At 39.0% G+C, this 473,853-nt stretch overlaps 3 protein-coding genes and 2 non-coding genes across 5 annotated transcripts; 2 read left to right on the top strand and 3 right to left on the bottom strand.

Moving 5' to 3' along the window:
* The first annotated feature begins 18,423 nt into the window (after positions 1 to 18,423).
* On the top strand, positions 18,424 to 18,529 carry LOC128070716 (U6 spliceosomal RNA). Its single transcript, XR_008201686.1, has one exon. It is a non-coding gene; the product is annotated as a U6 spliceosomal RNA (small nuclear RNA).
* A 22,401-nt stretch (positions 18,530 to 40,930) lies between these two features.
* On the bottom strand, positions 40,931 to 468,852 carry LOC128070298 (elongation factor 1-alpha 1-like). The gene is made up of 2 exons (XM_052663604.1): positions 468,843 to 468,852; positions 40,931 to 42,367 (listed from the first exon to the last, which is right to left on the bottom strand). The coding sequence occupies exon 2, from the start codon at positions 42,331 to 42,333 to the stop codon at positions 40,948 to 40,950; it is 1,386 nt and encodes a 461-aa protein (XP_052519564.1). The 5' UTR covers positions 42,334 to 42,367; positions 468,843 to 468,852; the 3' UTR covers positions 40,931 to 40,947.
* TRNAE-UUC (transfer RNA glutamic acid (anticodon UUC)) lies at positions 116,543 to 116,615 on the top strand. Its single transcript has one exon. It is a non-coding gene; the product is annotated as a tRNA-Glu (tRNA).
* RRAGB (Ras related GTP binding B) lies at positions 251,848 to 291,209 on the bottom strand. Its single transcript, XM_052663605.1, has 10 exons — positions 290,606 to 291,209; positions 289,744 to 289,777; positions 284,158 to 284,257; positions 277,600 to 277,666; positions 269,052 to 269,274; positions 266,587 to 266,682; positions 264,288 to 264,410; positions 257,582 to 257,673; positions 256,164 to 256,279; positions 251,848 to 252,252 (listed from the first exon to the last, which is right to left on the bottom strand). The coding sequence occupies exons 1-10, from the start codon at positions 290,695 to 290,697 to the stop codon at positions 252,155 to 252,157; spliced, it is 1,041 nt and encodes a 346-aa protein (XP_052519565.1). The 5' UTR covers positions 290,698 to 291,209; the 3' UTR covers positions 251,848 to 252,154.
* Positions 374,925 to 375,875, bottom strand: FOXR2 (forkhead box R2). The gene has a single exon (XM_052663606.1). It carries the CDS (start codon positions 375,873 to 375,875, stop codon positions 374,925 to 374,927), a length of 951 nt encoding a protein of 316 aa, XP_052519566.1.
* Positions 468,853 to 473,853: the final 5,001 nt, after the last annotated feature.

The raw sequence follows: 473,853 nt of genomic DNA, 5'->3' as shown, positions 1-473,853 counted from the left end.
GAGTTCCACCCTCCTGTACGGATATTTACTCTAATAAACTTGCTTACACATCAATGCCAAATCTCTCTAAAGAAGCATTTTATCTTTCTACTTCTCTTAAACATACAAGCCAAGAGTGGTTAATATAAGCATTTTTCTATTTCTCTTTTAGATAATTTTTCCTCTTTTTTAAAAAATCAAAGTATATTTGATCTACAATGTCATATTAGTTGCAGGTGTACAGCACAGTGATTCAGATATATATTCAATTAAAAAAAATTCACAACCTAAAAGTTGAGTTATGTACTATTTGGCAGGACTTTTTAGGACTTTAAGCCTGGCAGGCAGCATCTCGAGTAAACTCTGAGAGAACTGCTTTGAGGAAGTAAGGGGTGGGGGAGATAGGATATATAGGAGTTTTGCAACACAGGGCAGGTAATCAGAATATCAAAATATTACCGTTAAAGAAATGACTGTGATGATGTAGAGTAGCTGAATGAAGCCACCAAGTGTTTCTTTTTTCCTCTTAATGAAAGTAAACACTAGGTGGCTTCATTCAGCTGCCCTATACCATCATAATAATTTCCATCACTAGTACCTACCAGCACCTCATCAACCAGATTTCCTTTCATTTAGCTACATTCTAATCTCACTAGAGGTGAAAAAATAGGGCAAGAAAGATGAAGTCACAGCTTGCTTTTGACTTAACTGATCGGATTTCAGATCACACTAAGTTTCACCAAGTCAATTACAATTAGTTTCATTTATGACCTGGTTGCATTTCAAAAGCTAGTCTATAAAACAGTTAACTGTTTTGGATGTCAACTACATTTACCCACAGAAATGTTCATTTTATGGGTCACAATAGCTGTTTAAGACCTAATGTAGTTAAATAAACAATCAGCAAGAATACAAATTATAATACAGAAACAAAAAAGAGTAAAAGATAAACTTATAAATAATTCCTTTGTTTATTGACTGTTAGGAATTGAAGAAAATAGTCTTAATTAGATAATTAGATAGGCAATAATACACAAAGAATCTTCTACTGAGATTATGAGGAAAATTTCTGGGTCATTATCAAAGAGTTTGGAGAATTCTGACACTCTAAAATATCTCCAGTTTTATCTCAAAACACATTTTATTTTCTTTGATCCATATATGAGTAGAGCTGTTCATGTATATATTCAACATTTACAAAATATTTATGCATAACTACTATGTGTCAGAGGTTACTCTGGGCTTCTCTGATGGTGCAGAAAGTAAAAAATCTGCCTGCAATGCAGGAGACCCAGGTTCAATCCCTGGGTCAGGAAGATCCCCTGAAGAAGGGAATGGCTACTCATGCCAGAATTCTTGTCTGGAGAATTCCATGGATAGAGAAGTCTGGCAGGCCGCAAAGAGTGGGATACAACTGAGGGACTAATATTTTCACTTTCAGAGTTTATACTAGGCACCTTGTTATCAGTTTTAGATCTGGGTCAACCAGACATGGAGAGTCAGCAAGTATAGCAGAGAGCACTGAACTGGGAGCTAGATGCCGAGGAATTACATCCTATAATCTTTGTCAAGGCATTTTTCTTTCTAATCCTCAACTTCCCCATGTAAAATTAAAAGATTTTAAATTGTTCTCTGCTGAGTCCTAAGGCTTCTCTGAAGCCTCTTTAGGAGTAGGAGTTAGGGTTAATGGAGGAAGAAATCTAGTAATGAATAAGTACTTCAGAAGTCAGATGCAGAAAACTCAACTCTAATTTCCATTAAATTGTAAAATTTTGAAAGCAGAGATTTTCTTCACCTTTGATGTTTTCTTCAGTAATGTATTTAAAAGGCTTAGAGTAGTGTCTGGCACACGGTAGTCTTCAATACATTTATAAAAGTTTTTTATGAGTGACAGAAAAGGATAATGAAGTGTGTCTTCTCATTATAGGAACTGGACAAAAGTAGAGAAGAATAAAAGAAAGTTAAAGAGGTTAAAGTATAAGAGATGTTTGAGGTGTAATTAACTGTGAAGTATAAAAGGCCAGAGAGGGCAGCCATTTCTGATTTTAAGAAGGAGGGGAAAAAGAGGTGCAATTGTAGAAAAAGAATGTCTGGTCAGATAATTTTCATACTGCACAGGCAGGCCATAATGAAAGCCAGGAGAGCTTGCTTGGTTGCTGTCAGAAAAATCTGTAGGAGAGAGGGGAGAGAATTTGGTGCTTCCTCTCCATTTATCCAGGACTTCCCTGGTGGCTCAGACAGTAAAGCGTCTGACTACAATGCAGGAGACCCGGGTTCAATGCCTGGGTCGGGAAGATCTCCTGGAGAAGGAAATGGCAACCCACTCCAGTATTATTTTTGCCTGGAAAATCCCATGGACGGAGAAGCCTAGTAGGCTACAGTGCATGGCATCGCAAAGAGTTGGACACAACTGAGCAACTTCACTTTCACTTTCTTCATTCATCCACCCCTCGACTAAGCTTTGTTAATTCTAGCCAAGAGAATTTCAAGAGCCCTCTCTTATCTGGTCTTCCTCAATTCCTATGGATCATGCAACAACAGAGTTGAGGAAGCAGAGTGACTTTGATAAGCTATTTAACACCTGTGAACCTCACTTCCTTTACCTGACAAAAGGTAGGGGAAATGACATAATGTGAGGATTCAATGGATTAGTACAGGTAAACACACTTAAAATAGCTCTTAGCATATAAAAAATTCTCAACATAATTAGCTATTGTTATCATCACTACCATTATTATTATTAAGGATAAGAATCTTTCTCTGGACCAGAATATCCCCTAGGGATCAGACAAGTTGTTTATACTCAGTGTGCTTACAAACTTTCTCCACCTCCTATATTTACAATCTAAATTGTTTAGCACTACTATCAATCTATTCTCAGTCTCAGTGATTGAAGGTCAATCACCTTTGACTCTTCTCTCTCCATCTCCAGCCAACTGTTTATCAGATGCAATAAACTGTACTGCAGAAATATGTCTTAAATTTAATTTATCATCTCCCAGTCACTTCCCTTCTTGTCCATACATCATATTGCCTAGGTTAATATCCTGGTTCTGCAACTTTATAACATTAAGACTTCAGGCAATTTTTTCCATCACCGTTTGTCTATTTCCTCAACTATAAAACAAGGATAATAATAGTACCAGTTCATAGGATTTATCAATTTAATATGTGTTTAAAAGTTTAAAATAGTACCTTGCACAAAGGCATTGTCTGTTTCCCTTACCATAAAGTGAGCCCCACAATAGCTACTTGATCTTGTTCTTCTCTGTATCCCTTTCTTTTAGCAGAGTACTTCCTCTATACAGTGTGCTAACGTCCAGTGAATGGTCATGGGAATAAGAAAGGTTAATAGCAATAATACTATAATGCAAAGATGGGCTCAATAAAGGACAGAAATGGTATGGACCTAACAGAAGCAGAAGATGTTAAGAAGAGGTGGCAAGAATACACAGAAGAACTGTACAAAAAAGGTGTTCACGACTCAGATAACCACGATGGTGTGATCACTCACCTAAAGCCAGACATCCTGGAATGTGAATTCAAATGGGCCTTAGGAAGCATCACTACAAACAAAGCTAGTGGAGGTGATGAAATTCCAGTTGAGCTCTTTCAAATCCTGGAAGATGATGCTGTGAAAGTGCTGCACTCAATATGCCAGCAAATTTGGAAATCTCAGCAGTGGCCACAGGACTAGAAAAGGTCAGTTTTCATTTCAATCCCAAAGAAAGACAATGCCAAAGAATGCTCAAACTATCACACAATTGCACTCATCTCACACACTGGTGAAGTAATGCTTAAAATTCTCTAATCCAGGCTTCAGCAATACGTGAACTGTGAAATTCCAGATGTTCAAGATGGTTTTAGCAAAGGTAGAGGAACCAGAGATCAAATTGCCAACATCTGCTGGATCATAAAGAAAGCAAGAGAGTTCCAGAAAAATATCTATTTCTGCTTTATTGACTATGCCAAAGCCTTTGACTGTGTGGATCACAATACACTGTGGAAAATTCTGAAAGAGATGGGAATACCAGACCACCTGACCTGCCTCTTGAGAAACCTATATGCAGGTCAGGAAGCAACAGTTAGAACTGGACATGGAACAACAGACTGGTTCCAAATAGGAAAAGGAGTACATCAAGGCTGTATATTGTCACCCTGCTTATTTAACTTCTATGCAAAGTACATCATGAGAAACGCTGGACTGGAAGAAGCACAAGCTGGAGTCAAGATTGATGGGAGAAATATCAGTAACCTCTGATATGCAGATGACACCACCCTTACGGCAGAAAGTGAATAAGAACTAAAGAGCCTCTTAATGAAAGTGAAAGAGGAGAGTGAAAAAGTTCGCTTAAAGCTCAACATTCAGAAAACTAAGATCATGGCATCTGGTCCCATCACTTCATCGCAAATAGATGGGAAAACAGTGGAAAGAGTGTCTGACTTTATTTGGGGGGGCCTCCAAAATCACTGCAGATGGTGATTTCCATCATGAAATTAAAAGACGCTTACTTCTTGGAAGGAAAGTTATGACCAACCTAGATAGCATATTCAAAAGCAGAGACATTACTTTGCCAAGAAAGATCCATCTAGTTAAGGCTATGATTTTTCCCGTGGTCATGTATGGATGTGAGAGTTGGACTGTGAAGAAGGCTGAGTGCCGAAGAATTGATGCTTTTGAACTGTGGTGTTGGAGAAGACTCTTGAGAGTCCCTTTGGACTGCAAGGAGATCCAACCAGTCCACCCGAAAGGAAATCAGTCCTGGGTGGTCATTGGTAGAACTGATGTTGAAGTAGAAACTCCAATACTTTGGCCACCTGATACGAAGAGTTGACTCATCTGAAAAGACCCTGATGCTGGGAAAGATTGAGGTTAGGAGGAGAAGGGAACAACAGAGGATGATATGGTTGGATGGCATCACAGACTTGATGGACATGGGTTTGGGTGGACTCCGAGAGTTGGTGATGGACAGGGAGTCCTGGCGTCCTGCAGTTCATGGGGTCGCAAAGAGTCGGACATGAGTGAGCGACTGAACTGACCTGAAATAAATGGCAATAATCAAGGAGTCTGAAAAAAAAAAAAACAACTTTTTGTCTCATCTATATCACAAATATTTAGTCAAATGGCAATATTTAGTCAAATATTTTAGCTCTACTCTTTAGTCAAAAGTGTACAGCTGACAGGAATGTCTCAGCCATTTCTGGTTAGTGTCCTCTCACTCAAAGAACAGCCAATTGGAATAGCCACTAGAAAACCCTGGACAACATTCTAAATGTTGGTAATAATGAGTAAACGGAAAGCTATTAGGAAGGTATATATGCTTCTCTCTAAAAAAAAAAAAAAAAAAAGTTTTAATATATAGCCAGACCAAATCTAAAACAGAAGGAAATTAGGATTTACAGAACAATCTCAAAGAAAATTCAGGGTTTTTTCAAGGGCTTTATAAACTTTTTGCTTTTCTCTAGAGTTGGCACCACCCTTCAAAGTGTCTGTGACTAAGAGGCTGCTCAGAAATTGTTTAAGAATTGGTCAGGAAATAACCAAAGAGGGGTTGGTTAAGTCCTGGGTTATTGAGATGTGAACCATATGAGCAGGAGGGCTTCAGAAATGCAAATTACCTACTTACAATAATAACCATTATTCTGCTTGAATTGGCTCTTCAAGCCTTTGTATCTAGAAGCTGTACTTTCTTGGATTTCCCTTGCAGCCCTGTGGTTAAGACTCAGTGCTTCCATTACATGGGTGTTGGAGGGTGGAGGGAGAGTGGGGGTACCTGTTCCATCCCTGATTCCCTTAAGGGGGAACTAAGATCCTGAATGCTAAGCGGCATGGCCAAAAAAAAAAAAAAAAAAGAAAGAAAGAAAGAAACATTCTAGAAGCTGGACTTTCTGGTTCTTCTCTTTTTTTTGTTTTTCCTTTTTAAAAATTTTATTTATTTATATTTATTTATTTATTGGAGGCTAATTACTTTACAATATTGTATTGGTTTTGCCATAGATAGACATGAATCTGCCACAGGTGTACATGTGTTCCCCATCCCAACCCCTCTGGGTTCTTCTCTTAAGGAAGGGAGTACTGGAGGAAAAAAAGGAGAGAGGGAGGAAGATTGAGTCCCATCCATAGCAAGTCAATGTCTCATATATACAAAACATCACAAACCATGCATCTGGGACTATGACCATAAAAATTTCATAAGATTATTAGTATAATCTTTTGTCATGTTTCAAGTTTATTTTGTTACCCACTGTATTCCACAGTGATCTGCTTGGTTATGAATGTGAACAGTGCCTTCAAAGGACAGGAGCATGTACTGTTGTTCATTGTTCAGTCACTAAGTTGTGTCCGACTCTTTGCAACCCCACGGACTGCAGCATATCAGGCTTCCCTTTCCTTTGCTATCTCCTGCAGTTTGCTCAAATTCATGTCCATTGAGTCAGGGATGCTATCTAACCATCTCATCCTCTGCCACTCTCTTCTTTTGCCTTCAATTTTTCTTAGCATCAGGAGTAGGTAACTGACAAGTAAAAACACACCTCACTGTTTGTCCAGAATTGAGGAGGAAAAAGTGTCTAGGGGTGAAATGAGAAGTTAAATCTTTAAGGAGGGAAGCAAAGAAGAGTCACTAGAGTCTACAACTACAAAAGAAAGCACAGAATTGGGGATCCTGACACTGACCTACGAAGTTCCTTTGTATCTTAACAAGATAGACCATTTTGCAATACAAATAATAATCCCTCATGTGCATCTATATAACTTTACAGTAGGGAAATAGAGAGATTTCATGTATCATTTCCATTTCACAGGAAAGTAATTTGGAGGCCCAAGGTCATATAGTTTAAAAGTGATGGAGTCAGAACCAGAACTCTTATTCTCTAACTCAAATTACAGTACTTATAGTACCCCCTCACTGCTAATATCCCAAATCTGGTGAGTATCTTCTTTCTAAAAAAGTTTCTGCTACAAGAAAAACAACTTTAAGGACAACAAATCAATCATTTCAGAAGATCTTGACCAAGTACCACTCACTTTCTGCCTCTGACATATAAGAAATTCTGAAACTGCTTGAAAAATGAAAAATCAATGTTTTAGGGTTTTGAGATTATAGGCATTTTTAAGAAGCATTTCTTATGTCTCTTATGTTAGAAAAAGGTAACTATAGACCAACTAGATACACATATATTTTCAGACAGTTTAATTGTATATCTTCCAGGGGAATAGAAAGTGCCATTTGGGGGAATGGCACTGAAACATGTATAATATCATATAAGAAACGAATCGCCAGTCCAGGTTTGATACAGGATGCTTGGGGCTGGTGCACTGGGATGACTCGGAGGGATGGTACAGGGAGGGAGGTGGGAGGGGGGTTCAGGATAGGGAACGCACGTACGCCTGTGGCAGATTCATGTTGACGTGTGGCAGAAACAATACAATATTGTAAAGTAAAAAAGGAAAAGAAAAAACAGAAAAAGCATAACATAATAGATTTTAACCACCATGGCTTTGAAAGAAACTGTATAAATAATTTTATTTAATTTTTCCTTGGTAAAACAATGGGCAAGAAACTGCTGTCTATATTACTCCCAAACATCCTGTTAGGCACAGTATGCAATAAACTATAATAATAATAAAAGCCAAAAAAATTTCTTATAAGATGTAAATGTGAAATTTCCATATAAGATTTTAGGAATACCTTTGTCAGAAAATCCAAAACTAAATTACACAGAAGTATGTTTCTCTAGTGGCTCAGATGGTAAAGAGTCTTCCTGCAGTGTGGGAGACCGGGTTCAATCCCTGGGTTGGGATGAATCCCTGGGAAGGAAATAACAACCCACTCCAGTATTCTTGCCTGGAAAAGCCCATGGATAGAGGAGCCTGGCAGACTAATCCATGGGGTTGCAAAGAGTCAGACATAACTGAGCAACTTCACTTAGGTACAATATGTACAGTCACACTTTAAAGATCCAAGCCACTCACAATAACAATAGCTAATTTTACGATTTTTGTATTCCCATGTGAGTTTATGTTCCAACAAAATCACCTGAAATGTGTTCAGTGTTTTCGGCCACTTTCATTCCCCCCAGAGGCTGATGTTAAACTCCATTTTCTTTTTCACAGAAAACCCAAATATGCATGAAAGAAAAATCACCCTAGAATGTGCTAGAGATTAAGATTCTTGATTCTGGAAAGTTAAAGGGAATTATTATAAATGTTTAAAACTAGCAATGAAAGTGGATTTCAGGTTCGATGATCTCCAGAGCCAAGTTTTAGTTCTAGTTCAATTACCAAATTGTTGAATAAATTTGGACATGTCCTATCACTTAACATAGAAAGTGGAAATAACTCTTGCTAACAAGATCATTGTGAACTTCATAGGATCATTGCAAGGATCAACTGAAACAGTAGATTTAAAAGGATTGTATAAATTAACCTCAGATTTCTCAAATTAGTCCCCTTGTTCTCTATCAAATAGGTAAATTTATTTAAAAAAAATCTTACATGCAAGAAATTGATGGAACTTATGTTAAAAAGTGCTATAGTTAAAGAAGTCAGCATGAACAATGGGAAAATCTTTTACTTAGGAGCTGAAGGCCTATGGTGTATTCTATTGTTATCTAGGAGTGTCATTTTGAGTAAACTACTTAGCCCTTTTCAGCTCTCCTCCAGTTATAACACTATGATATATGGTAGAGGACATAGATGAAAGTTTGACCTATGGTTTTCCAAGTTTCTGCTTAATCTGTTAAATTGATATCAAGGAAAATAGTTTCTCTATAAACCATTAGACAAACTTGAATTCACTCTTACAGCATTTAAAAAACCACACAATTTTTTTTATTTTGAATAATTGCAAATGCATACAAAAGTAAAGATGAATTCCATGAGCCTCAGTTCAGTTCAGTCGCTCAGTCGTGTCCAACTCTTTGTGACCCCATGAATCACAGCACGCCAGGCCTCCCTGTCCATCACCATCTCCCGGAGTTCACTCAGACTCACGTTCATCGAGTCAGTGATGCCATCCAGCCATCTCATCCTGGGCCGTCCCCTTCTCCTCCTGCCCCCAATCCCTCCCAGCATCAGAGTCTTTTCCAATGCATCAACTCTTCGCATGAGATGGCCAAAGTACTGGAGCTTCAGCTTTAGCATCATTCCTTCCAAAGAAATCCCAGGGTTGATCTCCTTCAGAATGGACTGGTTGGATCTCCTTGCAGTCCAAGGGACTCTCAAGAGTCTTCTCCAAGACCACAGTTCAAAAGCATCAATTCTTCGGCGCTCAGTCTATTCCCACCTATTCTCAGCTTCACTGATTTTCAGCCATGGAAAATCTTGTTCCATCTGTATCTCCAACTCACTTCCCTATCTCAGTGGTTACTTTTAGGAAAATACCAGATATATCAATTCATTTCTACGGTATATCCAAAGGGACACATTTAATCTTCACAATCTCTGTGAGGTAAGTACTGCTGATTCCATTATGTACATGAAGAAATACAGACTTAGAGAAATTAATAATCCCAAGTTTACCGAGCTGGTAAATGACTTGGATTTGAATCTAAGGATGATGTCTGATACCAATGCTCTTTTCTTCCCTTAAAGTAATTGCGACTGTCCTACAGTTTGAAATAGTTTGATGATGTTGGAAATAATAATGGAGATGTTTTTATATGTTAGCAGTATGCTCTACTATTGAACATTTGAAACGAGTATTAAAGGATTCTTAGTGACTGTGATGTTAATCATCTGACAAAACCTTAAGGAATACAGTGCTCCAGCTTGGCACTGAAGAATTGGTTTAGAAAAAGGGCTCTGCAAAATCATGTAAAATCTCATGCAATCCACTTTATTACTTTATACTATTGTTTCATGCAACAGTCTCCTCCAACAAATGAAACATGGTGCCACTGCAGCAACCAAAATGAATATAAAATAACACAGTGGTCTTTGCCCATGCTTGTTACAAGTGCTTAAGGGCAGCCACTTTTATCTTTTGAATGGCCTCTCCATTCACCGTCTGAGCTACCTGACTCATGAGCACCAAGGCAAGTAATCCTATAAGAGTCCTGAAGAAATAAAGTGAAATCTCACAGTTATGTCTGACTCTTTGCGACCCTATGGACTGCAGCCTACCAGGCTCCTTCATCCATGAGATTTTCCAGGCAAGAGTACTGGAGTGGGTTGCCATTTCCTTCTCCAGGGGATCTTCCTGACCCAGGAATTGAACCCGGGTCTCCTGCATTGTAGGTAGATGCTTTACCATCTGAGCCGCCAAGGAAGTCATAAGAGTCCTGGGACATCTCAATTTGCAGTACCTATGGAGGTCATGTAAATAAAGGTATCAATAACATTAATAATTTATTGTTATTTTCAAGGCTACATATTGATTCTAGGATCTAGCTACAAACAAACAAACAAAAAGCTGGAGGAGCTACATTGTACATATTTATCAGAACTAGTCTTTAAAATAAGAAAATGAATAAATTTTTGTTATACATTCTTATTTTAATTGAAGATGAAGCAACTACATCATTGACAGCACTGAAAGAAAAAAAAAAAGAGCTAGAATAAACAGCCCTAACTAATTAAAAATTAAATATCTGTTCAGCATTGTGAAGACCTTTCTGAGGATACTGTACCTTGTTTTTGAGTTTGCATTTCAAGGGAAGTGAAATGGAAGAGAAATGCAGAATAAATGGAACAAATTCTAGAGAAATAAATGGTCAATTTTTAAAAAAGAAAAAAAAAGAGGAGCTCAGTTAATAAATCTGGATCAGTACATTTGGCAAAAAAGAAGGGCAAGGAAGGCAGTCCTGATAACTGCATTCAAAGGCACATGTTAGGTATTAGGAGAAAGCAGAACTGCTATGTTACTACTGGAGATTACAGCTGACTTGAGGATTTTACTAACTTTATAGACATAAATAATTAACATTGTAGTAGAAACTGTGTATATATATGTATTATATATACAATATAATAATTTATATATAATATAAATATACATATATGTATGTATGTATGTATGTATGTATGTATGTATGTATGTATGTATGTATATCGGAGAAGGCAATGGCACCCCACTCCAGTACTCTTGCCTGGAAAATCCCATGGATGGAGTAGCCTGGTGGGCAGGAGTCCATGGGGTCACTAAGACTCGGACACGACTGAGCGACTTCGCTTTCACTTTTCACTTTCATGCACTGGAGAAGGAAATGGCAACCCACTCCAGTGTTCTTGCCTGGAGAATCCCAAGGACGGGGGAGCCTGGTGGGCTGCCGTCTCTGGGGTCGCACAGAGTCGGACATGACTGAAGCGACTTAGCAGCAGCAGCAGCATGTATATACATACATACATATATATACAGAGAGAGGGGGAGCAGATAGTACCAAGCTTCCACCTGGTCTTTACTGAATCTCACCCTCAAGTGTTTTGCAATATAGGTCAGAAAGAGAAAATTGGCAGTCCATTGCAGATGCTTCCCTCATTCTTACAGCAATGTTAAAAATTAAAATCAAAATAGCTGATAATATTTCTTCCTCTCATCTCTTTACTTTTATTGAAATATAGTTGACTTACAATGTTTTGTTAGTTTGTGGTACAACAAAGTGATTTAGTTATACATATTGGACTGCAAGGAGATCCAACCAGTCCATTCTGAAGGAGATCAGCCCTGGGATTTCTTTGGAGGGAATAATGCTGAAGCTGAAACTCCAGTAATTTGGCCACCTCATGGGAAGAGTTGACTCACTGGAAAAGACTCTGATGCTGGGAGGGATTGGGGGCAGGAGGAGAAGGGGACGACAGAGGTTGAGATGGCTGGATGGCATCACTGACTCGATGGACGTAAGTCTGAGTGAACTCTGGGAGTTGGTGATGGACAGGGAGGCCTGGCGTGCTGTGATTCATGGGGTCACAAAGAGTTGGACACGACTGAGCGGCTGAACTGAACTGAACTTACTGATATATATATATATGTATATTCTTTTTTTTTTAACATTCTCTTTTAAAAGCAGATTTCTTTTTTTAAATAATTCTAGTTCCTTACAGATACCATTTCCTTACAGATGCAAACCCTAAAGATATTATCAGAAAATTAAACAGAGTTAATCTATGAATTTAGTAAAGTCACAGGATACAAAGTCAATACACAAATATCACTTGCATTCCTATACAGTAACAATGAAATCTCAGAAAGAGAAATTAAGGAATCAGTTTCATTTACCACTGTAATTAAAAGAGTAAAATATATAAGGATAAACTTACCTAAGGAGACAAAAGAACTGTATATAGAAAACTATAAGACACTGATAAAAGAAAACAAAGATGACATTAACAGATGGAGAGAGATACCATGTTCCTGAATTGGAAGAATCAATACTATGAAAATGATTCTACTATCCAAAGCAATCCACAGATTCAATGCAGTCCTTATCAAACTACCAATGGTAATTTTCACAGAACTACAAGAAAAAATTTTATACTTTGTATGGAAACACAAAAGACCCGATTAGTCATAGCAATCTTGAGAAGAATGGAGCTGGAGGAATCAACCTTCCTGATTTAAGACTATACTACAAAGCTATAGTCATTAAGAAAGTATGGTACTGGCACAAAAACAGAAATACAGACCAAAGGAACAAGACATAAACCAAGAGATAAAACCACACCATCTATGGGTACCTTATTTTTGATGAAGGAGACAAGAATATACCATGGAGAAGACAGTCTCTTCAATAAGTGGTACTGGGAAAATCGCATGTGTAAAAGATGAAATTAAAGCACTTCCTAACAACATAGGGAAAGAGACTCAAAATGGAATAAACGGACTTAAGTGTAAGTGAAGAAACTCTTAAAGTCTTAGAGGAAAACATAGGCAGAACCCTCTTTGACATAAATCACAGCAAGATCCTCTATGATTCATCTCCTAGAGTACTGGAAATAAAAACAAAATAAATAAGTGGGACCTAATTAAACTTAAAAGCTTTTGCACAGCAAAGGAAACTATAAATAAGGGGAAAAAACAACTCACAGAATGGGAAAAAATAATAGCATATGAAACAACTGACAGAGGATTAATCTCCAAAATATACAAGCAGGTCATTCCTATCAATACCAGAAACACAAAGAATTCAACAAACTTCAGAAAGTGTGCAGATGATCTAAACAGACATTTCTCCAAAGAAGACATACAGATGGCTAATAAACACATGAAATGATGCTCAATATCATTCATTATTAAAGAAATACAAATCAAAACTACAAAGAGGTGTCATCTCAAACCAGTCAGAATGGCCATCACATAAATAATCTACAAACAATAAATGCTGGAGAGGGTGTCAAGAAAAGGGATCCCTCTTGCACTGTTGGTGGGAATACAAATTGATACAGCCACTATAGAGAACAACATGGAGATTTCTTAAAAAAAAAAAAAAAAAAACTAGGAATAGAACTACCATATGCCCCCAAAATTCTACTACTGGGCATATAACCTGAGAAAACCATAACTGAAAAATACACATCAATATTCATTGCAGCATTATTTACAACAGCTAGGACATGGAGGCAACTTTGATGCCCATCAACAGATGAACAGATAAAGAAGCTGTGGTACATATGTATATACAATGGAATATTCCACAGCTATAAAAGTAACACATTTGAGTGAGTTCTAGTGAAGTGGATAAACCTAGAGCCTATTACACATGGTGAAGTAAGTACAAAGAGAAAAACACGTATCATATATTAACACATATGGAATTTAGAAAGATGGTGCTTTCTAGATCTAGAAAGATGAACCTATTTGCATTGCAACAACAGAGATGCATACATAGAGAACAGACTTGTAGACACAATGGAGGAAGGAGAGGGTCGGACAAATTGAGAGTAACATTGAAACATATACATTACCATTTGTAAAATAGATAGCCAGTGGAAATTTGCTGTATGAGATCAAAACCATTGCTCTGTGACAATTAGAGGGGTGGGATGGAGTGGGAGGTGGAGGCAGGTTGAAGAAGGAGGTCGACATATGTATACTTATGGCTGATTCATGTTGATGTATGGCAGAAACCAACATGATATTGTAAAGCAATTATCTTCCAATTAAAAATAAATTAAAAATTTCCATTTCCTGCTTTTCCACAAAGGTTGAGAGATCTTACAACATGGAATCTACATTGGCACAAAAGAAAAATTAGCTGTAGGTTATAAATGGCTTCTCCCTTTATACGGACATGATTTCTCATCTTATAGGATCCTGTAGAGATCTGAGGTCTTAAGTCTACATAGTGAGATATAACTATGCATAAAACAATAACAACCAACCATTACAAGATAATAGATGCTGAAATGCTTAATTACAATTTGAGGATAGGAACATCAATTAGAAGAGGACATAACTCACAGTGAAATAGTCAGAAAAAATTCCAAAGTAATGGTCTGTGGTGAGGTCACCTTGAGGAAATAAGATCAGTCAATAAGTAACATAAAGGGAATTCGGATGAGAGGAAGAGTAGATTATATACTCTCTGAAGGCAAGCATTCACTACGCTTAACTCCAGCTTCTAGCATAATGCCTGGAACTATGTAGGCCCCCAGTAAATGATCATGGAGCAAAAGAGAGTGACATAATTTTTTTAAATGTGTTTTAGGGAAGATATTCTGACCATATTCTACAGAATAAGGGAGGTAAAAAGATTCAAGCTAGAACTAGAACCTATTGGATTATTTTATGTGTATTGTGGTAAGAACTTACATAGGGGTCACAAACTCAACCTAGGAGCGTCCGATAGATTAAGATCACCTAGGCCAGATGGAGAACATGTCCTGTCTAAAAAGGAAAGGAGAAAGCAGTTTACCAACTCTAGGCAACTGTTGACATAAAGGAATACTGGTTCAGTATCTTCTGATTATTTAAGAGAAGGTGGAATTCTAGAGTTTTAAGTAAAATATGAAAATGTTGGCAATCAACCATTTTTTAAGAGTGTGAGTCCAGGAAAACTGACATACTTCTACAGACTGAATTGTGTCCCTCCACAAATTCATATGTTGAACTCCCATCCCCCAGTGTGACTGTATCTAGGGATAAGGATTTTGTGGAAGTAATTAAGGTTAAATGAGGTGATAAGGGTAGAGGCTTCATCCAATGAGATTAGTATCCTTATAAGAACAGACATCAGGGAGCTCACTGTTTCTCCAGGAGCACAAAGAGGTCATATGAGTAGGGAGAAGGCAGCCATCTGCAAGCCATGAAGAGGGCCCTCAACAGAACTCAATCATGTTGGTATCCTGATTTTGGACTTCCAACCTTCAGAACTACAAGAAAATAAATTTCTGTTGTTTAAACCATAAAGTCTGTACACTGTTTTGTTATGGAAGCCCTAGAAGACTAATACATATACTTATAACCTTTTTTTATTGCTACTACAAACAACACTGCAAAAGTTTGGAACTATCTTAACTGTCATTCAATAGAAAACTGTTTAAATTGTGGTTCATCCATATAGTAAAACTCTGCAGTCATACAAGAGAATGAGTTATTTCTTTACATATATGTGTGTGTGTGTATAAAGGTCCCCAAAATATATTTTTAAGGAGACAAGGCAAATAACAAAACAATATGCAGAGTATGTTACTATAAAGGGAAGGGGGAGAAAATAATACTCATTTGTTTGATATGCATAAAATGTCTGTGGAAGAATTTAGAATAAACATAACTTTAGTTGCCTGAGGCAACTAGGGGACAAGACTGGGGAGAGACTCTTCATTGTATATCACTTTGTATATTTCACATTTTGAGCAATGTGGAATGCATTACTAATTTAAAATGCATTTTCAAAGCAAACTTTTATCAATTTAGAGGAAACACAACAAAGATATAGGCTATAGTCAGTCTGTAGGCTAACTGGTTGTACCTATGGACTAAATTACCCACTCCAGTGTTCTTGCCTGGAGAATCCCAGGGACGGGGGAGCCTGGTGGGCTGCCCTCTATGGGGTCGCACAGAGTTGGACACGACTGAAGCGACTTAGCAGCAGCAGCATGGACTTAATTTAGGTGGTGGCAATTAAAATAAAAAGAAAGGAAGTGAGCCATATAAAAAGAGGAAAAGAATCCCATAGCCCTAGGCAACCAAGTAGACAAGGAAACTGAGGCAGAGGAAAGAGTTGAAGTGAGCATTTTGAACATGAAATATGGGAACCTCAACAAACTATGCTTCCCCATTGCTTACTACACTGTCATGCATTCTTCTAAACGCTTTACAAAATTAACACATTTATTCCTTACTGCAACCCTATGAGGTAGTTTCTACTATTATCCTCAATGAAAATATGAGAAAACTCAAGTGCAGAGTTTAAATAACTTCACCAAGATTATGATGATGGTAAATTGCAGGACCAGGTAAGTGGAAAGAAGTCTTCAATGAGCCATAGGGTAATAGTCTAGGGGTGATGATAGATTCTATTTTAGAAATGAGTTTGAGGTTACAATAAAATATCAAACACCTGGATTTCCCTTTAGAGCTAGGTTATGTGCATACTTGTGTGTGCTAAGTCACCTTAGTTGTGTCTGACTCTTTGTGACCTTATGGACTGTAGCCCACCAGTCTTTGTCCATGGGATTCTCCAGGAAAAAATACTGAAGTGGGTTGCTATGCCCTCCTCTAGGGTATCTTCCCAACCCAGGGATCAAACTCTCATCTCTTATGTCTCTTGCATTGGCAGGTGGGTTTTTTAGCACTAGCACCACCTGGGAAGCCCAAAGTTAAGTTACAGCTGTTTAAAATGTTTAATACTTCCAGAGTTTGGATTGCCCACATTACATTTACGTTGTCTAGGTACACAGATATCTAATTTTTTTTATATACCTAGCCTGTTACAGACTTTAAAATCCAGCTTCCTGTCTCACTGTATTACCATCATTAAATTAAAAAAAAAAAAGAGGGGGACCTTCAAGATGGCAGAGGAATAGGACAGGGAGGCCATCTTCTATGCCCCAAATATACTAAAAAATTATTTGCATGTGGGACAATTCCAACAGAACATCTTCTGAGTGCTGGCAGAGGACCCCAGACTTCTAGAAAGCAAACTAATCTCCTTGGAATGATGTAGGCCAAAAGATAAAGATGAAAAGGGAAACAAAGGAGTTTGGGACTGGGACTTGTGCCTCAGGAAGGGAGTCATGAAGGAAGAAAAGATTCTGCACACTAGTAAACTCCCTCACAGGCTGGGTCAGGGGGGATCTTTGGAACCTCAGAGGAGAGTGCAGCGAGACAGGTGTTCCAAAGGTAAAACAGATGATTCGCCACAGAGATTGTTCTGAATGGCACTTGCCAGTGGAGAAGCGACTCACATTATAGTGTCTGCCTGCAGTGAATGGCAGCTGGGTGTGGAGGCTCAGGCCTTGGAGGTCAGTCTGCAGGGAAGGGACCAAGGTTGACTGCTGTGAAGATACTCCGAGGGGGCTAATGTGAGACTGCAGAGGCAGAGCAAAGAAAATGCTGGGGCCGCCAGAGAAGCAAAAGATCATTCCAGTGGAAAGGCTCTAATGCCGTGCTCTAACTCCATGCATTCACAAAACAGAACACCATGCCCTAGTGAAAACCAAAGAGGGGTGAGCCAGCTACAGTCTACAGCCCCAGAGCGAGAGAAGCAGGTGGAGGGCCAGAGGCAAAAGGCAAGGGGCCGCTATGGTAAAAACCCCAGAGATTGCAACTACCACCAAGCTATAAGGAGCCATAGGTCACTATGCACATCTTCCTGGGATCCTGAATGGCTTTCCTCTGCCAAGGGTCCCACAGCCCAGGATCACCTCCCCTGGGGACATGCACAACCCACCTCAGAGTGTGGTGACCTTCCACAGGGACCAGCCATAGCAAGCACTCCCCACACACCCCAGTGTCATCTGCTGTACCTCTCTCCCTCTTCCCAGCACAACTGAGCCAGTCAGCCCTAATAAACCATTACTTTGCCTCCTGTGTCTGGGTGGAGACCAGACACTGGAGAGACTTACAAGCAGAGGCAGTCCCAAAACCAAAGTGGAATGCCAGGAGCTCTGTAAGCAAAGAAAAGAAGGGGAAATCTCCCCAGAAGTGGCAGGTGCAATGATTTAAATTCTTGCAATTAGCCTGTGCTTTAGTGGGAACTGTAGAGTTTGAGAATAAGTACAAGCTGGAGCAAGGGAAGATGTAAGTCAGAGCTGACCCCACACTACCCACAACTGGTCCAGAGACTTTTCTAGATATATTGGAGTAATTTCTGAGTAAGCAGATCAACTGGAGCAAAATAACAGATGAATCACTTGGATATTCTTCTCACTACCATTCTATATATGCCCCCCTCTTTTTTTTCCCTTTTAAAAATCTCACATTGTCCAAATATGGCTTATTTTTACTCCTTTAATTTTTATTTTTATTCCTACTTTTTCTTAAAACAAAACAAAACACCCTAGTGCTCGCTTCACCAGCACCTATAGTAAAATTGGAACAATACAGAGAAGATTACCATGGCCTTGTGCAAGGATGACATGCAAATTCATGAAGCATTTCATATTTTTTTCTCCTTCAAAGAAGACATACAGATGGCTAACAAACACATGAAAAGATGTTGAACATCCTCATTATTAGAGAAATGTAAATCAAAACTGCAATGAGTTATCACCTCACACCTGTCAGAATGACCATCATCAAAAGTTCTACAAACAATAAGTGCTAGAGAGGGTGTGGAGAAAAGGGAATGCTCTTGCACTTTTGGTGGGAATGTAAATTGATACAACCACTATGGAAGACAGTATGGAGATCCCTTAAAAAACTAGGAATAAAACCACTATATGACCCAGCAGTCCCACTCCTAGGCATATACCCTGAGGAAACCAAAATTGAAAAAGACACATGTATCCAATTGCTCATTGCAGCACTATTTACAATAGGACGTGGAAGAATAATAGAACATGGAAGCAACCTAGATTTCCATCGACAGATGAATGGATAAAGAAGTTGTGGTACATATACACAATGGAAAATTACTCAGCCATAAAAAGGAATGTATTTGAGTCAGTTCTAATGAGGTGGATGAAGTTAGAACCTATTATACAGAGTGAAGTAAGTCAGAAAGAGAAAGACAAATATCATATTCTAATGCATATATACAGAATCTAGAAAAATGGTACTGAAGAATTTATTTACAGGGCAGTAATGGAGAAACAAACATAGACAATAGACTTATGGATATAGGGAGAGGAGACAAGGGTGTGAGATGTATAGAAAGAGTAACATGGAAACTTACATTACCATATGTAAAGTAGAGAGCCAATGGGAATTTGCTGTATGTCTCAGGAAATTCAAACAGGGGTTCTGTATCCACTTAGAGGGGTGGGATGAGGGAGATGGGAGGAATTTTCAAAAGGGAGGGAATATATGTACACTTATGACTGATTCATGTTGAGGTTTCACAGAAAACAAGAAAATTCTGTAATCCTTCAATTAAAAATTATTAGTTAAAAAAGCCTTATTTTTTAAAAAATAAATTCCATGTTTTTGATTTTTGTTTTTCATGGTTTGTATCTGATTTTGTCTAATTCTTTCTTTGTTTTCTTATTTTTGTTCTTTGATGTTTTGATTTTAATTTTGTATCTTTGATAGTCTAAATTTTAGTGTTGATTTTCACTTAGGGGTTTGATTATTGGCTTGATTGCTCTCTTCTCTTTTGACACCTCTTCTTATCATTTTACCCCCCCCCTCCTTTTTCCTCCTTCTTCCCTCTTCTTTTCCCTATGTAAGTGTGTAAATCTCTTTGGGAGTTCATGGTTGTTGAGAGTTGTTTCACCATTAGTCTAGGGTTTTGGTCTTGAGAGGGTAGTAGGCAGGAAGGCCAGGGGTCTCCAAATGGAGGAAATAGGCTGCAAGTGTCAGACATTTTTTATCTCTCTTAAGTGGCAGGAGGAAACAAACTAGCTATATTTTTTTCCTTCTCCATACAAATTTAAAAGAAGTTTTCTCTTAAAATACTGTGTTGCCATAATGACACCTGGTCTCACCTGAAGTTAACTATTCTCAAACCTTGAGTTAACCAATGCAATTTTCTTATGGAAATGTTTGTCTTAAGCTATGTTAATGTACTGTGCATTTACCCCAGACTCTGTCTTCAAGTCAGTTCTGCCTAATGGCTCAGAACCTACTTGACAAACCATTATGTTATACTCAGATATTGTTCCCCTAATTTATGTAAATGAAACTATTTGTATCTGCCTTTCTACAAGATTCAAGTCAATCATTTTATGGCCCGGGATGAATTGTCTGGTGCTGAGATTATCCCAAAATACATCTTATGGATGAGGGGCCTTGTGCCATTCTGAGTTTTAAGACATTCCTTTCTTCCATTAACAGACTGCTAGTGACTATATACATCCAGCTGAAGACTAGCAGGGGGGTACTCTTTCTGCCCCCTTCTGATGCCTATATTATAAGTGTTCTCTATCTCCTTTATACTTTAACAAAACTTTATTACATAAAGCTCTGAGCAATCAAGCCTTGTCTCTGGCCCCGGATTGAATTCTTCTCCTCTGGAGTCCAAAAATCCAGGCGTCTTTTTGTAATTCAGCAACAACCTTTCAGTCTTCTGTGCTGTGTGGCCAGTGAAGTTTTGATTCTACTGTAAGGGGTAGGGTCCGAATCCCAGAGACAGGAGACTCAAACCCAAGACCTTGGACCACCAGAGAACTCAGGACCCCATGGAACATTAATAGGCCAGAGCCCTCCCAGAGGTCTCCATCTCAATACTAAGACCAAGCCACACCCAAAGGCCAGAAAGCTCCAATGCCAGATGCCCCACACCATTTCTTCAGCAAAACAGGAACACAACGCTGAACATTAGCAGACAGCCTGCCCAAAGCCATACAGAATCCACAGATGCAAAAACACACCACTGGAATGGCACGGCCCTCCAGAAAGACAAGATCCAGCTTCATCCATCAGAACACAGGCACAAGTCCCCCCAACCAGGAAACCTTCACAAGGCATTGGCCCAACCCCATCCACAGGGGACAGACTCCAAAATTAAGAACTGTGACCTTCCAGCCTTCAGAAAGGAGACCCCAAACACAGTAAATAAAACAAAATGAAAAGACAGAGAAATATGCAGCAGATGAAGGAACATGGTAAAAACCCACAAGACCAAACAAAGGAACAGGAAATAAGCAGTCTACTTGCAAAAGAATCCAGAGTAATGATAGTAAAGATGATTCAAAACCTTGAAAATAAAATGGAGACATCGATAAACAGACTAGATGCACGGGTTAATAAGATACAAGAAATGTTTAATGAGGACTGAGAAGAAAGAATAAACAATCAATAATGAACTGATGCTGAAGCTGAAACTACAATACTTTGGCCACCTGATGCGAAGAACTGACTCATTGGAAAAGACCCTAATGCAGGGAAAGATTGAAAGCAGGAGGTGAAGAGAACAACAAAAGATAAGATAGTTGGATGGCATCACTGACTTGATGGACATGAGTCTGAGCAAGCTCCAAGAGTTGGTGATAAACAGGGAAGCCTGGTGTGCTGCAGTCCATAGGGACACGACTGAGTGACTGAACTGAACTGAATGAACAACACAATAACTGAAATTAAAAATACACTGGAGGGAACCAACAGTAGGGAAACTGAGTTAGAAAAACGATTAAATGAAATAGAAGATAGAATGGTGGAAATAGCTGAAACAGAGAAGAAAAAACAAATAAAAAATAATCAGAACAGTCTCAGAGACCTCTGGGACAACATTAAGCTTCCCAACGTTCAAATCATAAAGGTTCCAGAAGAATTAGAAGAAAAGAAAGGGCATAAGAAAATATTTGAGGAGATTATAGTCAAAAAATTCCCTAAAAAGGGAAAGGAAATAGTCATCCAATCCAGGAAGCTCAGGGAGTCCCATACAGGATAAACCCAAACAGATACATGCCAATACATATTTCTCTACATAATAATACTATCAAAAATTAAACACAAAGGACAAATAATATAAGCAGCAAGGGAAAGCAACAAATAACATACAAGGGGATCCCCATAAGGCTAACAGCTGATCTTTCAACAGAAACTCTGAAAGCCAGAAGGGAATGGCAGGATATACTTAAAGTGATGAAAGGGGAAAACCTACAACCAAGATTACTCTATCCAGTAAGCATCTCATTCAGATTTGAAGGAGAAATCAAAAGTTTTACAGACAAGCAAAAGTTAAGAGAGTTCAGCACCACCAAACTGGCTCTTCAACAAACGCTAGCGGAATTTCTATAGATAGAAAACACAGCAAAAAAAAAAAAAAAAAAGTGCTATAAAAACAAACCCCAAACAATAAAGCGAATGGTAGTAAGATCATTCATATCAATAATCATCTTAAATGTAAAAGGTCAAAATGCTTCAATCAAAGGACACAGATTGGCTGAAGAGATACAGAAACAAGATTCTTATATATGCTGTCTACAAGAGACCCAACTCAGACCTAGGGATACATATAGACTGAAATTGAGGAGAGAGAAAAAATATTCCATGCAAACAGAAATCAAAAGAAAGAAGGAGTAGCAATATTCATATCAGATAAAATACACTTTAAAACAGAGATCATAACAAGAGACAAAGAAGGACACTACATAACTTCAAGGGATCAATCCATGAAGGTGTAACTGTTATAAATATATATGCACCCAGCATAGGAACACCTCAATATATAAGGCAAATGCTAACAACTATTAAGTGGAAGTGAACAGTAACACAATAATAGTGGGGAATTTAAACACCCAACTCACCCCAATGAACAGATCATTAAGACAGAAAACTAACAAGGCAACACAAGCTTTAAACAATGCATTGGACCAGTTGAACTTAATTGATATCTACAAGGCCTCTCAATAGAAAGCCCAGAGACAAATCAACATACCTATGGGCACCTTATCTTTGACAAACAAGGCAAAAATATACAGTGGAAGAAAAGACAGTCACTTCAATAATTGGTGCTGGTAAAATTGGGCAGTTCCATGTAAAAGAATGAAATTAGAACACTTCTGAACACCATACACAAAAATAAACTCAAAATGGATTAAATACCTAAATGTAAGAGCAGAAACTATAAACCCTTAGAGGAAAATATAGGCAGAACACTCTGTGACATAAATCACAGAAATATCCTCTATGACCCATCTTCTAGAGTAAAGGGGGGAAAAAAACAAAACTAAACAATGTGATCTTATTAAACTGAAAAGCTTTTTTACAAGAAGGAAACTATAAACAAGGGAAAAAAATAGACCTCAGAATGGGAAAAACTAATAGCAAATGAAACAATTGATAAAAATAAATCTCCAAATTATACACGCGGCTCATGCAGCTCAACACCAGAGAAACAAATAACCCAATCAAAAAGTGGGCAAAAGACCTAAACAGACATTTCTCCAAAGAAGACATACAGATGGCAAACACATGAAAAGATGCTCAATACTGCTCTTTATTAGAGAAATGCAAATCAAAACTACAATGAGCTGTCATCTTACCCTAGTCAGAATGGCCACCATAAAAAAATCTACACACAATAAATGCAGGAGAGGGTGTGGAAAAAAGGGAACCCACTTGCACTCCTGGGAATGAAAATTGATAGAGCCAATACAGAGAACAGTATGTATATTCTTTTAAAAACTAGGAATAAAACTTGCATAAGACCCAGTAATCCCAGTAAACCCCGAGGAAACTATAACTGAAAAAGACAAATGACCTCAATGTTCATTGCAGCACCACTTACAATAACTAGGACATGGAATTAGCTTCAATGTCCATCGACAAATGAATGGATAAGAAGTTGTGGTACAGATACACAATGAAATATTATGCAGCTATAAAGGATAACGTATTTGTGTCAGTTCTAATACGGTGGATGAACCTCAATTTATTTCACTTCAGTTCAGTCACTCAGTCATGTCTGACACTTTGCAACCCCATGGACTGCAGCACGCCAGGCCTCCCTGTCCATCATCAATTCCCGGAACTTGCTCACACTCATTTTCATTGAGTCACTGATGCCATCCAACCATCTCATCCTCTGTTGACCCCTTCTCCTCCTACCTTCAATCTTTCCCAGCATTAGGGTATTTTCCAATGAGTCCGTTCTTCACATCAGGCGGTCAAAGGATTGGAGTTTCAGCTTCAACATAGTCCTTCCAATGAATATTCAGGGCTGATTTCCTTCAGGATGGATTGGTTGGATCTCCTTGCAGTCCAAGGGACTCTCAAGAGATTTCTCCAACACCACAGTTCAAAAGCAACCATTCTTCCGTGTTCAGCTGTCTTTATGGTCCAACGTTCAAATTCATACATGACTACTGGAAAAACCATAGCTTTGACTAGATGGACCCTTGTTGGCAAAGTAATGTCTCTCCTTTTTAATATGCTGTCTAGGTTGGTCATTACTTTTCTTCCAAGGAGCAAGTATCCTTTAATTTCATGGCTGCAATCACCATCTGCAGTGATTTTGGAACCCCCCAAAAATAAAGTTTCTCACTGCTTCCATTGTTTTCCCATCTATCTGCCATAAATTCATGGGACCATATGCCATGATATTAGTTTTCTGAATGCTGAGTTTAAGTCAACTTTTCCACTCTTTTCTTTCACTTTCATCACGAGGCTCTTTAGTTCTTCTTCACTTTCTGCGATAAGACTGGTGTCATCTGTATATCTGGGGTTATTGATATTTCTCCTGGAAATCTTGATTCCAGCTTGTGCTTCATCCAGCCTGGCATTTTTAATGATGTAGTCTACATATAAGTTAAATAAGCCGGGTAACAATATATATCCTTGACATACTCCTTTCCAATTTAGAGCCAGTCTGTTGTTCCATGTCCAGTTCTAAGTGTTGCTTCTTGATATGCACAGAGACTTCTCAGGAGGCAGGTAAGGTGGTATGGCATTTCCATCTTTTTAAGAATTTTCCACAGTTTGTTCTTATCCAAACAGTCATAGGCTTTGGCATAGTCATTAAGCAGAGATACATGTTTCTCTGGAACTCTCTTGCTTTTTCTATGATCCAATGGATGTTGGCAATTTGATTTCTGGTTCCTCTGCCTTTTCTAAATCTAGCTTGAACAACTGGAAGTTAGTGGTTCACATACTGTTGAAGCCTAGCTTGGACAATTTTGAGCATTACTTTGCTAGCATGTGAGATGAGTGCAATTGTGTGGTAGTTAGTGCATTATTTGGCATTGCCTTTCTTTGGGATTGAAATGAAAACTGAACTTTTCCAGTCCTGTGGCCACTGCTGAAGTTTCCAAATTTGCTGGCATATTGGGCGCTGCACTTTCATAGCATCATCTTTTAGGATTTGAAATAGTTCAACTACAGTTCCATCACCTCCACTAGTTTGTTTGTACTGATGCTTCCTAAGGCCCACTTGACTTCACAATCCAGGATGTCTAGCTCTAGGTGAGTGATCACACTCTTGTGGTTATCTGGGTCATTAAGATATGTTTTATATATAGTTATTCTGTGGATTCCTGCGACCTCTTCTTAATATCTTCTGGTTCTGTTAGGTCCATATAGCTTCTGTCCTTTATTGAGCCCATCTTTGCATGAAATGTTCCCTTGGTATTTCTAATTTTCATCTGAATTTGGCACTAAGGATTTCATGATCTGAGCTACAGTCAGCTCCTGGTCTTATTTTTGCTGACTGTATAGAGCTTCTATATCTTTGGCTGCAAAGAATATAATCAATCTAGTTTTGGTTTTGACCATCTGGTGATGTCCATGTGTAGAGTCTTCTCTTGTGCTGTTGGAAGACAGTGTTTGCTATGACCAGTGCATTTTCTTGGCAAAACTCTGATAGCCTTTGCCTTGCTTCATTTTGTACTCAAAGGCCAAATTTGCCTGTTACTCAATGCTCAGAGTGAACCTAGAGCCTATTATGTAGAGTGAGTATGTAAGTGTAAGTGAAAATCACTCAGTTGTGTCCAACTCTTTGGGACCCCAAGGACTATACAGTGCATGGAATTCTCTAGGCCAGAATACTGGGGTGGGTAGCCTTTCCCTTCTCTAGGGTATCTTTCCAACCCAGGGATAGAACCCAGGTCTCACACACTGCAGGCAGATTCTTTACCAGGTGAGCCACAAGGTAAGCCCTATACAGAGTGAAGTACCTCAGAAAGAGAAAGACAAATATTGTATATTGACATATACATATGGAATCTAGAAAGAGGCTATGGATGATCCTATATTCAAGGCAGCAAAGGAGACACAGACATAAAGAACAGACTTTTGTTCACAATGCGGGGGGAGAAGGTGGGATGACTTGAAAGAGTAGTATTGAAACAGATATATTGTTTTTGTTCTTTAGTAGCTAAGTTGTTTCCAACTCTTTGGTAACCCATGGACTGTAACACGCCAGGCTTCTCTGTCCTTCAGTATCTCCTGGAATTTGCTCACACTCATGTCCATTGAGTTGGTGATGCTATACAACCATCTCATCTTCTGTCACACCTTTCTCCTGCCCTCAGTCTTCCCCAGGATCAGGATCTCTTCCAATGAGTAGGCTCTTCATATCAGGTTGCCAAAGTATTGGAATTTCAGCTTCAGCATCAGTCCTTCCAATGAGTATTCAGCACTGATTTCCTTTAGGATTGGCTGGTTTGATCTCCTTTCTGTCCAAGGGACTCTTGAGAGTCTTCTTGAGTACAAAAGTTCAAAAGCATCAATTCTTTGGTGCTCGGCATCTTTTTTTTTTAATTATCTTAATTGGAGGCTAATTATTAAAATATGGTAGTGGTTTTACCATATATTGACATGAATCAGCCATGGGATTACGTGTTCCCTATCCTGAAACCCCCTCCCACCTCCCTCCCCATCCCATCCTTCAGGGTCATCGCAGTGCACCAGCCCTAAGCACTTTGTTTCATGCATTGAACCTGGACTGGCGATCTATTTCACATATGATAATATACATGTTTCAATGATATTCTCTTAAATCATCCCACCCTTCCCTTCTCCCACAGAATCCAAAAGTCAGTTCTTTACATCCATGTCTCTTTTGCTGTTTCACATATAGGGTCTTCATTACCATCTTTCTAAATTCCATATATATGCGTTAATATACTATTTGGTGCTTTGATTTTCAACTTACTTCACTCTGTATAATAGGCTCTAGTTTCATCCATCTCATTAGAACTGATTCAAATATATTTTTAATAGCTGAGTAATATTGCATTGTGTATATGTATCACAGATTTCTTATCCATTCATCTGCTGATGGACATCTAGGTTGCTTCCTTGTCCTAGCTATTGTAAACAGGGCTGTGACGAACATTGGGGTACATATGTCTTTTTCAATTCTGGTTTTCTTGGTGTGTATGCCCAGCAGTGGGATTGCTGGGTCGTATGGCAGTTCTATTTACAGTTTTTAAAGGAATCTTCACAGTGTTCTCCATAGTGGGTGTACTCGTTTGCATTCCCACCAACAGTGTAAGAGGGTTCCCTTTTCTCCACACCCTCTCCAGCATTTATTGCTTGTAGACTTTTTGATAGCAGCCATTCTGACCAGTGTGAGATGGTACCTCATTGTGGTTTTGATTTGCATTTCTCTGATAATGAGTGATGTTGAGCATCTTTTCATGTGTTTGTTAGCCATCTGTATGTCTTCTTTGGAGAAATGTCTGTTTCATTCTTTGGCCCACTTTTTTATTGGGTCTTTTATTTTTCTAGAATTGAGCTGCATGAGCTACTTGTATATTTTTGAGATTAATTGTTTGTCAGTTGCTTTGTTTTCTATTATTTTTCCCATTCTGATGGCTGTCTTTTCACCTTGCTTATAGTATCCTTCATTGTGAAAAGCTTTTAAGCTTAACTAGGTCCCATTTGTTTATTTTTGCCTTTATTTCCATTACTCTGGGAGGTGGGTCATCAGGATCCTGCTGTGATTTATGTCAGAGAGTGTTTTGCCTATGTTTTCCTCTAGAAGTTTTATAGTTTCTGGTCTTACATTTAGATCTTTAACCCATTTTGAGTTTATTTTTGTGTATGGTGTTAAAAAGCGTTTTAGTTTCATTCTTTTACAAATGGTTGACCAGTTTCCCCAGCACCACTTGTTAAAGAGATTGTCTTTTCTCCATTGTTATTCTTGCCTCCTTTGTCAAAGATAATGTGTCCATAGGTGCATGGATTTATCTCTGGGCGTTCTATTTTGTTCCCTTGATCTATATTTCTGTCTTTGTGCCAGTACCGTACTGTCTTGATGACTGTAGTTTTGTAGTAAAGTCTGAAGTCAGGCAGGTTGATTCCTCTAGTTCCATTCTTCTTTCTCAAGATTGTTTTGGCTATTTGATGTTTTTTTTGTATTTCCATACAAATTGTGAACTTATTTGTTCTAGTTCTCTGAAAAATACTGTTGGTAGCTTGATAGGGATTGCATTGAATCTACAGATTGCTTTGGGTAGTATACTCATTTTCACTATATTGATTCTTCTGATCCATGAACATGGTCTATTTCTCCATCTATTTGTGTCATCTTTGATTTATTTCATCAGTGTTTTATAGTTTTCGATATATAGGTTTTTTGTTTCTTTAGGTAGATTTTTTCCTAAATATTTTATTATTTTCATTGTAATGGTGAATCGAATTATTTCCTTAATTTCTCTTCCTGTTTTTTCATTGTTAGTGTATAAGAAGGCAAGGGATTTCTGTGTGTTAATTTTATATCCTGCAACTTTACTATATTCATTTATTAGCTCAAGTAATTTTCTGGTAGGTGCTCAGCTTCTTTACGGTCCAACTCTCACATCCAAGATCGGTTGCCTTGCATATCTGAGGTTATATGCCTTGCATATCTGAGTACATCATGAGAAACGCTGGGCTGGAGGAAGCACAAGCTAGAATCAAGACTTCTGGGAGAAATATCAATAAGCTCAGATATGCAGATATGGGTTGTCTTGAGAGAGTAATATTGAAACATATATGTTTCCGTATGTAAAACAGATAGCCAGTGAGAATTTGCTGTATAATGTAGGGAACTGAAAGTCAGTGTTCTGTGACAACCTAGAGTATTGGCATGAGGAGGGAGGTAGAGGGAGGTTTAAGACAGTTGGGTCATGTGCATGCTTGTGGCTGTTTCATGTTGAAGTAAGGCAGACACCATCAGAAGACTATAAAGTAATTATCTTTCAATATAAAACAACATAAAATAAAAAAAAATTTAAATAAAATAAGTAACAAAATGATGAGATCCCCTACTTAAGAATCATTAGAAATTATTAGAAGTCAGGCATTGGTTCCAATATTTTACTTACATTATTTATAATCACAAGTTACTCTATTATTTTAGTTATGAGGAAACTGAGGCTAGATGATAAAATTGAGTTGGGGATAATAAATTCAATAGAAACCCAACTTCATGTATACCAACTGAATTGAACACATTATTATATGAAAATTAGAATATACATCAACAAGGATTCACATCATCTTTGGGTAAACTAATAAGCATGATATGACAATGTTATTCATTCACATTCTACTTACTGATTAGATGACAGCTGTACTACATGATCATCTAGGTCAATCATCCCAATCAAGTTCTGCTTCACCGACAAAAACGTGACATTTTGGAGCTAAATCTTAGAAGATCATCTATAATATATTTATCCTATGTTTACATGGGAAATTTTATTGGGTAAATATTTTGAAGAAACAATAATAGTAATGCCCTCAAGCACATTTCTGTCTGAAAAGGGGGTAAAAGCTTAGAAAAATACACAAATGACCAAAATACAGGGAACAGAGTTGTGCAGCTTCCAGAAAATGTAGGTAAAATAATATGAAAAAAATATAAAAAATAAAATGATATGAAAACTCAAAATAGTTTATCTCTATATGCAAGGATCAGGTAAGTTTTCATGGAAACAGCAACTGATTTGAGATTAACAATGAAAGGAATATTATAAATATTGTTTTAAGGGAAAAATATGAAAACAAGTACATTACAAGGCAGTTAATTTATGATAAATATCTGGTGAACAGAACAGATAGTTACATACAATTACTAAGGAATACCCAAGGAAATAAGGAAAGCTTGCTGAGGGGGCTAAATACTATAATAGGACTTGAAGGTAGGTTAAGTTTTAAATGGGGGCATCGTGGGAAAAATGAAGCAATTTAAGATAGAAGTACATCATGAGAAATGCTGGGTTGGAGGAAGGACAAGCTGGAATCAAGATTGATGGGAGAAATATCAATAACCTCAGATATGCAGATGACACCACCCTTACGGCAGAAAGTGAATAAGAACTAAAGAGCCTCTTGATGAAAGTGAAAGAGGAGAGTGAAAAAGTTGGCTTAAAGCTCAACATTCAGAAAACTAAGATCATGGCATCCGGTCCCATCACTTCATGGCAAATAGATGGGGAAACAGCAGAAACAGTGTCAGACTTTATTTTTCTGGGCTCCAAAATCACTGCAGATGGTGACTGCAGCCATACAATTAAACGATGCTTACTCCTTGGAAGGAAAGTTATAACCAACCTAGACAGCATATTAAATAGCACAGAAATTACTTTGTCAACAAAGGTCCGTCTATTCAAGGCTATGGTTTCTCCAGTCGTCATGTATGGATGTGAGAGTTGGACTGTGAAGAAGGCTGAGCACTGAAGAATTGATGCTTTTGAACTGTGGTGTTGGAGATGACTCTTGAGAGTCCCTTGGACTGCAAGGAGATCCAACCAGTCCATTCTAAAGGAAATCAGTCCTGGGTGTTCATTGGAAGGACTGATGTTAAAGCTGAAACTCTAATACTTTGGCCACCTGATGCAAAGAGCTGACTCATTTGAAAAGACCCTGATGCTGGGAAAGACTGATGGCAGAAGGAGAAGGGGACGACAGAGGATAAGATGGTTGGATGGCATCACCGACTCAATGGAAATGGGTTTGTGTGGACTCCGGTAGTTGGTGATGGACAGGGAGGCCTGGCGTGCTGCAGTTTATGGGGTCACAAAGAGTCGGACACAACTGAGCAACTGAACTGACTAAAGACAGAAGAAATTGAAAATTAGTTTTTAACAATTTTATCAGTGCCTGACACATAGTATGCCAACACATATTTACCAATAAATTATATTTCCAAAGGCAATCTTCTCATTATTCATCAATGTAAATGATATATTAACTACAATTGACTCAATACAAAGCTTAATATGTGTCACATAATAATTATGCCCCTGCCAGAATGAGAAAACATAAATGATTTATCTCCCTCACCACCAGATACACATAATCTGGAGAGATGTAAGATGATTAGACTAGGCTTGGTGATTTGGTTATTTGATTTCAGTTAAGTGAACCATCAAAGGCCTCATTTCAGAAATGCAAAATTTTTGTATAGAACATCAGAGACTTTTGGGAAAATTATACTAGTTGATCCTGAAAGCAATAGTGAATATGTCTTGCAACACACCATTAAGTAGTTTAGTTAAGGTTTAGATGTTTTTAGGACAAAAGCAGTTAATATTCTCTTATAAGCCAGTTCCCATTGCTTTCTAATTGCTATTAAGAAAGTTAGAAGTTCACCAGATGTATTTTATAGAGGTATGTTTAGAAAACTTTATGGAGCTGACAATGAATTTAATTGATCTTAAGATTTTTGAGGTGGTCATGCAAAAGGAAATACAATAATTAAATATCATTAAATTAAATGTAATTAAATCCATTCCTATTCATAGATGAATGTAAAGACAGTACAAAATCTATGAAATTATCATTGGTGATATTACTATATATGTGGTTGTTATAATAAAAACCTCAAATAAATCCCCAGTTTAAATACACATTCTTAACAAACATTACACATTTGTTACACTTTGAGTTGTAAGCAATGTTGAAACTTTAAGAAAAAAAAAATTTTTTTTAATTTAGAAAAGCTTATTTAGTTAAGGCTTTTAACCAGAATTGAAAGAGACACGTGTACCCCAATGTTCATCACAGCACTGTTTATAATAGCCAGGACATGGAAGCAACCTAGATGTCCATCAGCAGATGAATGGATAAGAAAGCTGTGGTACATATACACAATGGAGTATTACTCAGCCATTAAAAAGAATACATTTGAATCAGTTCTAATGAGGTGGATGAAACTGGAGCCTATTATACAGAGTGAAGAAAGCCAGAAAGAAAAACACCAATACAGTATACTAATGCATATGTATATGGAATTTAGAAAGATGGTAACAATAACCCTGTATGCGAGACAGCAAAAGAAACACAGATGTATAGAACAGTCTTTTGGACTCTGTGGGAGAGGGAGAGGGTGGGATGATTTGGGAGAATGGCATTGAGTCATGTATAATATCATATATGAAACGAATCGCCAGTCCAGGTTCAATGCATGATAGAGGATGCTTGGGGCTGGTGCACTGAGACGACCCAGAGAGATGGTACGGGGAGGGAGGGGGGGGGTTTCAGGATGGGGGACGTGTATACCTGTGGTGGATTCATGTTGATGTATGGCAAAACCAATACAATATTGTAAAGTAATTAACCTCTAATTAAAATAAATAAATTTATATTAAAAAAATATTCTGAGAATTTCAACAAGAAGTAATCTAGATTCCTTTGACCACTGTGATGTCTGGCCTTAGACCTCCTTCCCTGAACTGACTGTGCTGTGCTATGCTGAGTCACTCAATCATGTCCAGCTCTTTGCTACCTCACGGACTGTAGGATCCTCTGTCCATGGGGATTCTCCACGTAAGAATACTGGAGTGGGTTGCCATGCCCTCCTCCAGGGGATCTTTCCAACTCAGGGATCGAACCCAGGTCTCCCTCATTGCAGGCGGGTTCTTTACCATCTGAGCCAGCAGAGAAGCCCTAAACCGACTAGATTCTTTTATCCCACATCTTTACTCTCTAAAGGTGAAAACCTAACCTAATCATCACAAGCACTTTTATAATTATACAAACCTGTGTAGAGAGCTTCTGAAAAGGAGATTCTTTCCTCCAATTTATCTAGGGTTAAATCAAAAGATATTTTTCATTTGTCTTCCAATTTTCCTTACTATATATGCCTAATTATAGTGAGTTTAAATAACAATTATGTGTATCAGTAAACAAATGTTAGATTGACTTTTACATTCTAGTTTATGTTACTAAAATACCATGGATCTTTTTAATCTTCATAGTATATTGCTCAGATAGAATGAAGATCTGCTTATGGAAAGATTATTAATTTTAAGATGAGACATTGGCAGCATGTTTATTGTCAGCTTTGTATATGTGACACAGCCAACTTATGTAGGAGTTCTTATCACAGAACATGTTTTGAATCAGAAAAAGTATTGTTTTTATCAGACCCCCAAATACATCCGCTATTGAGCAGGACTCTTCTTTTCATCACTAACCCAAACTGGGTTCAGCTCCCAGAACTCTAGTCTAGGTATACACATACACCTAGGCTATATATATATTACCTCACTACTCTCTGTAGCAGAGGAAAGTATGAATGCTTTATATGGTACCTCAGACACAGAGTTCTAAATTAATTTAATCCAAAGATCAAAATCCTTCATCCCTGCCCCTAGAAATCACTAGCAGTGATTTCACTCCCACCTGGTCTACAGCAAGTAACCCTAGCTACACAGCCAGGTATCTATAGGCTAGGTAGGCCTACCTACCACCCATCCTTCTTCAGTGTACTGTCCCTTTCTTATTAATTTCTCTCTGTATTACCAATCCTAATTTACTTCTTCGTTTCAATGTTCTGCCTGTCAGAATATCTGTTAACTACAATGTTGTTTTCTTATCTCAAAGACATAATTCCCTTTGTTCATAAAGTTCAGTAAAATCCCCAGAAGCAGTGCTACTAGACTTCTGGGAGAGGCAGTAAATCCCCTCCATAATACCTTTTGTTCTAACTCTTGGGTCTACGAAATATAATCAGCCTTTTAAAGGTATAATTAAGGCTGACATGGAAGAATCCTGGGTTCTGCATCCCCAGTTAGTTGAGGATGGGGCTGGGGTCTTCCTGACCCAGGGATCGAACCCGAGTCTATCACATTGCAGGTAGATGCTTTACCCTCTGAGCCACCAAGGAAGGCCCAGTTAGTTAGAATCTGGAGCAATTAACCTCTCATTTAGTCCTAGTGGATTATACCAGAAAAATACTATCACTAATAAATTCTTCCACAGCACCAGAATTGTAGTGGAGATAATCTGGTTTCTAATAGGCATTCTACATATGAAAATATTGCCAGGATGTAGCTCACTCTCTTTGAGTATGCCTCCAATAGAAAATCTTTGAGTACTGATTTTTGCTATTCAGTTCAGTTGAGTTCAGTTCAGTCGCTCAGTCATGTCTGACTCTTTGCGACCCCATGAATTGCAGCACGCCAGGCCTCCCTGTCCATCACTATTAGTTATGCTCAAATAGGCAACAGGAACTTTGACTACCATTCTGAAAACCACTGTGCACAAGTTTGTATTTGTTTGGGACATATTGTTTGCTATTGGAGAAAAAGACTTGAAATATCAAGGGAGATCAGAGAAAGCTTACCTGAGAGGTTGAGTAAATGCTAATAAAGTTAAGAAGAAGTACATAGGAAGAAATATCATGGGCAAATATGGGTGTTTTATATATATGGGGTTTTATATATGTCCAAAAATCAAGAAGGCCAGAGAGGTTGGAGGAAAGTGAGTGAGAATAGCACAATTTGAGGCTGGAAATACAGGAAGGGGCCAGATTATACAGGAGTTTATAGAGATCCTAAAGAGTTTTGTTTTTCTCCAAAAAAAAAAAAAAAACGCTAAATTTTTTAGCAGAGGAGCAACATAACCAGGTATGTATTTTAAAATGTATCTTTGGCTGTATTGTAGAGATCAGATTGGAGGAGGCTGTGGTAAATTAGGGGAGACAATTTAGGAGGCTGGTGCAGGAGTTCAGCAATAAAATATTGTAATTTAGATCATAGCTTACATTATAGCTTACATTATAGCTTAGGTAGAGCCTGAAGATGCAAAGAAGTTTCATTTTAGAGAAACTTAAGAGGTACTATCAACAGAATTTGGTAAGGGATTTAATACTGGAGATGAGGGAGAGGGAATTGAAAATAACTGAACACAGCAATTCCACCCCTGAGCCAGAGAAAACCATAATTACAAAAGACACATGCATTCCAATGTTCATTTCAGCACTATTTACAGTAGTCGAGGAATGGAAGAAACATAAATGTCCATCAACAGAGGAATGGATGAAGATGTGGCACGTATACACAATGAAATATTACTCAGCCATAAAAAGGAACAAAACTGTGCCATTTGCAGAGATGTGGATGGACCTAGATTGTCACACAGAGTGAAGTAAGTCAGAAAGATTAAAAACAAATATATAGTAATGCATATACATGAAATCTGGAAAACTGATACAGATGAACCTGTTTGCAAAGCATAGAGTCACAGACATAAAGAACAAATGTATGGACACCAAGTGGGGGAAAGAGGATGTTGGATGACTTGGGAGGTTGGAATTGATATATATACACTGCTGCTGCTGCTGCTGCTGCTAAGTCACTTCAGTCGTGCCCGACTCTGTGCAACCCCATAGATGGCAGCCCACCAGGCTCCCCCGTCCCTGGGATTCTCCAGGCAAGAACACTGAAGTAGGTTGCCATTTCCTCCTCCAATGCATGAAAGTGAAAAGTGAAAGTGAAATCGCTCAGTCGTGTCCAAGTCTTAGCGACCCCATGGACTGCAGCCCACCAGGCTCTTCCGTCCATGGGATTTTCCAGGCAAGAGTACTGGAGTGGGTTGCCATTGCCTTCTCCCATATATACACTGCTATGTATGAAATAGGTAACTAATGATAACCTACTGTATTGCATAGGGAACTCTACTCAATGCTCTGTGTTAACAAAAAAGGGGATATATGTATATGTATAGCTAATTCACTTTGCAGTACAGCAGAAACTAACACAACATTGTAAAGCAACTAAACTCCAATTTAAAAAATAAAGAAAATATCTGAACATGGGGTCTAAATCATTGATTCACTTTGGTTTGCTCATTTAAAATCTGACAAATAATGTATGTTTGATTTTGCCTAAAACCTTCCACTGATAGGCAAGAGGCAGTATACTTCAGAATGTGGATTCTGAATCAAGATTGCCTGCACTAGAATGTTGTTTCTACTTACTTGCATTGTGGCCTTGGGTAAATCATTTAATCTCCCTGTGCTTAGGTTTCCTGTTTTGTAAAATGGGAATGATGACAGTTCCCAACTTGTAAAATTACTGTGAGAACTAGATGAGACAATACTAGAAAGTGCTCAGCACAATGTTTGTCATGGTAAGTGGTCAATCAATGTTAGCAACTACTGTTCTTAGAGAAGACTCTGAAAATCATTTCACTGCCCAGTAGTTCTTTGTTGTAAGTCCACAGATTCATATTTTCAGGCATAGGAGGTCTTTTCTCGGTGGCTGTCATGAGGCAAAAGGTCATGAATGAAGCTCAGCAGTGATGGGCTCTTCTAACTGTTAACTCATTTCCCAATCTCTTCCACTAGGTGGGCAAGAGGGAGGATGCCAAGTCAAAACTACATGGCTCATGACTAATAACTAATGCTGAAGCTGAAGTTCCAATACTTTGGCCACTTGATGTGAACAGCCTACTCATTAGAAAAGACCCTGATGCTGGAAAAGATTGAAAGCAAGAGGAGAAGGAGACGACAGAGGACGAGATGGTTGGATGGAATCACTCACTCAATGGACATGAGTTTGAATAAGCTCTGAGAGATAGTGAAGGACAGGGAAGCCTAGTATGCTGCAGTCCACGGGGTCACAAAGAGTCGGACAGGAGGACTAAGCGACTTAACAATAAAACAAACCCCTACAGCTGTGTTATCTAGAAGCAGCAAGAGTAATGTAATTAAAGTGGAAATAAGACCATGTCCCTTCCTTACCCAAAACTTTTCAATGGGTTTCATCTTTACTGTTAAAAGAAAAGGCTATGGTTTTTCCAGTAGTCATGTATGGATGTGAGAGTTGGACTATAAAGAAAGCTGAGCACTGATGAATTGATGCTTTTGAACTGTGGTGTTGGAGACGACTCTTGAGAGTCCCTTGAACAGAAAGGAGATGCAAGCAGTCCATACTACTACTCTCAACAGTAGCCATACTAGATTTCTTTCAGTTTCATATTTTGGTCATGCTCTCTCCTGCTCCATTTAGTCTTTACCTATGATATTCTTTCTGGAGTGCTAATTGCTCCTGTTTCTGCCTAGTATACTAATCATTTTTAGTCATGCTTTCTTTGATCTCCTGAAGAGGTCAAATCATCCATTATAGAATTTAACCAGTTCAGTTCAGTCTCTCAGTCATGTCTGACTCTTTGCGACCCCATGGACTGCAGCACACCAGGCCCTCCTGTCCATCACCAACTAACGGAGTTTACTCAAACTCATGTCCATTGAGTCAGTAATGCCATCCAACCATCTCTTCCTCTGTTATCCCCTTCTCCTCCTGCCTTCAATCTTTCCCAGCATCAGGGTCTTCCCAAATGACTCAGCTCTTTGCATCAGGTGGCCAAAGTATTGGAGTTTCAGCTTCAACATCAGTCCGTCCAATGAACATTCAGGACTATTTGCTTTAGGATGGACTGCTTGGATCTCCTTGCAGTCCAAGGGACTCTCAAGAGTCTTCTCCAACACCACAGTTCAAAAGCATTAATTCACCAGTGCTCAGCGTTCTTTATAGTCCAACTCTCACATCCATACACGACTACTGGAAAAACCATAGCCTTGACCTGACAAAACTTTGTTGGCAAAGTAATGCCTCTGCTTTATAATATGCTGTCTAGGTTGGTCATAACTTTTCTTCCAAAGAGTAAGCACGTTTTTATTTCATGGCTGCAATCACCATCTGCAGTGATTTAGGAGTCCAAAAAAATAAAGTATGTCACTGTTTGCACTGTTTCTCTATCTATTTGCCATGAAATGATGGGGCTGGATGCCATGATCTTTGTTTTCTGAATGTTGAGCCCTCAGCCAAGTTTTTCATTCTCCTCTTTCACTTTCATCAAGAGGCTCTTTAGTTCTTCACTTTCTGCCATAAGGGTGGTGTCATCTGCATATGTGAAGTATTGATATTTGTCCCAGAAATCTTGATTCTAGCTTGTGCTTCTTCCAGCCCAGGGTTTCTCTTGATGTACTCTGCATATAAGTTCCATGTCCAGTTCTAACTGTTGCTTCCTGACCTGCATACAGATTTCTCAAGAGGCAGGTCAGGTGGTCTGGTATTCCCATCTCTTGCAAAATTTTCCACAGTTTATTGTGATCCACACAGTCAAAGGCTTTGGCATACTCAATAAAGCAGAAATAGATGTTTTCTTGGAACTCTTTTGCTTTTTCCATGATCCAGCGGATGTTGGCAATTTGACCTCTGGTTCCTCTGCCTTTTCTAAAACTAGCTTGAACACCTGGATTTTCACGGTTCAGGTATTGCTGAAGCCTGGCTTGGAGAATTTTGAGCATTACTTTGCTAGTGTGTGAGATGAGTGAAATTGTGCAGTACTTTGAGCATTCTTTGGCATTGCCTTTCTTAAGGACTATAATGAAAACTTACCTTTCCCACTCCTGGGGCCACTGCTGAGCTTTCCAAATTTGCAGCATATTGAGTGCAGCACTTTCACAGCATCTTCTTTCAGGATTTGAAATAGCTCAACTGGAATTCCATCACTTCCGCTAGCTTTGTTTGTAGTGATGCCTTGTAAGGCCCACTTGACTTCACATTCCAGGATGTCTGGCTCTAGATGAGTGATCACAGCATCGTGATTATCCGGGTCATGAAGATCTTTTTTGTACAGTTCTGTGTATTCTTGCCACCTCTTCTTAATATCTTCTGCTTCTTTAGGTCCATACCATTTCTGTCCTTTATTGAGCCCATCTTTGCATGAAATATTCCCTTGGTAGCTCTAATTTTCTTGAAGAAATCTCTAGTCTCTCCCGTTCTATTGTTTTCCTTTATTTCTTTGCACTGATCACTGAGGAAGGCTTTCTTATCTCTTCTTGCTCTTCTTTGGAACTCTGCATTCAAATGGGTATTTCCTTCCTTTTCTCTTTTGCTTTTGGCTTCTCTTCTTTTCATAGCTATTTGTATGTCTTCCTCAGACAGCCATTTTGCTTTTTTGCATTTCTTTTTCTTGGGGATGGTCTTGCTCCCTGTCTCCTGTACAATGTCATGAACCTCCATCCATAGTTCATCAGGCAGTCTGTCTATGCGATCTAGTCCCTTAAATCTATTTCTCACTTCCACTGTATAATCGTTAGGGATAATATCATCATGTTTTTTCTTTGTCACACATCATAGATACAAGTTTATATCCATTTGATTAATGATAATTATCAGTAAGAAACTCAGGTCTCCTGTCAAAAATTATATACGCAAAACATCTTGGAAGGTGATTACTCAATGTAAATCATGCCTTTAGATTACAGCCCTGGACTGTAATACAGATGTTTCTGACATGTAAGGAGAAAGAAAAGGAAGAGTTCCAGGAGGTGCAGCCCAAGGGCAGGAGACAAGCCGGGAGACTGAATGGAGAGCAAAGAAACGCTATCATTAAGGAACTACAAGCTAATAGCATTGAATGTAACAGGTCTGGGGAGAAGTCCCAAGCTTCCATATCCCTGCTGCTGACTTCTCCTTCATCAATCCTGATGATAAATACTTGTTTAATAAAATATCTAGTGCACATGTCAGATGCTACACAGGGTGCTGGAGTTACTGTAAATATCAAAATAGCTCTGCCTGCAGGCAGCACTCACACGAAGATGACAACACTGAAGTAACAAGTGTTTTAAAAAAGCTAATGTGAGTTTTAAAAAATAAGCATCCATGTCAGCCTTGGTGGCAAGGGGCCAAGGTAAAGGCAGGGTGAAGGAAATCCATTATAATAAAAATAGGACTCCAGATTCATCATATTTTGGATTTCATCTGAGTAAAGGTGTTAAAAATCCTCATGTGGGCTCTCTTTCTCACCCCTCTTCACTCACACTTGAGTCAAGATGACCTTTGGGTTATGGGACCAAGGAAGCCAGTTTGTATGCAGCCATTTGACTTGAAGAGAACCCAAAATGTAAAATCAGTTCATGCTTTAGTGTTTTGCACAACAGAGAAGCTTGAGTCTTCACTCCAAACTGGCTTCTTGCCCAGGTTACAGGTAAAACAAAAATATCTGTTGAACCTTGTGCTTAGCAGTAAACATTTTAAAGGATAACAATAATAAGATACAATTTTTCATGGAATCCTCAGCATTTAAAAAGATTAGTGAAAGTCTCTAGGGTTTGTGAAATTGTAGATTTTGTAATGTGACAGTGGGGTTGCAGTGTTACTTTCTTGCTGCTAAACTGTCACTAAAGGTGGGGTTATGGGGAGAGTTCTGAATTTGACTATCCTCAGAGCAATCATCTGAAGGGGCAGAGTAGTACAGAAGAAAGACCTTGCAAATTAGAAACCAAAGAAAAACATAGATATCAGAAAATGGCAGATTTCACTTCCTTGGATGGGAGAAGATACCTCACAAAAATATAAAGAAACCAAAGGTTGATGTCATGAGTGGCCAATAAGAAGTTACTGAGACTTCTGAATGCATTCTGAAATTTGAATCGCCACTGATTTCTGGAGAATAATTGAATTTTTTTTTTCTCATTAAACTTTTTTAATGGGTCTCAAATTCTGTGACAGATTTTTGGTCAAGTTGTTTTCATTAAAAAGTACTGATTTTAAAAACTAATAACTTAAACTGCCACACACAAAACATATGGTCCACAAAAACATTCTCCTTTCCTTCTGAAGGTTTTACGATGCATTGTTATCATTAACCAGTCTTTTACTATTAAACTTAAATGGTCAATTGAGACAAAAAGTTCTGAGACCATTCTTCCACCACTGATTAAGACTGTGGTGGCAGGTATTGGGGATAATATTCATTTAGCCTTCTGAGCTTTCTGGGCAGACTTGGTGACCTTGCCAGCTCCAGCTGCCTTCTTGTCCACTGCTTTGATGACACCCACAGCGACTGTCTGTCTCATGTCACGCACAGCAAAACAGCCCAGGGGAGGATAATCAGAAAAGCTCTCGACACACATAGGCTTGCCAGGAACCATATCAACGATGGCAGCGTCACCAGATTTCAAGAATTTAGGGCCATCTTCCAGCTTTTTCCCAGAACGACAATCAATCTTCTTCAGCTCAGCAAACTTGCAAGCAATGTGAGCTGTGTGACAGTCCAGCACAGGTGCATATCCAGCACTGACTTGGCCTGGATGGTTCAAAACAATCACCTGAGCTGTGAAGCCAGCAGCTTCCATGGGTGGATCATTTTTGCTGTCACCAGCCACATTGCCACGACGGACATCTTTGACAGACACGTTCTTGACATTGAAGCCCACATTGTCCCCAGGAAGGGCTTCACTCAGTGCTTCATGGTGCATTTCTACAGACTTCACCTCAGTTGTTACATTGACTGGAGCAAAGGTGACCACCATGCCAGGTTTGAGAACACCAGTCTCCACACGACCCACAGGGACAGTACCAATACCACCAATTTTACAGACATCCTGGAGAGGCAAACACAAGGGTTTGTCAGTTGGGCGAGTTGGTGGCAGGATGCAATCCAGAGCTTCAAGCAGGGTGGTTCCACTGGCATTGCCGTCCTTATGGGTGACTTTCCATCCCTTGAACCATGGCATATTAGCACTTGGCTCCAGCATGTTGTCACCATTCCAGCCAGAAATTGGCACAAATGCTACTGTGTCAGGGTTGTAGCCAATTTTCTTAATGTAGGTGCTGACCTCCTTAACAATTTCCTCGTATCTCTTCTGGCTATAGGGTGGCTCAGTAGAATCCATTTTGTTAACGCCAACAATTAGTTGTTTCACACCCAGGGTGTAAGCCAGAAGGGCATGCTCACAGGTCTGCCCGTTCTTGGAGATACCGGCTTCAAATTCACCAACACCAGCAGCAACAATCAGGACAGCACAGTCAGCCTGGGATGTGCCTGTAATCATGTTTTTGATGAAGTCTCTGTGTCCTGGGGCATCAATGATGGTAACATAGTACTTGCTGGTCTCAAATTTCCACAGGGAGATATCAATGGTAATACCACGCTCACGTTCAGTTTTCAGTTTGTCCAAGACCCAGGCATATTTGAAGGAGCCCTTTCCCATCTCGGCAGCCTCCTTCTCGAACTTTTCAATTGTTCTCTTGTCGATCCTGCCACATTTGTAGATCAGATGGCCAGTCGTGGTAGACTTCCCTGAATCTACGTGCCCAATGACAATGATGTTGATGTGGGTCTTCTCCTTTCCCATTTTGGCTTAGGTTTAACGGTGGTTTTCACGACACCTGTGTCCTGGCGGCAAACCCGTTGTGAAAAAGCTGAATATTTTAAACTTGAAGCTCTTTTGAATAACCTGACCATTCATGCAAATCTCCATTTATAATGAGTTCACATTTTTGAAATTTCCTTCAAGAAAATAAAGTTTATTTATGAAATTTTGGTATGTGGGTATGTATGAAATGCTTATCTACAGGAAATACAATATGAAAAAGAAAGTTCAAAGCATAGGAGTGATCATAAAAACAAGCTTTTCATTCTTACCCATTTTTTGTAAGACCTAGAGGCCAAGAGGAATGTGATTTGATCACAAATGAGAAACTGGGGTAGTGGAGGATAGAATGAGAGCAAGAATTACATTTACATTTTGGCATTACCAAAAAAAAATCAAAGATTACCCTAATATATTTATTCCTTGGAGACCAGGAAAACAGTTCTGTCTGACCCCTAAAGGGAAAGTTGGGAGGGGGCAAATCTTAAAAGGAAAATGAAGAACATTATTTTTGCCCATGAAATGGGCATCTCACCATATCCACGGTCCTAACCTGTGTTCTGACTTTCATCTAAAAAGTCAGAAGGTGTTAAATCAGTCTTTCTAGACAAAAACCAGGAATTGGATGATTAGGCCAATGCCATAGAAGCACGTAAGAGTGAACTTTGGAAATTTTATCTCATAAAGTGTTATTGTCTTCCTATTCTATCCTTCTTAAGATCTGAATTTTGTAAGCTGTTGTTCAGTCCCTAAGTTGTGTCTGATTCTTTGCAACCCCATGGACTGCAGCATGCCAGGCTTCCCCGTTATTCACTATTTCATGGAGTTTGCCCAAATCCATGTCCATTGAGTGGATGATGCTATCTAACTATCTCATTCTCTGCTGCCCCTTTCTCTTTCTGCCTCCAATCTTTCCCAGTCGACTCTTTCCCAATGAGTCGACTCTGCATCAGGTGGCCAAAGTATTGGAGATTCAGCTTCAACATCAGTGCTTCCAATGAATATTCAGGGTTGATTTCCTTTAGGATTGACTGGGTTTGATCTCCTTGCAGTCCAAGGGATTCTCGAGAGTTTCCTCCAGCAGCACAATTCAGAGTCATCAATTCTCCAGCACTCAGCCTTCTTTATGGTCCACCTTTCACATGTGTACATGACTACCAGAAAAAACATAGCTTTGAATATAGAGACCTTTGTTAGCAAAGTGATGCATTTGCTTTTTAATATACTGTTTAGGTTTGTTATAGCTTTTCTTCCAAGGAGCAAGTGTCTTTTAATTTAATGGCTGCAGTCACTGTCTGCAGTGATTTTGGAACCCAAGGAAATTAAGTCTGTCACTGTTTTCACTTTTCCCCCTTCTATTTGCCATTAAGTGATGGACTGGATGCCATGATCTTAGTTTTTTGAATATCCAGTTTTAAGCCAGCTTTTTCACTGTCCTCTTTCACCCTCATCAAGAGGCTCTTTAGTTCCTCTTCACCTTCTGTCATTGGAGTAATATCATCTGCATATTTGAGGTTGTTGATATTTATCCCAGCAACCTTGATTCCATCTTGTGATTTATCTAGCCCACCATTTCACATGAAGTACTCTGCATATAAATTAAATAAGTTGAGTGACAATATACAGCCTTGACATCCTCCTTTCCCAATTCTGAACCAGTTCATTGTTCCATGTCCAGTTCTAACTTGCTTCTTGACCTGCATACAGCTTTCTCAGGAGATAGGTAAGGTTGTCTGGTATTCCCAACTGTTTAAGAATTTTCCAGTTTGTTGTGATTCACATAGTCAAAGGCTTTAATGTAGTCAATGAAGCAGAAGTAGATGTTTTTTCTGGAATTCCCTTGCTTTTTTTATGATCCAACTAATACTGGCAATTTGATCTCAGGTTTCTCTGCATTTTCTAAAGCCAGCTTGTACCTCTGGAAGTTCTTGCTTCATGTACTACTGAAGCCTATCTTTAAGGATTTTGAGCATCACTTTGCTAATATGTGAAATGAATGCAATTGTATGGTAGCTTGGATATTCTTTGGCATTGCCTTTCTTTGGGACTGGAATGAAAACTGACCTTTTCCAGTCCTGTGGCCACTGTGGAGTTTTTCAAATGTCCTGACACACTGAATACAGCACTTTAGCAACATCATCTTTTAGGATTTGAAATAGCTCAGCTGAAATTCCATCACCTCCACTAGCTTTTTTCATAGTAATGCTTCATAAGGCCAACTTGACTTCATACTCCAGGATGTCTGGCTCTCGGTGAGATAAACATCATGGTTATCAAGGTCATTAACACTTATTTTGTATAGTTTTTCTGTGTATTCTTGCCACCTCTTCTTAATCTCTTCTGCTTCTGTTAGGTCCATACCATTTTTGTCCTTTATCGTGCCCATCCTTGCATGGAATTTTCCCTTGATTTTTCCAATTTTCTTGCAGAGATTTCTAGCCTTTCCCATTCTATGGTTTTCCTCTATTTCTTTGCATTGTTCATTTAAGAAAGCTTTCTTATCTCCCCTTGCTATTCTCTGGAGCCATGCATTCAGTTGGATGTATCTTTCCCTTACTCCTTTGTTTTTTGCTTCTCTTCTTTTCTCAGCTATTTGTAAGGCCTCCTTAGATAATCATTTTGCTTTCTTGCATTTCTTCTGCTTTGGGGATGATTTTGGTCACTGCCTTCTGTAAAATGTTACGAACCACCAACCATAGTTCTTCAGGCACTCTCTTTATCAGATCTAATCCCTTGAATTTATTAATCATCTCTACTATATAATCATAAGGAATTTTATTTAGGTCATACTTGAATGGCCTAGTGGTTTTCCCTACTTTCTTTGATTTAAGCCTGAATTTTGCAGTAAGGGGCTCATGATCTGAGCCACAGTCAGCTCCAGGTCTTTTTTTTTTTTTTTAAAGCTAACTGTAGAGAGCTTCTCCATCTTCAGCTGCAAAAAATATAACCAATATGATTTCAGTATTGAACATTTGTTGATGTCCATGTGCTGAGTTGTCTCTTTTGTTGTTGGGATAGGCAGCTTGCCATGACCAGTGTGTTTTCCTGACTAAACTCTGTTAGCCTTTGCCCTGCTTCATTTTGTACTCCAAGGTCAAACTTGCCTATTACTCTAGATATTTCTTGAGTTCCTTCTACTTTTGCATTCCAATCCTGTATGATGAAAAGGACATCTTTTTTTCGTGTTAGTTCAAGAAGGTCTTGTAGCTCTTCATAGAACTGTTCAACTTCATCTTATTCAGCATTAGTGGTTGGGACAAAGACTTGGATTACTGTGATGTTGAATGTTTTGGATTACTGTGATGTTGAATGTTTTGCCTTGGAAATGAAGCAAGATCATTTTGTTGTTTTTCAGCTTACACCCAAGTACTGTATTTCAGACTCTTTTATTGACTATGAGGGCTACTCCATTTCTTCGAAAGATTTCTTGCACAGATTAGTAGGTATAATAATCATCTGAATTAAATTCATCTATTCGTGTCCATTTTAGTTCACTGATTACTAGACGGTAATGTTCACTAGCCATCACCTGCTTGACCATGTCCAAGTTACTTTGATTCATAGACCTAACATTCCAGGTTCCTATGCAATATTATTCTTTACAATATCGGAATTTAGTTTCATCACCAGATGCATCCACAACTGAGTGTCATTTCTGTTTTGGCCCAGCCACTTCATTCTTTCTCTGTTAGTAACTGCCTTCCAACTTTCCCCAGTAGCTTATTGGACACCTTCTGACCTGGAGGACTCATCTTCCACTGTCATATATTTTTGTCTTTTTATACTGTTCATGGGGTTCTCATGGCAAGAATACTGCATTAGTTTTCCATTTCCTCCTCCAGTGAACCATGTTTTGAACCACATTTTGTCATACTCTCCACTATGACCCGTCTGTCTTGACTGGCCCTGCATGGCATGCCTCGTAGCCTCAGTGAGTTATGCAGACACCTTCACCATGATAAGACTGTGATCCATTAATGGGGGATTTCATAGGTAAACATACTCGTTTACCTTACTAATTCTCTTTGTGCCTTTTCCCCACCAAGTCTTTTCCAGGTTCATGCAGGTTAGTTCAAGGCACTGACACCAAGAGGCTAAAGAGTACAGTTGAATTTCATCAGAATTGCAGCTCTGCTGCTTAAGTAAAGTAACAAGTCATCAATCACATCACATTAGAGCAAATATAAGTTTGAAAGTAGAAAAAAAATAAGAACTTGGGCATTTTCAAGTAGTAAGTAGAAATCTATAAGAAAAATGATAATGTAAACATTTACCCAAAGGAATAGTAATCAATATTTTTGAGTGCTATGTATTAATATTAGACACTGTTCTAATTAGGCTGTATATATTAACTAATTTAATCTTACAACAGCCCTATAAAGAAGGCTCTATTATTTTATTCATTTTAGAGATAAAAAAGCTGAAGAGAATAAATAATTTGCCCCTCATGTCATAGCTAACAAGTAATAGAGCTGGAATTTGATCCCAGACAGACCAGATCCAGAATCATGCTCTTTAGATTGCTTTCTATGACACAAAATAATTTTGAAAAATAAAAAATAATGTGTTGAACTATATAGATTTTTCTAAAGAGCTGCTGACTTTTCATTACTGAAATTGAAAATTAAAGCAAACTGTAAATGGCTTTCCTTTTATCATCTCATGATAAATTTTGAAGTCCTAAAACATTGAAGAAAGTAGGGAAAACCACTAGACCATTCACGTATGACCTAAACCAAATCCCTTATGATTATACAGTGGAAGTGAGAAATAGATTTAAAGGACTAGATCTGATAGACAGAGTGCCTGATGAACTATGGACGGAGGTTCGTGACATTGTGCAGAAGATAGGGATCAAGATCTAGCCCATTGAAAAGAAATGCAAAAAAGCAAAATGGCTGTCTGAGGAGGCCTTACAAATAGCTGTGAAAAGAAGCAAAAAGCAAAGGAGAAAAGGAAAGACATAAGCATTTGAATGTAGAGTTCCAAAGAACAGCAAAGAAAGATAAGAAAGCCTTCCTCCGCTATCAATGCAAAGAAATAGAGGAAAACAACAAAATGGGAAAGACTAGAGATCTCTTCGTGAAAATTAGAGATACCAAGGGAACATTTCATGCAAAGATGGGCTCAATAAAGGACAGAAATGGTATGGACCTAACAGAAGCAGAAGATATTAAGAAGGGGTGGCAAGAATACACAGAAGAACTGTACAAAAAAATTTTCACGAGTCAGCTAATCACAATGGTGTGATCACTCACCTAGAGCCAGACATCCTGGAATGTGAAATGAAGTGGGCCTTACAAAGCATCACTACAAACAAAGCTAGTGGAAGTGGTGGAATTTCAGTTGAGCTATTTCAAATCCTGAAAGATGATGCTGTGAGAGCACTGCACTCAATATGCCAGCAAATTTGGAAAATTCAGCAGTGGCCACAGGACTGGAAAAGGTCCGTTTTCACTCCAATCCCAAAGAAAGGCAATGCCAAAGAATGCTCAAACTACCGTACAATTGCACTCATCTCACATGCTAGTAAAGTAATACTCAAAATTCTCCAAGCCAGGCTTCAGCAATATGTGAACTGTGAACTTCGTGATGTTCAAGCTGGTTTTAGAAAAGGCAGAGGAACCAGAGATCAAATTGCCAACATCCACTGGATCATCGAAAAAGCAAGAGAGTTCCAGAAAAACATCTATTTCTGCTTTATTGACTATGCCAAAGCCTTTGACTGTGTGGATCACCATAAACTGTGGAAAATTCTGAAAGAGATGGGAATACCAGACCACCTGACCTGCCTCTTGAGAAATCTGTATGCAGGTTAGGAAGCAACAGTTAGAACTGGAAAATGGAACAACAGACTGGTTCCAAATAGGAAAAGGAGTATGCTTATTTAACTTCTATGCAGAGTACATCACGAGAAACGCTGGGCTGGAAGAAGCACAAGTTGGAATCAAGATTGCTGGGAGAAATATTAATAACCTCAGATATGCAGATGACACCACCCTTATGGCAGAAAGTGAAGAGGAACTAAAAAGCATCTTGATGAAAGTGAAAGAGGAGAGTGAAAAAGTTGGCTTAAAGCTCCACATTCAGAAAACTAAGATCATGGCATCTGGTCCCATCACTTCATGGGAAATAGATGGGGAGACAGTGGAAACAGTGTCAGACTTTATTTTTTGGGGCTCCAAAATCACTGCAGATGGTGATGAAATTACAGCCATGAAATTAAAAGACGCTTGCTCCTTGGAAGGAAAGTTATGACCAACCTAGATAGTATATTAAAAAGCAGAGACATTACTTTGTCAACAAAGGTCCGTCTAGTCAAGGCTATGGTTTTTCCAGTAGTCATGTATGGATGTGAGAGTTGGACTATAAAGAAAGCTGAGCGCCGAAGAATTTGTGGTTTTCAACTGTGGTGTTGGAGAAGACTCTTGAGAGTCCCTTGGACTGCAAGGAGATCCAACCAGTCCATTCTTAAGGAAATCAATCCTGGATGTTCATTGGAAGGACTGATACTAAAGCTGAAACTCCAATAATTTGGCCACCTCATTCGAAGTACTGACTCATTGTAAACGACCCTGATGCTGGGAGGGAGTAGGGACAGGAGGGGAAGGGGATGACAGAGGATGAGATTGCTGGATGGCATCACCAACTCGATGGACATGAGTTTGAGTAAACTCTGGGAGTTGGTGATGCACAGGGAGGACTGGCCTGCTGCAATTCATGTGGTCGCAGAGTCGGATACGACTGAGCGACTGAACTGAAAACATAATAATTTAATAAACTTTTTATATGTAAGGAAGGGATAGATACCAACATTTATTTGTGGCCTAACCTAGTTCCATACTCACAAAAACTCAAGAGAGGGTTATTATGTCCAAGGAGACACAACTAGTAAGCCCTATTAGAGTTGAGAACTAAACTCATCTTAAAACAGCATAAGTCCTCAATGTACTCAATAAATAAACACAACATACAGAATATTTTCACCTTTTTCTGTAAGCTGTGACTTTAAGTACATAGATACAACTGGTTTTCCCAGTCGCTAATGATATCGTCCAAATCACTCTCTGCATTTTATGTACAGTATTGCTTCTGTTGAAGTCTATACTTATTACCCTTTCCTCAACTCAGGTTTTATATTTCAGTGTGACTTCTCCCTCTGCTGCTTTGCTTTCTCAAACTGTTTTCGCTTTGAAAAACACTCTGAAATTGCTTTTTCAAATGGTTTTTCTGATCACCACCAGTGGAAACATTTCCTCAGACATCATTCTGCTTGATCCTTCTTGGAGGCATTTGCCATCACTGATGCCCTTCCTTGCAACTTTCTCCTCCATTGTCTTCTGTGATGAGGCTTTCTTCTCCTATTCTGTCCTCTTCTTCTCCATTACGTTCTTGAATCTTCTACCTTCTCCATCCACCAGATATAACTTTTCCCATAATGAAGCTCCTTTATTATCCTAGACTTAGACAGGAAATTTAAATTTCTACAGGGACCAGGCAGGTAATGTAAAGAAGTGAAAGCAGCTGAATGGGGATTTGGAAAACTAGAGTATGTATACCTTATCTAAAAGGAATGGACACTACTCAAACTTCAGTGGGAATGCAAACCTAGTGTTGCCAAATATTTGTGTTTTCTAAGATAAATCTGAAATTTAGAACTCTGTGTAATGTCTGATGATCATTTAAATATTGACAACCAACTCAATATTAAGTGACTCTGAGACACTATGAACCTGTACACCAATCTTTCTCCAACCTGTGCTTTGTATCGATACCTTATCCATTTGAATCTCACATAATCTCATTTAATTAAGTCCCATTTTAGATTTATAGCACTGATCTTGCTCTTGAATTTCAGACTTTGATGTCCAATTATCAGTTAAAAATCTCTATTTGGATGTTATAAATATAAATGTTCCCAATTCTCTTCATTTCTACCATCACCACTCAAGTCCCAGCCTCTGACATCTGTTAACTGGACTTATATAACCATCTCTTCACTGGCTACTACTTCCATTCTCGTTCCCAACAATCCACTTCTCACATAGCAAAAAGTTTCCATTATATTTTGAGTAAAATCCATTTTATATAACTTAAAATTTTCTGCATGGTTTAAACTTATGGTTTCTGTCTTGATTGTATCCCTGTGGTAAATGAATCAATATTTATATTTTACAAGTCTTCCAAATGTTACCAAATCCATAAGTCATTATCATGATTCCCATTTTTCTTCTTGTATATCATAGGAAGTATATAATAGACTTAATGTATTTTCCCTATTAAACAAAAGAAGCTTCTGGAGGATACATTAAGTGTGACAGTATTTTCTTATTTAAGAAATGAAACAAGACAGAACGCCAAGAGATAAACCTATGCACCTATGGACACCTTATCTTTCACAAAGGAGGCAAGAATATACAATGAAGAAAAGACAGCCTCTTCAATAAGTGGTGCTGGGAAAACTGGACAGCTACATACAAAAGAAAGAAATTAGAATACTCCCTAACACCATACACAAAAATAAACTCAAAATAGATTAAAGACTTAAATGTAAGCCCAGAAACTATAAAGCTCTTATAGGAACATAGCACACACAGCAAGATCTTTGTCTCATCTCCTAGAGTAATGGAAATAAAAACAAAAATAAATGGAATCTAATTAAATTTAAAATTTAAATTTAAAAGCTTTTGCACAGCAAAGGAAACAATAAAGAAGACAAAAAGACAACCAAAAAGACAAGAGAAGCAACTAACAAAGGATCAATCTCCAAAATATATAAGCAGCCCATACAGCTCAATATCAGAAAAACAAACAGTCCAATTAAAAAACGGGCAGAAGACCTACACAGACATTTCTCCAAAGACATACAGATGGACAATAAACACATGAAAAGATGATCAACACCACTCATTACTAGAGAACTGCAAATCAAAACTACACTGAGGTACCATCTCACATCATTCAGAATGACCATCATTAAAAAAAAAAAAAAACACTACAAGCAATAAATGCTGGAGAGGATGTGGAGAAAAGGAAACTTTATTGCACTGTTGGCAGGAATGTAAATTGATACAGCCACTATGGAGAACAGTATAGAAGATTCTTTAACAAACTAGGAATTAAACTACCATGTGACCCAGCAATCCCACTACTGGGCATACACTCTGAGAAAACAGTAATTCAGAAAGACACAAGTATCCCAATTTTCACTGCAGCACTATTTACAATAGCTAGGACATGGAAACAACTTAGATGTCCACTGACAGATTAAATTGGTAAAGAAGTTGTGGTACAATACAGTGGAACATTATTCAGTCATAAAAAGGAACAGATTTGAGTCAGTTGTAGTGAGGTGGATGAACCTAGAGCCTGTTATATAGAGTGAGTTAAGTTGAAAAGAGGAAAACAAATATTGTATATTAACACATATATATGGAATCTAGAAAAACAGTACTGATGAACTTATTTGCAGAGAAGAAATGGAGATGCAGATGTGGAGAATGGACTTGTGGAAACAGCAGGGGAAGCAGAGGCTAGGACAATTGCAAAAGTAGTAATATCATGTATAAAATAGAAAACTAGCAGGAAGCTGCATATAACACACAGAGCCCAGTCTCACACTCTGTGACAACATAGAGGGGTGGAACTGGGGGGAGGGAGGCTCAAGAGAGAGGGAATATGTATATGAATATGACTGATTTGCATTGATGTACACAGAGACCACCACAGCATTGTAAAGCAATTATCTTCTAATTAAAAAAAAAAAAAACCAGAAATGGTGTAAACTTACCAACAATGACAAATGTATAGTTGGCTAATGAGTTTGGTAAGTTATTCAAGTGGGAGAAGAACACAGCAATGAAGGCATGGAGTAATAAATGAAATAATTAGAGCCTAATTTTAAGTCATTAATTTTTAAATTTTTATCTATTTTTATACATACATTTCTGTTTATTCTAAATTTATTGTAAGTTCCTTCTAGGCTAAGATTGTGTTATTTATCTTTCTGACTCCCCAGATTGAACCTCCATTCTAAAAATAGAACTTTATTAATTGTAGAAGACATGATGTTAAAGCTTTAAAAGCATTAAACATTTGTTGAATTTAATAAAAATTCTTTATGTTTCCAATACAATTCAACATGCCATTATTTTATTTTGTGGTGAGAACATTGAAGATCTACTTTTTTAGTAACACTATTGTTAACTATAGTTACCATACTACATATTGGATCCTGAGAACTTATTTCTTTAATGTCTGAAAAGTTATACTCTTGGAACACCATTCCCCCATTTCCTTCACCCTCTAGGCCCTGGACACCAATGCTCTATCCTCTGTTTCTATCAGCTCAGCCTTTATAGATTCTACATATAAGTAAGACCATACAGTGCTTGTCTGTCTCTGATTTATTTTGCTTAGCTTAAAATCTTCATGGTCCATCCATGTTGTCATAAACGGCAGGATTTCCTTCATTTTTATGACTGCTGAATTGGAATTGTAATAATTATGTATAAAATTATATATACAAATGTTACATACATGCATATATATATATTGAATTTTCTTTATCCATACATCTGTCCATAGACACTTAAGTTGTTCCCATATCTTGGCTATTGTATGTAATGTTGCTGCAATGAACATGGGTGTGCAGATATTTCTTTGAGACAGTGATTTCATCTTCTTCGTATATATACCCAGAAGTGGAGTTGCTGGATCATATGGTAATTCTATTTTTAATTTCTTGAGGATTCTCTGTATAGTGGTTGTACCAATTTACATCCACACTAATGGTGTACTGGTGTTCTTTTTGTCTGTATTGTCATCAGCATCTGTTATCCCTTATCTTTTTGACAATCATTCTAACAGGTGTAAGGTGGTATCTCAATGTGGTTTTGATTTGTATTTCCTTTTTTTTTTTTTTTTGGCTGCACCAAGCAGCGTGCAAGATCTTATTTCTCTGGCCAAGGATTGAACACTCCCCTCAGCACTGAAAGCAGAATTTTAATACATGGACCACCAGGGAAGTACCTTGATTTGTATTTCCTTGATAATTAATGGTGGTGTGCATCTTTTCAAGTACCTGTTGTCATTTGTATGTCTTCTTTGGGAAGATGTCTATTCATTTCCTGCTCATTTAAAAATCTGTTTATTGTTATTTTGCTATTGTGTTATTTTAATTCCTTGTATATTTTGAATATTAATCTCTCATCAGAGAGGTGGTTTGCAAATACTTTCTCCTGTTCTGTAGGTTGCTTTTTCATTTTGTAGATAATACTTTTCTGTGCAGAAGTTTTTAAGTTTGTTGTAGTTCTATTTGCTTACTTATGCTTTTGTTGCTTAACCTTTCAGTGTCATATCCAATATATCACTGCCAAGACTGATGTCAAGAAATTTTTTACTTATTTTTTTTTTAGGATTTTTATAACTTCAGGTCTTTGTCTCTAATCTATTTCAATTTTCTGTGTGAGTGGTGTAAGATAGGCCCCTGGTTTCATATTTTTTGCATGTAAATATCTATTTTCCCCAACACCATTTATTGAAGCCATTATCCTTTCCTCACTGAGTATTCTTCACTCCCTTGTCAAGTATTTGTTGGCCATTATTTATGGATTTATTTCTGAACTCTCAATTCTGGTCTGTCAGTCTATGTGTCTATTTTTATCCCAATACTGTACTGTTTTGATTACTATAGCTTGAAATCAGGTAATATGATGCCTCACTTCACTGTTCTTTTTCCTCAAGTTTGCCTTAGCTATTCTGGGTCTTTTGTGGTTTCATAAACATATTAGGATTGTTTTTCTATTTGTGTAAAAATGCCATTGGGATATTGTTATAGATTGTACTGACTCTATAGATGGCTTTGGATAATATGGAATTTATGGAAAATTAAATTTAAAATATTGATTCTTCCAATCCACAGATACAGGATATCTATCTATTTATGTGTGTCTACTTAAATTTCTTTCATCAATATCTTATAGTTTTTAATATAGTGCTCTACTTCCATGGGTAAATATATTTCTAAATATTTCATTATTTTTGATGCTATTGTAAATAGTATTGCTTCACTGATTTCTTTTTCAGATAGATACTTCATAGTTAGTGTATAGAAACATAACTGGTACTTGTACATTGATTTTATATCCTGCAATTTATTGAACTGATTTTTTGTTCTAACAGTGCTTCTTTTGTTGTTGTTGTTGTTGAGGCTTTAGTGTTTTTCTATATAAGATCATATATTCTGCAAACAATTTTATTTCTCCCTTTCCAATTTGAATGCTTTTAATTTTTTAGCTTGCCTGATGCTCTGGCTAGGACATTCAGTACTACGTTGAATAGGATTCATGTGTGCAGGTACCCTTTTCTTTTCCCCAATCTTAGAGGAAAAGCTTTCAACGTTTCACCATTGACTATGAGGTGAGCTTTTGGCCTGTTATACATAGTTTTTGTTTTGTTAAAGTAAGTTCGTTCTATGCCTAATTGGTCAAGGGTTTTTTGGTTTTCTTTGTTTACCATAAAAGGGTTTTGAATTTCATGAAATGTTTTTTCTTCATCTAACAGATGATCATGAGATTTGTATCATTCATTCATTCATTGAATTAATGTGGTGTATCACATTTACTGATTTGAGTATGTTGAATCACCCTTGCACTCCATTTATTAGTCTCACTTGATGATGGTGTATGACCCTTTTAATGCTCTGTTGAATTAGGTTTGCTTGTATTTTGTTGATAATTTTGCATGTATATGTCATCAAAGATATTGATCAATAGTTTTACTTTCTTTTAGTATCTTCATTGGAATTTGGTACCTGGGTAGTGCTCACCTCATAAAGTTATTTTAAAAGTGTTGTACTTCTTCAGTTTCTCAGAGTTCAAAAGGATTGGGGTTACTTCTTAAATGTTTGGTAGAATCCACCAGTAAAACCATATGGTCTTGGGCTTTTCTTGTTTCCTAACTTTTTGATTAATAAATTATATATTTACTTACTATTAGTCTGTTCATATTGTATATTACTTCAAGATTCAGTCTTGTTAGGTTATTTATAGGAATTTATCCATTTCTTCTCAGTTATGCAATTTCTGTGTATTGTTCATAGTAGGTTCTTAAAGTTCTTTGTATTTCTGTGGAATTAGCTGTAATAGTCTCTCTTTCATTTTTTATTTATTTGAGATTTATCTCTTTTTTCTTACTAGTCTAGTAAAACATTTCTGCATTTTATTTGTGTTTTCAAAAAAAACAATACAGTTTCGTCAATCTTTTCTATTGTTTTCTGTTGATGATTTCATTTATTTCCCATCTGAACTTTGTTAATTCCTTCATTCTGTTAACTTTGGGTTTTCTTCTTGTTTTTAGTTCATTAATGTGTAAAGTAAAGCTGTTTTTTTGAGATGTTTCTTTTTTCTTCATATAGGCATTTATCATCATGAACTTCTCTCTTAGAAATGCTTTTGCAGCATCCCATAACTTATGGTGTGTTTTGATTCCATTTTCATGTTTCAATATATTTTTCATTTCCCTTAAAAATAATTTAATGGAGGGCAATTATTTATAATATTGTGATGGTTTTTGCCATACATCAGTATGAGTCAGTCACAGGTATACACATGTCATTTCCATCCTGAACCGTCCTCCCACCTCCCACCACACCCTATGCCTCCAGGTTGTCACAGAGTACTAGCTCTGGGTGCCTTGCTTCATACATGAAAATTGCACTGGTTGTCTATTTTACATATGGCAATGTGTATGTTTCAATGCTATTCTCTCAAATCATCCCACCTTCTCTATCTTCCACTGAGTCCAAAACTCTGTTCTTACGTCTGTGTCTCCTTTGCTGCCCTGACTTATTCGTTGATCCACTGGTTGTTCAGTTGTGTGCTGTTTAATTTTCATGTATATGAGAATTCTCTTTTTCTAATCTTTAAGTCAACATTTTATTGAGATATAATTATCATCACATAAAATTCAGCCTTTACAGTGTACAATTCAATGGTTTTTGCACATTCACAGATATGTGCAGCCATACGTACTATTAGCTTATTTTTTAATTAATTTATTTATTTTAATTAGAGGCTAATTACTTTACAATATTGTAGCGGTTTTTGCCATACATCGACATGAATCAATCATGGGTGTACATGTGTTCCCCATCCTGAACCCCCCTCCCACCTCCCTCCCCATCCTATCCCTCAGGGTCATCCCAGTGCACCAGCCTTGAGCACCTTGTCTCATGCATCGAACCTGGATTGGCAATCTGTTTCACATATGATAATATACATGTTTTAATGCTATTCTCTCAAATTATCCCATCCTTGCCTTCTCTCAGAGTCCAAAAGGCTGTTCTATACATCTATGTCTATTTTGCTGTCTTGCATATAGGGTCATCATTACCATCTTTCTAAATTTCATATATATGTGTTTGTATATGTATAGATGTTTTTCTTTCCCACATACTTCACTCTGTAAAATAGGCTCCAGTTTCATCCACCTCATTAGAACTGATTCAAATGCATTCATATTCTATTGTGTATATGTACCACAGTTTTCTTACCCATTCTCCTGCTGATGGACATCTAGTTTGCTTCCATGTCCTGGCTATTGTAAACAGTGCTGCGATGAACATTGGGGTACACGTGTTTCTTTCAATTCTGCATACCTACTATTGAAATTTAGATCATTTGTATTACCCCAAAGTGAAATTCCACATGAATTATCAGCCTCTTCCCATTTTCCTCTCCTCTCAATCCTAGTTACTAATCTAGTCTTTCTAAGAGTTTTAATATTACAGGCATTTCATATAAACATTTATATAATACATAGCTATTTTTAATAATTTATTTCTTTTTGATGGAAGATAATTGCTTTACAATACTGTGTTGGTTTCTGTCTTACAACAGCGTGAATCAACCATCATATATATATTCCCTTTTTTCTTGAACCTCCCTCCCACCTCCCAATCCATCCCACCCCTCTAAGTTGTCACAGAGCACTGGTTTGAGCTCCCTGTATCATACAGCAAATTCCTACCGGCTATCTATTTTACATATAGTAATGTATATGTTTCAATGCTACTCTCTCAATTCATCCCATCCTCTCCTTCCCCTACTGTGTCCACAAATCTGTTCTCTAGCTCTGAATCTCCATCGCTGCCCTGACAATGGCATAATCCTCCAAGTATAGAAGCAACTAATGCATCTCAATACCAACAAAACAAACAACCCAATGAAAAAAGTGGGCAGAAAACCTAAACAAACAAACTTAACAAAAGTAGTGAAAGACTGAATCACTGAAAACTATAAGACACTGAATAAAGAATCTGAAAATTATACAAAGAAATGGAAAGATATCCTGTGTTTTTGGATTTGAAGCATTACATTATTAAAAAGTCCATTTAAAGTAAAGCATACTTTTGAAGCCTAGCTTGAAGGAGAATTTCCAGATGTACAAGCTGGATTTAGAAAAGGCAGAATAACCAGAAATCAAATTGCCAATATCCATTGGATCATAGAAAACTTCAAGAGAATGTCAGAAAAAATCTATTTCTGCTTCATTGACTACACTAAAGCCTTGACTGTGTGGATCACAACAAACTGGAAAATCCTTAAAGATATGGGACTAATAGACCACATTGCCTGCCTCCTGGGAAACCTGTATGCAGATTAAGAAGCAACGGTTAGAATTGGACATGGAACAATGGACTGGTTCAAAATTAGGAAAGGCATATGACAAGGTTGTATATTGTCACCCTACTTATTTAACTTATATGCAGAGTACATCAGCAAAATGCTAGGCTGAATGAAGAACAAACTGGGATAAAGATTGCTGGGAGAAATATCAATAACCTCAGATATGAAAATTACACCATCCATTTGGCAGAAAGCAAAGAGGAACTAAAGATCCTCTTGAGGAAAGTGAAAAAGGAAAGTAAAAAAGCTGGATTAAATTCAACATTCAAAAAATCAAGATCATGGCATCCGGTCCCATCACTTCTTGGCAAATAGATGGGGAAACAATCGAAACAGTGACAGACTCAGTTTCCTTGGGCTCCAAGATCACTGTGGATGGTGATTGCAGCAATAAAATTCAAAGCTGCTTGCTCCTTGGAAGAAAAGCTATGACCAACCTAGACAGTATATTAAAAAGCAAAGACATCACTTTTCCAACACTTTTATATAGTCAAAGCTATGGTTTTTCCAGTAGTCATATATGAACGTGAAAGTTGGACCATAAAGAAGGATGACCACTGAAGAATGGATGCTGTTGAACTGTAGTGCTAGAAAACTCTTGAGAGTCACTTGGACTGTAAGATCAAACCAGTCAAACCTAAACGAAATCAACCCTGAATATTTATTGGAAGGACTGATGCTGAAGCTGAAGCTGAAGCTTCAATATTTTGCCACCTGATGCAAAGCGCTGACTCACTGGAAAAGACCCTGATGCTGGGAAAGATTGAAGGCAGGTGGAGAAGGGGACGACAGAGAATGAGATGGTTGGATGGCATCACCAATTCAATGGACATGAGTTTGAGCAAACTCTGGGAGATAGTGAAGGACTGGAGAGCCTGGAGTTCTGCAGTCCACAGGGTTGCAAAGTGTCAGACATGACTGAGCAACTAAACGACAACAAATACGAAGCAATTTACAGATTTAAAGTATGCATACGTGCTCAGTCAGTCACTTCAGTCATGTCCAACTCTTTGCGACCATTTAGACTGTGGCCTGCCAAGCTCCTCTGTCCATGGGATTCTCCAGGCAAGAACACTATAGTGGGTTGCCATGCCCTCCTCCAGGGGATCTTCATGGCTCAGGGATTGAACCCACATCTCTTCCAACTCCTGCATTCTAGGCAGATTCTTTATCACTAGCGCCACCTGGGAAGCCTTACAGATTTAAAGCAATTCCTCTTAAAAGACCCATGCCATGATTCATAGAACTAGACCAAAAAACCTTAAAGTTTATATGTAGCCTGGGCCCCCTGGAGTACTGCAATCAGTCACCTCATGAAAAAACTCCACCAAATAGAAGTTGGCAGCTTCCACACAAGGCAGTAACTGGCAATGAACCAATTGTGGGCCAAACAAGACTCAGACACTACACATATTCAGTCTGCCACAAAAAGACGACCCATACAGCCCTCATAGGAGGAATGCATCAGTTCAGTTCAGTTGTCCCTCAGTCGTGTCCAACTCTGCAACCCCATGAATCGCAGCACACCAGGCCTCCCTGTCCATCACCAACTCCCGGAGTTCACTTAGACTCACGTTCATCAAGTCAGTGATGCCATCCAGCCATCTCATCCTCTGTCATCCCCATCTCCTCATACCCACAATCTCTCCCAGCATCAGAGTCTTTTCCAATGAGTCAATTCTTCCCATGAGGTGGCCAAAGTCCTTGAGTTTCAGCTTCAGCATCATTCCCTCCAAAGAAATCCCAGGGCTGATCTCCTTCAGAATGGACTAGTTGGATCTCCTTGCAGTCCAAGGGAGTCAAGAGTCTTCTCCAACACCACAGTTCAAAAGTATCAATTCTTTGGCGCTCAGCTTTCTTCACAGTCCAACTCTCACATCCATACATGACCACTGGAAAAACCATAGCCTTGACTAGACGGACTTTTTTTGGCAAAGTAATGGCTCTGCTTTTGAATATGCTATCTAGGTTGCTCATAACTTTTCTTCCAAGGAGTAAGCGTCTTTTAATTTCATGGCTGCTATCACCATCTGCAGTGATTTTGGAGCCCCCAAAAAATAAAGTCTGACACTGCTTCCACTGTTTCCCCATCTATTTGCCATGAAGTGATGGGACCAGATGCCATGATCTTCATTTTCTGAATGTGGAGCTTTAAGCCAACTTTTTCACTCTCCACTTTCACTTTCATCAAGAGGCTTTTTAGTTTTTCTTCACTTTCTGCCATATGGGTGGTGTCATCTGCATATCTGAGGTTATTGATATTTCTCCCGGCAATATTGATTCCAGCTTGTGCTTCTTCCAGCCCAGCATTTCTCATGATGTACTAGGCATAGAAGTTAAATAAGCAGGGTGACAATATACAGCCTTGACGTACTCCTTTTCCTATTTGGAACCAGTCTGTTGTTCCATGTCCAGTTCTAACTGCTGCTTCCTGACCTGCATATAGGTTTCTCAAGAGGCAGGTCAGGTGGTCTGGTATTCCCATCTCTTTCAGAATTTTCCACAGTTTATGGTGATCCACACAGTCAATGGCTTTGGCATAGTCAATAAAGCAGAAATAGATGTTCTTCTGGAACTCTCTTGCTTTTTCGATGATCCAGTGGATGTTGGCAATTTGATCTCTGGTTCCTCTGCTTTTTCTAAAACCAGCTTGAACAGCTGGAACCTCACAGTTCATGTATTGCTGAAGCCTGGCTTAGAGAGTTTTGAGCATTACTTTACTAGCATGTGAGATGAGTGCAATTGTGAAGTAGTTTGAGCATTCTTTGGAATTGCCTTTCTTTGGGATTGGAATGAAAACTGATATTTTCCAGTCCTGTGGCCACTGCTGAGTTTTCCAAATTTGCTGCCATATTGAGTTCAGCACTTTCACAGCATCATCTTTCAGGATTTGAAATAGCCCAGCTAGAATTCCATCACCTCCACTAGCTTTGTTCGTAGTGATGCTTTCTAAGGCCCACTTCATTTCACATTCCAGGATGTCTGGCTCTAGGTGAGTGATCACACCTTCGTGATTATCTTGGTTGTGAAGGTCTTTTTTTGTATAGCATTTATATTAAGTGATGTGCTGGTGGTACACACAGGATGTCTCCTACAGAAGGCCAGTTCTCCAAGGTTGGGGATGTTAGTTATATATTGTCAGTTACCTACCAGGCATGTAAAAATAAAAACAGCAACTTAGGCAAAAATGAGGCAACAGAAGAATGTCTTTAAGAAGAAGAAATAAGATTACATCCTTGATAAAGAACGAAGTAAAATGGAGATAGACAATCTACCTAAGACTCCATCTGAAAGCAACAGAATACACTTTCTTCTTAAGTGAAAACAGAACATTTTGCAAGGTAGAACACATTAGTTCAGTTGCTCCATTGTGTCCGACTCTTTGTGACCCTATGGACTGCAGCACACAAGGCTTGCCTATCCATCGTCAATTCAGAGAGCTTGAGCAAACATGTCCATCGAGTCAGTGATGCCATGCAACATTCTCATCCTCAGTCATCCCCTCTCCTCCCATCTTCCATCTTTCCCTGTATCAGGGTCTTTTCCAATGAGTCAGTTCTTTGCATCAGGTGGCCAAAGTATTGGAGTTTCAGCTTCAGCATCAGTCCTTTCAGTGGATATTCAGGACTGATTTCCTTTAGGATGGAGTGGTTGGATCTCCTTGCTGTCCAAGGGACTCTCAACAGTCTCCTCCAACACCACAGTTCAAAAGCATCAGTTTGTTGGTGCTCAGCCTTCTTTATACTTCAACTCTCACAGCCATACATGACTACTGGAAAAACCATAGCTTTGATGAGACGGACCTTTATTGGCAAAGTAATGTCTCTGCTTTTTAATATGCTACCTAGGTTGGTCATAACTTTTCTCCCAAAGAGCAAGCATAATTTATTTTATAAATATAAAAATTATAAACTTTAAAATTTGTAATTACATTTTCCATCTCTGTCTCCTATGTTATTATACAGTTATATTAGAACTAAAAACCAAGAATTTGGAAGGTGAGTAAAACCCAAAATGATATAAAATATGTAGAGCTTGGGAAAAGCAGCTTTTGGGGGTCATGCCATGTGGCTTGTGGGGTCACAGTTCCTTGACTAGGAATTGAACACAAACCCTCAGCAGTGAGCACAAAGTCCTAACCACTGGAATGTCAGGGAATTTTCAAAAAAGAAAAAGCAACTCTGAAAATGAAGTTTATAGACAGAAACCATAAATGTGAGAGCAGAAAAAAATGAAATAGAAGAGAAACTATTTCAAAAAATGAAGTAACAGAGATGATCAATGAAACTAAGAGCTCACTGGTTCAAAGAAAAACAAAATTCTAATCTTCTAATCAGGCTTATCAGGAAAAAAGAGAGATGATCCAAATCAATAAAATATAAATATAAAAATTAGCACTTACAACTAACATCACAGAAACACAAAGGATCATGAGATTACTGTATACCAAAGAAATGGTTAATGTAGAAGTAATGGTTAAATTTTTAGAAATATGTAATTTTTCAAGAATGACCCAGTAAGATAGAAAATATGAACAGAGAAATTACTAGTGATGGAATTGAATCAGTAATTTTAAAACTCCTCAAAAGCAAAATTCTAGGACCAGATGGCCTCACAATTGAACTCTACCAAACATTTAAAGAGCAGCTAATATCTATCCTTTTCAAACTATTCCAAAAATTGCTGAGGAAGGAACACTTCCAACCTCATTTCAAGAGGCCACCACTAGCCTCTTACAAAATCACAGAAAGGTACTGTAAAAAAAAAGAAAATTGCAGGCCAATATCACTGATGAATATAGATGAAATTATCCTCAACAAGATATTACCAACAGAATTCAACAATATAATAAAAGGATCATACACCATAAGTAAGTGGGGAGGTGTTAAAATTGTCTATGTGCAAACAAATCAATCTGAAACACAATATTTACAAAGTGAAGAATAAAAATCATATCATTGTCTCAACAGTTGCTGAAAAACTTTTGAAAGAATTTCACATCCATTTACGATTTAAAAAATCTCTCAACAAAGTGGGTATAGAGGGAAATACCTCACCAAGATACAGGCATTATATCACAAGCCCACACCTAATATAATATTCAGTTTTGAAAAGCTGAAACCTTTTTTTTTTCTAAGACCAGGAACAATACAAGTTTGCCCACTCTGGCCACTTTTATTCAGTATATTATACATATATATTATTGCAAGTTCTAGCCACTGCAATCAGACAAGAAAATAAATGAAAGGAACACAAATTGGAAAGGAGGAAGTAAAACTGTCACTATGTACAGATGACATGATACTATGTATAGAAAATTATAAACATGTCACCAAAACATGCTAGAAATCATCAGTGTATTTGGCTAAGTTATAGGATATGAAACTAACATACAAAATTCTATTGCATTTCTAAATACCAAAAACAAGGTGCAAGATAGAGAAATAAAGAAAACAATCCCCTTTGCCATCACATCAAAAAGAATAAAATTCCTAGGGGTAAATCTAAATAAGAAGGTAGAAACTTGTACTCAGAAAATTATCAGACATTGTTGAAAGAAATGGAAGATGATACAAGAGATGGGAAGACAGACTGTGTTCACTGATTGGAATAAATATTATTAAAATAACTTTTATCCAAGGCAATCTACAAATTCAATGCAATCACTATCAAAATAGCAATGACTATTTATACAGAACTAGAATGAATAATTCTAAATTTGTAGGGAAACGTAAAAGATCCTGAACAGCCAAAATTACCTTGAGAAAGAACCTAACTGAAGGCATGATACTCCCTGACTTCAAGTTATATTACAAGGTATAGTAAGCAAAACAGCATGGTGTACTGCCACAAAAACTGACACATTATTCAATGGACTGGTATGGAGAGCCCAGAAATGCACCCTTATATCAGCAGTTAATGTATTACAAAGGAGGGAAGAATATATCTGGGGGGACAGGCAGTCCTTTCAACAAATGGTGCTGAGCAAACTGGACAAGCTACAGACAAAATAATCACACTGGACTACTCTCTCACTCCATGCACAAAAATAAACACAAAAGAGATTAAAGACTTAAATGTGAGACCTGATACCATAAAATTTCTCAAAGAAAACATATGCTGTATCATCTTTGACATTGGTCTTAGTAATATGTTTTTGGAAATGTTTTCTCAGGCAAGGAAATCAAAAGCTAAAATAAACAAACAGAATTACATCAAACCAAGAAGCTTTTGCACAGTGAAGAAAACTATCAGTAAAATGAAAAGGCTACTTCTTGAAATGGAGAAGATATTTGCAAGTAATATATCTGATAAGGCATTACTATTCAAAATATACAAAAAACTCATACAACTCCGCATCAAACAATCTAATTACAAAATGGTCAGAGGATCTGAATAGACATGTTTCCACAAAGACAAAGCAATGGCCAAAAAGAATATGAAAAGAGGCTTAAAATAATTAGTGATAAGGGAATGCAAATCAAAACCACAATGAGATATCCCTTCACAGTTCTCAGAATGGTTATTATCAAAAAGGCAGCACACAGCAAATGTTCTAGCTATGGTTATTTTTGATATTTTTGTCCTTTAACCTTGACCCTAGAATTACAATATTAACACAATATCATATCACAAATTCTTATATTTGACTATATATTTACCTTGACTAGTGTGTTTTATGGTCTCACGTATTTTCCCATTACTAATAACTGTCCTTTCCTTTCAACTTGAAGAACTCCTTTCAGCAATATTTTTGTAAGTCAGATCTAGAGGTGATAAAGGCCATCAGCTTTTGATTGTATGGGAAGGACTTTACTCCGATACTTTCCTTCATTTGTGTGGACAACACTGCCTGGTCAACTATTCTTGCTTCACAGCTTTTTCTTTTTTTCTTCCCTCTCAGCACTTTAACTATATCACCCTATACTTCTTCGTCTGCAAGTTTCTGCTGAAAAATCTGTTAAATAGGAATTTCTTATATGTAAGGAATTTTGAATTCCTGATGGTTTTTAAATCTTTTCGTTCATTTTTAGATAGTTTTGTCTTGGAGAAGATCATTCAGGTTGAAATTTTAGAGGGACCTATGAATTTCATGAACTTGGATGTCTGAATCTCTCTCTAAATTTGGGAAGTTAATAACCATTATTTAATTAAATAAGCTTTTTGCACCTTTCTCCAGCTCTTCTCCTAGGACTACAATAATGTATACATTGGTTCTGGTAATGGTATTCCAACTTAATGGAGGCTTTCATCATTCTTTTTCCTTATTTTCCTCTGACTAAAGAATTTTGAATGATTTGCCTTTCACTCTACAGATTCTTCCTTCTGCTTGATCAAGTCAGTAGGTGACACTCTCTTCTATATTTTAAAAACTTCAGTCATTATATTCTTCAGCTCCAGAAGCTGTTCGCTTCTTAATTTTTTAAACAATTTCTATCTCTCTGTCAAACTTCCTGGTTGTTTTTCCTTGCATATGACATTCCTGATTTCACTGAATTATCTTTCTGTGTTTTCTTAGAGCTCACTGAGATTCCTCAAAATATTTTGAATTCTGAATCAGGTATACAGGCTTCCCTGGTGGCTCAGGGAATAAAGATCTTCATTTCTTAAGGATCAGTTCCTAGAAAGTTATTATGTACTTTGATGGAGTAATTTTCCCTGAGTTTTCATATTTCTTGGTGCCTTCTGTTTCTATCTTCACATTTGAGATATTGTTACCTCCAGATAACAGATGGTGTCTCAGATCATGAACTCCTTATTGCAAAATTCAGACTTAAATTGAACAAAGAAAGGAAAACCACTAGACCATTCAGATATGACCTAAATCAAATCCCTTACAATTATAAAATGGAAATGACAGATAGATTCAAGAGATTAGATATGAGAGAGTGCCTGAAAAACTACGGATGGAGATTCATGACACTGTACAGGAAGCAGTGATCAAGAACATCCCCAAGAAAAAGAAATGCAAAAAAGCAAAATGTCTGTCTGAGGAGGCCTTACAAATAGCTGAGAAAACAAGAGATGCTAAAGGCAAAGGAGAAAAGGAAAGATATACCCATCTGAATGCAGTGTTCCAAAGAATAGCAAGAAGAGATAAGAAAGCCTTCCTCAGCGATCAATGCAAAGAAATAGAGGAAAACAAGATAATGAGAAAGATTAGAGATCTCTTCAAGAAAATTAGAAATACCAAGGGAACATTTCATGCAAAGATGGGATCAATAAAGGACAGAAATGGTATGGACCTAACAGAAGCAGAAGATATTAAGAAGAGGTGGCAAGAACACACAGAACTATACAAAAAAGATCTTCATAACCCAGATAATCACGATGGTGTGATCATTCACCTAGAGCCAGGCATCCTGGAGTGTGAAGTCAAGTGGGCCTTAGGAAGCATCACTATGAACAAAGCTAGCGGAGGTAATGGAATTCCAGCTGAGCTATTTCAAATCCTAAAAGATGGTGCTGTGAAAGTGCTGCACTCAATATCCCAGCAAATTTGGAAAATTCAGCAGTGGCTACAGGACTGGAAAGGATCAGTTTTCATTTCAACCCCAAAGAAAGGCAAACCCCAAAAATGTTTAAACTACCACAGAATTGCACCCATCTCACAAAGTAATGCTCAAATTTTTCCAAGCCAGGCTTCAACAGTACATGAACCATGAACTTCCAGATGTTTAAGCTGGATTTAGAAAAGGCAGAGGAACCAGAGATCAAATTGTCAATATCCGTTGGATCATAGAAAAAGCAAACGAGTTCCAGAAAAACATCCAGTTCTGCTTTATTGACTATGCCAAAGCCTTTGACTGTGTGGCTCATAACGAACTGTGGAAAATTCTTAAAAGAGATGGGAATACCATTCCACCTTGCCTTCCTCCTGAGATATCTGTATGCAGGTCAAGAAACAACAGTTAGAACCGGACATGGAACAACAGACTGGTTCCAAATAGGGAGAGGAGTACATCAATGCTGTATATTATCACCCTGCTTATTTAACTTATATGCAAGGTACATCATGTGAAATGCCGGGCTGTATGAAACACAAGCTAGAATCAAGATTGCTGGAATAAATATCAATAATCTCAGATATGCAGATGACACCACCCTTATGGCAGAAAGTGAAGAATTAAAAAGCCTCTTGATAAAAGTGAAAGAGGACAGTGAAAAAGTTGGCTTAAAGCTCAACATTGAAATAACTAAGACGATGGCATCAGGTCCCATCACTTCATGGCAAATAGATGGGAAATCAATGGAAACAGTGACAGACTTTATTTTGGGGGGCTCCAAAATCACTGCAGGTGTTGATTGCAGCCAGGAAACTAAACACACTTGCTCCTCGGAAGAAAAGCTATGATAAACCTAGACAGCATAATAAAAAGCAGAGACATTACTTTGTTGACAAAGTTCTGTTTAGTTAAAACTATGGGTTTTTCCAGTATTCAGGTATGGATGTGAGAGGTGAACTATAAGGAACTAGCTGAGCACTAAAGAATAGATGCTTTTGAACTGTGGTGTTGAAAAAGGCTCTTGAGAGTCCTTTGGACTACAAGGAGATCAAACTAATCATTCCTAAAAGAAATCAGTTCTGAATATTCATTGGAATGACAGATGCTGGAGCTGAAACTCCAATGCTTTGGCCACTTATTGCGAAGAACTGAGTAATTGGAAAAGAATGTGATGTTGGGAAATACTGAAGGCAGGAGAAGTGGACGACAGAGGATGAGATGGTTGGATGGCATTGCTGACTTGATGGACATAAGTTTGAGCAAACTCTGGGAGTTGGTGACGGACAGGGAAGCATGGCATGCTGCAGTCCATTGGGTCGCTAAGAATCAGAGATGACTGAGCGGCTGAAATGAACACCTCAAAGAGAAATACCTTCCATGAGCACTGTTAGGAATTCTAAGGCTTTCTAAAAACTTTTCTCGTGTACACCTACTCTATATTTCTTGTTCCTTCTTGGAGTGAATTCTTTCAATTTTATGCCTTCTCTCAGCCTTGAAAAGCCAATCCAAGTTCTGACAGCTTCCCATTTGCTTTACCATTGGCGGTGGTGAATTCTCAGATTTGTGTGCTTTCTTCCCATCTCATAGAGTCAAGCTGCCTAGTGAGTGCCTGTGCTTACTAGCTACCTACAAAGACTTATTCTCACTGCCCTTAGGGGTGTGAACAACAGGCCAGACCAAGGGTTTGGTTGTGTGTAGGTGAGGTCCATAGAGCATTGGGGGTGCCATGGGAAAGTTGGGGGTCTCTGAGCACAATGCATCCCAAGCATTTTGTGAAGAAACTTCCCAATGAATTTCACAAAGTGGTTAATGGGATATGTGTACCTTTGATGCCCTCTGAGAGCCCTGGCTAGTGTTGTCTCAGACCTTACCTACCCCCAAAGTGTGCAGCTCACTTAAGTTTTCTGGATGGGGAAAGAAGAAGCAGGTCTCTCTGGCAGCATCTTACACAGTTAGAGAAGCTGGTTGCTTACTGACATGGTCTCACTTTTCCCTATGGGGAAAAAAAAAAATCACAGGCCCTAAAGGGCTCTTTTGGCACTGAACTTTGTCCTCTTGGAGGAAGACAAGACATGGGTAAAGTGAAATTGTTGTTTCTTGCCTTCTTCAGTGCATCAAATCTTGGATATTTTTGCTCCAGAAGTGAGCTGGACTCTGAGACTTCCCCAAAGTCCCTCTCATCTATGGGTCATTGTCAAATTTGGGGGAAGATGGTAGAAAACTCCTATTCTTCCATTTTGATGATGTATCTTCTATTACCCATGGTTTCAAATTTTCTCTTCATCCTTTGCAATCCTTTTCAAACAACGAGTACTAAAAGTGCATGGAAAAAAAAAAAAAAAAGAAGAAGTGTTAGTCGTTCAGTCGTGTCTGACTCTTGGTGATCCCATAGACTGTAGCCCACCGGGCTCCTCTGTCCAGGAGAAGAGGAATGTCCATGGAATTCTCTAGGCAAGAATCTTGGAGTGGGTAGCCATTTCCTTCTCTAGGGGATCTTCCTGACCCAGGGATTGAGCCCGGATTGCCTGCATTGCAGGTGGATTTGCTACTGTTTGAGACACCAGGTAAACCCCACTAAAAGTGCACCAGGAACTTCTAAGTGTGTGTGTGTGCATGTCTATTCACTTCAGTTCAGTCACTCAGTCGTGTCCGACTCTTTGAGACGCCATGAATTGCAGCACTCCAGGCCTCCCTGTCCATCACCAACTCCCGGAGTTCACTCAATTAGGTGCATAATATACAGTATTCACCCACTCAATTTTAAAAATTGAAGTAACATCTACATAGCACAAAACCTTTTAAATTGTATAATTCAGTCTAATTCAATATATTTAAAATTTGTGGAATCACCTCTCCTAATTTTAAAACATTTTCAATACCAAATAATCCCATTATCATCTAGTAGATGCTTTTCATCCTTCCCTCCCGTCATCCCCTAGAACACTTAATCGGCTTTCATTCACTCTGACTGACATTTTCTTGATATTTAGTATAAATGGAGTCATACAATGTGTTCTTTTTTTTTTCTTTCTGATTTCTTTCACTACTATAATATTTTTGAGGTACATCCTTGTTGGAGTATCTATCATTACTTCATTGCTTCATATGACCAAATAATATTTAATTGTTTCGATATACCAAATTTTGTTTACCCATGCATGGACATATGGGTTGTTTTCAACTTTCAGTTCAGTTCAGTTCACTTCAGTCACTCAGTCATGTCCGACTCTTTGTGACCCCATGAATTGCAGCACGCCAAGCCTTCCTGTCCATCACCAACTCCTGGAGTTCACTCAGACTCACGTCCATCAAGTCAGTGATGCCATCCAGCCATCTCATCATCTGTCGTCCTCTTCTCCTCCTGCCTCCAATCGCTCCCAGCATCAGAGTCTTCTCCAATGAGTCAACTCTTCTCATGAGGTGGCCAAAGTACTGGAGTTTCAGCTTTAGCATCATTCCTTCCAAAGAAATCCCAGGGCTGATCTCCTTCAGAATGGACTGGTTGGATCTCCTTGCAGTCCAAGGGACTCTCAAGAGTCTTCTCCAACACCACGGTTCAAAAGCATCAATTATTCGGTGCTCAGCCTTCTTCACAGTCCAACTCTCACATCCATACATGACCACTGAAAAACAATAGCTTTGACTAGACAGACCTTAGTTGGCAAAGTAATGTCTCTGCTTTTGAATATGCTATCTAGGTTGCTCATAACTTTTCTTCCAAAGAGTAAGCGTCTTTTAATTTCATGGCTGCAGTCACCATCCGCAGTGATTTTGGAGCCCAAAAAAATAAAGTCTGACACTGTTTCCACTGTTTCCCCATCTATTTCCCATGAAGTGATGGGACCAGATGCCATGATCTTCGTTTTCTGAATGTTGAGCTTTAAGCCAACTTTTTCACTCTCCTCTTTCACTTTCATCAAGAGGCTTTTCAGTTTTTCTTCACTTTCTGCCATAAGGGTGGTGTCATCTGCATATCTAAGGTTATTGATATTTCCCCCGGCAATCTTGATTCCAGCTTGTGTTTCTTCCAGTCCAGCGTTTCTCATGATATACTCTGCCTATGGCTACTCCATTTCTTCTGAGGGGTTCCTGCCTGCAGTAGTAGATAAAATGGTCATTTGAGTTAAATTCACCCATTCCAGTCCATTTTAGTTCGCTGATTCCTAGAATGTCGACGTTCACTCTTGCCATCTCTTGTTTGACCGCTTCCAATTTGCCTTGAATCATGGACCTGACATTCCAGGTTCCTATGCAATATTGCTCTTTACGGCATCGGATCTTGCTTCTATCACCAGTCACATCCACAACTGGGTATTGTTTTTGCTTTGGCTCCATCCCTGCATTCTTTCTGGAGTTATTTCTCCACTGATCTCCAGTAGCATATAGGGCACTTAATGACCTGGGGAGTTCCTCTTTAGATATCATATCCTTTTGCCTTTTCATACTGTTCTTGGGGTTCTCAAGGCAAGAATACTGAAGTGGCTTGCCATTCCCTTCTCCAGTGGACTACGCTAATCCCTCAGAAGAAATGGAGTAGCCATCATGGTCAACAAAAGAGTCTGAAATGCAGTACTTGGATGCAATCTCAAAAATGACCGAGTGTTCTCTGTTCGTCTCCAAGGCAAACCATTCACTATCACAGGTATCCAAGTCTATGCCCCAACCAGTAATGCTGAAGAAGCTGAACAGTTTTATGAAGACCTACAAGACCTTTTAGAACTAACACCCAAAAAAGATGTCCTTTTCATTATAGAGGACTGGAATGCAAAAGTAGGAAGTCAAGAAACACCTGGAGTAACAGGAAAATTTGGCCTTGGAATACAGAATGAAGCAGGGCAAAGACTAATAGAGTTTTGCCAAGAAAATAAACTGGTCATAGCAAACGCCCTCTTCCAACAACAAAAGAGAAGACTCTACACATGGACATCACCAGATGGTCAACACCGAAATCAGACTGATTATATTCTCTGCAGCCAAAGATGGAGAAGCTCTATACAGTCAACAAAAACAAGACCAGGAGCTGACTATGGCTCAGATCATGAACTCCTTATTGCCAAATTCAGACTTAAATTGAAGAAAGTAGGGAAAACCGCTAGACCACCCAGGTATGACCTAAATCAAATCCCTCATGATTATACAGTGGAAGTGAGAAATAGATTTAAGGGCCTAGATCTGATAGATAGAGTGCTTAAAAAACTATGGAATGAGGTTCGTGACATTGTACAGGAGACAGGGATCAAGGCCATCTCCATGTAAAAGAAATGCAAAAAAGCAAAATGGCTGTCTGGGGAGGCCTTACAAATAGCTGTGAAGAGAAGGGAGGTGAAAAGCAAAGGAGAAAAGGAAAGAGATAAGCATCTGAATGCAGAGTTCCAAAGAATAGCAAGAAGAGATAAGAAAGCCTTCTTCAGCAATCAATGCAAAGAAATAGAGGGAAAGAACAGAATGGGAAAGACTAGAGATCTCTTCAAGAAAATTAGAGATACCCAGGGAACATTTCATGCAAAGATGGGCTCGCTGAATGACAGAAATGGTCTGGACCTAACAGAAGCAGTAGATATTAAGAAGAGGTGGCTAGAATACACAGAAGAAATGTACAAAAAAGATATTCACGACTCAGATAATCATGATGATGTGATCACTAATCTAGAGCCAGACATCTTGGAAAGTGAAGTCAAGTGGGCCTTAGAAAGCATCACTACGAACAAAGCTACTGGAGGTGATGAAATTCCAGTTGAGCTGTTTCAAATCCTGAAAGATGATGCTGTGAAAGTGCTGCACTCTATATGCCAGCAAATTTGGAAAACTCAGCAGTGGCCACAGGACAGGAAAAGGTCAATTTTCATTCCAATCCCAAAGAAAGGCAATGCCAAAGAATGCTCAAACTACCACACAGTTGCACTCATCTCACATGCTAGTAAAGTAATGCTCAAAATTCTCCAAGCCAGGCTTCAGCAATACGTGAACCATGAACTCCCTGATGTAAAAGCTGGTTTTAGAAAAGGCAGAGGAACCAGAGGTCAAATTGCCAACATCCACTATATCATGGAAAGAGCAAGAGAGTTTCAGAAAAATATATATTTCTGCTTTATTGACTATTTCAAAGTCTTTGACTGTGTGGATCACAACCAACTGTGGAAAATTCCGAGAGAGATGGGAATACCAGACCCCCTGACCTGCCTCTTGAGAAATCCGTATGCAGGTTAGGAAGCAACAGTTAGAACTGGACATGGGACAACAGACTGGTTCAAAATAGGAAAAAGAGAGGGAACTGTAAAGATGGCGGAGGAATAGGACGGGAAGACCACTTTCTCCCTCACAAATTCCTCAAAAGAACATTTCAACGCCGAGCAAACTCCACAAAACAACTTCTGTAGGCTGGCAGAGGACATCAGGCAACCAGAAAAGCAGACCATTGTCTTCAAAAACAGGTAGGAAAAAATATAAAAGGCGAAAAAGGAGACAAAGGAGGTGGGGAGGGAGCTCCGTCCCGGGAAGGGAAGCCCATCCCGGGAAGGGAATTTTAAGAAGAGAGGTTTCCAAACACCAGGAAACACTCTCCCTGCCGAGTCTGTGGCGAACCTTGGAAACACAGAGGGCAACATAACAGGAAGGAAAAATAAATAAATAATTAAAACCAAGAGATTACAAGCCCAACAGTAACTCCCCCAGCGGAAAAGCAGCACAGACGCCTGCATCCGCCACTGGGAAGTGGGGGCAGGGCAGGGACGCGCGGGAGGCGTGGGCTGCAGTGCTTTGTAAGAATCGGGCAGGAACGCCCCACTCGCAACCAGAAGGATCTAACTTGGGCTAGCAAACCAGACTGTGGGATAGCTACCACATGAAAAGCTCGAACATAAGACACCGCCAGGACTGAGCACAGAACAAAAGACGGAACGGAAAAAGCCGGCTGCAGACCATCCCCCGCCAGGGACAGGCAGCCAGAGCTGTAAGGATTGGAAACGGGCAATTGCAGACCCAGAGAGACTTTACTTACCTAACTGCAAGCAGGCTTCTTTGCTAAGACTTCTGGGGGTGCTGGACAGTCACAATCTGCCTCACGGGGGGCGCCAGCAGTCCACCCAGAAAGCTGAGCAGCAGCGGCAGAAAAGGTGACAAGCCGCGGCGATCGCGCTCGCCAAACTCCTGAGCTACTCGGACCTGGGAAGGGCACAAAGCGCAGTCCCAGCCGAATCTGTGCCTCTGAGGGCTGCCTGAGCGCCGAACCTGAGTGGCTTGGACCGGGGAAGTGCACACAGCCTAGGGCCGGCCCCAGACGGTTCCCGGCTGAGCATCGTAGAGCCGGAGTGGTTTGTGTGCCGCGAGAAGGGACAGATCAAGCGGGGCTGAGACACTGTGTGCACACGACAGTGCTATTTGTTTGCAGCATCCTCCCCCCCCCCAACAGCGCGACTGAACTAGTGAGCCTAAAAAACCAGCAAACAGAAGAAGTTAAACAGAGGGAACCACCTTGGAAGTGATCCCACACGGCCCACAACATCAGAGAAGGGCCAGATATATTTTTACTATTTTTAAAATCATTCCTTTTCTTTGTTTGTTTGTTTGTTTTCTTTTTTCTTTTTTTTCCTAACTTTTTTAATTGTTAAGTCTTCTATTTCTCCTCTAATTTTTATTTCTATAACCTACTATTACTATTTTAAAAAAAAAGACTTTTTTTTTTTTTTTTTTAAGGCAAACACCATATATAGTCTTTGGATGGTTGTTGGTGGTTTTTTTGGGGTTTTGTTGTTGTTGTTGTTGTTGTTTTATTTTTTTAATAATTCTTTTTTTTTCTTTTCTTTCTTCCTTTTTCCTTCTGCTTCTTTTCTTTAATATTGTATTTTTGAAAATCCAACCTCTACTCTAGATTTTTAATCTTTGCTCTTAGGTTTTTGTTGTCAATTTTGTACATTTAAAAACCCAAACTTCACTACCCAAGTTTACCTGAGAGCGAGATTACTGGCTTGACCACTCTCTCCTCCTTTGGACTCTCCTTTTTCTCCACCAGGTGGCCTCTGTCTCTTTTCTCCCCCATCTCTTCTCTATCCAACTCTGTGAATCTCTGTGCGTTCCAGATGGTGGAGAACACCTAAGGAACTGGTTACTGGCAGGATTTGTCTCTCTCCTTCTCATTCGTCTCTCTTATCCTCCTGGTCACCTCTGTCTACTTCCTCCCTCTCCTCTTCCCCGTATAACTCCATAAATACCTCTGAGCGGTCCAGACGATAGAGCGCACATAAGGAAATGACTACTGGCTAGCTTGCTCTCTCCGCTTTTGATCTCACTGCATCTCATTCCAGTTACCTCTAACCACCCCCTCCATCTTCTCTTCTCCTTGTAACTCAGTGAACCTCTCTGAGTGTCCCTCAATGTGGAGAAACTTTTAATCTTTAACCTAGATGTTTTATCATCAGTGCTGTATAGATGGAGAAGTCTAGAGGCTACTGTAAAAATAAAACTGAAAACCAGAAGAAGGAGGCTTAAATCCAAAGCCTGAAACCATTAGAGAACTCTTGAATTCAGGGAACATTAAGCAATAGGAGCTCATCAAATGCCTTCATACCTACACTGAAACCAAGCTCCACCCAAGGGCCAACAAGTTCCAACACAAGACATACCACTCAAATTCTCCAGCAACACAGGAACATTCCCCTGAGCTTCAATATACAGGCAGCTCAAAATTATTCCAACACCTTTGATGTCTCATAACCCATTACTGGTCACTCCACTGCACTCCAGAGAGAAGAAATCCAGCTCCACCCACCAGAACTCCAACACAAGCCTCCCTAACCAGGAAACCTTGACAAGCCACTGATAGAACCCCACCCACAGTGAGGAAGCTCCATAATAAAGAGAACTCCACAAATTACCAGAATATAAAAAGGCTACCCCAAACGCAGCAATATAACCAAGATGAAGAGACAGAGGAATACTCAGCAGGTAAAGGAACAGGAGAGTTGCCCACCAAACCAAACAAAAGAGGAAGAAGTAGGGAATCTACCTGAAAAGGAATTCCGAATATTGATAGTGAAAATGATGCAAAATCTTGAAATCAAAATGGAATCACAGATAAATAGCCTAGAGACAAGGATTGAGAAGATGCAAGAAAGGTTTAACAAAGATCTAGAAGAAATAAAAAAGAGTCAAAATATAATGAATAACGCAATAAATGAGATCAGAAACACTCTGGAGGCAACAAATAGTAGAATAACGGAGGCAGAAGATAGGATTAGTGAAATAGAAGATAGAATGGTAGAAATAAATGAAACAGAGAGGAAAAAAGAAAAACGAATTAAAAGAAACGAGGACAATCTCAGAGACCTCCAGGACAATATGAAACGCTCCAACATTCGAATTATAGGAGTCCCAGAAGAAGAAGACAGAAAGAAAGATCATGAGAAAATCCTTGAGGAGAAAATAGTTGAAAACTTCCCTAAAATGGGGAAGGAAATAATCACCCAAGTCCAAGAAACACAGAGAGTTCCAAATAGGATAAACCCAAGGCGAAACACCCCAAGACACATATTAATCAAATTAACAAAGATCAAACACAAAGAACAACTATGAAAAGCAGCAAGGGAAAAACAACAAATAACACACAAGGGGATTCCCATAAGGATAACAGCTGATCTTTCAATAGAAACTCTTCAGGCCAGGAGGAAATGGCAAGACATACTTAAAGTGATGAAAGAAAATAACCTACAACCCAGATGACTGTACCCAGCAAGGATCTCATTCAAATACGAAGGAGAAATCAAAAGCTTTCCAGACAAGCAAAAGCTGAGGGAATTCAGCACCACCAAATCAGCTCTCCAACAAATTCTAAAGGATATTCTCTAGACAGGAAACACGAAAAGGGTGTATAAACCCAAACCCAAAACAATAAAGTAAATGGTAACGGGATCATACTTATCAATAATTACCTTAAACATAAATGGGTTGAATGCCCCAACCAAAAGGCAAAGATTGGCCGAATGGATACAAAAACAAGACCCCTCTATATGCTGCTTACAAGAGTCCCACCTCAAAACAAGGGACACATACAGACTGAAAGTGAAGGGCTGGAAACAGATATTCCACGCAAATAGAGACCAAAAGAAAGCAGGAGTGGCAATACTCATATCTGATAAAATAGGCTTTAAAACAAAGGCTGTGAAAAGAGACAAAGAAGGCCACTACATAATGATCAAAGGATCAATCCAAGAAGAAGATATAACAATTATAAATATATATGCACCCAATATAGGAGCACCGCAATATGTAAGACAAATGCTAACAAGTATGAAAGGGGAAATCAACAATAACACAATAATAGTGGGAGACTTTAATACCCCACTCACACCTATGGACAGATCAACTAAACAGAAAATTAACATAGAAACGCAAACTTTAAATGATACATTAGATCAGTTAGACCTAATTGATATCTATAGGACATTTCACCCCAAAACAATGAATTTCACCTTTTTTTCAAGTGCTCATGGAACCTTCTCCAGGATAGATCACATCCTGGGCCATAAATCTAAACTTGATAAATTCAAAAAAACTGAAATCATTCCAATCATCTTTTCTGACCACAATGCAGTAAGATTAGATATCAATTACAGGAGAAAAACTATTAAAAATTCCAACATATGGAGGTTGAACAACACACTTCTGAATAACCAACAAATCACAGAAGAAATCAAAAAAGAAATCAAAATATGCACAGAAACGAATGAAAACGAAAACACAACAACCCAAAACCTGCGGGACACTATAAAAGCAGTGCTAAGAGGAAAGTTCATAGCAATACAGGCATACCTCAAGAAACAAGAAAAAAGTCAAATAAATAACCTAACTCTACAACTAAAGCAACTAGAAAAGGAAGAATTGGAGAACCCCAGAGTTAGTAGAAGTACAGAAGTCTTAAAAATTAGGGCAGAAATAAATGCAAAAGAAACAAAAGAGACCATAGCAAAAATCAACAAAGCCAAAAGCTGGTTCTTTGCAAGGATAAATAAAATTGACAAAGCATTAGCCAGACTCATCAAGAAGCAAAGAGAGAAAAATCAAATCAATAAAATTAGAAATGAAAATGGAGAGATCACAACAGACAACACAGAAATACAAAGGATCATAAGAGACTACTATCAGCAGTTGTATGCCAATAAAATGGACAACGTGGGAGAAATGGACAAATTCTTAGAAAAGTACAATTTTCCAAAACTGAACCAGGAAGAAATAGAAAATCTTAACAGACCCATCACAAGCACGGAAATTGAAACTGTAATCAGAAATCTTCCAGCAAACAAAAGCCCAGGTCCAGACGGCTTCACAGCTGAATTCTACCAAAAACTTAGAGAAGAGCTAACACCTATCCTACTCAAACTCTTCCAGAAAATTGCAGAGGAAAGTAAACTTCCAAACTCATTCTATGAGGCCACCATCATCCTAACACCAAAACCTGACAAAGATGTCACAAAAAAAGAAAACTACAGGCCAATATCACTGATGAACATAGATGCAAAAATCCTCAGAATCCAACAACACATGAAAAAGATCATACACCATGACCAAGTGGGCTTTATCCCAGGGATGCAAGGATTCTTCAATATCCACAAATCAATTAATGTAATTCACCACATTAACAAATTGAAAAATAAAACCATATGATTATCTCAATAGATGCAGAGAAGGCCTTTGACAAAATTCAACATCCATTTATGATAAAAACTCTCCAGAAAGCAGGAATAGAAGGAACATACCTCAACATATTAAAAGCTATTATGACAAACCCATAGCAAACATTATCCTCAATGGTGAAAAATTGAAAGCATTTCCCCTAAAGTCAGGAACAAGACAAGGGTGTCCACTTTCACCGCTACTATTCAACATAGTTCTGGAAGTTTTGGCCACAGCAATCAGAGCAGAAAAAGAAATAAAAGGAATCCAAATTGGAAAAGAGGAAGTAAAACTCTCACTGTTTGCAGATGACATGATCCTCTACATAGAAAACCCTAAAGACTCCACCAGAAAATTACTAGAGCTCATCAATGAATATAGTAAAGTTGCAGGATATAAAATCAACACACAGAAATCCCTTGCATTCCTATACACTAATAATGAGAAAGTAGAGAAAGAAATTAAGGAAACAATTCCATTCACCATTGCAACGAAAAGAAAAAAATACTTAGGAATATATCTACGTAAAGAAACTAAAGACCTATAAATAGAAAACTATAAAACACTGATGAAAGAAATCAAAGAGGACACTAATAGATGGAGAAATATACCATGTTCATGGATCGGAAGAATCAATATAGTGAAAATGAGTATACTACCCAAAGCAATTTACAAATTCAATGCAATCCCTATCAAGCTACCAGCCATATTTTTCACAGAACTAGAACAAATAATTTCAAGATTTGTATGGAAATACAAAAAACCTCGAATTGCCAAAGCAATCTTGAGAAAGAAGAATGGAACTGGAGGAATCAACTTGCCTGACTTCAGGCTCTACTACAAAGCCACAGTCATCAAAACAGTATGGTACTGGCACAAAGACAGACATATAGATCAATGGAACAAAATAGAAAGCCCAGAGATAAATCCACACACCTATGGACACCTTATCTTTGACAAAGGAGGCAAGAATATACAATGGAGAAAAGACAATCTCTTTAACAAGTGGTGCTGGGAAAACTGGTCAACCACTTGTGAAAGAATGAAACTAGATCACTTTCTAACACCGCACACAAAAATAAACTCAAAATGGATTAAAGATCTAAATGTAAGACCAGAAACTATAAAACTCCTAGAGGAGAACATAGGCAAAACACTCTCAGACATAAATCACAGCAGGATCCTCTATGATCCACCTCCCAGAATTCTGGAAATAAAAGCAAAAATAAACAAATGGGATCTAATTAAAATTAAAAGCTTCTGCACAACAAAGGAAAATATAAGCAAGGTGAAAAGACAGCCTTCAAAATGGGAGAAAATAATAGCAAGTGAAGCAACTGACAAACAACTAATCTCAAAAATATACAAGCAACTTATGCAGCTCAATTCCAGAAAAATAAACGACCCAATCAAAAAATGGGCCAAAGAACTAAATAGACATTTCTCCAAAGAAGACATACAGATGGCTAACAAACACATGAAAAGATGCTCAACATCACTCATTATTAGAGAAATGCAAACCAAAACCACAATGAGGAACCTCTTCACACCAGTCAGAATGTCTGCAATCCAAAAATCTGCAAGCAATAAATGCTGGAGAGGGTGTGGAGAAAAGGGAACCCTCCTACACTGTTGGTGGGAATGCAAACTAGTACAGCCACTTTGGAGAACAGTGTGGAGATTCCTTAAAAAACTGCAAATAGATCTACCTTATGACCCAGCAATCCACTGCTGGGCATACACACCGAGGAAACCAGAATTGAAAGAGACACATGTACCCCAATGTTCATCGCAGCACTATTTATAATAGCCAGGACATGGAAACAACCTAGATGTCCATCAGCAGATGAATGGATAAGAAAGCTGTGGTACATATACACAGCTGAGTATTACTCAGCCGTTAAAAAGAATTCATTTGAATCAGTTCTGATGAGATGGATGAAACTGGAGCCAATTATACAGAGTGAAGTAAGCCAGAAAGAAAAACACCAATACAGTATACTAACACATATATATGGAATTGAGAAAGATGGCAATGACGACCCTGTGTGCAAGACAGGAAAAAAGACACAGATGTGTATAACGGACTTTTGGACTCAGAGGGAGAGGGAGAGGGTGGGATGATTTGGGAGAATGGCATTCTAACATGTATACTATTATGTAAGAATTGAATCGCCAGTCTATGTCTGACGTAGGATACAGCATGCTTGGGGTTGGTGCATGGGGATGACCCACAGAGATGTTATGGGGAGGGAGGTGGGAGGGGGGTTCATGTTTGGGAATGCATGTAAGAATAAAAGATTTTAAAATTAAAAAATAAAAAACTAATAAAAAAAAATAAGAAAAAGACTACATCAAGGCTGTATATTGTCACCCTGTTTATTTAACTTCTATGCAGAGTACATCACGAGAAACGCTGGACTGGAAGAAACACAAGCTGGAATCAAGATTGCCGGGAGAAATATCCACAACCTCAGATATGCAGATGACACCACACATATGGCAGAAAGTGAAGAGGAGTGAAAAAGCCTCTTGATGAAACTGAAAGAGGAGAGTGAAAAAGTTGCTTAAAGCTCAACATTCAGGAAACAAAGATCATGGCTTCCAGTCCCATCATTTTCCCTTTCATGGGAAATAGATGGGGAAACAGTGGAAAAAGCGTCAGACTTTATTTTTGGGGGCTCCAAAATCACTGCAGATGATGATTGCAGCCATGAAATTAAAAGATGCTTACTCCTTGGAAGAAAAGTTATGAACAACATGGATAGTATATTCAAAAGCAGAGACATTACTTTGCCGACTAAGGTCCGTCTAGTCAAGGCTAAGGTTATTCCTGTAGTCATGTATGGATGTGAGAGTTGGACTGTGAAGAAGGCTGAGCACCAAAAAATTGATACTTTTGAACTGTGGTGTTGGAGAAGACTCTTGAGAGTCCCTTGGACTGCAAGGAGATCCAACCAGTCTATTCTAAAGGAGATAAACCCTGGGAATTCTTTGGAAGGAATGATGCTAAAGCTGAAACTCCAATACTTTGGCCACCTCATGAGAAGAGTTGACTCATTGGAGAAGACTCTGATGCTGGGCGGGATTGGGGGCAGGAGGAGAAGAGGACGACAGATGATGAGTAGGCTGGATGGCATCACGGACTCAATGGACGTCAGTCTGAGTGAACTCCGGGAGATGGTGGTAAACAGGGAGGCCTGGTGTGCTGCGATTCATTGGGTCGCAAAAAGTCAGATATGAATGAGCGACTGAACTGAACTGAACTCTGCATATAAGTTAAGTAAGCAGAGTGACAATATACAGCCTTGATGCACTTCTTTCCCTATTTGGAACCAGTCTGTTTCTTCTATGTCCAGTTCTAACTGTTGCTTCCTGACCTGCATGCAGACTTCTCAAGAGGAAGGTTAGGTGGTCTGGTATTCCCATCTCTTTTAGAATTTTCCACAGTTAGTTGTGATCCACACAGTCAAATGCTTTGAAATAGTCAATAAGCAGAAATAGATGTTTTTCTGGAACTCTCTTGCCTTTTCCATGTTCCCCAGATGTTGGCAATTTGATCTCTGGTTCCTCTGCCTTTTCTAAAACCAGCTTGAACATCAGGAAGTTCATGATTCATGTATTGCTAAAGCCTGGCTTGGAGAATTTTGAGCATTACTTTACTAGCATATGAGATGAGTGCAATTGTGTGGTAGTTTGAGCGTTCTTTGGCATTGCCTTTCTTTGGGATTGGGATGAAAATTGACTTTTTCCTGTCCTGTTGCCACTGCTGAGATTTTCAAATTTGCTGGCATATTGAGTGCAGCACTTCCACAACAACATCTTTCAGGATTTGAAACAGCTCCACTGGAATTTCATCACCTCCACTAGCTTTGTTCATAGTGATGCTTTCTAAAGCCCACTTGACTTCACATTCCAGGATGTCTGGCTCTAGATTAGTGATCACACCATCGTGATTATCTGGGTCGTGAAGATCTTTTTTCTACAGTTCTTCTGTGTATTCTTGCCACCTCTTCTTAGTATCTTCTGCTTCTGTTAGGTCCAGACCATTTCTGTCCTTCAGTGAGCCCATCTTTGCATGAAATGTTCCCTGGGTATCTCTAATTTTCTTGAAGAGATCTCTAGTCTTTCCCATTCTGTTCTTTTCCTCTATTTCTTTGCATTGATTGCTGAAGAAGGCTTTCTTATCTCTTCTTGCTATTCTTCAGAACTCTGCATTCAGATGCTTATCTCTTTCCTTTTCTCCTTTGCTTTTCACCTCTCTTCTTTTCACAGCTATTTGTAAGGCCTCCCCAGACAGCCATTTTGCTTTTTTGCATTTCTTTTCCATGGGGATGGTCTTGATCCCTGTCTCCTGTACAATGTCACGAACCTCTGTCCATAGTTCATCAGGCACTCTATCAATCAGATATAGTGTCTTAAATCTATTTCTCACTTCTACTGTATAATAATAAGGGATTTGATTTAGGTCATACCTGAATGGTCTAGCGGTTTTCCCTACTTTCTTCAATTTAAGTCTGAATTTGGCAATAAGGAGTTCATGATCTGAGCCACAGTCAGCTCCTGGTCTTGTTTTTGTTGACTGTATAGAGCTTCTCCATCTTTGGCTGCAAAGAATATAATCAGTCTGATTTCGGTGTTGACCATCTGGTGATGTCCATGTGTAGAGTCTTCTCTTTTGTTGTTGGAAGAGGGCGTTTGCTATGACCAGTTTATTTTCTTGGCAAACTCTATTAGTCTTTGCCCTGCTTCATTCCGCATTCCAAGGCCAAATTTTCCTGTTACTCCAGGTGTTTCTTGACTTGCTACTTTTGCATTCCAGTCCCCTTTAATGAAAAGGACATCTTTTGAGGGTGTTAGTTCTAAAAGGTCTTGTAGTCTTCACAGAACCGTTCAACTTCAGCTTCTTCAGCATTACTGGTTGGGGTATAGACTTGGATACCTGTGATATTGAATGGTTTGCCTTGGAGACGAACAGAGATCATTTTGTCGTTTTGAGATTGCATCCAAGTACTGCATTTCAGACTCTCTTGTTGACCATGATGGCTACTCCATTTCTGCCGAGGGATTCCTGCCCACAGTAGTAGATATAATGGTCATCTGAGTTAAATTCACCCATTCCAGTCAATTTTAGTTCGCTGATTCCTAGAATGTCGACGTTCATCCTTGCTATCTCTTGTTTGACCACTTCCAATTTGCCTTGATTCATGGACCTGACATTCCAGGTTCCTATGCAATATTGCTTTTTACAGCATCGGACTTTGTTTCTATCACTAGTCACATCCACAGCTGGGTATTGTTTTTGCTTTGGCTCCATCCCTTCTTTCTTTCTGGAGTTATTTCTCCACTGATCTCCAGTAGCATATTGGATACCTACTGACCTGGGGAGTTCCTCTTTCAGTATCCTATCATTTTGCCTTTTCCTACTGTTCATGGGGTTCTCAAGGCAAGAATACTGAAGTGGTTTGCCATTCCCTTCTCCAGTGGACCACATTCTGTCAGACCTCTCCACCATGACCCGCCCGTCTTGGGTTGCCCCACGGGCATGGCTTGGTTTCATTGAGTTATATAAGGCTGTGGTCCTAGTGTGACTAGATTGACTAGTTTTCTGTGAGTATGGTTTCAGTGTGTCTGCCCTCTGATGCCCTCTTGCAACACCTGCCATCTTTGGGGTATTGTAAATAATGCTGTTATAAGCATTCATGTACAATTATTTGTTTGAGTACCTGTTTTCAATTACTGTATGTTTTATACCTAGGAGTGGTATTGCTGGACTTTATCATAATTTTTTATTTAGGTTCTGAATAACCACTAAACTGTTTCCAAGGTAGGAATATAATTTTGCCTCTTTACTAGCAATGGATAAGCATCCCAATTTCTCTGTATCTTCACTGACTCTTTTCCAGCCTAGCAAGTGGGAAATGCTATCCCATCGTAATTTTGATTTTCATTTCCCTTATGCCTAGTCCTAAATAACTTTTCATTTGTTTGTTGGCTTTATGTACATTTGGTGGGGGAATGTTTATTCAAGTTATTTGTCCAGTTGTGAGTTGTTTGTCTTACTGTGGTTGAGATGGAAGAGTTCTTTATATATTTTTGATACTAGACCCTCTTATGATATATGATTTACAAATATTTTCTCCCTTTCTGTAGGTTGCCTTTATACTTTCTTGATAGTGCCCAGTGATATAAAAAATTATTTGTTTTTATGAAATAGAATTCATTTTTCTCTTTTTTTTATTGTTTTGTTTGTGTTACATATAAGAATCCATTGTCAAATCAAGGACATGAAGATATATAACCCCATTTTCTTCTAAGAGTTTTGTAGCTTTAACTCTTATATTGCAGCTTTTAATTCATTTTGAGTTAATTTTTGTATCTGGTGTGAGGTAAGGTACACTTTACTCTTTTGCATGTGGCGATTTGGTTGCCTTACCACTTCCTGATGAAAAAACTTTTCATTACCAATTGAATTATCCTAGCAGCTAGAGCACTAATGTTGTAACACACTGAGCTTGTGATTAAGTGAAAATCCCTGTTGTTGTTATCTTTAAAATGAATTCTGGTTTTCCCCTATCTTGTAATACTATAGCTGTCTACTTGATCTCAAGTATAGAATTTGACATTTGTCAGTGATAAATTTTATCTTGTGAATTTTTATTCAATTTTCATTCAACAAATATTTATAGAATGTATACTATATATCTGTTTGACCACTATAAATTGCAAGTGGTCAAACAGGAGATGGAAAGAGTGAACATTGACATTTTAGGAAGCAGTGGACTAAAATGAACAGGAATGGGTGAATTTAATTCAGATGACCATTATTATGTCTACTACTGTGAGCAAAAATCCCTTAGAAGAAATGATGTAATCCTCATAGTCAACAAAAGAGTCCAAAATGTAGTACTTGGGTACAATCTCAAAAATGACAGAATGATCTCTGTTCATTTCCAAGGCAAACCATTAAATATTACAGTAATCCAAGTCTATGCCCCAACCATTAATGCCAAAGAAACTGAAGTTGATGGGTTTTATGAACCCTTATAAGACCTTGTAGAATTAACACCAAAAAAAGATGTGCTTTTCATCATAGTGGACTGGAATGCAAAAGTAGGAAGTCAAGAGATACATGGAATAACAGGCAAATTTGGATTTGGAGTACAAAACGGAGCAGGGCAAAGGCTAACAGAGCTTTGCCAGGAAAACACACTGGTTATAGCAAACATCGTCTTCCAACAACACAAGAGACAACTCTACACATAAACATCATCAGATGGTCAGTACCGAAATCAGATTGATTTTATTCTTTGCAGTTGAAGATGAGAAGCTTTATAGAGTTAGCTAAAACAAGGCTGGGAGCTGACTGTGGCTCAGATCATGAACTCCTTATTGCAAAATTCAGACATAAATTGAAAACTCCTTATTGCAAAATTCAGACTTAAATTGAAGAAAGTAGGGAAAACCACTAGACCATTCAAGGTATGACCTAAATCAAACCCCTTATTGTTATACAGTGGAAGTGACAAATAGATTCAAAGGATTAGATCTGATAGACAGAGTGCCTGAAGAACTATGGACGGAAGTTTGTGACATTGTAGAGGAGGCAGTAATCTAGACCACCTCCAAGAAAAAGAAATACAAAAAGGCAAAATGATTGTCTGAGGAGGCCTTACAATTAGCAAAGAAAAGAAGGGGAGCAAAAGGCATAGGAGAAAAAAAGATATGCCCACGTGAATGTAGAGTTCCAAGAATAGCAAAAGAGATAAGAGAGCCTTTTTAGGGGAGCAGAAGAAGATGGCAGAGAAGTAGGATGGGGAGATCGTCAGCCTCCCCACAAATACATCAAAAATGCATCAAGATATAGAACAACTCCTACAAAGCAACCTCTACGTGACAGCAGAAGACCCCAGACCTCCAGTGGTATAGGCTAAGCTCCCAGGAATTAGGTAGGATAGAGAATGAAGACATAAAAAGGGAAAACAAACAGAACTTCTGGACGGGAGCTTGTGCTCCGAGGGAAGGTGGGAGTCCTGAAACAGGAAGAGTTCCTGTGCACTGGAAAGCTCCTTCACAGGCAGGCCCAAGGGGGAACTGCGGAATCTCAGAAAACCAGGCAAAACAGGGACTTAGAGGACAGAAAACAGAAAGCTGCACTTTTCAGCCCATAAATAGCTCACAAACTGTGGCCCGGATCAGATGGCAGGCATGGGAAACTAAGAGAAGCCCACAGAAGCCTTGTGGCATAGAGAGCAAGCCCAGGGTGATGAAAGAGGTGCAGCATACAAACCGATCAGCATACACAACCATCTTGGTGCAGAAGGCAGGACTGGGGTGCCAAGAGAGGCATGGCATACTAACCTCTGCAGTGCTCACAAACCAAGGGACACAGAGGGCGGCCCTAGGGAGCCAAGACAAGTGAAATAGAGGGCAGGCTGCTGAGAGGAGACAAATGCACACAAGCTCCTTGATGCAGACCGCACACCAGTGAGGTGAAACTAGCACACACAAACCCTGGGACATGGAGGATGGGCCTGGGGATCAAGACAAGCCCCATGACACAGAGTGAGGGCCCAGGGATTGAGACAAGTGAACACAAGCCCAGCAAAACAGAGGGTGGGCTGGTAAGATGAAACTAGTGCACACAATTCCCGTGGCACAGAGGGAGGACACGAGGACCTGAGGCAAGTGCACACAAGCCCCATGATATAGAGGGCAGGCTTAGTGAGCCAGGACAAGTGCACACAGGCCCTGAGACACAGAGGGTGAGCTCAGGGGGCTGAGGGAAACCAACACAAGTCTTCGCGACACAGAGGGCATGGTTGGGGAGCCGAGAAAATATCCACACAGCCCTTACCTAGCAAGCTTTGGCCTGCAGTGCAGAGTGGGACCAGGGAACAGAAGCAACAGCAAAGATTCCAGGGTCAAGTAGGGGACTGGCAGCAGTGAAGATATGCTGAGAGGGCCACTTTGAAGCAACTGCGGAATTAGATGTGTCTAACACTGCCAAAGCCAGAAGGACTGCCTGAAGACATAATGAACCCGTAGACACACAAAATCTACAACTGGACACTGCACTGCCCTTCAGAGAGACTAAATTCAGCTCCATCAAAGAGAATACAAGCACAAGCTACCCCAATTAGGAAAACATCACAGGACACTAATCCAACGCCATCCACGGGGATTAGACTCCACAACCAAGAAGAACTATGACTTTGAGAACTTTTTATTTTCTTATAAATTGCACTGTTTATTCCCCTACATATTTCTACGTTCACATTAGCCTTTTGTGGTGCTGTGGAGTTTTCCTCTTTGTTTTCTTGTTAAAAAAAATTCATTTTAAGATTTTTTTTCTTTTTCACCTATTTTTTGTGATTTTTGTGATTTTGTTTTTGATATATTTGACTGTTTTTCTTATAGTTCTTTATCAGCTGTAGCTATTCTTGAATATACACAAATCTTTTTCACATACATTTATTTATTTTTGCTTTTCTATTTTTTTCTTTTCTCTATTTTTTAATCCTCTTTTCCACCCCTTCCTTTTCTCTTTTCTCTTCATTTTCTTTTTTTCTCATTTTTCACCTCCCTCTTTTCCTTAATTCTTTCCTTTTTCATCAAGTACGTTAAATTGTTGAGCTTCCTTTGCTATATTCCTCAGTTGGCACTCTGCTTAGGCTCACTCTTCCAGACTGAGCATTAGTTACTCTGCTTTTAATTCGTTGATATCACTTTTGGTTTCCTTTGTTCACCAAGTCAATCTCTTGTACTTTTCATTAGAATACTTTGGTTATAACTGTGTGTATGGAAGTGTGTGCATATGTCCCATTATTTCTGTAACTACCTGCTTAATCTACTTGGTTTCCTCCCACTAGAACACAGACACAAGTCACCCTTAACAAGAAGTCAACACAAACCACTCAACTGAACTTTCCCTCCAAGGGCAAAAACCAAAAGGAAGAAGGAATACAACTAAGGCCTGAGAAAAGGAGGCTTCAAGTGGAGCAAGTTAGAAAAAAAATATGAAAAGACAAAAATATAGCACAAATGAAAGAACAAGGTAGAAACTCACAAGACCAAATAAACGAAGAGGAAATAAGCAACCTACTTGAAAGAGAATTCATAATACTGATAGTAAAGATGCTCCAAAGACTTGAAACTAGACTGGAGAAAATGCAAGAAACAATTAACACAGTTAATATAGTCACCGAGGACATAGAAGAAATAAAGGATAAGCAAACAGAGATGAATAACACAATTACTGAAACTAAAAATACTCTAGAAGGAACCAAGAGCAGAATATCTGAGGTAAAAGAATGGATAAGTGAGCTGGAAAATAGAATGGTGGAACTAACTGCTGAAGAGCAGAATAAAGGAAAAGGAATGAAAAGAATTAATGATAACCTCAGAGACGTTTGAGACAATATTAAACACACCAAGATTTGAGTTACAGTGGTCTTAGAGGAAGAAAAAAAGAAAGGTAATGAGAAAATTTTTTTAAGAAAGTATACTTGCAAACTTCCCCAATATGGGAAAGGAAAATAGTCAAGTCCAAGAAATGCAGAGAGTCCCTTACAGGATAAACCCAAGGAGAAAAACATCAAGACACATATTAATCAAGTTAATGGAGATTAAAAACAAAGAAAGAATACTAAAACATATCAGTAGGGAAAAAGAAAACTATTTAAAAAAACACATGGAAATTAAGCAATACTCTTCTGAATAACCAAGAAGTCACTGAAAAAAAAAAATCAAAGAGGAAATAAAAAATTACCTGGAAGTAAATGGCAATGAAAACACAACAACCCAAAACATCTGGGATACAAAAAAAGCAGTGCTAAGAAGGAAGATTATAGGAATACAAACTATCTCAAGAAACAAGAGAATCATCAAATAAAAAACAATCATAACTAAAGTAACTAGAAAAAGAAGAATAAAAACACCCCAAAGCTAGTAGAATGAAATAAATCTTAAAAGATCAGACCAGAAATAAATGAAAAAGAAATGGAGACAATACCAAAGATCAATACAGCTAAAAGCTAGTCTTTGAGAAGATAAATGAAATGGACACATCATAAGCCAGGCTCTTCAACGAAAAAAGGAAGAAGACTCAAATCAATAAAATTATAACTGATAAAGGAGAAGTTAAAATAGACAATGCAGAAATGAAAAAGATCACAAGACACTATTATGAGCAACTATATACCAATAAAATGGATAACATGGAAGGAATGGACAAATTCTTAGAAAAGTATAACTATCCAAAACTGAACCAAGAACACACAGAAAATATGAACAGACTAATCACAAGCATGGAAAACGAAACTCTAATCAAAAATCTTCTCAAAACAAAGGCACAGGACCAGATGGCTTCACAGGCCAATTCCAGCAAAAGTTTAGAGAAGAGCTAAGCACTAAGCTAAACACTAGGGTATATATTATTTAACAGGAATGATAAATCTCTGCCCTTGACTTGTTTACATTTAAACTGAGAGAACAGATAATAAACACATGAACATATATGTAAGGTTAGACAATGTTAACTTCAAGCAATTAGAAAGACATTAAGTGAATAAGCAGTGCCACACTATTGAAAGAAGGTCTTTGTAGAAAAGTCACATTTGAGGGGAATCTTCCAGATGGTAGTGGAGTCATATGTGGAGATCCCCTCCTTCCCCACAAATACGTGAAATATTTTTCATGTGGACCAACTCCTACAGAACACCTACTGAACACTGGCAAGAAACCTCAGACTTCCAAAAAGGCAAGCAAATGTCCACAAAATGGGATAGAGCAAAAGAAATAAGAAAAAAAAGAGAGAGAGACAAAGGAATCCAGACAGGACCTGTGCCTCTGGGAGGGAGCTATAAAGGAGGAAAAGTTTCTGCACAATAGGAAATCCTTTCACTAGCAGGGAAAGGGAGGAGCTTTGCAGCCTCAGAAAAGAGTGCAGTAACAGGAGTGCAAAGGCAAAGCAGAAAGGACTCCACACAGAGATCATTGCTGACTAGAAATCCTCAGCATCAGATGTTTGTCTGCACACTCACTGGAGCAGTTATGAGTAGGGTACTGAGATTCAGGCTTCAGAGGTCAGACCTCAGGTAGTGGACTGGGGATGACTGTCGGGATGACTGTCATGTTGACAGCCTGAGGAGGCTAGTATGACACAGTTGAGGGAGTCCAGGAAAAAGCCAGAGAAGAAAGAGGTCATTGTCCTGGGGTAAAAGAGGAGAGGGGTGGGCCTACCAAGGAGCATCTATCTCCATACACTCACAGATAGCAGGGCACTGCCTTCATGAGCTACAAAGGCAGACAAGCTGCAGTTGCTGTCTCTGAATACCTAGGCAGTGAGACAACTGCCACCACTACCACCAAGCTGTGAACAAGTGGAGGTCACCATCCACAACTTCCAGGGAGCCTGTACAGCCTGGCAGTGCCAAAGGTCCCACAGTCTGGGGCGAAATCCCCTGGGAGAATATACTGCTTCCCTCAGGATGTAGCAATGTCCTGTTGAGCCTCTGCCACAGTCCCTCCATGTATATCCCAATTTTGACTGCCATATCCCTCCTTCTCCCTGGTCTGAGTGAGTTTGTGAGCCCTAATCAGCTGCTGCTTTCGCTCTCTATTGTCTGAGTGAGGAACAGACACCAGAGGGTAGCATACAGAGGCAGAGCCAGAATCAGACTTGACTTGTAGGAGCTGTGAGACCAAAGAAGAGGAAGGGAATTCCCTCGTACAGCCACAGGGGCAGGAGATTAATTCATCACAATTGGCTTGGTAAACCCTGCATCTGTAGGATATCTGAATAGACAAATGAGTATTCCCACATTTGAAGCTGTGGACTTCAGGAGTAATTGTGGACTTTGGAAGCAAGTACTAGCCAGAATAAAGCCACATCAGAGTTTAAGCAGGCTCAGTGACCACAACTGATCCAGATACCTTCCTAGAAATATTGGAGGATGCCCTGAGAAGGCAGGTTGGCTGGAGCTCACTGTGGGGCAAGGAAACTGACACCTGAGACAACAGGAAAATATTTTTCTTAATACTACTACTATATTGTTCTTTATTTTCCATTAACTTTTGTTTTTTATGCTTTAACTTTATATTATTATTTTATGTTTTTCTTTTTTGTATATTTTTTGTATATTGTATTTTTCCAAGTTTTTATTCTTTTCTCTGCTCGGCTTTTTCTTTTTTCTTATTTTTAACTATATTTTATATTCTATTTTTACTTTAGTTGTTTATTATTTTGTATTTTATCCTTTTGTTTGCATCTCTCCTTGTTTTACATTTTCTTTTTCTTTTGATCATATTGGTGCATTTGTTTTATGCTTTCTTTGCTTTTTTAAAGTTTGCTTTCTTCATTTTGATTTTCTACCTATCATTTTTAATTTTTGATAGTTTTTTTTGGTGTTTGTTTTCATTTATGGGCTGCATTATTGATGTGACTGTGCCCTTCTATTTGTTTCCTCATCTCTTCTTTTCTTTTTCCAAGTGTTTCTTTGTGTGTTTTTGTCTGTTTAGGTTTGCTTTTACCATTTGTCTTGGGGTTTTGTCTGCCTGTTTTTTGTTTATTTTTTTTTTCCCCTTCTGTAATGTGCTGTGTGAAGAATCTACCTGCAATGTGGGAGACCTGGGTTTGATTCCTGGGTTGGGAAGATCCCCTGGAAAAGGGAGTGTCTACCCACTCCAGTATTCTGGCCTAGAGAATTCCATGGACTCTATAGTCCATGGGGTTGCAAAGAGTCGGACATGACTGAGCAACTTTCACTTTCACTTTCAATGTGCTGTGTGACTTGCAGTCTTGGTCCTCCAGCCAAAGGTCAGTCCTGAACCTCTGATGTGAGAGACCTGAGTCTAGGACATTGGACCACGTGAGAAATCCCATCCCAATGGAATATTAATTGGCAAGAACTCTCCCAAAGGCCTCCATCTCAGCACTAAGACCTGGCTTCACCCAGTGGCCAGCAAGTTTCAGTACTGGACGCTAGAGGCTAAACGGAACAAAACAGGAACACATCTCCACCGACTAGAAGACAGGTTGTCTAAAGCCATACTTAGCTCAAAGGCACACCAGAACCACTGGACATGGTACTGCCCATCAGAGACAAAATACAGCTGCACCCACAAGAACACAGACACCAGACCCCCTCCACCAGAAAGCTTACACAAAGCACTGGTCCAAACCTACACACTGGGAGCAAACTCTGCAAGTAACATGAATTATGACCCTGCAGCCTGTGGAAAGAAGACCCCAAGCACAGTAAGTTAAACAAAATAGGAAGACAGAGAACCATGCAGCTAATGAAAGAGTAAGGTGACAACTCACAAGACCAAACAAAGAGAAAATAGGCAGTCAACCTGAAAAACAATTCAAGGTAATGATAATAAAGCTGACTCAAAATCTCAGAAACAGAATGGAGGCACAGATAAATAAAATGGAGGCATTGATCAAGAAGATATACAACTGTTTAACAATGACCAAAAAGAACTAAAGAACAGACCATCAGCAATGAACAACACAATAATTGAAATTAAAAAAAAAAAAACAAAACTTAAATGTGATGTTGGAGAAGGCTCTTTTAATTCCTTGGACAGCAAGATCAAACCAATCAATCCTAAAGGAAATCAACCCTGAATATTCACTGGAAGGACTGATGCTGAAGCTCCAATATTATGACTTCCTGATATGAAGAGCTGACTCATTAGAAGACCCTGATGCTGGGAAAGATTGAAGGCAGGAGGAGAAGTGGGTGACAGAGGATGGGATGGTTGGATGGCATCATCAACTCAATGGACATGAGTTTGAGAAAACTCCAAGAGATAGTGAGGGACAGGGAACCCTGGTGTGCCACAGTCTACGGGGTCACAAAGAGTTGGATATGACTGAGAAACTGAACAACACTGAAGAAATCAAAGAGGAAATTTTTTTAAATGCCTAGAAACAAATGAAAAAGAAAACATGACAACCCAAAACCTATAGAATGCAGCAAAAGCACTGCTAAGTAGTAAGTTTATAGCAATAAAAGCCTACATCTAGAAACAAAGAAAACATCAAATAAACAACATAAACTTACACCTAAAGCAAATAGAAAAAGAAGATTTAAAAAAAGTTAGTAGAGGGAAATAACTCATAAAGATCAGAAAGGAAATAAAATAGAAATGAAAAAAAAGGAAAGGTCAAGAAAACGAAAAGCTGCTTCTTTGAGAAGATAAACAAAATTGACCAACCAGTGGCTAGATTCATCAAGAAAATAAGGGAGAAGATTCAAATCCATAAAATTAGAAATTGAAAACAAATTACAGCGCACAATGCAGGAAAAAAAAAAAAAAAAAAAGGATCAGGGCTTCCCTGGTGGCTCAATGGTAAAGACTCTGCCTGTCAGTGCAGAAGAAACAGGTTCAGTCCTTGGTCCAGGAAAATCCCACATGCCATGGAGCAACTAAGCCTGTTTACAACAACTATTGAGCCTGTGCTTTACAGCTGGGAAACACAACTACTGAAACCACTGAACTACTAAAGCCCATGGGTCCTAGAGCCAGTGTTCCACAATAAGAGAAGCCAGCATGCTGAGAAGCCCAAACACTGCAAATAGACTTGTCCCTGCTCATCTCAACTACAGAAAAGCTTGCACAAACCAGCAAAGCCAAAAATAAATAAATAAAGTTATCTTTAAAAAGAAATAAAAGTCATAAGAGATTATTACAAGCACTTACATGCCAATAAAAGAAATGTACAAATATCTAGAAAAAAACAACCTCCCAAGACTGAACCAAGAAAAAATTGAAAATATGAAAAGACAAATCACATGAACTGAAACTCTGATCACAAACCTTCCAATCAACAAAAGCCCAGGGCCAGTTGGCTTAACAGGCAATTTCTATGAAAAGTTCAGAGAAGATCTAATGCCTACTCAGCTTAAACTGCTCAAAAAAATTGCAGAGGGAGGAAAACTTCCAAACTCATCCTATTAAGCCACCATCAACCTATATCAAAACCAGACAAAAATATCATGCAAAAAAGAAGTTTATAGGCCAATATCACTGATGAACACAGGTGCAAAAATCCTCAACAAAATTCTTGCAAACAGAATTCAAGAACACATTAAAAAGATCATATACCATGTTCAGGTGGCATTTATCCCAGAGATACAATTATTTTTCAATATATGCAAATCAATCAATGTGATATAACATATTAACAAATTGAAAGACAAAACCAATATGATCATCCCAATAGATGCAGAAAAAAGCTTTTGATAAAATTCAGTACCCATTTATGATTAAAATTCTCCAGAAAATTGACAGAGAAGGAAATTAGTTCATTATAGTAAAGGCCATACATGAGAAATCCACAGCAAACATGATCCCAAATGGTGAAGAACTGAACGTTTTTCCTCTGATATCAGGATAAATATAAGGGTCCCTACTGTCTCCACTATTATTCAACAGTTTGGAAGTCCTAGCCATGGCAATCAGAGAAGAAAAGAAATAAAAGGAATCCAGATTGGAAAAAAAAAAAAAAAGTAAAATTCTCACTGTTTGTAGATGACACGTTACTATACATAAAAACCCTAAAAATGCCACCAGAAAATTACTAGAGCTTATCAGTGATTTGGAAGTCAAAGGATACAAAATTAATACACAAAAATCCCTTGCATTCTTACATACTAACGATGAAAAATAGAAAGAGAAGTTAAGGACACCATCCCATTCACTGTGGCAAGAAAAAATTAATAAATAAATAAATACCAAGGAATAAATCTACCAAAAGAGACAAAGGACTGTATGGAGAAAACTATAAGACATTGATGAAAGTAATCAAAGATGACACAAACAGTTGGAGAGATATACCATGTTCGTGGATTGGAAGAATCAATATTGTGAAAATGAATATACTACCAAATCTAATCTACAGATTCAATGCAATCCATATCAAACTACCAATAGTATTTTTCACAGAACTAAACTAAAAACAAAAAAAAAATGGAAAACTCAGCAGTGATTACAGGACTGGAAAAGGTCAGTTTTCATTCTAATCACAAAGAAAGGCAAAGCCAAAGAATGTTCGAACTACTGCACAACTGCACTCATCTCACATGCTAGCAAAGAAATGCTCAAAATTTCCAAGCCAGGCTTCAACAGCACATAAACCGTGAAATTCCACACGTTCAAAGCTGGATTTAGAAAAGGCAGAGGAATCAGAGATCAAACTGTCAACATCTGTTGGATCATAGAAAAAGCAAGAGAGTTCCAGAAAAGCATCTACTTCTGCTTTATTGACTATGCCAAAGCCTTTGACTGTGTGGATCACAACATACTGTGGAAAATTCTTAAAGAGATAAAAATACCAGACCACCTCACCTGCCTCATGAGAAATCAAGGATATGCAGGTCAAGAAGCAACAGTCAGACCTTACATGGAACGGACTGGTTTCAAATTGGGAAAGGAGTACGTCAAGGCTGTATATGGTCACCCCGCTTATTTAACTTATATGAAGAGTACATCATGCCAATGTCAGGCTGGATGAAGCACAAGCTGGAATCAAGATTGCCAGGAGAAATATCAATAACCTCAGATATGCTGATGACATCATCCTTTTGGCAGAAAGTGAAGAACTAAAGAGCTTCTTGATGAAAGTGAAAGAGGAGAGTGAAAAAGTTGGCTTAAAGCTCAACATTCGGAAAACTGAGATCATGGCATCTGGTCCTATCAGTTCAGTTCAGTTCAGTTGCTCAGTCATGTCTGACTCTTTGCAACCCCATGAATCGCAGCACGCCAGGCCTCCATGTCCATCACCAACTCCCGGAGTTCACTCAGATTCATGTTCATCGAGTCAGTGATGCCATCCAGCCATCTCACCCTCTGTCGTCCCCTTTTCCTCCTGCCCTCAATCCCTCCCAGCATCAAAGTCTTTTCCAATGAGTCAACTCTTCACATGAGGTGGCCAAAGTACTGGAGTTTCAGCTTTAGCATCATTCCTTCCAAAGAAATCCCAGGGCTGATCTCCTTCAGAATGGACTGGTTGGATCTCCTTGCAGTCCAAGGGACTCTCAAGAGTCTTCTCCAACACCACAGTTCAAAAGCCTCAATTCTTTGGTGCTCACCTTCTTCACAGTCCAACTCTCACATCCATACATGACTACTGGAAAAACCATAGCCTTGACTAGACGGATCTTATTTGGCAAAGTAATGTCTCTGCTTTTGAATAAGCTGGTCCCATCACTTCATGGCAAATAGATGGGAAAACAGTGGGAACAGTAACAGACTTTATTTTCTTGTGCTCCAAAATCACTGTGGATGGTGACTGCAATCATGAAATTAAAAGACACTTGCTCCTTGGAAGAAAAGCTATGACCAACCTAGACAGCATATAAAAAAGCAGAGAGATCAGTTTGCTGACAAAGGTCCATCTAGTCAAAGCTATGGTTTTTCCAGTGGTCATGTATGGATGTGAGAGTTGGACTATAAAGAAGGCTGAGGGCCAAAGAATGGATGTTTTTGAACTGTGGTGTTGGAGAAGACTCTTGAGAGCCCCTTGGACAGCAAGGAGATCCAACCAGTCCATCCTAAAGGAAATCAGTCCTGAATATTCATTGGAAGCACTGATGCTGAAGCTGAAACTCCAATCCTTTGGCCACCTGATGTGAAGAACTGACTCATTGGAAAAGATCCTGATGCTGGGAAAGATTGAAGGAAGCAGGAGAAGGGGATAACAGAGGATGAGATGGTTGGATGTCATCAGTGACTCAATGAGCTTGAGTTTGAGCAAGCTTCATTCATTGGTGACAGACAAGGAAGCCTACTACGCTGCAGTCCATGAGATTGCAAAGAGTCGGACTCAACTGATTGAACTGAGAACTGAAAATTTCACAATTTGTATGGAAATACAAAAGACCTCAAATAGACAAAGCAATCTTGAAAACAAATACAGAGCTGGAGGAATCAACGTTCCTGACTTCAGACTATACTACAAATATACAGTCATCAAGACAGTATGGTACTTGAATAGAAACAGAAATTTAGACAAATGGAACAAGACAGAAGGCCCAGAGATAAACCCACACACACATAGGCACCTTATCTTTGATAAAGGAAGCAAGAATATACAATGGAGAAAAGGCAGCCTTTTCAACAAGTGCTGCTGGAAAACAGTATTGCTGTTGCTAAGTAGTTTCAGTCATGTCTGACTCTGTGTGACCCCATAGACGGCAGCCAACCAGGCTCCCCCATCCCTGGGATTCTCCAGGCAAGAACACTCAAGTGGGTTGCCATTTCCTTCTCCAATGCATGAAAGTGAAAAGTGAAAGTGAAAGTGAAGTCGTGTCCAACTCTTCACGACTCCATGGACTGCAGTCTACCAGACTCCTCCGTCCATGGGATTTTCCAGGCAAGAGTACTGGAGTGGGATGCCATCACCTTCTCTGAGGCAAACAGTACAGATACATGTAAATGAATGAAATTAGAACACTTCATAACACCATACACAAAACAAACTCAAAATGGATTAAAGACCTAATTGTAAGGCCAGGAACTATAAAATTCTTAGAGGAAAACATAGGCCGAATACTCTTTGATGTAAATCACAGCAAGATATTTCTTGGCCCACCTCCTAAAGTAATCAAATAAAAACAAAAAGAAAAAACTGGCCCTAATTAAACTTAAAAGCTTTTGTGCAGCAAAGGAACCTATAAACAAAATGAAAAGAGAACCCACAGAATGATAGAAAAAATTAGAAATGAAGTTACTGACAAAGGATTAATCTCCAAAATATACAAGCAGCTCATGCAACTCAGTACCAGAAAAAATGAACAATCCAATTAATAAATGGGTGGAAAACCTAACCAGACATTTCTCCAGAGAAGATATACTAATGGCCAACAAAGACATGGAAAGATGCTCAACATTGCTCATTATTAGAGAAATTCAGATCAAAACTACAATGAAGTATCACCTCAAACCAGTCAGAATGGCCATCATCAAAAAATTCTACAAACAGTAAATGTTGGAGAGAATGTGGAAAAAGAGAACCATCTTGCATTCTTGGTGGGAATGTTAATTAACACATCTACTATGGAGAACAGTATGGAGAGTCCTTAAAAAATTATGAATAAAACTACCATATGACACCCCACTCCAGTCCTCTTGCCTGGAAAATCCCATGGACAGAGGAGCCTGGTGGGCTGCAGTCCATGGGGTCGCTAAGAGTTAGGCACGACTGAGCGGCTTCACTTTCACGTTTCACTTTCATGCATTGGAGGAGGAAATGGCAACCCACTCCAGTGTTCTTGCCTGGAGAATCCAAGGGACAGGAGGCCTGGTGGGCTGCCGTCTACAGGGTCCCACAGAGTTGGACATGACTGAAGCTACTTAGCAGCAGCAGCATGACAGTGATCCCACTACTGGGCATATACCCTGAGAAAACATTAATTCAAAAAGACATGTGTATACCAATGTTCATAATAGCACCATTTACAATAGAAAAGACATGGAAGCAACCTAGGTGTCGATCAACAGATGAATGCATAAAGAAGTTATGGTACAAATATACAATGAAATAGTACTTGGTCATAAAAAGGAAAAAAAAAAGGTGAGTTTGTTAAACTGAGGTAAATGAACCTAGAGCCTGTTATACAGAGTGAAGTAAGTCAGAAGGAGAAGAACAAATATTGTATATTAACACATATATGGAATCTAGAAAAACAGTATTGATGAACCTATTTACAGAGAAGAAATGGAAACGCAGACGTAGAGAATGGTCTGGTGGACACAGCAGGGGAAGGAGTTGTTTTATTCACTGTCTTCTTTGACTCTTTTGCAAACCCATAGACTGTAGCCCACGAGGCTCCTCTGTCCACGAGATTTCCCAGGCAAGAATACTGGAATGGGTTGTCATTTCTTCCTCTAGAGGATTTTCCTGACCCAGGGATCAAACCCACATCTCCTGTGTCTCCTGTAATGGCAGGCAGATTCTTTACCACTTAGCCACCTGGGAAGCCCAGGTTAAGGAGAAGGTAGTACAAATGGAGAGGGTAGTACAAATTGGGAAAGTAGTATTGACATATATACACTACCATACGTAAAATAAATAACTGGCAGGAAGCTGTTGTATAACATAGGGAGCTAAACCTGACACTGTGACGACCTAGAAGGGTGGAATGAGGGGAGAGGGAGGCTCACAAAGGAGTGGGTTTATTCATATTTAATTTTAATTTGTGTCATTGTATGGCAGAAACCAACAAACAAACACACACACATATATACATATACATACATACATATATATATATATATATATATATATATATATATATATATATATGTAGTTATGACTGATTTCTGTTCTGGTATGGCAGAGACCACAACACTGTAAACCAATTATCCTCCAATAAAAAAGAAAATATAAAAAAATTTCATATATTAAGGCATACATATGGGATATAGAAAAATGATACTAATGAACCTATATGCAGGGCAGGATTAGAGACTCAGACATAGAGAATCGACTTGTGGCCACAGCAAGGGAAGGAGAGGGTGGGATGAATTGAGAGTAGCATTGACACATATACATTACCCTGTGTAAAACAAATACTAGCGGGAAACCACTATGTAACACAGAGTTGAGCCTAATGCTCTATGATGACCTAGAGGAGTGGGATGGGGAGTGGCAGGGAGGCTTATGAGGGAGTGGATATATTTGTACTTAATTCTGATTTGCATCATTATTCAGCAAAAACCAATACAACATTGTAAAGCAATTATCCTCCAATTATAAATTTAAAAAAAAAAAGTCATTTCAGCAGAGGCAAGTAAGAGATAAGGTATAGGAAGATCTGGGGGATAATGTTTTAAGCAAAGGGAACAGTCAATGCAAGTTCCCTGAAGTGAGCACATGCCTGGCACATTCTAGGAACAGTGAAGGGGGCAGTGTGGCTACAGTGTAGACAGCAAAGGGATGAATGGCAGGAGATGAGGTCAGAAAGTTAGCAGAGGGCCCAAATGCATAAGACCTTGGAGACCCTGGTAAAAACTTTCATTTTTACACTGCATGATATGGAAAACCATTAGAGAGTTTTGAGGAGAGAAGAAACAATACCTGACACATGTTTTTAAAAGGATCACTTTAGATCAGGGGCTAGCAAAGAGACCACCAAGCCATCTAGTGCTTTAATCCAAGTGAGATGATGTTGACTTGTATCAAGGAAACAGTGATAGAAATATTGAGATTAGGATCTGAAGGCAAAAATGTGATCTTTTGTTGATAGGATATAAAGTACTAGAGAGACTTTCAGCAGATTACTTCAAGTTTAAGGGCTTCAGCAAATTAAAAGATATTATTATCATTACCTGACATAGATAAGACTTCAGACTAGGCAGGTTTAGTGATGAGAGAATGAGAGTTAAGTTTTGGATGTATTAAATTTGAGATGCCTAACAGATATCCAAGTAAAGATATGAAGTAGATTGTTACATATGAGTTATGATTTCAGGTTTTAGCTGAGGCACGGTTTTAGCTGGGTATACAAAATTTAGGAATCATTGGCATACGGACTGGATGTGAAGTCATGGAACTGGTTGAAAGTACCTAAATGCTGAGTGTATATAGACTTCTGAAGTCTGAGCCTTGGAGCACTCCAAAATTTAAAGTTGGGTAAGATAAAGAAGATTCAAAAAAGGAGACATCAAAATGCTAGGAGGATAAACAAGACAGCATAGAAACCTGGAAGTCATATGAAGAAAAGTGTTTCCAAGAGGTATGATTAAGTCTATTATTTCCTGCAGATAATTTTGAGTAAGATGAGGACTGAGAATTTACTATTGGATTCAATAATTTGGAGGTTATTGGTGGTCTTGAAAAGAACATTTTCAGTGGAGTGGTAGGGGTAAAATCCTATAGATACCCATGATAAACAATAGAATAGTTTAATGGTTAATTTTATAGGTATCATCAAAAATTATGTGCCTGTTAAAGAAGGTATGACACAAGGCATAAAATGAAGTGAGCTTTGAAGGATAAATACAAGCTTGCCTGGAAAATAAACAGGAGGGACATTTCAGATATAAGAAGTAGCGTGAAGCAAGGACACAGAAATGTTGACTTGCCCAATGTGTTCAAGGCAGAATAAACAATAAATTTCAGCTGAAAATATAAGGTTCATGAGAGGTTAAGATTTTTTGCCATGGACATTTTGCTTACATATGCAGCATGAAGGAAAGGTTTCAGATGAGACCTTTGGTTATTTACAACATCATTAGTTAATAGTGAAGGCATCACCACATAATATTTATTAAGTATGAACTGGAGCTTGATATTATCTTCAAACTATAAGTAGGCATTTATGTTGCATTAATTTCCCACTAGTTAAGAGGAATTAATGTAATAGATGCAGTTTCAATATGTGTATGAATAGTCTTATTCTACCAGATGTCAAAACTGATACCATAAATTTGCAAAAGCAAAAACTGTGATACACAAAAAATTAACAAAAATAATAGAGCATTAAAATACACATATTATATATATATATATATATGAATATTTAGTATTTGATAAATGTGGTGGCATTTAAAATTAAATTTAAAAAAGATGGATTCTTTAATAAATGGCACTTGATCAACTGGCTATCTGTTTGGGAACAACAAAGTTAAATTCTTACCTACTACAGCATAATCAACCCTCCACCTTCACACACCCACACACAATGGGGGAAATGAAAATAGGTAATTCACAGAAAAATATAGATAGCTTGTAGCTTAATCTCAATTAATTGTCATGCAAACACAAATTAAACAGTAGTGAGAGGTTTTTAATCTGTCAGATTGGAAAGTTTTAAAAATACTCTGAATTGGCAAGAGTATAAAGAATCAGGTAATTTTATGCAGTTGGTGGTTATAAAAATTGGTATAGCATTTTTATTAAGATTTCAAATTTGAACAGCATTTTATCCAGCAATGATAGGTCCAGCAATCTAGCCTACAAGTGTGCAAAGACAGAGTAACAAACATGTCCATATCATCATCATCATCATCATCATCATCACATCACTTATTGAGCATTACTGTGGGCCAGAAACTGTTTTAAGCATTTTTATTTGTACCACTCATTTAATTTCCACAATAAATATGAGTCAGGACTAGAGTTGACCCTTGAACAACACGTGTTTGAATTTCTCAAGTTCACTTACATGTGGATTTTTTCTTTCCTTTTTTTTATAAATTTATTTATTTTAATTAGAGGCTAATTACTTTAAAATATTGCATTGGTTTTGCCATACATCAACATGAATCCGCCATGGGTGTATACGTGTTCCCCATCCTGAACCCCCCTCCCACCTCCCTCCCCGTACCATCCCTCTGGGTCATCCCAGTGCACCAGCCCCAAGCATCCTGTATCCTGCATCAAACTTGGACTGGCAATCAATTTCTTATATGATATTATACAAGTTTCAGTGCCATTCTCCCAAATCATCCCACCCTCTCCCCCTCCCACAGAGTCCAAAAGACTGTTCTATACATCTGTGTCTCTTTTGTTGTCTCGCATACAAAGTTATTGTTACCATCTTTCTAAATTCCATATATATGCGTTAGTATACTGTATTGGTGTTTTTCTTTCTGGCTTACTTCACTCTGTATAATAGGCTCCAGTTTCATCCACCTCATTAGAACTGATTCAAATGGCTTCTTTTTAATTGCTGAGTAAAACTCCATTGTGTATATGTACAACAGCTTTCTTATCCATTCATCTGCTGATGGACATCTAGGTTGCTTCCATGTACTGGCTATTCAGAATCCTTTTCCACCATGGTTCTGCAACAGCTGCTGCTACTGGATTATTGTAAAGATGCTAGCTAAAGCAACTCATTAAACAGAAAGGAACAGACTTCATTCCTGGAAAAGGAAAGAGAGTAACTAGACCAGAGGGAAGGCCCCTACTGGAATGTTCCATTTATGGAAGGTTATGGAAGTCAGAAACCAATTGATGATGATTAACAGAAAATATGGAAGTAACATAAGGAAATAGGAAAAGGAGTACATCAAGGCTGTATATTGTCACCCTGCTTATTTAACTTATATGCAGAGAACATCATGAGAAATGCTGGGCTGGAGGAAGCACAAGCTGGAATCAAGAATGCTGGGAGAAATATCAATAACCTCAGATATGCAGATGACACCATCCTTATGGCAGAAAGTGAAGAAGAACTAAAAAGCCTCTTGATGAAGTGAAAGAGGAGAGTGAAAAGTTGGCTTAAAGCTCAACATTCAGAAAACTAAGATCATGGCATCCAGTCCCATCACTTCATGGCAAATAGATGGGGAAACAGTGGAAACAGTGGCTGACTCTATTTGGGAGGGCTCCAAAATCACTGCAGATGGTGACTGCAGCCATGAAATTAAAAGATGCTTACTCCTTGGAGGGAAAGTTATGACCAACCTAGACAGCATATTAAAAAGCAGAGAAATTACTTTGTCAACAAAGGTCTGTCTACTCAAGGCTATGGTTTTTCCAGTGGTCATGTATGGATGTGAGAGGTGGACTTTAAAGAAAGCTGAGCACCGAAGAATTGATGCCTTTGAACTGTGGTGTTGAAGAAGACTCTTGAGAGTTCCTTGGATTGCAAGGAGATCCAACCAGTCCATCCTAAAGGGATCAGTCCTGGGTGTTCATTGGAAGGACTGATGTTGAAGCTGAAGCTCCAATACTTTGGCCACCTTTTGTGAATAGCTGACTCATTTGCAAAGACCCTGATGCTGGGAAAGATTGGGGGCAGGAGGAGAAGGGGATGACAGAGGATGAGATGGTTTGATGGCATCACCGACTCGATGGACATGGGTTTGGGTGGACTCCGGGAGTTGGTGATGGACAGGGAGGCCTGGTGTGCTGCAGTTCATGGAGTCACAAAGAGTCAGACACAACTGAGCAACTGAACTAACTGAACTGAACATAAGGAAAGGACATTACTCAGAGACCCATCAGACGTATGTGGAATCTGCTCAAACTTGAGGCAGAGAAACTAGTCTCATAATAATTGTACTAGTTCAGGCATGAGAACCTAGAGGAACTGGAAAGGACAAATATGACAGAGATTGTAAAAGACACATTTTGATTTTACAACTAATTAGACCTAAGCAACATAGGAAAGAATCATTTTTACTGTCCAGCTCTACCAGTGGCAGTCCATTTAACCTACTCCAAAGAGTGATCTAGCATAAGAAGGTTTTTAAAACCAATACAACTAGTAATTTATTTCTCTTCTTCTTCATACACTGCCTTGCATACAACTGTCACTCAATTCATATTTGTTCAATAAAGGGTGTTTGAGAAGTTCACAACACTTCACAATATGACACTAATCTAATTTTGTCTCAGCTATATTCCATAGCAGCTACACAGTAGATACAGGTTTTACTTTGCTTTGTACTTCTGATCTGACTTGTTGTTCTAAGAAAAGCTAAATTAAATAAGTAATACAACAAGCCTAATTTTGATCCTACTTAGTATATATTACCAGTGGTTATAATTTTGGCTTGTAGATAGGTGTAAAGTCTTTGGAACTGGCTGTGAAATAAACAAACAGATAAATGCTAAGCCACTGATATAAAGAGAAACCACTTTAAATTATGTCAAATATGGAAAAACTGCATTTTCTTCTTTCAACTACTGGGGTTGATATTTAGGTGACAAACACTCTCTTGGGGGCATGCAAAGGTAATCCGGAAATAGATAATAATTTCCTTGCAAAAGCTGTGGAGAAAAAGGATGTCCTGAAAACTTTACCCATATCTGGTGAACTGCACTAAGGTTTTTTTTTATAATTCGTTTTTATTGTTGCTTACAAAGTTGTGTTAGCTTCTACTGCACAGCTCAGGCACACATATATATGGATTCCCTCACTTTGGATTTCCCTCTCATTTAGGACACCACAATGTCTCACTTAGCAAAGTAGAGCTCCCTGTGCTATACAGTATGTTCCCCTCAGTTGTCTATTTTATGCATAGTATCAATAGTGTATACATATCAATCCCAATTTCCCAATTTCTCCCACCCCACCCCTTTCCCTTGTTATCCATACATTTGTTCTCTACATCTGTGTTTCTATTTTTGCTTCACAAATAAGGTCATCTATACTATTTTTCTGGATTCCACATATATGCAGGAATATATGATATTTATCAACATATGATATTTTACTCTTTCTGACTTACTCTATATGACAATCTCTATGTCCATCCATGTCTCTACAAATGACCAAACATCGTTCCATTTTCTGGTTGAGTAATATTCCATTCAATATATGTGACATGAGTTTTTTCTATTTGGAGAATAATTGATTTGCAATGTGATTTCTGCTATATAATGTCAATAAGCCATAATTATCCATATATCCTCTTTCTTAAGCCTCTCTCCCACCCCCTATCCCACTTCTCTAGGTTGTCACCGAACGCCATGGTGAGCTCCGTGTGTTATACAGCAGCTTCCCACTAGCTATCTACTGTATACATGGTAGTGTATATATGCCAATGCTACTCTCTCATTTCTTCCCACCTTCTCATTCCCCTACTGTGTCCACAAGTCTATTATTCATATGTCTGTGTCTCTATTCCTGCCCTGAAAACAGGTTCATCATTACAGTTTTTCTAGGTCCATATGTATGATTAATATATGAAATTTATTTGTCTCTTTCTGATACACTTCACTCTGTGTAACAGGTTCTAGGTTCATCGACCTCAGTTCAACTGACTCACATTCGTTCTTTTTTATGGCTGAGTAATATTCCATTGTGTATTATGTACTACAACTTCTTTATCCATTCATTTGTCAATGGACATCTAGGTTTGCTTCCATGTCCTGGCTATTGTAAATAGTGCTGCTATGAACATCAGGGTACACATGCTTTTTTGAATTACTGTTTTCTCAGGGTGTATGTCCAGTAGTGGGATTGCTGGGTCATGGAATTGATGCTTTTGAACTGTGACATTGGAGAAGACTCTTGAGAGACCCTTGGACTGCAAGGAGATCCAACCAGTCCATTCTGAAGGAGATCAGCCCTGGGATTTCTTTGGAGGGAATGATGCTAAATCTGAAACTCCAGTACTTTGGCCACCTCATGTGAAGAGCTGACTCATTGGAAAAGACTCTGATGCTTGGAGGGATTGGGGGCAGGAGGAAAAGGGGACGACAGAGGATGAGATGGCTGGATGGCATCACTGACTCGATGGACGTGAATCTGAGTGAACTCCGGGAGTTGGTAATGGACAGGGAGGCCTGGTGTGCTGCGATTCATGGGGTCACAAAGAGTCGGACACGACTGAGCGACTGAACTGAACTGAACTGAACTGATGGTAGTTGTATTCCTAGTTTTTTAAAGAATCTATACTCTTATCCATAGTGGCTGTATCAATTAACATCCCCACCAACATTGTGACACATCTTCTTTATCCATTCCTCTGTTGAAGGCTTCCATGCCCTGGCTATTGTAAATAGTGCTCTTATGAACATTGGGGTGCATACGTTGTTTTGAATAATGGTTTTCTCTCAGTATACACCCAGTAGTGATATTGCAGGGTTATATGACAGTACTATTTTTAGTTTTTTAAGGAAACTTCACACTGTTTTCCCTAGTGGCTTTATCAATTTAAATTCCCACCAACAGTTTAAGAAGGTTCCTTTTTCTCCGTACTGTCTCAACCAGTTATCTTTTGTAGATTTTTTGATGATGACCATTCTGACCAGCATTTCTCTATTAGTGATGTTGAGTATCTCTTCATGGGTTTGTTGGCCATCTGTACATCTTCCTCAGAGAAATGTCTATGTAGGTCTTTCATGCATTTAAAATTTTTATATATTGAGCTGCATGAGCTGTTTGTATATTTTAGAGATTAATCCTTTGTCATTTGATTTGTTGGCAAATATTTCTCCCATTTGGAGGGTTGATTTTTCTTCTTATTTATGGTTTCCTTTGCTGTGCAAAAGTGTTTATATTTATTTGGGTCCTCTTTATTTTTCTTTTTCTTTTTATTAATCTAGGAGGAAGACAAAAAAGTTCATGCGTAGTATCAATACTGTATACATGTGTTCTGCCTATGCTTTTCTCTAAGAGTTTTATAGTGTCTCACCTTGCATATAGGTCTTTAACCCATTTTGAGTTTGTGTGTGTGTGTTTACGTGGTATTAGGAAGTGTTCTAAATTCATTATTTTACATGTGAGTGCATGCATGCTAAGTCACTTCAGTCACGCCCACCTTTTTGTGACCCTGAGGACTGTAGCCCACCAAGGTCCTCTGTCCATGAGATTTCCCAGGCAAGAACACTGGAGTGGGTTGCCATTTTTTTCTCCAGGAGATCTTCCCAACTCAGGGATCAGACCCGTGTCTCCTATGTCTCCTGAACTAGCAGGTAAGTTCTTTAACACCAGTGCTACATGTAGCTGTCAAGTTTTCCAGTTTTCCCTGCACCACTTATTAAAGAGGCTGTATTTGCTCTATTGTACATTCTGGCCTCCTTGTCGTATTTTAGGTGACCATGGGTGCATGAGTTTAATCTTGGGGCTTTGTATCCTATTACTTTGATCTACATTTCTGTTTTTGTGCCAGTATCATACTGTCTTGATTACTGTAGCTTTGTAGTATAGTCAATAAGTCAATAAGTCTTATTGAAGCCAATAAGTCTTATTCCTCCACCTCCACATTTCTCTCTCAAGATTGCTTTTGCTATTCAGAGTCTTTTGTGTTTCCATAAACTATAAATTTCTTTTTGTGTTCTAGTTCTGTAAATTATGGTAATTTGATGGGGATTGAACTGAGTCTGTAGATTGCTTGGGTGAGTATAGTCATTTTCACAATATTGATTTTTCCAGTCCAAGAAGATGATATATATCTCCATTTGTTTGTGCTGTTTTTTATTTAATTTTGTTTTTATTCTTCAATCTGTTTTTATGTTGTATCACATTGATTGATTTGTGTATATTGAAGAATCTTTGCATCCCTGGGATAAATTCCACTTGATCATGGTGTATGATCCTTTTAATGTGTTGTTGGATTCAGGTTGTTAGTATTTTGTTGAGGATTTTTGTGTCTATGTTCACCAGTGCTACTGGCCTGTAATTTTCTTTTTTGTGTGTGATATCTTTGTCTGATTTTGATATCAGGGTGACGATAGCCTTGTACAATGAATTTGGGAGTATTCCATCCTCTGCAATATTTTGCCAGAGTTTAAGATGGATAGGTGTTAGCTTTTCTCTAAATATTTGATAGAATTCACCAGTGAAGCCATCTGGTCTTGGAATTCTGTATTTTGGGGAGATTTTTAACCACATTTCAATTTAATTACTTATGATTGTTCTGTTCATATTTTCTGTTTCTGCTGGTTCAGTCATGGAAGGTTGTGTTTGTCTTGCAAGTTGTCCATTTTTTCCAAGTTTTCCATTTTATTGGCATATAAAATGCCTTGACTGTAGTCTCTTATGATCCTTTGTATTTCTGTGGTGCAAGTTCTATCTTCTACTTTTTTATTTCTAATTTTATTGGTTTCAGCCCTCTCCTGTATTTTTTGATGAGTCTGGCTAAAGATTTATCAAATTTGTTTATTTTCTCAAAGAGCTAGCTTTTAATTTCATTGAATTTTTCAATTGTTTTGTTTTCATTTATTTCTGCTCTTATCTTTATAATTTCTTTCCTTCTAATAACTTTGGGTTTTGTTTATTGTTGTTTCCCTAGTTGCTTCCGTATAAGACTAGGTGTCTGTTTGATATTTTTCTTGTTTCTTTAGGCAGGGTTGCATTGCTATAAATTTCCCTCTTATAAATTCTTTTGCTTCATCCCATAAGTTTTGGGTCATTATGTTTTCACTGTCACTTGTTTCTGGTATTTTTAAACTTTTCTCTTTAACTTATTCAGTGATCTCTTGTTTAATTTGTAGCTTACTGGTTAGCTACTGAGAGAGTATTGGCAACCCACTCCTGTATTCTTGCCTGGAAAACCCCATGGATGGAGAAGCCTGGTGGGCTACAGTCCATGGAGCCGCAAAGAGTAGGACAGGACTGAACGACTTGACTTTCACTTTCACTGAGAGGGAAACAGGCAGGAAGGCCAGGGGTCCCCAAGCGGAGGAAATGGACTGTAGTTGTCAGACTTCTTTTTCCTTTCTTGTAAGTGGCAGAAGGAAACAAACTACAAGTGTCAGACTTTTTTTTTCCCCCTTCTCTATACAAAATTAAAAGGTTCCTTTTAAAATTCTGATTCCACCTGAACTTAACTTTTCTCAAACCTTGAGCTAACCAATGCATTTTTCTTATGGAAATGTTTTTCTTAAGCTATATTAATTAACTGTGTATTTGCCTTAGAATCTGCCTTTCTTCAAGTCAGTTCCACCTAAGACTGGAACCTGGGAACTGATAATGGCTCAACAAACCAGTATGTTTTACTGCTGGAAATGTTCTTTTAAGCTATGTTAATGAATCTATGTATTTGCTTGGAAATCTGCCTTTCTTCAAGATTCATATCAATTGCTTTATGGCCCTGGGATGACTCACCTTGTGGCAATGCTATCTCAGAATGCATGTTGTGGGTGAGGGGCCTGGTGCAACTCTCTCAGTTTTGGAGCATTTCCTTTCTCTAATTAGCAGTTTGCTAATAGGTATATAACTCCCTGCTATAAATTAGCAAGGGAGTACTCTTTCTGTCCCCTTCTGGTGTCTATGTGCTTTCCCATGTTAGGGAAATTTTCAACTATAATCTCTTGAAATATTTTCTTATGCCCTTTCTATTTCTCTTCTTCTTCTTGGACCCCTATAATTCCAATTTGGTACATTTAGTGTCCCAGATTTCTCTGCAACTGTCCTCAATTCTTTTCATTCTTTTTCTTTATTCTGCTCCTCAACATTTATTTCCACCATTCCGTATTTCAGCTCACCTTTTCATTTTTTCGCCTCAATTATTTAGCTGTTGATTCCGTCTAGCATTTTTTTTTCTCAGTTAAATCGATCATTCATTCTTTAGTTCTTCTAGATCCTTGTTAATTATTTCTTGAATCTTCTTGATCCATGCCTCCATTCTATTTCCAAGATCTTGGAGCATGTTTACTATGATTTCTCTGATTTTTTTTCAGGTATATTGCCTATTTCCTCTTTATTTATTTGGTCTTGGGGTTTTTTTACCTTGCTCCTTCATCTGCACCATATTTTCCTGTCGTCTCATTTTGTCTAACCTACTATGTTTAGGGTCTTTGTTCTCACAGGCTGCAGGGTTGTATTTCCTCTTGCCTCTGCTGTCTGCCCCCTGGTGAGTGAGGATGACATGTGTAGACTTCTTGGTGGAAGGGCCTTGGGTCTGCACTCTGGTGAATAGATTTGAATGTTTACACTCTGTATGTCAAGGCTTCATCAGGTGGGGTATCTTGGGATATCTGTCAGGCAGCCTGTTTACTGATGGGTGGGTTTGTGCTATTCTCTTGATTGTCTGGCATGACATTTCTAGCACTGAAGCCTGCTGGAAGTTATATTGGGCTGGGTCTTAATTTTGATATGATACCTCCAGGAACATGCATGCCTGTTAATATTCCCTGGACCCAGAAATTCTCTAGAGAGCCTCAGCAGAGCCTACAGCCAACAATGCAAGACCCTACAGTCAATAGAGTGCAGACTGAGAAAAAAGGAAGAAAAGGAAAGAAATAACAGAAAAATTAAAAATTAAAAAAAGAAAACAGAACCCAAAACAGCAAAAACAACAGCAGACAAAAAAAAGTAACAACAACCCAACAAACACACACACATAAAATAGGGGAAAAAAGACAAAAAAAATAACAAAATAATTCTAATATGAGAATAGTTAATAAGGACTAAACTAACAAAGAATGAAAAATAAAAACAAAGCAAACAAACAATAAAAAGAGTGAAAGCAAACAAAACATAAAGTAGATACAGAAAAACAATGAAAATAAAATAACAAAAGACAAAAGCAGGAAAAAAAGCCACAAAGCAACAATAAGAATATAAAACACAGTGCAACAAAAAGTTTAAGTAAAATATATATATATATATATAATATATACATATATAAAGTAAAAATAAAAGATAAAAAACAATAAAAGCAATAACAACAACAAATGAATAAAATGAAACACACACACAAAAAGAATAGTAGTAATAAGAATATTTTCCTGGAGCCTCTTCTGTCAATGTTCTTGCTCCCACAGTGAGCCAGAGCCAAATCTCACATTCTAAGTAGGCTTTCTAATACCTCTAGATAGTCCTCTGTATCTGCTGTGGACACTGTGGAGCCAGCTCAGACTCTGACTTTGCCCAATTCTCACAAGTACTTGCCCTCTGTGTCCAGTGCTGTGAAGGCTAAACAAGTCTCAATTGTTGAAACATTCGTTGCCTATTCATGTGTTCCAGAGACACAGGATTTACCCAGCTTACATGGGGATTGAGTCCACAGCTTGTGCAGCTACACAGAAAGATATCTGTTCCTCTTCCTTAGTTGCACTGCTCCTGGGGCTCAGGTTTGGTTTTGACCCAACCTCTTTGTGTGTCTCACTCTCAAGTATCTATTCCTTGCCCAGATGAGAGGGAATGAATAGATGCTTGAGGCACCGCTTATTTATTCATATTGGAGCAGGGGTACTGTGGCCACAATTGGATTGTGTGTAAGTTGCCTGTGGCAGCAGGACCAACAAGTAGGAACAGATTGTGGCACACTCCCTCTGTCGAGGAAGCAGAAGCTGGAGTATGGGAAGATGATGGCCGCACTCCCTGTGCACCTCTCAGTAATGATGCCTAGCTTTTCAGGCAGACCATGCTTTCTCTAGGGGGCACTCCCAGATGCAAATCTCCTCACTCCAGTCCCCTCTGCTGTATCCGCCCAACCAACAGTGTTTCTCTCCCAGGATCCATTCTCTCAAACCCATGCTTTAGCACTCAGCCCTCACCAGCATTGGAGGGCTCTTGTTCCAGGCAGGGGTGCCCACCACTGACTCCCAAGGAGGTTTTGGGATGGGCAGTGCTCAGGCCCTTGGAGCCCGCCAACAGAGGAGACCTCCACCTAACAAGGAAGTGGACCCACTCAGGTGGGAGCCCCTCCCATTGCCCATGGAGACCAAAGAAACCAACAGTTGGGGAAAGAGGTTATAATGTTAGGTTCTCCTCTTGCATGCCTCTCAACAATGACACCTTGCTTTTAGGTATCTTAGGCTTTTTCTGCAGATGTTCCCAGTTGTGGCGCTCCTTACTCCTATCTTTTCAGACTGTCTTTTCACAATCAGTAGTTGTCTCCTCCCTGAGTCCCTGTTCCAAACCCACTTTCCACATCCAGCCCTGTTTTGCAAAGACAATTCATGATTCAGGCTGAAATGTGCAGAGTTGTGGTAGAGTGCACTAAGTTTTAACTGCAATAATGTTTTCTGTTATTCTTTTCCTTACCCGAAGTAGAAGATATGCTGACGTGAGGAACATAATCCAGGTCTGAAGGACCATAATTCAAATAATTTCTAAAATCATCACCAGCTCCTCCAGTCTATCAGGGCTCCTTCCTCAGTGAATGGAACTTTGCACATTTCATATACTCATCCTACTCACTCTTTTTGACTGGGTTGAGAAAAGACAAGTCCCTTGAGAAAAATAAGTAAGAATCCCCCTTCCCTACCAGGTATGCACAATACCCTAGTTCCAAGAAATTTTTAATCGTTCTCTTTATACAGAGCTGCTGCTATATTTCACATATCTATGTCATTTTACTTGCTTTTTTCTCTAGTTAGAATGTCTTCTCAACATATCCCTCCTATCACCACCTTTTACTCCTCTTTCACTTGTTGAATATTCATCCTTCAGATTCAGTTCAAATTCTAGCTCTAGCATCACCTGCCTAATGAAGACTTTTTTGTCATCCATCATACAATTGAGCTCCATCCTCTAAACTACCACAGCACCTGGTAAAGTTCATTATTATTGTACCTAGCATTATAATAGGAATTGTGCATTTATATTACTTCTTTGAACTCCTTCAGGCTAGAGCTAATGCATTGTATGTAGCTCTGGTGCTTGATACAGTGTTTGTAACATAGTAGGCACTGAGCTAGTTGTTCATTTGTTCAGTCTTGGGAGTTAGTGGAAAGAACAGTGTCCCTTATGAAGGTTATTAAATACTAGTCAGAATGAAAGGAAAATAAACAATATAGATAAGTCAGATAAAATTAGAGAGGGTAGTAGGGATGGGGGTACTCGCGAGGGTGGTTTTTTTTTTACATAAACCTCTCTGGGGAGGTAACATTTTAACAGAAGACTGAAAAAAGGAGGTGAGTCACATGGATATTGCAGGAAAGAGGATTCCCAGCAGAAGGAATGGCAAATTCAAAGTTGTTATAGCTTAAACACAGTGAATGAAGACAGGGGATAGGAGATGCGGTCAGAGAGGGAGCAAGTACAAAATCATGCAGTTTCTTGTATGCCAAGGTAAGTACTTTGGCTTTCAGTTTTATGGGATGCCATTGGAGAGATTTGAGCATGGAACTGACCTGATATGCCTTTGGTTATAATAGGATCAGTCTTGCTGATGTATTAGGAATACATTTTTAGGGACAGATAAAGAATAGAGGGTACCACTTAAAAGGCTATTATAAAATACGAAGGGAGATATGGTGGTAGCACAGACCAGCTCGGTATGCTGGAGTTGGTGAGAAGTGGTTCGATTTAGGAGATTCTCTTTTATAAGATTATAGCTAACAGCATGTGCTCTATTTATCAAATATGGAATATAATGATGACTCTAATGTCTTTGGCCTGACAAAATGAAAGGAGGCACAATTTACTGAAAAAGAGAAGGCTGAGAGAAGCAGGTTGATTAGAGCCATGGGAACACTGAGTTGTGCTTTGGCTGGGTTAATAACGGGACAAAGAATAGATGAAGGAGAGGAAGATGAGCAGTTTTCCTGAGATAAATTAAGGCTACCTGACTTTGTTGCTTTCTGAGGTACTTACTATTCTTCACAAAACCAAAGTCAGTAACAACAGTTTCAAAAATCACTAAAATTTATTGAATAAAAAATAAGTGCTAGGCACTGTGGATACTTTATATATATATGTTCTTATTTAATATTTCTCCAAATGCTAGAAATTACAAATTATTTTTCCCTTTTTGCAGATGATATAGCTAAAGTTCAGAGACTTAAACACACTCTAAAATCATCACGGATTTCTACTATACATCTTTGCCCATGAACAGATTTGAACCACTCATGTTATGGTATATTTTGTCTAGTTTTGCAATTGGATAAATGAAGATCTTAGAGGCAGAGACTACTTAAGTATTTCAGACAGAAATATACCACAATCTGGAGATATATCCTCTCATATAAAAAATACTAACAGAAATAAAAAACAGGAGGAAAGCTAGAAAATTCACAAATACATAGAAATTAAATGACATGCTCCTGAAAAATCAAAGAAGAAATCAAATGGAAAATAAAAAATAATCTTGAGACAAATTAAAAAAGAAATACAACATATCAGAACTTACGGGGTGCAGCAAAGGCAGTTTTAAGAAGAAAGTTTATATATCCTTTCAAAGAATCAGCTTTTGGCTTTGTTGATTTTTGCTATGTCATGTTGATATATGGCAAAACCAATACAGTATTGTAAAGTAAAATAAAGTAAAATAAAAAAATAAATAAACCTTAAAAAAAGGAAGAAGCATGTTTATAACTATAAACATACACATTTAAGAGCAAAGAAATATCTCAAACAGCCTAACATTTCACCTCAAGGAACTAGAAAAACTAGGCCCAAAGTTAGCAGAAGTAAAGAAATAATAAAGATCAGAGCAGATGTAAAGGGAATAGAGAATAATAACACAATAAAGAAGATTAACAAAAGCAAGAGCTGGTTCTTTGAAAAGGTAAAGAAAATGACTAATCTTTAGCTATACTAACCAAGAAATAAAAAAGATAAATTACCCAATGTTCATCGCAGCACTGTTTATAATAGCCAGGACATGGAAACAACCTAGATGTCCATCAGCAGATGAATGGATAAGGAAGCTGTGGTACATATACACAATGGAGTATTACTCAGCCATTAAAAAGAATACATTTGAATCACTTCTAATGAGATGGATGAAACTGGAGCTGATTATACAGAGTGAAGTAAGCCAGAAAGAAAAACACCAATACAGTATACTAACACATATATATGGAATTTAGAAAGAAGGCAATGATGACCCTGTATGCAAGACAGCGAAGGAGACACAGATGTGTAGAGCAGACTTTTGGACTCTGAGGGAGAGGGAGAGGGTGGGATGATTTGGGAGAATGGCATTGAAACATGTATACTATCATGTAAGAAACGAATCGCCAGTCTATGTCTAATGCAGGATACAGGATGCTTGGGGCTGGTGCATGGGGATGACCCAGAGAGATGTTATGGGGAGGGAGGTGGGAGGGGGGGTTCATATTTGGGAACGCATGTACACCTGTGGTGTATTCATGTCAATGTATGGCAAAACCAATACAGTATTGTTAAGTAAAATAAAGTAAAAATAAAAATAAAAAATACAAGTGAAAGAAGTGGCATTACCACCGGTACCTGAGATACCAAGACTATAAAAAATGATACACCAACTTATTGAACATCTTAACTAGAGGAAGTAGATTCCTATAATAATATAATCTATCAAGTGTGAATCATGAAGAAATAGAAAATACAAACAGGCTAATAACAAGTAACAAAACTGAATCATTAATAAAAAAATCTCCCAAGTAAGGCAAGGTCAGGACTAGGTGGGTTTATTGGTGAATTCGACCAAATATTTAAAGAAGAGTTATTACCAATCCTCCTCTACTCCTCAAAAAATCGAAGAGAAGGGGATACTCTCAAATTCATGTTAGGAGATCAGCTTTACCCTGACTCAAAAGCAGATAAGGACACTATAAGAAAGCCATAGGCCAATATCACTAATGAATATGGATGCAAAAATTCGCAACAAGATACTAAGACAACTAATTCAACAGCACATTAAAAGAGCATATACCATGTTCAAGGGGCTTCCCTGGTAGCTCAGACGGTAAAGCGTCTGCCTGCAATTCGGGAGACCTGGGTTCGATCCCCGGGTTGGGAAGATCCCTGGAGAAGGAAATGGCAATCCACTCCAGTACTCTTGCTTGGAAAATTCCATGGATGGAGAAGCCTAGTAGGCTACAGTTCATGGGATCGCAGAGTCGGACACGACTGAGGAACTTCACTGATACCATGTTCAAGCGGGATTTATCCCAGGGATATAAAAATGATTCCACATATGCCAATCATGTGGCACACTATAGTAAAAGAACAAAGGATAGCAGGAATTAATTCCTTGATGGTCTAGTAGTTAGGACTCTACACTTTCACTGCTGAGGGCCCAGGTTCAATCCCTGGTCAAGGAACTAAGATCCTGAAAGCCACACATTGTGGCCAAACAAAAGGAGAATAAAGGAAAAATTCACATGATCATCTCAACACATGAAGAAAAAGTATTTAACAAATGCAGTGCTCTTTCATGATAAACACCCTAAACTAGGTATAGAAGAAACTTATTTCAACATAATAAAAGGCTCTATAGGACCAGCCCACAGATGACATCATACTCAATGACAAAAGGCTGAAAGCATTTCCTCTAAGATCAACAAGATAAGGGTGTTTACTCCCAGCACTCCTATTCAATATAGTGCCAGAAGTCTTAGCCAGAGCAATCAGGCAAGAGAAAGTAATAAGTTATCCAAAACAGAAAAGAAATAAAGTTGCCTCTATTTGCAGATGACATCTCATATATAGAAAAGCCTAAAGATTCCACCAAACAATTGTTAGACTTAACAAATAAAGTGAAAAGTGAAAGTGAAGTCGTTCAGTCGTGTCCGACTCTCCGCGACCCCATGCACTGCAGCCTACCAGGCTCCTCTGTCCATGGGATTTTCCAGGCAAGAATACTGGAGTGGGTTGCCATTGCCTTCTCCAAACAAATAATTATAAGAACTACTAAATAGTAATTGTTAGAATGAATAAAAGTGCAGGATACAAAATCAACATACAAAAATCAGTTATGTTTCTTTACACTAACAATGAACTATCTTAAAAACAAATAAAACAATCCCATTTGCAACAGTATCAAAAACAATAAAATACTTAGGAAAAATTTAACCAAAAGGTGAAAGATCTGTGCAGTAAAAACTGTAAGACATTGGTAAATGGCATAAAATTCCATTTATAAGATGAACAATTTACTGGAGATCTAACTGACAGGATGGTACATATAGCAAACAACAATGTATTGTATACTTGAAAATTGGTAAGAGAGTAGACCTCAAGTTCAGAAATAAAGTCCAGAAATAAACCCATGCATATACCATCAGTTAACATTTGACAAGGGAGCAGACAATACCCAATGAAGAAAAGACAGTCTCTTCAATAAACAGTGTTAGGAAAACTAGATGTACACATGCAAAAAAATGAAATTGAACTTCCTTTTATGCCACTCAAAAAGTTAACCTAAAATAAATTAAAGACTTACATGTAAGACTGGAAATAAAACTCCTAGGAAAAAAATATAGGGAAAGAAACTCCTTAATATTGAGTTATTGAGTTTTTTTAATATTAACAAACAATATTGAATTTTTTACATATATAAGTATATATTTCAAAATGATTAACAGAATGAGGTTAGTTAACAAATCTATTACCTCACATAATTACCAGTTTTTGGCATGTGGTGAGAACCTTTGAGATCCACTCTCTTAGCAACTTTCAAGCATATATTATTGTTAACTATATTCACCATGCTGTCAATTAGATCTCCAGAAAATTATTCATTTTATAAATGGAATTTTGCACCATTTGGCAACAAATTTTTGGATATGACAACAAAAGCATAAAGAACAAAAACACAATCAATAGGACTACATAAAACTAAAAAGCTTCTGAACAGTAATAAATATATAAATAAATAAGCAAATAAAGTGAAAGACAACCTAACAGAATGAGAAAAAATATTTGAAAACTATCTATCTGATAAGGGGTTAATATCCAAAATATGTAATTGTTAGTCGCTCAGTTGTGTCCGACTCTTTGCGACCCCATGGACTTTAGGCTGCCAGGCTCCTCTGTCCATGGGATTCTTCAGTCAAGGATACGGGAGTGGGTTGCCATTCCCTTCTCCAAAAATATATAAGAAACCCATACAACTCAATACCAAAAGAAAGGAAGGAAGAAAGAATCCAGTTTAAAAAGGAGCATAAGACCTTTGGATTCATTTTTCCATAGAAGACAGTCACATGGTCAACTGGTACATGAAAATATGCTCAACATCACTAATTATCAGGAATATGTAAAGAATAAAATGGGCACCTATGCACTGTTGGTGGTAATGTAAATTGGTACAGCCACTATGGAGAACAGTATGGTGGTGCCTCAAAAAAAAAAAAAAAAGGCTAAAAATAGAACTACAATATAATTCAGCAATCTCACTTATGGGTAAGACAAGGCACACCTGTGAGTTTGGTTCCAAACCACCCCAATAAGGAAAATAGCACAATTGAGTCACACACATTTTTAGGTTTCCCAGTGAATATTAAAGTTTATGTTTGCTCTCTATTGTAGTCTATTCAGGCTTCCCTGGTGGTTCAGTAGTAAAGAACCTGCCTGCAATGCAGGAGCCACAGGAGATGCAGGTTTGATCCTTGGCTTAGGAAGATCCTGGAAGAGAGCATGGCAATGCACTCCAATAGTCTTGCCTGGAGAATCCCAAGGACAGTGGAGCCTGGCAGGTCCATAGGGTCGCAAAGAGTCAAACATGACTGAAGTGAGTTAGCACACACTCACACAGTCTATTAACTAAATGCATAATAGCATTTTATCTAAAAATGTGCATACCTTACTTTAAAAATACTTTATCGCTAAACAAAAAATGAGCCTTCAGTTCAGACGGTGGTGGCAGGTCTTGCCTCAATGTTGATGGCTGCTGACTGGTCAGGTTGGTGGTTACTGAAGGTTGGGGTGGCTGTAGCAACTTCTTAAAATAAGACAACAATATAGTTTGCAGTATCAATTGAGTCTTCCATTCATGAAGTATTTCTTTGTAGTATGAAATTCTATTTGATGATAGCATTTTATCCATGGTGGACTTCCCTGGTGGCTCAGACAGTTAAGTGTCTGTCTACAATGCAGGAGACCCAGGTTCAATCCCTGGGTTGGGAAGATCCCCTGGAGAAGGAAATGGCAATCCACTCCAGTACTATTGCCTGGAAAATCCCATGGACAGAGGAGCCTGGTAGGCTACATGTAGTCCATGGGGTCGCAAAGAGTTGGACACAGCTGAGCGACTTCACTTGTTCACTTGTTTTATCCATGGTAGCACTTCTTTGAAAATTGGAGTCAATCTTCTCAAACTCTGCCACAATTTTATCAACTAAGTTTATGTAATATTCTAATTCCTTTGTTGTCATTCCAACAATCTTCACAGTATCTTCAGCAGCAGGAGAGTCCATCTCCAGAAACAACTTTCTTTAATCATCCATAAGAAACAACTCCTCACCCAATAAATTTTTATCATGAGATTGCAGCAACTCAGCCACATTTTTAGTCTCTACTTCTAATTCTAGTTTCCTCTTTCTATTTTCACCACATCTCAATATACATCCTCTACAGAAATCATGAGGATTGGAATCAACTTCTTCCAAACTCCTGTTTATGTTGATATTTTAACCTCTTTCCATGATTCATTACTGTTCTTCATGGTATCTAGCATGGTGAATCCTTTCCAGAAGATTTTTCCTTTACTTTGTCCAAATCCATGAAAGAAATTATTATCTATAGCAGCTACAGCTTTACAAAATATATTTCTTAAACAATATGACTTGAAAGTCAAAATTACTCCTCCATCCATGGACTGCAGAATGGATGTCATGTTAACAAGCATGAAACCATTAATCTTGTGGCATACCCATCAAGAGCTCTTCAGTGACCAGTTATCAATGCCAATGAGCATTAATATTTAAAAAGGCATCAATTTTTTCCAAGAACTAGGTCTCAACAGTAGGCTTAAAATATTCAGTAAACAATGCTATAAACAGATGTGCTTGTCATTCAGGCGTTGTTCTTCCTTCTACAGAGGAAAGGCAGAATGTCTAACGTAGTTCTTAATAGTCCTGGGATTTTTGGAATGGTAAATGAGCACTGGCTTACCAGTTACCAGCTACCTTAGCCCTCAACAAGAGAGTCAGCCTGTCCTTTGAAGCCAGGCATTGACTTCTCATTTATAGCTATAAAAGTCCTAGATGGCATTTTCTTCCAATAGAAGGTTGATTCATCTATCTGAAAATCTGTTGTTCAGTGTAGCCACCTTCATTAATTACCTTAGAATTTCTGGATAACTTGCTGCAGCTTTTACATCAGTACTTACAAGCAGTACTTCACCTTGTACTTTTATGTTAGGTAGAAGGCTTCTTCCCTTAAATCTAATGAACTAAGCTCTTCTAGCTTCACACTTTTCTTCTGCAGCTTCCTCACTTCTTTCAGCCTTCACAGAATTGAGGAGAGCCAGGGCTTTGCTTTGGATAAGGTTTGGCTTAGGGGAATATTGTGGCTGGTTTGATTTCTGTCTAGACCACTAAAATCTCTCCATACCAGCAAAAAGGTTGTTTTTGCTTTATTATGGTTCATATGTTCAGTGGAGTAGCACTTTCAATTTCCTTTAAGAAATACTTTTCCTTTGCATTCACAACTTGTCTAACTATTTGATGCATGCAAGAGGTGTAGCTTTTGGCCTGTCTTAGCTTTCAACATGCTTTTCTCACTAAGCTTAATCAGTTCTAGCTTTTGATTTAAAGTGAGAGACATGTGACTTTTCCTTATAGGCCATTATAAGGTTATTAATTGGCCTAATTTCAATATTGTTGTGTCTCAGGTAATAAGGAGACCTGAATAGAGGAGAGAGATGGAGGCACAGCCAGTCAGCAGAGAAGTCAGAATACACATACCATCTATCAGTTACGTCTGTCATATACAGGCATGATCTGTGATGCCCCAAAAACCACTGTAATATAAAAGATCATCTGTCACAAATCACCATAATAAATATTGTAATAATGAAAAAGCTTGAAATAGCATGAGAATTACCAAAATATGACAGAGATATGAAGTGAGAAAATGTTGGAAAAATAGCGCCAATAGATTTATTCAATGCAGGGTTACCACAAACCTGTAATTTGAAAAAAAAAAACACACACAATTATCTGTGTAAAGTAAAGCACAATGGAATGAGGTATGCCTACATATAAAACGGGAATAAAATCAGTACTTGAAAGAGACATCTGCAACATCATGCTTGTTGTAGACATTATTTAAAATAATCAAGACATGGAAACAACCTAAGTGTCCAGCAACTGATGCATGGATAAAGAAATGGAATGGAATGCTAATTATCCAGAAAAAGAAGGAAATCTTGACATTTGTGACTACATGGATGTACCTTGAGGGCATTATGCAAGTGAAATAAGTCAGAGAAAGACAAATACTCTAAGATATCACTTATATATAGAATCTTAAAAAATGAACTCATAGAAACAGACTAGATTGGTTGTGGTCAGGGGCAGAGGAGTGGGAAAAAACTGGTGAAAGTGGCTATTTCTAGATATAAGGAGTAAGTTTCAGTAGTTTACAGCATGATGACTATAGTTAACAATACCATATTGTATCCTTGAAAGTTGCTAAGAGAATATAGATCCTAAAAATTCTTACCAGACACACAAAAAAATTGTATCTGCATGAGGTGATAGATGTGTTAATTAATTTCATCATGGTAATCATTTCACAATAAATACATATATCAAATAATCACATTTTATACATTTAACTTATATTTCAACAAAGCTGGAGAAAACATTATTTATCAAAAAATAGAAGAACATATTTGTTGAGCACTAGAAAAAGTGTTAGACTATGTGTTGATGAGATTTCAGAGCTTCATAATCTAATGGAGAGAACTGAATTATTCATGCCCTGGTGAGTGTGGACTCTAACACATGAAATCATCTTGACTAATTTTCATTCTTTAGACAAGGTCAAGATATTCTATTCCATATCTACTATATGGCACATTATATTCCTTAAGACCTTGAAAAGTGTTATGTGAAGATCTGTCTCTCTGCTCCCCTCTTATTCTGAGAAGACACTGAGAAATCATTTGTAAGGACCAGGTAAATGAGGAAGGGTTACATTTGATGTCACTAGACTATGGAGGATGGGGGCGTGAAAGCACAGGATGTCAGGAATTTGTAACCACCACCAGCCATTTTTAAAAATGCTTCTTAAAAGTGCAGGTGGAAAAAAACCATTATCAATCATACTGTAGTTCCTATGAAGGCATCAACTGGAAAACTAGTTCAGATGCTCAACTGACCCTGACACTAGGGCCCTTTCAGTGCCCTCTCAATCAAGCCTGCTGAAATGACTGCTAAACTAAAATTAACTCACTATAGACTTCTGAAGGGATTTTGCTGTGCACTTCTATTTCTGAATGAATTTCACAGTTGAACTTCCTCTGACTTTTGATCTTCATGGAGTTATTCCTATGAATTGTGAAAGGTGAATGAGAATGTGAAAAGAATGGACATTAAAATGTCAAATTTATATCAAACAGAATCATTTTCTTTTGATTCAGCCACAGCCAAGACTCAAAAGAAAATACACTAGAGTTTATGACATCACCCTTTTTTACCATAGTGTACATAAGCTAGGCTAAACTGAATCCACAAGGGCTTGATGCAGGTTGGGAGCTCTCCCAAGAAAATCCCCTGGCAATGAGAAAGGACATTCCACTGACCTCTCCCTATATATTCCACAATGTCCTATGGCATGTAAAGATAGCTGTGAAAAGCATAATATTTTACATGGCATCAGAAACTGATAAATAATGCACATACTTCAGACAGAGATACAGTAGAGTAGGTTGAGAGAGCAGATGCTAAAGTGTGCCTGGGTTCAAATCTAACCTCTGCTATTTACAGGTTGTGTGACTTTGGTCAAGTTATTTATTCAGCAAGTATTAAGAGATTTTAATATGTGCAAAGTTTCATTTTAGGCATTTTAGACATCTAAATCAACAAAACAGGTACAGATCCCTGCCTTCATAAATCCTGCATTCTAGTGGCAGAACAAAGACAATAAACAATAAATGTAACAAATTTCATACCATATTTGCCTGAGGTAAAGGTAAAGTGATATAATAGTGCCTAGCACATAGGACATGCTTCATGCTTCATTAATTTTAACTACATGATGTAATTTGACGAAAGACTCTTTCCTACCAAAACGCCATTAATCGCCTAGAAAAATACTTCTTCGGTTCATCCTCTCTTTTATGGAAACAGTCATAGCATTCCACTCCTCAATTATGTAGATTTCAGGAATGGCTGAGGAGAAATGGACACCTAGACTGGTTCCACTTGTATAAAATATCCGAAAATATCCTTATGGAAAATAAATATAGAAACCAAACACTACACTTATAACTTACCTATGAAATCTTGATTTTCTCCCTCAAGCTTGTTTTCACCACTGTTCCACTTACTAATAAATCCTTGCATTGATCCTTTCTTTTAAACAACCCTTTCCTTCTAGTCTTACTAGTGTCTTCTGTCCAAGTCCCCTGCCTTTATTCAATGGCTAGAAAAATTATAGTCTTAAGTCATTCAGAGGTTGTTTTATGCTTTTGAACAGGGTCAAGTATTTCATGAGGTTTTTTTTTTTTTTAATAGCCACTCACTATGAATAACTCTTTTCATTGAGTATGGAGATTGTACTGGCTCTCATCAAATACACTTAAGGAGAAGGCTAGAAAGATGAAAATGTTGAAGGGAAACATACAGAGACACTCATTCCAGAAGCCATGTTCACTAAGACACTAGATATGCCAAGAAGCAGGAATGCTTAGCAACAGCTCCCTTGATCTCCTAGAGTTCACTCATTTATTGTGTGTATGTATCTTTCAGGGTGAGGAGTGGGTGGAGAACAGGGAAGATTTGGAGCATAGTGTATGAGAACCATCAAAGGAAGAGAAGCAGGAAAGGAATTAAGTGTGGCAAGGCAAATCAGAGGTCTGAAAACCAAGTTCAACTCCAGGGATTAGCATTATAATAAGAAAAAAACGGAAGAGAAAAAGAAAGTATAGGTACACAGAAACGTGCCACTTGAATAGGGCTTAAAGCATGAAACTCAAATGGACATTTGAAGACTGAAGCTCAATTTCTCCACCTCTTTATTTAAAAGTACAATACTGTATTTTTACTTTTCTAAAAAATTATTATTTTAAAAAACATATTTATTCATTTATTATTGTCCATACTGAGTCTTCATTGCTGTGTGGACTTTCCTCTAGTTGCAGTGAGCAGGGACTACTTTCTAGTTGTGCTACACAGGCTTCTCATTGCAGTGGCTTCTCTTGTGGAGCACTGGCTCTAGGGCATGTGAACTTCAGTAGCTGCAGCATGTGGGCTCAGTAGTTGCAGCTCCCAGGCTCAACAGTTATGGCACATGGGCTTAGTTGCTCTGTGGCATATGGGATCTTCCCAGATCAGGGATCAAACCCATGTCACCTGCACTGGTAGGTCATTCTTTACCACTGAGCCACCAGGAAAGCTCCAGTACTTTATATTTTAACTAAAAAAACTATGATATGAAATGAGTAGAAACTTGTCGCCAACTTAAAGCTTAAAAATATTTTCACCTTTCTTTAAAGCAGGTTTTACAAGAGTATTAGAATAATATATATTACTATGATCGTTAAATACCTACTAGGGATGAGACACTTTATATGTTTTGTCTCACTTATTTCCCTTTTGTATGGTATAGTAATTTTTACAGATGAGAAAACATAGGCTCAAAGTGGTTAAGTCACTTGCCCTAAGGCTTTCAGCTGATAGTGAGGCAAGGTTTGGAATTCAGATTAGGACTTACTCCCAAACATTTTCATTTTAGCATGCTTTTTTCTTCCAAATAGAACTTGTCCACATTTTGGTGTTTTTTTTTTTTTCATATATGAGTCATACCTCCTCAAATAGACATGAGCCATTACTGAGTTCTCTTTCTTATCTCTCCTTCAGCTCATAGTTCAAGGGCACACAATAAACTTTAATAATGTCTTGCTAAGTGGTTCATAAACTTCCATGGCTTTACCAACATTTTGGTTGACAAGGAACAGAAAATAATTAAACATAACAACTATAAGGGTAGTAAAAATGACCAAATTTTACTCAAAATATGGCCAGGGAAGACTACCACCCATTCTTGCTGAAACAGATACTGGTTCCTAAATGTTTATTAAGCCTTTAGTAAGTGCAAAGGCAGAAGAATCAGAGATAAAATTGCCAACATCTGTTGGATCATAGAAAAAGCAAGAGAGTTCCAGAAAAACATCTACTTCTGCTTTATTGACTATGCCAAAGCCTTCGACTGTGTGGATCACAACAAACTGTGAAAAATTCTTAAAGAGATGGGAATACAAGACCATCTTACCAGCCTCCGAAGAAATCTGTAAGCAGGCCAACAAGCAACAGTTAGAACTGGACATGGAACAACGGACTAGTTCCATTTTGGGAAAGGAGTACTTCAAGGCTGTATATTGTCATCCATGGAATTCTCCAGGCCAGAATACTGGAGTGGGGGGCCTTTCCCTTCTCCAGGGCATCTTCCCAACCCAGGGACCAAACCCAGGTCTCTTGCACTGCATGCAGATTCTTTACCAGTTGAGCCACAAGAGAAGACCAAGAATACTGGAGTGGGACCTTTATTGGCAAAGTGATGCCTCAGCTTTTTAATATGCTGCCTAGGTCTGTCATAGCTTTTCTTCCAAGGAGCAAGTGTCTTTTAATTTCATGGCTGCAATCAACATCCACAGTGATTTTGGAGCCCAAGAAAATAAAATTTGTCACTGTTTCCACTTTTTCCCCACCTATCTGCCCCAAAGTGATGGGACCATATGTCATAATCTTAGTTTTTTGAATGCTGATTTCAAGCCAGCTTTTTCACTCTCCTCTTTTGCTTTCATCAAGAGGCTCTTTAGTTCCTCTTTCCTTTCTGCCATTTGAGTGGTATGATCTGCATATCTGAAGTTGTTGATATTTGTGGTTCAAGCAGTAAAGAATCTGACTGCAATGCAGGAGCCACACGAGTTGCAGGTTCGATCCCTAAGTCGGGAGGATCTTCTGGAGGAGGAAATGCCAACCCACTACAGTATTCTTGCCTGGAGAATTCCATGGACAGAGGAGCTTGTAGGGCTACAGTCCATGGGGTCACAAAATGTCAGACATGACTGAAGCGAATTAGCCCAGCTCAGCCTCCAGGGAAAAGTGGGATTCAATTACACAAAAAAGGAAGCAAGACAGTGGTGGAATCTAGAATTCTCACTTTAGAGAAGCTTAGGGGCAGTAAGCTGGGTTGGAAAGGAGGTAGGGAGTACTGTTTTACTTAGGCTGTAGGTCACAGATGAGTTAAAATAAAGTTTTCAGGGATGCTTTTACTTACACTTGATATAAGATTGAGGGACTATCCATCAGAGACTTAAATTTTATTTTAGAAAAATTTTGGTATGGTTAGGGGACACAAATGGAAATTATAGGGGGGGTTATTTCAATTATAGGATATGGACATAGAATAGGGGTGAGATGCTGAGTGGGAAGCCAGGACTTCCAAGGTAGCCAAACAGCCATGGGAAGAAGGGTAAAAGTGGGAATCGCCAGGATGTAAGTGGAATTTATGCTTAATGGCCACTCAGGAACTGAGGCTAGTAACATAGACACACATAGTTTTCAACAGATAAGAACATATATTTACACATACACACTCTCACACTCTTTATAAGTTCCTTTTCAAAAATCCTCCACTAGTATAAAAAAGGTCATCTGTGAGGTAGGCTCCCATTTCCTGGTAGCTAATAAATACTTACGTGTTTCCTTCCTCGTGGAACCTTGGATCTGAATGCCTACAACCCATTCATCTATTTGCAGACAAACTAGAGAAGCCAGCCACTTTGCTGACTGAGAAACAAATCAGTATACAGAAACTGCTCATGCTCAGTCACTGTCATGTCCAACTTTTTGGGACCCCATGGACTGTAGCCAACCAGGCTCCTCTGTCCAGGGGATTTTTCAGGCAAGAATACTGGAGGGTATTGTCATTTCCTCCTCCAGGGGATCTTCCCAACCCAGGGATTGAACCTGTGTCTCCTGCACTGGCAGGCAGATTCTTTACACGAAGCCACCTGGGAGCCCCATACAGAAACTAGACAGCACTAAAACAAAAATTAAAACCCAAAGGTTTCTACATGATCAGAAATTAATGGAATCTGGTGTGGTAATGAAATTTCTTTTTTATAGTCAGTTTGCTTCTCCTAGGCTGCTTCTTCACTCCCTCTCCATTATCTTACACTTCCTTACTCTTGTCAAAGGAAATCAAAGCTCCTTTCAGTCAAAGAGGATCCCAGCAGGAGGGAAGAAGACTCTTTTGGAAGTAGACCAGTCTCTGACTTCTCCCCTCTCTTTCTTTCACACACAGACCTCTTGATTTCAAATTATGTCAAATACCTCTTGATTCTTAAGAAAAGATGTAAGAAAAGCCAGGTTGGTTTCTGCAAAACAGATTTATACTCAACCCATTCTATATTCAGCTTCCCAGGTAACTCAGTGGTAAAAAAAAAAAAAAAAAAAACGCCTGCTGAGCAGGAAACGTGGGTCCACTCCCTTGGTCAGGAAGTTCCCCTGGAGAAGGAACTGGCAGCCAACTCCAGTATTCTTGCCTGGAAAATCCCATGGACAGAGGGGCCTGGTGGGCTATGGTCCATGGGGTCACAAAGAATCAGACACGACTTAACAAACGACTTAACAACTAAACCACCGCCACCATTCAATATTCACACCCTCTCCAAGAATTTCCTCCTATTTGAGACTTCCATATCCCCCACCCATCTTTAAGTCTTTGAGTATATGTTGTATACATTTATATATACAGAGAGAGAGAAAGAGAGAGAGAGAGATTATGATTGAAACATATACATGTATCCACACACAATAAAAGATAAACTAAATTAGAAAGTCCTGGTACAGTATCATAAACTCAGCTCAGTTACCACATATATGTATAGTAATATGGCAAAATTTCATCACCCCAAAGAAGTTTTCCCATTATACTTTATTGATAATAAAATGACACTAATAATTGCATTGAGAATTTACAGAGAAAAACAGAACAGTGAATTGTTTTGTGGTGGAAGGATCTGAAATTGGAAGTTAGGAGACCTGGGCTCCAACCTAGACCTGGATTCTAGGTGATCTGCTGTATAACCAACAGCAAATCACCTAATCGTTTTAGGTCTCAGTTAACTGAAGTCAAAATCTCCACTCTACCTATCTCATAGGGATGTTACAGTAAGTGAAAATAAGACTGTGAGAACGTTAGAAAAAGATAAATAAACATAATATATTTTAAGCATAATAGGAAAGGTAATAATCATAAATATTTACAATTTTTATTTCCAACTAAGGCATAACTGACTTTCCAAGTCATTCATGCAGTAATGGAATTCAGCAGTTTCCTTTTCATTGTGTACACTGATAGTAGTAGATAACTTATATTGCGTACTATATAGGTGTTTTAAATATATTAGCTCCTTTTACAACTCACAACATCACAGTGGGTGGGGCAAACTGAGAATCCAGAGGGGTTAAGTAACTTGTCTAAGGTTAGGAAATAGAGACGCTAAGACCAATTTAGACCGTCTGTTTGCAGAGCCTAACATACCATATTACCTCATTGATTAGATAAAAAAGTGAAATATGAATGAATTTGAACACTAGAGGCAGATAGCCAGTCTCTCAGTTAATGAAGAACTTATGAACCAATCTGTCAATCTTGCATGAATCTTGCTTTCGGAAAATTTTATTTCTGAAATATCACTATCTGAAAGTGACATACTTAACAAGGTAAAACAAATTGTCTCTCTGATTCTAATTAACAATTCTGATTGAGAAAAATGTTGAAATCAATGGCAAACTGATAGTAGATGTATTATAATCATTCAAGTCCTTCTTGTCCTTCTTTCCAAAGACAATATAGCTGGCCAAGATTTATTATAAATTCTGTAAGAGGCCAGAATCACAAACAGTCATAGAATGCAAAAACACAGCAAATACAAAACTTCAGTTCTGAGGTACCTGCATTTTCTGCTTAGGACTCAGGACAGTAACTCAGATATACAGTGAGTTCTCAGGGAGTACTCACTGGATGGATTTGATTGCAACAAGGAACATGACAGCTACTGTTTGAGAGGGGGCTCAAATATAGAAGAGGACAAAACCAAAATGGCAAAGTGGCTACTTGATCTGATAAATTAGGATGGCCATGTCAATGTCTCCGGTTCTTACATGGTGTTTCAGGGCTAGGAGAATTCTAGTTCATTAGAAAGATCATTTAGAAATACAACACAGAAATTTATTAGAGCGCAAGCTGAAATCAAGATTGCCAGGAGAAATATCAATAATCTCAGATGTGCAGATGACACCACCCTTATGGCAGAAAGTGAAGAGGAGCTAAAAAGCCTTTTGATGAAAGTGAAAGAGGAGAGTGAAAAAGTTGGCTTAAAGCTCAACATTCAGAAAACAAAGATTATGGCATCTGGTCCCATCACTTCATGGGAAATAGATGGGAAAGCAGTGGAAACAGTGTCAGACTTTATTTTGGGGGGCTCCAAAATCACTGCAGATGGTGACTGCAGCCATGAAAGTAAAAGACGCTTACTCCTTGGAAGAAAAGTTATGAGCAACCTAGATAGCATATTCAAAAGCAGAGACATTACTTTGCCGACTAAGGTCCGTCTAGTCAAGGCTATGGTTTTTCCAGTGGTCATGTATGGATGTGAGAGTTGGACTGTGAAGAAGGCTGAGTACTGAAGAATTGATGCTTTTGAACTGTGGTGTTGGAGAAGATTCTTGAGAGTCCCTTGGACTGCAAGGAGATCCAACCAGTCCAATCTGAGGGAGATCAGCCCTGAGATTTCTTTGGAAGGAATGATACTGAAGCTGAAACTCCAGGACTTTGGCCACCTCATGCAAAGTGTTGACTCATTGGAAAAGACTCTGATGCTGGAAGCAATTGGGGGCAGGAGGAGAAAGGGACGACAGAGGATGAGATGGCTGGATGGCATCACTGACTCGATGGACATGAGTCTGAGTGAATTCCAGGAGTTGGTGATGGACAGGGAGGCCTAGCATGCTGCGATTCATGGGGTCGTGAAGAGTCGGACACGACTGAGCGACTGAACTGAGCTGAATGTTGTACCAAAGTACAAGATGGAATTTCTACAGTTTTATAATATTCATGAACCATTAAAATACTTTAAGGAAGGAACATTTCACACGCTTGCACACTCTGCACCAATAGTCCAAGTGTCACCCAGTCGCAGTTAATTTCCTTAAGTCTCTCCATTTGAGAGAAATCATGAGAAAAGCAGGAGATAATCTGAGAATCAGAAAGTTAAGTGAAATTTAATTCTGGACTGCTCTGTGATCCTTCTTGTTTGTTCATCCACACCCACCCACAATCAAACAGTCACAGTCAGAGTTCTCAGATAAATTAAGATGATATCCAAACCACTTTTTCCAGAAAAGAATTCCCAGTTTAAAAAAGAACCTCTTCTACAATGGCAGATACACTCAGCTTCTATCTCAAGCCAGATAGCCAGCCTGAAAGGAGTTTTTAAAGCCATAGCAAATGGAAGACTGGCATCATGAAAATGGTGGAAGAAGTTTTCTATCATTTCCCCCTCCCCCCAAGGGAAATAAAGAAGATTTTTTCTCATCAACAAGAGAGCATTTATGGAAGTCTAGGAGTCATCAGAAAAGTCCCAGCATACTGCTGGAACAAAACAAAAACTCCAAGATTGGGTACACTGAAGAAGGTAAGAGGATCAGTTTCATTGTACCTGTGTCAACCTTCCCTCAAGGTGGCAGAGCCCAGGGTCAAGAGAGAATTTCTTGGTTCATAATTTTTCCAACAGATGGAAATGAGAGCATGTGAGTGAGGGCCCAGTCTGCCTAACTGTAAAAGATGCTGCCAAAGAGACCTGCTTCTTTCTTGACCCATCCAGAAGACTGAAAAATAAAAGTGAAAATGTCAGTCACTCAGTCATGTCCAATTCTTTGTGACCCCATGGACTGTAGCCCACCAGGCTACTCTGTCCATGGAATTCTCCAGGCAAGAATACTGGAGTGGGTAGCAATTCTCTTTTCCAGGGGATGTTCCCCACATAAGGAGTGAATTGGGGTCTGCCACACCACAGGCAGACTATTTACCATCTGAGCTACCAGGGAAGCCCCAGAAAACTGAGGTATGCTATAAAACTGGAGGTTTGGAAGTGGCTCAGAGAGCAGCAGCTAGGGCTTTCATAAGGCATCAAAGAAACACATCAAGAAGACTTCCCATAAACTGCTGGGGACATCTCACCCTCAGATGCTCCCAACTGGCCCATGGGCACCTCCAATACTCCACATGTCTCAGCCAAATACACTTCCACCCCATGGTTGGCTCTCTGCCCATGCCCCTAAGGACAGAGAGAATGAACCTTTGCAGATAGACAGTAAACATGCACAGAAAGCTGGCCCAACTTTATGGAATTGGGAGAAACCACACAAACTTCAGTATTCAGTGCTGCCCTAGGGAAAGCAAAATCAGACTGATTATATTCTTTGCAGCCAAAGATGAAGAAGCTCTATACAGTCATCAAAAAAAAAAAAAAAAAAAAAGACAGGGAGCTGACAGTGGCTCAGACCATGAACTCTTTACTGCAAAATTCACACTTAGATTGAAGAATGTGGGGAAAACCACCAGACCATTCAGGTATGACCTAAATCAAATCCCTTACAATGATACAGGGGAAATGACAAATAGATTCAAGGGATTAGATCTGATAGACACAGTGCCTGAAGAACTATGGATGGAGGCTCGTAACACTGTACAGGAGGGGGTGAACTAAGCCATTCCCAAGAAGAAGAAATGCAAAAAGGCAAAACATCTGTCTGAGGAGGCCTTACAAATAGTTGAGAAAACAAGAGAAGCAAAAGGCAAAGGAGAAAAGGAAAGATATATCCATCTGAATGCAGAGTTCCAAAGAATAGCAAGGAGAGATAAGCCTTCCTAGGAGATCAATGCAAAGAAATGGAGGAAAACAATAGAATGGGAAAGACTAGAGATCTCTCCAAGAAAATTAGAGATACCGAGGAAATATTTCATGCAAAGATGGGCACAATTAAAGACAGAAACAGTATGAACCTAACAGAAGCAGATGATATTAAGAAGAGGTGGTATGAATACACAAAGAACTATACACAAATGATCTTAATGACACAGATAATCCTGATGGTGTAATCACTCACCTAGAGCCAGACATCGTGGAGTGTGAAGTCAAGTAGGCCTTAGGAAGCATCACTATGAACAAAACTAGTGGTGGTGATGGAATTTCAGTTAAGCTATTTCAAATCCTAAAAGATGATGCTGTTAAAGTGCTGCACTCAATATGCCAGCAAATTTGGAAACTTGAGCAGTGACCACAGGACTGGAAAAGATCAGTTTTCATTCAAATCTCAAAGAAAGGCAATACCAAAGAATGTTCAAACTACCACACAATTGCACTCATCTTACAGAATGAAATTAAAAGATGCTTACTCCTTGGAAGGAAAGTTATGACCAACCTAGGTAGCATATTCAAAAGCAGAGACAATACTCTGCTAACAAAGGTCCGTCTAGTCAAGGCTATGGTTTTTCCGGTGGTCATGTATGGATCTGAAAGTTGGACTATGAAGAAACCTGACCACCGAAGCATTGATGCTTTTGAACTGTGGTATTGGAGTAGACTCTTGAAAGTCCCTTGGACTGCTAGGAGATCCAACCAGTCCATTCTAAAGGAGATCAGTCTTCTGTGTTCTTCGGAAGGACTGATGCTAAAGCTGAAACTCCAATACTTTGGCCACCTCATGTGAAGAGCTAACTCATTAGAAAAGATTTTGATGCTGGGAGGGATTGAGGGCAGGAGGAGAAGGGGATGACTGAGGATGAGATGGCTAGATGGCATCACCGACTTGATGAACTTGAGTTTGGGTGAACTCCGGGAGTTGGTAATGGACAGGGAGGCCTGGCATGCTGCAATTCATGGAGTTGCAGAGTTGGACACGACTGAGCGACTGAACTGAACTGAACTACACGATAGCAAAGTAATGCTCAAAATTCTCCAAGCTAAGCTTCAACAGTACGTTAACTGAGAAATTCCAGATGTACAAGGTGGATTTAGAAAACACAGAAGAACCAGAGATCAAATTGCCAACATCCGTTGGATCATAGAAAAAGCAAGAGGATTCTACAAAAAAAAAAAAAAATCTACTTCTGTTTCATTGACTATGCTAAAGCCTTTGACTATAACGATTACACAAAAAAACTGTGTAAAATTATTGAAGAGATGGGAATACCAGAATACCTTATGTGCTTCCTGAGAAATCTGTATGCATGTCAAGAAACAACAATTAGAACCAGATATGGAACAACAGACTGATTCCAAATTGGGAAAGGAGTACTTCAAAGCTGTATATTGTCACCCTGCTTATTTAACTTATATGCAAAGTACATCATGAGAAATGCTGGACTGGATGAGGCACAATCTGGAATCAAGATTTCCAGGAGAAATACCAATAACCTCAGATATGCAGATGACACCACCCTTATGGCAGAAAGTGAAGAAGGACTAAAGAGCCTCTTGATGAAAGTGAAAGAAGAGAGTGAAAAAGCTGGCTTAAAATTCAACATTCGGAAAACTAAGATCATGGCATCTGGTCCCATCACTTCATGGAAACAGTGTAAACAGTGACTGACTTTATTTTCTTGTGCTCCAAAGTCATGGCAGATGGTTACTGCAGCCATGAAATTAAAAGACACTTGCTCTTTGGATAAAAGCTATGACCAACATATACAGCATATTAAAAAGCAGAGACATCACTTTGCCAACAAAGGTGCATCTAGTCAAGGCTATGGTTTTTCCAGTAGTCATGTATGGATGTGAGGGCTGGATGATAAAGAAAACTGAGCACTAAAGAATTGATACTTTTGAACTGTGGTATTGGAAAAAAATCTTGAGTGTCCCTTGGACTCCAAGGAGATCAAACCAGTCAATCCTAAAGGAAATCAATCCTGAATATTCATTGGAAGGACTGATGCTTAAGCCAAAGCTTCAATATTCTGGCCACGTGATGTGAAGAACTGACTCACTTGAAATATCCTGATGCTGGGAAGACTCAAGGTAGGAAGAGAATAGGACGACAGAGGACGAGATGTTTTGATGGCATCACCAACTCAATAGACATGAGTTTGAGCAAGCTCCAGAAGATGGTGAAGGATAGTCAAGCCTGGTATGCTGCAGTCCATGGGGTCGCAAAGAGTTAGACATGACTGAGCGACTGAACATCAACAACATGTAAAAAATAATTTAAAATGAAAACATAATATTGTGGAAAAAAAAACATAATATTGTGATAAATGGAAAACCAGAATCCAATGTGAAACATATTTGTACAGGTTCAAAGGAATGCTAACCGTTCCAGTTTTTTAAAGTTTACTAGGAAACAGTGAGTTTGAACAACCTCTTTGTTTTACAAAGGAGAAAAATTGAAATGCAGAGAAAGGACCATACACATAATAAGCAGCCTAGTGGATAGAAATTACTAGAAGCCAAAAGCTCCTGAAACCAAATTCAGTTATCTTGTACTACCTTTGGTTTGTTTGAAGAAAATTTCAATGCTTTTCACAACCCCATATATCCTTCACACTTACCTAGGGCAAATTGAGAAAAGAAGTCATTTTTAGAATAACTGATTAAACTTCTCTTGGTCCCTGATCCTTCTCAAAAGCAGATAGGCAAACTGAAGTACTGAGAAATTATTTGCTTTGACCCCGGAATTCTGTATAAAAAGCTATGTCCACTTCCATGTGCAATAGGAAGGTATTTTACTTTTCATTCCTCTTGACACAGGTAGTCACATCCAAAGCTTATTGTCTCAGTTGCTGGATCATAGAATTCTATGAATCAAAGTTGCAAGAGATTCGAGTAGCCATATAATTTCAAACCCTCCTCATCTGACAAATGAGAATACTGAGTTTTATAAAGAAGCAAGTGCTTGTGCAAAGTCACACTTTAAGTTGCTCTCAAGGCAAGACCTATAAAATTAGATCTCAGGCTATTCCCATTATTGTACTTTAGTTCTTTACCAGGGCCTGGAATTACAATGCATCAGGGCCTGGAATTACAATGCATCAAGCAATATAATGATTTACAATTCTATATTGTATGATTAGTTTAATTTCCCTCACTACTGAAGGGTCTCAAGGTTCAGATATGCCCTCTCCTTTCTCTACAATTTCTCCCACAATCATCTAAATTTAAGTCCATGGCTTTTAAACTGCCATCTAAAGTTTGGAACTCTGCATTCAGACGGGTATATCTTTCCTTTTCTCCTTTGCCTTTCCCTTCCCTTCTTTTCTCAGCTGTTTGTAAGGCCTCCTCAGACAACCGTTTTGCCTTTTTGCATTTCTTTTTCTTGGGGATGGTTTTGATCATGCCTCCTATACAATGTTTTGAACCTCTGTCCATAGTTCTTTAAGCACTGTGTCTATCAGATCTAACCCTTTGAATCTCTTTGTCACTTTCACTGTGTAAGCGTAAGGGGTTTGATTTAGGTCATACCTGAATGGTCTAGTGGTTTTCCATTCATTCTTCAATTTGAGCCTGAATTTTTAATAAGTAGCTGATGATCTGAGCTACAGTCAGCTCCCAGTCTTGTTTTTGCTTAATGCATAGAGCTTCTCCCTCTTTGGCTACAAAGAATATAATCAATCTGATTTTGGTATTGACCATCTGGGGATGTCCATGTGTAGAGTCATCTCTTGTGTTGTTGGAAGAGGGTGTTTGCTATGATCAGTGCATTCTCTTGGCAAAACTCTGTTAACCTTTGTCCTGCTATTTTTGTACTCCAAGACCAAACTTTCCTGTTACTCCAGGTATCTGTTGACTTCCTACTTTTGAATCCCAGTCCCCTCTGATGAAAAGAAATTTATTTATTTATTTATTTATTTATTTATTAGTGTTAGTTCTAGAAGATCTTGTAGGTCTGCATAAAATCGTTCAATTTCAGCTTCTTCAGCATTAAAGTTTGGGGCATAGACTTGTATTACTGTGATACTAAATATTTTCCCTTGGATACAAACAGTGATCATTCTGTTGTTTGGGGACTGAACCCAACTAATGCTCAGACTCTTGTTTACTGTAAGAGTTACTGTACTTCTTCTAAGGGATTCTTGCCCGTAGTAGTAGATATAATGGTCATCTGAATTAAATTTGCCCATTTCTGTCCATTCTTCTGGCGTCATATCTTTTTGCCTTTTCATACTGTACATGGCATTCTTGCAGCAAGAATACTAGAGCAATTTGCCATTCCCTCCTCCAGTGAACCACGTTTTGACAGAACTCTTCACTATGACCTATCATTCTTGGGTGGCCCTGTATGTCATGACTCGTAGCTTCACTGAGTTATGCAAGCCCCTTCATCATGACAAGGCTGTGATCCATGAAGGGGATGTATATATCATAGCAGAGTTATATAGGTACATATGTATATAGTAGATTTACTTGGGCTTTTTTTTAGGGAAATGAATAATACTGAAATATTTAGCCAGAAAATAACTTTGACAGATGAAATATCTTGGAGAATATACCAAGGGGGAGAAAAAAAAGAGGTATATATAGAATCATTAAAACATGATTTCAAAGTTTTTTTTAAATTTAAAATTGGAGTATAAGTGCTTCACAATATTTTGTTGGTGTTGAGGACCAGTATACTGTCCGCATTTGCCCTTTTAAACTTTAGGTAGTGTAATCTCAAAACCTCATGATTTAATCACATAACTGTCTATTTATCCCATTTTAAACAATCATTTAAATATTTATTCATTTAAGTTAAATTCTGTCTAAAATTTCTACCTTGTTGAAAAAAGTAGCTAGACTCTTCCTTAAAAGTATTTTTTTTTCCGCCCTGTTAGCATTAATTATTCTCTTTTTATTAGCATCGGCAAGACCCATTGATGGGAAAGCAATTAAGTTTCACAAACTGTTTTTCTTTGATTTCTTTTAAACTAAGGAAGTCCTTTGGCTTCCCTGGTGACTTAGTGGTAAAGAACCTGCCTGCCAATGCAGGAGACATGGGTTCAATCCATGGATCAGGAAGATCCCCTAAGGAAATGGCAACCTACTCCAGTATATTTGCTTCGGAAATCACATGGACAGAGGGGCCTGGTGGGCCACAGTCTATAAAGATATGAGGCAGGAGGTAGATGGGTCCCCCTAGGGTAGGCAATTGAGATTCTTTTCCTGTGGACTAATATTCTAAGAATAGCAGGACCACTGAGAAGGAGGTTGGGCCCTGCTCATATAGAAGATGAGACACCACATATTTCTCATTCTTGAAGCCAAGTTACCTCCACAACTATACATGCACAGAAAGGCTCCTTGCAGGTCAGAGAGGGGACAGCACCCCATATTAAGTGATGTCAACTACCCATCAGACTCTTCAGTGGACTCTATCTTGACTGAGAGATGCATGCACACACATAGAAGGATCCTGATGAGAGGGTAACAGGCAGGAAGGCCAGGGGTCTCCAAACGGAGGAAATAGGCTGCAAGTGTCAGACATTTTTATCTCTCTTAAGTGGCAGGAGGAAACAAACTAGCTATATTTTTTTCTTCTCTATACAAATTTAAAAGGAGGTTTCTCTTAAAATACTGTGTTGCTATAATGACAAATGGTTTCACCCGAAGTTAACTATTCTCAAACCTTGAGATAACCAATGCATTTTCCTTATGGAAATGTTTTTCTTAAGTTATGCTAATGTACTATGCATTTACCCCAAACTCTGTCTTCAAGCCGGTTCCACCTCTTGGCTCAGAACCTACTTGACAAACCAGTATGTTATACTCAGATATTATTTCCCTAATCTATGTATATGAAACTATTTGTATGGTAATCTGTCCTTCTACAAGTTTCAACTTAATCATTTTATGGCCCAGGATGAACCATTTGGTGCCAAGATTATCCCAAAATGTATCTTATGGATGAGGGGCCTGGTGCTATTCTGAGTTCTAAGACATTCCTTTCTTTCATTAAGAGACTGCTAGTGACTATACAACATCCAGCTGAAGACTAGCAGGAGGGCACTCTTTCTGCCCCCTTCTGATGCCTATGTCAGAAGCTTTATCTCCTTTATACTTTAATAAAACTTTATTACACAAAGCTCTGAGCGATCAAGCCTTGTCTCTGGCCCTGGATGGAATTCTTCTCCTCTGGAGGCCAAGATTCCCAGCGTCTTTTAATTCAGCAACAAGCTTTCACTGAGATGTACCAAACATGGACTCAGTTAAGTTCAGTTCAGTCACTCAGTTGTGTCCGACTCTTTGGGACCCCATGAATCGCAGCACGCCAGGCCTCCCTGTTCATCACCATCTCCCGGAGTTCACTCAGACTCACGTCCATCGAGTCAGTGATGCCATCCAGCCATCTCATCCTGTCGTCCCCTTCTTCTCCTGCCCCCAATCCCTCCCAGCATCAGAGTCTTTTCCAATGAGTCAACTCTTCGCATGAGGTGGCCAAAGTACTGGAGTTTCAGCTTCAGCATCATTCCTTCCAAAGAAATCTCAGGGCTGATCTTCAGAATGGATTGGCTGTATCTCCTTGCAGTCCAAGGGACTCTCAAGAGTCTTCTCCAACACCACAGTTCAAAAGTATCAATTCTTCAGTACTCAGCCTTCTTCACAGTCCAACTCTCACATCCATACATGACCACTGGAAAAACCATAGCCTTGACTAGGCGGACCTTAGTCGGCAAAGTAACGTCTCTGCTTTTGAATATGCTATCTAGGTTGGTCATAATTTTTCTTCCAAGGAGTAAGCGTCTTTTAATTTCATGGCTGCAGTCACCATCTGCAGTGATTTTGGAGCCCCAAAAAATAAAGTCTGACACTTTTTCCATTGTTTCCCCATCTAGTTCCCATGAAGTGATGGGACCAGATGCCATGATCTTCGTTTTCTGAATGTTGAGCTTTAAGCCAACTTTTTCACTCTCCACTTTCACTTTCATCAAGAGGCTTTTTAGTTCCTCTTCACTTTATGCCATAAGGGTGGTGTCATCTGCATATCAGAACAAGGCAAATCAAAATCCTGGAAAAATGCCCCATAAAAGTGACTGAAACTACCATGAATACATGACTCTCAGTCCACCCGTATGTCTATTCACATGTACTATTTTTCCTTCTAATAAACACTTTACTTGTTTTACTACTTTCTTTGTGGGAAATTTTTTCTGCAAAGCTAAAGGGTCAGAGCCTGGTCACTAACTACTGGTCTAGTGGCTAGGAATTGGTGTTATGGCCACAACCCAACCTCAATTTCTGGCCAAGAACAGAAATCCTGCTTCAAAATGCTGTAGGCCAAGGCCACTGAAGATCAGATAAATTTATTTTTCTCCCTTTAATTTGATTTTTGTGTTTATACATTCCAATGAAACAGTTGTTTACAATGAGAGTGCTCTAGAAATCCACCAGTTTCAAAGTTTTTCCAATTTAAATGATCCATCATTTGGCCATTAATGAAATATTTTAATAGGGATTCACACCAATAAAACAGAAGAGGCTTCTCCAAAACAGAGTGTGGGAGGATGTCACCTAATAAGATCTAGAGAGTTTACTCTCAAAACCAGTATGTCAGAGGTCAAGTTTTCAAAGCTCATGCACATACACATACATACTCAGAAAGCCCTAGGAAGATCAGGTAGAACATTTTCATACCAAAGAAACAGGAAGATAAATGCAAGTTCCCCCTAGAAGACCTTTGATTTCAGTCAGGATTTTGAAAAGATATTTTAATCAAGCAGGCTTTTCAAACTTAAATTTTGTATACAATAAAAGAGCCTCCTCATGTTTAGGGCAAGATTTCCTTTAATTCCTAACTGAGTAGGTACTTGTAAGTTTTAAACATAAGCCTGGTTGGGGTATTAGTTGGAGGGTGGCAATCTGTATTGCCTTTCTCTTTTGTTCTAAAAGCTTCATTTTCCATTCGAAGGTCAGTTTGTCAAAATAAAAATTGCCAGTGACAACTGAGTAATGAAACAATATTCTGTTTCAGGCCCCTCCTATGTGTCTTAGGTTCTTCCAGTGATATATAAGACTACCGCAGGTCCTCCAATCATGGTCCATTAAGTCACATCCCTGGTTGAGCAGGTTAATTAAGATAAGTGGATTTCCCTGTAGACAACTAAAGAGCATGAGGTCTTGCCTCCACCCCTTCTCCAAGTTTTTCATTCTCCTGAGAAAGCTATTGCTGACCCAGAGGAAAGGGTCCCTTCTTTGGAGATCTTAAGCTCTTGTTAAGTTTTCACTTTTATTTTAACAAACTTTATTAAGGTAGCTAACCCAAGGAATAATAACAGGCCAGTCTTTCTAACTACTCAGTCTAACCTTGCTCAGTGTTTAACTGAAAAAAGTCTTTCCAGTCTTTAAACTGAGGATAAAATATTCAATGTCTAAATCGAGTAAAATCTTCCCAGTCTCTTTCACTGAGGATAACCCACTCAAGTGTCTAAACTGAGCAAAAATCTTCCCGGTATTTCCTACACTGAGGATAAACCAGGTACTTCTTGAATTCCAAGGATAATCTATTTCTCCAGAGAGGAGTTTAACATCTCTGAATAAAACTTAAGATCATCAACCAATAACAGGAGGTCCTAGAACTAGGAGAGACTCACTCAATTTTATCTGGACTTCCTAAGAAAGTGGATGGGCACAAGAGTCCTCTGCTGGTACCAAAGCTCTGTATCCTCAAAGAATTCAGGTGAAGGAGAGAAGTCTGCTCTGATCCCTTCATCAGTCACTGTAACTGTCAGCTAAAAAACATATACATAAACTAAAAGCTGATTAGTATGTACTATCCAGTGGATGTACTGAGCTTTCAAGCCCAGGAGGCAGCATCTCAAGCAACCTTGAGAAAAGTGCTCCAAAAGTTGGAGAATCTTAAAAGCAGCAAGACAATAGCAACTTGTTACATAAGAGGGAAGGAACATAAGAAGGTCTGGATATATTGTAGCAGAAAATTTGCATACCAAAAGAACATGGCATTATATATTTAAAGCATTGATAGGGGAAAGTCTAACCAAGAACACTCTACATGAAAAGATTTAAGGCAGATATAAAGAGTTTCCAGAAAAACAAGGATAAAGTAATGCACCACCACCAAATCAACTTTACAGAAAATATTAAAAGTATTTTAAACTGCAAAATAACACCAATTAATTAAAAGAAAATAAAAATATAGCTGAGAACAGTAAAAAAAAAAAAATAGTAAAGTTAGCCTATTATTCACTTGCAAAGTTTGTATGAAAGTTAAAAGGAAAAAGTAGCAAAATTAACAAAAACTGCAATAATTATTTAAGGAGATATATAAAGTAAAGAGATATAAAATGTGACATGAAAAACATAAAACAAAAGGGGTAAAATAAAGCATTTTAGAATGAACTCAAATTTAAGTTGCTATCAATTGAAAATAGACTCATATACATACATTATTTATATGTGAACTCAGGATAGTCAAAAAGTAAAACTAGATTTACATAAGGAAATAGGAAAGAAATCTTAACATAATCCTAAAAAAGTTATTAAATCAAAAGGGAAGACAGTAAGAGACAAAGAAAGGAACTATAAAATTACTATAAAACTATTCAGATGATAATATACAAAATGACAATTATTACATGCTTATCAATAATAACTTTAAAAGTTAATGAATTGAATTCTCCAATCAAAAGACATAGAATGGCTGGATGGAAAAAAAAAGGAGACTCATGTATATACTGCCTACAAAATCTTCACTTCAGATATAGAGATACACAGAGGCTAAAAGTGAAGGGATGTAAAAAGATACATCATTGCATTAGAAATTAAAAGAAAGGTGATGTAGGTATGGTCGTATCAGACAAAGCAGACTTTAAAACACGGACTGTAGTAAAAGACCAAAAGGGCATTAACGAGCAAATCAAACAAGAAGATATTGCATTTTAAAATCTATATGTATCCAATACAGGAGCACCACAATATATAAACCAAGTATTAACAGACCTAAGGGAGAATCTGACATATACTCATAGAAAAAAACTCTAACACCAATATATCAACAAAAAAAGAATCTTTTTTATTTTTTTTTAATTTTCGTTGGAGGCTAATTACTTTACAATATTGTAGTGGTTTTGCCATACATTGCCATGAATCCACCACGGGTGTACATATGTTTCCCATCCTGAACCCCCCTCTCACCTCCCTCCCCATCCCATCCTTCAGGGTCATCCCAGTGCAACAGCCCTGAGCACTTTGTCTCATGCATAAAACCTGGACTAGCGATTTGTGTCACATATGATAATATACGTTTCAATGCCATTCTCTCACATCATCTCACCCTCGCCCCTCCCACAGAGTCCAAAAGAATGTTCTATACATCTGTGTCTCATTTGCTGTCTCGCATATAGGGTTATCATAACCATCTTCCTAAATTCCATATATATGTGTTAGTATACTTTATTGGTGTTTTTCTTTCTGCTTTGCTTCACTCAGTATAATAGGCTCCAGTTTCATCCACCTCATTAGAACTGATTCAAATATATTCTTTTTAACAGCTGACTAATATTTCATTGTGTATATGTGCCACAACTTTCTTATCCATACGTCTCCTGATAGACATCTAGGTTGTTTCCATGTCCTGGCTATTATAAAGAGTGCTGTGATGAACACTGGGGTACATGTGTCTCGTTCAATTCTGGTTTCCTCGATGTGTATGCACAGCAGTGGGATTGCTAGGTCATACGGCAGTACTAATTTCAGTTTTCTTAAGGAATCTCCACGCTGTTCTCCATACTGGCTGTACTAGATTGCATTCCCAACAACAGTGTAAGAGGGTTCCTTTTCGCCACACCCTCTCCAGCACTTACTGCTTGTAGACTTTGGGATTGCAGCCATTCTGACTGGCATGAAATGGTACCTCATTGTGGTCTTGATTTGCATTTCTCTGACAATGAGTGATGTTGAGCATCTTTTCATGTGTTTGTTAGCCATCTGTATGTCTTCTTTGGAGAAATGTCTGCTTACTTCTTTGGCCCATTTTTTGATTCTGTCGTTTAATTTTCTGGAATTGAGCTGCAGGAGTTAATTGCATATTTTTGAGATTAATTATTTGTCAGTTGCTTCATTTGCTATTATTTTGTCCCATTCCGAAGGCTCTCTTTTCACCTTGCTTATAGTTTCCTTTGTTGTGCAGAAGCTTTTAAATTTAATTAGATCCCATTTGTTTATTTTTGCTTTTATTTCCGGTATTTTGGGAGGTGGGTCATAGAGGATCCTGCTGTGATTTATGTCTGAGAGTGTTTTGCCTATGTTCTCCTCTAGGAGTTTTATAGTTTCTGGTCTTACATTTAGATCTTTAATCCATTTTGAGTTTGTTTTTGTGTATGGTGTTAGAAAGTGTTCTAGTTTCATTCTTTTACAAGTGGTTGACCAGTTTTCCCAGCACCACTTGTTAAAGAGATTGTCTTTTCTCCATTGCATGTTCATGCCTCCTTTGTCGAAGATAAGGTGTCCATAGGTGCGTGGATTTATTTCTGGGCATTCTATTTTGTTCCATTGATCTATATTTCTGTCTTTGTGCCAGTACCATACTGTCTTGATGACTGTGGCTTTGTAGTAGAGCCTGAAGTCAGGCAGGTTGATTCCTCCAGTTCCATTCTTCTTTCTCAAGATTGATTTGGCTATTCGAGGTTTCTTGTATTTCCATACAAATTGTGAAATTATTTGTTCTAGCTCTGTGAAAAATACCATTGGTAGCTTGATAGGAATTGCATTGAATCTATAGATTGCTTTGGGTAGTATACTCATCTTCACTATATTGACTCTTCCAATTCATGAACATGGAATACTTCTCCATCTATTTCTGTCCACTTTGATTTCTTTCACCAGTGTTTTATAGGTTTCTATATATAGATCTTTAGGTAGATATATTCATAAATTTTTTATTCTTTCCATTGTAATGGTGAATGGAATTGTTTCCTTAATTTCTCTTTCTGTTTTTTCATTGTTACTGCACAGGGATGCAAAGTATTTCTGTGCGTTAATTTTATATCCTGAAAATTTACTATATTCATTGATTAGGTCTAGTAATTTTCTGGTGGAGCCTTTAGGGTTTTCTATGTAGAGGATCATGTCGTCTGCAAACAGTGAGAGTTTTAATTTTTCTTTTCCAATTTGGATTCATTTTATTTCTTTTTCTGCTCTGATGGCTGTGGCCCAAACTTCCAAAACTATGTTGAATAGTAGTGGTGAGAGGGGGAACCCTTGTGTTGTTCCTGACTTTAGAGCAAATGCTTTCAATTTTTCAGCACTGAGGATAATGTTTGCTGTGGGGTGGTCATATATAGCTTTTATTATGTTGAGGTATTTTCCTTCCAGTCCTGTTTTCTGGAGAGTTTTTATCATAGATGGATGTTGAATTTTTTCAAAGGCTTTCTCTGCATCTATTGAGATAATCATATGGTTTTATCTTTCACTTTGTTAATGTGGTGTATTATGTTGATTGATTTGCGGATATTGAAGAATCCTTGCATCCCTGGGATTAAGGCCACTTGGTCATGGTGTATGATCTTTTTAGTATGTTGTTGGATTCTGTTTCCTAGAATTTTATTAAGGATTTTTGCATCTATGTTCATCAGTGATAGTGGCCTGTAGTTTTCTTTTTTTGTGGCATCTTTGTCTGGTTTTGGAATTAGGGGTTGGTGGCCTCAAAAAATGAGTTTGGAAGTTGACCTTCCTCTGCAACTTTCTGGAAGAGTTTGAGTAAGGCAGGTGTTAGCTCTTCTCTAAATTTTTGGTAGAATTCAGCTGTGAAGCCATCTGGACCCCAGCTTTTGTTTGCTGGAAGATTTCTGATTACAGTTTCAATTTTGTGGTTGTGATGGGTCTGTTAAGATTTTCTATTTCTTCCTGGTTCAGTTTTGGAAAGTTGTACTTTTCTAAGAATTTGTCCATTTCTTCCACGTTGTCCATTTTATTGGAATATAAATGCTGATGGTAGTCTCTTATGATCCTTTGTATTTCTGTGTTGTCTGTTGTAATCTCTCCATTTTCATTTCTAATTTTATCGATTTGATTTTTCTCTTTGTTTCTTGATGAGTCTGGCTAATGGTTTGTCAATTTTATTTATCCTTTCAAAGAACCACCTTTTGGCTTTGTTGATTTTTACTATAGTCTCTTTTGTTTCTTTTGCATTTATTTCTGCCCTAATTTTTAATTTTCTTTCCTTCTACTAACCCTGGGGTTATCCATTTCTTCCTTTTCCAGTTGCTTTAGGTGTAGAGTTAGGTTATTTAACTTTTTTCTTGTTTCTTGAGGTATGCCTGTATTGCTATGAACTTTCCCCTCATCACTGCTTTTATAGTGTCCCACAGGTTTTGGGTTGTTGTGTTTTCATTTTCATTCGTTTCTATGCGTATTTTTATTTCTTTTTTGATTTCTTCTGTGATTTGTTGGTTATTCAGAAGTGTGTTGTTCAGCCTCCATATGTTGGAATTTTTAAGTTTTTCTCCTGTAATTGATATCTAATCTTACTGCATTGTGGTCAGAAAAGATGCTTGGAATGATTTCAGTTTTTTTGAATTTACCAGGGCTAGATTTATGACCCAGGATGTGTTCTATCCTGGAGAAGGTTCCATGTGCACTTGAGAAAAAGGTGACATTCATTGTTTTGGGGTAAAATGTCCTATAGATATCAATTAGGTCCAACTGGTGCATTGTGTCTTTTAAAGTTTGTGTTTCCTTGTTAATTTTCTGTTTAGTTGATCTATCCATAGGTGTGAATGGTGTATTAAAGTCTCCCACTATTATTGTGCCATTGTTAATTTTCACTTTCATATTTGTTAGCATTTTTCTTACATACTGCAGGGCTCCTATGTTGGGTGTAGATATATTTATAATTGTTATATCTTCTTGGATTGATTCTTTGATCATTGTGTAGTGTTGTCTCTTTTCACAGCCTTTGTTTTAAAGTCTATTTTATCTGATGTGAGTATTGCTACTCCTGCTTTCTTTTGGTCTCTATTTGCATGGAATATCTTTTTCCTGCCCTTCACTTTCAATCTGCACATGTCCTTTGTTTTGAGAGGTGAGTCTCTTGTAGACTGCATATACAGTCTTGTTTTTTTATCCATTCAGCTAGTCTTTGTCTTTTGGTTGGGACATTCAATCCATTTACATCTAAGATAATTATTGATAAGTATGATCCTGTTGCCATTTACTTTGTTGTTTTGGGTTCGAGTTTATACACCCTTTCTGTGTTTCCTGTCTAGAGAAGATCCTTTAGCATTTGTTGGAGAGCTGTTTTGGTGGTGCTGAATTCTCTCAGCTTTTGCTTGCCTGTTAAGCTTTTGATTTCTCCTTCATATTTGAATGAGATCTTTGCTGGGTACAGTAATCTGGTTTGTAGGTTTTTCTCTTTCATCACTTTGAGCATATCTTACCATTCCCTTCTAGCCTGAAGAGTTTCTATTGAAAGATCAGTTGTTATCCTTATGGGAATCCCCTTGTGTCTTATTTGTTGCTTTTCCCTTGCTGCTTTTAATATTTGTTCTTTGTGTTTGATCTTTGTTAATTTGATTAATATGTGTCTTGGGGTATTTCGCCTTGGGTTTATCCTGTTTGGGACTCTCTGGGTTTCTTGGACTTGTGACCATTTCCTTCTCCATTTAAGGAATTTTTCAACTATTATGCTTCAAGTATTTTCTCGTGGTCTTTCTTTTAGTCAGCTTCTTCTGGGACTCCTATGATTCGAATGTTGGGGCATTTAACATTGTCCCAGAGGTCTCTGAGATTGTCCTAATGTCTTTTAATTGTTTTTCCCTCTCTGTTTCATTTATTTCTATCATTCTATCTTCTACCTCAATTATCCTGTCTTCTGCCTCCATTATTCTACTGTTGGTTCCTTCCAGAGTGTTTTTTATCTCATTTATTGCATTATTCATTATATATTGACTCTTTCTTATTTCTTCTAGATCCTTGTTAAATATTTCTTGCATCTTCTCAATCCTTGTCTCCATGCTGTTTATCTGTAACTCTATATTGATTTCAAGATTTTGGATCATTTTCACTATTATTATTCTGAATTCTTTACCAGGTAGATTCCCTATTTCTTCTTCTATTGTTTAGCTTGGTGGGCATTTATCCTGTTGCTTCACCTGCTGAGTATTTCTCTGCCTTTTCATCTTATTTGTATTGCTGTGTTTGGGGTGGCCTTTCCATATTCTGGCAGTTTGTGTTTATTCTTTATTGTGGAGGTTCCTCACTGTGGGTGGGGTTGCATGGTTGGTTTGTCAAGGTTTTCTGGTTAGGGAAGCTTGTGTCGGTGTTCTGGCAGTTAGAGCTGGATTTCTTCTCTCTGTAGTACAGCAGTGTCCAGTAGTGACTTTTGAGATGTCTACGGGTATGGTGTGACTTCGGGCATCCTGAATATTGAAGTGCAGGGCTGTTTCTGTGTTGCTAGAGAATTTGCATGGTATGTCTCTCTCTGGAACTTGTTGGCCCTTGGGTGATGCTTTTTTTAAGTGTAAGTATGGAGGCTTTTGATGAGCTCCTATCAACTAATGTTCCTTGGAATCAGGAGTTCTCTGGTGTTTTCAGGTTTTGGGCTTAAGCCTCCTGCCTCTGGTTTTCAGTCTTATTCTTACAGTAGCCTCAAGACTTCTTCATCTATACAGCACCAATGATACAACATCTAGTTTAATGATGAAAAGTTTCTCCACGGTGAAGGACACCCAGAGAGGTACACAGAGTTACATGGAGAAGAGGGAGAAGGGAGATAGAGGTGGCCAGGAGGAGAAGAGGGGGAATTAAAAGAGGAGAGAGCAAGCTAGCCAGTAATCACTTCCCTATGGGCTCTCCACAGTCTGGACCCCTCAGAGATGTTCATGGAGTTACACAGGGAAGAGAAGAGGGAAGAAGGAGACAGGTGGCCAGGAGGAGAAAATGGGGAATCAAAAGGAGAGAGACAGATCCAGCCAGTAATCAGTTCCCTAAGTGTTCTCCATAGCCCAGAACACACAAAGAAATTCACAGAGTTGGATAGAGAAGATAAGGGGGAGGGAGGAGATAGAGGCAACCTAGTGGAGAAAAAAGAGAGTCAAAAGGGGAAGAGAGCAATCAAACCAGTAATCTCGCTCCCAAGTAAAAATGAGTACTGAAGATTGGGCTCTTAAAGGTACAAAATTGATAACAAATACCAAAAAGCAAAGATTAAAAATCTAGAGTAGGGGTTAGATTCTCAAAAAATAAATAAATAAAAAATAAAAAAAAAAAAACTAAGTCACAAAAATTATAAAATACATATATATGAAGTTTGCTTTAAAAATGGGGTCTTTTTTTGCAAGGTAATAGTAGGTTATAAAAATAAAATTAAAGGAGTAATAGAGGACTTAAACTAATTTTTTAATTAAAAAAATGATAATAGAAAAAATATATCTAGGACTTTCTCTGCAGCTCTTGCAGACAGTATGGGGTCAATTAATTTTCAGATAGTTCCTTGATCCAGCTTATATTTCTCAAGATCTATAGGCCCCTTCCTATGCAGTCAGTGCTAACTACAGGGTATTAATCTATTGCACCGTCACTTCCAAAGCGGTTCCCTCTGTTTATTTTAGCTTCTTCTGTTTGCTGGTCTCTCAGTGTCAAATTTCTGCCCTTGACACAAGGGGGCAGAGGTGGTCATTTTTTTGGGACTCACTTGTTCAGTCGTGCTTTGGGGAGGCAGGAACACTGCAAACAAATATCACCAGCGTGCATTAGGAGTGCTCGGTGCAGTGTCTCGACCACACTGGGTGTGCCCCCTCTCACAGCGTGTGTGCTTTCCCAGTCTACACTGCTCAGGCTCTAGTTTGCTGTTCTGGGAACTGTATGAGGTGGGCCCTGGGTTGCGCGCACTTCCCAGGTCTGAGCTGCTCAGGTTCAGGTTCTCAGGTACTCCACAAAGGTGCAGACTTGTTTGGGCCTGCGTTTTGTGCCCTTCTGAGGTCCAAGCAGTTCAGGTGACCAGGTGCTTGGCGAGCACAGGTGCCACCAGTTGGTGGCTACGTCTTACCACCTTCCCCATCCCAGCTTCTTCATATTCTGGGTGTACAATGGGTGTGCCTTCTCAGGTGTGCCATATGTCTCTTCTGGAGAGCTGATCTCTGGCTGTGACGTTCCCAGCAGATACTGACCATCCAGAATCCCACGAAGTCTTGGTTAGCAACGACCTGCTTGCAGTTTGGTAGATTATGCCTCTCTGGGGCTGCAATAGCCCCCTTTCGGCTATGGCTGCCCTTGCCTTCCTGTCTCTGGCGGGGGATGGGTTGGTCCTCAGCCGTCTAGCTCTGCTCAAACCTTTGTTCTGTGAGCAGGCCTGGCAGTTTTTCAGGTTAGGGCTTTTCGCAGGATAGTTATCCCACAGTCTAGGTTGCTATCTCACGTTAGTTCCCTCAGATAGCTCTTGTGGCATTCAGGCCCAGTCGTTACCCTAGCAATGCAGCCTGCGCGTCCCTGTCCAGCCTCTACTTGCTAGTGGTGGATGCGAGTATCTGGGCTGCTTCTCCACTGGGAGTTGCCATTAGGCACGTAATCTGTGGGTTTTATTTATTTATTTATTTATTTTTCCTCCCAGTTATGTTGCCCTCTGAGATTTCAAGGCTCACCATAGACCCGCCAGTGAGAGTGTTTCCTGGTGTTTGGAAACTTCTCTCTTTTTACAGCTCCTTTGCTGGGACAAATCTCCATCTGTACCTCTTTTATCTTTCTTTTTATCTTTTATATTTTGTCCTACCTCCTTTCAAAGACAATGGCTGCCTTTCTGAGTGCCTGATATCCTCTACCAGCATTCAAAAGTTGTTTTGGGAAATTTGCTCAGTGTTCAAATGTTCTTTTGATGAATTTGTGCGAGAGAAAGTGGTCTCCCCGTCCTATTCCTCCACAATCTTAGGACCACACAGGAGGAGACTTTAACATTTCATTTACATCAATGGACAAAGCATCCAGATAGAAAATCATTAAGTAAATATGTCTTAAATGACACATTAGAATGGATTGATTGATAGATATATACAGAACATTCTATCCAAAGTCAGAAGAATACACATTATTCCGATACACAGGAAGCATTCTCCAGGCTACAACACATGTTGTGCCACAAAATGAGTCTCAATAAACCCAAGAAGACTGAAATTACATCAACAGTGGCATAAAACTAGAAATCAAAAACATACAATTACTGTAAATAAAATTACATAGCCAGTGGAAATTTACTGTATGACACAGGGAGTTCAAATCTGATGTTCTGTGATAGCTTAGAGGGGTGGGATGGAATGGGAGGTGGGAGAGAGGTTCAAGAGGTCAGGGACATACATATACCAATGATTGATCAGTTCAGTTCAGTTCAGTTCAGTCGCTCAGTCGTATCTGACTCTTTGCGAACCCATGAATCGCAGCACGCCAGGCCTCCCTGTCCATCACCAACTCCCGGAGTTCACCCAGATTCAAGCCCATCGAGTCCGTGATGCCATCCAGCCATCTCGTCCTCTGTCGTCCCTTTCTCCTCCTGCCCCCAATCCTTCCCAGCATCAAACTCTTTTCCAATGAGTCAACTCTTCGCATGAGGTCACCAAAGTACTGGAGTTTCAGCTTTAGCATCATTCCTTCCGAAGAAATCCCAGGGCTGATCTCCTTCAGAAAGGACTGGTTGGATCTCCTTGCAGTCCAAGGGACTCTCAAGAGTCTTCTCCAACACCACAGTTCAAAAGCATCAATTCTTTGGCACTCAGCCTTCTTCACAGTCCAACTCTCACATCCATACATGACCACAGGAAAAACCATAGCCTTGACTAGATGGACCTTAGTCGGCAAAGTAATGTCTCTGCTTTTGAATATGCTATTTAGGTTGCTCATAACTTCTTCCAAGGAGTAAGCGTCTTTTAATTTCATGGCTGCAGTCACCATCTGCAGTGATTTTGGAGCCCAAAAAAATAAAGTCTGGCACTGTTTCCACTGTATCCCCATCTATTTCCCATGAAGTGATGGGACCAGATGCCATGATCTTCCTTTTCTGAATGTTGAGCTTTAAGCCAACTTTTCCACTCTCCTCTTTCACTTTCATCAAGAGGCTTTTTAGTTCCTCTTCACTTTATGCCATAAGGGTGGTGTCATCTGCATATCTGAGGTTATTGATATTTCTCCTGGCAATCTTGATTCCAGCTTGTGTTTCTTCCAGTCCAGCGTTTCTCATGATGTACTCTGCATATAAGTTAAATAAGCAGGGTGACAATATACAGCCTTGACGCACTCCTTTTCCTATTTGGAACCAGTCCAGAAACTAGCACAGTACTGTTAAGCAAATATTCTCCAATTAAAAAGAAATGATTAAAAAATAAATAAAATTTTAAAAAATTCTAAAAAACTTAAAGATAACAAATATGTGAAGATTAAACATGGCACCGAAAATGTAGAAGAAAGAAGAAATCAAAAGTTGTCCAGAGAAGGAAAAATGGTAACATACTAAAATCTATTAAATGCAACAAAAGCAGTTCTAAGAAGGCTGTTCAAAGAAATACAAGACTAACTCAAGAAACAAGAAAAATATCAGATAAATTATCTAACTGTAGACTTAAAGAAACCTGAGAAAAAAGAACAAATGAAGTCTAAAGTTAGCAGAAGAAGGAAATAATAAAAATCAGAGCTGATATAAGTGAAATTGAGACTAAAAAGAGAATTAAAAAAAGATGAATAAAACTAAGAACTGTTTTTTGAAAAGCTAAACAAAACAGATAAACTTTTTAGGTAGACTTACTAAGAAAAAAGAGAGAGGTCTCAAATAAATAAGACTATAAAAGAGGAGAAATTATAATGTATCAAAAGATTAGAAGAGAATACAGTAAAGAGCTATAAGTCAAAAGCCAACAAATTGGACAACCTAGAGGAAGTGGATAAAATCTTAGAAATATAACCTTCATGACTGAATCAGGAAGAAAGAGAATATAAATAGATGGGTTAGTCATATGGAGATTGAATCAGTAGTCAAAAGCCTGTCAATAAACAGAAGTTCAGGAACAGATGGTTTCACTGGTGATTTATACCAAATGTGTAAAGAAGGTTTAAAGAACCTTCTTGAAGTCTTCAAAAATGAAGAGGAGGGAACACTTTCAAATTCATTTCACGAGGTTAGTATTATCCTGATTCCAAAACCAAACAAGGACATAACACATACAAAAATAAAATTATAGGCCAATAACTCTGATGAATATAGGTGAAAAATACTTAACCAAGTATTAGCTAATCGCATTAAAGAATACATTTAAAAGATCATACACCACAATTAAGGTGGATTTATTCTACAGATGCAAGTATGTTTTAATATATGCCAGTCAATCACACCACATTAACAAAATGAAGGATAAAAATCATATGATCATCTCAAAAGATGCAGTAAAAAATGTTTGACAAAATTCAAAATTCATTTTTAATAAAAATTCTCAACAAAGTGTGTATAGAGGTAATGTACATTAACATTATAAAGGCTGCATATGACAAGCCCATAACTAACATCATGCTCAATGGTGAAAAGCTAAAACTGTTCCTCCAAGATCAGAAACAACTCAAGGATGTCCACTATTCCCACTGTTTTCAACATAGTATTAGATGTCCCTGCTAAAGCAATTATGTAAGAAAAAAGCATCAAGTTAGAAAGGAAGATGTAAAATGGTCACTACTTGCAGTTTTATATAGAGAAATTCTAACAAGTTCCACCAAATCTGTTAGAATAATCAAAGAATTCAGGAAAGTGGCATGGTACTAAATCAATATAAAATTGGTTGCATTTCTATACACTGACAACAAACTATCAGAAAGAGAAATCAAGAAAAAGTTCCAACAATAATTGTATAAGAAAGAATAAAATACCTAGGAATAAATTTAACCAAGGAGGGGAAAGACCTGTACACTGAAATCTTTAAATCATGAATGAAAGAAATTGAAGACAAATAAATAGAAAGATACTACGTGTTCTTTGACTGGAAGACTTAATATTGTTAAAATTTCTATATTACCCAAAGAAATATATGATTTGAATGCAGTTCTTATCAAAATTCCAATAATATTTTTCACAGAAATAGAATAATTCTAACATTTGTATAGAACCACAAAAGATCCTCCATAGCTAAAGCCATCTTGAGAAAGAAGAACAAACCTTGAGGAATCAATTTCCCTGATTTCAAATTATATTGCAAAGCTATACAAATCAAAATAGTATATTGGTAGAAAATAATCATAGAGCTCAATAGAACAAAACAGAGAACACAGAAATAAGCCCACCCTTACATGGTCAATTAATTTACAATAAAGAAGGTAAATATAAAATAGAGCAAGTATGATCTCTTCAATAGTGATCTCTTCAATAGTGTTTTGAAAACTGAACAGTCACATGCAAAATAATGAAACTAGTTCACTCCTTACACAAAATAATGAAACTAGTTCACTCCTTACACAAAGTTAACTGGGTTGATACCAGTTTGGGGTTACTGAAAATTAAGCTGCTATGTGCGTATACCTATACATTCATGCTTTTTGTGGACATAAGGCTTCATTTCTCTATGATAAATGCCAAGGAATACAACAACTGCTGGGTTGTAATGTAAGTACATGTTTACTTTCATGAGAAACTGATAAATTAATTTCCAGAGTGACTGTACAATTTTACATTCCCACCAGCAATTTACAAAAGATCCAGTTTCCTTATATCGTCCTCAGCATTTGGTATTGTGAATATTTTGGATTTCGGCTGTTTTAATAGGTGTATCAGGATGCCTCATCATAGTCTTAATTTGCATTTCCTTAATGGCTAACAATATTAAAAATCTTTTCATATTCTAATTTGATAACTCTTCAAAGTCCTTTGGACTGCAAGGAGATCAAGTCAGTCAATCCTAAAGGAAATGAACCCTGAATACTCACTGGAAAGACTGATGCTGAAGCTGAAGATTCAATATTTTGGCCACCTGATGCGAAGAGCAAATTTTTTTTAATTTTTTTATCATTATTATTTATTTTTTTTTATTTTACTTTACAATACTGTATTGGTTTTGCCATACATTGAGATGAATCCACCACAGGTGTACATGAGTTCCCAATCCTGAACCCCCCTCCCACCTCTCTTCCCATATCATCTCTCTGGGTCATCCCAGTGCACCAGCCCCCAGCATCCTGTATCCTGTATCAACTTTAGACTGGCGAAGAGCCAATTCATTGGAAAAGATCCTGATGCTCGGAAAGATTGAGGACAGGAAGAGAAGAGGGTGACATAGGATGAGATGGCTGGATGGCACCACTGACTCAATGGACATGAGTTTGAGCAAGCTCTGGGAGATAGGGAAAGACAGGGAAGCCTGGCTGCAGCCCATGTGGTTGCAAAGAGTCGGACACGACTGAGTGACTGAACAACAAAATTCTAACGTCCTCTTTGATAAAATGTCCTTTTACAACTTTTGCCCAATTTCTAATTGGACCATTTGTTTAACTTTTCACTGTTGAGTTTTGAAAGTGCTTTATATATTCTTTGAGTGTGGTTTGAATATGCTTTCTCCCAGTCCATAGCTTGTGTTGGCATCCTTTTTCACCAGCTTTATCATGAACTGTACAATGTATTGGTTTGATATTCCTATATTGCAAAATAATTACCACTTTAACATTAGCTATCACTTCTGTCACTATACATAATGACCATTTCTTTTCTGTTGTGAGAATATTTAAGATGTTCTCTCTTAGCAAATTTCAAGTATACAATGCAGTATTATAAACTTAAATCATCATGCTGTACATTAGATCCCTAGAATGTATTCATCCAACTGCAAGTAGACCCTCTAACCAACCTCACCTCATTTCTCCCACAACCCAGATCCTAACAACCACCAATCTACTCTATTTCTAAGAGCTTTGGCTTTCTACATTACACAAATAAGATCATACATTATTTGTCATTCTCTGCCAAACTTCTTTCCACAGCAGCTGTATCATTTTACATTTCCAACAATAATATATGAGGGCTCTGATATCTTCATACCCTCCTCAACACTTGCTATTGTTCATTTGTTATTTGTTATTTACTTGTCACTGCTCATTTTTCAATTAGCTGTTAGTGTTTTTTGTGGAGTTGTCACAGTTCTTTATACATATTGGATACTAGACCCTATCAGATTTATGATCGGAAGATATTTTCTATGGTTCTATAGTTTTTTTCGTTTCTTGAAAGTATCTGTTGATGTAGAAGCTTTTAAAATGGTGACCTCCAAGAAGGTTTATGCCAAAAGGGATCCTCCCTGACAGCTGCTGCCAGTCCCTCTGTCCCTGTGGTGAGTTCCTGTTTACCCATGCCTCCACAGGAGACCCTCCAACACTAGCAGGTAGTTTGGGTTCAGTTTCCTGTGGAGTCACTGCTTCTTTCCTCTGAGTTTTGGTGCTCACAAGGTATTGTTTGTGCCCTCCAAGACTGGAGTCTTTGTTTCCCCCAGTCCTGTGGAAGTCTTGTAATCAAATCCTGCTTGCCTTTAAGGTCAGAATCCTTGGGGGTTCCCAGTTCCTTTGTTAGGTCCCCAGGCTGGGAAGTCTGAAGTGGGGTTCTAAACCTCCACAACAGTGGGAAAACTTCTTTGGTATTATTGTTCTCTAGTTTGTGAGTCACTCACTCAGTGGGTATAGGATTTGATTTTATTGTGATTGAGCCCTCCCCCCCCCCCCTCCACCCACCACCATCTCGCTGCAGGTTATTCTTTGTCTTTGGATGTGGGGTATCTTGTTTTGGTAGGTTCCAATGTCCTCCTGTCGACACTAGTTGCAATTTTGTCAACACTTGATTGCAATTTTGGTATACTCTCAGGTGGAGACGAGCACATGTTCTTCTACTCCACCAAATTGAACTGGAAGTTCTCCCTCTGTTTTTGACAAATGTCAGAGGAGAACTGGTTATTGACACTGAGGGAGCTCTTAAAATCAGTTCAGTAAAAGAAAACCGTGTATATGGGGTCTTCCCAGAAACTGCCAGACAGGTCAAATAACACTTTTCCCAAAATGGGACTTTGAAAAAGATCCAAACCTATTTTTGCCCCCTCCAGTGGCTGCCTTGTTGCTGGTTTTCCCTGTGACCACACACTGTTAGTCTTCAAGGCTTTCTGGGAGGGGGCATGCAAATAAGGCAATTTAAAAGGCTACAAAGCCGAGATTCAAAAGTTTTAATAAATGCTCGGTGGATTGCTATAAGGTTTCGCTTAATTTCCACAGCTTTGAAAACATTGACTATGACCATTTTTGCCAGTATTCTCATTGTGCTTTTATGACTGAGAGGTATTCTGGTAGTTCTTTTTCCACCATTCTCACTGAAATATCAGTTTCAGATATTTTATGTGAGGTGTTTATTATTGTTTCTTGGTTTTAATAATTTTAGTTGAAAATGATTAATACCTCCCTTGAACTTTTTGCCAGGCTGCATTATTTTACTCTGTGCTCCTCTGTATAAATCAGTGGGACCTTGATTACACATATTACATATCCTGAATGAGGCTATAATATATTTCTGAAGAATATCTTTGACCTACACATAGCTATTTTTTTGGCCAAGCTCAATTCCAAGATGGGGTTATCATATATTCAGGTACATTTCTGGCTTTGAAAGATATCAATCTATATACTACTGATTTGTATATTCAGTCATATTTCTTAAATATGTATTTTTATATATAATAGATATCTATCACCTATTTGAATGCTCCAGAAGCACACTCTGGAATAAAGTATCTGCAGTGTGATATTGAATCCAAAAATTAAAATCTGCTGTCCTTTTGATACCTTGACATGAAACTTTACTACATCACCTAAATCAGAACATAGGAGTCACCATTTACTTCCTCCTTTTCCACAGCAAATCAACAGGCAAATCTTGGTTAAGGCAGTTCAGTTCAGTTGCTCAGTTGTGTCCAACTCCTTGTGACCCCATGAATCGCAGCACGCCAGGCCTCCCTGCCCATCACCAACTCCTGGAGTTCACTCAGACTCACGTTCATCGAGTCAGTGATGCCATCCAGCCATCTCATCCTCTGTCGTCCCCTTCTCCCCCTGCCTCCAATCGCTCCCAGCATCAGAGACTTTTCCAATGAGTCAGCTCGTCGCATGAGGTGGCCAAAGTACTGGAGTTTCAGCTTCAGCATCATTCCTTCCAAAGAAATCCCTGGGCTGATCTCCTTCAGAATGGACTGGTTGGATCTCCTTGCAGTCCAAGGGACTCTCAAGAGTCTTCTCCAACACCACAGTTCAAAAGCATCCATTCTTCAGCGCTCAGCCTTCTTCACAGTCCAACTCTCACATCCATACATGACCACAGGAAAAACCATAGCCTTGACTAGACGGACCTTAGTCGGCAAAGTAACGTCCCTGCTTTTGAATATGCTATCTAGGTTGGTAATAACTTTTCTTCCAAGGAGTAATAGTCTTTTAATTTCATGGCTGCAATCACAATCTGCAGTGATTTTGGAGCCCCAAAAAATAAAGTCTGACACTGTTTCCACTATTTCCCCATCTATTTCCCATGGAGTGCTCGGACCAGATGCCATGATTTTCGTTTTCTGAATGTTGAGCTTTAAGCCAACTTTTTCACTCTCCTCTTTCACTTTCATCAAGAGGCTTTTTAGTTCCTCTTCACTTTCTGCCATAAGGGTGGTGTCATCTGCATATCTGACGTTATTGATATTTTTCCCGGCAATCTTGAGTCCAGCTTGTGCTTCTTCCAGCCCAGCGTTTCTCATGATGTACTCTGTATATAAGTTAAATAAGCAGGGTGACAATATACAGCCTTGACGTACTCCTTTTCCTATTTGGAACCAGTCTGTTGTTCCATGTCCAGTTCTAACTGTTGCTTCCTGACCTGCATACAGATTTCTCAAGAGGCAGGACAGGTGGTCTGGTATTCCCATCTCTTTCAGAATTTTCCACAGTTGATTGTGATCCACACAGTCAAAGGCTTTGGCATAGTCAATAAAGCAAAAATAAATGTATTTTTTTTTTTCATGGAACTCTCTTGCTTTTTCCATGATCCAGTGGATGTTGGCAATTTGATCTCTGGTTCCTCTGCCTTTTCTAAAACCAGCTTGAACATCAGGAAGTTCACGGTTCACATATTGCTGAAGCTTGGATTGGAGAATTTTGAGCATTACTTTACTAGCATGTAAGACGAGTGCAATTGTGCAGTAGTTTGAGCATTCTTTGGCATTGCCTTTCTTTGGGATTGGAATGAAAACTGCCCTTTTCCAGTCCTGTGGCCACTGCTGAGTTTTCCAAATTTGCTGGCATATTGAGTGCAGCACTTTCACAGCATCATCTTTCAGGATTTGAAATAGCTCAACTGGAATCCCATCACCTCCACTAGCTTTGTTCGTAGTGATGTTTTCTAAGGCCCACTTGACTTCACATTCCAGGATGTCTGGCTCTAGATGAGTAATCACACCATCGTGATTATCTGGGTCATGAAGATCCTTTTTGTACAGTTCTTCTGTGTATTCTTGCCACCTCTTCTTAATATCTTCTGCTTCTGTTAGGTCCAGAATATTTCTGTCCTTTATCGAGCCCATCTTTGCATGAAATGTTCCCTTGGTATCTCTAATTTTCTTGAAGAGATCTCCAGCCTTTCCCATTCTGTTCTATTCCTCTATTTCTTTGCACTGATTGCTGAAGAAGGCTTTCTTATCTCTTCTTGCTTTTCATTGGAACTCTGCACTCAGACGCTTATATCGTTCCTTTTCTCCTTTGCTTTTCACCTCTCTTCTTTTCACAGCTATTTGTAAGGACTCCCCAGACAGCCATTTTGTTTTTTTGCATTTCTTTTCCATGGGGATGGTCTTGATCCCTGTCTCCTGTACAATGTCATGAACCTCATTCCACAGTTCATCAGGAACTCTATCAGATCTAGGCCCTTAAATCTATTTCTCACTTCCACTATCTAATCATAAGGGATTTGATTTAGGTCATACCTGGGTGGTCTAGCGGTTTTCCCTACTTTCTTCAATTTAAGTCTGAATTTGGTAATAAGGAGTTCATGATCTGAGCCACAGTCAGCTCCTGGTCTTGTTTTTGCTGACTGTATCGAGCTTCTCCATCTTTGGCTGCAAAGAATATAGTCTAATTTCAGTGTTGACCATCTGGTGATGTCTACATGTAGTGTCTTCTCTTGTGTTGTTAGAAGAGGATGTATGCTATCACCAGTGCATTTTCTTGGCAAAACTCTTATTAGTCTTTGCCCTGCTTCATTCTGCATTCCAAGGCCAAATTTGCCTGTTACTCCAGGTGTTTCTTGACTTCCTACTTTCGCATTCCAATTCCCTATAATGAAAAGGGCATCTCTTTGGGGTATTAGTTCTAAAATGTCTTGTAGGTCTTCATAGGACCGTTCAACTTCAGCTTCTTCAGCATTACTGGTTGGGACATAGACTTGGATTACCATGATATTGAATGGTTTGCCTTGGAAACGAACAGAGTTCATTCTCTCGTTTTTGAGAGTGCATCCAAGTACTGCATTTCGGACTCTTTTGTTGATCATGATGGCTACTCCATTTCTTCTGAGGGATTTCTGCCCACAGTAGTAGATATAATGGTCTTCTGAGTTAAAATCACCCATTCCAGTCCATTTAAGTTTGCTGATTCCTAGAATGTCGATGTTCACCCTTGCCATCTCTTGTTTGACCACTTCCAATTTGCCTTGATTCATGGACCTGACATTCCAGGTTCCTATGCAATATTGCTTTTTACACTATCGGACTTTGTTTCTATCACCAGTCACATCCACAGCTGGGTATTGTTTTTGCTTTGGCTCCATCCCTTCATTCTTTCTGGAGTTATTTCTCCACTGATCTCCAGTAGCATGTTGGGCACCTACTGACCTGGGGAGTTTCTCTTTCAGTGTCCTATCATTTTGCCTTTTCATACTGTTCATGGCTAAGGCACCTCACTTCATTTATATCTTTAGAATCTGCCTACCTCTCTTCAGCCCAGTGGCTACTAACTTACTTGAGGTTCTAGTCTATCTTTCTCTCAGAATATCACAAAAACATCCAATCTTCCTGCCACTAGTCTCTCTTCTTTTCTAGGAACACTACATAACTACTGTAGCATGATGTTTGTAAACACCAAAATCTTTAGCATGCCCTACACTGCCCTTCACAACCTTTCTGATGTCAGAGCTCTTGCCTTCTGTAAACAATGGTGCTGTCCTAAACAGTTCCATTAGCTGATTACATGCTGCCTTCCATTTTGTTCAAATGCTACATTTGAAGTAAATGAAACAACACATTTAGTGTATGTAGAATTCTAGAAATGACAGAGTATATGGAAACATTTGCCCCTCCTCCCACACACCTCTAAACTCCTAAGAAAGATCACTTATTTGACTAGCCGAATTCCAGAATACATCAGATCATGGTTGTGGTCATTTCTCTGTTCTCTTACTGATCAAACTCATCTGTATGAACATTGATCATGTTGCAGCCAAATATCAAGTAAGGCCATTAGACTCAGGTTTTGGTTTAGGCAGAGGAAAAAGGCACCCTAGGCTTCTGGACTTAACCATAAGATCCAGTCTGCTCTGCCACAGTACTCTGAACAGAATTCTGGATAACAAGTATCTCTAATTATATGGTACATTACTTCTCACTACCATTGTTTCTTGTGTGTATATTCCTTAGGAACTTTGTGGAGAGGAGAACTATTGTCTAATGTAGGAATTAGAGATTCCTTGGTCTTCTGTTAAATTCTACTGTTATATCTAAAAATGTAAATGAATAGAAAAAAAAACTAAGCCTCAGCACTATATTGTCTCATATAAGCCTCATAGCTAAATTTATGTACTTGCATTTGCTTTTGACTCTTATTTTTATTGAAGTATAATTGATTTACAATATTAGTTTCAGCTATACAACCTAGTGTTTCAATATTTTTATAGACTGTACTCCATTTAAAGTTATGAAAAATAATGATTATATTTTCCAGTACTCTATCCTCCTGACCTTTGAGGTTTTAAGCAGGAGGTCTCAGAAAAGTTACCACAGGAATAACTGGCTTGTGGCAGGCAAGCGTTCATAGCAATGTCACTTTTTGATCCTTTGATGTCAGTTCTTCCTACAATATATACTTGTTTTTTATTTGTTTTATACACAGTACTTTGTTCCTCTTAATCCCACACTCCTACCTCGCCTTTTCCCCCTAGTCCTCCAAAACAGTAGCCCCTAGTTTGTTCCCTGTATCTGTGAGTCTGTTTCGCTATATACATTTACATTTAGACTCCTCATATTAAGTAGTAACATAGACTATCTTTATTTTTCTGACTTATTTAACCAAGAATAACACACTGTAGATCCATCAACATTGTTGGTAAAGGCCAGAAATTCATTCATTCTCTTATATGGCTGAGTCATGTTTCACACACACAGAAAAATACATTGCTTCTTCTTTATACATTCCTCTGTTTTTATTGATTAATTTAGTTTAATTGGAGAATAATTACTTTACAATAATCTAGTGGGTTTTGCCATATATCAACATGAATCAGCCATGGGTGCACATGTGTTCCCCGATCCTAAACCGCCCTCCTGCCTCCCTCCCCACCCTATACCCTGGGTTCTCCCAGAGCAGCAGCTTTGTTTACCCTGCTTCATGCATCAAACTTGCACTGGTCATCTATTTTAATATGATAATATACATGTTTCAATGTTATTCTCTCAAATCATCCCACCCTCACCTTCTCTCAAAGAGTCCAAAAGCCTGTTCTTTAACATCTGTGTCTCTTTTGCTGTCTTGAATATAGGGTCATCAATACAGTCTTTCTAAGTTCCATATATATGTGTGTGTTAATATATTATATTGGTTTTACTCTTTCTGTCTTACTTCACTTGGTATAATAGACTCCAGTTTCATCCACCTCCTTAGAACTGAACTAAATGCATTCTTTTTTATAGCTGAATAATATTCCATTGTGTATATGTACAACTACTTTCTTATCCATTCGTCTGCCAATGGACATCTAGGTTTCTTCCATGTCCCAGTTACTGTAAACTGTGCTGCAATGAATACTGGGATACATGTGTATCTTTCAATTCTGGTTTCCCTGGTGTATATGCCCAGAAGTGAAACTGCTGGGTCATATAGCAGTTCGATTTCCAGTTTTTTAAAGAATCTCCACATTGTTCACCATAGTGGCTGTACTAGACTGCATACCCACCAACAGTGTAAGAGAGTTCCCTTTTAACGACACCCTCTCCAGCATTTACTGTTTGTAGATTTTTTTGATGCCAGCCATTCTGACTGGCATGAGATGGTACCTTGCTGTGGTTTTACTTTGCATTTCTTTGATAATGAGTGGTGTTTATTATATTTGTATGTGTTTATTAGTCATCTGTATGTCTTCTTTGGAGAAATGTCTGTTTAGTTTTTGGCCCACTTTTTGATTGGGTCCTTCATTTTTCTGGTATTGAGCTGCATGAGCTGCTTGTATATTTTGGAGATGAATTCTTTATCAGTTGTTTAATTTACTATTATTTCCTCCTATTCTGAAGGCTGCCTTTTCACCTTGCTTATAGTTTCCTTTGTTGTGAAAAGGCTTTTAGGCTTACTTAGATCCCATTTATTTATTTTTATTTCCATTAGTCTGGGAACTGGGAAAGGATCTTGCTGTGAATTATGTCAGAGAGTATTCTGCTTATACGTTCTTCTAAGAGTTTTATAGTTTCTGATCTTAAATTTAGATCCTTTACCCATGTTGAGTTTAATTTTGTGTACAGTGTTAGAAAGTGTTCTAGTTTCATTCTTTTACAGATGGTTGACCAGTTTTCCCAGCATCACTTGTTAAAGAGATTGTCTTTTCTCCATTGTATATTTTTGCTTCCTCTGTCAAAGATAAGGTGTCCATAGGTATGTGGATTTATCTCTGGGCTTACTATTTTGTTCCACTGATCTATATTTCTGTCTTTGTGCCAATACCATTCTATCTTGATGACTGTAGTTTTGTAGTATAGTCTGAAGTCAGAAAGGTTGATTCTTCCATTTCCATTCTTCCTTCCCAAGATTGCTCTGGCTATTTGAGGGGTTTTGTGTTTCCATCCAAATTGTAATATTATTTGTTCTAGGTCTATGAAAAATACCATTGACAGCTTGATAGGTATTGTGTTGAATCTATAGATTGCTTTGGGTAGTACACTCATTTTTACCATATTGATTCTTCCAAGCCACGAATATTTCTCCATGTATTTGTGTTATCTTTGATTTCTCTCTTCAGTGCTTTATACTTTTCCTTTTTAGATCTTTCTTTTCTTTAGGTAAATTTATTCCTAAGTATTTTATTCTTTATGTTGCAATGGTGAATGGTCTAGTTTCCTTTATTTCTCTTTCTACTTTTTCATTGTTACTGGATAAGAATGCAAGGGATTTCTGTGTGTCAGTTTTGTATCCTAAAGCTTTACTACATTCATTGATTAGCTCTAGTAATTTTCTGCTGGTATCTGTAGAGTTTTCTATGTAGAGGATCATGTCATCTGCAAGTCTGGATTCCTTTTATTTCTTTTTCTTCTCTGATGGCTGTGGCTAGGACTTCCAAAACTATGTTGCATAGTAGTGGTCAGAGTGGGAGCCTTTGGTTTGTTTCTGATTTTAGAGGAACTGCTTTCAAATTTTTTGGCTTTGAGGATAATATTTGCTGCGGGTTTGCTGCATATGGCTTTAATTATGTTGAGGGGAAAGGAGTATGTCAAGGCTGTATATTGTCACCCTGCTTATTTGACGTATATACAGAATACATCATGAGAAATGCTGGACTGGATGAAGCACAAGTTGGAATCAAGATTGCCAGGAGAAATATCAATAACCTCAGATATGCAGATGACATCACCATTATGACAGAAAGCAAGGAAGAACTAAAGAGTCTCTTGATGAAAGTGGAAGAGGAGAGTGAAAAAGTTGGCTTAAAACTCCACATTCAGAAAACATGATATCTGGTCCCATTCATCACTTCATGGCAAATAGATGGGGAAACAATGGAAACAGTGACAGACTTTTTGTGGGGCTCCAAAATCACTGCAGATGGTGATTGCAGCCAAGAAAGTAAAAGAAGCTTGCTCCTCATAACGAAAGTTATGACCAGCCTAGACAGCATATTAAGAAGCAGAGACATTACTTTGCCAACAAAGGTCAGTCAAAGCTATAATTTTTCCAGTAGTCATGTATGGATGTGAGAGTAGGACCATAAAGAAAGCTGAGCACCGAAGAATTGATACTTTTGCACTGTGGTATTGGAGAAGACTCTTGAGAGTTCGTTGGACTGCATGGAGATCCAACCAGTTCATCCTAAAGGAGATCAATCCTGAGTATTCATTGGAAGGATTGATTCTGAAGCTAAAACTCCAAAACTTTGGTTACCTGGTGTAAAGAACTGACTCATTTGAAAAGACCCTGATGCTGGGAAAGATTGAAGGCAGGAGAAGGGGACAACAGAGGATGAGATAGCTGGATGGCATCACCAACTCAATGGAAATGAGTTTGAGTAAACTCCAGGAGTTGGTGATGGACAGAGAGGCCTGGCATGCTGCAGTCCTTGCGGTTGCAAAGAATCGGACACGACTGAGCAACTGAACTGAACTGAAATGAGTGTTTCTTCTATGCCTGATTTCTGGAGAGTTTTGATCATAAATGTGTCTTGAATTTTCTCAAAGGCTTTCTCTGCATCTATTGAGACAATCATATGGTTTTTATCATTCACTTTGTTAATATGGTATATCACATTGACTGATTTGTGAATACTGAAGAATCCTTGGATCCCTAGGATAAAGCCCACTTGTTCATGATGTATGAACTTTTTAGTACGTTGTTGGATTCTGTTTGCTAGAATTTTGTTGAGGATATTTGCATCTATGTTCATCAGTGATATTGGCCTGTAGTTTTCTGTGTGACACCTTTGTTTGCTTTTGGTATTAGGGTGATGGTGGCTTCATAGAATGAGTTTGGGAGTTTCCCTTCCTCTGAAATTTTCTGGAAGAGTTTGACTAGGATATGTATTACCTCATCTCTAAATTTTTCATAGAATTCACCTCTGAACCCATCTGGTCCTGGGCTTTTGTTTGCTGGAAGATTTTTTTATTATAGTTTTGATTTCCATGCTTGTAATGGGTCAGTTAAAGTTTGTATTTCTTCCTGGTTCAGTTTTGGAAAGTTATATTTTTCTAAGAATTTGTCCATTTCTTCCAGGGTGTCCATTTACTGGCATATGATTGCTCATAGTAGTCTCTTATGATCTTTTGTATTTCTGTGTACTCTGTTGTGATATCTCCATTTCCATTTCTAAATTTACTGATTTGATTCTTCTCCCTTTGTTCTTGATCAGTCTGGCTAGTAGTTTGTCTATTTTATTTATCTTCACAAAGAACTGGTTTTCAGTTTCATTGATCATTGTTATTTTCTCCTTCATTTCTTTTTCAATTATCTCTGCTATGATTTTTAAAAATTTCTTTCCTTCTACTAACTTGGGGTTCTTTTGTTATTCTTTTTCTAGTTGCTTTAGGTGTAAAGAGAGGTTCCTTATTTGACATTTCTCTTGATACTTGAGGTAGGCTTGTATTGCTATGAACCTCCCTCTTAGCACTGACTTTACTGAATTCCATAGGTTTTGGGTTTTCGTGTTTTCATTTTCATTTGTTGCTATGCATATTTTGATTTCCTTTTGGATTTCTCCCGTGATCTGTTGGTTATCAGAAGAGTGTTGTTTGGCCTACGTATGTTTGTGTTTTTTATACTTTTCTTTCCCCCTGTAGTTGACATATAATCTTACTGCATTGTGATCAGAAAAGAGGCTTGACATGATTTCAATTGTTTATCATTTACTAAGGCTATATTTATGGCCCAGGATGTGCTCTATCTTGAAGAATGCTCCATGTGCACTTGAGAAAAAGGTGAAATCCACTGTTTTGGGGGTGAAATATACTGTAGATATCAATTTGGTCTAACTGGTCCATTGTATCATTTAAAGCTTGTTTCCTTGCTAATTTTCTGTTTGGTTGATCTATCCATAGGTGTGAGTGAGATATTAAAGTCTCCCACTATTATTGTGGGCTTCTCTCATGGCTCAGCTGGTAAAGAATCTGCCTGCAATGTGGGAGACTTGGGTTTGATTACTGGGTTGGCAAGATCCCCCAAAGAAGGGAAAGGCTACCCACTCCAGTATTCTGGCCTAGAGAATGCCATGGACTGTATAGTCCATGAAGTCACAAAGTGTCGAACATGACTAAGCAACTTTCACTTTCACTATTACTGTGTTACTGTTAATCTCTTTCATACTTGTTAGCATTTTTCTTACATATTGAGGTCCTCCTGTGTTGGGTACATATATACTTTTAATTGTTATACCCTCTTCTTGGATTGATATTTTGACCATTATATACTGTACTTCTTTGTCTTTTATCATGATCTTTATTTCAAAGTTTACTTTACCTGATATGAGTATTGATACTCCCGCTTTCACTTGGTCTCCATCTGCATGAAATATCTTTTTCCAGCTGCTCACTTTCAGTCTATATGTCTCCCTAGGTTTGAGCTGGGTCTATTATAGACAACATATATAAGGGTCTTGTTTTTGTATACATTCAACCACTCTTTGTCTTTTGATTTGAACATTTAACCCATTTACATTTCAGGTAATTATTGATAAGTTTCATCCCACTATCATACTCCCAAGACTGAGCCAGATCTGTGTTTCCATTTTCTGTGGAGGTGCAGATGACGCCACCCTTATGGCAGAAAGTGAAGAGGAACTAAAAAGTCTCTTGATGAAAGTGAAAGTGGAGAGTGAAAAAGTTGGCTTAAAGCTCAACATTCAGAAAACTAAGATCATGGCATCTGGTCCCATCACTTCATGGGAAATAGATGGGGAAACAGTGGAAACAGTGACAGACTATTTTTTTGGGGCTCCAAAATCACTGCAGATGGTGACTGCAGCCATGAAATTAAAAGACGCTTACTCCTTGGAAGGAAAGTTATGACCAACTTAGATAGCATATTCAAAAGCAGAGACATTACTTTGCCAACAAAGGTCCGTCTAGTCAAGGCTATGGTTTTTCCTGTGGTCATGTATGGATGTGAGAGTTGGACTGTGAAGAAGGCTGAGCACTGAAGAATTGATGCTTTTGAACTGTGGTGTTGGAGAAGATGCTTGAGAGTCTCGCAAGGAGATCCAACCAGTCCATTCTGAAGGAGATCAGCCCTGGGATTTCTTTGGAGGGAATGATGCTAAAGCTGAAACTCCAGTACTTTGGCCACCTCATGGGAAGAGTTGACTCACTGGAGAAGTCTCTGATGCTGGGAGGGATTGGTGGCAGGAGGAGAAGGGGACGACAGAAGATGAGATGGCTGGATGGCATCACTGACTCGATGGATGTGAGTCTGAGTGAACTCTGGGAGTTGGTGATGGACAGGGAGGCCTGGCATGCTGCGATTTGTGGGATCACAAAGAGTCGGACATGACTGAGCGACTGAACTGAACTGAAAAGGTCAGCAGTGATCAGCCTCAAGCGGCAGGGGCTCTGGGTGTAATTACCTAGGTTATACAGCCTGTGGCATAAGCAGGCCTCCTCTTGGAGGAGGTCACCATTAACCCCACCATAGAGCCACTGAACAGACAACCCACAAACTGAAGAACAATTATACCAAAGAGATTCTCATGAATTAAGAAAGTTCTAGGGTCCACAACAGATTTCCAGCCTGGGGATCTGTCAAAGTTACTGAGAAAACCGAGAATTCAACTTTGGAGGGCAGTGGAATTTGATTATAGAACTTACACAGGACTGGGGAAACAGACTCTGGGAGGGGACAAACAGAACCTTGTGTGCACCAAGACCAAGGAGAAAGGAGCAGTGACTCCACAAGAGACTGACCTAGACTTGTCTTTGACTGCCAGGAGTCCCCGGCAGAGGCGTGGGTTGGTGGTGGCCAGCTGCACAGTCAGGGGCACTGAGTACAGCAGTGCATGCAAGGAAACTTTTGAAGGAGGTAGCCATTATCTTCATTACCTCCACCATAGTTTTGTCTCAGGTGAAACAACAGGGAGGGAACACAGCCTCGTCCATCAACAGAAATTGGATTAAATATTTACTGAGCATGGTCCCACCCATCAAAAGCGTTTCCACAGTCTCTTCCAGCAGGAAGCTTCCATAAGGCTCTTATCCTTATCCTTCAGAGGGCAGATGGAATGAAAACCACAATCCCAGAAAACTAATCAAACTGATCACATGGAACACAGCTTTGTCTAACTCAATGAAACTATGAGCCATACCCTTTAGGGCCACCCAAGATGGACGGGTAATGGTAGAGAGTTCTGACAAAATGTAGTCCACTGGAGAAAGGAATGGCAAACCACGTCAGTATTTTTGCCTTGAGAACATCACTGACAGTATGAAAAGATAAAAATTTATGACACTGAAAGATGAACTCTCCAGGTCAGTAGGTGCCCAATATGCTACTGGAAAAGAGTGGAGATAACTCAAGAAAGAATGAAGAGATGGAGCCAAAGTGAAAACAATGTCCAGTTGTGAATGTGACTGGTGATGGAAATAAACTCTGATGCTGAAAAGATAAATACTGCATATGAACCTGGAATGTTAGGTCCATGAATCAAGGTAAATTAGAAGTGGTCAAGCAGGAAATGGCAAGAGTGAACAACATTTTAGGAATCAGTGAACTAAAAGGGGCTGGAATAGATTAATTTAATTCAGATGACCATTATATCTACTACTGTGGGCAAGAATCCATTAGAAGAAACGGAGTAGCCCTCATAGTCAACAATCTCAAAAATGCAAGAATGATCTCTGTTTGTTTCCAAGGCATACCATTCAATATCACCAGACTCCAAGTCTAGCCCCCAACCAGTAATGCAGAAGCTGAAGTTCTATGAAGAACTACAAGATCTTTTGAACTAACACACCAAGATGTCCTTTTCATCACAGAGGACTGGAATGCAAAAGTAGGAAGTCAAGAGATACCTGGTGTATAAGGCAGGTTTAGACTTGGAGAACAAAATGAAGCAGTGCAAAGGCTAACAGAGTTTTGCCAAGAAAATGCACTGGTCATAGCAAACACCCTCTTCCACAACACAAGAAAAAACTCTACACATTGACATCACCAGTTGGCCGGCCAATACTGAAACCAGACTGACTACATTCTTTGCAGCCAAAGATGGAGAAGCTCTATACAGTCAGCAAAAACAAGATCGGGAACTGACTGTGGCTCATGAACTTCTTATTGTCAAATTCCGACTTAAATTGAACAAAGTAGGGAAAACCACTAGGCCATTCAGGTATGACCTAAAGCAAATCCCCTATGAATATAGAGTGGAAGTGACAAATAAATTCAAGGGATTCGATCTGATAGACAGGTGCCTGAAGAACTAGAGACAGAGGTTCATGACATTGTACATGAGGGACTGATCAAGACCATCCCCAAGAAAAAGAAATGCAAAAGGCAAAACAGTTGTTTGAGGAGGCCTTAAAAATAGCTGGAGAAGGAAATGGCAACCCGTTCCAGTATTCCTGCCTGGAGAATCCCATGGACAGAGAAGCTTGGTGGGCTACAGTCCATGAGTCACAAAGAGTCGGACACGACTGAGTGAGTTCACTTTCACTTTCACTTAAAAATAGCTGAGAAAAGAAGAGATGCTAAAGGCTAAGAAGAAAACGAGGATATACATATTTGAATGTTGAGTTCCAAAGAATATCAAGGAGAAATAAGAAAGCCTTCTTTAGTGATCAATGCAAAGAAATAGAGGAAAACAACAGAATGAAAAGACTAAAGATTTCTTCAGGAAAATCGGAGATACCAAGATAACATTTCATGCAAAGATGGACACAATAAAGGACAGAAACTGTAGGACCTAACAGAAGCACAAGAGATTAAGAAGAAGTAGCAAGAACACACATAAGAACTGTATAAAAGAAGATCTTAATGACCCAAATAACCACAATAGTTTGATAACACATCTAGAGTCAGACATCCTAGAATGCAAAGTCAAATGGGCTTTAGGAAGGATAACTACGAACAAAGCTGGTAGAAGTGATGGAATTCCAGCTGAGCTACTTCAAATCATAAAAGATGTTGCTGTGAAAGTGCTGAACTCAATATGCCAGCAAATCTGTAAAATTCAGCAGTGGCCACAGGACTGGAAAAGATCAGATTTCATTCCAATTCCAAAGAAGGGCAATGCTAAAGAATGTTCAAACTACTGCACAATTGCACTCATCTCAGAGGCTAGCAAAGTAATGCTCAAAATTCTCCAATCAAGGCTTCAACAGTACATGAGCCAAGAATTTCCACATGTTCAAGCTGTATTGAGAAAAGGCAGAGGAACCAGAGATCAAACTGCCAACACCCATTGGATCATAGAAAAAGCAAGAGCATTTCAGAAAAACATCTACTTCTTTACTGATTATACCAAAGCCTTTGACTGTGTAGATCAAAAAAACTGTGGAAAATTCTTCAAGAGATGGAATACCAGACAACCTTACCTGCCTCCTGAGAAATCTGTATGCATGTCAAGTAGCAACAGTTAGACCCAGACAAGGAAAAACAGACTGGTTCCAAGCTGGAAAAGGAGTACATCAAGCCTGTATATTATCACCCTGCTTATTTAAATTATATGCAGCGTTCACCATGCAAAATGCCAGGGTGGATGAAGCACATGCTGGATCAATATTGCCAGGAAAAATATCCATAACCTCAGATACACAGATGATGCCACCCTTATGGCAGAAAGTGAAGAGGAACTAAAAAGCCTCTTGATGAAAGTGAAAGAGAAGAGTGGAAAAGTTGGCTTAAAACACAACATTCAAAAATCTAAGTTCATGGCATCGGGTCACATCATTTCATGGCAAACAGATAGGGAAACAATGGAAACAGTGACAGACTTTACTTTCTGGGGCTCCAAAATAACTGCAGATGGTGACTGCAGCCGAGAAATTAAAAGCTGCTTCCTCCGTGGAAAAAAAGCTACAACCATCCTAGATAGCATATTAAAAAGTAGAGACATTACTTTGCCAACAAAGGTCCATCTAGTCAAAGCTATAGTTTTTCCAGTTGTCATGTATGGATGTGAGTTAGGCTATAAAGAAAGCTGAGCACTAAGGAATTGATGCTTTTGAACTTTGGTGTTGGAGAAGACTCTTGATAGTCCCTTGGACTGCAAGGAGATCAAATCTTAAATGAAAGCAGTTCTGAACATTCATTGGAAGGACTGATGCTAAAGCTGAAACTCCAATATTTTTGGTCACCTGATGCGAAGAACTGTCTCATTTGAAACGACCCTGACGCTAGAAAAGATTGAAAGCAGGAGGAGAAGGGAACGACAGAAGATGAGATGGTTGGACAGCATCACCGACTCAAAAGTCAAGAGTTTGAGCAAGCTCCAGAAGTTGGTAACTGACAGTGAAGCCTGGCATCCTGAAGTCCATGGGGTCACAGAGTCCAACAACTGAGGGACTGAACTGAATTGATTACACAAAGTGAAGTAAGCCAGAAAAAGAAAAACATATATCATATATTAACATATATATATATATGGAATCTGTGAAGATGGTACCAGTGAACCTATTTTTTGTTCAGCAAATGGAAACACAGATATTCAGAATGGACTTGTGGCAACGGTGAGGGAAGGAGAAGTTGGGATGTACTGAGAGAGTAACATTGAAATATACATTCAGTTAAGTTCAGTTCAGTAGCTCAGTCGTGTCTGACTCTTTGCGACCCCATGAATCAGAGCATGTCAGGCCTCCCCGACCATCACCAACTTCCGGAGTTCACTCAGACTCATGGCCATCGAGTCGGTGATGCTATCCAGTCATCTCATCCTCTGTCATCCCCTTCTCCTCCTGCCCTCAATCGCTCCCAGCATCAGAGACTTCCAATGAGTCAACTCTTTGCATGAGGTGGCCAAAGTACTGAGTTTCAGCATTAGCATCATTCCTTCCAAAGAACACACAGGACTGATCTTTAGAATGGACTGGTTGGATCTCCTTGCACTCCAAGGGACTCTCAAGAGTCTTCTCCAACACCGCAGTTCAAAAACATCAACTCTTCAGTGCTCAACTTTCTTCACAGTCCAACTCTCACTTCCATACATGACTACTGGAAAAACCATAGCCTTGACTAGATGGATATTTGTTGCCAAAATAATGTCTCTGCTTTTGAATATGCTATCTAGGTTGGTCATAACATTCCTTCCAAGGAGTAAGCGTCTTTTAATTTCATGGCTACAATCACCATCTACAGTGATTTTGGAGCCCCCCAAAAAAACTATGACACTGTTTCCAATGTTTCTCCCTCTATTTGCCATGAAGTGATGGGACCAGATGCCATGAGCTTAGTTTTCTGAATGTTGAGCTTTAAGCCAACTTTTTCACTCTCCTCTTTCACTTTCATCAAGACGCTTTTTAGTTCCTCTTCAATGTCTGCCATGAGGGTGGTGTCATCTCCATATCTGAGGTTATTGACATTTCTCCCAGCAATCTTGAGTCCAGCTTGTGCTTCTTCCAGCCCAGCGTTTCTCATGATGTACTCTGCATAGAAGTTAAATAAGCAGGGTGACAATATACAGCCTTGACGTACTCCTTTTCCTATTTGGAACCAGTCTGTTGTTCCATGTCCAGTTCTAACTGTTGCTTCCTGACCTGCATACAGATTTCTCAAGAGGCAGGTCAGGTGGTCTGTATTCCCATCTCTCTCAGAATTTTCCACAGTTTATTGTGATCCACACAGTCAAAGGCTTTGGCATAGTCAATAAAGCAGAAATACATGTTTTTCTGGAACTCTCTTGCTTTTTCCATGATCCAGAGGATGTTGGCAATTTGATCTCTGGTTCCTCTGCCTTTTCTAAAACCAGCCTGAACATCAGGAAGTTCACGGTTCACGTATTGCTGAAGCCTGGCTTGGAGAATTTTGAGCATTACTTTACTAGCATGTGAGATGAGTGCAATTGTGCGGTAGTTTGAGCATTCTTTGGCATTGCCTTTTTTTGGGATTGGAATGAAATCTGACCTTTTGCAGTCCTGTGACCACTGCTGAGTTTTGCAAATTTGCTGGCATATTGAGTGCAGCACTTTCACAGCATCATCTTTCAAGATTTGAAATAGCTCAACTGGAATGCCATCACCTTCACTAGCTCTGTTCATAGTGATGCTTTCTAAGGCCCACTTGACTTCACATTCCAGGATGTCTGGCTCTAGATGAGTGATCACACCATTGTCATTAGCCGGGTCATGAAGATCTTTTTTGTACAGTTCTTCTGTGTATTCTTGCCACCTCTTCTTAATATCTTCTGCTTCTGTTAGGTCCAGACCATTTCTGTCCTTCAGCGAGCCCATCTTTGCATGAAATGTTCCTTTGGTATCGCTAATTTTCTTGAAGTCTAATTTTCTCTAGTCTTTCCCATTCTGTTGTTTTCCTCTATTTCTTTGCATTGATCGCTGAAGAAGGCTTTCTTATCTCTCCTTGCTACTCTTTGGAACTCTGCATTCCAATGCTTGTATCTTTCCTTTTCTCCTTTGCCTTTCACTTCTCTTCTTTTCACAGCTATTTGTAAGGCCTCCCCAGACAGCCATTTTGCTTTTTTGCATTTCTTTTCCATGGGGATGGTCTTGATCCCTGTCTCCTGTACAGTGTCACGAACCTCTGTCCATAGTTCATCAGGCACTCTATCTATCAGATCTAGTGCCTTAAATCTATTTCTCACTTCCACTGTATAATCATAAGGGATTTGATTTAGGTCATACCTGAATGATATAGTGGTTTTCCCTATTTTCTTCAATTTGAGTCTGAATTTGGCAATAAGGAGTTCATGATCTGAGCCACAGTCAGCTCCCAGTCTTGTTTTTGCTGACTGTATAGAGCTTCTCCATCTTTGGCTGCAAAGAATATAATCAATCTGTTTTCGATGTTGACCATTTGGTGATGTCCACGTGTAGAGTCTTCTCTTGTGTTGTTGGAAGAGGGTGTTCACAAACTCTATTAGCCTTTGCCCTGCTTCATTCCATACTCCAAGGCCAAATTTGCATGTTACTCCAGGTGTTTCTTGACTTCCTACTTTTGCATTCCAATCCCCTATATTAAAAAGGACATCTTTTGGGGGTTTCAGTTCTAAAAGATCTTGTAGGTCTTCATAGAACCATTCAACTTCAGCTTCTTCAGCATTACTGGTTGGGGCATAGACTTGGATTACTGTGATATTGAATGGTTTGCCTGGTACGGAGTTGCATCAGTCCAAGGGTGTCTTTTTTTTTCTAGCTTATTTTTTAATTAACTTAGTTTAATTTTGTAATAATATTGTGTAAGTACATCTCAGTTCAGTCGCTCAGTCATGTCCGACTCTTTGCAACCCCATGAATTGCAGCACACCAGGCCTCCCTGTCCATCACCAACTCCTGGAGTTTACCCAAACTCATGTCCAAGTCAGTCATGCCATCCAGCCATCTCATCCTCTGTCGTCACCTTCTCCTCCTGCTTCATCTTATACTTACGCAATATTATTACACAATTAAAATGTTAACTAAAAAATAAAGCTAGAAAAAAGACACTCTTGGACTGATGCAACTCCATACCAACTGATCTCCCTACTTCCACTCTTGTCTCCTACACTCTGAACCCCACCCAGTAGCTGAAGTAATCATCTTACAAGATAAATCAAATGTCTCTTCTTAAACTTCCCAATAGCTTCCTCCTAACACTCAGAATAAAATCCAGATCAACATTAGGTAGCACACATGCTAAAAGGACATTTGCCCTATCATGAAGGGACATATGCTCATTCAAGTCTACATGTGATATGTATAAGTAAGTAAGTGAGTGAAGTCGCTCAGTCGTGTCCGACTCTTTGTGACCCCATGGACTGCAGCCTACCAGGCTACTCCATCCATGGGATTCTCCAGGCAAGAATACTGGAGTGGGTTGCCATTGCCTTCTCCAGGGAATCTTCTCAACTCAGGGATTGAACCCAGGTCTCCTACATTGCAGGCAGACGCTTTAAACTCTGAGCCACCAGGGAAGCATAAAAAAAGAAATCTAAAGGGTGGGGGTGGGATGAGAGATTAAGAATAAGAAAAGGAAATATATTAATAAACACAAATTTTGTTTCAATTTTTTTTTTTATTTCTTAAAATGTCTGCTAACCTTTCAGATCTCCTCACCTATTCTTCCTCTTCACTGCACTTCTACCACACTTAGATTCTCCAACATGACAAGTACTTTCTCTCCTCAGGCCTTACATTTATTAACCTGCCTGGAATATTATTGTCCACAGCTTTTGTCTCTGTTGGCTTGTTCTTATCTTTCAGATCTCAACTCAAAAGTAATCTCCTCACAGAAGCCTGACCGACTTAAGTGACCCCCCAATCATTTTTCATTATATCTCATTATTTTCTTTCATAGCACATCTCTGACATCATAGTTTCTAATCTTGCTCGTTTATTCATTAACTATCTAGTTTATCCATTGTCTGCCTCCCTCCACTAGTCTGTAAGTTCCCAAAGGGCAGGGACAAAATATCTTCAAAATATCTCATTCACGCAATACTCCAGCACCAAGTTCAGTGCCTGGCATGTAGTTAGTAATTAAAAAAATGTTTTGAATGAGTAAGTGAGTACTACTCATCAGAATGCCTTTTAGCAAACATTTATCCCAAGTTTTATGCTACTGCATGTGACATTTTTTATAAATGACCAAACACAATATATTCAATATTCTTCGTAGGAAACGTACAGCATAGAAAGGGTCTTCACTCATGCCCACACCAAACTGTCTCTTTTCTAGTAAACATTTACTTGCAATCACAAAACGTTTCTAGACAAGTTGGAGTAATTTCTTAATCAATACATTTGATCATTACTTTTCACTTTTTTTTTTGCCTTTTACTCCTCTGATTAAATAATTTCAATTGATACTTCTTTGTGCTCACTGATTCTTTCTTCTGCTTGGAAGAAGCAGAAGCTTCTGTTTAAGCTCTCCATAGAATTTTTCAGTTTAGTCATTGTATTCATCAGCTCCAAAATCACTGTTTGATTCTTTTTATGTTTTCTATTTATTTGTTTAATGTCTCATTTTGTTCTTGTATTGTTCTTCTGATTTTATTACACTGTTCTTCTGTGTTTTCTGGTACCTCTCTGAACATCTTTAGAATAATTATTTTGACTCTTTCAAGAAATTCATGACTATTCATTTTTTTGAGGTCAGTTATTGAAAGTTTATTGGTTTTCTTTGGTAGTGTCATGCTTTCCTGATTCTTCCTGATCCCTGCAGTAGTCTTACACAGGTGTCTGGGCATTTGAAGAAGCACTCACCTAACCCAGATTTTATGGACTGACCTTTACCTGAAAGTAAGAGCAAACTGGAGTGTGTTGTAGACCCAGGTCAAGTGGTGCAGGGCAGCAAGTTCATGGGTGTGTGGCACTTCCAGGTCCAGTAACTAGGGACCAGGACAGACAGCAGTGGTGGAGCAGACCTGGTGGTGTGCACACACTCAGCAGTGGGGAATAGCTGCAGGTGCCTGAGTAGTGGCAGAGGCCAGTTGCAGACACACACATAGCAGTAGAAGCCAGAACTAGCAGCAAGGGCTGAAGCCAACTGTGGGTATAAAAGTAGCTGCAAGGGACCTGACTATCAGTGCCTTCTACTGGGACTGCTGGGTCTTGACATGGGTGCATGGCAATGGGAGCCAGTGTGGAGTTGAGGCTAGAGGCATGTAGGTGCACATCTGAAGGGTGTAACCTTGAATGTGTATATGTTGGAGAGGAACAGCCATGGGAATCTAGGCTGTCATCTTGTACTTGTACACCTCCAGAGACCTGGGATGGCTGCCACTGCAGGTCACAGCTCTGCTAAGTTGAGGAGAAAGCCAGTAGAGACTCAGTAAATCATCACAGCAGGAAGGATACAAGTTTTGATGTAGTGGTGAAGGAGGAACTTGTTAATAGTCATTCCTTCCAGGGTGAAACTGTATGGAGCTGGTGGTGATAACCTCTCCTGTGGAGAAGGTGGAAAGTGGTGAGTGTCTGGCTTCCCCAGTTGTATGGGTCATAGACAGAAAAACCTGTTTCTCTTCCACAGCACCTAATGTATGAAAGCAAGACACACATGACTTGGGGAGGAGGGAAGAGAAAGGGAAAGAAACAAGTAAGAATAATAAAGGGGATTAAACAGATGGCGACTTGCTAACTGCTTTAAGACTTCAGCAGGAAGTCCACTCAAAAGGCTCTGGGAACACCCAACCCAAGGATCTCCCCACAGGGTGCATATGTACCCCCAATGCCCCAAGTGCTAAACCTATATCTTCCCTAATCTACAGGTAGATCCTTGTACAAGCTCCAAAGTGCAGCAGCAAAGAGCAGATCTGATGATCAGGGTACTCTCAGAAAAATGGACCATGACTTGCAGACAAGTGAAAAATCAAAACTAGAAGTGTATCACCATTCTCTGGAAAAGAAAGTGAGGTTTTCACTTTCTTGGTTAAATTGGTGAGTTGCTGAGTTGTAACAAGAGAAGCTTGTTGAGTTGTAACAAGAGAAGACATAAGAACTTAACTCTGCCACAAGAAGGAGCAAGAAAAGTGGAGCAGGTCTGCCCAACAACAGCTGAGGAAACCTCAGCTATACCAATATCAATGAATAGGACTTCATGTGAAAGCAACAAGTAAGATTTAAGGAGGTATCTGCTACTTCAAATACAAAAGTGCCAACACAAAACTACAAAGAACATGAAAAATCAAGGAAATATGTCACTGCTCAAAGATATCAATAATTTTCCAATGACCAAGCTCAAATGCATAGGATATTGTTATCCATCTGATAAAGGATTCAAAATAGCTGTTTTAAACAAACTCAACAAGCTATAAGAAAACTCAAAAAGAAAATTCAAAATGAAGGAAAAATACATGAACAAAATGTGTTCTTTAAAAAGAGAAATAATTTTTTAAAAAAGAACCAAACAGAAATTCAGGACAATTCAATAAATAAAGTGAAGAATAAAATAAAGAGCATCTGTAGTGCAGTACAACAGATGGAAAAGAGAATATGTGACTTGGAAGATAGGAATTTTGAAATACAGTTAGAAGAGAAAAAAAGAAAAAATGAAAAGGGCAAAAAAAAAAAAGCCCCCATTATCTGTGGAGTCTCATCAAAAGACTAATTGATGAGATTAGTTGGGATTAATAATTGATGGGATAGCTGGGATTATTAATTAATATTTGTTAATCATCACTTAATCATTAATAACAATTAATTATAATTGTTATAATAATTATATATTTATATATAATTATTATATTATATATAAATAATTATAATATTTATTTATAATTATTTATAATATTTATTTATAATTATTTATTTATAATCTTTATATATAATTATTTATAATATTTATATATAATTATTATATTATATATAAATAATTATAATATTTATATAATTATTATAACAATTATAATTAATTAATAATTGGGATTCCCAAATGAAAAGAGAGGGAGATGGGAGTAGAAAGTTCATTTAAAGAAATAATAGTGAAGCACTTCCTAAACATGAATAGACTTGGACATCCAAATTCAAGAACTAATAGATCACTCTATTATCTCAATGCCAAAAGTCATTGTCTAAGACACAATATAATGAAACTGTCAAAAATCAAAGATGCAGAAAGAAACTTAAATACAGCCAGGGGAAAAAAGCAACCCATGAATGAGCCACCATTAAGCTATCTGCAGATTTCTCAACAAAAGCCCTATAGGCCAGAAGAGAGTGGGATGAAATACTCAAATTGTAGAAAGATAAAACTTTTCAGCCAGGAATACTCTATCAGCAAAGTTAACCTTCCAGTATGAAGAAGAAATAAAGACTTTCCCAGACAAACAAAAGCTTATGGAGTCCACCCCTACTAGACCTGCCTTGCAATGAATGCTGAACGGAGTTTTTCAAGCCAAAATAGATACTAATCAATGACATGAAAGCATCCAAAACAAAAAAATACAACACACTGGTAAAGATGAAAAACACAGTTGGGTTTAGAAAACTAATTCTATAATAGAATGTTAAAAATAACTGATGCTGGAAGGGATTGGGGGCAGGAGGAGAAGGGGACGACAGAGGATGAGATGGCTGGATGGCATCACTGACTCGATGGATGTGAGTCTGAGTGAACTCCGGAAGTTGGTGATGGACAGGGAGGCCTGGCGTGCTGTGATTCATGGGGTCGCAAAGAGTCAGACACGACTGAGCGACTGAACTGAACTGACTATACTTTGTTAACAAGTGCATAACACAAAAAGAACGGTGATCAAAGGGGGGCATAAAAGGGTAAAACCATTGTAGGTAATCAAAGACAAGTTGCTATGAGCATAAAGTGAATTGTTTTATCTAGGAGATGTTTTATTTAACCTTCATGGTAACCACAAAGTAAAAATCTAGAATAAGTTCATTCAGGAAATATTTTTTAAAAAGAGGAAACAGAGCATACCATCATGAAAAATTATCAATTTACACTGTTAGGGAGAATTAGAGGGGAAAATCAGCACTATAAATACAAACAACCAGAAAGCAACCAACAAAATGGTATTTCCAGTCATAAAATAATTACTCTAAATGTAAATGCATTGAATTTACCAATTAAAAGGCACAGAATAGTTGAATGGATTAAAAAAGACTCAACCATATGCTGCATACAGTGGTTCAAACAGTAAAGAATCTGCCTGCAATGTGGGAGACCTGGGTTCAATCCCTGTGTCAGGAAGATGCCCTGAAGAAGGGAATGGAAACCCACTCCAGTATTCCTGCCTGGAGAATTCAATGGGCAGAAGAGCCTGGCAGGCTACGGTCCATGGCATCACAAAGCATTGGACACAACTGAGAGAATAACACTAATATGCTGCATACAAAAGATTCACATGAGTTTTAAGATATACATAATGCTCAAAGTAAAGGACTGGGAAAAGATATTCCAGGCAAGTGGAAACCAAAAGAAAGTGAAGGTAAGATTTCCCTGGTGGCTCAGACAGTAAAGTGTCTGCTTACAATGCAGGAGACCTGGGTTCTATCCCTGGGTCAGGAAGATCCTCTGGAGAAGGAAATGGCATAAGCAAGGTGAAAAGACAGCCTTCAGAATTGGAGAAAATAATAGCAAATGAAGTGAAAGTCGCTCAGTCATGTCTGACTCTGAAACCCCACAGACTGTACAGTCCATGGGATTCTCCAGGCCAGAATACTGGAGTGGGTAGCCTATTCCTTCTCCAGGGGATCTTCCCAACCCAGGAATTGAACTGGTGTCTCCTGCATTGCAGGCAGATTCTTTACCAACTGAGCTATCAGGGAAGTCCAAGCAAATGAACCAACTGACGAAATTAATCTCAAGAATATACAAGCAACCCCTGCAGCTAAATTCCAGAAAAATAAATGACCCAATCAAAAAATGGGCCAAAGACCTAAACAGACATTTCTCCAAAGACATACAAATGGCTAACAAACACATGAAAAGATGCTCAACATCACTCATTATCAGAGAAATGCATATCAAAACCACAATGAGATACCATTTCACTCCAGTCAGCATGGCTGCTATCCAAAAGTCTACAAGAAATAAATGCTGGAGAGGGTGTGGAGAAAAGGGAACCGTCTTCCACTGTTGGTGGGAATGCAAACTAGTACAGCCACTATGGAAAACAGTGTGGAGATTCCTTAAAAAACTGGAAATAGAACTGCCATATGACCCAGCAATCCCACTGCTGGGCATACACACCGAGGAAACCAGAATTGAAAGAGACACATGTACCCCAATGTTCATCGCAGCCCTGTTTATAATAGCCAGGACATGGAAGCAACCTAGATGTCCATCAGCAAATGAATGGATAAGAAAGCTGTGGTACATATACACAATGGAGTATTACTCAGCCATTAAAAAGAATATATTTGAATCAGTTCTAATGAGGTGGATGAAACCAGAGCCCATTTTACAGAGTGAAGTAAGCCATAAAGAAAAACACCAATACGGTATACTGACGTATATATGGAATTTAGAAAGATTGTCACAATAACCCTGTATGCAAGATAGCAAAAGAGACACAGATATATAGAACAGTCTTTTGGACTCTGTGGGCGAGGGCAAGGGTGGGATGATTTGGGAGAATGGCATTGAAACATGTATAATATCATATGTGAAACAACTTGCCAGTTCAGGTTCGATGCATGATACAGGATGCTCGGGGCTGGTGCACTGGAGTGACCCAGAGGGATGAGATGGGGAGGGAGGTGGGAGGGGGGTGCAGGATGCAGAACACGTGTACACCCATGGTGGATTCATGTTGATGTATGGGAAAACTAATACAATATTGTAAAGTAATTAGCCTCCAATTAAAATAAATTTATATTTAAAAAAACAAAGTGAGGGTAAATATTTTTATATTAGACAAAATAGACTTTTAGCCAGACATGGTAACAAGAAACAAAAAGATCATTATATGATGATAAAGGAGTGAAAAAATCATTGCAAATAAAACAACTGACAAAGGATTATTCTCTAGAATATATAAGCAGCTCATATAGCTCACTTCAGTACTCCTGCCTGGAAACCCCATGGATGGTGGAGCCTGGTGGGCTGCTGTCTATGGGGTCGCACAGAGTTGGACACGACTGAAGCAACTTAGCAGCAGCAACAGCATATAGCTCAACATCAGGAAAACAAGCAGATCAATTGAAAAATGGGCAGAAGATCTAAACAGACATTTCTCCAAGGAAGACATACAGATGGCTAACAAACACATGGGAAGAAGTTCAACATCACTCATTATTAGAGAAATGCAAATCAAAACTACAATGAGGTATCATCCCACACCGGTCAGAATGCCCATCATCAAAAAAATCTATAAACAATAAATGGTGGAGAGGGTGTGGAGAAAAGGCAACCCTCTTGCTCTGTTGGTGGAAATGTAAACTGATATAGCCACTCTGGAGAACAGCATGAAGATTCCTTAAAAAACTAGGAATAAAACTAACAAACCACCCAACAATCCCACTACTGACCATATACCCCAATGAAACCATAACTGAAAAAGACACATGTACCTCAATGTTCATTGCAGCACTATTTACAATAGCTAAGACATAGAAGCAACTTAAATGTCTATTGACAGATGAATGGATAATGAAGTCATAGTACATATATAAAATGGAATATTATTCAGTCATAAAAAAAGAATGCATTTGAGTCAGTTCTAAAGAGGAGGATGAACCTAGGGCTTATTATACAGAATGAAGTAAGTCATAAAGAGAAAAACAGATATCATATATTAACACACATATATATAAAAACCTAGAAAGATGGTACTGATGAACCTATATGCAGAGCAGCAATGGAAATGCAGACATAGTGAACAGACTTGTGGACAGTGTGGGAAGGAGAAGATGGGATGAATTGGGAGAGTAGCACTGAAGCATATGCATTACTATGTGCAAAAGTGATAGTCAGTGGGAATTTGCTGTATGACACAGCACATTCAAATCTGGTGCTGTGTGACAACATAGAGGGGTGGGATGGGTGGGAAGTGGGAGGGAGGTTCATGAGGGAGGGTCCATATATATACCTATGACTGATTCATGTTAATGTATGGTAGAAACCAACACAATATTATAAAGCAAGTATCTTTCAGTTGAAAATAAATAAAAATTTAAAAATCATTAATATCTGCACACACAACATGGAACAACAACATTTGTTAAGCAAATAGTAATAGACCTGAAGAAAGAAATACAAAACAATACAATCATAGAAACTTCAATACCCCAAAGTCAGCAATGGATACATCATCCAGACAGAAAATATAAAAGGAAAAAATGCACTTGAATGATACATTAATCTAAATGAAACTGAAAGAAATTTATAGAACATTTCATCCAACAGCATCAGAATACACATTCTTCTAAAGAGCAGACAGCAAATCCTTCAAAGTAGATCATAACGACAGGACATGAAACAGGTGTTAGTAAATTCAAGAAGTGTAAAATCATAGCAAGTATCTTTTCTGACCACAGTGGTGTGAAACTAGAGATCAACAACAGGACAGATGAAATATCTACAAATATGTGGACAATAACTGAATGACAAAACTCTCAAACAACCAGTCAGTGAAGAAGTCAAAAGGGAAATTAAACAGTATCTTAAATGAAAATGGAAACACAGCATACCAAAACAAAGCAGTTCTGAGGAGAAAATTTAGTGCTAAATGCACATATCAAGAAATCAGAAAGAAATAAAATAACTAATTTTACACCTCTAAGAACTAGAACAAGAAGAACAAATTATTGACAATGTTAGCAGACAAAAGGAAGCAATAAAGATCAGAGTGGAAATAAATGAAATAGACCAGAAAAACAATAGAAAATATTAACACCCCTAAAATCTAAGTTTCTGAAAAGATAAATAAAACTGACAATATTTTTTGCTAGACTAACAAAGAAAGAAAAGAGAGGCAAATAAAATTAGAATGAAAGAGGAGATATTAAAATTGATACTACAAAATCCATATGATTATAAGAGACTACTATGAACATTTATACACCAATAAGTTAGATAACCTAGAAGAAATTGACAAGTTCCTACAAACACACAACCTACCAAGACTAAATCTAGAAGAGGCTTTTGCTGACCAGATCAATAATGAGTAAGGAAACTAGTCATCAAAAACCTCCCAACATAGAAAACCCTATGATTAGATATCTTCACTGATGGATTCTACCAAACATTTAAAGATTAACACCAACCTTTCTATCAGTTCAGTTCAGTCGCTCAGTCATGTCCGACTCTTTGCAAGCCTATGAACCACAGCATGCCAGGCCTCCTTGTCCATCACCAACTCCCAGGGTCCACCCAAACCCATGTCCATCGAGTCAGTAACGCCATCCAACCATCTCATACTCTGTGGTCCCCTTCTCCTCCTGCCTTCAATCTTTCCCAGCATCAGTGGCTTTTCAAATGAGTCAGTTCCTCACATCAGGTGGCCAAAGTACTGGAGTTTCAGCTTCAACATCAGTCCTTCCAATGAACACCCAAGACTGACCTCCTTTAAGATGGACTGGTTGGATCTCCTTGCAGTCCAAGGGACTCTCAAGAGTCTTCTCCAACACCACAGTTCAAAAGCATCAATTCTTCGGTGCTCAGCTTTCTTTATAGTCCAACTCTCACATCCATACATGACAACTGGAAAAACCATAGCCTTGATTGGATGGACATTTGTTGGCAAAGTAATGTCTCTGCTTTTGAATATACTATCTAGGTTGGTCATAACTTTCCTTCCAAGGAGTAAGCGTCTTTTAATTTCATGGCTGCTATCACCATCTGCAGTGATTTTGGAGCCCAAAAAAATAAAGTCTGACACCGTTTCCACTGTTTCCCCGTCTGACACCGTTTCCACTGTTTCCCCATCTACCTGCCATGAAGTGATGGGACCGAAGGCCATGATCTTCATTTTCTGAATGTTGAGCTTTAAGCCAACTTTTTCACTCTTCTCTTTCACTTTCATCAAGAGGCTCTTTAGTTCATTTTCACTTTCTGCCATAAGGGTGGTGTCATTTGCATATCTGAGGTTATTGATATTTCTCCCGGCAATCTTGATTCCAGCTTGTGCTTCTGCCAGCCCATCGTTTCTCATGATGTACTCTGCATATAAGTTAAATAAGCAGGGTGATAATATACAGCCTTGACGTACTCCTTTTCCTATTTGGAACCAGTCTGTTGTTCCATGTCCAGTTCTAACTGTTGCTTCCTGACCTGCATACAGGTTTCTCAAGAGGCAGGTCAGGTGGTCTGGTATGCCCATCTCTTTCAGAATTTTCCACAGTTTATTGTGATCCACACAGTCAAAGGCTTTGGCATAGTCAATAAAGCAGAAATAGATGCTTTTCTGGAACTCTCTTGCTTTTTCCATCATCCAGCAGATGTTGGTAACTTGATCTCTAGTTCCTCTGCCTTTTCTAAAACCAGCTTGAATATCTGGAAGTTCACGGTTCATGTATTGCTGAAGCCTGCCTTGGAGAATTTTTAGCATTACTTTACTAGTATGTGAGATGAGTATAATTGTGCAGTAGTTTGAGCATTCTTTGGCATTGCTTTTCTTTGGGATACTTTCTATAAAATTGAAGAGCAGGAAACACTTCCAAACTCATTTTTACAAGATCAACATTACCCAGACACAAAAACAAGATTAAGAATACTGTAGAAGAAAAATATAGACCAATATCCCAGATGAATACAGATGCAAAAATTCTCAACAAAATATTAGCAAACTGAATTCAAGAATACATTAAAAGAATAATATACCTTGACCAAGTACAATTTTTCCCTGGGATGTAGTGATGTTTCAACATACACAAATCAATAAAAGTGATATATCACACTAAAAAATGAAAGAAAAGTCATAGGATTATCTCAATTGATGCAGAAAAAGGATTTCACACAAAAAAGTATCATTTCATGATAAAAAATCCTTGACAGATTGGGTATATAAAGAATGTACCTTAAAGACCTTATATGACACACCCACAGGTTACATGGTTGAAAGCTTTTCCACTAAGATCAGGAACATAGAAAGCGTGCCCATTCTCACTAGTGTTATTCAATATACTACTAGAAGTCCTAGCTAGAGGAATTAGGCAAGACAAACAAATATAAAGCATCCTAATCAGAAAGGAAGAAGCAAAACTGTCATTACTTGCAGATGATACGATCTTATATATAGAAAATCTCAAAGGTTCAACCAAAAAATGTTGAAACTAATCAACAAATTCAATAAAAATGCAGGCTATAAAATAAACATCATCATTTTAAGTCACTAACTAACTACCTAGTAGACGCACAAGCTGGAGAAATATCAATAACCTCAGATATGCAGATGACACCACCCTTATGGCAGAAAGTGAAGAGGAACTAAAAAGCCTCTTGATGAAAGTGAAAGAGAAGAGTGAAAAACTCAACATTCAGAAAACGAAGATCATAGCATCTGGTCCCACCACTTCATGGGAAATAGATGGGGAAACAGTGGAAACAGCGTCAGACTTTATTTTTTTGGGCTCCAAAATCACTGCAGATGGTGATAGCAGCCATGAAATTAAAAGACGCTTACTCCTTGGAAGGAAAGTTATGACCAACTGAGATAGCATATTCAAAAGCAGAGACATTACTTTGCCAACAAAGGTCCGTCTAGTCAAGGGTATGGTTTTTCCAGTGGTCATATATGGATGTGAGAGTTGGACTGCGAAGAAAGCTGAGTGCCAAAGAATCGATGCTTTTGAACTGTGGTGTTGGAGAAGACTCTTGAGAGCCCCTTGGACTGTAAGGAGATCCAACCAGTCCATTCTGAAGATTAGCCCTGGGATTTCTTTGGAAGGAATGATGCTAAAGCTGAAACTCCAGTACTTTGGCCACCTCATGCAAAGACCTGACTCATTGGAAAAGACTCTGATGCTGGGAGGGATTGGGGGCAGGAGGAGAAGGGGATGACCGAGGATGAGATGGCTGGATGGCATCACTAACTCGATGGATGTGAGTCTGAGTGAACTCCGGGTGTTGGTGATGGACAGGGAGGCCTGGTGTGCTGCGATTCATGGGGTCACAAAGAGTCAGACCTGACTGAGCGACTGAACTGAACTGAACTGAACTGAACTACCTAGTCAGCTATACGACCTAATGTATGACACTTATTTGTGTTTCAATTTCTTCATCTTTACAGATTATTTATATCTCAGTTCCTTCACTTATACAATTTAAAAATTAAGCATCTAACAGAAGAAAAAATCCTGAAATCTGTTGCACTTCTATATACTAAAAATAAAACATCTGAAAAAGAAAGGAGGAAATCTTTCACATTCACAATAGCATCAAAAGTAATAAAATGCTTAGGAATAAATTTAATCAAGGATGTGAATGATCTATATAACAAGAACAAGATTTTGTTCAAAGAAATCAAAGATGACACAGGCAAATGGAAAGATATCCCATGTTGATGAATTGGAAGAATTAATATTGTTAAAATACCCAATACCCCTATCTACCCAAAGCCATCTATAAATTCAAAGCAATTCCCATAAAAATTCCAGTGTTATTCATCTCAGAAATAGATCATAAAATCCCAACATTTGTATACAGCTCCAAAAGACTCAAAATAACCAAAACAATCATGAGAAAGAACAAAGAAGTAAGGCATCACACATCCTGGTTTCAAACTATAGTACAAATCTATAGTAATTAAGACAGTATGGTACTGGCATAAAAATAGACACAAAAACCAATGGAAAAGAAGAGAGAGCCCAGAAATTAATCTCCACCTATATGGTCAACTAATATTTGGCGAGGGAGCCAAGAACACTCAGTAGGGAAAGGGTAGTCTCTTCAACAAATGGCATTGCAAAAACTGGATAACCACATGCACAAATATGAAATCAGGTCCCTATATGACACCATTCACAAAGATAATTTGGCCGTAACATTTGTTAACTCATCTTATGGCACACGAAGAATCAAATTTCTGCTCTAAATGATGTTCTTCCTTGTTTATTAAAAATACTAGGGAAATGGTTTTGTTTAGGAGAATCTTGGCTTAAAACTTTATTAATGACATGGTCATTCCTACTGTCAATTTTGATCACATCTATAGCTCTCTATAAATGGACATATACAATGCACATGCAAGGTAAAATTGCACTAAGTGCTACTGGACAACTTGGAATTGACTGATAGTCCTTGCCAGACATCTTACTAGCATATCCTACTAAAAGGAAACAAACAAACAAAAAAAAAAACAGGCCATTAAGACCCAACACTGAGGGACATGATGGATCAAAGGCAGGTAAGCAACCACTCTGGCATTGAGGGACCAACTATTTTATCACCTAGTGCTTTCTAACAAAAAAATTATCAAAAGGGGGAAATTGATGAAACAAAATTTATATTCTATGGCAAAGCAAGAAAAACTTTGAACATAATATTTTTCTTTGCCCATTCAGGTCTCTTTCCTTCCCTTTACTGGGTATTGTGCATCTGTATTAACCAGACCTCCTGAGGAGATAATATTCGTTTTTAATCTCATAACGAGTCACAAATTCTGAGGACACAATCTTCCTTCTTATTATTATAAGGGGCCACAATGACCCATGATCTGCCAATCCACTTTGTATGTGTAGATATGGATTGTTTAAACTGTCAGTACATCATTTGACATATAAACTTTTGTCTCAAAAACATATATAACTATGCTTTGACCTCTAATGGGTGGAACAGTCCTGAGAACTTTCTGAAAGACTGTCTCCCAGGTAATAATCTTCAGGTTGGCTCAAATAAAATTTTCCATTTCTTTCTTAGAGCAACTAATTTTTTTTCATTGACACTTGAAAACTCTTATTATCCTTCAAGACTCAAACATCACCTCCTCTATCAAGTCTTCTTTGACTTCTTTACCCCAAATGGCACCAACATCCTTTCTACTCATGTTAACAATTTGCTCACTTGTCAATTTTCCAATTCCTCTCTCCTGAATTTATTCAACCTTTCTCTAACCTGTGCCCTTACCCACAAAATGGGTATAACCCTACTGGGAATTTAAGTGAGACACATGCAAAGCTTAGTGTGGGCCCTAGCATATGGTAAGTGATCAACCAGTAGTAGATGTTAGCTAGAACTTTGTCTGCCTCCCAGCTAACCTCCAGGGCAAGGTTGAGGTCTTATATTTGTATATTCCCATCCTGTAGCACAGAGCTATCCACATAGAGGGCTTCCAAGGCATGTATGTTGAATAAGTGAGTGTTTAATGAATCAGTTTTGTTTCCTCCTTTCAAAACTATCTGCTTTATATAAGCAGAAATGGTTAATATATAGAGTCAGGTTTAAATAACCTACAGCAGAAAAGGACTCTGAACCCTGTTGAGTATTTTCTGCTCTACTACCATACCATCACTGATCAGCAAAAGTACCCCAAGCCCATAGTCCTATTATAAAGACCAGCTTTCCAAGAACATAATAGAGGCTATCTTATCTCATTATCAGGTTACATTAAGTGGATAATAATATTCTTTGAGGCCTATCTGTTTCCCTGAAACACTATGGAGGGAGAATACTGACCTTGCAGCTTCTCCAGATGCTACTTTGGTCCCATCCATATTATCACCAATGAGTCGGTGATGGCATCATTGACTCAATGGACATGAGTTTGAAACAACTCTGAGAAACAATGAATGACAGGGAAGCCTGGCATGCTGCAGTAAATGGGCTCACAAAGAGACACGACTGAGCAATTGAACAACAACAAATATTATCACCAAAGGAAAAGAGTTCTCTAACCTCACTTTTCCATAACTCTACTCCATTCCCCTCCAACCCACATTATATTGATACTCATTACCTGCCTTTTGTTATATGACTCTTCCTGCTTAGAATATCTTTTCCCCTTAACTCTGGCTATTCAGATCTTACCTATACTTCAAGCCTTCACAGAAAAAAAAAAAAATGAATTGGGTATCATGCTCTGTTATAAGAGTTTATCAAAAAGAGAAGAATGGAGTCGAAGGAAAGGTGGAGGTGGAGTAGTACATGTTGTAAGAGGAGAAGGAACACATGGAATTCCTGATAGCATGAACAAAGACATGATGTTTGTGAAAGATCATGGCATGTTCGAGAAGTAGCTGTTAACTTAATGTAACTCCTGTGATAAGGAAATCACAGGCAATAAACATGAAAGGTAGGTTAAGGACAAATTTTGAAGTGTCATACTAAAAGGCAAGGATTTAATCCTGTAAGTGAAGGGGAGTTTGAATAATTCTAAACATAGGATTGTCAAGATAAAAACATGTATTTTAGAAATATCCTAAAATGTAGACTACACTGGAAATTATATTACTTTGCTAGGACTGCAACATCAAAGTCCTAAAAACCAGGGGATTTAACAACAAAAATGTATTGTCTCACAGTTCTGAAGGCTGTAACTCTGAAACCAAAGTGCCATCAGGTTTGGTTCCTCCTGAGGGTTCTGAGAGAAGAATCTGTTCTAGGCCTCTCTCCTTGGCTTACAGATGACTGTCTTCTCCCTGTGTCTCTCCAGATCATCTTTCCTCTATGAGTCTTTCTGTCCAAATTTCCCCTTTTCATAAGGATACCAGTCATATTGGATTAGGGCTTGTCCTAACTATTTCATTTTAACTAGATTACCTCTGTAAATACCCCATCTCCAAATACAGTCACATTCTATGGTACTAGAAATTAGGAATCCAATATATTTTGAGAGACATAATTCAACATATAACAAAGGTCACAGAGATTGCTGCTGCTGCTGCTGCTGCTGCTGCTGCTGCTAAGTCACTTCAGTCATGTCCGACTCTGTGCAACCCCATAGACGGCAGTCCACCAGGCTCTGCTGTCCCTGGGATTCTCCAGGCAAGAACACTGGAGTGGGGTGCCATTTCCTTCTCCAAAGCATGAAAGTGAAAAGTGAAAGTGAAGTCACTCGGTTGTCTCCGACTCTTAGCAACCGAGTGGGGTGCCATTGCCTTCTCTGGTCACAGAGATTAGAGGCAGATAAAACAACAGTAAGGGGCTATGTTAATAGGCCAGGTCATACGTGATGGAAAATTACTCAAAGACATTACAAGTAGGAATGGAGAGGATACAAAGATTTAAGAAGGAGAATCTAGAAGCTATGGAGAAGAAAGAGTCATAGATGACACTAGGCTTTATTGCTAGGCTTTTATTGTTTGGTTGATTATGTGACTGTTGGTCAAGGAGAGAAACTGGAGTCAGGGAGTTTGATGATGAATTCAATTTTAAACATATTAAGTGTAGAGATGTCAAGTTAAGATGTCTGATTAACAGACAAATGGATGGGTCCAGGATAAGAAAAAGCATTCAGCTGGAGATGGAGACTGTCATATAGGCTATATAAATGGCAGTTGAAATTCTTAAGTGGATAAGATGATCTAAATAAGGAGTATAGAGTAGCAAGATAAGAGAATAAAAAGAGCAATCAGAAAGGTTCATGGAAATCCACGGTAGAGTATTATCACAGAAAACACGGAATGAAAGGCTTTAAAGATGGAAGGAAAGTACAACCTTAAATGTAGTAAAGCCAAGTATGTTGAAAACCTAAAGAGAGAGTACATGACATGACATTTAGGAGATCTTCAGGTAACTCTTGTGAGAGCAGTTTCAATAATGATCTAAATGGAAACTGTCAAAAAATAGGGTGGTAATTTGAGTAAGAGCTGTTAAATAAAGATTGACTTAGGAAATAAATGTGTTTGCAAGCTAAAGACTAGGCAGTAGAGCATAATAATCAAGGTGTAGACTTTATAGACCTGGGTTCAAATCTCACATCTGCTCTTTCCAAGTTGTATAAACTTGGGCAAATTCCTTGATTTTTCTGTCTCAATTTCCCTAACTGAAAAATTGGGAAAACAACAGTACCTACTAAATAGGATTATTGTGAACATTATATGAATTGATAAATGCAAAGTGTTCAATAGACGGCTTGGCCACAGAGTAGGTATTCAATAGGGCTTCCCTGATAGTTCAGTTGGTAAAGAATCCGCCTACAATGCAGGAGACCCCAGTTCTATTCCTGGGTCGGGAAGATCCACTGGAGAAGGGATAGGCTACCCACTCCAGTATTCTTGGGCTTCCCCTGTGACTCATCTGGTAAAGAATCTGCCTGCAATGCAGGAGACCTGGGTTCAATCCCTGAGTTGGGAAGATCCCCTGGAGAAGGGAAAGGCTACCCACTCCAGTATTCTGGCCTAGAGAATTCCATGGACTGCACAGTCCATGGGGTTGCAAAGAGTTGACAGGACTGAGCAACTTTCACTTTCACTTTTCACTTTCAGGTATTCAATAAATATTATCTATATAAGGTGGGAATGGTTGGATGGGTGGAAGAACCAAAGAAAAAGGAATTGAAGAAAAAGAAGCTGATGGAACAACTTTTCAGAAGGTATGGGAGACAATGAATCCTCTTTAACTTACTAGCTCTGTGTCCTTCGGTAAGGCACTTTACATTCCTGTGCCACAGTTTCCTATTCTGTAAAATGTAAATGATAATATTGCTTACCTCACAAGGTTATTGTGAGGATTAAATTAAATGATACATGAAACACACTTCCCTACTGTGAAGAACTTGAGGAGAAGAATAGTATATAATCTACATGAAATTATGTGTGCCAGCAAGACCGAAATTTAAAAAAAAAAGAAAAAAAACAAGTTTTTAAGTGAATAATTTTCACAATTTTATGCTAGAGTGAAACAGTGCTATACAATCTTGTGAATGTTTTCTTAACAAGGTTAAACATTCTTCTAGTGCTAATAAATTTATTGTGAATTTTTAAATTAAATTATGCTGAAAATATTTTTTGTATTTCAGTAGTTTCAAATATGTTTGAAATCCTTTTCAGATAATTGTTATGAAACAATGGCTAGTATAAAATTAAATTAGTTACATGAATTCAGCAATAAGCTTATTAATTTTTTCAAATCATAATATCATACATTCAAATATCAAAATCATAAAATCACAATCTATCTTGATTGTGTTAAGATGAACAACTGAAGATTTATCCTTACAAGAGTAGAATCTTAAATATAATTGTTGATTATTTATCTTCTTTAAAAATGACTCCCTATCTCACTCAGAATAAAATCCAAAGTATTTAGAAGATCCTATAAGATCTGACACTTCTCTGTCTCTCTGAAATCATGTGCTACCACTCTCCTCTTCACTCCAGTGATACTGGCTTTGCTATTCCTTGAACACATCAAGCCTTTGAAATTCTATTTTCTCTGTCAAGAATACTCTTCCCTTGGGTATTCTCATGGCTAGTTCTCTCACTTTATTCGTATATATTCTTAAAAATCATCATATCAGAGAAGCCCTCCTTGACTCTTTATTAAATAGCTCTCCTCAGTCCCTCTGCTATCTTATTCAACGACCCCCCCAAAAAAAAACACATCCACTAACATATCCTCATTAGAATACAGTCTCCAAAAAGGCAGGGGACTTGTCTTGCAGACTCTCCAGAGTCTTGTGCAGTGATGGCACAGAGTAGGTTCTCAGTAAGTATTTGTTGAATTAATGAATGAATGAATCTCATAACACAATGTACTTTCCTATTGATACCTTTGTCTTTCATAGGTCCTTATCCTTGAATGCTGAGGAAAAAACCAGGAAGAAACTCAGACCAAAGTAAATGTAGGCATAGGCTATACTAGTCTAAGCAAGAACAGTCTAGGCTACCGGATTCCAGAAGTGGAGTTGGGGGATCGAAACTACTGCTTGTGACATAGAGAGAGAGAGGACAAAGTGTTCTTTCTGCAATTATTTCTTATGAAGCCCTTTTGCCTCTGTGTAGACAAAAACTGTCTGCAAGCCCAGAAAGCAGAATGAATGACAACAAACTAATTTCTCTGGGAAAGTCACTTGAAACCTTTCCATTGCTTGCCTATAATAACTGTTAGTAGGTTCACAAAATTTTCACTGTCCTAGGAAGAGATTAACCATATTTCATCAATCATATTTTATGACAGCTATATCCCGCATCTAGAAACTTTCCCAAAGAAAAACCAACATAAACACAAAGGGACAATCAAATATTAAAATAGAAGTACAGCAATACCTAACATATTCCATGGTTATCAAATTTAGAAGGTTGGATGTGGAGTCAGCACACAGTTCCTTCCCACTCTCCATGGCAGGGTGTGGGTAGCAGATTTTAGTGTGTGTGACAAGTACAAGTGGCTCTTGGCTCTAGAACAGGATTGTACTCCCACTGGTGAAAGTAGCCAGGAGGGTTCCATTTGAATTCATGTTTTCTTTGTTTCTAGGACCCCATAGACCAGTGACTTTAGAGAGAAAGAACACTGAGGCTTTCTTCTTTATCTGAATCCAGTGGATTCAATGTTATGGCCATTCAGAATAAGGTCACTTTGGGGTTTGGAAAACCAATTGAGAAAAGAAGGGATGGAGGAAGGTGCTTTAATAAATGGTGCTGAGAAAACCTAAAACGAATACAGGCTCTTAATGGGAGTTGACACTGGAGATGCACTGAAACCTAGCACATTAAAAAAGAGAGGGTCTCTGCCTTGCATTTAATACAAGAGATGACTGAACTGGTAAACTGCAGAGTGCTAGAAGCTATGACATTTCATTGATCAAGTAGAAATGCATAGATACACACAGATAATTCATACCTAAAAAAAAAAAAAAAGACATCCAGAGTAAAATATTAGACCTAAAACCTCAAACACATTTTATTATCTTTGACATACAGGATATCATTAGGCCCCATCCAGACCTGCCATCCTCCTTAAGCAGAAACATAAGAAAAATAAACTTGCAAGAGATGCCACTGATCCGTATGAGGCCTTCTAACAAGTTTCCACCACGCTAGTTCTTTTATTTAACAGCAGAAGGGAGCTGGTAAAGCCCTCCTGCCCAAGACAATCTTCCAGCCTGGACATGGACATGGGAATAACAGATCAGTCAAGGTAGCCTTAGCTTCCCTATTGAAACATCCAGCCCTTCTCTCTTTGCATGCCATTTTGACTTGAGTTCCTATCTCTTTCAGCTGAATCTCCCAGTCACTTGGGCTTGGGCATATGGATGCTTGGTACTAAAGACAAGACAATGAAGATGAATAATGGGAACCTTCACGTGACACATGCTTGATAAATGCTGAAATCGAATTCAACATTCGACTCTAGGAAGAAACCTTGGCCACCAATCAGTTAAGAAAGGAGTCAGTGACATCACTCTACATGGTCCTGACATATTACAGACATTCAGCAGTGGGATCAGTCACAGACAATGAACCTAGCTTTTGATAAATATTTGTAAAATAAATTATTTTTTCAAATCTTGATAAATTTTCCTCTTGAGCTAAAACTGCAAGGCCAGTTGACTCTGCAGTTAACTAATGTACAACTTGGCAGCATAGCCCAGGATGTGCCCCCTGAGAATCAACTGGATATTAGAACAAGTTTGAAGGCTGGTATAAGGAGGAAAAACTTGCCTCTCTGTACAAATTCCCCCAACACACCTTGTGTCATAGTAAAGATGAGTCAGTGCCATCCTTTTCGAAATCGAATTTTCAGTATCTATTTCCCACAGCCGAACTGGTGCACTGCCGCTTTAAGAAGCTGGGCAAGATGGAGCCCTCCCAACTCACAGCTAGAAGCTTTAAGCAGCCAGATAACGCGCTGGATTGTGACAAAAAGAAAAAAATGCCTGGAGGGGTAAGTCGAGGCTCTAAGAGCAGGAGAGGAAATCAAGGCTCTAATCAAACAACCAGCAAACTCTGAGCTTCCTATCCGGTGGATGGCAGCTCCGCTAGGCTTTAAAGCGCCACCCCTCCTCCGTTCCCCTCCCCTTCTTACCCCACCTTACCCGGTCCAACCCTCTGTGTCCTCCTTGAAAGAGTCTCCTTCGGTAAGGTGGCTCTTTGCCGCCCAGAGAATACCCCAGTGAGGGCAGCAAAAGGAAGGGGAGAGGGTGGGTAAGCAAAATGAAAGGGACTTACTTTCGGATTCTGCGCCTCCAAAGGCATCCTCTGCTCCCAGCCCCGGGCCAGGCCGATGGGGCGGGGCCGGGGTTGAGGTGGTGGACCCGGGGTCTTCACTCACTCGTACTACAAATCTAATTCAGTGGAGTTAGGAACGGGCACCGACTAAGGCCGGTGTACAGTAGGTTTTAATTATCTCAAAAGGAGATAGAAGCGTCTGAGAGAGTTGATCAGGGTAGGAATGGAGGTGAGCTCTAAAACCCTCCTGTCCTCCCTTTCCGGCTAGCTTCCCCCTGGCATTAGCGGTTTCAGGGGCTACGGTTTTCTTTTTTCTTCCTTTTGGTTTCTCCCAGCTGCCTGTCCCAGACCCCACCCAGCGGCTCCACCCCATCCACTGCTACACATTCTGTCAATCACCAGCCCCTTTAAAGCTGCACCGCACAACTTGGGTTTTCATCTCTCTTTGGCGGGCAGACAGAATCACGGGGTTCGTGGCATTTCCAACAATACCTCCGACCTCTCTGTTGAGTTTAGGAAGCTGATATTAGTTGCTAGTGGCGGCCTTCTCTCCCCCTCTGCCCCGAAGCTTGCACAGTCGGCTCCACCCAAGCTCCTTCCGGCGGGCCAGACCACCAAACCCCACCCCATCTCTTTTCTTTACTTTGTTTCTAGTTTTTTTTTTTTTTTTTAAATGGTTCTCTAGGCTTCCAGATCGCCAAGAAGGTTCCCGCAGCGCCCTCCTTGGCGCTGCTCAATCTCATAGTTTCTGTGCTGAAGTGGCTACAGAAGATTTCCTGTGCCTGGGCACTCTCCGTTTTGCCTGGCAATGTGTTCAGTCTTCTCTGTCTCGTCTGTGTAAATCTCCAGGTTTATGAATACAATCAGAAAGGAGAAGGCAGGGATTCCCCAAAATGTGCTTCATTGCTCTTAGCCAAAACAAGCGCCCCCATTCCATAATTAGGCTGCACAAAGTTGGAGCAGGACCCTGAGGTCCCATCCACAGGTATTAGTGGAACTCTAGAATGACTCATCAGAAATCATGTTTAATGTCTTTCTCCATTCCGGTTAATGGGAACATCTGGTTGTTCAGGCCAAAACGCAGAGACAATACTTTGCCAACAAACGTGCATCTAGTCAAAGCTGTGGTTTTTCCAGTAGTCATGTATGGATGTGAGATAAAGCAAGCTGAGTGCCAAAGAATTGATGCTTTTGAACTGTGGTGTTGGAGAAGACTCTTGAGAGTCCCTCGGTCAGCAAGGAGATCCAACCAGTCCATCCTAAAGGAAATCAGTCCTGAATATTCATTGGAAGTACTGATGCTGAAGCTGAAACTCCAATACTTTGGTCACCTAATGCGAAGAACTGACACATTGGAAAAGATCCTGGTGTTGGGAAAGATTGAAGGAGGGAAGAGAAGGGGACGACAGAGAATGAGATTGTTGGATGGCATCACCGACTCAATGGACATGAGTTTAAGTAAACTCCGGGAGTTGGCGATGGACAGGGAGGCCTGATGTGCTACAGTCCATGGGGTTGCAAAGAGTCAGAAAACAACTGAGCTACTGAACTGAACTGAATCCTTAAATCTTTTTTTTTTTTTTTTGTGCTTCATATCCAGTTCTTCAATAAGTCCTGTTGGCCATTCTTTAAAATTTGTCCAAAATCCCTCACCATTTCCTGGTCCCATGCATGCATGCTAAGTTGTGACCCATTCTTTGCAACCCCATGGACTGTAGTCCTCCAAGCTCCTCTGTCCATGGGATTCTCCAGACAAGAATACTGGAGGTGTTGCCATGCCTTCCTCCAGGGAATCTTCCCCACCTAGGGATCAGGCCCATCTCTTGTGTCTCCTGCATTGACAGTCAGATTATTTACCACTAGCGCCACCTAGGAAGCCCTTCCTGGTCCCAGACACCACCATCAATAGATCCAGCCCCTGCCTACCTCTTTGATGTGATTTATAAAAACATTGTATACTCTCCTCTAGCAACACTGGGGTTGGATGGCATCACTGACTCAATGGACATGAGTTTGAGCAAGCTCCAGGAGGTGGTGGAGGACAGGGAAGCCTGGAGTGCTGCAGTCCATGGGGTCGCAAAGAGTCGGGCATAACTGGGTGGCTGAACAGAACAGCAACAGCAACACTGATCTCCTTTTTATACCCATATGCTAGGATCTGTCTGACCTGAGGAACTTTGCACTTCCTTTTCTTTCTACCTGGTTCTACCCATGGTGGGCCTCTATATCCTTCAGAACTCAGGAAAGAGAGATTAAAGTAACTTGGATGGCCCAGGCATTCTCTGTGACCTTATCCCTTCCCTTTTTATTTTTATCACAACACTGATCACAGTCTAAAACAATATTATATGTGTGTTTGCTTCTGTGGTAACATGTATTTCCCACTAGAGTATAACCTCAGTAAGAACAGGGACTTAATCTATTTTGTTCTCTGCTCTGTCAGCATACTGAACAGTGGCTGCCATATAGTGGGGTATCAATTAATATTTGTTGAAAGAATGATTGAAGGCAGGTTCCTCTTACATCTACCTGAATGTGATTTTGTTTTTAAACAACAAACAAAAAAGACAGAAAAGAGAAGTGAACCTGGTTATGAAACACTGGCCCCATGTATTCCCTCTTAGAACATCTGGATACCTTGTCTCTGAGCAGAGTTAGCCATGATTGGAGCAGTAGTAGTGTGCTTTAGGGTTTAGGCTTTAGTGTGCTTTAGATTTTGCAGCTGATTGCTGGGGGTTGAATTCAGTGTTCTTAGTTTTGTCATGTCAGTGCTAGAGAGCATAGTTCTTGAGGGCCTGACTCATTTGAATTAATAAAATTTTGTCTCTAAATGTGTTCCTTTTTTGGAGTCAAATTATCTATATGTTCTGTCATACCTACTCCCCCAAGTATGTAGTAAAACTCATTGGATTCCCACTACTTCCCAATGAAGTTGTTGTTCAGTTGCTCAGTCATGTCTGACTCTTTGTGACCGCATGGACCACAGCACGCCAGGCTTCCCTGTCCTTTAACATCTCCCAGAGTTTGCTCAAACTCACATCCATTGAGTCAGTGATACCATCCAACAATCTCATCCTCTGTTGTCCCCTTCTCCTCCTGCCTTCAATCATTCCCAGTGTCAGGGTATCTTCCAATGAATTCACTCTTCACATCAGGTGGCCAAAGTATTAGAGACTCAGCTTCAGCATCAGTCCTTCCAATGAATATTCAGGGTTGATTTCCTTTAGGATCTACTGGTATGATCTCCATGCTTTCCCAGGAACTCTCAAGAGTCTTCTCCAGCACTACAGCTCAAAGGCATCATCTCTTCGGTGCTCAGCCTTTTGTTTTGTCTAGCTCTCACATCCATACATGACTACTGGAAAAACTAGAACTTAGATGATACAGACCTTTGTAGGCAAAGTAATGTCTCTGCTTTTTAATATGCAGTCTAAGTTTGTGATTGCTTTTCTTCCAAAGAACAAGCGTCTTATAATTTCATGGCTGCAGTCACCAACCATGGTGATTTGGAAGCTGAAGAAGTAAAGTCTCTCATCATTTCCATTTTTCTCCATCTATTTGCCATGAAGAGTCTCTCATCATTTCCATTTTTCCCCATCTATTTGCCATGAAGTGATGAGAGCGGATGCCATGAGCTTTGCTTTTTGTATGTTGATGGTACATATTTCAGTGATATTCTCTCATATTGTCTCCCACTTGCCTTCTCCCACATAGTCCAAAAGTCTGTTCTTTATATCTGTATCTCTTTCTAAATTTCATATATATGCATTAATATACTGTACTGATGTTTCTCTTTCTGACTTACTTCACTCTGTATAATAGGCTCCAGGTTCACCTCATTAGAAATGACTCAGATGTGTTCTTTTTATAGCTGGGTAATATTACATTCTGTATATGTACCACAACTTCCTTATCCATTCATCTGCCAGTTGACGTCTAGGTTGCTTCCATGTCCTAGCTATTGTGAACAGTGCTGCAATGAACCTGGTATACACGTCTTTATTTTTATTTATGTTTTTTAATTTTAAATTTTTTAAAAAAATTTATATATTTTAATTAGAGGCTAATTACTTTACAATATTCTCTTGGTTTTGCCATACATCAACATGAATCCACCACAGGTGTACACGTGTTCCCCATCCTGAACCCCCCTCCCACCTCCCTCCCCATACCACCCCTCTGGGTCATCCCAGTGCACCAGCCCCAAGCATCCTGTATCCTGCATTGAACCTGGACTGGCGATTCATTTCATATATGATATTATACATGTTTCAATGCCATTCTCCCAAATCATCCAACCCTCTCCCTCTCCCACAGAGTCCAAAATACTGTTCTGTACATCTGTGTCTCTTTTGCTGTCTCGCATACAGGGTTATCGTGACCATCTTTCCAAATTCCATATATGTGCGTTAGTATACTGTATTGGTGTTTTCCTTTATGGCTTACTTCACTCTATATAATCGGCTCCAGTTTCGTCCACCTCATTAGAACTGATTCAAATGGATTCTTTTTAATGGCTGAGTAATACTCCATTCTGTATATGTACCACAGCTTTCTTATCCATTCATCTGCTGATGGACATCTAGGTTGCTTCCATGTCCTGGCTATTATAAACAGTGCTGCAATGAACATTGAGGTACACGTGTCTCTTTCAGTTCTGGTTTCCTCGGTGTGTATGCCCAGCAGTGGGATTGCTGGGTCATAAGGCAGTTCTATTTCCAGTTTTTTAAGGAATCTCCACACTGTTCTCCATAGTGGCTGTAATAGTTTGCATTCCCACCAACAGTGGAAGAGGGATCGCTTTTCTCCACACCCTCTCCAGCATTTATTGCTTGTAGACTTTTGGATAGCAGCCATGCTGACTGGCGTGAAATGGTACCTCATTGTGGTTTTGATATGCATTTCTCTGATAATGAGTGATGTTGAGCATCTTTTCATGTGTTTTTTAGCCATCTGTATGTCTTCTTTGAAGAAATGTCCATTTAGTTCTTTGGCCCATTTTTTAATTGGGTTGTTTATTTTTCTGGAATTGAGCTGCATGAGTTGCTCGTATATTTTTGAGATTAGTTGTTTGTCAGTTGCTTCATTTGCTATTATTTTCTCCCATTCCGAAGGCTCTCTTTTCACCTTGTTTATAGTTTCCTTTGTTGTGCAGAAGCTTTTAATTTTAAGTAGGTCCCATTTATTTATTTTTGCTTTTATTTCCAGTATTCTGGGAGGTGGGTCATAGAGGATCCTGCTGTGATTTACATGTCTTTAAATTGTGGTTTCTGCAGGGGGTATGCCCAGCACTAGGATTGCTCGGTTGTATGGCAGTTCTATTCCAGTTTTTAAAGGAATCTCACAGCGTTCTCCATGGTGGCTGTACCAGTTTGCATTCCCACCAATAGTGTAAGAGAGTTACCTTTTTTCCACACACTCTCTAGCTTTTATTGTTTGTAGACTTTTTGATGGCAGCCATTCTGACCAGTGTGAGATGATACCTCATTGTGGTCTTGATTTGCATTTTGCTGATAATGAGTGATGTTGAGAATCTTTTCATGTGTTTGTTAGCCATCTGTATGTATTCTTTGCAGAAATGTCTATTTAGTTCTTTGGCCCATTTTTTGATTGGGTCATTACTTCTTTCTGGTAATGAGCTGCCTGAGCTGCTTGTATATTTCGGAGACTAGTTCCTTGTCAATTGCTTCGTTTCCTATTATTTTCTCCCATTCAAAAGGCTGCCTTTTCACCTTTCTTACAGTTTCCTTCGTTGTGCAAAAAACTTTTCAATTTAATTAGGTCACATTTGTTTATTTTTGTTTTTATTTCCATTACTCTGCAACGTGGGTCATAGAGGATCTTGCTGTGATTTATCTCAGAGAATGTTCTACCTATGATTTCCTCTAAGAGTTGTGTAATTTCTGGTCTTACATTTCCGTTTACTCCATTTTGAGTTTATTTATGTGTATGGTATTGGAAAGTGTTCTCGTTTCATTCTTTTACAGATGGTTGAGTAGTTTTCCCAGCACCACTTATCAGGTTCAGTTCAGTTCAGACGCTCAGTCGTGTCCAACTCTTTCTGACCCCATGTCCATCACCCGGTCCATCACCAACATCCTTGTCCATCACAAACTCCTGGAGATCACTCAAACTCATATCCATCGAGTCAGTGATGCCACGCAGCAATCTCACCCTCTGTCGTCCGCTTCTCTTCCTGCCCCCAATCCCTCCCAGCATCAGGGTCTTTTTCAGTGAGTCAACTCTTCACATGAGGTGGCCAAAGTATTGGAGTTTCAGCTTCAGGATCAGTCCTTCGAATGAAGACCCAAGACTGATCTCCTTTGGGATGGGCTGCTTGGATCTCCTTGCAGTCCAAGGGACTCTCAAGAGTCTTCTCCAACACCACAGTTCAAAAGCATCAATTCTTCGGCACTCAGCTTTCTTCACAGTCCAACTCTCACATCCATACATGACTACAGGAAAAACCATACCCTTGACTAGACGGACCGTTATTGGCAAAGTAATATCTCTGCTTTTCAATATACTATCTAAGTTGGTCATAATTTTCCTTCCAAGGAGTAAACGTCTTTTAATTTCGTGGCTGCAATCACCATCTACAGTGTTTTTGGAGCAACCAAAAGTAAAGCCTGACACCGTTTCCAGTGTTTCCCCATCTATTTTTCATGGAGTGATGGGACCAGATGCCATGATCTTCATTTTCTGAATATTGAGCTTTAAGCCAACTTTTTCGCTCTCCACTTTCACTTTCATCAAGAGGCTTTTTAGTTCCTCTTCACTTTCTGCCATAAGGGTGGTGTCATCTGCATATCTGAGGTTACTGATGTTTCTCCCGGCAATCTTGATTCCAGCTTGTGCTTCTTCCAGTCCAGTGTTTCTCATGATGTACTCTGCATATAAGTTAAATAAGCAGGGTGACAATATACAGCCTTGATGTACTCCTTTTCCTATTTGGAACCAGTCTGTTGTTCCATGTCCAGTTCTAACTGTTGCTTCCTGACCTGCATATAGGTTTCTCAAGAGGCAGGTCAGGTTGTCTGGTATGCCCATCTCTTTCGGAGTTTTCCACAGTTGATTGTGATCCACACAGTCAAAGTCAAAGGCATAGTCAATAAAGCAGAAATACATGTTTTTCTGGAACTCTCTTACTTTTTCCATGATCCAGCGGATGTTGGCAATTTGATCTCTGGTTCTCTGTCTTTTCTAAAACCAGCTTGAACGTCTGGATGTTCACGGTTCACATATTGCTGAAGCTTGGCTTGGAGAATTTTGAGCATCACTTTACTAGCAGGTGAGATGAGTGCAATTGTGTGGTAGTTTGAGCATTCTTTGGCATTGCCTTTCTTTGGAATTGGAATGAAAACTGACCTTTTCCAGTCCTGTGGCCACTGCTGAGTTTTCCAAATTTGCGGCATATTGAGTGCAGCACTTTCACAGCGTCATCTTCCAAAATTTGAAATAGCTCAACTGGAATTCCATCACCTCCACTAGCTTTGTTTGTAGTGATGCTTTCTAAGGCCCACTTGACTTCACATTCCAGGATGTCTGGCTCTAGGTGAATGATTACACCATCGTTTTTATCTGGGTCATGAAGATCTTTTTTGTACAGTTCTTCTGTGTATTCTTGCCACCTCTTCTTAATATCTTCTGCTTCTTTTAGGTCCATACTTTTTCTGTCCTTTATCAAGCCCATCTTTACATTAAATTTTCCCGTGGTATCTCTAATTTTCTTGAAGAGATCTCTAGTCTTTCCCATTCTGTTGTTTTCCTATACTTCTTTGCATTGATCCCTGAGGAAGGCTTTCTTATCTCTCCTTGCTATTCTTTGGAACTCTGCATGCAGATGCTAATATCTTTACTTTTCTCCTTCGCTTTTTGCTTCTCTTCTTTCACAGCTATTTGTAAGGCCTCCTCAGACAGTGATTTTGCTTTTTTGCATTTCTTTTCCATGGGGATGGTCTTGATCCCTGTCTCTTGTACAATGTCACAAACCTTTGTCCATAGTTAGTTAGGCACTCTATCTATCAGACCTAGTCCCTTAAATCTATTTCTCACTTCCACTGTATAATCATAAGGGATTTGATTTAAGTCATACCAGAATGGTGTAGTGATTTTCCCTACTTTCTTCAATTTAAGTCTGAATTTGACAATAAGGAGTTCATGATCTGAGCCACAGTCAGCTCCCGGTCTTGTTTTTGCTGACTGTATAGAGCTTCTCCATCCTTGGCTGTGAAGAATATAATCAATCTGATTTTGGTGTTGACCATCTGGTGATGTCCATGTGTTGAGTCTTCTTTTGTGTTGTTGAAAGAGGGTGTTTGTTATGACCAGTGCATTCTCTTGGCAAAACTCTTTTAGCCTTGTCCTACTTCATTCTGTACTCCAAGGCCAAATTTGCATGTTATTCCAGGTGTTTCTTGACTTCCTACTTTTGCATTCCAGTCCCCTATAATGAAAGGGACATCTTTTTTGGGTGTTAGTTCAAAAAGATCTTGTAGGTCCTTATAGAACCATTCAACTTCAGCTTCTTCAGTGTTACTGGTTGGGGCATAGGCTTGGATAACCTTGATATTGAATGTTTTGCCTTGGAAACAAACAGAGATCATTCTGTCATTTTTGAGATTGCATCTAAGTACTGCATCAGACTCGTTTGATAACCATGATAGCTACTCCATTTCTTCTAAGGCATTATTGCCCACAGTAGTAGATATAATGGTCATCTGAGTTAAATTCACTCATTCCAATCCATTTTAGTTCACAGATTCCTAGAATGTCGATATTCATTCTTGCCATCTCCTGTTTGACCACTTCCAGTTTGCATTGATTCAGGGACCTTACATTCCAAGTGCCTGTGCAATATTGCTCATTACAGCATCGGACCTTGTCTATCACCAGTCACATCCACAACTGGGTATTGCTTTTTCTTTGGCTCCATCCCTTCATTCTTTCTGGAGTTATTTCTCCACTGATCTCCAGTAGCATATTGGGCACCTACAGACCCGGGGAGTTCCCCTTTCAGTATCCAATCATTTTGCCTTTTTGTACTGTTCATGGGGCTCTCGAGGCAAGAATACTGAAGTGGTGGTTTGCCATTCCCTTCTCCAGTGGGCCACATTCTGTCAGACCTCTCCACCATGATCCTCCTGTCTTGCGTGGCCCCACATGGCATGGCTTAATTTCATTGAGTTAGACAAGGCTGTGGTCCGTGTGATCAGATTGGCTAGTTTTCTGTGCTTATGGTTTCAGTGTGTCTGTCTTCTGATGCCCTCTCACAACATCTACAGTCTTACTTGGATTTCTCTTACCTTGGACGTGGGGTATCTCTTCACAGCTGCTCCAGCAAAGTGCAGCCACTGCTCCTTACCTTGGATGAGGGTTATCTTCTCATGGCCGCCCCTCCTGACCTTGGAAATGGAGTAGCTCCTCTCGGCCCTCCTGCACCCATGCAGCTGCTACTCCTTGGACGTGGTTTTGCTCCTCTCACCACTTATCAAAGGGACTGTCTTTTCTCCATTGTATATTTTTGCCTCCTTTGTCAAAGATAGGTGTCCATAAGTATGTGGATTTATCTCTTGGCTTTCTATTTTTTTTCATTGATCTATATTTCTGTCTTTGTGCCAGTACCATACTGTCTGGATGACTGTAGCTTTGTAGTAGAGTCTGAAGTCAGGCAGGTTGATTCCTTCAGTTCCATTCTTCTTTCTCAAGATTGCTTTGGCTATTCGAGGTTTTTTGTATTTCTATACAAACTGTGAAGTTATTTGTTCTAGTTCTGTGAAAAATATCATTGGTAGCTTGATAGGGATTGAACTGAATCTATAGACTGCTTTGGGTAGTATACTCATGTTAACTATATTTTTTCTTCCAACCCATGAACTTGCTATATTTCTCCATCTATTTGTGTAATCTTTGACTTGTCACCCTGCTTATTTAACTTATATGCAGAGTACATCATGAGAAACGCTGGACTGGAAGAAACACAAGCTGGAATCAAGATTTCCAGGAGAAATATCAATAACCTCAGATATGCAAATGACACCACCCTTATGGCAGGAAGTGAAGAGGAACTAAAAAGCCTCTTGATGAAAGTGAAAGAGCAGAGTGAAAAAGTTGGCTTAAAGCTCAATATTCAGAAAACGAGGATCACGGCATCTGGTCCCATCACTTCTTGGAAAATAGATGGGGAAACAGTGGAAACAGTGTCAGACTTTATTTTTTTGGGCTCCGAAATCACTGCAGATGATGATTGCAGCCATGAAATTAAAAGACACTTACTCCTTGGAAGAAAAGTTATGACCAACCTAGATAGTATATTCAAAAGCAGAGACATTACTTTGCCGACTAAGGTCCATCTAGTCAAGGCTATGGTTTTTCCAGTAGTCATGTATGAATGTGAGAGTTGGACTGTGAAGAAGGCTGAGCGCCCAAGAATTGATGTTTTTGAACTGTGGTGTTGGAGAAGACTCTTGAGAGTCCCTTGGACTGCAAGGAGATCCAACCAGTCCATTCTGAAGGAGATCTGGGGGTTCTTTGGAAGGAATGATGCTAAAGCTGAAACACCAGTACTTTGGCCACCTCATGTGAAGAGTTGACTCATTGGAAAAGACTTTGATGCTGGGAGGGATTAGGGGCAGGAGAAGAAGGGGACGACAGAGGATGAGATGGCTGGATGGCATCACTGACTCGATGGACGCGAATCTGAGTGAACTCCAGGAGTTGGTGATGGACAGGGAGGCCTGGCGTGCTGCGATTCATGGGGTCGCAAAGAGTCGGACACGACTGAGCGACTGAACTGAACTGACTTCTTTCATCAATGTTTTATAGTCTACTATATACAGGTGCTTTGTTTCTTTAGGTAAATTTATTCCTAAGTATTTTATTTTTTTCATTGCAGTGGTTAATGGGATTGTGTCCTTAATTTCTCTTTCTGTTTTCTCATTGTTAGTGTATAGAAATGCAAGAGACTTCTGTATATTAATTTTATATCCTGCAACTTTACTATATTCATTGATTAGCTCTAGTAATTTTCTGGGGTGTCTTTAGGGTTTTCTATGTAGTGGATCATGTCATCTGCAAACAGGGAGAGTTTTACTTCTTCTTTTCCGACCTGGATTTTTTAATTTCTTTTCTGATCCTATGACTGTGGCTAGGACTTCTGAAACTATATTGAATAGTAGTGGTGAGAGTGGACACCCTTGTATTATTCCTGATTTTAGAGGAAATGCTTTAAACTTTTTGCCATTGAGGATAATTTTTGCTGTGAGTTTGTTGTATATGGTTTTTATTTAGTTGAGGTATGTTCCTTCTATGACTGCTTTCTGTAGTTTTTATCATAAATGGGTCTTGAATTTTATCAAAGGCTTTCTCTGCATCTATTGAGATAATCATATGGTTTTTGTCTTTCAATTTGTTAATATGGTGTATCACATTGATTGATTTGCGTATATTGAAGAATCCTTGCATCCCTGGGATAAAGCCCACTTGGTCATGATGTATGATCTTTTTAATATATTGTTGGATTCTGTTTGATGGAATTTTGTTGAGGATTTTTGCATCTGTTTTTCAGTGATATTGGCCTGTAGTTTTCTCTTTGCAGCAGTTCAGTTTAGATTCTGACTTTCTCTTATAGAATGTGCAAATTTTTGCTTCTACTGTTCTAGGCAGAGGTGTTAATAATTTGTCATCACCACAAGAACTTTATGTCAAGGGCATTCAGTTCTTGGTGAATGCTATACTTTGAAAATGTATAGCATGTATTCCATTGATGATATTTTAGATCTAGGTGAAAAAAGTAGGAGGCCTTTGGTTTTAAAGTATTGATGCTGTGCTTGGAAAGTTGAGAAGTAAGCAGTGACTTTTGCTTTGAGGTTGAAATGAGCTTGCATAGGAAGCTTGGAATCACTTCATTAGAATCCACAGCTATCCTTTAAGTTATCCATCAATGGCCCTTGGCCCTGCTATGGTCTTGTCCTACAGATAAGGTAAGGAAGAATCAGGGAAAACACACTACTTGATATCCTCAGCTGGTTTCCTCTGATGAGAAACTCAAAACTGAAACATGTACAGAAACATTATGGAGAACCCCATCAGACCACGAAGGGTTTGAATCAGCTTCAAATAAAGCTGTTTAGCTTGAAGCTTAGCCATTTAGCTTAGAAGATCCATGTATATTTTCTAAGGAAAACCCCCAAACCAACATGTCAGGGCAAGAGAAGACCCAAAACTAAAGCCTCTGGGGAGTCCTGGAATGAAGTCCTCACTGAAGGTGTCAAGGAGCCTTTTTTTGACTCTGATGTAGGTGAGAGATCTAATCTTCATCCTCTGCTGAGTGAGACACAAAGACAAAAGTGCAAATCAATTTCCATCAGTTTGACCTCATGCTCCTAGTGAAAGAATCCAAATCATATAGAGTTGAGGTAGAGTTGGGATAAAAAGTCAGGTTTTGTACTACTGTAAGCTTCACATGTATTAACTCACTTAATGCTCAGATTAGCCCTATAAAGCATATACTCTTAAATAATCCCTGTTTTAGAGGTTAGGAAACAGAGGGACAGAAAGATTGACTAACTTGCCTGAAGTCATACAGCCAATAATGTATGAAGATTTTGGGATTCTAACTCGGGAGTCTGGCTGCAAAATCTGAGTACTTAATTACTAGCTTTATTACATCCCAGCCACCCAGTGAACTAATTCTATACATTAGTATCTCCTAATAATTCTTCATCCATGAATGTGGGACCAAAAACTCTCACCAAACTACATACGGGATTTTTATTACCCATACTGACATTACTTTTAAACCTTATTATGGAGAAAAAAGGCTACTGCCTCATTCCTGACTTTGAGCTACACTGCAAGGCTTTAGCCTATAAAATTACTTAGGTTTCTCTACCTCCTCCCAGGGTATCAGGCCTATGAGACAGACTCTTACTATTGAGAGCTATTCCCAGAGGGCTAGGTACTGCCTCTTAAGCTGGCTGAGCTGGCTTGTAACTGGTCTCTTCCTGTGAACACACTTCAACTATCCTCACCCCAATCCCTTATAAAGGATTTTTTTTTTCAATTTTCCTTTCCACAGTTGAACCCAAGCCAGGATGTGGATGAGCTCACTGTACTTCCTCCAGGCTCAGTTTGAAGTTTTTGGCCCATCATCAGGGGCTAAAATTTTGCCATACTTCCCCAAACATTCCTGCTCTGTTAGCTTCCATTATTTCCCCTGAATTTAGTTTCTCTAGTGGATATCTGGTGTTTTTACTCTCAGCAAGTGTCCCAACTTTAATTAGTTAATATCATCCTGATTTTATTCTTGGTAATTGCTTCTCCTTCCAGATTCCCTTTTGACCCAAACATCTGACTCCCATGTAAGAGGGTATATGCATGACTCAGGCCAAGTCAATTTGTTCCTGTGGCCATAGCGATTTTATTGAAATGGATATGTAACCCAACCCAGGTAATGAGAGCCAATCCTAGGAATGTTGAGGAAATACCATGAAACACTTGCTTGGAACTCACAATTTAGTTTCTTCCCTTCTCCCCTTCTCTGCCTTACTGCTCTTTGTCCCCTAGTACCTACCACATATTAGATGTTTCAAGATAAAGATATATAAAGTCATCAAGACAGTATGGTACTGGCACAAAGACAGACATATAGATCAATGGAACAAAATAGAAAGCCCAGAGATAAATCCACACACATATGGACACCTTATCTTTGACAAAGGAGGCAAGAATATACAATGGAGTAAAGACAATCTCTTTAACAAGTGGTGCTGGGAAAACTGGTCAACCACTTGTAAAAGAATGAAACTAGATCACTTTCTAACACCGCACATGAAAATAAACTCAAAATGGATTAAAGATCTAAATGTAAGACCAGAAACTATAAAATTCCTAGAGGAGAACATAGGCAAAACACTTTCCGACATAAATCACAGCAGGATCCTCTATGATCCACCTCCCAGAATTCTGGAAATAAAAGCAAAAATAAACAAATGGGATCTAATTAAAATTAAAAGCTTCTGCACAACAAAGGAAAATATAAGCAAGGTGAAAAGACAGCCTTCTGAATGGGAGAAAATAATAGCAAATGAAACAACTGACAAACAACTAATCTCAAAAATATACAAGCAACTTATGCAGCTCAATTCCAGAAAAATAAACGACCCAATCAAAAAATGGGCCAAAGAACTAAATAGACATTTCTCCAAAGAAGACATACGGATGGCTAACAAACACATGAAAAGATGCTCAACATCACTCGTTATTAGAGAAATGCAAATCAAAACCACAATGAGGTACCACTTCACACCAGTCAGAATGTCTGCAATCCAAAAAACTGCAAGCAATAAATGCTGGAGAGGGTGTGGAGAAAAAGGAACCCTCCTACACTGTTGGTAGGAATGCAAACTAGTACAACCACTAAGGAAAACAGTGTGGAGATTCCTTAAAAAACTGCAAATAGAACTGCCATATGACCCAGCAATCCCACTGCTGGGCATACACACCGAGGAAACCAGAATTGAAAGAGACACATGTACCCCAATGTTCATCGCAGCACTGTTTATAATAGCCAGGACATGGAAACAACCTAGATGTCCCTCAGCAGATGAATGGATAAGAAAGCTGTGGTACATATACACAATGGAGTATTACTCAGCCATTAAAAAGAATACATTTGAATCAGTTCTGATGAGATGGATGAAACTGGAGTTGATTATACAGAGTGAAGTAAGCCAGAAAGAAAAACACCAATACAGTATACTAACACATATATATGAAATTTAGAAAGATGGCAATGATGACCCTGTATGCAAGACAGCAAAAAAGACACAGATGTGTATAGCGGACTTTTGGACTCAGAGGGAGAGGGAGAGGGTGGGATGATTTGGGGGAATGGCATTGAAACATGTATACGATCATGTAAGAATCGAATCACCAGTCTATGTTTGATGCAGGATACAGCATGCTTGGGGCTGGTGCACGGGGATGACCCAGAAGGATGTTGTGGGGAGTGAGGTGGGAGGGGGGTTCATGTTTGGGATCGCATGTACACCCGTGGTGGATTCATGTCAATGTATGGCAAAACCAATACAGTATTGTAAAGTAAAATAAAGGAAAAATAAGAAGTTAAAAAAATATATCAAGTAAGAATAAAATTAATAAATAAATAAAAATAAAAGATATATAAAGATGTTTCATACATAAATGCTTTCTCTAATGCTTTTGGAAGTTTTTGTTGGCTTTGCTACATAATGTTGATTCCTATTCTAGGGCACTTTTAAAGTATCAGATCATTTCAAAGTCCACTCTGAGTTTTTTAACATACCCCCTCCTTTCCCTTCTTAGCCAATTCAGAGTCAACTTGATGGAATAGTAGAATGGATTGTAATTAAGTTAGTCATATTACATGGGTAAGGTATAATTTGAAGGACCTTTTTTTCTCAGTCTATATACTTCCTAAACTATCACATCCCTTGCGGTTGTGAGGATGTAATATAAACTACACCATGATCCTGGGTTCTCTCATGACTCCCTGGTGCCAAGCAAGAGGTGAAACAAGTGCATGATACTCAGATGTTCCAAATAGGTTTCTAATTATTTATTGGAATATAGTTGCTTTACAATGTCATGTTAGTTTCTTCTGTACAGCAAAGTGAATCAGTTGTACATATATCCACTTTTTTTTTTTTTTTAGATTCCATTCCCATTTAGGTCACCACAGAGCAAGCACTGAGTAGAATTCCCTATGCTATATGGTAGGTTCTCATTAGTCATACATGTTTGTATGTAGTAGTGTATATATGTAAATCCCAATCTCCCGATTCATCCCAACCTGCTTTCCAACCTTGGTAACCATAAGTTTGTTCTCTACATCTGTGTCTCTATTTCTACTTTGCAGATAAGTACATCTGTACATTTTTTTCTGGATTCCATATATAAGTGATATTATATGATATTTGTTTTTCTCTTTCTCAATTCCTTCACTCTGAATGACAGGCTCTAGATCCATCCATGTCTCTGCAAATGGCACTGTTTTGTTCCATGTTCTGGCTGAGTAATATCCCATTGTTTATATGTACTACATCTTTATCCAGTTCTCTGTTGATGGACATTTAGGTTGCTTCCATGTCTTGGCTATTGTAACTAGTGATGCAATGAACATTGGGGTACATGTGACTTTTTCAATTATAGTTTTCTCAGGGTATATGCCCAGGAGTGGGATTGTGGGTCATATGATAGCTCTGTTTTCGTTTTAAAGGAAGCTCCATACTGTTCTCCATAGTGACTATGCCAATTTACATTCCCACCAAAGGAAACATTCCTAGGAGTGTTTTTTTTTTTCTCCACACCCTCTCCAGCATTTATTGTTTTTACATTTTTTGATAATGATCATCCTGACTGGTGTGAGGTGATACCTCATTGTAGTTTTTATCTACATTTCTCTAATAATTAGCGATGTTGGGCATCTTTTCATGTGCTTTATGGCCATCTGTATGTCTTTGGAGAAATGTCTATTTAGATCTTCCACCCATTTATTTTTCTTAATATAGATATTTTATTGAAGTATAATTGACTTACAATATTTCAGGTGCACAGCAAAGTGATTAAGTTATACATATATACATATATTACTTTTTAGATTATTTTTCATCATAGATTATTATAAGATATTGACTATAGTTCCCTGTGCTATACAGTAAAACTTTGTTGTGTGTTGCATATCTATTTTTTAATTAGAAATCTAGCATTCTATTCATAGTAAGTCAAACAAGTGAAATAAAAAATGTCATAAATTTTTAAAAAGTCATAAATTTTTTAATTAGGCAAAAATTCATGTTTTCTAAAATATGTATTATACATACTACATATATTACTTTTTAGATTATTTTTCATCATAGATTATTATAAGATATTGACTACAGTTCCCTGTGCATACAGTAAAACTTTGTTGTGTGTTGCATATCTATTTTTTAATTAGAAATCTAGCATTCTATTCATAGTAAGTCAAACAAGTGAAACAAAAAATGTCATAAATTTTTTAATTAGGCAAAAATTCATGTTTTCTAAAATATGTATTATACAATTTATATATATATGTATACAAAAGCTTTTCTATTATGCTTGATAAATGCTTGAGAAAGAAAATTTTAAAAAACAGAGATGGAGAAATTGGAAAATACAAAACAAATAAAATAGAAAAAGTGAAAAAAAATAGATAAAAGTGAAATATCATATAGTTCAATTGTTTTTAAACATGGCTGTTCATTAAAAACATATCTGGAGCTTTGGAGAAAAAAGCAATACCAGGGCATCTGTATTTTTCAAAACATTTGAAAATAATTCTGATATGCATCTGAATTTTAAAAAGTGATTACAAGCTTTGGTATGAAATAGTAGTTTTGTTGATACAGAATTCTATTATTTTTCTGTTGACCAATCATGATACAATGGTATTAAATAATAGTTACATAATCACAATAGTAAAAGATGTTTATCAGTTTTCTTGATCAATAGCCAGGCAAAAAATAAAAGATAATTACAATTGCAAGCCATAATGGGAACATGATTAACCTAACAGTATAAAATAATTACATACAGTTTGGGGGGTTAAGTAGAGTGATGTGGTAAGTGGAAATGCATACATGTATATGTTTTCATCCACCCGGCCAGTCTATATCTTTTGGTTGGTGCATTTAAACCACTTACATTTAAGGTAATTATCAATATATACGATCCTATTCATTGCAGATGGTGATTGCAGCCATGAAATTAAAAGACGCTTACTCCTTGGAAGGAAAGTTATGACCAACGTAGACAGCATTTTAGGAATCAGAGACATCAACAAAAGTCCATCTAGTCAAGGCTACGGTTTTTCCAGGGGTCATGAATGGATGTGAGAGTTGAACTATAAAGAAAGCTGAGCACCGGAGAATTGGTGCTTTTGAAGTGTGGTGTTGGAGAAGACTCTTGAGAGTCCCTTGGACAGCAAGGAGATCCAACCTGTCCATCCTAAAGGAGATCAGTCCTGGTTGTTCATTGGAAGGACTGATGTTAAGCTGAAACTCCAGTACTTTGGCCACCTCATGCAAAGAGTTGACTCATTTGAAAAGATCCTGATGCTGGGAAAGATTGAAGGCAGGAGGAGAAGGGGACGACAGAGGATAAGATGGTTGGATGGTATCACTGACTCAATGGAAATGGGTTTGTGTGAACTTTGGGAGTCGGTGGTGGACAGGGAGGCCTGGGGTACTGTGGTTCATGGGGTTGCAAAGAGTCGGACACGACTGAGCAACTGAACTGAACGGAACTGATTGAGAGTAAAGAATCTGCCTGCAATGCGGGAGACACAGGGAACTGAGGTTTGATCCCTGGGTTGGAAAGATCCTCTGGAGAAGGAAATGCAACCCACTCCAGTATTCTTGGCTGGAAAATTCCATGGACAGAGGAACCTGATGAGCTATAGCCCTAAGTGTCACAAAGAGTCAGATACGACTTGGTTACTAAGCATATGATCCTATTACTATTTTCTTCATAGTTTTGGGTTTATTTTCTGTAGGTCTTTTCCTTCTCTTGTGTTTCCTGCCTAGAGAGTTTCTTTAGCATTTGTTGTAAAGCTGGTTTGGTGGTGCTGAATTCTTTGAATTTTGCTTGTTGGGAAAGCTTTTGATTTCTCCATCAAATCTGAATGATAGTCTTTCTGGGTTGAGTATTCTTTATTGTAGAGTCTTCCCTTTCATCACTTTAAATATATCATGCCATTCACTACTAGCTTGTAGAGTTTCTGTTGGGAAATCAGCTGATAACCTGATGGGAGTTCCCTTGTATGTTATTCATCATTTTTCCCTTGTTGCTTTTAATAATTTATCTTTGTCTTTAATTTTTGTCAGTTTAATTACTATGTGTCTCAGTGTGTTCCTCTTTGAGTTTATCCTGCCTGGGACTTTCTGTGCTTCCTGGACTTGGTTGACTATTTCCTTTCCCATGTTAGGGAACTTTTCAGATATTATCTCTTCAAATATTTTCTCAGGTCCTTGTTCTCTTTGTTCTCCTGGGACCCCTATAATGCAAATGTTGATGTGTTTAATGTTGTCCCAGAGATCTCTTAGGCTGTCTTCATTTTTTTTTTCTATATTCTGTTCTATGGCAGCGATTTCCTTCATTCTGTCCTTCAGGTCATCTATCCGTTCTTCTGCCTCAGTTATTCTGCTATTGATTCCTTTTAGTGTATCATCCATCTCTGCTTGTTTGTCCTTTAGTTCTTCTAAGTCTTTGGTAAACATTTATTGCATCTTCTCCATTGTTTTCCTGAGATCCTGGATCATCTTCATTATCATTCTGAATTCTTTTCCTGGAAAGCTGCCTATCTCCACTTCATTTAGTTGTTTATCTGGAATTTTATCTTGTCCCTTCATCTGGGATGTAACTTTCTCCTTTTTCATCCTCATTAACTTTCTGTAGTGTGATTTTTCTTCTAGCCACTATGGGATTGTGATTCTTCTTTCTTCTTCTGTCTGCCCTCTGATGAGGAGGCTAAGTGGCTTGTGTAGGCTTCCTGATGGGAAGGACTGCCATGGGAAAAACTGCTTCTTGCTCTATAAAGCTTTAATCCAATTATCTGCTGATTGGTGGGGTTACACTCCCTCCCTGTTAGTTGTTTGGCTTGAGGTGACCCAGCCCTGTGGTCTAGGGGCTCTATGGTAGGGTTAATGGTGACGTCCAAGAGGGTTTATGTCAAGGAGGACCTTCTAGGACTACTGCTGCCAGTGCCTCCATCCCAGTGGTGAGCCCCTGCCAACCCATGACTCCACAGGAGATCCTCCAATACTAGCAAGTTCTTTTTCTTCAGTGTCCTGTAGAGTCACTGCCTCTTTCCTCTGGGTCTTTGGGCATGCAAGATTTTGTTTGTGACCTCCAAGAATGGAGGTTCTGTTTCCCCTCCGCCCTGTTACACCCATTTTTTTTTATTGGTTTGTGTGTGTGTGTGTTGAGCTGCATTAATTGTTTTTACATTTTGAAAATTAATCCCTTGTCAGTTGCTTCATTTGCCAGTATTTTCTCCCATTTTGAGGGTTGTCTTTTTGTTTAATTTATGGTTTTCTCTGCCGTGCAAAACTTCTAAAATGTTTAGTTCCCATAGACCAAATAGACTTAATTTATATTTATAGGGCATTCCATTGAAAAGCAGAAGAATATACTTTCTTCTCAAGTGCACATGGAACATTCTTGAGGATATATCAAATCTTGGGTCACAAATCAAACAATAAATTCAAAAATAATGAAGTCATATCAAGTATCTTTTCTAACCATGGATCTGTGAGATTAAAAATCAATTACAGGAAAAAAAAACTGTAAAAAAAACACACAGATACATGGAGTCTAAACAATATGTTAATAAATAACCAGGGAGTCACTAAAGAAATAAAAGAGGAAATAAAATACCTGGAGACAAATGACAATGAAAACCTATGTGACACAGCAAAAGTTGTTCTAAGACAGAAGTTTATAGCAATACAGTCTTACTTCAAGAAACAAGACAATTATCAAACAACCAAAACTACATGTGAAGCAACTAGAAAAAGAAGAAAAAACAAGTGTAAACTAAGAAAAATGAAAGAAATTATAAATACCAGGGCAAAAATAAATAAAATAGAGAGGAAAAACAATAGAAAAGTTCAGTGAAACTAAAAGTTGGTTCTTTGAGCAGATAAAAATACTGATAAACCTTTAGCCAGACTCATCAAGAAAAAAGGGAGAAGATTCAGTAAAATTAGAATGAAAAAAGAGAGAAGTTACAATGGACACCATAGACATGCAAAGGATCATTGAGGTTACTACAAGCAACTCTATGTCAATAAAATGGACGACCTAGAAGATATGGACAAATTCCCAGAAAGGTACGACCTTCCAAAACTGAAACAGGAAGAAATAGAAAATATGAAGAGACCAATCACAAGTACAAAAATTAATAGTGCGGTTGAAAAAATTGAATTAACACAGATTAATTCAATCAAACATTTGAAGAAGAGTTAACACTTACCCGTGTAAAAACTCTTGCAAAATATTGTAGAGGAAAGAATACTCTCAAAACCATTCTATGAGGCCACCGTCACTCTGAAACAAAAACCAGACAAATATAATGCAATGAAAGAAAATTACAGGTCAATATCACTGGTGAACATAGATAAAAAGATCCTCAACAAAACACTAACAGAATCTAACAACACATTAAAAGGATCATACATGTGTTCAAGTGGGATTTATCTCAGAGATGCGAATATTTTTCAATATACACAAATTGATCAATATGATATACTACATTAACAAACTGAAGAATAAAAATTATATCATCATCTCAATAGATGCAGAAAAATATTTAACAAATTTTAACACCCATTTATGATAGAAACTTTATAGAAAGTAGACTTAGAGGAAACTAACTCAACATAATAAAGGCAACCTATAGCCAACATCATACTCAATGGTGAAAAGATAAAAGCATTTCCTCTAAGATCAGGAACAAGACAAGAATGTTCACTCTCAACACATTTTTTTAATGTAAATTTATTTATTTTAATTGGAGGCTAATTACTTTAAAATATTGTAGTGCTTTTGCGATACATTGACATGAATCTACCATGGGTGTACACGCATTCCCCATCCTGAAACCCCCTCCCACCTCCCTTCCCATCCCATCCTTCTGGGTAGTCCCAGTGCACCAGCCCCGAGCACCGTGTCTCATTCATCGAACTTGAACTGGCAATCTGTTTCACATACGATAATATACATGTTTCAATGCCATTCTCCCAAATGATCTCACCCTCGCATTCTCCCACAGAGTCCAAAAGACTGGTCTATACATCTGTGTCTCTTTTGCTGTCTCGCATATAGGGTTATTGTTAACATCTTTCTAAATCCCATGTATATGCGTTAGTATGCTGTGTTGGTGTTTTTCTTTCTGGCTTACTTAACTCTGTATAATAGGCTCCATTTTCATCCATCTCATTAGAACTGATTCAAATGTATTCTTTTTAATGGCTGAGCAATATTCCATTATATATATGTACCACAGCTTTCTTATCCATTCTTCTGCTGATGGACATCTAGGTTGCTTCCATATCCTGACTATTACAAACAGTGCTGTGATGAACACTGGGGTACATGAGTCTCTTTCAATTCTGGTTTCCTTGGTGTGTATGCCCAGCAGTGGGATTGCTGGGTCATATGGCAGTTCTATTTCCAGTTTTTTAAGGAATCTCCACACTGTTCTCCATAGTGGCTATACTAATTTTCTTTCCCACCAACAGTGTAAGAGGGATTGCTTTTCTCCACACCCTCTCCAGCACTTATTGCTTGTAGACATTTAGATAGCAGGCATTAGGACTGGCATGAAATGATACCTAATTGTGGTTTTGATTTGCATTTCTCTGATAATGAGTAATGTTGAGCATCTTTTCATGCTGTATGTCTTCTTTGGAGAAATGTCTGTTTAGTTCTTTGGCCCATTTTTTGATTGGGTCGTTTAATTTTCTGGAATTGAGCTGCAGGAGTTGCTTGTATATTTTTGAGACTAATTCTTTGTCAGTTGCTTCATTTGCTAATATTTTCTCCCATTCTGAAGGCCGTCTTTTCACCTTGCTTATAGTTTCATTTGATGTGCAGAAGCTTTTAAATTTAATTAGGTCCCATTTGTTTATTTTTGCTTTTATTTCCAATAGTCTGGGAGGTGGGTCATAGAGGATCCTGCTGTGATTTATGTCAGAGAGTGTTTTCCCTGTTTTCCTCTAAGAGTTTTAGTTTCTGGCCTTACATTTAGATCCTTAATCCATTTTGAGTTTATTTTTGTGAATGGTGTTATAAAGTGTTCTAGTTTCATTCTTTTACAAGTGGTTGACCAGTTTTCCCAGCACCACTTGTTAAAGAGATTATCTTTTCTCCATTGTATATTCTTGCCTCCTTAATCGAAGATAAGGTGTCCATAGATGTGGATTTATCTCTGGGCTTTCTATTTTCTTCCATTGATCTATACTTCCATCTTTGTGCCAGTACCATACTGTCTTGATGACTGTTGCTTCGTAGTAGACCCTGAAGTTAGACAGGTTCACTCCCCCAGTTCCATTCTTCTTTCTCAAAATTGCTTTGGCTATTCGAGGTTCTTTTGTATTTCCATACAAACTGTGAAATTATTTGTTCTAGTTCTCTGAAAAACAACGTTGGTAGCTTGATAGGGATTGCATTAAATCTACAGATTGTTTTGGGTAGTATACTCATTTTCACTATATTGATTCTTCTGATCCATGAACATGGTATATTTATCTATATATTTGTGTCCTCTTTGATTTATTTCATCTGTTTTATAGTTTTCTATATATAGGTCTTTTGTTTTTTAGGTAGATATATTCCTAAGTATTTCATTCTTTTCATTGCAATAGTGAATGGAATTGTTTCTTTAATTTCTTTTCTATTTTCTCATTATTAGTGTATAAGAATGCAAGGGATTTCTGTGTGTTGACTTTATATCCTGCAACTTTACTATATTCATTGATTAGCTCTAGTAATTTTCTGGTGGAGTCTTTAGGGTTTTCTATGTAGAGGATCATGTCATCTGCAAACAGGGAGAGATTTACTTCTTCTTTTCCAATCTGAATTTCTTTTATTTCTTTTTCTGCCTTGATTGCTGTGGCCAAAACTTCCAAAACTATGTTGAATAGTAGTGGTGAGAGTGGGCACCTTTCTGTTGTTCCTGAATTTAGGGGAAATGCTTTCAAGTTTTCACCATGGAGGATACTGTTTGCTGTGAGGTGGTCATATATAGCTCTTCTTATGTTGAGGTATGTTCCTTCTATTCCTATTTTCTGGAGGGTTTTTTTTTTTTTTCATAAATGGATGTTGAATTTTTTCAAATGCTTTCTCTGCATCTATTGAGATAATCATATGATTTTTATCTTTTAATTTGTTAATGTGTATTACGTTGATTGATTTGTGGGTATTGAAGAATCCTTGTATCCCTGGGATAAAGCCCACTTGGTCATGATGTGTGATCTTTTAAATATGTTGTTGGATTCTGTTTGATAGAATTTTGTTAAGGATTTTTGCATCTGTGTTCATCAGTGATATTGGTCTGTAGTTTTCCTTGTGTGGCATCTTTATGTGGTTTTGGTATTAGGGGGATGGTGGCCTCATAGAATGCGTTTGGAAGTTTGCCTTCCTCTGCAATTTTCTGGAAGACTTTGAGTAGGATAGGTGTTAGCTCTTTTCTAAATTTTTGGTGGATTCACCTGTGAAGCCATCTGGTCCTGGGCTTTTGTTTGCTGGAAGATTTCTGATTAGTTTCCATTTCTGTGCTTCTGTGAGTCTGTTAAGATTTTCTGTTTCTTCCTGGTTCAGTTTTGGAAAGTTGTACTTTTCTAAGAATTTGTCCATTTCTTCCAACTTGTCCATTTTATTGGCATATAGTTGCTGGCAGTAGTCTCTTATGATCCTTTGTATTTCTTTGTTGTCGTGGTTTCTTCATTTTCATTTCTAATTTTGTTGATTTGATTCTTCTCCCTTTGTTTCTTGATGAGTCTGGCTCATAGTTTGTCAGTTTTATTTATCTTCTCAAAGAACCAGCTTTTAGCTGTGTTGATTTTTGCTATGGTCTCTTTTGTCTCTTTTGCATTTATTTCTGCCCTAATTTTTAAGATTTCTTTCCTTCTACTAACCCTGGGTTTCTTCATTTCTTCCTTTTCTAGTTGCTTTAGGTGTAGAGTTCAGTTCAGTTCAGATCAGTCTCTCAGTCGTGTCCAACTCTTTGTGACCCCATGAATTGCAGCACACCAGGCCTCCCTGTCTATCACCAACTCCCGGAGTTCACTCAGACTCATGTCAGTGATGCCATCCAGCCATCTCATCCTCTGTAGAGTTAGGTTATTTCTTTGACTTTTTCTTGTTTCTTGACGTAAGCCTGTATTGCTATGAACCTTCCCCTTAGCACTGGTTTTACAGTGTCCCATAGGTTTTAGTTTGTAGTGTTTCCATTTTCATTTGTTTCTATGCATATTTTGATTTCATTTTTGATTTCTTCTGTGATTTGTTGGTTACTCAGCAGCGTGTTGTTCAGCCTCCATATTTTGGGATTTTTAATTGTTTTTCTCCTGTAATTGAGATCTAATAATACTGCATTGTGGTCAGAAAAGATGCTTGGAATGATTTAGGTTTTTTTGAATTTACCAACGCTAGATTTATATCCCAGGATGTGTTCTATCCTGGAGAAGGTTCCATGTAAACTGGAGAAAAAGTTGACATTTATTGTTTTGGGGTGAAATGTCCTATAGATATCAATTATATCTAACTGGTCCATTGTGTCATTTAAACTTTGTGTTTCTTTGTTAATATTCTGTTTAGTTGATCTATCCATAGGTATGAGTAGGGTATTAAAGTCTCCCACTATTATTGTCAACATCCGCTGGATCATGCAAAAAGCAAGAGAGTTCCAGAAAAACATCGATTTCTGCTTTATTGAGTATGACAAAGCCTTTGACTATGTGGATCACAATCAACTGTGGAAAATTCTGAAAGAGATGGGAATATCAGCCCACCTGACCTGCCTCTTGAGAAACCTATGTGCAGGTCAGGAAGCAACAGTTGGAACTGGACATGGAACAGCAGACTGGTTCCAAATAGGAAAAGGAGTACGTCAAGGCTGTATATTGTCACCCTGCTTATTTAACTTCTATGCAGAGTACATCATGAGAAACACTGGACTGGAAGGAACACAGGCTGGATCAAGATTGCCGGAAGAAATATCAGTCACCTCAGATATGCAGATGACACCACCCTTATGGCAGAAAGTGAAGAGGAACTAGAAAGCCGCTTGATGAAAGTGAAAGAGGAGAGTGAAAAAATTGGCTTAAAGCTCAACATTCAGAAAACGAAGATCATGGCATCCAGTCCCATCACTTCATGGGAAATAGATGGGGAAACAGTGGAAACAGTGTCAGACTTTATTTTTCTGGGCTCCAAAATCACTGCAGATGGTGACTGCAGCCATGAAATTAAAAGACGCTTACTCCTTGGAAGAAAAGTTATGACCAACCTAGATAGTATATTCAAAAGTAGAGACATTACTTTGCAGACTAATGTCCATCTAGTCAAGGCTATGGTTTTTCCTGTGGTCATGTATGGATGTGAGAGTTGGACTGTGAAGAAGGCTGAGTGCCGAAGAATTAATATTTTTGAACTGTGGTGTTGGAGCAGACTCTTGAGAGTCCCTTGGACTGCAAGGAGATCCAACCAGTCCATTCTGAAGGAGATCAGCCCTGGGATTTCTTTGGAAGGAATGATGCTAAAGCTGAAACTCCAGTACTTTGGCCACCTCATGTGAAGAGTTGACTCATTGGAAAAGACTGATGCTGGGAGGGATTGGGGGCAGGAGGAGAAGGGGACAACAGAGGATGAGATGGCTGGATGGCATCACTGACTCGATGGACATGAGTCTGAGTGAACTCCGGGAGTTGGTGATGGACAGGGAGGCCTGGCGTGCTGCGATTCATGGGGTCACAAAGAGTCAGACACGTCTGAGCGACTGAACTGAACTGAACTGATTATTGTGTTATTGTTAATTTCCCCTTTCATACTTGTTAGCATTTGTCTTACATATTCCAGTGCTCCTATATTGGGTGCATGAAGTGAAGTGAAGTGAAATCGCTCAGTCATGTCTGACTCTTTGCGACCCCATCGACTGTAGCCTACCAGGCTCCTCTGTCCATGGGATTTTCCAGGCAATAGTCCTGGAGTGGATTGCCATTTCCTTCTCCAGGGGATCTTCCCAACCCAGGGATCGAACCCAGGTCTCCCGCATTGTAGACAGATGCTTTACTGTCTGAGCCACCATATATTTATAATTGTTATATCTTCATCTTGGATTGATCCTTTGATCATTATGTAGTGTCCTTCTTTGTCTCTCTTTACAGCCTTTATTTTAAAGTCTATTTTATCTGATATGAGTATTGCTACTCCTTTTCTTTCTTTCTTTTTTTTTTTTTGTCACTGTTTGCGTGAAATATCTTTTTCCAGCCCTTCACTTTCAGTCTGTATGTGTCCCTTGTTTTAAGGTGGGTCTCTTGTAGACCACACATATAAGGGTATTGTTTTTGTATCCATTCAGCCAGTCTTTGTCTTTTGGTTGGAGCATTCAACCCATTTACATTAAAGGTAATTATTGATAAGTATGATCCCATTACTTTATTGTTTTGGGTTCGAGTTTGTACACCTGCTGGGTATTTCTCTGTCTCTTCATCTTGTTTATATTGTTGTGTTTGGGGTGGCCTTTCTGTATTCTGGCAGTTTGTGGAATTCTCTTTATTCTGGAGTTTCTTTGCTGTGGGTGGGGTTGTATGGGTTGCTTGTCAAGGTTTCCTGCTTAGGGAACCTTCTGTCGGTGTTCTGGTGGGTGGAGCTGGATTTCTTCTCTCTGGAGTGCAATGGAGTGTCCAGTAATGAGTTATGAGATGTCAATGGGTTTGGAGTGACTTTGAGCAGCCTGTATATTGAAAGTTAGGGCTGTGTTCCTGCATCACTGGAGAATTTGCATGGTATGTCTTGCTCTGGAACTTTTTGGCCCTTGGCTGGTGCTTGGTTTCAGTGTAGGTATGGAGGTGTTTGATGAGCTACTGTCGATTAAAGTTCCCTGGAGTTAGCAGTTCTCTGGTGTTCTCAGGATTTGGACTTAAGCCTCCTGCTTCTGGTTTTCAGTCTTATTTTTGCAGTAGCCTTAAGACTTCTCCATCTATACAGCACCATTGATAAAACATCTAAGTTAAAGATGCAAAGTTTCTCCACAGTGAGGGACACCCAGAGAGGTTCACAGAGTTACATGGAGAAGAGACGAGAGAGGAGGGAGATAGAGGTGACCAGGAGGAGAAGAGGGGGAATCCAAAGAGGAGAGAGCAAGCTAGCTAGTAATCACTTCCTTATTTGTGCTCCACAGTCTGGACTGCTCAGTGATGTTCATGGAGTTACACAAAGAGAAGAGAGAGGAAGGAGACAGAGGTGGCCAAGAGGATAAAGGGGGAAATCAAAAGGAGAGAGACAGATCCAGCCAGTAATCAGTCCCCTAAGTGTGCTCCACCATCCGGAACACACAAAAAGGTTCACAGAGTTGGGTAGAGAAGAGAAGGGGGAGGGAGGAGATAGAGGCAACCTGGTGGAGAAAAAGGAGAGTCCAAAGGGGGAGAGAGCAGTCAAGTCAGTAATCTCACTCCCACGTAAAAATGGGTACTGAAGATTGGGTTTTTACAGGTACAAAATTGATAACAAATACCAAAAAGCAAAGATTAAAAATCTAGAGTAGAAGTTCGATTTTCAAAAATACAATATTAAAGAAAAAAAAGTCACAAAATTATAATATATATATATGTGTGAAGTTTGCTTTTAAAAATAAGGTCTCACTTTTTTTTTTGCAAAGTAATAGTAGGTTATAAAATGAAAATTAAAGGAGTAATAGAGGACTTAAAAAATAAAGAATGATAGGAAAAATAGTAAAAATATATCTAGGAGTTTCTCTGGTGTTGTTTCGGGCAGTTAGGGGGCAGTTAGGGGTCAGTTCATTTTCGGATAGTTCCTTGATCTGGCTTATATTTCTCAAGATCTATAGGCCCCTTCCTATGTAGTCGGTACTAACTACAGGGTTTTAATCTATTGCACCTGTCACCTCCAAGGAGGTTCCCTCTGTTTTAGCTTCTTCTGTTTGCTGGTCTGTTCAGTGTCTAATTTCTGCCTTGACTCAAGGGGGTGGTGGTGGTCACTTTTTAAGGCTCACTTGTTCAGTCGTACTGTGGGGAGGGAGGGATGCTGCAAGCAAATAACACTGGCACGTGTTCACAGTTTCTTGGCCACACTGGGTTTGCCCCTGCTCATGGTGTGTGTGCTTTCCCTGTCTACACTGCTTAGGCTCTAGGTTGCTCTGCTGGGAACTGTCTGAGGCCAGCCCTGTGTTATATGCACTTCCCAGGTCTAAGCTGCTCAGGTTCAGGTACTCGGGTAGTCCTCTGAGGCGCAGACTCGGTTGGGCCTGCATTTTGTGCCCTTCCCAGGTCCAAGCAGCTCAGGTATTTGGCCAGTGCAGTCACTGCGGCTTATTGCCTCCCCTGTCCCTGCTGCTCAGTTTTCTGGGTGTACAACCCAGTGGAACTTCTCAGGCTGATGTTGACCATCCAGAATCCCAAGAAGTCTTGGTGAGCAATGAAGCCTGCTTGCAGTTTTGTAGATAATGCCTCTCTGGGGCTCCGATTGCCCCCTTCCGTCTCTGGCTGCCCTCGCCTGGCTGCCACCGGAGGGGATAGACCGGTGTGCAGCCAGCTAGCTCTGCTCAGTCCTTTGTTCTGTGAGTGGGCCTGATGGTGTCTTGGTTAGGGCTTTTTGCGTAGCTCTAGTCAGTCCTTTGTTCTGTGAGTGGGCCTGGTGGTGTCTTAGGTTAGGGCTTTTTGCATGGTAGCTATTCCACAGTCTGGTTTGCTAGCCCAAGTTAGTTCCCTCAGATTGCCCTCGCAGTATTCAGGCCTGGTCCTTACTCTAAGCAATGCAGCCCACATCTCCCTGCCCAGCACCCACTTGCTAGTGGCAGATGCAGGCATCTGCGCTGCTTCTCCGCTGGGGGAGTTACCATTGGGCACATAATCTGTGGGTTTTAATTATTTATTTATTTTTCCTCCTGGTTATGTTGCCCTCTGTGGTTCCAAGGCTCACCACATACTCAGCAGTGAGAGTGTTTCCTGGTGTTTGGAAACTTCTCTCTTTTTAAGACTCCCTTCTCAGGATGGAGCTCCGTCCCTACCTCTTTTGTCTCTCTTTTTGTCTTTTATATTTTTTCCTACCTCCTTTTGAAGACAATGGGCTGCTTTTCTGGGTACCTGATGTCCTCTGCTGGCATTCAGAAGTTGTTTTGTGGAGTTTACTCAGCGTTCAAATGTTCTTTTGATGAAATTGTGGGAGAGAAAGTGGTCTCCCTGTCCTATTCCTCCGCCATCTTAGGACTGCCCCAATATATATGGAATTTAGAAAGATGGTAACGATGACCCTGTATACAAGGCAGCAAAAGAGACACAGATATAAAGAACAGACTTTTGGACTATGTGGGAGAAGGCAAGGGTGGGATGATTTGAGAAAATGGCATTGAAACTTGTATATTACTATATGTAAAATAGATAACCAGTACAAATTTGATGCATGAAACAGGGCACTCAAAGCTGGTGCTCTGGGACAACCCAGAGGGATGGGATGGGGAAGGAGGTGGGAGAGCATTCAGGATGGGTAAACACATGTGTACCCATGGCTGATTCATGTCGAATCACCACAACATTATAAAGAAATTATCCTCCAATTAAAGTTAATTAATTAATTTTTTAAAATGGAACAGCAATGCTGGCAGGTAGCTGAAGGTGACAGGCAGTCCCCTCAATAAGAAAAACTCTGTCACAGTGGGGAAATCATCTGGGACCAAAAGGACCTTTCAGGGATCAGAAGAGAATGCAGCAATTCATGTATGGAAGGCAGGACAAAGTACAAAACCCACACATGATCTGTTCCCCAGCTCTGTGCACCCCATCCTGAATTGTGAGTTGTCTTTTGTAAAAGGGGGCTGGGTGTTATAAAGTGGGGTTTGGAGCACAGAAACAGGGGTGGGACAGCTGTTGGCTGTGAAAAGACAGCCTAAAGGGACAAGAGCTCCACAACCAGAATGTCTAAAGAAAAAGCCTGAGATACCGTAGAAGCAAATCTTCATTGTTGAGAGGCACAAGGGGCGGAGTCACCATTATAACACCTTTCTCCAACCAGCAGGGGCACAGCTGCCATTTTAACCCCTTTCCCCCAACCGCAGTCTTAATCACCCTCTGAGAGCACTGGGAGAGGCTCTCACCTGAGCAGGCTGCTCCCCACATTGGGCCAGAGTCTCCTCTGCCTGTGTGGCCTCTGGGAGCCTGAGTACTTCCCATCCCAAAGCCTCCTTAGGAATCAACCTTGGGAGCCCCTGATATGAGAGTCTGCCATTGCTGGCAAGGGCTGAGTGCTAAATCATGGCTTGGAGAATAGAACATGAGAGAGGAACACTGTTGGGTGCATGGATACAACAGAGGGGATTGGATTGAGGGGATTCATGGCCAGGAATACCCCTAGAGGAGGTGTGGTATATCCGGAAACTGAGACACCATTGTTAAGATGCTTGTAGGGGGGCAAGGCCATCACCTCTCCCATATGCCAGCTCTTGCTTCTGTAGGCACTGGGAGGGATGCTCCACTGCTGCTGCTGCTGCTAAGTCACTTCAGTCGTGTCCGACTCTGTGCAACCCCATAGACAGCAGCCCACCAGGCTCCCCCATCCCCAGGATTCTCCAGGCAAGAACACTGGAGTGGGGTGCCATTCCTTCTCCAATGCATGAAAGTGAAAAGTGAAAGTGAAGTCATTCAGTCGTGTCTGACTCTTAGTGACCCCATGGACTGCAGCCCACCAGGCTCCTCCGTCCATGGGATTTTCCAGGCAAGAGTGCTGGAGTGGAGTGCCATTGCCTTCTCTGGGGATGCTCCACAGTCTGCCCAAATGCCTGCCTGTCCCCCTGCCACAGGCAACTTGGAGACATACCAATGGAGGCTAGAGTACCCCTCCCCCATCATGAGTGAATAAGTGTGTCCCAAGCTACTGCTGCATTTGCTCCCTCTCACCTGGGCAAGGAACAGTTGCCTGAGGGTGCTGAACACACAGCGGTAGGGTCAAAACCAACATTGAGCCCCAGGGGCAGCGCAACTAAGGAAGAGGAATGGAAATCTTTCTGTGTAGCAGCAAAAGCTGTGGATTCAGAGATCAGGTGGAAAAATTCTGCATCTGAGGAATACCTGAATAGACAATGAATGTTTCAACAATTGAGACCTGTCTAGCCTTCAAAACACCGGACTCTTAAGTACAAGTACATGTGAGAACTGGACTAGATTAGAGGCTGAATTGATTCCACAGTGCCCACAGCTGGTCCAGAGACCTACTTAGAGATATTGGAGGCCTCCTGGGGAGGTATTGGGTCTAGCTCACTCTGGGAGCAAGGACACTGACAGGGGACCCAGGAAAATATTCTTATTACTATAATTCTTTAGTGTCTCATTTTGCTCAGTTGTTGGTATTGTTGCTTTTATCATTTTTATGTTATTTTAAATTCTAATTTTAATTATTTTTAAATATTTTAAATATATATATGTATTTACTTTTCCATTTTTCTTTTTGTCATTTTGTGGTTTATCTCTTTTGTTTTTATTTTATTTTTCATTTGTTACTACTTTTTATTGTTTTATGTATACATTTTGTCTTTTCTTTGCTTTTTATCATTATTTATTTTTCTGTTTGCTTTATTTACCATTCTTTGTTTTTGAGAAACTAGGATCCCTGCTTTTCACTAACCTGATTCTCAAACAGGCAGGATTCAGGCATTGGATACTTTCCTTCAATACATAAACATCCTGCACTGAAACTGTTAATAATAGGAAGTTCAGCACCTTAAACTTTAATTTATTGCAGTCACTGTGGCATGTGATTGATTGATTGATTATGCCATACTTGAATGACTTAGTGGTTTTCTCTTCTTTCTTCCCATTAAGCTTGAGTTTTGCAATAAGGAGCTCATGATCTGAGGCACAGTCAGCTCCAGGTCCTGTTTTTGCTAACTGTATAGAGCTTCTCCAGCTGTGGCTGCAAAGGACATAATCAATCTGATTTCAGTATTGATCATCTGATGATGTCCATGGGTAGAGTTGTGTCTTGGGTTGCTGGAAAAGAGTGTTTTCTATGACCAGTGTGTTCTCTTGACAAAACTCTGTTAACCTTTGCCCTGCTTTATTTTGTCCTCCAAAACCAAACTTGCCTGTTTTTCCAGGTAGCTCTTGGATTCCTACTTTTGTATTCCATTCCACTATGATAAAAAGTACATCTTTTTTGGTGTTAGTTATAGACAGTGTTATAGGTCTTCATAGAAGTGTTCATCTTCAGCACCAATTGTTGCAACATTAACTTGGTTTACCATGTTGTTGAATGTTTTGCCTCAGAAACGAACCAAGATTATTCTATTGTTTTTAAGTTTTATACTCAAGTACTGCATTTTAATATCTTTTGTTGACTATGAGGGTTACTCCATTTCTTCTAAGGGGTTCTTGCCCAAAGTAGCAGATATAATGGTCATTTGAATTAAATTCACCTATTTCTTTCCATTTTAGTTCACTGATTCCTAAGATGTTGATGTTCACTCTTGCCATCTCCTGCTTGACCATATCCAATCTACCATGATTCATGGACCTAACATTCCAAGTTGCTATGCAGTACTTTTCTTTACAGCATTGGACTTTACTCTCACTACCAGACACATCCACAACTGAGCATCATTTCCACTTTGTTTCAGCCTATTCATTCTTTTTGGAGGTATTAGTAAGTGCCCTCCACTCTCCCCCAGTAGCATATTGGACACCTTCTGACCTGGGGGCTTATCTTCCAGTGTCACATCTTCTTGCCTTTCATACTGACCATGTGGTTCTCCAGGCAAGAATACTGGAATGGGGTGCCCTTTGCTCCTCCACCAGATCCTTTTGTCAGAACATTGTACTATGACCTGTCTGTCTTGGGTGGCCCAGCCTGGCATGGCTCATAGCTTCATTGAACTATAACAGTCCGTTTGCCACAACAAGGCTGTTATCCATGATAGGGAAGAAGAAGGTGTAACAATTTTAAATATCTATGTACCCAACATAGGAGCACCCCCATATATAAAGCAAATGCTAAGAACAACCATACTAGGGTATATTGACAATAACATATGAGAGTAAGTGATTTTTACACTGATGGACAGATCATTTATGTAGAAAATATATAAGAAAACACAAACTTTATATTACAAAATAGACCAAATAGACTTAATTTCCGTTTATAGGTTTTTCCACCCCAAAGTGGTAGAATGCACTTTATTCTCAAGTATCCACAGAACATTCTCTAGGATAGATCACATCATGGGTCACAAATCAAGCTTCAGTAAATTGAAGAAAATTGAAATTGTATCAAGCATCTTTTCAGACCACATGCTATGTGATAAGAAATCAATTACAGAAAAAAAATGTAAAAAACACAAACACATAGAGGTTAAGCAATACACTACTAAATAACCAAGAGATCATTGAAGAAATAAAAGAGGAAATTTAAAAACACCTAGAAAAACAATGTAACTATGATGACCCCAATCCTATGGGATGCATCGAAAGTAGTTCTAAGAAGGAAGTTTATGGCAATTCAATCTTACCTCAAGAAATCATACAGTGTATTAGTCACTCTGTTGTGTACAACTCTTTGTGATCCCATGGACTGTACCCTGACAGGGTCCTCTATCCATGGCATTTCCCAGGCAAGAATACTGGAGTGGGTAGCCATTTTCCTCTCCAGAAGATCTTCCCTACCCCAGGATTGAACCCATGTCTCCTGCACTGCAAGAAGACCCCTTACCATCTCAAATAAACAACCTAACCCTACACCTAAAGTGAATAGAAAAAGAACAGAAAACCCAAAGTCAGTAGAAGGAAAGAAATCATAAAGATAAGAGCAGAAATAAATGAAATAGAAAACAGTATCAAAGATCAGTAAAACTAAAAGCTGGTTCTTTGAGAAGATAAACCAAATTGATAAACCTTTAGCCAGATTCATCAAGAAACAAGTGAAGAGATCAATAAAATTAGAAATGAAAAAGGAGAAGTAACAACTAACATCACAGAAATATAAAAGATCATAAGAGTGCATTGGTAGGACTGATGCTGAAGCTGAGACTCCAATACTTTGGCCACCTGATGCGGAGAGCTGACTCATTGGAAAAGACCCTGATGCTGGGAAAGATTGAGGGCAGGAGGAGAAGGGGATGACAGAGGATGAGATGGTTGGATGGCATCACCAACTCAATGGACATGGGTTTCAGTGGACTCCAGGAGTTGGTGATGGACAGGGAGGCCTGGCATGCTGTGGTTCATGGGGCTGCAAAGAGTCGGACATGACTGAGTGACTGAACTGAACTGAAGAATCTACTACAAGCAACTATATACCAATAAAATGGAAAACCTGGAAGAAATGGACAAATTTTAGAAAAGTACAGCCTTTCAAAAATGAACCAGGAAGAAATAGAAAATATGAACAGATCAATCACAAATAATGAAATTGAAACTGTGATTAAAAATCTTCCAACCAAGAAAAGTCCATGACTAGAAGACTTCACAGGTGAATTATACCAAACATTTAGAGAAGAACTGACACCTAGCACTCTCAAACTTTTCCAAAAAATTGCAGAGAGACGAACACTCACAAAATCATTCTATGAGGTTACCATCACCCTGATAGCAAAACTGGACAGAGATATCATAAGAAAAGGAAATTACAGGCCCAAATAACTGAAGAAAATGGAAAAATATTCAACAAAACACTAGTAAATTGAATCCAATGACATATTAAAAGCAGCATGCACCATGATCGAGTGGGATTTATCCTAACAATGCACAGATTCTTTAGTATACACAAACTATTCAATATGACACATTATGTTAACAAATTAAAGAATACATACCATATGATCATCTTAGTAGATATAAAAAATTGTTTAGTTAAAATTCAACGTCCATTTATGATAACTCTTCAGTAAGTAGGCATAGAGGGAAGATCATAAAGTCCACATATCACAGACTAACAGTGAACATTATTCTTCATGGTGAAAAGCTTAAAGCATTTCCTCTAAGATCAGGAAGAAGACAAAGATGTCCACTCTTGCCACTATTATTCAACATAGTTTCGGAATTTATAGCCATAGCAGTCAGAGAATAAAATAAAAGGAATCCAGGTTGGAAAAGAAGAAGAAAACTCTCATTATTTGCAGATGACATGATACTGTACATAGAGAACCCTGAAGATGCCTCCAGAAAATTACTAGACTAAGCAATGAATTTAATAAAGTCACAGGATACAAAATTAATACACAAAAGTCTCTTGCATTCCTCTACACCAACAATGAGAGATCAGAAAGAGAAATTATGTAAATAATCCCATTTAGCATCACAACAAAAAGAACAAAATACTTAGACATACACCTACCTAAGAATATTATTAGATACTGATGAAAAGAAGTCAAAGGTGACACAAATCAATGGAGAGATATACCATGTTCTTAGATTGGAAAGATCAATATTGTGAAAATGAGTAAACTACCCAAAACAATCTACAGATTCAGCTCAATCCCTATTAAGTTACTCATGGCATTTTTCACAGAATTAGAACAAAAAATTTTTCAATTTGTATGAAAACACAAAAAGACCTTGAATGGCCAAAGGAATCTTGAGAAAGAAAAACAGAGCTGGAGGAATCAAGCCCCCTGATTTCAGAGTATAACATAAAGCAACATAAATCGAGACAGTATGGTACTGATACAAAAACAGAAATATAGATCAATGGAACAGTATAGAAACCTGGAGATAAACCCATGCATGTATGGTCATCTTAGATTAGATGTGGGAAAAGAAGGCAAAAATATACAGTGGAGAAAAGACAGCCTCTTCAGTAAGTGGTGATGGGAAAACTGGACAGATACATGTAAAAGAACAAAATTAAAATACTTCCTAACACCATACAGAAAAAGAAACTCAAAATAGATTGAAGACCTAAATGTAAGGTTGGACATCATAAAATTCTTAGAGGAAAACAAAAGAAATACACTCTGTGCCATAAACTGCAGCAAGATATTTTTTTGACCCACACACCTCTTAGAGTAATGAAAATAAAAACAAAATAAAACAAATGGAACACAATTAAACTTAAAAGGTTTTGCACCACAAAGGAAACCATAAACAATACAAAAACACATAGCATGTTGAAAAGCAGAGACATTACTTTGCCAACAAAGGTCCGTCTAGTCAAGGGTATGGTTTTCCCAGTAGTCATGTATGGATGTGAGACTTGGACTGTGAAGAAAGCTGAGCCCGAAGAATTGATGCTTTTGAACTGTGGTGTTGGAGAAGACTCTTGAGAGTCCTATGAACTTCAAGGAGATCCAACCAGTCCATTCTAAAGGAGATCAGTCCTGGGTGTTTTTTGGAAGGACTGATGCTAAAGCTGAAACTCCGGTACTTTGGCCACCTCATGCGAAGAGTTGACTCATTGGAAAAGACTCTGATGCTGGGAGGAATTGGGGGCAGGAGGAAAAGGGGACGACAGAGGATGAGATGGCTGGATGGCATCACTGACTCGATGGACGTGAGTTTGAGTGAACTCTGGGAGTTGGTGATGAACAGGGAGGCCTGGCGTGCTTCAATTCATGGGGTCGCAAGGAGTCGGACACGACTGAGCAACTGAACTGAACTGAGAGAGAATATAATGAACCTGTTTCACTTATCATCCAGCTTTAATAATCATCAAGTCATCAAGTCATGGTTTCTTTTGTTTCTTCTGTATACTCACCTACTCCCCACACATCTTCAGATAACTTTGAAACAAATTTCACACTTCCTATCCTTTTATCATTTGGCATTTATGTCTGAAAGATAAGGACCATCTGAGTGTTTTGTATGGAAAGCGTTAAATAAGGAAGATTACTTAGAAGATGAAACAAAATAAGTGTCTATTACATAGTAGGTACTCTCCAAATGGCAGTTATTATCACTATTCCTCTGACAGGATGCTGAGGAAGTTGCAATCTTGACTGAAACTGAGACCAGGATAACCGTGTAGAGTGGAGACAGAATTGAGGATCCAACTGGGGAGGAAAGTCAGCCAGGAGCAAGGTATGGTAGAGATGTAATAGAAATGGATATGCATCAGGTAAAATAGCTATTGCCATCATGGTGGTCAAATCAGAGCCATGTCTGTAGAGAGTCACAAGAGAGTCAGGCACACCTGTGAGCTAAGCTCTCTCACTACCACAAGTGATATCTCTGCTTATGTGAAGCCTTAGGAAGGCAAATCCACAGAGCTTTCTAGTGACCCTGCCCAGGTTCAGTGTTGCCAGAGATCTGTAGACTCCAATGCCCCATGACATTTCAAGTGTTATAAAACTACAGTTTCTGGGGAGTTAATCAAGTCATCTTCCCTTTAACATTCTCCTGAGTCAGGTATTTCAGTTTCATCTCACCATGGATCTACCAACTGAATGAACTAATATTATTGCTGTTATTATTATTTTTCACCATTGTAAAGTACAAATATACACCGGGCATTGTTAGGGCACTTCAGAAACATTATCTCATCTCATCGAATTATGTAAAGCTGATGTTATTACTACCATTTTACTGATGAGGAAATTGAGGGTGGGAGAGTTTAGGAGACTATTCAAAATAATCCACTTAGAAAGTACACACCTGGTCTAACTTTAATGTCAAACATCTTAATTCTACATTAGGCTACCTTAGAGAAAAGGCACTATCTTTCATATTCAGACACCTTGGTAGCTCTTGGCAACATGAGCCACTGAAAATTGCACCCCAACTATCTCCTTAAGTAGGTGGCAGAAGGACGAGCAGACATCTGGTTTGGAGGGTGGTGGTTAAGATTCATTCCCTGAGACTTCTACCTAAGAAAGTATGGCTGGAGGCAGAAAAGTGTCTGGAGTGGAAAAGTATAAAGTATGCATAACCTTAGCCGTACTTTTCTTCCTAGATACTAATCAGAGAATGCCTCAAAGTAAGATGATGTCTCCTTATCTCAGATTATGTCAGAAAGTGTGAAAAGAACTAATCTTATTCTCAAGGGTCCACAGCAGCAGAATGTCTTTTCTTGCCCAATGTTTCAGGAGGCATTTTAGCAGTCTGGCTTAGAAGGACACCAAGCAGCTGGCTTAGGAATTTGAACTCTTCCTCCAAAGAAAAACCTAAAAAAAAAAAAAAAAGGTCTGACTATATAGCAATCCAAAACTTAGTAACTAGACCTAGATTTATTCTTGAACTCAATTAATCCAGCCAATGTTGCTTGCTCCTTCTCTAGGAAATGTCTGGAAAAGCTTTATTCATTCATTCATCAACTACTTACTGAATACTTATGACATGTCAGGAATGTACTATATTGTAGTGAGTCAGTGAGGAGGCAAAATAGACATATCTAGAACCCCATGAAGAGTATGAAAAGGCAAAAAGTTATGACACTGAAAGATGAACTCCCTAAGTCAGTAGGTGACCAATATGCTACTGGAGAAGAGTGGAGAAATGGCTCCAGAAAGAATGAAAAGGCTGAGCCAAAGAAAAAACAACACACACTTGTGGATGTGACTTGTGATGGAAGTAAAGTCCAATGCTGTAAAGAACAATATTGCATAAGAACCTGGAATGTTAGATCCATGGATCAAGGTAAATTGTAAGTGGTCAAACAGGAGATGGCAAGAGTGAGCATTGACATTTTAGGAATCAATGAACTAAAATGGACTGGAAGGGGAAAATTTAATTCAGATGACCGTTATATCTACTACTATCGGCAAGAATGCCTTAGAAGAAACGGAGTAGCCCTCATAGTCAACAAAAGAGCCTGAAATGCAGTACTTGGGTGCAGTCTCAAAAATGACAGAATGATTTCAGTTCTCTTCCAAGGCAAACCATTCAATATCACAGTAATCCAAGTCTATGTCCCAACCAAAAGTGCCAAAGAAGCTGAAGTTGAATGGTTCTATGAAGACCTACAAGACCTTTTAGAACCAACACCAAAAGAGACGTCCTTTTCATCAAAGGTGACTGGAAAGCAAAAATAAGAAGTCAAGAGATACCTGGAGTAACAGGCAATTTGGCCTAGGAGTACAAAATGAAGCACGACAAAGTCTAACAGAGTTTTGCAAAGAGAAAGCACTTGTCATAGCATACACCCTCTTCCAACAACTCAAGAGATGATTCTACACATGGACATCCCCAAATAGTCAATACCAAAATCAGATTGAATATATTCTTTGCAGCCAAAGATGGAGAAGCTCTATACAGTTAGCAAAAGCAAGACCAGGAGTTGACTGTGACTTAGATCATGAACTCCTGATTGCAAAATTCAGACTGAAACTGAAGAAAGTAGGGAAAACCACAAGACCACTCAGATATGACCTAAATCAAATCCCTTATGATTATACAGTGGAACTGACAAATAGATTCAAGGAATTAGATCTGATAAAGTGCCTGAAGAACTATGGTCAGAGGTTCATAACATTGTACAGGATGTGGTGATCAAAAATATTCCCAAGAAGAAGAAAAACAAAAAAAGGCAAAACAGTTGTCTGAGGAGGCCTTAAAATAGCTGAGCAAAGAAGGGAAAGGAGAAAAGGAAACATATACCCATCTAAATGCAGAATTCCAAAGAATAGCAAGTGAAGTGAGGTCGTTCAGTCATGTCTGACTCTTTGCGACCCCATGGACTGTAGCCTACCAGGCTCTGAGGAGCCTCTCAGTCCATGGAATTTTCCAGGCAAGAGTACTGGAGTGAGTTACCATTTCCTTCTCCAGGGGATCTTCGCAACCCAGGGATCAAACCCGGGTCTCCCACACTACAGGCAGACGCTTTACCATCTGAGCCACCAGGGAATAGCAAGGTGAGATTTAAAAAAAAAGCCTTTCTAAGCAATCACTTAATTCAAGCCAGGCTTCAGCAATATGTGAACCGTGAACTTCCTGATGTTCAAGCTGGATTTACAAAAGGCAGAGGAACCAGAGATCAAATTGCCAACATCCATTGGATCATCAAAAAAGTGACAGTTTCAGAAAAACATCTACTTCTGCTTTATTGACAATGCCAAAGCCTTTGACTGTGGATCACAACAAACTGTGGAAAATTCTTCAAGAGATGGGAATACCAGACCACCTGACCTTCCTCCTGAGAAATCTGTATACAAGTCAGGAAGCAACAGTGAGAACTGGACATGGAACAACAGACTGGTTCCAAATTGGGAAAGGAGTATGTCAAGGCTGTATATTGTCACCCTGCTTATTTAACTTATATTCAGAGTACATCATGAGAAATGATGGATTGGATGAAGCACAAGCTGGAGTCAAGATTTCTGGGAGAAATATCAATAATCTCATATATGCAGATGACAACATACTTATGACAGAAAGTGAAAAGGAACTAAAGAGCCTCTTAATGGAAGTAAAAAAGGAAAGTGAAAAGCTGGCTTAAAACTCAACATTCAAAAAATGAAGATCATGGCATCTGGTCCCATCACTTCATGGCAAATAGAGGAGGAAACAATGAAAACAGTGAAAGAGTTTATTTTCTTCCTCTCCAAAATCACTGCAGATGGTGACTGCAGGCACTGAATTAAAATACACTTGCTCCTTGGAAGAAACCTATGACAAACCTAGACAACATATTAAAAAGCAGAAGCATTACTTTGCCAACAAAGGTCCGTATACTGAGAGCTATGGTTTTTCCAGTTGTCATGTATGGATGTGAGAGTTGGACCATAAAGAAAGCTGAACACCAAAGAATTGATGCTTTTGAACTGTGGTGTTGAAGAAGACTCTTGAGAGTCCCTTGGAGTGCAAGGAGATCAAGTCAGTCAATCCTAATGGAAATCAATCCTGAATACTCATTGGAACGACTCATGCTGAAGCTGAAGCTCCAATACTTTGGCCACTTGATGCGAAGAACTGACTCATTAGAAAATGCCCTGATGCTTGGAAAGATTGAAGGCAGGAGGAGAAGGGGACAATAGAGGAAGAAATGGTTGGATGGCATCACTGACTCACTGGACATGAGTTTGAGCAAGCTCCAGGTGTTGGTGGACAGTGAAGCCTGGCATGTTGCAGTCCACGGGGTCACAAAGAGTCAGTCACTACTGACTGACTGAACTGAACTGATACTCTCAAGGAGTTTCCATTATTGTGGAAGATCTTTTTTGCAAGCAGACTGTCTTTTTGTCTTCCTAACCACAAGGCCTACAACAGCTAAATATACAGGACTACTCAATCAGTACTTACTAACATATGAAGAGAAATTGGAGTTGACACACTATGGAGCTAATTTATAGTCAATCTCTTCTAGAGATAGTGTGTCTGTCCAGTTCTAGCTACCTTATTCTGAAGTTCCTGAGTTATACAAGGTATAGACATCTCTTTTTCTAACATCTTCTGTGCTACTCGAGCAGTGCAGTAGGAGAGGTTAGTGGCACACACTAGATGCCTAGATTCAAGTCCCGAATCTGTCACTCACATAGAATGTAACTTGTGGGCAAGTAATCTAATCTCTCTGTGTCTCATTTTTATCATATATAACAGTAACTAATTAATGGAATTTTAAGGACAAAATGAATATATATTAACAATATATTTGGACTTCCCAGGTGGTGCTAGTTGTAAATAACCAACCTGCCAGTACAGGAGACATAAGAGACATTAGTTCAATTCCTGGGTCAGCAGATCCCTGGAGGAGGGCATCACAACCCACTCGTGTTTTTGCCTGGAGAATCCCATGGACGGAGAAGCCTGGCAGGCTACAGTCCATAGGGTCGCAATGAGTCAGACACCACTGAAGTGACTTTGCCTGCAATAATGTAATTAGTGTAGCTATTTATAAGAGTGCATGATACATGGTAAGCAATCAATAAATGTTGGAAATCATAATTGTTGTTCTGGAGCTAAAATGAAGGGAGGTACCAAATATTAGCAGTTTGCAATTGAGCTACTCCAAAGAATTCAGTGTCTTACTTTTTATGGGGTGAGAATTTAGCTACTTTCTCCTACACTGAGTTCAGTCTTTCCAGTTTCAAGTAGTGCTCAAGAGGAGTATATATGTGATGTTGAAAATAGATCACAAATGAGGCAATCTTTCACTCAGAAGCTGTAGACCAGATTTTGAGGAATTTCTTTTGGGATAAGACCAGCCTAAAGAAATTCTTCAGGAGTTATGGAAAAATACTTCCCTTGATATTGCTTCCATCCTCTTTTCTTCCCTGCATAACCTTGCTTCTTGAAGGAGCAGCTGCTTTGCTTCATTAATGTCCACATACTCTTCAAGCCCGAGTATGGTTTCTGCCTCCTCCACTCCAATGTAACCATTTGTGACAACACAGACTGACCTTGAGAACATTATGCTATGTGAGATGTTAAAGAAGGACCAATACTGTATCATCTCACCTATATGTGGAATCTAAAAATGTCAAACTCATATAAGAAGAATAAAATGGTCATTTCCAGGGGCTGAGAAAGTGTGAAAGTGTTAGTCATTCATTTGTGTTTGGCTCTTTGTAACTCCATGGACTGTAGTCCACCAGGCTTCTCTGTCCATGGAATTCTCCAGGCAAGAATACTGGAGTGGGTTGCCATTTCCTTCTCCAGGGGATCTTCCCAACCCGGGGATTGAACCTGAGTTTCCTGCATTGCAGGCAAATTCTTTACCATTTGAGCCACCATAGCACCCATAGGGGCTGAAGGGTGGGGGAAATGGGGAGATGCTGATCAAATAGAACAAATTTCCAGTTATAAGATGAATTAATTCTGAGGATCTAATTACAGTATGGTGACTATAATTAAGAAGAGTGTATTGTATGCTTAAAATTTACTAAGAAAGTAGTTTTAAGTGTTCTTTAACAGAAAAATAAAAGGTAACTATGTGGGGTGATGGATGTCTTAGTTGCAATAATCATTTCACAATGTATTTGTATATGAAATCACAATGTTGTACACCTTAAGAAAACAAATATGACATTGTACAACATAAATGTATACAATTTTTATTTGTCAATCATACCTCAATAAAGTTGGAAAAATGCTAATTGTTTTCCACTAAATCTCATGCAGTGAGGACATTTATACACAATGAGGCCAGAAACGTTGTTAGTGAAGACTGCAGGAAGACCTTAACTGCTTTCCTGCTTTACAAGGAAATCAGGAATTTAAGTGGGAAATCATAAGGTGGCCTTTGCTGTGAGACACCCAAAAATGTTGCAAAGTTTTTCCCTCCTATTCTTAAAGGGCCGCAGAGGTGGTGCATTTGTAAAGAATCTCCCTACTACCACAGGAGATGGCAGAGACACGCATTTGATCCCTGGGTCAGGAAGATCCCCTGTAAGAGGAAATGGAAACGACTCCAGTATTCTTGCCTGGAAAATCCCATGGACAGAGGAAGCTGGCAGGCTACAGTTCAGGGCGGGTCACAGAGACTCGGAAACAACTGATCAACTGAGCACATGGAGACATAGAAGTTATAAATAACTGCTCACAGCTGTCCAATTCTTGCAAAAAATAACAAATACTGAGAAACTGCTTAGATTTGACCTAAATCCTTCAAGCTGGAGATTTTTTTCCCTCCTATTTGACTCTGCTTTTTACTGCCAACTGTGGTAAAGCTTCTTATTTCATGTAGCAAAGTCCCACTGAAAACAAGAGTAATACAGATTCACAAGCATTTCGCTTACTATTTCTATAGCAGCCAACACAGTGGTAATCTCTCAGCTAGGTACCATAAACGGGTGCATCTCAAACTCTCCAGCCTAAGAAGACCATTAAATTCAGGGAGGCAACATAATTTCAAGGTTAAGTGCATGAGCCCTCAAGTTATAATACCTGAATTCAAACACCAGTTTCACCACTACTGTTTAAATGTGGCCAAATTTCTTATCCTCTCTGAACCCAATTTCCCCATCTAAAAAATAGTGAGATAGTTATTATACTTACCTCATGGGATTCTTGTGAAGACTAATGAGATGATCCGTATTAAGGATTTATAACATGACACTTAGTAAATACTGGACTAAAATTAACACTTTCCATTTGGCAACCCATCTACACTTTCATATCCTATTGTGTTAACAAATAAAGCTGATTGAAACTGGAAAAAGTTAAGTCCCTACACAAACTACCCATATGTTAGCAATGGTTTCCACTTGGAACATATTACTTATTAAATATAGTATTGAACTTAAGTCTACTCAATTTATCAAGTCATGTTCATGCCCTGATTTTATATACTTGTATCTATCAATAAACATTGTGATACTTGAAAAAAAAAATAGAAGCTTCCTAGTCACTGCTTTAATCTAAGGCAGTACTATTCAACGTTTTAGATCACTTTGAGACTCAGTGGTCTAAACTATATATTTTGCTATAATGTCTTCAACTTACCCTTGCAAACCTGGTGAACATGTTTTCTCATTCCTGCTTCCATATCTATATTTCCTCTTTTTTTCCCTTAAAGCAGTGTTTCCCAAAGTGGGTCAGCAGAATCAGTATCAGAAACACCTGGGAACTTATGTTAGAAATGTAGATTCATGGGACCCACCCTCAGTTCAGTTCAGTCACTCAGTCGTGTCCGACTCTTTGCGAACCCATGAATCGCAGCACGCCAGGCATCCCTGTCCATCACCAACTCCCAGAGTTCACTCAGACTCACGTCCATCGAGTCAGTGATGCGATCCAGCCATCTCATCCTCTGTCATCCCCTTCTCCTCCTGCCTCCAATCCCTCCCAGCATCAGAGACTTTTCCAATGAGTCAACTCTTCGCATGAGGTGGCCAAAGTACTGGAGCTTCAGCTTTAGCATCATTCCTTCCAAAGAAATCCCAGGGTTGATCTCCTTCAGAATGGACTGGTTGGATCTCCTTGCAGTCCAAGGGACTCTCAAGAGTCTTCTCCAACACCACAGTTCAAAAACATCAATTCTTAGGCACTCAGCCTTCTTCCAGTCCAACTCTCACAAGACCACAGGAAAAACCATAGCCTTGACTAGACAGACCATAGTCGGCAAAGTAATGTCTCTGCTTTTGAATATGCTATCTAGGTTGGTCATAACTTTTCTTCCAAGGAGTAAGCGTCTTTTAATTTCATGGCTGCAATCACCATCTGCAGTGATTTTGGAGCCCCAGAAAATAAAGTCTGACACAGTTTCCATTGTTTCCCCATCTATTTCCCATGAAGTGATGGGACCAGATGCCATGATCTTGGTTTTCTGAATGTTGAGCTTTAAGCCAACTTTTTCACTCTCCTCTTTCACTTTCATCAAGAAGCTTTTTAGCTCCTCTTCACTTTCTGCCATAAGGGTGGTGTCATCTGCATATCTGAGGTCATTGATATTTCTCCCGGCAATCTTGATTCCAGCTTGTGTTTCTTCCAGTCCAGCGTTTCTCATGATGTACTCTGCATAGAAGTTAAATAAGCAGGGTGACAATATACTGCCTTGACGTACTCCTTTTTCTATTTGGAACCAGTCTGCTGTTCCATGTCCAGTTCTAACTACTGCTTCCTGACCTGCATACAGATTTCTCAAGAGGCAGGTCAGGTGGTCTTGTATTCCCATCTCTTTCAGAATTTTCCACAGTTGATTGTGATCCACACGGTCAAAGGCTTTGGCATAGTCAATAAAGCAGAAATAGATGTTTTTCTGGAACTCTCTTGCTTTTTCCATGATCCAGTGGATGTTGGCAATTTGATCTCTGGTTCCTCTGCCTTTTCTAAAACCAGCTTGAACATCAGGAAGTTCACGGTTCACGTATTGCTGAAGCCTGGCTTGGAGAATTTTGAGCATTACTTTACTAGCATGTGAGATGATTGCAATTGTGCAGTAGCTTGAGCATTCTTTGGCATTGCCTTTCTTTGGGATTGGAATGAAAACTGGCCTTTTCCAGTCCTATGGCCACTGCTGAGTTTTCCAAATTTGCTGGCATATTGAGTGCATCATCTCTCACAGCATCATCTTTCAGGATTTGAAATAGCTCAACTGCAATTCCATCACCTCCACTAGCTTTGTTCGTAGCAATGCTTTCTAAGGCCCACTTGACTTCACATTCCAGGATGTCTGGCTCTTAGATGAGTGATCACACCATCATGATTATCTGGGTCATGAAGATCTTTTTTGTACAGTTCTTCTGTGTATTCTTGCCACCTCTTCTTAATATCTTCTGGTTCTGTTAGGTCCATACCATTTCTGTCCTTTATCGAGCCCATCTTTGCATGAAATGTTCCCTTGGTATCTCTAATTTTCTTGAAGAGATCTCTAGTCTTTCCCATTCTGTTCTTTTCCTCTATTTCTTTGCATTGATCACTGAAGAAGGCTTTCTTATCTCTTCTTGCTATCCTCTGGAGCTCTGCATTCAGATGCTTATATCTTTCATTTTCTCCTTTGCCTTTCACTTCTCTTTTCACAGCTATTTGTAAGGCCTCCCCAGACAGCCATTTTGCTTTTTTGCATTTCTTTTCCATGGGGATGGTCTTGATCCCTGTCTCCTGTACAATGTCACGAACCTCATTCCATAGTTAATCAGGCACTCTATCTATCAGATCTAGGCCCTTAAATCTATTTCTCACTTCAACTGTATAATCATAAGGGATTTGATTTAGATGATACCTGAATGGTCTAGCGGTTTTCCCTACTTTCTTCAATTTAAAGATCTACTGAATCTGAAACTCTTAGTTGTGGTGTGTGGGGCACCAGTTTTGTTTGTGCGCGCGCGCGCGCGTGTGTGTGTGTGTAGCAGAGTTTTATTAAAGTATGAAAAGGGACAGAGAAAGTTTCTGATATAGACATCAGAAGAGGGACAGAGAGTGCCCACATCGCTAGTCTTAACAAGGAAGCTATATACTTTTTCAATTGGTTATTACAGTAAATCAAAAGAATGTCTCAAGGCTGTAAATGTCTTACCAGGCCCACTCCCACAATATATAATTTAAGATAACAGGATTAGAACTAACAATAGAAAGATCTTACCAGACCCAGAAGAGGCAGAGGAACCTTAGAAAAGGCAGAGGAACCAGAGATCAAATTGCCAACATCCGCTGGATCATCCAAAAAGCAAGAGAGTTCCAGAAAAACATCTATTTCTGCTTTATTGACTATGCCAAAGCCTTTGACTGTGTGGATCACAATCAACTGTGGAAAATTCTGAAAGAGATGGGAATAGCAGACCACCTAACCTGCCTTTTGAGAAATCTGTATGCAGGTCAGGAAGCAACAGTTAGAACTGGACATAGAACAACAGACTGGTTCCAAGTGGGAAAAGAGTTCGTCAAGGCAGTATATTGTCACCCTGCTTATTTAACTTCTATTCAGAGTACATCATGAGACACGCTGGACTGGAAGAAGCACAAGCTGGAATCAAGATTGCCAGGAGAAATATCAATAACCTCAGATATGCAGATGACACCACCCTTATGGCAGAAAGTGAAGAGGAACTAAAAAGCCTCTTGATGAAAGTGAAAGAGGAGAGTGAAAAAGTTGGCTTAAAGCTCAACATTCAGAAAACCAAGATCATGGCATCTGGTCCCATCACTTCATGGGAAATAGATGGGGAAACAATGGAAACTGTGTCAGACTTTATTTTCTGGGGCTCCAAAATCACTGCAGATGGTGATTGCAGCCATGAAATTAAAAGACGCTTACTCCTTGGAAGAAAAGTTATGACCAACCTAGATAGTATATTCAAAAGCAGAGACACTACTTTGCCGACTATGGTCTGTCTAGTCAAGGCTGTGGTTTTTCCTGTGGTCATGTATGGATGTGAGAGTTGGCCTGTGAAAAAGGCTGAGCGCCGAAGAATTGATGTTTTTGAACTGTGGTGTTGGAGAAGACTCTTGAGAGTCCCTTGGACTGCAAGGAGATCCAACCAGTCCATTCTGAAGATCAACCCTGGGATTTCTTTGGAAGGAATGATGCTAAAGCTGAAGCTCCAGTACTTTGGCCACCTCATGAGAAGATTTGACTCATTGGAAAAGTTTCTGATGCTGGGAGGGATTGGGGGCAGGAGGAGAAGGGGACGACCAGGGATGAGATGGCTGGATGGCATCACTGACTCGATGGACGTGAGTCTGAGCGATCTCTGGGAGTTGGTGATGGATAGGGAGGCCTGGCCTGCTGGGATTCATGGGGTCGCGAAGAGTGGGACAGGACTGAGGGACTGAACTGAACTGAACTGAACCAGACCCAGTCCCATAATATACATTTTAAGATGACAGGATTAGTCAGAAGGTTCTCAAGAAGGAGAAACATGTCCTCAAGCAGGATACATTGTTGTCACTGATACAGAGTTTAAGGGAAAAACATATCCTTGAGCAAGATGAGTTGTTTTGTTGTGCAATCATCAGCTCTGGGCTTAAAGAAAAAAAGAAAAAAGTTTGTCCTTTTCTCCTCCTTGAGAGCCCCAGACTCCTCTCTCCTCCTTGGGGACCCCAGACTTCTTATCAGTCTACTTAGGAATTGACTCTCTCACCTCCGCTTTTCTTTTAGGAAAATTATGTTGCCAAGGGAAAAGGGCATTGTTTTCATTCCATAACTACTTCCTACTGTTGAAGGGCATGGTCCCTAAAATGTTGAGGCAACATATTCTCCTAACCTCAGAAGGTCTCTGATCCAAGGGCCCCAAGTAATAGTTGGAGGAGGCTGTGGCACTCATAGGAGCCTGGACAACCATTTGTAACTTAAAAGCTTTCAGAGGGTTAGAAACTAACCCCGTTTCACAGTTACAGATGTAAGGCAAAACAGTCTTTAAACCAAGTTAAAATATAATCAAAATTAAAGGTTACACTATATCCATAGTTTGGAGAAGGCAATGGCACCCCACTCCAGTACTCTTGCCTGGAAAATCCCATGGATGGAGGAGCCTGGTAGGTCGCTAGGAGTCGGACAAGACTGACCACCTTCACTTTCACTTTTCACTTTAATGCATTGGAGAAGGAAATGGCGACCCACTCCAGTGTTCTTGCCTGGAGAATCCCAGGAACGGGGAGCCTGGTGGGCTGCCGTCTATGGGGTCGCACAGAGTTGGACACGACTGAAGCGACTTAGCAGCAGCAGCAGTAGCATATCCATAGTTTCATCAGTCCATCTTAGGATTGTTAGACGTCATCAGATCAAGAAAAGGCATCACATAAGATTGTTGTTGGTGAAAGTTTTTGCAGAGTTGAAGAAAGTCCTTTCTTTGATGCAGAGAATCTCAACATGGGAAGTCTTCAACTGATGAGGAGGGGGAGCACTCCACAGACCCAGTGATTAGACCTACTGTGGAGGCTGGGTCAGTGGTCACCTCCTGGAGTTCTCGTAATGTCTGCTGAAAAGCTGAAAGCTGAGTCACATAGTTAATTAATTCTAAGGCTTTAGGATCTATGACAATATCTGTGTACAAAAATGGTCCGTCATAGAGACAGTCCCTTCTTAGGGGCAATTTGAGCCCTCATTAAAGCTATGGGTAAGTTTTTAAACCAACCGTCTTGTGTTTTCTGAGTTAGCTTATACAGATGTCTCTTAATAATGTCATTAGCCTTTTCAACTTTTTCTGAAGATTGGGGTCTCCAGGAACAGTGTAAGTGATATTCTATTCCTAGAGCTTTCAACACCCCTTGAGTTATAGCAGCTTTAAAGAGAGAACCATTGTCACTCTGAACTTTAGAGTTTAAGATCCCACTTATATCATGAGAAATCAGTACAGTAAGATTTCACCTATTCATCAACTTTAGAGGATACTGCTTTTGACATGGAAATAAGTGAGGGTCTTTGAGCTTGATAATGACAGGAACAGCATTTTGTGTTCAACCCACAGTTTTTCCATCAGCCCACACTCTAGGATTTACATTTTGTTCTGTTAAAAATAGCAGGTTCCATATTCATGAAAACAGAGGCCTGGACCTTGCTCAGTATATTTCTCCCTAGAAGAGTTGAGGGAGACTCTGGCATGATTTGAAACTCAAGAAAATAGCACAGAGTCCTAGTTACAGCTTAAAGGATAACTGAAATATAAACGTTTGTCTCATCCAGACAGTACCATTACAGTAGTGGATCAGTAGGAAAGCAGACCAGGGGCTTCAGTGAGCACAGAGAAAGTTGCCTTGGTGTCCAAGAGAAAATCAACTGATTGTCCTTCCCTCCACCCCGTTCCTCAGGTATAATTAGGATGGGAGCTTGTGTGAACCCCTGGGCACCTTCAGTCCTGATTGTCCTGAGAGTCCGACCCCTGGGGCCTATACCTCGGAAGGCAGTCTCTCCTCAGGTATGGTCCTTTACAGACCAGACATGGGGCCGGGGTTAGCTTAGATGCCTGAAGGCAATCCCACTTGAGATGCCCTTTCTTTCCACAGTAATAACAAACTCATCCCTTTTCACATGGGTTCCTCTGGGCATTTTTCCTCAGGCTGTTTCACAGCAGAACTAACAGCCATGCTGGGGCTTCAGTCTTTTGCCTGGTTAATTTATTGCCTCCTATTTTCCTCCTCATATCCTCTACCATAATATACCATCTGAGCCAGCTGCAACAGTTTTTCTAAAGACTGATTTGGCCCAAATGCCTGTTTTTGTAACTTATTGCAGATATCTGGAGCTGACTGAGTGAGAAATCTATCTTTTAAGAAAATTTCTCCATCTGCACTTTCGGAATCAATGTCAGTAAACTTGCAGAGAGCCTCCAGTAGTCTATACTAGGAGTTTATCAGGAGTTTCCTTCTCTCCCTGTTCTATGTCAGTCAACTTAGCATAGTTTAAAGTCTTCGTGTGCGCTTGCTTGAGTCCTTCAAGAATACATCCAGCAAAGTGGCTCTGTTATGGGAACTGCTTGGCTCCCCATAGGGAGGAGGGCTATTTCGTGTTCCCTCTTTCCCCTTGTCTCATGTTCAAGCCATTCATCTCCAAAAGTAGTAGCTTCCCCCCAAACTCAAGCTATTGAGTCAGGGGTCAGCATCTGTCCCAAGACATACATTGTATCTCTCCAAGTAAGGTCATAAAGTAAAGTTAGTCCTGTAAAGGCTTCCATGTACTTTTTAGATCCTCTAAATAGTCTCAACCACAATTGGAACTGTTTGAATCTCTACCGAGACTGAGGCAACCCCTCCTGGAAGATGCCCTGATTCTCAGCCTGTTCAGTTGGAAGCCCCAGACACAGGGGCAAAGTAAGAGGACAGGAGGCTGCTAAAAAGGTTTCACACCCAAACCTGCACCCTTAGGACATAAGTCTGCCATGTCTCACAGAGAGATAAAGAGCAACACATATGGCACTTCTACCTATTTCTCTTGTTTTCTACAGAACCAATCTAATTGTAAAACAGTATCATAATTAAGAGACCCTTCAAAAGGCCAGTGTTCCCCATCTTCCAAAGGATACTGTGGCCATTCAGTATCACAGAAGATCAGGTGTGTCTTTTTAAACTCTGGGGATCAAACTTGTCTAAGTTTTTTTAAAATACATTTTAAAGGAGTAGTTCTGGAACTGCTAGCTCCCATCTGTAAGAGAGAAAGAAGCGGCATCCACAGCTGTGGCTTCTTTCCACTAGAGGCGTCCCTCCCAACTCCAGATAGGGGTTAGACAGACATCCCACTAAAGCTTTCCTTCCCTGGTAGGACTTAGTCTGTCCCTTACTGACACAGGTACCTTACTTGTCCCTCCTGGTTCTACCACAAAGGCAGGGTGGAGATGCACAGAGGTAAGACCTGATGGCATCCCAGACTGATTTCTAGTTCCTTACCACCAAAACCTTTGTTTGATTTTCCCTTGTCTCTGATGCCACCCAGAGTGTAACAGAGTAGATTTTCAGAATGTTTCCCAAGCTAGGACTATTAGGGGAAGCATCCATGTCCTATGTGCCTGTGCACATTTCTGAGTACAGTCCTGATCACAATAGAAGAGGTGAGTTATAAAGGGATGAACAGCAATCAAGATGTCTGTTCTGAGTGTCACCACATCAGTATATGTGATAGCAAAAGGTTTAGCCAGCGAGGAAAACTTTATTTTTTTTCCTTAAGCTACTAGGGCTGATCCTTCCAGTTCATTCCCACAGATTCCACAAAAGGAATATCTAAGGCATTGAGACAAAAGTCACCAGAGAGCCTCCTCTGATCCACTAACAGCACTACCAATGGAAGAAGCCCACTGTACTTCCAATCTGACCAGATCCTACAATTCCTAATCTGTGTCCTCAAAAAGCTCATGGTCACCAGCAATATTTTTATCCACATAGATTAGAGGGACAGCTGCGACAAAGACTTACTTTCAGGTCTCTGGCCTCAGAGGCAGGCAGCCAAGAGAGTGACCTCTAGCCTGAGGGGCATTCCTGGAGCTAGAGCTGCATCTCACTCCCAAATGTGCTCTTATAACTTTCAGCTAAGTAAAAGTACACAGTAACAGCATGGATCACAACTCCCTTGAAAGTCTATGACCCAATAGATTAGGTTAGTAGTTCTGATTTTCCACACAATTATGAAATGGTCAAAGAGACCAGGAAAAGATGACCGAGAAAGGAAAGTTTGTTCCACACGCTTTGCCCATTTCTGGCTGCTCCCCTTGCAGGGACTTTGGGTGTCTCTTGACATTGGTAGATCAGTATAAACACCCAACAAGGCTCTCTTTTGGGGGCTGCCTTCAGTCATTCTGAGGCACCATGAAACCACAGAGCAGGGCTCATCACTTCGTTCACACAGGGCATATCATTCATTCACACAAGCACACCATAGAGTTAGTGAAGTAAAAGGAGAAACATACTGAGAAAGCAGAGAGGCTAGAGCTCTTGAGTGTTCTTACTTTGTCCTGAAGATTCAAGATGAGCCCCCAAGATGATAGCTCACAGTGAATGATGTCGGATTTGTGATGTCTGAAGAAGATTTAGCTTTGGGACCAGGGACCAGACTCAAGAGCTTCTGTATAGCAGAGTTTTATTAAAGTATGAAAAGGGACAGAGAAAGCTTCTGACATAGACATCAGAGGGGGGACAGAGAGTGCCCCCCAGCACCAGTGTTTTTTATCTGTAATCCTCCAAGTGGTTCTGATGCATGCTCAAGTTTGAGAATCATTGCCCTATCCTACTAAAATAGCTAACAAGGCCTATAAAAAGAATCAATTCACTGTATCACTAAACTCATAAGTTTTACATCATTAGTTTTGATTTCTTCTCTCCAACTCTTTCTGTGTACATGTCTTCACTGTCCACTTGTGTTATTTCAGTTTCTAAGTGGCACATCTTTGAGCAAATATCTCAAAACATTTTTTTCTTGTCTTCAGTGACAAAGAAGACCAGCTGTTCATTACCATTAGGATTAAGTCAAATCATAACCTTATTTTTCTAACCTTTCATAATTTTATACATCCTTTAAGTTCAAGTTATAACTAGAATCTGAGAAAAGGTTGAATGAAGAGCAAACAAAGTAATCATGTAACAGCTTTTTCTGGTGCTTAACTAATTGAATATCTATATATCTATATCTAGGGCTTCCCTGGTAGCTCAGCTGGTAAATAATGTCTGCAATGTGGGAGACCTATATCTACCTCCCAAAGGAGAAAAAAAAACAAAACAAAACACTTTTGGGTGTTTTCCTTCAAATCTCATCCCAGATAAAGGATAAGGAGAACATGCCAAATCATTAGTCACAGAACAGACTCCCTCTTCACTTGCTCTTTTCATTTTCCTAGATATTAATAGGACAAATAATCTAGAACATCAAACTTAAACTCTTCTTCTATAGAAGATTAATGCAACTGTTGATAAAATTAATCCCATAAGATTCTTTTAAGAATTTACATTTTTAATCTACATAATGACAGCATGTTCTTTGCTACTCAGTAAAAACTCTATTTATCTCCATTGGGGACAATAAGATGAGGAAAGATGAGGTTCTGGCTGTCTGGAAGAAGTTTCTTCATGAAATAAAATTGAGATGAATCTACTGTGCTGTAGATTCCCTAAATGCTTTTGTGTTCTGTTTCAGTTCTATACAAACTGAAAAAGTTACGGCTTTGAGTAATTCTAGTCAGGACATGACTGAGCGACTTTACTTTCACTTTTCACTTTCATGCATTGGAGAAGGAAATGGCAACCCACTCCAGTATTCTTGCCTGGAGAATCACAGGGACGGTGGAGCCTGGTGGGCTGCCGTCTATGGGGTCGCACAGAGTCAGACATGACTAAAGCGACTTAGCAGTAGCAGCAGTTGGTGTTGCCAAGCTCTCCTCCCAGTTCACAATGGGTCATCTTTTCCTTGGGAATGAAGTCAAATAAAGTCCAACCTTGAATGAGGTTTTATAATAATACTTAATGAGTATAATGGGCTTCCCTGGTGGCTCAGACGGTAAAGCGTCTGCCTGCAATGAGGGAGACCTGGGTTCGATTCCTGGGCTGGGAAAATCCCCTGGAGAAGGAAATGGCAATCCACTCCAGGACTCTTGCCTGGAAAATCCCATGGATGGAGGAGCCTGATAGGCTACAGTCTATGGGGTCGCAAAGAGTTGGACACAACTGAGCGACTTCACTTTCACTTTCTTTCACTTTAATGAGGATAATGGAAGCACATCCCATTAGGTATTATGGAATATATAAATTAACCATTCTTGGGCCTCATAGAAAGAAGACTTACATCTCATAAATACTATCTATTTCCCCTCAACTTTTAATTCATTCCTTCTCTAGTTGCATCTTGAAACAGACTTTCAGCACACTTCAGGCCTGGATTACTATCTGTTTCTCCAGCTGCCATCAGTCAGCCCACAGGTTAACTTTCTTTCAAAATTCCTTTGCCATTTCCTATCATATTATATCAAAACTCTTCTGCCTAGCTTTAAGGCTATCATTTGGCTCATCCTTCCCAACCAACTTTATTTTATACTATTTCCCAAACAGCAAGTCTTCTTCCCCTAGGTTAACTGTGAAATTCATTTTCTTTTTCTTAGGGAAAAGCTGAAGAAACAAGGGAAAGAAAAAAAAAAAGAAAAGAATGTTACTGAAATCTGTAATAGCAAAACTTTATTTATAACTGCATTTAAGGAATATTTTTAGTGCATGCTGAGAAAACAGTAATATTCCAAACATATAGGTTACTATCTGATGAGGAATATAAGATGATGCTGGAAAAGGCTTCGGCATACACAACAACTGAAACCAGGTTATTAGAACACTTACACTATTAGAACATTGTTATCAGAACACTTACATATCACCTACTTTTATGTCACACCACATTCATAGACAGTTTATCTTCTAACTTCTTACAGGCTATTTGAGTAAATAGCATTCAAGGTTATACATGAAGACTGGGGAGTAGGGAAGAAATGCAGAAGTGATAAGCATCACAACATTTCAGAGCCTATATATACTAATACAACATTAAGAAATAGTATTCCATTTATTTTTCTGAAACAGCATTTGGCAATGTTTTAGCGCATGAGAAGACACTGCTTTGGCCCATCCACTCTTTCCAGCTTTTCAAAGTGTTTCCTGGCATTGCGAATATTGATCAGAGTAGCTGCAGAAGCTGAGGATGGGGTAGGGAAGATATCCAACACAGTTAGTACAAATAGCCAAAGGAATATATTACTAGTAAAAAAAAAAAAAAAATGAAAGAGAGCCAAATTCCTCAATTTACGTCATAGAGAACCTATGTCCCAAGTTAATCAGAGTTTAATTTTTCTGAGTTAAAGATTTATTTATATTCTAAACATAATATTTTCAAAATAAATTTTCAAACTTGTTTAGTTCGGGGCTAATAGTAAAACATTATCTTCTGCTACATTCTAATATTACCCTAAGATAGATAACCTTTATTTTAACAGTTGTGATTGATATAGCTATTATGGCATGGAGGCACCAAATATCTCTCTCTATGCCCCTAACAAAAATATGGGAGTACAGTATTTAGAAATATACAATGACATATAAAATGGTTCAACAACGAAAAGTTCAGAGCTTAGAGTGACTAGTCCTTTAAAAATATACCCCATGTGGAGAACAAGTCATACATTTGAGTTTGTTTTCTTTAAAATCCCCAGATTTAGTAATTAGATTTTTGAAGCTCCCATGAAGAAAAATATAATACCCTAGAGTCTAAACTATTTCTAAACTTCAAAATATAAATTGATTAAAAAATTATTTATCATTAGACAGAATGTGGTCCAATGGAGAAGGGAATGGCAAACCACTTCAGTATTCTTGCCTTGAGAACCCCATGAACAGTAGGAAAAGGCAAAATGATAGCATACTAAAAGAGGAACTCCTCAGGTTGGTAGGTGCCCAATATGCTACTGGAGATCAGTGGAGAAATAACTCCAGAAAGAATGAAAGGATGGAGCCAAAGCAAAAAGAATATCCAGTTGTGGATGTGACTGGTGATAGAAGCAAGGTCTGATGTGTTAGAGAGCAATATTGCATGGAATGTTAGGCCCATGATTCAAGGCAAATTGGAAGTGGTCAAACAGGAGACGGCAAGAGTGAACGTCAACATTCTAGTAGTCAACAAACTAAAATGGAATGGAATGGGTGAGTTTAACTCAGATGACCATTATATCTACTACTGTGGGCAGGAATCCCTTAGAAGAAATGGAATAGCCATCATGGTCAACAAGAGAGTCCGAAATGCAGTACTTGGATGCAATCTCAAAAATGACAGAATGATCTCTGTTCATTTCCAAGGCAAACCATTCAATATCAAGCCTATGCCCCAACCAGTAATGCTGAAGAAGCTGAAGTTGAACAGTTCTATGAAGACCTAAAAGACCTTCTAGAATTAACACCCAAAAAAGATGTCCTTTTCATTATAGCGGACTGGAATGCAAAAGGAGGAAGTCAAGAAACACCTGGAATAACAGGCAAATTTGGCTTTGGAGTACAGAATGAAGCAGGGCAAATGCTAATAGACTTTTGCCAAGAGAACGCACTGGTCATAGCAAACACCCTCTCCCAACAACACAAGAGAAGACTCTACACATGGACATCACCAGATGGTCAACACCGAAATCAGATTCATTATATTCTTTGCAGCCAAAGATGGAGAAGCTCTATACAATCAGCAAAAAAAAGACCGGGAGCTGACTGTGGCTCAGATCATGAACTCCTTATTGCCAAATTCAGACTTAAATTGAACAATGTGGGGAAAACCACTAGACCATTGAGGTATGATCTAAATCAAATCCCTTATGATTATACAGTGGAAGTAAGAAATAGATTTAAGGGAGAAGATCTGAGAGTGCCTGATGAACCATGGACGGAGGTTCGTGACACTGTACAGGAGACAGGGATCAAGACCATCCCCATGGAAAAGAAATGCAAAAAAGCAAAATGGCTGTCTGGGGAGGCCTTACAAACAGCTGTGAAAAGAAGAGAAGTGAAAAGCAAAGGAGCAAAGGAAAGATATAAGCATCTGAATGCAGAGTTCCAAAGAATAGCAAGGAGAGATAAGAAAGCCTTCTTCAGTGATCAATGCAAAGAAATAGAGGAAAACAACAGAATGGGAAAGACTAAATCTCTTCAAGAAAATTAAAGATACCAAGGGAACATTTCATGCAAAGATGGGCTCGATAAAGGATAGAAATGGTATGGACCTAACAGAAGCAGAAGATATCAAGAAGAGGTGGCAGGAATACACAGAAGAATTGTACAAAAAAGATCTTCATGACCCAGATAATCACGATGGTGTGATCACTCACCTAGAGCCAGATATCCTAAAATGTGAAGTCAAGTGGGCCTTAGAAAGCATCACTACGAACAAAGCTAGTGGAGGTGATGGGATTCCAGTTGAACTATTTTAAATCCTGAAAGTTGATGCTGTGAAAGTGCTGCACTCAATATACCAGCAAATTTGGAAAACTCAGCAGTGGCCATAGGACTGGAAAAGGTCAGTTTTCATTCCAATCCCAAAGAAAGGCAATGCTAAAGAATGCTCAAACTACCACACAATTGCACTCATCTCACATGCTAGTAAAGTAATGCTCAAAATTCTCCAAGTCAGGCTTCAGCAATACGTGAACTTTGAACTTCCAGATGTTCAAGCTGGTTTTAGACAAGGCAGAGGAACCAGAGATCAAATTGCCAACATCCGCTGGATCATCAAAAAAGCAAGAGTTCCAGAAAAATATCGATTTCTGCTTTATTGACTATGCCAAAGCCTTTGACTATGTGGATCACAACAAACTGTGGAAAATTCTGAGAGAGATGGGAATACCAGACCACCTGACCTGCCTCTTGAGAAACCTATATGCAGGTCAGGAAGCAACAGTGAGAACTGGACTTGGAACAACAGGCTGGTTCCAAATAGGAAAAGGAGTACGTCAAGGCAGTATATTGTCACCCTGCTTATTTAACTTATATGCAGAGTACATCATGAGAAATGGTGGGCTGGAAGAAGCACAAGCTGGAATCAAGATTGCTGGGAGAAATATCAATAACCTCAGATATACAGATAATACCACCCTTATGGCGGAAAGTGAAGAGGAACTAAAAAGCCTCTTGATGAAAGTGAAAGAGGAGAGTTGAGAAAGTTGGCTTAAAGCTCAATATTCAGAAAACTAAGATCATGGCATCTGGTCCCATGACTTCATGGCAAATAGATGGGGAAACAGTGTTAGACTTTTTATTTTTTGGGCTTCAAAATCACTGCAGATGGTGATTGCGGCCATGAAATTAAAAGATGCCTACTCCTTGGAAGGAAAGTTATGACCAACCTAGACAGCATATTAAAAAGCAGAGACATTACTTTGCCGACTAAAGTCTGTCTAGTCAAGGGTATGGTTTTTCCTGTGGTCATGTGTGGATGTGAGAGTTGGACTGTGAAGAAAGCTGAGCCCGAAGAATTGATGCTTTTGAACTGTGGTGTTGGAGAAGACTCTTGAGAGTCCCATGGACTTCAAGGAGATCCACCCAGTTCATTCTAAAGGAGATCAGTCCTGGGTGCTCATTAGAAGAAGTGATGCTGAAGCTGAAACTCCAGTACTTTGGCCACCTCATGAGAAGATTTGACTCATTGGAAAAGGCCCTGATGCTGGGAGGCATTGGGGGCAGGAGGGAAGGGGACGACAGAGGATGAGATGGCTGGATGGCATCTCCGACTCGACGGACATGAGTTTGAATAAACTCCGGGAGTTGGTGATGGACAGAGTGGCCTGGCGTGCTGCAATTCATGCAGTTGCAAATAGTTGCACACGACTGAGAGACTGAACTGAACTGATTTACCATTAGTACTAATTTATTTTCATTGTGGTAAAATACACATAAAATGAAATTTACCCTTTTAACCATTGTTAAATGTATAGTATAGGTCAGTGGCACTAAGTACATTCACAGGGTTGTGCACTATAAAATAGTTTTTAGTATCTTTAATAATGTACAACTTCTAAAGCAATTAGTTTAAAGAATATGTGGCCTTGAATCTATGTCAGCTAAGTGTAAACTTACGAATAGATGGATCAGACATCACGACCATCACATAAGTGTTGGATGTAAAAATGTCAATGAAAGCAGCAAAGTTAGAGTTCCTGACTTCCATGCTCTGGAAAGAGGCAGCTAGCTTGCTATAGGAGAAAGGGGAAAAGTGAGTAAAGGACATAAAATATTAGTAATATCAGACATTCTTATCTTTCATATTAACATTTGAATACCATTATATCTCATCCATCACCTCATTAAGACAGTTAATCACTAATCTCACTTTGTTTTCCAAGGAAACTCTAATGCCAAATTTAACATGTCTTGGAAAGTGGGCTTGACAGAAAGCAGATTAGGACTTGACAGTGACTGTGAAGTGAAAAGTGGGCTTAGACCTAGATTCATGTTGCCAAAGATTTCTCTAATATTTAAGTTTATTCAGTTGAAATTTTCCTATCATTGAGATTAACAACCATACCTTTTGAATATTAGTTATGTTGAAATTCCATCTTTGAATACAAAAAGAGTAATAATATTTATATGCCATTTGCAATTTCTTCTTTAAAAATGTTGGTATAAACATACCAGAAAGTCTCAAAATATGCTAAAGCATTAAAGGGATTACTTACACTTATTCTATTGTCTGAGTATCAAAGTTTTACCACAATAAGAATTTTGATTATTAAATCTTTACTAGATTATAATGTTCAGCCATTCCTACTTCCTACATTCACAATGCTAAGATTCACACTAGATTTAAACAAAGCTGAGACAATATGATCAGACATTTTTAGATGCTCTTCTTTGTACCATTCCTGAAATCATTACCACACTATTTTTATTATTGTAGTTTTATAGTAAATCTTGGTATTTGATAAGGTAACCCTCCTTTTTTTTTCAAAACTCTCTTGGACATCGTCTGTTTATTTCTTCCCAAATAGTAAAAAACATCTTGAAAAGGTACTCAGCTTAGATATTTTTCATATCCTTCTTCTGCATCAGTTGATTTTGCATTAAAGGATACTGTCTTTCACTTCAGTCAAGAAGTTTAGAGTTGAGTTTTTGTCTTGCTTTAAAATTTTGTTTATTTATTTTGGCTGTGTTGGGTCTTCATTGCTGCACAGGCTTTTCTCTAGTTAGGGGAGTGGGGGCTATTCTCTAGTTGCAGTGCATGGGCTTCTTATTGTGGTGGCCTCTCTTGTTGTGGAGTATAGGTTTAGTTGCTTTGTGGCCTGTGGGATCTTCCCAGATCAGGCATCGAACCCACATCTCCTGCATTGGCAGGCAGATTCTTTACCACTGAGTCACCAGGAAAGCCTCAAATTTGTTTTTAATATGAGGGACTATGCTGAATAGAGAACTGGCATCTACTAAAGGTATTTGAACCTCTCAAATATGACCATTTTTTCCTGAGATAAATATTGAATACATCACACAAGATCTCTTACCTGCAGCTCAGCTTAAATTGCTTAATAATGTTGCTGATTTTCTCAAATCTGTGGGCATCGCGCTGTTCTTTACACTGATAGTGAGAAATCACCTACAAAAAAGAGCAATGCCCTTTCAATCCATGCAGCATTGTCATATCACCCTCTACTACTCCTCAAGCCATTACATTCATCAGTCTCTTGATCACCCTGATTTTCAGGGTAGTTAGCAACTGGCTTTACTGTCTTTATTGCTCTGTCCCATATTCTATCAGCATTTTGCATAAATTCAACATCCCTAAGGATGACCCATCCAGTAATGTTTGGTTATAATTTTATTAGAACATTTAAGTATTATCTATTTTGCTTCACTGCTAGCCTTTCTCACTTACTTTAAATATTCATCTTATTTCAATATTTCGCAGAACGGTTGTTGATTCAAAAAAAGTACAAATCAAAAAGGAAAAATGAATAAAAATTCTTAGCTCTTCGTGAGGTATACTTAATGTACTTAATTTTAATGAAGGCTATAACCAAGTGATTTTTGGTATTATATTTTAAAATCTTAACTGATTGATTCTAACCTCTGAGGATGTACTATTCATAAATGAAAAATAAACCTATTCATGATGGACACCAATGCCAGCTGAAAATGCATCCCCTAACACTTTCAGATTAATAAAACCACAAAAGTATTCCCCACAGGCTGATGTTAAGTTTCTAGTAGGAAGCAAAACTGAGTCATTTGCCAGAAGAAAATTCACAGGGCAATTCCCTGAAATTTCAAAAACATAATTCCTAGACCAATGGTGGACTAGATTCCTGTTGCTTGACTTCAAGCACCTCAGTGAAAATGGTCAAAGCATCTAAACACAGTCCTCAAGAGAAACCAAAAGCTACTTGTTATTGGTGAAAAACAGAGTTCATATTAAATTAACCCCTATGATCATATGTGGTAGATGTGGCAGGAAAATACCACTAAGCAGGATTCCATCATGCCATGTGTATCAAGACAGACAAAAGCTCACTTGCTTACTGCTATTCACACTAGTGGGAAAGACAGGACTCAGGATAATGAACTTCCCAGCAAGTAACCCCTGCCTATGGGATGAAGCAGAAGACACTGATTAGGTCTTGTTGCCTCAGCTGTACCAGTTAGCAAGAAGAACGACTGCCAAGTATGCTGCCATTAAAAACAATATTTCTACAAATTTAAGAGGAAAAACTGCACCTGCATTCTCTGCACTCTGTTGGCTGTAATAAGAAAAGAAACCAATGTTTGACAGTTTGTCAGCTATATGCTAAACTTTGTACTAGGATTTAATGTTATCATGATAGCATATTCAAAAGCAGAGACATTACTTTGCCGACTAAGGTCCATCTAGTCAAGTCTATGGCTTTTCCTGTGGTCATGTATGGATGTGAGAGTTGGACTGTGAAGAAGGCTGAGCACCGAAGAATTGATGCTTTTGAACTGTGGTGTTGGAAAAGACTCTTGAGAGTCCCTTGGACTGCAAGGAGATCCAACCAGTCCATTCTGAAGGAGATCAGCCCTGGGATTTCTTTGGAAGGAATGATGCTAAAGCTGAAACTCCAGTACTTGGCCACCTCATGTGAAGAGTTGACTCATTGGAAAAGACTCTGATGCTGGGAGGGATTGGGGGCAGGAGGAGACAGGGACGACAGAGGATGAGATGGCTGGATGGCATCACGGACTCGATGGACGTGAATCTGAGTGAACTCCAGGAGTTGGTGATGGACAGGGAGGCCTGGCATGCTGCGATTCATGGGGTTGCAAAGAGTCGGACACGATGGAGCGACTGAACTGAACTGAACTGAACTGTCCTATTTTAAACCACATAAAAATTATGATATAGATATTATCTCTATTTTATAAAAGGGGAACCAAACTCAGATTAAAATATGTGTCTATCATATATATGTTGTTTACAAGAGACCCACTTCAGATCTAGGGACACAAAGAGACTAACAGTAAGGGGGTGGAAAAATATATTCCATGCAATTGAAATCAAAAGAAAGCTGGAATAGCAATACTCATATCAGACAAAATAGACTTTAAAATAAACTGTTATAATACACAAAGGAGAACACTACAAAATGATCAAGGGGTCACTCCAAGAAGAAGACATAACAATTGTAAAAATATATGCACCCAACATAGGGGCACCTTAATATATAAGGCAAATACTATATGTCAAAACCAATACAATATTGTAAAGTAATTAACCTCCAATTAAAATAAATTTATATTTAAAAAATTAAATTTAATTAAAAAAAAGAGAGTGACAGTAACACAAAAATATTAGGGGACTTTTAACACCACAATTTTGATCATCCAGACAGAAAAATCAATAAGGAAATGCAGGCCTGAAATGACACATTAGACCAGATGAACTTAACTGGTATTTATAGAGCTTTCCATCCAAAAGCAGCAGAATATACATTCTTCCCAAGTGCACATGGAACATTCTCCAGAAATGATCACATACTGGATCACAAAGTGAGCCCCACCAGGTAAATTTAATAAAATTGAAGTCATATCAAGCATCTTTTCCCACACAACACTATGAGGTTAGAAATCGATTACAAGAAAAGAAAACTAAAAAACACAAATACATGGAAGCTAAATAATATGCTACTAAACAACCAATGGATCACTGATGAAATCAAAGAGGAAATAAAAAATACCTAGAGATAAATGAAAATGAAAGCATGATGATTCAAAACCTATGGGACACAACAAAAGCAGTTTTAAGAGGGAAGCTTATAGCAATATAATCTTATCTAGGAAACAAGAAAAATCTCAAATAAACAACTTAACCTTAAAGCAACTAGAGAAGAAGAATAAAACCCAAAGTTTAATAGAAGGAAAGAAATCATAAAGATAGAACAGAAGTAAATGAAATAGAGATGAAGAAAACAATAGAAAGATCAATGAAACTAGAGCTGGACCTTTGAAAAGATAAATAAACTTGATAAACCATTAGCCAGACTCATCATGAAAAAAAGAGAAGAGGATTCAAATAAAATTAGAAATGAAAATGGAAAAGTTACATAGAGCTGATACCACAGAAATAAAAAGGATTGTAAGAGATGACTACAAGCAAATATATGCCAATAAAATGGAAAATCTGGAAGAAATGGACATGTTTCAGTACAACCTTCCAGGATTGAACTAAGAAGAAATAGAAAATATAAACAGACCAATCACAAGTAATGAAATTAAAATTGTGATTAAAAATCTTCCTACAAACAGAAGTCCAGGACTGGATGGTTTCACAGGTGATTTATATCAAACATTTAGAGAAGAGCTGATACCTATCACTCTCAAACTCTTCCAAAAAAACACAGAGGGTAGAATACTTCCAAACTCATCCTACAAGGCCACCATCACCCTGATATCAAAACTAGACAAAGATATCACAAAAAAAGAAAATTACATGCCAGTTACACTGATGAACACAGAAGCAAAACTCCTCAACAAATATTCTTTCAAGCTGGGAGTTTATTTGATTTCATCCCCTATGGAAAAGATGAGCCATTGTGAACTGGGAGAAATGGAGGTTGACAACACTAACTAGAACTACTTAAAGCCCTAACTTTTTCAGTTTCCACAGAACTGAAATAGAACACCAAAGCATTTAGGGAATCTACAGCATAGTAGACTCATCTCAATTTTCTTTTCTCTGTGTCATAAAGAAACTTCTTCCAGACTGCCAGAACCTCACTTTTCCTCATCTTACTGTCCTGAATAGCAAGTTTTTACTGAGTAGCAAAAAACAAAGACACAGATGAAAGAAATCAAACATGACACAAACAGATAGAAAGATATACCATGTTCTTGGATTGGAAAATGAATATTGTCACAATTACTATATTACCCAAGGCAATCTACAAATTAAACACAATCCCTATCAAATTACCAATGGCATTTTTTATAGAACCAGAACAAAAAAATCTTAAAATTTGTATGGAGAAACAAAATTCCCTGACTATCCAAAGCAATCTTGAATAAGAAAAGCAGAGCTGGAGGAATCAGGCTCCTTGACTTCAGACTATACTACAAAACTACAGTAAATGAAACAGTATGGCACTGGCATGAAAATAGACATATAGATTAATGGAATAGACTAGAAAGCCCAGATGTAAATCCACAACCTATGACCAATTAATCTACAACAAAGGAGGCAAGACTATATAATGAAAAAAAGACAATCTCTTCAACAAATGGTTCTGGAAAAACCAGAGAGCTACATTTTAAAAATTAAATTAGAACATTCTTTATCATCATACACACAAAAACTCAAAATGGATTAATGACCTAAATGTTAGACTGGACAGTATAAGACTCTTGAGAGGAAAACATAGGCAAAACACTCTGACATAAATTGCATCAATATCTTTTTCAATCCATCTCCTAGACTAATAGAAATTAAACACAAACAAATGGGATTTAATTAAACTGAAAAGCCTTGCACAGTAAAGGAAACCATAAAGAAAGCAAAAAGATAACTCACAAAATGGGAGAAAATATTTGTAAACTATGCAGCTGACAATGAATTAATCTCCAGGCTTACAAACAGCTCATGTGGTTCTCAATATCAAAAAAAAAAAAACAAACAACACATTCAAAAAACGGGCAGAAGACCTAAATAGATATTTCTCCAAAGACATACAGATGGCCAAGAGGCACATGAAAAAATGCTCAACATGATTAATTATTAGAGAAATGCAAATAAAAACTATAAACAAGATGTCACCTCAAACCAGTCAGAATGGCCATCATGAAAAAAATCTACAAACAATAAATGCTGAAGAGGGTGTGGAGAAAAGGGAACTCTCCTACACTGTTGGTGAGAATTTAAGTTGGTACAGCCACTATGGAAAACAGTATGGAGGTTCTTTAAAAAACTAAAGCATGGTTGTCATATGACCCGGCAATACCACTCCTTGGCATGTATCTCGATAAAAGTATAATTCAAAAATATACATGCATCCCTATGTTCACAGGAGCACTATTCACAAAAGCTAAGACATGGAAACAGCCTAAATGTTCACTGATAGTGAATGGATAAAGATGTGGTACATAAATATAATTGAATATTCGGTTCAGTTCATTTTAGTCATTCAGTCATGTCCTACTCTTTGCGACCCCATGAATCACAGCACGCCAGGCCTCCCTGTTCGTCACCAACTCCCAGAGTTTACTCAAACTCATGTCCATCGAGTCAGTGATGCCATCCAGCCATCTCATTCTCTGTCGTCCCTTTCTCCTCCTGCCCCCAATCTCTCCCAGCATTAGGGTCTTTTCCAATGAGTTAACTCTTCTCATGAGGTGGCCAAAGCATTGGAGTTTCAGCTTTAGCATCAGTCCTTCCAATGAACACCCAGGACTGATCTCCTTGCAGTACAAGGGACTCTCAAGAGTCTTCTCCAACACCACAGTTCAAAAGCATCAGTTCTTTGGGGCTCAGCTTTCTTCACAGTCCAACTCTCACATCCATACATGACCACTGGAAAAACCATAGCCTTGACTAGACAGACATTTGTTGGCAAAGTAATGTCTCTGCTTTTGAATATGCTATCAGCTTTCTTCACAGTTGAGTAACTGAATATTACTCAGCCATAAAAAAGAATGAAATAATGTCATTTGCAGCAACATGGACTGACCTAGAGATTATCATATTAAGTGAATAAGTGAAGTAAGCCAGAAAGAGAAAGATAAATATCATATGATATCATTCATATATGGAATCTGAAAGAAATGATACAGATGAACTTGTTTGCAAGATAGAAACAGACTCACAGACTTAGAGAAGGAACATGTGATTGCCAGGGTGGACAGGTGGGTGTAGGGATAGATTGGGAGTCTGGGACTGACACATAGATGCTGCTATATTTTAGAATAGATGGCCAATGGGGACCTACTATATAGCACAGGGAACTCTGCTCAATATTCTGTAATAACCTAAATGAGAAAATAACTTGAAAAAAAAAAGAATAGATCCATGTATATGTAAAAAAAGATGTATCTAAAATCACCAAGCTTTGGTAGCGCTCAGAAACAAATTTACTGTGAGCTATTCTTAGGGTTATATTTATGCAGCTGATCAGCAATTACTTATGCAGTTTTTGTGACATGTCAAATGAGTTTTCATTACTGTTATTAAACATTTTACTTATAAATATAATATTGGGTTTTTCATACTCCATCACAGCCATATACATAGTACGAGATATTAAGTTGAATTTATAAAAAAAATAATGCCAACATACCTCTTTGCCCTTTCACCTCACCATCTGAACTCTTATCTATGTCACTGAGTTGACCATTACATCTCTTCCATGTTAAGTTTTAAACTATTTTGGAAAAAGGGGTGTGATGCAAGTTTTCTCAAAGGAAAATACCCATCATTTCATAATAGAAGTCAATGGGAAATAGGAATTATTTAAGACAAACGGACAATTATTAACAAAAATTCTATAGTAACAAATACCTGCAAATGTCTAAGTGCTACTAATTACTAAAGACCAACACACAAAAGAACTTCTTTCACGTTACTTGCTGACAATACTACTTCATAAATAAAGCTATGTATGCTGAAGTAAAGACAAAGAAAACGCGTCTTTCTGAAAGTGCAACATATTCTCCATTGCTGAACAGAAGGTGAGTGTGAAATACATCTGCACAGCAGAAAGTTCTTACCAGAAAAGTGGCTCTCTCAAAGAGAAGTACTTCATCAGCCTCGATAATTTCAGCAAAATTCCTTAGGTTCATTTCCAGCTGCTGGACATTGGGGATCAGCTGATAAACAATGCTGGACCAAGCCTAACAGAACAGAAGCACAGTGCAATATTACTAACTGGTAAACAGGCCCAGATCTTTGCAAATGAGTAAGTATACTATGGGCTTCCCTGGTGGAAGTATACTATAAAATATAGGCAGGAAAATATAGTGATAATTGAGTCCTCAACAAATTCTAGCAACAAATATAACACAAATGAAATGAGAAAATGAAACTAATATTTTATTTTTGTTGTTCAGTTAGATTTTTAAAAGTTTCAAACACTTATGAAATGCTTCTTTCCACTGATAGTAAAAAATCAACAAATACTTTAATTTAATCATATTGCCTTAGGGAAAGCTGAAAACTCTGATTTACTGGGCCAAAGAACTTTTAATCTAGTCATTCAAATAGATAAGACCAATAGTGTAGATTGCTCTTAAGATCAGAACCTAATATTTACATACATCCAATAATCAATTCACTGTAAATACCAGAGCCACATAGAAAAATAGCCCCTCCCCTCAATGGGATAACATACAAGAGAAATTACAAGAGAAAATAGTGGCTTTATTTGAAAAGGCTTATTGTCAGCTGTACAAATTATTGATCTAATCAAATTAAAAATGGTCCACGTGTGTTTGCCTAAAACTGATTTCATCCAGAGGAGTATGACTATAATAGGAATTTAAATTAATCACACCCTCCCTCTATTTTCTTAAGGCTCTTTTATTTGAATTTTCATTATATTATTCCTTTCAATTTCATTCCAATTTGTCTGGTAGGGTGTATCATCTTCTCTCCCCTACTAGAGCACAGGAACCTGGTCTTAGTTATTTGTGTGTCCAACAGTATCAAGCAGATATGCAATGAGTGCTTGTAGGATAAAACTTAATAAATATAAAAAATTTATGTCAGCTCTATGTAACATTTATGTAAGAGATGTAAGAGCCATGTTTCTGATCCAATTAGTTTTATTACTTAGGCATGGGGGTTCAGGTTCCAAGTTCCCAGGTCGGTGTTAATGTCACTGCTGAATTTACCTTGGAGAAGGCACCAAAGCTAACCACAGCAGAGACATTGTCACTCACAGCAGTGTTGTGATTAGCCAATTGTCTTTGGTCGTGTTATGTATTGCCATCCTTCACACCGCAGTTGGTTCTTATCAGTGCGTCATGTCCATCCTTATTCACGGTTACCTGTTCTATGGGAATAAGGCTTTGAGAGAAATTCGGCCCAAATTAATCTAGAACAGTATTTCCTAGACAGGTATCTCAAAATGATCTGTTATTAGAGTGAGGCTGGGTCAACATAATATTGGGAAAAATTAATTAGTTAAAAAAATAAATCAGTGGTTATGTTTTAAAGTCCAACTGTTTTTCTCCTTGGCAAATCAGGTTTCTGTGCTTTTGGTTGAAGATACTTGTCAGAAGCAGTTGATACTGAGGCTGTAGCTATGAGTCACTGAAAAGGATGCTTTCCTACCCAGACTTGTCAATGAATACCAGAAACAGTCTGAAGGAAAGGTCTGACCACAGAAGACCCAAAAGAAGCCAGTCTTTCAAATCACTAAATCACTGGGAGAAAGGGAGAAAGCAGGATAAGGAGCCTATGTGCCAATGAGGTAATTTCAACTTCATCCATAACACAGCTATTATTGTAACCTTTACAACTACTATAAGCAGTGTGGTATCCATTCCAGCAATAGGTACAATTTCTTTGGTTGAAAGAATGCTAGTCTTTAATTTTGCATGAAAGTTGCAGCTATCATATTCTTGCAATAACACGTCTCATTCTAAGACTCCCTTTCCAATTTCTCCCCTAAATACTGTTCTTCTATTGCCATCCAAACTTAGACAGACTAGCTTATATCCTGTAGAGGTACCTGAATATTAGATACAGTTCCAATCAGCATTGAGACCAAAACAGGTCAAAATGGATGATGGCCAGTGAAACCTCTACTGTCATGAAGATCTGCATCAAATTAATCAGGACCAAACTGGGCTAATTCAGTGTGATCTGGTAGGTACGTCGACCCAACCTAAAATCAAAACCAAAATCTCTTAAGGTTAAGTTGGATATTTTTCAATGTATTGTAGATAATTTCTTCTTTTAGCTCAACACATCTAGATTGCTATGAAAGAGTCTAAAATCTTTTAGTTCTGATAATACCTTTCTAGCTTTTTTTCATGCTCTTTAAACTCAGGGAAACATACACACCTTATAGAGAGTTTCATCCCAGATAGATGTTCGGAAGCAAGAGCATTCCAATGGGCGAGACAAACGCCTCAGATCTTCTTCTCGCTCTTTAAAAATCTGAAGTAAAAATACCAATATACTGATCAGCATATAACAGCTCTCTTCTCTCACTGCAAAATCTGAGGTGTAATATTTCAAAATATTTTAAACAGAGATATTTCATTTTCCACCAGAGGAATTTTTAAATGTGTACCTTGCTTTACAGACTAGGATGGCAGAGATGATTTCAGGTCAGGTCTAAAAAGTGCAACAGCTACTAGAATTCTTCAGGACTGTGCTGCTTATTCTGAGTACTCACTGAGAGTACTATGTTGGAAAATAAAATTCACCATATAGAGAAATCTTAATAAAGTATATCTAACATTCCAAATCACCCAATCTGGGTTACTTTTAAGATATCCATACCAATATCAAGATTTTATAAATCAAAATACTTAAACTTGTATAGATATGTTTCTCTCTCATACACACAGGCATACATTCATACATATTATTTCTGTACAGGCTGTATTTATTTGGCTACATAGATATAACAACTCATTACACACACACACATACACACACACACACACACACACACACACACCCATATGCACATGGAAAAACATCTATTTATACAAATATAAACAGATACACAGGTATTTTCCAGAGCTTGCATGAGTGTATGTTCAACACTGTGATGGATAATTTTATATTACCAATTTGACTAGGCCATAGGACCCAAACATTTGGTTAAACACCAATTTAGATGTTGGTATGAAGATATTTTTGATGAGATTAATATTTAAATCAATAGACTTTCAGTAAAGCAGAGCCCCCTCCATAATATGAGTAGGCTTTATATAATTGGTTGAAGGCCTTAAGAGAAAAAGACTCCCATTTCCCAAGAGGGAATTCTGCCTTCCAGACTGCCTTCTGACCCAAGCTTCAACATTGACTCTTTCCTGGGTTATCAGCCTGCCTGTAGATATCAGACTTGCCAACCTCTGCAATCATATGAGTCAATTCCTTAAAATTAATTCAATCTCTCTCTTATTCTCAAATACTTCTTATTTGTTCTCTTTCTCTGAGGAACCTGCGTAATACACATATAAGGAAACACTTCATTTTGCTTGAAATTGCTATTCACAGAACACCCTAGCCATTTTACTCTAAAACTTCCAAGTTTGAATCTTTAATGAAAGAGTATACTTCTGTTAATTAAGCTTAAAATCCCACAATGAACATTAATGTATCTTTGGGGATATTTGCATAAGCATTTAGAAAACATTAAGTTGATCACTAAAATTTATAAATACTTAAAAAATTCATTGGAATGCTCTAGGATTTTCTGTGGTAAATTGGGCCAGGGAAACAAAACAGAAAACTCTAAACTAATAAACCCTCAAAATCTCAAGGCCAAGCTACATACAGAATTTTCAGTGGAATTAAGAAAAAATTAATACTTAGTGAGAGGGAAAAGGAATTAGAAAGGATAGACACTCCAAAGTCCTTTACAGAGTCAAATACTGAACTGTCAAGTTGTTTCTAAAAGCCTGGAAGTTAACCCAGAAACAACAAAACATACACAAATACCAGAACACTGAAGGCAATCATATAACTAATTATGGAAAAAAGTATTCTTGACCACAGTTATTATCAAAAAAATTCTTAAGCTAAAGGGGATCCTTAGACTCCTAGGTTCCAACCCAAAGAGGAACTGTATTCTTCTATATCACCAGTATATTTTGAAACTGCTTTCCTCAACTTTATTTACTCTTGGAAATAGAGAATCTTCTCTTTCAGCTTAGACTTTAAAATCCAATCTTCTCATTTTATATTGAGCAAACTAACACTGGACTGTATTTGTGACTTTCCAGTCCTGGGTTTCATAGCTACCTAGGAGTTTGCCCTTTCTACCGTGTCTTTTCTGGTTTAATATTTGTGTACTAATTCCCATGGTAGAAAAGAAGACAAATATACCATATCAGTGCAATTATGAGGTCTTGGAATTGTGCCTAACACTGTGTAATTGGCATTTGAATTGGTGCATACCAGTTTCCTAGGTCAATCTAGAGACAGTTGTGACCTTTCTTCATCTCAACGCTGGTAGGTCTTCTAGCCTTGAGAATAACTGTCTGTTCTGAAGGACAGTAAAACAAGGGCAGCAAATATATTTTAAAAATATATAAAGCTGCTTAGTGATATCACGTGGTTAGGATCCTTTCCTAAATTTGAACATTATTTGCTAAATGAACATTATCTTTCCCTTACGAGAGAAAGTTTGTTTGTAAGTGTTTTTAAAAACAGATGTCAACTTTATTTTGAAAGCCTATACTGAGATTTTTTTTTTCCCCTAAAAATGAATGGTACAAATTTCCCCATATCTCTACAAAAGAAGTTTACAAAGTACATCAATCATTTGGTGCATCACCCTTTCTACTTACCAGGTCCCGTTGATCCTCCTGTACCAGATCCATTTTGTGCAACAAGCAAAAGATTTTGGCATCTGGAGAATTCTGCAGAATGGCCTCCAGGCATGATTGGTAATAGTGCATGTCCTTTTCCAGTTCACGGCTTTCCACATCAAAGACATAAATCAAAACCTCCACATTTCGGAATATGTTGTCTCGTTGGCTAGTAAAATAATTTTCCATGAAGGTGTCCTGTCTAGGAGGTAAAAGAAAATCTAGGTAGTAAGCAAATATCACTTAATCACTCCTATTTATGATCTATTTTTGTTGGCTTAATCAATGTGAAAGATAATGCTAACATTTCAAATTAAAAGGCAAATGATAATAATAAATCAGGATGGGCTCACTTTCTTACTTATTAGGCCACACCTTGCACCACATTTTGCCCCCCTCCTTGCGTTCCAAATATATTTGACCTTCTGATAGTTCTAGAGGCCCATGGTCTATCCACCATGCTGTTCACTCTGTCTCACGTGTTTCATACTTTTACATCTAATTAATGGCTACTTTTTCCATTGGATTTCAGTATAATCCATACTTCCTCACAGAAACCATCCCTGCCCTCACTGACTTGGACAAATCCAGTCACCACAGACCCTTATACCAACACATTGGTCTTATTTGTAACACTCACCACAAGTGTGATATTACACATATTTGTGTGAGTTCTTAATTCAGTTCAGTTCAGTCGCTCAGTCATGTCTGACTCTTTGCAACCCCATGAATCACAGCACGCCAGGCCTCGCTATCCATCACCAACTCCCAGAGTTCACTCAGACTCACGTCCATCGAGTCAGTGATGCCATCCAGCCATCTCATCCTCTGTCGTCCCCTTCTCCTCCTGCCTCCAATCCCTCCCAGCATCAGTCTTTTCCGATGAGTCAACTCTTCGCATGAGGTGGCCAAAGTACTGGAGTTTCAGCTTTAGCATCGTTCCTTCCAAAGAAGTCCCAGGGCTGATCTCCTTCAGAATGGACTGGTTGGATCTCCTTGCAGTCCAAGGGACTCTCAAGAGTCTGCTCCAACACCACAGTTCAAAAACATCAATTTTTCAGTGCTCAGCCTTCTTCACAGTCCAACTCTCACATCCATACATGACCACTGGAAAAACCATAGCCTTGACTAGATGGACCTCAGTCAGCAAAGTCATGTCTCTGCTTTTGAATATGCTATCTAGGTTGGCCATAACTTTTCTTCCAAGGAGTAAGCGTCTTTTAATTTCATGGCTGCTATCACTATCTGCAGTGATTAATGGCATTCAATTCCCTAGACAGCAGGCTCCATGAAAGCAAGAACTATGGCCATTACTATTTGACATGGTTTCCCAGCTTTTAGCACAGAGCTTAGCACAGAACAACTACCACAGAGTAGCTGTTCAATGAATATTTACATGAATAACTAGTCAAATATTCTAAACTATATGAAAATGGCTCCAAGTTAATATTTTAGTAGATTTTTCTCTTTGCTTCTTAGGCTATATGCAGCTTTCCAAGAAATTTTCAATTACCAGCTACTAGAAGAAAACAGTAGTGTTTTGTCCTGAACAACAACAACAACAAAAATGAAGGAATAGTATCAACAACATGGTGGAACGAAAAGCTACCTTTGTCTCTCCCCTTTAATCTACAACCAGTAAAACATTTACAACTCAGCAAAGCTAGAGAATTCCACACAGCCGCACCTCTAAAGGTGGATGGACTGGAATAGATAAAGGAGGCAGAACCTAAGGAACAGTAAAAGCATTACCTGCATTTCTGACTCTCTAATCAGGGCAGCTAAGCCCACAGACCCATATAACCTGGCAGCAGCAGGGTAGGCAGTGCACACAACTCCAGTCTCCTGGCTGGAGTGACACCTATGACCACAAGTAGTGGGAATGGGGGCTGGGGCCCTGTGTCTCCAGCCACTGAGGTTCCTAAGTCTCCAGCTCCCTGTTCTTCCCCAGTAGCAGCAGAGCCTATGAACCTTAGAAAACCAGATAGGGAAGAGGTACTGGTATGAACTTGGCTCCCCCTATCCCTTCCCCCTGCAGTGGCAGAGCCTATGACTCAGAGGATACTGGAAGCAAGGGAAGAACCACCATTCAGGTACACCAAGAAGCTTCTGCCAGTTAAACAGGCAGAAGCAAGGTGCCAATGAATCTGAAAATACAAGAAGTGATACTGAGCACAAGAGCAGGGGGCACACTTCTGACAGAGATAGCTCAGGTAAGAGAAACCAAAAACTTACACTGAAGTGCCACCTATGGAAAAAGAAAAGACCTCTAATTTCTAACTTGTTCCATATCACATGCTCTGTCAGAAGAAGCATCAGGAAGAACTACAGTAACATTACACCACAAAAAGAAAATGGCAATTCTCCAGAAACCAAACATAAAGTCAAAGAATAATGTGATCTGATAGAGAATTTAAAATAGCTATCATGATAAAACTCAACAAGCCACAGAAACTCAGAAAGGCACTCCAATGAGCTTAGGAGTAAAACTAATAAACAGAAATGCTTTACCAAAAAGATTGAAACTTTAAGAAAGAACTAAAATTCTGGAGCTGAAAACTCATAATAAATGAGATGAAGAATGCATTAAAAAGCACTGGAAATAAAGCAGACCATATGAAAGAGAGAATTAGCAAGTATGAAGACAGAAATCTAAGATGCAAAACAATGAGGAAATTCTATAAGAGCTATCTGACTCTTTTAGGTAGGGCAACATTAGGATAGTGGACATCCCAGAGGGAGAAGGGAGCAGAGTTTACAAAAGTTGAGGGAGTTTATCAATACTAGAGCTGCCACACAAGACATGCTGAACAGAGTTCTTATACCAGAAACAAAAACACAAAAGTACACAAAACTTGGCATAAATAAAGTGATAAATGTGTTTCCTCAATGGCTCAGTGGTAAAGAATCCACTTGCAATGCAGAAGACGTGGGTTTAATCTGCGGGTCAGGAAGATCCCCTGAGAAAGGAAATGGCAACTCACTTCAGGATTTTTGCCTAAAAAATCTCATGGACAGAGGAGCCTGGAGGGCTACAGTCCAAAAGGTTATAAAGAGTTGGACACAACTCAGCATGAGCATGAGAAGGTGACAGAATCAGAAAATTGCAACTGTCAGAACAGGTTTTAAAATGCTTTATTATAGCATAAAGGTTAAAAGGGGAAAAAATGCAAAAAAAAAAAAAAAAAGAGAGCAAAAAACAAAACAAAACTATAGCTACTTTAATTTGGTAACAAACCCACAATATAAAAAGGGGAAGTTTGAGACAACAAAAACACAAAAGAAGAAGAGGAAAACCATGTAGTCAAATGAAAATAAGATGCTATTAACAGAACAAGGACTACTTATCTATGTGATATACTTATCTATGTGATATTTGATACACACTTCATGGTAACTGGAAGACATTAATCTAAAATGGAGACACAAAACATACAAAAAGAGGAAACAGAGGAAAATATCAGAAAACTACCAACCAAAAATGGCAGACATAAACACAAGGAAAATAAACAATAAAAATATAGAGCAAGTAGAAAACAAAAGACAAAATGGCAGTACTAAGTCCTCATCCATCAATAATCACCCAAAATGTAAGTGAACTGAATTTACATGAAAAGATACAGAACAGCTGGATGAGTTATAAAGTAAGACCCATATTAAAAAATCAGAAACAAAAGATAACAAAAATATAAAGGATGAGAATAACAAAAGATACCATAGAAGTACAAAGGATTGTAAGAGAATATTCCAACAAATTGGGCAACCTAGAAAATCTTAGAATCATAAAACCTTCTAAGACTGAACCATGAAGAAATAGACAATTCGAACAGGCTGACCACTAGCACAGAGGTTGAAACAGTAATCAAAAAACTACCAAAAAACAAAAGCCCAGGATAAGATGGCTTCAGATGAATTCCACCAAACATTCAAGGAAGATTTAATAACTACCCTTCTCAAACTACTCTAATAAATTGAAGAGAAGGGAACACTTCCTAACTCATTTTATGAAGCCAATATCACCCTAATACCAAATCAGACAAAGCCAACACACACAAAAGGAAAATTACAAACCAGTATCTCTGATGCACATAGATGCAAAAATCGTCAACAAAATAACAACAAACCAAATATAATACATTAAAAGGATCATGCACCATGATCAGTGGGATTTACTCTAGGGATACATGGATGTTTCAACACCTGCAAATCAATCCATATGATATACTACATTAATAAAATGAAGCATAAAAATCATGTGATTACTTCAGTAACTGCAGAGAAAGCATTTGACAAAATTCAACATACATTTATGATAAAACTCAATAAAGTAGGTATAAAAGGAATGTACCTCAACATAATAAAGGCTGTATATGATAAACCCACAGCTAACATCATACTCATTGCTGAAAAATTGAAAGCTTTTCTCTAAAATCTGGAACAAGACAAGAATGCCCACCATCAACATAGTATTGGAAATCCTAGCCAGAGCAATTAGGCAAGAAAAGGACATGAAAGATATCCAAATTGGAAAGGAAGAAGCAAAACTGATTTGTAGATGACATGATTTTGTATAATATCCTAAAGTCTCCACCAAAAAAATAAATAAATAAACACACACAGTAAAGTTGAAGGATACAAAATCAATATACAAAAACCTGTTGTGTTTCTATACACTAATACTGAGATAGAGAGATTAAGTAAACAATCCCACTTATAACTATGACAAAAAGAACAAGATATCTAGAAGTAAATTTAACCAAGGAGGTAAAAGAACTATACATTGAAATCTATAAATCGCTGATAAAAAAGAACTGAAGAAACAAATAAATGGGAAGATATTGTGTGCTCTTGGATTAGAAGAATACTGTTAAAATGTCTCTATAACACAAAGCAATATACAAAATGAATATAATCCTTATTAAAATTCCAAGAACATTTTTATAGAAAGAGAAGAAATAATCCTAAAATTTGTATGGAATTACAAAAGACACAAATAGTGAAAGTAATTCTGAATAAAAGAACAAAGCTGGAGCTATAACACTCCCTCTTTTCAAAATACTACAAAGCCACAGTAATCAAAACTGCATGGTATTAGCAGAAAAATAGATACAGATCAAGGAGCAGAACTGAGAGTCTAGAAATCTGTGCATATACAGAAACTAATTTATGGCAAAGAAGAAAAGAATATGTAATGGACAAAGTATAGTCTCTTCAATAAATGGTGTTGGAAAAAATGAAGAGCAACATCCAAAAAAAAAAAAAAAAGAAAGAAACTAGACCACTCTCATACCATACCGAAATGAAATGAAACTAGACTAATCTCATACCATACAGAAAAATTAACTGAAAATGGAAAATGGTTTAAAGACTTCAATACAGTATTTAAAACCATAAAACTCCTAGAAGAAAACTTAGGCAGTATGGTATTTGACATCAGTCTTAGCAATATCTTTCTAGATATGTCTCCATAGGCAAGGGAGACAGAAATAAAAATAAACAAATGGAACTACAACAAACTAAAAAGCTTCTCCACAGCAAAAGAAACCAACAACAGAACAGACAACCTACTGAATGGGAAAAGACATTCAAATCATATATCTGATAAGGTGCTAATATCCAAAATATATAAAGAATTCATAGAAACTCATCATCAACAACAACAAAACAATCTAATTTAAAAATGGGCAGAGCAGCTGAATAGACATTTTTCCAAAGGTAGGCAAATGGTTAACAGGAGCATGAAAAGATGTTCAATGTCACTGATTACTAGGGAAATGTAAATGTAAACTACAATAATCATCTAAGGCCTGTTACATTAGCTATTAACAAAAAGGCAGGAATAACAAGTGGATAAATAACAAGTGGGAAAAGGGGAACCTTTATAAGCTCTTTGTGGGAATGTAAATTGGTGCAGCCAGTATGGAAGAAATAAGTTGTTGCTGTTGTTCAGTTGCCAAGTTGTGTCAGACTCTTTGCGATTCCATGGACTGTAGCACAAGAAGCTTCCCTGTCCTCCACTATCTCCTGAAGTTTGCTCAAATTCATGTCCGTTGAGTTGGTGATGCTATCTAACCATCTTTCCCAGCATCAAGGCCTTCTCAGTGAATTGACTCTTTGTATCAGGTGGCCAAAGTATTGCAGCTTCAGCTTCAGCATCAGTCTCTTCAATGAATATTCAGGTTGATTTCCTTTAGGAATGACTGGCTTGATCTCCTTGCTTTCCAAGGGGCTCTCAAGATCTTTCTTTTACACTTCTTTGTATTCTTGCCACCTCTTCTTCATCTCTTCTCCTTCTGTTAGGTCCTTACTGTTTCTGTCCTTTATTGTGGATTCTCACGATAAAGGAAGAAATATGGAGAGTCCTCAAAAAATCAAGACTACAACTACCAGCTATCCCACTTCTGGATATTTATTCAAAGAATATGAAAACACTAACTTGAAAAGATACATGCACCCCTATGTTCACTGTGGCATTATTTGTAATAGATAAGATATGGAAACCACCTAAGTGTCGATCAACAGATGAATGGATAACAAAGATGTCATATCTACTATATACAATGGACTACTATTCACCCATAAAAAAGATGAAAACTTGACATATGCAACAACATGGATGGATCTTAAGGATATTATTTTAAGTGAAATAAGTCAGATGGACAAATACCATATAATCTTACTCATCATATAAAAAATAATAAATTTACAGATCAAACTAAAAAAACAAACATATAGATATAGAAAACAGAGTAGTGGTTATTGGAAGGAAAGGGGCAGGAGGTGGGTGGAAAGGATAAAAAGGGTAAACTGTATGGATAGAAACTATATTTTGGGTTGTGAGCATGCTGTAGGTATACAGAAGCAGAAATACAATGTTGTACACATGAAATCTATATGATGGTTAAAAACCAATGTTACCTTAACAAAAATTAAATCTTAAAAAAAAAAAATGAAACAACTATATAAATAAAGAAGGAAAGAAAAAAAATATGTACTATGAAGGCTTTTGTCATAGCCACCAAATACTGTGTATGTTAATCTAGTGTGGTGTAACTTTCAATGCTTTTCTTACTGTGTGATAAACAGAAGGTGATCAATAGGCATTTGCTGAGTGAATGTTGAATAGATTTCTAGAAAACAAGAATACTCATTGAACTGGGGTGGGGGTTTCTGGTAAATTTAACTTTCTAAATTTCTGGAGGCCATTCTGAAAATCTATGGTTTTTCTTTCCTAAAGGAAAGAATCTAGCATGAAACCTGGCATATGGCATGGTGTCAATAAATAGCAGTTCCTTTACAAAAAATCGTGAGTGTAGCTTCTAGTCCTACACTCTGCTATCAAGTTGCTATGTGACCTTGGGAGATTCATGATCTCACTGGACTTCAGCTGCCTTATCTGTAAAAATGACAATAACATGTTAGTAACTAAAAGCGAAGGACTTGGACTAATCTCTTGATACAGATTACAGAATTGAAAGCAATGATACTGAAGAAGGATTTACATGGAGAAAGCTACTAATGTGTTAAGTGAACCACCAGTTAGCAATAATGAAGTTATTTTCTGATTTGTTATTGTTTCACCAAATACTCATTGAGCACCTATTCCCTAGTTGGCTCTATACTAGGAGCTAGGAGATACTGAGCTAATTATAACATTTCTTTACTTTGTGAGGCACTCTGAAATATGTGTGTGTATGCATATATATATATATATATAATTTCAATCATCAAAACTCTGTGGGTTGATACCATCATTATTCCTGTTATACAGATGAAAAAACTGTAGCTCAGAGTGTTTAAATGATCTATCCAAGATAACACAGCTAATAGAGCTGAGATACAAACCCCAATCTAATTCCACAGCCTAAGGGCTTCTAATTATTGTGTACTATATATTGCTACTGTAGCATAGAGATGCAAGAATAGAAAGCACACCATATGGAAGATAGCTCCATATGCACAGTGAATGTGTATTTGTGATGGGATATTCTGGAAGTGTGTTGGACATGAGAGGAAAAACTATCTATTCCTCCAACAGTGGGAAACTCAGCTGGAGAACTGAGATCCAAATAACTGCTTAGACTGCCTGGAGATAATTATTAAAATATCAAAGAATGAGGTGGTATGGTGTGATAGCTAAGAGCTCAGCATTGGTGTTAGGCCACTTGAGACAGAAACCTAATTTCTTCATCTGAAAAAGAGAAGGATGATTGATCCCATACCATAGATACTTAGATATAGCTTGTGTGAATACTGCTTAAACATGTCAAATATAGAGGGCATTTTCACAATAATAGAAAAGTCAGATATCTTCATTCAATCAAGTACCAATTCTGAAGTAATTTTTATCTAATGTATCTATTACAAATGATAGTTACTCTAGTATATTTGCTGTGTCCATGGGGTTGCAAAAAGTCAGACACAATTTAGTGACTAAACAGCAGCAATAACATTCTCTGTGCTGATTATACTAGATGCCATGATTATTGTCATTGACCTCATGAAGAATTAAGCAGATGGTACTTACCCACCACAGTCCCACAGGTTCAATACCAGGTTTCCCAGAAACCGAACATGAGAATGTTCTACATCAACTGCAAAACAAATATGACAAATCTAATAATTGTAGCATGCAAGATAAAATTCAAAATAAAGCACTAACCCATGGAATTTAGAAGGACCAAAGTGGAGTGAAATGCTCAAAGCTACAACAAGAAGGTGATTTTCAGCTTAGCAGTGTGGTTTAGTGGCAAGGTGGGCACCTAAACTATCCTGAGCTACAGAAATGGCCTTCATGTAAGTCATTATATTTTAGTAGTTTTAGTGCTTAGAGAAGAAAAATTCTCCAATTATAATACTGTTAAAATTTCAACATGTAAGACAGACATATACCATTTAATAGCTCTTTTCTGACCTATCAATACATTCCACAAAAAAATTAAAATTAAAAAGGACAACAAAAACCAAATACAAACGAATATAAAACATAACCAAACTCACTCCCTCTACTGATTTTCTAATTTTGATTAGTGACCCTATCATTTACCCATTTCAAGGGGGTCATTTTTGACTCCTCTGTCCACATTCAATTCACTGCTATTCCCAATTCCATTCTTTGTTTCACTATCTGCTACTAATATTAGGGAAGGCTCTTACCTTCTCAGGCCTATACAGCTACAGTAGCTCCATAATTACCTCCCACCAGGAAGCCTTGAGGGCTTCCCTGATGGCTCAAACAGTAAAGAATCTGCCTGCACTGTAGGTAACACAGGAGATGAGGGTTCAGTTTTTAGGTCAGGAAGATTCCCTGGAGGAGGAATGGCAACCCACTCCAGCATTCTTGCCTAGAAAATCCCAAGGACAGAGGAGCCTGGTAGGCTACAGTCCATAGGGTTGCAAAGAGTTGGGCATGACTGAGCATGCACACGCTCAGTCTCAGGAAGCCTTACTCACTTTACTTCATCCTATAGACTTCTGCCAGGTTCATCTTCTTAACACTACTTTGAACATGTCACTCCCCAGTTTATAAACTTTCAATGGCTCCTTCATGCCTACAGAGGGGCATGCAAGGTCCTTCAGAATTTGGCTTCCAATCTACCTTTATGTTCCCCAATGAATCATATTAATAAAGCCTTTTGCTCCAGTCCAATTTTATTCACAGTTTATTCACAGTCCTCCCAAACCCCTCTACCTCCCCAGCCTCCAACACACCTTATATCAGGGGTCGCAAACTTGCTGATAGAAGCCAGGCCAGTAAACATACAAGTGTGAAGTTGATCATGTATGGAGAGTAAACATCCACCAAAGGGGACAATGGAATGGGCAGCAATCACTTAGCTCTAGCTCATTTGCCATGCGGAAACATGGGCTCAGGATTTCCAGATCTTTAAATTTTCAATAGTAGCAGGAAACCCAGAGTTTTTGTGGAAACTTTTACATATCGATAACTAATTCCAATTTTTCTAAAACATTGCACAGGCCAAACAAAACACATCTACAGGCTTTATCCAGCATACAAGCTGCCTGTTTGCGACCTCTGCCTTCCATGTCCCTCCCCACCCTATAGTTTGTCTATTCTGTTCATCTGCCTAGAAAATCTTTCCCACCTTTCTTCCAGTTAGATTCATCTTCTAAGACCCAGCTTAAACCCCATCTCCTCTAAAAACCCTACCTAGCCACCCCCACTTACCATCATCGCACCCTCTGAATTCATTTAAACATTTATTAAGCATCTACTCTCTGCCAGGCACTTATAAATCATAAGGAATAATAATGAAAATTCTTTTCCTGGAAATTTCTTGAAGTCTACCAATTATCATCTTTATAATTTCTGTAACAGTTAATCAACACACAGTGGTGTTTCTTCTCTGACTATCTTGAAGCTGTTGCTTAAACTGACTGCTGTCTAACTTTGTGGAATTTTATCTTCTAAAAAACTAGATCATAAACACCAAAGCATTACTTAAAAAATACGGGCATTGGAATCAAACAGCTCTTAACTCAAATACACATTCTACCTCTCTGTGTGACCTTGGGTAAGTCACTTAACCTCTGAGTATCAGTTTCTTCTTCTATTAGGAAAAAAGGTGTGAGCCATACTATTGACCTCACAGGATTAAAGGGATTATCATACCTCAAGTGCCTGGCATGTAGTAGTTGCTCAAACTATTTCCCTTTTCCCCCTTTCTCCCCCTCCTTGGAAAAGGAATCATATCTTACATGTCTTTGTATTTCCAACAGAGTCTACGAGAGAGTAGGTGCTCAAACTGCTATTAATTTGAAGACTATGTAAACGGTCTAGTACTAAAAAAAAAATGGAAAGAAGTACTACTGAGAAAGGGAAAGACAATAACAAAAGAAGTGACAGGATTCAGTGACTTTAGATATGGAGCACATGGGATAAAAATCTGGTTTCTACTCCCATATCATAAAAATTGTTCTCATCAATGGCCCCATTACCAAATCCAGTGGACTTTTCAGTCCTTGTCTTACTTTCTGCACATGACACTGTTGACTATTTTCTTCTCAGAAAAATTCTCTTCTCTTGGCCTCTGATAGGAGACCTATAACTGCTCCAGCAGGTCCTCTCTCACAGGTTCCTGTTCTTCTTTCTGTCCCTTAAATGTTGGAGTTCTTCAGGATTCCATCTTTGGCCACCTACTCTTCTATGTTATTTTAAATGTTATTCTTCACATTACTTTAACATTTGGATACTGATAATCCATAATTATTTACCTATAATACAGATTTCTCTCTTCCCTTTCTGAATCATATATTGGACATCTTTATTTGCATATATTCCAAGTATCCCAAACTCAATATATCCAAATATAACATCATCTCCCCATTCTTCCCACAAAATCTATTCCTCTTTTAGTCTTCCCTAATTCAATGACTTTAACCAGGTGACTAAGCCCAAACCTTAAGTTTTATCCTGAGTTCACTCTTTCTTGCTTCATTCCCCTAAAACATACCAGCAAGTCCTGATGACTTTACCTCTTAAATATATCCCAAATCCATTTGCTTCTCAACATATTCACTACTACTACCCTAACCCAAGTTGAGCCCCCATCATCTCTTACCTGGTCTACTAAAGAGAGTTCCCTAATTTGTCAATCTGTTTCTTCCCTTGCCTCTCTCCAATCTATCATCCATATTACAGATATAATGATCTCTCCACAATGCAAATTTTATTTAATCCTTCTTTAAAAAGAAAAATAATAACATGTCTCTATGCACGACTGCATACACTCAAAAAATAGGGCCAGAAGGATAACCTCAAATTATTAGTGGTGGTTGTCCATAGGAAGTAGGCCTGAGAATGAGGGACTTTTCACAAGTATTACTTTTGTAATTAAAATTAAAAATTAAAAATAACGAAATCTGATCATATTACTTTTCTGTTAGAAACACTCTAAGGATTTCCCTCCAACTTCAGTTTAAACTACCTGACTTGGCATACAGGGCACTTTATGATCTAACCCCTGCTTTCTGCCTCTCTCTTCAGTCTCAGTTCTCCTATGGGGCCCTCTGGCTCCCCTAGTCTTCCTGTCTTGCTATCATAAGAGCAACTGGAAAGAACCAAGAACAGAGCTTTGAGAGAACACATACACTTATGGGGCAGAAAGAAGAAATTCTTTTTCTTTTAAAGGGAGGGATGATTAAAGATAAAGGAATAAAACCAGGGTAATAAAGCATTAAATAAAAGCCAAGAGATCAGAGAATTTTGAGAAGGTAGGAAATCTTGGAGCTGTCAACAGTGTTTAAGACTAAAATACTTCATAAGCACAATTTTTGCTGACAAGTTAACTATTCCAACAAACATTTTAATAGCCCCATAATAAATAAATACCACCATTCTGTATCCTTACTTCAAATTCCAAAACATAGTACACTCTAAGTTTAATGAAATGAAACTGGACTTTTTTCAGCAATGACAAACTAGAAGAACACTAAAACATTCAAGGTGATATAATATTTTAGAATATGTACTCTTTCACTACTCTTAAAGAAAATTAGCAATTGAACAAAAATGAATAGTAAGCAAAAATCAATATGCTATACATATTTTTATTTAGTCCATAAGTTTAGCAGTAGAACTCAGACCTTTCTTCCAGAAATGACAAGTTAGTTAATGATACACTAAAGCATTAAGGTCAACATAATATTTTGAAGTACACTTTTATGAACTTTAAGAAATACAGTAATTACTAACAAAGTATTATCAATAAAGGTACCACTTGAGATAGCCCCAAGAGCCCTGTCCCATGCACAGGAAGCTCCAGAAAAACATTTGTTAAATAAATGGCCTGTTTAAACATATAGGGTTCATATAATTTGCAATATTCTGTTTATAACTTTTTAATGAAGCTGCTAGATTATTTCAAAACTATTTTAAGTAGATTGACTAGCTCTGAAATTTGGGTGATAAGACTATTCATCAGACTCAAAGTAGTCATTCAACTCTGATTAGCTAAAGACAAAAATATTTATTAGACTAAAAAACAACTTCAATGAAAGGTGCAGAACTTAAAACACAAAGAGAAGTCTGCCAGAAATTGCAGTTGTAGCATAATGAATAAAGCAGGAGCACAGACTGACATTCTAGCTCTAACATTCATGAGTTGAGTGAGCTTAACTTCAAGGTCATATTTTCTTCATCTATTAAAATGAAGTTCATATGAGAATGGAAGTAAATAGAACAGCAATATAATTAAACATTACCTTCATCTGTTCTACTGAAACCATTTGATTAAGGTCCAAGTATTAAACTTGGAAGAACAGAAAAAAATTAAAACATAACCAATCAAAACAGGGAGGAGTCTGAATAGGTACTTTCTAGAAGGAAGTCTCCTGAGGCATAATAGACCATAGGACCCTGTCCTGACCAAAACTGCTGATAAATGACTTAGATGAAAACTAGATGAGATGCTTATCAAATGTAAAAATTGCACATAGCTAGGAAGGATAGTTAACATATCAGATGAGCAAATAAGCAGCTAAAATGAAAACAGGATCCAACTCCTTTTCTATGGATAAGGAAACTGAGGCCCAGTGAGATAGTAACTTGTTCTAGATTTCACTTAACATTTCATGGGCTAAAACAATCAAAACTGAATAATTCAATAAACACTTATTCATATGTTCAAAATGTTTTCTGCACAAGAATCAGAAGGAGGATTTGTGTTTTAATAAAAATATATGTGAAAAGGAATTTTTTTTTAGTGTGACTCAGTATAATGAAAGCCACTCCATAGAAGGAGAGTGGGGGCTAGACTGTGCTAACAGCAGTGTGATACCCAGGACAAGAGATGTACTAGTCATACTCTCCTGTGATTAGACCATGTCTTCATTTAAATCTCAGCTCTAAAAAAATATAGACATATTCAAATAAGTCCTTAAAAATGCTTCAAAATGATGTCAAAAAGAGAGAGAGATGGAGGAACCAGAGATTTTTAACTTAAGGAAGATAAGATTTGGGAGGCAAGGGATGGCTAGGATAGATTGAGACATTAATCATACCAAAATATTTGCAGAGACTCAAGAGAACATAAAGGGTACCAACTAATAGAAATAAAGGGAAACAGATCTGGGGCTTTAACTAAGAAATAACTTTCTAATCATTAAAGCTTACCCAATTATGAGAGTCTATACTATACTCTAAGCACTTTAAGAACAGAAAAGAAGTTTCTTTCTCCTTTGTATCCTAGCATCTGGAACATAGGAGTGTTTTAAAAATGTTTGTTGTTCTTGAAACCAGAATGAAATAACCTTTGAAGTAGTAGGTAGCTTGTCCCTAAAAGTGTTCAAGATGCTAGTAACCCAGATCAGGAAAAATTGAAAGCCAGGTAGGACAATGGTTTTGTTACCTAAAGGCCAAGCACCAAGGAAGAATCCAAAAATGCATGGATGCTACAAAATGAAATGGCATTATAGCCTAAAGGCAGAAAGGGTCTCCCAGGAGCACAGGTCCACTGGGCATCCATGGCAGCCCAGCTAGCTTGAACTAAGAAATCAGATTTAAGATTCAAACCATAAAGGGCAATGAAACATTTCTCAAGTCAAAGCTTGAATTCCAACAAGAACATCTATGTATATCCAGGAAGAGAAATAGCAGAGTACAGATCCAGATAATCTTCCTCTGACAGCCTCCCAACCCCAGGAATTTACCTTTTAATAAGACTAGGACTAAATACTGCTTTAAAAATCATAGATTTTAATGTTATGCTTGTTAATACCTATAAATTAATTTCTTTTTACATAATAACAGTTAAAAACAAATACCCTCCCCCACATAAAAAATGAACAAACAAAAGGACCCCTATGCTTGTTGAGAAAGAACAGGATAAAAATGAAGTTGGACAAGGATATCCCATTTGGTAAGCAACCTAGAAAGGAAAGAACTTCTCCAAGAGAGCCAGCAGTAGTAACCAGAATTAGGTCACATCCTTCTGAGAAGGAATGAAAAAAAAAGGAAAAGTGCTCAAAAACAAATCTGTCAGTTTCTGTATCACCAAGTTACTGCAACCAAGTGTGTTATTCAGATTAAGATCACACGACTTTACAATAAGATAAAACATCTTACTTGTTGCACCAAGACGACGTGTGTCTCTTGCAATATAATTTGCAAAGATAATAGACCTCATGCTGGTCTTACCCGACCCACTTTTACCCATCAACAGCACCTAAAGACAAAATGGGAAAAAAGAAAAGAAAAAAGTCAGCAATCAAGGGCAAATCAAATCTAAAGGGATCTATTTATCTCTTGAACTTGGTATTTTACTGAAGTGACAGTACACACAACCTAAAGTGGATACTTGTAACTGACTAGTTCTCTGACCAATGTGAACATGGAGGTACCTAGAATTCCAGAGACCAGTCACTTACCTGTCATAAGTCACAATTTCTCTTGGTGATAGAATCACAGTGAATTTACCATGTTATAAATACATACTATCATACATTCAGTATTACATTAGTGAGATAAAGGAAACTTCAATAATCTGATAAAAGGAATCAACTTAACAGGAAACTCTCATAATCTAATATTTTATGCACTGCACTATCTGTCAGGGTATTTTAGTATAAATGAAAATTCACCCTCCTACTCAGAGTCAACCTTACCACTTCTGCCATTAATTTGATCCCTTTTACTCACCTTCATGATTTTGTTCCATTATTTACTCTTTTGCACTGTGCGTGTGCTCAGTCGCTCAGCTGTGTCTGACTGTTTGTAACCCCATGAAGTGTAGCTCGCCAGAATACTCTGCCATGGGATTTTCCAGGCAAGAATACTGGAGTGGGTTGCCATTTCCTTCTCCAGGGTATCTTCCCAACCTAGGGATCAAACCAACGTCTCCTACATTGGCAGGTGGATTTACCACTGAGACACCTGGGAAGTCCTAGTTACTCTTTTATTTCTTTTCATAAGTGTCCCATTGCTTACAGGATCAAGTCCTTAAACTACATATAAGACCCTCCTTGATCTGGCTTATCTATTCCTCTGCCTTTGTCTTCTGACCCTCCTAACCTGAAACTTGTAGAGTCCAGCTACAATGAACTGAACTGCTTGTAGTTCCCTTGAATGTGTCAGGTCTCCAGGGAGCCCAGTTCTATGTCATTTTTTAGGCTGGAATCTCTTCCATTAACTTTATACTCCCTTTTCTTTCTTCAGCTAAGCTCCACTTATCCTTTAAGACTTGGCTCAGCAATCATCTCAAGAATTTCTCTGATTCCAGAAAACATAGGCAAAACACTTTCTGACGTAAACCACAGCGGGATCCTCTGTGACCCACCTTCCAGAGTAATGGAAATAAAAGCAAAAATAGACAAATGGGACCTAATTAAATTTAAAAGCTTTTGCACAATGAAGGAAACTATAAGCAAGGTGAAAAGACAGCCTTCAAAATGGGAGAAAATAATAGCAAACGAAGCAACTGACAAAGAATTAAACTCAAAAATATACAAGCAGCTCCTGCAGCTCAATTCCAAAAAAATAAATGACCCAATCAAAAAATGGGCCAAAGAACTAAACAGACATTTCTCCAAAGAAGACATACAGATGTCTAACAAACACATGAAAAGATGCTCAACATCACTCATTATCAGAGAAATGCAAATCAAAACCACAATGAGGTACCATCTCAGGCTGGTCAGAATGGCTGCTATCCAAAAGTCTACAAACAATAAATGCTGGAGAGGGTGCAGAGAAAAAGGAACCCTCTTACACTGTTGGTGGGAATGCAAATTAGTACAGTCACTATGGAGAACAGTGTGGAGATTCCTTAAAAAACTGGAAATAGAACTGCCATACGACCCAGCAATCCCACTGCTGGGCATACACACTGAGGAAACCAGAATTGAAAGAGACACATGTACCTCAATGTTCATTGAAGCATTGTTTACAATAGCTAGGACATGTAAGCAACCTAGATGTCCATCAGCAGACGAATGGATAAGAAAGCTGTGGTACATATACACAATGAAATATTACTCAGCTATTAAAAACAATGCATTTGAATCAGTTCTAATGAGGTGGATGAAATGGGAGCCTATTATACAGAGTGAAGTAAGTCAGATAGAACACCAATACAGTATATTAATGCATATATATGGAATTTAGAAAGATGGTAATGATGACCCTATATGTGAGACAGTAAAAGAGACACAGATGTAAAGAACAGACTTTTGGACTCTGTGGGAGAAGGCAAGGGTGGGATGATTTGAGAGAATAGCATTGAAACATGTGTATTAGTGAAACAGACCACCAGTCCAGGTTCAATGCATGAGACAGGGTGTTCAGGGTTGGTACACTGGAATGACCCAGAGGGATTGGATGGGGAGGGAGGAGGGAGGGGGTTCAGGATGGGGAACGCCTGTACACCCATGGCTGATTCATGTGAATGTATGGCAAAAACCACCACAATACTGTAAAGTAATTAGCATCCAATTAAAATAAATAAATTAAAAAATAATAATTTCTCTGATTCTAATACCCTAGGCTGGCTTAGGTATATTTCATCTCTTTTCTCCCATGATACTCTTATGACACTGCAAAGACCATAATGCATTGCAGTTATTCAATTTTTGTTTTGGTGTGTCTCTCACAAGACTCTGAGCTCCTGCATGGCAGGGAGAATCCCCTTTGAGTCTTCAGTGCCTAACATATAACAGTCATTTAAAATATGTTCATCAAAAGAATGAGCAAGCTATCAAAACAAAGATATAAAACAAGCAAATTTTTAGCAATGAGAATTGTCCAATAGAAACAGTGAAGGTAAACACCTTCTAGTCAGTGACAGCATTTAACAAAGACACTTGCACTAAGAGAGAAACTAGGTGATGTAACTTTTAAGAGCCTTTTTCTCACTTAAAATTTATGAACTATAGTTCTAATTACTTTGATTTTCAAATGAGGGGTACACATTTTATCTTCAATTCTAAGATATTTTATAAAAAATTATAACTACATATATTGAGAATATTAAAAAAGTAAACTACACTCAGTTCAACTTAATCTAACTATTTAGCTATATAACTTTATCTTACTAAGGAAATGTCACTAATAATATTGTTTAAAGTTGTTAGAAAAAAAGTTTTAGTTTTACTCTTAATCATTTACAAATTTTTGGTATTTTTAGGCATCCTTGTTGATAGCAACTTTAGACAGGCTCATCAGGAACATTTCCTCTGCAAACTGAAGTTTTATAACTGAATTATTAGATAAAGGCTAAAGTGTATTTCTTTTTTGTTAATTGAATATTCAGTTCAGTTCAGTTGCTCAGTCATGTCCACCTCTTTGTGACCCCATGAATCGCAGCACGCCAGGCCTCCTTGTCCATCACCAACTCCCAGAGTTTACTCAAACTCACGCCCATCGAGTCGGTGATGCCGTTCAGCCATCTCATCCTCTATTGATGTGACTGGTGATAGAAGCAAGGTCCGATGCTGTAAAGAGCAATATTGCATAGGAACCTGGAATGTCAGGTCCATGAATCAAGGCAAATTGGAAGCGGTCAAACAGGAGACGGCAAGAGTGAACGTCGACATTCTAGGAATCAGCAAACTAAAATGGACTGGAATGGGTGAATTTAACTCAGATGACCATTATATCTACTACTGTGGGCAGGAATCACTTAGAAGAAATGGAGCAGCCATCATGGTCAACAAAAGAGTCTGAAATGCAGTACTTGGATGCAATCTCAAAAATGACAGAATGATCTCTGTTCGTTTCCAAGGCAAATTATTCAATATCACAGTAATCCAAGCCTATGCCCCAACCAGTAATGCTGAAGAAGCTGAAGTTGAACAGTTCTATGAAGACCTACAAGATCTTTTAGAACTAACACCCAAAAAAGATGTCCTTTTCATTACAGGGGACTGGAATGCAAAAGGAGGAAGTGAAGAAACACCTGGAATAACAGGCAAATTTGGCCTTGGAGTACGGAATGAAGCAGGGCAAAGGCTAATAGAGTTTTGCCAAGAGAATGCACTGCTCATAGTAAACACCTTCTTCCAAAAACACAAGAGAAGACTCTACACATGGACATCACCAGATGGTCAAGACCGAAATCAGACTGATTATATTCTTTGCAGCCAAAGATGGAGAAGCTCTATACAGTCAGCAAAAACAAGACTGGGAGCTGACTGTGGCTCAGATCATGAACTCCTTATTGCCAAATTCAGACTTAAATTGAAGAAAGTAGAGAAAACCACTAGACCATTCAGGTATGACCTAAATCAAATCCCTCACGATTATACAGTGGAAGTGAGAAATAGATTTAAGGGAGTAGATCTGATAGATAGAGTGCCTGATGAACTATGAAAAAGAAGTTGAATATTAATACACAATATTTATCCTTGGGTTGGTCAGATCCCCTGGAAGAGAGCACGGCAACCCGCTCCAGTATTCTTTCCTGGAGAATACCATGGAGAGAGGAGCCTGGCCAGCTGCAGTCCATAGAGTCTCACAGAGCTGGACATGACTGAAGCGACTTAGCATCCATACAAACAATATTTATGACAAAATAATTAGTTATAATAGTTTCAGGTGTACAGAACAGTGATTCATTTTTTGCAGAGTATATTCCATTACATGTTATTACAAGATATTGGGTATAATTCCCCATGCCATACAGTAATTATTTGTTGCTTATCTATTTTTATATAGTAGTTTGTATCTGTTACTCTCATACCCCTAAATTGTCCCTCTCTCCTTTGTAACCAGCAGTTTGCTTCTGTTTTTGTCTGTATTTTGTGTATAGATTCATCTGTATGTTTTTAGATTCCATATATAAGTGACATCACATAGCATTTGTCTTTGTTTTATTTGACTGAGCATAATATTCTTTAGGTCCATCCATATTGCTGCAAATGGCAATATTTCATTTTTTTATGGTCTTTGATTTTTAATTTAAGAAATCTTATTTTAATAGCTTGTGAAAGACTTATCAAGGTTAACTGTATTAAGTACTAATTTAAGTGCTCTATCTGCATTTGCTCATTTAAGCTTAGTAACAATCTTATGAGATAGGTAACATTATTATTACCATTTTATAAATGAGGAAGCTGAAAACTTAAAAGGGTCAGAAATTTGCTCCAGAGCTGTGCCCTTATCGATTATCCCTAAACCCCAAGGTTGGGAACATTACCATAAGAGCACAATTCCATTTGGAGAACTCACATGAAACCTTATAGTGGTAATATCTGAGCTGGGTTCAACATAAATGTACAGGCAGAGACATGTGTAGTGCATATGCCTAATTTGCCCAAAATGCAAATTAATCTGTAAACTTGGAGAAAAACACATTCTGCATGGCTGTGATAGGGTTTAAAGGTGTGGCAGATGATTTAGTCAGGAATATAATTTATTTATTTTTAATATAAATTTATTTAGTTTTTTGGAGGCTAATTACTTTAAATATTGTATTGGTTTTTAAAAGGCATTCTATAAGATGAATCTTTTGGATTGTATTCAGTGGGCTTTGGGAAGCTATAAAAAGTTCTTTAGTATGTGAATGGGAGATTTCTATGTTAGAAAAAATTAAATGTGATAGCAAAGAAGGGGACAACAACCGTCAAGAAAAGATGGCAAATGTAACCACAATTATATTTCCTAAACAGTAATTTCTTACCTTTATTTCATGTTTTTGATGTACCTAACACATCTTACCTTTTTCTTCATGGCTGTATTTGGTAGCACCCACCTGCAGATATAAACCAAAAGACAGAGTTTCCATGATCCAGCTGCCTTGGAAATTGGAATGAAAGAATTTTTTTTTTTTTCAATGCAGAGGTGCAAAAGAGCATATTTAGCACAACAGCTAAGTACAGCTGTGTGGCAGACCTTAGTTAAGTAGAGGCCATCAATTTCCTAAATTATAAAACTGTGTTTATTCTCCCTTCTCCCCTAATTACCTGCTGAGGAGATAGCTCCTAGGAAGATGTATTTAGAAATATAAATGAATTAAAATTCAACATTCAGTTTTTTATCACCTTAAAAATTTATCAAAGCAACATGTACAAATGTTTTAATAAATCAAACAATATTGTCATATTTGAATATCTTTTGTCAGTCAGCATATTTTTATAAATCTTTATTCCTTCAGCTGTCCTTCCAAGTCATATCTCACTCATCACAGGCACAAAGTATATAAATTCTCAAATTCAAGTACAAATTGGCACAGAAAGCATTCTCAAGCCACTGATCTCTGCCCAGGAAAAACCAGCTCTCTTTTCAGTCTTCTTATTCTCAACATGATGACGTCAAATCTTCTTTATGGACAATTCAAAACAATCCAGATTGCCTCTTTACACAATCCTCACTCCCCAGAGTGATATCACGCCTGTCCCAACAACCAGGCCTCTTGATAGCTTATCCAATCACCAAAAGCAACCTTACTGGCAAACCGAAGCAATTTATCATAGGGTGGGGTATTCTAATTCACAATACTCCCTTCAGTTAGAACGTCTATGCCCCCCCACCCGCCACCACCACCTCCGCTTCCAGTTTTCAGTTAACACCCTTCACCTACCCAAGCGATCCTTCCGGTTCCCCTATAGGAGGATCCATTCTGGGCCCCAGATTCTCTTTCTCCATCTTTTTTTCAGAGTCAGATTCTTCCATCGTGCAACAAGTCTTTTCCAGTCTCTTCTAAATCCGCAGTACTCTTTTTTTTTTTTTTTTCCTTGTTCACCCCCTCAGCCGCCTGTTCTCGTCGCGTACGGTCCTTAGGCCTGTTCTATTCTCGCCTCCGCCTTTGTCCACTGGGGGGTCCGCTTTCCGCACGGTTACCTTTACCGACTGGAACTTGGCCTCAAGGCACCGCCGAGCCGGCCAGCGCAAAGGCTAAGTGATTCGGTGATGCAAAGGAAGAGATGGAGGATGAGAAGGAAAGAGGGATGCGGGAGGTTCGTCTCAAGTTTGGGCCTCAGGACCCAAGGTCTTGAAACCCAAAGGGGACTTCACTCGCAAAGAGGTGGGGATGAGGAAGGCAGAGGTGGCAGAAAGAGCAGACCCATGCCGTAGGCACCAAGCGATGAATGCCTCAGTAGGCTCCTTGTTCCCAAGTCGAACTGCTCCGGAGAGTCCGCTGGAGGCAGCGGCGACTACGACCTAATAGCCCGCCCTTCAGGAGCGCAGGTAAACCACCGCAGCCACCCTACTGCAGGCCAGGATCACGTGGGCACCTGCCTTAAACCCGGAGCTTGTCACGTGACTGCCGCTTCCCTAGGGGCCAGTGGGCTGAGACGAATACCATAGAGACTGCGCGGAAAAACAGAGTGCCACCCGTTGCCGTCACGTGGCCCAGGCTCTTACAAAACCCAAGCTCCGTTGAGCGCTGCCAGCCTGAAGGGGCTTTCCTTGTGGGCCACCTGGCCCCACCTCCCGCGGAGAATTAAAGGAGCCAGTTGTAATTTTAGTGTCTCAAAGCTAGCTTTTTTTTTTAACTGTAACGTTACCCTTGATGTTTTTCAGTGATGGGAGCCAAACATTTTTTTTCTCCTTGTTTTTTACGTATTTGTGTTTTTATTACTGATATTAACCCATATGTGTGACTGAGCTTGGAACTAATGAGTTAATACATCCAAAGTGCTTACAACTGCTTCTTCCGCATAGTGCTCAATAAAAATAATTATTGCTGGGATCAGGGGTTCATCAGGAAATTTAGGACTTACACATAGTTCTCTGAAAGTAAGGGAATTATATAGGGGCATATCCCAGGTGGCTCTAGTGATAAAGAAGATATCTCTTATGTGCAGGAGACATAAGAGACTGGAGTTCGATTCCTGGGTCAGGAAGATTCCCCTGGAGCAGGACATGGCAGCCCACTCCAGTATTCTTTCCTGGAGAATCCCATGGACAGAGGAGCCTGGTAGGCTGACCAACTAAACACGTACAGATATAGATATATGTAGTATATCTATAATGTAATATATATTATATCTATATATATATATATGTGTGTGTGTGTACATAAATATATATAAGCCACATGTATATATTCCTTAAAAAGGAAGGAAAGAAAGACTGGAGGGAGAGTAGGAAGAACAGAACAAAGGGAAGGAAAACTGTACAGGAACAAGATACTGTTTTGCCCCCAGATGTCTCCATTTAACCTTCTATATGATTCCGTCTTACAACAAATGACTTGCCTCAAGAAAAATTCATTCTATTCGGACCATGATTCTTTAGCTCTGTCATTGTTCAGTTACTCAGTCATGTCCAATTCTTTGGGACAATCCCACCCCTCCATGGGCTGCAGCACCCAGGCTTCCCTGTCCTTCACTGTCTCACGAAGTTTGCTCAAACTCATGTGCATTCAGTCGGTGATGCCACCCAACCACCTCATCCTCTGTTGCCCCCTTTCCTCCTGCCCTCAATGTTTCTCAGCATTAATTCTTAGGCACTCAGTCTTCTCTATGGTCCAACTTTCACATCCATATATGACAACTGGAAATATCATAGCTTTGACTAAAGAGACCTTTGTCAGCAAAGTGATGTTTCTACTTTTTAATATTCTGTCTGGGATTGTCATATATTTTCTTTCAAAGAGCAAGCATCTTTTAATTTCAGGGCTGCAGTCACCATCTGCAGTGATTTTGGAAGATGAAGAAAATAATGTCTGTCACTGTTTCCATTATTTCCCCATCTATTTGCCATGAAGTGATGAGACCAGATGCCATGATCTTAGTTTTTTAAACTTGAGTTTTAAGCCAATTTTTTTCACTCTCCTCTTTCATTTTCATTAAGAGGCTCTTTAGTTCCTCTTTGATTTCTGCCATTAGGGTGGTGTCATCTGCATATCTGAAGTTATTGATATTTCTCCTGGCAAACTTAATGAAGCTTAAGCTTCATCTAGCTGGGCATTTTAAATGATAGTCACTGCATATAAGTTAAATAAGCAGGGAGACAAGATACAACATTGACATATTCCTTTCCCAATTTTTAACCAGTCCGTTGTTTCATGTAAGGTTCTAACTGTTGCTTCTTGTCCTGCATATAGGTTTCTCAGGAGACAGGTAAGGTGGTCTGGTAGTCCCATCTCTTGAAGAATTTTCCACAGATTGTTGTGATCCACACTGTCAGAATGTTAGTGTAGCTGATGAAGCAGAAGTAGATGTTCTTCTGGAATTCCCTGGCTTTTTATGTGATCCAGCAAATGCTGGCAATTTGATCTCTGGTTCCTCTGCCTTTTTAAAATCCCATTTGTACATCTGGAAGTTCTCAGTCCATGCACTATTCAAGCCTAGCTTGAAGGATTTTGAGCATTAATTTGCTAGTGTGTGGGATGAGTGAAGGTGGGTAGTAGTTTGAACATTCTTTGGCATTGCCCATCTTTGGGATTGGAGTGAAAACTGACCTTTTCCGGTCCTGTGGCCACTGCTGAGTTTTCCAAATTTGCTGGCATATTGAGTGCAGCACTTTAGCAACATCATCTTTCAGGATTTGAAATAGCTCAACTGGAATTCCATCACCTCCACTAGCTTTGTTCGTAGTGATGCTTCCTAAGACCCACTTGACTTCACATTCCAGGATGTCTGGTTCTAGGGAGTGATCATACCATCATGGTTATCTGGGTCATTAAGACTTTTTCTGTACAGTTCTTCTGTGTATTCTTGCTACCTCTTCTTAATATCTTCTGCTTCTATTAGACCCATTCTGTTTCTGTCCTTTTTGTGCCCATCTTTGCATGGAATATTCCCTTGTTATCTCTAATTTTCTTGAAGAGATCTCTAGTTTTTCCCATTCTGTTGTTCTCCTCTATTTCTTTGCATTGTTCACTTAAGAAGGTTTTCTTCCTTCTCTTTACTACTCTTTGGAACCCAGATGGGTATATCCTTCCTTTTCTCCCTTGCCTTTCACTTCTCTTCTTATCTCAGCTATTTGTAAGGTCCCTTCAGACAACCAGTTTACCTTTTTGCATTTCTTTTTCTTGGGGATGGTTTCAGCCACCACCTCCTGTACAATGTTATGAACCTCTGTCCATAGTTTTTCAAGCAATCTGTCTATCAGATCTAATCCCTTGCATTTGTTTGACAAGAGATTGACAATCCCTTGACATAATCAAATCATAAGGGATTTAATTCAGGTCATACCTGAATGGCCTAGTGGTTTTCCCTACTATCTTAAATTTAAGTCTGAATTTTTCAATCAGAAGTTCATGATCTGAACCAGTCAGCTCTCTGTCTTGTTTTTGCTGACTGTATAGAGTTTCTCCATTTTTGACTGGAAAGAACATAATCAATCTGACTTTGGTATTGACCATGGGATGTCCATGTGTAGAGTTGTCTCTTATGCTGTTGGAAGAAGGTGTTTGCTATGACCAGTGTGTTCTCTTGGCAAAACTCTGTTAGCCTTTGCCCTGCTTCATTTTGTAGTCTAAGGCCAAACTTGCCTGTTATTTCATGTATCTCTTGACTTCTTACTTTTGCTTTCCAGTCCTCTATGATGAAAAGGAAATCTTTTTTTTTTTTTTTTTTTGGTGTTAGTTCTAGTAGGTCTTGTAGGTCTTCATAAAACCATTCAACTTCAGCCTCTTTGGCATTAGTGGTGGCAGCATAGACTTGGATTACCATGATATTGAAAGGTTTGCCTTGGAAATGAACAGAGATCATTCTGTCCTTTTGGAGATTACATCCAAGTACTGCATTTCAGGCCCTTTTGTTGACTATGAGGGCTGCTCCATTTCTTCTAAAGGATTCTTGCCCACAATGCTAGATATAATGGCCATCTAAATTAAATTCACCTATTCACATCCATTTTCATTCACTGATTCCTAAGATGTTGATGTTCACTCTTGCCATTCCTGTTTCTTCCAGTTTACCTTGATTCATGGACCTAACATTCCAGGTTCCTATGCAATACTGTTCTTTACAGCATCAGACTTTACTTTCACCACCAGACACATTCACATCATTTCTGCTCTGGCTCAGTCTCTTCATTCTTCATGGAGACATTTTATCTTTATCTCTATCACTTGCTAAATCCCCTTCCTACTTCCTACCACCTGCCCTCAAACCAGCTCCTGTTCTAATTTTCCCTGGGTGGTGAAAGACCTTGCATCTCAAACCAGGAAGTCATTTTATTATTTTTCTTCCAATTTTACTGAGATGTAACTGACACAAAGAATTGTATAAGTTAAAGGTGTACAGCATAATGATTTGACTTACATACTTCAAGAAATGGTTATCATAATAAGTTTAGTGAGAATCCCTCACCTCATATAGAGACCAAATTAAAGAAATAGAATTTGTTTTCTTTTGATGAGAACTCAAAATTCACTCCCTTAAGGGTTTCCATGTATGACAGCACTAGTATATTTAGTATGTTACATTACATCCCTAGTACTTACTTGGCATATAACTGGAAGTTTGTACATTTTGACTGACTCCATTCAATTCCTTCTGCTCCTGCCTCCTGCTTCACCTCTGGTAACCAAATATGATCTCTTTTGTTCTGAGTTTGTTTGTTTATTTTTAAAGCACAATTGACCTATAATACTATATTAGTTCCTGTTACATAACATAGTGATTCACTGTTTCTATGCATTTTGAAATGATCTTCATGGGAGTTCCATACAAATCTTTGTATGTCATCATACAAAGATTTTACATATTTATTGACTACATCCTCACACTGTAAATTTCATACCCATGACTCGTGTATTTGCAGCTGGAATTTTGTACTTCTTAATCTCCCTCATCCATCCTTATGTTTCACAGCAATGGATCTCAGGTCCTTGAGAAAGACACTTCTGCACTGTAGGGGATACATATTCACAACTGTAAGCTCTTTTAAGTAAATATTCTGAAGAAAGTAGGTCAGAGGCCTGTCATAAGGTTGGAACAAACAGTAAATTCTCCTTGCTGTGTTGAGATTTCTCAGGCAGGCTAGGTAGGAGGGGGTCAATGGGGACATGGGGGTCATCCTAGAGGTTTGGCAAGTCTCTTGGAACAGGATTTTGCACAGAGTTATGTGCTGAGACTTCCTCAGTTCTCATTAGCCTATTTTCTACAGTCTCCATGTTCCTCCCTATTCTTACTGCTGCTTTTTTTGTTCCAGCTGATATAATATCTGGTCTGGATAATTGCAATAGACTCCTATTTTCCTACAGTTGTAGCTTCAAAGGAGTTTGGAATGGGTGGAATAATGTTCATTAGTCATCTCACCTCTCAAAATGCACTCAATGTTAAATAATATGTCCTTGTTGTATAAAGGTAGCTTTCAATATAGCCTTCAACCCCTAGTACCACCAGGCTTTACCAGTGACACTATGCCCTTAAACCACTCTTTTATAGAAAGCCATTTTCTTCCTGTGGCTAGTCTCTCTTTCCTTCTCCTCCAAACCATCACACTTTAGCCATTTTAACTACCTCTCTAAAGTTCCATGAGGAAAAGTTGAAGAAAGGAAGGAGAAGGGATAAAGAAGACAAGTGGGGAGATGAGAAGAGGGAAGGAAGAGAGGAGAAAGAAAAGGAAAGAGGAGGAATAGAGGTAGGAGGACGGGAGTAGAAGAAAGAGATTTGAAAAAGATTGAGGAACTAAAAGAGATTAAGAGTTGGTTCCTGAGAATAAAGAAGACTGTTAGTACAATGCATTCTTATACAGTCTAGAGGTTAAGATTCTGGTTTTAACCCAAGTATCATTGGCTGCTTATATTCACATTTTCATTAAAGAGTCTTACACAGATAGAAGGTGAGAGTTACTTTTCACTTTTGACAAGTTAATTTTTTAAACTTTTTATGATAGGTTATTTTCCAAAAGTTTTGATTAAGCTCTGCAGAGTTATTCATGCATTCATTCAACAAATACTTATTGAGCAGCCATTCTTGCCAGGAACTGTGTTAGACACTAGAGATACAAACATTCTTTTATTTCAGGTATTGTTGCCTGTCATATGCTCATGTCTAACACGTCAGCTTCACTATACTCATACACAATTATACACATACATACAAACACATCAGCATTCCCTCTGTCCAGATCCTACCCAACAGTTTTAATCATCCATCTTAGCAAGAAGAATATAGAGCCCCTAGGATCCAATTTAGGGAATTTATTCCTTAAATTCATTCTAGTCACCTTATCCTCAACCACACATGGGTCTCCAATTCCCAAAGTGCCCCTCATAACTTCCTTTCCCTTCTCCTCCACCCTTCTCTTCTTCCTGTTCCTGTAGTTCACTGTTACTGCCCAGAGTCCCATGAGCTTATTCCTGTAGCCTGCTGGCAGGTCTTTCTTCCCCATCCCCATTTCTTTGCTTGAAATATCAGGAAATGATCTTCCTGTTAACTTGACATAAGTCTTTAAAGAATGAAAGTCTAATAGACATACTTCTGGTTTCCTGTCCAGCATGTAAAGAGCTCATGAGTTGCTACTCAATACTAGCAACAAATAAGAGGCTGAGAAAACTGATAAAACACCAAGACTTCTTAGATTCATTAAAGACAATGAAGTCACAGTACAAACTGCTTCCATTAAAATTGCAGAGATACATGGATGGATACAGAGAATGATAACTTTCTGGAACCAAAATCCACACATAGCGACCTCTGTGGGAATTATTACCAAGGTAGCAAAACCTGAACTCTAATTGACAATTTGCTAGAGGCTCAGTGTGGACAAGTTTGAAAGATAAAAACTCCAGAGCAGCCTTGTCGTAGTTGGAGCTGTATATTTTCATGAGTTTTATCTCCAGAAGTTCTATCAGGTCCTCAGAGTGAATATCCCCTGGTACTGGCAGTAGGAGAAAAATTGTAATCATTTTGAAATAAATTAGAACTTTCTGTTATTCTTAACAAGGCCATCAGGAGAATCTGTTTTACTAGAGCATAAACTACTGGGTTATGAGTTGGGCTTCTTTGATAGCTCAGTTGGTGAAGAATCTGCTTGCAATGCAGGAGATACTGGTTCAGTTCCTGAGTTGGGAAGATCCACTGGAGAAGGGATAGGCTACCTACTCCAGTATTCCTGAGCTTCCCTGTGGCTCAGCTGGTAGGGAATACGCCTGCAGTATGGGAGACCTGGGTTCTTGCCTATTTCTGTGGGCAAGAATCAATATGCTAGACTTGCCTGACTTAACTCAATATGCTAGCAAATTTGGAAAACTCAGCAGTGGCCACAGGACTGGAAAAAGTCAGTTTTCATTCCAATCCCAAAGAAATGTAATGCCAAAGAATGCTCAAACTACCACACAATTGCACTCATTTCACAAGCTAGTAAAGTAATGCTCAAAATTCTCCAAGCCAGGTTTCAGCAATATGTGAACCATGAAATTCCAGATGTTCAAGCTGATTTTACAAAAGGCAGAAGAACCAGAGGTCAAATTACCAACATCTGCTGGATTATAGAAAAAGCAAGACAGTCCTTGAAAAACATCTATTTCTGCTTTATTGACTATGCCAAAGCCTTTGACTGTGTGGATCATAATCAACTGTGGAAAATTCTGAAAGAGATGGGAATACCAGGCCACCTGACCTGCCTCTTGAGAAATCTGTATGAAGGTCAGGAAGAAACAGTTAGAACTGGACATGGAACAAGCTGGTTCCAAATAGGAAAAGGAGTATGTCAATGCTGTATATTGTCACCCTGCTTATTTAACTTATATGCAGAGTACATCATGCAAAATGATGGGCTGGATGAAGCACAAGCTGGAATGAAGATTGATGGGAGAAATGTCAATGACCTCAGATATGCAGATGACACCACCCTTATGGCAGAAAGTGAAGAGGAACTAAAAAGCCTCTTGATGAAAGTGAAAGAGGAGAGTGAAAAAGTTGGCTTAAAGCTCAACATTCAGAAAACGAAGATGATGGCATCTGGTCCCATCACTTCATGGGAAATAGATGGGGAAACAGTGGAAACAGTGGCTGACTTTATTTTGGGGGGCTCCAAGATCACTGCAGATGGTGACTGCAGCCATGAAATTAAAAGACGCTTACTCCTTGGAAGGAAAGTTAGGACCAACCTAGACAGCATATTAAAAAGCAAAGACATTACTTTGTCAACAAAGGTCCGTCTAGTCAAAGCTATGGTTTTTCCAGTGGTCATGTATAGATGTGAGAGTTGGACTATAAAGAAAGCTGAGTGCCAAAGAATTGATGCTTTTGAACTGTGGTGTTGGAAAAGACCCTTGAGAGTCCCTTGGACTGCAAGGAGATCCAACCAGTTCATTCTAAAGGAGACCAGTCCTGGGTGTTCATTGGAAAGACTGATGTTAAAGCTGGAACTCCAATATTTTGGCCACCTGATGTGAAGAGCTGGCTCATTTGAAAAGACCCTGATGCTGGGAAAAATTGAGGGCGGGAGAAGGGGATGACAGAGGATGAGATGGTTGGATGACACCACCGACTCTATGGATATGAGTTTGAGTAAGCTCTGGGATGAGATGGCTGGATAACATCACGGACTCGATGGATGTGAGTTTGAGTGAACTCTGGGAGATGGTGATGGACAGGGAGACCTGGTGTGCTGCGATTCGTGGGGTCGCAAACAGTTGAACACGACTGAGCAAGTGAACTGAACTGAAGCTCTGGGTTGGACAGGGAGGCCTGGTGTGCTGCAGTTCATGGGGTCACAAAGACTCAGACACAACTGAGAGACTGAACTGAACTGAAGTATAAGTTATAATGCCTTCTTATTTTTACTTTTATTTTTTGTAGCTAAAAATTGGTCAATTTTTTTAAACAGAAAGAGTCCTTAGTTTTATATGCTTTCTATTATTTTTCTGGTATCTGTTTCATTTATGTCTGTTCTGATCTTTATTATTTGCCTCTTTTTGTTTAATTTTAGGCCAGATTTGTTCTTTTTTCTTGAAGTCTAAATTTAGGTTACTTGAAGTATAATTTTAGGTTGCTAAATATCTTTCTTATGCTGTATTATAGCCATTTATCTCTATAAACTCACCTCCAGAGCTGTTTTTCTGTATCCCATAAAATTTGATATGTTTTATTTCCATTTTAATTTATTTCAAAATAACTTTTTATTTTCCTCTTTATTTTTTGACCCATTAGTGGTTCTTAAGTGTGTTTTTTCTGTATTCACATATTTATAGATCTTGCCACTTTCCTTTTGTTTCATATCACTGTGGCCAGAAAAACTCGTTGGTATGATTTTCATCTTCTTCAGTTCTGTTCAGTTTAGTTGCTCAGCCATGTCCAACTCTTTGTGACTCCATGCAGCATGCCAGGCTTCCCTGTCCATCACCAACTCCCAGAGCTTACTCAAACTCATGTCCATAAAGTCGGTGGTGCCATCCAACCATCTCATCCTCTGTCGCCCCCTTCTCCTTCCACCTTTAAACTTTCCCAGCATCAGGGTCTTTTCAAATGAGTCAGCTCTTCACATCAGGTGGCCAAAGTATTAGGGTTTCAGCTTCAAAATCAGTCTTACCAATGAACACCCTGGACTGATCTCCTTCAGGATGGACTGGTTTGACTCCTTGCTGTCCAAGGGACTCTCAAGAGTCTTCTCCATCGCCACAGTTGGACATGACTTAATGACTAAAAAACAATTCTTTTTCAAGTTATTTTCCCATTTAGGTTATTACAGAATATTAAGCAGCATTCCCTGTGTTATCTATTTCAAATATAGCAGTGTGTATATGTTAATCCCAAACTCTCAATCTATCTCTCCCTCCCATCCTTCCCCTTAGTAACCATTAGTCCATTCTCTAGTCTGTGAGTCTCTTTCTGTTTTGTAAATAACTTCATTCAAACATTCAGGGAAGAGTTCACACCTTTCCTTCTGAAATTATCATGCAAAAATGCAGAGGAATACTCCCAAACTTATTCTATGAGGCCACCATCATCTTCATACCAAAACCAGAGAGATAAAAGAAAATCACATGCCAATATAACTGGTAAACATAGACACAAAAATCCTCAACAAAATACTAGCAATCCAAATTCAACAATACATTAAAAGGGTCAAACACCATGATAAAGTGGGATTTATCCTAGTGATGCAAGGATTTTTCAGTATCCTCAAATCAGTGTAATACACACCAACAATTTGAAGAATAAAAAACCATATGATTGTCTCACTGTATGATGGGAAAAAAAAGCTTTTGACGAAATTCAACATCTATTTATGAGAGAAACTCTCCAGAAAGTGAGCATAGAGGCAACATACCTCAACATAATAATATGACAAACCTACAGTTAAGCTCATTCTCAATGGTGAGAAGCTGAAACCATTACCTCTAAGACCAGGAACAAGACAAAGATATCCACTCTCATCACTATTATTCAACATAGTTTTGGAAGACCTAGCCATGGCAATCAGAGAAGAAAAAGAAATAAAGGAATCCAAACTGGAAAAGAAGAAGTAAAACTGTTTGCAGATGACATAATACTATACATAGAAAATCCTACAAGATGCTACCAGAAAACTACTAGAGTTCATCAGTGAATTTGGTCAGGTTGTAAGATACAAAAAAAAAAAAAAAGAATACACAGAAATTGGTTGCATTTCTAGACAATAATAATGAAAGATCAGAAATAGAAACTTAAAAACGCAACTCCATTTATCATTGTATCAAAAAGAATACAGAATTTCCTGGCAGCACAGTGGTGAAAGGGTAACAGGCAGGTAGGCCAGGGGTCTCCAAACGGAGGAAATAGGCTGCAAGTGTCAGACATTTTTATCTCTCTTAAGCGGCAGGAGGAAACAAACTAGTGATTTTTTTTTTCTTCTCTATACAAATTTAAAAGGAGGTTTCTCTTAAAACGCTGTGTTGCCATAATGACACCTGGTTTCACCTGAAGTTAACTATTCTCAAACCTGGAGTTAACCAATGCATTTTTCTTATTTAATGTTTGTCTTAAGCTATGTTAATGTACTATGCATTTACCCCAAACTCCTGTCTTCAAGTTAGTTCTGCTTAATGGCTCAGAACCTACTTGACAAACCAGTATGTTATACTCAGATATTGTTCCCCTAATCTATGTAAATGAAACTATTTGTATGGTAAACTACCCCTCTACAAGATTCAAGTCAATCATTTTACGGCCAGGGATGAATCCTCTGGTGCCAAGATTATCCCAAAATGTATCTCATGGATGAGGGGCCTGGCGCCATTCTGAGTTTTAAGACATTCCTTTCTTCCATTAACAGACTGCTAGTGACTATATAACATCCAGCTGTAGACTAGCAGGGGGGTATTCTTTCTGTCCCTATCAGGAGCCATGTTAGGCATTACTGACAAAATGGAGGCATGGCCCCAGACCCCTCTCCTCATTCTGCAGGCACGGCCCCAGGATGAAGGAGTTAGGCCTTGTAATTCTGACTTGTCTTTTCCTCTCATTGGCTGAGTTGACTGAAAAGGAATATTAAGCTGTTTATTGTGCTTGAGAAAAGCATGAGAAAGCACAAAGCCTTCTACAGTTGTGCCCAGAAAATAATCTAGAAAATAACCATTGACATTTGCTCAAGGATCTTTAAAAAGAATGTCTCAGGATGGGCAGGTAGGCTGCAGCTTGAGGCCATGGGAAGGATTATTATCTGAGACTTGTTTGTGAGGAGAATGCTTATGGCAAAAGAAGTTTGCTGAGTTTAAGTTTGAGGGTTAATTAAGAATAGCTGGAATCAAGATTGTTGGGAGAAATATCAATAACCTCAGATATGCAGATGACACCACCCTTATGGCAGAAAGTGAAGAGGAACTAAAAAGCCTCTTGATGAAAGTGAAAGAGGAGAGTGAAAAAGTTGGCTTAAAGCTCAACTCTCAGAAAACGAAGATCATGGCATCTGGGCCCATCACTCCATGGGAAATAGATGGGGAAACAGTGGAAACAGTGTCAGACTTTATTTTTGGGGGCTCCAAAATCACGGCAGATGGTGACTGCAGCCATGAAATTAAAAGACGCTTGCTCCTTGGAAGGAAAGCTATGATCAACCTTTAGCATATTCAAAAGCAGAGACATTACTTTGCCGACTAAGGTCCATCTAGTCAAGGCTATGGTTTTTCCTGTGGTCATGTATGGATGTGAGAGTTGGACTGTGAAGAAAGCTGAGCACCAAAGAATTGATGCTTTTGAACTGTGGTGTTGGAGAAGACTCTTGAGAGTCCCTTGGACTGCAAGGAGATCCAACCAGTCCATTCTGAAGGAGATCAGCCCTGGGATTTCTTTGGAAGGAATGATGCTAAAGCTGAAACTCCAGTACTCTGGCCACCTCATGCGAAGAGTTGACTCATTGGAAAAGACTCTAATGCTGGGAGGGATTGGGGGCAGGAGGAGAAGGGGACAACAGAGGATGAGATGGCTGGATGGCATCACTGACTCGATGGACGTGAATCTGCATGAACTCCGGGAGTTGGTGATGGACAGGGAGGCCTGGTGTGCTGCGATTCATGGGGTTGCAATGAGTAGGACACGACTGAGTGACTGAACTGAACTGACTAAAGAATAGCTAGAAGCCTTTTTAGGAGATAATGATCTTAAAATGCTAGGGGCAAACAGGATCTAGAAAGATAAGAAATAAACTGAGGAATGTGGCATGAGTTACAATGTAATCACAAGTTAAGTATAGGACACATAAGAGAAAGAAGAGAATAAATTGTTGCCGACTAAGGTCCGTCTAGTCAAGGCTATGGTTTTTCCTGTGGTCATGTATGGATATGAGAGTTGGACTGTGAAGAAGGCTGAGCACCAAAGAATTGATGCTTTTGAACTGTGGTGTTGGAGAAGACTCTTGAGAGTCCCTTGGACTGCAAGGAAATCCAACCAGTCCATTCTGAAGGAGATCAGCCCTGGGATTTCTTTGGAAGGAATGATGCTAAAGCTAAAGCTCCAGTACTTTGGCCACCTCATGCGAAGAGTTGACTCATTGGAAAAGACTGTGATGCTGGGAGGGATTGGAGGCAGGAGGAGAAGCAGACGACCGAGGATGAGATGGCTGGATGGCATCACGGACTCGATGGACATGAGTCTGAATGAACTCCAGGAGATAGTGATGGACACGTAGGCCTGGCTTGCTGCGATTCATGGGTTTGCAAAGAGTCTGACACGACTGAGTGACTGAACTGAACTGAACTGAACTGAAGCTGATTTTGAGAGAATCAGCTGAAGCAGGAACTCTGTTTGTAGGGCAACAATGATAAATCTGGGTGGGGGAAACTGGGAGTGTCAAACCTCTGATGTAATGCTTTTGTCAAAGTATAAAAGAGAACCTGTTTGGCCACCTCGTGAGAAGAGTTGACTCATTGGAAAAGAGTCTGATGCTGGGAGGGATTGGGGGCAGAAGGAGTTGGGGACGACCGAGGATGAGATGGCTGGATGGCATCATGGACTCGATGGACGTGAGTCTGAGTGAACTCCGGGAGATGGTGATGGACAGGGAGGCCTGGCATGCTGCAATACATGGGGTCGCAAAGAGTCGGACACGACTGAGCGACTGAACTGAACTGAAGCTTGAAATAAAGATGTAGTCCCGTACTTCGAGTCAGAGGCTACATCATCACCCGTTGATGTAGTCCCGTACTTTGAGTCAGAGGCTACATCATTGTCCACCAATGTAGCTCTGTACTATGAGTCAGAAGTTACATCATCGCTGACACCGTCCATCTTTTCAGGTTGAATCCCTGGCTGCTGGAGCTGGACTCCAGCATGCCCCCTTCTGATGTGGATGTCAGAAGCTTTCTCTATCTCCTTTATACATTAATAAAACTTTATTACACAAAAGCTCTGAGCAATCAAGCCTCTTCTCTAGCCCTGAATTGAATTCTTCTCCTCCAGAGGCGAAGAATCCTGGTGTCTTTTCATTCAGGAACAACCTTTCGGTGGTTAAGACTCTGTACTTCACTGGGTTCGATCCCTAGTGGGGGAACTAAGATCTCACAAGACACGTGGCAATAAAAAAAAAAAAAACAACACCTAGGAATATACCTACCTACAGAGACAAAAGATATGTATTACAAAATCTATAGACACCATTGAAAGAGATTGAAGATGACACAAACAACTGGAAAGATATACTATTTTCTTGAATAAAAGGAATTAATATTGCTAAAATGACCATACTGGCCAAGGCAATCTGCAGATTCAATGTGCTTGATATAAATGCTTTCAAATTTCCAATGGCATTTTTCACAGAACTAGAACAAAAGAAATCTTACAATTTGTATGGAGATATAAAAGACCCTGAATAGCCAAATCAGTCTGGAGAAAGAAAAACAGGGCTGGAGGAATCAGACTCCCTGACTTCAGATTATACTACAAAGTTGCAGTCAGTCAAAATATTATTGTACTGGCACAAAAACAGATGTATAGGTCAATGGAACAGGATCAAAAACCTAGAAATGAACCCATTCACCTATGATCAATTAATCTACAACAAAAGAGGCAAGACTACGCAATAGAGGAAAGACAGTGTGTTTAGTAAATGGTGCTTGGAAAACTGGACAACTACATATAAAAAAATGAAATTAGAACATCCTTTAACAGCATACACAAAAATAAACTCAGAGTGAATCAAACACCTAAATGTAAGACCAGATACTGTAAGACTCTTAGAGGAAAGCAGGCAGAACACTCTTTGACATAAATCACAGCAATATCTTTTCTGAGCCATCTCCTAGAGTAATGGACATTTTTTTTTCAAAATGGGACTTAATTAAACTCAAAGCTGTTGCACATCAAAGGATAATAATAATACTTTATTAGTTACTTTATTAGTTACTAATACTTTATTAGTTTTATAAAGTAATAATAAAAAAACAAAAATTCAACCTACAGAAGGGCAGAAAATATTTGCAAAGGATATGGCCAACAAGGAATTAGTCTCTAAAATTTACAAGCAGTTCCTGTAGCTCAATATCAAAAGAACAAACAACTCAATCAAAAAATGGGCAGAAGATCTAAATAGACATTTTTTCAAAGAAAACATGCAGATGGGCAGAAGGTACATGAAAAGATGTTCAACATCACTAATTATTAGAGAAGTGTAAATCAAAACTACAATATCACCTCACACCGGCCACAATGGCCATCATCAAAAAGTCTGCAAACAATAAGTGTTGGATAGAATGTGGAGAAAAAAGAACATTCTGTTTATGAGAATGTAAATTGGTACAGCCACAGTGAAGAACAGTATGGAGGTTCCTTAATAAACAAAGAACTACCATATGATTCAACAACCCCACCCTGGCATATATCCAGAGAAAAACATGGCTCAAAAGGATGCATCTACCTCAGTGTTCATTGCAGTGCTGTTTACAATAGCCAGACATAGAAGCAATCTAAATGTTCTTTGAAGGTGAATGGATAAAGAGTGGTACATATATGCAATGGAATATTATTCAGCCATTAAAAAGAATGAACTAATGCCATTTGTGGCAACATGGATGGACCCAGAGATTATCATACTAAGTGAAGTAAGTCAGACAGAGAATGACAAATATCATATGATATCACTTATATGCAAGGTCTAAAGCCATTTTTGAAAACTTCGTTTCCAACAATTCAATTAGTTGGCAATTATAAGCCTTTCTTTTCCTGTCAGAAGATAATGCTAGAGCTCAAGTTATTTGTTTCTCTTACTGGAGCTGAAAGTGAAAGTGTTAGTCACTCAATTGTGTTTGACTCTGTGCATGGAATTCTCCAGGCAAGAATACTGGAGTGGTTTGCCATTCCCTTCTCCAGGAGCTGAGCTGACTTGTTGCTAAATTTGCTGAGTGTGTACATATATGCTTGCAGGGGAAGAAAAACACTGGCAACGGGGTGGATAAGGTGTGTGCTTAGATCTTTGGGCTTTGAGTGTGCCCAGAGCTCAGCAGGGCAATTTTCATGTGGGTGAGTTCCAGAGGTCAGTGTGCAGACCTCTTTCTGGAATAATGGGTAGACAGCAGGCCATATGTTAACTTAGTTTTCTTTGCCTTTTTCCCTTTTTTCCCCTCCCTAGAGTCAAGGAGGTCCCTCCGAAGAAATCCAGGTTTTACTGAAGAGCAATGGGACCCTCCAGTTTAAATCCCTGTGGCCAGGCAGACTTTCACTGAGCTGTTTCACTTTCCACCTCTTCTACTAGAATAATCACTGCCACACTAGTGATGCTGCTGCTGCAACTTCATTGGCTCCACAGTCTCTTCCAAGGTCCAATTAATTCATATTTGGATGCAAGGAGGAATGGATCCCTCTTGTGTTCTACTTTGTAGAGCAGAAATGCCTTTATTTGGTTATAAATGTCCAATTAGTTGTAAATAAAAGGGGAGGGAAAAGGAACAACTCATGATGACATAAGCAATCTGGGGAAGGTCTTTTTTGCATTGTGGTAATAAGGCATTTTATTAGCATCTTCAACTTTATATATCTAATTCCTTCTCCAAGTTTGGAAAATTTTCAGCTATTTCTTTAAACACACTCTCTGCTCCTTTCTCCTTTTCTTCTCTTTCCAGTAAGCCAATGATTTGTATATATATTTTTTCTCATCATATCTGATAAGTCTTGTCAGGCTTCTTCATTTTTAAAAAATCTTAGTTTTCTCTCCTCATCTGAATCATTTCTAAATTCCTATCCTCCAAGTAGCTAATTCTTTCTTCAATCTTATCTGCCCTATTTCCTAAGCTCTCTCAGGCATATTTTATTTCATTCATTGAGTTCTACAGTTCTACAATTTTTCTGGTTCTTTTAAACAATTTCAATGTTTTTTGGTAAAGAACTTTTTCTGTTCATTAATTTTATTTCTAAGTTTTTAAAAGTACCTTTCTGGGTTTTTATTTAGATTGTTGGATCCTTTCACAACAGGTTTTATGAATTTTTTCAAGTAGATTGCAATATTCCATATCTTTTTTTTTATAGTACATCTTTTTTTTTTTAAACTTTACTTTACTTTACAATACTGTATTGGTTTTGCCATACATCAACATGAATCTGCCACGGGTGTACATGAGTTCCCAATCCTGAACCCCCCTCCCATCTCCTTCCCTATACCATCTCTCTGGGTCATCCCAGTGCACCAGCCCCAAGCATCCTGTATCCTGCATTGAACTAGACTGGCGATTTATTTCTTACATGCTATTATACATGTTTCAATGCTATTCCCCCAAATCATCCCACCTCTCCCTCTCCCACAGAGTCCAAAAGTCTGTTTTATACATCTGTGTCTCTTTTGCTGTCTCACATACAGGATTATCATTACCGTCTTTCTAAATTCCATATATATCTTCTTATACTGTTGGTGGGAATGCAAACTAGTACAGCCACTATGGAGAACAGTGTGGAGATTCCTTAAAAAACTGGAAATAGAACTGCCTTATGACCCAGCAATCCCGCTGCTGGGCATACACACCGAGGAAACCAGAACTGAAAGAGACACATGTACCCCAATGTTCATCACAGCACTGTTTATAATAGCCAGGACATGGGAGCAACCTAGATGTCCATCAGCAGATGAATGGATAAGAAAGCTGTGGTACATATACACAATAGAGTATTACTCAGCCATTAAAAAGAATCCATTTGAATCAGTTCTAATGAGGTGGATGAAACTGGAGCCTATTATACAGAGTGAAGTAAGCCAGAAAGAAAAACACCAATACAGTATACTAACACATATATATGGAATTTAGAAAGATGGTAACAATAACCCTGTATGCAAGACAGGAAAAAAGAGACACAGATGTATAGAACAGTCTTTTGGACTCTATGTGAGAGGGAGAGGGTCGGATGATTTGGGAGAATGGCATTGAAACATGTATAATATCATGTAAGAAATGAATCGCCAGTCTAGGTTTGATGCAGGATACAGGATGCTTGGGGCTGGTGCACTGGGATGACCCAGAGAGATGGTATGGGGAGGGAAGTGGGAAGGGGGCTCAGGATTGGGAACTCATGTACACCCGTGGCAGATTCATGTTGATGTATGGCAAAACCAATACAGTATTGTAAAGTAAAATAAAGTAAAAAAAAAAAAAAAAAAGGTACTCATCATCACTCATTATTAGAGAAATGCAAATCAAATCTACAATGAGATATCACCTCACACTGTCAGAATGACCATCATCAAAAAGTCTACAAACAATAAATGTTGGAGAAGTTGTGGAGAAAAGAGAATGCTTTTGCATTGTTGGTGGGAATGTAAATTGATGCAGCCACTATGGAAGACAGTATGGAGATTCCTTAAGAAACTAGGAATAAAACCACCATATGATCCAGCAATCCCACTCTTAGGCATATATCCTGAGGAAACCAAAACTGAAAAATGCACATGTATCCCATTGTTCATTTCAGCACTCTTTACAATAGCTAGAACATGGAAGGAACCTAGAGGTCCATTGACAGATAAGTGGATAAAGAAGTTGTGTTACATATACAGAATGCAATGTTACTCAGCCATATAAAGGATCACATTTGAATCAGTTCTAATGAGGTGGATGGATTAGACTCTACTACACAGAGTGAAGTAAGTCAGAAAGAGAAAGATATATGCCATATTCTAACACATATATATGGAATCTAGAACAATGGTACTAAAGATTTTATTTACAGGGCAGCAATGGGGAAACAGACATAGAGAATAAACTTATGGACATGAGGAGAGGGGAGGAGATGGTGAGATGGAAAAAAAAAATGTGCTTCCCAGAGTCATGCCAACAATGTTAAACACCCCAAATTTCGAGTTATAGGTGTCCCAGAAGACGATGAAAAGAAAGAGCATGAGAAAAACTTGACGAAATAATAGCTGAAAACTTCCCTAATATGGGGATAGAAATAGCCACCCAAGTCCAAGAAACCCAGAGAGTCCCAAACAGGATAAACCCAAGGGGAAACACCCCAAGACACATATTAATCAAATTAACAAAGATCAGACACAATGAACAAATATTAAAGGCAGCAAGGGAAAAGTAACAAATATCACACAAGGGGATCCCCATAAGGATAAAGCTAATCTTTCAAAAGAAACTCTTTAGGCAAGAAGGGAATGGCAGGACATACTTAAAGTGATGAAAGAGAAAAACCTAAAACCAAGATTACTCTACCCAGCAAGGATCTCATTCAGATACTAAGAAGAAATCAAAACCTTTACAGACAAGCAAAAGCTGAGAGATTCAGCACCACCAAACCAGATTTTCAACAAATGCTAAATGATTTTCTCTATACAGGAAACACAGTAAAGGCTTATAAAGATGAACCCAAAACAACAAAGTAAATGGTAATGGGATCATACTTATCAATAATTACCTTAAATGTAAATGGGTTAAATGTTCCAACCAAAAGACAGAGACTGGCTGAATGGATACAAAAACAAGACCCCTATACATGCTATCTACAAGAGACCCACCTCAAACCTATGGACATATACAGATGAAAGTGAAGGGCTGGAAACAGATATTTCATGCAAATGGGAACCAAAAGAAAGCAGTAGTAGCAAAACTCATATCAGATAAAATAGACTTTGAAATAAAAACCATGATAAGAGACAAAGATGGACACTACATAATGATCAAAGGATCAATCCAAGAAGAAGATATAACAATTATAAATATATATGCACCCAACATTGGAGCACCTCAATACATAAGGCAAATGCTAACAAGTATGAAAGGGAAAATTATCAGTAACACAATAATAGTGGGGGACTTTAATACCCCACTCACAACTATGGATAAACCAACCATGCAGAAAATTAGCAAAGAAACACAAGCTCTAAATGATACAATGGACCAGTTAGACCTAACTGATATCTACAGTGCATTTTGCCCTGAAACAATGGAATTCACTCTTTCCTCAAGTGCACCCAGAACATTCTCCAGGACAAATCACATCCCGGGTTGTAAAACTAGCCTTGGTAAATTTTTAAAAATTGAAATCATTTCAAGTCTCTTTTCTGATCACAATGCAGTAAGATTAGATGTCAAGTACAGGAATAAAAACTACTAAAAATGAATTGCTTCTGATTAACCAACAGATCAAGGAGAAAATCAAAATATGCTTAGAAACAAATGAAAATGAAAACACGACAACCCAAAACCTATGGGATTCAGTAAAAGCCTTGCTAAGAGGGAGATTCATAGCAATACAAGCCTACATCAAGAAACAAGAGAAACATCAAATGAACAACCTAACATTGTACTTAAAGAAACTAGAAAATGAAGAAAAGAAGGACCCCAAAGTTAGTAGAAGGGAAGAAATCATAAAAATCACAGCAGAAATAAATGAAAAAGAGACAAGGGAGACTATAGCAAAAATCAACAAACGTAAAAGCTGGCTCTTTGAGAAGATAAATAAAATAGACAAACCATTAGCCAGGCTTATCTAGAGAAAAGGGAAGGAGAATCAAATCGATAAAATTAGAAATGAAAATGGAGAAATCATAACAGAAAACACAGTAGTACAAAAGATTATAAGAGACTACTATGAGTAATTATATGCCAATAAAATGGACAACATGGAAGAAATGGACGAATTCTTAGAAAAGTATAACCTTTCAGTGCTGAACTGGAAATAGATAGAATATCTTAACAGGCCATCACAAGCAAGGAAATTGAAGCTGTAATAAAAAATCTTCCAACAAACAAAAGCTCAGGACCAGATGGCTTTAGGTGAATTTACCAAAAATTCAGAGAAGAGATAGCACCTGTCCTACTCATACTCTTCTAGAAATTTGCAGAGGAAAGTAAACTTCCAAATTCATTCTATGTGGCCACCATCACCCTAATACCAAAACCAGACAAAGACCACACAAGAAAAGAAAACTACAGGCCAATATCACTGATGAATATAGATGCAAAAATCCTCAACAAAATTCTAGCAAACAGAATCCAACAACACATTAAAAAGATCATACATCATGACCAAGTGGGCTTTATCCCAAGGATGCATGGATTCTTCAATATTCACAAATCAATCAATGTGATACATCATATAAACAAATTGAAAGATAAAAACCACATGACTATATAAATAGGTGCAGAGAAGGCCTTTGAGAAAATTCAACACACATTTATTATCAAAACTCTCCAGAAAGCAGGCATAAAAGGAACATACTTCAACATAATAAGAGCCATATATCACAAATTCACAGCAAACATTATCCTAAATGGCAAAAAATTGAAAGCATTTCCTCTAAAATCAGGAACAAGACAAGGGTGCCCACCCTCACTACCATTATTCAACATCATTTTAATCAGAGAAGAAAAATAAAAAGAATCCAGATTGGAAAAGAAGAAGTAATATTCTCCCTGTTTGCATATGATGTGATCCTCTACATAGAAAACCTTAAAGACACCACCAGAAAATTACTAGAGCTAATCAATGAATATCATAAACTTGCAGGATATAAAATTAACACACAGAAATCCCTTGCATTCACATACACAAACAATGAGAAAACAGAAAGAGAAATTAAGGAAATAATTCCATTCATTATTGCAATGAAAAGAATAAAATACTTAGGAATAAATTTACCTAAAGAAATAAATAACGCTCAAAATTTTCCAAGCCAGGTTTCAATAGTATGTGAACCAAGGAATTCCAGATGTTCAAGCTAAATTTAGAGAAGGCAGAGGAACCAGAGATCAAATTGCCAACATCTGTTGGATCACTGAAAATGCAAGAGAGTTCCAGAAAAACATATACTTCTGTTTTACTGACTACACCAAAGCCTTTGACTGTGTGGATCACAACAAGCTGTGGAAAATTCTTAGAGACGGGAATACCAGAACACCTTACCTGCCTCCTCAGAAATCTGTATGCAGGTCAAGAAACAACAGTTAGAAACGGACATGGAACAACAGACTGGTTCCAAATTGGGAAAGGAGTATATCAAGGCTGAGTATTGTCACCCTGCTTATTTAACTTATATGTAGAGTACACCATGAGAAATGCTGCACTAGATGAAGCACAAGCTGGAATTAAGATTGCTGGGAGAAATATCAATAACCTCATATATGCAGATGACACCACCTTTATGGCAGAAAGTGAAGAAGAACTAAAGAGCCTCTTGATGAAAGTGAAAGAGGAAAGTGAAAAAGCTGGCTTAAAACTCAACATTCAAAAAACTAAGATAATAGTATCCAGTCCCATCACTTCATGACAGATAGATGGGTAAACAATGCAAACAGTGAGAAACTTTATTTTCTCAGGCTCCAAAATCACTGAAGATGCTGACTGTAACCATGAAATTGGAACATGTGTATACCTGTGGCAGATTCATGTTGATGTATGGCAAAACCAATACAATATCGTAAAGTAATTAACCTTCAATTAAAATAAATAAATTTATATTTTTAAAAAAGTCATTTGCTCCTTGGAAGAAAAACTATGACCAACCTAGACAGCATATTAAAAAGCAGAGACATTACTTTGCCAACAAAATCTGTCCAGTCAAAACTATGTTTTTTCCAGAGTCATGTATGGATGTGAGAGTTACACCATGAAGATAGCTGAGCACTGAAGAATTGATACTTTCGAAATGTGGTGTTGGAGAAGTCTCTTGAGATTCCCTTAGACTGCAAGGAGATCCAACCTATCCATCCTAAAGGAAATCAGTCCTGAATATTCATTGGAAGGACTGATGCTAAAGCTGAAACTCCAATACTTGGGCCACTTCATGCGAAGAAATGACTAATTTGTAAAGACCCTGTTGCTGAGATAGGTTGAACTCAGGAAGATAAAGGGATGACAGAAGATGATATGGTTGGATGGCCCTGAGATAGATTGAAGTCAAGAAGATAAGGGGATGACAGAGGATGAGATGGTTGGATGGCATCACCAACTCAATGGAAGTGAATTTGAGCATTGTCCATAAGTTGGTCATGGACAGGGAGGCCTGGTGTGCTTCAGTCCAAGGGATCGCAAAGAGTCAGACACAACTGAGCGACTGAACTGAAAATGAATACATAGATTTCATTAGATAGTAATGATATCTTTACAATATTATGTCTTCCAGTCCATGAATGTGCGATGTTATAGAAGTAAGTCGGATGTACTGGTGCCGTCTTTAATGTCTTTGAACAGTGTTTTAGAGTTTTCCATGTATAAGTCTTCTGTCTCTTTAAGTTTATTCTTAGCTTTTTATTCTTTCTGATTTTTTTCCCCAATGAAATAATTTCCTTAATTTATTTTTCAGATTATTCATTATTAGTGTGTAGAAATGCAATAATTTTGTTTGTTGATTTTGCAGCCTGTAATTCTCCTAAATCCATTAGTTAGTTTTAACAAATTTTTTGCATTTGTTTTTGTAGTGCCATTAGAGTTTTCTCCATATAAGAAATACAATTGTAGGAAAAGAGATAATTTTATTTATTCCTTTCAAATTTGGATGACTTTGTTTCTTTTCCTTTCCCATTTGTTCTAGTTAAGAATTCCAGTAGTATTTTGAATAGAAGTTGTGAAAGCAGATAGCCTTTTCTTCAGTCCTTTACTATAGAGTATGATGTTAGGCATGAGCTTTTTGTACATAGGTTTTATTATAGAGACAGTTTCATTCTATTTAAGTATTTAGGTTTTGTTTATTTTCTCTAATATTTTTCTGTTCTCTATTTTGTTTGTCTCTTCTGTCATCTTTATTGTTTCCTTTCTTTTATAGATTTTTTTAAAGTTTCTTCATATCTTTAAGTTGTAACATCGTTTGTTAATCAGAGATCATTATTCTTTCTTATACAACCACTTACAGCTGCACATTCTCCCCTTAGACTGCTTTTGCTGTACCCCATGAGTTTTGGTATGCTGTGGTTTTGTTTTCATTTGTTTCAAGATATTTTTAAATTCCCTTGTGATTTCTCTTTGGACCCATTGATTATTTGAGAATGTATTAAATTCTACATGCTGCAGGTTTCTCAAAAGACACTTTGTACAATGTCAATATTTTAAAATTCATGAAGATTAGTTTTGTTTCCTAACATTGTCTATTCTGGAGAGTGTTCCATAGACACTTGAAAAAAAACTGTGTAGTGTCCTATCATTGGGTGAAATGTTATGTATTGCTCATCCATCTTTATAAATTAAAATAGTGTTCACTATCTCCTTTGAAAAGTTAATTAATTTTGTCTTTAGATATTTCACTAAATTTTTTGGATTGAAGTTATTATTTTGTCTTCCATTCAGCAGAAAACACCAAATTGCCTTTTCAGCTTCATTATTTTCCTTGTTATGTACCCTCATTAGTTTTTTTTTATTTAAAAAAATTGTCAGTAATAAAGTAACCACAGCCATTTTAAGTTTTTTTGTCATATCCAAAATAATATTATTCTGATGCTTCACTAAAAATGTTTCTAACCAGATTCAAGCCTGATTTTTTTTATCTTTAATAAAGAAAATCTGTCTCAGAGTACAGGCTTGTGACAGTGTTCCTTATGTAACTTTGAAACTATTGCAAAAGATAGGTCAGGATTAGAACAATTCTAGTAGAAAAGGAGATATGTTTATAAGAACACTAAACCCAAGATCAATCAGAAGAATAATTTATTGCATAAGAATCAATGAACAGAGAGTGAGGGATAATTTGGGGTTTTGTTTGGAATATTGTTGATATTTAATGTTCTGTCTTCTGGATATATAAGAAACTCTTCTCTTTCCATAAAACCCATAACTATTCAGTAGAGTATGCTTTTATAAACATAAATAAAACATTTGTAAGTGATATCTTTTTATTTCTGCCTAACACCTCCAGAATTTGAAAGTAATTATTGAGTAGTCTTATTTTCATGACAACATAATTATGTGCATAGTTTCAATAAAAATCTGTCTTCCTTGTAACTAGGAGATAACTGGAAACAACGATTGTGCAATCAAGGCTTTGACTAGAATGCCATATTTGAGAATGAGGCTTATTTTAATTGGAGATGATCAGACACTTCTAGGAATCTAAAGTTTGACTTTATTGAGCCAATTCTTACACAGCTTTCTTTGGAAAATTGGCCTGGCATCTGTTTTACATGGTCCCCTGCTTTTCACATAAGACAAATCACTTCCTGGCAAGTATAGAAAACTGAATATCTTGGGACCCATGAAAAGAAGAATTTGCCCCAATTTATAGGTTGGAATCTTGTAGTTAGACCTTGATTTGGTTTTCTAGCCTCGAGAAGAATTTTTAAAAATCTAATCAGGAATTTTAGCAAAGCAAATCTAGGAAGGCCTATAGGTATAGTACCGACTTTTGTTCCAGCTATGCAAATAATTAGACTGTGAGGAGATACCCCTCGCCCAAGGTAAGGAGCAGTGGCTGCACTTTACTGGAGCAGCTGTGAAGAGAAACCTCACGTCCAAGGTAAGAGAAACTCAAGTAAGATGGTAGGTGTTGCAAGAGGCCATCAGAGGGCAGACACACTGAAACCATAATCAGAAAACTAGTCAATGTAACCACATGGACTACACCATTGTCTAACTCAATGAAATTAAGTCATGCCATGTGGGGCCACTCAAGACGGGTGGGTCATGGTGAACAGGTTGGACAGAATGTGGTTCACTGGAGAAGAGAATGGAAAACCACTTCAGTATTCTTGCTTTGAGAACCCCATGAACAGTATGAAAAGGCAAAATGAGAGGATAATGAAAGAGGAACTCCCCAGGTCGGTAGGGGCCCAATATGCTACTGGAGATCAGTGGAGAAATAACTCCAGAAAGAATGAAGGGATGGAGCCAAAGCAAAAACAATACCCAGCTGTGGATGTGACTGGTGAGAGAAGCAAGGTCCGATGCTGTAAAGAGCAATATTGCATAGGAACCTGGAATGTCAGGTCCATGAATCAAGGTAAATTGGAAGTGGTCAACAGGAGATGGCAAGGGTGAACGTCAATATTCGAGGAATCAGCAAACTAAAATGGACTGGAATGGGTGAATTTAACTCAGATGACCATTATATCTACTACTGTGGGCAGGAATCCCTTAGAAGAAATGGAGTAGCCATCATGGTCAACAAGAGTCCGAAATGCAGTACTTGGATGCAATCTCAAAAATGACAGAATGATCTCTGTTCGTTTCCAAGGCAAACCATTCATTATCACAGTAATCCAAGTCTATGTCCCAACCAGTAATGCTGAAGAAGCTGAAGTTGAACGGTTCTATGAAGACCTACAAGACCTTTTAGAACTAACACCCCCAAAAAGATGCCTTTTTCATTATAGGGGACTTGAAGGCAAAAGTAGGAAGTCAAGAAACACTGGAGTAACAGGCAAATTTGGTCTTGGAATATGAAATGAAGCCAGGCAAAGGCTAACAGAGTTTTGCCAAGAGAACGCACTGGTCATAGCAAATACCCCCTTCCAAGAACACAAGAGAAGACTCTACACATGAACATCACCAGATGGTCAACACCAAAATCAGAATGATTATATTCTTCACAGCCAAAGATGGAGAAGCTCTATAGAGTCAGAAAAAATAAGACCGGGAGTGGACTGTGGCTTATATCATGAAATCCTTATTGCCAATTTCACACTTAAATTGAAGAAAGTGGGAAAACGAATAGACCATTCAGTTCAGTTCAGTTCAGTCGCTCAGTCGTGTCCGACTCTTTGTGACCCCATTAATTGCAGCGTGACAGGCCTCCCTGTCCATCAGCAAGTCCTGGAGTTCACTCAAACTCACATCAATTGAGTTGGTGATGCCATCCAGCCATCTCATCCTCCGTCGTCCCCTTTTCGTCCTGCCCCCAATCCCTCCCAGCATTCAGAGTCTTTTCCAATGAGTCAACTCTTTGCATGTGGTAAAGTACTGGAATTTCAGTTTTAGCATCATTCCTTCCAAAGAACATCCAGGGCTGATCTCCTTAGAATGGACTGAGTGGATCTCCTTGCAGTTGAAGGGACTCTGGAGTCTTCTCCAACATCAAAGTTCAAAAGCATCAATTCTTCGGCACTCAGTTTTCTTCACAGTCCAACTCTCACATCCATACATGACCACTGGAAACACCATAGCCTTGACTAGACGGGCCTTTGTTGGCAAAGTAATGTCTCTGCTTTTCAATATGCTATCTAGGTTGGTCATAACTTTCCTTCCAAGGAGTAAGCGTCTTTTAATTTCATGGCTGCAATCACCATCTGCAGTGATTTTGGAGCCCAGAAAAATTAAGTTTGACACTGTTTCCACTGTCTCCCCATCTAATTCCCATGAAGTGATGGGACCAGATGCCATGATCTTCGTTTTCTGAATGTTGAGCTTTAAGCCAACTTTTTCACTCTCCTCTTTCACTTTCATCAAGAGGCTTTTGAGTTCCTCTTCACTTTCTGCCATATGGGTGGTGTCATCTGCATATCTGACGCTATGGATATTTCTCCTGGCAATCTTGATTCCAGCTTGTGTTTCTTTCAGTGCAGCGTTTCTCATGATGTACTCTGCATAGAAGTTAAATAAGCAGGGTGACAATATACAGCCTTGACGTACTCCTTTTCCTATTTGGAACCAGTCTGTTGTCCCATGTCCAGTTCTGACTGTTGCTTCCTGACCTGCATATAGGTTTCTCAAGAGGCAGGTCAGGTGGTCTGGTATTCCCATCTCTTTCAGCATTTTCCACAGTGTATTGTGATCCACACAGTCAAAGGCTTTGGCATAGTCAGTAAAGCAGAAATAGATGTTTTTCTGGAACTCTCTTGCTTTTTCCATGATCCAGCAAATGTTGACAATTTGATCTCTGGTTCCCCTTTCTTTCCCAAAACGAGCTTGAACATCTGAAAATTCACGGTTCACATATTGCTGAAACTTGGCTTGGATAATTTTGAGCATTGCTTTACGAGCGTGTGAAATCAATACAATTGTGTGGTAGTTTGAGCATTCTTTGGCATTGCCATTCTTTGGGATTGGAATGAAAATTGACCTTTTCCAGTCCTGTGGCCACTGCTGAGATTTCCAAATTTGCTGGCATATTGATTGCAGCACTTTCACAGCATCATCTTTCAGGATTTGAAATAGCTCTACTGGAATTCCATTACCTCCACTACCTTTATTCGTAGTGATGCTTTCTAAGGCCCACTTGACTTCACATTCCAGGATGTCTGGCTCTAGATGAGTGTCATACCATCGTGATTATCTTGGTCTTGAAGATCTTTTTTGTACATTTTTTCTGTGTATTCTTGCAACCTCTTCTTAATATCTTCTGCTTCTGTTAGGTCCATAACAATTCTGTCCTTTATTGAGCCCATCTTTGCATGAAATGTTCCCTTGGCATCTCTAATTTTCTTGAAGAGATCTCTAGTCTTTCCCATTCTTTTGTTTTCCCCTATTTCTTTGTATTGACTGCTGAGGAAAGCTTTCTTATCTCTTCTTGTTATTCTTTGTAACTCTGCATTCTGATGCTTATATCTTTCTTTTTCTCCTTTTCTTTTTGCTTCTCTTCTTTTCATGGCTATTTGTAAGATCTCCCCAGACAGCCATTTTGCTTTCTTACATTTCTTTTGCATGGGGATGATCTTGATCTCTGTCTCCTGTACAATGTCAGGATTGCCAACTGAGAGGAACTACCCTGCGTCTGAGGTCAGGGGCAGCGGTCGGGAGTGCCAGGCTGCGACAGCACAGGAGCAGCCACCCCACGTCCGAGGTCAGGGGCAGCAGATGAGAGGAGCTACCCCACATCCAAGGTCATGGGAGGTCGCCGGGAGGAGCAATCAAATGTCCAAGGAGCAGTGGCTGCATGGTCGCAGGAGGGCCTAGAGGAGCTACTACATGTTCAAGGTCAGGAGGGGCGGTGCTGAGGAGATACCCCTCATCCAAGGTAAGGAGGACCGGCTGCACTTTGTTGGAGCAGCCATGAAGAGATACCCCACGTCCAAGGTAAGAGAAACCCAAGTGAAATGTTAGGTGTTGCAAGAGGGCATCAGAGTGCAGACACACTGAAACCATAACCACAGAAAATTAGTCAATCTAATCACACTAGGACCACTGCCTTGTCTAACTCAATGAAACTAAGCCATACCCTGTGAGGCCAACCCAAGACGGGTGGGTCATGGTTTAGAGGTCTGACAGAATCTGGTCCACTGGAGAAGGAAATGGCAACCACTTCAGTATTCTTGCCTTGAGAACCCCATGAACAGTATGAAAAGGCAAAATGATAGGATAATGAAAGAGGAACTCCCCAGGTCGGTAGGGGCCCAATATGCTACTGGAGATCAGTGGAGAAATGACTCCAGAAAGAATGAAGGGATGGAGCCAAAGCTAAAACAATACCCAGTTGTGAATGTGACTGGTGATAGAAGCAAAGTCCAATGCTGTAAGGAGAAATATTGCATAGGAACCTGGGATGTTAGGTCCATGAATCCAGGCAAATTGGAAGTGGTCAAACAGATGACAAGAGTGAATGTCAACATTCGAGGAATCAGCAAAATAAAATGGACTGGAATGGGTGACTTCAACTCAGATGACCATTATGTCTACTACTGTGGGCAGGAATCCCTTAGAAGAAATGGAGTAACCATCATGGTCACAAAAGGGTCTAAAATGCAGAATTTGGATGCAATCTCAGAAACGACAGAATGATCTCTGTTTGTTTCCAAGGCAAAACATTCAGTACCACAGTAATCCAAGTCTATGTCCCAACCAGTAATTCTGAAGAAGCTGAAGTTGAATGGTTTTATGAAGACCTACAACACCTTTTAGAACTAACACCCAGGAAAGATGTCCTTTTCATTTTACGGGACGGGAATGCAAAAGTAGGAAGTCAAGAAACATCTGGGTTAACAAGCAAATTTGGCCTTGTAATATGGAATGAAGCAGGGCAAAGGTTAATAGAGTTTTGCCAAGAGAACGCACTAGTCAACAAACACCCTCTTCCAACAAAACAAGAGAAGACTCTACACATGGACATCACCAGATGGTGAACACCAAAATCAGATTCATTATATTCTTTGCAGCCAAAGATGGAGAAGCTCTATACAGTCAACAAAAACAAGACCAGGAGCTGACTGTGGCTCAGATCATGAGCTCCTTATTGCCTAATTCAGACTTAAATTGAAGAAAGTAGGGAAAACCACTAGACCATTCAGGTATGACTTAAATAAAATTATTTATGATTATACAGTGGAAGTGAGAAATAGATTTAAGGCACTAGATCTGATAGATAGAGTGCCTGATAAACTATGGACCTAGGTTCATGACATTGTACAGGAGACAGGGATCAAGACCATCCCCATGGAAAAGAAATGCAAAAAAAATAAAAATGGCTGTCTGGAGAGGCCTGACAAATCGCTGTGAAAAAGAAGAGAAGCACAAAACAAAGGAGAAAAGGAAAGATATAAGCATCTGAATGCGGAGTTCCAAAGAATAGCAAGGAGAGAAAAGAAAGCCTTCCTTAGTAAACAATGCAGAGAAATACAGAAAACAACAGAATGGGAAAGACTAGAGATCTCTTCAAGAAAATTAGAGATACCAATGGAATATTTCATGCAAAGATGGGCTCGATAAAGGACAGAAATGTTATGGACCTAACAGAAGCAGAAGATATTAAGAAGAGGTGGCAAGAATACACAGAAGAAATGTACAAAAAAGATCTTCAAGACCAAGATAATCATGGTGGTGTGATGACTCACCTAGAGCCAGACATCCTGGAATGTGAAGTCAAATGGGCCTTAGAAAGTGTCACTACAAACAAAGCTAGTGGAGGTAATGGAATTCCAGTTGAGCCATTTCAAATCCTGAAAGATGATGCTGTGAAAGTGCTGCACTCAATATGCCAGCAAATTTGGAAATCTCAGCAGTGGCCACAGGACTGGAAAAGGTCAGTTTTCATTCCAATCCCAAAGAAAGGCAATGCCAAAGAATGCTCAAACTACCTCACAATTGCACTCATCTCACATGCTAGTAAAGTAATGCTCAAAATTCTCCAAGTCAGGCTTCAGCAATACGTGAACTATGAACTTTCAGATGTTCAAGCTGGTTTTAGCAAAGGTAGAGGAACCAGAGATCAAATTGCAACATCTGCTGGATCATCAAAAAAGCAAGAGAGTTCCAGAAAAATATCTATTTCTGCTTTATTGACTATGCCAAAGCCTTTGTGTTGATCACAATAAACTGTGGAAAATGCTGAAAGAGATGGGAATACCAGACCACCTGACCTGCCTCTTGAGAAACCTATATGCAGGTCAGGAAGAACAGTTAGAACTGGACATGGAACAACAGACTGGTTCCAAATAGGAAAAGGAGTACGTCAAGGCTGTATATTGTCACCCTGCTTATTTAGCTTATATGCAGAGTACATCATGAGAAACGATGGGCTGGAAGAAGCACAAGCTGGAATGAAGATTGCCGGGAGAAATATCCATAGCGTCAGATATGCAGATGACACCACCCATATGGCAGAAAGTGAAGAGGAACTCAAAAGCCTCTTGATGAAAGTGAAAGAGGAGAGTGAAAAAGTTGGCTTAAAGCTCAACATTCAGAAAACGAAGATCATGGCATCTGGTCCCATCACTTCATGGGAATTAGATGGGGAAACAGTGGAAAAAGTGTTAGACTTTATTTTTTGGGCTGCAAAATCACTGCAGATGGTGACTGCAGCCATGAAATTAAAAGACGCTTACTCCTTGGAAGGAAAGTTATGACCAACCTAGATAGCATATTGAAAAGCAGAGACATTACTTTGCCAACAAAGGCCCGTCTAGTCAAGGCTATGATTTTTCCAGTGGTCATGTATGGATGTGAGAGTTGGACTGTGAAGATAATTGAGCGCCGAATAATTGGTGCTTTTGAACTGTGATGTTGAAGACTCTTGAGAGTCCCTTGAACTGCAAGGAGATCCACCCAGTCCATTCTAAAGGAGATCAGTCCTGGATGGTCTTTGTAAAGAATGATGCTAAATCTGAAACTCCAATATCTTGGCCACCTCATGCGAAGAGTTGACCCATTGGAAAAGACTCTGAATGCTGGGAGGGATTGGGGGCAGGAGGAGAAGGGGACGACAGCGGATGAGATGGCTGAATGGCATCACCAACTTGATGGACATGAGTTTGAGTGAGCTCCAGGAATTGGTGATGGATAGGGAGACTTGGCGTGCTGCAGTTCATGGGGTCGCAAAGAGTCGGACATGACTGAGAGACTGAACTAAACTGAATGTGATTGGTCAGTCTAATTTTGTGATCAAGCTTGAAACAAAATATATCCTGCCATATCGGTAGGCCAGAAATGTCATAGTCATCAGTGCTTTCTGGACTCCTAATGTGAATGAGGGCTCCCCGAACAGAACACAATGCCTGTGATTCAGCAGATGCATGCTGCAATCCACCCCCAAGGTGATTCCTGTGGGGCTTCTGGAGGATTCAAGAAACAGTCACCCTCTATACTTGCCACCCCTTAGGGTGAACAAGGAATTCAGGATGCAAACAATCTAGAAACAGGATTTGGCCCCAGATAGCTGAGGTGCATATGAAAGGAATGAATTCAGTGAGCTCAGAGGCTTGCATCTTCCCATATATATAGAAGAAAGCTAAATTCCTTACTTGATATCTAGGTTTGCTTCAGTTCAGTTCATTTCAGTTCAGTTGCTCAGTCGTGTCCGATTATTAGTGATCCCATGAATTGCAGCACGCCAGGCCTCCCTGTCTGTCCATCACCAACTCCCAGAGATCACTCAGATTCATGTTCATCGAGTCAGTGGTGCCATCCAGCCATCTCATCCTCTGTCGTCCCCTTCTTCTCCTGCCCCTAATCCCTCTCAGCATCAAAGTGTTTTCCAATGAGTCAACTCTTCGCATGAGGTGGCCAAAATATTGGAGTTTCAGCTTTAGGATCATTCCTTCTAAAGAAATCCCAGGGCTGATCTCCTTCAGAATGGACTGAGTGGATCTCCTTGCAGTCCAAGGGACTTTCAAGAGTTTTCTCCAACACCACAGGTCAAAAGCATTAATTCTTCGGTGCTCAGCTTTCTTCACAGTCCATCTCTCACATCCATACATGACTACTGGGAAAACCATAGCCTTGACTAGAAGGACCTTAGTCGGCAAAGTAATGTCTCTGCTTTTGAATATGCTATCTAGGTTGCTCATAACTTTTCTTCCAAGGAGTAAGCATCTTTTAATTTCATGGCTACAGTCACCATATGCAGTGATTTTGCAGCCCCCAAAAATAAAGTCTGACACTGTTTCCACTGTTTCTCCATCTATTTCTCATAAAGTGATGGGACCAGATGCCATGATCTTCGTTTTCTGAATGTGGAGCTTTAAGCCAACTTTTTTACTCTCCTCTTTCACTTTCATCAACAGGCTTTTGGGTTCCTCTTCACTTTCTGCCGTATGGGTGGTGTCATCTGCATATCTGAGGTTATTGATATCTGTCCTGGCAATCTTGATTTCAGTTTGTGTTTCTCCTCCAGCATTTCTCATGATGTATTCTGCATATAAGTTAAATAAGCAGGGTGACAATATACAGCCTTGACGTACTCCTTTTCCTATTTGGAACCAGTCTGTTGTTCCATGTCCAGTTCTAACTGTTGCTTCCTGACCTGCATACAGATTTCTCAAGAGGCAGGTCAGGTGGTCTGGTATTCCCATCTCTCTCAGAATTTTCCATGTTTTATTGTGATCTACACAGTCAAAGGCTTTGGCATAGTCAATAAAGCAGAAATAGATGTTTTTCTGGAACTCTCTTGCTTTTTCCATGATCCAGCAGATGTTGGCAATTTGATCTCTCGTTCCTCTGCCTTTGCTAAAACCAGCTGGAATATCAGGAAGTTCATGGTTCACGTATCGCTGAAGCCAGGCTTGGATAATTTTGAGCATTACTTTACTAGCATGTGAGATGAGTGCAATTGTGAGGTAGTTTGAGCATTCTTTGGCATTGCCTTTCTTTGGGATTGGAATGAAAACTGACCTTTTCCAGTCCTGTGGCCACTGCTGAGTTTTCCAAATTTGCTGGCATATTGAGTGCAGCACTTTCAAAGCATCATCTTTCAGGATTTGAATTAGCTTTACTGGAATTGCATCATCTCCACTAGCTTTGTTCATAGTGACACTTTCTAAGGCCCATTTGACTTCACATTCCAGGTTGTGTGGCTCTAGGTGAGTGATCACACCACCATGATTATCTTGGTCTTGAAGATCTTTTTTGTACATTTCTTCTGTGCATTCTTTTCACCTCCTCTTAATATCCTCTGCTTCTGTTAGGTCCAGACCATTTCTGTCCTTTATCGAGCCCATCTTTGCATGAAATTTCCCTTGGTATCTAATTTTCTTGAAGAGATCTCTAGTCTTTCCCATTCTGTTGTTTTCCTCTATTTCTTTGCATTGATCGCTGAGGAAGGCTTTCTTATCTCTTCTTGCTATTCTTTGGAACTCTGCATTCAAATGCTTATCTCTTTCCTTTTCTCCTTTGCTTTTCACTTCTCTTCTTTTCACAGCTGTTTGTAAGGCCTCCCCAGACAGCCATTTGGCTTTTTTGCATTTCTTTTCCATGGGGATGGTCTTGATCCCTGTCTCCTGTACAATGTCATGAACCTCAGTCATAGTTCATCAAGCACTCTATCTATCAGATCAGGGCCCTTAAATCTATTTCTCACTTCCACTGTATAATCATAAAGGATTTGATTGAGGTCAGACCTGAATGGTCTAGCGGTTTTCCCTGTTTTCTTCAATTTAAGTCTGAATTTGGTAATAAGGAGTTCATGATCTGAGCCACAGTCAGCTCCTGGTCTTGTTTTTGTTGACTGTATAGAGCTTCTCCATCTTTGGCTGCAAAGAATATAATCAATCTGATTTTGATGTTGACCATCTGGTGATGTCCATGTGTAGAGTCTTCTCTTGTGTTGTTGGAAGAGGGTGTTTGCTATGACCAGTGCATTTTCTTGGCAAAACTCTGTTAGTCTTTGCCCTGCTTCATTCTGCATTCCAAGGCCAAATTTGCCTGTTACTCCAGGTGTTTCTTGATTTCCTCCTTTTGCATTCCAGTCCCCTATAATGAAAAGGACATCTTTTTTAGGTGTTAGTTCTAAAAGGTGTTGTAGGTCTTCATAGAACCATTCAACTTCAGCTTATTCAGCATTACTGGTTGGGGCATAGACTTGGATTATCGTCATATTAAGTGGTTTACCTATGAGATGAACAGAGATCATTCTGTCTTTTTTCAGAATGCATCCAAGTACTGCATTTCAGACTCTTTTGTTGACCATGATGGCTACTCCATTTCTTCTGAGGGATTCCTGCCCACAGTAGTAGATATAATGGTCATCTGTTTGCTTCCTTAACAATAATATTTGATATTCAGATTGCTTGTCCCACTTAATTGCAAGCTTATATATAGCCTGACTCCCTCTCCCACATCCTTGGTGCAGTTTTCTCAAGGCTACTGAGATGCTGCTTCCTGGACTTGATGTCTTAACATTCCCACCAAATAAAACTACCCTCTGCTTTCAGGTTGGACTAATTTTTTAGTCAACACAAGGATAATCTTTGAAACTATTTTGATCAAAGAGAGAGGTGTAACACCTTTTCAAAAACATTCTGTTTCAATAAAATTTATTTATTGTTTATACTAGGACCTTGGGTTGTTATAATCTAGCCATATTCATTCATTTGAGCTTTTTTACAAAGTTTTGTAAACTGTAGGCAACTGATAAATATATAAGTCAAATATCTTCAGGTTCAGATTTAATTATCTCCCCTCCCTAGTTGGAAAACACTTTGCCTCCTTTTACAATTTATCTCAACATTCCTTTAATTCATATACATCTATTTTATTACATTTTTTTGACCAGGTTATAACATCTATCGTGTTTCCTTATTGAATGAGTAAAAAATATCTTTACCACTTGTTCATTTTTATATTTATATGAGAGTCGTGATTTTACCTTTTCTCAAAAATTATCTTTTGACAGATTGAATAAATGATAAATAAAGTATCAAAAGTGGCTCAAAAATAACTTTTAACTGATATACATATTTAAACTTTTTGATTTTTTGTATTATACATGCCTATTTACTGTTCAAACAATAGAATTACAGAATTTAAAAAAATTTTATAATTGCCAAAAGAATGCTCTGTCCCCAGTATATTAAACCTTCATACATAGATACACCACATATATGTGTGTATATATACAATATTTATATAAATTTATATAAATGTAATATATTTAATATGATTTACTATAACTAAAATAATACAAATAAAATACATAAAATTTTTAATAAAACATATACATATAAAATTTTCCCCTAGTGAAGCTTATTCATTTGAAAGCAAGTTCCATTGTGGTACTTAACCATTAACTGCTTCAGCAAGTAGCTTTAAAAGCAAGAACTCAAAGGAACCTAGTAAGATTTCTTCTAGTTATTTTGGAATAATAATTGAACTAAACTGTTTTCTCTCTTTTTTGCCCCTTAACAGGCTAAGGAATGTGGATAGACTTTGTTGACCTAAAACAAACAGACTGCCAGTTATTGCAATAGCAAAAAAAAAAAAGAGGGGGGATGCTTATTCAGGATAGCAAAAATTGGCAATTTGGAGTCTGCAACCATGTCTGGCATGTGTGAATCTGCCATGACAAAGAGAGGAAATCTCTTTAAAAGAAGTAGGGGTGGGAGTGGGGAGAAAGGAGTACTATAGTAAACAGAGTTCATAGGAAGAATTGAGAGATTAAAGCATAATGGCTTTTCACTGGTTGAGTCATGATAATCTCTCATTGGCTGAACTCTTCCCAGGAAGGAAGAGTACATCTTTCTTTCCTCTTGAACTCTGCTATTGTCCTAAGATGTGAGAACTTCCCCTTCTCTCCTCCTGATTCTATTTTAATTTTTTAAACTAATATTCACATTCCCCTCCCTCTTTGATAAGACCTGTTCTCTGAAAGCATAAATGATCCAGAGTCAGGTTTTCCAGTTTCAGCAGCTTTTGTGTCCCTCAATTTCAGGAAGAAACTTCCCTAGGTGTAATGTCCCATGACAGAGGGAAAGTGCACAGATTGAAACCTATTGAGGTCACATGTGAGTGACAAGGAGGAATAGGATGGAGAACACACAGATATCTTTTATCTAAAGCTCCATAGGTTATCAAAGTCATATATATTGGAGATCATCTGAAACATTATCATTATCAAAGATTTGGTGACAAACTTTCCACAAGCCTGGTTGGATATCTCAGGAAAGATTCTCATTGCTGTATTGGTATGTTATCTACTTTAATTCCAAGAAACACCTACCTTTAGGTCACCAGATGACATGCAGGTATAATCAGGTTTGATGCCATCTTTAGGTGTGTCATATGAATTCAAGACTCTATTTCCTGGAACTTGGTGACACAGAGGTTTGTTAGAAGTACCTGATGCAGGCTTTTCCAGTAAGGTCGAAGAGGGTCTTTCTAGAGGTGTCTTATCTAATAGACAAAATCTGAAGTTTATAAGGTATGATACTAAAATTCTTCATTTCCTGAGAGTGTACAGTGAAAAGAATTATCTACCAAAGCATGATTATTTTTAATAGAAATGGACGTTTTCAATATCGGAGGCTAGTTCTTTTAATTAGTTGTGGGTCAAAAGAATACATTGGGTATCATGTGAATATCTCAAAGGGTAAGAGTTAATGAGTTTCAAAAGGCATGGATCTCAGATTCATAAGAACCAATGACAATGCTTTTGCCTGAAGTATTTGGAAGGCCTCTACCAATTTTGCCAATGGAGTGTTTTTTTGTTTGTTTCTTTTGTTTTGCTTTGCTTTGTTTTCATTTTAATAGGAGGCTAATTACTTTACAATATTGTGGTGGTTTTTGCCATATATTCACATGAATCAGCCATGGGTGTACATGTGTTCCCCATCCTGAGCCTCCCTCCCACCTCCCTCCCTATCCCATCCCTCAGGGTCATCCCAGTGCACCAGCCCTGAGCACCCGGTCTCATGCATTGAAACTGGACTGGCAGTCTATTTCACATATTTCAATGCTATTCTCTCAAATCATCCCACCCTTGCCTTCTCCCACAGAGTCCAAAAGTCTGTTCTTTACATCTGTGTCTCTTTTGCTATCTTGCGTATAGGGTCATCATTATCATCTTTCTAAATTCCATATATGTGGGTTAATATACTGTATTGGTATTTTTCTTTCTGACTTACTTCACTCTATAATAGGCTCCAGTTTCATCCACCTCATTAGAACTGATTCAAATGCATTCTTTTTAATAGTTGAGTAACATTCCATTGTGTATATGTACCACAGCTTTCTTATCCACTCATCTGCTTATGGACATCTAGGTTGTTTCCATGTCCTGGGTATTGTAAACAGTGCTGCGATGAACATTGAGGTACACGTGTCTCTTTCAATTCTGGTTTCCTCAGTGTGTATGCCCACCAGTGGGATTGATAGGTCGTATGGCAGTTCTATTTCCAGTTTTTTAAGGAATCTCCACACTGTTCTCCATAGTGGCTGTACTAGTTTGCATTCCTACCAACAGTGTAAGAGGGTTCCTTTATCTCTGCACCGTCTCCAACATTTACTGTTTGTTGACTTTTTGATAGCAGCCATTCTGACCCATGTGACATGGTACTTCATGGTGGTTTTGATTTGCATTTCTCTAATAATGATTGATATTGAGCATCTTTTCATGTGTTTGTTAGCCATCTGTATGTCTTCTTTGGAGAAATGTCTGTTTAGTTCTTTGGACCATTTTTTGATTGGGTCATTTATTTTTCTGGAATTGAGCTGCAGGAGCTGCTTGTATATTTTTGAGTTTAATTCTTTGTCAGTTGCTTCGTTTGCTATTATTTTCTCCCATTTTGAAGGCTGTCTTTTCACCTTGCTTATAGTTTCCTTCATTGTGCAAAAACTTTTAAGTTTAATTAGGAGCCATTTGTTTATTTTTGCTTTTATTTTCATTACTCTGGGAGGTGGGTCATAGAGGATCCAGCTATGTATGATATACATCAGAGTGTTTTGCCTATGTTTTCCTCTAGGAGTTTTATAATTTGTGATCTTACATTTAGATCTTGAATCCATTTTAAGTTTATTTTTGTGTATGGTGTTAGAAAGTGTTCTAGTTTCATTCTTTTACAAGTGGTTGACCAGTTTTCCCAGCACCACTTGTTAAAGATATTGTCATTTCTTCATTGATATTCTTGCCTCCTTTGTCAAAGATAAGGTGTTAATAGGTGCATGGATTTATCTCTGGGCTTTCTATTTTGTTCCCCTGATCTATATTTCTGTCTTTGTGCCAGTACCATACTGTCTTAATGACTATAGCATTGTAGTAGAGCCTGCAGTCAGGCAGGTTGATTCCTCCAGTTACATTCTTTCCAAGATTGCTTTGGCTATTTGAGGTTTTTTGTATTTACATAAAAATTGTGAAATTATTTGTTCTAGTTCTCTGAAAAAATACCATTGGTAGCTTGATAGGGATTGCATTGAATCTATAGGTTGCTTTGGGCAGTATACTCATTTGCACTATATTGATTCTTCCAATCCATGAACATGGTATATTTCTCTATCTGTGTGTCATCTTTGATTTATTTCATCAGGGTTTTATAGTTCTCTATCAATAAGTTTTTTGTTTCTTTAGGTAGATTTATTTCTAAGTATTTTATTCTTTTCTTCGCAATGGTGAATTGAATTGTTTGCTTAATTTCTTTTTTCTGTTTTCTCATTGCTAGTGTATATAAATGCAAGGTTTTTCTCTATATTAATTTTATATCCTACAACTTTACTATATACATTGATTCAGTCAGTTCAGTTCAGTTGCTCAATCATGTCCAACTCGTTGGGACCCCATGAATCACAGCACGCCAGGCCTCCCTATTCATCACCAACTCCCAGAGTTCACCCAGACTCACGTCCATCGAGTCAGTGATGCCATCCAGCCATCTCATCCTCTGTCATCCCCTTCTCCTCCTACCCTCAATCCCTCCCAGCATCAGAGTCTTTTCCAATGAGTCAACACTTCTCATGAGGTGGCCAAAGTACTGGAGCTTCAGCTTTAGCATCATTCCTTCCAAATAAATCCCAGGGCTGATCTTCAGAATGGACTAGTTGGATCTCCTTGCAATCCAGGGGACTCACAAAAGTCTTCTCCAACACAACAGTTCAAAAGCATCAATTCTTCAGTGCTCAGCCTTCTTCACAGTCCAACTCTCACATCCATACATGACCACTGGAAAAACCATAGCCTTGACTAGATGGACCTTTTTTGGCAAAGTAATGTCTCTGCTTTTCAATATGCTTTCTAGGTTGGCCATAACTTTCTTTCCAAGGAGTAAGTGTCTTTTAATTTCATGTCTGTAGTCACCGTCTGCAGTGATTCTGGAGCCCCCCAAAATAAACTCTGACACTGTTTCTGTTTCCCCATGTATTTGCCATGAAGTGACGGACCAGATGTCATGATCTCCATTTTCTGAATGTTGAGCTTTAAGCCAACTTTTTCACTCTCCTCTTTCACTTTCATCAAGAGGCTTTTGAGTTCCTCTTCACTTTCTCCCATAAGGGTGGTGTCATCTGCATATCTGAGGTTACTGATATTTTTCCCGGCAATCTTGATTCCAGCTTGTGCTTCTTCCAGCCCACCATTTCTCATGATGTACTCTGCATATAAGTTAAATAAGCAGGGTGACAACATACAGCCTTGACATACTCCTTTTCCTATTTGGAACCAGTCTGCTGTTCCATGTCGAGTTCTAACTGTTGCTTCCTGACCTGCATATAGGTTTCTCAAGAGGCAGGTCAGGTAGTCTGGTATTCCCATCTCTCTCAGAATTTTCCACAGTGTATTGTGATCCACACAGTCAAAGGCTTTGGCATAGTCAATAAAGCAGAAATAGATGTTTTTCTGGAACTCGCTTGCTTTTTCCATGATCCAGCGGATGTTTGCAATTTGATCTCTGGTTCTTCTGCCTTTTCTAAAACCAGCTTGAACATCTGAAAGTTCACAGTTCATATATTGCTGAAGCCTGGCTTGGGAATTTTGAGCATTGATTTACTAGTATGTGAGATGAGTGCAATTGTGTAGGACCTGACTGTGGCTCAGACCATGAACTCCTTATTGCCAAATTCAGACTCAAATTGAAGAAAGTAGGGAAAACCACTAGATCATTCAGGTATGACCTAGATCAAATCCCTTATGATTATACAGTGGAAGTGAAAAATAGATTTAAGGGCCTAGATTTGATAGATAGAGTGCCTGATAAACTATGGACGGAGGTTCATGACATTGTACAGGAGACAGGGATCAAGACCATCCCCATGGAAAAGAAATGTAAAAAAGCAAGATAGCTGTCTGGGGAGGCATTACAAATAGCTGTGAAAAGAAGAGAAGTGAAAAGCAAAGGAGAAAAGGAAAGATATAAGCATAAATGCAGAGTTCCAAAGAACAGCAAGAAGAGATAAGAAAGCCTTCCTCAGCAATCATTGCAAAGAAATAGAGGAAAACAACAGAATGGGAAAGACTAGAGATCTCTTCAAGAAAATTAGAGATGCCAAGGGAACATTTCATGCAAAGATGGGCTCAATAAAGGACAGAAATGTTATGGACCTAACAGAAGCAGGAGATATTAAGAAGAGGTGGCAAGAATACATAGAAGAACTATACAAAAAAGATCTTGAAGACCAAGAAAATTAAGATGGTGTGATCATTCACCTGGAGCCAGACATCCTGGAATGTGAAGTCAAGTGGGCCTTAGAGAGCATCACTACAAACAAAGCTAGTGGAGGTGATGGGATTCCAGTTGAGCTATTTTAAATCCTGAAAGATGATGCTGTGAAAGTGCTACACTCAATATGCCAGCAAATTTGGAAAACTCAGCAGTGGCCACAGGACTGGAAAAAGTCAGTTTTCAGTTTTCATATTCACTGATTAGCTCTAGTTATTTTCTGGTGGTGTCTTTAGAGTTTTCTATGTAGAGGATCATGTAATCGACAAAGAGTGAGAGTTTTACTTCTACTTTTCCAGTCTGGATTCCTTTTATTTCGTTTTCTTCTCTGATTTCTTCTCTGTGGCTAAAACGCCCAAAACTATGTTGAATAGTAATGGTGAGCGTTGGCACCATTGTCTTGTTCTTGACTTTAGGGGTAATGCTTTCAATCTTTCACCTTTGAGGATAATGTTTGCTGTAGGATGGTCATATATAGCTTTTATTATGTTGAGGTATGTTACTTCTTTGCCTGCTTTCTGGAGGTTTTTTTTTTTTTTATCATAAATGGGTGTTGAATTTTGTCAAAGGCTTTCTCTGCATCTATTGAAATACTCATATGGTTTTTATCTTTCAATTTGCTAATGTGGTGTATCACATTGATTGATTTGTGAATATTGAGGAATCTTTGCCTTCCTGGGATAAATCCTACTTGGTCATTATGTATGATTTTTTTTTAATATGTTGTTGGATTCTGTTTGCTAGACTTTTGTTAAGGATTTTTGCATCTATGATCATCAGTGTTATTGGCCTGTAGTTTTATTTTTCTGTGGCATCTTTGCCTGGTCTTGGTATTAGGGTGATGGTGGCCTCATAAAATGAGTTTGGAATTTTACCTTCTAGTGCAATTTTCTGGAAAATTTGAGTAGGATAGGTGTTAGCTGTTCTCTAGATTTTTGGTAGAATTCAGCTGTGAAGGCGTCTGGTCCTGGGCTTTTGTTTGCTGGAAGACTTTTGATTACAGTTTCAATTTCTGTGCTATTGCTGTGTCTGTTAAGATTTTCTATTTCTTCCTGGTTCAGTTTTGGAAAGTTGTACTTTTCTAAGAATTTGTCCATTTCTTCCAAGTTGTCCATTTTATTGTCATATAGTTGCTAATCATAGTCTCTTATGATCCTTTGTATTTCTGTGTTGTCTGTAGTGATTTCTCCATTTTCACTTCTAATTTTGTTGATTGATTTTTCTCCTTTTGTTTCTGATGAGTCTGGCTAATGGTTTGTCAATTTTATTTATCCTCTCAAAGAACCAGATTTTAGCTTTGTTGACTTTGGCTATGGTCTCCTTTGTTTCTTTTGCATTTATTTCTGCCTTAATTTTTATGATTATTTTCCTTCTACTAACCCTGGGATGCTTCATTTCTTCTTTTTCTAGTTGCTTTATGTGTAGAGTTAAGTTATTTATTTTATTTACCTCCTGTTTCTTGAGGTAGGCTTGTATTGCTATGAACCTTCCCCTTAATAGTTATTTTACTGAATCCCATAGGTTTTGGGTTGTTATGTTTTCATTTTCATTCGTTTCTATGCATATTTTGATTTACTTTTTTATTTCTTTTGTGATTTGTTGGTTATGCAGAAGTGTATTGTTTAGCCTCCATATGTTTGTATTTTTAATAGTTTTTTTTTCCTTGTAGTTGACATCTAATCTTACCACATTGTGATCAGAAAAGATGCTTGAGATGATTCCATTCTCTTTGCATTTACCAAGGCTAGATTTATGGCCCTGGATGTGATCTATCCTGGAGAAGGTTCCATGTGCACTTGAGAAAAAGATGAAATTCATTGTTTTAGGGTGAAATGTTTTACAGATATCAATTAGCTCTGACTGGTCCATTGTATCACTTAAAGTTTGTGTTTCCTTGGTAATTTTCTGTTTAGTTGATCTATCTATAGGTGTGAGTGGGGTATTAAAGTCTCCCACTATTATTGTGTTACTGTTAATTTCTCCTTTCATACTTGTTAACGTTTGCCTTACATATTACAGTGCTCCTATGTTGGGTGCATATATCTTTATAATTGTTATATCTTCTTCTGGATTGATCCTTTGATCAAAGAAGTGTCCTTCTTTGTCTCTTTTCACGGCCTTTATTTCAACGTCTATTTTGTCTGATATGAGTATTACTACAGCTGCTTTCTTTTGGTCTCCATTTGCGTGAAACATCTTTTTCCAGCTCTTCACTTTCAGTCTGTATGTGTCCCTAGGTTTGAGGTGAGTCTCTTGTAGACAGCATACATAGAGGTCTTGTTTTCGTATCCATTCAGCCAGTCTTTGTCTTTTTGTTGGGGAATTCAACCCATTTACATTTAAGGTAATTATTGATAAGTATGATATCATTGCCATTTATTTTGTTGTTTTGGGTCTAGTTTATAAACCTTTTCTGGGTTTCCTGTCTAGAGAAGATCCTTTTTTTTTTTCTTTTTTTACTAACTTTTTTTTTAATTGGAATCTAATTACTTTACAATATTGTGGTGGTTTTTGCCATTCATCCACATGAATCAGCCATTGGTGTTCATGTGTTCCCCATCCTGACCCTCCCTCCCACCTCCCTCCCCATCAGATCTGGTCTGGTGGTGCTGAATTCCCTCAGCTTTTGCTTGTCTGTAAAGCTTTTTACTTCTCCTTCATATTTGAATGAGATCCTTGCTGCATACAGTAATCTGGGTTGTTGATTTTTCTCTTTCATCACTTTAATTATGTCCTGCCAATCCCTCCTGGCTTGAAGAGTTTCTGTTGAAAGATCAGCTGTTATCCTTATGGGGATCCCCTTGTGAATTATTTGTTGTTTTTCCCTTGTTGCTTTTAATATTTACTCTTTGTGTTTGATCTTCATTAATTTGATTAATATGTGTCTTGTGGTGTTTGCCTTGGGTTTATCCTGTTTGGGACTCTCTGGGTTGCTTGGACTTGGGTGGCTATTTCCTTCCCCATTTTAGGGAAGTTTTCAACTATTATCTCCCCAAGTATTTTCTCATGGTCTTTCTTTTTTGTCTTCTTCTTCTGAGACTTCTATGATTCGAATGTTGGGGAGTTTCACATCGTCCCAGAGGTCTCTTAGGTTGTCTTCATTTATTTTAATTCTTTTTTTTTCCTCTCTGTTTCATTTATTTCCACCATTCTATCTTCCACCTCACTTATCCTATCTTCTTCCTCAGTTATTCTACTGTTGGTTCCCTTCAGAGTGTTTTTGATCTCAGTTATTGCATTACTCATTATTGATTCATTCCTTTTTATTTCTTCTAGGTCCTTGTTAAACTCTTCTTGCATATTCTCAATCCTTGTCTCTAGTCTATTTATCTGTATCTCCATTTTGTTTTCAAGATTTTGAATCATTTTTACTATCAATATGAATTCTTTTTCAGGTACATTCCCTATTTCTTCCCCTTTTGTTTGGTTTGGTGGGCTTTTATCATCTTCCTTTATCTGCTGAATATTTCTCTGCCTTTTAATCTTGTTTAAGTTGCTGTGTTTGTGGTGGTCTTTCTGTGTGCTGGAAGTTTGTGTTTCCTCTTTATTGTGGAAGTTCTTCCCTGTGGGTAGGGTTGAACAAATGGCTTGGCACTGTTCTGATTAGGGAAGCTTAAGCTGGTGTTCTGGTGGGCAAAGCTGGATCTCTTCTCTCTGGAGTGCAGTGAAGTGTCCAGTAGTGATTTTTGAGGTGTCTATGGGTTTGGTGTGAGTTTTGGCCGCCTGTATTTTTGTGCTCAGGGTTATGTTCCTGCATTGTTGGAGAATTAGCTTGGTATGTCTTGCTCTGAACTTGTTGGCTCTTAGGTGGAGCTTGGTTTCAATGTAGATATGGAAGCTCTTGGATGAGCTCTTGTTGATTAATATTCCCTGGAGTCAGGAGTTTTCTGGTGTTCTCAAGTTTTGGATTTAAGCCTCCTGCCTCTGGCGTTCATTCTTATTCTTACAGTAGCCTCAAGACTTCACCAACCATACAGCACTGATGGCAAAACTTCTAGGTTAATGGTGAAAAGATTCTCCACAGTGAGGGACACCCAGAGAGCTTCATAGAGTTACATGGAGAAGAGTAGAGGGAGGAGGGAGATAGAGGTGACCATGAGGAGAAGAGGGGGAATCAAAAGGGGAGAGAGCAATCTATCCAGTAATTAATTCCCTATTTGCTCTCCATAGTCTGGAACACTTGGAGAGGTTCACGGTATTCCATAGAGAAGAGAAGAGGGAGGAAGGAGACAGAGGTGACCAGGAGGAGAAGAGGAGGAGTCAAAAGGAGAGAGACAAATCTAGCCTGTGATCAGTTCCCTAAGTGTTCTCAACAGCCCAGAACACCCAAAGAGATTCACGGAGTTAAGTAGAAAAGAGAAGGGGGAGGGAAGAGATAGAGCCTGGGGAGAAAAAGGAGAGTCAAAAGGGCAGAAAGCAATCAAGCCAGTAATCACACTCCTAAGTAAAAATGGGTCCTGAAGATTGGATTCTTAAAGGCACAATATTAATAACGAATACCAAAAAGCAAAGATTTAAAATCTAGAGTAGAGGTTAGACTCTCAAAAACACAATATTAAAAAAATAAAACAAAATCACAAAAGTTATTAAAAAAAATAAGGAGTTTTCTTTAAAAATAGCTTCTTTCTTTACAAGGTAATAATAGATTTTAAAAATGAAAATTTAAGGAGTAATAAAGAACTTAAAAATTAAAAAAATTAAAAAATGATAATAGTAAAATATGTATAGGAATTTCTCTGGAGCCATTGAGGGTAGTGTGGGGTCAGTTCATTTTCAGATAGTTCCTTGTTCCAGCTTATACTTCTTTTCAAGGTCTATGAGTCCCTTCCAATGTAGCCAATGTTAACTACAGGGTTTTAATCTGTTGCACCTGTCACTTCCAAAGCAGTTCTCTCTTCTTTGTTTATTTTGGCTTCCTCTATTTGCAAGTCATTTCAGTATCTAACTTCCGCCCTGACACAAGGGGGGAAAGGTGGTCATTTATTTAGCCTCACTTGTTCAATTGTGCTGTGGGGTGGAAGAAATACTGCACAAAAATATCACTGGTGTGTGTGTGGGGAGTGCTCACAGTGTCTGGGCCACATTGGTTTTGCCCCCACTCATGGCGTGTGTGCTTTCCCGGTCTACACTGCTCAGGTTCCAGGTTGCTCTGCAGGGGAACTGTCTAAGGCAGATTGTGTGCATTTCCCAGGTCTAAGCCACTCCAGTTCAGGTTCTCGAGTACTCCACAAAAGCACAGACTCCGTTGGTTGGGCCTGTGTTTTGTGCCTTTCCCAGGTCTGAGCAGCTCAGGCGACCAGGTGCTTGGCGAGTGCACACTCCCAGTTTGGCTGTGCTTCTTATCACCTCCTCTGTCCCAGCTACTCAGTTTCCTGGGTGCACAGCGGGAGCACCATCTCAGGTGTGCCATGTGTCTCCCCTGGGGAGCTAATCTCTGGCTGCTACCCTCCTGGCAGATGTCAACTGTCCAGGATCCCAGGAAGACTTGGTTAGCAACTGGGAGCCTGCTCACAGTTTGGTAGAGGATGCTGTCTCTAGGGCCAAGTTTGCCCCTTGCATTCCAGCTCTGGCTGTCACCTGCCTGCCTCCCTGACTCTGGTGGGGGATGGGCAATTCTGCTGCTGGCTAGCTCTCCTATGGTATTCACTAAGTCCTTTGTTCTGTGAGTGGGGCCAACAGTGCCTTTCCATGGCAAAGTTTCCTCTCTCCCTTTCCTTTTTTTTTTTTTTTTCCTCTCTCTAGCTATCATACAGTTTGAGTTTCTATCTCACGTTAGCTCCCTCAGATTGCCCTCAGGGCATTCAGGCCTGGTCCTTACCCTAAGCAATGCAACCCATGCCTCCCTGTTCAGCCCCCGCTTGCTGGTGGCAGTCACGAGTGTCTGGGCTACTTCTCCTCTGGGAGTTGTGGTTAGGTGTGTAATCTGTGGGGTTTATTTATTTATTTTTTCCTCCTGGTTATGTTGCCCTCTGAGATTCCAAAACTCCCCACAGACCCGCCCATGAGAGGGTTTCCTGGTGTTTGGAAATTTCTCCTCTTTCACGACTCCCTCCCTGGGACAGGTCTCCATCCCAGCGTTCTTTTGTCTCTCTTTTTTTATTTTTTATATTTTGTCCTACCTCCTTTCCAAGACAACGGGCTCCCTTTCTGGGTGCCCGGTATCCTCCTCCAGTGTCCAGAAGTTGTTTTGTGGTATTTGCTCAGCGTTCAAATTATTTTTTGATGAATTTGTGGGGGAGAAAGTGGTCTTTCCCATCCTATTCCTCCGCCAAGGTGTGCAGCTTTGCCAACTGAGTCTTAATGATGCTATTACTGCATTCAATTAAACCAGATGACTGAGAATAGTAAGTGAAGTGAAAGTGTTATAAATGGTGTCCAAACAGCACAGATTTGTCAAAGTACCTGACCAGTAAAACAGGTTCCTCAATCATTATGAAGTTATAGAGGAGTTTTCCACGTAGGGATTATCTTTTCCAAAAGGAATTTAACCTCAAAAGAGGCAGTAGCCTACCTGCAAGGAAAGTTTAAGTCCAGTCTGAAAATATATAGATCATGACCAAAACCTATTTATATCTATTATATGGAGGAAGTTTTTTGAAGTTATCGTTTGGGAAAATCTCACTTTGGATCATGGCAGAGGTTTGGCTGCAGTTGGTTCCTTTAAGGGCAACATTTGTTGTAGAAATGGCAGCAAGGTGATCTCCTTTAGCTTATAGGCGGTCAAGTTTAGAATGCACCCAAATCTAAATAACTGAAGATAGCAGGTAAAAGTATTGCATCCAATAATTCTTGAGGAGAAGGACCATTTTTAATTGTGATTTCACTGTAAGTAAGGAGGCCATGTTGCTTCTATACCACTCCAAAAGAATATCTATTATCAGAATAAATATTGACAGTTTTTCCTTTAGATAAAATACAAGCCCATGTACAAGTGTATAATTCAAGCTGTTGGGCCAAAGTAGCCAAAAGTAAAGGTGCTGCCTCAACAATATAAAAAAAAATTGCAAATAGCATACCCAGCACAGTATTTGTCATTGCCACCTTTTAAAGAAATATCAGTGAATCATGAGAAGTCAGAATTACTCAAAGAAGCTTCCCACAGATTATCACCAGGAGTTTGGAGGTGATGTGTCAGCATTAAGCAATTGTGACTTTGTTGTCATGGAGGGGAGAAGAATAGCAGGGTTAGGGTTATTACAACACAAGAATAGTTATGTGAGAGCAGTTAACTCAGTTCAGTTCAGTTCAGTCGCTCAGTCATGTCTGACTCTTTGAGACCCCATGAACTGCAGCACAGCCGGCCTCCCCATCCATCATCAACTCCCAGAGTCCACACAAACCCATGTCCAGCGAGTCGGTGATGCCATCCAACCATCTCATCCTCTGTCATCACCTTCTCCTCCTGCCCTCAAACTTTCCCACCATCAAGGTCTTTTCAAATAATTCAGCTCTTCTCATCAGGTGGCCAAAGTATTGAGCTACTGCTTCAACACCCATCCTTCCAATGAACACCCAGGACTGATCCCTTTAGGATGGACTTGTTGGATTTCCTCAGTCCAAGGGATTCTCAGAGCGACTGAACTGAACTGAACTGAAGGGATTCTCAAGAGCCTTCTCCAACACCACAGTTCAAAAGCATCAATTCTTTGGCACTCAGCTTTCTTTATAGTCCAACTCTCACATCCACACATGACTACTGGAAAAAATATAGCTTTGAAAGGACACATTTTGTTGAAAAAGTAATGTCTCTGCTTTTTAATATGCTATCTAGGTTGGTCATAACTTTCCTTCCAAGGAGAAGTGTCTTTTAATTTCATGGCTGCAATCACCATCTGCAGTGATTTTGGAGCCAAGAAAAATAAAGTCTGACACTGTTTCCACTGTTTCCCCATCTATTTACCATGAAATGATGGGACAGGATACCATGATCTTAGTTTTCTGAATGCTGAGCTTAATTAAAGGCCTTCAAAAAAGGAGGTGAGGTGGCTGACACAGGAATGTTGAGTAAAATGAGAATTCTATTTCATGAGGTTAAAAAATGGTGATTAATTTGGTGTCTTCAGTCAAAAGGGCACTGGCAGTAATGGTTCTAAAGGAAGGGGTTCAGTACAATTCAGTCACTCAGTCGTGTCCGACTCTTTGCGACTCCATGAATCGCAGCACGCCAGGCCTCCCTGTCCATCACCAACTCCCGGAGTTCACTCAGACTCACATCCATCAAGTCAGTGATGCCATCCAGCCATTTCATCCTCTGTCATCCCCTTCTCCTCCTGCCCCCAATCCCTCCCAGCATCAGAGTCTTTTCCAATGAGTCAACTCTTTGCATGAGGTGGCCAAGGTATTAGAGCTTCAGCTTTAGCATCATTCCTTCCAAAGAAATCCCAGGGCTGATTGCCTTCAGAATGGACTGGTTGGATCTCCTTGCAGTCCAAGGGACTCTCAAGAGTCTTCTCCAACACCACAGTTCAACAATTCTTCGGTGCTCAGCTTTCTTCACAGTCCAACTCTCGCATCCATACATGACCACTGGAAAAACCATAGCCTTGACTAGATGGACCTTTTTTGGCAAAGTAATGTCTCTGCTTTTCAATATGCTATGTGGGTTGGTCATAACATTCCTTCCAAGGAGTAAGCATCTTTTAATTTGTTTCCCCATTTATTTCCCATGAAGTGATGGGACCTGATGCCATGATCTTAATTTTCTGAATGTGGAGCTTTAAGCCAACCTTTTCACTCTCCATTTTCACTTTCATCAAGAAGCTTTTTAGTTCCTCTTCACTCTCTGCCATGAGGGTGGTGTCATCTGCATATCTGAGGTTATTGATATTTCTCCTGGCAATTTTGATTCCAGCTTGTGCTTCTTCCAGCCCAGCATTTCTCATGATGTACTCTGCCTATAACTTAACTAAGCAGGTAGGGCGGTCCTAAGATGGCAGAGGAATAGGACGGGGAGACCACTTTCTTCCCAACAAATTCATCAAAAGAGCATTTAAACACTGAGTAAATTCCACAAAACAACTTATGAATGCTGGCAGAGGACATCAGGCACCCAGAAAAGCAGCCCATTGTCTTTGAAAGGAGGTAGGAAAAAGTATAAAAGACAAAAAGAGAGACAAAAGAGATAGGGACGGAGTTTCGTCCTGGGAAGGGAGTCTTAAAAAGAGAGAAGTTTCCAAACACCAGGAAACACTCTCACTGCCGAGTCTGTGGCAAGTCTTGGAACCACAGAGGGCAACATAACTGGGAGGAAAAATAAATAAATAATTAAAACCCACAGATTACATGCCCAACGGTAACTTCCTCAGCATAGAAGCAGTGCAGACGCCTGCACCTGCCACTAGCAATTGGGGGCTGGGCAGGGAGGCGCAGGCTGCATTGCTTAAAGTAAGGACTGGGCCTGAATGCCCCGAGGGTAATCTGAGGGAACTAAATCAGGCTAGCAATCCAGACTGTGGGATAGCCACCACACAAAAAGCCCTAACATAAGACACCATCAGGCCTGCTCACAGAACAAAGGACTGAGCAGAGATAGCTGGCTGCAGACCATCCCCTTCTGGTGACAGGCAGCCAGAGCCAGAAGTGGGCAACCCCAGCCCCAGAAAGGCATTATCTATGAAACTGCAAGCAGGTTTCTTTGCTAACTAAGACTTCTTGGGGTTCTGGATAATCAACATCTGCCTGAGAAGGTACACCAGTTATACACCCAGAAAACCAAGCAGCAGGGACTAGAGAGGCAATAAGTCACAGTGACTGTACTTGACAAACACCTCATCACCTGAGCTGCTCAGACCTGGGAAGGGCACAAAATGCAGGTCCAACCGAGTCTGTGCCTCTGAGGACTACTTGAGTGCCTGAACCTGACTGGTTTGGACCTGGTAGGTGCATGCAGCCTAGGGCCAGCCTCGGATGGTTCTTGGTGGAGCAAACTAGAGCCTGAGCAGTGTTGGCAGGGAGGGCACACGTGCCATGAGCACGGGCAGGCCCAGTGTGGCTGAGACACTGTGAGCACATGCCAGTGTTATTTGTTTGCAGCGTCCCTCCCTCCCCACAGTACGACTGAACAAGTGAGCCTAAAAAATTGTCCACCACCGCCCCTTTGTGTCAGGGTGGAAATCAGACACTGAAGAGACCAGCAAACAGAAGAAGCTAAAACAGAGGGAACTGTCTTGGAAGTGACAGGTGCAATAGATTAAAATCCTGTAGTTAGTACTGACTACAAAGGAAGGGGCCTATAGATCTTGAGAAATATAAGCCGGATGAAGGAATTAGCCAAAAATGAACTGATCCCACACTGCCTACAAAAACACCAGAGAAAGCCCTAGATATATTTTTACTATCTTTTTTTCTTTAATTTTTAAGTCCTCTATTACTCATTTAATTTTCATTTTATAACCTACTATTACTTTGTGAAAAATAAAGAGAAACCCTTTTTTTAAAGCAAACTTCATATATATACATATATATATATATATGTATGTATATATATACATACATATATATATATATATATATATATATATAATTTTTGTGGCCTTGGTTTTTCTTTCTTTTTTTCTTTTCTCTAATATTGTATTTTTGAAAATCCAACCTCTACTCTAGATTTTTAATCTTTTCTTTTTGGTATTTCTTATCAATTTTGTACCTTTAAGAATTCAATCTTCGGTATCCAATTTTACTTGGGAGTGAGATTACTGGCTTGACTGCTCTCTCCCACTTTGGACTCTCTTTTGTCTTTATCAGGTCACCTCTATCTCCTCCCTCCCCCTTCTCTTCTCTACCCAACTCTGTGAATCTTTTTGTGTGTTCCAGACGGTGGAGAACACTTAGGGAACTGATTACTGGCTGGATCTGTTTCTTTCCCTTTGATTGCCCCCCCTTTATCCTTCTGGTCGCCTCTGTCTCCTTCATCCCTCTTCTCTTCTCTGTATAACTCCGTGAACATCTCTGAGTGGTCCAGACTGTGGAGCACACATAAGGAAGTGATTACTGGCTAGCTTGCTCTCTCCTCTTTGGATTCCACCTCATCTCATTTGGGTCAGCTCTAACTCCCTCCTTCTTCTCTTCTCCATGTAACTCTGTGAACCTCTATGGGTGTCCCTCACTGTGGAGAAACTTTTCATCTTTAACCTAGCTGTTTTATCAACAGTGCTGTACAGATGGAGAAGTCTTGAGGCTACTGTAAAAATAAGACTGAAAACCAGAAGCAGGAGGCTTAAGTTCAAATCCTGAGAACATCAGAGAACTCCTGACTCCAGGGAACATTAATGGACAGGAGCTCATTAAATGCCTCCATACCTACACTGAAACCAAGCACCACCAAAGGGCCAACACATTCCAGAGCAAGACATACCATTCAATCTCTCCAGCAACACAGGAACATAGCCCTGAGCTTCAATATACAGGCTGCCCAAAGTCACTCCAAACCCATTGACATCTCATAACACATTACTGGACACTTCATTGCACTCCAGAGAGAAGAAATCCAGCTCCACCCACCAGAACACCAACACAAGCTTCCCTAACCAGGAAACCTTGACAAGCTATCTATACAACCCCACCCACAGCAATGAAACTCCACAACAAAGAGAACTCCACAAACTGCCAGAATACAAAAAGGCCACCCCAAACTCACCAATATAAACAAGATGAAGAGACAGAGGAATACCCAACAGGTAAACGAACAAGATAAATGCCCACCAAACCAAACCAAAGAGGAAGAGATAGGGAATCTACCTGATAAAGAATTTCGAATAATGATAGTGAAAATGATCCAAAAATCTTGAAAACAAAATAGAATCACAGATAGATAGCCTGGAGACAATGATTGAGAAGATGCAAGAAAGATTTAGCAAGGACCTAGAAGAAATAAAAAAGAGCCAGTATATAATGAATAATGCAACAAATAGGATCAAAAGCACTCTGGTGGGAACAAATGGTAGAATAATGGAGGCAGAAGATAAGATTAGTGAAGTAGAGGATAGAATAGTAGAAATAAATGAACAAGAAAAACGAACTAAAAGAAATTAGGGCAATCTCCGAGACCTCCAAGACAGTGTTAAGCACCCCAACATTCTAATCGTAGGGGGCCCAGAAGAAGAAGACAACAAGAAAGACCATGAGAAAATACTTGAGGAGATAATAGTTGAAAACTTCCCTAAAATGGGGATAAAAGTAATCACCTAAGCCAAGAAACCCAGAGAGTCTGAAACAGGATAAACCCAAGGCGAAACACCCTAAGACACACATTAATCAAATTAACAAAGATCAAACACGAAGAACAAATATTAAAAGCAGCAAGGGAAAAACAACGAATAACACACAAGGGGATTCCCATAAGGATAACAGCTGATCTTTCAATAGAAACTCTTCAGGCCAGGAGGGAATGGCAAGACATAATTCAAGTGATGAAGAAAATAACCTACAGCCCAGATTATGGTACCCAGCAAGGATCTCATTCACATATGAAGGAGAAATCAAAAGCTTTACAAATAAGCAAAAGCTGAGAGAATTCAGCACCACCAAACCAGCTCTCCATCAAATGCTAAAGGATCTTCTCTAGACAGGAAACACAAAAAGGGTGTATAAATTTGAACCCAAAACAATAAAGCAGATGGCAATGGGATCATACTTATCAATAATTACCTTAAATGTAAATGGGTTGAATGACCCAACCAAAAGACAAAGACTGGCTGAATGGTTACAAAAACAAGACCCCTATACATGTTGTCTACAAAAGACCCATCTCAAAACAGGGAACACATACAGACTGAAAGTGAAGGGCTGGGAAAAGATATTCCATGCAAATAGAGACCAAAAGAAAGCAGAAGTAGCAATACTCATATCCGATAAAATAAACTTTAAAATAAAGGCTGTGAAAGGAGACAAAGAAGGACACTACATAATGATCAAAGGATCAATCCAAGAAGAAGATATAACAATTATAAATATATATGCACCCAAGAAAGGAGCACCACAGTATGTAAGACAAATGTTAACAAGTATGAAATGGGAAATTAACAATAACACAATAATAGTGGGAGACTTTAATACCCCACTCACACCTATGGATAGATCAACTAAACAGAAAATTAACAAGGATACACAAACTTTAAATGATACAATAGACCAGTTAGACCTAATTGATATCTATAGGACATTTCACCCCAAAACAATGAATTTCACCTTTTTCTCAAGTGCACACGAAACCTTCTCCAGGAAAGATCACATTCTGGGCCATAAATCTACCCTTGGTAAATTCAAAGAAACTGAAATCATTCCAAGCATCTTTTCTGACAACAATGCAGTAAGATTAGATCTCAATTACAGGGGAGAAACTATTAAAAATGCCAACATATAGAGGCTGAAAAACACGCTGCTGAATAACCAACAAATCACAGAAGAAATCAAAGAAGAAATCAAAATATGCATAGACACAAATGAAAATGAAAACACAACAACCCAAAACCTGTGGGACACTGCAAAAGCTGTGCTAACAGGAAGGTTCATAGCAATACAGGCATACCTCAAGAAACAAGAAAAAAGTCAAATAAATAACCTAACTCTACACATAAGCAACTAAAAAAGGAATAAATGAAGAATCCCAGGGTTAGTAGAAGGAGATAAATCTTAAAAAATGGGGCAGAAATAAATGCAAAAGAAACAAAAGAGACCATAGCAAAATCAACAAAGCCAAAAGCTGGTTCACTGAAAGGATAAATAAAATTGACAAACCATTAGCCAGACTCATCAAGAAACAAAGGGAGAAAAATCAAATCAATAAAATTACAAATGAAAATGGAGAGATCACAACAGACAACACAGAAATACAAAGGATCATAAGAGACTACTATCAGCAATTATATGCCAATAAAATGGACAACGTGGAAGAAACGGACAAATTCTTAGAAAAGTACAACTTTCCAAAACTGAACCAAGAAGAAATAGAAAATCTCAACAGACCCATCACAACAATGGAAATCGAAACAGCAATCAGAAATCTTCCAGCAAACAAAAGCCCAGGTCCAGAGGGCTTCACAGCTGAATTCTACCAAAAATTTAGAGAAGAGCTAACACCTATCCTACTAAAACTCTTCCAGAAATTTGCAGAGGAAGGTCACACTCTAGTACCAAAACCTGACAAAGATGCCACAAAAAAAGAAAACTACAGGGCAATATCACTGATGAACATAGATGCAAAAGACCTTAACAAAATTCTATCAATCAGAATCCATTAACACATTAAAAAGATCATACACCATGACCAAGTGGGCTTTATCCCAGGGATGCAAGGATTCTTCAATATCCACAAATTAATCAATGTAATACCCCACATTAACAAATTGAAAATAAAAGCCATATGATTATTTCAATAGATACAGAGAAAGACTTTGACAAAATTCAACATCCATTTATGATAAAAACTCTCCAGAAAGCAGGAATAGAAGAAACCTACCTCAACATAATAAAAGCTATATATGACAAACTCACAGAAAACACTGTCCTCAATGGTGAAAACTTGAAAGCATTTCCCCTGAAGTCAGGAACAAGACAAGGGTGCCCACTTTCACCTATACTATTCAACATAGTTTTGGAAGTTTTGGCCACAGCAATCAGAGCAGAAAAAGAAATAAAAGGAATCCAAATTGTAAAAGAAGAAGTAAAACTCTCACTGTCTGCACATGACATGATCCTCTACATAGAAAACCCTAAAGACTCCACGAGAACATTACTAGAACTAATCAATGAATAAAGTTGTAGGATATAAAATCAACACACAGAAATCCCTTGCATTTCTATACACTAATAATGAGAACATAGAAAGAGAAATTAAGGAAACAATTCCATTCACCATTTCAATGAAAAGAATAAAATACTTAGGTATATATCTACCTAAAGAAACTAAAGACCTCTATATAGAAAACTATAAAACACTGGTGAAAGAAATGAAAGAGGACACTAATATATGGAGAAATATACCATGTTCATGGTTGGAAGATTTGATACAGTGAAAATGAGTATACTACTCAAAGCAATCTATAGATTCAATGCAATCCCTATCAAGCTACAAATGGTATTTTTCACAGCGCTAGAACAAATAATATCACAATTTGTTTGGAAATACAAAAAACCTTGAATAGCCAAAGCAATCTTGAGAAAGAAGAATGGAACTGGAGGGATCAACCTGCCTGACTTCAGGCTCTACTACAAAGCCACAGTCATCAAGACAGTATGATACTGGCACAAAGATAGAAACATAGATCACTGGAACAAAATAGAAAGCTCAGAGATAAATCCACACACCTATGGACACTTTATCTTTGACAAAGGAGGCAAGAATATACAATGGATTAAAGACCATCTCTTTAACAAGTGGTGCTGGGAAAACTGGTCAACCACTTGTAAGAGAATGAAACTAGATCACATTATAACACCATACACAAAAATAAACTCAAACTGGATTAAAGGTCTAAATGTAAGACCAGAAACTATAAAACTCCTAGAGGAGAACATAGGCAAAGCACTCTCTGACATACAACACAGCAGGATCCTCTATGATCCACCTCCCAGAATATTGGAAATAAAAGCAAAAATTAACAAATGGCACCTAATTAAAATTAAAAGCTTCTGCACAACAAAGGAAATTCTAAGCAAGATGAAAAGACAGCCTTCAGAATGGGAGAAAACATTAGCAAATGAAGCAACTGACAAACAACTAATCTCAAAAATATACAAGCAACTTATGCAGCTCAATTCCAGAAAAATAAACGACCCAATTAAAAAACGGGCCAGAGAACTAAACAGACATTTCTCCAAAGAAGACATACAGATGGCTAACAAACACATGAAAAGATGCTCAACATCACTCATTATCAGAGAAATGCAAACCAAAACCACAGTGAGGTACCATTTCACGCCAGTCAGCATGGCTGCTATCCAAAAGTCTACAGGCAATAAATGCTGGAGAGGGTGTGGAGAAAAGCGAACCCTCTTACACTGTTGGTGGGAATGCAAATTATTACAGCCACTATGGAGAACAGTGTGGAGATTCCTTAAAAACTGGAAATAGAACTGCCTTATGGCCCAGCAGTCCCAGTGCTGGGCATACACACCGAGGAAACCAGAATTGAAAGAGACACATGTACCCCAATGTTCATCACAGCACTGTTTATAATAGCCAGGACATGGAAGCAACCTAGATGTCCATCAGCAGATGTATGGATAAGAAAGCTGTGGTACATATACACAATGGAGTATTACTCAGCCATTAAAAAGAATACATTTGAATCAGTTCTAATGAGGTGGATGAAACTGGAGCTGATTATACAGAGCAAAGTAAGCCAAAAAGAAAAACACCAATACAGTATACTAATGCACATATATAGAATTTAGAAAGATGGTAATGAAAACCCTGTATGTGAGACAGCAAAAGAGACACAGATGTATGGAACGGAATTTTAGATTCTGTGGGAGAGGGCGAGGGTGGGATGATATGGGAGAATGGCATTGAAACATGTATAATATCATATATGAAATGAATTGCCAGTCCAGGCTCGATGCAGGATAGGATGCTCGGGGCTAGTGCACTGGGATGACCCAGAGTGACGGTATCGGGAGTGAGGTGGGAGGGGGGTTCAGGATGGGGAACACATGTATATCCGTGGCGGATTCATGTTGATTTATGGCAAAACCAATATAATATTGTAAAGTAATTAGCCTCCAATTAAAATAAATAAATTTATAAAAATAAAAATAAAATGTATATGGTTAGAAAATAAATAAATAAAGGGATATACTTGTGCCACATGGTCTAGTTGTTAGGTATAATACTGTATTGGTCAATGGTGGTCCTTTTTTTTTTTCGTGAGTATCCCAAAGGCATTCCCTTCTTTAAAAAGAGAAAAAGAATTTGATCACTGGGAAGCCCAATTCTAAGTGCATTTATTAAACTCTCCTTTAAGGCCTTAAAGGCTATGTTGTCAAATATTTCTCATAAAATTGGGTCAGTGTTACTGTTCTTTAGCAAAACATAAATGGGTTTGGCCATTAAAGATAAATTTGAAGTCTAATTTTGGTAATTACCAACCAGCCCAAGAAAACCCTATAGTTGGTGCTTAGTTATGGGCAACTTAGGACACCATGAAATCTATCTAAATTTAGGTGTAGCCCTTATTCTGATATCTGATGTCCTAAATATCACACCTTGGTTTAGGCAAACTGCAATATTTCTTTGGTGACCTTTTGATTCCTTTAAGGCATAACCTTTAGTAAGGTGACCCTGTGTTCTTGTGAGGAGGCTTGAGAGGAACACCAAGGAAGCAAATGACCCAAATATTGCCACAAAGTAGAACCTATAGGGAATTTTATATCATCCAGATCATCCCTCAAGATTAGTGAGAAATAAGATGGACTCTCAGTAAAACCCTGAGGCATTACTGTCCAAGTGAATAGTTTTTCTTCTCAAGTTAAGGAAAAAGGCAATGGATAGCTTCAAGAGAATACAAGAATGCATTCCGTAAATAAATTACAGTAATTACTTGTGGTGGGAATGAATGTTAGTAATGTATGGAGATTAGGAACAACAGAGTGTTGAATGATAGCAATCTTTTTTTTTTTTTGAATTCCTCTGAAGTCCTAGACAAACCTCTTCCTTTTATGTTTTCTCACTGGAAAGTAAGAGGGAAGATGGTGGAGGTGTAGGTGGACATGGAATACATATCTCTCCATCAGGAATACGCCTTCAGACACAGACATGCATGCAGAACACCAGCTGAGAGTGGACAGGAGTACTGATCTGTGGAAAAGAATATATAGAACCATGCAAAACTCGGTAAGATGAAGGAATGAGGGGGAAAAACAGGAGTGTTAGTAGGATTGGACCTGCCCTCAGCAGGTGGGGGAACTGAAACAGGGGTCCTATCCCCACAATGGGGCAATTGTCTGGGTCACAGGAGAAACATAAAAGGGTGAGAGTGAAACAGTTGATCTGTGGCAGCCTAAATGGAATGAGAATCAGACAGTCCTTGCCACAGCCATACAAACCCCAGAGGGGAACGCTGGTTTCCTGGAAGGTGCAGTGGCTGGAAGCTGGAGTTTAGGGACTGTGGAGCAATCCCAGGGCCAGGGCTACTGTTGACTGTGGACAGACAGATTGAGGGGATGTGAGGGAGGAGATTGTGATGGAAAATGCTCGGGGAGGAAAACTAGGCAGCCATGGAAGAAAGGTGATACTACTGAGTCATGCATAGGGGGTGGAGCCACCACCATAGTCTCTCTCTCCACATGACAGCATCAGCAGCTGAACAATAGAGAGGCTGGCCTATCAAACGCCTGACCACTGAACTACAGAGTAGGACCCCACCCAGGATGCCCCTTTAAGTGCCTGATGTGCTGATCTATAGAGTAGGACTCTAGCCAGGGGGCCCCTCTATGTGCCTGACTTGTAGAACAACAGAGAAAAATCCCAGGCAAGGGAGCCCTCTAAGTGCCTGAATGGACAGAGCTGCAGAGAAAGACTGGCTAAAGCAGCCTTCTGATTGCCAGCTACAAGAGGCTCTATAAAAGACTCTGATAGGGCCATAACTCCTGAGGCTGAGGCAGTCTGTGTCAGTGTACACTTGGTGCCACCAGGGTCCCTGCAAGTCAAACAGCTGGGCCACCTTCACGCTCAACTCTCACTGGGGCAGGGCTGCCACAGGCAAAAAAAACAGTCTCTCATCTATGTGTACAGGGTTACTTTGGTCATGTCCAACTCTTTGTGACCCTGTAGACTATAACCTGGCAGGCTTCTCTGTCAGAGAGGGGTTCTCCAGGCAAGAATACTGGAGCCTATTGGCCAATGCTGGTTGCCATACCCTTCTAGAGCACTATATTTCCTGCTGCCCTAGCTGCCAACCCCCTGAGTACCTGATGCTGCCAGAACCCCTGCAACCCAAGCACCACCTCCACACCTGGCCTTCACAGGGGCAAACCCAAGCCCTCCAGGGCAGCCTCAGGAGCTAAACCCCAGTGGACGACCCATATGTAGAGGTGGAAATAAAACCACAATTGAAACCCAGAGGCAGTGTGGCTAAGGAAGAAGACCTAAAACCTTCCCATCAGCTGTACAAGCTGCAGATTAAATCCACATGAACAACTAAGCAGACTCTGAGTTTTGAAATATATAAAAGGCCATTGAGAGCTCCCAGAAAAGAAAGCACACTAGCTCTGATAGCTGTGGATATTGGAGGCAAGAACACACAGGAGTAGGACCAGATTAGAATCTAAGCTGCCCTCACAGCAGGTCCAGAGGTCAGCACAATGTTGGAGGGCATCCTAGGGAGGTTAGGTGGACTGTGACTCCCAGTGAAAGGACTCTGACAGCACTGACTCAAGGAAAACATTTATTATTCTTGTTTTTTGACTTGCTCTGTAGACTCTTTTGAAATTTTGTTTTGTTTTCCCCCTTCCCCCCCCATTGTAGTTGTTGATTTTTTTTTTTTGCACTAAGAAATCCAATTAAGCTTTTGAGCTTTTTTTCTTTTCTCAGTCACATTTTTATTGTTGTCATAAACCTCTGCCTCTATATAGGGCTTTTACATTTCTGTGGAGTTTACCTCTTTTTTTTTCTTTTTGCTTTTTTTAATTTTAATTTTTAAAGCCTATAATTATTTTTTGTACATTTATTCCTTTGTTTGCCTTTCCTACTCTACTTTTCCCTTGCGAATTAATCTTTAATGTATACAAATCTTCTTTATCTGCCTCTATTTAACTTTGCATATCTATTCTTTCTTTCCTTTCCTCTCAAAATATTTGTTAGTTTTCTTTTCATTGTTTTATTCCCCACTTGGCACTTTGCTGCTTTAGTTTTGTTTTCCAGTTTGTCCTTTAATTAGTTTTATTCTGGTAAATAATAATTTTTTATTTCCTTTATTCACTGTGTCAATACACTGTACTATTTTGTTGTTGTTGGACTGTTTTCACTTTGATCATTAGTGTATATGTATATGTGTATATTCCATTATTTTAATTATTATTTGCCTGATTTTGTAACTGCCATTTGTCTGGGGTTCATCTTTGGTTTCTTGTTTTTTGATATTTGTTTTAATCTCACTTAATGCCATAACAGACCACTTGTGGAATCTTCATTCCTGACCAGAGATCAAGCCCTGAGCCTTTGGAGTAGGAGCACTGACTTCAAGACCCTAGACTACCAGAGAACTAACCCTAGGGTGTATCAAATAGTAAGAACTCCCACAAAGGAAACCACATGAATACAAGACCCTGAATCACCCACCACCAGTAGCACCCTGTGCAGGACACCTCATCTAAACAACAAACAAACACAGTATTATAAAGTAAAATAAAAATAAAATAAAGCAAACAAACAAAAAAACCAAAAGTATAAACCCAATCAACAATAGATAGGATTATGACCTCACTCAGCCTTGCCCATCAGAGGAAAAACAAACAAACAAAAACTCAACAAATCTCATGCTATACAAAGCTCACACAAACCAATAGACCAATCTTAGGAGGGCATAATCCAAAAGTAAGAAAGAATTCAACTTTCTTCAAGGATAGAATTCAACTTTCCTTGAAGCCTGGGAAAGAAGACCTCAAACACAATAACTTAAAAAAAATAATGAAAAAGCAGAAAAATACTGCACAAATGAAGGAACAGACTAGAACCACAGAAGTCCAGATAAATGAAGAGGAAATAGGCAAACTACTCAAAAAAGAATTCAGAATAATGATAGTAAAGATGATCAAAAATCTTGAAAACAAAATGGAGAAAATGCAAGAATCAATTAACAAAGACCTAGGAGAATTAAAGAATAAACATACGGAGACAAACAACACAATTACTGAAGTTAAAAATACTCTAGAAGGAATCAATAGCATAATATCTGAAGCATAAGAACAAATCAGTGAGGTGGAAGATAAAATGGTGGAAATAACTTCTGAAGAGCAGAATAAAGTAAGAAAAATGAAAAGAGCTGATGACAGTCTCAGAGAACTCTGGGACCATGTCAAACACACTAATATTCGAATTAGAGGAATCCCAGAAGAAGAAGAAAAAGAAAGGATATGAGAAAAGTTTTGAAGAGATTAGAGTTGATAATTTTCCCAACCTAGAAAATGAAGTAGTCAGTGAAGTACAAGAGGCACAGAGTCCCATATAGGATAAACCCAAGGAGAAACATGCCAAGACACATACTAGTCAACCTAACAAAGACTAAACACAAAGAAGGAATATTAAAAGCAGCAAGGGAGAAGCAACAAGTAACATACAAGGGAAACCCCATACGTTTAACAGCTGATTTTTCAACAGAAACTCTGCAGGCCAGAAGAGAGTGGCAGGATATATTTAAAGTACTGAAAGGGAAAAATCTACAACCAAGATTACTGTATCCAGCAAGGATCTCATTTAAAATTGATAGAGAAATAAAAAGCTTCTCAGACAAGCAAAAGTTAAGAGAATTCAGTACCACCAAACCAGCTTTACAACAAATGTTAAAGACACTTATTTAATCAAGGAATACAAGAGAAGAAAAAAGACCACAAAATCAATCCCAAACAATTAAGAAAATGGCAATAGGAACATATATATCAATAATTTATTTAAATATAAATGGATTAAATGCTCCAACTAAAAGACATAGTCTGGCTGAGTGGATACAAAAACAAAACTCACATATATGCTGTCTACAAGAAACCCAATTCAGACCTCAAGACACATATAGACTGAAAGTGAGAGGATGGGAAAATATTTTCCATGCAAATGGGAAGCAAAAGAAAGCTGAAGTAGCAATTCTCATATCAAACAAAATAGAACTTAAAATAAAGATTACAAGAGATAAGGAAGGACCCTACATTATGATCAAGGAATCAATAAACAAAGAAGATATAACAACTGTAAATATCTATGCACCCAACATAGGAGCACCTCAATACATAAGACAAACACTAACAGACATAAAAGGAGAAATTGACAGTAACAAAATAACAATAGGAGTCTTTTGCACCCCACTCACAATGGACAGATCATCGAAAGAGAAAATTAATAAGGAAACACAAGTCTTAAATGATACATTAGATGAAATGTATCTCATTGATATCTTCAGGATGTTCTATCCAAATGCAGAAGAATACACCTTCTTCTCAAGTGTACATGGAGCATTTTCCAGGATAGACCACATCTTGGGTCACAAATCAAACCTCAGTAAATTTAAGAAAATGGAAATCATATCAAGCATCTTCTCTGACCACAATGCTATGAGACTAGGTATCAATTACAAGAAAAAAAGTGTAAGAAACAGAAACACATGGAGATTAAACAACACATTCCTAAATAACCAACAGGTTACTGAAGAAATCAAAAAGGAATTAAAAAATTTCTAGAAACAAATAACAATGAAAACACGACAACTCAAAACCTATAGGATGCAGCAAAAGCAGTTCTAAGAGGGAAGTTTATAGCAATACAATACTACCTCAAGAAACTGGCAAAACATGGAATAGACAACCTAACTTTACACCTAAAATAACTGGAAAAGGAAGAACAACAAAACCCCCAAAATTAGTAGAAGGAAAGAAATCATTAAAATCCGAGCAGAAATAAATGAAAGCGAAATGAAAGAAACAATAGTAAAGATTAATAAGACTAAAATCTGGTTCTTTGAGAAGATAAGCAAAACTGACAAACACTTACTCAGACTCATCAAGAAAAAAAGAGAGAAGAATCAAATGAACAAAATTAGAAATGAAAAAGGAGAGGTTACAACAGACAATGCAGAAATACAAAAGATTATAAGAGACTATTATGAACAACTATATGGCAATAAAATGGATAACCTGGAAGAAATGGACAGATTCTTAGAAAAGTTCAATCTTCCAAGACTGAACTGGAAAAAATAGAAATTATAGACAACCCAATTACAAACACCAAAATTGAAGCTATGATAAAAAATCTCCCAAGAAACAAAAGCCCAGGGCCAGATGGCTTCACAGGAGAATTCTATCAAACATTTAGAAAAGAGCTAATGCCCATCCTTCTAAAACTCTTTCAAAAAATTGCAGAAGAAGGAACACTTCCAAACTCATTCTATGAGGCCACCATCACCCTGATACCAAAACCAGACAAAGACAACATACACACACAAAAAAACTACAGGCCAATATCACTGATGAACATAGACACAAAAATCCTCAACAAAATTTTAGCAAACAGAATTCAGGAACACAACAAATAGCTCATACACCATGATCACGTTGGGTTTATTTGAGGAATGCAAGGATTCTTCAATATACACTCATCAATCAATGTGATACACCACTATAACAAGTTGGAAGATAAAAACCATATGATAATCTCAATAGATGCAGAAAAGGCCTTTGACAAAATTCAGCATGCATTTATGATTAAAACTCTTCCAAAAAGGGCATAGACAGAACCTACCTCAACATAGTAAAGGCCATATATGATAGGTCCACAGCAAACATTATTCTCAATGGTGAAAAACTGAAAGCATTCCCCCTAAGATCAGGAGCAAGGCAAGGGTGTCCACTTTCACCACTATTACTCTATATAGTTCTGGAAGTCTTAGCTACAACAATCAGAGAAGAAAAAGAAATAAAAGGAATTCAGATCAGAAAAGAAGTAAAGTTCTCACTGTTTACAGATGACATGATACTGTACATAGAAAACCCTAAAGATAGTATCAGAAAATTACTAGAGCTAATCAGTGAATTTAGCAAAGTTGTGGGATACAAAATCAATACACAGAAATCACTTGCATTTCTATATACTAACAATGAAAAATCAGAAAGAGAAATTAAGGAATCAATCCCATTCATCATTGCAACAAAAAGAATTAAATATCTAGGAATAAACATACCTAAGAAGACAAAAGAGCTGTACACAGAAAATTATAAGAGAAATAAATGGCAATCCACTCCAGCACTCTTGCCTGGAAAATCCCATGGACAGAGGAGCCTGATAGGCTACAGTCCATGGGGTCACAGAGAGTCAGACACAACTGTGCGACTTCACTTTCACTTTCACTAATGAAAGAAATCAAAGGTGACACAAACAGATGGAGAGATATTCCATGTTCCTGGGTAGGAAGAATCAATACTGTGAAAATGACTATAGTGCCAAATACAATCTACAGATTTAATGCAATCCCTATCAAATTATGAATGGTATTTTTCACATATGTAGAACAAAAATTTCTCAATTCATATGGAAACACTAAAAACCCCTTATAGCCAAAGCAGTCTTGATAAAGAAGAATGGAGCTGGAGGAATCAAGCTTCTTGACGTCAGGTTATACTACAAAGCTACAGTCATCAAGACAGTATGATAATGGCACAAAAATAGAAATATAGACCAATGGAAAAAGATAGAAAGCCCAGAAATAAACCCATGCACCTATGGATACCTTATTTTTGACAAAAGAGGCAAAAGCATACGATGGGGCAAAACAGTCTTGTTCAATAAATGGTGCTGTGAAAACTGGACAGCTACATGTAAAAGAATGAAATTAGAACACTTCTTAACACCATACACAAAGACAAACTCAAAATGGATTGTATATGTACAGGTAAGACCAGAAACAATAAAACTCTTAGAGGAAAACATAGGCAGAACCCTCGATGACATAAATCAAAGCATGATCCTCTTTGACCCATCTCCTAGAGTAACAGAAATAAAAGCAAAGTAAACAAGTGGGACCTGATTAAACTTAAATGCTTTTGTACAGCAAAGGAAACTATAAGCAAGATGAAAAGACAACCTTCAGAATGGGAGAAAATTATAGCAAGTGAAAAAACTGACAAGGATTAATTTCCGAAGTATACAAGCAGAGCATACAACTCAATACCAGAAAAAGAAACAACCGAATCAAAAAGTGGGGAAAGACCTAAACAGACATTTTTCCAAAGAAGGTATACAGATGGCTAACATCACATGAAAAGGTGCTCAGCATTGCTCATTATTAGAGAAATGTAAATAAAAACTACAATGAGATATCACCTCACACCAGTCAGAATGGCCCTCATCAAAAAGTCTATAAACAATAAATCCTGTAGACGGTGTGGGGAAAATTGAATGCTCTTGCACTATTGGTGGGAATGTAAATTGATACAGCCACTATGGAAGACAGTATGGACATTCCTTTCAAAACTAGTAATAAAACCACCATATGACCCAGAAATCCCACTCCTAGGCATATACCCTGAGGAAACCAAAATTTAAAATGACACATGATTCCCATTCTTCATTGCAACACTATTTACAATACCTACAACATGGAAACAACCTAGATGTCCATCGACAGATGAATGGATAAAGAAGTTGTGGTACATATACGCCATGGAATATTACTCAGCCATAAAAAAGAATGCATTTGAGTCAGTTCTAATGAGATGGATAAACCTAGAGCCTATAACACAGAGTTAAGTGAGTCAGAAAAAGATAAATACTGTATTTTAATAACTATATATAGAATCTAGAAAAATGGTACAGGAAAATTATTTACAGGGCAACAATGGAGAAACAGACATAGAGAATAAACATATGGACATGGGGAGAGGGGAGGAGAGGGTGAGATGTATGGAAAGAATAACATGGCAACTTACATTACCATACATAAAATAGATAGCCAATGGGAATTTTCTGTATGGCTCAGGAAAGTCAAACAGGGCCTCTGTATCAACATAGAGGGGTGGGGTGGGGAGGGAGATGAGAGGGAGTTTCAAAGGGGAGGGGACACATGTATACTTATGGCTGACTCATGTTGAGGTTTGACAGAAAACAGCAAAATTCTATAAAGCAATTACCCTTCAATAAAAAATAAATAAATGTTTTTAAAAAGAGTATTATAGGGGATAGTACAAGAGATAATGAAGTCATGAGCCTTTTAATTGTCTATTAGGTGCTTTATACCTAAAAGGGACTTATTTACTTATAGGGTATTTTTTTTAATATTCTTTCTTTATTTTTTTATTTTTTCAATATAAATTTATTTATTTTAATTGGAGGCTAATTACTTTATATTATTGTATTGGTTTTGCCATACATCAACATGAATCCACCATGGGTGTACACGTGTTCCCAATCTTGAACCCTCCTCCCACCTCCCTAACCATACCATCCCTCTGGGTCATCTCAGTGAACCAGCCCCGATCATCCTCTATCATGCATCAAACCTGGACTGGCGATTCATTTCATATATGATATTATATATGTTTCAATGCCATTCTCCCATATCATCCCACCCTCACCCTCTCACACAGAGTCCAAAAGTCAGTTCTATACATCTGTGTCTCTTTGGCTGTCTCGCATACAGGGTTATCGTTACCATCTTTCTAAATTCCATATATATGTGTTAGTATACTGTATTGGTATTTTTCTTTCTGGCTTACTTCACTCTGTATAATTGGCTCCAGTTTCATTCACCTCATTAGAACTGATTCAAATGGATTCTTTTTAATGGCCGAGTAATACTCCATTGTGTATATGTACCACAGCTTTCTTATCCATTCGTTTGCTGATGGACATCTAGATTGCTTCAATGTCCTGGCTTTTATAAACAGTGCTGCGATGAACATTGGGGTACATGTGTCTCTTTCAATACTGGTTTTCTCGGTTTGTATGCCCAGCAGTGGGATTGCTGGGTCATATGGCAGTTCTATTTCCAGTTTTTCAAGGAATTTCTACACTGTTCTCCATAGTGGCTGTAATAGTTTGCATTCCCACCAACAGTGTAAGAGGGTGTGCTTTTCTCCACATCCTCTCCAGCATTTATTGTTTGTAGATTTTTGGATAGCAGCCATTCTGACTGGCGTGAAATGGTACCTCATTGTGGTTTTGATTTGCATTTCTCTGATAATGAGTGATGTTGAGCATTTTTCATGTGTTTGTTATCCACCTGTATGTCTTCTTTGGAGAAATATCTATTTAGTTCTTTGGCCCATATTTTGATTGGGTCGTTTATTTTTCTGGAATTGAGTTGCAGGAGTTGCTTGTATATTTTTGAGATTAATTCCTTGTCAGTTGTTTCATTTGCTATTATTTTCTGCCATTCCGAAGGCTGTCTTTTCACCTTGCTTAGAATTTCCTTTGTTGTGCAGAAGCTTTTAATTTTAATTAGGTCACATTTGTTAATTTTTGCTTTTATTTCCAGTATTCTGGGAGGTGGGTCATAGAGGATCCTGCTGTGATTTATGTTGGAGAGTGTTTTGCCTATGTTCTGCTCTAGGAGTTTTATAGTTTCTGGTCTTACATGTAGACCTTTAATGCATTTTGAGTTTATTTTTGTGTATGGTGTTAGAAAGTGTTCTAGTTTCATTCTTTTACAAGTGGTAGACCAGTTTTCCCAGCACCACTTGTTAAAGAGATTGTCTTTAATCCATTGTATAGTCTTGCCTCCTTTGTCAAAGATAAAGTGTCCATAGGTGTGTAGATTTGTCTCTGAGCTTTCTATTTTGTTCCATTGATCTATATATCTGTCTCTGTGCCAGTACCATACTGTCTTGATGACTGTGGCTTTGTAGTAGAGCCTGAAGTCAGGCAGGTTGATCCCTCCAGTTCCATTCTTCTTTCTCAAGATTGCTTTGGCTATTCGAGGTTTTTTGTATTTCCATACAAATTGTGAAATTATTTATTCTAGCTCTGTGAAAAATACCGTTGGTACCTTGAAAGGGATTGCATTGAATCTATAGGTTGCTTTGAGTAGTATACTTGTTTTCACTATATTGATTCATTTGATCCATGAACACAGTATATTTCTCCATTAATGTCCTCTTTGATTTCTTTTACCAGTGTTTTCTGGTTTTCTATATATAGGTCTTTTGTTTCTTTTCTTTTCCATATGCGGAATTTTTCTTTTCTTTTTATTTATTTTTTTTTTACTTTACAATATTGTATTGGTTTTGCCATACATCAACATGTATATAGTTCTTTTGTTTCTTTAGGTAGATATATTCCTAAGTATTTTATTCTTTACATTGCAATGGTGAATGGAATTGTTTCCTTAATTTCTCTTTCTATTTTCTCATTATTAGTGTATAGGAATGCAAGGGATGTTTGTATGTTGATTTTATATTCTGCAAGTTTACTATATTCATTGATTAGTTCTAGTAATTTTCTGGTGGCGTCTTTAGGGTTTTCTATGTAGAGGATCATGTCATCTGCAAACAGTGAGGGTTTTACTTCTTTTCCAATCAGGATGCCTTTTATTTCTTTTTCTGCTTTGATTGTTGTGGCCAAAACTTCCAAAACTATGTTGAATAGTAGTGGTTAAAGTGGGCACCCTCGTCTTGTTCCTGACTTTAGGGGAAATGCTTTCAATTTTTCACCATTGAGGATAATGTTTGCTGTGGGTTTGTCATATATAGCTTTTATTATGTTGAGATATGTTCCTTCTATTCCTGCTTTCTGGAGAGTTTTATCAAAAATTAATGTTGAATTTTATCAAAGGCTTTCTCTGCATCTATTGAAATAATCATATGGCTTTATTTTTCAATTTGTTAATATGGGGTATTACATTGATTGATTTGCGGGTATTAAAGAATCCTTGCATCCCTGGGATAAAGCCCAGGGATGGGCTTTACTTGGTCATGATGTTTGATCTTTTTAATGTGTTATTGGATTCTGATTGCTAGAATTTTGTGAAGGATTTTTACATCTATGTTCATCAGTGATACTGGCCTGTAGTTTTCTTTTTTTTGTGGTATCTTTGTCAGGATTTGGTATTAGGGTGATGGTGGCCTCATAGAATGAGTTTGGAAGTTTGCCTTCCTCTGCAAATTTCTGGAAGAGTTTGAGTAGGATAGGTGTTAGCCCTTCTCTAAATTTTTGATAGAATTCAGCTGTGAAGCCGTCTGGACCTGGGCTTTTGTTTACTGGAAGATTTCTGATTACAGTTTCGATTTCCATGCTTGTGATGGGTCTGTTAAGATTTTCTATTTCTTCCTGGTTCAGTTTTGGAAAGATACTTTCCCAGGAATTTGTCCATTTCTGCCAAGTTGTCCATTTTATTGGCATATAATTGCTGATAGTAGTCTCTTATGATCCTTTGTATTTCTGTGTTGTCTGTTGTGATTTCTCCATTTTCATTTCTAATTTTATTGATTTGATTTTTCTCCCTTTGTTTCTTGATGAGTCTGGCTAATGGCTTGTCAATTTTATTTATCCTTTCAAAGAACCAGCTTTTGGCTTTGTTGATTTTGCTATGGTCTCTTTTGTTTCTTTTGCATTTATTTCTGCCCTAATTTTTAAGATTTCTTTCCTTCTACTAACCCTGGGGTTCTTCATTTCTTCCTTTTCTAGTTGCTTTAGGTGTAGAGTTAGGTTATTTATTTGATTTTTTTCTTGTTTCTTGAGGTATGTCTGTATTGCTATTAACCTTCCTGTTAGCACTGCTTTTGCAGTGTCCCACAGGTTTTGGATTGTTGTGTTTTCATTTTCATTCGTTTCTATGCATATTTTGATTTCTTTTTTGATATCTTCTATGATTTGTTGGTTATTCAACAGCGTGTTGTTCAGCCTCCATATGTTGGCATTTTTAATAGTTGTTCTCCTGTAATTGAGATCTAGTCTTACTGCATTGTGGTCAGAAAAGATGCTTGGAATGATTTCAATTTTTTTTGAATTTACCAAGGCTAGATTTATGGCCCAGAATGTGATCTATCCTGGCGACGGTTCTGTATGTGCTTGAGAAAAAGGTGAAATTCATTGTTTTGGGGTGAAATGTCCTATAGATATCAATTATGTCTAAGTGGTCTATTGCATCATTTACACTTTGTGTTTTCTTTTTAATTTTCTGTTTAGTTGATCTATCCATAGGTGTGAGTGGGGTATTAAAGTCTCCCACTATTATTCTATTATTGTTAATTTCCCCTTTCATACGTGTTAGCATTTGTCTTACATATTGTGGTGCTCCTATGTTGGGTGCAGATATATTTACAATTGTTATATCGTCTTCTTGGATTGATCCTTTGATCATTATGTAGTGTCTTTCTTTGTCTCTTTTCACAGCCTTTGTTTTAAAGTCTATTTTATCTGATATGAGTATTGCTACTCCTGCTTTCTTTTGGTCTCTATTTGCGTGGAATATCTTTTTTAAGCCCTTCACTTTCAGTCTGTATGTGTCCCTTGTTTTGAGGTGGGTCTCTTGTAGACAGCATATATAGGGGTCTTGTTTTTGCATCCATTCAGCCAGTCTTTGTCTTTTGGTTGGGGCATTCAACCCATTTACATTTAAGGTAATTAGTGATAAGTATCATCCCATTGCCATTTACTTTATTGTTTTAGGTTTGAGTTTGTACACTCTTTTTGTGCTTCCTGTCTAGAGAATATCTTTTAGTATTTGTTGGAGAGCTGGTTTGGTGGTGCTGAATTCTTTCAGCTTTTGCTTGTTTGTAAAGCTTTTGATTTCTCCTTCATACTTGAATGAGATCCTTGCTAGGTACAGTCATCTGGGTTGTAGGTTATTTTCTTTCATCACTTTAAGTGTGTCCTGCCATTCCCTCCTGGCCTGAAGAGTTTCTATTGAAAGATCAGCTGTTATCCTTATGGGAATCCCTTTGTGTGTTATTTGTTGTTTTTCCCTTGCTGCTTCTAATATTTGTTTTTTGTGTTTGATCTTTGTTAATTTGATTAATAAGTGTCTTGGAGTGTTTCACCTTGGGTTTATCCTGTTTGGGACTGTCTGGGTTTCTTGTACTTGGGTGATTATTTCTTTCCCCATTATAAGGAAGTTTTCAACTATTATCTTCTCAATTATTTTCTCCTGGTTTTTCTTTTTGTCTTCTTCTTCTGGGACTCCTATGATTTGAATTTTGGGGCGTTTAACATTGTCCTGGAGGTCTCTGAGATTGTCCTCATTTCTTTTAATTCGTTTTTCTTTTTTCCTCTCTGATTCATTTATTTCTACCATTCTATCTTCTATTTCACTAATCCTATCTTCTGAGTCCGTTATTCTACTATTTGTTCCCTCCAGAGTGTTTTTGATCTCATTTATTGCATTATTCATTATATTTTGACTCTTTTTTATTTCTCCTAGGTCCTTGTTAAACCTTTCTTGCATCTTCTCAATCCTTGTCTCCAGGCTATTTATCTGTGATTCTATTTTGTTTTCAAGATTTTGGATCATTTTCACTATCATTATTTGGAATTCTTTATCAGGTAGATTCCCTATTTTTTCCTCTTTGGTTTGGTTTGGCGGGCATTTATCCTGTTCCTTTACCTGCTGGGTATTCCTCTGTCTTTTCATTTTGTTTATATTGCTGAGTTTGGGGTGGCCTTTCTATATTCTGGCAGTTTGTGGAGTTCTCTTTATTGTGGAGTTTCCTCACTGTGGGTGGGTTTGAATGGGTGGCTTGTCAAGGTTTCCTGGTTAGGGAAGCTTGTGTTGGTGTTCTGGTGGGTGGAGCTGGATTTCTTCTCTCTGGAGTGCAATGAAGTGTCCAGAAAAGTGTTATGAGATGTCAATGGGTTTGGAGTGACTTTGGGCAGCCTGTGTATTAAAGCTCAGGGCTATGTTCCTGTGTTGCTGGGGAATTTACGTGGTATGTCTTGCTCTGGAATTTGTTGGCCCTTTGGTGGTGCTTGGTTTCAGTGTAGGTATGGAGGCGTTTGATGAGATCCTCTTGATTAAAGTTCCCTGGAGTCGAGAGTTCTCTGGTGTTCTCAGGATTTGGAATTAAGCCTCTTGCTTCTGGTTTTCAGTCTTATTTTTACAGTAGCATCAAGACTTCTCTGTCTATACAGCACCATTGATAAAACATCTAGGTTAAAGATGAAAAATTTCTCCACAGTGAAGGACACCCAGAGAGGTTCACAGAGTTACATGGAGAAGAGAAGAGGGAGGAGGGAGATAGAGGTGACCCGAATGAGATGAGGTGGAATCCAAAGAGGAGAGAGCAAGCTAGCCAGTAATAACTTCTTTATGTGTGCTCCACAGTCTGGACCAATCAGAGATGTTCATGGAGTTATACAGAGAAGAGAAGAGAAGGGGGAGGAAGGAGACAGAGTTGGCCAGGAGGATAAAAGGTGGGTATCAAAAGGAGAGAGACAGATCCAGCCAGTGATCAATTCCCTATGTGTTCTCTACTGTCCGGAACACTTAAAGAGTTTCACAGAGTTGGGTAGAGCAGACAAGAGGGAGGGAGGAGATAGAGGTGACTTGGTGGAGAAAAAGGAGAGTCCAAAGTGGGAGAGAGCAGTCAAGCCAGCAATCTTGCTCCCAAGTAAAAGTGGGTACTGAAGGTTGGGTTCTTAAAGGTACAAAGTTGATAACAAATACCAAAAGCAAAGATTAAAAATCTAGAGTAGAGGTTGGATTTTCAAAAATACAGTATTAAAGAAAAAAAGTCACAAAATTATAAAATATATATATGAGATTTGCTTTACAATACAGGGTCTCTCTTTTCTTTTTGTAAAGTAATAATAGGTTATAAAAATGAAAATTAAAGGAGGACTTAAAAATTAAAAAAAACAATGAGAGTAAAAATAGTAAAAATATATCTAGGGCTTTCTCTGGTGTTGTTGTGGACAGTGTGGGGTCAGTTCATTTTCAGATAGTTTCTTGGTCTAGCTTATATTTCTCAAGATCTATAGGCCCCTTCCTTTGTAGTCGGTACTAACTACAGGGTTTTAATCTATTGCACCTGTCACTTCCAAGGAGGTTCCCTCTGTTTTAGCTCCTTCTGTTTGGTGGTCTCTTCAGTGTCTAATTTCCACCCTTATACAAGGGGGCGATGGTGGACACATTTTTAGGTTCACTTGTTCAGTCATACTGTGGGAAGGGAGGGACGCTGTAAACAAATAACACTGGTGTGTGCTCACAGTGTCTTGGGCACACTGTGTTTGCCCCCACTCATGGAGTTTGTGCTTTTCCTGTCTACACTGTTTAGGCTCTAGTGCTCTGCCAGTAACTGTCTGAGGCCGGCCCTGGGTTGTATGCACTTCCCAGGTCTAAGCCGCTCAGGTTCAGGTACTTGGGTAGTCCTCAGAGGCACAGACTCGGTTGGGCCTCTGTTTTGTGCCCTTCCTAGGTCTGAGCAGCTCAGGTTACCAGGTGTTTGGTGAGCACGGTCGCTGTGACTTATCGCCTCCCCCGTCCCTGCCACTCGGTTGTCTGGGTGTACAACTGGTGCACTTTCTCAGGCAGATGTTGACCGTCCAGAACCCCAAGAAGTCTTAGCAACGAAGCCTGCTTGCAATTTGGTAGATAATGCCTCTCTGGGGCTGTGATTGCCCCCTTCCAGCTCTGGCTGCCTGTCACCAGAGGGGGATGATCTGCAGCTGGCTAGCTCTGCTCAGTCCTTTGTTCTGTGAGCAGGTCTGGCAGTTTCATAGGTTAGGGCTTTTCGCATGGTAGCTATCCCACAGTCTGGTTTGCTAGCCCAAGTTAGTTCCCTCAGATTGCCTGTGGGGCATTCAGGCGCAGTCCAGCCCCCGCTTGCTAGTGGCGGACCCAGGTGTCTGCGCTGTTTCTTCTCTGGGGGAGTTACGGTTGGGCATGTAATCTGTGGATTTTAATTATTTATTTATTTTTCCTCCCGGTTATTTTGCCCTCTGTGGTTCCAAGGCTTGCCACAGACTCAGCAGTGAGAGTAATTCTTGGTGTTTGGAAACTTCTCTCTTTTTTAAGACTCCTTTCCTTGGACAGAGCTCCATCCCTACCTCTTTTGTCTTTTTGTCTTTTATATTTTTTCCAGCCTCCTTTTGAAGACAGTGGGCTGCTTTTCTGGGTGCCTGATGTTCTCTGCCAGCATTCAGACGTTGTTTTGTGGAATTTACTCAGTGTTCAAATGTTCTTTTGATGAATTTGTGGGAGAGAAAGTGATCTCCCCTTCCTATTCCTCCACCATTTTAGGACCGCCCTACTTTATAGGGTATTGATTAATCTTCGGAAGAGGTTTTGTTGGACCTATCTGAATCTTAATGGAAGGTATGCCATGAATCTTATCAATAATCATTGGAGATTTTCCCCATAAATGGAATGGTAGCTTATTCAATATGGATAAGTAGTCAGTGTTTCCAGAATCAGTTCTAGTATCATCAGAGATGAAACACATGTAATACGTCAAAAAACCTTTTAATTTACCTGTTTGGCTGCTTTGATGATTACCATCAAATTCTAGAATTATTTCTCCTTTCAGGAGAAGGAAATTCTGGCATGTTATTCTCTAAGAAATCTTGGATAGAGTTCCAAGAGAAATCATGGATAAAGGTGAGTCAGAAGCTGCTTTATGTTAGTGGGGCTGAACACTGAAAGTATGGCTCCAGTTTCAGTTAGGAATGGAATAAACTTATCCACAAACTGGAGAAATGTTTCTCCAAGTTGATGAGAAGGGAAGATTGAAAATAGCTCCTGTAGTGACTCAGTGCTCCATCATTGAGAGTTAGGAGGATGTTGGAAAGCTGGTGAGAGGCTGAAAAGTGAAAGTGTTAGTCTCTCAGTCGTGTCTGACTCTTTGCACCCCATAGACTGTAACCTGTCAAGCTCCTCTATCCATGAAATGGGTAGCCATTCTCTTCTCCAGGGGATCTTCCTGACCCAGGTATTGAACCTGTGCCTCCCTCATTGTGGGCAGATTCTTTACCCTCTGAGCCACCTGGGAACCCTGTTAGAGGCTGAAGGTGCCTAAAACACTTACAATTTTAGCAATCTATTTTCAATGTCTTGGCTCTTTGCAATAATAGCAGAAACTAGGAAGGATTTTGGTTTATTTTGGATTCTTTGATGGATTTGTAGAGTAAGAAATTTGGCTTTCTTCCTTTACCCTACTTATCTAGAGTATGATAGAGCTGGTTTGCAAGATTAACAAAATCTGGAGTGGACATAGTTTTCCATTCTATCCTGGTCTTTTTATATTAGATAGGAAAGATCCCATTTTAGCATATTAATAAACAGAGTTAAAAGTTACCTGGATTGAAACAGCATCTGAAGGAAGACCAGACTTTTCTTTAAAAATAAACTGAAGTCAATTATAATAGTCGCAAATAGATTTTTGTGTTCAAACCTGGAAACTTATTCCAAACAACAGGCTTTTGAGAAGCTCTAGTTATGGCCCAATAAAATTGCCAAGTGATTGCCCAATCCTGGTCTCCAGTTGTGATTCTAGAGACCTTTCAGGATTTTCACAATTTCTGGTTTTCATCCGATACTGGGCCTGCCTTTCCCAAACAAGCATATGAACTAGCAGATGTAAGTCAGAGAAACCAGGCTGATAAATTTGAGTGACTATATTAAATTCCTCAGCAAATCTGTAAGGATCCTTGGTTACTTGAGAGCATCTTTGCAGTTCAGTTTTAGCTCATGGAATATAAGAAATTAAGGATTTAGCTTCTGTATCTTCAGGAGGCTTAAGTTTAAAGGGACAAGTTATGATTGGTTCAGATAAAAAGTGTGTGTGTGTAGCGGGGGGAGAGTTTCAGGAAAAAAGGGAAATTTGGTGAAAGAATTAGCATGAGGGAACTAAGAGCATAGAGGAAGTGTAGGTGACATAGAAAGAAAGAAGGGTTAGGGTTAGGAGCTGGGGGAGAGTAGGTGGGGCATGAGACAAAGGAGCTGGGGAAGAGGAGCGTGAAGCTTTGGAAGCCATCTTTCTTTAACTATTTGTTTGCCTCAATTAATCTTAAAATCCTATTTTCTGGGGCAATTTTTGGCTCCTGATAATGTTTGGGAGCCTCAAAATACCATTGTAATATGCATTCTATTCAATTGTGGAAACTTTAGAGATATGGTTAACCAATTCAATTCAATTTCAAGGAAAGTAAGTTTGGGGATTTCACAAGCTCCCCATAATGTTCTTTCATGTTCTAAATTTCCTTTGGTTAGGTCTGTCCATTTAGTTATAAATGTGCATGAGAAAGGACTATGGTTTTAAACATAAAATCAGCCACAGTCCCTGTAAAAGGGGATGTCTTCAAAATATTTAGATAACTGGGATCTCATTTCTCACAAGTTTTTATTTTTTTGTAGAGTAAAAGAATAATTTTCAACAGCCCCAATAGCTCAAGCAACTTGAACACCTTGGAACTCAAACAGCTAAAATAGCTTAAACTGCTCAAACAGCTCACACAGCATGCAGGCCTAATACTCAGCTTGTTCTAAGGGAACAGTCTAGCCCCTAAGGAGCCAGATCAAAGGTTGCACAGCAGAGCTGAAATGAAATAATCCAATTTTGTAAGAGTCACGCTGAAGGCTTAAGAGAGTGCAATTCCAATAGAACAGTTTCTGTTCAAAAAGGAATGAGCTAAAGGCTAATCAGTTCCACGAGGAACATCTTCTGTTCCAAAGTGAATCAAGTCAAAAGCTAGCATCAGTTCAGTTCAGTTCAGTCGCTCAGTCGTGTCCGACTCTTTGCGACCCCATGAATCGCAGCACGCCAGGCCTCCCTGTCCATCACCATCTCCCGGAGTTCACTCAGACTCACGTCCATTGAGTCCGTGATGCCATCCAGCCATCTCATCCCAGGTCGTCCCCTTCTCCTCATGCCCCCAATCTCTCCCAGCATCAGAGTCTTTTCCAATGAGTCAACTCTTCGCATGAGGTGGCCAGAGTACTGGAGCTTCAGCTTTAGCATCATTCCTTCCAAAGAAATCCCAGGGTTGATCTCCTTCAGAATGGACTGGTTGGATCTCCTTGCAGTCCAAGAGACTCTCAAGAGTCTTCTCCAACACCACAGTTCAAACGCATCAATTCTTCAGCGCTCAGCCTTCTTCACAGTCCAACTCTCACATCCATACATGACCACAGAAAAAACCATAGCCTTGACAGTTCCAGTTGAAATAGCCTTTTTAAAAAAACACTATTTTTATTGAAGAATAGTGGATTTACAATGTGTTAGTTTCTTCTATACAGCAAAATCATTCAGTTATACATATACATATATTTAGATACATTCTTTTTAAACATTCTTTTCCATTTGGATTTATTATAGGATATTGAATATAGTTCTCTGTGTTATAGAGTAGGACCTTGTTACTTACCCATTCTATATATAAAATCTTACATCTGCTAAACCCAACCTCCCATTCCAAACACCCTCTACAAACACCCTCACCCTTAGCAACCACCAATGGAAGAGCCTGATTTTAAAACGGAAAGAAAAGAAAAATCAGGTTGAAGTGACAAATGTGTACTTATAGAACAAGTCCTTAACCAGAAAAGATGAAATCTTTAAACAGATCCCAACTAAAACTTGGAGAGCTTCAAAATGAGGGGGAAAAAAAAAAAAAAAGGCAAAAGCTTGGATCTAGGATAAAGACATCCTTAGACCCCAGGGTAAAGGAGAGAAGCAGTGAGCAACAATGAGCTCAATGTTGGTAATGCATCTATTTGCTCACCAGCCTGAGCCATCAGGAGTCTTTTCTGGATCCCTGTATGGGCCACCAAAACGCTGACATAAAACAATTACACTGACAGTTATTTCTACAGCAAAAATGGTTTTATCTGGGATCATCAAAGAATTGTGATGCAGAGTCTGCAGTCATGGTCATCCACATGAAACTTTCTTCAACCAGGAGACAACTCTTTTAAAGAGGGAAAAGGGAAGTTAGGAAGGCTGCAGTAAACAGAGAGTTCACTGGAGAAATTCAGAGTTCAAAATATAATGGCTTTTCATTGGTTGAGTTGTGAGTCTCTCATTGGCAAAGATGGTTGGATGGCATCACTGATTCAATGGACATGAGTCTGAGCAAACTCAGGGAGATAGTGAAGGACAGGGAAGCCTGGTGTGGTGCAGTCCATGAGGTCACAGAGTCGGACACGACTTAACCACTGAACAACAACAACAACGTTGGCAATTAAGTGTTCAAAGTATAGTGGTTTTACATTGGCTGAGTTGTGAGTCTCTCATTGGCTGAGCTCTTGCCAGGGAAGAAGAGAAAGTGTTTCTTCTTGTTATTGGGCTCTGTTATGGTCCTAGTGTGTGAGAGCATCCCTTTTTGGCTTCTCAATTCTATTTTAATTGAAGTTTCTGTTTGTTAATATTCACTTTTTATTCCCAATATCCCAAAGAGAGAACAGCAACTGGTGGTGCTATTTGACCTCTAGCCCAGAGTTCTTAGTCTTCTGTAATGCAGTTGTTAATTATAAATTGTGAGGAAGAATAAACAAAGAGCACTTATTCACAGAAGGAACTTTATAGCAATCTCTAAAGCCATTTTTTTGTGTGTTTTATAAGCGAGGGGAAAGATCTGAAATAACATGCTTATGGTAGTAAAATAGCGTGTGGAGTTGACCAAATCTAGGCTCTTTATGTGCTCCTTTCTATTATGTACCTAGCTCTGTCCCTACCAGACTAATCTCTTTAAGGGGGCAAACCCTGTTCTGTTTTCTCAGTGTTTCTGGGGATGATTTCCCAGTGAATTGGGTGGGGGAACAACTGATTCCATGATTTATTTGGTCATTTTAGAGTGTTTCATCCTAAACTGGGTGTGGCCATTTGCTTTTTCTTCTTATAATCACAGAGGCTAGTGATGCTGGGGGCGGTGATAATATGGCAGTAGGGAGGCTGATAAACTGAGTTCCAAGTTTTAAATGTGTATTTGTTATCCTCGATTTTCAAAAGCTCCTCCGTAAATGTAGTGTGTGACCTTAGAGGTAATATTGACAGTGGCACAGGTGCGACTATTACTGCTAGTATAAAATTCAATGACTAGAAACGCACAAAAGTCACCTCAGCCTTCTTCTGAGTGGAGCCAGAAGAAGGTGCCAACTATAGTCATTGGTTCTGAGGTTAAGGAACTCATCCAAGTCTTCTCCTAGAAAACTTTAGTTATTGCCCCAGGCTTCACCACGTGGGCGGCTGAGCAGCCCCACCTTGCTCTTTTCCTTCAGCAAAATTGCTCGCATTACTCCCAAGGACTAGGAAGCTGGAGCCTTTGAGCCTGAACTCAGCCCTGCCCACACTGAACCCCTCTCTGTCCCTACCTTCCCTGTTGAACCCTGCATCCGTGCTGCTCCCCTGTCCCAGTCTTGTTGCTGACTATGAATCCCTCAGTGTTGTCATTCCTGACCGTGGTCCTGAACCTGCTATCATTAGCCTTTTGGCCCCTGTAGCTGTCTTTGCCACCTCTGTCACTTACCCAGAGGAGACATCTGAAAATGGAACTCAAATCTGCAGAAAGAATCCAGCTTTGGCAGAACATCCTATTAGGTAATTTTGATGTCGTTTGAAAAAGATCCCAAATTTAGACTGATTTTACAGTGCTACCATACCATTTTGGCTTCTTGCTTTCACGGCAAGAAGATGTGTCTCTGCTACTGAAGCAACTTGCACTTTTAAATAAAGTATAAGTGCTCTACAAAGCAAGCTATACACTTGATTCAGTATCAGTAAAAAAAAAATGCTAGGCAAGAGTTATATCAAGAAAATATGAATTTCTATTTCAAAGAATTTCCTGAAATTGGTGATGGGCAGGTGAAATCTTTTCCAGAAAATGATTCTAAAAGTGACACAGGAGTTGGGGAAAATTGATTACTAGCATCCTTCAAACTGACCCTCTCTCCAACCCTCTCTCCAATTTTGAAGCATATTTAGCAGAAAGGATAACAGTTAAAAGATAGTTTGCCTACTGATACAGAAGAACTGTGAGTTCTTGAAGAATTAGAGAAAGGGAGATTTGATACATATGTTTGATAGAAATCCTCACACTGTGTTTAAAGATGAAGAGGGTGAAATCTCTTCAAAGAATAGCAGAGGAAAGAAGCATGTAGACATTACCAAAAATAACCAACTTTCTTATTCAGATAGCTCTCAAATTGAGGCCACAAATGCAGGGTGCAGGATCAAGGGATTATGACATAAATAAATTAATATAACCCTGTGCCATCCATGTATTTTTCTCATTCTGCTTAGCCTGAAAGTTTGGGTTCAAATAAATACAGAAAAAAGAAAACCCCACAAACTCAGTAAGAAAGAAGTGGCAAGCAAACAAAAGGGAACTAATATCTGTATTAACTATATGCCAGATATGATAAATACCAAAGCACCTACTGACATTAACAAAGTTTTCATTTATGTGGTGAATGGTGAATGTCACCTTGCTTTCCCAGAACTGACTTTGAAGCCTCCTAAAGGAGAGAATAGTTATAGCAGTGCAAGCATTGCAGCTGACATCAGTGAAAAAGGATGACCTCTGGAAAGCAGTAACCATGAAGGTCTCTTTAAGTATCATGATAGTGGTGAAGAGGAAAAGCAGGAGCAAGATAGTCTTTCAAAGGAAGATCTGCCTTCATCTGAATCATCTAAGATAACTGAAGAAGTGAAGTGTCATGCCAGCCACTGCTTTTTCCAACTAGAGCAGAAAGAAGGTTCAGGAAAAATGGAATAGAGTGTTTCAAAGCCTAAAGATGCCAATTTACAGGAGAAAATTTAAATTCAGTTCTGCAAGTGAAACTGCATTTTCTGGAAAAATTAAGAAGTAGACATATTAAAATTATTCAAAATAGAGTTTGTGATAAAATGATTCTTGTTAATTTCACAACAGGCTGTTTTACTTATGTGCTAATTTTGAAAAAAAGAGAATCAAATGCTGAATACTTATAGCCAGGATATTTTATTAATTCCAAGGTATTCTGTTAACTTCGCCTAATGATACAGAGGAGAAGGCAATGGCACCCCACTCCAGTGCTCTTGCCTGGAAAATCCCATGGATGGAGGAGCCTGGTAGGCTGCAGTCCACGGGGTCGCAAAGAGTTGGACACGACTGAGCAACTTCACTTTCACTTTTCACTTTCATGGATTGGAGAAGGAAATGGCAACCCACTCCAGTGTTCTTGCCTGGAGAATCCCAGGGACGGAGGAGCCTGGTGAGCTGCTGTCTATGGGGTCGCACAGAGTCGGACATGACTGAAGACTGAAGTGACTTAGCAGCAGCAGCAGCAGCAGCAGCAGCAGCAGCAATGATACAGAAGTAGCATTTACAATTACTTTTTCAAAGAAAATAGTTTCAATGTTGCTTGAAATCTATCCTAATATAGTTTTGTATGAGATATAATAGACCATCACAAAAATGTAAAGGTTTCAACTGATCTACAACTCTTGACTTTGTTGCTTTTATGTTTTACAGGCATTTTTGTATTCCCATTATTGAAAGTTTTGCATCTAAATACATACTTAAAATGTAATATATTTTCTTCTGGATATTTCTTTAACAATATATTAATATAAAAGGCAAAAAGAAATGCTTAAATCTGATAAAGGAAGCTATTTGTATGGAAATGGTATTAAAATGAATTTTGAAATTAGAAAAACAAATGCTGAAGTGTTTATTATTGTTTTTAAGTAAACACCACTTATACCTCCTAGTTCCTAATAGCCCACACAACAAACACCTAAGTAATAGAGGAAAAGCCTCTTGCCCACCTTTCTTGCAACTCTTGGCCCTAATATAGCTAAGCTGTGCTGAACTTCCTACCATTCCCCCAAACACTGCATTTTCTTTGCTCATACTGTTGCTTCTGTAATTTTTTTGTAATGTCTTTTCTCTAGTTTATATGCCCATAAAATCCTTGTTTATTCTTAAAAACTAGCTCAAAGGTATTTTTTTTTTTTAATGCCCTTCCTAGGAAAAAATATCTCCCCATTTCCATGGCAACCTTGTACATCTATTTTATTATATTTATATTACAAATATCTGTTTATACGTCTGTCTCTCACTAAACTCAGAATCTCAGATGGACCTTGACACCCATCCACAATAAAGGTTTGACAACTGAAGGCTTGGGGTTAATACAAGCTCAATTCAAGGACTTTCAATATCCAAACTAAAAACGTATCTGCTTGGAATATTTTTCAGTACTGAAGGTGGATGGCAACAGAACAAGGCTGAGAAGTCCAGGATCAAAAAAAGAAAAAAAGCCCTAAAGGGTCAAATAGTTCACTGAAAAAGGAGATGTAGCTGATGAATGGTAGAAGGGGAACATTTGAATCTTCAGGCTTCAAACAACAAACCCAGTTCTCTTTATGCTTATATATCTTCACACGGTATTTGAGACTTAAAGGTCTGACTCCATCTTGAATTTGATGTTTTATACTCCACAATTTGCTTTCATGTGTGAGAATACTCTCCAGGAAACAGAATTCCTTTTCTCATTTAATATGTTCTTCTCTCCTTAACTTCCATGCTGTTTTTCCTAAGATTTCCTTGTGCTCAAAATGCAGAATAACTGCCACTGCCCTTACGCAACTTTCTAAGCTTTTGCCTCCTCCTCTGTATCCACCCCTCACTTTTTTGTTAATACCATTCTTGAAGCAGTAGTTAAATACAGGCTTGGCACCTACCAGGCAGAGTGGGTTTAGGGATTAATGAGGGCCAATCAGTGCATAGGTAGCCACAGTAAGGGTGGTAGTGTTCCAGAAAGGGAGCAGTGGTTGTTCAAAGGTCAAAGAGGGAAGTCATAACATCCGGATGGCTCATGCACTGTTGAATACTCTCTCTTCTAGCAGAGGCTAAGGCACGCGTCTCCTCCTGAAAGCGGCGGTGTCCCTCCTTAGTAAGCCTCCAGAGGCCAGACCTTGGCCTTGCACTGGCCCCATCCTCAAGGCTGACTGGCGCCTTCTCAAAGCTGTCCAGGAAGCAGAGGTTGTGGCGGATGGTATTCTTCCACCCATATGGAGCTGTCCAGAAAAAGGGGAAATGCTGTTGGGTGAAACTGTAGATCTCTTGCACATTGAGGCCACAGGGAGGGCTGTTTCTAAGTGCCAGAGCAATTAGGTGACTATAATTGAGGGGGGGACGAGGCCAGGACTTCCTCTCTTGGCTGTTGCCTTGCCATAGCTTCTGGCTCTGGAAGCACTCCCCTTTGTTTGGGGACTGGAGGGTCACAGAGGAGTTGCTATTTTTTTCCTTGGTCTCATCTTCTGTGTGTTCCTTGTCACTGGAGAAAGAGGTGATCTGCTTCTGTAGGGGAGATTGCTTGCTGGAGGAAGATGGCAGGGACTGCATCACTGTGGCCTCTGAGCAGTTAGATACTTCATCTTTTGTGAGTAGCTGAGGAGAAAGAAGTATGTGTGCCAGATCCTTTTTCTTACTGGGCTCTGGGGTCTCCTGGCTGTCAAGGGAGCATGCAATGTTGGGATTCACCCACATCCACAGGTTGGGTTCAGAGTTAGGACGATCTTTTCCAGGACTGGATCCTCTCTCTTGAGGTACTTTTGGAGTCTCCATTACTTGAAGTCTGTATTTGGCAAGGTTCTGCTCAGCTAAGGGGCACTGGTCTGTGGTGCAAGGAAGGAAGAACTCATTTCCCATGTCCCAGTCCAGCAGCCCTGGGATCTGGCCATGGAAACTGTACCAGAACTCAGGACTTTTTAGTTTTAGGTCCATCTTTAGTATAGAGGTGGGTGGAGACAAACTTCTAAAAGGACAGAGATCTCTGAGGTACTTTTCAAAGCCGTTGTTGAGGCGCCAGTTTTGATGCAGTATATCTTATCTAGAGTTTATCAAAAGGTAGATATACTAGAAAGAGGGGCACCAATGCCTCATTGATTAATGGTTAGAGTTGGAGAAACCATAATGTTCTGGAATGGAACTCAAAACAAACAAGTAACTAACAAGAACTTTTTAGCAGGAAAAAAGTTGAAGGTAGAATTCCTGAGCTTTCACTGGAAGCACAGAGTCTCCCTGTGAGGACCTATAAATTTTGAACTATGGGCAAACTAAGGTGACTTGTATAACAGGTGCATGTCTGGCATATCTTTCAACTCTTGCTGAGTTCATTTCATGAAGGAACAAACATGTACATGTATAACATTATATTTTGAGTCATTCTTAAATGTTTTAAAAAATCATTTCATTTTTAAAGTGCCTTTTGTCAAGTGCTTTCACATAGATGATCTCAACTGATTCTCATGACGGTCCTGTAAGATAACACAGTGGGTATTATTAATCTCATGTTACAGATAAGGGAACTGAGATCTATGTAATAATTAAGACCACATATCTAAGTAAGTAGCAGAGCTAGGTCCACAGCCAAGATCTTCTGACCCTTTCATTATACCCACTGCCTCAATCATATTCAAAATACTATATAAAAGAAGCAGCAATATATGTAACCTGAGTTTTTAGAGTAAGATGGAATCTATCAGAAGATAAACTGTTAGCCTCAAATCCATACTAGAAATAAACTGTGCTATTTTCAGTCTTATTCTGGGCAACAGCTTCCTTCTCTCAGGGCACCTTCTCAGAAACTGAGTTCTAAACTGTACTCTGAGGACTGTACTCTCAAAGCTTAGCTATGAAATGCAAGTTTCTGAAAGCTCCAGAGTTTGACTTCCCAGTAAGTTCATCCCATGGGCATTCTTAGGAAAAACAAAATGGGAAGGTTTAATTTAATTGAATCTTCACAAAATCCATCTCTAAAGTATGTGATTTCATTAAAATCATTACAGAAAACTATACCTCAGAAATATCCAGCAAATGTCAACAGGAGCTCTTGAGGGGACAAACTAAACCCCTATTGTTTCCTCCCCATTCTTGTCCTATTCTATCCCAAATCATCCTCCATACAGACAGCCAGAGTGATCTTTCTACTGTATAAATATAAAAGTTAATAATAATAACATCAACTGTTAATACTTACTGAATGCTGTAAGCACTATACATGATTTAACTCATTAATCCTCAAAATAACCCTATGAAATACATGCTTTTGTTATTATCCCTTCATAAAGGAAACAAGATAAGATTTTTAAAAAAAGTTTAACTCAGATAGTGAGTAGACATCAGAGTTGAGTTTCAAATCCAGGCAGCCTGAGAGTGTTTTTACTCACTATACTATGATCTCTCCTCTTTCTCTACACCAACACAAAATCCTATGACTTAATGCAGCAAAAAAGGCCATCCAGAATCCTATTTCTGTTTACCTTTACAGGTTAATTTATCACATCAGCTTCTTTGCTTCATAGTCACCTCCCAGAAACAATGAACTTCTGGGATTTTCATACCTCCCTGCCCCCCATCTTTTGTGTATGGCTCCTGGCTCTAGTTGCCACCTCTACTTGGAATGGTCTACTCCCAATCGCCTTGGATTAACTGATACCTACTCATCTTTTAAGATGCAAGAATATTCAGTTCAGTTCAATTCAGTCGCTCAGTTGTGTCCAACTCTTTGCGACCCCTGGACTGCAGCATGCTAGGCTTCCCTATCCATCACCAATTCCTGGAGCTAGCTTAAACTCATGTCCATCGAGTCAGTGATGCCATCCAACCATCTCATCCTCTGTCATCCCATTCTCCTCCCACTTTCAATCTTTACCAGCATCAGGGTCTTTTCCAATGAGTCAGTTCTTTGCATCAGGTGGCCAAAGTAATGACTTTCAGCATCAGTCCTTCCAATCAATATTCAGGACCAATTTCCTTTGCAATTGATTGGTTTGATCTCCTTGCAGTCCAAGGGACTCTCAAGAGTCTTCTCCAACACCACAGTTCAAAAGCATCAATTCTTCATCACTCAGCTATCTTTGTAGTCCAATGCTCATATCCATACATGACTACTGGAAAAACCATAGATTTGACTAGACGGACCTTTGTTGGCAAAGTAATGTGTCTGCTTTTTAATATGCTTTCTAGGTTGGTCATAGTTTTTCTTCAAAAGAGCAAGCATCTTTTAATTTTATGGTTGCATTCACCATCTACAGTGATTTTGGAGTCCAAGAATATAAAGTCTGTCACTGTTTCCATTGTTTCCCCATCTGTTTGCCATGAAGTGAAGGGAATGGATGCCATGATCTTAGTTTTTTGAATGCTGAGTTTTAAGCCAGCTTTTTCACTCTCCTCTTTCACTTTCATCAAGAGGCTCTTTAGCTCTTTTTTTGCTTTCTACCATAAGGGTGGTGTCATCTGTGTATCTGAAGTTATTGATATTTCTCCTGGCAATCTTGATTCCAGCTTGTGCTTCATCCAGACCAGCATTTTGCATGATGTACTCTGCATAGAAGTTAAATAAGCAGGGTGACCATATACAGCCTTGACATACTCCTTTCCCAATTTGGAACCGTTTGTTATTTCATGTCCAGTTCTAACTGTTGCTTCTTGACCTGCATACAGATTTCTTAGGAGGCAGGTAAGGTGATCAGTAGTCCCATCTCTTTAAGAACTCTCCAGTTTGTTGTGATCCACACAGTTAAAGGCTTTGGTGTAGTCAATAAAGCAGAAGTAGATGTTTTCTGGAATTCTCTTGTTTTTCGATGGTCCAACAGATGTTGGGAATTTGATCTCTGGTTCCTCTGCCTTTTCTAAATCCAGCTTGAACATCTGAAAGTTCTAGGTTCACATACTATTGATGCCTGGTTTGCATAATTTTGCGCATTACTTTGCTAGTGTGTGAGATGAGGGCAATTGTGCAGCAGTTTGAAGATTCTTTGGCATTGCCTTTCTTTGGAACTGGAATGAAAACTGGCTTTTTCCAATCTTCTGGCCACTGCTGAGTTTTCCAAACTTGCTGGCTTATTGAGTCCTGTTGCATATTGGTGTTAACAGCATCATCTTTATTTTTCTTTTTAAACAGAATTATTTTTCAGGGTCTGATACAGCTCAGCTGGAATTCCATCACCTCCACTAGCTTTGCTCACAGTGATGCTTCTTAAGGCCTACTTGACTTCACATTCCAGGATGTCTGGCTCTAGGTGAGTGATCATACCATCGTGGTTATCTGGGTCATAAAGGTATTTTTTGTATAGTTCTTCTGTGTATTTTTGCCACCTCTTCTTAATATCTTCTGCTTCTGTTAGGTTCATACCATTTCTGTCCTTTATTGTGCCCATTTTGCATGAAATATTCCCTTTGTATCTCTAATTTCCTTGAAGAGATCTCTAGTCTTTCCCATTCTATTGTTTCCTCTATTTCTTTGCACTGATCACTAAGACAGGCTTTATTATCTCTTCTTGCTATTCTTTGGAACTCTGCAAAGAATTTCAAGGACATTATCTCTAATAAAATGCTGCTTCCACCTCCCAAAAGGGAATTAATGACTTGCCTCCCAATTGCAAATTGACCAGTGCAAAGCAAGGGACTAATCCTGAAATATTCAGCTTTTTATGACAACCACAGAGAGCGTGGCAGAATTTTAGCTCTCAGCAGTTCTTTATCCCATAAGTAGGGACTCTAGTGTTATAGAATTTCTCTTCCATCATCACCAGGGAGCACAGTCCAATCTTTAGGGATTGGCTAGTAAAACCAGGTCATCCCTGTGTATTTTATTTCTTTAAGCCTCTTTAAAATATTTAATGTGTAGGTAATTGAACATCTACCATGCAACAAGAAGAATCTAATATGTTTATCAGATGAATAAGACACAACTCAAGAGAGTATTACAGCTAAATAGAGGAAGACAGACAACTAAAGAGAAAATTAAAACAGTGTGATGAGTGCTAGACACTGTGTTAGGAGAGCATAGAGAGGGAAAACACAACTTTAATGATAGGAATCAGAAGAGCTCCCCATAGGAGGAGGAGTTGCTTGAGCCAAGACTTAAAAATATATGGTACACAGGGGTAGATACATGGGGAATAGGCTAGCACATGCTAACCAAGAACTTGGTACCTTGTTTTTCTTAAGTGTGTTCCAAAACAAAAAAAGGGCCAGAGCATTTTGCTTATGCTCTGTAAAAAATAGTTAACAGTCATATTTGTGAGTATCCTGGTTTCTAAGCTCCTACCCACCTCAAATGTTAATATAGTTAGTGACTGATGAAACTGCATCATAAGCAAAATAGGGCACACGCACACACACACACACACACACACACACATTAATGGCCCAATAGTAGCAATGGTGGAACTAGCATTTTTGTCTGCCATCAATTTTCAAAAGCATTCCTGCATTCAGACTAGTCTCCACTAAAAGAACTAGTAAAGAAGGTAGTTGATACATGTTTTGGGGCAGGGAAAAAATCAGATATGTCTAATAAATAAATCCTCTTGTTACAAACAAGAATGCTTTCAAGGACATCAGAGGCAGTGTTAAAAGGATGGATAGTCAATTTACATGGTATCCTGCTACCAAACTGTGACTTTTTAATCTATACATTATGATTAACTAAACTGGTTTAGTCTTTAAAGGGCCATGAGTACATAATGATATCCAAATTTTTAAAAGAAGTTAATTGTTATTTAAAAAAAACAATAGTAAATACCATAGGATATTTACTTTTTCTTGCTTTTACATAAGAAATTCTTAAACATGCATGAGTGTTTTTTTTTCATTTTAAGAATATGTCTATTTTTAAAATATAGATATGTACTTCTTTCTGTTGGAGGGTAGACAGAAAAGAATACATGAGAAACAATGAGTAAGCCATATGTTGTTCTAGGAAAACAGGTACAGACCAATGGCTATTGTGTTTGTATGCTGCCTGGTCTGGTTTTCAAACCATGCACCCTGATCCTGGGGCTGTGTAAATCTATAGGAAGTACCTCTTCCTAACTCATACAGAAGAGTCATCCAGTCACCATGTGGCCACAAAGTATATCCTGTCAGAAACAGTAACTTTTTAAAAAATAATTCACATATAGGCAAGCAGTTATGTATACCGAGAACTGGTAAAAGAGATTAGCCCTAATGGTCAAACATAATAATAGGTCCAGTAGAGTACTGCAAGATGATTAATGATATAATGTAAATAAGAGAACTATCTAGGAAGACTCAATCCCTCATCTCCTAAGAGATGGGTCCACTAAAAAGCCTTACTAATTATAATAAAATAAAAAATATAAGCCTTAATAGTAGTAACAACCCAGATACAAACAGCAAAAAAGACAGAATAATGGGTACTTCCAACATGCAGACAGTACAGAATGCCTCATTTTGTTAAAGACAAGTCATCCCCTAAAGTAACTCTATATAACAGAGATGTAGTGTGAAATATCAAATAAAACATCATTCTTAAGAGGATCTTAGCCAATGCCACATGGTTAAAATTACCTTTAACTATTCAACCATGTCCTATAATTTCCCCAAAGAATCAATTAGTTGATAACACGTATTCTGTTACCTCAGCTTGTCTGAGATGGTATTTCTCTTTTCCTCTCAGTTCAGTAAGATTATTGAAATCCTAGGAAAATGAAAAAGAGTGAAATTCTAGGAAAATATCAAAATGATCATAACAACCTAAAAAAGGAAAAATGTAAGAGCAGCAATAAAGAGGAAACAAATTAAACCCACAGTGTTCATATTTCAGAATAGGCTTAAATGCAAGATCACGAATATATCTGTAACCATTGTATACATGTAGGTTTAAAATGCTATTCAAACTGAAGTGTTTTTAAAAAAAAAAAAACAGTGCCAAAATTGTAATTGCATTTTAAAACTTTCAGGAAATTTAATCAAATTGACATTCAATATTTACATGGTCAATTAAAAGTTAGTTTTAAAAAAAGTTTTTAAAAGTTTTATTAGCTATTTGAATTTAATAAAATCGAGCAGTAAACACAGTACAAATAGTAGCAAATATTCCTCTCTAGGTACAAAAGCAATGGCTTGAACCTAGAGAATTTTTGAAAGATTTTATTATTTTAACATTATTTTTATTAACTTCACACTCTTATCAATCAGATTGACTTTTCAAGCTCCTGGAGACATCTTCACTGTTCTCATATGAATCAAAACAATAGAGTTCAACTTTGGACATTTTATGTTTCAAGTAGTTGGGCTTGTCCATATAGCAAAGTGTAAAAGACTGTTGAAATAAATCATTGTTAATCCAGTCACCAACTTATATCTGCTACATCTTACTGAGTTTTAGTTTCCTCATTTATAAAATGAGGATAATAAAAAAATCTTACCTAAAGAAGTTATTGAAGTTATTGAGACTATCAAATGACATAATGTGTATCATTAATTACTATATAATGTACATCAAGACGTAGTTTTACTGTTTGACACATAATAAGTTCTGTAAATGTAAATTTTATTTATGTTATTTTTAAGAAGAATACGGTTCTTAAACATGGATATATCATACAGAAATATTGAAAAATAAATGAGATTTATTTTAGTGACTATGCATAGAATGTTTACTTAAATTAGCAGTCTTGAGATTGGATTTTAATTATTAGTTTGGGAGCTGTAATCTGAGCTTAAAAATCTCAACCCAACGAAACTTTGAGCCTTACCTAATTTTAAAGCTTTGAGAGTCCTGAACTCAAAAGCACCCAAGGAAGCAAGTGTGTTAGGAGCTCAGTCATGTCTGACTTTTTGTGACTCTATGGACTGCCGTCTGCCAGGCTCCTCTGTTCATGGAATTCTCTAGGCAAGAATACCAGAGTGGGTAGCCATTCCCTCCTCCAGGGGAATCTTCTTTATCCAGAGATCAAACCCGGGTCTCCTGCACTGCAGGCAGATTCTTTACCATCTGAGTCACTAGGTAACACCTCTTTATTTGGAATATTTTTTTGAAGTGTTCTGAGATACTTTGAAAGCAAATAATAGTCCCTTGTTCATTGCCACTTACTGCTTGTTTTCCTCTCTAAGGGTTCGACTTCAAGTGCTTAGGCAGGGGAAGGAAACTTTCTATAAGGTAAAACAGAACATAAAAACAAATAACAGCTTTGTCAAGATAACTACATCTCGGGATGAGTTTCACACAGTTTCCTGCAAAGCTCTTCTTAATGCAAAGTATTTTAATAATGATTAAGTGATTTGTGAAGAATATAAAGGATCTTAAGTACAGTACATGTTTCACACCATGTTAGCTGTTTTTTGTTATTCTCAAGAGGACAACTCATACCCACACACATATATTGAACATATACTGTAGCCAGGTCAGTATAACACACTGATTTCACATATTTTGGTAACATACTCTTTGCTCCAAAGATATAAGAAATTATAAATAAAAATATATAGACAGACCATAAAAGATAGTCAAGCTCAAATACAAAAAAAAAAAAAAAAAACCTCACTAGATCAGTAATACAAAATAATGAGTGGAACGAAGCAACTGGCTTGCTGGACTATGGATTATCAAGCAGGAACTGGAGGAATTTGGTCTCTTTGAGGGAAAGGAAACAAAAAATCTGGGACTAAGATGAGGCTACCTCTGCTTGTGAAAAGACGCTAAAACATAGCTCAGCAAAACTCTGGCAAACTACAGGTTTAAGAAAGAAAACAATTAAAGACCAAACTTTGTCACTAGATGCTGAGCCAAGCTGCTTACTAGCTATCGTAATCGGTTCTATTTGATCTCTTGGATCTATGGTATCCTCAATAACATCATGAGGCCATAATTTAGAATTATCATTTTGGGATTTGTAGTGAATTTAAGCCTGAAGAGCTGGGAGGAAGCAACCAATCAACTTCATGATAAGGGTGGGTAATTAGGCTAATAAATAGAGGTAGAGAACAAAAATATTCCATTCAAATTAAACTGAAAACCAAAATTCCAAAACACATGAATAAATTTAATAACAAGAAAAATTAACAGCCAGATCATTAATTCACTCGAGATAGCAATAAAATTATGGAGTGATCTGAAAGACTAAGTGTGCTTGCTGCTGCTGCTAAGTTGCTTCAGTCGTGCCCAACTCTATGCGACCCCATAAATGGCAGCCCACCAGGCTCCCCCGACCCTGGGATTCTCCAAGCAAGAACACTGGAGTGGGTTGCCATTTCCTTCTCCAATGCGTCAAAGTGAAGTCGCTAAGTCCTGACTGACTCTTAGTGACCCCATGGACTGCAGCCTACCAGGCTCCTCCATCCATGGGATTTTCAAGGCAAGAGTACTGGAGTGGGGTGCCATTATGCTTAGGATGCTTCAAAGAGATAAAGAACCAACATATTAAAAAGTGTATACAATGAAATACATTAATAGAAATGAAAAGAAAGAAATTTAAAAATTTGGAAATAAAAATGTCATTGAAAATTTTAATATGTACTAGATGAGACAAATTTGACTGGATATGGCCAAAGAGCAAATTGGTGACTTGGAAGATACAGTACTAAAGATCTCACAAAGCATGCAGCAGATACTAATAAAAAAAAATTATTGGGAACACGTGGCAGATTCATGTTGATGTATGGCAAAACCAATATTTTTACAATATTTTACAATATTGTAAAGCAATTAGCCTCCAATTAAAATAAGTAAATTTAAATTAAAAAAGATAAAATTACAAAAGAATAGTTAAGATACATGGAAGACAATTCATCTATTTCATCTAATAGAAAGTTCAAAAATATTAAGAGAATAACAAAGAAGCAATAAATGGAGATTGCTAATTACTTTTCAAATTTGAAGAAATCTGAGTTCTCACACCAAAAGTCCACTGAGCAAGATAAATAAAAATCAACCTACTCCTAGACACAGTGAATAAAACCTCATAACATCAAGAATAAAGTGTCAGGAAAGGTGGGTGTTTGATACAATGACAGTGTTGCTAAGTTGAGAAGCCACTTAGTACCGTCTGCCCTTGTCATCTGAAATAATCTTCTCTCATTATTTCCAAGATTATTTCAAATACAATATCCCACTGAGACACTTAAGTTTTGTTCCATAACCATTGGGATAGAGATTTCAGAGGGGTCTGTGTGTGTGAGTGTGGGTGTGTGTGTGCCTAGCTATATAGAGGGAAATTACCTCCCACTGCTCTTCAGGTGTGAGAAAGTTGTAGATACTGATGCCCAAACAAACTCTGTTGTGAGTAGGCTAATTGCAGAAGCTAAGACTGATTAATAAAGCCAGGATGGAGACACAGAATCATTGGTTAACTTACAAAAAGACAATGACACTGGACAATATATTCCAGTTTGAGTCAAACCTGGATGTGCACTTTGGAGAAGAAGATGCAGATCCAGATGCCATGTTTCATTTTTTTGTTTCATATGGACTTTTTGGGACAGCTGAACAATTGGCTCTGCCCCAAAGGGTGCTGAGAGGTTCTTGCAGGAAATTTATAACAATGTACTGAAACTTAATTCTTTTTTTCCTGATAAGTGATTTACATAGATTAAAATGCATAGAGCATATATATATTCAATATGATCAATTTTGACAATTGTATACACCACCCTAAACAAGATGTAGAACATTTCTATCCCTCCAGAGGGTTTTCTCATCCCATTTCCAAGCAATCTTCACTCACCCTTGCAACTACTTTCCATTTTCCATCACCACAGATTTAGCTGTGCCTGTATTTGTACTTTGCATTAAAATGAATTATACAATCATCATAATAAATAATAATAAAGCAACAATCTTAAGAACCACTAGAGGGGAAACATGCTTCCTTCCAAAGAAAGATAAACTAGTCTGGGGGAAAACAATAATAGATGCTAGAAATATTTACACATGAAGTAAAACTGTCAACCTGGATCTTTGTACCCAACTAATACCTCATAAGGGCAAAATAAAGGCACTTTCAGTCTTTAGCTAGAGTCAAGCACCTACATACTGTCATTACATATACAGGAAAACTATGTATCTTATAAATAAGATAAATGAAGCCAGAGAGAAATTATAGAGAAAAAGAATCAATGATAAGCAAAGCAACTGATAAACTATGTCTAATGTGACTATAAAATTACCATAACTGACCTTTTGTTTAAAATGGCAAACTAAAACTGTCCAAAATAATTAGGGGTTCAAATGGGTAGTTCAAGCATACTAAAGCCCTTGCCACAGTTAAGAGGATAAAAATACTGAAAAACCAAAGAATTTGTGAGAATATTTTATATATATAAAATGTTTATATACATTATATATATATATATATAATCGTCTAGCAAATATATATTAATATTTATAAAATACACATACACAAATACATACATATATATACATATATATGATATTTAAGGACAATGTGAATGTAAATATGAATTATAGCATCCAGATCAGCAGAAATAATCAGGGATAGAGAAGCTAAAAACATTTATGTTAAACTGAAAATGAACAAAAAGGAAGTAGAAATGGGTCAGAATATATCAATAAACATAATAATTGTAAACAAATTAGCCTCATCTAACAAAGACAAGACTGTTATAACAAGTTTTTTTGTAATCTAGTTACATACCACTTATAAGAGCCTCATCTAAAACAAAACCACACCAAAATATATACAAAATATAAAATAAAAATAATAATAACAAAATAGAAAAAATAGTATGGCAATACTAATATCAGATACATTAAAATTAAAGGCAAAAAGTAATCTTCATATTATAGAGAACAGAAAGCCAAGAACAACTAAGATATATTAAAGAAAATACAGCAAAGAGATCTGCCCTACCAAACATCAAGACTTCTTACAAAAGCTATAATAAATTAAGACTGTGTTATCAAAACAGGGAAGACAAAAAGGCCAATTAACAGAATAAACTCCAGAAACAAAATCCACCATCATTACACTCTAATCCTCTTTTGTTTTTCTCTTTAGCATTTATCATTCTTTAACATGCTATATAATTATATTATTTATTTTGTTGACTGTCTGTCTCTGTCCCTTAAATTATAAGGTCAGTGAAGACCAAGATTTTTGTCTGTGTTTGTCTGTTTACAATGAAGAGTGCTTAGAAGAGGGTCTGACTCAAAGCAGATGATCAATAAGTACTGGCTGAATTAATAAATAAAAACTAAATGTGAAAATCAAAATTAGATTTTTTAAAGAAGAAAATCCAGGGGAATAAATATGTTTATGTCAGTGAACTAGGTAAGAATTCCTTGGAAATACACACAAATTACATAAAAAATTAAAATGAGCACACACACACACATACCACATACCATTATGAACAATGGTTAAAAACAAGCCACAACATGATGGAGGAAGATTTATGAGACACACAAACAAGATCATATAAGGAACTCTGACATATCAATAGGAAACAAACAAACAAACAATCCAGTATAATAAGCAAAGGATATGAAAAGTCCCATTCACAGAAAACAAAATCTGAAGGGTCAATAAACACACAAGAGATGCTCAACCTCACTTGTAATCAGAGAAATGAAAACTAAAACAAAAATAAGATGTTACACACTGTCAGATTAACAGTATCTAGTAAATTCGAAGATACTTAAAATTTATTCCCTGAGAAATCTATTTTTAGGTATACATTATAGAAAAACTCTTGGACATGTGCACACTGAGAAATACATAAAAGAAACAGCACTATATGAAATGGTAAAACAAAAAATAGGTAACAACCTAAATGTCCATAGCAGTTTGAAAAAGAATATATAAATTTGAGTATAGTCATCATAATGGATTATTCTAATAGTAGAATAATGAACCAAAGTTACACATAACAATATTGATAAATTTTGACTGAAAAGTTGCAAATGAATATATACTGTATGCCATAATTTAAATGAAATTTTAAAAACTACAACACAACACTATTTTAAGTATCTAGATTCAAAAACATGTAGAGAAGGTCAAAACTATGCAAATGGAGAAAAGAAAAGGATTAGGGAGGAGTATATAGGGAGCTTCAACCATGTCTGTAATGTGGGAAAAATAAATCAATTATGAGATATCAATTCATGCCCATCATTTCTGCAAATGTTAAAAAATAATATCAAACTTTGACAAGAAAAGTGGGGAATACCTCGTCCACTACTTGTGGGAATGTAAATTGAAACAGCTGTTTTATAGCCTTCAATTAAAATAAATAAATTTAAATTTAAAAAAAAGAAAAGGGAAAAAATTTTTTAAATTAAAAAAATAAATGGTATTTTGTCAGTGTTTATTAAAATTCACAATCTATCTTAAGATTCAACAATTTTTACTTTTACATGTGTACTCTAGAAAGTACTTGTGTACTTGGAAACACTTAGAGTGCTCCCCGTAATACTGTTTGGAATGCTGAAAAATAACTAAGTGTTCACTAATATAGAAATACGTGAATTAAATATGGTAAAAACCACACAAAGGAATACTATGCAGCTTTTACAAAGAATAAGTTATGTGTAAGAAGACTGTATTCAATCCAGAATTGTTTGCTGAATTAAAAAAAAAAATCAAGTTGTAGAAGGCTATGGTAAGCTACAGTAACCAGAGCACTGCCTATAGTGAGGAGAGGATGCAGGTGTAAGTAGTGATGACAAAACGCCTACCTGCAGTGATGAGGAACCTGATGTGGCAGAACTGATCAGAAGACTGCCTTGGAAGAGAAGAGAAATACCTACTACTATTGTGGCACTAGCTCGAAAATTTGCCAATGAAAAAAAATGAATATGCTCATAAAGCGACACGCTTGTAAGACGAAGCCCTCCACGTGTTTTCCTGTAGGATGAAGAGTCTGAAGAGTCTGACGTGACCAAACTGACCAAAGAAAAGAGATGTGGGCGGGACTAACCGGAAACCTACCAATAGAAATGAGACAGACCGTAGGGAGAGCAGGCTACCTATAAGCCTGCTTGTATGATGAGAAGGACCCTTATGCACAGAAGGCTGTCCGTAGATTGCCTATAAAGAGGAGAAAACCCTTACTGTAGGCAGGCATAATGAGAAGCCTCCTGACAGAAAAGTAAGACCCTACTTTGACAAAGCTGAGTATAGGATTGCCTTTGCGATATGAGAGGTCCTAATGTGTACTGAAGTAAATAGAGAACTGTTTGTAGGGAAGGATCCTGTCGCAGTCAGAGATAAACCAATAGAGAAGAGAAGAATTTTTGTATGGTTGTAACTGCTAAGATACCTGCTCACACAGAGAGAAAGACCCCGGTTTGGGAGGATATGACTAGAAGCATTCTAATAAGACTAGAAGGATCCTTGGCATGGGTGGGACTAACGAGAAGCTGCCTATTAAAGACTTCATGCAGATGAGGCTGTCCAAAGACTTGCCTGTAATGATGAGAAGAACACTTGTGTTTGGAACTGGTCGGGGTGCTTGGCTATACTGATAACAAGGATTCTAAATTGGCTGAAGTATTTGGGGTATGTTTGAAAAACGGTGAGGAAAATCCCTATGCAGTAGGATAAAAGTAAAACCTGACTGTCAAAGAGAATCAAAGATGGTCATGGGAACATAGCAGCTTACAGATAGAGAGTTACATGTTTTTCTGGGGACTGGGTGTTAAATAATAATGGAGTAGCAGTCTTGATCTGAATCTATGGAAAGAGAAGCTTTAGAGTGAGTAACCCCGAGGTCTAGTCAGGGAGTTTCCTTCAGGTATACCAAGAAGGGGAGAAGAGTCTATCGGGTGAGAGAACTAGTTAAGGAATGTAAGTCTATGTGTGACTGGGATAGGCACAGTAATGTGCAGAGCAGAAGTGGGGCTCCTGACAGAATGAATGACTAGAATTTAAGAAAAAATACTCCTGTGACTTCCCTGGTAGTCCGGTGATTGGGACTCCATACTGCTGACACAGGGGACTTGGTTCATTCCTTGGTCAGGGAACTAGGATCCCACATGCAGCCAAAAATTGAAAAGTTAGCAATAAGACCTCAGATTTCACATTGCTACACATCCTAAAGAAGGTACTTCCTGCCAAGTTTTGTTTAAAATCAAAGAAAGAGGTCCACAATTACCTGAAAAGTCTATTTAAATACTCTTTCCTTTTAAAAAAAAGAGAAAATACTCCCAAGTTAAATAGTTAAAATAATAATAACATAAAATTCCACATGAGAATAATTTCTGTTAAAGTTACAACGAAGACATATAAGTGCTGTTTACCATCAACGAATTAACAATAAGCTATCTACCTCCTATAATAATAGCCATAATGAGATGATGAGGGTAAACAACTTATGTAAGTGAGGGTTGTCCAGATGTACGTGGGGGACATTGTAAGACCAAGTTTGTGTAAGTGAGGATTGTCTTAGAGAGTAAGCCTCCTATTCTGGACAGGGTACTGTTATTCTTGGTTGACATACTAACCATGAAATCTCCTTGCAGGGCTTTCTTCAGCCCAAGACCACAGCATGTTTATGAATGTAGACTTATCCCTTATGGAATTGGTCCACTTAATAAAACTTTTAGTTTTAAAGCTCCTAGATTTTATTTGATTCTGAGGCTCCTCATCAAGACCCTTTTAGGACAGAGACATATCTAGCTGTCCATTGACCTCAGATGACTGATTCCCCCAAAGAGGGTGTTGCTCATATCCTGAAGAAATTACCCTCCCTCTGGGAGCAGAGCCACCTACATTCCCTCTGTGAATGTTGTTTACATTCAGTCACTAAGTGTAACCCTCCTTTTACAGTGGGGAATGTAATTACACTTCAGGGAAGAGAGTTCTCGTCTTACTCTAATCCCAGCCCTCCACCACTTGTCCCTCAATCACCCCTGGTCATGTACAAGAAGAAAGAGTTGAATAGCAGAATCTGGAGGTCACCTTCACATGGTCAAATAAAGATAAAAGGCCTGGGTTGAAAATCATCCCACAACAGGGAATGCCATCCAGCTGAGTGAGCACAGGTGGAGGTGAGGCAGGCAGGCAAGACTTTCCTTCCAACACATTTAGTATTCTTGATATTGGCAAACAAACAGACAAAACAGGAACCAGCTTCTGGGCTTATTCTGAAATATATATATATATAAACTGGTTTATGAGATGACAACCTTGATGAGGCAGAAAAGGGCTCAGTCTGTTGTTTTATCTGGATAGTCTTATGTATTTTGATAAAAATACATAAAGGCCAAATAGGTAGAAACTGAATGATTTCATGATTTCTTTATGAATTTGATATAATTTAGAATTAGTAAAGGAAATGCTTAAGCATATTAGGTATGTAGTTTGTATTCTGTTTTTTTCTAAATTTGGAGACACTTTGGTCTTATAATTTTAGGGGGAAATTTTATTTCTATTCTATTTTATTCTCATTCTTTTCTTTTATGATATATACATTAATTTCTTAATTTTAAAATTGGTTGACAATGAATTTTACCAACCACTAAATTATTACTTTTTAATGCCAATGTACTTGACATTGATTAATAAACTATTTTCCTGCTATTTTGGCAATATTATACTAAATTTTTCTTGTTTTGTGTAGACACTTCATAATAAGATCATTATCCCCCTTCAGAATTGACCCAGACCTTGAAGGAGGGCTCTGAGCCTTGTTACAACTAATTCCTTCCTAACAGTCAGCCTATCAGTTCCCTCATCCGTTTGAATATGTACATGAAGGAGTTTTAGGGTAAATAGACAATTGGAAGCAGTCAACAGCAGTAGGAAATCAAATACCCAAGCTCACTAGCATCAAACAGCAGGGGATATCAACTATGTCAGTGGGACTCACAGAACCCAGAAATTCTGACACTGCACATTAAGTTGTGAGGATATGGTCCTTGCATGTACTATGGCTCTGTCTTTCTGTAGGTATTAAAGTATGTTCTGGCATGGTTTGAGAGGCCTCTGCATAGAGATTAAGTGCTAATACAGCAGTCTTTTAAGAGGAATTCATCATCCAGTTAAGTAGAAAATTGCTAGGAAACTTTTTAAAATATTATTTTGTATTTTTTATGAAGTATTTTATAAAATACAGAAAAGATTTTCAAGTTTTTGTTTTTATATATATATTTTTTCTATCTTTCAGAAATAAGGTAATTTTTTTTGTCTTTAGACTTTTTGGCACATTTTTATTTGCATTATATTTTAGAAATTTAATTTCTCTTTTGACATTTTATTTATATTTGATATATTTTTATTTGCTTATTCATTTTTTACTTATTAGTTAATTTACAACTGTCACCATAAACCTACTATCCAGCCTGAGAATTAGAACATTAACAGCAATTATTATCTGCCTATGATGACCCCTCCCCCTCATAAACTTTGTCCCTTGCCTCCTCCAATCCAAGGTATGTTTATCATGAATCTTGTGTTATAATTCTCTCCCTTTATTTTAAAAATTAAGATGAAGTTCACATAACATAAAATGAACAAGTTTAAAATGTACAAGTTATAGGCATCTAATACATATACAATGTGTGCAGCAATCACCCCTATCTAGTTCCAAAAAAATTTTATTGGAAACAAATGGAAACCCCATACCCATTAAGCAGTTGCTCCTTAGAGTGCCCACATTCTTTGGCTCATAGCCATGCCACAACCCCTGCTTCCATCATCACATCTCCTTTTCTCTGTTTCTGTTGGTACATCACTTTCTCTGACTCCCAGCCTCCTGCTTCCTTCTTATAAGGACTCTCCTGGTAACATAAGGCCCAGCTTGACAATCCAGAATAATCTCCTTGTCACCAAATCCTTAACTTAATAACATCTTCAAAGTCTCTTTTGACATGTAAGGTAAGGTATTCACAAGTTCCTGGAATTATAATGTGGACATATCTCTTGTTGTCATTCACTTGCTAATTAGTTCAGTCGCTCAGTCACGTCCGACTCTTTCCGACCCCATGAATCACAGCACGCCAGGCCTTCCTGTTCATCACCAACTCCCAAAGTTCACTCAGACTCGCGCCCATCAAGTCAGTGATGCCATCCAGCCATCTCATCCTCTGTCGTCCCCTTCTCCTCCTGCCCCCAATCCCTCCCAGCATCACAGTCTTTTCCAATGAGTCAGCTCTTCGCATGAGGTGGCCAAAGTATTGGAGCTTCAGCTTTAGCATCATTCCTTCTAAAGAAATCCCAGGGTTGATCTCCTTCAGAATGGACTGGTTGGATCTTCTTGCAGTCCAAGGGACTCTCAAGAGTCTTCTGCAACACCACAGTTCAAACGCATCAATTCTTTGGTGCTCAGCCTTCTTCACAGTCCAACTCTCACATCCATGCATGACTACTGGACAAACCATAGCCTTGACTAGATGGACCTTAGTCGGCAAAGTAATGACTCTGCTTTTGAATATGCCATCTAGGTTGGTCATAACTTTCCTTCCAAGGAGTAAGCGTCTTTTAATTTCATGGCTGCAGTCACTATCTGCAGTGATTTTGGAGCCCAAAAAATAAAGTCTGACACTGTTTCCACTGTTTCCCCATCTATTCACTTGCTAAGTCATGTCCAACTCTTTGCAATCCCATGGACTGAAGTATGCCAGGCTTCCATGTTGTTCACTATCTCCTGGAGTTTGTTCAAACTCCTATCCATTGAGTTGGTGATGCCATCCAACCATCTCATCCTCTGTCTCTCCCTTCTCCTCCTGCACACAATCTTTCCTAGTACCAGGGTCTTTTCCAATGAGTCAGCCCTTCGCATCAGATAGCCAAAGTATTGGAACTTCAGCTTCAGCATCAATCCTTCCAATGAATATTCAGAGTTGATTTCCTTTAGGATTGAATGGTTTGATCTCCTTGCAGTCCAAGGGACTCTCAAGAGCCTTCTCCAGCACTACAATTAGAATGCGACTCAGCCTTCTTTACGGTCCAACTCTCATAACCATACATAACTACTGGAAAAATCATAGCTTTGACTAGACAGACCTTTGTCAGCAAAATGATTTTTAATCATAATCTCTGTTTTTTAATATGCCATCTAGGTTCATCATAGCTTTTCTTCCAAGGAGAAAGCATCTTTTAATTTCATGACTGCAGTCACCATCCAGTGATTTTGGAGCCCAAGAAAATAAAATCTGCTGCTCTTTACATTTTTTTCCCCATCTATTTGCCATGAAATGATGGGACCAGATGCCATGATTTTAGTTTTTTGAATGTTGAGTTTTATTCCAGCTTTTCCACTCTCTTCTTTTACCCTCATCAAGAGGCTCTTTAGTTCCTCCTCATTTTCTGCCATTAGAGTGATATCATCTGCATATCTGACGTTGATGATATTTCTCCCAGCAATCTTGATTCCAGCTTGTGATTCACCCAGCCCAGAATTTTGCATGATGCAGACTGCATAGAAGTTAAATAAGCAGGGTGAAAATATATAGCCTTGACATACTCCTTTCCCAATTTTGAACCAGTCTGTTATTTCATGTCTGGTTCTAATTGTTGCTTCTTGACTTGCATGCAGGTTTCTCAGGAGGCAGGTAAGGTGGTCTGGTATTCCCATTTCTTTAAGAATTTTGCAGTTTATTGTGAGCCACACAGTCAAAGGCTTTCACATAGTCAATGAAGCAGAAATTTTTCTGAAATTCCCTTGTGAACATCTCTGGGGGATCATTATTCAAGCCTAATAGAGATGGCATTCTGGCCTCCAAAGATTCACATCTATCCCAAATGCAAAATACATTAGTCACATACCAAGGTTCCCATGTCTCAAAAGCATCAACTCAAGTGCAAAATTTAGCATCCAAATCTCAATAGCTCAAGGGTCTCAAGTCTCATCATTTAAATCATCTAAATTTGGTACGATTGAGGCTCTGGATTTTATCAATCCTTGGGCAGAATTTATCTCCATCATAGACTTATGAAACTGGAAAAGAAGTTGTCTAATTCCAAAATACAATGCTGGAAGGGACATAGGACAGTAGTTAAAGACAGTCCCATTTAAAATTGAAGAAAATGGAAGGATAAAAGGAGTCATCAGTTTGGGGCAATGTTCTGCCTATAGAATTTTATGAATCCAAGAGCCTTCTTTTATTTGATCCTTTATCCCCTTCAGCCCAAGATGGCAATGTGTCTGCTGGTATAATATTAATCTCAAGAATTTTTTGAGTTACTTGTTTATGTCATAGAGAACCACTGCCTTATGTACTCTTTCATAGATTTTTTTTCCTGGATAATTCCATCTCTGTTCCTGATTTCTGCTGAGATAGGTGAGAACATTCATGGATCTAATACAAAATTTCTTCAAAGAGCTCTCTCTGTGATTGAATACTCTGAATTTTTGATATTTTTAAGGCATAGAAAAAGGTTTTCCAGCTACACACTTGGCTTCTTCACTGGTGGGCACTTTATGCTAATTATATCTCCTATGTTTATCATCATTTGTAGTCTGGATAGAATTTCCAAATCATCAAGTCTGGTTCCTTGAGACTGAACTGGTGTCCCCTCAATTTATCTTTTCCTCAATCATTTCACTCTAAGCAGCAAGAAGAAAACAAGACGCACCTTGAATAATTTATTTGGAAATGTCCTCCGCTAATTTCAATTTCCACATAACTATAGAACATGATTCAACTAAGCTCTCTGCTAATGTAAAACAAGAATCACTGAGCAAAAATTATATAAATTGGACAGAATGTATTTCCTCTAAGAATCAGGAACAAGACAAGAATGCCCTATTTCACCGCTTCTGTTCAATGTAATGCTGGATATTCCAGCCAGAGAAATTGGACAAGAAAATAAGTTAAAAGACAATCAAATTGTAAAGGAAGAAGTGAAATCATCTTTGTTTGCAGATGACATGATTTTATACGTAGAAAATCCTAAAGATTCCACAAAAATGTAGAGCTAATAACAAAGTTATAAGATATAAAATCTGCATTCAAAAATTAGCCAGTAAAAAATTCCACTTACAGTAGCACTAAAGAGCAAAAAACTAAAAATAAACCTAACCAAGGAAGTGAAAGACATGTGCGCAGAAAACAACAACAGAAAAAAAATTGCTGAAAGAAATTAAAGAAGACATCAAATCATGGAAAGACATCTCTTATTCATGGATTGGAAAATAATAATATCTATATTAGGGTTCTCCAGAATAACAGAATCAACAGTATATATATATATATATATATATATATGTAGTCCGTCTATCTACCTAGCTACCTATCTATCTTTCTCTCTATCATTTACCTATCAAGACAAAGAAGGGGAAACGATTTAGCTTAAAAAATTGGTCTACAAAATTTTGGAGATTTTGTGAGTCCCAAATCTTCAGGGTAGACCAGTAGGCTGTATACCAAAGGAAGCGTTTCAGTTCCAGTCTGAAAGCAGTCTTCTGGTATAATTCCTTACTTAGGGAAGGTTGGTCTTTCTCTTTAATGCCTTCAATTGATTGGTTAAGTCTTGTCTATACTATGAAGGGTAATTTGTTTTACTCAAAGTCTAACAATTTAGGCATAAATCTTATCTAAACCATACCTTCACAGAGACATTTAGAATAATCCTTAATCAAATATCTGGGTATTGTGGCCTAGTCAAGTTGACACATAAAGTTAACTGTCACACTACCCAAAGTGACTTAGAGATTAAATGCAATCTTTATCAAAACCCCAGCAATGTTTTTGCAAAAATAGGAAAACCCATCTTAAGATTCATAGAGAATCTCAAGGGACCCTGAATAGCAAAAATAATCTTGAGAAAGAAAAACAAAGTTGAAAGACACATTTCTGATTTCCAAAACTCATTGGAAAGTATTACACATCTAGTTTATCTATTCATCTACGGAAGGACATTTAAGTTCTTTCCACCTTTTGGATATTGTGAATAATGCTGTTCTGAACATGTGTGCACAATTATCTTTCTGAGTCCTTTCTTTAAATTTTTTCTTGTGTATGTACCTAGAACTGATATTGCTAGATTATATGGTAAATCTATGTTTAATTTTCTGAGCAATCATCATGGAATTTTCCACAGTGGCTGTATCATTTTGGGCTTCCCTGGTGGCTCAGAGGTTAAAGCGTCTGCCTGCAATGCAGGAGACCTGGGTTCGATCCCTGGGTCACGAAGATCCCCTGGAGAAGGAAATGGCAACCCACTCCAGTATTCTTGCCTGGAGAATCCCATGGATGGAGGGGCTTGGTGGGCTACAGTCCATGGGGTCACAAAGAGTCGGACATGACTGAGCGACTTCACTGTACTATTTTACTTTCCCACCAGCAGGGCACAAATATTCTATTTTCTCCACAACCTCATCTATATTTTTTATGTTCTGCTTAAAAAAAAAAAAAAAAAACCACCCTACTGTGTATGAAGAGGTATCTCATTGTGATTTTGATTTTCATTTCCCTACTGATTAGTGAGGGCTTCCCAGGTGGCGCTAGTAGTAAAGAACCCACATGCCAGTACAGGAGACATAAGAGACGTGGGTTTGATCCCTGGGTGAGGAAGATCCCCTGGAGGAGGAAATGGCAACCCACTCCAGTATTCCTGCTTGGAGAATCCCAGGGACAGAGAAGCCTGGCAGACTACTGTTCATAGGGTAGCACAGAAGCAGACATGACTGAAGCGACTTACCACCACCACCGCTGATTAATGCTGTTAAACACCTTTTCATGTACTTATTGGCCATTGGTACAACTAAATTGAAGAAATGTTTATTCATGTTTTTTGTCCATTTAAAAAATTGGGCTATTTGCCTTTTGTTCTTAAGTTGTAGGTGCCCTTTATATATTTTGAATATTAATTTATTATCAGATAAAGGATTTGCAAATATTTTCTCCAGTTTTGTGGTTTGCCTTTTTATTTTGTTGATAGTGACCTTTGGTGTACAAAGTTTCCCAGTTTGATGAAGTATATTGTTTTGGTGTGACCTACACTTTGTTGTCATATCCAATAAATGGTTGCTAAATTCAATGTCATGAGGCTTTACCACTTTTCTTCTCTAAGCATTTTATGATTTTATCTCTTATGTATAAACCTTTCATTCATTTTGAGTTAATTTTTGTTGTATGGTGTTAGGTAAGAGTTCAACGTTATATTTACACGTAGATCCTCATTTTCAGAGCATTATTTGAAAAGTCTCCAATATTCACTGCAGCACTATTTACAATAGCTAGAACATGGAAGCAACCTAGATGTCTATCAGCAGATGAATGGATAAGGAAGTTGTGATACATATACACAATGGAATATTACTCAGCTATAAAAAAGAACACATTTGAGTCAGTTCTAATGAGGTGGATGAAACTGGAACCTATTATACAGAGTGAAGTAAATCAGAAAGAGAAACGCCAATACAGTATATTAATGCATATATATGGAATTTATAAAGATGGTAATAACGACCCTATATGCAAGAGAGCAAAAGAGACTCAGATGTAAAGAATAGAATTTTGGACTCTGTGGGAGAAGGTGAGGGTGGGATGATTTGCGAGAATAGCAATCAAACATATATATTACCATATGTAAAATAGATGATGACCAGTGCAGGTGTGATGCATAAAGTAGGGCACTCAAAGCCCCTGCGCTGGAACAACCCAGAGGGATGAGGTGGGAAGGGAGGTGGGCGGGGGGTTCAGAATGGGGGGACACATGTACACCAATGGCTGATTCATGTCGATGTATGGCAAAAGACACTACAATACTGCAAAGTAATTAGGCTTCAATTAAAATAAATAGATTAATTAAAAAAGAAAAAATCATTTAAAAAGTCTCTTTCTTCATTTAATGTTCTCAGCTCCCTTTCTGAAAAGCATTTGACCATATATTAATATATAAGGGTTTATTTCTGGTTCTCTGTTGTGTTCCAGCTTCGTGTGTCTTTATGTCAGTACCACACTCCTTTTATTATTCTAGCTTTGTAGTAAATTTTATAACCAGGCAGTATGAGTTCTCCAATTTTTTTTCAATATATTTTTTGGAAGTTTAGATTTCCTTGCTCTTTTATATGAAATTTAGGATGGATGTTTATATTTCTGCAAATGTCATTGGTATTTTGACAGGGATTGCATTAAATCTTAAGATTGCTTTGATTAGTATGGAGTAGATAATAATATTGTCTTTCAATATGAACTTCACCAAAGTTCTGTTTCTCTGGAGGACACTAAGACAGATGCATTACATTGTTTGATTTTCATATGTTAAACCACTCTTGCATTCCATGGATAAATCTTACTTGGTCAATGGTATATAATCCTTTGGCTATGTGGATGAATTCAGTTTGCTTATATTTTTAAGGGTATTTGCTCAATATTCATAAGAAATATTGATCTGTAGTTTTCTTTCTTGCACTATCTGACTTTAGTATTGGAGTAATGCTGATCTTATAGAATGAGTTAGGAAGTGTACTCTCCTTTTCAATTTTATGGAAGAGTTTGAAAAGGATTGGTGTTAAGTTTTCTTTAAATGTTTGATACAATTCTCCAATGAAGCGACCTAGTCCAGAGCTTTTCTTTTGGGGGAAGATTTTAGATTACTGTTTCAATATCCTTAATATTATAGGTTGGAGAAGGCAATGGCAACCCACTCCAGTACTCTTGCTTGGAAAGTCCCATGGACGGAGAAGTCTGGTGGGCTGCAGTCCATGGGGTCGCGAAGAGTCGGGCACGACTGAGCGACTTCCCTTTCACTTTTCACTTTCATGCATTGGAGAAGGAAATGGCAACCCACTTCAGTGTTCTTGCCTGGAGAATCCCAGGGACAGTGGATCCTGGTGGGCTGCCATCTATGGGGTCGCACAGAGTCAGACACAACTGAAACAACTTAGCAGCAGCAGCAGCAGCAGCAGCAGTCATTATAGGTATACTGAGATTTTCTATTTCTTCTTGATTCAGTCTTGGTAGTTAATGTGTTTCTATATATTTGTCAAATTAACCTAGATTTTTCTCTTTTTTTGCATAAAATTGTAGTACCTACTTATAGTCTCTTATTTCTACAAACTTAGTAGTAGTATTCTTATTTACATTTCTGATTTTACTTCTATGAGTGTTGTCTGTTTTTAAGTCAGTATAGCTATTGGTCTTCAATTTTGTTTATCTTTCTGTTAAACCCAACTTTTAGTTTTATTGATTTTTCTCTAACGTTTTTGTTTTTGTCTGCATTATATATTTCTGTTCTAATCTTTATCGTTTTTATTCTTCTGCTAGCCTTAGATTTAGGTATTCTTTTTTCTTGATGTGTAAATTGAGACAGTTGTCTTGAGATTTTTTTTATTTCTTATGTAAGGATTTACAGCTATAAGTATTTCTTAAACTACTGCTTTTTCTCTTTTCCATAAGTTGTGGTATGTTGTATTTCCATTTTTATTTGTGTTAAGATATTTTCTAATTTCTTTTGTGATATCTTCTTTGATCCACTGGTTCTTTGAGGTTGTGTTATTTAATGTCTACATATTTGTGAATTTTACAGTTATTGATTTCTAGTTTCATTCTGTTGTCATCAGAACAGATACTTTGCATGATTTCAATCATTCTAAATTTATTGAGCTGGTTTGTGGCCTAGCAAATGGTCTATCCTGACCAATTTATAGAATATCTATGTGCCCTTGAGAAAAATATGTATTCTGTTATTTTGTTCTGTATATGTGTATTGTTCTGTATATGTATGTTAACTTCAATGGTATATAGGATTGACCAAATCTTCAATTTCCTTATTGATATTCTATATAGTTGTTTGATTCATTTTGAAAAGTGAAGTATTGAAGTCTCTCACTAGTATTTTGAATTGTCTATTTGGCCTTTCAATTTTGTCAGTGTTTGTTTCATATGTTTTGGAGTTCTGATGTTTAGGGCACACATGTTTATAACTATTTTATGTTCATGGTAAACTGATTTTTTTCTCAATGTATAATGTCTTTGCCTTTTCAACAGTTTTATACTTAAAGTATATTTTGCTTTATTACAATAGCCACTCCAGATTTCTTTTCATTGCTGCATTGAATATCCATCCTTTCATTTTCAAACTATATATGTCCTTATAGCTAAAGTGAATCTCTTATAATATGTATATAACTAGATTATGTTTTTATTAATCCATTCTACCTTTTGATTTGGCAGTTTAACCTGTCTACAATTAAAGAAACTGCTTATAGGAAAGGGCATATTATTGCCAGATTTATTAATAATTTGCTGTATATATTATAATTTCCCCTCAGTTTTGCAAGGTGAAAGGAGTTTTGGTCATGATGGTACATGACAATGTAAATGTACTTAATACCACTGAACCTTTCAGTTAAAATGATTAAGTTGGTAAAATTTTATGTTATCTATATTTTACCATTAGTAAATAAGAGAATTATGATAATGCCTACCAGAGGTCCAAGTTGGGTTTAGAAAAGGCAGAGGAACCAGAAATCAAATTGCTAACATAGAGAAAGCAGAGAAATTCCAGAAAAACATATACCTCTGTTTCATCGACTATGCTAAAGTCTTTGACTGTGTGGATCATAACAAACTGTGGAAAGCTGTTAAAGAGATGGGAATACCAGACCATCTTACCTATCTCCTGAGAAACCTGTATGTGCGTCAAGAAGCAACAGAACCCTGTATGGAACAACTAATTGGTTCAGGATTGAGAAAGGAGTATGACAGGGCTATCTGTTGTCACCCTGCTTATTTAACCTATACACTGAGTACATCATGAGAAAAGCCAGGCTGGATGAGTTAAAATCTGGAATCAAGATAGTTGGGAGAAACATCAATAACCTCAGATGTGCAGATGATACCATTCTAGTGGCAGAAACTGAAGAGTAACTAAAAAAATCTCTTGATGATGGTGAAGAAGGAATGTGAAAAAGCTGGCTTAAAACTAAATATTAAAAAAACAACAACAACAAAAAACACTAACATCATGGCATCTTGCCCCATCACTTCATAGCAAATAGAAGGGGAAAATGTGAAAACAGTGACAGATTTCCTTTTCCTGGGCTCTAAAATCACTGTGTATGTTGACTGCAGCCATGAAATCAGAAGACAATTGCTTCTTGGCTGGAAAGCTATAACAAACCTAAACAGTGTGTTGAAAAGCAGAGACTTCACTTTGCTGACAAAGGTCCGTATAGTTAAGGCTAATGGTCTTCCCAGTGGTCACACACAGTTATGAGAGCTGGACCATAAAGAAGGCATGGCATCGAAAAATTGATACCTTTGAAATGTGGTGCTGGAGAAGACTCCTGAGAGACCCTTGGATAGCAAAGAGATCAAATCAGTCAATCTGAAAGGAAATCAACCCTTAATACTCACTGGAAAGATTGATGCTGAAGCTGAAACTCTAGTATTTTGGTCACCTGATGCAAACATCAGACTCATTGGAAAGATGCATTGGAAATGCACTTAAGCAAACTTTGGGAGATAGTGAGGGACAGGGAACCTTGGCATGCTACAGTCCATAGGGTCACAGAGTCAGACACGACTGGGCAACTGAACAATAACCTTGTAGGGTTGTTGTTAAATGAGTTTTATGTATACCCAATACCTTTTTGTCCCTCATTTCTTCCATTATGGCGTTCATTTGCATCTGGTTGATTTTTTTTTTTTTTGTAGTGATGCACTTTGATTCTATTTCCTTTTCTGTGTGATTTATAGATGTCAATTGTGATTGACATGGGAATTATATTTATATATATATAATATCTTGAAGTTGCAATAATCAATTTTGTATTTAATATCAACTTTAAGTTCAATCACATACAAAACTCTACTCCTTTACAACTATGCCATCCAAATTTATGTTATTTATATCCCTAATAACATCTTTATTATTGTATACCTATCCAATTAAAATAAATATATTTATATTAAAAAATAAAAAAATAGAAATATTTTTATTTGCACACAGGGGAAAAAAAAAGAAAGATTTATATGTGTGTGTGTGTGTGTGTGTATATATTTAATAATTTGTCTTTTAAGACCAGTAGAAAATAAAAAGTCAAAGTTATAAAAGTCCTTGTTTTTATATTTGCTAGTGTAGTTACATGTAACAGAAATATCTCTATCTTCACAGGGCTCTGAATTGCTGTCTAACATTCTTTTATCTCAGTCTGAAGGTCTCGCTTATGTAATCATTTTAGGGAAGACATAATGGTAATACATTGCCTCAGCTGGTGTTCATGTGAAAATATCTCAATTTACCCCTCATTCTTAAAGAGGATTTTTGAGAGACAGAGAGTTCTTAGTTGACAGTTTTTCTTTCAGCACTTTAAATATACAATCCTACCAACTTCTGGCCTCCAAGGTTTCCACTGAGAAATCAGATTATAATCTAATTTGTGATCTCTTGACAAGTCTCTTCTCTTGATGACTATAAGACACTTTTTGTCTTTCAATAATTTGATTATATATCTCAAAGTGGGTCTTGGGTGTTTTCAATTTAGAGTTACTTGAGATTGGATTCCTAGCTTCAAGCCTTTCCTCAACTTTAGGATATTCTCTGCTATTAGATCTTCAAATAGCCTCTCTGTTCCTTTCTCTCTTCATCTTTTGGGACATCCATAGTGCATATATTAATCCATTTGATAATTTTCCTTAAATTTCTTATACCCTGGTTCCTTTCTTATTTCTTTTAGCTTTCTGTTCCTCAGACTCAATAATTTCAAATGTCTTATTTTCAAGTTGGCTGATTCTGTCTTCTGTAACTTCAAAAGTGTGATGAGCCATTTAGTGAATATTTCAATGCAGTTATTGTATTATATCTACTACTGTGGGCAAGAATCCCATAGAAGAAATGGAGTAGCCATCATACTCAACAAAGGAGTTGCAGTACTTGGATGCAAGCTCAAAAACGACAGAATGATCTCTGCTCATTTCCAAGGCAAAACATTCAATATCACAGTAATCCAAGTCTATGCCCCAACCAGTAATGCTGAAGGAGCTGAAGTTGAATGGTTCTATGAAGATCTACAAGATTTTCTAGAACTAACACCCCCAAAAGATGTCCTTTTCATTACAGGGGACTTGAATGCAAAAGAAGGAAGTCAAGAATACCTGGACTGAAAGGCAAATTTGGCCTTGGAATACAGAATGAAGCAGGGCAAAGGCTAATAGCGTTTTTCCAAGAGAACACGCTGGTTATAGCAAACACCCTCTTCCAACACAAGAGAAGATTATATTCTTTGATTATATTCTTTGATTATATTCTTTGTAGTCAAAGATGGAGAAGCTCTATACAGTCAGCAGAAACAAGACCGGAAGCTGACTGTGGCTCAGATCATGAACCCCTTATTGCCAAATTCAGACTTAAATTGAAGAAAGTAGGGAAAACCACTAGAATGTTCAGGTATGACCTAAAGCAAATTCCTTATGATTATACAGTGTAAGTGACAAATAGATTCAAGGGATTAGATCTGATAGTCAAAATGCCCAAAAAACTATGGATGGAGGTTCATGACATTGTACAGGAGGCAGTGATGAAAACCATACCCAAGAAAAAGAAATGAAAAAAAGCAAAATGGTTGTCTGAGGAGGCCTTAAAAATAGCAGAGAAAAGAAGAGAAGTGAAAGACAAAGGAGAAAAGGAAAGATATAGCCATTTGAATGCAGAGTTCCAAAGAACAGCAATGAGAGATAAGAAAGCCTTCCTCAGTGGTCAGTGCAAAGAAATAGAGGAAAACAATAGAATGGGAAAGACTAGAGATCTCTTCAAGAAAATTAGAGATACCAAGGGAACATTTCATGCACAGATGGGCACAATAAAAGATAGAAATGGTCCAGACCTAATGGAAGCAGCAGATATTAAGAAGAGGTGGCAAGAATACACAGAAGAACTGTACAAAAAAGATCTTCATGACCGAGATAACCACGATGGTGTGATCACTCACCTAGAGCCAAACATCCTAGAATGTGAAGTCAAGTGAGCCTTAGGAAGTATCAGTACAAACAAAGCTAGTGGAGGTGATGGAATTCCAGTTGAGCTATTTCAAAATCTGAAAGATGATGCTGTAAAAGTGCTGCATGCAATATGCCAGCAAATTTGGGAAACTCAGCAGTGGCAACAGGACTCGAAAAGGTCAGTTTTCATTCCAATCCCAAAGAAAGGAAATGCCAATGAATGCTCAAAGTACTGCACAATTAAACTCATCTCACACACTACCAAAGTAATGCTAAAAATTCTGCAAGCCAGGCTTCAACAGTACCGTGAACTTCCAGATGTTCAAGCTGGATTTAGAAAAGGCAGAGCAACCAGAGATCAAATTGCCAACATTCGTTGGGTCATCGAAAAAGCGAGAGAATTCCAGAAAAACATCTGCTTTATTGACTATGCCAAAGCCTTTGACTGTGTGGATCACAACAAACTGGAAAATTCTTAAAGAGATGGGAATACCAGACCACATTACCTACCTCTTGAGAAATCTGTATGCAGATCAAGAAACAACAGCTAGAACTGGACATAGAGCAACAGACTGGGTTCAAATTGGGAAAGGAGTACGTCAAGGCTGTATATTGTCACCTTGCTTATTTAACTTCTATGCAGAGTACATCATGTGAAATGCTGGGCTGGATGAAGCACAAGTTGGAATCATGATTGCCAGGAGAAATATCAATAACCTCAGATATGCAGATGACACCACCCTTATGGCAGAAAGTGAAGAGGAACTAAAGACTCTCTTAATGAAAAGGAAAGAGGAGAGTGGAAAAGTTGGCTTAAAGCTCAACATTCAAAAAACGAAGATCATGGCATCCATTCCCTTCACTTCATGGCAAATAGATGGGAAACAATAGAAACAGTGACAGACTTTATATTTTGGGGCTGCAAAGTCACTGCAGAGGGTTGCTGCAGTGATGAAATTAAAAGACGCTTGCTCCTTGGAGGAAAAGCTGTGACAAAATAGACAGCATATTAAAAAGCACAGACATTACTTTGCCAACAAAAGTCCCTCTAGTCAAAGCTGTTGACTAGAGGTTTTTCCAGTAGTCATGTATAGATGTGAGTTGGACCATAAAGAAAAATGAACACCACAGAATTGATGATTTTGAACTGTGGTGTTGGAGAAGTTTCTTGAGAGTCCCTTGGACAGCAAGGAGATCCAACCAGTCCATCCTAAAGGAAATCAGTCCTGAATATTCATTGGAAGGACTGATGCTGTAGCTGAAACTCCAATACTTTGGCCACCTGTTGCAAAGAACTGACTCATTGGAAAAGACCCTGATGCTGGGAAAGATTGAAGGCAGGAGGAGAAGGGGATGACAGAGGATGAGATGGTTGGATGGCATCACTGGATCAATGCACATGATTTTGAGTAAACTCTGGGAGTGGGTGATGGACAGGGAAGCCTGGCCTGCTGCAGTCAGTCCATGTAGTCACAAAGTGTCAGACACTACTGAGCAACTTAACTGAACTGAACTGATTATATTTTCCAGCTCCAGAATTTCCGTTTTGTCCCTTTTTATAATTTCTTTCTCATTTTTTATATTCTCATAGTATCCTATAGTATCCCTTTAATTTTTTGTCCATGTTTTCCTTTAGGTCTTTGAGCATTTTTAAGATAGTTGTCTTAAAGTCAAAAACATTAAATCTTATGCCTGTGTTTCTTCAGCAACAATTTTTTGCCACATTTAAAAATTTGAATAGACCATGTTTTACTGTTTGCTTGTATGCTTTGTGATTTTTTTAAAAGTTGAGTATTTTAAAATCAGCCACTTTTCCCAGTCTTTCCAAAGTGGCTCTGTGCCAGGGTAATTCTTCACTAATTAGCTCGATGTGTTCTGAGTCTTTGCATCAGCCTGAGGGAAAGCTTATGGTCTTCTTGGGTCTTTTCTAGCATGTGTCTTCCTTGAGCCTCTACGTGCCTTTTTTGACTTTCACCATATACATTGTTGCTTTTAAATATCTTGATTTCCCAAAGGGTTTCTTCAATCTTGATTTCTCCTTGGAGGCTTAGATCATCTATTGTGTGTTTCTACACTCAATCTCTTGCCCCAGGTGTTTGCAGATCTTCATCTTCCTGTAGCTCCAAGCATTCAACGCCTCTCCCCACCTGAGATCCAAATTAGGCAAAACAGAGTCCTTCGGGAAACCCTGAGACAAGTTGCTGCTGCTGCTAAGAGTCGCTTCAGTCATGTCCGACTCTGTGCAATTCCATAGACAGTAGCCTACCAGGCTCCTCTGTCCATGGGATTTTCCAGGCAAGAGTACTGGAGTGGGGTGCCATTGCCTTCTCCTGAGACAGGTTAGAACATAGCAAATAAAATCTTCTCTGCATACCAATCTGGTTTGAAGAATAGAATTTGGAACTGTTTTGCAGCCTTCTCCACACCATGACTACACCATACCAGGGAGGGGTGAGACAAGTGTGAACACTGAGCAGTTCCCAATTATATCCCTCAAACCAGATTGGTAAGCAGAGCAGATTTTATTTGCCACATTCTAACCTGTATGACTGAGTGACTGAACTGAATTGAACTGAACTGAACCTGTCTCAGGGTTCCCTGAAGGAAATGATAAATGCTGAAGAGGGTGTGGAGAACAGGGAATGCTCTTGCTCTGCTGGTGAAGGTGCAAATTGATACCATTATGGAAAGCCATTATGGAAAACAGTATGGAGATTCCTTTAAAGACTAGGAATAAAACTACCATATGACCCAGCAACCCTACTGCTGGGCATATACCCTGAGGAAACCACAATTGAAACCATAATTGAAAAAGACACATATACCCCAAAATTTATTGTAGCACTATTTACAATAGCTAAGATATGGAAGCAACCTAAATGTCTGCTGACAGATGAATGGATAAAGAAGTTGTGGTGCATATACACAATGGAATATTACTCAGCCATAAAAAGGAGCACATTTGAGTCAGTTCTAATGAGGTGGATGAACATAGAGCCTATTATACAGATTGAAGTAAGTCAGAAAAAGAGAGACAAATATTGCATATTAACACATACATATGTAATCTAGAAAGATAGTACTGACGATCCCATTTGCAGGGTGGCAAAGGAGATGCAGACATAAAGAATGGATTTTTGGACACAGTGGGGGAAGGAGAAGGTGGGATGACTTGAGAGAATGGCATTGAAATGTATACATTACTGTATGCAAAACAGATAGACTTTTCTTCATTCAGCAAAATGCCCTTGAGTTACATCCAAGTTGTTGTATCAATAAATAACTTATTTCTATTTATGCTCAGTAGTATTCAACAGTTTGAATGTACCACCATTTGTTTAATTCACCTCTTGAGGGCGTACGAACTCTTTCCAAGTTTTTGCTATTACAAATAAAGCTGCTGTAAATATCTGCATATGTTTTTGTGTGAAAATCAATTTTTATTTCTCTGGAATAAATACCTAGGCATGAAATAATTGGTCCTATGGTAGTTTCCCAGTTAATAAGAAACTGCCAGACTGTTTTCTAACATAATTCCAACATTTTGATTTTCATCAATAATTTTTGAGTTACACTGCTTCTCTTTATCATTATCACCATTTGCTGTTGGCATTATTTTCTTTATAGCTATCTGATAAGTATATAGTGACCCCTCATTATGAGTTATTTGAATAACACAAATATTGAGATATAATTCACATTCCATATAGTTAACCATTTAAAGTGTACAATTCAGTGGTTTTTTAGTATATTTACAAAGTTTTGCAAGCATCAGCATAATCAGTTTTGGAATATATTCAACAACACAAAAATAGCTTGCAGGCACATTGGTGGTTATTCCCTTCCATTTCCCGCACTCACCCTCACTTCAGTTCTAAGCACCTTATTTTTATCTCCACAGATTTGGAGAATTATAAGGATTTCTTATAAATGGAAGTATATGAAAAGTGGTCTTCTGTGTCTGCTTCTTTCATTTACCATAAGGTTTCCAAGGTTCATACATGTTTTAGCATGTATGAGTACTTCATTGCATCTTATGGTGGTAAAATACAAACTAACATCAATTTTACCATTTTATTCATTTAAAAATATACATTTCAATGTCGTTTACAGCATTGACAAGGTGTGTAGCTATCACCATTATCTAGGTTCAGAACGTTTCATCAGTCCAAATGGAAGCCCTGTAACGATTAAGTAGTCATTGCCCATTCTCCTTTTTCCTCAGCCTGAGTCAACTGCTAATCAATTTTCTATCTTTAGGAATTAGCCTATTCTAGATATTTCATATAAATGAAATTCTTCAATATGTGGTTTTCTGGTGTCTAGTTCTTTCACTTAGAATGTTTTCAAAGTTCCTCCATGTGTTAGCATATACCTCGTTGCCTTTTATGGCTGAATAATATTTCATTGAATGGAATTCAATGAAACCATATTGTGCTTATCCATTCTTCCAATAATGGACATTTAGGATGTTTCCACCTTCGGCCATTGTGACTGGTGCTGAGGTGAATATTTGTGTAAAAGTTTATGTTCAAACACCTCTGTTAAATTCTTTAAGGTAAAAACTTAGGAGTGAAACTACTGAGTATAAGGAAATTCTAAGTTTAATGTCTTGAGGAAGAGCTGTTTAAACAGCGGTTGCACCATTTTACATTACAATCAACAATAGAGAAAGATTCCAATTTCTCCACATCCTCAACAACACTTATTTTCTGATTTTTAATATAAGAACCATCTTAATGGATATGAAGTGGTGTTTCGTTGTGGTTTTGATGGCATTTTTATTAATGAATAACGATGTTGCACATTTTTAAAGTATTTATTGGTTATTTGTATATAGGATACAAATATATGTTCAAATTCCTCTTGCTATTATTTAATTGGATTATTTCTATTTTGTTCATTTTTGTAGCTTATGCTTTCAGCATCATACATAAGAATCCACTGTTAAATCCATAAGTATTTACCCTTATGTTTTCTCGAGTTATATAGTTTTCCCTCATATTTATAATTCTGATTCATTTTGAGTTACTTTCTGTACATAGTGTAAGGTAACAGTCCAAATTCATTGTAAAGGTTTGAATGTGACAATGCATTTATGAAGAGACTTTACTTTCCCCATTGAATGTTCTTGGAAGCCCTGTAAAAAATCAGCTGATCATAAGGGATTTTCCTTGCAGTCCAGTGATTAAGATTCTTTGAAACCAATGCAGGTGGTATGGTTTAATCCCTGGTTGGAGAATTTAGGTCCCATATGCCACATGGTGTAGCAAAAATAAAGAACCAAACAACAAACCAAAACAAAACAAAATCAAATGATCATGGATCTATGGGTTTATTTCTGGGATCTCAATCATTTAAAAAATGACAGAGTGATCTCTGTTCATTTCCAAGGCAAACCATTCAATATCACTGTAATCCAAGTCTATGCCTCAAAGATTAATGTCAAAGAAGCTGAAACTGAATGCTTCTATGAAGACCTATAAGACCTCCTAGAACTAACACCCAAAAATGATGTCTTTTTCATCATAGGGAACTGGAATGCAAAAGGAGGAAGTCAAGTGACACCTGGAGTAACAGGCAAGTTTGGCTTTGGAGTACAAAATGAAGCAGGGCAAAGGCTAACAGAGTTTTGACAAGACAATGGACTGGTCATAGCAAACACCCTCTTCCAACAGCATCAGAGATGATTCTACACATGAACATCACCAGATGGTCAACACCAAAATCAGATTGACTGTATTCTTTGCAGCCAAAGATGGAGAAGCTCTATACAGTCAGCAAAAATAAGACTGGGAGCTGAATGTGGTTAAGATAATGAACTCCATATTGCAAAATTTAGACTTAAATTGAAGAAAGTAGGAAAATCACTAGGCCATTCAGATATGACCCAAATCAAATCCCTGTGACTATACAGTGGAAGAGACAAAAGATTCAAGGGATTAGACCTGATAGGCAGAGTGCTTGAAGAACTATGGATGGAGGTTCATAACATTGTACAGGAGGGGGTGATCAAAACCATTCCCAAGAAAAAGAAATACAAAAAGGCAAAATGGCTGTCTGAGTAGGTCTTACAAATAGCTCAGAAAAGTGAAAGGCAAAGGAGAAAGGGAAAGAAATATCCATCTGAATGCAGAGTTCCAGAGAATATTAATGGGAAAAAGAAAGCCTTCCTAAATGATCAGTCAGTGAAGTTGCTCAGTCATGTCTGACTCTTTGTGATCCCATGAACTGTAGTCTACCAGGCTCCTCCATCCATGGAATTTTCCAGGCAAGAATACTGGAGTGGATTGCCATTTCCTTCTCCAGGGGATCTTCCCGACCCGGGGATTGAACCCACTTCTCCCGAATTGAGACGGTTTACCATCTGAGTTACCAGGGAAGCCCTTAAGTGATCAATGAAAAGAAAGAGAGGAAAACAATAGAATGGGAAAGACTAGAGATCTCTTCAAGAAAATTAGAGATACCAAGGAAACATTTCATGCAAAGATGGACACAATAAAGGACAGAAACAGTATGGACTTGATAGAAGCAGAAGATATTAAAAAGTGATGGCAAGAATACACAGAACTATAGAAAAAAATCTTAATGATCCAGATATCCACAAAGGTGTAATCACTCACCTGCAGCCAGATATCCTGGAATGTGAAGTCAAATGGGCCTTAGGAAGCATCACTATGAACAAAGCTAGTGGAGGTGAAACAATTCCAGCTGAGCTATTTCAAATCCTAAAAGATGATGCTGTGAAAGTGCTGCACTTAATATGCCAGTAAATTTGCAAAACTCAGCAGTGGCCACAGGACTGGAAAAAGTCAGTTTTCATTCCAATCCCAAAAAAAGGAAATGCCAAAGAATGTTCAAACTACTACACAATTGTACTCATCTCACATGCTAGCAAAGTAACGCTCAAAAGTCTCCAAGCTAGGCTTCAACAGTATGTGAACTGAAAACTTCCAGATGTTCAACCTAGATTTAGAAAGGAAAAGGACCAGAGATCAAATTGCCAACATATGTTTATCATAGAAACAGTAAGAGATTTACAAAAAAAAAAATCTACTTCTGCTTCATTGACTATGCTAAAGCCTTTGATTCTGTGGATCACAACAAACTGTGGAACATTCTTAAAGAGGTGGGAACGCCAGATCACATTACCTGCCTCCTGAGAAATCTGTATGCAGTTCAAGAAGCAACAATTAGAACGGGACATGGAACTACCTAGTTCAAAATTGGGAGAGGAGTACATAAAGACTGTATATTGTCACCCTACTTGTTTAACTGTGCAGAATACATCTGTGCAGAGTACATCATGCAAAACGCTGGGCTGGATGAAGCAGAAACCAGAATCAAGATTGTTGCAAGAAATTTCAGTAACCTCAGATATGCAGATGACACCATCCTTATGGCAGAAAATGAAGAACTAAAGACTCTTGATGAAAAGGAAAGAGGAGAGTGGAAAAGCTGGCTTAAAACTCAACATTCACGAAACGAAGATCATGGCATCCATTCCCATCACTTCATGGCAAATAGATGGGAAACAATGGAATCAGTGACAGACTTTATTCTCTTGGGCCTCAAAGTCACTGCAGAGCGTTGCTGCAGCCATGAAATTAAAAGATGTTTGCTTCTTGGAGGAAAGCTGTGACAAAATAGACATCATATTAAAAGGCAGAGACATTATTTTGCTAGCAAAGGTCCATCCAGTCAAAGCTATGGTTTTTCCATTAGTCATGTATGGATGTGAGAGTTGGGCCATAAAGAAAACTGAGCACTGCTGAATTGATGCTTTTGAACTGTGGTATTGGAGAAGACTCTTGAGAGTCCCTTGGACATCAAAGAGATCCAACCAGTCCATCCTAAAGGAAATCAACCCTGAATAGTCATTGGAAGGACTGATGCTGAAGCTGAAGCTGAAGCTCCAATACTTTGGTCACTTGATTTGAAAAGACCCTGATGCTGGGAAAGATTGAGGGCAGGAGGAGAAGGGGACAATAGAAGATGAGATGGTTGGATGGCATCACTAACTCAATGAACATGAGTTTGAGTAATCTCTGGGTGATGGTGAAGGACAAGGAAGCCTGGCGTGTTGTAGTCCATGGGGTTGCAAAGAGTTGGACACAACTGAGAGACAACAACAACAACAATTTTGGTTTTTATTCATTTCAAAGTATTTTCTAATTTTTCTTGTTATTTCTTCTTTGAATCATTGGTTGTTGAAATGTTTGAATTCTACAAGTTTCTAAATTTTAAATTTCCCTCTCTTGTCAATATCTAGCTTCATTCAAATAACACAATTTGTATGTTAATCTTTTTTTAATATATACATTTATTTATTTTAATTGGAGGTTAATTACTTTACAATATTGTATTGGTTTTGCCATACTAAACACCAATACTGTATGTTAATATTTTTACATTTTGTTGATATTTGCTATATGGTCTAACATGCAATCTATTCTGGAGAACGCTCCATGTACCCTTCAGAAGAATAGGTAGTCTGCTAATGTTGGGTTCAATGTTTTGTCTAAGTCTGTTAGATGTAGTTGACTTCTAGTTTTGTTGAAGTCTTCTATTTCCTTACTGGTTTTCTGCCATGTCGCCTTAATCATTTTTCAATATGATGTATTTATCCCTTCAGTTAGTTTAGAATTGTCTATTTCTTCCTTCCATTTCTTCAATTTTTTGCTTCATGTATTTTAGGGCTCTGTTGTCAGGTGTGTGTTTATTTATGATTGTTACATCTCCTTGATGGATTGACCATTTATCAACATACAATATCCTTTTTTGTCTCTGTAACATTTGAATAAAGTCTACTTTGTTTGATTAATGGTAGATACATCGCAACTATCAGTACCTATTTCCCTTTCCATTCTTTGTTTCAACCTTATATGTGTCTTTGGATCTATTGTGTCTCTTATAGAAAGCATATAGAAGAGCCACATTTCTGTTTTGTTTTGTTTTGGTTTTTTTTGCTCTTGCTGTGTGGCCTGTGGGATTTTTACTTCACCAACCAGAGATCGAACCCACACACCCTGCAGTGGAAGTGTGAAGTCTATAGCCACTGGACCACCAGGGAAGTCCTGAACCATATTTCTTAAAAAAAAAAATCCAGTCTGCCAGTCTCTGCATTTTATGTAAAGACTTTAATCCATTTAAATTTACAGTGATTAGTGATAAGGAAATATTTATTTTTGCCATTTTGCTATGTGTTTTCTACATTTCTTATAGTTTTTTTTTTGTTCTTCTATTCTTATATTATTGCTTTGATTTGTGTTTAATTGATTTTTTCTAGTGTAACAGTTTGATTCCCTCCTTATTTTCTTTTGGCATTTGTTGCTGTTGTTATTTTCTTAGTGGTTACTAGGGTATTGAAATTAACATCTTAAATGATGGCAATCTAGTTGAGTTGATACCAGCTTCTCCCTGTCCTCATCTTTCTTTTCTTTCCTTCTAGGAATCCCATATGCTCAATGATGTACCATGTGTACCTTAAAGTCTATTTTTCTTTATTATTTTTCTTTCTGCACTTCAGATTAAATAATTTCAATTGATCTATTTTCACATTTGTCTATTTTTTCTTCTCCTTGCTCAAATACACTGTTGAATCCCACAGTGGATTTTTCATTTCAATTATTGTATTTTTCAGGTTCAGAATTTCTTATTGGTTCCTCCAAATAATTTCTATCACTTTACTGATATTCTTTTTGCTGAAACATCATTTCCCTGGATTGTATTACTTATTTATGCCAGGTTTCCTTTGACTCTTTGAGTGTATTTTAAGCAGTTGATTTAAAGTCTTTTCCTAGTAAGTCCAATGCTGGGGCTTCCTCAGAAACTGTTTCTGTTAATTTCACTTTTAAAAAAAATGGGCCAGACTCTGCCTACTTTATGTTGTTTGGACATTTTGAATATTTACAATACAATAATTCTAGAAAACAGATTCTCCTCTCTAGGGTTTGTTATTTTTGCTTGTTTGGGGTTGTTTATGCAGATTGGCTCTGAGTTGGGGCATTTCTTCAAAGCTTAGTCAGGCCACTTGTAGCCCTGTTTTAGTTCACTCTCTGCTGCTGGAAACTTAAAGATCAAGGTAAGGTAAAAACTTGGGGTTTTCTCTGGTATTTTCTTAGCACACATCTAACTGTGGGCATACACATGGTGTTGTGAACTTCTTGGTGTATACAGAATCCTTTCTAAGCCCCTATTCCCCCATCTGTCTCATTATCCAAACTTCTCCCTTCCTACATTTTCAGTCTTTTTGCTGCTTGCCTCCTTTGTTGTCTCTTACCACAGACAACTGCAGTTAGTATATTTTACTTTAAATGATTTTTAAAAATACTTCCCAAGAGGCACCTCTAGTTCAGATAGACTTCTGAGTGGAGAGGGCAAAACCAAGTCAGGTCCCTGAGTCAATCTCTCAGGGTGCCATCAGACACAAAAGTAAACAACTATAGTCTTTTGAGAACTGCATCCATACTGCCCCCTTTGATGCCAGTAAGCCATCCTAAGAAAGTAGGCCACTGTTCCCATGCCCACTGCTGAACTGGAGAGTGGAGAATAGGAGATTGGTAAATGAAAATGTTCTAAGTCTATCTTATGATGTTTTGCAGCCTCTTCATTAAGCATTCCTCATGGCTCAGATGGTAAAAAAAAAAAAAAAAAAATCCACCTGCAATGTAAGAGACCTGAGTTTGATCCCCATGTTGGGAAGGTCCCCTGGAGGAGGGCATGGAAACCCACTCCAGTATTCTTGCCTGGAGAATCCCCATGGGCAGAGGAGCCTGGTGAGCTACAGTCCATGGATTCACAAAAAGTCAGACATGACTAAGCGACCAAGCACTTTAAGCATTCCCCTTAAGTTTTTGCTTCTACTTTAGAGTTTTGAAAAAGTTGTTTCTGATAGTTTTTACTAGCTTATTGGCAGTTTCTATGATGGTACAGATCTTTGGAACTCCCTACTCCACCATTCTCAGTGACATCACTTGCTCATTTGTTTTTAAGAGGCACTCACATTATTCAGGAAAAAAAGTTGTTTGCTACTGAAAATAGATCCCTAAGCCCCTGTATTAAATACCTGTTTGTTTGTTTGTTTGTTTGTTTGTTTTTTCCAGAAGTGCACATAGTCTTTCCAAATGTAGAGTGTCCATCAGCTGGTAGCCATGAAGTATTTGAAGTCACAATTGCAAATAGGCCCAGCTAAGTTATCCCTGATCCTATTTTTAAAAGTCTCCACCTTCAGAGACTCAGGCTTATTTGACTGTCTCCACTTTGAGCAACGGATCAAGAAAATTTGTAACTGTGTAAATCTTTTGCTAAGAATTGTTAAAACAACCCAGAAGCTTTCTACAAGGATAAAACTCACAGGATGCTATCAAAACACTATGACTCTTAGTCCCATTCATAAGTTCCAGGATATGTTAGTACTACTCAAAGTATAGTCATTGGATCAGCAGAATCATTATCATCTGAGAGTAAGAAATGAATATTTACGGACCCCACTTCAGGCCTATTGGAGAAAGGGACCAGGAATTTATGCTTTAATGAGCTCTTCATGTTTTTTTCTTATGCACAGTAAATTTGAAAACCACTGTAGAATGTAATATTTCTTTCATGTTTTCATTATTTGACCACCTACTGCCAATGGTCAAATAATGCAGGCAGAAATGTTATCCTGGCATTAAATAGTGAATATAATTTTCATTTATTTGATTTCTTCATATATGCTATTAGTCAGAAAATATTGGACAACTAAGGAATTTGGGTTTCCACTTAATATAGATGAATTTCATTTAGCTCTCTCTAGATAGGCACTCACTTTGTTTCCTGTTTATTACTTATTGTTGGTGTTTGTTGATATCCCATAACTTCAAAAGTAATTTTATTAGTATAATATAATTTTTACTTTTAAAATATATCAGAAAATTTCTTTTAATTTTCTAATCTGTAACTTTTCCTAACAGAATTCCTGAAGAAGCCACTATTATCCATAATTTGAGCCATTGAAATCTGAGGTTATTTAATTAGCTTTTACCCTGAATGATAGCAACATTATATGGCCAATATAGTGATCTTTTGTGGTTTTCTATGATATTCCCTACATTTGTAGAGATTATTAATGGGGAAAAAACACATCTCAAGCAGAACTATACTGGTTCCTTTTTATATTCAATCTATTGCATGCATTGTATTTAATGAAAATCAGTTTGAATCAGATATTGACTTGTGTATTTTATTGTGTATTCTATCGTATGATTTCGTCTTTGTCTGTGCATCTAACATACTCTGGGAAGGATCTTATCCCTTTTTACTTAGGGAATAAAGGCTTTTTTTTTTGGTGATAAAAGAAATTAAAAGGACAGACTGGATTCAGCACTAGTAATATTCTAACAGCATGAGGAATTGACAGAGATACTTACCTGAAGCAAAAAAACCTTTTTGCAAAATAACTTACCAAAGCAGATCAAGAGTCTCTGTGCATATTTCATCTTCTTAGAAGAGTCTTTGCCAGTCTTCCATAGAAGCTGTACCCTGTCCTTGAATATTGGTGAATGACCAGGTAATAAAGCATGAAATTAAAGCCAAGAGTCCAACTAGTTATCCATTTGGAGTGGGATGGTCTGAAAAAAAATATAGTGAGCTCAGGAAGATCAATTATAGAATAATTAAAGATAATTTGAATGCTGAAGGGTTCTGGGACTTTTTCCTTTTCTGGTTCAGTATGGATGATCTAAAGGCCATTTTCTGTGATATATAGCTTCCTCATGTACTGCTGTATGATTGGTGTGATGGGTGAAGGAGTCAATGGTGAAGGAATAGAGCAGATTAACGATGAGTTCAGTGGACTAGGGCCACCTAATTTCCTGTAGGAAGAAGTGTACCCTGTATTAGTCATCCATGAACGCATAATAAGTTACCTCCAAACTTCAAAGCTTAAAGCCATAAATATTTATTTATTTATTAACTGTTTCCATGCTTTGTTTTAATAATACTCTTAGTGGGGAAACTAGTTTTACAGGGGTATTTGATGGAATGGAAGAAATTTAAGCACAATTTGAACAAGCTTAGGTTTCTAATTTAAGATTTTTTTAATATAAAATAGAGCAAGATCATCTCAATCCATCAATAGCCAATTCCAGCAACGTATCCTCTGAAATCATAATGAAATTTAAATTAGTTTCCTATGAAAGACAAGAATTTCACATCCACAGTTTTTGTCTAGTTCAGCTGACTTTCATAGTAAAATTTTTGAAGGAAACTACTTAAGGAAGGAAGTGATATGTTGATTTGCATTCTGTGACCAGTTCTTTAAATGAGTAACTAATCCTGAATGCTTTCCTGTCACCACAGTTGTATCATCAGAATATATTCCTACACAAAATCCTAACTCCATTTATTATCCCACAATTTCTGTGGGTCAGGAATCCAGGCATGGATTAATGGGTGCTTCTGCCTCAAGGTTTCATATAAGACCACAATTAAGGTTCTGGATGGGATGTTAGTCTTCTCCCAAGGTTTGACTAGGAAGATTTGCTTCCAAGCTCACTCAAGTGGTTTCTGGAAAGACTCAAATTGTTACAAGCTATTGCTTGCAGTTCCTTCCTGATTGTTGGTTAGAGACTGCCCTCATTTCTTTACAACATGGGTCTCTCTATGTGGCAACTGACATCATGGAACTGACTTCCATTAAAATGAGAAAATTAAAGCAAGATAGCATGAGCAAGACAGAAGCCAGAGTTTTTTCACAATCTTGGAAGTGGTATCCCATTAATTCTGCCCATTTTATTCATTAGAAGCAAGTTACTAGGTTCAACTCATACCCAGGGAAGGATATTACACAGGGTATGACTATCAAGAAGCAATGTCATTGGGGACCATCCTAGAGGCTGCTTAACACAACCTTCATAGTGTAAGATGCTCCATCTATTTGCTCACCTTCCTGGGACTTCCTGGCAGTGAGAAGATCTACACTAGACACACCTTAAGGGAGACAATTCTAGATCAAAACATAATGTTAGAACTTCTAGTATAAAAGCCTGTTATTGTATAATCAACAAAAGGGAAATAGGACCATGATATTCCACAGGCAGAAAGCATTTTATAAGAGGAACTAAGCTCTCTTAGTCAGTATATTACAGATTATTATCTTCTCACAGTAGGCCAACCTTAATATGGAAAAGGGAATATCCCTTCATGTCTCCATATCATCTTGTGCAACCTCAACCTTCATTTCCTTATTCCATAAGTCAGCCTTCACTCAGATCAGAGACCAACATCCTCATATCACCAAGTGACAACCACTATCCCTGTAAAGAACTTTATTTTTCATATGCATAAAATGGAATAATGCCTTCTGAAATCAATATCCTTATTCCTATTCTAAGGAAACTCAGATAATCCCCACGATTACAAGATTGCAATGTACCTTTAACAAGAGACAGAATATGGCAAACAAGAGTAATATTGTATTATGAATACATAAAAACTGTCCTAAGTTAAAGGAAACTGAGTGTAAAACAAAGTTGACTTGAAAATAAGAACAAATGGATGAATTAATTTCTGGCTAAGAATGACTTAATATCTACAAAAGCAAATATAATTATAGAAAGCCAACAAAACTAAAACAAGTGACTTAAAAATTAATGATGTGTTCTGGATAAAATTTATATAAAAATATACTGGTGACTCATATTTAAACAATTGAAAATAAGCATGAAAATATTGGCAAATGAGCACAATATGCATAATGGGCTAAAATGAGTCAGAAATAAATAGAAAAACATCACAAATCATTCAAAGAATCCCAAATGATGATGTTTCATCAGTTTAGAAAATGATACAGAAAATCCTATGATACAGAAAAGTTATCCATGACTAATAAACCAATCACAAGGAGTATTTATTTTCTATAAATTGAACGTGCTAACCAAACAATTTCTTTTAAATCACATTTATCTTTTTCAGTAATTCATATGCTTGGAATACAGAAGAAGCCAGTTCACTGTGTCACACAGAACAGAAATACTACTTCCACACATACCATTCAATCATCATAACTCAGTAGGAGCTGGGGAGACAAGTTCAGTGGGGCCTAAAGTCTTCCTACAATTTATAAACACTTCTTTAAGAAAAAAGTACAAAGTTACAAATGCAAAATTATTATGAAAGTGAATATTTATTTAGAATGATGTTTTGGACTGAATATTTTTACTACCCCCCAAAAAATTCACATACTGAAGTCCAAATCCTCAATGTGATGGTATTAGGAGGTGAGGATTTGGGAAGATGTTTAGTTCTTGAGCCCTCATAAATTTGATTAATGCCTTCATAAAAGGGATCCATAGAAATCTTTCACCCCTTCTGTCACATGATGACACAATGAGAAGACAGCCGTCTATGAACAAGGAAGCAGGGTCCTACCAGACACCAAATCTGCTGATACCTTGTTCTTAGACTTACCAGAATGAAGAACTATGAGAAATAAATGTTTGTTGTTTAAATCAGTTAGTCTGCGGTGCTTTTGTTGTGGCAGCCCAAGTTAACTAAGACCAATGAGAAACTGACATTAAAACACTACACATTTTTTAAAGCATTGAAACATGTATATTATCATATGTGAAACAGATCGCCAGTCCAGGTTCGATGCATGAGACAGGGTGCTCAGGGCTGGTGCACTGGGATGACCCTGAGGGATGGGATGGGGAGGGAAGTGGGAGCAGGGTTCAAGATGGGGAACGCATGTACACCCATGGCTGATTCATGTCAATGTATGGCAAAACCCACTACAATATTGTAAAGTAATCAACCTCAAATTAAAATGTATACATTTAAAAAATAAAGCTGAAAAACAAAAAAATAGAAAAATTTAAAATCTGATATTACAAAAAAATTGAAAAGAATACCATGTTTTTATTATCTAACTCACCTCTATAATCTTTTATCCTACATTCACTGGCTGAACGCTCTTTTATTGCTTCCTCATATGTCAAGATATCTGTAATATCATTTGTTTAACCAAATTTATTTTTCAGTTATCAATGGTTGGGATGAAGGTATGACACTGAAAGATGAACTCCCCAGGTCAGTAGGTGCCCAATATGCTATGAGAGAAGAGTGGAGAAATAGCTCCAGAAGGAATCAAGAGGCTGAGCTAAAGTGAAATGACCTCAGTTGCGGATGTGTCTGGCAGTGAAAGTAAAGTCTGATGTTGTAAAAACAAAATTGCATAGGAACCTGGAATGTTAGGTCTATGACTCAAGGTAAATTGAAAGTGGTCTAAGAAGAAATAGCAAGAGAGAACATCAACATTTTAAGAATTGGTGGACTAAAATGGACTGGAATGTACAAATTCAATTCAGATGACCATTATATGTACTACTGTGGCCAAGAATCACTTAGAAGAAATGGACCACTCATAGTCAACAAAAGAGTATGAAATTCAGTACCTGGGAGCAATCTCAAAAATGACAGAATGATCTCTGTTTTTTTCCAAGGCAAAGCATTCAGTATTACAGTAATCCAAGTCTATGCCCCAACACTAATGGCAAAGAAGCTGAAATTGAATGGTTCTATGAAAACCTACAAGACCTTCTATAACTAATATCAAAAAAAAAAAAAAGATGTTCTTTTCATCATAGGGGGCTGGAATGCAAAGGAGGAAGTCAAGAGATATCTGGAGTAACAGGCAAGTTGGGCCTTGGAGCACAAAATGAAGCAGGCCAAAGGCTAACATTTTTCCAAGAGAAAGCACTGGTCATAGTAAACACTCTCTTCCAACAACACAAGAGACGACTCTACACATGAGCATCACCAGATGGTCAATACCAAAATCAGATAGATTATATTTGCTGTCAAAGACAGAGAAGATTTATACACACAGGAAAAATAAGACCAGCTGCTGACTGTGGCTCAGATCATGAGTTGCTTATTGCAAAATTCAGACTTAAATTGAAGAAAGTAGGGAAAACCACGAGGCCATTCAGGTATGACCTAAATCAAATCCCTTATGATTATACAGTGGAAGTAACAAATAGATTCAAGGTATTAGATCTGATAGACAGAGTGCCTGAAGAACTATGGATGGAGGATCGTAAAATTGTACAGGAGGGTGTGATCAAAACTATTGCCAAGAAAAAGAAATGTAAAAAGGCAAAATGATTTTTCTGAGGTGGTCTTACAAATAGCTGAGAAAAGAAGAGAAGGAAAAGGCAAAGGAAAAAAGGAAAGATACACTCATCTGAATGCAGAGCTCCAAAGATAGCAAAGAGAGATAAAAAAAAAAAAAAACAAAACCCTCTTAAGCAAACAATGCAAAGAAAGAGAGGTATATAATAGAATGGGAAAGACTAGAGAGCTCTTTAAGAAAATTAGAGATACCAAAGGAATATTTTATGCAAAGATGGGCAAAATAAAGGATAGAAATGGTAAGGACCTAACAGAAGCAGAAGATATTAAGAAGAGGTGGCAGAAATACACAGAAGAACTACACACAAAAAGATCTTAATGACCCAGATAACCATGATGATGTGATCACTCATATAAAGCCAGATATCTTGAGGTGCAAAGTCAAGTTGGCCTTAGGAAACATCACTATGAATAAAGCTAGTGAAGGTGATGGAATTCCAGCTGAGCTATTTCAAATCCTCAAAGATGATGCTGTGAAAGTCCTTCACAAAATATGCCAGCAAATTTGGAAAACTCAGCAATATCCACAGGACAGGAAAAGGTTAGTTTTCATTCCAATCCCAAAGAAAGTCAAAGTGAAAGTTGCTCAGTCATGTCCAACTCTTTGCAACCCCATAGACTATACAGTCCATGGAGTTCTCCAAGCCAGAATACTGGAGTGGGTAGCCTATCCCTTCTCCAGCAGATCTTTCAAACCTAGGAATCGAACTGGGGTCTCCTGCATTGCAGGCGGATTCTTTACCAACTGAGCTATGAAGGAAGCCCAATCCCAAAGAAGGGCAATGCCAAAGAATGTACAAACTATCACACAATTGCACTCATCTCACATGCCAGAAAGTAATGCTCAAAATTCTCCAAGCTAAGCTTCAACAGTATGTGAACGGAGAACTCCCAGATGTTCAAGCTGGATTTAGAAAAGGCAGAGGAACCAGAGATCAAATTGCCAACATCTGTTGGATCATAGAAAGAGCATGAGAATTCCAGAACAACACTTACTTCTGTTTCATTGACTATGCTAGTGCCTTTGACTGTGTGGATCACAAAATCTGGCATATTCTTAAAGAGACTGGAATACCAGATCACCTCCCTACCTCCTGAGAAATCTGTATGCAGGTCAAGAAGCAACAGTCAGAAGTCAACATGGACCAATGGACTGGTTCCAAATTGGGAAAGGAGTACGTCAAGGCCATATATTGTCACCCTGCTTATTTAACTTATATGCAGAGTGCATCATGCAAAATTCCTGGCTGGATGAAGCAGAAATTGGAATCAAGACTGTTGCGAGAAATATCAATAACCTCAGATAGGCAGATGACACCACCCTTATAGCAAAAAGCAAAGAGGAACTAAACAGTCTCTTGATGAACGTGAAAGAGGAGAGTGAAAAAGCTGGTTAAAACTCAACATTCAAAAAATGAAGATCATGGCATCCATTCCAATCCTTTCATGACAAATAGATGGGGAAACAATGGAAACAGTGACAGACTTTATTTTCTTGGGCTCCCAAATCACTGCAGATGGTGACTGCAGCCATGAAATTAAAAGATGCTTGCTCCTTGGAAGAAAAGCTATGACAAACTAGACAGTGTATTAAAAAGCAGAGACATTACTTTGCTGATGAAGGGCCATATAGTCAAAGCTATGGTTTTTTCAGTAGTCATGTATGGATGTGAGATTTGGACCATAAAGAAGGATTAGCACCACAGAATTGATGCTTTTGAACTGTGGTATTGGAGAAGACTCCTGAAAGTCCCTTGGACAGCAAGAACAACCAAGTCAATCCTAAAGGAAATGAGTCCCGAATAGTCATTGGAAAGACTGATGCTGAAGAAGCTCCAACACCTTGGCCACCTCATGTGAAGAGCTGACTCATTAGAAAAGACCCTGTTGCTGGGAAAGATTGAAGACAGCAGGAGAAGTGGACAACAGAGGATGAGATGGTTGGATGGCATTACTGACTCCTTTGACATGAGTTTGAGCAAGCGCTGGGAGATGGTGATGGACAGGGAAGCATGGCATGCCACAGTCCATGGGGTCACAAAGAGTCAGACATGACTGAGTGACTGAACAACAACAACAAAGTTGGGATAGTAATGTAAATTCACAAATGTGCAAAATAAACTTAGAAGCAAAACCTATAAAGAAAGATGAAGAATGATACACATATGTACTTGCTGTCTGCTACATGTTTATGCTCTATGAACTCAGGGATTCTCATGAAATCCTTTTCACCCATTTTTTATCAAAAGCAAAGCAAATGTGTAGTGGGTGCATAATTAAGTGTGCTGTATTATTAGTATAGTAGTTTTAGATGCATCCGTCTGTTTTGTCTTGGCATAGATGAGAATAAAATTTTCCACTTATAATTTTACACATTTGATAATTTGAAAATATAAAAGACTATCATTTCACTTAATTCCTTTCAAATCTTGTTTCTCTTCATTTACGCACATATTTCTCAAGCCAAACATATTTACATGAGAATATCAATTAAGTTGACACAACTAGAAGTCAGAATATTTCTCAATGCTATTTCTATATCAGGATAGTTAGCAATAAATTAGAAACAGGTAAACAACTGCAAACCACATGAACATATCCTACTAAACCTCAACTAAATGTATCTGAAACTCCCTCCCTTTGCTCTTAGCAGATCTCAAATATACTTGAAGTCACTCCAGTGTCCCCTGGCAGAAATAATAGTATGATGGAGCAAAAGCTGAAGTGGAAAGAGACAATAGACTTAATCAAATAATGTATAAAAATCATACATTTCAAATTTTGCGAAAGCACAAGATCATGTGAACATGTCTCAAAGTGTCTCCCAAGGTTTTAGAAGAGACCTATAAAACTGACAGGCTGTAAACTCAATATTTCTTAGCTCCAGAGTAAATCCACCCCTGTGCTACACCTGATACCTTAGGACTAGGGCACGTAAGGGCAGTAAGCACTAAGAACAGAACTTTTATGTCTATTTTTCAAATCTCCTAGAAGGTTCTTTAGACTAATAGAATCACTTCCCCACAAAGGAAACTTCTGTGCATTTGTCATTTAACATGACAAAAATGTTTACCTCTCCTTCTTTTGGGAATTTCAAATCAAACAGAAAGGAAAACGAGACACAGAAATGTAAGTTATGATATCAGAGAGATAAGGATACATTTATAATCTTGACCCACAATGCATATAGGAACAATGAGGACAGAGGAATGGTAGAGCAATGGAAAGTAAAATATAAGTGTTTTCAGGGAATCATAGAAAAAATGATGAAAGCTAATTTATTTCAAATAATTTCATTTACTTTCAATGAAAGGTATTAGAATTGTGGGGATCAGGGGCTATTAAAAAATGGAGGCATGTCATGAGAATGAAAACTGTAATGTTTCTAGAAAATTTAGCAATTAAACATTCTTCACTATCTTCTAGTCATTCCTGGACTTTCAGGGTGATCCTAGTTCTACAGCTTCTGTCCCCATTGCTTCTTTGACTGCTCCAGTGAGTAGAACTTTAGGCCACTGAGCCTAAGGCCTAGACACTATAATCTCTTTGATAGTGACATATGACTTGCTAATGCTTGAGTGTCTTCCATCAAAATAGAAGTAGGGTGGGTGTCCGAACGTAGCTTTCAGACCATTTGTATCATTACTATTCTTAACAGTTTACTTTTTCATTGCTCTTTGACTAGATTGGACATTGTGGTAGAGGACTGTACCACTGTATGTGCCAATGTTTCCAAGGTTCATTAAACTTAACTAGAATTTCCAAGTGTGACCCTCCAGTTGTAACCACAGTGATGTTATTTGACCCCTTAGTACCAAGGAGTCACATTTTATGTAGATATTAGTTTCATAAATCAGCTAGCAATATGGATCAAGGATAGCCAATAAAATGTTATCTATACATTAAGCTGTGGGTAAGCAAAATATACAAGATTTTGCATATAAAAAACATGCACCATAATATATATACCATATAATACACCAGGCTCCTCTGTCTATGGGATTCTCTAGGCAAGAATACTGGAGTGGGGTGCCATGCTCTTCTCCAGGGGATCTTCCCAACCCAGGAATCGAACCCACTTCTCCTACAGGTTTTGCATTACAGGTGGATTCTTTACTGCTGAGCCACCACAGACGCCTATATATATGACTGTATGATATGTAATAGAATACATTCAATATAGTTTAAATGTATTTTAATTGCATAGGGGAAAGAAAAATATGCAATGCCATGTCATGTAAACAGTTATATTTGAAATCACCTAAGATATATGTTTTAGGGTAGATTTTTACTAGTTTGGGTGAGGACAGTAACTAGAACAGGAGCCCTTACTAGTTGCAGTAAAAGTTCTAAGGCCCAGAGAGATTAACCAAGTTGTAGTCCCCCAGTGATTAGTTATGTAAATACAAGGAAACCTATTGCGTGACCAACCTAGATAGCATATGGAAAAGCAGAGACATTAGTTTGCCAACAAAGATCCATCTAGTCAAGGCTATGGTTTTTCCAGTGGTCATGTATGGATGCGAGAATTGGACTGTGAAGAAAGCTGAGTGCCGAAGAATTGATGCTTTTGAACTGTGGTGTTAGAGAAGACTCTTGAGCGTCCCTTGGACTGCAAGGAGATCCACCCAGTCCATTCTAAAGGAGATCAGCCCTGGGTGTTCTTTGGAAGGAATGATGCTAAAGCTGAAACTCCAGTAATTTGGTGACCTCATGAGAAGAGTTGACTCATTGGAAAAGACTCTGATGCTGGGAGGGGTTGAGGGCAGGAGGAGAAGGGGACGACAGAGGATGAGATGGCTGGATGGCATCACCAACTCAATGGACATGAGTTTGAGTGGACTCCGGGAGTTGGTGATGGACAGGGAGGCCTGGCGTGCCGCGATTCATGGGGTCACAAAGAGTTGGACACGACTGAGCAACTGAACTGAACTGAACTGAAAGCAATCTCAAAAGTCAGTGATGCAGATAGATAAAAAAATTTGAATCAGTAGGAGACGGTAGTTTGAGTGGGAAAAGGTCAGGTGAAAGTGAGAATGGCCGGAGGTATTTGCTGAGTATGAAATTTGCATACCTAAATCTCACTGTATATGTCTCTGGATGAGTTAATGTGTCTGTCTTACAAGAATGTCTTACAGGGACCAAAGAAAGGAAGAGATAAACCACAACTTCTACCATTTCACCCATGGTGGGATGTATGGAGAGAGTAACATGGAAACTTACATTAACAAATGTAAAATAGATAGCCAATGGGAATTTGCTGCATGACTGAGGGAACTCAAACCAGGGCTCTGTAACAACCTAGAAGGGTGGGATGGGGTGGGAGGTGGGAGGGAGGTTTAAGAGGGAAGGGAAAGGAAAAGAAAAAAAAAAGAAGAAGAATGATCACCAGAGGGGAAAGGAAAGTGGAAAGGGATAATATAGGTGTAAGGGCTTAAGAAGCACAAACTAGTTCATAAAAAATAAATGAGCTATAAGGATATATTGTACAGCACAGGGAATATAGCCAATATTTTATGATAACTTAAAATGGAATCTATAAAAATACCGAATCACTATGTTGTACACTGAAATTAAAACAAATTGTAAGCCAATTATACTTCAATAAAAATCTTTGTCCAGAAACATAGGACAAAATCCCAATACTCATGGATCACAACCTTGTCATGTTAACTGTTAGTCACTCACATGTCCGACTCTTTGTGACCCCATACACCATAGCCCACGAGGCTCCTCTGTCCATGGAATTCTCCAGGCAAGAATACTGGAATGGGTTGTCATTGCCTTCTCCATGCCATTGCAAAGGGGCTTACATAACTCAAGGAAGCTATGAGGCAAGCCATGCAGGGCCACCCAAGACAGACAGGTCATAGTGGAGAGTTCTGACAAAATGTGGTCCACTGCAAGAGGGAATGACAAACCTCTCCAGTATTCTTGTCACCAGAACCCAATGAATAGTATGAAAAGACAAAAAGATATGACACCAGAAGATGAGTACACCAGAACAGAAGGTATCCAATGTGCTACTGGGGAAGAGTGGAGGGTAATTACTGATAGCTCCAGAAAGCATAGGTGGCTGGGCCAAAATGGAAACAACACCCAGTTGCGGCTGTGTCTAGTGGTGAAAGTAAACTCCAATGCTTTAAAGAAAACTATTGCATAGGAACCTGGAATGTTAGGTCCATGAATCAAGGTAGATTGGATGTGGTCAAGCAGGAGATGGCAAAAATGAACATCAGCATCTTAGGAATTGAGTGAACTAAAATGGATGGGAATGGGTGAACTTAATTCAGATGACCACTATATTTACTACTATGGGCAAGAATCAGTTAGAAGAAATGGAATAGCCCTCATAGTTAACAAAAGCATCTGAAATGCAGCACTTGGGTGCAATCTTAAAAATGACAGAATGGTCACTGGTCGTCTCCAAGGCAAACCATTCAATATCACAGTAATCCAAGTCTATGCCCCAACAACTGATGCCAAAGAAGCTGAAACTGACTGGTTCTATGAAGACATACAAGACCTTCTAGAACTAACACCAAAAAAGATATCCTTTTCATCATAGGGGACTGGAATGCAAAAATAGTAAGTCAAGATACGCCTGGGAAAACAGGCAAGTTTGGCCTTGGAGTACAAAATGAAGCAGGGCAAAGGCTAACAATTTTGTGAAGAGAACACACTAGTCATAGCAAATACTCTTTTTACAACCAGACAAGAGATGATTATACTAATGGACATCACCAAATGGTCAAAACTGAAATCAGATTGATTATATTCTTTGAAGCCAAAGACGGAAAAACTCTATAGTCAGCAAAAACAAGACCTAGAGCTGACTGTGACTCAGATCATGAGCTTCATATTGCAAAATTCAGGTTCAAATTGAAGAAAGCATGAAAAACTAGGCCATTCAGGTATAGCCTAAGTCAAATCCCTTATGATTATACAGTGGAGATGACAGAGATTCAAGGGATTAGATCTGGTAGGCAGAGCATCTGAAAAACTATGGACAGAGGTTCACAACATTGTACAGGAGGCTAAAGCCTTTGACTGTGTGGATCACAATAAACTGTGGAAAACTTTTAAAGATCTGGGAATACCAGACAACCTTACCTGTCTCCTGAGAAAGCTCCAGTATGCAGGTCAAGAAGCAACAGATAGAACTGTACATGGAACAATGGACTGGTTCAAAATCAGGAAAGGAATATGTCAAGGCTGTATATTCTCACCCTGCTTTTTAAAATTATATGCAGAGTACATCATGTGAAATGCCATGCTGGATGAATCACAAGTTGAAATCAAGATTTCTGGGAGAAATATCAACAAACTCAGATATGCAGATAATAGCATTCTAATGGCAGAAAGTGAAGAGGAATTGAAGAATATCTTGATGAAGGTAAAAGAGGAGAGTGAAAAAGCTGGCTTAAACTCAACATTCAGAAAGCTAAGATCATGACATCTGATCCCATCACTTCATGGCAAATAGAAGTGAGGGATGTAGATGCAGTGGCAGATTTTATTTTCTTGGGCTCCAAAATCACTGTGGACAGTGACTGCAGCCATGAAATTAAAAAAAAAAAAATGTTTGCTCCTTGGAAAGAATGATATGACAAACCTAGATAGTGTATTAAAAAGCAGAGTCATCACTTTACTGACCAAGGTCTATATAGTCAAAGCTATGGTTTTTCCAGTAGTCAGGTACAGATGTAAGATTTGGACCGTAAAGAAGGCTGGTAGTGGTTTAGTTGCTAAGTCATGTCTGACTCTTGTGACCCCATGATCTGTAGCCCACTAGGCTCCTCTGTCCATGAGATTTCCCAGGCAAGAATACTGGAGGGGGTCTTCCCAAACCAGGTATCAAACCTGAGACTCCTGCACTGCAGGTGTTCTCCTGTATTTGGTGGCTCAGATGGTTAAAGTGTCTGCCTGCAATGAGGAAGACCCGGGTTCAACCCCTGGGTCGGGAAGATCCCCTGGAGAAGGAAATGGCAACCCACTTCAGTACTCTTGCCTGGAAAATTTCATGGATGGAGGAGTGTGGTAGGCTACAGTCCATGTTGTTGCAGAGTTGGACATGACTGAGCAACTTCACTTTCTTTTTTTACCAACTGAGCCACCAGGAAAGCCTAAAGAAGGCTGAGCCCCAAAGAACTGATGCTTTTGAATTGTGTTGTTGGAGAAGACTCTTGAGAGTCTCTTGGACAGCAGGGAGAGCAACCAGTCAGTCCTAAAGGAAATCAACTCTGAATGTTCATTGGAAGGACTGATGGTGAATCTGAAGCTCCAGTACTTTGGCCACCTAATGTGAAGAGCCACTGGCAGGGACACTGATGCTGGAAAAAACTGAGGGCAGGGGGAGAAGAGGGTGACAGAGGATGAGATGGTTTAATGGCATCACTGATTCAGTGAACATGAGTTTGAGCAATTTCTGGGAGACAATTAAGGACAGAATAGCCTGGCATACTGCAGTTCATGGTGTCACAGAGTTGGACATGACTGAATGACTGAACAACAACAGTATAAATACATATGTGTTCTTGACACACACACATATGTATAAATATTGTTGTTCAGTCACTCAGTTGTGTCCAACTCTTGGCAACCCCATGAATTGAAGCCTGACATGCTCTTCTGTCCATGGGATTTTCCAGGCAAGCATACTGGAGTGGGTTGCCATTTCTGTCTCCATGGGATCTTCCCAACCCAGGGATCGAATCCAGGTCTCCTGCACTGCAGACAGTTTCTTTACCATCTGAGCCACCAGGGAAGCCACAAGCACTATTGGTAGGTTCATTTTATAGATGAAAATTAAGGCACAGAAAGATTAAGCTTTTATTTATGCTTTTTTTTGCTGTATCCCAATAAATAGAAAGAAACAAATGCCTTACATGTAAGTATTGATCAGATTTACTTACTTTAAAGTTAAAGGATAGGGTAGGCAAAATACACACACACAACAGTTTTCTTTTAAAAATATTTTCAAGTCTTCCCTTAATAAAGGGAAACAAAATTACATATTTGTATTTTCTTGAAAATTTGAGTGTTTACACATACTAATATCCTGGAGAAGGAAACGGAACCCACTCCAGTATTCTTGCCTGAAGAATCCCATGGACAGAGGAGCCTGGCAGAATACAGTCCATGGGGTCGCAAAAGAGTCAGACATGACTAAGCATACACATACATACTAATATGTATGTTTTCTGAAAAGATTCTAAAAGCAGGGCATGTAGAGAGGATGTCTTCAGGAATGCAAATGCCACATAATATGATTTTTAAATGCATTCAAGATAAGAAATGGTTCTCTGATTGTTCTTTACATATTAGTTGTATTAAAGTTATATTTTAAAATGGCTGAGTAGGTTGATACTCTTATCTTCTAGAGCCCTTTGGCATTGCATAACCTTCAGGTATATTTAATAACTCATTTAATCCTCAAAATACCTGTGAGGTAGATACCATTAGAAATATAGATTTTACAAGTGGGTGCACTAAAAAATAAGAAAGCTATTTGTCATAAAAAGAAGACAAATATGCAGCAAAGTTACAAAGCATTTGTAATAAAAACTTAAATTGTGACACAGTAAAAGTCATACAATACCTTGCCTAGAGTAGTTATAATGTTTGACAATTCAAGGCCTTCACAAATGAATCAAAGCTATCCATTGGATTTCAGGATGTGTCCTAACATTTCCTAACTGATGAGGTAGTTTGCCTAAGTTATTTGTATAATAATTTATATACAGTGTGATTTATGCTGAATATCTACTTTCTTTCCACAAAATCTGGAATCTTGGTATATGCTAAGCAGAGGGTGCTTAAAGACCAGCTTCCAGTCAAAGCTTCAGCACTGAGTCTAAAATGGGCCTCCCTGGTGGACAACATTTCATACAGGTGTCACAATTCATTACTGGCAGAATGAATTGAATGATATACAGTCCATAAGGTTGCAAAGGGTTGAACACAACTGAGCAACTGAGCACACATGTGTGCATGCACTATATGAAGACTCTGAGAGGCACATGCTGGTTTCCTCTAGACATCACCACATGTCCTTTTTCCTCATCCTGATTTTGCTTTTTATCCTTTGGCTGTAATAAATCCTCACTGTAAGTACTATGCGCTAAGAACTGTGAGCTAAGAACTTCCATATTTGAAGCCTCCTTTACAGCCAAAGCCTTTGACTGTGTGGATAACAATAAACTGTGGAAAATTCTGAAAGAGATGGGAATACCAGACCACCTGACCTGCCTCTTGAGAAACCTATATGCAGGTCAGGAAGCAACAGTTAGAACTGGACATGGAACAACAGACTGGTTCCAAATAGGAAAAGGAGTATGTCAAGGCTGTATATTGTCACCCTGCTTATTTAACTTCTATGCAGAGTACATCATGAGAAATGCTGGGCTGGAAGAAGCCCAAGCTTGAATCAAGATTGCCGGGAGAAATATCCATAGCCTCTGATATGCAGATGATACCACCTGTATGGCAGAAAATGAAGAGGAACTAAACAGCCTCTTGATGAAAGTGAAAGAGGAGAGTGAAACAGTTGGCTTAAAGCTCCACATTCAGAAAAGGAAGATCATGGCATCTGGTCCCATCATTTCATGGGAAATAGATGGGGAAACAGTGGAAACAGTGGCTGACTCTATTTTGGGGGGCTCCAAGATCACTGCAGATGGTGATTGCAGCCATGAAATTAAAAGACGTTTACTCCTTGGAAGAAAAGTTATGACCAACCTAGACAGCATATTGAAAAGCAGAGACATTACTTTGCCAACAAATGCCCATCTAGTCAAGGCTATGGTTTTTCGAGTAGTCATGTATGGATGTGACAGTTGGACTGTGAAGAAAGCTGAGTGCCGAAGAATTGATGCTTTTAACTGTGGTGTTGGAAAAGACTCTTGAGAGTCCCTTGGACTGCAAGGAGATCCAATCAGTCCATTCTGAAGGAGATCAGCCCTGGGATTTCTTTGGAAGGAATGATGCTAAAGCTGAAACTCCAGTACTTTGGCCACCTCATGCGAAGAGTTGACTCATTGGAAAAGACTTTGATGCTGGGAGGGATTGGGGGCAGGAGGAGAAGGGGATGACAGAGGATGAGATGGCTGGATGGCATTACCAACTCGATGGACGTGAGTTTGAGTGGACTCCGGGAGTTGGTGATGGACAGGGAGGCCTGGCGTGCTGCAATTCATGGGGTTGCAAAGAGTCAGACACGACTGAGCAACTGAACTGAACTGAACTAAACTTACAGATAAAGATGTTTCCTGAATCTTACAAAGTCCAGGAGTCATATATTCAAAAGTCTTTGGTAGAAATTTCACTGTATAAAAATTTTCTATTATAACTATCTTCTATTATGAGCACAAATCATGGTCATGAAGTGTATAGTAAGCTAATGAATCCTCTGTTTATCTGTTGACATCTTGAGGCCAAATAATTGATCCTTTTGAATTGTGGTGCTGGAGAAGACTCTTGGGAGTCCCTTGGACTGAAAGGAGATCAAACTGGTCAATCCTAGAGGAAACCAACCCTGCATATTCATTGGAAAGACTGATGCTGAAGCTGAAGCTCCAATAATTTGGCCACCTGATGTGAAGAGCTAACTCATTGGAAAAGATCCTGATGCTGGGAAAGATTGAAGGCAAAAGGAGAAGAGGGACATAGAGGATGAGATGGTTAGAGAGCATCACCAACTCAATGAGTCTGAATTTAAGCAAACTTTGGGAGATAGTGAAGGACAGGAGAGCCTGGTGTGCTGCAGTCCATGGGGTCACAAAGAGTCAGACATGACTTAGTGACTGAGCAACAACAAGAAGCATTTTCAAAAGCATAATATTTAATCAATTCACATTACAGCATTCATGGAGAGATAAGAGAGAACATTTATAGAGTACACTTCAAGGTTAGGGGAACTCCATAAACGTCCTCAATATAAGATTCTTCTTGCTTCAGAATTTCTCTTTAGGCCATACTTAGACCACCCAAACTCATGTTAATTCTCTTTCCTCAAATATACAAGATGTACCAAATGTATAACCATCTATTCTTTACTTATTATCTCTATGTGTTAGTGGCCTCATCTGTATCATAATAATAATAGAATCTTTTTGATAAGGCTATAATGAGGATTGAATAAGTTAATACAGGTAAAGACCTTAGAACAGTGTCTGAGTTATAAATCCTATATATGGGTTTATTTAGAAAATGCTCTATATAAACATCTTAGTCTTTCCATAAAGTTCCATAGCTCTCTGTAATCTACTACATTTTTTTTTGCATAGATTTCCATTACCTGCACTGCTTCCAGGTGCCCCTCCAACTTTTAACCTCCAGTCACCACACCCTCCCCTTTTTTACAAGCTTGACATTGTTAGTCTCTTTTGGCTCTCCATTTGTACTAGCAGACAAACAGGTTCTTCCACAAAAGATCCTCTGCAGGACCCACATTCCTTAGAAATAAAAAAATAATAGAATGGCAAGTGACAATTTTCTCTCCTCAGAAAGGATTAAAACAAATTGCTTTGATAAAAAGAACCAGAAAATCAAATGCCATTTCAAGGTTTAAAAAAAGAGTAGCAATAGTTATTCTGGGACTGTGGTCACCGGACCTGAAGGGAGCTTTCTGAAATGAGAGCTGCTGAAAGTATTGGGAGATGGAATCAAATATGTGAAAGATTGAAAGAGATAAAGAAAGAAAATGAGTGGAAATGGCTGGAACAAAAGTTTGTAATAATACAGGTATTTTAGACTTTAGTGTCAAATAAATTCAGGTTGGAATCTTAATTAATTATATCTACACAAAGATAAATAAATTTTATATGAAGACATGCTCTGAATATCAATTGAGATATGTGTCAAGTGCATAGTATTCTGGAAATCAACAAGATTTATTTTTACTTGTACTTTTAACATAAATTTTAAATGTTCATTAACTTGTTTCACTGTATTTATATTTTGTTTCACTTAGAGCAAGTCCTTTTTTTAAATTCAAACACAAAATGTTAAGCATAAAGTGATATAAGGGCTATCCGTCTCTTTTGGTTCTTTTAGTATTTGGATATAACAAATACCCTGGCAGCGATACAGAAATCACTGAAGTCTTGGACGTTTTTCCTTAAATCAGCATGTGAACCAAGTAGCTTGCCAACTTCTATGCCTAGTAGAAATGAGTCAGAGTTCTGACCCTCCAGCAGCAAAAGAAAACAAGAGAAACAAGCCAGAGTTCTAGCCCTCCAGCAATAGAATTAAACTGAAGACATCTCACCTGTATTGTCATTTCACTGATGATTGTGCTGAAGTCTTTGATTCTGTCACCGTCACTGTGTGTCTGAGAATCATTCACTGCTGTACTCAGTACAATCCCACTGTGAGGCCACATTCCAGATTGAGGTATAGAGAGCATGAAATCATTCACTCATATTAAAAGGCTCCAAGACAAAGGTGTAGATGAAACAGAAACTTCTTTGAGGTTGAGACTGATAATACTTACTGCCTACTCTGCTTCATTGTCAGGCAGCAAAACACCATTGCAAGCCTACTTTGTTTCTAGGGGAGACATTGTAGCCATATTCTGTCCAATAGAATGTGAGTACAAATAATGTACACTGTTTCTAGTCTGGCCATGAATCATTCCACATAACCATTTTCTCTCTCCATCTCCTGAGTATACAGTTGCCAGCATGGTTAAATTTCTGAGGTAGTGGAGTCACAGGATGGAACTCAAATACCTGAGACTGCATCTTGAAACAGAGATTTCCAGAAAATTCTCTTGTCAAGGAACATCCTCATGGGTCTTGTATGAGAAATCAACTTTTAAAATAAGATTATGAGATTCATAGGTTGATTTTTATAGCAGCTGGCTTTACTTATTCTAATACATGCCCTTATGATTCAAAAGAAGTTTAGAGAGTGAGATAGTCTCTTTACTCATTTATCATACATTGTCATAGAGAACTAAATTAGGACCTTGATAGTTACTATTCATTTTAAAATCAAAGAACATGTGCCATATTTTACTAAGTAGCAAGTCTGAGACTCTCCAGTAGGTATAGATAGCACAGAAATTTTTCAAGCCCTGAGAACATGGAGAGACCTTTAGTTATATTATAAGGGGTAGCGAAGCTTTGTGAGCCATGTTTCATAATGATTGATAGCTACATCTGAACATCTGTGAAGTGTTCACAGTACAGACTGGAAATAGGGCTGGTTTTAATGTCAGACATACCTGGGTGAGAATCCTAGGTCTACTACTTACTAGGCTTAATTACTTAAACCCCTTTATTTCCTCATGTATTGAAGGGAGATTTTGATGCTTACTTTTCAAGGTCTTTAGGAAATAACAAATGTGAAGAGCCTGGCCCACAGGTGAATATCCATAAAGGTCATCAATGAGATAGTCAGTGCATGTGAGACACGTGAGATCCTTGATAGTAAAGACCTTGTCATCATCATCTTTGTGTTCCCAATATATCCTGCACAGCATCTAGTAATTGGTCAATGTTGTTACTGATAAATGCTTATGGAGCATATCAGAATCAGGCCTTAGCCTCTTCTATGTAAAACTGAAGAGTACAACTTGGAGATTTTTTGTAACTCCAATACCTTGTATCTATATGGAAATTAGTTGTATAGGATTGCAAAGAGTCCAACACAGCTGAAGAGACAGCATGCACGCATGCATGCATATGGTTATAGTAACATCATTCTCCTTTGCACAGAAAATTAAATGTATTGCATTGTAATCATTGTCATGATGGGTTTTTTCATGCATGTCTTTGAGCTGCATGGGTCAGATATGGTTCCTCACTCTCCACTAGGTTAGGTGGCAAAAACATAGAATCATTTTATACACAGCAGATTTGGCATCAGAGTAAAAGTATTTCCTACGATGAACAACATTTAATGATTATGAAGTGTTACTTCTAAATAAAAATAATTGCATGTTTTCTTGGAAAAGCTTCACATGATCTTTGCTAAATTTCATCATGCAGTTTTATTTCAATGAGTATTTTTTCCAGAACATACATAAAACAGCACAATGAAATATTAACAACAAAAAGAATGAAAGTCTATGTGTGCAACAAGATGGATGAACCTTAAATGTTTATTACTAAGTAAGAGAAGGGAGGCTGAAAATTTACAAACTATATAATTCAATGTATATGACTTTCACCAGAAGACAGAACTCTGGTGATGAAGAGTTTGGAGGCTGTCCCAGTTTAGAGTGGGTAGACAGTGTGACAGTGATGCGATAACATAAGACAATGTTTTAGGAGTAATATAGCTGTTTCATACCCTGATTGTGGTGGCAGCAAAAAAATCTATACATACATTAAAATTTGTAAATTTTACTCTAACATAAGTCTATTTTGCTAGATAAAACTTTATAAAAGGAAAAAGTCTGTGAAATGCCACTAAAGCTATATAGTAGGAGACATAGCAGTAAACATATTTGTTAGAAATAGTCTCAATATAATGATCTCAGCTTATACCTTAAGAAACTAGAAAAAGAAAAACAAACTAAACCCAAAGTAGGCACAGAAAATAAAATAATAATGATCACAGCTTAATGTAGTATAAAGCAGAAAACAATAGAGAAAAGTCAAAACAAAAAGTTCTTTGAGAAGTCAATAAAATTGATAAACTTCTATTCAGGTGATCAAAAATAAGACATAAGACACACATAATCAATGTCAGGAATGAGAGAGATGGAATTACTATATAGTCCAGAGATATTCAAAAGATAAGGAAATATTATGAACTTCATGCCAATAAACTGCATAACTTAGGTTAAATGGAAAAATTCTTTGGAAGGTACAAACTGGCACATCTCAAGAAGAAATAGATAATCTATATAGTCTTATAGCTAATGAAGAAGTTGAATTTACAGTTTAAAATCATTCCCAAATGAAAACTATAGTCATGACTTCACCACTGAATTACAACAAATATTAAATATCAATTCTATGAATTCTTCCAGAAAATTGAAGAAACACTACTTGCCAACTCATTCTAACACTAGTTTAAATAATAATTTCTTGGCTATACCACCAAAGGCATTATCCATAAGAGGAAAAAATGGTAAGTCAGACTGTGTCAAAATTAATTTTTTTTTGATTTTTAGAAAACATTAAGAGAATGAAAACACAGCCACAGTGTCAGATAAAATATTTGCAAATCATACATCATATAAGGCCTTTGTGTCCAGAATACATACAAAACACCTAAAACTCAATACTTTTGAAATAAGCTACCCAATAGCCTAAAATGGATCAAAGATTTGAACACATACTTCACCAAAGAAGATATATGCATAGCAAATAAGCACATAAAAGAGTGCTCAATACCATTTGGAAATACAGCTCAAAACTGCAATGAGACACCATGTTTCACCCACTAGGATGGCTATAAATAAGAGAAAAAAAGAGAAAAAGATGCTTTCTCCATCAAAGAAAAGCTATGACAAACCTAGACAGTGTATTAAAAAGCAGAGACATCACTTTGCTGACAATAAGTCCATATAGTCAAAGCTATGTTTTTTTCCAGTAGTGATGTAGGAATGCGAGAGTTGGACCATAAAGAAGGCTGAGCACCAAAGAACTGATGCTTTTGAACTGTGGTATTGGAGAAGACTCTTGAGAGTCCTTGGACAGCAAAGAGATCAAATCTGTCAATCCTAAAGGAAATCAACTCTGAATACTCATTACAAGAACTGATGCTGATGCTCCAATATTTTGGCCATTTGATGAGAAGTGACTCATTGGAAAAGACCCTGATGCGGGGAAAGATTGAGGGCGGGGGAGAATTGGGACTGTAGAGGATAAGATAGCTTCTCCATTCTGTTATTCTTGTTGTTCAGTCTCAGTCATGTCCGACTATTTGCGATAGTCGATTGGATAGCATCAACTCAATGGAAATGAATTTGAGCAAACTCTAGGGGATAATGAAGGACAGGGAAGGCTTGTGTGCTGCAGTCCTTGGTGTCGCAAATAGTCGTACCTGACTGAGAGACTGAACAAGAACAATAGAATGGAGAAGCTATTTGAAACAACATGCATGGTTTTGTAATCCTCTGGTCTTGCAGATTCATGAATTGCAAACACAAAACAAACAAATAGAAAACATACAAAGAAGAAACAACTGAAATCAGAGGAAACTGCTCTATCTCAGGGTTGCCCGCATATGCTGTAGGATTTGCAGAGAACCTGACAACAAGCCTGGCATCCAAGGCAAGAGAGATTATCTTTCCTACTTATTCAAAGGACAAATCATAGGACACAGATGTTAGGTAAAGTCATCAAACCTGTAAGTCAGGTGCTGGGCCAGAACTCATATTCCCATGTCTGAGTTCAATGCTTGTTCTTGAAAACTAGGCATTCACTTTCTACACATGTACAGAGAACTGGACCTTGTTGGGTGAGGTGTAGTTGGCAAGTTTGCTTTCTAAAAGGGACATACTTTCCCACCCTAGAACTTATTCACTGGATGTAGTCATATCCTATTCCACCAATTCTCTCAAGGGCTAAGGGACATAAGGGGGTGAGATAGGGCCCCTTTCCTCATTGGGATTACAATCTGAAGTCCTGTCAAGGATTTTAAGCAAACATTCAATCTCTTTCAGCGAAACAGTTATAAAGTATTCACTTGCTTTTAAAGTTCATGTAGCAACATGGGCAAAATCTTCCTTGTCATGCATTTATTCAACATTCATTTATTTATTAAATGCTCCTCTCACACATTGCTTCAAATACCATGAGAGAGACAAAGGCTGTGATTTTTCTGTGATAAGAGCTTTGTGTTTATTATCTCATTTAATTCTCACAACCCTATGAGGCCACTAGTACTTTAACCCAATTTATAGATGAAGAAATGGAGGTTCAGAGTGGTGAAGTGACTGGTGCAAAACAGTATCTTTGCAAAGACATAAGAAAGGTATGTAATACTTGCTATAGAGAGCAAAAATGGGCTCATTACTCTTTTGCCCAGATGAAAAGGAGTTTCAGGGAGGAAGAGACCTCTGAGCAAGCAGCTGGAATTTAGGTAGTTGGAGATGAGCAAAAAGGCAATTCATGCCGAAGAAACAATGAGCCACTGTTTCAGTGACCTGAAATGGATACAATTCAGAGTATGGTTTGAATTGGGCTTCCCTGGTAGCTCAGCTGATAAAGAATCCACCTTCAGTGAAGGAGATCCTGGTTCAATTCCTGGGTGGAGAAGATCCCTTGAAGAAGGAATAGGTACCCACTCCAATATTTTGGGGCTTCCCTGGTGGCTCAGAAGGTAAAGAATCTGCCTGCATTGCAGGAGATCTGAATTTGATCCCTGGGTTGGGAAGATCTCCTGCAGGAGGGCATGGCAACCCACTCCAGTATTCTTGCCTGGAGAATCCCCATGGATAGAGGAGCCTGGCAGGCTACAGGCAAAGAGTCAGACATGACTGAGCGACTAAAGAAGCACAGCACATACTTTGAATTATATTTGGATTACAGTATGAAAGAAAGAAGCAAAATAAATCATGTATTCAGGTAGACTGGAGCAAAGAAACCTTGAAGTCAACCTGCACTCCACCACCCACTCCCTATTCACCATATCCATCCAACCAGTCTTGAAAGCCTGTCAATGATCACCCTTAGAATGTCTTTCTGCCTCTCCATCCCCATGGCAACCACCTTAAGGCTCACTTTCATTCCCTCTTGCTTCTTATTCTAATTGCTTCCTAAATGACCTGCCAGAAAATTGTCTGCTTCTCTGTAAGGCTGTACAAATGCAAGTCTGATTCTGTCAGTGCTGTGCTTCATAATCTCATGAATATATAACACTTTAAAGGCTCTTCACCTAGAATAAATTAGAATACACATAGAAATTTTCTGAACACAAAGCTAGTGAATGAATATGCTATGTAAGCCAAGAAAGAAAAGGAGAGCTGGGACTAGCTGATTCCTTTTAAGAATACACTAATGCCCCTCCCCCACTGTTTCATCTACTCCTTCAGCCTGAGGATGGAGTAGAGACACAATCCTTCTCAAGACCAGAGAGTTGATAATTACAGAATGAAAAGACTGGTAGCCATCCCTTTCACTTTGGAGCCCTACTCCTCTTCTGCATGGCTGGGTCCATTCTCTATGCGCTAGTAACCTGGCAAAAATGGAGGCCCTATTTCCTCTGCATGGAGTCACAGGAGGTATTCTTTTACTCATGACTGCTGGGAAAGAATTCAGGAGGGCTGGAAGCAGAGGGTGGTTAGCCAAGCAAAACCTGCATGGGAGCTATCCACAAAGCAACTAAAGGTAACTTCGTTTTTCGTGGCAGGGCCAAAATTTTCAGTGGTCATAGAAGTGACAGCAGTGGCAAAGATGCCACAGAGGTAAGGAAGGTAGAGGACCTATGAGCAAACAGACATAGACCTTGGTAGGGAAAGTAGTGGCAATGTCATAGAGAAGGTGGTGACATCATTAAGAGCCTGGAGTGGGTAGCCTTTCCCTTCTCCAGGGGATCTTCCCTGCCCAGGGATCGAACCCAGGTCTCCTGCATTGCAGGTGGTTCTTTACCAGCTGAGCCACAAGGGAAGCCCAAGAATACTGGAGTGGGTAGCCTATCCCTTCTCCAAAAGATCTTCCCGACCCAAGAATCGAACTGGGGTCTCCTGCATTGCAGGCAGATTCTTTACCAACTGAGCCAGCATGGAAGCCCCTCATTAAGAGCAGTTTCAACCTAAGAGACAAGTTTCTCAGGCTTGTCTGTAGTACACCACTCCCTCCTGTTCTCTAGGCTGCTATAGTTATAATCTTTGCATCTATCTCTCACTTGCCTGTGCAATCCCAGTCCCATCTCCAGGGGATCTTCCTGACTCAGGTATTAAACCTGTGTCTCTTATGTCTCCTGCATTGGCAGACAGGTTCTTTACCACTAGTGTCACCTGGGCAGTGATATACAAAGCCTGAAGGCTTCACAAGATCCAGGGCCTCTAGGACCTCCATAGCTTCCCTTGGCCCAAGTATCTTAGGGATGTCAAACAACCTGGAGACCCAGGGCCCCTATTCTCTTTGTCTCAGCATTTTCAGGAATATGGGTTGGGGTCCTAATATTTCGTGAAGGCTGAGTTCTTCACAAGGAATGGGCACCTCCTTTCAGAGTCCAACCATCTGGAGCAGTCCCACAATTTGACAGAGTCCAACTGCTTGGGGGCCCCAATCACCCAGTTCAACCAAGCCACCCAGCAGGGTCCAAACACCTTTTTGGGCCAGAACACTGTTCAAAGCCTGAATACCTGGTGATATCCTAATTCCTCAGAGATCTGGAGCTCCTGGCATGGTCCCAGCCCCTGACAGCACCCCCAAAAAACTGGGGGTACCCAAGTGCCCGATGGTGTATAAGCACTTGATGAGGCCCTTACAACCCAGAGTTTGTGCCAATCCACAAAACCTGAATATGTCTGAGACTCCCAGCCCCATGTGGGTCCCAAGCCCATCTTGAGTCCTAAGCAACTTTAAAGGGCCAGAGCAACTCCCAAAGCTACAGCAGCTCTTGTGGCTGGAGCAATTTTCAAAATTGGATCAGCTTTCAGAGTCAGAGCACTCCTAGGAGTCTAAGTATCTCTGAGAGTCCTAGTATTTCACAAAGCTTAGGTACCACAGAGATTCCAAGTACTTTCAGGGGCCTGAGTATTTTGGAGACCCCAAGCACTTCACAAGATCTGAGCAACTGTGAGGCCCTAAACACTTCCAGTGCTCAACAGGCTCCAGCCACAAGGGACCAAAGCAAATTCAAATATTTAAGTATATCAAGTGATCCCACTACTCCAGAGGCTACCAGCACTTCAAAGTATCCCAGCACTTTGAGGACCCCAAGAGTTTCTAAGGTCCTAAGGACTTCTGAGGCCCCCAACATCTCGAGATCCCTTAGCATTTCTGAGACCCTAATAACTTTAAAGGCTCTTAGCACATTTAAGAACCTCAGCACTTCAAAGGCCGCCAGAATCTCTGAAGTTCCAAGTACTTTGAAAGTCCCCAGCATCTCTGAATTCTCAAGTCCCTTGAACATCCTTAGCACATTGGATATTCCAAATACCTCAGAGATAGTACTCAAAATATTCCAAGAACTTTAAAGGTTCTCACCACCTTAAAAGCCCCTGACACATTAAAAGTTCCAAGCAACTCTGAGGTCTCCACCACCTTAAAGACCCTTAGCACTTCAGAAGCCTTAAGCATGTTGAAGGCCTGGAGTAACAAGAAGTTTCCAAACACTTCCAAATCCCAATAAATTGAAGTCTCTGATCATATCTAAGGCTCTGAGTATCTCAGATGCTACTGGAATCAAAGATAACTCAGTACTTCAGAGAACCCTAGTCCCTCAGAGGCCCAAAGCATCTCTCAGATTCATTCTCAGAAAGAATTTCAAGGTATCAGAGTACCTACAAATCTCAGGGAATCTCAAGGTCCCCAAACAACATCAAAATATAGAAGAGCTTTTAAAAGGCTCTTATAACTATGAGCTAGGCATTATTTTTGTGGCAGACACCTCTGCTAAAGACAACCTCATAAAAGACATTCTGCAGAAACTAGGGGTGCAGCTGAAGAAGTACTGAATATCAAAAATCTGAAGAAGGTAATCACACAAAAGTTTGTATGGCAGGGTTACCTAGAGAATAAACCACTAAATTCACTGGAGAATGCTTTTTTCTGAGAATTCACAGTCAATCATGAAATAAAGAAATGGAAATTTTGCACTTCATAAAGTCTATAGCAGAGATCTCTGGAACTAACCATTGCAATACAGTGAGAAACAGGAGGTAACAGCCAGAGCCAAAGCAAAAGGCAGTGACTAATTTCCAGCTTGAGCCCATGGTAGAGTTCCAGCCTCTGCAAATGACTGAAAAAGTCCTAATTTTGCTACCAAAAGTAAATGATATTGACAGTACTAGTGAAATATCCTGAAGAGTGTCATGTCCTTCATTGAGTGAGGAGCAGGAAGCAGAAGAGCAACAGGGCAATGGGTATTAATGATTCCAAAGGGAAAAGGAGAGGAGGAAAGAACAATGCATTTGGTGTTGATATTTGGAACTGTGTTTCTAACATTAAGATATAGGTCTTATTGAAATTAATGCAGTTCAGTCACTCTGTTGTGTCTGATTCTTTGAGACACCATGGACTGCAGCACACCAGGCTTCCCTGTCCATCACCAACTCCCAGAGCTTGCTCAAACTCATGTCCATTGAGTTGGTGATGTCATTCAACCATCTCATACTCTGTTGTCTCCTTCTCCTCCTGCCTTCAATCTTTCCTGTCATCAAGGTCTTTCTAAGGATTCAGTTCTTTGCATCAGGTGGCCAAAGTATTGGAGCTTCAGCTTCAGCATCAGTCCTTCCAATGAATATTCAGGACTGATTTCCTTTAGAATGGACTGATTTGATCTCCTTGCAGTCCAAGGGATGCTCAAGCATCTTCTCCAACACTACAGTTAAAAAGCATCAATTCTTTGGCACTCAGCTTTCTTTATGGTCCAACTCGCACATTCCTACATCACTACTGGAAAAAACATAGCTTTGACTATACACTCATTGTCAGCAAAGTGATGTCTCTGCCTTTTAATACACTGTCTAGGTTTGTCATAGCTTTTCTTAGAAGGAGTAAGCATCTTTTAAAATCACAATTTGCAATGATTTGGGAGCACAAGAAAATAAAGTCATGTACATACATACATGACTATTGGAAAAACGACAGTTTTAACTAGCTGGACCTTTGTTGGCAAAATAATGTCTTGGCTTTTTAATATGCTGTCTAGTTTTGCCATAGTTTTTCTTCCGAGGAGCAAGTGTTTTTAATTTCATAACTGCAGTCACAATTTGCAGTGATTTTGGAGCCCAAGAAAATAAAGTCTGTCACTGTTTCCATTGTTTCCACATCTATTTGCCATGAACTGATGGGACCAGATGCCATGATCTTCATTTTTTGAATGTTGAGTTTTAAGCCAGCTTTTTCACTCTCCTCTTTCACTTTCATTAAGAGGCTCTTCAGTTCCTCTTCCCTTTCTGCCATAGGGTGGTTTCATCTGCATATCTGAGATTATTGATATTTCTCCTAGCAATCTTGATTCCAGCTTGTGCTTCATCCAGCCTGGCATTTCGCATGATGTACTCTGCATATAGGCTAAATAAGCAGGGTGACAATATACAGCCTTGTCACACTCCTTTCCCAATTTGGAACCAGTCCATTGGTCCATGTCCGGTTCTAACTCTTGCTCTTTGACCTAAATACATATTTCTCAGCAGGCAAGTAGGGTGGTCTGGTATTCCCATCTCTTTAAGAATTTTTCACAGTTTGTTCTGACACACACAGTCAAAGATTTTGGTGTAGTCATTAAAGCAGAAGTAGATGTTTTTATGGAATTCTCTTGCTTTTTCCATGATCCAACGGATGTGGGCAATTTGATCATTGGTTCCTCTGCCTTTTCTAAATCCAGCTTGAACTTCTAGAAATTTTCAGTTCACATACTGTTGAATCCTAGCTCAGAGAATTTTGAGCATTACTTTGCTAGTGTATGAGATGAGTACAATAGTGTGATAGTTTGAACATTTTTTAGCATTGCCTTCCTTTGGGATTGGAATGAAAACTGACCTTTTCCAGTCCTGTGGCCACTGCTAAGTTTTCCAATTTTGCTGGTATATTGAGTGCAGCACTTTCACAGCATCATCATTTTGGATTTAAAATAGCTCAGCTGGAATTCCAATACCTCCAATACCTATGAACTAGCTTTGTTTGTAGTGATGCTTCCTAAGGCCCACTTGACATCACACTTCAAGATGTCTGGCTCTAGGTAAATGATCACATCTTTTTTGTTATCTGGGTCATTAACATTATTTTTGTATAGTTCTTCTGTGTATTCTTGCCACCTCTTCTTAATATCTTCTGCTTCTGTCAGGTCCATACTCTTTCTGTCCTTTATTGTGCCCATCTTTGCATGAAATGTTCCCTTAGTATGTCAAATATTCTTGAAGAGATCTCTAATCTTTCCCCTTCTATTGTTTTACTCTATTTCTTTGCATTGATCACTTAAGAAAGCTTTCTTATCTCTCCTTGCTATTCTTCCAAACACTGCATTCAGAGGGATATATCCTTTTTCTCCTTTGCCTTTTGCTTCTCTTCTTTTCTCAGCTATTTGTAAAACTTCCTCAGACAACCATTTTGCCTTTTTGCATTTCTTTTTCTAGGGGATGGATGGTTTTGATCACCACCTCCTGTACAATGCGATGAACCTCCATCCATAAGTGCTTCAGGCACTCTGTCTATCAGATCTAATCACTTGAATCTATTTGTCACTTACACTGTATAATCATAATGGATTTGATTTAGGTCATACATGAATGGTCTAGCCATTTTTCCTACTTTCTTTACTATAAGTCAAAATTTTCCAATAAGGAGCCAGTCCCTTCCATCAAGGAGTTTCCACAACCGTCTTATCCTTCTCTATCAGAGGGAAGATAGAATGAAAATCACAATCACAGAAAACTAACCAAACTGATCACATGGATCACAGCCTTTTCTAACTCAATGAAACTATGAGCCACACCATGTAGGGTCACCCAAGATGGACAGCTCATGGTGGAGAGTTCTGACAATACATGGTCCCCTTGAGAAGGGAATGACAAACCACTTCAGTATTCTTGCCTTGAGAACCCCATGAACAGTATGAAAAGGAAAAAAGATATGATAGTGAAAGATGAACTCCCCAGGTCAGTAGGTGCCCAATATCCTACTGGAGAAGAGTGGAGAAATAGCTCCAGAAAGAATGAAGAGACAGAATCAAAGCAAAAACAGTGCCCAGTTGTGGATGTGACTGCTGATGGAAGTAAAGTCCAATGCTGTAAAGAACAATATTGCATCGGATCCTGGAATGTTAGGTCCATGAATCAAGGTAAATTGAAAGTGGTCAGAGAGATGGCAAGAGTGAACATCGACATTTTAGGAATCAGTGAACTAAAATGGACTGGAATGAGTGAATTTAATTCAGCTGACCATTATATCTGATACTTAGATTGAGAATCCCTTAGAAGAAATGGAGTACCCCTCATAGTCAACAAAAGACTCTGAAATGCAGTACTTGGGTCCCATCTCAAAAACAACAGAACTATATCTCTTCATTTCCAAGGCAGAGCATTCAATATCACAGTAATCCAAGTCTATGCACCAACCACTAATGCCTAAGAAGCTGAAGTTGAATGGTTCTATGAAGACCTACAAGACCTTCTAACACCAAGAACTACCACACACACACACAAAAAGATGTCCTTTTCATCATAGTGGACTGGAATGCAAAAGTAGAAAGTCAAGAGATACCCATAGTAACAGGCAAGTTTGGCCTTGGAGTACAAAATTAAGTGAGGCAAAGGCTAACAGAGTTTTGGTAAGAGAATGCACTGGTCATAGCAAACACCCTCTTCCAACACACACGGAGTCCACACATCCCCTAACGGTCAATACTGAAACCAGATTGATTATATTTTTTGTGGTCAAAGATGGAGAAGCTCTATACAGTCAGCAAAAACAAGACTGGGAGCTAACTGTGGCTCAGATCATGAACTCTTTATTGCAAAATTCAAACTTAAATTGAACAAAGTAGGGAAAACCACTAGACCATTCAGGCATGACGTAAATCAACTCCCTTATTGGAATATTGAATCTTTTTCTACCAACTAATTGCAGGAGGTTTACAGTCTATATTCATCAATCAGGTTTTGGGCAAAGTTCAGAGGCTATGTCTTTAAACAACTTTGTAGATTGAATTTGGTTTGCTATCAAAATTCTCCATGTGTTTATTAGCTTTGAAAAAATGAGTATTTTTACTGTATTCAGTGACATGAATCAAATAGTATATAGGATTTAAACAGACAGTTCTATAAATGTTTGAAAGTGGAAATTACAATAAAATATCTGGACATAAGTGGAAATAAATAAGACAAAACACTATATGCATATAGTGTTCCTATGGTCACTAAGCTTGTTGAAAAAAGATTGACATTTTCAATGGTTTTGCTTCTTTACTGCAAACTATAGAAAAAAAGGAAAGGCTAAATGATGAGGACACCTTGTCCATTTATGCACCGCCAGTTCTGAGTGAGGCACCAGGGAAGGATCTGGAGATACTCTTGAGGCCCAGCTCTCAGTTCTAGATTATGTGAGAGAGATACATATGTAAACTGGCAGTGTGGTAAACACTGTAATAGGGAGTGAGCATGGGGTACCATGAAAATGTAGAAAAGTTTATGTGACCTCTATTGGAGGGTGGGACAAGAAAGAGGGCATCATAGGGTGCTATGAAAATCCAAGAGATGCTTAAATAAGCTTGAGGGAGCCTGAAAGGGGCATTATAGCATACTATGAAAAGATTGTGTATTAGGTATTTTTTTGAAACTTAATCCACCTTGGGGGAAGGGGCAATGGCAAAGGGAAGGACACATCACAGGGTGCTGTGGAAATAGAAAATACATTTTAATCAGTTTGAGAGGAGGGCAGAGGGGAAAGGGGTGGTGGCAGGCAAAAGGACAATGAATGGTACTACAGAAATTGAAAAGATGGGACTGTCAGAAAATTCTTGGTTAGTGAAAACCTGAGGTCTGAAAGTAATATTGGAGATGAGGAAAGGAGTAAATATTGAGGCACTAAAGGCAGCGTGAACATTGGGGAAGAAACAAATTCTTTCCCCAGTGGCTCAGACCACAAAGAATCTGCTGGCAATGCAGGAGACCTGGGTTCGGTCCATGGGTGGAGAAGATCCCCTGGAGAAGGGAATGGCTACCCACTCCAGTATTCTTGCCTAGAGAATCCCATGGACAGAGGAGCCTGGCAGGCTACAGTCCATGGGGTCGCAAAGACTCAGATACGACTGAGCAACTGAGCAAAGATTCATATTAGGGTCATGTCATGGGGAAAGTAGAGAAAAAGGAATGAATGAGATGGGGAAGAGAGGAGGAGGGGCTAGATTCCCAAAGGGTGGGAGTTATGACTAATTTTAATGAGGCCAAAAAAGGTTAATAATAATAATAATAATCCTGGAATAATGAAAAGAAAAAGGCTTCTTAAAAGCAGAGCTTCTACAAACCAAAGAAAGGAGTCAATCTGTGGGCTCTCTGAAAGGTGAACTGGTACCTCTCTGAGGAGCTATGTTGTTAAGCTACACAAGTTGTTTTAAATGTGTGTGTGTGTGTGTGTGTGTGTGTGTGTTGGCAGGGGAGGGGAGCAGTAGGGCAGAGTTAGCACTTTGATTCTCTCCTTCAGCCAGTGTATTAAGTCCAGAGGGCTACCTGGCTTGGTGGCCCATGGTGTAGGAAGTCTTGTGGTATCAGATTACTTTCCACTTCCGGAGCTTTCACACTTTCTTTCCTCACTGTGCTAAGGAGTTCAATGCTCTTCCCATCCATTCTATCACTAGGGGCTTCTGAATCCTCTGCCTTGCCCTGCAGTACATCTGGAGAGGTGGGAGTCATCCCTCATATTCAAATCAGCTACATGCATAAGAAGGTCTGGCCACCCCCAAGGACAACCATACTACCCAGAGAGCTAAACACAGTAAGAACTAAGTCCCCTAATAGGGAGCACTCACCTAGCCTCCTGGGTCTCAGAGGGAGCAGCTGTCACACACAAAAGAGTGGCCAAGGCACTTCTTTCTTTGCCTCAGGCAGACTTACCCTGCTTCCACCTGTGTGCAAGGTAAAGTCACTGGGGCCAGGGTAAGCTAGCGAATGACTTTCTGGCAAAGGCCTAGGGACCCACAGACATCAGCCTGCTGGCAAAGACAAAAGTAGGAAGCATGACCCCTCAGCAGCTCCAAAATTCATTCAGCAACCGAGAAAATAGTGGGAACCTCTATGATTCAGGCAGTGTAACAGGCACTTGGGCTGCAGAAGATCAAAAGGCATGTTTTGGGGCCTGGAGGGGCCATATTTGTCCATAGTGGCTCCAGAGGTAGACGAGGTGTAAATCTGAGGTTCAGATTGCTGAATGACTTTCCGGTCTAGAACCACAGAGGTAACAAGTGACAGATGCTAGACAAGACCCCCTGTCCACTCCCAGCAAATCCAGAGTGTTTCCCTATAGGCCACCCTGCTGTCCTTCTCTGCCTGCCAATGTGCTCACAAAGTCACTGTCTTCAAAAGAAACATGTGAACTCAGTGGGACAGTCCTCAGTAACCCCAACTGTAGCCTCCAATGCTTTGGGCGGCAAGGCTGACTTAAACCTTCCCCCTTTTACAGGAAGGGACCCATAGAAGTCAGTCAGCTCCAGGTTAGTCAACTAGTAAGTGGGAAAATGTGCAGGGTAAAGATTTGTTGAGCATCTCCTTTGTACTTGGGGCTTGCCACACATTATTTCTGTCAGGTCAGTGACACCAGCACCATCCCCGTTTTGCAGGAAGTGCCAGCTCGCTCAGGGAAAGAAATCGTGTCCTTCCAAAACCTGTCTGAGTCCACGTTTTCTTTGGCCCTGGTGGGAATAATCATCCAGTTGTCTAAAATGGCTATTTGCAAGTATGGGCCAAGAAGCTGAATTCAGCCAGGGAATCAGCAGTGCCCAGGAAAAAAGGAGAAAAGAGTGGGAGTACACCACAAGCTGTACTATAAGAGATATGATTGCTGGAATCCTGAAAGGTCTTGGGTAGGAGGCTCCCTGGGACTGCGCCAAGGAATGGGTGACCTTCCCCAGCCCAGTAAGGGAGCAACAAATGGCCCAGGCTCAGTCCCCACCTTGGCCTGGAAGTTTAGTGAGTCTCCCACCCCTCCCCATCCCCAAACACACTACATTGGTACTGCAGAGTTAATCTGCATTTGCTCAGGTGAACACTGAACAAGGGCAAGATTTCTGTTGGCTGTGAAATGAATGACAATGCTGAGGGAGAGGCAGGGAAAGGGGCCTCTGGAAGGTGGTGAGCAAAAGAGACTACTCATTTTTTCAGTTATGTGAATTCTTTCAGCTTTGAGCAGTATCCAGATAGGACACAGGCCGGGAGCCTCTCGCTTTGTGTTCATAAATCAGCAACCTAACCCTACCCCTCCCCAATGGAGTCTCCACAAAGTGAGTGGAGGAACTGCACTTTCAGCTGCCAAGATGCCTCTGAAGTGGACTGAATTTCTGGGTCCTAGGAAAATCTAGCCGTTTAGGGAACTCACAGGTAAAGAGCCCAGAAGTCCTCCATGCATGGCGAGAGGGGCAGCTGCCATTTCCTGAGTGCCTAAATTGTGCCAGGAACTTTGATTGCTGTTTTCATAGATTGTCTCTAACTTTTGCAACAGTCTGGCAAGGTAGGTGCCACTAGGACAAGTTTACGGAGGAAGAAACTTGGGATCAGTTACCAGAAGCAAGTTGCTAGGGAAACCTGGTTGGTCAGTGACTGCCCTGCAAATGACCCAGCATGGGCCAAGTCTAAAGCCCAGACTGTTACATGAAAATGGCAGACAGGCTGCATCATCACCAGGACACCTGGGGCTCCACCCAGCCTTGGGGAAGTCTTTTGTCTTCAGACTTCACCACAACCCAGGGTAAAAGTGAGAAGGAGCATGCTGGAGTAGAGGGAGGAGGCACAGGAAAGTAAGTTTAAGAAGCCATTTGGGAAGTAGCTGTGAGCGCCCACTTACTCTCATTTGTTGTGACCCCAACTGCCAGGTATCTTTGAGGCATTGCTATGTGTAGAATGAGTATTTTCATCCAAAACAATTGTGTCTTCCCTGGCACAATGCGTTGCTCATAAACTTCGCCACACTGAACACTCCATAAATCCTCGAATCCTAGGTCCTGGCTGTCACACAGTGGACCAACCAAGCAGCATCCTTTCTTGGCCCGCAACATTGCTCACTGATGCTGTTCCCAACCTGAAAGGGAAAATAGACCAGGAGGGCTTCTTAACTTGAGCAGGATAGAGTGCCCGGAGTAGACACTGCAAGCAGTGAGGATCTGCACATGGGAAAAAAAAAAAAAGGCTGTCTTTGGAGGACATTCTCCTTGGGCCCAGTGTCATGGCCCTGGCCTCATCAGTCAGGTGCACAGCAGACCACGGTCATGGTGAAAGACAGGTGTGGATTCTGCCGGGGCTCACATTCACCCTTGTGAGATGGGAAGCAGTCAGGATCCCTCTTGTCTCTTTCATTTGGTAGAAGCATAGAAATCCAGCTTTCTGAAGGAAATGATTTTGGAGTCATGGAGGCAGTGGAGAAAGATGATTTGTATGAAGATGTACTGAGACTGGTTCACAGGTTACTCTAGGCCTTGCAGGCCATGAAATGGGTAAACATCAAAGAGCTAATGGAATTTTTTGAAAATCTGTGTGAGGACACTTGCACAAAAGAAGAGTCTCAGCTCATCCGAAGCTATACAAGAATAACTCTGGAGCAATCCAGGGTTTGGAGAACAGGTTTTGGGAGGAAAAGTGGACTCTGGGCTTGTACTGCTCATCGCCCAATAGGCATAGAGCTCACATAAGGTGACTTGGCGGAGAAGGTAGAGTCCACCAATAGCTGGTGAAAATCAGGCCCACTTCTTGACTGGTCAGCTTGTGCCTCAGTTCCTGTGTCAATGTGTTATAGGAACTGTAACACAGTGTGTTAGTTGATCAGTCATGTCCGACTCTTTGGGACCCCGTGGACTGTAAGACCACCAGGCTCCTCTGTCCGTGGAATTCTCCAGGCAAGAATACTGGAGTGGGTTGCCACTGCCTTCTCCAAGCCATCTTCCCGACCCAGGGATTGAACTGGAGTCTCCTGTGTTTCAGGCAGATTCTTTACTGTTTGAGCCGCCAGGGAAGCCCTTGCAAATGTTATCTCAAAATGGGCCACACATGAGAAGTGCCTAAAATCCCTCCTGTAACTCTGATCATTCAAATTTTATTCAATGATCATCCTGATTCATTCTCAGCCTGTGAATTCTCAAAAATAGCTGGGTTTACGTTATTTTGGATGCTGTGATTATCTAACAATTCATCCATTCACTCACTCTACATATATTTACAAAGGTCCACTTGTGCCAGTCACCTGAGAAACATATATGAACAAATCATGAGCTCTCTTGCACAAAAACAGAAAATAGAAGGTAAACCTTCAAAATCACAGATTATACTGGACCTAGACGGTGGTAAGTTCTGTGGTTGGTGGGGGCAGGAGTAGTGGTGAGCTGATCAGAACAGGGTAAAGCAAAGGGGACATGCCAGGAAAGAAAGGGAGCATTCAGTTCAATACCAGTGGGTAAGCAGGTGGTCCTCATTGGTGGGGAGACATTTGACAAAAGAAATGAAGGCGAGGGGGTTTGCCTTGCTGACATATAAAGGAATTATTGTTCAAGCAGAAGGACCAGTCAGCACAAGTCCTGGCATTGCCTAGCATATTTGGGGAAGGATGGAGAGGTCAGTGTGGTTGGTGTGGAGTGAGCATAAAGGACAAGAATTGGAGATAAGGTCAGAGAGATGAACCAAATCCCACATCATGTAGGGCCTAGTAGGCCATCGCAAGGAACTAGGCTCTTGTTTGCAGTGAAACGTCAAGGGGACAGAAGGCGGGAGGCAGTAAGGGATTGAGCAGAGGAGTAGCACAATCTGAATCACCTTCTGAAAGGATCAGTTTGATTACTTACTATGTTGAGAATAGAGAGAAAACAGGCAAGGGTGGGAGCAGAAAGACCAGGTAGGAAGCTATTGCTATAAGTCAGACTGGAGACGATGGCGGTGGTTTGGATCATCCTGGTAACAGTAGACATGATGAGAACCATTCACTTTCTGGATACATTATGAGACTGATCTAACAGAACTCCTGATGGTTTAGATGTAGAGTGTCAGAGAGGAGTAGAGGCTGACTCGAGAGTTTTTTGCCCAGGCAGCTAGTAGAATGGTGTGGCAGCCAACTGATACAAGGGATGCCCTAGTTGGAACAGGCTTTATAGGAGAGGGAGGATATCGAGAATTCAGTTCTGGACATATTGAATTAAGATGTCTGTTTGACACTCATGTGGGTTGAGTCGGAAGTTGCACGGAATTCAGTTGCACAGAAGTCAGGAGTGTGTCTGAAAGGTTGTGTATAAGCTGTATATATGGTATTAGAAAGCCATGAGACTATTTGAGATCGGCTAAGGGGTGAGAGTATGTGCAGAAGAGAAGAAGATCATGGACAGAGATCTGTGGCATAAAGGGATCAGGGAGAAGAGGAGGCAAGGAGGCCCCAGCTGAGGAGTCTGAGTGAGAAGTGGCCAGCTGCACTACACACTAAGAGTGTAGTGTCCCGGGAGCCATGTGAAGCAAAGTGTATCAAGGGAGAGCCGGTGGTCAACTATGCTCAAAATGCTGATGCCAGGTGAAAGAAGAGGAAAATTGACCACTGAAATTAGCAATTCAGAAGTCCCTAGTAACCTTGATGAGGGCAGCTTCAGGGAGGAGTAGATGATAAAACCTGCTTTGGGCAGGCTTAAGAGAATGGAAGGTGGGGGAGTCAGTGAGTATAGACAAGTCTTGAAAGGAGTTTTGCTGCAAAGGGGAGCAAAGAAATTGGGCAGCATCTAGTGGAGTATGACTCTAGAGAGAGTCATGAGAAGATTTACTTCAGATGGAAGAAGTAGCATTGCAGAGAGGAGTGGAACCAACAGCACAGGGAAGGCAGAGAGGATTGTTGGAGCAGTAACTTTGAACAGGAAGGGGATTACATGGGCCTTGCCTAAAGAGGGGTTGCACAATGAGTTGCGAATGATATTGTGCACAAGGAGTTGCGAATGATATTGTTCCTGGGTCAGGTAGAGGTCAGCGAGGCTTTCTGGCCTGCCTGAACTCCTCTAGCTGAGGTCAGGTACCTGACAATTTGTTGAACCCCCATATGTGTTGAGCATCTATTATGTGCCAGATGCACTTCAGAGCACCTCAATAATTTCTAATACTCCAAACAATTCACTAATGGAGGTTATATCATGATCCCCATTTTACAAGTTAGAGATGTGCTATGTAAGTTGGTCAGGTGGACTGGCCAAGAGCAGTTAGCAAACGATGGGAAGAGTAAAGTTTTGAGCCCAAACAGTCTGACTCTCAAGACAGTCTTATAACCATAGACTCAGACCTACTGACAAGTCTCAGTGTGGAGTTACTCTTGCTGCCCCTTACACTGGTAACAAGCCTCCCCAGTGAACCACTGCAGCTTCAAATGACCACACAGTAGCCACATATGTCAGAGCATCAGCCTTAGTTTCTTGTATGACACTACTACTTCAGCAACGGAGCTCTGTTCCAAGTCTGAGGCTGAGTGGCAGAACCCCTGTGATCTTGACTTGCTTAAAACAGACCCCTCCTCTGAAGGCTGGTCCAGCTCCAAGTGGAACAGACATCCCAGAACCTCAGAGCTGCCCTCTCCTTGACTCTGAGCGCATCCTTACTACCTGAAGGCTGTTGCCAGTCCAAGCCAGGACAGTAACTTCCTGGGAACATTAACAACTCTGATCATACTCTGTCTACTGTGCCATTTGGGACACTATACTTTAGACTCTTGGACAAGCGGACACACACACACACACACGCACACACACATGCACACGCATGCACGCACACGTGTGCAGGCTCACAGTCTCTTTGTTCTCCATGGGGCTTCCTCCAGTCAGCTTCATTCTGATGTCCACTCCCTACAAAATCTGTCTGGCAAAAGATCCCATATGATATGACCCAGGGAATGAGCTTTTCTGTGAGGCGGAGCCCCATCTGCAGGGTAAACCTGAGGCTAGATAAAGTTTTCACAGGACTGGGTCTCAGGTCACAGGGTCCAGGCCTATCCCAGGAAGAGAATACTCTTATGGCTAATCTGAGCCAGTGAGAATGAGCTCAGACTCCATGAGAAGAAAGGAACAAAGGAAGAAGGGAGGGCACTGGGGCTACAGGGGACACGGAGGTGGAGGGAGGCTTATTTTATAGAGGTACTCCTCTAAGGCACAGACCCACTTTCTACCCTCTCCAGTAGTCCTGACCCAGAAAAGGTGATCAAGGCCTTTAGGTGCCCGCTCTTCTGCAAATGGAAATTTAGTATCCTTCCACTCTGTTTTCCCTTCAAACAGTGCTCTAGTTTGCATGCTTGAAACTATGTCCCTCTTTGCAGAGGCTAGCTCCTCCAAGATGCTCCCAGGCCTGCTGCAACGACTGTAACAAAGGCGGATGTGGAGCTGGTCCTGAAGCAGCATTGTTCATAAGATGCTATGAGGTGAAGGGTAGCTGCCAGGATTGTGTAATCAGTACTTCTGAAGTCCGGATAAGATAGACAAGTGCCAGGCACCAATGGAGCAGCAGCAGTTGAGATAAACTATGCAAGTTGAGTGAGAACATGCTGGTCCCAAACCCACGGTGTCTAACACGATAGCTTGGGGACCTAGCTGAAGTCATCTAACTTGTGTCTGCCTCCACGTACACCACCATACCAGGCCTAATGCCTCCTGCTTCATAGGCATATTGTGGAAAATAAATCAGCTGATCTTCACAAAGTTCCCAGACTGCTGCTTCTCAAACTATCTGTGATGCAGGACGAGTATTTTCCTTTTCCCAAGTCAGTAACTCTTGGGTCAATACATTTGTATAACACAAGGAAAATGAATTAATAGAAAGAAGGAAAATGGCCAAGACACACAAGAGACCAAACCCCACTTATTTTAAACATCAAAGAGACTCTCACTATATGCTATAGAACTTTCTAAACATGTACAGTCAAATTACGTACTTACTGCGAGTCATTAATACACTTTGGTGAAGCAGCAAATGTCCACGGCTGCGGTTTCATCCTTTCTGCTCTGGCACAGTGCCTGGCCCATCAGAGGCATTCAATCAGTGGTTTCTACTGCAAAGGAATTATTATTAATACAAATACAGTTCCTGTCATGAGAGAGATTAAATAACAAGAAGCTGCAAGTAAAAAGAAGAAAAAAACCAAATGATTTGATTGCTCATGAAAGTGTCAAGAGCGTAGTGTGCACAAGAAGCAGCACAGGAGTTCAAAATGAAGACAACACAGTGGTCAAGACTTCTGATGGGCCTTGATGGCCAAGGAAGGATCAAACTTACTTTGTAGCCTTTTGTATTTTATGATTGTGGGAAAGCTTTAGGTCCACTGCACACATTTCTGCGAGCCGTAAAAGTATGAAGCTTTGGGGAAACATTTAGCTTTAATCCTACCATCCAGATGTTGCCTGTGCTCACATTTGTGAGTATACTTCCAGTGCATTAGTCAGGAAGCTGATAATGATAGTGAATATGATAAAAATTATAGTAACAGCTATATATAGGTATACATTCTTAATACTACACACACACACACATATTTATAAACATGAAGTTTTATTTATAAACATGAAGTTTTCTGTGTATCGATACAAACAACTACTGTGACTCAGAGCCATTATTATCACTAGTGAACTCATCAGCCACCATGGCAAAGATTCCCACAGTTGTTGTGTTGGGAGTCTTGAAAGGGTGATGCAAGATGCTATCAAGACCTATCTGTTCACTATAGTCTCCAAAGAGCAATCTTGAAGTTCACTGAGAGAGCTTCACAGTAGCCTCCAAGTAAGATGATGATCCTCGATAATGATCCTTGAGATTTTCCTCAAGCAGTTCACACAGGTGCCAGGACCCAGGTGCCAGGGCCAAGCTGCATTCTGAGTGGGGATGCATGACATGTCCTGAGCCCCAGCCCTGCACATGAATGTGGACTCTGAACAGTTCTGCCAAACCCGCAGTGCCTCTCTCAGAATATCAGTCTCCCTCACCTCTTTCCTGCCAATCAAGCAAGGTTATCTGCAAACAAGTCCCCAGTCTCCAAAACAATGCGCCAGGCAGTTGCAAGCTCTAAAACCCTCATCTGGGCAGTTTTCAGTGAGCGCGTGCACATGCGTGCACACACACACACACACACACACACACACACACACACACGATTTGTATTCTCATGAATATCCGTATTCAGCATTGCTGAGGAGGAACTGCCTAGTTTGAGGGAGGACATTGATCACAGCTGCCACTCACTGTGCACCAAGGGCAGTTCAGAGGAGCTGGCTGTTTCTGAACTCTGCGGAGGTATCATCTCACTTCTCAGGTCATATGGGACAAAGTTATTATTTGCCTCCTTTTGCCTTGCCTTGTACTAAGGAGCAAAAGGAAAGACAAAACAATAAGCAAAATAAGACCCTACAAACATTAGATAGATAGAACTGCTCTTTGTCCCAAGGCGGATCATCAAAGTTGATACACATACCACCATTGGCTAGTGAACCTCTCAGTCACACAGACTCCAGGGCTTGGCTTAGGCTAGTCCATGAAGGTTTGACCCTCAAGTTGAGGTAAGTGGAAGGTGGCAGAAGAGCCCAGCCTTTTGGAGGTGGATGGGGTGTTGGGGGTGGGGGTGGGGGTGTTCTCCTTTTCCTCAGAAACTGTTTCCTTTTCTGCTCTCTGTTAGGGCCCACTCTCCCACCATGCTCCTCTGTACCTTGGCTTCAGAGCATCTTCTTGTTGTCTACTCCCCATGTCTGATATTTCACCTGGGCTGTCCCTCTCACCTCATCGCCCAAGGCAGCTCATAGAAGCCAGCATACCATGGGATGTTCTAGTACCCTCAAGTTTGCTCCTGACATGATTGCTCTGTGTTCCTAGTACTGGTAGCCTCTCTGACTACTCCTATTTTTATATGTTCCTCTGGCCCTCCTGACCTTTCTGCTATCTCTTCTTGTTTCAGCAGCCCCAGGTCACATTCTCTGCTCATTGACCAGGTTCTGACAGGCATGTTCTGGGCCCCAAAATTGATCAAGTAAATATTTCTTGCCTCCAGCAGGTGACAACTCCACCTTGCCTCCCAAGTCATAGATAAGGACATCAACCATGCCTGAAAAGTGCACACACATACCCCCATACCCACAGCCAGCCGCCTCACACGTGTCCACACTCTCCTAGATGGGACGTCAACCCAATCATCACTTCTGAGAGTGTGCTTACATTCCCAGGCAAGCAAACACACACCCAGGTGTACACACTGGTACACATGGCCCACTCACCATATGTACAGTCCAGAAGCACACCACATACACTTCGATGCCCACAAGTTTATCTAAAAATACAAAGGCAACTTTTGAGGTCCCAGTCTCCCTCCTTCACATGTATATATCCACACAAAGAGAGAAAATCTCTGGGCAGGGGGATATGACACCCAGAAATGTACACATGTGCAGATACCTGGCAACTAACACACATTACCAGAAGAAAGTATCCTCAGTAAGACAAACACACACCTATGTGGGCACATGCACACATACACACACACAGACACGAAGCAGAAGCAAGTTATATATACCGAAAGTACCCAAATTTTGAGAAAGGAGAAAGGTTAAAGATGCATTTCTAAGTCTGGTTCTTCAGTCTCCCCAGGCCTAGAGTACATAGATGTGAAGCTAATGATCTAACAGGCTTTCAGTTTCTGTGTGGGTGAAGACTCCCTGGAGGAGGGCATGGCAACCCACTCCGGTATTCTTGCCTGGAAAATCCCCATGGACAGAGGAGTCTGGCAGGCTACAGTCTATAAGGTCTCACAGAGTCAGACACAACTGAAGTGACTTAGCATGCACGCGAGTGTGTGTATGTCTCTCTTTCTCTCTCTGTGTATCTCTCTTTTTATCTCACAAACAGACACAAGCACACATACTGTTGCTGTTTCAGTCGCTCAGTCGTGTCTGACACTTTGTAAGCCCAAGGACTTCGGCACTTCTAAGTCCTTCACTATCTCCCGGAGTTTGCTCGAACTCACGACCTTTGAGTCAATGATGCCATCCAACCGTCTCATCTTCTGTCACACACACAGGCATATGTTCTTTCACACATACAAACACCTTTACGCACACAAACATTCTCTCTCTCTGTCTCACACACACACACACACACACACACACACACACATACACACACACGTATCATCATCATCATCATCCACAAAAATGTTAAGATGGGAAAGCTGAGGGTGGGGGACACTTTTCCAGGCCCTGAGCAGCCATTACCATGAGGAGGTGGCACTTACACCCTCTCTGGAGCCCTGGGGCACAGAAGAATCCAGTTCCTGATACCCAGCCTGGATAGCTTCAAAGGCCAGAGACATGGTAGCCTGTTTCTCAGCTCCTTCTGTTCACTTTTCCCTGCTTCCTTCCTCTCCCTGCTCTGAGGCCACCCTCCCCTCCAGCATGACCCTCTAGGAAAGTAGCTGTGAGCAGAAAACAGGTATATCTGCTGTTCTCTTCAAATATTCACCTCAAGAATCCCGCCCCCTAAAAGAAGATAGAGTGTGATACAATATTGTAAAGTAATTAACCTCCAACTAAAATAAATAAATTTATATTAAAAAAAAAAAAGACAGAGTGTGCTGTGCAAGGAGTGCTGAAGGAGTACAAACGACCCATACGTCAGATTAGGGGATGAGAGATCATCATGCAATGCAAAAGATAGTTATCTGGGAGGAAAAAGAAGAGTGATGAGGGAAGGCTGGCCAATCTTACCTTGTGACTCCGAGCTCCCAACACAGTGAAGTTTTCCTCAGAACCCCCAAGGGATCACCCACACCCCCTTCCTCCATCTAGCTCCATAAAATCAGACAGAGTCCCTGAGAAAACCTCAGTCATGGACTGAGGCATGCTGACCTTTGGTCTGAGGCTTGGGATCTACAACTAAGAAATCAGTTAGTTCAGTCACTCAGTCGTGTCCAACTTTTTGCGACCCCATGAACTGCAGCATGCCAGGCTTCTCTGTCCATCACCAACTCCCAGAGCTTGCTCAAACTCATGTCCATCAAGTTGGCGATGCCATTCAACTATCTCATCCTCTGTCATCCCCTTCTCTTCCTGCCCTCAATCTTTCCCGGCATCGGGGTCTTTTCCAATGAGTCAGTTCTTCACATCCGGCGGCCAAAGTATTGGAGCTTCAGCTTCAGCATCAATCTTTCCAATGAATATTCAGGGTTGATTTCCTTTACAATTGACTGGTTTGATCTCCTTGTAGTCCAAGGGACTCTCGAGAGTCTTCTCCAACACCACGGTTCAAAAGCATCAATTCTTTGGCACTCAGCTTTCTGTATGGTCCAACTCTCACATCCATACATGACTACTGGAAAACCATAGCTTTGACGAGATGGGGTGGATCCCCAGATCCTACATTGGTGCCTCACCCGTAACTGGTGGTCCATAAATGGACAAGGTGTCCTCATCATTTAGCCTTTACTTTTTTCCTATAGTTTGCAGTAAAGAAGCAAAATCATTGAAAATGTCAATAGTTTTTTCAACAAGCTTAGTGACCGTAGGAAGACTATATATATAGTGCTTTGTCTTATTTTTTTTCACTTATGGCCAGATATTTTATTGTGATTTCCACTTTCAAACATTTATAGAACTGTCTCTTCAAATCCTGTACACTATATTCTCATCTGTGAAATGTCCACTAGCCAAGGAACACCAAGGATTGCTGCAACTACCAAAGCGTAGAAAGAGGCAAGGAAGGACCCTGCCCTGGAGCCTTCAGAGGGAGCTTGACCCTGCCAATACCTTGCTTCAGACTTCTAGCCTCCAGAAATGTGAGAAAATGCATATTCCTGATGTTCTCACCAATGGTTTGCAGTAACTTGTTACAGTAGGCTGAGATTCTATGAGAATCTATGTATTAGATTCTCATGGACTGCAGCATGCCAGGCTTCCCTGTCCATCACCACTCCTGGAGCTTGCTCAAACTCATGTCCATCAAGTCTTGATGCCATCCAGCCATTTCATCCTCTGTCATCCCCTTCTCCTCCTGCCTTCAGTCTTTCCCAGCATTAGGCTCTTTTCTAATGAGTTGGCCCTTTGCATCAGGTGTCCAAAGGATTGGCACTTCAGCTTTGCCATCAGTTCTTCCAATGAATATTCAGGGTTGATTTCCTTTATGATTGACTGGTTTGATCTCCTTGCAGTCCAAGGGACTCTCAAGAGTCTTCTCCAACACCACGGTTCAAAATCATCAGTTTTGCAGTGCTCAGCTTTCTTTATGGTCCAACTCTCGCATACATACATGTCTACTGGAAAAACCATAGCTTTCATTAGACGGACCGTTGTCAGCAAAATAATGTCTCTGCTTTTAAATATGCTGTCTGGGTTGGTCATGGCTTTTCTTCCCAGGAGCAAGCATCTTTTAATTTCATGGCTGCAGTCACCATCTGCAGTGATTTTGGAGCCCCAAATAATAAAGTCTCTCACTGTTTCCACTGTTCCCCCATCTATTTGTCATGAAGTGATGGGACCGGATGCTATGATCTTAGTTTTTTGAATGTTGAGTTTTAAGCCAGCTTTTTCACTCTCTTCTTTCACTTTCATCAAGAGGCTCTTTAGCTCCTCTTCGCCTTCTCAGATGTCATCTGCCTATCTGAGGTTATTGATAGTTCTCCCGGCCATCTTGACCCCAGCTTGTGCTTCATATAGCTAAGAAATACATTGTGTGAAAACTCCTGAAGATCATCAGCAGCAGAGGGCCTCAACACAGGGCCCTGGTCATCTATCTCATACTGCCTGTAGAGGAGAAATGGCTCCTCCTTCTCCTCACCACGTGGCTGATATCCTCAAAGCCCGCTGCCATCTCTCGGAAGAATCTCACAGGGCTAGGTACAGAACCTCAGCAGCTGGGAGTGAGGCCATCCAGGCCAGACCCTAGCACCAGGCCCCAAGCACCAAGAAAACCATGATGCCAAAAATTCTTCAGCCAGGCTTCCAATCAGAACCTTCTCTTCTAATTCTGAGGCAGAAAAAAAAAAAAAAAGAAAAGAAAAGAAAAGCCACTGAATTATCAGTTTTAAGAAAATTTCCAAAAGTGGACATGCCAGGAGAGTGGAAGAAGCTGTACCTAGGGCAGGGCCCCAGTTAGACCGCGGTGCTAGAGTTTTCGTCAATATAGCCCACAGTCTATCCACATCAGCTTCTGTGCTTCCACATGCAGGCTGGACACAGTTTTCCATAAGTGCAGTTGGCACCAAAGTGGAGATGAGAAAGCCATGGGAGAACTGGTGGGATGCATCGTTTCTACCATGCCAGGTAACTTTCCTGTTCCACCGTACCGCCATTGTGTACTGCTTTATTGTAAAGAGGAATCACCAGCCAGAAGTCATGTTTGTGGCTTTTGGACACCAAATGGTGGATGCAGATCCAGCTGCTGTGCTGTCGTTTCTCTCCTAAGGCAGAGAAGTGAAGTCTGGACTGGCTGTGCCAGCTGAGTTCCTTCTCCATATCTACGCCCAAGCCCACCCCAGCTCTGGAAGACTGTAGAGGGTGTTCATTTCTTAATAAGGATATAGGTAGGAAATGGCTATCTTTTCCTGTCCCATGTGATCAAGAGTGTGCACCTTGCTGCCACTGAGATCTCGGGACAGCGAGAGTAAGCCTCAGGTGGGTCAGACATTGTGGTGGAGGACTTGAGAGTCAACCAGCAGGCCATCAGGTTTGGTACTAATTGCTTTGCTGTGAGTAGCAACCCACAGGGCTGCAGAAACATCACTAATTGCACTAAGGCAATTGCCTCTCATCCCTTGATAAACACTCTTCTGGTGAAAATACACACACACACACACACACACACACACACACACACACACTTTGCCCTATGCACTCCAGTTTATGATCATCCACTTTCTCAATCCTTATGGGTTGGGGCTGCTTGTACTACTTCCACCCATGGGAGAAGAATGGGATTTGGAATCAGAAGGATTGGCTTCCTCACTTTCACTGAGCTGTGTAACTGTGCACAAAGCCTTTCATTTCTTTGAGTCTCAACACCATCGACTGCATCCACTGTAATATGGATGTAACAAAGATAATACCTACTCAACAAAATGAGGTACAGTAAATGAGGCGCAGTGTATGCAACTGCTCTGTGAAGTGTGGGGTGAGGAGGAGCTGAGCAGATATTATTCTTCTTATCATTGCTAAATATAAGAATAGATAAGAAAGTGTACTAGGAAGCTGGTCACATTCCCACCAAGGAAAGGAAAAAAGCTTCTCGTTCTGCAGGGGATAATAATCAGCCGCCTGTTGCTCTGGCTAAGCCGTGAGAAAAACACCATGGGAAAAGAATAAAAGCAAAATATAGCAATACAATATAATCTAAACAGAAGTACATCGGGTTGATTAGTAGGGATCGTCATGTCCTGCTAAGCTAAGGAAAAGCATAGTGTGGACCTTGGAACGCCAGGTCAGCACAAGTTCAGAACGCTGCTTGTTCACACACCAAGATGCTTTCCCAAAGGGTAAGCGGGTCTATGACCTCCAGCTGGGTGATACTCCTTGTACAAGAAAATAACAAAGATAGCTCAAAGTAATCAGTAAAATGGGAGCCGTGACCAGGGACACAGGAGGCTGATTTTATCGTAGCACAACAGATATTTTCTGCATGCTGAGACACTAAATAAAAGTGATGTGGCTCCAAGGAACAGGGCTCTTGATCCAAGAAGTCTTGAGTCCCCCAATCCCATTTTTAAAACTTTAATTCTGTCTCTAGTTCCTTTTTCCCAAACTGTGCATTAACCACTTTCGATCCCTACCTGCTGTGCTGGTCGCAGCAAGTGGCGCCCAAAGTGGGGCTTGAAAGTGAAGGATTGCCGAGAGGGCAAAGCTAAAGATGAAATGTTGGTGCACGGTCCTGAGGAAGAGTGGAGTGAGGCCTCTGAAAATCCCCTTTTGCGGTAAGTAACACTCTCTCAGGCATTGAAACCGGTGTTAAGCATGGGAAAGTCGGAAAGTTTGGAACAATACCGGCCATATATATGCCTCTTAAGGCAGCTTTTAAAAGCGAGGGGAACAAATATAAGTGAGGGCCAGCTACTGGAGCTTTTACAAACCGTTGAGAAACGTTGCTCATGGTTCCCTTCTCTTGGTACTTTAGCTTTAGGAACATGGGAGAAGGTAGGTAGTGAATTAGAGAAACTTCTTTGCCTGTATCTATCTGGTCAACTTGGGCACTGATAAAATCCGTTTTAGAACCTCTTCAGAGCCCGGAAAGCTCAGAAGAGAGTGAAGTTGAATGTGAAACCCCATCAAAGGGAGGACCTGAATATACAGAGCCCGAGGGGGTAGAGCAAAAAATGCAGGAGGCTCTTAAAGCTGCTGTTCCTTCTGCGTCTTTGTTTAGGGAAAACGGATTTCCTCTGCCTCCTCTTCCTCCATCTTCTCTCTTAACCACTGGAGCGGCTCAAGCTTTTCCTTCCTTGTGACAGACATCAGTTCTGTCACCCCTCCAGAAAGGTATTTGGCCGGCTGGACAGGAGGGTGACTTGGAGGCTATGACTATGGCATTTCCAGGACAATACATGAACGGATAGCTCCTGGGACAGATCCTAATCATCCTAGTGAGATGTATGAGGCTGTACACAAGCATATTTGATAGGGCCTACATGGGGTCTCATTGTTAAGATGGCTCATTATATTGACCTCACAAACAAAGAATAAAATCACAGTGATCCTTGAGACTGACCAAATTGCCCAAATGACAGACATTCTGTTTTCTCACTGGCACCCTATCTTCTCAAATCTGCGAGACCATCAGATTTCAGACCTCCGGCTATGTGACCACAGGACTCAACTACAGGCTAAAAATTAACCATCCTTTCAGAGAATTTGTCATTGGTGGGGTATAAGAAAGACCCTGTCAGGAAGGGAGGACGCTGGTTCTCCTTAAAGGCCAGTCACCCTCTCTTTTCCCTCTAATAAATTTCCCTTTTCTTGCATGACTGCCTGGCTTGCTCTCTTTTTCTCTGCACTCGCCTTACATTATGGTGCTGAAACCCGGAAGGGAAGATCCACCGCAACTGGGTGGGCTCCTCCACCTCCAGTGGTCCCCTCCCTTGGATCTTGCCAAGAAACTGAAGCGAGCTCCGGGATGGGGATGGGACTCTCCACTTGCCTAGCTGGACTGACATCCACATACTGGCCCACATTTTATCCATTGATTACAAGGGTGAGAGAAATCCCATTCCCTCGGATTCTCTCTCTCTCTCTCTCTCTCTCTCTCTCTCTCTCTCTCTCTCTCTCTCTCTCTCTCTCTCTCTCTCTCTCTCTCGCCTAGTTTCCAAGTCCTAACGCTAGGCAGGAAGATCCCCACGGCCCAATGGCCCTCGGGCCCTCAGCCTTGTGCCCCATCTGACTTTGAAATAGGGGATGCCCATTTCAAAGCAGACTATTATTACTCTCTGAGAAAGCCCTGAGACCGGGGACGCCTTTTCTCTTGGACCTTTCTCCTCACTTTCTCTCGCCCTTGTCTAACCTCCCTATTCAGCTGCAATGGGAAATTCTCAATCCCAGCCCTCAAAATCTACTCCTCTAGGATGCCTTCTCTGAAACCTAAAAGACTTGCGCTTCCAAGTGGTGATAAGACCAAAAAGACTTATTTACTATTCTAACGCTGTCTGGCCGCAATACAGACTTGATAATAGGTCCCAATGGCCAGAAAACGGAACTCTCGATTATAATACTCTATGGGACCTCGGTAACTTCTGCTGCCTGAACAGCAAGTGGTTAGAAATCCCTTATGTTCAGGCTTTCTTCGCTCTTTGCTCTCGACCCTCCCTCTGAGAATCCTGTTCTACTTCTCAAATACTCAGCCCACTCTGGGCCACATCTTCCTAATACAATGTCTCCTGATCCCTGTTCAGATTTTTCTTCTTCTTCCTTGACCCTTCTGACCATAGCCCACCCGCTGTCGCTCCCAATCCCATTACAGCCGCTCCAGATCCAGTTCCACAACCTCCACCTACGTCCCCTCCTCCCTCTCCCCGCCCCCCTTCTCAAGTGCAGGACACTGCCACCGCGCAGCTCTCAACCCCCCTCCCCTGCCTGTGCCGGAGGCAAGATATGAGACCTCAGACCCACCCTCTACCCCGAGGGTCCCAAGGCTTTACCCCCGACCTCCCTAAATCCCCTCCCCGTACCCAGTCCTGAACAACTTTAAAACAGGAAACTTCACCACAGGACCCTGCTCCTTTCCCTGCTCCACTCCTCTCTTTATGGGAAGTAGCTGGAGCAGAAGGCATTAATTATTCGGGTTCATGTCCCATTCTCCCTCACCGATCTATCTCAGGCTGAAAAGCATCTTGGCTCCTTCTCCTCAGACCCTGAGTATGGCAAGCCTCTCAGGTGCATGCTGATGAGATACACAGGACAAAGAACACTAAGCCTCTAGGGGCAATGGCTGTCCCCCCAGGTGATCCCAGCTGGGATTATCAGGCAGAGAGACCTGCAGCCTGTAATCATAAGGTTGCTTGCCTCATTGTGGGCCTTCAAAAGGCAGGGCATAAAGCTGTCAACTTTGATGAGCTCTGGGAAATAACTCAAAGACTAGATGAAAACAATTTCTAGACAGGTTAACGGAAGCCCTACAAAAACATACAAAATTAGACCCCCACTTCAGCAGAGGGCACCATTGTCCTTAACACACATTTTATCTCCCAGTCATCCCCAGATATCTGAAGGAAACTAAAAAAGGCAGAAGAAGGCCCTCAAACCCCTCAATGAGACCTTTTACATAAGAAGAGGCAAAGCTAGAGAAGGCCCAACAGGATCACACCAAATACCACCTCTTAGCCACTGCCTTACATGGCTAAAGGAAGGAAGGAAGGAAGGAAGGAAGGAAGGAAGCCATATGGGCCCTGCTTCAAATGTGGCAAAGAAGGCCACTGGGCCTGCTCATGCCTAAAGTCAAGGCCCCCTCCAGGTCCATGTCCCACCTGTGGCATAAAGGGACATTGGAAGGTCGACTGCCCAAATCCCCCTCTAGGGATCCAGACATCCCTTCCTGGTCCTGAGCAGGAGTCCTCTGACCCAGCTCTGCCCAGCCTCCTCGGACGCTCTGCTGAAGACTGAAGGTGCCCAGGGCCCCAGGGCCCCAGGCCCCCACTCTCACCACCTCTACAGAGACTAAGGGAACTTAACTCTTACAGTGGCAGGTAAGCCGATCTCCTTTCTCATTGACGTGGGAGCCACTTACTCGGCTATGCCTGCCTACTCTGGAAAACCAAGTTCTCTCAGGTCTCTGTTATGGGGGTTGACGGTTTAATATCTACACCACGAATAACTGAGCCTCTGCCTTGCACACTTCAAAATACCCTATTTTCCCATTCTTTTCTCATACTCCCCAAATGCCCCACTCCTATCCTTGGGAGAGACCTTCTCTCAAAATCTGAAGCTTCTATTACTATCCCAAGCCCACCCTCTGATCTAGCCTGGCTACCGCTCCTCAACCCCACCTTCTCTTCCCCTGCCCCATTGCCCTCCTCATCCCTAAACCCCATGGTTTGGGATACAGATAACTCATCTGTTGCCTCTCACCATGCTCCAATTCATATCTGTCTCAAAGACCCGTCTAAATCCCCCAATCAACCACAATACCCCATCTCCCAAAAACATCAACAAGGGTTAAAGCCTATCGTCACTAAACTCCTACGTCAGGGCCTCTTGCACCCAACTCACTCTCCCTATAACACCCCTATCCTACCTGTCAAAAACCCAAATGGCTCCTATCACCTGGTCCAGGTCCTGAGACTTAACAGTGTGGCTGTTATCCCCATACACACCCAGTAGTTCCAAATCCCTATACTCTCCTCTCCCTCATTCCCTCTTCCAATACCCACTTCACTGTTCTAGATCTCAAAAATGCCTTCTTTGCTATCCTTTACACACAGACTCTCAAGACCTCTTTGCCTTTACCTGGACTGATCCAGACAATCATCACTCCCAACAGCTGACATGGACCGTCCTCCCCCAAGGCTTTCATGATAGCCCTTATTTCTTTGGCCAACCCCTAGCATCAGACCTAACTTCTCTTGACCTTACTCTGAGTACTGTCCTCCAATATGTGGATGATCTCCTCCTTTGTGTAGTCCTTCACTTACACACTCTCAACAACACACTAAACAACTCCTCAATTTTCTAGCTGATCGAGGCTATCAAGTATCTCCCGCCAAAGTTCAGCTCTCTCTTCCTAGAGTCCCCTATCTTGGAATCCTTATAACACCAACAAAAAGATATATTACTGTTGGTGGAAAGTCCTTTATATGCACCCTACCACACCCTACATCAAAAACAGAGATACTGTCCTTCTTGGGGTTGGCTGGACATCCAAGCCTCTGGATTCCTAATTTTGCTCTCTTGGTGCAACCCCTATATCAAGCCACCTGAGGAGATCTTTCAGAACCCCTAGAGCTAAAATCAAATATCTGTTCAGCCTTTAACACCCTTAAGCAAGCCATTCTCTCAGCCCCAGCTCTAACACTTCCTGACCTTTCTCCCCCCTTTGTCCTCTACGTTACTGAGAGACACAAAATTGCCCTAGGAGTTTTGGGACAAAATCAGGGCCCCTCTTTCACCCCTGTCGCTTATCTATCAAAGCAATTAGATACCACAATTTAAAGATGGCCAGCCTGCCTACGTGCTCTGGCAGCAGCTGCACTCCTCGCTCAAGAAAGTGAAAAACTTATTTTTGGAGCACCCACTGTCATTTGTTCACCACACGACTTTAAGGACTTACTTTCTCACAAATCCATGACCCTTCTATCTCCTTCACACATCCAACTAATTCATGTCACCCTTCTCAAATCTCCCGAGTTCTCCTCGGAATGCTGTCCTACTCTCAACCCTGCCACCCTTATCCTTAATTCTTCTGAGCCCCCTATCCATACCTGCAAAGAGGCATTAGAAGACCTGATGCCCCATTTCTCCCACATTTCCTGAACCGCTTTAATTTTTTTGGAGGGTTGGGGGATCAGGAAATAAGCTTTATTCTTATTTTTTGCAGTCAATTCTGATTTTACTTGGTATTTCGATGGCAGCTCCTCCATGACATCAGAAGGAAAAAAATGCTGCTGGATATGCAATTGTCTCTGACACTGAAATTATTGAATCCCAACCTCTCCCCTCGGGAACCTCTTCTCAAAAGGCAGAATTTATTGCACTAACTAGAGCCCTTATCCTTGCAGCTAACAAGAGAGCAAACATAAACACTGATTCTAAATATTCTAAATTTTCACATCATCCACTCACATGCTGCCATTTGGAAGGAACGAGGGCTCCTATCTACTAAAGGCTCTCCCGTAACTAACGCTCCACCTATATTCCAACTTTTAAAAGCAGCTAACGTGCCAGTTGAAGTAGGCATCACACATTGCTGAGGTCACCAGGTGGCCTCAGATCCCATTTCATGGGGCAACAATGCCCCGCAGACAGAGAAGCAAAACAAGCCTCACTCTGATCACCAGCTCAACAACTTATAGTAATCCCTAACATAAAGCCACTTTACCTCCCCAAAGAAAAACACGATTGTTACAAGAGGGACCACAACCACAAGGAGACTGGTTACAAAAACAGGGCCGCTATGTCCAAAGCTGGAATCAAGATTGCCGGGAAAAATATCCATAACCTCAGATATGCAGATGACACCACCCTTATGGCAGAAAGTGAAGAGGAACTAAAAAGCCTCTTGATGAAAGTGAAAGAGGAGAGTGAAAAAGTTGGCTTAAAGCTCAGCATTCAGAAAACGAAGATCATGGCATCTGGTCCCATCACTTCATGGCAAATAGATGGGGAAACAGTGGAAACAGTGTCAGACTTTATTTTGGGGGGCTCCAAAATCACGGCAGATGGTGACTGCAGCCATGAAATTAAAAGACGCTTACTCCTTGGAAGGAAAGTTATGACCAACCTAGATAGCATATTCACAAGCAGAGACATTACTTTGCCGACAAAGGTCCCTCTAGTCAAGGCTATGGTTTTCCCAGTGTTCGTGTATGGATGTGAGAGTTGGACTGTGAAGAAAGCTGAGCGCCGAAGAATTGATGCTTTTGAACTGTGGTGTTGGAGAAGACTCTTGAGAGTCCCTTGGACTGCAAGGAGATCCAACCAGTCCATTCTAAAGGAGATCAGTCCTGGGTGTTCATTGGAAGGACTGATACTAAAGCTGAAACTCCAATACTTTGGCCACCTCATGCGAAGAGTTGACTCATTGGAAAAGTCTCTGATGCTGGGAGGGATTGGGGGCAGGAGGAGAAGGGGACGACAGAGGATGAGATGGCTGGATGGCATCACCGACTCGATGGACATGAGTTTGAGTGAACTCCGGGAGTTGGTGACGGACGGGGAGGCCTGGCGTGCTGCGATTCATGGGGTCGCAAAGAGTCGGACACGACTCAGCAATTGAACTGAACTGAACTGATGTCCTTCCCCAATCTCAGGCCTCCCAGGTTCTTACAGACATTCATTAGGCCCTACAAGTAGGCACTAAACTTCTTTATCATCTCTTAAGACCTCTTATCACCTATCCTAACCTTCTTTCACTCCTACAACAAATCACTCACTCTTGCATTATCTGCTCCTCAGTTTCACCACAGGGAGCCCTAAAGCCTATCCCCTCTTTCCCAACACATCAGGCTCGAGGACATATCCCAGGAGAGTACTGCCAAATTAACTTCACTGAGTGAGTGAAGTCAATTTCGTCGTGCCTCCAAAACGAAAAATAAAACTCATGCTCACTCTAGTAGACACTTTTTCAGGGTGCATTGAGGCTTTCCCTATGAGATCAGAAATTGCCTCAGAGGTAGCACAGTTTCTCATAGGAGAAATCATCCCTCGCTTTGGCCTCCCACTCTCTCTCCAATCCGATAATGGACAATGGGCCAGCTTTTATCTCCCAAATCACTGAACAGGTAACCCATCCCTTGGCATAACCTGGAAACTACATATTCCATACAGACCCCAATCCTCAGGAAAAGTAGAAAAGGCAAACTCTGTTCTCAAAATGCACCTAACCAAACGCTCTCTAGAACTACAAAGGCCGTGGACCGAACTCCTTCCCATGGCTTTGGCTCGCATTAGGGCTACTCCAGGGGCCCCATCTTTCCTCAGTCCTTTTGAACATTTCCCTGGTGGCTCAGACGGTAAAGCGTCTGCCTACAATGCAGGAGTCCTGGGTTCGATCCCTGGGTCGGGAAGATCCCCTGGAGAAGGAAATGGCAGCCCACTCCAGCATTCTTGCCTCGAAAATCCCGCAGACGGAGGAGCCTAGTAGGCTACATACGGTCCACGGGGTCACAAAGAGTCGGACACGACTGAGCGACTTCACTTCACTTTCACTTTTGAACTCATGTATGGACGCCCTTTTCTCTTAGGTGAGTTCCCTACTGCCAGCCCCTTGCTGGGAGATTATCTTCCCACCCTTAACCTTATTAGACACCACATGAGAAAACATGCAGATCGCTCTCTCTCCCAAAGCCTCATCAAACGAATTCAGCTGACTTAACACTCATAACCCGGGGATTGAGTCCTGCTTAAAACCTTACACCACAAGGACCTTCAGCCTCAGTGGACTGGTCCGTTTGAGGTCATTCTAACCGTATCATCAGATGCTAAACTAGCAGGCCATTCCTCTTGGTTTCATATCTCTAGATTAAAGCGGGCCTGAGGAGACTCTTCATCTCTGCCAAAAACCATTCCTCACTCAGACACTCCTCGCTACACCAGCACTGTTCTGGGACCCTCCAGGCTTCGACTGGATTGAGTTCCTGAAGAAACAGAACAGCCAAAAACAAAATATCGATAAATAAAACAAAAACAGATGTATTGGTTCCTAATCGGACTGGGATTTCCCCTACTTACCTTATTCACAATAGGACTTTACTCTGTGTCTCCCCCTGAGTGGACTATCAATTCAAAAGCTTTCCCTCTGTTTCACCTACTTCTCTATAGTTCTTGTTTTGGGGGGCATGGCCTTCCTCTTACTGTGATCAGCCTAGATGAATTCATTATCTACTCTCCTTCACATAGTAACACAAGCCCTTAGCTTTCCTGGAAACACCACTGTTGCTGATTTCCCTTTAATCCTTGACTATTTATAACTGATCTTTGACTCCAGGGAGATTTCATAGAGTTCACACCAACCCAAATTGATTTCTACACCTGGATTCTTATTTTTATCATTTTCTCCCCTTAGACATGAGACATCTCATTGTGATTTCACTCTTACTTCCTCTTCTTTTACAGTCCAAACTTCACATTAATATCCTGCCTATAACTCACCCTGCCCCAAACCTTGCCTACCTATTCAGAACTCTAAATTTGACTCATAATTTACTCAATACCTCAAACCCGACCCTGGCCAGTGATTGTTGGATTTGCTTATCCATCTCCTTGCCTGGAGGATCGGCACTCCCCATTTTCACAGGTAAATGAACTCACATAAACACGTCGCTTTATCACACATATAGAGGAGAACCTCTCTTTTTATCATACATACATTATTTATGTTCAACTGATCAAATTCACAATCCCGACAAGATACTGACCTCCCTCCTTGCAGATCTCACTTCTACTCGTAAAGGACCAGCTATAGGAGGACCCACCACCTCTGACGTCTGTCTACAACAACAGGCTCCTTTCTGTTTTTCCAGACAAAACTCTATGAGCAGTTCTTACCCCCAACTAGGAACTGTACCACCATACCTGGCCCCAGATACTTCTGGCCCCAGATATCTGACCCTGGATATTTCTATTGCTCCAATCCGGCCCTTCCTATCCCACTAACTCATAACCTACCCAGGCAGGCAATTCAATTCATTCCTCTATTAATCAGTTTAGGAATAGTGGCTGGGATTGGGGCAGGGACTGCAGGACTCACAACCTCTCTAAATTACCATCAAAGCCTTTCTAAAGACCTCACTGACAGCCTAGAATAAATAGCTAACAGCCTTATCACTATCCAAAACCAGCTAGATTCCCTGGCAGCCGTGGTCCTCCAAAACAGAAGAGGATTAGGCCTCCTCACAGCAGAAAAAGGAGTCCTATCCCTATTTTTGGAGAAAGCCTGCTGCTTCTGTATTTGCACATTTGTTCAGTCACTCGGTCGTGTTCGGCCCT

This window comes from Budorcas taxicolor, chromosome X (genome assembly GCF_023091745.1).
Source record: "Budorcas taxicolor isolate Tak-1 chromosome X, Takin1.1, whole genome shotgun sequence".
In the NCBI taxonomy this organism is placed as follows: domain Eukaryota; kingdom Metazoa; phylum Chordata; class Mammalia; order Artiodactyla; family Bovidae; genus Budorcas; species Budorcas taxicolor.
The sequence above is the reverse complement of the archived record's forward strand: the minus strand, read 5'-3'. Positions and strand labels throughout refer to the sequence as shown.

Coding starts and splice junctions, on each gene's coding strand:
- FOXR2 (XM_052663606.1), bottom strand. CDS start 375,875: ATGGACCTAAAACTAAAAAGTCCTGAGTTCTGGTACAGTTTCCATGGC.
- RRAGB (XM_052663605.1), bottom strand. CDS start 290,697: ATGGAAGAATCTGACTCTGAAAAAAAGATGGAGAAAGAGAATCTGGGG. Junction 257,674..264,287: donor TTGAGAGAGCCACTTTTCTG/GTAAGAACTTTC, acceptor TCTTTTTTGTAG/GTGATTTCTCACTATCAGTG. Junction 256,280..257,581: donor CAATTTAAGCTGAGCTGCAG/GTAAGAGATCTT, acceptor TTTCTCCTATAG/CAAGCTAGCTGCCTCTTTCC.
- LOC128070298 (XM_052663604.1), bottom strand. CDS start 42,333: ATGGGAAAGGAGAAGACCCACATCAACATCATTGTCATTGGGCACGTA.